At 40.2% G+C, this 576,716-nt stretch overlaps 3 protein-coding genes, 1 non-coding gene and 1 pseudogene across 6 annotated transcripts; 2 read left to right on the top strand and 3 right to left on the bottom strand.

Annotated features, from left to right (window-relative positions):
* Positions 1-23,495: 23,495 nt before the first annotated feature.
* On the bottom strand, positions 23,496-23,602 carry LOC123631108. The gene has a single exon (XR_006732983.1). It is a non-coding gene; the product is annotated as a U6 spliceosomal RNA (small nuclear RNA).
* Positions 23,603-103,333: 79,731 nt separating this feature from the next.
* SSR3 (signal sequence receptor subunit 3) lies at positions 103,334-115,695 on the top strand. Its single transcript, XM_045539528.1, has 5 exons — positions 103,334-103,574; positions 104,747-104,873; positions 109,437-109,535; positions 112,164-112,295; positions 113,354-115,695. Exons 1-5 carry the CDS (start codon positions 103,442-103,444, stop codon positions 113,418-113,420), a joined length of 558 nt encoding a protein of 185 aa, XP_045395484.1. The 5' UTR covers positions 103,334-103,441; the 3' UTR covers positions 113,421-115,695.
* A 2,609-nt stretch (positions 115,696-118,304) lies between these two features.
* KCNAB1 (potassium voltage-gated channel subfamily A regulatory beta subunit 1) lies at positions 118,305-470,275 on the bottom strand. Of its 3 annotated transcripts, none has more exons than XM_045539527.1 (14): positions 470,220-470,275; positions 223,740-223,783; positions 195,174-195,211; positions 190,316-190,395; positions 187,981-188,025; positions 184,071-184,115; positions 182,112-182,155; positions 172,105-172,191; positions 139,533-139,618; positions 138,728-138,848; positions 137,549-137,643; positions 126,803-126,923; positions 123,490-123,578; positions 118,305-118,864 (listed from the first exon to the last, which is right to left on the bottom strand). In XM_045539527.1, the coding sequence occupies exons 4-14, from the start codon at positions 190,378-190,380 to the stop codon at positions 118,775-118,777; spliced, it is 888 nt and encodes a 295-aa protein (XP_045395483.1). In that variant the 5' UTR covers positions 190,381-190,395; positions 195,174-195,211; positions 223,740-223,783; positions 470,220-470,275; the 3' UTR covers positions 118,305-118,774. The 3 variants fall into 3 exon arrangements, with proteins under 3 accessions (XP_045395483.1, XP_045395480.1, XP_045395482.1); XM_045539524.1 differs by lacking the exon at positions 470,220-470,275 and adding an exon at positions 360,814-361,034; XM_045539526.1 differs by lacking the exons at positions 195,174-195,211; positions 470,220-470,275 and having other exon boundaries at positions 223,740-223,781.
* A 64,529-nt stretch (positions 470,276-534,804) lies between these two features.
* LOC123641482 (vomeronasal type-2 receptor 1-like) lies at positions 534,805-557,771 on the bottom strand. The gene is made up of 6 exons (XM_045556300.1): positions 557,533-557,771; positions 550,839-551,130; positions 547,550-548,422; positions 544,303-544,530; positions 537,336-537,459; positions 534,805-535,787 (listed from the first exon to the last, which is right to left on the bottom strand). Exons 1-6 carry the CDS (start codon positions 557,769-557,771, stop codon positions 534,805-534,807), a joined length of 2,739 nt encoding a protein of 912 aa, XP_045412256.1.
* LOC123641488 lies at positions 538,298-538,779 on the top strand (annotated as a pseudogene).
* Positions 557,772-576,716: the final 18,945 nt, after the last annotated feature.

Raw genomic sequence — 576,716 nt, 5'->3', positions numbered from 1 at the left:
TTGTTCCGAGGAGACCCTGGCACTTGAGGGAGGTTGTGAAACGGAACGACCCGTTTCGGTGCGGTTGGCTTTGTTTATTTGCCTCCTTACAGACGCCTTCAGCCCCTGACGCCGCCGGTCGCTGAGAGAAGGCAAACGGCTGCCTCCGTCGCTACCGCCAGACGGGGTCGCCTGCCCCGCGCCGGACGGGCGGGACGGTGCTCACCTGCGCCGGCGCCTCTGGATCGGCCGCGTAGGCCGCCTTGCTGACGGGAAACGTAGCTTAGGGGGGTTGATGATAGAAGCGCGTGTATATGGAATTTGAAGACCACAGACACCGTAGTGACTAGTGTATTCACTCAGCAAATATATCAGAGCGCCTGTTACGTGCCAGGCATGTACTAGGTTTAGGGCCACAACTTCTGTCAGCCCAGACCTCATACCTGCCCTGACGGAGCTCGCAGAGCACCATGTCCTCTTCTCTAAAATACACACCACATGTGAAATAGACATATTTTCTGGAATGTAAAATGCCTTGAATTGTAACTCCATATGTTGAATAGATTTTCAGTGGCTCATATAATCCCTACATATGGGGGGGAAGTACTGGTAATTCCGGACATGGAAGCCTGTAAAAATAGAGAAGAAGAGACAGTAATAGCCATTGCGGTTCTCAGCCTCTATTGTACGTTTTAAACCAGACTAGGTGAGCACACCAGCAAAGAATGGGTTAAGGGTGGTATATCCCCAGGAGGCTTATCATTTCAAATTTCATCAAGGCAGGGCCATTAAACTAAGGTGGGAATGATATGGGTGGAATTCAGGAGACAATAGTTAAAGACAAGAATCTTTACATTTAAAAAATTATATTGAGGGGCCGGGCGGGGTGGCTCACGCCTGTAATCCTAGCACTCTGGCAGGCCTAGCCGGGTGGATTGTTTGAGCTCAGGAGTTTGAGACCAGCCTGAGCAAGAGCGAGACCCCGTCTCTGCTAAAAATAGAAAGAAATTAGCTAGACAGCTAAAAATATATAGAAAAAATTAGCCAGGCATGGTGGCGCATGCCTGTTGTCCCAGCTACTCGGGAGGCTGAGGCAGGAGGATTGCTTGAGCCCAGCAGTTTAAGGTTGCTGTGAGCTAGGCTGATGCCATGGCACTCTAGCCCGGGCAACAGAGTGAGACTCTGTCTTAAAAAAAAAAAAAAAAATTATATTGAGACAAGATCTTGGTCTGTGTCTACTCACACATAGAATTGCCTAGAAGTAAATATTTGAGTTTAAATCTACCATCTTACTGTTTGCTTTGTATTTGTCTCATCTGTTCTATGTTGCTTTTCCTCCTTTTAGAATTTTTTTTTTTTTTTTTTTTTGAGACAGTCTCATTCTGTTGCCCCGGCTAGAGTGCCATGGGGTCAGCTCACAGCAACCTCAAACTGCAAGGATCAAGCGATCCTACTGCCTCAGCCTCCCAAGTAGCTGGGACTACAGGCATGCGCCACCATGCCCGGCTAATTTTTTCTATATATTTTTAGCTGTCCAGCTAATTTCTTTCTATTTTTTTTTTTAGTAGAAACGGGGTCTCGCTCTTACTCAGGCTGGTCTCGCACTCCTGAGCTCAAACGATCCGCCTGCCTCAGCCTCCCAGAGTGCTAGGATTACAGGCGTGAGCCATTGCACCCAGCCAGAATTTCTTCTTTTCTTTTCTTTTGGAAACAGGGTCTAGCTCTGTCGCCTGTACAGTGGCTGATCATAGCTCACTGCAACCTCAAACTCCTGGGCTCAATCGATCCTCCTGCTTCAGTCTCCCGAATAGCCGAGACTAAAGGCACCCACCACCACAACTTGCTAATTTTTCTACTTTTAGTAGAGATGGGGTGTTGCTCTTGCTCAGGCTGGTCTCAAACTCCTGGCCTCAAGCAATCCTCCTGCCTTGGCCTCCCCAAGTGCTAGGATTACAGGCGTGAGCCACCACACCTGGCCTTAGATTATTTTTTAATTCCATTCTCTTCCAACAATTATTTGTTATTAATTCTTTATTCTTTTAGTAGTGTTTCAGTTATTTATTGCTGTGTACATAACACCTCAAAATGTAATGACTTAAAACAATAATTCTTTTATTTGCTCATGATTCCAGATTCTGTGTCTCAGGTATTCAGTCAAAGCATAGTAGAGATGGCTCACCTCTGCTGCATGATATTTGGAGCTTCAGTTAGGGTGGATCAGATGGATGGGGTCTGGCTGGGATGGCTCAACTAGGGCCCTATGTCTTGGGACTTAAGGATGTAGATGGAGTTTCATGACAAAATGAAGGTGAAGGGCCGGGCGCAGTGGCTCACGCCTGTAGTCCTAGCACTCTGGGAGGCCAAGGTGGGTGGATTGCTCGAGGTCAGGAGTTCGAGACCAGCCTCAGCAAGAGCGAGACCCCGTCTCTACTAAAAATAGAAAGAAATTATCTGGCCAACTAAAATATATATATAGAAAAAATTAGCCGGGCATGGTGGCGCATGCCTGTAGTCCCAGCTACTGGGGAGGCTGAAGCAGTAGGATCACTTAAGCCCAGGAGTTTGAGGTTGCTGTGAGCTAGGCTGACGCCACAGCACTCACTTGAGCCCAGGCAACACAGCGAGACTGTCTGAAAAAAAAAAAAAATGAAAGTGAAGATGCTGTGGAAAATATGAAGATGGAAGCCAAAAGCTAAGGATGCTGGAGCAGAAAGAGAGAAGGCTGTTGGCTGCATGGCTTCTCCACGTGGCTAATTTAGGCTTCCTGACAACATGGTGATCTTAGAATTGCAAGAGGGGACATTCCAAGAGGACAAACTTCAATGTGCAAGCCTTTATTTGCATCATAACTACTGGCATGTTACTGGCCAAAGCAAGTCACATGGCCAAGCTCAGAGTCAATATGGGAGGGGATTACACAAGACTGTGAATATTGGGAGTTGTGGTTCATTGGGAGGTTGCTTAGATTAGGGGCATATCACTTTAATGCAACCAGGGAATAGTGAAAAGTTTACTTCCACAGGGTAGCTCTCTGGAGTTCCACCTTAAAATCTTTCCTCTTCAGGTCCTGAACTCAAATTTTTTACCTCTCACCCACTCTCCTTGAGGCAGTCAAAAAATCTAGCTAGTTTCTCAACCCTCTCCACTACTGCTTTTGAGTGTTAATTCCCTCAAAGGGAAAAAATGGCACCAAATCCTGGACTCAACATTCTTGGATTTAGGCTCCTCAGACTGCCAAAGTTTTATTGCTGCAGAAAAGGTATCCTCGATACTGTCCACATCAGATGTGACCCATCTTTTTTTTTGAAGGAGAAGTGGCAATGTACCTAACTGAAAAATTCATTTCCCTAGATCCCATGCAGTTATGGTGGCCATGGGATATAGTTCTAGATAAATGCTCAAGATTTCTAGAAAAGCATTTCCTTTCGTAATATAGAGCCACTCGTTTCATTTATCCCTTTTTCCTTCTGGAATACTAACATGAGGATGGAGATAGAATCTTATGGCAAAAATGAAGTTGAACATGATGTGGAAAATATGAAGATGGAAGCCACAAGCTAAGGATGCTGGGGCATAAAGATAGAAGGAACCTGGGTCATTCATGACATCTTGAAGCTGCTGCAGCAGTCCTAGACTGGCTACCTCTGGACTTACTATGTCTAAGAAAACTCCCCAATTTTGTTAAATTGTTTTCTGTTATGTGTAGCTGAACATGTTCTTGGCTAATACATAAAGTATCATAAGTTATTTCCTAACTAGTCTTCTTACTTATAGGCTTTAACAAGTAACATGACTTGGTATGTTGGAAATGCAAGAGCTGTCACAAAGCAATATATCAATTTTTACAGCGTTTCCTGCTAGTTCTGTAGGTATACCAAATTATTAGAAGATTTAAAAACGTTTTTATTAAAGAAAAAATGGAAAGTAGAGAGAAGAAATAACACCCATAGTTGAACATTCTAACATTATGTAGTTAACAGGTATGGTTCAACAAATATAGTTATATTCAGTCTTATTTTATTTAATGTTTTTCTATCATTATAACATTACTTTCATATTATTTTACCTAACATATCATAAACAGCTTTCCATGTTAACGTAGTCTTTTAAATAAATAGCTGGGGGGGGTGTTTTTTTTTTAGAGAGAGACAGGGTCTTGCCATGTTGCCTAGGTTGGAGTGCAGTGACACAGTCATAGCTCAGTGAAGCCTCAGACTCCTGGGCTTAAGCAATCCTCCTACCTCAGCCTACCAGGTAACTGGGAGTACAGTACATGCCACCATGTCTGGCTAATGTTTTAAAAAATTTTTTGTAGAAATGGGGTCTTGCTGTGTTGCCCAGGCTAGTCTTGAACTCCTGGCCTCAGTGATCCCTCCGCCTCAGTTTCCCAAAGTACCAGGATTACCAGTGTGAGCCACCACACCTGGCCTCAAATAGCTGTTTAATATTCCAAATAACTATGTTTTGCTTATCTGGTTCATTGTCATTGAACATGTCAGTTCACTTTTTTTTCATAGTTTATTCACTGAATATCTGCTATTATACATTCAAGTTACTGGATTAAGCTGGGTGTGGTGGTTCAAGCCTGTAAGTCCAGCTACTCTGGAGGCTAAGGCAGGAGGATCACTTGAGCCCAGAAGTTCAAGGCTACAGTGAGCTACTGCACTCCAGCCCAGGTGACAGAGCGAGGCTGTGTCTCTTAAAAAAAAAAGTCACTGGATTAAATAAACACACATATATAAATAAAGATGTGGCTCCTGCCTGAACACTCTTCAAAACTACAAAAGACCACATACATTATACATTCAATATATACAGCATATATGTGTATACTTCTTATGTGTGGCCCTAAGCCATTTTATTCTTTTTAAATATGCTTATAAGAGAGAAATATTTTAATTTCCAAATAATCCATGTATTGCTAACTTCTGTTATTCTTGTCTGCTGGATTTGCCTTAGCATGACTGATCAGCAAAATACTTTCAATGAATAATGTATTAATATATAATAAAAGCCAGTTCAAGGTTACAATGAGCTATGATAGAGCTACTTCAGCCTGGGTCACAGAGCAAGACCTTGTTTCTCTAAAAAAAAAAAAAAAAAAAACAAAGCTAAGACTTGTTACATTAATTTCAAGTGACGCAAGGCCTCCAGTTTTCATTTTCATTAACAGTAAATGATATCAATTGTAAATATCATATTCTGTTACTTTCTATATTCATAATTATTAGTTAATTCCCCAACATCTTTTTGGTAAAAAGATAATCATTTTTGGTTTCTACACCAAGAAGAAAACAGTGACTCACATAATTCAGAGGGTACAATGAAAGACCTGAGATTTGAAAATAGAGGCTTTGTCTTTTAGCAATACTGTACTGAAATTATGTGGGGAATCCAACCAGCTTGCATAAATGGCAGATTGAGAAGTCCTTATCTATGAGCACTAAGTCTGAGCTATAATGTGTATGTAAGGGTAATTTATTCTTTAACTCCAAAGTTCATGTAGGTATGTATCTAATATATCTAAAGTGAAAGAAAAGCCTAACTGTTATTAGGCAACTGAATTACTGCTGTTCTTAATCATATAGAATCTGTTATTGAAAATACTATCTTGTAATCCTAGCACTCTGGGAGGCTGAGGCGGGTGGATCATTTGAGCTCAGAAATTGGAGACCAGACTGAGCAAGAGCGAGACCCCATCTCTACTAAAAATGGAAAGAAATTATATGGACAACTAAAAATATATATAGAAAAAATTAGCCGGGTATGGTGCCACATGCCTGTAGTCCCAGGACTTGGGAGGCTGAGGCAGAAGGATCGCTTGAGCCCAGGAGTTTGAGGTTGCTGTGAGCTGGGCTGACGCCATGGCACGCTAGCCTGGCCAACAGGGTGAGACTCTGTCTCAAAAAAAAAAAGAGAAAGAAAATACTGTCTTGATGTTGTTACTAATGAGCGAACTCCTGGAGCTAACCTGAAGGAAGATCTCTTATTTCCCTGAGAGGGAGTTCTGCACTCTTGGGATTCTAGAGCTAGATAAGATTTGGGCTGTAATTTATTTACCTCAAATGGGGTTTTAAATATGGTGTTGGTGGGAAAAGATTGGAAAATGCTACTGGAAAATGTGTCAGAGCAACTAAAGGTAGGGAATTTAATCAGCATGAATTAAGGATAAATTAATTCAATGCTCAGAGGTAGGTTGGTTTAGAGCTTGTCATGAACAGACTTTGATAAATGTAAACTTAAAATTCATATTTTCATAAAGTGATGTAATATTCACTTTGCAGACTATTTCCAAGTTTAAAAAATATTTCTGAGTTATGATTGCCTCCCTCTTGAAACTCATTTTTTTCTCTGCCTGTCATGAGGTAGCAGAGCGCCTCTGGGAAAAGGGATACAAGGCCTAGGAGAAAATGAAACAGACAAAGTATGAAGAGGATATAACTTCTAAAATACTTAAACAAGATCACAAGTTATTCCAGTTAGCTAAGATTTACATTTGTAAGTTTCCTAATTGTCTGCTGGACTGTTCTTGTTTTCACAGAATCCATGACAGCCAAGTAGGCTTTTTAATCCCCTTCAGCTTTAAACCTATTGAGTAATTCTCATAACACATACTGAAAGTGCTGTCTGATCTAACTGGTTTGGGGCCTATATAAGATGATTCCCTCAGAGAAGTCCCGAGATGTTTTCCTGATCATTCATTCAACTGATTCAACACACGTTTATCTAGCACTAGTTATGCAATGGTGACTAAGACAGTTTCCATTCTCTGTCAGTATCTTGTGGTGAAGTCTGTGAACTGACCACCTAGAATCACCCAGGAAAGTCTGCTGCAGATTCCCCAGCCCCACCCTAGGCCTCTTGAATCAGCATCTCAAAGAACAGGGCAGGGGATTCTGTACTTTCAAGAAATTCCCTAGGTACTACTGCTTTAAGAGCTCAGTCTTTTAAAACACTTGGGGTGGGGGAGGTGACTTAAGGGTGTGGCCAAATAGGAAAACAATAAAAACACCATAATGTGGTAAGTGCCCAAATAGAAATATACATGCAAGGTGCTAAGAATACAGTCAGCTCTCGGTTTCCAAGGGTTCTGTCCATCCATGGATTCAACCAACCATGGATCGAAAATATTTGGGGAGGAAACAATAAAAAATAACAATACAACAATAATAAGTAACACAAATAAAAAATACAGTGTAAGAACTATTTACATAGCATCTACATTATGTTAAGAAGTATAAGTAATCTAGCGATGATTTAAAATATACAGGAGGATGTGTGTAGGTTATAGGCAGATACCACACCATTTTATATAAGGGACTTGAGTATTCATGGATTTTGGTATCCTGGGGGCTCCTGGAACTAATCGCCTGAGAATACTAAGGGATCAGTGTATAGTGAGAGGGAAGTAAGCCTAAGTTTATTATCAGAGGAGAGGATTACTGGTAGCAGACTTCTTAAAGTATCTAGAAGTATTATTGCTTAGAATGTTAAGAAACTCAGTGGTTTCTACTTGGATTACGTCTAAAATTTAATAGGAAAAAACCTTCAAAAATTAAAAACCTCTTCAGTGAAACCTTTACTTCTGATCTGGCAGAAAAAAACAAATAAACAAAAAATTTAAAAACTCCACTTTGAAAAAAAGTCAATTCCCAAGTAAAATTAAGGATCTTGATAATCACATGCAGAGATCATAGAGTTAACAGCACTTCTACTGGTGTGAATTTAGCTGAAGGATATAATTAGAGTTTATGTGCACAGGTTTGGTTACAAAGCTCTTCCCTAAAGCAAATAAATTGTGTCTGAGTGCACATTTTCATCCAGGCCCAGACCCAGTTCTCTGTGGGACAACTTTCCTTTTCCTGCTTCTCAGACTGTCATGAAACATTCTGGGCCATAAATAGTTCCCATTTTTGCTGTTCAGGCTCTACAAAGCCCATACTCTATAGTAAAGATATTTATTCCCAGCACTGGCCAGCCACACTGCCCAGGCTGTGTACGCAGCATGCATTTTCATGTTGATGTCCTAATTCAATATGGTGATTTTGGCAGACTTGATGTCCTAGTCATTCACTGAGGAGAGATTGTTCTGATGCTTACCTACCTTTCAGTTCTGATTCCTCCGCTAGACAGATAGCTCCTAAACTACAGGTTTTTAAATTGGTCCGTACATGAGAATCACTTGAGCTACTTTAAATATATAAATATATATATACATTTCAGTCTCTACACAGGAGCAATCAAATCAGAATTTCTCAGGTGGGGGCTGTGCATTGAATAGGAACTGTGTCTTATTTGTCTTCTCCTCCTCAGTTCCTAGTGGAGCCCTTGACATATATCAGGTAATCAATGACCCCTTTTATTCATTCAACACATATTTATTGAGCATTTGTGTTCTAGATTCTTCTAAGTGCTAGGGATACGGCAGAGAACAAAATAAATGGTCAACTCTTACCAACATTCTAATGGGAGAAGACAGGTGATGTCAGGTGGCAATGAAAGCTATAAAATAAACATGGTAAGGATAGGACAACCACATACTTTATTAAACAAGGACACTTTGAGAATAATCATTCATAATTATGTCAGGACAATACAGATAAAACCAGGACTGTCCTGAATAAACCAAGATGTGTGGTCACTCCACATAAGGTGTTAGAGAGTGCTGTGGGAAAGGGAATGAGGTGCTTTTTTTTAAAAAAAAAAAGATGTGCTGTTCAGGGAAGACCTTTCTAAAAAGTAAACGTTTAAGCAGAAGCCTGAGGAAAATGAAGGAGCATGTCATGAGGATATTAAGGTAAGAGCATTCCAAGTAGATAGAATAGCACATGCAAGGCCTCTGAGGTAGGGGCAAGTTTGGCACATTAGAGGGAAATCACAGAAGCTGGTTTGATTGGAGTGGAATGAACAGAAGAGTGCTGCTGATGAGGTTGAAGAGGTGGCCAGAGGTCAGATCTCATAAGATCCTTTAGGCCCATGGTAAGTCCTTTAGTAAAACTTTACCTTGAGACAGAAATCTATGTATTTTATGTTTTAAAAGGATCACTTCTGGCTGCTGTGTTTAGAAGAGCCTTATGGAGTGGAAAGAGAGAAAACAGGAAGATTAGTTGACAGTGGAGGCAAGAGTTCATGGTGGCTTGGATTGTGACAATGGTAAGAAGTAGTTAGATTCCAGACACATGCTGAGGGTAGAGCTGAGGGGATTTGCTGTTGAATTGAATAAGGATCATGAGGGAAGCTGAAGAGCCAGGGATGACTCCTCAGTTTTTAGCTTGAGCAACTGGGAGAAGGGAGTTGTCCTTCACTGAGATGGTGAAGACTGTGGGAGGAAAAGGCTTTTGGGAGCAAAGAGAAACAAGAATGTAGTTTTGGACAAGTTAAGATTGAGACCTATTAGATATCCAAGTGGAAAGGTTGGTAGACAATTGCATGATGAAGTCCAGAGTTTAGGGGGGACATTGGAGCTGCTGTCTCCATTTCTAAAGCTACATAGCAAACACATTGGTTCCTCCATTTGCCATGTAGGTTAATTAGGAAGTCTTAAAATTGTGTCTTTTAAAAGAGGAGTAGTGGGCTGTATTCTACATTTGCAGAGGAGGGAGATTTATTTTCACAAAGTCTGGAAGTGAGGTGTTGCCAAGTAGTGTGTCCCTCAGAGACAAACTGTAATCCTTATAAACAAGAGCTAATTTAAAATTCCCATTACCCAACTGTGACCTGATGACTCCATTCAGGGAAGTTGACTGAATAAGAAATGACTTTGAGGCTAAAGAAGTGAAACAGTTGACATTTGTATAAGTCTAAAGAAAGAAAAACAGCCAGGTCAAGCATATTGAAATATGAAAATAATGAATTGGTATAGGCTCGTGCAAGTATCTAGTAATGTAAGTCTAAATTTGGCCTTAAAACTAAAACTTATAGTATTGATTAGAGTTCCCATTATTTATTGCCTTCTTGTCTACAGACTTTAAAGAAAAAAGCAGCTGTCTTTTATTTTCCAATGCAAACCGATGGAAATTTACTGTACCAAGAAAATCTATATTAAGCAAAAGAAAATATTTGCAATGTTATGTACTGCATGCATTATTTTGACTTCATCACCTGGCTGAGTCTCTTGCCTTTTATTTTTTTACTTTCTAAAGAGTTAGCTAAATTAGAAATCAAGGATCTGAATGGCTTTTTCTCAATTATCAGTGTGTTTACATCGAAACTAAGGTAACCTCTTGATTTGAGAGTTTTGCAAAGTCACCAAAAAGCAATGTTTCTTTTGTTAAAAATAACTCTCTCTTGAAATGAAATCAATGTGAACATGAGAGAAATGGAAACCAAAACTGTTTTATCAGACTTCAAAGTTAAAAGCCAGGACTTTTTGGCTGCATGGACAGAACCCTGGGTACAGACCTGTTGGAGGAAATAAATGGGGTAGTAGCACAGATAAGTGACTCTGAAAAGAACTTGTCGATCAACATCTTTTTTTTTTTTTTTGAGACAGTCTCGCTCTGTTGCCTGGGCTAGAGTGAGTGCCGTGGTGTCAGCCTAGCTCACAGCAACCTCAAACTCCTGGGCTTAAGCGATCCTACTGCCTCAGCCTCCCGAGGAGCTGGGACTACAGGCATGCACCACCATGCCCGGCTAATTTTTTCTATATATATTTTTAGTTGTCCATATAATTTCTTTCCATTTTTAGTAGAGACAGGGTGTCGCTCAGGCTGGTCTCGAACTCCTGACCGCAAGCGATCCACCCACCTCAGCCTCCCAGAGGGCTAGGATTACAGGCGTGAGCTACCACGCCCGGCCTTGATCAACATCTTTTTTATTCATTGCCCTATTTTGTTGATTGCCTGCTACAAGTAGTTGCTGGGAATACATTGGCGAGCAAAATGGACATGATTCCTATCTTCATGTAGCATATAGAAGACATATTACTCAAATAACCACTCAAATCAACATATAATTATAAACTTTAATAAGCACTTTGAAGAGGTACAGGGTGCCATGACTGAGACTGACCTAGACTGGGGGAGCCATGGAAGGCTTTCCTGGTCAAGAAACATTTGGCTGAGCTCTGATGATTAAATAAGTATCAACTAGATCAAAGGGAGATTGGTGGAAGCAGTTAATAGTGGTCAGGGGATAGAATGGCAAGTGTAAAGCCAGAATTGTGAAACTGCAGCGTGCAAAAGAGAGCCAGTGTGTCTGGAAAACAGAAAGTGAGAAGGAGAGTGGCTGGAGTTGATTTGAGAATGTAGACCTTCAGGCCTAATTAAGGATTCTAAAGAAAAATGAAAGTCATTGAAGTATTTTAATTAGGAAAACAATATGACAATATTTTGATTGTTCAAAGTCAATCTGTAAAAAATGCTCAACATCTCTAATCATCAAAGAAATGCAAATCAAAACCACAATGAGATATCACTTAACTTCAGTGAGAATGGCTGTTATCAAAAAGTCCCAAAACACAAATATTGGTGTGGATGCACAGAGATAGGAACACTCATACACTGCTGGTGGGACTGCAAACTAATACAATCTCTATGGAAAGTAGTATGGAGAGACCTCAAAGAACTAAAGTAGAGCTACCATTTGATCCAGGAATCCTACTACTCGGTATTTACCCAAAGGAAAAAAAGACATTTTTTAAAAAAGACATCTGCACTCAAATGTTCATAGCAGCACAATTCACAATTGCAAAGATGTGGAAACAACCCAAGTGCCCATCAATACATGAGTGGGTTAATAAAATGTGGTATATGTATACCATAGAGTACTACTCAGCCATAATAAACAATGGTGAACTAATGACTCTTGAATTATCCTGGATGGAGCTGCAGCCCATTCTTCGAAGTGAAGTATCACAAGAATGGAAAAACAAGCACCACATGTACTCACTACTAAATTGGTACCAATTGATCAACACTTATGTGCACATATGGAAGTAACGTTCATCAAGTGTCGGGCGGGTGGGAGGTGGGGAGAAGCTGATGGGTAAATTCACACCTAAAGTGTATAATGTGCACTTTCTGGGGGATGGGCACACTTGTAACTCTGACTCAAGTGGTACAAAGGCAATATATCTAACCAAAGCGTTTGTACCCCGTAATATTCTTGCAAAAAAAAAAAAAAAAAAACAAACCATACACACACACAAAACAAAAACAAAAAAAAGGTCAATCTGTAGTAAGGGGAACTTTCACTTCCAGTAATGGATTAGGTGATGCAGGCTAACACTTCTACCAAGAACAACCGCAAAAATTGGACAAAATATTTTTAAAATCACTCTGAGAGCTAACATGACAATGAACAAGATCCGGAAGAAGAAAACTTGGAGAAGTGAGAAGAGCATTTAGAACCACTTTTCCCAAAGAGGTGGCTGAGAAGCTTACAGAATTTTTGATAGACTAGCAGGGATAGGAGTATAAAACTGAAATTCAAGGAAGCTCAAGGGCAGTGAGGATTACATTGGGAATAAGGGTAAACTAGGAATAAGCCAAAATCCAATTGGATTGGATTAAGGTGATGTAGAATTGCTATTGGCCTTAAACTTTTGCCAAAAGCAAATGTAAATTATCTTTGGAGAAAGATAACATTCTTCTTGGTATCAAACTATGCAATGATCCAAATGCAATATCTGGCCCTCAATGAAAAAGGACCAGCTAAGCATTCACAAACTGATAGGACAAGTTATTGGCTTCTAAGGATATAGAAAACAGATTGAAGGTCCTCCTACTAGCCAAAATAGGGCAATTTGAATGATAAAAAGAATAATGATGGTAATTCATTATAAAATTGCAAATTAAAATTAAAAGGAAATCCATGAGTCTATAAAAACACTCAAAAAGGGGGTAGAGAGGGTACAAAACAGGAGGGAAATCTCTTCTTTATGGAAGAATGCCAACTAATAAATTTGGACAGATTAATAGAATTAGAAAATCACAATTTTGTAATAATTGATAATTAAAGGAATATCAATGGATGCTATTATAATATCACTAGGTGAGAAGTTAGAAAATATACACATAATCTTCAAGTATCTTCATGTACATTACTCATTAATAACAAAAAGAAAGAGGTAATCTGATGATAGAAAAATCTGACACACACCATCTTAACCAAATGATCAAACCTAAAATGACTACTGATGGGACTAAGGAACATTATGTGCCTTCTGATACTGATGAACAAAGGTGGACAAACCATCATCTATGTAGTATTGCTGCCAAAAAAATTTAATCTAAACCAAAGCATGAGGGAGCAATCAGACAAATCCAAATAGTGGGATGTTCTACAGAACTCTAAAAAATATCAGTGTCATGAGAGGAATAAAATGCAGTGGAACTATTCTAGATTAAAGGAAACAGAAGACTAAGCCTAATCTTTATTTAGACACTGGACATTTAAAAATGCTATTATTCAGATAATTGGTGAAATTTGCATGTGTATTGTGTATTAGATATATTACATCAATGTTAAATTTCTTCAGTGTGATAAGAGAAGTATTGTGATCGTGTAGGAGAATGTCCTTGTTCTTAAAAAATAGAGCTACATATTGAAATATTTAGGAGATGAAGTATCATTTCATATGTACTTTCAAATGGTTCAGGAATCTCTATGTCTATGCTTATCAGTATATTTAGAGATATAGATATAGATGCATATGTATGTATATACATGCAGTCCTTTCTTTGCAGGACTGTAAAAATTATACAGTGATACAGAATCATAAAAATGGCCATACAAACTGAAGCTGTGCAAAGGGATCTTAATAATCAGTGGGGAAAATTACGATTGTTCTGTGACCTTTAAAAATTTTTATCAAAACAGTAAGAACTCTCTTATAGTCAATTATAATTGCAGAAAAATGGAAAAAATAGAAAACCTAATTTTTATTTAGTACACTATAATTTAAAACATTAAGGCTGGGCACAGTGGCTCACGCCTCTAATCCTAGCACTCTGGGAGGCCGAGGTGGGAGGATCGCTCGAGTTCAGGAGTTCGAGACCAGCCTCCGCAAGAGCGAGACCCCGTCTCTACTAAAAATAGAAAGAAATTAGCTGGACAACTAAAAATATATAGAAAAAAAATTAGCCAGGCATGGTGGTGCATGCCTGTAGTCCCAGCTACTTGGAAGGCTGAGGCCGAAGGATTGCTTCAGCCCAGGAGTTTGAGGTTGCTGTGAGAGCTAGGCTGACATCACGGCACTCTAGCCTGGGCAACAGAGCGAGACTCTGTCTCAAAAAATAAATAAATAAATAAATAAATAAATAAATAAATAAATAAATAAAACATTAGAAACATTGAGGATTAAACTCTTTTATTTCTTTGTTGAAAGCTTACCAAGAGTAGTTTGAACAGTGTTGCTTCTTCTGATCATATAATTTATCATATGGATCGAGCGTCTTTTCTATGCCTTTGCAAATTGTCATATTGCTTTCTAAGTTTGAATTAGCTTGCATTATTTTATCTTTTGCACTTTCAATGTTGTGAAACAGTTCCAAAGATACTTTCTAATTCTATTAACTTGTTTACATTTCTGTGAAGTTTTTTGCCAATATTACTTCCTCTGGGACACCTTCATCTTTTTTGTCACAATCACTTTCTTCGTCAATGTGGATAAGCTAGCTCACTTTCCTTAAGTTCCCCTGACTGCATATGTATAGTCTTTCTAATAGTGGCAGTGTCAACATTGCCACAGTCAGCTAGCTACCTGTTCTATAACTCCATCTATGTTTGGTTTCACTTCCAGCATTATCACTTTTTATTATATTTCTTTTCTGCACTTCCATCCATCTTTGCTTGGCCAATTTCCTCTTTCAAATATCCATTTTTATAAAATGTTATGTGAGTTTATCACTGGAAGACAACTTTGCTGCTTGTGAATGAACCGAACAATGGATGTGCAGTGACCAGTCACTGATAGATTTTAAAAGAATTGCCATAACTGGTCATTATTGATTATGTAGTGATTTGCATACTGAAGTTCTAGCCATGAAGTTTGTACTTCATGCAATAACAGTTAGTATAGCACAGTAACTGAAATTTGAATCATGTTATTAGGTAACTGCCATTGTGTGTGTGTATGTATATGCATGTGTGTGTTTACATAGTTGTATATGTGTGAATCTAGATAAAGGATATATAGATGGCCCATTGTACTATTCTTCCAGATTTTCTGTAAATTTCAAATTTATCGTAATAAAAGTGGGGGTGGTGGGAAGGAAGTAGGTCATAAAGAGATAAGAAAGTGCAATAGAAAATCTAGAGAAACAATAGGCAATAAAAACAGACCAGCAGGGAATCCAGAGATTGAAAAAGCTATGAAATCAAATTGCCTAGGTTTGAATCTCACTTTAAGTCACAAGCTGTATAATCTTGGGCAAGTTATGTAATGTCTCTGAACCTGTTTTCTCTTACAAAATAGGGCTAAAAATACTACCTACTTCATAGGGTAATACAGATAGTTAAACAAGTTGCACATATGAAGTACTTAGAATAATAGTGGTATATAGTATTTACTTTATAAGTGTACAGGTTTGTTTAGATGGGGAGACTTTAATATCTTTGCATACTGATGATAAGAATCCAGAAGAGAGAGGCTGAAGATAAAAGAAGGGATAACTAATGACGTATGATTTGGTTCTTAAGAAGGTGTTGGGGGCGAGGGATGCAAAGAGGAAACAGAGGAGTTGGTGCTGCACTAAAGAAGAGTATCTCTATTTTAACAGGAGGGAAAGATAATAGGATGGGCAGAGGTGTAGGCTGGGTAGTAAATTTGCTAGGGAGAAGGAGTTAAAATGACTTCTGTATTGTCCAAGGAATAAAAGGTGAGGTATTTTCTGAGAGTGAGAGGCACAGTAGGGGATAAAAGGTTGAGAAGAGTGTGGAAGACTTGAAATGGCCCTTGCAGAGAGAAGAGAGCTAGTTGGCCAAAGATCTATAACAGGATTGAGGGCCCAGAGTAGGTGACCTTAAAATTATAGTCACATCAGCCTGCCCTTTTGTGTTTCTTAGCTGTGGTACTCAGCCGCCTTGGTGCAGGCACAGAGAACGTGGGCTGTTGAGTTCACCCAGATTGACGTCAGGAAAAGATAAAGAGACAAGGGAATTTTTGGTATTGGCAAGGGGATTGCTGAAAGTATGGACCATGAAATCTAACCTGGGAGGGAATTAGAAGCAGGAGAGCGCTAGTGATGAGAGAGAGAGTAAAGGAGAGGGAGAATAGGGGAAGGCCTTTGTAATGGTCCTAGTGAGAAGTGTTTAATAAGCAAGCTAACCATTTCCTAAATTACGGAGCAATGTGCATGTGAACAGGATGTTCAATTAGGGCTCATTCTGTGTTAGCCTGAGAGGAAAACAACAGGTGCCAAAGTGAGGAGCTATCCACCTAAGTGGAGACTTGCAATGGGAGGGTTAAAGTGGTTTTGTGACCCTTAATCCATCAGCCACGTGGTGCGTGTACAAGTTATTGGAGCTGAAAAATTGAGAGTCAAGTTTTCTTTGGAGAATTTGGAGAATTTTTGGAGTGCCTTGGCTTTTTCTCCCCCTCTGTCCTGGGGGAAGGGAGTGGTACCCTGTGCTCCTTAACTCAAATAAGAATATTTAATGGAAACTGCCTGAAGGGTTTTGAATGTGCCTTTGGAGTTTGAAGAGCACTAAGGACTGGTAAGAATAGCTCTGAGCAAATCACCCAGGGTGGGGAGGGTGCGGGCTGGGGGAGGAAAGGGGTGGGGCATTGGGAGTGAGCTGCATCCCCCAGCAGTGGGGCAAGAGCCAGATGCTTTCTCCTGGGCCAACTGTGGGCCTGCAGAGGAGCCAGACTGGGGCTATCTCAGATTCCAAAACTGGCTGAAAGGAGCATATGCCCACAGTGGAGAGAGTGGTCTCCCGATGGCCAGGGGCTAAGGAAGGAATTGTAGGGGGCCAGCAGGAGAGGCCTTGCCTCCATCATGGGAGCATAGTTAGATGTTCTAAGGAGAGTGTCACCCCAAAATTCACAAAAATACCCAGGGAAGGAAAGAGTGAGCAATGGGATTCTGCCACACCCGAGGCTGCCATGGGTGATTGTGTCTGTGCCAGTTGAGTGAGACCTTGACAACCCCCCCTCCTTCTTCCTGATCTAATCCTAGAGGACACAGAGATAGTCGAACTGGGGGTAAGATGGGGGAGAGAGAGCAAAGAAAAGAAAGAGAAGCAGCCATCTGTACTCTCCTCCCCCCATAGGCTTTCCAGCCTGCTTCAGTAATGAGATGGGGAAGGGGAGGTTTAAAGTTTATGAGTGTGGTTCAAATTTTATTGAACATTTTAATTATTGAACTGAGACTATTCTTCTGACTGAAGAGTTACCAAGGTTTATGACCTGAAAATACTCAGGAAAGTTAGCGGTCTGCCTTAGGGACAAGGAAACACACACACACACACACACACACACACACACACACACACACACACAAAACAACTAGTCTATAAAGGAGACAGAAAAGGGTAATTGGGAGGAAAAAATAACTCGTGTTATAATTCTGCTCTGTAGAATGCAGCTCATTCACTATAATACTAGTTATACCAGATTAGTGAAATAGTGATGACAAGGTCCAGAGTGTGGCTGTGGGAGGGGCTGGCTCTGATGGAATGGACTGAAAGATCACTGAGGGTGAAGAGGTCAAGGTATGAGAGGGCTTGGTGATGGCAGAGTCATCACTGTAGGTAGTGAAGTCTTCTACCATGCTGGCAAAGGTTGGTGTTGAAAGACTGCAAGCCATGTGCCCATGGCCAGCAGTTCTCAAACTCTGGAGAATATTAGAATCACCTAGAAAGCCATTAGAAGATACAGAGGCCCCGATTTGTGGAAGTAGGACAGGGCCTGGGCTTCTATGTATTTTCACTAAGTTCTCAGGTGATCTGGAATACACAAGAAAATTTAAGAACAACTGCCCAATATTTAGTGGAGAGAAGTAACTGATTAATTAGTATATAATGATACCTAGCAGAAGAAAGTGAGAGAGGGTAGTTTAGCCAAATAGCAGGAGCTCCAAGGAAGCAATTTTTTTGTTCTACGAGTGTAAGGAAGTAGTAGTCTGAAAACAGTAATGGGGGCCACTAGCCTCCCAACCCATTATCCATAACTATTGCTTTTCTTTTGTTTGTTTTTCTCTGTGAATATGAGTATTACGGGTTGAATTATATCTCCCCCCAAAAAGATGTATTGAAGTCCTGACCTCTAGTACCTCAGAATGTGACCTTATTGGGAAATAGGGTCATGATAATTTGGAAATAGATATAATTAGTTAAGATGAGGGCATACTGGAGTAGGGTGGACCACTAATCCAATATAATTAGTGTCCTTATAAAATGGCCACATGCAGACACAGAGACATACAGGGAGAATGCCATGTGATGATGAAGGCAGAGATTAGTTAGGCAGCTGTGAGCCAAGTAATGCCAAAGGTTGCTGGCAAACCACCAGAAGCTATAAAGAGGCAAAGGAGGACTCCCCTATGGGTTTCAGAATAATCATGGCCCTGCTGACACCTTGATTTTGAACTTCTAGCCTCCAGAACTGTGAGGCAGTAAATTTGCCTTGTTTTAAGCCACCCAGTTTGTAGTACTTTGTTACAGCAACCCTAGCAAACTAATACAATAAGGTTGAGATATTCCTTTTTTGATTTACTATAAACCATCTCTCTTATATTCTGCCTATGTTGTGTCTTTGTTCCCTTTGCAATGAATTTACCATCTCTCTCAGGACTGAGAAACCATGTGTAAGTCAGTGGATGCCATTAGAACAACAAGAAAAAGAAAAATTCACTGCTTCCCCACATGCTGAAGCTGAAAACACAATATACTTTATGTGTTCTTGACGGAGTAGTCAACCCCCACACTGGCATCTGTACTTATTATTGACAAATGAGTCAGTTCATACAAGACTGGTAGCTTATTTGAGTAGGTTTATGTTAAAGTTATTTTGAAAAAAGGAAAAGAAGCCTGTAAAGTATACCCGTATGCTACTCTCACAAGAAAGCACTTCCCATGAGAAATCATAGAAGTTTTTATGAAATACATAATGGGTTCCACTTCCAAAATCCTCCCAACTCCTCTGACTTTCATAATTTCTCTCTTCTTCCCAATGTTGAAGGAAAGTCTTGGGCCACAGAATGACCCAAGAAACCACACTAACTGACCCCAGGAAAGATTAAGTTTCTGCTTTATTAAGCAAAGGGTACAGAAACCAAGCAGAAATGAGGTGCAACTCAGAGCAGGAACAGAGAAACACAGCACATCTCACTCAGCTTTCTCCAACCTCCAGTGGTCCCAAAGAGGGTGCACACCTGCCTCTGGCATATCAGAACAAGACATATCTTGTGGTCTAGAAATGCTATTTCCAGAAATTTAGCTTACAGGGGGGAAAAAACACAACCAAAGAGTGGGGTAAAGGACTAAGATGACTTGTAGATTCTAGAGTGAGGATAGAGTCAGTGGTTGCCAGCTGAGCTGAGTAGTCCAGGATTTGTGTCTAGAAGAGGGGTTATGTGTTAAATGTCCTCTTTCATGTCAGGACCTTGATCATGGACTATAGGAGGAGACAGGGTATGTCAAAAGGGCATCCAGGCTGTACATTCTTGTCCCAGCTTTGGCTGCACATGCATGGTTCCCAAGCTCTCTCTGAAGTCCGAAATCCAGCCTTCTGTAAGGTATTTTCACTTGGATACTCTGCAGCTCACCTACCTTGCCTAAAAACTAGTTCATCATCTTGGCCCCATCTCCCTGCCCCAAATCTGTCTCTTCCTCTTGAATTTTCTTTTTATGTGGTCTCCTAAATTCCCAAAGAAAATTGTCTGCTTGTGCTGTCTCAAAATGCTTACCTCTCCCATGTTCTCCAATCTGTCTTCTGTAACCCTCATATTCCTGCAACTGCCTGATTAAAGCCTCCAGTGACTGTAGTGGTGTGCAATCTAATAGTCACTTTGCTCGGCCTTATGATCATTTCTCAGCAGCATTTAAGCTGCATGTTTCTCAGCTGGCCATTCTCCTCTCATGACCTCTGGTACATTACACATGTGGTTTCCCTGCTACTTCTTTGACTGTTTCTTCTCTATTTCTTTATAGTCTCCTTCTCTTCACCAAATGTCCACAATCTGAAGTTCCTCTAACATTTCTTTAAATACCATCAATACATGCTGATAAACCATATTTCTAGTAGGCTTCAGACTTGTAAATGTAATTATTAACTTGACATCTCTCTCTTGATGTCTCTCAGGCATCTCAAACATAACATACTTTCAATCAAACTCTTGATTCCCTTCAAAGCCTCCCAGCCCTGTCCTTCCCAAGTCTTTCCAGCTCAGTAAATGGTACCCTATTTCATCAAGCCAGACACCTCTTCCTTTCCCTTTCCCTTATCTCCCATATCCAATTTATCTGTAAGTCTGATGGATCCCACTTTCACAATAAATCTCAAATCTGTCTACTTCTCTTTACTTCCCTTCCACCACTTTGGTTTAGGCCAACACCTAGACTCCAGCAATGACCTCCAAACTGATTTCTCTGATATGCTTTTTGCTACCTTCAGTCCAACCCCTGCCCCAATATCTTCACCAAGAACAGCCAGAGAGTAACCTATAAAGAACTTACTGTGGCCCACAAGGTGATGCATGACTTGGCTTTTGTTACTCTCTCCGAGCTTATTCTCACCCTATTCTCTTCTTCGCCCACGGAGGTTAAATTGCTGTCCTTTTAGTTCCTGGGATCAGCCCGGCTTTTTCTCACCTCAAAGCTTTGCATACACTGTACTCTTTTCCTCGAACGCTCTCTGCCTACTCCTTTTATATATATTTCTCTCACTTAATTGTACTTGACTTTTGGTGCAGCAATTGACACATAGTAGGCTTTCAGTAAGTATCTGTTTTGGGGGGGTTTTTTTGAGGCAAAGGAAAGAGGAGTTTATTAATTTGCCAGTAAATGAGGAGGGTGGCAGACTCTCATCCCAAAGTACCAGCATCTGAGTAAATATCTGTTGAGCGAGTGCAACAAATGGTTCTGACTGGAAAAGTCCACTGACAACCCATTGTTCAGTGAGGAGGTGATCCTTTTCTTTAAAGATTCTATGATTTCACTGGGCAGATAAAAAACCATGAAAGAACAATATTTAAATAGAGTAAGAAAATTTAAGTACTTTCAGAAGAAGGTAAGATATAAATCATGAATAAATAATAAATACTCAGGCAACAGCAGTACAGAAGATGATTAATTGCCAAATGATTATTATAGATTCACAGTTGCCAACATTTTCATCACCAAGGATTTGTTTCATTGTGCTTTTCCCAGAGGGACCTCATATTTTCAAAAACATTTGCCTGCTAAACAAACTACATTTACCATGCAATAATTACTTTCTATTTTTAGTTATATGTTATCCTTAATTAGACATATATTATATAATCCCTAACTAGGGAATCTAATCAACATGTTATGAAAAATGCAAGCCAAAAGCAGGTCCAGGTAGCTTTGTTTTAGCATCAATAGAATTTTCACTGGACTTTTTGAAATATTTAACATATCTTGGCAACTCCCACCTGGTATTCCATTCAAAGCTTTAGGCTATCTATTTTGTAAAGAAAATAATATACAGTTTATTATCTTTTTTCTTCTTGGAAGTCTCACTGTGGCTCTTTGCAGACTAGTAACTGTAAATGCATCAGATTCCTTAAGGGAAAGAGAAGCTTTTATCATAGCGGTATTTTGAAAACAAGGTAATCGAGGTTTTGATAGTCTACCAGAGCCAAAAGACATAGCAGACGGTTCTATGTCATGGCAGATGCCGCCATGGAATCTAACACATCTCCTCTTTTCTCTAATGGTTGCCATGCAGCAATACATTGAGAAATGAACAAAACTTTCCTTTTTAGTCCAACTATTGGGTATCTTTTTATTCTGCCTTTAGGGTTAGAAGTAACACTATATACTAGTCAAAACTAATTTAACCACTGAAACTCTTTGTTCTTCCTCTGTGCTGGTAATGTAATTTTAATCATCTCAGATACCATGTGTTCTCAAGAAGTAATTTCCATTCAAGGGAAGAAGAAATGTGTAAATATTTTATATACATAAGATGAACACTTATCCATGTCCTTTAAGAGTGTCTGAAATAATCAAACTAATGATATTTTTAAAGCTGTCACTTTGGGAACATTTCTTAAAAACTGACCATTATCAACAAATCAGTGTTTCTGTAGAGGTATTCAAGATATGCAAGCAAACCATGTTACATAAGTTTTGAAGAAGAGGGATGTTAATCTTACAGTTATTGAGCAACTTAACACCGGAACTCAAGATATTTCAATTCATAATTTTGCTAACAGGTGCAGAATCTTCTATACTTTTATAGCTTTTGTGTGGGAAGCAAGCTGTAGTGGAGTTGGTGGCAAAATTATCTTAGTAGACAAATGCTTGATAGATCAAGCATTTTTGGTACTTAATGCATCTCAAGATGGATCCAAATTTCACTTTTTTTTCTTCCTGTCAAGATGTTCACAAACACCCCCATCTTAAGACTTTAAAGGACTTTACAAATGAATATTATTTTCCTCCAAGTTTTAGCTATAGACAAGATGAAACAACTATATTGACTCTTCTGTAGTTATATAGTCTCTACAAAGCTGGAATACAAAAATTGAAGGGTTTTTTTTCATTAAGTATATGTAAAATTTTTGGTTATTGTGGTAAAATATATAAACATAAAATATGCCATTTAATAATTTTAAATATACAATTCAGTAGCATTAGTAATATTCCTAATGTTGTGCAACCATCCACCACTATTTCCAAAACTTTTCCATCACCCCAAACAGAAACTCTATCATTAGATACATTTTTATGCAAAATTTTGAATAAGTGTTCATTCATTAATTAACTAGTTTATCCACTAAACAAATATTTATCAAGTATCTTCCATGTGTATAACCCTGTGCTAGAAACTAGAGGTAAACAATGTGAGATGAATAAGAGTGAACAGTGGAGTGGCCCATTTTCATACATTTTTGCCTATGAATGGTCAATTGACCAACTAAAACACCAGTGATAACATTAATGCTTGCTATCAAAGTGCTTTATGTGTATTAGTTCATTTAATCCTTGTAACAACTCCATGAGGCAGGAGTTGCTACTGTTAGTATTCTGATGCTACAGGTAATTAAACTGAGAAAAAGGAAGGATAAGTAGCTTGCTCAAGGTCACACAACTCATCAGAGTGGGAGCCAGGTTTCCAACGTAGGCTGACAGGCTCAGAGTTTGTGCCCTTAACCACTATCTGCAACTTTAAAAATATTTTCTTTATTGAGGTATAATTTACCTACAATAAAATGTACCAAATTTAAATTATGGCTCAATGACTTCAGCCATGCTATAACCACAATCAAGAAATAACACATTTTCATCACCTTAAAATGTTCCCTTGTACTTTTTTTTTGTTTTTTTGAGAAATGAGGGATCGTTTATGGAGTTCTTATACATTGGCTCTGAAAGTGTTTCAAAATATGGAACGCTTCACAAATTTGCATGTCTTCTTTGCGCAAGGGCCATGCTAATCTTCTCTGTATCGTTCCAATTTTAGTATATGTTCTGCCGAAGCGAGCACCCTTGTACTCTTTTATAGTCCATGCTTCCTGACCCACAACCCCTAGTCTTAGGCAATCACTAATCTGCTTAACTATAGATTAGGTTTTCCTTTCTAGAACTTCATATAAATAGACTCATATAGTACTCTTTTTATTCCATCCAGCTTCTTTTGTCCAGTATACTGTTGCTGAGATCACTGATGTGGCATGTGTTTGTAGTTCCTTTTAATAGCTGAGTAATATTCCACTGTATGGCTAAATCTCAATTTGTTTATCAGTTCATCTGCACATTTGGGTTGTTTGCATCTTTGACTACTATGAGTAAAGCTTCTGTAAACATTCGTGTATGGACATATGCAGATATATGTTTTAACTTATTTTGGATAAATACCCATGAATGGGATTGTTGGGTTATATGGTAAATGTGTGTTTAACTTTTTAAGAAACTGCCAAGTTATTTTCCGAAGCAGTTGTATAGTGTTTTATGGTCCCACCAGCAATGTATGAGAGTTCCAGTTGCTCTATATCCTCATCAAGAGTGGGTATTTTGGATATTTCAGTATTTTTAGTTTTGGCTTTTCTAATGGATACATAGTGGTGACTCATTGTGGTTTTAATTTGCACTTCCTTGAAGACTAATGATATTGAGCATATTTTCTTGTGTTTACTGATCATCTTCTTGGTAAAATATCTGTTCAAAACATTTGCCGCTTGTTCCATTACATTGTTTTGTCTTCTTACTATTGCGTTAACTAGTTTCCATTGTAGTTGGTTTTATTTTTAAATATATTCTGGATATCAGTCTTTTATCAAATGTGTATTTTGCAAATGCTTTCTCCCAATTTGAGATTTTTCTGTTCATTTCCTTAATTTTTTCTTTCTAAGAGCAAAGATTTTTCACTTTATGAAGTCCAATTTATTATTCTTTAATGACTTGTCCTTATTTTTGTTCTAAGAAAATTTCCCCTATCCCAAATTCACAAATATTTTCTCCCATGTTTTCTCATCTAGTCTTTTACAATTAAGTATGATGTTAGTTGCAGGCTTCTGTAGATGTTCTTTATCAGGTTGAGAAAGTTCCCTTCTGTTCCTGATTTGCTGACTATATTATAAATGAAGGATTTATCAAATGCTCTTTCTGTATATATTGAGAGGATCATATGGCAGTTTCCTTTATTCTGTTAATATGTTAAATAGTAAGTTACATTGATCAATTTTTGAGTTTCAAATCAACTTATTTTCCTGAGAAACCTCACTGTATCATGATAAAGTATTCTTTTAAATACTGCTGGATATGATTTGCTAATATTTTCTAAAGATCTTTGAATATATATATACATGAAATATATTGGCCAGGGGTTTCCTTTTCTTACAATGTCTATCAGGTTTTGATATTAGAATAGTACTGGCATCACAAAATGAGTTGGGAAATGTGCCTGCTTTATTTTGTGAAGGACTTTGTGTAGCATTGATATTATTTTTTCCTTAAATGTTTGATGAAATTCACCACTAAAGCTATCTGGGCCTGGAGTAAAGCCCAGATTAGGACTTCAATTTCTTAAATAATATTATGAATTCAATTTCTTTAATAGATATGAGGCTAATAAAGTTTTCTATTCCTTCCTAACTCAAAGTTGGTTATTTATGTCTTTCAAGGAAATTTGTTCATTTCATTTGTCAAATTTATTATCAAAGGTATTCATATTCCTTTATTATTTATAGACTCTGTAGTAATGTCCCCTCTTTAGTTGGCATCTTCTTTTTGACCAGTCTAACTGGAGACATCAATTTTATTGAATTTTTCAAAGAACTAGCTTTTGGTTTCATTGATTTTCTCTTTTGTGTTCTATTTTATTGATTTCTGCTCTTATCTTTGTTATTTTCTTCCTTCTGCTTTCTCTGATTTGTCCTTTTATTGCTTCTTAAATTGAAGGCTTTGGTTGTGGATTTGGACCTTTCTTCTTTTCTAATATAAGCATTTGCAGATATAAATCTCCCTCTAAGAATTGATTTTGCTGCATTCCATAAATTTTGATATGTTTTATTTTCATTTTCATTCTTTCCAAGGTGTTTTCTAAATTCCTTTGTGTTTCTTTTTTGCTGTGTAGATTATTTATAAGTGCATGGTGTAATTTCCAAATATTTAAGAATATGCCAGATATCTTTCTGTTATTGATTTCTAATTAAATTCCCTTATGGTCATAGAATATACTTTGAATGATTTAAATTTATATCTTTCTGTTATTGATTTCTAATTAAATTCCTTTATGGTCAGAGAATATATTTTGAATGATTTAAATTTACTGAGACATGTCTACGGCCATACCACCCTGAACGCGCCTGATCTCGTCTGATCTCGGAAGCTAAGCAGGGTCGGGCCTGGTTAGTACTTGGATGGGAGACTTGCTTAATGGCCTGGAATATTATCTATCTTGACAATTATTCTGTGTGCACATGAAAAGAATATTTATTCTGCTATTTTTGGGCAGAGTAGTCTACAAATGTCAATTAGATCATGTTGGTTGACAGTGTTATTCAAGTTTACTATGTCCTTACTGATCTGCTGTCTACCTGTTGTATCGATTATTCAGAGAGAAGTGTTGAAATCTCTGACTACAATTGTGGATTTTTGTCTATTTTTCCTTGCAGTTCTATTAGCTTTCACTTCATATATTTTGCACCTGTTATTAGGTGTCATCAAAGATACTCCACTCTGGCTGGTCAGAAGTCAAATGTCTTCCAAGCCTATATGAGCACTGGGAGTTGTTTGGTTTACAACTCCCCAATTATTCTGTAATGAAGCTTCACTGAAATTTCCTCCTATGTCTTTATGACTATTTATTCAGCAACAGTCTCAAGGGAAATCCTATCCAATTTTCTGAAGCTATTTTTCTTTATGGCACTCTCCTTTTTGGAACTCTGCTCTTCCAATACCAGCTGTCCCCACCTTCTGAAATTATAATATCTGCCTCTTCAACTCAGCAAGACTGCCATACTCTTCCTGGCCATAGGCACCACCATCCACAAAGTGCCTCAGGCAGAAAGCTAGGACTACCGCAGGGCTCATCTCATTTATCTCCCTTCTGTTAGAGTTCACAGTCCTACACTACTTGTTCAATGGTTGTAAACAGTTGTTCATACATTTTGCTTAGTGTGGGAAGGTAGGTTTAGATCCAATTACTCCATCATGGTCAGAAATAGGATTCAGTAACTTTTGAAAAAAGGCTAAAGTACTGCAATACTCACAAATTATATCTTACTTAAACTAGGGAGAATTTAAAAAAACAAATACACTGAAAAATACTGGGAAAATTTAGATTTTAAGAGTTTCAGGAACTCTGAAAAACAGTTTGTAATTTATAACCCTGACATTAAGAGTTAATGTTTGAATTAAGCCAGAGCTAATATTCCTAAAGATTCTAATGGTTCTGGCAAGCTTTGGGACTTCAGGCAGTGCTCATCTATTTATTCACATATTTACATATATCCCACATCAATTATGATCCACTTTATAACTTAGTGTGTATTCACTCATCTTCTTTCTCCATGGATAATAGATGTAAAGTGGGAATATACTACATGCTAGATATTTGTGTTGTGAGTATATTCAGAAAAAGCCAGTCAAGCTTTCATGCATTAGTTATAGATAAACAATGGAATCTTCAAGAACTTTCTTTCTTATCCTATTTCTGCTAATGACCGATGACTTCTTCCCAGTGTCTGGTCCTACCATCACCTGGAACAAACTTCTCAAAGTTTTTAATCTACCTCTTTCCATAATTTTTACTTCACTCCATGAGGCAGAGTTAGGATTTATATAGCAGGATAAAGAGGGGAAAAGGGAATAATTGTGACTCATATTAGTATCTAACATAAGCTCTTACAATATGCCATATATCGTGTTCATCAGTCAGCACAGGCTAGGTTTATTGTGATAACAAGCAATGCCAAAAACTCAGTGGCTTATAACTTGTAATAACAAAGGTTTCTTTCTTGTTAATGTTACATGTTCACTGCATGTTGGCTCTGACTCTAGTCTACATCTTCTTTACCATGGGACTTAGAGTAATGGAGCAATTGCTATCTGGAACATCTCGTCATTATGGCAGAGGGAAAAGAGAGCACAGCAAACTGTGTACTGGCTCTTAAATCTTCTTCCCCAAAGTGTCATATGTCACCTCCACTCATACTTCATCGGTTAGATCAAGTCTCATGGCCTATGCTGACATCAGCGGGATTGGCAAGTCTAATGCTCCCTCAGGAAGGAATATCAAATTATCTGTGAACAATAAAACAGTCTACCACACTGTGCTAAGCATTCAAACATTTTCTCCTTTAATCTTCATAACAGCATTCTAGAAATAGGTAGTATTATTGTTCCATCTTACAGATAAATAAACTAAGGCTCAGAAAGTAACCTGGTAAAAATCAAACAATATCAAATGGTAGGGCCTGGACCCAGTTTGTCTGACCCCAGTGTAATTATGCCATACTACCATAAGAAGAGAAAAGGACAAGAAAAGAGTAGAGGAGTTTGGAAGGAGTGAAGCAGGGGTAACAGAGACATTAAGAACAATTGTAAACTACTTCCTATGGAAATTAGATGCAGTGATCAGAAAGCGATAAGGGGAAGTGGATGGGAAAAGCCAGAGAGAGGAGAAACTTCTCCTACCTCCCAGTTCACCCCTCACCTGTCCATCCTGCACCACGGGCTCCAATCTCGTCATCCCAAGAAAACCCTGCTTTAGCCTCTCCACGTTCCAAAGGCCCTAAGCCTGTTATCCACCTTGACGTTCCCCAAAATCCCGGTCTATTTTAATTGATTGTTCTGCTCATACTGTGTGGAAAAAAAAATGAATTACTACATAAATTTAGCATTGACAAAGATATTTCTGTCATGTATGCCTGGCATGTCATAAAAATCCCAACACTTGATAATTTTCTATTGTCTCTGGAAACATGTATGCCAATGATTTGTGTTTGCCCTTTGAACCAAAACCAGTATCCAAATATTCTAAAGCAATTCTGTGAGAACTGGAGGTGGATATAGCTCATTAACATAACCTTAAAATTACATTAAAAAGGAAAAAGAAACTGGAAAATATCATTAGAATTAATGAAAAGGCTTAAAATCTATCTTATATAAAATGCTCCTATAAAAATATGGGTACTTAAGAGTAAATGAGCTGGGGAAAGAAATTGATACTTTATTCCAGAGGAAATAACCAGTAAACAAATACTTGGAAAGGAGTTCAACCTCACTAATGGTAAAAGACATGCAGGCTTGGCGCGGTGGCTCACGCCTGTAATCCTAGCACTCGGGGAGGCCAAGGCGGGTGGATCGCTCGAGGTCAGGAGTTTGAGACCAGCCTGAGCAAGAGCGAGACCCCGTCTCTACTAAAAATAGAAAGAATTATATGAACAGCTAAAAATATATATAGAAAAAATTAGCCGGGCATAGTGGCACATGTCTGTAGTCCCAGCTACTTGGGAGGCTGAGGCAGTAGGATCGCTTAAGTTGAGGAGTCTGAGGTTGCTGTGAGCTAGGCTGACGCCAGGGCACTCACTCTAGCCCGGACAACAAAGCGAGACTCTGTCTCAAAAAAAAAAAAAAAAAAATGCAAATTAAAAAAACAATGAGGATTATTTTATACTTATTAAAGTAGTACACAACTCTTTAACTATCACTACTTGATTATGTCTTTTTTTCAGTGAAATTATTATAATCTTAAAGTATTGGTGTTACTCCTTGTGGAGAACCATATGGTAACATATAACAAGGTCATGTGGGTTACAAGTCATACTCTTGAAGCCTGTATTTTCCTGAAAATGGATTTTAAATTTGTCCAGCATTCTAGAGGGGTGCTGTGGCTACTGTATAAATCCCGGGTAGAGAAATGTCTCTTTCTGATGGAAAAGGTGGGAGGCAGTGGGTGGGGCCCTCCAAGTCCCTCAGTCACTAGATGAAATAAAAACCTCATGTCCAGGCTTTTGACCTTTTATCCTACCTCTTGGAATGGATTCTGAACAAATAATTCACAAGGAAAAAAAAAAGCCAAATAAGCAAAGATTCGTTGCAGCATTTTATTATAGAGAAGATTATTAAATAAATGCTGGACAACAGGAGAATAATTAAAAATATGTAGCCATAGGGCCAGGTGTAGTGGCTCACACCTGTAATTCTAGCACTCTGGGAGGCCGAGGCAGGTGGACTGTTCGAGCTCAGGAGTTCGAGACCAGCCTGAGCAAGAGCGAGACCCCGTCTCTACTAAAAATAGAAAGAGTTATATGGACAGCTAAAAATATATATAGAAAAAATTAGCCAGGCATGGTGGCGCATGCCTGTAGTCCCAGCTACTAGGGAGGCTGAGGCAGGAGGATTGCTTGAGCCCAGGAGTTTGAGGTTGCTGTGAGCTAGGCTGACGCCACGGCACTCTAGCCTGGGCAACAGAGTGAGACTCTGTCTCAAAAAAAAAAAAATAGCTATTAAAACATAAATTAAAAGGACTACACTGCAACGTGGAACATGCTTCTGAGATGGTATTCATTGAAAATGGCAGAATGTACTCATTGTGATTATCCACAATGGCTAGAAAAGAACAGGGTCAAACAAAAAGTTTGATCTGCTGAGGTGACAAGATTGTAGGCAAAATTTTCCTCTCATTTATTTAGATTTATTGTGTAATGCAGATAGAATATTTATATAATAAGAATTCCATTTTTACAGTAAAGGAGAAATAGTACACTGTGACCCTCTTCTACTCTACTTTTCCTCTGAGGCCCAGGATTTGCATTAAAATGCAAAACCCAAATCATCCTCATTTTTGGTATTTTCTGATAAATATATTATTATAAACTTGCTCTGAATTTGAATTGATCTTTCTCATGGGAGGATTTATGTGTAGATAAGTAGCTCTTATATTAATCCAATTAACTTGGAAGATTGTACAAGAGGAATGTACTCTAATCATAGTGTCCACTTGTTAAATTTTTAAAAGTACAGGACGTTACGCAGGGTGCTAGAAAAGTTAGAAAGCATAGGAGAACAGGACATTTTAAAATTATGGTATTCACATTTTTTTTTGAGACAAAGTCTGGCTCTGTTGCCCGGGCTAGAGTGAGTGCTGTGGCATCAGCCTAGCTCACAGCAACCTCAGACTCCTGGGCTTCAGCGATCCTACTGCCTCAGCCTCCCGAGTAGCTGGGACTACAGGCATGCACCACCATGCCCGGCTAATTTTTTCTATATGTATTTTTAGTTGGCCAGATAATTTCTTTCTATTTTTAGTAGAGACGGGATCTCACTCTTGCTCAGGCTGGTCTCGAACTCCTGACCTCGAGCCATCCCACCCCCCCACCTCGGCCTCCCAGAGTGCTAGGATTACAGGTGTGAGCCACCACGCCCGGCCCACTCAACATATTTTTGTTTTCCATTATGTTTCTGGTGAGGAATCCCTACATTTAAAACAATAGATTTAGTTGTTAACCTGAAAAAAGCACAATAAATACACAATTTGATCTGTGTTTCCAGACTATTGGATATTCTTGTAGTGTTCGTATTGTATTTTTTTCAGATTAACAATTGGATTATGTATAAGAGACACTTTGCCTGAAAAGGGGTCTGGAGGTTGAAGAGAAACATTCAGCATAACATTTGGAAATATAACTAAAATGCTGTTTGAAACAAATTTATCCTCTGTATCCTCACTTTTTTGAACACCCTGTGGTATCTTACCCTTAGCATTGTATCCATCTCATCAACAGCAAAAATAGAAAAGCCAGACACAGCCTCCCAAGCTAGGAGGCTGGGAGAGTGGAGGTGGGGGGTGGAGGAGGAAGAGAAACCAAAGTTTTGTGGCTGCCCTGACTGAGGAAGGTTAGGTTTCAACAGCAGCCTTGAAATGAGCTATGGGCTCCCTGATGGTTAGAGATGGTGCTGGGGGCGGCAGAGGGGTGGGGCGGGGAGGAAACAGGGGAGGGGGAGGCTTATGTGCCCTCCAGTGCCTCTAAGAACAGGGTTCTTAATTTTCACACACTGAGGTTGAGACGAAGTTTCAAGGTAGATGATGAGCTAGTTGCTCCTCTTTTTTGTGGCTCTCCCAGCCCTCAGAGGTAACAGTGTGGAAACTGCATGAGAGTGTGAGTGTGTGTAGGGTGCGGGTGGCAGCAGAGGCAGGGGAATGAGGAAGGAGAGGAAAATCTCAGAGAGGATAATGAGGCTGTTGAGTGTGGGAGCCCAGGGCAGAAAATATTCTGGTGCCTGAGAGAGAACAGGAAATATTCTGGTGCCTAAGAGAGAACAGGAAGGGGTGTGTGTGTATGTGTGTGCTTCTTTTTTTAGATCCTTTCATTCAGGAGGCATCTCCCTGGAGACTGAGGAGATGGTAGGAGTCCCCCTGGGGTGCTGTCAGCTCTATTTGCTGAGCTTCTGGAGAGAGAGAGTGAAATACTAGGAAAAGGAAATGCCTCCGGCCGGCTACCAGGCAGAGGCAGGACTGGGGAGAAGGAGTAGGAAAGTAAGAAGGACCCTGATCTGAATAAATTGGAGAAGTTTCCAGACGTGGTTCCCTCTCCATACTCTCAACCTTGCTGCACTAGCACTATTGTCAGGAAGGACAATTGGATTGTCCTTTGGCCCCCTCCAGCTCAAGGACAGCTGGGGGGATGCTCCTCACACTGTGCTCTCACCTTCCTTGCTTCTGACCGAAGCCCAAAGCCTCCCAGCCTCAAAGAAGGGCTTTTCCTGGGACAACTGCTAATGAAGTCTAGGGAGTGCTTGGAGAGCTGAGACCTTTGCTTCCAGGGACTCCAGAAACCCTATGCTCTGTCAAAAACTGTCCTTGGCCCTTCTGTCCATTCTCCTGAAAGGACCACCTGCCAGGGGCTCATGAGTAGGAGCCACTAGGGCAGAGGAAATCTGCGGGGTTGAAATGCCGCACCATACATTTGCAATAGCCTTCTTCCTACACTTTCTCTTTGCAAATGTGAAGTAATCCATCTGCATTCTTGCTTCTGTGGTCCTATTTATATCATTGTTTCTGGAGAAAGTATATTCTGTCTTGAAAAAAACAAACATTTGGAACACAGACACTTTAAAAAATGTTGCCTTATTGCCTCTAGAATGCTACCTGTTTACTACAACAAACATTTCTTGTGCATCCCATGCTAGGCTCAGAAACACTATGTCAGTGCCTTCAAGAACTGGGTCATTGCTGCTGGTCCTCGGGATGGTTTTATATTGTATACTGACAGGGCAGGAAATGCCCTTGAATCACATAACGAGAAATTTTCTACCTTTCTAATTCTCTTTCCTTCTGATTATAATAAGGAGGAGGTTTCAGTTTGGAGCTCATAGATCTTTAACACCTTTCTAACAATTGCTTTTACTATTACTATTTTAGCAGGGCTTAGGCACAGAGCTTTTAGCAGGTTTCTGGCTAGATTTTAATTTGTTTGCTTTGTTTTCATTGCATTTATTTTTATAATTAACTTTTTAAAACACTTTTTTGGTAGAGATGGGGTCTCACTATGTTGCCTGGGCTGGCCTCAAGCAATCCTCCTGACTCAGCTTTGGAAAGTTCTGGGATTACAGGCGTGAACCACTATGGCTGACCCCTATAATTAACTTCTGTTCATAGCCATTGATACTGGTTATATATAAAGAGTTATGATGTTGTGCAAACATGGTAAAAGCATGCCAAAAATTTGGGAAGCCCAGCTCTCACATATCATAAAACATCTTGATAAAATACTCAAAGCAAACTCATTAGTGTTTCTCACTATCCATAGAGAAAACCAGATCTGGGTTTTTTTTTTTTTTTGATTTGTTTTATTTTCAATAATTTCAATTTATCATAGACCAATTAGTCTTGTAAACTATAATAAAAAATTATCATGTGCTTGGGTTTGAAGGCAATGTCAAGTTGATTTAGAAGTTTCTAAATGCTTACTTTCTGTTTCTGCCTTGATCCAGCCACAGCCCTCCAGGGGCCAGCACCCCTATCACACTCTGAGTAGCTCTGCATTAGGTAGTAGAAGGTGAGTTCTGCCTAAGGAGAGTCAAGCAGGTTAATCCTGAAGGTGGTTCAGAGGGAATGCTGGCCTACCTGTGCTGAGCAAGCTGATTGAAACTAGGAAGTCCTTCGCAGTAGTTTTATTTCTAGTGGCATCATTCTTCATTTATCCAACAGAGAGTATCTACTATGTGCAAAATATTGCACACAGCCTCAGGAGGTACAGGTAGAGAGGAGTAGAAAAAGATTAATATAACAAGTAATAAGTTAAAAATAATTAACCCCAAGAAGCTTATAACGGAAACACAGATGACAGAATATATATTACAAAGCAATAATTTGTTAGGACTCATGAGTAAGATTCTAAGTAATAGAATTGGTCCTTGCTTTGTCCCAGCCCTGCACACTTCCCTGTTCTCTAATGCCTCAGAGAGATGTCCTCAAAGCAGGTGGGTGAGGTGGGCACTGCTATCCCTGGATCAAGCAACTGGAGAATGGTTTATTAGCCAGGGTTGCTAGGATCCTTCTGAGAGAGGCCCTTAACATCCATCATGGCAGTAATCTAATCTCAGTTAGTTAGTTTAGCTTCTTAATTTTTCTTCACACGGCAGTCATGAAGACAAGTAGGAGTGTAAGAATTTGTTACTCAGAATTTGCAAATGTAAATTAAGAAGCCGGCATTTCCACAATTCTTTGTTTTTCTAGTTTGCCTCTGCATCTGTGCCTTAGTGAACAGAATGTCCCGTTCCAACCAAATGGGAAATTCTTCTGGCTCTTATATTCTTCAGAGAACCACACTTCCCAGAGTTAACTGGACCTGGGGTTACCCATGGCCTGGCACAAAATAGAAGACAAGCCACTGGACCTTTGAAATGATGCATGAGTTGAAGTCTGGGGAAGAATGAAACTACTGAAAATTTTCCAGTCTTAAAGGAACCCTCTATGTATGATTGGGAGTATTATTTGGGTTATGAAACAAAAAGGTAAGATGTAAATTCATCTGCAAAGACTTTATTATTTGGAAAAAGCATCAAAACATTCACATGAAAGGCTAATATGAGTCAAATACAACAACAAAAAAGAGATGACAAGTTCATTTGCCAATTCATTCATTCATTTCAAAAATATTTATCGAGTGCCTACTATAGTGCTAGGTGCTATTTCAGCTGTTACAGATCAATGAAAAAAATTTAAAACTTCTTGCTTATATAGAGCTTATATTCTATGTGGGAGACAGATAAAACCAAGTTAATTAAATATATAGTATGTTAGATGATGACTGCAATAGGTTTGACACCATCTAACGACAGAGAAAAATAAAGAAAACGGATATGGAATATAAGGGAGTGTGCATGAGGGAAGGAGAAAGGGAGATTTCTATTTTAATATGGGGCCTGGGAAAGCCTCACTGAGAAGGTACCACTTAAGACATGAAGGAGCTGAGGGAATGAGCCATGGTGATATCTGGGGGAAGAGCTTCTGGGCAGAGGGTACAGCAAATACAAAGGCCCTGAGGCAGGACCAGGAACAAAAAGAACCAGGCCAGAGCTGTTGGAGCACAAAGATTAAGGGAGATGGCTGTAGGAAATGAACTGTCCTTGAAAAGGTGAGAAGATAGAATCTAGTGCACACTCCAGGGGTTGATCTTTGCTAGATACGTCCACTGTAACAAAGGAGAAGGTAGAGTTTGGATGCATATGCTGGTGAGTGGTAGATGTGTTGGTGGGAGCTTGTCAAAATTCTCTTTTGATTGTTTCCATTTTCTCAGTGAAATTTTTTTTAAGTTCTCCGAAGTTTATAATGAAGTGAAAGCATGATGCAGAACATGGGAGGCTGTGGTGGGAGGATGTTTGAAGCCCCAGGCTGCAGTGTACTCTGCCCTCTATTCCTCAGTAACATAGCCAGACCCCTTCTTTTAAGAAAAGAAAAAAGAAAAGATGCATAACAGTGTACTGTACTACTATCTGTAACTTTAAGAAAGCCATTGGAGGGGTGTGTGTGTGCATATGTGATACCTATATGTGTACATAGTAATTCATAAATGTAATGATGCTAACCCATGACTGTTCTTTACAGATATTAGCTCATTTATTCCCCACAATGATTCCATAAGGTACTTGCTATTATATTCCCATTTTACAGATGAGAAAATCAAGGCCCAAAGAAGTTAGATAATGTCACACAGCCAGCAAGGGAAAGAGCCAGATTCCACTCACACAACAAACTGTCAACAGTGGGAGAGGGAATGGAGAAGGAATCCTCCTCACTATACACATTGTGTACTAGTCTGAATAGTTTTTGTAGAAAGTACAAGTATTGCTTTTGCAAATGCATAATTTTTTTTTTTTTTCTTGAGACAGAGTTTTGCTGTTGCTCAGGCTGGTCTGGAACTTCTCAGTGAAATTGAAAACAAGGTTATCAGCCTAGCCTGGGGATGTGGCTTTAAAGAAAGAAGGGAGAGCATGAAATACTTTTCTAAGAGAGTAGATGTTTGAATGGACTGGGGAAATGCAGCATGCTTCTCAGGAAGTATTAAGGGCGCCCTTGAGGTTTATGATTATGAATTTACATGATGTTCCACAGTTTGTGCTATCTCATCTGAATTCTACCTGGGAGAAAGAAAGGACAAGAATTACTGGCCCCAACTTACAATGAGGAAATTCTCTGAAAGATGCTATGACTTGCCAAGATCACCTAACTGATTATTAGCAGGGAGCAATGTGACCCAGTTCCTCTGACACTTGGTTTAGTTATTTTACTCTGTGCTGCCCAGGGGTCATGGGTAGTATGACAACAGAGATGAGAGATTACTCATGGTCAGAGTGGCCCAAGGAAGCTTCGTAGAAGAGGAGAAGAAACTAGAAGGAGCCAGGGTTTCCAGGTGAAGAGCGCCAGGGAAGGGATGCCAGGTTGGACAGGAACAGTGGGAAAAAAAGTGTGTAAGGAGTGTTTGACGGACAGTGAACAGGGCAATTTGATTAATACACAGAGCAGAATTCCACACTGGTGTCCCTGAGGCTGGATCTAGCTTGCAGACTTGATTTATTTGTACTGCTCCATATATTTTGAGCCAACATTTAAAAACTCAGGAAATTTTGCCTAAAAATCCAGATCTCTATCTTCTGTTGAATAAACAGACCATCTGGTAACTCTGCGCCCAAATTTCTTCATGACTATGGCTAGCTCTCTCCTTTAAACAGGACGCATGCACTTTAGTTTTCCATAGTCCCCATAACTTATTGTTTATACATATTATACATATATAGACCCATATTATTTACTTCTGTTACCGTCCCAGCCCCTCTCTGCATTTAGGTCTTAGGCCTAGTTTTGGGATTCTGTGACTGAAAAGGTAGATTGCAGTTAAACTTGAGTTCCAAGCTGAGGAATTTGGTCTTCATTCCATAGGAAACAGATAGCCATTAATAATTTTTTAGGAGGGTAAGCCAAGCCTTAAAAAAAGCTCTTTCAAAAATGATTCTGAAAAAAAAAAAAAAAAAGACTCTGACTCTTATTTGAAGTTGGGCATGAGCAGAGGAGACTAGAGGCAGGGAACAGGTTCAGAGGTGACCTCAAACATCATTGCCTGGTCCTGTGGTCTGAATGTGTCCCCCAGAATTCATATGATGGTATTGTCAATGGAAAAAAAGCCAGACTCTGTAAAATAATTTTAAAGAGGCTTATTCTGAGCCAAATTTGAGGATCATGACCCGGAGCCACACCCAAGAGGCCTTGAGCAAGTGAACTTAGTGTGACTGGGTTACAGCTTGGTTTTATACATTTCAGGGAGACAGGGGTTACAGGCAAAGTCATAAATCAATATACGAGAGGCATACATTTGTTTGGCCTGAAAAAGTGGGCCACCTTGAAGTGGGGCTTATGGGTGATAGGTGGGCTTGTAGATTCTTTGGCTTGTAATTGGTTGAAGACATGAAGCTTTGTCTAAAGGCTTGGAATATTTCAACATAAGGAGCTGTTTATCAGAGATAAGCCACTGGACATATACTTGTTGAGTAAATTGAGGACCTGCAGGTTTGTCTTGCATACCCTTAGGCCTGTTAATGGGTTACAAAGGATGTCCCCAAGAAGGGAGGGGGGCATGATAAGGCATGTCTGACCTCCTTCCTCCTGGCAGGCAATTTAGTTTTAGAATATTCCTTTGGCCACGAGGGGGTCTATTTAGTCAGCTGGTGGGGGGGAGGTGAGCCTTAAAATTTTATTTTAGTTCACAGTATTAAGAGGTGGGGCATTTAGGAGGTGATTAAGTCATGAGGGCAGACTTCTTGAATGGATTAGCAACCTTATAATAGAGGTTGAAGGGAGAACACTAGGCCCTTTTGCCTTTCTTTCTTCTACCATGTAAAGACAGTGTTTATCCCCTCAGGAAGCAGCAGTGTTCAAGGCGCCATCTTGGAAGAAGAGACTGGGCCCTTACTAGACATTGAACCTACTGGGGCCTTGATCTTGGACTTCCCCGCCTCCAGATTATGAGAAATAAATTTTTGTTTTTTATAAATTATCTGGTCTCAGATATTTTGTTAGAGTAACACACACAGACTAAAACTCCTGGGGGAATGAGAGCTAGGAGCTAGGCCTAGGCTGTGGAATGGGTGGGCCTGGCCTGTGTGGCTGCTAGACATTAAGCTCAGGGTTGGAAGGTTTGGGCAGAACAGGGCAGAGCAGGGAGCCAAAGCTGTACTGGAAATGCATGGCTGTCAGTGAGGTTAGGCTGGCTGGCTCGGAGCCTGGAGGGGCTCCTTGAAGCAGAGATACTGGGGGAGGGGCCCTTAAAGAAGGGCCCACAAGCAGGCAGGGAATCATCAAAGGGGTCAAGCTAGTTCTGGCCAGGTGGGTAAGGGATTGACCAGCGGCATGGCTGGGGGAATGGAAGCAGTGGGAGAGAGGTTAAAAACCATGTAGAAGGAAGATTCAGCATGAACTTGGTGACTAATAGAAAGGACGTCTGAGGGAGGAATGAAAAAATGACTCCAAGGCTTCTAACTTGGGAGGCAAGAAAACAGTGGTGCCATTAACAGACAGAAAAGTGAAGAGGAGAAGGAATTTTTTAAGTATATGAAGTATGAGGTACCATCAGGATGCCCAGGAGATATTGGAAGGAGAGTTTAGAGAGAAGTTTAGGCTGAAAGTAAATATTAGGGTATCATCTTCACAGAGGGAAGAGATGAAGACAGAGGAAAGGCCAAAGGAGGGAGGGGAGAGGGAGAGAATAGAGCTGAAGAGTAGGGAGTGAATCTTCAGGCATAGTTATACATAGGGAGCCCATGGAAGTATCAGAGCAGTGGTCTGAGATGGATTTAGCTCCATGCTGGTCAAAGGGCAAGGTGTGGTGTTCATGCAAGTCAAACCCTGCAAAGACCAGAGGGAATGAGGACTAAGAAACACAGGCAGAGCCAGAGGGATGTGTTCGCCAGAGAGTTCTCCACATTCATTCATCTGACAAATATTTGTTGAGAACCTCACCCTTATGCAGGCCCTAATAAACCAAGGTGGGCAAAATGGAGACCCTATCCTCCTATCCTCATGGGTCCTACCTTCCACTGGTGAAGACAGATATGACACAAATGTTGATTGTGGTCAATGCAATGGAGAAAAATGAAGCAGTGTAAGTGGGCAGAGAGTGACGGGGGTCCAGACAGGCCTCTCTGAGGAGGTGGCATCTAAAAAGAACTCTAAAGGAAGTATGGGAGTGAGCCATGCAGATATCTGGGGGGAGCATTCCAGGCAGAGGGGAAAGCAAGAGCAAGGCCTGAGTCTGGCACATGCTTAGTGGGTGTGAAAACAGCAAGGAGGCCAGAAAGGCTGAGAGCAAGGAGAGGAGAGTGACACAGAAGCCAGATCAAAAAAGACCACGTAGTCATGCTAAGGACTTCGGATATTAGCCTAAGTGTGAGGGGCCCACTGGAAGACTGAAACCAGACAGTGACAGAGTGTTATTGATGCTTGAAAAGGTGCACCTTGGCTGGGTGTGTGTTTCTGCTTATCTGTGTCTTGTGGGGGTGGGGGTGGGGCCCAGGGAGGGGCCGGAGCACAAGTGGGCAGTGAGGAGGCTCTGGCAGCAGTTGAAGTGAGAGGTGGTAGTAGTTTGGAGCAGGAGGAATGTGGGGTGAAATTTCTAGACGATGCCATCAGAGAGGGAGACCTTGCAGATGCTGTGGGTAGGGGTGGAGGAGGGAAGCTCTTACATGAAGGAGTAAAATCACCTGCGCTCAGGGGCTGCTTAGAAGTTCTGAGGTGCAAAGAAGGCAAGGCACCCTGGCCTTCATTTCAACCACTTTTGTCTTTGTCTTGCAGATCCCTGTGGAATGGCTGTTGATATTAGAGGAAGGTAAACTGGTCAATATTGAAAGCAAGCTCTCTCTGGGAGGAAACTTGATTTTGTGTCTTTAGTTTATGATGGGAAAATGTTGACCTTGCCAGACCTCAGGTATAGGTCTAGAATGGAAGCCTTCTTACCTCATGCTAACTAGAGTTTTAAGAGTAACACATCCTGACATTCTCCTCCTTAGCCCTGACTCCATGGCTCCCTGGACTCTGGGGGCCGAGGTGTGGGGCTCCTGTGGCCCATCCCTCTCTTGTCTTCTCCGCACCGGGTGGATTGGTCCATCTGGCGCTCCAGTCTGCACGATGGCACTAAGTCAGTATTCTCAAAGTACTGCTTGGATGCTGTCAGGCCTCTTCTCAAAAACCCTCAGGGGCCCTTCTTACCAAGTTGAGGCAAGTGCTTCTTCTGTCCACCGCAGCCTACCTTTGCGTCCCCTGCACCCCCCTATTCCGGGACCCAGAAAAGAGGGCACTGCTTGCTTTTCTCCAAACATGTACCCCCTTTCCCACCTTTGCTCCTGCCATCCCCCAATCCTTCCCTGCCTGGTGAAAACAGACTTACTATCAAGACCCATCTCTAACACAGCTTTTCCCACAAAGTCTTTTGCCTGTGATTGTCTCCTTAAAATCCTTTCACAGCTCGCACTATTCTCCTGGTGCTTGCTGGGTTCTCTTTGTGTCAGGTTATCTGTGTGCTTTGTCGGAGGCTCTCCTCCCTCCCCACGCTAGACTGATGCTTTAAGGGCAACACTCCCTTTTCCTCTTGTTTGTGTCATCTGAGGTCCCTAGCACAAGGCCTTGAATATAACAGGCAGTCAACAAATACTGAATGGAATTGCTTTTCAGACTAGAGTCCAAACAAGAGTTCTGAAAGAAATCAGAGTGTGGGAAGAGAGACTCTCTCAAGCAAGCGTTCACAGATGTCGGAATGTACTGCAAGGATAAGCAGAGGCAGCCAGTGGGACGGACGCAGGCGAGGGGGTGGGGGTGGTAGTGAAGGAGGCGCAGGCCTGCAGCCAGGCCCACGCGGTCACCCCCCCACACGAGGCCCTGCTGCCTGGACGAGCCACCCCTGGGCCCCCCAGACTGTGGAAGTTATGGGCACTACTTTCACTTGAGACCATTCACCCTCCCACTATAAGCTCTTCCAGGCGGCTTGGGGAGCTCCTCTCACCAGTCATTTTTACATGACAGCTGTGTGAGCAGGGCAGCTGGCCTCCTCCACTCCTTAATTTCTGTGACTGCCCCTAGCTTTGAAGGCCTCCGTCCACCAGGCCAGTGCCAGGCTCTCTCCCCTTTGTTTATTCTGGTTCTCTGTTTATCACCATGAAATGACCCCAAATCTGTGACCTGCACTTAATCATCAAAATAACTTGGCACGACAGACTCTCAATCCCCAGATAGCCGTTTTGGCTGCTAGAGCATGAAAGAAGCTTTACTGTTACTTAATTCAGCTGCCCCCAACTAGGCTGCAGCGCGGAATCAGCTGCAGAGCTTCCCGGTGCCCCAGCCCTGGAAATCCTGATGCAGTAGGTCGTGGTGGGGCCTGGGGTCTGAAATTTAACACACCTCCCGAGTGGCTCTCACACAGCCCTGGGAACACTGACGTAATCTGTTCTCTCATCTTATAGGTGAGGACACGGAGCCCAGAGCACTTGGTTGCCTGGTCTGAGTTCATGCTGTTGGTGTCAATAACAACCAACACTTCTTAACACTTCACAGGGTATGTTATTTCATGTGATTTTCCAATTACCTACAAGGCTGGTAATATTAAAGGATCATGCCCATTTTACAGAGGAAGGAAAGAAACTGCAGAGCAGGTAAGTGATTTGTCCAGGGTTTCACTGTGAATGAACAGACCAGAACTTGGGCCCAGATTTCTTGAGCTGCAGTCCTGCCATCTTTTCACTGAAAAATAAGAGTCTTGAGCCCAAGTAGGCAGTGGTGGATGATGCTGGGTGGGAAGGACATTCCAAATAAAATTCCACACAGTTCTGGCTCCCTATTGCTTGCTGTCACTGAAGAGAAATGAATAGTATGCAAAGGCATACTTCAACTTACTGCAAGGTTTACAAGCTTTATGATGATTGACTGAAACTTTTGAACAGATTTTTACTTATGAAAATGTTCAAATATACAAAATAAGAATAGAGCAACCCTATTTATCTTAAAATTAGAAAGAATAATCTTATTTATCTTAATAGATAATCCCTATTTATCCACCATCCAGATTCAACAGTGATCAAAATTTTGCTACATTTGCTTTATTATTTTTCTTTGCTGAAGTTCTTAAAGATTATATTTATTCATTTTTTTCTTAAAGATTTTAAAACAAATCCCAGATATCATGTCATTTCTTGTCTTCATACTTCAGGATGTATCTTGTAGCAACACCCCATCTTTGTGTTCAAAGGAATGTGACTTGGCAGGCAGACCCCCTCCCCCCACCCTGTACCAGGAGCTTAGTGTATGTGCCCGGTGCACTGGCAAGTCTGTGTCGCACTGCGGCACCAGGTGTGGGTTCTCAATCATCCTGGCTGGCAAACACATCTTGGGCTCCTTCCAAACTCTCTGACACATTCGGGCGTTGATTTAATCCAGTCTCAGTTTGCCAGTTGCTGCTGAGTGCCACCTTGCCTGCTTCAAGCACTGTCAGGAAGTAGGGAAGCAGCCTCCAGAAAACAGTTATTCAATTCCCAGCTCACAAGTAGGATTACAACTAATCCCTTCTCAACATTAAGATGCAGGACATATATTCCTGCTGCCGTAAATCTCAGGCACAACCACAGATTGAGAAGGAGACAGAGTCTGTAGCATATATCAGTCAGGAAAAGAACAGTTATTATTTTTGGTAACCACTTGTTAAATATTTGCCTGATGCCGGAGTGCTTACCAGCCACATTGACAGATTGCTCTAATGCCACCTCTGCAGAAGTAGGGAGACAGGAGAGGGCTGTTTTATAGCGTACTTCATTGAGGTTATCCTCCTGCTATATGCTACTAGCTGTTCCCCTTAGTACTGCACCTACGAAATCAAAAGCTAGAGCCCTAAAACCTCAAGTTAAACAGGTCCATCTACCGCTTTTGTCCTAGCCTTTGGCACTGCCTCAACCAAAGCCATGTGCAGACTTCCCTTAGCCTGCCCAGGCAGCACCCCTACCTCCTACCTCCTTGCCTATCCTAGTGAGGCATTCTCAGGAAGCTCCAGAACGACAGTCCACAGAGATTCTTCAGCATTCATTCTGCTGACACATCAGCCAACACAGGCTGGACACAGGAACCACAACTTTGGGTTAAGTTACCCACACTTCTATTTCTGGGAGACTGCAGCATATATGTGTCCTAAAATGCTTTTGGAAAACAGGGCTAGCCAAGCTCAACACATATTTTTACATACACCTATTAGTTTCCACTTTTAATTCAAGTAACTGATATCTGACTACTTATAGCTACACCAGGACTTCAGTGCTGGATTCTGCCACCAACACGCTAATATCTGACACTTATTGACACACTTAGTTAAATTCTTCTTCCACAGGATCACATTCCTGTTTTCATGTGGGTGAACAGGGCCTGAAGCAATCAGTGCTATAGTTATTTTTCTACTCAGGAGGAAATTGATGTCATTTGACACCGAGATGCATATACCCCAGTTGAAAATAAACTACATGTTGCATCATTTATAGAGTATAGGCTGTGTTGTTGTGATGCTGGAACCACCACTGAAAAAGTAATTCAGTTGAAACAATCAGTAATTTTTCATAGAGGTTTATTTGACTGGGGTTTCTACCCTGCCATGACTAATGACAGATCTAGCTTATCAGAATAAGAGTAGAGACTGGGGTGAGGCCAAATGAGATGCCTAGGACACAAAATTTAAGGAGGCAGTCACTCTCAGGGTTGTGCAAGCATAGGGTTGGTATTTACATGACCCTGAGAGTGAGTGCCTCCTCACATTTTGCACCCTAGGCTCAGCCATGCTGTAGACTGGGGCCAGTTGAGGGTGTAATAATCATCTTCAGTTACAGAGTTTCCCAGTCCAAATCTGGGAGATTCCAGTTCAGTACATCTGAGGTGAGGTCCAGGAATCATTTTAAATTACCTCCCTCTGGTAATCCTGATAGGCAGCCAGGTTTGGGATTCACTATGTGTTTAGAATACCACAGTTAGAAGGTGGCATTCCCTGAAATTTAGCATGATTAGCTACAAGTATTGGGTTCAATTCTGAGTTTTCTCCATGTAAAAAACATTTGGAGAGTTGATTCTGTATCAGGATTGTGTTCACCTGCAAGCAACATAAAACCCCACTAACAATGGTTTGAACAGGATTTTATTTTTCTCATAACTAAATGTCTGGTGATAGGTTACTGTTGGTTTTGGTCAGCACCTCTGTGATTCTCTTGGACTTTCCTTGAGTATGTTTTCCTCATGATCCCCAAATGGCAGCTATTGCTCCATTACCTACTTTCAAGACTGCAAGGGAGGAAGAAGCAGAAGTGTTCTGCCAGCCAGTTCTGTTCCCTTGTGTCAAGAGAGTATTAAGAAAAGCCTTCCTTGATACCATCTCTCCCTAGTAGATCGCTACTAGGTCTCATTGGCTAGAACTGGGTCACATGGTCACCTGTAATTGAAAGGGAGGCTGGGAAATCAGGGAACAGACTCCTCATAATGGGCTCAGGCTAGTGCTTCTCAAACTTTAGCAAGCATTGGAATCCCCCTTATGGCTTGTTAAAACACATTTTGCTGGGCTCCACCCTCAGGGATGCTGATTCAGTGGGTCTGGGACCTAAGAATTTGCATTCCTTAAAGTTCCCAGATGATACTGATGCTGCTGGCCTTAAGAAAACACTTCTGAGAGTCACTGACCTCCATCTACCAATGGCTCTCAACCCTGATGGTACATTAAAAACATTGGAAGAGCATTTTTAAAGGTATAGGTTCCCTGGGTCCCACCCCTAGAAGTCCTGACTTAATTTGTTGGTGCGGTCCAGGCATTCTTAGAGTCAAAGCTCTCCAGGTGATTTTAATGGTAGCCAGGGATAGGAACCATTGTTTTAGGACCATCATCATCCCTTATCTGGGGCTGTTACCAAGGTTGTGTTAGCAAGGAGGAAGAGGGGAAAGCACTAGGCCTGTAGCAGGTTCAGATAGTGGTTCCCAAACTCCTTGAAAGTTTGAATCACTTGGGAATTGCTCAAAATTTCCAAAATTCAGGATGTGCTGCAGGCAATTAAGTAATAATCTCTGAGGGAGGGATACAGGCAGTAGTTTTTGAAGCTCCCCAGGTAGTTCCAATGTGTAGACAAGTTTGGGAACCCCTAGGTTAAGAGATTGCCACAAAGACGATTACATTTGAAAACTATTTAAGAGGAAGGTGTGAAGGGATGTTATTTGGATTGAAAAAGAGAAACCTGAAAACTTAAGTATAGTTTCCAAGTATGTAAGAAAATTTCACAAAGAATGCTATTGTCCATGTGAACTGAAGAACAGCAAAGAGGAAATAGGATCAACCTGGTTAGAACCCTTGGGTTGGATGCAAAGAGAAATTTCCTAGCTGCAAATTGTTGCAATGAAATGTGGTATGGTGAGAATGGGCTTGTGCAATCCTGTCATTGAAGAGCTATAAAAATAGTATAGATTCTCATCTGTTTAGAACGTTTTAATGTCATTCTTTCTGAAGGTGAAGAGGTGGATGAAATGACCTATCTAGCTTTCTTCTTTGAAAATTTCCTATTTTACTCCTCTTCTCCTCATTTCACATCTCAACTTAAAAGACAGACCTCTGCATTAACAATTCAAAGAAAACATAACCTTTGCCCACCTATCTGCTTGAATGGATAAAATATCTGACAGCTAGTGATAGGTTGAGATGCCACTAGCTCAAACTGCTTAGATCTCTAAAACACAATTTTGAGCTTCCGGATGATAAACACTACCCAACAGGGAAGGCCATCAGCACTTGATTTGAATAGGTTTCTTTGTTTGAAATGTAAATGCTGTACTGAAGGATGATTCACTACCGTGTCTGAGCCCTGATACAAGTGTGCACACACACACACACACACACACACACACACACAAAGCTATTTTTGTGCCACACAGGAATAACATGTATGTTTAAATTAGCTACAATTAAAATGTGTTCTCCTTTGTACATGAAAATGTCACTGGCTATTGTGAGTAGGACATGTCATCTGAGTTGCCTTTATTCTACAAGGCTGGCAATGGATTTTTACCCTTGTCACACCTAACCTTATTTCCAGTAACATTCACTGATTCAACTGCTGAGTTTCAATTGCAACAGGAGGCCATCAGTGGAGCAAACCCACACTCGGTGGATCTTACTCACACTCTTTGGATCTTTGGTTGAAGATCCCATGGCAAGATTGAAGACAAGATTTAGGAGTGTTTCTTCCCTTTAGTCCAGTGGTTCCCAAACCTTATTGAAAATCAGAATCACTATGATGGGTTTCAAATACCCTGATGCCCAGGTTCCATTTCATACCAATTAAATCAGAGTGATTGGGCGTGGAAGCCAGGCATCACTAGTTTTTACAGATCTCCAGGTGATTCTAATGTGCAGCAAAGTTTGAGAACCACTGCCTTATTTATGAGATCCAAAACTCTTTTAGAAAGAATTTTTCTTAGGTCTCATGGTCAAAAGTAGACATAGGTAAATTTTTCTCCTTGCTGAGTGTGGCAGAGACTAATTGTTCCTGAATATTCACCCCTCTTAATTCCTCCATTATAAGAGAACCTCTAATATTGAGCTCTCTACATCACCACGCAGAATAAAGACTATTTTCCCAAGCCTTCCTTGCAGGAGGCAATGGCCATATGTTTCAATTCTGGCCTATGGGATTAAGTGGAAGTGATGCATATTCCTGGACAATTCTTAAAGGGAAGGTGTGTGTTCTTCCACCCTTTCACCTTCTTTCCAGATAGAATGCAGACATAATAGATGAAGCTCCAACAGGCAATTGGACAATGCGGTGGCTTTGGGAAAATGGAAGTCACACAAAGCAAAGAAACAAAGTAGAAGGAATCTGGTTTCCAGCACTGAGTTTAATACCAGCCCTAGACTAACTATTCTGAGTTTTTTAATGGAAGAGAAAAATAAATTGTCTTGTTTATGGTACTGGTTCTATTCATCACAGCGGAACTTAATTCTAAGAGACTCAGTGGTTTTCAAATTTGGGTAAATATCAGAAACACCTACAAAGCTAATGAAGCATATTGAAGTAGGTGATCCTGATACCCAACTAAGTTTGAAAACAACTGTACTGAATCCTGGGAGCTAGAGAGAGCATATGGTGAGGGTAAAACTTTGAGTTTGAAAAGTAATGATTGATTAGAACCCTTTTGGGAAAGCTAATCTACTGAATAAAATATTTAGCAGTACAGTGTAGTGGTTAAAGACTGGTTCAGGGGACAAACAGAACTAGGCTTAAATCCTGGCCTTGCCACTTACTACCCACAAGTAATGAAACTTTTCAAAGCCATTTTCCTCATTTATAAAATAGGTCAATAACAATACCTAGTGCACGGTGGTATGATGGGAATTCAATGAGATATAGGAGCTAATGTTTAACATAGTAACTGCCACAACGAGAAGGCTTAGTAAGTATTGGCTTGAAAAAAAATCAGAGTAGAATTTATGATCCGGGTGGGACATGACTGAAGCTCTGACTCGGGTGGGGCAAAGGCAGTATATGTAACCTAAACATTTGTACCCCTGTAATATGCTGAAATAAAAAAAATTAAAAAAAAAAGAATTTATGATCTGGCTTTGAATTCATTTTAGTCCCTGACTCTATTCAGTCCAATATGCTAGCCACTAACCACATGTATCATCACTTCACACTTACTAGTACGGCTATAATAATATAAATAAATAAATAAATTTAAAATAACAAATGTTTGCAAGAATGTGGAGAAATTGGAACCTGTATACATTGCTGATAAGAATGTAAAATAATGTGGCCACTTTGGAAAACAATTTGGCAGCTGGTTCCTCAAAATGTTAATCATAGAGTTATCACGTGACCCAGCAATTCTCCTATGTATATATGAAGAGAAATGAAAACAGGTTTACACAAAAACTTGCATGTGAGTATATATAGCACCATTATTCATAATAGCCAAAAAACTCAAATGTCCATCAACTATGAATGGGTAAACAAAACATTCCATACAAAAGCATATTATTTGGCAATAAAAAGAAAGTATTGATACATGCTAAGTAAAAATATCACGCTAAGTGAAAGAAGCCAGTCACAGAAGACCACATATTATTTGATTCTATTTATATGAAATGCCCAGAATAGACAAATCCACAGAGAAAGAAAGTAGATTAGGGATGGGGGTAGGAATAATGGGAATGACTGCTAATAGGTATGGGGTTTCCTTTTGGGGAGCAAAACTGTTCTAAAATTAATGGTGATGGTTGCACAACTCTGCGAATATAACAAAAACCTTTGAATTGTACATTTAAAATGATTGAATTCTATGGTGTGTGATTTATATCTCAATAATGCTGTGAAGAAAAAAACATAGCCCTCTTCCCCCTACCAAAAAGGAAAACAAAAAGGAAACTAGCTTTGTAGTAAAATAGGAGACATATGAAATTTACCAAGCCAACTTCATATAATGGAAAGAACATTGAGAGTCAAGACCTTGACCTCTATCTTCAGCCTCCTCATTGATTGAAGAACAAGGGTTCGAATTCAAATTATTGGTGGCCATGATGTCTTTCCAATTGACTTGAGAGAGCAGTTGTTGCATCAGATTCTCAAGGGGGTTCATGATCCAACACAGTTAAGAGCTGCTGCCTCTGGCTTCAGCCTTATACTCTCCTTACTGGTGAAAATCTGATGAAATTCCTGCAGGAGATTCCCACTTGCTGGGCCAATGAAACACCTCTTATGGCATTGAATTTAGAAGCTGCATTGTATATTCTCTGAAGAATCCTGTAAAGAGACAGGGGATTATGTCCTAAGTTTTGACTGAAGCATCTGGTTCAGTCTATGTCCTTCCCCTGCAGACCAAGATGGATGTGTGAGGGAGAGAAATAAAGCCCTCTTCAAGTTGCTTGTGCTCAAAATTATCTTCCTTACACCACAGCAAGAACAAAACAAACAAAACAAAAAAATTATCGATTACAGACTCATCTCAAAATGAATTATAGAAATGTAGAGGAGGAAGGGGGATTTGTTCCAACTCTCACACCTCAGTGAGGAGGACGTTGAGAACTGCAGGTTTGAATGACTCGCTCACAATCCTATTATCAGTAGAACTGGTACCAGAACCCATTTCTGTAGACGCCAATTCTTTGACCCAATATAATACATTTTCTCAGTTGACTCTCACAGAGTGGAAGAGGGAAGACTAAGCCTCATATATACTAAGGTTTCATTTAATTAAACAATCTGTACCATTAAATTACAGGTAAACATTGAATGAATTAGATTTCAATACATCTTTACCTGAAAGAATTACTTTATTCACATGAAGCCAGTGCTTCCAAACTCTTTTGTTGAAAAGCTGGCATGCCTCCTGCCTTTTTCTTTTTCTTTTTTTTGAGACAGAGTCTTGCTCTGTTGCCCAGGCTAGAGTGCCATGGCGTCAGCCTAGCTCACAGCAACCTCAAACTCCTAGGCTTAAGCAATCCTCCTGCCTCAGCCTTCTGAGTAGCTGGGACTATAGGCATGCGCCACCATGTCCAGCTAATTTTTTCTATATATATTTTTAGTATAATTTCTTTTTTTTTTTTTTTTTTTTTTCAGTAGAGACGGGGTCTCGCTCTTGCTCAGGCTGGTCTCGAACTCCTGAGCTCAAGCAATCCACCCGCCTCGGCCTCCCAGAGTGCTAGGATTACAGGCGTGAGCCACCACACCTGGCGTATGCCTCCTGCCTTAGAACTTGGTCCTCTTCCCTTCTCTAGGACCACTTTGTTGGTGAGCTCGCACTGTTTCACCACTTTATATACTCCTCTACCTTCTTCACAATGCACATCTGATCCACCAGGAAATCCTGTGGATTTGACTTTAAAAACACATCCAGAGTCCACATCTGATCCACCAGGAAATCTTGTGGATTTGACCTTAAAGACATATCCAGAATCCATATCTGATCTCTCAGGAAATTCTGTGGATTTGACCTTAACAACATATCCAACAGCTACTTCTCACCACCGTGATTGCCCTACTGGTCCAAGCCACCATCATCTCTCTCCCCTGGCTCACTGCCACAGCCTTCCAATAATTCCCTTGCTCTGCCCTTGCTCTCTTAAGTCTGATTTCAAAATACCAGGCAAAGCAATGCTTTGAAATATAAGTCTCATCTTATCACAACCTTGCCCCAACCCCCCTTGACCTCCCATAAAAATCAGTCCATAAAGTAGCCTCCAAGGCCCTGCATGATCCTCTCACCTCTTGTTCATGCTGCTCCTGCCATGGTGGCTCCTTGTTGCTCCTTGAGCAGGTCAGACACATTTACTTCAGATCCTTTGCTCTAACTGGTTTTTCTGCCAGAAATATGTTTCCATGAGGGTCAATCTTGAAACATATGTAATTTTGTGCATCCTTATTAAGAAATCACAAATGCAAAATTAGATGCCAGGCCTTAAATGGACCCCTGCAAGTTAGGAACCTTGGAATATAAGCTTCACTAGCTTTGTAGTAAGTCTACCTCTTTTCCTTTCTCAGATGTCTGCTTGGCTGACTCCTTTCCTCCTTCAAAGCTTTATTCTAATCCTGCCTTCTCAATGAGGCCTGCCATGACCTCTCAGTATGACACTGAAACTTGTTCCTTCATGCCCCAGCTTTTTTTCCTCCCATGGCACTTAGCATCTTCTAACATACTATACAATTAACTTAATTGTTATCCTTTCTGTTCCCCCTACCACCACCTTGCTAGAATGTAAGTCCCAAACAGTCCTGGCCCAGAGTAGGTATCCAATAAACATTTGTAAAATGAATGAATTTATATTTCTTCAATGTCATTTTATAAGTAATTGGAACCCAAGGCTTAGCATATGCTAGATTCTCAGGTAGGCATCATCTTGAAGATTAAAATTTAATTTAAAAAAGCCATCATTGCTACTATTCATGGAGCTACTATTCTTGGCAATCCCATCAGGTAGGCGCCATTATTATTCCTATTTTTTAGATGAGAGAACCAAGTTTAAATTAATTGCCCAAGGCCACATAGCTAGGAAATAACCAAATGAAAGTAAACCCAGGTATGTTTGATTCTGAAGCCTGTGATCTTTCCATTTTGCTGGTAGAAAGTGACATTTATACCCCAGTTTCTTCCTGGCATGGCTGAAGGAAGCAGTAGGAAAATTGTATGAATTTGATATTAATACACAGCTCCAATACATATTTGTTTTGGGTCCCTGGGTAAGTTTCTTAACCTCTGAGTTTCAGTTTTCCCATCTATAAAATGGGCCTCACAGTGCCAACTTTGAAGGATAGGTAAGAGAAGTAAAGGGGATAATGTTTAATAGGGAGGCTTTAAAAAGCAGTTAATAAATACTCCCTTTAAAGGTGCTTATAATTAAAACACACACACACACACACACACACACACTTTCATAAATAGAATTCGGAGGAGGATGCAAGCCAGTTGCTATGGGGAAGTCAGTGGCAGGGATGCAGGACTTTTCTGGAGCCAACACACAAAGGCTCGGCTCAAGAGAACACCGTACGAGTGGGGCAGAGAAGACCAATGTTGCAAGCCATAATGGAATGGAAAAGGCACTCTTTCAGAGTTACATTTTGTTCTTACCTCCTACAAGTTGGCTTGCTCACATCTTTCCGTAAGATCCTAGAGTAGGCCTTTTTCAAACACTTCACTGAACAAGTGTCAGAGGACACTTGAAGTTTCCTGGAATCGAGTCATCCCATACAATTTCAAATATTTTAAGTGCTAAATGAAAAGAAAAAAACCTCCAACTTCCTGTTATAACTCTCCAAGCTTCTTTGGAAACAATAGATGAAGAAAGACAATCTGACAGTGTTAGGTGGGGGGACGAGGTTGTGGCAAATGTTAGCAGGGCTCACAGGTAAGGCACAGTAGGCTAGTCCCAAGATTCAGTCACTTTGGCTGAGGGCCTGGGGCTCGCCTCATGCACCCCAGAGGGGCCCATGTCTTACATAGATCCTGGCATGGAGCAGCTATCATTGATTCACACTATTTTATTTTATTTTTAAGAGGGAATATTTTTAAAATGAACAACTTAATCTGATTATTAAGTCCTAGTTTATCTGAAAAATATCATAAAAGAAAAATTTAAATGCCCATAAACCTATGACCTAATGTGGCAACAACTAAAAATATGTATTTTATAAGGACTCTGTCCGCATATCTACTTAATTATACGTGACATTCTAGGTCTTCTAGCTCACATACAGGGCTCTGATTATTGAGGAAGGTGGAACTAATAGGATACATAAGATATGTATGGCACTTAATGGCGGCTGGAGCTCTCCACTCAACCAGGCTTGAATACCAGGAAACAGAAATCCTGTTGAAGAATCGGTGGGAAAACTCTTAGAATTATCATGAAAGTTCAGGAAAATGGCTGATCACAAGAGAATCTTGCAGGAATTTGCAGTTGCCTGGATACTATTATGTTATAGCAATAACCAGTTAAGCCAGTGTTTCCCACATTTTGGGCATTAACATACCACTTTCATCACTTTTACTATATATATTCAAGTACCACTTGTATTAACACTTTACTTTTTGTTTTTTTTCCAATAGACTCATTCTTATTTAAATTAAATATATTAAACAATTATCCACACAGTAGCCAGAGTGACCTTTAACTTTTTTTTTTTTTTTTGAGACAGGATCTTGCTATGTTACCTAGACTGGCCTCAAACTCCTGAGCTCAAGCAGTCTTCCCACCTCAGCCTCCCTAGTAGCTGGGACTACAGGCATGCAACACCACACCTGGGTTCAGGGTGACTTTTTAAATATGTAAGTCAGATCACATCACCCTCTGCTCAATCCTCTAGTAGCTTTTCATCTGATTTAGAATAAAAATTGTCTGCAAGGCAATCTGAGCCCGTGAGGTGCACTTCTCACCTCATCACCTTCTCCATGACTTAGCTTCATCCGCAATGGCCTCCTTGCTGTCTCCCCAACGTGTCAGGCTCATTCCCATTACAAAGTCTTTTTTCCCATCACAAATAAATTATTCATTTCTTTAATTATTATCTGTCTCCCTTTACAAGAGTATAAACTCAAGGTGATTAAGGGCTTTTCTCCTTTAGTTTATTGTTATATTTCTAGGACCTAGAATTGTGCCTGGCACATAGTAAGTGCTTAATAAACAATTGTTGAATGGCTAGACAGATAGATACATGGAACATATTTGATTGCCTAGGAACAGACTTGAAATTTAATGAGGGATATTTCACAAGTAAATGGGATGAATAAATTGTCAATAAAAGTTATAGAAAAAGCGACTAGCCTTTTTTTTTTTTGGGAAAAAAAGTGAATATAGATACTCACCATCATCATACAACTAATTAAGCAAATATGTGCCCAAACAGACTAAAATGTGGATAAATTAGAGCAAATAATTTTTTTAAACTGTAAAAATATAGCTGAATTTTCTTCTAATTTCTGATTGGGAAGGAACTTTCTAATCTAAAAAACAGTGGAAAATAAAATGATCAATATGTTTGAATGCACAAACACTGTTAAATTCTTTAGGATATTTATTTCACTAGGTATTACTTGCTTGTTTTTGCATTTTCAGGGAAATACAAATTAAAATCATAATGAAATACCACTATATTTTAGAATAGCTAAAAAATCCAAAAAAAAACAAAACCTTAAACCAAAAACAACTGGTGGCAAACAACAATATCAAGTGCAAGCAAAGATGTAGAACAACCGAAACTTTTATACAATCCTGATGGGAATATAGAATGGTAGAGCCATTTTGGAAAATAGTTTGGCAGTTTCATGTGAAGTTAATATATACTTAACCATACAACCCAGCAATATTGCTTCTAGGTATTTACCCACAAGAAATGAAAATTTATATTTAAACACTTGTATTAAATGTTTATAGTGGCCTTATTCATTATTGACAAAAATTAAAAATAACCCAGATGTCCTTCAACTGGTATATGAATAAACAAAATGCGGGATTCCATATAATAGAATACTACTCAGCAATAAGAAAGGAACAAAGTACTGACAAACACAGTAGCATAGATGTCTCTCTCAAATGCTTTATGCTAATTGAAAGAAGCCATACTCAGAAAGCTATATTCTGTATGATTCTATTTATATGAAATCCTAGAAAAGGCAAAACTATAGGGACAGAAAACAGATAGATGGTTGCCAGAGGCTGGAGGTGGGAGAAGGGTTGACTATAAAAGGGCATGGGGAAATTTTTTGGAGACGACAGAAACATTCTATATTTTGATTGTGATGCTGGTTACCTGACTGTCTGCATTTGTGAAAAGTCATAGAACTTTATGCTAAAAAGGGTGAATTTTACTGCATGTAAATTATGCCACAAGAAACCTGACTTTTAAAAAAGAATAAAATCAAAAAGTGAGCAAATTGGAAAACTGTTTAAAACAAACATGACAAAGTATTCATATTGTTAATACATAAGCAGTGCATAAAAATTGGTAAGACAAACACTAGTTATTAAATAACAAAGGAAAACAATGTTCATTCTCACTGGTAATCAACTCATAGAAATTAAAGTATATTGAGATACAATTTCCCCATAAATTCACATTTTTATTCTTGTTCCCCATTGCCTTTTATAAAATGTTAATACAGAATGCTTGTAACAGTATATACACTCACATAATTTTGGTGAGAGTGGAAATTGGTTCACGTCTTCCAGGGAAGCAGTCTGGCAAGTCTGTGTCAAGAGATGAAAAAATGTTCATGCTTTTTGTTCCAGTAATTTCACCCCTGGGAATCTATCCTAGGAAATAAACCAAGTTGTGAGAATAGTTTTAGGTATGAAGATGGTTGGCATAAATTATTTATAGTAGTAAAAAGTTTGAAATAACCTAAGTACTTACATTAAGGTAATAGAAAAATTATGATTTATCTATATGAAGAGATAGTATAAGGTAGTCATTGAGAATGACATTTTTAAAAATTTTATAAATATAGGAAAAATGCTATGAAATGTTAAGAATAAAGAATAGTATAAAATGTATAAACTCAACTGTGAAAGTATTCATACATGAAAAAAATTCAAGAAGACAATTTGCTAACATGTTGATCATAGTTAACTGTGATAGCTGATTTTGTTTTCTTTCTTACTGGCTTCTATTTTTTCTTAAAAATATCCTAAAACTGTTATAAAGGAAGCAACCTAAGGTTATATGGACTCAGCAGATATCCCTGACCTTGGTTTACCATCTTGGAAATTGGCTACACTTGTGTTTTTTGGCTTTCTAAAGCCATAAGCCATAAATAACATTTTGAAATAAAATACAATGCCATTAATATTTGGAATATATTAAAGGTTTTCTTATAAATTAAATTATGATTCTGTTTATACTCTTTAAATTTCAGAACTTTTGAATATGAGATTTAAGAGTCTCTAAACCTCACTGTCCAATATAATAGTCACTAGCCACTGTGGCTATTGAGCACTTGAAATGTGGCCAGTCCTAATTAAGAGGTGCTGTAAATATAAGATACTCAACAAATTTTGAAAATTTTCCAATTAAAAAAATGTAAAATAAATTGTTAATAATTTTTATATTGATTACATGTAGAAACAACATGTTGTATTATGTATAGGTTAAATAACATGTTATTAAAATTACTTTCACGTTTTTTTTTTTTTTACTTTTTCAATATGGTTCCTAGAACATTTAGAGTTACATATGTAGCTTACATTTTATTTCTATTGGTCAGCAACGTTCTAAAAACTGTTTTCAATCTAGCTGATGAGGCTTGTTTCCTCTCTCATGTTCACACATGAATGAACAATATAGAACCTTCCCTCATTCCCATAATAAGGTAAAATGCTATTCATCCTGTGCTTCTTGGCTGCTGTTTGCTCAGGTGGCAGCACCTTTCTTCACCGTAATACAGATTTAAATAATACTTATCCTTAGACCCAATTAAAATGCTGCCATATCAGTGAAGCTTTCTGCAATAATCAGGGATCTTATTCGGCAGCATGCAATAGAAACCACATTAAGTACTTCAAGCAAATAGATATTTCTCTTTCTGATGTACGCAGAGGTGGACAGTCCTGGACTAGAGCGGCAGCTTCCTGACATCATCAACCTCCAGGCTCTCTTTGCCTCTCTGCCTCCCTGTCCTTGGGTGTGGGGCTTTTCTATTCATGGTCACTTTATAGTCACACAATGGCTGCCCCAACTCCAGCCATAAATCTGCTTTCTAGGTAGGAAGAAGAAAAAGAAAGTAACAAGGAGGAAGGGAGGCATCTATAATAGGAAAGCAAATTTTTCCAGAAATCGTCAGCAGACTTTCACTTGTATCTCATTGGCTAGCATTGTGTCAAATGATACCTAGTTTACGAGAGAGAGAGAAATATAGTTCTTTTTGTTTTTGTTGTTGTAATGTTGCTGTTGTTGCTTGTTGCTTTTGTTGTTGGCTTTGGTTTTTGTTTTTTTGCTGGACACATTGCTGCAAGGATGTATTAGTAAGGTGTCAACCCAAAGTAAGTCAGCAAAAATCTCAGTCAATGGAGGTTTATTAAGCGAAAGTTGAGGATGTGCCTGGGAAAAACACAAAGCACAGACAAACCTGTGACAGTTTGTCTGAAAGGGAATTTGGGAGTTTCGGTATTTAAAGAGGGATAGGGCATATGGAAAGAAAAACAGGAAGGGGTGGGGTGGGGTGCGTATCAAGACAAAATGGTTACATTCCTGTAAGACCCAGGAAAATCTACATTTTATGTAAGACAAAGCAAATGTTAGAAGAGAAAAAGGGAGTGAAGAAAGTCTCAAATATGTAGATTTCCCTGGGTAGGTAGAAGACTGTCCGATCCTGTCTTGTCTCTGTTCTGCAACTGGGAAGATACACTTGTAATTCGTTATCAGTGTGGAGTCAAACAGACTTTAGTTTTAGGAAGTAGAGGTAGCCTGCTGACCTAAAGTTACAATTTGTATGTCCTTGCTTATGGGAGGCCAGCAAGAAATTTTCTTAATGAATGATCTGTGGGGTGAGTCCTCCGTAATGTCTGAGGCCTTTACCCTCCCTTTTCCATAAGGAGTTGGAGAGGGGGTCCTGAGATTTTTATTTTCTTTTAAAAAGGAAAGGGAAGGAGGGCCCCAGTAGTGCCTGCCCACAACTTCTTTGATTTTCTTAGTCAAAATTTATTTCCCTGAATGGTACTGGATACACACTAAAAATTGTTACTATTTTTGCTCCCAGCTTCCTAGCTTCCAGAGGGACTTTGTTCTCCCATAAACATAGTTTTTCTTCTAGCAAAAAACACAATAGTTTATCCCATTTCGGATTTTCTTAATTACATCATATTTCAGTCTTGCCTCTAGTGACTTTTCATTCATTGGACATAATGCCTAGAGTCTAAGAGCTCCTTAGGCCCTGAATGTTTCAGACTCAAAAAACAAATATATTGGTTTCTAAATGCACAAAGAAAACAGTGATATCAAAAATCATTAAATATTTAAACATCTACAAAATATGTAGTTATACTCAATATATTGTTAGATTTAGTATTCACAGCAATGTTATGTTTGAAATATATTTGTAGATTATGATCTTACATGGTAATTGTACTGAAATCATAGCTAACCAGAAATTAAATGATTTATTCCTAGCTTTAGTGGACATTACTATTGCCTTCCCACATTCTTTCTAGAGAGATTATCACTCCAAGTGTTTCGCAGTACCTGTAATTCTAAGTGACTGAGTGAGTTGAGACTGGACATGTCTAAGCTGTTCAGACCAATGGAATATGAGTAGGAGTGTGCTGGCTCCTTCTAGAAGTAAATAAGGATTTTGCCCTTATTGCTGCTGGCAGCCATCTACCTCAGCATTATAAAGATACTAGACTTAGGACAAAGCCCACACTGTGGTAGGCAGGGCAAAGAGACAAAAAATTGATCTGAGCCCTTGAAAATATGATGAATCCACTGAATGAACAACCCTGAAGTCTGCCCTTCCTCTGGACTTCCGGTTACGTGTGCTAGTGAACCTCAGCGTTCTCTTTAGTGCAAACCCATTATAATAAATCACATATTTAAGGTTTAAGAATAGTACAGATGTCATAATCTCATCCTCTACTTTGTTTGAAGGAAACCGAGGCTCACAGATTCAAGTAATTTACTCAGGGGTTGCTGTATGAGTTTACCAGGGCTGCCATAACAAAATACCACAAACTAGGTGGCTTAGACAGCAAAACTTTCTTTCCTCACAGTTCTGGGGACAGAAGTCCAAGATCAAGGTGTCAGCAGGTTTGGTTTCTTTCGAGGCCTCTCTCCTTAGTTTGCACATGGCCTCCTTCTTGCTGGGTCCTCACACGACCTTTCCTCTGTGTGCACAAGTCCCTGGAGTCTCTCTATGTGTCTAAATTTCCTAGTCTTACAAGGACCCCCCAAAACCGTCTCACTTAAACTTAATCACATTTTTAAAGGTCTTACCTCCACATATTTAATACATCACATTCTGAGGTACTGGAAGTTAGGCATTCAACTTAAGAATTTTGTGGTGACACAATTCAGCCCGTAACAGTTATGTGTGCTTTCTTACCACACGCTAGAGCTCAGATTAGGACCCACGTTTCTTGACTCCCAGCTGCACTATCTTACTACAGGGAAAGCAATACTGGATTTCTGTGCAATATCTGTATGGATTATGATGAAAATTTTTAGCAGTAATAAGGTAGCATTTAGAAGAGGGTGGAGGTGGGGGTTCAGCAGCAGCAAAGCTGAAAGGAATGTGGAAGCCCCTAAAAGCCTGACTGAGGTGACCACTCTAGAACCCAATTATGTATAGAGGGAGTTTTTATTTTATGATCCAGAAAAATGGAACATATCTAGACTATTCAATAATCGAGGATTGGTTGGGTAAATCATGGTATATCTATCCATACTCTACAGCCTTAAAAATTATAAAGTTGATATATATTTCTTAACACAAAAAGATAAACATGATAAAATTGGGGAAATGACAGTCTTTTCAATAAATTGTCCTGGGAAAAATGTATATCCACATGTAAAGGAATAAAGTTAGAAGTTTACTTTATACCATATACAAAAATTAACTCAAAAAGGATTAAAGACCTATTAAATGTAAAACCTAAAGCTATGAAACTCTTAGAAGAAAATATAAGAAAAAAGCTGTAGGACATTGAACCTGGCAATAATTTCATGGATACGACACCAAAAACAGGTAACAAAAGCAAAAATAAATAGGGCTACATCAAACTTGAAAACTTCTACACTTCAAAGGAAACAATCAACAGAGTGAAAAGTCAACCTACTAAACTGGAAGAAAATATTTGCAAATTATATACCAAATGAGGTATATAATTTTAAGAATATAGAAGGAACTTTTACAACTCAACAAAAATAAATGATCTGATTTAAAAATAGGCAAAGGACTTGCATAGACAACTCTCCAAAGAAGATATACAAGTAGCTAACAAACATATGAAAAGATGCTCAACATCACTAATCATAAGAGAAAAATGAAGACCAAAACCACAATGACATACCACCTCACACCCATAAGGATGGCCAATATCTGAAGAACAGAAAATAAGTGTTGTGTTGGCAAGGATGTTGAGAAATTGAAACCCTTGTGCAACTGTTGGTGGAAATGTAAAATGGTACAGCCACTATGAAGATAGTATGGTGGTTCCTCAAAAAATTAAAAAAACAGAATGACCATATGACTCAGCAGTCTCACTTCTGGGTATATATCCAAAAGAATCCAAAGCAGAATTTTGAAGAGACATTTGCACACTCACGTTTATCACCCCATTAGTCACAATAGCCAAGTGGTGAAAGCAACACAAATGTCCACCAACAGGAATGAACAAAGAAAATGTGGGATATACATGCAATGGACTAATATGCTGCCTTAAAAAAGAAGGAAACCCTGTCACATGCTATAATGTGGATGAACCTTGAGGACATTATGCTAAGGGAAATAAGCCAGACACAAGACAAATACCGTATGATTCCACTCGTATAAAGTATCTAAAATGGTCACAATTATAGAAACAGAAAGTTGAAAGGTGGTTGCCAAAGGCTGGGCAGAGAGGAAATTAGTGTTTAGTGGACACAGAATTTCAGTTTTGCAAGATGAAAAAGTTCTAGAGCTCTGTTGCCCAACAATGTAAATATACTTAACACTGCTGAATTGTATACTTACAAACGGTTAAGATAGTAAATTTGTGTTTTCTATAACAGTACAATAAAAATAGATTATACAACTATGGTATGTTTGGGTTTAAAAACATACATATATATGTAGATGTGCAATTAGTGGCAGTATACACATAAAACTGTTAGTTCCAGACAATCATAGAAAATATTTTTCCCTCTTTGCTTTTTTTTTTCCCTTAAAAATTTAAATAAAACTGGAAAGTCTGTGTATTGAAGACTGAGAAAGGTCTCCATAGCTAGGGGTCTAATGTGGGGAATTTTTTTGGCCAGCCAAGCCGGCAGCAATCCGCAGCAAAGTGGTCAAACTTGGGACACAAAAACTGAGCATCCGCTGCGCACCGGGGGCTCCCACCCTATAAACCACATATTTCTCACGGGTTTTCCTCAGGGGTTGGCGCCCTGCCTGCCCCCTCCTTTTAAGGCAGTGTAAGGAAAGCGTTTTTATTTAGTTTTCTTCCACCGTTTCCAGCCGCTGTGGGGGGCGAGGCACATCCCCGCGTGTCCGGATCTGGGTGCAGGGCCCGGGCCGGTCGCACGGAGAGCGCGGCGGGGCAAGGCCGGCGAGGGTGGGGGCCGCTCCGTCCGCCGTCGCCAGCCGTCTGAGCTCTTTGGAAACGTCTCTTCCTCGCCCGCCCCCCACCCCGAGCGCGTCCCCCTGCCTCCAGTAACAGCCTTTTAAGGTCGCGGGAGCAGCACGGCCGAGGGGAGCGAGCGCCCCACCCGCACCGCCCAGCCCGGGAGCGGGAGCGGGAGCGGCAGGGAGGGGCGGGCGGCCGCGTCCCCGCGCCGGACGGTCGTTCCGAGACGGGCCGTGCGCTCCGGGAAGGCTGAAGCTTGCTGGAGTGGTTTCATGACCGTTTTCCGCCAACTTTTGTCGTGCAGAGCCCAGGCTGGAGAGCTAGTCATTACACTCCCGCTGTGGCCAAGGCGTGGCGCGGGAGTGGACGTGAGCTCTGGCCAGACCTCGGTCCCCACCCTCGCCGCGCTGGCCCGGGCGAGTGGCAGGCCCAGGGAGGGGACGCGGGCGGGCAGGAGCGAGGGCGACTCGGAAGCACAGGAGAGCTCTGGCTGCTTGAGCATAAGCAGGAGCCCTCAGAAGTGAAGCCGTGTGGCTTTTTTTCCCCTTAGACCTTGGGAAACCAAGTGATAAAATGACAGAGTTACCCATATGAAACTCTCCCTGAAGCACTAAGTTTAATACTAATTGCAGATGCTAGGAAGAGTCTATTTGATTTTCAGTGCCTTCAAGTGTTGCCATTTTTGCTTGGTGAGATAAATGGAGGCAATGAAACAGATTAAGTAACTTCTTGTGTGGGAAGAGTCTGAGTTCTCGCGTGCCTTCAGTTGTTTTGAATCTTTTGATTATCCGAATGCTGACTGACACTGGACACTTGTTTCCGTAATTGAACAATTTACCTTTATTAGTGACTAGGAATTACAAGGTAAATGTCAGATCAGTAGTATAGAAATTAAGTACAGATTTGCCCTGAGGCAATTTTGCTTTTATTGGTTAACAGTATGTGAACAATAAAGATTGCTTGAATATAATTATGCAAATGGAGCTATTGCTATAGGATTCAAATGGACTCTTTGTAAGAAAATAGTCATTTACAGGAAATATATTTTTTATTTCAGCATATTATGGGGGTACAAAAGTTTAGGTTACATATATTGCCCTTGCCCCCCCATCAGAGCTTCAAGTTTGTCCATCCCCTAGACAGTGCACATCGCACTCATTATGTATGTATACACCCATCCCCTCCCCCCCACATCTGCCCGACACCCGATTAATGTTATTCCTAAATGTGCTCTTAGGTGATGATCAGTGAAACCAATTTGATGGTGAGTACATGTGGTTATATCAAATATTTAATTAACTTCCAGTCTCCTACTGGCTAGGAACTTCACAGAATGAAGATGATACAATCAACACAAATTTATTGAGTGACAACTCTGTGTGGGATACTGTTCTGATCACTTCCTATTCACCGCATCATTGAAGGAAGAATTTTCCACCCTAAATGTTATGAAATGGCAGAACACACAGCCCCCAACACTGGACAGATGAAATTGACAGCAGTTTATTAATCACGTATACTTACAACCTAGGGGAGGACACAGCACACCATGCAGAGTCACACCAGGTTGCACTCAGGAGTAGAGTGGGACAAACATGGGCTATGGGAGGCAGGCTTTGCAGTAACCAGAGGCTGGGGTGACCCCTGGTTTCCACCGGGGATATCATGGGCTTGTTTAAATAATTTCATGGCCTGGCAGGGAAGTAGAACCCATTGGGCTGAGGACCAGGTGGAACACAGTTGGTTCAGCTAATAGGGGAATTAGACAGGTGAGGAGCCTTTCCCACTGTGGAGGGCATATCTGGCAAGAGCTGGGGAACTCACAGGCCTTTGGGGCTCCATGAGGCTCAAAGATGTCAAGGCAGCACAGGACATTTTAGGCTTTACACTGTGGAGGCAAGAGAAGAATAAGATGTGTTTCTTGACTGTGAAGAGTTTAAATTCTCTAGGCTGGAGTAGGGTGGGGATTGGGAGCCTGGGGTGTCAAACTGTTATCATACATGGTTCTAACTGAAAGCACAGGAAATTCTGAGCATATAGAAGAAATTAAGTATGGTAATTGGGGCAGATAGACTTCTTATGTTAAATTTGTAATTTTAAATGTTGTAAACACTTAAAATATACCACAATTTTAATGTCCTTTTCAGCATTTATATTATACCAGGACCCTTAAAATGAAAGTGGCCCTGGTGTCCCTTAACTTCTGGGAAGCCCTGCTATCCAGACTGCTCCCTGTGGTCCTGTCCTGCCAGAATCTGGTTGGCTCTTCAGGGCTCACCTCTCCTCGGTTCATGCTGAGCATTTCCATCTCTGTACTCCTGGGGCACTTTGGGCTTGTTCTCTCCTGCGGAGCATTTGGTACTTAATGCTCCAGCCAAATGAGCTACCCAGCATGTACAGGCAGCCACAAACAGAAAAAGAAGTTTCCAAATTACTGAAGGGAGCATTATGTTCTTTCCAGTACAGGGTAGTCATATTCACGTTGTCCAGCATGAGTGTATACCCCTGAAGATATTTATCGGAGACTTGTTTCACCTCTTGTACTTGGCAACCAAAGCACAAAGATGCATACCAACATGTCCTTATGTTTGTTCTAATTTTATATCCCAAATGGCCTCTAAGAGAAAAGATAAAAGGGTGTTCTTTGGCTCCAGAAAATTCATTATGACTTAACTTTTTCTTCCCTAATGAATTACTATGTTCTATGTGTTATTTATTCATGATACATCAAAGAGTTTAGCTGGTAAAATATAGAGAGAAAGAAACCTCACCATATCCTCAGAAATCAATCAACGATAATAACAAAGGAACACTTTAAAAACGAGAGAAAGAAAAAACCTTTCTCTATATACAGTTCTCCCAACTGAAAGCAACTAAGTCCAAAAGCTATAACATAAAATGGTTAAAATTCTCTTGGCAAGAAAGGAACTTGTTACAGAATAAATGGCTGGACAGATGAGCCCAAAGAGTTCCAGCACAACCAAATTAATGGTTTGCTTTCCTGGGGGGTAGATGTGCATAAACATCACATTAGCCATTCTGAGAACAGTTTGCAGATTTTAAAGCAACTATGACCACTTTCATGATGGCCCTATGGATGGTGATGTTCTCAGATCTGGACATCAGGAAATCTTTAAGTATGTACTAGATCAGTTAGAAGGAAACCATGCTGACCTTAGAAGGGATTATGGGTTCAATTGACACCTTAGTAGGAAAACGAAATATCCAAAGTCTGTTAATGACTCACTAAAGCATATAATGTTCTGGAACAGGGAATCACTGTACTGTACATTCTTGCAGGAGGTGTAACATTTCAGATGTGTTCTTTCAGACTGAAGTTACTTGGGAAATGAGTGCATAAGAATCATAAGACTGAGAATCACCACTTACACCCTGAAGAAATTCTGATTTCATCTTTGGACTGTGGTTTTCTTTGGAACCCTGAACTGTTTTTGAACCATAATGTGTGCTTAAAATCTACCAGGTAGCTCTAACACGAAGCTTCGGGAAAAAAATACCTTAGACATAGCACAAAAATGTGAGATTAGGGAATTCTAGACATAGAAGTAATGTGGGAATTGTTAAAACCCTTGTGTCAGCTCTGAATCTATTAGTGATGCTGCTTTGCTCCTGATTGGCTGAATGAGCTTCTGATCAGGGAGATTCTTGTGTGCAGACCCGCTCCACCCAGGAGGAGAAAGTACTACGGTTTCCATCTTCTCTCTCACTGGTAAAAAATGTACTATCTGGAGTCTAAGGCAGCTTTATACGAGTAATTACATAAACATAATGCACATGTAACTTTGTTTTGTTTTACATTGTTTATTTTGCATAACTTTGTTTTACATCCAAACTTCATCATCTAACGTGAAAGGAACCCACAATTTGCCAGGTCCATGTCGGTGCCAGGACTAAGACGAGGTGAGTAAGGCACTCACCTTGGGCACTAAGTTTAAGAGAATGCTAAAAAAACTCAGTAATAAAGGTAAGTAATACAGTCAACATAACAACATCTCAGTCAACGATGGACCACATACATGACAGTAGTCTCGGAGGACATAATGGAACTGAAATTCCTTTTGCCTAGTGATGTCATAGCCATCCCAACGTCATAGTGCAATGCATTATTCATGAGTTTGTGGTGATGCTGGTGTAAACAAACCTACTGCACTGTTAATTGTGTAAAAGTCTAGCACATAAAATTATGTACAGTGTATACTTCATTATGATAATAAATGACTATGTTACTGGTTTATGTATTTACTCTACGTTTGATCATTATTTTAGAGTGTACTCCTACTTATATAAAAAAATTAACTCTCAAACAGCCTTGGGCAGGTTTTTCAGGAGGTGTTATAGAAGGTATTGTTATCACAGGACAGGACAGCTCCATGTGTGTTATTGCCCCTGAAGACCTTCCAATGGGACAAGATGTGGAGGTGGAAGACAGTGATACTGATGATCCTGACCTTGTGTAGGGCTAAGCTAATGTATGTATTTGTCTTAGTTTTTAACAAAAAAAAGGATAAAAAGTAAAAAAAAAATTTAAATAGAAAAAAGCTTATAGAATAAGGATATAAAGAAAATATTTTTGTAAAGAAAATATTTTTGTATAGCTATACAATGTGTTATTTTAAACTAAGTGTTATGATGAGTCAAAAAGTTAAAAAAATTTTGAAGTTTATAAAGTAAAAATATTACAGTAAGCTTAAGTTAATTTATTATTGAAGAAAGAAATTTTTAAATAAATTTAGTGTAGCCTAAGTGTTCAGGATTTCTAAAGTCTACAGTAGCGTATAGTAATGTGCTAGGCCTCCACGCTCATTCACTACTCACTCACTAACATACTCAGAGCAACTTCCAGTCCTGCAAGCCCCATTCATGGTAAGTGCCCTACATAGGTGTGTCAGTTTTTAAATCTTTTATCCTGTATTTTTACTGTACATTTTCTATGTTTAGAAACATAAATGCTTGCCATCGTGTTACAATTGCCTGCAGTATTCAGTACACTAACATAATGTCCAGGTTTGTAGTCTAGGAGCAATAGGCTATACAATATAGCCTAGGTGTATAGTAGGCTACACCATCTAGGTTTATGAAAATACACTGTCTGATGTTCCCACAAGGAAATTGCTTAATGATGCATTTCTCAGAACATATCCCCATCATTAAGCGATGCATGACTGTATTTTAATGCACTGTTTTTTGTTTTGTTTTTTTTTAATCAGCAAACCATGGCCTACAGGCCAGCTGCCTATTTTTGTAAATAGTTTTATTGGAAGCAGGGCCGGGGTTAGGGTGAGACAAATGAGGCAAGGTCATGTGAATGCAGGGGTTAGATTCTGCTGTTATTTACATTTTTATAATTTGTTCATCGTGGGTTTTTTTGCATTAATTTTATTTTTAAAAAACTATCTCAAATATCTAAAGTGCCTTCCAACCTTTCTCCCACTCCCATCCGTCTAGGCAGTGACCAACTCATCCTAATAGTCTCAATTAGTGTTAAGTGCACAAAGCTGACTCCATTCCATCAGTGCTTGCTTGCTTGCTTCTTAGGGATTTGATCAATCTCAACCTTGTTCCCTCATTGGCCTGTTTTTCCCAGCTCACAGCTGGGTAAATCCTACCACAGGTGGTCACTTTCACTTTCTTATATCTGTACATGCAGTTATTTTTTCAATACCCTTTTTCGTCCTCTCTTCAAATTGGTAGGATAAATTTTTATTAGGATATTTTTTAAAAACCTCATTTGGAGGTGAAAGAAAGCATAGTAAGAACTTGTGTCAATAGTGTGACCTTGTGTAAATCCCTTGCCTTGATGGAGCTCACTTTCTCATTTGTAAAGCGGGTGGGTTTTCACTGACTGATTTTTTTTTTTTGAGATAGCGTCTTGCTCCATCACCCAGGCTGGAGTGCAGTGATGCGATCATAGCTCACTGCAGCCTCTGACTAATGGGCTCAGGACATCCTCCTGGCTCAGCCTTTCAAGTACCTAGGACTATAGGCATGAGCCACCACGCCCAGCTCATTGCCTGATCTGTAACTTTCCTTCCAGCTGTACAATGTTAGGATCAGAGGCAATATTATTTGAACTGTAAAAGGTCTTGAGAGTACCTGAAAGTTCAAGTAATCCATTTGTAAATTGAGGACTTCTATATCACACACGGTCATGAACACACAAACATACACATAAATTCATTTTTTAAATTAGTCTTATATTTGCTGAAATGTATTTTTTAAAATCTAAATATGCTAATTTATTTATTGGCCTGTAAGTGGCTACTTTAATGTGTCTGATGAAAAATACACCTGAAGTAGCTCGTATCAGAAAAGAGCCCAAGTCACTGATATACATTATCCTACGTGTATATATTAATATTTAAAGTGTATATATAGATATTCTTTAAACAGTTTTGTATTAAAAATGTTTATTAAATAAATGGAAACAGCTCAAAACAAATATAAAAAGACCTGCAGCTCTGATTCAGAGACATTAAAAATCATCTATGTTCAGTTCAGTTTTTTAAAACGTTAATCTTTAAGTCACCAATATTTAATTTTAATATAGAGAATTGCTTGGATTTTGACAGCATGCCTGAGAATATGCAAATTATACACAATCCCCATGGAAATGACCTTGTGACCCTGCATTTTATTTAGGTCGGCATGGCCTGCAGTGACCACCTTGTTCTCCTTCATGCAAGTGCCCTGAGGAAAGGAAGAAAACTGCACAATGACAGGGGGTGGGGGTGGTGAAGTGTGAGGAGCTGAGAAAGGCTGAGAGCCAGGAAAGCCTGCCCTGGGGAGTGTGAAGGCACTGAGCCTGCGTGGTAGAAAGCAGAGCTAAACTGTCAGCATAGCTAGTGTGGCAGGACGAATGCATGCAGCTGCTTCCTCCTCCTGCACCAACTTCACGGGGAGACATTTTGTATTTACAGAAAGTGTGCAGCACTCACCAAGTTGATAGAAATATAATTAGTTTTTTCCCAGTGGAGGAATATTTAAGGTGATCTCATCTCCCTGCTTTCTGTCTATCCCCAGTTCCCGGGCTCCCTCTGCACAGAATGATGCTGAGTGAGCTTTCAACTCTCAAATCTGAGCCCGTCCCTTCTTCACCAGGCCCCTGGGCTTCCTGAATGGAGTCCAAACCTCTTGGCTTCGGCACACAAGCCCTGTTGTGAGCAGGTTTCTGCCTTTAGCACTGGCCTCAAACCCCACCATGCGTATTCCAGCTTGATGGGCTTCTACATACTTTTAATTTAATTTTTTATTGAGATATAATATGCATAAAGTGCACTAATCATAAGTGTACAATCTTGCAATACTTTCACATGTATATATCCATATGTAACCACACCCAAATCAATATGTAAAATATTTTCTCCACTCTATAAGTTTCCCTTTTGCCCTTGTTGGTCTATACATGCCTCACCTACTACTCAGGTTTTGGCTGTTCTTAAACCTTACATGAATAAAATTACACAATACTTATTATTTGATGTCCGTCTCCTTTCAACGTCAGTGCTTGTGAGATTCATCCACGTTCCTACAGACATTTTGTTCATTCTTTTTTTTCTTGCTGAGTAGTATGCTGCTGTGTGAACATGCCTCAGTTTATTTATCCATTCTCTGTATCCTTCACATTTTCCCATGGCACTTAGCATTGTAGAAGGTTTGCATAACAAGGCAGGAGGAGGCCTAGCCACTGGCAGTTTCCTGAGGCCTCAAGGGACTTGCCCTGGGACAGAGTCCAACCTTCAGCCCAGAGCCTCAAGAGTCTGGACTGTGAGCTCATGAAGAGCGACCTGGAGCAACCATGTCCTCAGGACTCCGTTAGAAAATCAGCACCCATTTATTTATTTATGGTGAGCAATACAACTGTCACATATTCAGGTGAACACATTTCATATATTTTTAAAATAGTTCTGTAATATTTATGTAGCCTTTTTTCCAAGGAACTGTGAACACATTTAAATAATGAGTTGCCATAACATCCTGGCAAATAGACTGTTGGAATTTACAAATGAAGAATTTGGGACAAAAGAACTAAGGGTACTCAAAGCAAACTTGTAAGGGAAAAAAACATTAGCTTTAACTATATCTCTGCTTTGCTTTTCCCCAAGTCCAGGAGGCAGGGTAGCCAGCTGGTTAAGGCTGCAGACTCTGAGGCCAGAGGGCCTGGGTTTGAATATGTGCTTTGCTACCACCCCTGTGACCCTGGGCAAGTTACATACCTCCCCACACCTCAGTTGTGCCACCTGTAAGACTGGGATGATGATAGTAGTTAAATGTGCTGGTAGAAGCAGAGTGATTAGAACAATGCTGGCATGTGGCAAACAATTAAAAAATGCTAGCTGTTGGGTTCCATAAATTGTCACTTTGCTCATTCTCAGATAGTTAGATCACATTTAGTCATTATTAAGGCCTCAGCCTGAAGTCCTCATGGTGAAACCACCAGTGTTAAATTCCTACGGGACAAGGTATTTCTAGAGGAGAGTCAGTATTGGCAATACTCAACACATATACTTTTGATGGCAACTATAAGGAGATTAGAAAAATAAGACCAAATATTAGCCACAGCATCCCAAGATGTTAGAATGTTTTAAATGAATGTATTGTGTTAGGGACACTGGTTTATTTGTTTTGCTTTTGCTTTTTAGAATATGGTTCTAGAAAAACAAGGAATGTGAATGAAGCACTATGAAAACTGAGGTCTCTTCTGGGATGTTGCTAAGGAAAGTTAGAAATCCAGGTCTACTAATTAAAATTGATTCTACCTATTGTCCATAAATTAGGTCCTAATGAAGTGAGAAATTGCAGTAAAATAATTAAAGAATGAAAATATTTTCTCTGAATAAAAACAAAAACCAGGGACGTTTTTCTATCTTGTTTCTCTTCAGCTGCAGTTGGACAAAAAGGAAGCAGGTCTGAGAGCAGGGAGAGGGAAAATCAAAACAAAGCCTTTTTCGTCCAATTAGCTTATACAATCGAGGCAGGGTGAATGGAACACCTGCGAGTGGTGGTGAATGAAGTCTTTGTAGGCATTGAAAGATAAGCATTTTAGCTCAAGACTAGTCCAGAAGTAAAGGACAAGTGTCCAGGAAAGGATGTTGATTCCCCAGCCAGAGTGACAGGAATACAAAAAATTAAAGGTTAGTGTTTGAAGAACCAAATGATGTTTTGATCATTTGTATCTTTGAAAGGTTACTCTGAAAGAATAATTTGATGAATGTGTTCAAATTCCACCCTTTTAATGAAAATAATTACTTTTAGATAAAGAGAGAGAGAGAGAGAGAGGGAGAGATGGTGGGGGAAGAGAAATGAAAGAGATATGCAGGACGTCTGAATATTTCAGTGTGTTGGATTTTCAAAAACATGAGAGGCCCAATATGATTACCGGGAAAAAGCAAATTCCAGTCTGCTAGTTCTTGGTAAGATTCAGTGTTAAATACAGCACTGGGACTTCTGGAATCAGAGATCACAGTCTCAGGACTTTCTAACTGAAACCTACATGCAAACTGGTTTCTGATAATCTACACTGGGTTTAAAAATGTTTTTGAACTCTAACTTTCAAACAAAAAAAAGATGTCATATAAAAAAAATCCCATTTCTGGTTTCTCTTACAAACCCTGACATTTGGGAACACTGGGCCAGTGTTCCTGCCTACCAAGAATTGGCAGTACCTGCGCAGTGCCAGTTCCTCAGCCAGTTCAGCACAGACCTGGGTTGGTCTGACCCATCCATCTGTGCTACTGCTGGACCCTGGAGGATTCTGAGGTTTCCCCCTTGCCGAGGGTATTTATGTTGATGGAGGTGTCTTGGGAATGGGGGAAAGGAGGACCTCTGGAAAATCTTTTTCAAAGGCAACATATATCTGTGTCTGTTTGTAGGTAGAGGAATGAAGCAGGTGAAAATATTGTGGGATCTCTTTGGGATTAAGAGCATGACCTAATGGATGGTCTTTGCTCCACCTATAAGGTGGTACCAGTCACTTCTGAGATAGCTATCAGGGCATAAATATTTGGATAACTACCTCCAGACGGAACTTCTCCAGGGAAGGGGACCCAGTTTCATTCATCAATGTGTCCCAGTTTAGCACAGTTTGTGGCACAAAGTTAGTGCTTAATAAATATTTATGGAATGAATAAAAGGTCATATGACTGTAATGTTTTCCACCTCTAAACTGAGCCTGAGAAAGTATTATGTTTGCTTTTTTTAAAAAAATCAACTCACCACAAAAAAAAAGAATGAAATCCTGCCATTTGCAATAACATGGATGGAACTGGAGAACATTATGTTAAGAGAAATAGGCCAAGCACAGAAAGGCAAATCTCAAATGTTCTCACTCATATGTGGGAGCTAAATATTAAAAACAGTTGATCTCATGGAGACAGAGAGTAAAATGATGGTTACCAGAGGCTGGGAAGGGTAGCAAGAAGTGGGGATAAAGTGAGGACGGTTAATGGGTGCAAAAATATAGTTAGATAGTTAGATAGAATGGACAATATTCGATAGCACAACAAAGTGACTATAATCAACAATATTTTAAAATAACTAAAAGAATTGGAATGTTCCTAACACAAAGAAATGTTAAATGCGTGAGGTGATGAATGCCCCAGTTACCCTGATTTGATTAATACACATTGTATACCTGTATCAAAAATATCACATACACCCTATAAAGATATACAACATTATGTACCCATAATAATTAAAAATAAAAAAATAAGCAAACAAACAAAAAAGGATCTCAATTCTCTATCATCTCTTCCCACCATAAACCCAAACCTCCCTTCATTCTGTTGACCCTTCTGGCTCTGGGGCAGTTCAGCTCCTACTTACAAACAAACTGGACAGGAAAACCCTGGGCCACCTCTAGCATCCCTTCCAGCATTTAAAATGAGCCTCACAGGACATGAGCCAAGAGTAGACCGAGTGATGACCAGCTGTGCGGCAGTGACTAACACAGGGGATCTGTCACTTGCACATCTGGGCAACATAAAGTGTTTAAATTAGGACGTACTGGCTTACACAAATTCAGTGAATAGCTCTTGTGTGAACCAGCTGCTTTCACTTTGCTGAAAGAAAACTGTTTTTCAGTGTTCCTACATACTTACTTGGCCAGATTTTTCCTGGGATGATGATAATGAGGTTGGCTTTTCATAAACCCTACCTTATAAACCAGAGATCCACCCTCCGTAGTCTCCAGGTAATGGCCGTGAGTGAAGCCTGGCCAGAACGTCAAGAGGAACAGCCACTCCACTGCAAGTAAGGAAAGCCATTACAACACAGGAAGCTGGGCCCCATGTTGCCAGGTCTTCCAATTTTTCCAGAGAAGACAGATACCCAGATTTAGATGGACATTTCCCAATTAAGCAAAACAAAACAGGCCAAATTGAATAGGCTTTAAAAAGCCCTCAGGTTTTTGAAATCTGCTGTTTAGCCAGGTAGGGCATAACCTTCCGCTTGTGAAGGCTTTTGTGGAAGGCCCCTTGGTGGTCTGCGACTAGCAATAGAAGACTTCCTCCGCCCCCACATGCCCGGTACAAAGGGCTCTGGAACCCTCTGAAAGGAAATCCTTGGCTTTATTTTTTCTTCTTGGATTTATTCTTAATTAGGCACATTGGAATCTTTACAAAAAAAAAAAAAAAGAACCATATAAATGTAAAGTGTTTGACTAACAGAGTACCCATGTGGAAATGAATTAGTAGTATTAACTGCAGACAGCAATGTAACTCCACAGCAGGCAGCTGAAGCTGTTGTGCATGTTAACATATATGTCTATGTGTATGTGTATGTACGTATCTTCTTACCACAGATAATTGATATTTGTTTTAAGAATGCTTTTTTATTTCAAATTGGCTTTTAGTAGTTTTCTTTTTCTTCATTATAACCAAGGGATAGAAATGCATTCCTTGCCCGGAACTGTTTTGTTTTGAATGTGGGGAAATGAGAAAACTTTTCAGGCTTTGATCCCCGAACCAAATTACTTTCTATCCTACAGTGAGGTCACAGACAGGACATGTGAATGGAACAAATGCTGAGAATCTGCACTGGCTGAAACCAAGGCAATAGTTTAGGCCCCTGTAGCTGAATTTCTTTTATTTTATAGTAATAGTGGAAATGAAAACAAAGATAATATCAATTCCATTCTGCTTCTGTGCCTTACTTTGTAGAAGAAAAAAAGAGTTGTTACTAAGAATTGAACCAATTCTGATTTTTAAATTTTCATTTGTAAACTGGAGATATTAATAACTACTTTGCAGGATTTTTGTGAACATTGATAAGTTTAACATCTATAAATCACCTAGAAGAATATCAAGGGTATCCAGTGCATGGAAGAACTCAAAGGCAGTAGTCAGTCTTATTGCTATTACTTTATACTTTCACTGATGCTTTATAATCTTGATATTCCAAGTGTGGTCCAGGATCAGCAGTATCAGGATTCTCTGAGTGCTTGTCAGAAATACATCATCTCAGCCGGGCGCAGTGGCTCATACCTGTAATCCTAGCACTCTAGGAAGCCAAGGCGGGAGGATCGCTTGAGGTTAGGAGTTCGAGACCAGCCTCAGCAAGAGTGAGACCCCCGTCTCTACTAAAAATAGAAAAAATTAGCTGGGCATCGTGGCATGTGCCTGTAGTCCCAGCTACTCGGAGGCCAAGGAAGGACTGCTTGAGCCCAGGAGTTTGAGGTTGCTGTGAGCTAGGCTGATGCCACGGCACTCTAGCCCAGGCAACAGAGTGAGACTCTGTCTCAAAAAAAAAAAAAAAAAAGAAAGAAAAAGAAAGAAAGAAAGAAATATAGCACCTCAGACCCTTTCTTAGACCACTCCTAAAACTGTTACCATGGGTTTAGTATCCTAGCTATATTCATATAATATAGCTATATTCTATATTCATCTGAAATAAATAACAAGCTATTATCAAGTTAAAAATGTCCTTCGCGTACCACTGAAAGCATCCTGGGTATCACTGTGCACACACCACCATCTTTCAGCAGCACTCTCCCAGGGGACTCACTATTTACAAGAAGTTCGTGCTAAGTGATTTAATAAAGCGAAGACTCTTTTCAATCTGGGTAATCACTCACTGGTTTTTCTGCTTTGTCACTTCAAACTGAGGCTGTATGACATGACAAAAAAGATTTTACCAGTCTAATAGACCACGGATGTCACTTTCTAGTATGTATCTGGGCCAGATTCCTCCCTCCCTTCTTTAACTTTCGTCAACATCTATTGAACCACCACTGTCTGCGAGGCCTTGTGCTTAGCACGGAAGACAGAGTTGAGGAAGACAGTGCCCCTTCCCTAGGGTCTTCCCATCTGGTTGGTTGTGATAGTGTAGCAGAGTGTGATGAGGGTGATGGTGAAACGATGTTCAGGACACCATGGAAGCACAGAGCAGGGCACCTGGGCCAGCCATGGGGTCCAAGCAAGGCTCCTGGCAAGAAGTAAAGCCTTGGCTCGAACCCCAAAGGATAGGCAAGGGGAAGCGGGGAGGGCATTCTCAAAAGGGGACATAGCACGGGCAAAGCCACAGACCAAGAAACTGTAAAGCAAATCTCCCAGAGTCTGTTTCTTCATGTGTGATGTGAAACAGGAAGGATAATTACCTCATGAGGTTATTTAGAGCAAAACCCCTAAGGTTTGTGTTTATCTGTGAGTATTACACTTCCGCACATTCATGGGTATACACAGAGTGAAAGGCAGTAACCAGTAATATCTATAAGTCCATCCCTAGTCATACACCTAAGAGAAATGAGAGCATATGTCCACGTAAAAATTTGTACACAAGTGTTCATATCATTATTCATAATAGCCAAAAATGGAAACAACTCAAATGTCCATGAACTGATGAATGGATAAATAAAATGTGGTATATCTACACAATGTAATATTATTTGTCAATAAAAAGAAATGAAGTATTGATACATGCTACAATATAAATGAACTTTGAAATGTTATGCTAAGTGAAAGAAGCCAGAAACAAAAGGTCACATATTATATGGCTTCGTTTATATGAAATGTGCAGAATAGGCAATCTATATTCTATAGATCCTTGTAGATCTATAAATCTATAGAGACACAAAGTAGATGAGTGGTTGCTCAGGGCTGGAGGTGGGGTGGGCAGGGAGTGATTGTTAATGGGTCCTGGGTTTCTTTTTGGGGTGAGGAAATGTTCTAAAATTGATCATGGCGATGATTGTACAACTCCCTCAATATACTAAAAACCATTGAATTGTACACTGTAAGTGTTTGAATTGTATGGTATGTGACTTATAGCTTAATAAAGCTGTCATTATTTTTAAAAGGTGATAGCACTCTCATAGCATAACCTAGGCACAGATCTAAGTGTTGTGTATATGTTAACTTACTTAATGTTTACAGTACCCAGTAGGATAGGTACCATGATGGTCCCCAGAGGAGACTGCCAGGCCCACACAGCCAGTAAGCTGTAGGGCTATGGTGCAAACCCAAACGGACTGACTCTGGCACATACACACTTAACTTCCAGTCAACACTGTCCTAGCTTGGGAACGACTAAAAGCTTTGATTTTAGACTCAGATAAACCTGGGTTCTGACCTCAGCCCTGCCACTTACTAGCCAAGTGATCCTGAACAAACTACTGAGCTTGGTTTTCTCATATGTTCAATGGAGATAATAGCAGTGCATAACTCGTACGATTTGTGTTTAGCACCGGGACTATCTGGAGTAAGCCTTTAACAGCTGAGTTCCTTCTTTTATGTGGTGTTGTCACCGGTTTGAGAACTGAAAAGCACTATCGAAACCAAAGCAGTAGCAGCCTAACACCAGGCAACTTGAAGAGTCAGCTTATTATTTCTGCCAGGACAGAATTTTGTTTCTGCAAAGAAATGGCCTCGTAAACTAGTGGTCTGGCATGCTACCTTTTACATAATTTTAAATTAAAGTTTTAAATGAGGATAAAAATATTTACCACATGCACTAAGCGTCTGAAATGAAGATTTGCTTTTTGTCACATGAAAATAAACAGAAGTGTGGGATGGAGAAAGAAATGTGTCACTTCTCTAGCACTGGCCTGCAAGGGCAGAGTGACCTTGTACAAGAAGAAAACTGCCAGTAATTTCCAAACTAATCTAATTTTAAATTTCTGGATTTTTAATTTTATCGTGTAGAGACATTTATTCTTGCAAGGAAAAAAAAACATCATTAGTGATAAATGAAGCCATAATTTTTGCTGGAAAACTCATCCTGCGTGGTGCTATGGAGCTCATTTGCAAGGCAGGGAAGCAAGTCAAAGTTCACTGTAGTCCTCTCAGTGCCCAGAATGTTTTTTTGAGCACACTTTGTGGCCAGAATTTTTTAAAATTTTATTTTGGGGTTGGCACAGTTTGGTATGGTATGATTCAGTCTCTTCTCTCATCTCCTATAACTTTCCTTCTAACACTCCATGAACCTCCACACTGTGGAAAATGCACCACCATTCATTCTGTTGTTCAGGTCATCTTTGATTCTTTTTGTCCCCCATGGCCTGTCAATGGGTATGTTTGTTTGTCTTCCTCCAAAATATATCTTATTTTTTCGCTTCTCTCTCACTGCTTTGTCACTGGTTATCCAAGCCACCTACATCTACTGCCAGGATGACTGCAATAGCCTTCTAAATGTTCCTCCACTTCCACCATAATTCCCTACAGCCAATTCTCCACAGAGCAACCAGAGAGATCATTAAAAATACAAATAAGTCAATCTCCTGCCTAAAAGTTATCAATAGTCAAAATCCAAATGTACAATTAGAATATTAAAAAGGTGTTTGACATCATTAATCATCAGAAAACGTAAAATTAAAGCTACAATGAGATACTACAGGTTGAGTATCTCTTATCCAAAATACTTGGGACCAGAAGTTTCAGATTTTGGATTTTTTTCAGGTTTTGGAATATTTGCGTATACATAATGAGATATCCCAGGGATGGGACCCAAGTCTAAACACAAAATTCATTTGTGTTTCATATACACCTTATACCCATAGCCTAAACCTATACAACATTTTTAATAATTTTTTCATGAAACAAAATTTGTGTACATTGAACCATCAGAAAGCAACGTTGTCACTATCTCAGCCACCATGTGGACAATCTGTGCTTGTTTGGCATCACCATTGTTTCTGACTCTGATTTGATTTATGTGCTCCTGGTAAGCAACCATTTTCTTACATTTATTCAGATGTAAGTACTTAACAGTAAAAAATATGACATACCACTAACACAGTGAAAAAATAATGTGTTCAGGGTAACTAAGCAGCACAGTAGCATCACCAGAATGCCTGCGTCAACTGTTAACAGCAACAACAAACAAGGTAGGTTTTCGGTCTCCACCTATGATTATATGTTTTGATTAAAAGGTTACTGTACACTGTATTTTAATTTTCAGGTGAGAAGAAACATAAGAAATAGTTGAGGAACCAGGAAGTGGGTCCTCTAGGGATGAGGAGGCATTCTGCTGGCTGGCTTATAAAATGTTTTCTCCAGAGTCATCTGCCTCATTAGCTATGGCTTTTGTCTTAAAAGTCTCTCTTTGATTTTTTGTTTTCTTGTTCTGTCATGAACACATGCTACTCTAGTCCTTCAACAAGGCCATCACACATTTCACCGTGTCATCTCTAGTCACTCTTTCTGCAGTGTTTTCCACTTGTGGCCTCATGTCAGTGCTCAAAAAGTTTCAGGTTTTGGAACATTTTGGATTTTTGATTTTTGGATTAGGGATGTTCACCTGTACTACACACTCACCAACATGGCTAAAATTTTAAAAATTAAAAAGAATGCAATACCAAATGTTGCTGAGGATGTAGAGGAACTAGAACTCTCATATGCTACTAGTAGAAGGGATATATATAACAAGTTTGGAAAATTGGCAATATCTAATAAAATTAAATACATTCTTACTGTATGACAATTGCACTCCTATATATACACTCCTAGGTATAAATGAGTGCCTATGTCCACCAAAAGATGTTCAAGAATATTCACATTAGCTTTATCTATAATAGACAAAAATTGGCAACAACCTGATTGTTAATAGTACAATAGATAAATGGTGGTATATTTATACAACAAAATACAACAAGTAATAAAAAAAGAATGAATTACTAGCACATGCAACAACATGGATGACCCTCTAGATTAAGCAAATGAAGACAGACAAAAGTCAGTACTGTATGATTCTATTTATATATGTTCAAGAATAGGTGAAATTAATCTGCAGTGATTAAAGGCCAACTAGTAGTTACTGGGACTTTAACTTTGCTGGGAATGGGGCTGGTTAGATTGAGAAGTGGCATGAGGGAATCTTCTGAGGTTTGGGAATATTCTAAATCTTACACTGGGCTGGGTGGTTTGGGAATATTCTATATCTTACACTAGGGTGGGTGGTTGTTTCATGAGTTTTGTGTGTGTGTGTTTGTGTTGTCATCAAGTAGTGCACTTTTTGTGCACATTACAATATGTATGTTTCACTTCAGTTAAAAAAAGTCCATGGCATCCCAATGCACTTTCAATAGAATCTACGCCTCATGCCATGGTCTGGCTCCTGCCTTCCTCTCCTCATCTCACACTTTATTCCTTCTTCTTCCTTATGATTTGCCACATAGGCCTGCCCTTCTAGTTTTCCCTCACACATGCCACTCCCTATTCATTATGCCGTTTTATTTTCTTCATTGCCCCAGCACCATTTGAAATGATCTTATTTGATTACTTATTTGTTTCCTCTTTCCCCTTCTAGAATGTCAGCCCTCAAGAGTGGAGTCCTGATTTGTCTTGTTCACTCTTTAGCTCCAGAATAGGGCAAGTGTAGGACTAAGATATTTGTTTTGTAAATTGATACGATCTTCAAATATTTGTAGAAAGTAACACTTCTAAGTGTTTATGATATCTTGATATTCTTAACAGCATCTCAGCTGAAAATATAGTTATTATGGCCATTTTGTAAATGTCCTACCTGACAAATTTATTCATTTATTTATATTTATTTAATGTAATAAATATTTCTTAAATTTTCACTACAAGCAAGGTATAGATTTAGCTAGTATTGTCTGGGGGTGCAATGAGGGAGAATTAAAAATACAGGAGACAAGAGTAGTAACTGAGGGACTGTGTCCTAAAGCTGGCCTAGGAGTGGAGGAAGGTCACTGCTTCCTGTGAGATTGAGAGGGAAATATGGGTGTGGCTTTAGATGAATTCATTGGTGAGGAAGTGGAAAATGTTGAGAGTTCTTACTTGATGGCTTCTATTTCCTCTGAAGTAGGAGGCAGGGCCATGTGCTGAAAACGAAAAGGGCAAGGGCAAGTTAGAAGGCTGGAGAAACTTCAGTGCTTTCACGTTCTTGATGCCTATGGGCACCTGCTTGGCCTCTCCCAAACTGAAAGTTTGCAGTAGCAAGGCAAGGAGTGAGGGAGCTGGGGGTCTCTTTTTAGAAGCTGTGGATGAAATGATAGTGGAATAGGGAGTCAAGGATAGGGGTGAAAGGATGTGAATGAAGCCAGGAAGAATTTGGAGAGAGGAAGAGATCAGAGGTATTGTCACATCCAGATCAAGATGGCAGAGGGATCATACTGAGAAAGCTTCTTCTTTCCAAGCATAGGTGGAAACACTTTGAACCAAAATCTAGACAGTAATAGCAAGGGCATTTGGGGAAAGTAGTGAGTCAGGAGAGAAATTACATTGTTCTAAATGTCTTGTCCAGGGAGGGGCTAGAGCTTTGGATTAAGTGTTGACTTTGTTAAGAAAATATAAACTCAAGTCTATTAAAACCACTAAATGATTAGAAATACAATGTGTAATTTCCAAACTTGTTGAAGAAAAAGAAAAGGAATTAGGAAAATGACAGTCTAAAAGAAGACAAAAAAGAGGGTGGAAAAGAACTTCATAAAGAGGAAATATAAAATGTCAGAGATAAGTCATTAGATTCCTAATCATAGTGAAAAATGAATATTTAAACTCACCTATTAAAAGACAGTATTCTTAGACCGGCTTTTTAAAAATACAGTTATATATTTGTTTATAAGTTATATACCTCAAACAAAATAATATAGAAAGATCACAAATAAAGGGATTAAAAAAAGACATACTAGGAAATTAGTAATCAAAAGAAAAAAATCTGGCTTAGCAATACTAATACCAGACAAAAATGAATGTTAAATTAAAAGGATTTCTGGGAACCAAGATTTCACACATACAATGAAACTATTCACCGAGACAGTAAGACAACCATAAATTTGTATACATTTAACAACAAATTTGTTGTGGTGGAAGCTTTGGTGTAAGACTGGAAGTTGGCTCGTTCATATTGGTCAACCTTCTGTTCATCAGTGGTAGACTACATTTCCCAATTCTCCTTGCATCTAGATTCTCTGCGTGATCGAGCTTCTGCCAAGCAGAAATTTGGAAGGCGAAAGCAACTATTGCAAGGTGGTGGCCACATGGTCAGTAGGAAGGGTGGTGGAGGTACTTGGTTCTCCAGAGACAGTTGCAGGTGTTCTCAAATCCTGGTGCTAGTGTTGGAGGGGCTAAGTGGCAGGCAGTGGCTGGCTATGGGCTTTCTGCAGGATGTTGGATGTTTGTCCTGGCTGTGTTGCTTGCAGTCTGGGTAATATCCAAGCTTCGTTCCCTAGCTTCCCAGAAGTTTTGTAAGCTACCTTGGACCCTGTAATAATCCCTTTCTGCTTAAACTAGCTGGAGTGTATCACAACATGATGTGATATGCACTGTGCTAGAGGTAAGCCCTGAGCACTATGAGTGTATATGGGATTCTAACTCTGATTGAGGTAAGTGTGGAATCCTTGTAGTCTTCCTAGAGCAGGTGCTGAATATGAGCTGCAACATGAGCTGAAGTATGAGTTGGAATTAGCCAGGTGGAGACAGGAGGAGAAGGAAGGCTTAGAGGAGTGCAAAGTAGAGCCCAGAAGATGCAGAACTGTAATTAATTCAGAATATCCTTAACACAGAGTGAGAAGTATGGACTGACAAAAATATGAGGCTGTAGCTGTGCCGGGGGAAATCACAAATGGCCTTGCGTGCCTATTTGTAGAACACAACTGTTGTTTGTCTTCTCAGCATCTCTGCTGTTTCTCCTCTGATCTTCTGCTCCCCTCTTCCCACTCAATACACACACATTTCCTTTGCAGAACTACTGCTCTACTCCAACAGGAGATTCCAATAAGCCTGCCAATCAGGTACCCTCCTCCCTGATAGCAGGGGCGGGCTCTTGCTCTGGGTCTGACCACTCACGGTAGCCATTCCTATGACTGTGGCCATTGGTCTAAGGTTGGCCTGTGAGTCAATCCAGGCCTGTCAGAGTCCTTCCTGGGGATTTTTAAAATTTAGGACTGGTGGTTGGGCATGGTGGCTCATGCCCATCGTCCCAGCTACTTGGAAGGCTGAGGCAGGAAGATCACTTAAGCCCACCAGTTCGAGGCTACAGTGAGCTATGATCGTACCACTGCACTCCGGCCTGGGTGATAGAGCAAGACTCTGTCTTTAAAAAAAAAAAAAATCAGGACTGGCTCACAGAGTTGTAGATTCTAGCAGTCATTATCCACCCCAATTTCCTGTCCCAACAGAGAATGAGAAGAAAGCTTGCCTGTGGTGGAAGAAGATTAAGTAGAAAAAAGTAACAATGAGAGATGAAAGAGGAGAAAGAAAGAGAGAGAGATGACAAAGAGGGAGACAGAGTTTTTAGCCAGGACAAATCTCAGGATCTAGGCCCTGACATGCCCATGGCTACCCTAGCTCTTGTAGCCCTTATGCCATGCTGATCAAAGCCTGACCAGTACTCCTACTTATAATCACGTTGTTTATACAATTTGTTTATACATATTTTAGTAAATATTTCTCCTCTTCTTCTTCCTCTTTTGTTCATTTTTGCTTATTATATAGTATTCCATTGAATTCAACACTTTAACTGCCATGTGAGTTGTATTTAACTCACACTAGTTTTGAGCCCGGGGCCTTGTGAAGCATGTGTAACTCACACGTCTCTTTACCTTGGAAGCCATGAGAACTATTTTTCAAGTTGCATACAATTCATGCACAGAAAACAATAAAAAATAACAAATTTTCCATTACATTAGAAAGGATCATTTTGTTTTCCAAGTTTTTATTCTATTTTCATAATAAAACACTGTGGCCCCAATGGAAAAAATTTTTTCTAGTGTGGCAGTCAATGTGTTAAATATCTTTACTTATTTAACCATTAGGTTGTTTCCAACATGTCAAACATTGTTGGTTAGGATTTGTACAGAAGGAACTGAGGAGGGAGGAGGTGGCATAGTGCTTGCCAGCTGCAGGCAATGGCATAAAAAAGGAGTGGAGGTGAGAAAGTACACAGCATATTTAAGGACTAACAAATAATTCAGTCTGGCTGAAGCTGAAGAATAATGGGAATAGAAGTAACTAGAATCTCTGCTCGTAGTGTACTAATGGTGGGGTAGCTGAGAATACAAAAAGGTATGCAAATTGCAACTAGATTTATTGCTAAAAATTTAAGGAACCTGTCATGGACAAAATCATGGGGCAGCCACATGGAAATGCCAGCATGCTGTTCTAAGAGCTACAAATTATAAGCGCTGGGAAGAATTACCACACCTATGACCATCTTAATCAGCATTATGAGGACGCAGGATGAGGGTAACTACAAAAAAATTAACTGAATGTGCTGAAGGAAGATTTGAGAAAATGAAGAGCAACTGACCGGGTAGAAAGACAAAATTTTATACAACTGTAACTCTTAAATTTATAAATTTGGTTGCAGTGTGTATAGGTGGGTGTGGAATACTTTTTCACTACTCCTCTGGTTTTCCTGAGAAGAGATGTTCCTGTCTTTTGCCCCAAATTTTATAAGAATATAATCCGTCATAAAGCAGGCATCACAATCTGAGCTAAAGCATTATTTACTAAGTGATATTGAAGCAATTGGTTACATGTTTAGGAAACAAATCAGGGTAAATCCTTTTTTTACAGTTAACGCCATACCAAATCTGATATGGATTAAAATGAATGTAACAAATCACATCATAAAAGACTAGAGGGAAAAAATGTGACTTTGTATCATTCAATGTGAGGAAATAAAAAGAGGTTGGGGAGGGTACTTTCTAAGCTTAAAAGTGTTGGAAGAAATTTAAAAAAATAAAAAGATTAATGCATTTAACTACACAAACATTACAGATGCAAACATTACAAATTTCTATGGGTGTCTTACTCCCCCAATTCATACATTCTCAATAAACTTAAATAATTTTTGCATCAGTTTGAAAGATGGCAGGTTATTATGTAAAATGCCCATGCAGATAAATTGAAATCAGCAGAAATGCAATTTCTGAGTGCCTTCCCCAGGTTGGGTCTGTGCTGGATACTTTGCAAACATTTGGTTAAAAAAAACATTACAAGGTGGACATTCTCAGTTGTCCCCAGTAGAAACTGGGGGTCAGGTGTGTAGGGGCACACGCTGTTTTTGACTATGAGACAACTCTTCCTTCCTAGCCCCACCCCAGCCAGGTTCATAATCAATTCCCTGTGTTCAAGGGAGCCTGGCCTCCTCCCCAGGCCAGGAGGTGGGTCCTAAATGATCTCAGTGTAAAATGAAAGGTGTGGTTACAGTGATTGGGTTTAGGAAGAGACATGTGGCAAATTCTCGCTAACAAAATGAGAGGGGAAAATCATTTAGGGGGCTTTTGGGAAATAATTTCTTGTTCTCATAAACAGTGCCTTTTATTTTTTTTGCCTCTGGAAGGTGTGTAGAGGTGATGCCTCGAGGTGCTCCCCTGAAGAGGACAATGGAGGATGGGGGTGTGGCAACTTGAAGATCAGGGTTTGATGATGAACCTGGCTGGGGCAGGGCTGGGGAGGAACAATTGTCTCATAGGCAGAAACAGCACGTGCCCCATTAGGTGGGTGACTAGGCACACCCCTCTGACTCTCAGTTTCTACCTGGGTCAGCTGGGGATGTCCACCTTAAAGTGTTTTTCTAACCAAATGTTTGTAAATGCATCATCTAGAGATCATGTGGGTGGGGCAGAGCCAAGCCCTCTCAGGGAAAAAGGCCCAGAACCTAATTGTACTCACTCCCTCCCCAAAGCGCCTCTATATAGGGGCTTCCTCTTTTGGAAGATAGCACATTTCCTTATTGTTTAGCCCTGCGGAGATTGGGTGTTCCATTGTTGGCTACCAAAAGTGCCTAATGAGCAAATAAATTGAAGAACTGAGATATGAACCCATAGAACACGAAACTCTAAATGGGAATATAACCGATTAACAAATACGTGAAAAGAAGGTTTAACCTAACTAGTAAGCACAGAAAGGTAAATTAAGCAACATTGAGACTTTTTTTTTTAAAAAAAGACTCACATGAGCAAAGTTTTTTTTAATGGTGAATACTGTTATACTTTGCTGACATTTGAGAATGCAAACTATCATATAGCTCCTTAAAAATAACAACAGCAGCTATCATTTATTGAGTGCTTACTATGTGGCAGGCACTATGCAAAGCAAGCAAACTGATTTAAGCCTTAACCCAATGAGATGGATATTATTATCTTCAGTTTAAGGATAAAGTTTACAGATCCCCTGACTTGAGTTCTCACAGATGCAAAGGGTGGATCTCCGGGGCCCTATCACTCTATAAATGAACCAAATGTGTGCCAAGGGCAATGGTAAAGTAAGGGCACCCCCCAACCACCACCAAAAAAAATATGTGCAAAAAACTTTTAATAGAATTTGAAGTTTGATATTCAAAAATCAAAAGCATTAAAGTATTAATAGATATCATAGGGAAACATCAACTGTTAGCCTTCTTCATAACATCTTTTCAGGTGGGTGTTGTATTTATTTTGAGTTACCTATGCAAGAGGGCAGGTGGCCTCACATACTTTTATGACGGTTGAAGGCCTCTAAGGGTCTCATTCCAGCCCATGGAGCCGGGATTCTGCCAGATCTCACTCTAAAGTCTGGGCTTCTAACAGACTATAGGTACCTGACTCAGAAAGCAATCTAGGGAACCAAATCAATAGCCTCAAAAACATTCATCTTTCTTAATTTATTTAAGTATTGTGACAAATTGTGAAATCTTTAGGAATAAATATGTTAAAGTCAGAGTTCTTTGCAATAGTAAAAAATTTGAAAATAATACAAATTTTAACCATAGGGACCTCATTCATTAAGTTATGTAATGAAACCATTAAAAATAATCCTTTTGAGGACTTTATAAGAAAGTGGGAAACTGATTATATTATACAATGTCAAGTGGAAAAAACAACATATAAAAGTATTTATTAAAAGTAGAAGTGTGAAAAAGAAAAATTTTTTAAGTCTGTGGAGAAAAAGACAAAAAAAGAAACTTTAAAATGTTAACAGAGACTGGATTTTGGTACAATGGATGATTCTCTCCAAGTTCTTATATTTTCTGTAGTGAGGACTTTTTCCTTTAATGACTAATACTCATTAGAGGAAAAATACTCATAATGTTTATTTTTAAAAAAGAATAAAGCTCTGGGAAGAGGTCTTTATATAGATAATAAAAATTACTGAGGAATTGAAAGTCTTCCACATGAAGATATTATAATGTGATTCCTCAGTGTTCAAAAAAAAGGCTGGGAGAAAACACTCATGGCTAGCATTTAATTACAGTTTTCCAGTGCCACTTGATGTCAAATATTCTGCCCTACTTTCAGCTCATGTGATTCAACATTTGGTTCAGGAAGCATAGTCATGGTACATACTCATGAAGCATCTGGGTAGGTTTTATATGTTTCTGGATCATTACATCCAAAAATATCCAAGTACTTGCAGAACTCTCTGAAGCTCTAAGGAGCTAGATAGTAAAAGAAAGTACTAAAATGGAGTAACTCTACAAGGCTCGTGATTATAATTTACTAAAATTCACTCCCTCTTTTGGGAAACTCTTGGTATCTATATTAGCCAATGGCCTCTCCTGGTTCTCCTCGGATCATCTCTGGCTGTTCCTTCTGTCTCCTTTGAGGCTCTTAATTCTGCACTTCTTCAAAAGGTATAAGCTCACCTGGTCTGTCCTAGGCCCTGTGCTCTTCTCTCTACACTTTACCTTGGACAACCTCATCTACTTACTTTATTAGTTCCTGCTGCCTCCATATACTAATCACCCTCTAACAGCCCCTAAGAGCTGGTACTTGATGACTTAAAAATAGGGTCAATATAAAAGTTTGCATTAGCCTTTATTTTGCATAACAGATGTCTATTAGAAATAGTTATCAAAGAACAAGCATTTAAAACAATGTGTTATCCTTTCATTACCTTTTCCACCAATCTGACTATCTGATGGCTGATGTTTCAGTCTTAAGATGCACGGACTGACTGTTTCTTGCTTTCAGAAATGTGCTTCTTCTGAAGTTAGTTCACCATAGTTTTAGCAATTGTGAAGTCAATGTAGTACTTCAAAAATTCCATCCAGAAATGCCATACGTGGAAGAAATAATGTGGAGGGTTCAGTCACTCCATGTCTTCACAGTTGACTATTATACCACAGTGAGGGACCAGGGGTGACCTCTTCTGAGTAGGATGTCCCCTTCCAGGATGAATGTCTGTATAAATGGGTAATATGATATCCCCACATTATCCTTCCTAAGCAAACTCCAGCTTTCCTTGTAAACGGTCTAGATCGTGTTTGTTTCTCATGGCTTTGCGTTGTCTGATAATCAAGGCATTTGTGTTGTCATTGCATCAAAAGATCTGTAACAGGGCACATCAGCCATTTCTTCCTCTGTTCCTCCCTCAGAGTTACTCTTAACTATTTTGGGCAATTTCTCAACTGCACAAGCTTGATTAAGTATTGTTGTTCCCCCTACCCACTACCTTTATTGTGGTTATCCAATTGGTAGCCAATCATTTCAGCTCAACAAGTATTGTAGAGAGCCAACTATGGATGAAGAGCTGTGCTAGGCACTGAGGAATGCAAGATAAGTGAAAAAAGAATCTCCAAAAGTAACTATGTCGCCTCCTTCTATCTTTCTAGGCCTGACCTGAGCTGTCAGCCACTCCTCCCAAATACAATTGCTTTGTAGCTGGAGCTCAGAGTCAAAACCAACCAGGGGCTGGTGCTGCTTATTTTGTTCTCAGTCTTAACCTTTATTGCTACTTTAACTTATCAGTACAATCTTAGGTGTAAAAAAGCCTGAATTCAAGATTAGACATTCCAAATGCTCCCCAGCTATCCTATCCCACAGTCTGAAATGTTCTTTCTTAGATCACATACTCCCTCCCTCTCCCTTCCCATCTAGCAGCCTCCTCAGGCAGTGACACGACTTAAGCCCACAGAAACAATTACATTCACTAGGTAACTGGCTTTCTGCGGAGCTAAGTGGAGAAGATCAAGACACTCCCAAGATCATAACTAGCCGATTGTTATTTGTTTCCTCTTTCACAGCAAGTTAGAAAGTTTGATAATCACTACTATCATTCTTCATTATTATCAAATACTGACACTGGTTTACCCTTTACACTAAATTTGTTTGTTTCAAGTTGCAAACAGAGGGGAGCAGACATTATTCTGCATTCATTAAAAATAGCCTTGTGTTTTCCTCCACAGATTTACTGTTTAGTGCCAAGTGAGAGCACCTCATAAATAGTACATTCACAGAGCTGGTGCCATCCATTCAAGAGCAGGAAGGATCCATGGAGCAAAGACCGACTGCTCTGGAGCTGTGAACTCCACCCCCTCCCCATGGCAGCAGCGCCATCTGCAGCGTGAGGCTGGACTCCCTCCAAGTACTCACCGCCTCCTTTAGAACTTTTATGGGCCTGCTATTTGAAAGCGTACTCATTCCATATGCAAAAGGCTGGATACATATGCACATCAGCAGCTTCTATGCATGCAAAATGTGCAGATGGGCAAATGAAAATGAAGCAGGGGTTTGATGCTAAAACAAATTATTAACCCCAGGAATTCCTAAAAGCCACATAAGGGTCCTATGGAAAAACAGCCTCTTTTAGAACTGGTAACTGGAACTTATTTTATATTTCAGAAACTGTGGTTTAGTAAAAGTGTAAGAAAAACAGCTTTTAGAACTTCACTGGTTTTTTTTTTTTTTTTTTTTTTTTTTTTGCGTTGTTTCCTTTGAAAACAAACATCTGAAAGGTCATAGAATTTCAACCAGCATCATCACCGATGTCGATCTTTTCTCCAGGGTTCCCAGCTCTTATGGATCACATTGTCCTTAGCTGATATGATGCAAGAGAACTAAAGAATGTGCCTCCTTAAATGAACTAACAGCTGCATGATTCTTTTTAGAAAGAGAAAGTTGGATTTGAGAGTAAGTACGATACAATGCATTATAGCACATTTTCAAGTACTTAATATGTCCATAGTATTCATAAATATATAATAGATCTGGCAGCAGGTATACTAAACCTTTTTATTGAGAGTATTTCAAACTAGTTTATAAATTTAAAATGCTTAGATTTTCAGACCATATTTAGATCTAAGTGCTTGCAGATTTAGAGTCAGCGTTTCTAAATGAAGGTAGTGGTTGACTGGCGGGGGATCTGAGAGAGCAAGTCAAGTGTTGTGCCCACCTTATTTGGGCAACTGAATATAACTTGAAATAGGAAACAATGAAGAAAGAACACGTTTCAGTTTTGGCTTTGAATTTGAAGGCGCAAGTGAGATATGCAAACGGAGCCGTTCAGAAAGCAGCTGCATATAGGAGTGCCCAGGGAAACTGTGGAGGCTCTTTGGGAGTCATCAGCATGTGGATGGCAAGAAAAGCCAAGAGAGCAGATGAGATTGCCCAGTGAGGGTGAGGAGAGAGAGAATCTTGAAGAGAGGGACTCTAAGAAAAAAGAGGAGGGCCAGGGGGATGAGAAGAAAGCCAGGAGAGAGCAGCATGGAGGAGTGAAGGGAAGAGAGTGCTTCCAGAAGGAAGGGGTGGCCAACAGGGTCAGCTGTTGCCCAGTCCAACAAGGTAATGATGACAAGAGGGATTTAGCAATGAGAAGTTCTTCAGTGACTTTGAGGTATTGGGAGGTATGGGAGCCAGGTTGCACTGGTAGAGGCATGAATAAAGGTCAGAAAAAGGAGGTAGCAAGTCAAGTTTGACAAGGAATGAGGACAGATGGGGGTAGCTAGAGGGGCAGTTAGGTTAGATGAGGGTTTCTTAATCCTGGCTGCACATTAGGATCACCTGGGGAGCTTTAAAAAATCTTGACACCTGAGCCCCACCCTGGCAATTCTGACTTAATAGTTATGAGGTGCAGCCTGGGCATCATAAATGGTTTAAACGGTCCCCAGGTGATTGAGGTCTAATGAGCAGCCAGAGCTGAGAAAAACTGGGATAGAAAAATAATTTGCCTTATGGGTGGGAGTGAGCTGAGCCTGCCTAAAGGCTAAAGATGGGAGCCACAGAGAAGGGGCAGCAGAGGGCACATGGATGCAGAGGGCTGGGGGGCGACGGGGGCCGGGGGGGATCTGGGTGGAGACCAGCATCCAGTCAGCGCCGCCAGGAGAGGACGAGCCTTACACGCAAGGAGAAGCGCTGCTTTTGTTACAGCCGGGAAAAGGGGAAACTGGAAGGAGGAAACTTTTCAGTGCATCTGTGTTCTCTGTGAACTAGAAGGAGAAAAGAGAGAGGGAGCAGGTGGCGAGATCAGCGTTTGGAGGAGAGTGGAGAGGACTTGGCAACGCTGCGGGCCTGGCTTAGGTTAGGGACCCGCCAACGTGTAGTGTCAGCAATATGTGAAGCTAATGGTTCTCAGCGGAACATTAATTAAGAAAAAAAAAAAGCACATCTTTCAGCATGAGGTTTACATTCTTCAAGTCATGTTAGGAGAATTCAGAGTTGAAAAAGTTAAGACCATGGGAAGCACCAGGCTGGCGGCCGTGCGAGATAGTTGCGAATTAACCACTAAAATACCTTGTGAAGAGTTAGATTCTCTCAATCCAAAACAAATGAACTAACAGAAACCTTTACTGATATCAGAACTTACATCCATAATAAAGTGACTGTCAACAGCATTCTATTTATTTTAAATGAGGAAACAGTAAGTTCTCTTTTTTAAAATCATATTTACTTCCTAAAAACGTGGCGGGATCACCCTCCCCTGTGTTTGCAGTGAGATGTTTACAAATCCATTTGCAGACTGATTTCCCACACTTCCCACATTCGGTCTTGTCCGATACTGCCTCTCTTGTTTTATAACCGGGTAACTGGTAACTGCATAGCTGCCATCTGAACATTTTGAAGTTGTGAAATAAAGAACATCTGGGCCGGGCGCGGTGGCTCGTGCCTGTAATCCTAGCACTCTGGGAGGCCGAGGCGGGTGGATCGCTCGAGGTCAGGAGTTCGAGACCAGCCTGAGCGAGACCCCGTCTCTACTAAAAATAGAAATAAATTATCTGGACAACTAAAAATATATATAGAAAAAATTAGCCGGGCATGGTGGCGCATGCCTGTAGTCCCAGCTACTCGGGAGGCTGAGGCAGTAGGATCGCTTGAGCCCAGGAGTTTGAGGTTGCTGTGAGCTAGGCTGACGCCACGGCACTCACTCTAGCCCGGGCAACACAGTGAGACTCTGTCTCAAAAAATAAATAAATAAATAAATAAATAAATAAATAAATAAATAAACAAAGAACATCTATGTGAATCCATGGCTACTTGAGTTTTCCAAAACACCACTCCAGGTAGGTGAAGACGGCAACCAACCATCCAGTTTTGCAAGGAACTGAGGAGCTTCCCAGACTTTCAGCACTAAAACCTAGAGAGACCCAGGCAAATAAGAAGTGTTGGTTACTCCACCATTTTCTCCCCCACAACAATCCCTAAGTCCCTTATTAGTGACAAAGTACTTGCTCTCACATGGCCTGTGAAACCAGCAGGAAAGGGAACCACGTCTGGTCTGTGTGCCAGGTTTGTGGTGGGAAGCCGATATAGTGAAAGGAGATGTAAAGAATGATGTGAAGAACACAACACTATTATTGATATCTTCCTTCTCTATTTGGCTTTACTGTGGTACAGAGGAGCACCCACACACATTTAATTCCTAAAATCTCTGCCCAGTTTTCTTCACCGCCACTGTCCTTTGAGGAGGCTGTTCTGGCATCTCTAGGCTCTGAAACACCTTTTGTTTGCCTTGAGGCTAGTATCCTAAGGCCTCTTCCCTTCCCAAGCCACCAGACCTTCACTTTCCTTTTCTGCTTTCATCCTCATATAGGATAAGCTAAGTCAAGTACCTACCTTAATTATCAGACCACAGCACTTCTTGATCAAAGAACCCTAAGCATCTCAATACACAAAGGATACTTTGCTCTTTAGAAATAGAGAACTCTCCAGGACCTCTTCTTCCTTTGGGCAATAGAGGTCAGATTTTTATCAGAAAGAAAGTCTGCTTTCTTCCTCATTCTAGGATGTGCTTTGCTTAGAGCCAATTTTAAAATGATCAACTGATGAAAAGTGACATTCTTGGGGAAGAAGAGAAAAACAGTTTGTACAATAGACTCAAGAAATGGGAGTTTCATCTGTATTAAATCCTCAATACATGTTTGTTGATTTGATGAATAAATGAAGACAAAGCAGATTTCTTTTCTTTAATAATTGAAAAATTTCTCCTCCCAGTCACCATTATTTTTTTCTGCCTTCACTATAATTTAGCAGGTGCTGCATACATATTGCAACACTAGATATAAAGCCCTGGATCAAATCTCATGGTGAACTAATACCTTTTGTAACAACCTGGATAGAACTGGAGACCATCCTTCTAAGTTAAATATTGCAAGAATGGAAAAACAAACTCCACATGTACTCACGATTATTAATAAATTAGAACTAATTGCTTGACACTCATGTGCACATATGGTAGTAAAATTCAATGGAAATCAAGCAGTTGGGAGCGAGGAGGAGAGGATGAGTAAATTCACACCTAACAGGTACAATGCACACTATCTTGGTGATGTGCACACTTATAACTTTGACTGATACTGTACAAAAGTAATTCATATAACTGAAACATTTGTACTGCCATAATATTCTGAAATTTAAAAAAACCCCACAAATCTATGGTGTATACAAAGACAGGTAAAGCAAGGCCTTTGCTATACTAATGAGCTATAATTAGTTTACAGATGTAGTAAGGGAAGGGAAGAAACTTACAGAGCAGAGATAAGATCAAAAGAACTGACTTCAGAATACCTTTTCCACAGTCACATAACAAGTCAATCCAATCATACAATAGAAAGTTATTAAGCATTTAGGTGGAGTACATAAGAGAAAAAAATGTGTAGTGAATAATTTTACAGATCCTGTGTAAAACACAGTAAGTTCCTCTTTCCAAGGAGAATATGATGGGTTCATATTTTGGTCATTTTTAAAAGTTTATTCCAGGTTTCATATGTGCCAGTCTCTGTGCAGAGTCACATTCAAAAGAAATGTGAATCTGTCTCTGAGAGCCTTGAAAATTAATGCATATCTTTACCCTTGGTGTTCCAGAAGAGGCAGACCAGATGCACGGCACCTTACAGAAAGCATCCCAGAAATCCTCATTGGCCATAGTTCTTTTCTCCGAAGCCCCTCATTCATGGCAGCCCCTAAAAATCTCTCCTGTTTCCTCTGATCCATGCAGTGGCCCCTCTTCTCCCGTTGCTTCACCCTTACTTTCCCAGCTGCAGGGCTCCTGCCCCTCCTTTCCTGTCCTGCCTGGCTGCCCTGGGATTCTGGGGAGCCCCTTATTCACCCCCAACCCTGTTTCTCCTTGCTTCCCACAGAGCAGCGTGTGTAGAGTGCTCTGGGAAGTGTTTCCAGTCCTCTGACTGTTGTGTGAAAAAAGACTGTGGAACATTTCTGGTAAATAAAATTCTTTACTCTGTTCTACATGCATCCCTGGTGGAGATCATTCTCTCTGGGGACAGCCTGGGTAGCTGGGGTGGGGCAAATGGAGCTCAACTTAGGTTAGATGTGAAATTGTGGGTGAGGGGTGAAGGGGACTTGTTTTCCTATGGGTCCATCCACTAGCGACAACTGTGTAGATTTGAATGGAAAGCCCCCATATTTATCTGTTAACAAGATTTAATCTTGTTGAATGGCAGCCTGAACAAATCTTGCTTTTTCCCCATGAGGCCTTCATGTTCAACTTAGTTCTTCTTGGCTTCCCGCCATCCCCGTTCTGATTGTGGGGCCCTACAGGATGTTGTCATTTCCCTTCACCTTTAACCTTGACAGAGTTGCCCCCAGGCTAGTCTGTGTGGCTGTACTCATAAGGGTGTTCACACACTTTGGCCCAGCATCTCCAATCCCAGGAATCTGTGCCAAAGAAATAATCAGAGATGTAAGTAAATATTTGTACCTAATATAGATATAATAGTGAAAAAATGGATATAGTCTAAATGTCCCCAAATCAAGAAATTGGTAAAAAATTTCGACAAAAGTTATATGATGAAATATACACCTATCAGAATTCTGACATTAAAGACTATTTAATGACAAAATGTTTCTTGTTTAGTTTTGAATAAAATCACAAATAAAAATTTTTTTCAAGCATGATATTCATTTTATGTATGTATATGTGTGTGTGGTTGCCCTCAGTGGTAAAAATATGGGTATTTATCTTTTTGCATTTTACTATGAAATATATTTATTTTACAATCATAAGTGAATAAATATTTTTATAAAATAAATTTAAAAAGAAAGTAATTCTTAGCACAGAGTAACTGATGTAGAAGGAGGATGGAAGCAATCTAAATGGTTAACAGTAGGGAAATGTTTAAATAAATTAAGGCGTATTCCTAGGGCCCATCCCCACTGAGGGCACAGCTCCTGCTCCTGAAAGTGCAGAATGCACCTGGTGACCCACTTCCTGGAATCACTCCTGGCCCCACTCATGATCCTACCACCTGTGCTGCTGTAACCATTGAACTCTTACTTATTTGGATGTGACTCTGCTGTCATTTCTTCCTTGTTCAGAGGACCCCACTGCTCTCACCATACAGTTCAGTGGAGCTGACCCTCCTGCACCCCACTAGATAAGGTCCCCAGGCACCAGCATTGCCAATCAGATACTCTTCACCCCCCTACCCCCATCACAGTGATAGGTTCAGCTGAGGCAATTGGAATCCTCCTTGGTAATTTTCTTCAGGAGCCATCAGAAAAAAATACCGTTTCTTCGCCTGGGATCAAGAGTTGTAAAGATGATATAAGCTGGAGAGTCATATGTTCAGCTTTGTTTCTATAAAATACCCATATTGTCCATATTGGGAGAGAATAATGACACCACAGATGAATAGAAATGAGAGATGACAAATAAGAAAGCCCTAAAGATAGTGTTTGAGCCTCCAGATTCAGCAGTGACAAAACCTTAGCTAGTAATTTTTTCCCTTTCCTTCCTCTCTTCCTCCCTTTCTTCTTTCCTTCTTATCTCTAAAATATTTTTTATTGTTGATTTTTTCTTAAGCTTGTTTGGGAAAGGGTTCTGTCAATTATGACTGAAGGAGTTCTGATTCAAACAGGTATCCTCCCTTGGATTTGGTGACCTGGGTTTTGGAAGAAACCACTTGGTTTTTGTATGCCAAGCAAGTCTGTCTGTTTCTAGGGAACCTCTTGACTTAGGGGGCATGGCTTATACAGACAGGCCTTCACCCTGTATTTATAGAAATTTTCTGCCCTTAATGGCTTAAAATTTCTTTCCTCCTTGCCAGTAAGGGAGTGAGATCAGACATACATCATTTAATATTTTACAGGCACTAAAAATTATATTTTGAAAGAATTTTTAATGATATAGGAAAATATTTATAATATATGACCTCAATTATTTTAAGTATATAATAGCTAATCATAAAAAAATACTAGAAAGAACTATATCAAAATATTATCAGTGGTTATATCTGAGCAATAAAACTAGGGATGATTTATATATCACATTTTCTAATTTTATAAATGGACTTAATTATTTTGTGTTTAGAAAATAAGAGTTATTAAATACATAACTTGTGGCATATTCATCTAAAGGACAATATTGTAGTCATTATAGAGAATGTTTTAAAGATATTTTCAGTGACATTGGAAAATGCTCATAATAGAAGTATTGAAAGGTAGTCAAAACTATTTATAGGACTGATTATAGATGTGCAAATATATATATAGAAAATGCCTTTAAAAATTGCTTAAAAATGCTGATAGAAATTATCTCTTGGTTGTGAGATCATGATTTTTTGTTTTCTTCTTTATATCTGTTTGTGTTTTCCAACTGTCATAATTGGAATTTTTCTTTTATAATCATAATTGTATTAGTGTTCTCTAGAGAAATAGAACCAATGGGCTATACACACAAATAAATTAATTAATTATGGACATTAACTCATGTGACTATAGTGTCTGAGAAATCTCACAATCCGTTGTCTGCAAGCTGGAGGCCCAGGAAAACTGGTGTAGTAGTTCCAGTGGAAGCCTGAATTCCTGAGAACCAGGGAAGCCAGTGGTATAAATCCTAGTTCAAATCTGAAGGCTCGAGCATCAGGAGTGCCAATATCTGAGGGCAGGAGAAGATGGATGTCCTGGTTGCAGAAGAGAGAACAAATTTGCCCATGCTCTGCCTTTTTGTTCTATGCAGGCTTTGATAAATTGGATAATGCCCACCTGCATTGGTAGCGCAATATTCTTTACTCAGTTTATTAATTCAAATGCTAATCTCACAGATACATCTAGAAATAATGTTTTACCAGCTATCTGGGCATCCCTTAGCCCAGTCAAGTTGACACATAAAATTAACTATTTAATATCCCAATAATAAAACAACAAAATGTTACTCTGGGGGAGAATAGGTTTGAGAAGACAATTCTTCCTCCTTCTCATCCTTTTGATAAAGGATGTTGGCCATCTTTTCTCCTTTCCCCAGGTCAGGAGCTGAAATCTCCTCTGTCTTTGCTGAAGGAAGTAGTGGATTGGGGTCACCTTTTACGCTGGCAGAGACTGTGGCCTTTTAAACTTCCACCAGGAATGACTGTCTCCTTGCAGCCAAGTTTACCCTGTTTTATCTCCCACTTTAGCTGCACACACACACACACACACACACACACACATTAATTTACAAATAATTAAAGCAGAATTTCTCAGAAAGGGAGAAGCTAAATCTGGGAATGTAGCAAAAGAAAAAAATATTTATATAACATAATGTGAATGCAAAGCATGTACCCTGCACTGTGCTATGTACTTTCTGTACATTTTCTCATTTAATCCTTCAAAAGTCTCTATGAAGTAAATATTATCATTTACCCTGATTTTTAGAACAGCAAAATGGGGTCTTAAAGAGATAAAATAACTTCCCCAACTTCATATGACAAATAAGTCATAGAAGTGGAATTTGAATTAAGGCGATCTTACTCAAGGGCCTATGTGTATATAATAAACTGTGGTAACATACACTGATTTTTGTATTACTTTCAGTGCTTTTTTAGTTGAGAATTGGTGAAACTTTTGCAAAGGGTGGCTAAGGGGAAAGTTTCAGTTCCTTTTCTTTTTTCAATATTTTTGATTCTGTACCATTTCTTGGTATTCATCTGTGTGACATTCATAAGTGATGTACAATAGAATAAAGGACTTCTTTGGGTAAAGGATTCAAAACATAATTGTAGAAAAAGCTTAACTAGGATTTAATACTTATGTGTGGTTTTAAATATTTCTGCTCCTGCTAGATGTTGTACAGATCCGTGTAATGAAGTCAAGGAAGTATATTCCCTAATGTCCTTGCTGTAAAGCACTGGATGCATTTTCCTGTTTCCTCTCACTTTATTCTGTGTGGCTCTGGTGTGAAGCAGTTTCAAGAGCACCTCAGCTTTTGTTGGTTAGGGTGCAACATTAAGCTTTATCTGAAAAAAAATCCCCATTTTGCCAAAATTATTGCCAGTATGACACTGCTTTTTGAGGCCTCTGATTGGAGTCAGCCACCAAGGTTTTACCTCTTGACCATTTCATATTCGCATGAGTTGTTGAATTTGCATGAGCAAACCCACCCCAAGAAGCAATGAGGGGCAGTGGAGTTAGAGCAAGGGCCAGAGAAGGAGCTGTCAGAGAGGTAGCAGGAGAACCAGGAGTTCCTCCAGGTTCACTGGAGAGGACAGAAGATAAACTTTTGGGAGGAAATATTGAGTGATGCTAAATGCTGATGACAGGTAAAGTGGTTTAAAATTGAGGAAAGAAGGTTGGCTTTGGCAATTTAGTTTGTCATTTCTGGAGCAGATTTAGAAGAGAGGTAGGAGTGAAATTCAGGTTGCAATATGGTAAGTTTGGAATGAAATGAGTGGGGAGTGAGTCTGAACAAACTCTCTTTGTCAGTGAAGGGCAGGTGGAAAGTTTAAGTGTGCAACAGCATTGAAAGTGTGCACATGCACTTGTGTGTGTGTGTGTTTATGTGTGTGCAAAAAATGAGAAAGCCAAGCAGGTTTATAAATTGAGAGCAGGAGGCAACACTTCAAGAGAGAAGAGACCTAGAGCCTCACATTATTTGTGTCATTTAGTGCTTACAGCAACTTTGTGAATCTTGTGAAGAAAGTGAGGTTCAGAGAAGGTAAGCAATTTGCCCAAGAGCACACAGCTATTGTTGTGGCAGATTAGATCTTTAGAATGTTTAGAATCTTTCTAATTCTATAGACCTTATAAGCTCTATGCATGGAAGAGAGGGAAAAAAGGAAAGGATTTTATTATAGAAAGGTCCTGGTGGTAGGGGGAGCAAGGGTTAGAGTTGGAATGAAAAATATGGGTTAGTAAGGCAGAGGGACATATTTTCCCCAGAGGCAAAGGAAGATGGAATCACAAAATACCGTAAAAGGGATTAGAACTTAATTTCATTTTATTTCCTGGGTGGAAATACAGTAGACTAGGCAGCTGGCGTAGGTGATCAGCTAGGTTCCTAGGAGACCATTGATGATTCTATTGACCCTACAGTGACAGAGCACATCCTCCTCTTTTTTGTGCCCTTATTTGTCTGGTTTTGATCATTTTCTCCTAAATGCCTCATAGAATGATTCGCAAATCATATACTGTGCCCTTTCACGACCGTGGACTTGTATACTGTGTTCCTCTTATCTGGAATTCCCTTCTTCATTTATTTGTGAGTATGGAGATGAATACTACCAGTTAATTAGAAAACCAAGTGAAATATAAATAATGGAATTGAATAAATCTCACTTAAGAATCTGGTCTATGATTTTTATTTAGTAGGTTGTTGTTAGATAACATTGCTGGGTGTGTGAAATAGAAGAATTTTAAAATAAAGAGCCCTAAAAGATGAGCAACAAATTACAGCTGGCTTTTGTATCACCGAAGCCATTCCAGCTGAAATTCGTGACCTACTTTATCTTACATTCTGTTGCCATAGTGCTTGGGTTAAATGTGTAATGAAAGAAAATTGATTTCCAGTGTAAATCTTAATTTTTATTGTGCCCTGCAGTGCTGCATGAATGATGCATGCGTGATAAGTCTCACATTTAGAAAATCGCAGGAGTTCTGAGATTTAAAGTATTATGGCATCTATCAGTGGTTATTAAGATAATACATTTTCTTTAGATACGTATCATTTTCTTAAAGAAGTAAATGACTTTATGATATCCTTAGGCACAAAGAAAACAGGCTTTTCTGAATGTTTCAGAAGCAGTCCCCAATTTACTTGGGTCACATCAGTATTTTCTAAAAAAGGAAAACAATATCTATCTTGGAAAGTATAAGCTTTAAGCTCAAAGATAAATTATTTTCCCCAAATGTTTTAATTCCTCATTTGGTTTAAAAATCAATTCCACAGTAAAGGATGCATTTTTAGAATTCCTGAACCCTTATCTTTACAAAAAATAACCCAGCTGGCAAACAACTCCTGTCAATGGTAGGGTACGTGTATGGGGTGGGGGTAGGGGGGTGCCTAACTAAAACTAAGGACCAGCTTTCCCCACATTTCCTTCTGAAATGGTAAGGCTTTTTTTATTATACCTTAATTTTTTTTATATTTTATGCATTTAAGTCTTCTTAAACCTGGGAGTGTATGGAGCAGATTAAACCCCAAACCTGTTGTATTTGGCCTACAGAATATTTGCTGTCGATTCTAGCTGTCTACCTAATCTATTTCAGTTTCAGTGCCTTTTGGAAAGGTGAGCTTTTCAGTTGTATTGACCTTGCTACCCTCTCGTGTATGTCCATACCTGGCACAATTTACTCACTGATGTTATTCACTTGCATTTGTAGGCATTTGATCTTGTTACCTTTACCTTAAATGCTTTGGGGAGGGGCGGTATATAAATGACAAAATAGGTTAAGTACAGTTATTCATCTAAATGTACATTTGTATATAGAACCCATGTTATTTATTTTAGTATATTCCAAATCTGTTTGGTTTTCATTCTTGAGATGAGTGTTTTAGCTTTATTGTAGGTAATGGGATCTCTTTCAGGCCTAGAGAGAGAAATGAGGAAGCCCTGAGACTCTGAGCATCTCTCTAATTTCTCTTTTTCTAATTTATGGCTGCTGGGGAGTTATGGTTTCTATCTCTTCTCAGTTTGCTTCCCATAAAGGTATTCAGAAATCTCTATGAACTGTCTATTTCTGGGTTTTATGTTCTAACTCCCTGAGACAGAGAATCCAGCGTGGAGAGCCCAGGCCTGCTCACTGAGGTTTGCCACTGAGGTAAGGTACAGGAGCCTATCTGGCCAAGAATGCATTGGCGAGAGCTATAGTGTGACATGACTCTTCATGGCAATTGATGCACAAGAAACTGTCTTTGGCTGCTTGCTCAAAATAGGGCTTTTGGGAGCAGGCACTTAGAGACTCCCTTGGTCCAGAGGAAACCAGAATTCATGTGTTGTTAAGAGCATACATCCTGGAATCATAATGGCTGGGTTCATGACTTTACCACTTACTGGCTGTGGGATCTAAGTGAGCTACTTCACTAATCTGAGTCTCAGTTTCTTCATCTGACCATGGGGATAATAATAACACATATTTCATGAGGTTGCTGTAAGGATTAAATCAGACAATACATGTGAAGGATCCAGCACAGAGCTGGACATATAACAAGAACTCAATAAATGTTGTTTATTATAATCATAATAATCATGATTGTGGTTTGGATATTTCCGTGGATCCAGCACAGTACTGTTCATGTAGTAGTTTCTCAATAAATATTTGCTGGATGGATACATGAACTAATGAATTAGTGACATACCAGTGTGTGAAACATGTAGTTTGGCTGAGTAAATCATCTTTCAGGTGTCACCTTAAAACATTATACCTAGAGACTAATATAAGTGTTCCATCTCTTCCTTGAAAATTATTTCCATAATGAGATTTGCATTGCAAATAGGCTTTGAAATAAAGGAACTTTTTTTTAACCCAGAGTAGGCCTGGATGATCCATTTGTTATTTTTTATAAGGTCCCAGTGAAAAGTTAGTGGTGGCTTTCTTTATTGACTTTTACAATACCCGCCACAAAAAGGTATAATTTTTAACTCACCAGATTTTCTTCCACAAAGCCATCATCAATGGATGAGAGAAATCTGTTATCCTTATACCTGACAGCAATAAATATTGCTTAATTTTTTCCCCAATCTGATAAATATAAAGTGGTATAATAGAAATGTTAAGCCTGAAATTCACAGATTAGAATGAGGGTGGTATAAAATCACATCCATCTTGTTCCTTCACAGAGTTGAACTATATTGAGATGTGCAAAATATATTGTACATCTTTGCTTGGATAGAATCTATTGTCCACCTCTCCTTCTGTTTTTTTAGGACATTGTCCAGTGTGCCATGGCTATAGATGTCATACGTAGATGATACTTAGCTCTTGCTGCTCTCAAAAAGAACTAGATAGTTTTGGTGCAAGAAAACACTGCTCCAGTACCTAAAATGTGCTACCTTCATGATTTTCATTGTTACTACCATTAACAAAAACTTTCTCTGTCATAAGCATCGTTGCCTATCATATTTTTCTAATTTTCCCCCAAGGAAAACACTTTAAATTCCTACTATTTTACATTGTCTTCTGTTTATCTTTAGTTTCACAAAATGTATTAATATTTCTCAGGTAGCTCCTTTGATTATTTCAATCATAACATTTGTATCTACTTAATATTTCAAACTTTAATCTTTCCTATTTTAATTGTTAAAATATTTTTCTCAGGCATAATTCTTTTTAACCTCACCATTATTGCTTCTTATTTCTTCTTTTTCTTTTAAATATCCTGATGGTTTTTGTTCCTTTTGATCTTATAGATTTTTTTATCTTCTATCTTCTTTTTATATCCTTGGTTTATAAATAGCCAGAAGGAAATCTAGATACTTTTTGTCTAGAGACAGATCCAAAACATTTTGTTCACTCATACACTGCTGGTGGGACTGGAAACTAGTGCAACCTCTGTGGAAAGCAATATGGAGATACCTTAAAGAGATACAAGTAGGTCTACTATTTGATCCAGCAATCCCATTACTGGGAATCTACCCAAAAGAACAAAAGACATTCTATAAAAAAGACATCTGCACTCAAATGTTTATAGCAGCACAATTCACAATTGCAAAGATTGGAAACAACCCAAGTGCCCATCAATACATGAGTGGATTAATAAAATGTGGTATATGTATACCATGGAGTACTATTCAGCTATAAGAAACAATGGTGACATAGCGCCTCTTGTATTTTCCTGGATAGAACTGGAACCCATTTTACTAAGTGAAATGTCCCAAGAATGGAAAAATAAGCACCACATGTACTCACCATCAAATTGGTTTCACTGATCAACACATAAGTGCACATATAGGAATAACATTTACCCGGCATTGGGCAGATGGGACAGGGGAGGAGGGGATAGGTATATACATACATAATGAGAGCGATGTGCACCATCTGGGGGATGGACACACTTGAAGCTCTGACTGGGGCGGGGAGGTGGGGCAAGAGCAATATACGTAACCTAAACATTTGTACCCCCATAATAAGTTGAAATAAAAAAAAGAAAAGAAAAAAACAAAACAAAAATGTTTTGTTTATGAATTGGTCATAGATGTAGAAGGAAAAAAAAATTAGTATTGAAATCTAGCATTTTAACCAGAGCAAATGGGTGAAAAAGGATGTGATTTACTGAGGTAGGGAAAACCAGGATAGGAGTATGTTGTAAGAGAAAATAGTTTCTTCTATCACTGTGTAATATAAGAAAGAGCATTTTAACAGAAAATATGGACATAAACCCAGATATTTTAAAAAGAATACTTTTGGTTTTCTGAAAAGTTCACTAGATGGTGTATTTTTTTCTTTTTCATTTTGCAGTGAATTGGTGAAAACTTCTTACATCTGAGAATACTTGCCATAGATAATGTAAGTGTTTATGTTTCAGGAAAATTCACTCTGGCATCTGTGTAGAGAATAGATTGAAAAAGATTGAAGTCAAAAAGTGCAATTAGGATGGAAAATCGATTACAATTTGGCTAAGGTGAAGAAGGGAAATCTGTTGATAGGGAAGCTGGAAAAGTTGTGCCTGATGTACTTGAGTGTTTTCAGTAACATAGAGGAAAGAAGCATTTTTTGAGAATCATGTGGTTGAATATTCTTTTTTAAAGAAAAAGTGATAATTTGATGAGTTAAAAATGGCATCTAGCTGTTTTAATAGGCATATTTAATCTTTCTGAGCTTCAGAAAAGGAGTCCTGCCCAACCAACCTGTTGTCTTTACTGAGTATCATGTTTTATTTAGAAAAGGCTTTGGAGCCCATGCTATTCTAAAGGTTTCGTTGAAATAAAATAAAATAGTAGTAATTTGTAAATGTATTAAACACGTTAAATATTACCTCCATCAGTGAGTTCATGAGTTTCTTAAAAGCAAGAGTGCCGTTTTCTTTTTTGTAGAGGTAGCCTGTTAATTCGGTGAGAAGCGGTCACACCTTGGAGATCAGCACTGCTTGTTTCCCACCCACCCTTAGGTTCTTCATCGGCAATGGGGGCAGTGATGTGTATGTCATACGATCCTTCAAGGTATTTAATGAAATAGTGGATGTGTAAAGGAGAAGGGATTGTAGACGTGTTAGCTGGATATTTCTCTTCTTTTTGCTCCAGTGCCCCTATGCTGAGTACACACCGAGGGTATTAACCATATATATTCGTTGAGTTAATGAATGCAAGACGCGGGGCGAGAAGAGCTTTTTATTTTAGAATTCTGAAGGTTTGGAGCACGTGAGGCTGTCAGCAGCTGAGACGTGGAACGTCAATAAAGTTTTGTTAATTTTTTTAAAAAAAGCACTCACTAAACTACAAAACCCTTCTCTCTCCTAGGCGTAGACGAGTCACGTGGCTGCCAGGACTCCGGAAGTCTGGCCCGCTCAGCCAATCACGCCAGGAAGCCTGAGCAACGGCGCCAGGCTGGCCAATCATGGGGAAGCTTGCTCCGGGCCGGGCCGGTCCCGCCTCTGCGCGGAGCGCTGACGGGTCGTTAGCGGATACGCAGCCCGTGGGGGCGGGACCGGAGGCCTTTGCCGGGTTTCGCGTCCGGCTCTTCCCTGCAGGTTCTCGGCGCCCGCTCCACCATGGCTCCCAAAGGCGGGTCCAAGCAGCAGTCCGAGGAGGACCTGCTCCTGCAAGATTTCAGCCGCAACCTCTCCGCCAAGTCTTCCGCGCTCTTCTTCGGGAACGCATTCATCGTGTCAGCCATCCCCATCTGTGAGTGCTGGGACCGAGGCGAGCGGGGAGGCCTCGGGCAGGTCGGGCTGGCTGTGCTGGGACGTGGCAGGGCCGGGCGGGCCGGCGGCCTCCACAGTTCTCCTGAGCTCGGGAAGGCACGTAGCCTCTTCTCGGCTGGGATTGTTGTGGGCGGCATTTCAGGGAAGTGACTTGTGGCGCTTTTTAAAAGTGCGCCCGTTCCTGGGTCCCACCTCCGGAGTGAGAGTCACTAGTTCTGGGATGGCGGCCCCAAATCTGTATTTAAAACAGACGCTGGAGTTAAGTACTTGTGTACTTAAGTACCTGCTGTCCTTTTCCATACAACTGGCGTTTGCCGTTATGAAATCTTAAGCTTACTATCTTGGAGAAACTAATGAATTAGGAGAGCCAGCCACCCAGTAACCCTCAGAATTATAAGTGTGTCTTTACGTGAACTGCCTCACACCAGTGAGCATCATTTTCCTAATTTGCAGAATGAGAGAGGTTGAAGCAATGGCAGGAGTCAGCAATCTACTTATTTAGACATTTTAATAAACCTACAAGACCAACTCTACAATTCTCGCCTTGTTGGGAAGCTGTCTGCACACTTAGTCAAGATTATTTTTAGATCTCAGGGTTCCCGAATTTGAATCTCGTGTTTTTCACACTGCTGCACTGTTGTTGGTCAGTCAAATCCAAATGTGTGTTCTCTTTTGTTCTTATAAAACCCAGTGTGGCAGTAAACGTGGTGTGAAGCTTTATGGCTCACTGACCCGACAAAGCACTGCCTTGATTTGAGATAACAGCCACGTCAGCAAGTAAACTATGGTTTGGGACTGCACGTGGCTGTTTTGGAATGGCCTGTATTTAACATAGTAGTACCCTGATGAATGAAATTTGAAGTCTGAATTGTGATTTTGTTGAGCCAGTTCTCATTTTAGAAGAAGCAGAAATCTCGTCTGGACTAATAGGAACGTTATGTTTTTTCAAGTGCTCTGTACTGGGAAAGAAAGGTTGAGACTGTAACTGTTTTTACTGGCTGTCTCACCTCTGACGATCTTGAGATATACTGTATTGGTCTCCCTAACCCCAAATGTATTTTATCAGGCTTAGCTATAATTAATTTAGCAGGATTTTGTTATGGGGTAGTAATAGTTTGTTTCTTTTTATACCCTTCTCCCATCTTAATTCAGGGTTATATTGGCGAATATGGCATATGGATCTTATTCAGTCTGCTGTTCTGTATAGTGTGATGACCCTAGTAAGCACATATTTGGTAGCCTTTGCATACAAGAATGTAAAATTTGTTCTCAAGCACAAGTAAGTACATTTTGCAAGTGCATTTTTGTATATATAATGGGATGTTTCCTTAAAGATCATTTGTATGTGTGTTGGTTTCAATAAGCATTTGAGATCTATGTGTGTGTATATAGTTGAGGGGGCAGGCACATTGATGCTAGGAAGAATTGTTAACTCATTGAAGCAGAGACAGTGATCAGTCTGACACTACTATGAAAGTAGGTTTTGATGGTGGAATTAGAACACTTAAGCACTACCTTTAATATGAGATTCATCAGAAAAACAACCCCATCAAGTAAATTAACATTTCAGAAGCCAAGTGGAATTCTTTCTGGAAAGAATTGTTCTGGGCTCTTCATGTACTGTTTTTGCAAGTGAAAGAAATGGTCTTTTAAAATTAAACCCTGACATTTTCAAGGCTAATTACTTTTTTGTTACAAGTGTATAAAATGTAAAGGATAACTCTATTTCTTCTATTTTAAGATCACATGTATTATAAAATATATAATTATTTTAGCAGTAGCTTTTGGAGAGGAAAATACAAGCCTTACCACAATAAATTTGTACATTAATTATTAATATAAGCAATTATATACTCTGGTTTCATAAAAATTAAAATGTGGGGGAAGTCTAGACTTAGGAAAGATGGTAGGTAACTTTTATTATTTCTGAGTGTCATGGTCATCATTGGAAGTAGGTATAAATTATTGTTTAATTGTAAAAGGCACCCTTTGAAGTTGCTTTCATGCACTTTTTGTTACTTGATTAGGGGATAGCAGGATATTCCTGCTTCCTCAATGGGGCCTTCTAGATGCTATATTTCTTTGGAAATAATTTCTTAAAGACAGTTGGAATTTTGCTGAGACTTCAAGTGCCAGCATACTTTGTATGTTCTGTATCTTTTCATTTCCATAGTTCCCACTCTAGTTTGGACACTTTTTATTTGGATTGCTGTGGCAGTCTCCATCTGGTCTCTTAAAAATTTTAAGGACTGCCTTGCCATGCACTATATAAAGCATGTTACTCTATGTAATCCTTACATCTTCCATATAAAGCGCAAATATTATCCTTGTTTTATGGGATAAAAAGTCTGTATCCCTCGTCATTTGATGTCATTTTTTATCATATCATTCTCTTAACTCATTATGGCCATCTTTTTCCAGTGCATTAAAGGCAAATTCTTCCAGACCCTTGGAATGCAGGTCATCTTTCTGCTTTCTAGGAGTCTATCCTCATCTTTTAGATTTGGATCTTAAGCTTTCTGACTCAGCCTTTGTGTCATCCTTTGAATGTGACTTGTACCTGCCCCCATTTAGGAGTATTTTCCTTCCTTTCCATTCTTACATGTCTGTTATTTCAAAACCTCTAGGAATCTTTTCCAAAGAAATCCTTCCTGACTTTGATCATTCTTTTGCCTTTTTGAGCTTTGTTGTCCCCATGTTAGACTCTTTCTGGGATGGAGGGATAAAAACCTATTGAGATGATCTCAGTTAACAGGAGTTTATTGTAAGAAATGGCCAGAAGTGGTCTCAGTGGCTGAAAGTGGCCATGGTATTTTCACCACTATCATTCTGGACACACAGGGGCTCAGGTTTTGTGGCTGCAGTTATGATAGACCAGGAGAATAATTGGGTCATCTTTGTCATCTTTCTGCTTGGCAGCTTCTCCATAACTGCCATTTTGAGATTCAGCCATCTTGGCCTCTGCTTTTGTGGACTGTGTTTCTTTGAGGCATGGCCATCTGTGGATAGAGAAGCCCTCAGAAGTGGGCATCTTGTATGACCCATCCTTTGGGATCTCCTTGGAACTCAGTCCCTTTGAGAGTTGGCATTTTTCACTTGTTCATGTATCATTTTTCATTCACCTCGTTGGAATCAAAATCATGTTCTTTTTACTTTCTCATTTCTACTTTAGGCTTCTTGAGGACAACTGCCGTATATTTTGTTTTATATCCCTTACGACAGTTAATGGTACATTTAGTTCAGTAAAATTTTAATGACTTACTGACTTAATAGACTCTCTCAGAGTAGAATTTTTTTTTTAGTCATAGTTTTGGTTTAGTATTAAATATTGCTACTGACATGGAAACTCCTACACATTTGCAAGATGGTTAAGGCTCAAAGATCCAGCGAGATGTTGAGTGTGGGTAGGTGTTAGTAGTAGAGGGAAGATGGCAACAAGAGTTGACAATCTGGATTCCAGCCCAAGCTCTGCTACTCTTAAAAGTGTGGCCTTGGGTGTATATTTTACCTATGTAGACTTCAGATTCCTGAGCTATGAAATAGAGATACTAATGGTGCCTCAGATGCTGGTGAGGATTAAAAATGATCATGTGTGACATGTTAAGCGTAGTGTCTGGCACATAATAATGCATGGTTGGAGAGGTTGAGGGTAAGAGAGCCCTTAGGAATTTTTATAAAAAGGTAGCATAATTTAAACAATGTTTGCAAAAATGTGTTTATTTTAAAAAATTAAGTATTAATACTTGTTTTTATTCTGGAAAGGTTCTGATATACTGATGTAAAAGAAGGAAAATATCATTGATTTTCTGGATTATTTCAGTTCACTATGTGCTAGGTCACTAGAGTGACCTCTATCTTGTTTTAGAGCATTCAGCACTGAGTGAGGTTTATTTTCTAAGAGCCGTAAGACAGAGGAGGGGGGCCTTCTTCAGTTACAGTAAAGCTACAGTGTGTTTGTTATGCCTCTGGTAGTTGAGTATAGAATTCTAGACCTAGAAGAGAAATTATTTAGTTATCTGGTTTAGTATTTTCAGAAAGATTTGTCCTGCGAACAGTTAGTTGACTATTTGTCCCAAAGATGCATGGAGATAACCAGTCCTTTTGAAAATATAGTAGTTTATTCCTGTGTCCTAACACTATGACAGTTTGGTGGGGGGAGGTGTATATGTGTATTTTTTATATTCAGCTAAGACGGTTTCCTTCTGTAAACCACGTCCATTTCATTTCAGTTGGTCTTTTGTAGGAAAAAGTGGTCTGATGTTAAGTTCAAGGAACACTTAACTTAGTGCCTGGTCTGCTTGAGAAAAGAATCTCAGCCTTTGGAACCTAGTGTCTCAGGAATGAAAGAAACATCTGAAAAGATGGTTTCTACATGATGTATGAGTCAGGTGAATTTGGATCTTCAGAGTAAAAAGTACACTGTAGTGTCCTAAAATATCTCTTAAAAAGGTAGCTTGCTGCCCCCTTAGCTGCCATTTCATTAGGTTTCCGAATTTATTTCCTCTTATCTGTTTTTTTTTAGAGCAACCAGTTTTCCTCCCTCCAGTTATCAATTTGTGTGGGGTAACAAAATTAAAAAGTAAGTTTGTAAGCCTTTAAAAAAATGCAGTAGTTTTCTTCTTAACAATGTCAATTCTGACTCAGTTCTTGAGTGAACTAGAGATAGAGACATAGGTAAAATCAGCTACAGTTCGTGCTTAACTTGTATCACAGAAACTCTTGCGGTTGAAGAAAGATTGAAAACTGTTGCCTTGAATGATACTGGGCTTTCTTTGCTGGGATCCTGATTTCTCCTCAGTTTTCTTCAGGTACACTGACTAGAACTACATACAGCATAGTAACGAAGGGTTGATTGCTTTCCTGTAGAGTGAACAGGTTTCTATCTCTGTGTTCTATATCCTGTTGGGATATTGTGTTGAATGCTGTCATAATGGGACTGTTTAGGTAATTGTTAAATTTTGCTTGTGGTCAGTTATTACTTTTTTATATTTATGGCTAACCAGTTTCTCTTATATTATGAAAAATATACCATGTTGATTTAAGTGTCATGGTGTATGGGAAGCTTTTTGTATTTCATCCTAGTTTAAATTTTATCCTCTTTCGCTAGCAACCATATCTGATAAAATTCATCTATAGATTCTTTTGATGAGTATAAATTTAGTTTTTTTGCTTCATCTGACCTGAATTTTTTCCTTCATCCTTCACTGAATATTTCAATCTGAGTTCTTGAGTAACACTTTCAATCTTTTCTGACTGATTCCATTATTAACTTTTGGTGCAGCCCACCAACCAGTGGTTAATTTAACAAAGTGCTGTGGACAGTCCCTGACCACGTGATACTATTTCTTTATAGTGAAATTGTCCTTTGGAGTGGAGTTAAAGCATTATTTTAAGATATTTCAGCTATTATTTCCTTTGTTTATTAAGCCTAGTTTTCTCTCCTGTTATGTACTTGGAGTTGAAATCATATCATTTGCTAATGCCTTTCAAAATTTATTTGTTGAATAGTTAAATTATAGGGTAAAACAAAATGGAACTACTCATAACTAAATTACACTAATAGCATTTGACTTTTATATCCATGTTAAATCCCTAAACTTTGGAAAATTCTCCTTTTAAGAGAATTAAGAAATAAAAACATGTAACTTATAAACCACATCTTGGAAGTTTCTTGAACAACTTTTTTTTTGGCTAGTACAGTAATAAAGTTGGAACTTCCTGTCCAGCTTACTTTCTTATTTTCAGTTGCTAATACAATATATGAGTACAGAGTGTTTCTGAGAGAGTGTGATGTTCACTCATAGCACGTGAAAACTTTTTTCTTTTTTTCTTTTCTTTCCAGAGTAGCACAGAAGAGGGAGGACGCTGTTTCGAAAGAAGTGACTCGAAAACTTTCTGAAGCTGATAATAGAAAGATGTCTCGGAAGGAAAAAGATGAAAGGTTTGACTCCTTATTTAAAGTGTTTGAAATCAAAAAAGGGGGTACTTTGGAGAAAGTAAGATTTTGATTTCTGATTAGAGAATGTGGATATTAGAATTATTTGAGGTAAATTTTGGAATTGTAGAAGTTGCAGTAATAGGAGTGGTAATAGCTGACTTTGGGAGTTTTTATTACTACCAGATACTTCTCTCTGTGCTAAACAATATTTGATTTATTCCTCTAAAGGGCCATAAGAGGTAGGTACTGTTGTTATCTCGATTTTACACTGGAGGAAACTAAGGTACAGAAAGCTTGGGTAACTTGCCCAAGGTCCTAGATTAAGAACACAGCAGCCTGCCTTGAGAACTTATACCTATAGTTGCTCTGCTGGAATTTAGGAGACAGCAGAGCTTTGTCCAGTGCTAGCTTTGCCTGTTGTTAGCTGTGGGACCTTGAGTTTATCACCTAACCCCTCTGGGTCTGAAAGGTTTTATGGTGTGTTATGTGTTAGCCTGCCTAGGTGGTAATATTTCTGTTCCTGAGCTTCCTGAGGGACATCTAGTACTTGGTTATCTGCATTGGCTAGGAAAAAGGGAAGAACTGGGTTTCTCTTTTTTTGTCCAGTTCTCTGCCATATTTGTTAGCCCCACTCCCATTTTTTCCTGTCAGCTGCTCTTAGAAGGCTTGTTGAACAGTTTAACATCTGAGTAGCAGAAGTCCCTGAATGACTGAGTAAACTTGTGCTGCAGAGTTGTCAGATAGTTTTATAGAGTCAAGAGTCAGGTGATTTTCATGGATCTTTAGTTTTAGTATCAACAGGATGCTTTGTGGAACAGAATTTTTACCCCACTTTGCTCCAGAAAGACTTTTGGGAACTTGTAAATATTAAAGTACATATAATATATTTATTATGTTTAATACAATTTTCTCAAAGTGCATATAAAACAAACAATACAATTTTAAAAGACCAGAAACCATTTTAAAAGAAGAAAAGGTGGATGAACAAGGACTTTAAAGTTAGTTACAGCATTTGAACCCCAAACATAATTCTGAGTTTCCAAGTGCTGGAGGAAGCATCTGAGGTCACATAGCTTTCATTGTCTGAAGAGAGGCAGCGTGCAAGTCCTTCTGAAAAGAAACTTTCCTGGCACAGAGTCTTGGAAAGACTTTATCAAGTGGATCCTTATTTAAGGGACACTGAGTAACTTAATGAACAATGTCTTCTGCAGTGGTTTTGGAAAGGCACCAAAACATTATTGAAATAATTATCTCCTATGGATCCTTTATGAAACTGAAGGCACAGTATTAAAATTATGACAATAAAGGCCTTTTTGCAGGGAACAGCTTTAATGAGGTCTGGCTGCATATTTTTGCACAGGGATAGAGGTTAGAGAATCTAGCTTACTTTAAAAAAAACCTTTATTGAATTATATTCATTAGAACAGTTTCTTAAACTGGGATGCGCATCATAGTTACCCAAATTCAAATTGCTTATTACAGCTTATTTAGTTCTTCTACAGCCAAGCTTGTTGACTTTGGATTAGAACACTTGGTGCATAAAATGTGTCAGTCGCCAATAACATTAGTCATAGTATTGTCCTTAGGATTGAGGAGGGGTGTCACCTGGCTGTTGAGTTATCTTTTTGGGGGACAAAATGTTTACAATAGTGGCTTTCAACCTTTTTGATAATGACCCACAGTAAAAAATATATCTTACCTTTTGACCAAATATACATGCACCCATGAAGATGTTTCACAAAACAGTATTTATCCTACTGTGTACAATACACTCTTGATGTTTTTCTATTCCTTCCTATTTCATTTGAAAAAAATTCTGGTCTCAACCCACTCAGTTAATTTCACTGGGCATTTGATCCACTCGATTGAATTCACATCCCACTAATGGGTCACAACCTACCCTTTTAAAAACTACTTTACAAAGTTAATTAATCAGGAGGAATAAAGGCTCCCTTATTCACAGGCACCATGGAACTTCCTTTTGCCTGTGTGAAGGGGGTAAAAGAAAAGATTGATAAAGTACTGGTAAATTAATAAGACAAAATATCAAAACCAGTAAAATAAATAACAAGTGAAAGCATTTTGCAAATGTTAGAAAAAATCTTCCTAATGATCAAGCACATTCTTTGTTTGAAGTAAATAAAAATAGCTGACAGTAGTCTGCTTCTGTGAGACCACAGCTGGTATTTGTCCTGCGGATTGTGTTCTGAAGGTGTGATGTTACTGAAGGCTGTAGAGAGCCTCAATCCCAGGGTATAGCCAAGGAAGCCCCATCAGGCTGCTGACGATCAAGTTTGTGTTTTAGGTGAGGGTCCAGAGAAAGATAACTTGTTTGAGCTGCTGAGGAAACCATGCCAATTGTAATTAATCAGTCCCTTCTTCCGTAGCCCTGGCTGCCTGGGAAAAATGATAACATAACCAATGACTGTTTTCTTCAGCAGCAATAATGAGTGTGAAATATTTTTTTCAGTGGAGGAAAGGGGACAATTCTGACTAAATTTAATATTAAAAACACATTGTCACTCTAGAACACTTAAGGAAAAACTTGTCTTAAAATGATCTAGAGCCACATGGTATTTAGAGTTTTTAATCGTATTTATAAACTTGTTTGACTTGTTTCCTTGACTCCAGAATCTTGTGGAAGAAAAATGAAGTTGCTGACTATGAAGCTACGACATTTTCCATCTTCTATAACAACACTCTGTTCCTGGTCTTGGTCATTGTTGCTTCCTTCTTCATATTGAAGAACTTCAACCCCACAGTGTATCCTTTTAAAGGTTGATTATCTTTTTTAGAAGTCTAGAAACAGTAGTTCGTTTTGGTTTCAACTTGTCTGGGTATTTTAGTGGAAAGAAAAATTGCTCTGGGAGTCAGTGTATTAAATAGCACTGACTTCAAGCAAGTTTCTGGACATTTAAAATAACAGCTTTTGGTGTGATTTAAAGTTCTTTTAAGTTTATGCATTGTGACTTATAATAAATAATAAGTATTATGCAGCAGTCTTCTATAGTGATTACGTATACTTGCCTACTTAAAAGTTCCAAAGAGCCAAAGCAAGCTTGCCTTCTTTGATAGCTTTTGGAATAAGCCTCTGTTTCCGCTTTTATTTTTGGGCTTTGGAGTTGGGTAGATGGCCAGTGCAATTAAACAGGTACCATGATACCTTGGCAGTCTTTCAAGCTACTCTCAAATTGAGCTTTTGAGTAAGAATCAGTCTTCTCTAATTAAGGTAATTTATTAAAGGTGTTATCCAGGAATGTGCAGCCAAACTTATAACAATTGGAGATCATGATGTAATAAAACATCAGACACCCTCCAGCTTGTATTTTCTGGGAATACAGGAGTGGTTTGCTGAAAATAGCATAGTTCTGACCCTGGAAGTAGCTACAAGCTTTCAGAATCTCCTTGCTATTACAAGCCAACTGCAGCAAAACTACTTGACAGGGGAGATTAATTTTTGCTTTGTTCTTGGGGGAGAGGGAGGGGAAGGAAAACAAGTCTCTCTTTCCTCCCCATGTTCTTTGATCAGGTCCTCTCTCATGAAGGTTAAATGGAATTCACATGTGTTCTTCGTGATCATGTGTTCTAGATTTCTGTCTCAAGAGTTTTCTTTTTAAAATTGGAACACATTTCCTGTGAATGTTTTTCATTTTTTATGGTCTTCTGTCTTGCAAATTGTGTTTGCATTCAATGGGGCTTCATATCATTATGATTATACCAAGTATCAGGAATGAAACAGTACATTCCAAAGAGATGGGCTTTATTTTATTTAAAAACGAATTTTGGGTTCTCAATTTTTCTTTAACATTAAATTCCTACAGGAACTACATTTTGTCCATAAGTGCTTCATCAGGACTCATCGCCCTCCTGTCTACTGGCTCCAAGTAGACCATGGCAGCTTTACCCCTGGCTTTGTATCTATGGGTGGCCTGTGGTTTATGGAAAAGTAGCAGGGTGGTCGGGGTGGGAGACACACAAGATGTTTTTACAGTCTGGAGTTTGAGGGTTTAAAAACCCCAACAGAATGTAATTCAGTATTTGTATATTGGCTTTTTTTGATATGTTGTTGAAATTAAATGAAAGGGAAACTCAGTACCAGGACATTTATTAAAAGGCGAAAAGTGTCTTGCAATGTGCTGTAATCACAAGAGGAGAAAATAACTTGTTTCCTTGATCTGTCAGAGGTCACAGTGACCTGGGCTGAGCTGTTATTTAAAATAGTAGCAAGAAGTTAATAACTGGTTCTCTGTGTTCCAAGCACAGTATTACAACTTTTTTTGAACCATAAATATCATAATGAATCTTCTTCCCAGAGGATTGAACCAGAAGCTTTATGTTTACAAGTCTCTGAATTTGTGATTTGAAATAACACAAAGTTTAAAACATGATTTCTCCGACTTGGGGAAGAGAAACTTGTGGAAAAGGTTATTTTTGTTTCTCGGGGTTTTTTTTTTGGTCAAAAAAAAAAAAAGCAGCCAAAGTAGTAACCTAAAAATAGTGCACCAGGCGTATGAGAGTTGTCCTATGGAGTTAAAGCACATACTGTTCAGCTGTATGGCTTTGGCCCTGAGTGGCCAGGGAGGTCAACTTGACCCTGCCATGTTCGTTTGACTTATTAAGACACAGGGATCATTGTTTCCGTTGACCAAGGTCTCATACCCCGGAAAGAATGTGAAGAGAGAACACCTCTTTCCTGAATATTGACATGTAAAAGACCGAAGTAATTTTTGTGATCTTAGTTCTGGAATTTTAACAACTCTCTAAGGAATTTATGGTGGTTTTAGTGCTTGTCAGCATTTTTCCCAATTTTCCCTTCAGTTCACAGGTCCCATCAGTTGTGAACAAAATATTGATCTCTTCAGCCCTTGGGGGTCCAGCTGAGAGCAGTCTCTTGGTATTTTTAACCAGTATGTGTACAGATACCATCATTTTCTATGTGTGCCATGACTTAAAAAACTTCAGGTAGTTTTTTAACCTGTGTCACTTAAACAGAGAATCACAGGTGAAAACAGTTTCATATTCCTATTAGCTTTTGACCACATCCAGTAATCTTATACAAGCAGTACCTCTGGGAAATATATTCCTAATCTTTAATTTCTACTTCTAAATTTAACATGAATGTTATAAATGTTATTAGTTTTACTTATAACTTGAAGAGAGTCACTGCAAGGTACAATTAGGGTAACACATAAGAGGTTTCTTTTTTTTTTTTAACTTTACTCTTGATAAAAAGCCAGTCAGTAGTTTGGTGGCATGGAGTTTATGTAGCAAATGCATTTGCTTATTTGACAAAATGATTTTTTGATTGACTATCAGTGTCTACGATTTGTTATTAGAGCTGGGGCAATAGCACTGTAAATTGCTGGTGAAAACGTGCCACTAGATGGCAGTGCCTGTAGAGATGGGGAAAAAATTGCCACCATTCTTGGTATAATCCAGGTTAGATGGGTTGGTGAAATAGGGATAGCTCAATAGAATTTCTCTTGAGTTAGTAAACTGAAAATTTGTAGGAGAATGAGTAAGCAAAATTTGTTTTCTGTCCTGAATTTTTCCTAGAGCACTCTGTTTTTAATCCTGATAATGTTTTCTAACTTCCTATACTGCTAGATAAATTTCTGTGCATAAGATGATAAGGCGTATACTCACAGTTCAACAGTTTTCATTAAGGATTTACTGTACCAGTACTTTACTCTCAAGAATTGCAGAACCTTTTCCCCTGTACTCTCCCCATCGTCTACAACAGCTATGTGGCACATAGAATTATGATGTGGTCAGTCTGATTTAAATAGTAAAAATCTGCTGTAGAATTTTTATCTTAAAAAGACCTCATACCCAACTGCGGAAAAGAAGAGATTCTGTTGTAATTGCGATTCAAGGCAATTTCCTTTTTTCACACTCGTGATAAGCAGAAGCTTACTGTTACAACATTTTCCTTTAACCTATTTTTAATTTCCTCATTTACAACTTAATAAAAGTCTTGGATTGAAATTCTTTTTAGCCAGTAAAAATTCACTGGTTGTCGTACTTGGTGTTATTGCAACCTGGAAAGGATAATTTGAAACAAGTTTCAAAGTTAACTGAAATATGAAGGTTGAATTATACTCAAAATTCTTGTGAAAGTTCTTGCTTAATAAGTATGATTAAACTTGGCTTTTGAAAATTCCCTGGACTCCTTTATAAGAATTGTGAATAAGTACATCATCTTTATTACATTATTTCACATTAACCATGATTTTAATTTCCCACACATGTAAATACTGGTCAGATAGATGTCTATGAGGCATTGACAGGCATAGAGCAGTTACATTAAAGAGCAGCCATCAGGCCTCTGCCTGTGTGTGCCTGCTGTGCCTTCCTGCCTGCCCTGTTTCTTCATTTCCAGTGTGTATGCCGGTCACTGCTGTTCTGGAGACAGAAAGGATACATATATGTGTACATGTATGGAGAAAACTAATTTACAGATATATCTACTGGGGCTGTAAGGGATTACTCTCACCACCTTGGACTCCCAAGTAGGTGAGAATTGAAGATTAGGAGGGTCTTTTGAGTGGTTGATGTAGATTTTCAGGGAGATGGTTAAAGACTAACTTCTTGGTCTTCATTGCATCTCTTCTCTGACTTTTCTTGTCTGATTTCTTAATTTAGGTTCACACCTAAACTTTTTTAACTTAAAAATTCTCACAATTAACTTTTTAAGCTTAAAAAGAAGAAAAAGCTTTTCCTTAAAGGAGCACTGGACTGGAACACGAAATACTTGGGTTCTGCCATTAACTAGCAGTGTGAGTTTGGGCAAGTTTTTTCATCTATCCAGGCCCACTTTCTTCATTTGCCAAAGAGTGGCAGCTTTGCAGATGGCTAAGGTTCCTTCAAGCTCTGACTTCTGCCTCTTGATGTTGGCACTTTCTTCATGAAGAAGTGACCGTCCTTACTGTGGAAAGCCAGCCACAGGATTTCTAGTTTGCGTTTCTCCTATCTGAGATTTTAGTATAGAAATGGCTGCTACCCAGGTTACCATTCAGAATGATACATTCTTTGCCAGGGAATTCTTTCCAGAGGAGGAAAGACACAATGAGAGTGCATGGAAATTTTTCTTAAGGATATAAGTGTGAAACATTATCTAGCATATTTACCATGGCAGATGATTTGCATATAAAAAACAGGCTGTTCCCACAGCAAAGCAATAATGTTTATATTTGGTTTTGATTTGCAGGTTTTTTAAAGGAAGTTTGAGAACCTTTAACCTTAGTACAGAGTATTCTAAAACCCAATGAGAAATACCTTTAGTAGCTAATCATATTCTCCATTAATAAGAGCAAAAAGTTTGGATTCCAATCTAAGTCTCAGTCTTTTGATCACTGCTATTTGTGTTGGCTATTTAGTGCAGCTTAGCTACCAACATAATTTTTACTTAGATTATTGCCCGTTTTATGGCCTCATGTATTTTGTATCTGTATATTTTATATATATGAAAAAATATACATATCTTTTATAGTGAAAGATCAGATAAAAGCTATTATGAAATTGAATGCACAAAATGTTTTTATTACTCTAAGCAAATAAGTTAAATTGCATTTTCCATTAGACAGTACCTCAGCTCATTTATACATACAGTAGTTCACTGGTTTGAGTACACAATGAACAACTGAAAAAATGATCCATTTCCATCATTAATCTGATACTCTTGGGCAAAAAAGTCCAAACTCCCTATTAGAATACAGGTGGTAGTAATCAAAAAGAATTTTTTGATACCTCCCACTAACATTTTAAGATTAGAACTTAACCTTGAAATACATTCTGGACATAGTAACAAATAGTGACAGAAAATGGCATTTTAAAATGGTATCATATTTCTTCTGTAAATCTCAAAGTGATTTCTGTATGGGGAACCTGCTGACCAGAAAATTAAATTAGAATTTTGTACATCCTCAGATGTCCAAATACAGTTAAAGGACCATCCCCATCCCCCAAAAGAAAGAGAAGCATGTTTTCTCCCTTTTTACAGATATCAACACACATGGTATGTTCTCACAATTTTTATGAAGTGAGATAGTAACGAGGGTAAGTAGCCAGTAGTGGCAGGGCTAGATATACCTCAGATTCTGAGTGCAACAAGGCTAAGCCCCTTTAATCCATGCAAAGAACTTTCATGCATATGGTTTAGTGCATATAATATGATTATAGAATCAGGAAGTTCTTTAACATTTTGCTCTTTACTGGGCAAGTTAATTCACCCAGCATATTCTGAGTAGTGACAGCATTTTTTACGAAGCCTATGATTTGCTTTCATGTTAATAATTCCTCAAAAACACTAAGCATTATATTGTAAAGTCCCAGTGCTAAAAATGGGACATTTGCCTTTTCTAGATATTTTACAGGTTTACTTACAAAACTGAGCACGTGTATATTTATTTTTAAAGCTCAAATATTGACACTTGCAGAAGTTATGCCTATAAGCAGTTGAACGTATAAAGCAGGTTTTAATAAAATGTAAAAAAAAAGACACTTCATTGCAGATACATTGCATTTTATTCAAAGCTAAGTTCCCATAGCAGTGTAATCCTCTTTCATAAATTAGCCATAATGTCTCTAGTTTGTGATTAGGGTATTCATCCCTTTACCCCCTTTATATGTAAATGGATAACATTAGAATCCTAATAGACACACTGGATAAAGTGTTGTACAGGGCCATTTTGGGGCCAAGCAACAGTAAATATTTGACAGGTAAAGCAAATACCTAGAAATTTTAGTTTTGTTGAATGACTGAAACAAAACTTGCTAATGTGAATGTGAAGATAGGAAAAAAATGTAAAATTGTTTCTGCTTATTCTCCCAAGCAAGACTTCTCAGTGATATCTTACTCTGTTTCTTATGCATTCAAATTCATCTGTGGATTTTGTTCTTTTGAAAAAATATATCTGTACAGCCTTCTTTAAGTTACCAAATTCCTGAAAGTAATACATCTTTCCCCCTCATATTCTCTCCATTGCATAAGCATGAGGTGTACAGAGCAATGCAAGAATAGGTGATTCTAGTCCAAGGTAAGAAAATAGAACGGATTTTCTTGGTTGTGAGTTTTCAGATGTGCACAGTGGTAGCAACAGTAGATACCTCAGAGAATCCAGGGACACTAGAGGTTGAGCAGCAGGCTGCTAAGTGATTCAAAAGACTGGTTAGTAACACTGTTCTGTACTGGGTGCAGGCCGCTATTTTAACCATGCAGCTTCTGTGGCTCATGCATTGCCTTATGATCTGTAGTCCTTTTTGCTGTAGGGCTTGTTGCGTAATATGTTATCAATCTCATTTACCACATGTGATGTCATCTTTGGGAGAACCTGAAAGCAAGAGGAGAAGTACAAAGGATGTGGTTAGTACTGTTGGTCATTTGTTGTTGGTTTGTGATCTATATTAAGCAAAGTCATCTAGACTTGTATACGTTCATAAACCACAGCTGGAATGAATGTAAGCTCCTTGAGGTCAGGAGCCTTGTTTGCTGACTGCGTAAATTAAGGCATAAGGTATAACTGAAGGCTCATAGAAATATAATACAAGCCACATTTGGAATTTTAAATTTTCCAGTGGCTACCTTAAAGAGGTAAAAGGAAACAGGTGAAATGAATACATGTTTTTACTCATTATATCCAAAGCATCATTTCAACATGTAATCAGTATAGAAAATGAGATCCTTTATATATTCTTTTGTACTAGGCTTTCAAATCTTATGAGCATTTTATACTTCACATTTCCATTTAGACTAACCACCTTTTATGCACTCAGTAGCAACATGTGCACAAAGATGCATGAAGACTAGAAGCTACGTTGTAGACAGCACAGGTCTAGAGACGAAGTAGAGATTCATTCTGACTGGTGGTCAGAACTCCATTGAAGGATGGTCAGGGTTTGACAGGCATTCCAGGTAGATGGAATAGCATGAAAAAGTGAAATGAAGTGACATACAAGTATAGAGCAAGTAGTGGAGCTGTGGGGATGGTAGGAACAGGGGTAGGGAAATTGGGGTAAAGAGTGGAAAGTCTTCGTGATCATGGTATCTCCCCTGCCGGGTGAGTGTAAGAATGGAAAGTCCTGAATGCCATTTTATGGAGTTGGAACTTTATTCTGTAGGTGTGGGGAACCTCTCAGGACTTCTGATCTGGGAGTAAAACCATCAGACACCTGGAGGTAATTTGAGGGATGAGTTGGAGGAGGTTGGGGAACACAGATGTTAGATGTGTATTGCAATCTAAGCCAGAGACAAAAAGGGCCTTAACTAGGCTAGAAGCAATGGAGTAGGAAAGGAGAGTAGATCTGGGAGACATTTGGGAGGATGTTGGTGGTTTCAAGACTGAGTGGCTAGAAGGATATTGGTGTAAATTATTGAGATTGGAAACTAAAGGAGAAGTAATTTGGGGGATAAGAAATTTGGAGTGGGGTGTGTTGCATGTAACACATTAACTGCTACATGAGTTGTATTTAACTCACCCTAGTTTTGAGCCCAGGGCCTCATAAACCATTTGTAACTCAACATCTCTTCACCTTGGGAGCCACGAGAACTACCTTTCAAGTTGCATATAACTCATGCACAGAAAACAAAAATAAAAAATTTTTCATTAAATTAGAAAGGATCATTTTGTTTTTGAAGTTTTTATTCTATTTTTATAATAAAACACCGTGGCCCCCAGCAAAAATTTTTTGCCTAGTGTGGCAGTCCATATGTTAAGGTGCCTATAGGATACCCATGTAGAAATGACTTGTCGGCGCTGAAGTGCAGCTGTGGACTTTAGCAGTTGCAGGAAGACTGGAGTTGAGGATTTTTGAGTAATTTCCAGGAACACGCTAATTGAAGCTCCCGGGAAAAGATGAGCTCATCCAGGGCTAGTTCTGAGAAGTGGGCCAAGGGCACACATTACACCGTGAGACAAGGGACAAAGGCAGACGTTCATGCTGGAATAGTCTAACCCTATGTGGAGACTGTGGTGAAATACAATTCTGACGACCAGTTCTGAGGTTTCAGCCTCACCCTTCCTTTGCTGCAGTCGTGTTGGCCAAAGTGACCTTGTCTCCACTCAGCTGCTATCCTCAGAAGCCTTAGGCATTGGCAGAACAGTAGAGCTACTCAGCCTGGGAAACTTTTGCCTGGTTAACATTTTTTTATCCGAAGCTAAAGGAGGAATTTGATTTCCCACTAGTTCTGGAGTCTCAGGGTTTAAACGGCTCATGTGTTATTTAAAGTGAGATTGTGACAATGAGATTGAAATCTAGAAATTGGAATTGTTGGAGGTTTTGTATCTAAAATGCACTGGGTTATCTATGTAAGGAGAAAAATTCTTCATTCTTTATACCAAAATAAATTTATTATAGAAAAGAGATTTAAACATTAAAATGATGAAACCATAAAGTACTCGAATAAAAAAATAGTGTTGCAAGACCAAAATTTTCAAGAGAAGCTATACTTCTAGAATTTTATATGAAATCACCCAGTTTTTTAATGTTGACAACTATTTTAAAACATTTTAAGCTACTACAGATTAAGAAAACACTCCACAGGCTACCCAGTTTTGCAAACTTGGTGTTATATTGCCTGGAATAATTGGTGGGGTAAGGGGCATCTGGCTAGCGTTGCTGGGGCTGGCAGGGTATTAAGGAAGTCCTTCTGGGATGGGGTCACTATTGATCTAGACTTTGGGGACAGTAGGATTTTGCCAGCCTGGGGTGGTGGTCACTTTGCAGGTAGAAGACCACTGTGACATCTGGAGATCTGAGTGTGTGTGGTGGCTGGAGATTAGGGTTCTGGGAGGGGGGGTTGGGACTGTGAGGCCTGGATGTGGAGGGCCTGACTGCTGAGGAGCCTGGACTTTCCTGAGTGGGTGACAGGGAGCCTCAGAAAGGGGTTAAGGCTGATGGTAGGGGGAGGCAATTCTGTCCACCTTTTAGGCAGAAGTGAGGAACATGGGGACCTGTGTGGGCGATGGTGGGCTGCCAACAGCTGTGGTTTCTCCTCTGTAGTCTCTCCCACCTGTTGAGTCTCTGATTTATACACACTCTGATGTTTGCACACCGAGGCACACTGCATCCCTTGGAGCAGCTGCCTTCGCAGCCTACTAGAAATTTCGTTTTTTTATACCAGCGGGAACTCCATGCTTTCCATCCTTCTGCAGACAATCCCACCACTGCTGGGCACTTCCAGCCACCCAGTCTGCTTTTAGCCACATCACGGGGCCCAACCATAGCTTGTCTAGGGCGGACTTTTCAGTGCTGGGTGTGGAGTAGAAAGGGGGAGGGTTGGCAAGCCCCCGTGGTAGCAGCCTTGCTGCTTGGATAGTATTCCTTTTAGGGTGGATAACAGCCCCGTCCTGCTACCAGCTAGAGCCTTGTTAGGGAGGAAATGCTTGGCGAAGAAAACTGACTAAAGAGCTTTCCTCTGAAATGTGTCCCCTTCTCCCTCAGCTGCCTGGCCTACTCCCATGGTCTTTAAAGCTCAGCCCAGGAGTTACCTGTTTATGCCGTCCCCAGGCAGTCTGACCTCCTCCTGGGATGGCAGTGAGCTCCCTGTATTAATACAGTAGGAATCCTTAATTCCTCCCTCTTCCTGCCAAACCATGTTGTCTCTCTCTTCCAAACCGTGGAATCCATCCTGTTCTCCCCACCTCCCAGGCCACCACCCTAGTCGAAGCCACCATCACCTCTCGCCTGGACCACTGCCCTTGCCCTTCATTCTACTTTCCACACGGCAGCCACAGTGATCTTTAAACATCCAAATAGGAGCATGGTATGGCCCTCCTCCTAAAATCCTGCAAAGGATTCCTCACACGTAGAGTAAAGCCTGACCCCTGTGGTGTCCTGTGAGATCTGGCCCCTGCCTGCCTCTCCACTCCAATGCATCTGCTGTCCCCTTTGCTCACCACATGTTGGCGACACTGGCCCGAGGCTGGGAGTTCCTTCTGCTCTCGGGGCCTTTGCACTGCTCTTCCCTGTGCCTGGCATGTGCTTTCCTTCTTCCCACGCTGTGTGAAGGCACATGAATAATTGTGAAGGCCTCGGAATAAACATACTCCAGGGGGCCCTTTTGCAAAGATGTTATTTAAAATAGGCCCACCCATTCTCAATTAGTCTATTACAACATCCTATTAATTTTCTCAATAGCCCTTTTCAAAATCTGAAATTATTTTGTATGTTTGTTTATCTTTCTCCTACTGAAATGTAAACCCCTTGAAGGTTGGAAAATGTCTTTCTTGTTTCCTGTGGTATCTCCAGTGCCTGGTACATAGTTGGCACTCAGAGATCTGAACGAATTAAGGGACAGAGTTCTTCATTCACTTTTTCTCAGCCAGCCCATGAGCTCTTTAAAGGCAGGGTCCTGTTCTTACTCATCTTAGTACTTCCACTGCCTAGCATGGTGCAGCCATGGGATAGGGCTCCGTAAATATTGGTGGAATTGAAATCATTGGATTGAATTTCAGTTCTTTTGTGTACCAACTCTTCCCTCTCTCCTCATCATTACTGTGTAGACTTATCTTTTCCCAGAGCATAAGTGAAACTAAGAGAAAGTGGGGTGGCATTCATAAAAGGGGCTTGGCACACAGTAGGTTGGCAATCCACATTTGTGGAAAGAAAAAGTGAATAAACGACGTATGTGTATTGTCCAAAGACTATTACATTTCATGCAAGTTATTAAGCAGGCATTTACGGTCAGGATGGGGAAGTCAGTTGCCAGGTGTAACACTGGAATGCACTGTCCCACAGAAACAAATCGTCCTGAGAAGTGAGCTCTGGGAACATCGCCTGTTAATATCTGGATCCATCTACTGTGAAAGTTTTCTGTTGCTTCTTAGGCTTTTGTTCTCCCTCCCTTCACACCCATCCTGAAGGATAGAGGTGGGGAGAGATGGGGCACTGCTTGGAGATATCTTCAAAGGCACCACGACATTCCCTGGAGTTTGTTGGAAAGGGCTGCAGTACTTGCCTGAATGGCACCAAGGTTTTCAATGAGCTGTTCAGGAGTGGATGATCCCAGGAGCACGGAACTCACACCTTCGTTTCTCAGGCACCACGCTGGGAAGAAAGAACACTGGGTCAGGGTGTCAAAGCACTTCTCATTATTGATTAGCTTCTAAACACCAGCTACAGCTGTTTGTTGCAGCCGAAGTTTTTTAACTCTTTGTGGAGGATGCAGTGTTTTCTAGGATTAAAAACCTGAGCAGCGCCCCCTATTGTGTAAAAGATTTCATAGCATCTGTGCATTTGAATTGTGGGCTTAGGGTACATCCAGTCAAAGCCTATATTTTGTAAAGATTTCCCCTCCAGAAAGACAATGTTATTCTGTCTCTTTCAGAGCTAAATTTAATACTAATTTTCATGTTACCACCTAAAACCTATATTTATGACTGTGCAGAACGTGGGTTTCTCTGTGCATATTACTCTGACCACATGCTCTGGGTAAGAGTGGACAGAATTTCAGGTCTGGCATGTGTAATTCTTTGCAGAAACATCATTATCATCATTGTTGTCGTTACCACTTACTGCTCACTTACTCTTAATGCTTTACATATGTAATTTCCTTTTACCCAACAAGTTTGTAAGATATGTATTATTAGACCCATTTTACAGATGAAACAATTGTTATGAGATTAAGTAACTTGCCTATGGCCAAATAGCTATGTTTTACTGTGCTTGTTAAAGCTGTAGGGATGCTATTAATAATCACATTAAATATATTCTTTGATTTTTTTTCTGAAGAAAGGATTAAAGTGACAGTCAGACACATACTTAGGTACATGACATTTCCCCCCTCTAAAACCACCTTCCATCTCCATCATTTCTGTTACTGTTAATTGCAACTGACATTTCCTTGCCTTCCAACCTCAGAAGGCTCAAGCCACCAACAAATATTCTATTAAATTATTTTATTTGCATAGACTTTCTCTTGAGCTTTTTATATCATGGGTTTACTGTATCTGATATGTCCCAATTCTTGCTATTTCTTAATCCTGAGGAATTTTTTTCTAGAATCAGCACACATTTTATTCCTTTCTCACAGCTACCACATGAATTCTTTTATCTTCAGTTTCTTCATTTATAAGTGGAGATAGTAATAGCAAATCCCCCATTAACACCTGTAAGATAGGGCTAGTAACAGGACACACTTCATAGGATTGTTTCGATCAAGGAGACACGACCATGAGCATGGAGTGCCTATCACAGAGGCTGGAAAATATCCCGGCAAGGGAACTGAGAGTCTAAATGCTTTTCTGTCCTATATGTAGCCTCTGGCCACATGTGGCTATTGAGCATGCAAGGTGTATCTAGCCTGAATTGACATGTGCTGTACAGTAAAATATATCCTGGATTTTGAAGACTTAGTAGAAAGAAAAAGAGGGTAAAATATCTCAATAATTTTTCATATTTATTACATTGTTTGAAGTTATATTTTGGCCATATTGGGTTAAATAAAATCCATTCTTAAAATTAATTTCACCTGTTTTAAATTTTTTTTTTAATGTGGCCACTAGAAAATTTAAAATTAAGTACAGTTATGTGTTGCTTAATGACAGGGATACATTCTGAAAAATGCATTGTTAGGTGATTTCGTCATTGTGTGAACATCATAGAGTGTACTGACACAAACCGAGCCTACTGTACGTCTAGGTTCTATTGCTCCTGGGCCATCATCCTGGACAGTGTTACTGTACTGAATGCTGCAGGCAGTTGTAATACATGGTATTTGTGATTTAAACATATAGTTAAACATAAAAACGGTGCAGTAAAAATATGGTATAAAAGACAAAAAATAGCACACCTGTAGAGGGCACTCACCATGAATGGAGCTTGCAGGACTGGAAGTTGTTCTGGGTGAGTCAGTGAGTGAGTGGTGAGTGGATGTGAAGGCCTAGCACATTACTGTGCACTATTCTAGACTTTATAAACACTGTATACTTAGGCTATACTAAATTTATAAAAAAAATTTTTTCTTCTATAATAAATTAACCTTGGCTTACTGTAACTTTTTGGCTTTATAAACTTTTGAATTTTTAAAAAATGTTTTGGCTCTTGTAATAACACTTAGCTTAAAACAACAACCGCATTGTACAACTATATAAAAATTTTTCTTTATATCCTTATTCTATAAACATTTTCCTATTTTTAAAAGTTTTTTTAAACTTTTAAAACTTTTTTGTTAAAAACTAGGACACAAACGCACACATTAGCCCAGGTCTGCACAGAATCAGGATCACCGATATCACTGCCTTCCGCCTCCACATCCTGTCCCACTAGGAGTTCTTCAGGCGTAATGACATGTATGGAGCTGCCATCTCCTATGATCCCAATCCCTTCTGGAATACCCCTTGAAGGACCTGCCTGAGCCTGTTTTACAGTTAACTTTTTTTTAATAAGTAGGAGTACACTCTAAAATAATGACGAAAAGTATAGTAAATACATAAACCAGTAACATGGTTGTTTATTATCATTGTCAAGTATTATGAACTATATGTAATTGTATGTGCTAGACTTTTATATGACTGGCAGTGCATTAGGTTTTTTTACACCAGCATTACCACAAACGTGTGAGTAATGCGTTGTGCTAGGACTTTAGTATGACCGCAGCGTCACTAGGCAACAGGAATTTTTCAGCTGCATTACAATTTTAGGGAGCCTCCAACGTATATGTGGTCCATCATTGCCTGAAAGTTCATTATGTAGCCCATGACTGTATGTGGTTCACACCATCTCTCTCCCCAACAGTGTGGTGCATGTAGTTTTCATTTGTTACCGGTGACCATGAGCTTTGGACTCCACAACATTAGAGGAGCAAGTTTTATGGCCCTCATGAAGCTTCAGGGTGAAGTGGTTCCTCTAGGATGGACTTTCTGGATGGCTGTAGCCTTGGGCCTCTGTTACGGCCCTTTATCTCAGCCTCTCACCAACCCTGGCTTAGCTTTAACACAGACAGAAACTTGAGCCAGAAGAAATGGATGTCCCTATACAATTCACCCCTGGCACTTGTGAGGGTGTGTGCATTATCACTGAAATGTTCTCATTTGAACTGTTTTAAGAGAGAAGAGAAGGAAGTAAGAAAAGTCTTTTAGCATGTAAAAAATTCTGGGGAACCACGAATAATTCACTTTATATAGTATGTACCAGAAATTTATGCTTCAGAGATCACTCTACCCCCACAATAGACATTTTATCATGATAGGGGTGTGGGTCAGCAATAGAAAACTATATTTCTGTGATCTCAGCAGAAGTTCCCCCTCCCCTTCCCTTAGTAATTTCCTTACCAACGGCTAGCTGAGGTAGTGTGCATCCCAGACGCTCAGCAATTGGGGAAAGGTCTTTTAGCTTGTTTTGCTGTTTTCTCCCTTCTTCGCTTACAATTCTTTCCTTCAACCACTGGTAGCACTAGGGATAAGAATAACATTTAAATGTTAATGTCTTGTAAAGGTTTGATGTTAAAGATTGTTAATTCAATAAAATATGCGAACCTCATGGTGAATTCCTGAATCTTCTTGACTTTGACCTTACGTGTTGCAGTGATAAGATGCCTATGTCATCATGCAAAGAAATGTTCCCCGTGGTCTCCCTCCTTATTTATTGGCTCAAAACATATTGATTTTGCCTAATATTCACCATTTAAAGTGATCAACATGCACAACAGTTGTTAAAACCCAGACTCTGACATACAAGCAAGCAATTATATCTTAGTCTTCCAAGTGGAGGAAATGAGATTGATTATTGGGGTAGCCCAATTTTAGAATGTAGAAAAAAAAAAAGCGTTTACATCTACCAAGGTCTATTATGTTTCCTTTTGTTGAGAAAGCTGGGTGCCAAGTTTTCTGCTCAAAGAAAACCATTATCTTACATTCTTGTTATAACTATCTCTCTCCCTCTTGCCTTCAATTCACTCCTCATCTCTTATTCTTCTTATAATGGGGCTTCATTGTTAGCTTCCTCAGCCCTTTCCTAGAAGCAGACATGCTATAACTGATAGGTACCGAATACATTTTTTAAATTTTAGAGTGGGTAAAGACTTTCCCAAATGTGTATTATCTATTGTACAGCTATTGAAACTTAAAAAAGTAAGGAGACTCAAAACAGGAAACTATTCTCTAGAACCTATGCAAAGAGACCGACCTTGATCTGTAGACTATGAAGTGAGACTAATTTCCTAAATATAAAGAGAAAAATCTTTAATAACTTCTCAATGGCCTACTTTCCAGAAGTACATATGTTACTATGAAACATGGAACAATAGACTCTTCCGTACAAAGCAAGTACTAAGCAGCAACACCCAAAGGAAAAGAATATTTGTAAGAATGTTAGTCTGTGTTAGTGAAAATAATAAAAAAACATAGCACTGTGTGGCAATGCAGATTTTCTCTGCTGCGTGTATTTGCGACATAATTGCCATCACAGATCTTTTTCTTCACAAAGGCCGTAGAAAGCCTGGCAATGGTCAGTCTCGGCCATAGACACTCCACCCACATGATTTCAATAGGCTGCTTGCCTTTGTTTTTGAGTATTTTTTCCATCATTCTAAGACAATATTTCCAAGAAAAGGGTAACCACATTATGTTTTATTGTGATTTCTGGAATGATTTTTGCAGATGTGAAAAAGAGAAGGGCAAGCCGTCCCAGTTCTGTTTGCCTCCTAGATCTCAAAGGCTTGTGGTCTGGCTCTTAATTTGGGAGTTTGCTTGGGCAAATGGCCAAGAGTTTTCCCAGCCTCAGCTCCAGGAAGCCTCGTCTTCTTCCAGAGGAAGAGTGGCCTGGAACATCTCTCCAGGTGTCCGTGCCAGTTATGAACAACAAACACTGCCATCGGGGCCCAGGCAGCTCTCCTGGACCAGGGTGCTGGCTATGTCAGAGAGTCCCTGAACTTACTTTTCTGTCCTCAATGGAAAAACCATCACCAACCCTCACTTAAGTTTTATAACATCTTTCAGGGGACCAATATCTCTCAACGTTATTCAAACAAACAAAGATTGAAAACTAATAGCCAACTGCTTTTTGAACAACTGCTTCTCCTTATAACTTAAAGAGTTTCTGACATTTCAGTATATACCACATACGTAAAGAATGGATGATTTATTTGTCAATCTTATGAAACTCCTTCATTTTTGAAATCTTATGTGCAAGATTCTTTTTCTTAGGATTGGGTTACCAGTTACGTGTGTATATGTATATATGTGTGTGTGTTACAGACACACACACACCATAATGAGAGACTTCTGTAAGTAAAAAACATCAAGCATTCATTTATTGAGTTTCTCTCTCTGTACCCTCAACACCGTAAATCTCAATGTCACTTTAATCATTGGAAAATACAAGTAGGTTAGGGTTTTTTAAAAGTATATGCATCATTTTTATACTGCTTTCCTCACACCAAAGGAAACAAACATGTTTTGGTAATAAACAGCTTTAACTGCTTTGCAAATGGAAAAATGTTAGCACAGGGAGGAGATGAGGCTTAATTAAAATATTAATTAAATATGGAAGCAAACCAGTGTTTTTGTAAGAAGGTTGGTGATGGGTGTGGTTGTGGCAATAATAAACCCAGCTTGCTGACTGGGTGGTAATCCGTGAATCAAAAGATGAAATCTCTTCCACCCTTATTCTATCGCCTACCCCACTGCACTGTGATGATTTGATTACATGTTGGTCTTCCTTTCTAAACTGAGCAGATGGAAAGCAGGGACGGCTTGTTGTATGTCACCATCTCCAGTCCTGACACTTGTGGCTGGCAGAGGGGCTCAGCTTATATGGTGGTGAGGGAGGAGTCGGGGAAACCAGAGTTCCAAAGGGTCAGAATAAATCTCTTCAGTTTTTCAGATTGGTGATGACACCCTTCCTCAATGCAGTCTGACTTTGCCAGCAGTTCTGTGAGACCCCACAGAACTTGTGGATTCCATATTATTTCATAATTCACCCCATTCACACATCTGTGTCTCTTTTATAAGTCCTTGAGCTACTCTGTGAGGGTTAAGACTGTCCCATTCATCCCTGTATTCTCACACCCAGCACAAAGTCTGAGTGTACTCAGTAAATATTTGTTAAAGGCACAATTGAATGAACTTTTCCCCACAGATTAGTGGGCTATTGGTTTTATATACGTTACAAAATTCTCCAAAATTTCCTAAAGCCTATTTCCTTGCCCTTCTCCAAAGCAATGACCATTATCTATGTGTCCCCATTTTATAGGCAATGATATTGGGGTGGGAATAGTCTGTGAGACTTGTCCCAAGGCCACTCACTGTCTATTAGTTAATCCTGGATTAGAACTCAGGCAGAAACTGGAGCCATGGACAGAATCAGTCACATTTCACCTCTGGACCTTGTCTAGAATAATTTAGCATCAAGACCATTGATTATTTCTACTTAAACCACAAAGTCTTTGACTCAAAATAACAACAAAGACTTTGCTATTGAGGTGGAAATCTCTAGGTAAAATAGTAGAGTTAAAAAATTGCCTTCTAAAATTTCAGCATAATGTGCAATATCCTTATTTTCTTTCTTTTTTTAAAAATTTCAGAATATTATGGGGGTATAAATGCTTTGGTTACATGAATTACTTTTGTACAGTTTGAGTCAAAGTTATAAGTGTTCCCATTACCCAGATAGTGTGCACTGTACCCGTTAGGTATGAATTCACCTATCCCCTCCTCCCCATTCCCACCTGTTTGATTTCTGATGAGGGTTACTTCCATATGTGCATGTAAGTGTTGATTGATTGGTTCCAATTTAATGGTGAGTACATGTGGTGTTTGTTTTTCCATTCTTGCAATACTTCACTTAGAATGGTCTCCAGTTCCATCCACGTTATATAAGAGATATTAGTTCACCATTTTTGCATGGCTGAGTAGTACTTCATGGTATACCTATACCACATTTTATTAATCCACTCATGTACTGATGACCACTTGGGTTGTTTCCAAATCTTTTCAATTGTGAATTGTGCTGCTATAAATATTCTAGTGCAAGTGTCCTTTTTATAATATGTCTTTTTTTCCTTTGGATAAATACCCAGTAAGGGGATTGCTAGATCAAATGGTAGGTCTACTTTTAGTTCTTTGAGGTATCCCCATACTACTTTCTGTAGAGGTTGAATTAATTTTCAGTCTCACCAACAGTGTATAAGCATTCATTTCTCTCTGCATCCATGCCAGCATCTGTTGTTTTGAGACTTTTTGATACAAGCCATTCTCACTGAAGTTAGGTAATATCTCATTTTGGTTTTGATTTGCATTTTCCTGATGATTAGAGATGTTGAGCATTTTTCATATGCTTATTGACCATTAGTATATCTTATTTTGAGAAGCTTCTGTTCATATCTTTTGCATAATTTTTAATGGGGTTGTTTGATGTTTTCTTGCTGATTTTCTTGAGTTCTTTGTAGATTCTCATTATTAGCCCTTAATTGGGTATATAACATGCAAATATTTTCTCCCATTCTGTAAGTTGTCTATTCACTCTATTGATTGTGTCCTTGGCTGTGCAGAAGACTTTTAATTTAATCAGGTCTCATTTATTTTTGTTGTTGCTGTGATTGCCTTTGGGGTCTTCTTCATAAATTCTTTGCCTAGGCCAATATCTACAAGACTTTTTCTAGCCTCTTCTTCTAGAACTTTTATGGTTTCATATTTTAGATTTAAGTCTGTTGTCTACCATGATTTATGGGTTAGTCTTTTATCTCATCATGAGTGGTGAGAGTTGAGGATCCTGTCTTAGTCTTCTACATGTGGGTATCTAATTTTTCCAGCACCATTTATTGAATAGGGATTCTTTTCCCCTGTGTATGTTGTCTTCTTTGTCAAAGATCAGATGGCAATATGAGGATGGTTTTATATCTGAGTTCTCTGTTCTGATCCATTGGGCTATGTCTCTGTTCTCATGCCAGTACCATGCTGTTTTAGTTACTATAACCTTGTAGCATAGCTTCAAGTCTGGTAAAGTGATGCCTCCCAATTTGTTCTTTTTGCTTAAGGTTGCTTTGGTTATTCAGGATCTTTTCTGGTTCCATACAAAGCATAGAATTATTTTTTCTAGATCTGTGTAAAATGACATTGGTATTTTATTGGGGACTGCATTGAGTCTGTAAATCACGTTGGGTAGTATAGTCATTTTAACAATGTTGATTCTGCCAATTCTTGAGCATGATATGTTTTCCATTTGTTTACATCCTCTGCAATTTCCTTCCTCAGTGATTTTTAGTTCTCCTTGTAGGTCTTTCGCCCTTTGGTTAAATTTATTCCTAGATATTTTATTTTCTTTGTTGCTATTGTGAAAGGCATTGAGTCTTTGATTTGATTCTCAGCTTGACTGTTGGTATATAGGAATGCTACTGATTTGTGTACATTGTTTTTGTAACCTGAGACTTTGCTGAATTTATTTATCAAATCCAGGAGTCTCTTGGCAGAATGTATGGGGTTTTCTAGCTATAAGATCATATCATCAGCAAAGAATGATAGTTTGACTTCTTTCCCTAGATGGATACCCTTGACTTCCTCCTCTTGCCTGATTTCTCTGGCTAGCACTTCCAGCACTATGTTGAACAGAAGTGGTGACAGTGAGCAACTTTGTCTGGTTCAAGTTCTAAGCAAGAATGCTTTCAATTTTTCCCCGTTCAGTATGATGTTGGCTGTGGATTTGTCACATATGGCTTTTATAATATTGAGCTAATTTCCATCTATGCCTGTTTTCTTAAAAGTTCTTATCATAAAAGAAGAAGAAAGGCCTGAGCCCCAGTGTCTGTGGAAGCCTCAGTGTGGTGGCTCAATTGTCTCTCTCAATTCCATGGGTGAGAGAGGGGAAGAGGAGGAAAGAAGTTTGTTTGGAGGAGTGCTAGCACTCTGGTAGTCTCCAACCCTCTCTCCAGGAGGCAGTCCATCCAGAATGTCCAGGCTCTGGAGTCACATAGATCACCCAGGACCCACTGGGCCAGAGTTGGGAAATGTCTGCGTGGGAATGAGAGGGTGAAACCTGAGGAGTTCAAACCCCCCTGGGAAAGACAAAGGTGCATGGTGGGTAGAGAAGCAATATGGTACCTGCCATCCTGCCTTGAGTCTGTGGGGGTGGGAAGTGCCCCAGGGGCTAAGAACTTGCTGCCCTGTCCACAAGAAGTTCCCAGCTCAATGGTGGCAGCAGCCTCTGGATTTGTGTGGGCAGAAAGTCTCTCCAGCAGCTTGGGAACTCACCGACTATCAGAGATGTGAGAGAGGGAGAAACAAACTGCTCTACCTACCCTTCTCACTGGACTCCAAGCCTCTCGGGGGTTGATCTTTGCTGATACCTTGCTCCTTGTTCTGCACTGCAACTTCTTCCCATGGAGTCTCCCAAAGGCTCTAGCACCATTCCTTCAGACCCACGTCTGATCCATGTTTGTCTGTTTGTTTTTTCTCTTTCATCTACAACTTCTTCTTCTTACTGAGACACTCTGGCAGCTGGTGTCTCTGGTCAGCCATCTTGCCCAGAACCATCCAACATCCTTATTTTCTTAATGTGAACACTTGGAGTACTTGGACCACCCCTCTCCCCCAACTTTGGTTCACCAAGGTGTGCATGCTTCTTATTTTCCTTTGACAGAGGGGTACATATTTTTATAATTTTTCTAGAAAGCATTTTTCTAACAACAGGGAAGAGCTGTGAGTACATTTTATTGCACTATTCATTTCTACTTAAAATTTCTGATTAAAAATTACACACCTGGTCTCTCAATCAGACTTCACTAATCTTTTTTTATGGCTCATTGAATTCATTCAACTAACATTTACTGAATACCTATTATGTTTCAGGCTCTGTGATGAGTTAGATGAGAAAGTTTCAGTTTCTGTCTTGGAGGTATTCACCAATCATTATGTAGTAACTGGAGAAGTGTTTTGTAATTGGAGTGCCTCCCCCTTCAGTGATTTCATCACAAGCCACGTTTGTACTGCCATCTTATGGAAAATACCCAAACAAAGTGGTGCATGGCCTGAGGGGAGCATAGTACCTCAAACTTTTGGTCACTGTCATTGGTCTAATGGGTCAGTGCATGACCCACAGTTAGCCAACCTTTTCTGGATTGAAGCTGGTAAAGAAAAGATCTCTTTTCTCTCAGGTTACATGCCTTTAAGAATGTAGGCCTGCAACCACCAGTTTTCCTGCTTCTGGTCTCATAGAGAAGACTCATTTTAGTAGAAGAAAGTGATGCCCACATGCAGAGAGAAATAGAGGAGATGGATGGTCCTGACAATGTTCAATTCCAAGGATGGAGTCGCTACAGAGGCCAGCCCCACTCCATCCTTCCCAAGGATTGTCTATGTGAACCAGTAGAGTCCCCCTTCTTTGATTAGATTAGTTTCATTGAGTTCTGTTACTTGTAACCAGAGAATTCTAAGACTCTATAAGAAGTGTTTATGGAACAATAGAGAAGCTGCCAAAACTCAGTTTTATAAAGTTAGGGAAGTCTTCACAGAGGTGAAGACAACCAAGCTTTGTCTTTAGAGATGAGGCGGAGGATGAAAAGGAGGATGAAAAGAAGGATGTTTCCAGGAGGCAAAGGAGAGTACAGTGCATTTGGGTAGAAAATGAAGTAGTATGATATGGAGAGAGACAAGAATGGAAAAGGTGGCACAGCTTAAATCCCAAGGGGATTTCCTTGAATGCTTTGTTGTGGAGTTTGGGCTTTGTCCTATAAGCATGATTGGGAAATCATTAAAGGATTTTAATCAAGGTTATGATATGGTCAGATTAATATTTTATAAAGGTAATTGGTTCACAATGGGGGTTACCGAGAAAAGGGAAGGAAATCAGAGAGTCCAGATAGGAGGCTACTGCAGTAAACCTGGCAAGAAACGATGAAGATGGGCCGGGCGCAGTGGCTCACGCCTGTAATCCTAGCACTCTGGGGGGCCGAGGCGGGTGGATCGTTGGAGGTCAGGAGTTTGAGACCATCCTGAGCAAGAGCGAGACCTCGTCTCTACTAAAAAAAAAAAATAGAAAGAAATTATCTGGCCAACTAAAAATATATATAGAAAAAAATTCGCTGGGCATGGTGGCACATGCCTGTAGTCTCAGCTACTCGGGAGGCTGAGGCAGTAGGATCGCTTAAGCCCAGGAGTTTGAGGTTGCTGTGAGCTAGGCTGACGCCATGGCACTCACTCTAGCCCAGGCAACAGAGCGAGACTCTGTCTCAAAAAAAAAAAAAAAAAAAAGAAATGATGAAGATGTAAATAAGGGCTCTGAGGGGATGGACCTTAGAGTCAAGATGTGGTCTGGAGGATTTGGTGCCTTGTACAGGAGAGGAAGGAAAGGAGGCAGTGGGAGAAAATGCCTTGGCTTCTGACTGAGATGACCAGATGGATGGGTGAGGCACGGTTAACCAAGAATGAAGGGCAGTTTCTGGGGGTGAGGATAGATTCCATGAGTATGACTGATGTCCATGGGACATCTGCTTGGGGATGTCTAATAGTGGTGGTGTGCTGCTCAGCAGTGAAGTCAGAGCTGATGATACAAATTTGTAAGTCATTGTGAGAATGGTGAGGCCAGATGAGGAGGCCCAGAAAATTCCTGGGGTAGTATCACTTCCTAAAAGAGCCCCAGATAAGTATTTTTCATACTGAGTTAATTTATCCACCAATTGCAGTATAATACTTAGAATAAACATAAAATATCAGCATCTTAATTTTATTGGTATAACAACAGCCAATGCAAAACACAAACTACATTCTATTTTAGGGGAAGGTGAACATTGCCAACTCATTTATCTGCTTGCCCAGCTATCTATCTTTTTTATTATTATTTTTAGTAGCATCCTCATTCACTTCTAAGGTTGCATTGATATTTGCCTCCTTTATTTTTTATTTTTTGCTCTGCTAACTCTACTTAAGTGGCTTTCCTAAGTGCATATATATTTCTCCAAAAACACTCAGGTGGATAATTTAGAGCCTTGAGAGTCTGCAGAACTCTAAAGAAGCATGCCTTGTGATCAGTTGAGAGCTCTTTCATCTGTTGAGGGCTCTTAATGTTTTTTGTTAAGGATGTTCCAGTAGATACTGAGTTGACTTTATAAAAATCAACAATAGAAATATTTCCCAAGCTGCTTTTCTGCTTTTGGGCTGAGCCATCTTCAATTTGTGTGTGTATGTCTTTCTCTCTCTCTCTTTCTCTCCCCCTCCTTTTCCTAGTGGATTTGTGAAAGCTTTTTTCAGCTGTTTACAAGCTTTTTCTAGTGATGGAGGTTAGACAATCATACACTCCAACTATAAGCATAGCTACTTCTTCCTCCTTTAAAAACCTGGGTTTGAAGGGAAATATATGTGTCTTTGGGAGAGATAATTAGCTGAGAGCCAGGAGACTTGTGTGCTAATATCAACTTTATTTTTTATGAGTTTATAATTTTGTATTATTATTTAACGTCTTTGTGCTTTAGTTTTTGCATCTGGAAAACGTCTACCCTCTTATAAGGTTAGTGTGAGAACAAACACCCAGCATATATGGAAGTGCTTTGCATTTTTCAGCAAGCCTCTGAAAGAATATATGGCAATATGCTTAGCTACAACTGACTAAAAGCCACTTGTATCCATTTCTCTTTGTGAGGCTAAAAAAAAAAAAAAAAATGAGATAAATGAAAACATTTAGCCCAGTGCTTGGCTCATAGTGGGTGCTCAGTAAAACTGCAATTCTCTGTGCTTCCGTTACTCTATCTCTTCCTTCCTCACTCCCTTCTTGCCTTCCTTCCTTTATACCTTCTTCCTTTAAAATGCTTTTAGTTTGTTTTTGCTGACTTGTTTAGACTTGGTTCAGAACAATTTTCAGGAGCAAGACCTTATTTAATATTCTGGAATAACTGATTTTTTGTGATAATACAAAACCAGATATAGGACCATGTCAACATGCTTTAGGGGATATTTATGTTGATTATTCTAGAGAACAAACAAGCTAACAGCTCAACTATTACAGGCAAAAAGCAAAGTGAAAACCCTAAACCCTTGAGAAGATTCTGAGTAGGGAAGCTCATGATAGTTCCAGCCACACTGATTAAAGTGTTGGTGGTTCGGACTTAAGCTATTTTCCTGATAACTTAGTGCTGATGGAGACAAGAGGCTGTGTCAGACTTATGCTTCCTCTTAAGAGGACTTTGGCTTGTCTGAATTTTTTAAAATGCCTGTATCCTCTCTCCCTTGACATTGCAGAGTAATTTATAATTCTAATGTTATTACCATTCTCTCAATTTTTTTTTTTTTTTTTGAGACAGAGTCTCACTCTGTTGTCCGGGCTAGAGTGAGTGCCGTCTCTCAAGTTTTTAAAAACAGGCATGTTGTTATTAGTAAGGAGAGATGTTTGGAGTACTCTCCGATAAATTAGTCATCAAGATGTCCTGAATGGAGGTAACTTCGTGGATGTCTTCAATATCTTTCTGCTTTAGAGCAGAATTTAAACTATAAAACTTAGGCCAGAGTTGATCTCTACAAACGCCAGTCATAGAGCCCTAGTGATAGAGGCTTTGCTGTGTACCTGTGTATGTGTCTCCTGAGGCCCTCCCCCCTCCCCCCCCCGCCCCAACACACACCAAAAAGTGTCAATCAACCTCAAGCCACGCCCAGCTACAACTGTTTGCCTCATATGGATTAAGCCTCTCTGGCTTAAATTTTGTTTTGTCAAGAAAAGGAAAATTAGATTCTCTTATACAGAAAAGGATTTTACATTTTGTCAGTTTCAAACGAAGGATGGAATTCTTTCTTTAATATAAGAATAAATGGCAGTGTAGAGAGTTGAGCCCTATAAGTCCAACCAAGTCATTGGGCGCTTTCCCCCCAGTCCCCGGGGGAAGAGAATTTTCTACACAGGCAGGTTATGAAGGGCTGACTGATGCGTGGCTAGGAACAGAGACCTGCAGAAGGCTCCGGGGAGCCTGCCAGAGGCCACTGGCCCGGCCAAGGCGCTGTCTGCCTGAGCCGGGAAGCCCCATCCTGCTGCAGGGCTGTTCTAGTCAATCTTCCTCCCTTTCTCCCACCCCCAGACTTTTTTCTAGAGATTGAGGAAAATACCTTCAGTGAAGCCCTGGAACTTTCAGGCACCCCGTTTCCATATTTTCCTGAGATGATTCCACAGGCAAGTGGAGACCATGTCATTGCGCCAACCCCTACAGGAGAAAATATCTTGAAAGTTGCTTGTGCAAATTGGGATCAAAAGTGTGAGGGCGGCGGTGGTGTTTAAATGGAATTTGGTTAGTTATAGGGAAAAGCTGGCCAGATAAATGAGTTAATACCAGCATACATCTTTCCATTACAACTTAGGGGCTTACAAATTGTGTTTCATTCTTTTATTAACCAGTTAAATATGCACTGTCATTTCTTGGGAGTGGGACATATAAAGAAGCCTGAAAATGTGGCTTATTCATGATTTTTTGATGCCCAAAATTCATGCTTTTTTTTTTTATGCTCCTGTACTTGCACAAAAATTCACGGCTTTGCTTATCTGTTCATTTCCTAACGTGGTGTCTGGCACACAGCAGGAGCACATGCCTAGTACATAATAAACACTCAATGCGTGGTAGCAATAATAACAATTACTATTATTGTTGAATTTTTATCTTTTCCTCCTTTACCAGCATATTCTTACTCATGTTTCACAGGAAGAAAATTATCTCTGGAAACTTTTGATAAATAAACTTGAAAATGTGGCTTATTCGTGTTTTTCTACCACCCAAATTTCTAATGTACACGTTGTATATATATTTTTTCTCTCTGAAAGCATTAGTTTTACATACACAAAACAGGCAGTGCCCAGTTTGTTAGTTATTGTTGAATTTCCCATATCTAACTCAGTGCCAGGCCCAGACTAGGAGATATAGATGTATATATCCATGATTTTTTGAAAAGGCTGTCATAGTTCACTCAAAGATGCATGCTTTGGCTAGAGCAAGCACCTATGAAAAATTAGTTTATTAACTGATTCTTCCCTTCATTTTGCGTGCATTTGTTGAACATCTGCTGAGTATAGCTTATATATCAGTTATAACTTACAACTCTTCTTGGCTTTCATCAGTGATATCTGCAGGCTAAATACACACACATTTAATTCTGCTACAGTCTCTGGAATTCCGAGTTCTTATAATCCCTGTGTTAATTATGGCCATTTAGGAAAGCATTTCAGTAACACCTTTTTCAGAATCAATGATTCTCTTATTGTTAAAAATACTCAGTAGATTTGATTTTGAAGATTACCTATTTTATGGTAGAGCTCTGGCAGCTGGACCTCCACCTTCTCTCTCTGGAAAAGATGGTACTCAGCTTGTTCACAGACTGGTGGGATCATATTGAACTGTCTTGCTACAGAATAGGCTTCCTAGGGAGAAACGAGATTGCAACTGAATTTATACTGATGAGAAATAAGCAACACTGTGATTTGTACCCATGCAAAATATTCCCTTTAGTGAAATCAGTACAAACCAGGAAACGTGTAGGATGCCAAATAATAAGCAAAGTTGTGACCACCAATTTTGCTAAAAGCAATACCAAATATGGGAAATACTTATTATTCTTTAGGAGGATTTGGACTGAGTAAAGTCCAGAGCAAATTAGTCAAAGTGTGAATTATGGACTATGATAAAGAAAATGTGGTTTGACTATTTTTAGGTTCCTAAAGAAATAACACTTAGACTAACATGTAAAAGTGATGTGTAATTATCATGTTATAAACAGTATAGTTATTAGTTAATACAATTTTTTATAAGAAAACTAGAGTCCTCTGTTCATATATCTCATTAGCTGTGAAATTCACTTTACCCTCTTGCCATCAAAGGACATGCTAAAACATTATTCCTGTTAGGGACCTGCACACTCCCTGTTGTATTCCGAACTGATGAGCTCCAGCTCCAATATCCATCTCTACAATGATGAATTGATCATAGAATTCCAGTGTCACAGTGATTGTGAGGAAGGTTTGCAAAAGATTTTGCAATTTGTGCATGACATCTTAAAAACAATAATAAGGTACTCAATAGGCATTTTAAAATAGAAATTAAATTACCATGATCTCCATAGCGCTCCACCTTGACGTGCCCCAGTACATTGCCATGCCTTGGTTTATCACATGTGTCATGGCTCGAACAATTTCTATGGAAGGCCAAATAGACAGCATTTTGTGAGTTACTTTAGTTTTCAGAATTATATATTTTTCCCCTCTTCCCAAAACTTAGAAGTTTAATGCAATTATATGCTTGATTAATATAATTACTTTGACATTGGTGACAACATACTAGTCTAACATGAAATATTGATGGTTTGGAGGCTGGTGGTACTTTTGGGTAAACTGACATTCCATTTTCAATTTGCAACAAAAATACTAAATGATATTAAAACCATAATGACCACTTTAAGTTCTTCTTTTACTTTTACCACTTGATGGTTCCTGGCCTGATCAAGAATACATGATTAACCGCTTTCAGAACTTGGGCACGTGGCTCACCACAGTGAGAAGGAAGAGAAAGCATTTGTTTGGATTTTGTAGAATGTAAGGTCATTGAGGGTGGAAGGGTCTTTGCATGTTGGATTTGCAGAGCTGGCCCTCACACAGAGTGGCTGTCTAACAGAGGCGACTCAATAACAATGTGTTTAGCAGAAAGACAAACACATTAAATGCTGAACAGACAGCCGAAACCCCAGTGGCTCACAGCCTGCTAATGACACACCCTATCCCTGATCACTTTGAATAAAATTTTGTCCTAAGACACCCATGTAATTGATTTCCCTGGGCCTGCTCAGGGTCCCACCCAGTGTGCTCATCAGCCTCTTGCAGCTTGACATCACATTTCCTAAACAGGAAAATGAACTGAGCTAATCTTGGCACCAGCTAGAGGTGATGCACAACCAGAGACCATGGAGAGAGAGCCTCAAGTTCAATTTAGCGAATATTCACAGACAGGGCTGGATTTCTCCTGCAGAGCAGGTCAGCTGAGCACCCAGGATGTCCGGTCTTCTCACATTTTCAAGGCGTCACAGGCCTCGGGCTTCTACCTGTCCGTTAAGTGTCCTTCAGAAGGACCAAATCTTTTCTCAAAGCACAGTTGAGGTAGATGTATTCTTATTTCTCATGAGCAGGCACTGTCTACATTGATAGGGGACAGGATCTGGAATGAGATGGCCAGGGTTAGGGCCTTAGCTTCTTTTCTTATTTGGCTTACATAGCTATTGTAAATTGCCCTTGATTTCTGTTTACAGCTGCTGTTCCCAGCCCCTGGGCTGCAGCCCAGTACGGTCTGTGGCCTGTTAGGAAAATAGGGCTGCACATCACCGCCTGAATTACCCCCCAGGGCCCCACGCCAGACACCCCCCTCCCCACCCTCCCCATTTGTGGAAAAATTGTCTTTCATGAAACTGGTCCCTGGTGCCAAAAAGGTTGGGAATCGCTCGGAAGATGGGAACACTTTCATTCACCATTGTCTGTTCGATAGAGGTACAATTTGGTTTATAAGCAAAATATTTTTCTTTCTTGGAGAAAGACTCCCAAATTTCAAATTATTACTCAACAACTAAAACTATGAAGTTGATTCTCTTTTTATAAAACAAATATGATTTTTAAAAAGTTATGAGGAACTGTTTTTCTTCTCTTTTGTTATACAAATGGAGATGAGTGCCTATGATAAACCTTTCTGGAAGTTGAAGACAATTCTCTGAATCTCTGCCCCAGATGCCTTCTCTACTTGGCCATCCCACCATTTACCACTTCCTTCCTTTCTCTTCACACCCTTTTCTTTCACACCTGGGCGGCCATCCAATAGGCTGTGTTTCTTAGGTGTCTACTGTTCTGGGTGCTGGAGATATTGGGGTGAATCAAGCATGTCTGTAAACGCCGAAGAGGTGAACAGAGAATAAATTGAACCTGGACATTATCTCTGTCTCTGCAATCAAGTAAGATGAGCACAGAATACTTTCTGGTGGCTTGGCCACGGGGAGTCCCTGAAGGCCTTGACAGGGGCAATTCAGGCAGGTTGTGCCTCCTCCTGCACATGCATTCATGTGCCACACATGTACATGCACCACACATGTATTAGAAGCTTAATATTTGCCAGGCACTGTGCCAGTTGCTGGGTTCATCTGTGAGGAAAACAGACACAAAGTTCCTAGACTCGGGGAGTTTAGAATTGAGTGGGGAAGATGGAGAAGTAAACAAGTGAATAATTACAAAATGTAAAGTATTACGAAGAAAACAAACAGGAAGCTGAGATAGGAAGTGAAAGAGAAGACCTATTTAGTTAGAGCAAGGAAGGTCTCACCGAGGAGTAATGTTTAGGCATAAAAAAACAAAAAAAAGAGCCAGGCCAGTGAAGAACATCAGACGAGCATTATACACAGATGGCACAGCACGTGCAAAGGCCTTGAGGCAGGGCAGAGCTCAGTGAGTTCCAGCAATCAGCCTCCTCCATTGTGGCAGAAGCCTAGTAAGGACGGAGGACAGGGGTAGAGGATGAAGTTGGCAGAGGGTAAACCACGTTATTTGTGTGTTATTCAAAGTTTAATGGGGTCATTAACTTTTTTTTAGGTAAGAGGATGATAGGATATCGTTTACATTTCAGAACACTATCTCTGCCTGTGCTGTGGAGAATCGGCAGTGAGAGGGAGGACTGGGGGGAGCAGAAGGTCTTTAGGAAGGCATTGCAGTATTCCAAGCAGGAGACCAGGGTGACCTGGAATGGGGTTGTGGTAGCAAAGATAGAAAGACATGGATATATGGAAAATATATAACATATTTTGGAGGTAGAATGCGCAGTACTTCCAGATGAACTGAGCGTGGCAAGTAAGGGAAAGGGAGGAGTCAAGGCTGTCTCCCAGATACCTGGCCATTTACAGAGACGAGGGAGGCTATTTTGGGGGAGGAAAATCAAGGGCCCTTCTTTGGACATGCAAAAAATGGAGATGCATGGGGGTTGCTAAAGGGGAGATGTTGAGTTGATATAGTTGGATAAATGAGATGGTGAGTGATCTGGGCTGAAGGTGTTGCATTTATTAATTACCAGTCTGTTGATTGTATTTAAATTCATGAAAACGGATAAGCCCATGTAAGAAAAGTCTATAGAGAGAAAAGAGAAAAGGTTCTAATTGCTGGCACAGGATTGGAGAGTGAACCCTATGCAGGGTGCTGGGTGGCCAGTGGCAGGAAGCCAGTGGGGAGGGATGTGCGGAACCAAGAGCAGAGGATGCTTCGAGAAGGAGCTGCGCCCACAGGGTGGGACACTGGGAACATTCATGCCAGAGGGGCACAACATGGTCTCCACTGGATCTGGCCACATGTAAGGCGGTCACTGCAGACCATGAGAAGAGCAGTTTCAGTGTCGGCGGTGTGACGGGACCAAGGCCAGGCTGGAGCCGGTGGAGGATTGGGAGGTGTGTGGGGCGTGCTTTAGAGACAACCTGGGTAGGTGACTCTTTCAACACGTTTGGAAGTGAATGGAGCAGAGAAATAGGACAGTGGCTGAAGGGGATTCAGGATCCAAGGAGAATTTTAATTTAAAGATGGCAGATGTAGGGAAATGCTGTATGTTATTGGGAATGATCTAGAAAGAGAGTAATTGCTGATACAGACTAGGGGGTAGGGAAGGAAGGGGGAGAGAGGCTTGATACAGTGGATAGTGTGAGGAGACACTTGGAGCAGGAAGGACACTTCTATCGAGATGGTGGGACCCAGATAGGTTTGCAGAACTCATGGTGGAAAGACAGGGGAGCTCAGGTTTGATGAATTCTATTCTCAATATACTATGACTCAAGTGACAAAGAGATGGGTGTGAGAAGGGAGGAGAGCCTCTGCAAGACACTCCAGTGCCCCAGGTCCCTTAGTTGCTGGTAATTTCTTTCTCACTGATTTGTTGGGCCTTTGACGCTGGAGACAAGGGCTCGGTGGACCAGGGAAAGGAGAACTCCAGGAGTTCCAGTCCTTGGAGGAGGCTGCAACACCAAACACAGGGAGAAACTGCAGGAGAACTGAGAGGCCAAAGTTGGAGATTCATGTTGCCACAAATTAAAATTTAATTCATATTGAATTGTTTTTTTAATGTCAGAGAAAAATTCCTCAAGTTTCTTAGTTATCAAATAATAACCATATTGATGGCTGAGGTGGGTTTTTACATGATTCGAGTGTGTAAGGACACTAGAGGGCAGCATTGTTAAAAGAAAAAAGCCAACTGAACTCTAGATACTATTGTTTTACGTGAGGATCATGGGCATGCGTTTTAAAAGCATCCTAGGCACAGCAAGGATTCTGAGTGGGGGAAAGGGCGTTACAAAGATCATTTAGTGCATTGCATTCACCTGCCTCTGGGAAAGCACACTCATATAAATGTGATTGAATCTGATGACCCAGGACTGAATGTGACTCCCCAGCCCACACTTCTTCCCTAATTTTTCAGAAACCTCAGCCCAGTGGTTCTCATCCCTGACTGCATGTTAGGGGCTTTAAAAACTACCCATGTCTGGGTTCCACTGAAGATCTATTATATGAGAATCTTGGGGTGGTGAGGCCCCAGCATTGATGACATTTTAAAAACTCATCCTAGATGATTCCAGTGTGCAGCCAGGGTTAGAACCAACACGCTTGTCTACACCAATGGTCTCAAAGTGTAGACCCTGAAACAGCAGCATCAGCTGCACCTGGGAGCTTGTTATAAATGCAAATCCTCGGGCCTCACCCCAGATCTAGTAAATTACGTGTTTTGGGAATGGGCAGCCCAGCAGTTTGTTTTAAGCAGCCCTCCAAGGAATGCTGATGCACACTAACGTTTGAGAACCACTGCTTTCTACCATTCCCAAGTAAGCCATTTCAGTGGGTATAAACTTCCTCCCTCATTTCCTCCTCTGGTCTTTCATCTAATCGAAATGCTTCATGCTGTAACATTTACTGTAGTTATTTGCCTTAGTACCTATGCAAACAGATAGTTGCTATGATATGCACGTGTGCACACACACACACTTTGGTATACATCCGAAGAATCTCCAGGGAATTTGATGAAAATACAGAGGTCCAGGTCCTAGCCTTCTTCAATGAGCCAGAGCCTTTGTATTTTTTATTAGCTCTCAAATCACAAAGTTTGAGAAAAACTGTCTGAACTGTCAAAAGACTTTGTTTATCCTCCCTCTGTGCTCCTTTCCAGCTTGAAATGATCATTATTCTTTAAGCTGGTGATGCCTCCCCAGGGCTCACAGGCCAGAGGCAGCTCGTTGGCTTATTCCCTCACTCTTAGCACAAAGATGGTGCTCTAAAAATGCTGCAAGTCTGTTTTGCTTCCTGGAGTATTTTATTCCCACCTACAAAGTGACGCTAATATTGATCTTGTGGAATTCTTTCAAAGGTTGACATGGGATAATGCATGTAGGCTAACTTGTGAACCTGAAAGAGTAACCCCAACTGAGTAACAAGTAATCAGAATGTGGCCCTGGTTCTTTCCTCTTAAACAGGCCCAGCTTCTAACATTGTAGTGACATTTTTCTTTCAGTAATGTAGGTCATTTATATTTTAAAATGTACATTTTATACCAAAGGAATTCATAAAACTATTCTTTTGAGTGAAAAAAAATTTTGTTGATTAACATTTAAAGTTTTTCAATTGGACCTCATGCCAAAAAATGATAGCTCACACTAAACCCTTTTTCATGGGAAATGTTCCTTAGAACTTTGAACGTTGTAAGCAAATAGTTACCCTTCATGAACAATAAACCACTATAAAATAAAACACTAGAAATTAGTGTTTTGATCAAATAAAATGTACACAAATAAAATTAATCTGTTTATAGAGAAAAAAATGATATAACCAAAAAAACTTTGGAGATAGTTTAATGCAGTTTCCTCTTACTCTGGATGAGGAATTGTTTTAAGGTATAATTAAAAGCTTGCGTATTATTAGCAATTATAAATATTTCAAATGTTTGCAAAGTGCTGCAAATGAACACACAAAATAATAATTGTATTATGTAGTGGAATTATTTGTAATTTTGTTCTAAATTTTCCAAGTTTCCTGTAAATATGTGATTCTACTTTTATAACATGAAAAAGAAAGAAGATTAACAAAGCACCACTTTAAACACTAAAATGTTATAGGTTTAACCAAATTAAATTGCTGTTTTTAGAGGCCAAAAATGGTTGAATATTGGCAATGTCATAGGGTTCCACCTAACTGATATCAGATCCTTTTTATTTTTTTATTTTGGAAGAGGCAAGGATCAGGGAGGAGGCTGGGATGCTGGTATAATACAGGAACTTGGTTCATCAAAGGAGTTGTTGTAAACACTAACAAAAGATAGGTCTACACCTGGCCATGATTTTTACTTCAAGCCAGCTGTTTGTTATTTGTTTACCTCCAGTTTATTTACTTATTTAACTGCAGAAGGTTGTGATGGTGGTGGTTTATAATTGTGCCTCTTTGCACATAGAGGTTTCCTCTTGTATCTTTACCACCAGAATTCAGGAGACATTGGGTTTTTTTCCCCTGTAATGGTCACTAACTTTGGACACATCTCCTGACCTTGCTGGATCTCAATTTCTTCAATGCAAATGAGCAGACTGATATTAATTGAGTACATACATAATATTTACAATAACTGGTTAGGTGGCTTATATTTTAATCCCCAATGTACTGGTGAAGAACCTGAGACTCAGAAAGATAAAGTCACTTGGGCAAGGTCTCAGCAGATAGTGTGTAAGGCCACATTCAGCTTTGAAGTTCTGTGATTGGTCATTTTGGGAGATTTTGTGTACAGTAGATTGAGGAAGAAGGTGGTTTAGAGATAGAAAAATAGCAGGACATTTACTTAATTGACCCCATTGTGTATTTGTGAACACATGATGCCTTGTATATGTTTATATGTATCCATCTCTTCGCATGTAATATGCTTATGGCTATAGTTCATGATATGTATAAATGAGCCGGGAAATATGAACTATCTTTTGCTTCCTTGAAGAAAGACTTCAAATCTTATGATTCATTTAAAACAGAGCCAAAAAGGGCTTATGTCTGCATCTGACCTGTCAAAGCTTAGAGAAAGAGTGGTCTTCACAAGATAGTTTACAGAGAATAGACTCTCTGCATCAGGGCATTGGCCAAAATGATTTGGAATCAGACCAGAACAGATTTAAGAGGCCAGAAAGGAATTCATGCATTGAGCCAAGTCAGTGAAACCTCTCCTAGCTGGAGAAGTTGAACCTGTCCAAAGTTTTGACCCAAGAATGGACCTCTATATCTCCAAGTGCAAAGCACAGTTCTGTACTCTGCAGCTACTCTGAAAAAATCCCTCCTAAAGAGCACATGGTCCTTAATCTCTCTGTTCTGTCACACACTGTTTTTTCCCTAATCCTAGGCAGTTTGAAATGACCTGTTGATAGTGCCCAAATATGATTTCAGAACCTTACTCTGAAATGTGAAATAGGTTATTGAAATGGGACCATTTTAGTCTCACTTTTCGCTAAAGTCCAAAGACCCCAAACAAAAAAAGTTGTTGGTAAGTACTACTAAGTTCCAAAGTGAAGTTCTAGACCATATATGTAGGACACCATAGTGAAAAAAATTTGGCCATCTTTAGCCCAACACCCACCTTGAAAGACTAAATGAATGGAAAAAACTTTTAGAACTAATAAACAAATTCAGTAAGTTGCAGGATCCAAAATCAACATACAAAAATCAGTAGCACGTCTATATACAAATAATAAAGTAGCTGAAAAGAACTAAAAAAGCAATCCCATTTAAAATAGCCACAAAAAAATAAAACACCTAGGAATACATTTAACTAAGGAGGTAAAAGATCTTTACAATGAAAATTATAAAACTGATGAAAGAAATTGAAGACACAAAAAATAGAAGACATCCCATGATCACGGATTGAAAAAATTATTATTGTTAAAATGATCGTACTACCCAAAGTGATCTATGAGTTCAATGCAATACCTATCAAAATACCCATGACATTATTCACAGAAATAGAGAAAAAAATCCTAAAATTCATGTGGAACCACAAAAGATCCTAAATAGCTAAAGCGATATTGAGCAAAAAGAACAAAGCTAGAGGCATGACATTATCTGACTGTAAAATATACTACAAAGCTATAGTAACTACAACAGGATGGTACTGGCATAAAATCAGACACACAGACCAATGAAGTAGACTAGAGAACCCAGAAATAAAAGTACATGTATTTACAGCCAACTGATTTTTGACAAAGGTGCCGAGAACACTCATTGGGGAAAGGACAATTTCTTCAATAAATGGTGCTGGGAAAACTGGATATCCATATTCAGAAGAATGAAACTAGATCTCTATTTCTCACTGTATACAAAAATTAACTCAAAATGGATTCAACACATAAATGTAAGACCTGAAACTATGAAACTACTAGAAGAAAACATAGGGAAAATGCTTTAGGACATTGATCTGAGCAAATATTTTACGGAGAAGACCTCGAAAGTACGGGCAACAAAAGCAAAAATAGACAAATGGGATTATATCAAACTGAAAAGCTTCTGCATAGCAAAAGAAATGATCAACAGAATGAAGAAACAATCTACAGAATGGGAGAAAATATTTATGAACTATTCATCTGACAAGGAATTAATTTCCAGAATATATAAGGAATTCAAGCAACTCAGCAACAAAACCCCAAATAATCCAATTAAAAATGAGCAAATTATCTGAACAGACATTTCTCAAAAGAAGACATATAATTGGCCAAGTGTATGAAAAAATGCTCAATATCACTAATCATCAGGAAAATGCAAATGAAAACCATAATGAGATAGCATCTGACTCCAGTTAGAATGGCTTATGAAAAGGACAAAAAATAATAAATATTGGCAAGAATGCTGAGAATTGTTGGTGGGAATATAAATTAGTATAGCTGTTAGGTAGACAGTGAGGGATTCTGGGTCTCCTAGGGATGAAAGTGGGTGCTGTGGCCCTCATCTTAGTCCTGCCCCACCCTAATCTCCCAAGCAACTGCCATACTTGGGGGAGGTGGGAATACCCTATGAATCTGCCAATCAGAACTTGGTGCACCAGCTGCAAAAGAATGCAGAGGACTCTCTAGCCCACAGGCCAAGCGACATAGGTACCATAGAGTCTGGAAAGTGACCTAGAACACCCTACATACACAGTAAGACTCAGGGCATGCAGCTCCCAACTGTCCAATCAAAGGGGTTTCATGGTGATGTCTGAACCATGAGGGAGGTCCCTATCTGAGCACTATAAAACAAGATGCAGACCATAACCAACTCCCTTTTTTTGTGCCCTTCTGTTTGCTTTCCCTTTGCTGTGACAGTGAGTCTGGTCATCATCTGTGGCATATGCATCATGTTCTGTAAACCTATATCTTGCTCTTGCCCTATAATCCTATCTTTCTCTCCTCAATAAACCTCATTTTCATGCTTGCCTAACTTTGGTGCATCTGGTCATTCTTTGGCCATGATTGTGCCAAGAACTGACATTTCAGACTAAAACCTGACATAGGCATTATGGAAAACAGTATGGAGGTTTCTCAGAAAACTAAAAATATAACTACCCCATGATTCAGCAATTCTACTACTGAGTATATAGCCACAGGAAAGGAAATCAGTAAGTTGAAGAGATATCTGCATTCCCAAGTTTATTGCAGACTATTCACTATGACCAAGATATGGAATCATCCTGAGTGTCCATCAACAGATGAATGATAAAGAAAATGTGGTATGTATACACAATGGCATACAATTTAGTCATAAAAGAATGAAATTCTGTCATTTGTAGCAACATGGATGGGCCTGGAGGCCATTATGTTAAGTGAAATAAGCTGGGAACAGAAAGATAAATACTGCATGTTCTCACTCATATTTGGAAGCTAAATAAGTAGATTTCTTAGAAGTAGACAATAGTGGTAACCAGAGGCTGCAAGGGTAGAGGGTAGAAGGGTAGGGAAAGGTTGGTTAATAAATACAAAATTACAGCTAGATAGGAAGAATAGGTTCTAGTGTTCTATAGTACTGTACGGTTAATATAGTGAACAATTATTTATTCTATATTTTCAAATAGCTAAAAGAGAGGGTTTTGAATGTTCCCAACACAAAGTTATGATAAATGTCGGAGGTGATGGATATGTTCATTAACCTTTCTTCTTTTCTTCCCGCCAGTGGCTCTCAGTCTTTTCCTAAATAAATCCACTGGCTGTTTTGGCTTCCCAGGCTCTTTTTCTCACACACACCCCCCTCCCTCCATACATAATAAAGTCCAGGCTCAGAAAGATGAAAACTTGATGAAGCCAGTGTTGAATTTTCCCTTTAAAACCAGCTGCACCCATCAAACCTCATGCTCAAACAAAATGAAGCAAAATATCTTTTTCCCTTTCTCTTCATCCACGTTCGTATTTTATGCCCACGCTTTTGCTTATGCTATTTGAAGCACAGGAAGGGTTAAGAATGTCTGTATTAAGTGAACAAACAAGCCTTTGAGCATGTAAAACAGAAATGTATTAGATGAAATACTCACTAAAGAACAGTTTTCCAAATGTTCATTGAGTTGCTAAAATATAAATTTAAACAAACCCTACCAGCTCTACATGGCATCTGATTCTTCTATATTCATTATCAGTCAAACAGTTATTTTTATACTTGGAAGATTTATACATCTGACATTGCACTGCAGATATCTCATTCAAGTCTTAAATTTCTGATCTTTTCAATTGTATGAATGTCATCCTCATTGGTCAAACAGATAGATGTGAAATCTTGACACATAGCTTCTTATTCTGTTATCCTGTCTAGGGCTTTTTATTTATGTACTATCTTCTTGGAACAGGCTTTTAACTTTATTTTAAGAGGAATTCCATGTTGTGAATAAAAGAACAAAGCAAACAACTTGGCAGAGGATTGATAAGAGTAAAAAAATATTTACCCTAATGAGATTTTCTACTGGTAAATCCAGTTTCATGCTGTAACAGGAAGCAATCTTTATTGCTCCTTTAATAGTGTAGAGCTGGCCTTCCTTCCTGGTTCTGCCACGAGAGATGTCTGGAAGGAGATACTGTCTTACTCTTAATGATATTAAAACGTCTACTTGGCCAGTGCATCTCCCTGGCAGTCCCGATCCATTTTGGCTCTGAAGTGCTTATTTATATTTGTGAGATATCTGGTAACTAACTAAAAGGCAACTTTTAAACTTGACCTGGTGGAGTGGAATGATTTTCTCACCTTTTCAACAGTGAACTACCTGGTAAAAAGGAGCTTAACATTTTAAATATTAATGAATATTTTAAAACAAACCATCTGTTGCTCTATATGTTACACTGTGAGGCTGGCCCGCTAGTGGCTGGGCAACTGTCACTGCAAGAGCCATTACAGGGGAGGCTGGCCTGTCTCCGTGGGTCTGTCCTAGGTTGCCCCATGCTCTTTTCCTTGTGCCTGTGTCACCTTTCCACACACTGTCTGCTTGTATCTGGAGCCCTTAGTCTCTTTCTTTGGGGCTTTCCTCCTTGTTTTTAAGGCTCTTCCTCATTCCCCATCCAATTATGTCTATTTTCTCTTATTTTCTTCATTAGAATTTTCTGCTAAGAAGGGATTTAGCAAGATTTTTCATGGTAAGACATGTTTCTACTACATGACCCATGAAAGTGGCCACAAAAACAAATGGTAGTAGACAGCTTTGGGTTTGTCATAAAAATTTATGCAAACTTTGTGTTCTATACTGTAATGAAGAATTTGCTTTAAAACAAGAATAAAATATTTCTTTATAAATCTTTGAGTAAAACTGACATGGAAGGAAAATGTCTCATGTTTACTCTGTGGCTTATCCAACTCCCCTCTCCGCTTCCACACACATGAATCCATCTCCTTGTGCTTCGGGGGAAACACAAGCCAGCCTGGTTGTAAGGCAAAGGGAAGCAGGAAGGGGTCAGTGACAGAAAAGGTATAACATATTGTCCTTCTTGGGGACGGGGCTTTCATCAGGCACAGAATCCTGGTTCAACCTAACCCTTAATGGCCTGAACTTTTGTACACCTTCATGACACATTTTGTGTCACATTAATATGAAGGGTCTTCTATCTTCTGGGCTATTAAAAATAACAGTTAACATTATATAACACTCATGTTCAATGTTCAAACCACTTTACATATATTAACTAATTTATTCCTTAAAACAATCTTATCAAATAGGTTTATTATTGTTATTCTTATTTTGCATATAAGGAATCTAAGGCCTAATGAAGGTAAATAAATTGTTCAAGGTTACCCAGCTAATAAGTGATGGACAGGCTGTTTGTCCCTAGTCTGCTCTTGTCCACAGAGGATACTTCAGCAAGTTAGAGACTGGCAGACTTGCACGTATCCAGCAGAGTAGACCAGGAAGTCCAAATACAGCATAACAGGTTACGTTGAAGGAATGAAATGTTAACTGTAGAACTCCTTGGAAAACCTACAAGAACCATATTCTATGAGGTAACTTCATATAGGTGGCTGCCCAGTGTGTGTGTGACCACATGGCACTCCTCTGAGACAGGGCAATGTGGACAGGCCCTCAGCCCTACTTGGCCTTCATTGCTTTGCAGCTTTCACACATGAACCTCTTTCAATGTAAGAAGTCAACAGGACAGATACAGAATGGTGGAGAAAGAGGCCATTAGTTCCCAAGTTGGCTTTCACTCCTGAACTACTGTCTACAACATAAGGCAGGAAAAGGTAAGTGCTGAGTAGAGGAAGAGGCACCATACTGAACAGGTGAGAAAGAAGGAGTGTTTAATTTCCAACTAAGATGATCAGGAAACACCACAGACCTAAGAGCAATGCTCTTCTAAACTTTTTATTATGCTTCCCAGTCAGTCAAAAAACAACAGCAACAAATGGCCAGTTGGGAATAATCATAGCAAGAAAATAATGCTAATGATGAATTATAAATCACAGAATTGCTGAGTTCATGTTGATATAAATGAATGAGGGAGGAGGAAAAGCTCTCCCTTACTGTAGGAGGCCAACCAAAGAAAAAAGTAAAAAGTATGATGAAAATAGAAAATAACCTTGGCAGACACCACAGTGCTTGTTTGAGGCAGGAATCACTGATGAATTCTAAAGTTAAGCAGGCAAACTTGTGAAGAGAAATAGGATATTTGCATATTTTCAAAGTATCTCCCCCAAAAATACTTATTAATTACTAAAGGAAAAAATAGTAACTTTACAGTGGAGAAAGATGGCAAGCATCACCTTAAAACCAAGTGATCAAAGTTAACATCAGAAATAACGGGAAGAATAGACATTGTGCACTCCCTGGTATGGTATACTGAGGACTCCACGTTATTTCTGTGGTCCTCCTGCCAAAAGCACCTAACCTGAATTTAACCACAAGGAAATATCTTAAAAACTCCAACTGAAAGACATTCTACAAAGTAACTAGCCAACAGTCTTCTAAAGTTTCAAAGTTATGAAAGAAAAGACAGACTGAGGAACTGGTCAAGTTTGTAGGAGACTAGAGACACAGGAGGACTAACTGCAACGTGTAACCTTGACCAGGAAAGGATATTAGTGAGACAGCTGGAGAAACATGAATAAGGACCACAGGTAATACAACATTATTGTGTCAATGTTAATATCCAGGTTTTGTTAATTGTACAATGATTATCGAAGATGTTAACATTTGGGGAATCTGGGTGCGAGGTAATAGGAATTTTTGTTCTAATTTTGCTGCTTTTTGTGTCTGAAATTATATAAGTGGAAAGATTAATAATAGACAAACAAAATATATACAATAAATAGAAACTTATGAAGGATGATATAAAATAAATAGAAATAGTAATGTTGCCTTCCCATCCTGCCATGTATTATCTGGCACAGCCCACATGGCGGGCACTAAGGGGAGGAGTCTGGCTCAGCACAGCTTGTTTGGGACGAGGTGGGTAGGGCTCAGGCGCTGGTATGTTTCTGGAGGGATCTGGTGAGAGGTGGGTTGGCATCTGATCATGGAATCGGGGCTAGGAAACCTAGCACTGGTTGTGTGTTTCTAAACCCAAAGGACTATGTTTGGACTTTGACAGTTGCGATCATATTTAATACTGACCACTCAATACCACTGGCACTTTTATCCCATTTGTGTGGTTATTGTTTTAATCTTCAGCTCTGTTGAAGTAATACATGCACATTTTTTTAAAGAGTCAATGCTAAAAGGCTTGTAACAAAAGCAGCAGTCCCTTGAACTCTTTGCCTGTACCCCAGAGGTAACCACTTCTGACATAGGTAGCTGTGTACTCTGGTATTAATCTGTGTATCTCTCAAAAATATTTATGTATCACTCTCTTGGTTCAGCTTTTTGAGACATTATCTATTGGGCTTCCCTGTAGGTGAGGGTTTTAGCTCCCTCTCTTACACCCTTTGACCCTCGCTATCTTGCTAATATATTTATATGTTGGTTTTGGGTTAAATTCATATTTTGTGTTTTTATTTTTCTTAGTGGCTTAAACAACATTTTATTGCTCAAAGTTTGGGTGTTGATGGGCTCAGTTGGTTGTTCTTGCTTGGCTCCTGGTGAAGTTGCAGTCACATGGTGGCTGAGATGGGAATATTTGAGTTTCTTCACTAATGTATCTGGTGCCTAGGCTGGGACAGCTGGAGCAGCTGAGTATTAGAAGTGGAAACTGCCAGCTTTTTAAGCCTAGGCCCTGAAACTAATACAACATCCTTCTGTCTTATCGTTTTGGTCAAAGTCATCACAGAGCTTGACCAGATTCAAGGGGAGGAGCTTGCACTTCAGAATGATGAGTTAAAAGAAGTAACTAAATTTTTAGGGCCTTTATCTTCTTTTTTATCTTTTATAGCACTTAGCATGGTCCTGGGTATATTATAGGTGAGAAACAAATACTTGATTTGCTTTTATTTCTTGAAATGGAATATATCCATCATCAACCAAATTAGAGGTGGCATAGTTAGGATCCATTAACATACATTTTTGTAGGTGCAGTAGGGCTAGGAATCAGAAGAACTGGATAGTAGTTCTAGCTCCTCCAGTAATTAGCTAAGGGTCCTTAAACAAGTGACTTACATTCTTGTGTGTGTGTCTTGATATTTCAAAAGAGGATGGTGTGAAGTTAGCCAAATTAAGTTCCAGAACTGAACAATTTCTCAGATACTATGCAGTGCTAGTCAGGACTCTGAGAGTTCTCTATCTGATTCTGTTCTTTTTATGACCTGTTAGTTTTATCACCTCCTAATTTTTTCCAATAAAGAGAATAATATTAGATAGCTAGCATGTGTTAAATACTCATTATTCATAGAGTACTGTGGTTCCACAAGAGGAGCAAGAAACAGAAGACTTCCAAAGTCAGATAAAGGCAATATGAGAAAAGAAAATTATAGTCTCATTTTGTTTATGAATGCAGACATAAAATTCCTAAATTAAATATTAGCTTACTGGAGCCAGCAGGATATTTAAAATCCAGTAGACTATATCATGAGCAAGTCAAGTTTATCACAGGAATGCAAATATGATTCATTGTGTTTTCGTTTTTATGACTAAGTGCTTAGTGTCCACTGCTGAGCAAAGTAGTCTACAAGGATTGCATTTCCTCTTTTGTATACATTTCTGTTTTTCCTTTGGATCATTAACTTAGTTTGGTTTGGAGCTACAGCCAAGTCTTCCCATACTTCTCATACTTCCCATACTTCCCAGTACAGTTCTCCCCATGGTCAAGCTTGTAAGACACTCAGTTCCTTTATGTTTTCTTGGCAACCTCCCACATTAGTTGCTGTTTGTGTCCACTTGCACGGCTGTCCTTCCCTTCCCATCACCTGGGAAATTCTCCTCTTTACTTTAAGAAGTTGGATCCCATGGCTTTTCCCCTTTGTGACTTTACTCTCTCCTTTTGGTGGTGCATATTTTCCAGTAGTTTTTGAGAAATTGTGTTTGGGAGACAGGAAAGTCAAAATGGCATTATCTACTTGTCCTTGGTTAGGAATGTGCCCATGATGTTTTTGCTTAGAATTTTTAAGGCCTGCTCCACGGTGTTGCTGTTCAGAATCCCTGGGCGATCGCTTTTTTTTTTTTTTTTGATATTTCATGTGTGTATTCTCCTAAATCTCTGAAATATTTCAGGATGCTTTTCTTTATTTTTTCAGTTGTGAGATTTCACGATAATATTTCTTTGTTTAGGTCTCCGTTTGTTGTGCTGGGGGCTCAGTGGGAACTTTCAATCTGGAGACTCATGTTCTTCAGATCTAGACATTTTCTTGTGATAACTACCTACCTCTCCTCCATTTTATCTGTTCTCTCTCTAGAGATCCTTGAAAAGATGTTGGGCTTCCTGTGCAAAACTTAGTTTTCTTATCTTTTCACTCCTATTGTCCATTCCTTTTTTTTTTTTTCTTTTACTTTCTGGAACATTTCCTCAACTTTAATGTCCAACATCTTTATTGACTTTTTAAAAATTTAGCCATTATATTTTTATTCTCTAAAACCTAGTTCCATGTTGTTGTTCTTCTCTCTTTCATCTTGTTCCTGTCCCATTGATGCAATACCTTCTGTTGTATCACCAAGTATATTAGTTATAGTTTCTTTGAACATTTCTATAGCTCTCATTTCTATATTAGTGTTTTATTTTCCTCTGTTTATTTGAGTTATTTTTTTCATGTTGGAGACCTTCTCCGAATGTCAAGTGATCCTTGGGTTTCTGTTCATGTTTAAGAATAAGGCACTAAAATTGTGCTTGGACTGCACTTGTCAACTACTGCCATTCACTGGGGGAACAATTAGGGAACTTGCCATTTTTCCCCAATGAGGTTTTCTTCCACTACAATGCCAGTATCTATTAGAATTTTTCCTGGAAGAGTTAATTTTCTCTCAAGAAATATTTTTCTAAATTCTGAGTGGGGAAAGTATGACCTTGCTACTGGTGACCTGGACATGAATGACAGGAGAGTTCTGGGGTCTCAAGCTTCATAATCTTTTTTAAATTTTTTATTTTTGAAGCCTTGCTTCACCTTACTCTGTGTCTGGTATCCCTCAGATTAGAGTCTGTTCACTCACCTTCTCCAGTTAATGCAACTTCTTCATTGGTGGATAAAGGCAGGACATGGACTGCAGACCTCGGGACATGGAACTTTGATACCTCTGTAACTTCTTTTAAATACCTACTTTGTTCCCAGCTCCTGCTTCACCCCATCTTCTGTGATATTGGTGTCTCTAATACCTGAGCCATCCGGAAGTTGTGTGGTACATATTAACTTGTTTCTCATATGTAGGCACTTAAGAAAAAATCTTTCTTTAGTTCTGCTAAGTCTTTTATGACTCCCTCATGCCTCTTCTACTTCTATATATATATTGGTCCAGGTTTTCGGTTCTCTGCTACATTCATGAGAAATGAATCTTCTATTTCTGTTCCTTGCCCTCTATGTTATTTATTGGGTGATTTTTTTTTTATTATTTTTTTAAAAGGAAGGGGTAGAAGTATTTTTACTTTTTCATGTTAAAATCCAGATGTTTCCTCACTTTTTTCTAAATGGGTAAACTGAGACTCAGTGATTAAGTGTCTTTCACACCCTCACCCACTCCCTAGTCCACCCGCACTGCTCTTGTCAAGTATCTTAATGATCTCCACATTAGTAACACAGATGGACAATCCTCAGTCTTCATCTCAATTGACCCATCAGTAGCATTTGATATTGTTGACCATTTCTTCCTCCTTGATGTGCTTTCTTCATTTCTTCCTTGGGCACCACACTCTTCTCCCCCTTCTCTCAACCTTCTAATGTTGGAGAGCCCCAGAACTCAGACTTTGGTCCTTTTCTTCTATGTCTTTTTTTCTTTCTTTCTATTTTTACTCCCTGTGTGATTTCATCAATTCTCAAGACTTTAAATACCATTCACATACAGACAACTCCCAAATTTATGTCTCCACCATAGGCCTGTCTCCTGAGTTTCAGATTCAGTGTCCATCTGCCTACTCAGCATCTCCACTTGGATGACTAAGAATGAATGTCTCAAACTGAAGGTGACTAAATTCTGGCCCCCTGAGCTTCATCCACAAACCAGCTCCACCTGGTGGTCTCCGTATCAGTTGATGGCAACTCCATCTTTTTGGTGACTCAGGCCTAAACCTTGGAGTTATTTTTCCTGCTTCTCTTTCTGTCACATCCATATCTAATCCATCAGGAACTTCTGTTGACTCTACCTTCAGCATTTATCCAAATTCAACCTCTGTTGCACTTCCATGGCTAGCAACCTCATCTGAGCCATCACCATCTCACCTAGATTGCTGCAATCATTTTTTAGCAAGCCTCTATGCTCCTACATTTGCCCCCTACAATTTATTTTCAAACAAAGGAGGAGGAATTCTTTCAAATGTAAGTCAAATCACATCATTCTTCTGTCGAAAATTCAGAGGGCCCCAGAAGATCTGGCCTCTATTATCTCTCTAAGCTCATCTCCCTCTGCACCCTCTTCCTTACTCTGCTGCAGCCACACTGGTGTCCCTGATGCTCCTTCCTTAGCACCTATAGGCTGCTCCCACAGCAGGGCCTGTGGACTGCTCTGCTGCCAGAAGCAATCTCCTTAGCTCTTTCCTGGTCACTCACTGACTCCCTCAAGTCTTTGCTCAAACCTTACCTTCTCGATGGCCACCCCCAACTTCCTGCACATTCCCATCCTCATTACCTTATTTTAGCTTTCCTTTTTTTCCCCCATAATATCTATCACCTTCTAATATTCTATATAATTTAACTTTTTTTTGTTTTACTATTTGCTTCCTATCTCTCCTGCTGGATCGAATGTGCCCAACAAGGGTGGAGGATCTGTGTCTATTTTGTTCTCTTGTGTATCCCATGCATGCTATGATACACAGCAGGCACTCACTAAATATGAGTTGAATTTGAATAAATGAATGAGCCAGGTTTTGGACTTGAGTGTTTTTATTATGCCATATCTTTCTCTGGACCATCTGAGTGTTATTTGGGGATATTTAAAATATATTCTGCAGGTTTTTTGAGAAAGGGTCTTATAAGATTTGATCTGTGCTCAGGAAGAGAACAGTGAAAATGGATGGGAGAAACAAAATTTTCTTTTCTTTTGTTTTCTTTTTTTTTTCTTCCTTCCTACATTTTTCTTTTTGGTTTACTTATCTCCCATTTTTGCTTTCTGTTAAGTTTTATGTGAATCCTTACGTGAGATGGGTTTTTCTCTTGTTTCATTATATAAAAGCATTCATTTTTAGGTGGTAACTGGGTTTGTTTTATTATCAAATATGCTTTCAGTTTCAAAGCCAATGATACAGTGCTTTCCATATTGGTAATGTTAACCTTTCTTTCACTTCCTACTTCTTCCCTGTACACATCTCTTCTATCCACTTGCTCTTAAAAAAAAAAATCTGAACTGGTTTTCTTGTATAAGTAAATTCTGGGCTGATTATATTTGGATTTTAAAGAGTTAAGCCTAAAAGTATTTAATTATCATTAATTTTGTATGATTGACTTCATTAAAGCTAGTCACAACACAAGGTCTCCTTTCAAAATTGAAAACTAATAAACAAAAACTTAACATAGGGATACATCTAGAAAGGATGGATAAATCCCAAACTGCAGAAGTTGAGCTTTTATGGCATATAATGTTTTCTAGTATTTGAACATTGATAAAAACTCAGGCTGGTCCCACAGTTTTTCTGCCTACTCTAGGGTAATACACAGTCTTGAGGTCATTTTAAGTCATAAGCACACCCTCCATTGATCTCAGTGAAAACTTCAAATGCAAATTTTTCTGCTTTTCCCAAGCTGGGACCAGTTTAGGCTAGAAGCCTGCAGTAGTATTGAGTATGGTGGGTTTCTCTATTTCTCTATTTTCTGTATCTCCCCCAAACAACTATCCTCTTGGCTCCAGCCTCCACCATCTCCAGGAGGCCCTGGAGAACAGGACCTAAGATGACTCCATACAGGAGACATTCACAGGTACCCTCCCTGTCACCCCCAGGAGGGCAGCACTCTCCCAGCTGTGCCACCAAGACAGACAGTCATCCCTCCCTTTCACCCCTAGGCTTTCCAAGCATGAGTCTGCTCCTAGGCCAGTATGCTCCCCAGCCATGGAGGTCACATTGTAAATCATCTGAGTGGCCTCGAGATCCCCACCCCAACCAAGGTTGCAGTGAAGGGGCAGCCATCTCCCATGCTAGGGGAGGATGGGGCTCACAGCACAGTTTTCTTCAGACATGCCCTTCTCACTAGATCCTCTCTCTTCTCCTCTCTCAACTTTCATATTTCTGAAGCCAATGAGGGGACTCCAGAGTCACTGAACTAAAAGTGGAGGAGGAGGAGAAGGAAAAGCTCCTCATCACAGGAGAATGCCAACTTGTAAAGAAAGAAGAGTTGATGGAGTGAGGAAATCACCACCACCTCACAACCCCCCTTGTAATAACGGAGGCAGGCAGGAATTCTTAGTGGATCCTCAAATGAGGGCTGGGGGACAAGCTATTCACATGGTCTCAAAGAATCACAGCTCCAGGCTATTCATTAATCACAAAGCCGAAGAGGTGCCATCACAGTGGAGAAACCTGGCAGACGTCACCCCAATTGAGTGATCAACCTGAACAGGACCAGGACCAATAATGGGCCACAGCAACCGTCCTGGGCCCTCGGAAGGAGACACCAAGAAGGACCAACATCGCCTGTGTAGTCTTCCCACCCAGAATGCTTAATCTTAGCCTAATCATGAGAAAACAATCTGACAAATCCAGAGTGAAACATGCTTCAAAACAAATGGCCTGGAGTTTTTAAAAGTGTCAATGTCATTAAAGACAAAAAAGGTGGAGGAACTGTTTTAGATTAAAAGAGATTAAAAAGCCATGACAACTAAATGTACTGTAGGATTCTTAATTAAATCATGGACCTATCTCCTCCTCCAAAAAAAATCACAAATAAATTCTATAAAGGACATTTTATGAAATTCGAACATGGTTTACATATTAGATAATAGTGGTGTATCAATGTTAAATTTTTTGATTGTGATGATTGTGTTATGGTCATATGAATAATGCCTTGTTCTCAGGAGGTACTGAAGAAAATATTTATCAATGAAATGTCACGATGAGAGAGAAAACAACAGAGGGAAAAGTAAAGGCAAAATATAGCATAGTTTGGTAAATGTAGGTGAAGAGTATTGGGTGTTTATTCTTTCAACTTTTCTATAGGTTTTTAATTTCTCAAAAGAAAAAGTAGAGTGAAGAAAGAGTCATGGAACCAGCTCTTGGTCACTTCCTTGGAAAGCACAAATGGAGATTTGGTGTCTCACTCCGAAATTTCATTTCAATTGTGTCTCAGAATGTGGTTGAGACTTCAATTATTATTAATATATCTTACTATGCATATATATTCCAAAAAGTATAAACATATGTAACAACAACCACCTCAAAATATTTGTGCAGGGCATTACAATGTATAAAACATTTCCACTTATATTACTGCATTTTGTCTTCACAACAGTCTTGGAAATAGCTAGTGAATATAATATTTTTATTCTTCTCATTTTACAAATGAAAAATTGAGCAGCAGAAGGTCTGAGCAACTCAGCCAAGTTCACACCTAAGGTGCTAGTGCACCCTCATCCTCTGATTGCAGACCCTCTTATTTTTTCAGTACACATATTAAATACCCAGAAGGGGGCTTACAAAACCACTTAATCTCTTATTATTTTGTTTTATACAGAAAGTAAGAGAGAGATGTGAGGGTGTTTGTTTATCTTCACTGCCTGAGAATTTTAGATTAGCCATGAAATAGGTGGCTGTGCTCACCCCATTAAATCAGCATGCTAAGAAACCCTAGAGTGCGAGGCTGCTAAATAATGTCAGTCCCCAAGTCCTCCGCATTGCATTGCAGATCGGCTGCAGCACAATGAGGATCTTATAGAAATGAATTCCCCTGAGACTGAGTCAACATCCCCTCAGAATATGAGTTAAATCTTGTCACAACTCCAGATATCTTTCAGGGAAATGACAACTCACAGAAGGAAGTGCACATGAGTCACAAACCCACAGCCCAGAATACTAAGCAGCTCTGGTTTTCACCTGACAGCTGGGGTGAGCAGAAGCAGTCTCCATTCTCTCTCTCCCTCCCTTTTTTCTTAACTAAAAAAAAAAAAAACAACATAGGAAAAAAGAAGAAGAAGAAAGAAGTGTTTCTGAACTTAGTGAGGTTCCACAAGCTTGTTATGAGGAGGTACAAGAGGCCCCCAGGCACATGGCCCACCTTGTTTCTCCTTTTGCATCTTACTAATGATAGGGGTTGTATCTCCTCTGCCTTCACTGTTGAGTGAAGATGTGAAGAAAGAAAAAAAAGGGGGAGGAGGAGAGAAAATAAAAGAAGTAGCTGAATTATATAGAATATAAGCATGTTCTTCTCTAGGATCCTTCCTTCCAACCAGGATTTTACGGAATGAGGTTGGGAATATTTGATTTCCAAAGAAAACACAAAATAAAGCACCAGAGGACTATAAATTGTTTTTTTGGAGTACAGTTTTCTTTAAAGTCATCTCTATTTTCTGCAGCCTTGGCAATCTCAACTTCTCAGTATGTTCTAGGAGAGGTAATTTTTCTAAAGTGCCTGTGGAACCCAGTTGGAAAAGATAATTTGTTAACTAAGGCTCTGTTCCTGATAGATGCATGTCAGAGTGATCCACACTCAGAATTTTCTGGGCCTCTGTTAATGCTGGAAAATTTTCAACAGTCCTAGAGAACTCTTCAAACCTGAGGCAGCATGTCAATAACTAAGAGTGGGGAATTCTGAAATATGCCTTTGCTTGTTACTTCAGATTATTCAGTTCTGCTCAGGAAAGTAAGAGAAACAAACAAAGAAGATAAATGAAACTGGATGGAGAAGCAAGTAGTTTGGGAGACATAGGCAGAATTTATATAATGTGCATGGTAAAGCTAAATGGATTAGTAACCCCTGAGTCATGGTGGCCATAAACAAAGTAGAGAATGTGTGTGCAGAACATTGAGAGGGAGAAATGGAAAGATGTGATTTTCACAAACATCCATGTGCATATAACACCAAACATTTGAAAGTAGACTAAATATACATAAAGCATATGAGGACTTAAATAAGGTCTTAAATCAGCCATCCATTGGTGGCCCCCATTCTAGCCTCAGAAGTCCTCTGTACAAGAAATGCAAATACTCCTTAGCTAGATGGCCAGAGGCACTGTTCCCCAACAGAGCAAGAGTGCTGCTGACCAGGCACCTTCTATCTGCTGAACCCCTTCGCTCAAACCTCAAACCTGACCCTTATAATCACACCACCATGGGGAAGGTCAATGTGGCAGAGAGAGAGAGAACAGGTCACATGAGCACTGCTTGTATTCTATCGAATTGTTTGAACTGTCCCTATTTCTTCCCCTTTTCTCCTCACATTGCATTTTAATTGATTTAGTAAACCATGTGATTCATACATCTTAATTTGTTGTGTGAGTCTTTCTTTTTTGAGAGACCTCTAGGATAACCTGGTAGTAGACTTGGGGTCAACCATTGCATCAAGGTAATATCCTACATGAAACATTTACAGCAGTAACATGCAAACAATAACAATAACAAAAGTGATAGCTCTAAATTTTGAGTATTTACTAGGCAACAGCCTAAGAATTTTCTGTATATTATCTCAAATAACCCTCACATAACCCTATGGAGTAGATATTATTACCTGCATTTTACACATAAAGAAATGAAGACAAGAGAGATTCAGAACTTGCCTAAGATCAATTAGCTTGTAACAGAAAGAGGATTTGAATTAGGGTGTGTCTGGTTCTAAAGCCATACCTTTTCTATTTTTGGAGAGGCCAAGCTATTCACCCCATTTTCTCCTCAGATCTTCCTTGGTCATCCTATCTAAAACCCACCCCCCCATAACTTCCTATCCCTCTCCCAGGATTAATTTTTTTCTCCATTCTATCATCACCATCTAATGTAAGTTCCTTACTGACTTGTTGTCTGTCTCCCCAACAAGAATGCGATTTCTATAAGGGTAGAATTTTTGTCTAAGTTTTTAACTTCTGCTTTTCCCAGTGCCTAGAATGGTACTTGGCACCTAGTAGGTATTCAGTGAATAGCAGTTGAATGAATGCGTTAATCCCATTACAGAGTTTTTTTCTGGAGATACTTTTGAAAATAAAGTCATATGCACAAGATTACCTTTCAGGATGAATAGATTAACCCTGGAAAATTTATGACTAAATTAATTTAAAGGGTGTGAAGGATTTCAGAACAAAATTCTAAGGAGAAAAAATGGTCTAGAAGAAAATTCCATTGCCAGCTCCATGGTTTGATTCTTACATGATCTCACCATGGACCCTGGTTGACCCTGCAGCTTGGCTACCTTTATTTGATTTTTGTCATATTGTAATTTCAAGGCCTTGGACTTCTCCTATGGTTACCTCTGAGAAGAGATCCAGACGAAGGGGAGTTTTATATACATATGTGTTATACAGTACATGCTAGAAATGGGGCTTTTGTTTGTCTGCCTCTGCTATGAGTAAGGTGCTATACCCACACTGTTAACTTATTCAGATGATACTTTATGTCTTACCTCCATTTTCAAGTAAGGAAACTGAGCCTTAGTGAGGATAGTGGCTTGCCCCAGGTATACAATCTGACAGGTAGCAAAGCCAGAATTCAAAGCTGTGTCCATCTAATCCCCCTGTCCACTCTGCAGAAATATTATTCCAGTGAGGAAGCCCACAGTGAACAGAAACATGAGATTTTCTAAAAAGCTGAACCAGAGACCAAAAGAACCCAAAGGCAACTCAAACATTCCCAGTTGTGATTTCTTAGGATGAATGAAATGAATTTCTTATTTTATGATATGACTTATTCTGTAAAGGATAAAACATCAGCTGAATAGGTCTAAAGTATCAGTAACATTTTTGGTGAATTAACAGTTAAAATGGAAATAAAATTGCTTTTGTAAAATTGGAACACAATTTTTTGCTACAAAAAATTGGCTCATCTTCTTGGATGTGAAAATAATTTTCTCTAAATTAATTTCTTGAAAACTCAGCTGTCTCAGCCTCTCAAGCCAGAAGTTTAAATTGATCTGATGTACACCAGAGGCCCTTGGGAGCACCCTGACCAGGGTCATAAATGAAATGTGTTAAATAATTTTAATTTGATATAGTAATCTTCAGGGGCAACTGTACTGCCAAAGAATCATACCTCCATTCATTTCTGTTCACTTCGGTATTAACCATATTTCTAGAGATAGATGCAACATCTGGTTGCTACTCTTACTGCAGGTGAAGAGAAAAAGGATGTAAGAGTGTCCTGGGGTTGTTTGTCAACAATCTCTCCTTAACATCACCTTGAAATATGTTGAACTAGACCAGGTACCAGAATGTTTATAGATGTTAGGAAACTGAACTAGGTTTTCAAGTTGAGAAAAATGCGATTGGATTTAACTTTAGAGCTTCATTTATTCAATCACTCAAATGCTTGTTCACTCATTTATCCATCAACCATCCATCCAATAAATATACATTAAGCACCTACTACGTGCCCAGGGCTCTGTTAGGCTGGAAATAGAGTTTATAGACCTGTGTGGTCAAATACAATAGCTATTAAATACTAGCCACATATGGGTATTGAGCACTTGAAATGTGCTGGTCCAAATTAAGATGTACACAACAGATTTCAAAGACTTAGTAGAAAAAAAAGAATTTAAAATATTTCATTAGTAATTTTTGTATGATTACATGTTTAAATGGTAATTTATTGATATATTGAGTTAAATAAAATTATTATTAATCTTATACTTAATCTTACTTGTTTCTTTTTAATTTTTTTTTTTATTTCAGCTCATCATGGGGGTACAAAAGCTCAGGTTATATACATTGTCCATGTCCCACCCATCCCCCTGAGTCAGAGCCTCAAGCGTGTCCATTCTCCAGACAGTGCGCCTGGCACTCACCATGTAGTCATACCTCCATCCCCTCCCCCACCCCCCCACCTCCCTGAGTCAGCACCTTCAAGCATGGCCATTCCCCAGACAGTGCGTAATGCACTCATCATGTAGGCATACACTCATCACCTCCCCCCCCACCCCCGTCTCACTCTGATATCCAATTGGTATCCTTCCCCGATGTGCATTTAGGTGATGATCAGGGAAACCAATTTTCTGGTGAGTACATGTGATGCTTGTTTTTCCATTCTTTGGATACTTCACTTAATATAATGGGTTCCAACTCTCTCCAGGAGAACCAAAGAGATGTCGTATCATCGTTATTTCTTATAGCTGAGTAATACTCCATGGTACACATATACCACAGTTTACTAATCCATTCGTGGATTGATGGGCATTTGGGTTGTTTCCACATCTTTGCAATTGTGAATTGTGCTGCTATAAACATTCGGGTACAGATGTCTTTGTTATAGAATGACTTTTGTTCCTTTGGGTAGATGCCCAATAATGGGATTGCTGGATCGAATGGTAGGTCTACTTGAATCTGTTTAAGGTATCTCCATAATGCTTTCCACAGGGGTTGCACTAGTTTGAAGTCCCACCAGCAGTGTATGAGTGTTCCTATCTCTCCGCATCCACGCCAACATGTGTTGTTTTGGGACTTTTTGATAAAGGCCATTCTCACTGGAGTTAAGTGATATCTCATTGTGGTTTTGATTTGCATTTCCCTGATGATTAGGGATGTTGAGCGTTTTTTCATATGTTTGTTAGACATTCTTATATCTTCTTTTGAAAAATTTCTATTCATGTCATTTGCCCACTTTTTGATAGGGTTGTTTGATTTTTTCTTGCTGATTTTCCTGAGTTCTAAATAGATTCTTGTTATCAGTCCTTTATCTGATGTGTAGTATGTGAAAATTTTTTCCCATTCTGTAGGCTGTCTGTTTATTTTCGTGACTGTTTCTTTGGCTGTGCAGAAGGTTTTTAATTTAATCAGGTCCCATTCGTTTATTTTTGTTGTTGCTGTGATTGCCTTAGGGGTCTTCTTCATAAATTCTTTGCCTAGACCAATGTCTGTAAGAGTCTTTCCTACATTTTCTTCTAGAATTCTAATCATTTCCCATTTAAGGTTTAAATCTGTTATCCACTGTGATTTGATTTTCGTGAGAGGTGAAATCTGTGGGTCCTGTTTCAGTCTTCTACATGTGGCTATCCAGTTTTCCCAGCACCATTTATTGAATAGGGATTCTTGTCCCCAGAGTATGTTTTTGTCTATTTTGTCAAAGATTAGATGGCTATATGAGGATGGTTTTATATTTGGATTTTCTGTTCTGTTCCACTGGTCTGTGTCCCTGCACTTGTGCCAATACCAGGCAGTTTTAAGAACCACAGCTTTGTAGTATAGTTTGAAGTCTGGCAAATTAATACCTCCCATTTTGTTTTTATTGCTTAAAATTGCTTTTGCTATACGGGGTCTTCTCTGATTCCATACAAAGTGTATAATTATTTTTTCTAAATCTGTGAAAAATGATGTTGGTAATTTAATAGGGATTGCATTGAATCTGTAGATTGCTTTGGGTAGTATAGACATTTAATAGAAAATTCAAATTACATATGTGGCTATTTCCAAAAGATTTATTTCTGCTATTATTATTTTTTTAGGGTAGATTAAAGGTAACTTTCAGGGAAGATAATAAAAGATAGAGGTAGAAGTGTTGATCTATTGTGGTTAAATGATAATTCTAGATTTTAAGTGGTTAAATTTTTGTTCTGAAAACTTTTCTTTACTTTGGAAGTTAAATATCTATGTCCTGTATTTTGGAATTGATAAAATGTACAAAACTTAGGATGCTGCAATGTTTTCTGCTTTCTGGCATTTTCCTAGTTGTCACTGGACATCTCGATTGCTGAATATCCATAGATTCCTGCTTGCACATAACAACACCAGAAAAGATGGCTTAGAAAGAAGTAAATACTTATTAAACGGGTTATTTGACATGATGATATTATGGGAATCAGGTGAAGCTAACTTTGGTCTTGTTTCTTATTTGAAGTTAAGACATCTGGGTTGTTTTATGTTTGCACTGACCTACTAGCAGAAAATAAATAATTTGAACTATAATCAGGATGGGGATAATATTTAATGACTCAGGAATTCCACGATAGTAACTAGTTTTGGCAACAAGCTCTAAATGAAAAGAAGACTAGATTCCAAGTGTTTTTTAAATTTAAAAATAATTTAAAAATTATCATATTCTCAGATCAACAAGTTGGTGGGCTTTTTTCTTTCCTTTTTAAAAAGCTATGCAAGCTAAAATGTGTCCCTTCTTTTTGCTGTTGTTCAAAAGTTGTACAGGCTTACAGCCTCCTTTCACAACCACAGTCATGCTTAATCACTTTTTCCTAGAGCAGTGAGGAGTAAAGACAGAGATATTAGCCTGATGTTTGGGAATGACAGAATACCAAACCAAAAAGAAAACTCCTGGTACAGGTCCTCAGATACACGAATGCTCTGTATTCATCCATGTCCAGCCCGAGTCATGTTGGCCTGAACTTTCTCTTGTCTAATGAGCTCAAGAGAAGATTCTGAAATACACATTAGGGATTATGAAAGTGAGAGAGTTAAGAATATGAATTTCATAGAGCACAAGAAGCTTTCAGTGACTCTACTGGGAGGAACACAGCCTCCTGAGAAAGAAGAAATGGGATGTGGGGCTGATTTTTTTCTAGGATTGGAAAACTTGTCATTGTTGCCAGATATTGTAGCAGAGACAGATGGCATGGCAGATGCTGTGAAAGAAAAATGACTTACTACTAGGTGAACCAGAAAAAATAAACAAGAAGGACAGACGAAAAAGTACACAAGTTCCCCTCTGCTGTCAGGAACATCTTCCCAGAGCCCTAAAATGTGTAACTGTTCCATAGAGGTGCAGATTGCAAGTGAAGTGTCTCTCACCCTTTTCTCCTTTGATTGCACATTTGGAATTTGTAGCCATTCTTTTGAGAGATCTCACTTTTAGTCGATTGATTTTCTAAGGAAGAAGGGATGGCAACAACTAATTGGATATATGATGCCAATATATTATAAAGAAGATGCCATAGTTAATTTTTTTCGGGCTCCATTGGTTGTTATTCGATATGTAGAAACTGGATGAAACTCATCTTGGTTTATTTTTAAAATGCTCTCAATTAACATTCTTTTATAGTACAAATCACATGAATGCATTTGAAATTTTAATAACATTTAAATGGAAGTTATTTAAAATGTTTCTTAGAGATACCCACTAGAGGAACACACAGGACCCTTAACATATGCGTGGCTTATGTCTGGAGACTCTCCAGTGTCTCCAGGTTCTTGAACTCCACTCTACTTAGTAACCAGTGATGGAGAAGAGCTAGCACTGGGATGGGCTGGGCACTCTCATTTGGAAGGTGCTCAGGTCCCCTGGGTTTAAAAAGGCGCCTCAGCAAAAGCGTAAGTTAGTGTGTGTTGTGGCCCGATGGAGTTGACAAGAGATGAGGAAACCAATAAAAATGATCTACAAATGCAAAAGGTTTGTGGTTTTAATATATGTAGATTTAGTTTATGAAAATCCAACCATATATGCTTGGCAATCACTGTTGTGTCACTTATATTAAACAGAAATGGATGCAGTGGAGCCTAAATAGCCAATATGAGTTGTTGAAACAAGAAAAGCATGTAAATAATATTAAGGATTTCCTGCCATTACCAAAAAAAAAAAGACTGGGCAACTACCAAAGGATGGTTTCTTTTCCACTATATTTGGGGAAGAAATTGAATAATTAAATCCTATAGAGTAACGTTCACTAACAAAGAGTTAATGAAGGATTTTCAAGGGTAATTTGATTATATATAACATTTACCTTATGTATTATTTTTAGAAACACTAACAGCCCACCTAAGGTAGACCTCATTGTATATGTACAACTTTTATGACACATATGATCTGTAAAATCACTGAGAAAGTGAACCTTAACAGGGAATCGAGAAAGAGCTCAGACACCATTCCCTGCCCCCCCTTTTTAGAGAAGTAAATGCACCCAAGTCCACCTGGAAATCCTTGTCTTTTTATTTTGTATTTCTTCTATTTCCCAGATCAGTACTTGCTCCTGTTACAGTAAAGCAGAAAAGACGAAATGTATGGTATGTGCTTCCAGAGACTAATATCAAACTCTGGCCTTTCCATTGGCTCACCTTGGAACACATGTGTATACTAGGTTTGAGGATAAACATTTTATTTTCTTTCTTTCTTTTTTTTATGTATATATACTTCTATGAGGATAAATATTTTGCGAAATATCCTTGCGAAAGCTAGGAAAAACTCATATGGAAACTGTTTCAATCTGGAAGAAGTCCTATATGAGAAACTGCCTGTGGGTCATCCCTGCTAAGTCCTCTGAGAAAAATAAGCCTCAAATAGAAGAAATAAGTTCTAATGTTTTATAGCAGAGTAGGGGGGCTATGGTTTTCAAAATAGCCAGAAGAGAAAACGTGAAATGTACCCAACATATAGAAATGATAAATACTTGGGTGATGGATCCCCTAAATGCCCCGACTTGATCATTACACATCCTACACATGTAACAAAATTTCACATGTACTCCATAAACGTGTATACTGTAACAACAAAAAAACAAACCTCAGAGCTTGATGGACTTGCTAAGGGTGGGGACTTGAGAGGCAAGGGAGAACAGGCTACCTTCCAGCATAAAGTGGTTGGTTGCGGCTGAGCTACATAATGCCATGTTCCTTGACCTTATCAATAAGTGTCAAATCTCCATTGTCTAACACTCTTCATTATGTTTTTGAACTTGGGCATTGACTCATGATAAAATAGCTTCCTGTTCTGTTTTGTGGAATTTTATATAAAAACCTTAGGGAAAATTTAAATTTTCCAAACACTGTAGTTACAAACTGCATCTGGCAGCAGCAATCTTTTTATTTTTTTTAATACTTTGAAGTTCCTTTTCAATACATTTCAATACATAACCAATATCAATAGGAGACATCATTTACCTTGTTAATATCACATAGTTTAGCCCCTACTTGAGAATTTTCCCCTTCTTCTATAGATACAATGCAAATTATGTTTTCTGCCTGTAAAACTCCTACAATATGTTCCTAAGATTAAAAGTAGGGGATAGGACAGGAAAAAAAATTCCTTAAAAATCTCAGGTGTTCTGTTATCCTGTATATGGTGTAATTGCAAAGAACATGGTGTAATTCCGAAGAGGAAAATAATCACGAGGCACTTAAAATGGGAAGTAATTTCAGTCTTTCACAGACCCCATAAAATGGCATTTTATTTGACACTTTTGCTGACTAAATAGCTTTAGTGCTCTGTTTTGATGTGTCATTGAGAATTGTATGAAATCATATTGTCCTTCCAATAGATACTTCTTATACTAATAAAACATTTATTATTTGCTTTATCAAACACCTAATATTTTTTGACAAAAATATGTATTTTTATGTCATTTCCATGGGTAATTTCCAACACTGATACTTCTTTATAGTAAATTCCTAGTTTATCAAGAATTAAGAAGGCAGGAAACTCTAGGAGAAAATTAGATATAATATATATTATATAAATATATATATTTAATATTTCTTTGTGCTTAAGAGATAAATGGCAAGTAAAATAATTTCTATACATTTTTTAATGGTCAGAAATGCAACCTGGAAAAATTTATAGTACTTCAGTCACTTATGCCTTTTGTTACTTCTATAATCCTTCTATAAACTTACAGCGAAGATAAATCTTCTCAGAACCTGACTTATAAGGTCCCGTCCTTTGAATCATCAAGGACAAAGTTACCTTGAGTGTGATTTTACGTGGATTACACTATTCTAATTCTTTGAAAACTGGTAATCCATATCATGTTGTAAAATTCAAATAACCAGAACATTTCTTTTTTCTTCTTTCCCCCAAATATCTTCATTGTCAGTCACCTCAGTTAAGTGATAATCCACATGATTGTAAACTTCAATTAACAGGAACATTCTTTTTAATTCATACTCCCAAACTGTTTTCTTTCTCAAACAGCCTAGACAGCTTCCAAAAATAAATGTAAATTGAAGATAATCTGGTTTTAGGAACACTCTGAAAGCTTCCACAGGGAGAAGCTTAAACTATGGTTTTCAAAAAGTTGTAATAGGAAGGGGATAAAATGTTGTAGCTCCTTGAGAATCAACAACCAAAATGCAATGGAGTATTATTGTGAAGCAGTGGTTCCTATTGAACCTCTGCCCATGGCACCACTTAGCACTCTGCAGGTTGGAAACTAATCAGACTTGAAGTTATTATAAAATAGAAAGACCCTCGGAGGACTTACTCCAAAATAATGATGGCTGGGTTATAAACTCCCCCTCCAATTAATTTTATTGTTTTGGTTGATGAAATCACAAAAGTGAAATGAACCTGGAAAAAATGAGTACTGTAGCCAGCAGGAGCCACAAACCTAATGCCTTCAGCTGCTCAGAAAAGGAAGATGCAGGATGCAGAGCATTGGCTTTGAGGATAAATATTGAGGCTGGAAGGCATCCCTCAGAAAGGACTTTATTTTTCATATGCAATCAGATCAGTCTGAATAATATTTCATTTCCTACTGTGAGTGGAAAACATTCTCAAGCTAGAATCAATAATTCCAGAGTCTTTTATTAAATTTCTTCACTCACCTTCCATAGGGGTGTTGCTGTCAGGTCGATTTGCAAAGACCACATCCACATACTCCAGCTGCAGCCTCTGGAGGGAGCCCTTCAATCCTGGGAACAGAAGTAGAAAAAATAACCAAAAAATCCAAATACGCTTGAGGCTCTGACTCAGGGGGATGGGTGGGACATGGACAATGTATATAACCTGAGCTTTTGTCCCCATGAAAAGCTGAAATAAAAAAGAAAAAAAAAAAAGAAAAAAAAAGTCCAAATATGAGCACTATTAGAAAGAGTTGAAGTTTGGTTTCCTTCAAGAGTTTACTTTAAAAAAAATAGCATTGGATTAGTTTCAAAAACACATTGAATACAATGATGTGTTAATTGGCCCTTAGAACCTTTTAAGTATATATCAAAGGCTGACTGCCCTCAACACAACTTTTTCAATAATATTAGCACTCTCATTGCAAAATGCACACTTAGTAATTACCTTTCACAGTGATTTGTGTGTGGCAATATCCAGAAGCAAAACTTAGCATAAAAAACAGCTTCTCTTCAATAGTTTGTTTTTTTCTTCTTGAAGAATCCAAATTAATTGTTTATGTTTTGAATTACTTAATGGGCTTATAGTGGGCTGGAGATATACTTATTGTGCCTCAGACCCATTAAAATGGTATAAATCAGAAATAAATGACTGCCTTAACCCCATATTAATGTATGTGTTGATTTTAATAGTAATATAAAAGGGTTAGCAAACGAAAGCTTTGCTCAATGTTTTACTAATTGGAACAAAGTTTAAGGAACATAAAATATAACTGGGCTCTACCATTTCTATTATTCCCCATTCTTTTGGGAAGAAACAAAAACATCAGAAGCTATAAAGACTTAAGAGGTAATATAAACGAGAAGTGAGAACTTAAAAAAAAAAAATCTGGAACCAATAATAGCCTTTGCTTCAGCCCTAACCATTTGATCACATTCGTATGAGTACTCAGAAAAAAATAATTAAATTTCAGTAAAATTAATACTTCCCTGAAATAGAATGTGTTGTATATAATAGTATTCAACCAAAAGGATGACAGTGTTCAAGAATCATTGTATCTCATTTCCGTGAGGCACAGCATTTCCTTATCAGCCTCTTTAATTACTCAGGGAGACCAGAGGCTTTTTTTCTCTTTTTATTATATGCACAAAATTAATTGCATGTTAAATGAGGCTCTTATAAATTTAAATTTGGCTCATTTAAATTTGATTTTTCTTACTGGTTTATCAGCCAGCCACAATTACTTTTCTGACAGGAAAATGGAGTGCTTGAATATAGTTCCGGAAATATTTTCCATCCATTGAGAAAGGATTGTCTGTGACAGTAGCTTGTTAAAAGCTTTGATGAAGAGATTAGGGCAGACAGGTGTTATGAGGTCTGATGCCTGCTCTTAAAAAACTGCCGAGACTCTCAGGCCTGGGGCATCACCAGATATCTCAAGGGGCAGCTTGAAATTAAATTTACCTTGAAAAGTACTATGGTGTGAGCCAATTTCTGGAACAATTGCATGTAGGGAGGAGGTAGGGAGAGAACAGGGTAAGCAAGCAAATACCAGGGTATCGCCACGGTGCAAACTGAGCAATCTGCACCCTAGCATGCTTGTGATCCCACCTGGCTTCTTTGCCTTTTTTTGGTGACTCAGTTCTCTAATCTGCAGTGGGGCTAAAACATTTACCACCTTCAGAATTGCTGCTCCAGAAAGTGCTTCATAAGAGAGTCTACAGAAATGTAATGTGGTAATTATACTGTGGTGTTAACATCTGGAAAGTTTCAGAGGGAGAGTCAAAGACTAAATGACCAACATTTTCACTAGACTCCTGGTTTTGGAGGGAGGCACTTAATGAACGTTCTAGCCCGTGCCTGGCACTGGAAACAAGTAATGTCCTTCCTTCTGATGAAGGCCCCCCCCCACCGAGTCTCTTCCAACAGCTCAGTGTGGGCTGAAAGTAACTAGGGGAAGCAGCTATGACCAACTTGGTGCTATTGTAACTGTGTGATCAGCCTTTTCACAGACTAGGCATGACTTCAGTCATTTACTCTTCCATGCCACTAGAATGTGGTGAGTCCCAATTTGATCCTGAAACTGAGCCAGACTTTAGGGGTTTCAAGATGCACAGACACAATCATCATCCCCACAGAGCTCACAGCATATATTGAGAGCATCAATTGGCACAGATGTATTGTTCAAGGTCATAATGTGTACCCATAAATAATGACATGGGGCCAGGCATGATGGCTCATGCCTGTAATCCTAGCACTTTGGAAGGGTGAGGCGGGAGGATTGCTTGAGGCCAGTTCAAGACCAGCCTGATCAACACAGGAAGAACCCATCCCACAAAAAATACAAAAATTAGCTGGGTGTGGTGGTGTGTGCCTGTAGTTTATCCTCAGCTGAGGCAGGAGGATCACTTCAGCCCAGGAATTTGAGGCTGCAGTGAGCTCTGGTGATGCTACTACACTCTAGCCCAGGCAACAGCGTGAGACCCTGTCTCTGAGAAAAAAATGACATGGAATTGGTACGAAGGTCAGTCTCATTGTATAATACTTGGTCATTCCTTACCTCTCAATTCTTTATTTGGAAAGTACCTTTTCTTGATATTTGGGCAGCAATTCAAGTGTACCAGGCCAGTGATCCCTACTCTGACTTTGAAATAGAGTAAAAAGAGATTGTGCCTCTAAGGCACACTATCCACTCACTTTGAAAATCTCAATCACAAAGTCTTGTAATCCATGGTATGAATTTTGGATTCTAGGTGAGATTTTAAGCCATTGGCAGGGGGGTTGGGGGTGGGTAGTAAAGAGGAGGGAATTAAGCAGGTGAAATAATATAATCAGATTTCCATTTTGAACTGATGGCTTTGCCTGCTGAGAATGACCTGAAGGGGTGAGAATGAAAGCAAGACAGAGACCAGTGAGGAGGCTACTGTAGCCAGTCAAGTTCAGACAAAATTGGTAAGAGGTGTGCAAATACGGGACAAGTTGTGTAAGTGGAAATAATTGGACTTGCTGGTGTGCTGGATATATAGGGTGTAGAGGTGAGAGTAATCAAAGATGACTCCTAGATTTTTGACCTGAAAAGTGGGATGAGTCTTACGAAGATGGGGGAAGTCAGGGAAAAGCAGATTGGAGGGGGTGGTGGAGCCAAGTCCAAAGTCAAGTCCAAGAGGCACATCAGTCCTCACATGGAGCTCTTGGCAGCTGGATGGACCAGGCTGGCACTCAGAGGAGGTGAGGGACAGGGTTTGGGATCTAGGTTATGGGTTCTCGCTGACCTGAATGACCTTTTGATGTCTTTTAGCCTCTCTGAGCCTCAGTTTTCTCATCTGTCTAAAGACAAAATAGAGCTAGATGATCTTCTTGCTTTGATGTTTCATGTGACTGCAAACCAGATCAGGAATTTCTGCCTTTTTCTATCTGGATGCTTTAATCTTATAGAAATAGGTAAATCATAGCAATATAAAGTCATGCTCAACAAATGTCTCCTTAAGAGCCATTTAGTGTTTAGCTCCAAGAAATAAGTAGTCCTCTTCTATCTCCATTTAGCAAATGGAGATTTGCTATGATTTGTTGAACACTGGCTTGGGGCCAGATATTATTTTCAATTGAAGTAGACATGCAAAAATGCATTAACCTTGGACCCAAAGGGGCAGCTGGGCAGCTAATCATAACCCATAGAGGTAAGTGCTCCAGTGCAGTGAATGCACTTGTTGAAGGCAATTTGACATTAGCCTGTCCCTTGGCAGTAACCCAGTGTCTGTGGGAGCTGAATACAAGAAGGAGAAACATTCCCTGCCCTTGAGGACATATCTAGAAATTAACTGGCAGTTCCTCAAAAGCCCACAGGATAATAAATTACTTAAAGAAAATCGCTTTCAAGTGACTACAGTAAAAGGAAATCTAAGTCCACCTTTCTTTTTAGGTACTGAAGTTTAACAGGAACCATATTGTTTAGAAGGTTAACCTTAATTCAACTTAAGCCTATTTCACAGGTTTCTAAGGAAATATGCTTATTCCAGACGGTAAGCTGATTGGCATGGTCAGAAGTGGATTGGGTGTTCAGTGTTGCCTTTAACTGCATAGAAACAAGGAAATCAGTAGCTTGGAGATTCTACAAGAGGTCTACTTAAATATGCTGTGTTGTCAACTTTTACACCTCACATGCACTTGCTTTTCTATCTATCTTGCAAAAAACATGTGCCTTAAATAATGTATACTGTTTCCCTATATAATTTCTGGTTTCTTCTCAGCACACCTCTCATTCATAATAATTTAGGTCACATTTGCTTCTTTTTAAAAAGGCTGTACAGGCCGGGCATGGTGGCTTACGCCTGTAATCCTAGCACTCTGGGAGGCCGAGGCAGGAGGATCGCTCGAGGTCAGGAGTTCGAGACCAGCCTGAGCAAGAGTGAGACCCCGTCTCTACTAAAAAAAAAATAGAAAGAAATGATTTGGACAGCTAAAAATATATATAGAAAAAAATTAGCCGGGCATGGTGGCACATGCCTGTAGTCCCAGCTACTCGGGGGGCAGAGGCAGAAGGACTGCTTAAGCCCAGGAGTCTGAGATTGCTGTGAGCTAGGTTGACACCACGGCACTCTAGCCAGGGCAAAAGAGCAAGACTCTGTCTCAAAAAAAAAAAAAGAAAGAAAAAAAAAAGGCTGTGCTGTATTAGAACATATTCTGTATAGGGCTGTGCCTCCTACCATGAAACATGGTTGTCCTGGGCGGGGGGATGTAAGTTTACATGAACATGGTACAATAGAAATGAATACTGTGGTGCATCAATTTGTTCAGAAATTTATTCTTTAATTGTAAAATCATAAATTATCTTTTTCTTCTAAAGGTCAGAAAGTAGGTTTTAAGAGTTGTTATTAATTCAAAATGTTCAAGCAGAGCTTTCTCAGATTGTTTTTCTTTCCTACTGCTAAAACAGTGACAGTGAATTTGTGTTTTGCATCACATAAGAACACTTGTTTATCTGCATGCAAGGCAAATGTAGACTTAGACACAGCTTTTCACTGTATAAGGATACAAATGATTTACTTATTCTTACAACATAACTTACCAAACAATTTTTATTCCTTTACATAAAGCACTAAAAGAATTCTCATATTGGCTTGTGAATTCTCATATTGGCTCAAATTGGGGCTTAATGAATGTTTGTGGAATGGCTAAATGAATAAATTGAATTTTACAGCCTGAAAGGAACTTGGGATTCTATATGAGCATAATAAATCTATTAGTGTATTTTCTTTTCCCTCCTTGTGAATCTAAGGAGAGCAATATACTTAACTGAATCTAAGTCAAGAACTTCAGGCTATTGAAAAGGCCTTTCATGTGAATTTGTTAGAAAACTACATTATGCAGAAGTCAAGCTCATTTTACACTCTTTAAAGCAACTCAAGTGGCCAAGGACACCAGCACACAAGTGGCCTGAATGGTACATGGATTTGGACTTCTGTCTTATCCTCCAACAGCGCTTCTCAAATTTGATGTGCACATGAATCTCCAATGTTGAATAAGGGTCACCTTCATCACAGAACAAGTATTAATGAATCTCAAGGATAGTGATTTGTAAACTTCTCTAACCTTTATTTTGGATCTCATCTCATGTCTCTCCTTTTCTGCCAAATCCACTCAATTTCCTGATTGCCTAGAAATATCCTTTGAGCTGACTCTCTTGTACTTACAAGGTTTTGCTAAAACTATGGACTACAAAATAATAACAACAATGATGACATAATAATAAATTATTCCAATTCTTCAATCTCAAAGGTTTGAAATTTTGTGTTGAAGTTTGAATCTGGGTCAGCTTGAATTTCAGCTGAACTGGTTTATCCATCCTGAGAGACTAGTTCCTAAGAGAATTTCTAACTTCTTTAAAGGAAGAGGGAATTTAAGGTATTTCCATTATGTGGTATGATGCCTGAAGAAAGCTGATTAAAAAAAAAGAGAATTCTGAAATTATGCACATACTGGTCAATATCAAAGCAATGGAGATTCAATAAAGAGGATAGTAGCAGACTGTTTCCCTTCTTTTTCTTTTGGGTTTTATATTTCTTTGTGGATTGTTATTTTCTGAATCTCTATTTTCTAATCAATTAGATTAAAAAGTAAAGGGGAAAAAAAGAAAATTTCAGGCAGCATACTGCTGTCCTGTTCATTCAGTTTGATATTATAAGCCAACTTGGTTTATAAACCGATTGTCGCTGACAATCCCTGTGGTAGAGGACCCACGTCATGGGGGAAAATGCTAGAGCAGGAATGGTAACAGTTTTGAGCAGCAGGTTGGGTTTGACTTTACAATCCCAAATGGGACAATAAGGCCTGAGAAGGGATTCTGTTTGGGTGAGGAGTTGGGAAGTTTTCTCTAGGGCTAGAAGGTTGTCATTCATCGTGGCAGCCTCAGACTGTCACCTACTTAGTAAAGAGTGTCCTTATCCATAGAATGAAAACTAGTAGTTGTACTTATAAGACCAATGATGATGATGATGACAATTATAAGAGTTATTAAGTCCTTATGTGACAGACCCTGTGCTCAATGTGAATTATATAATTTCAATCCTGTATAGTAATTCTATGAGATGAGAATATTTATAGTCTATTTTACAGTCAGGGAGGCAGAGGCTAAATAGGTTAAGTAACTTGTACAAAGTCACCAGCTCATAAATGACAGAGTTGGAACTTGAACAAAGGTCTGTCTGATTTCAAAGCCCATATGCCTACAAATATATTAAAAATCAGTTAGTGAGAAATACCAAACTCACATAAGAACTTTGAAAACAATGGAATGATATGATTATTATTGTGTACATATATATATGTACTATGTGTATATAGTTGTGTGTGTATCTATGTATTTTATATATATTCTGAGATCTGGCTTCAAAAGTCTCCATTTTAAATTAAATGATTGTGATCTAATACTGGAACTATTTTGTTTCTATTGCAAGTCTAAGATATTTGAAAGTAATCCTGTTTGTAGGTCAATAAAGATCTTCAACTTCCAAACTGGAATGAATATTCTCAAATTGAACATTATCTTTTAAATTAGGTTCATGGAGACAAAAAAAGTTTATAATGAAATAACAGCCTGGGAGAAAATATTTGCAACACAGATAAACAACAAAGAGTGAACATTGATAATATACAAATAATTTGCTCCTGCAAATTATTATGACCAAGACAACTCAAAAGAAAAATAGCTTAAGAACATGAAGAGTTAATTACCATGAAAAAGAAGCACAAATTTATTAAAAGAAACTGAAACTCACTAAAAAAAACCAGTTCATCTAACAGATTGGTATAATTCTTTTTAGAAAATAATTTTGTGTTAAAATATGTAAAATTCTTTGACTTAACAATGCCACTTCTAGAATCTATCCTATTTACATAAGGATGGTCACTTGTGTAATTCTTTATAATGCCAAAAACTGAAAATAACCCATAAGTTGGGTGTGTAAAGTGTATTTTAATTGTGGAAAAAAGCAAGACTTAGGTTAATATTTATAGCCTGATTCCATTGATTTAACACATATATTTTCATATTTTTAAGTATTAATATAAGTGAGTATTCAGATGGATTGATGGATAGATATGACAGTGTCACTGCAGGGAAAATGTGGGAAAGACGTGTGTCGGGTTGTCCAACTATGGGATGAGATGAGATTGGATGAGCAAAAGGAGGACTTTACTTCTTTATTTTTATTTAAGTTTTTTTTAGAGTCCAGTGCTAAGCAAAGATATTTTTATTTTTATTTTTTAATTTTTATTTTTGAGACAGTGTCTTGCTCTGCTGCCCAGGCTAGAGTGCCGTGGCATCAGCCTAGCTCACAGCAACCTCAAACTCCTGGGCTCAAGCAATCCTCCTGCCTCAGCCTCCTGAGTAGCTGGTACTACAGGCATGCACCACCATGCCCGGCTAATTTTTCTATATATATTTTTAGCTGTCCATGTAATTTCTTTCTATTTTTAGTAGAGATGGGATCTTGCTCTTGCTCAGGCTGGTCTTGAACTCCTGAGCTCAAGCAATTCTCCTGCCTCGGCCTCCCAGAGTGCTAGGATTACAGGCATGAGCCACCTCGCCCAGCCTCATAAAATTATTTTTTAAAAAAGAGAAAATCGCCTGTCTCAATAATCAGTCATAAATCTAAAGTTACAAAAATGTTGGATTTTTGTGAAATACAGATGGTGCACAATTTATGATGGTTTAACTTAATGATTTTTCAAATTTATGATAGTGCAAAAGTAATTTGTATTCAGTAGAAACTGTATTTTGAGTTCCCATACAATTATGCTGTTTTTCACTTTCAGAATGGTATTCAATAAATTACATGTAATATTCAACACTTTATTGTAAAATAGGCTTTGTGTTAGATGATTTTGCTTAACTGTAGGCTAATGTAAGTGTTTTGAGCACGTTTAAGGTAGGCTAGGCAAAACTATGATATTTGGTAGGTTAGGTGTACTAAATTCATTTTTAGTTTATGGTATTTTCAATTTATGATGGGTTTATTGAGACATAATGCCTTCAAAAGTTGAGAAGCATCTGTACTTTACAAAGTAGTATTAAGATGTTGGAAATATATGGCAGCCCTTTTTAACATTTTTCCTTTATTGCCAAAGGTATAAGTGTGAAACTGTATAAAGACAAGCAAGACATAAATAAACATTATAGATTTCACAACGAAGTAGAGTAGTAGTACTCTATTACATAATGGTCCTTGTAGACTATTTTATTTCCTGTTTATTTCTAACCTATACCAAGTTTTGAATACCATTTCAAAAGTAATGGCTGGCTGGGTGCAGTGGCTTATGCCTGTAATCCTAGCACTCTGGGAGGCCGAGGTGGGAGGATTGTTCAAGGTCAGGAGTTTGAGACCAGCCTGAGCAAGAGTGAGACCCCCGTCTCTACTAAAAATAGAAAGAAATTAGCTGGACAGCTAAAAATATATAGAAAAAATTAGTCGGGCATGACGGTTCATGCCTGTAGTCCCAGCTACTCAGGAGGCTGAGGCAGAAGGATCGCTTGAGCCCAGGAGTTTGAGGTTGCTGTGAACTAGGCTGACGCCACGGCACTCTAGCCAGGGCAACAGAGTGAGACTCTGTCTCAAAAAAAAAAAAAAAAAAAGTAATGGCACTGTGAATCAATTACCCAGTGGCAATTTTCTACAAGTCTTTTTCTATGCATATGTATATACTTTTAAAAAAATGTATAGTGGTCTCAACATATGTCTACACAAGAACTTGTACACAAATGTTCACAGCATTATTATTCATAGTAGCCAAACAGTGAAAACAACTCAAATATACATTAACTGATAAATGGATAGACAAAATGTGGTACATCCATGTAGTGGAATATTACTTGGCAAAAAAGGGAATAAATTACTGGCATAACATGAATGAATATTATGCTAAGTAGAAGAAGCCAGTCACAAAATATCATGTATTATAGGATTTCATTTATATGAAATGTCTAGAATTGTCAAATCTATAGAGACAAAAAGTAGATTTGTGGTTGCTTGGGGCTGTGGGAGGGGTTGAGGAGGAAGTGACTTCTAGTGGGTACAAGGTTTCTTTATGGGGACAAAAATGTTTTAACATTAGATTATGGTGATTGGTGCACAACTCTGTAATTATGCTCAGAACCAATGAATTGTGCACTGTGAATGGGTAAGCTTTATGGTATGTACATTATCTCTCAATAAAGCTCTTTTAAAAAGTCTTACAGAAGTGTTTCATTAATATTATGGTAGCTGTAAATGAGAAGAGTTCTAGACAATTTGGCCCTTTTCTTTTGAGTTTCCATGCTCACCTCTACATCTCTGAGTTTCTTACATACTTAACCCCCAGGAACAAGCTTGGTTGATTGTGGTTCTTTCCATATAGAATTTTTTCCCCATCCAATGTGTTTTGAACCTATTTAGTTGATACCTTTCTTGAACCACGAACCCACAAACAAAAACAAAATCGAAGCAGCAGTACCCACCTTCAATAATATGCTTTCTTGACAGCCCTCTCTCTGTTTCAGCTCTGCCAAGAAAAAGAAGCAAATGACTTTGAGTGGGGGTGTGCTTTTTTTTTTAAACCTCTGTTTCAAAAGGGCAAAAGAATAATCATTCTTACTTAGACTGAGTTGCTAATTTTATACCCTGTTCTCAGCAAATTCTGCACCACTGGAGGCTGAGGAGAGAAGGCTGGTGGGCAACACACGAAGCTCTTTTTCTTTGAAGACCCCAGGAGGTGGATTAAACATGGCTGTCACCACAGCAGTAACACCACTCAGCTCCAGCTCACGTTAGCAACAACTCAGCCACACACACCCTGTCCATATGTAATTTGAGACACTGTTCAACCTTCTCACCTTGTTCTTAGCCAAAAAAAAAAAAGGTTTGACATAGGTTTGTGAGTTTACTGTAAGATTGCCAGTATGCTGATATCATTAGCTTTTCTGAGAAAGGAAGCAAATTTGGAAGTTCCTTTAGACTTCTAAAAGAAATTTAATGACTATTTTCCTTCCAAATGTGATGAACCAAGTCATCCTTAAATTAGTATCCTAAGAAGACAGACCCTTAATCATCAGGACTTTTGTCTCCCCGGACAATTCTCAAGCTCTGGCCAATTAGAAAGAAATAGATTCCTTGAATTTAAAAGTATCAATAAAATGTTTCTTCAACATCAGTACATTTGGCCACTTCTTTAAAAAATATAGTAGTTTACCATTCACCTTTGTGAATGTATCTTTATTCTGTATCTTTTATAAGAATATTAGATAATGTTGCATATAGTAGTACTATACTATATAATGGTTCTTACAGACTGTCTCATTTCCTGCTTTTCTCTAAACTATAGGTGTGATTTTGTGTACCATTGCAAAACACCAAGCAATGGCATTGTGAAGCAAAATACAGTCAATGAAAATCCTCATTTCTCATAGGCACCATGTTGCTTTTTGTATGGATTACCATAGGAATAACACCTAAATTCCATCTTCTGTCTTCATATCGTCATAAATAGACTCAAAAGCAACAAAATATTAGTGTGTGTGTTTGCATGTGTGTGTATACACATACATATTTTGATTAGAAGTTTCCTAAAGAAGAATTGGCTTCTGCCTCTAACTTAAAAAAAAACCACAGAAACTATTCCCTATTGCTTATAGAGAGGTAAATAAGGTTGTGTTTGTTTGTTTTTGTTTTTTGTTAAGGCTCCAGCATTCTTTGAGAGTTCCATCTCAAAGATGGAAAATCACAGTGCCCACAAATGCTCCAGTACATGGAATAGCTTGCTGTTTTCTTACATGTTTGTCAAAGGCTAGCCTTCTAAGTCCCCCTGAAAAATGTAAGTACCAGTTCAAACGCCAGCAGGCCCATCAGAAGCCAATTCATCCAGTGAAATTTGTTCTGCATCCCATGAGAGAGAGCACCTCTCTTTCATTTGGCCTGACAGCGAGTGGTGTAGGTAGCTCCATATTATTCTCCAATGAGATGATCCTTTTGATCAGCATTTTCAGAGCCCTCTTCAGAAATGATCAGAGACTTACACAAGGAGCCAGACGAGATATTTTTATCTTTGCATTCTGTAGAAGTCTCTGAGTTTTGGCAGATTTGAGTAGCTTTTCTTCTGTGATGCTTTGTGCTTATTTTCCTTTCCTGAAATTTGAACTCTATTTTGGAAATGATTCTAAGTATGAGATTGGTATTTGAAAAATCTCCATGAATCACTTAGTAACAAGTGACCACATGCTTTGCACTAAATTTCTTTCAAAGTATCTTGCTAAAATTGAATCCTAGGCTAATTGCTGTTTCCTTAGCAAGAGAAAAAAATTCCTGTCTCTAAGCCAATTAGCTTTAGTATGCTAGATGTAAAATAGTTGCCTAAAAGCATAAAAGCATGAACTGCTAGTTGTTTCCTGTTTAGTAGGAGAAATAAAAGATATTTAACTTACTTTCCACCCCAGTAGAGTTTGGTTGTTATGACCAGGCTGGACCTCCTGTATATCAGACAAACACAGAGAAAATAAATAAATTGCAGGTTCTTGCAACGAGTCATTTATTATCATAGCACCACAAAGAATTTATTGTACCCCACATTTTAAAAAATTGGTAAAGAGATAAATTTGTTAATTCATGTCACTGAAATGCAAGGACATGGGGAAGCTGGTGAGTAGGAACTTGAAGTCAGATCGTAGAGGAAGAAGTTGAAGGGAGATGGTCTTTGCCTAGAGAGGCCAGAGGATGAGAAGGGCAGTGACAGCAAGCCCAGCACAGTGGTGCAACGTGGAGGTGAATGGTGGGTGAGCATGGAGGGTCAGAAATGGCACATGGGAATGCAAGTGAAAGGACTCGAAGGATGGACTGCTTTAGTAGCTTACGAGAACAAACACCAATGAGCACTTATTCAGCATCTGGCCTAACGCTGACCGTGTGTGAACTTCTCCTGGGAGGAAGTCCACGCCCTGCCAAGGACCCTGGCCCCTTGTGGCTCTGAGTTATTCCCTCCAACCATCATATTCACAGGCAGGAACTGACTACATAGAAATATGAATGATGAAGTAAATTATATTAATCAATACATGTTGAGAATAAATAGGAAAAAGATTTCTTTGAGTGTCTTATTAAATGGAAATGTTGTTTTAGCAAAACAGTCCTAAAATCCTTAATTCAAGCTTCTACCTCTTCACTTCTAAGGGACTGAAATGTGAAAATCTTGTCAGCAAACTTACGGGAAGTGAAATTGTAGCATTATGATCATGGAATAAGAAATATGTCTTGAGTACTACAGGCATATACTTTAAAATTGGGAGGCATATCCCAGTGCAATTTAGTTTCCTTAGGTATATAATTTGATTAAACTGGTCTGGAAAAAAAATGATCTGAGATTCAAAGGTTAAGTTCAAACTTCAGCAGTATTTGAAATAAGGCATTTATAATTCCATCAGCTATAGAGTCAATGCCTTGCAGCTCTCAGGTATAAAAGCCTAGCATGATTAATGGTCACCAATGGAGGATGATGGTGACAATTCCGACAACTTGGTCCAACAAGAAAAATCTGTTGAAAATGTCAGCAACCCCATCCCACCGAAGTTAATTCCCTGAAAAGTAATTTGAATCACTGTAATGGAAGGTCTATAGATACATGTACCTGGAGATTACACACTCCAAAAGGGCTGATGTACTTCCCAGGTAATACATCAACCTCATGATACCTATTATAATAGCAATCTGCCACAGGGGAGCCTCAGGTCTCCTTTTGCAAACATTTCCAACCTTCAACGAGAAGCTGGATGGAATATTATAAAAAATGAATGTAGCCCCTTTGATTATTCAGAGCAGTTAGTCCTGCCAAAGCTGCATATTCTACCCAAACACCACCACAGACTTATTTTTCCAAAGGTAGGCTTATTGTAAAATGTTTGTCCTATATGGGTGTGCACAATAACATTTATGTTCAAATAGCAAGAGTAGACAGCAGCCTGGAAAATTATCACTGACTCCCACAGGGGCTCTTAAGAGTGGGTGGAGAATGATAATGCGAGTATTTTACAGTGATACAGCACAGCCTCCAAAATACTTTTGCACACCTTATCTCACTTTGTCAGCATGACACTTCATGAACAGTTACGCCATCCATTTCATAGGTGGGGGGAATTGAGAATCAGAGAAGTGAAGTAACTTGCCCTGGATAACACAGCTACCAAGTGTTAGCACCAGGACTAGAAGCCAAGTGTACTCATTGAAATGGCTTTTATAGGCTCAGTGCTACAGTGATATGGTTTATCTTTTCACAGTCTTACGGGGGCAACTGTGAACTGATGTAAACATTCTGTAGTATGGTGATAGCTTGAGCTTTTATTTGCAAGACTGAAAGGCAGTTCATGGAATATGCATGTTAATCTATTTTCTACAAAAGTTATATGTAATACCTCTGCAGCTACGGAGAGTGAGGATTTAATATTCTCTGGGTATTCAGGGGCAAAGAGCTGCTGCACCAGTGCTGCCCTTTCTCTGTCAGGTGATTTCTGGCAGCCTGCACCTCACCACAGACCTCACCGTACGATTAGTGGACTTACATCCAAGGTTTCTGTTGTGGTGGAATTGTGTCACCCGAAAGATATGCTTTAACTAACCTCCAGAACCTCAGAACGTGAGCTTATTTGGAAATAGAGTCATTGCAGATGTAATTAGTTAAGATGAGGTCATATTGGGGTGGAGTGGGCCCCTAATCCAATATGACTAGTGTCCTTATAAGAAGACACAGAGACGCACGAGGGGAGAAGCCCATGGGGTGGCTGAGGCAGAGCTGAGGTACTGCAGCTGCAAGCCAAGAAACACCGAGGATTGCCGGCAACCACCAGAAGCTAGGAAGAAGCCAGGAAGAATTTTATGCAGAGTTTAAAGGGAGAATGGTTCTGCCAGCACCTTGAGTTTGGACTTCTGGCCTCTAGGACTTTGCAAGAATAATTTCTGTTCTTTTAAGCCACCCAGTTTGTGGTGCTTTGTTGCAGCAGCCCTGGGATACTGCAGTGGCTCCTATTTAGGCGGTGATGGATGAGCCAACATTCTGAGTGGGGAAGTAGCTCAGGCAAGGTGGAGACCTAACTGGGTGGGAACATGAATATTTTTCCATGTTTAAGGTGGAATATAATTTTCTATTAACATCCTTACAGTTCCTTGGGATGGGGGAGGAGGAGAAGGGAGAGGGAGAAAGTAGGTCACCAAACTTTATTTGTTCATTTTGCCAGAAATGTCTGGTTTTCCTTTTCCGTAAAGCCTTCTATTCCTACCAAAAGTTTATCTCAAAGTGAGAAGTAAGCAGTGCTAAGCATATATGGAGCTCTGTTCCACCCTTCTAGATTCCTCTTCCAGAGGGAGTTTAAATTATGTGTGCAAAAGCATAATTAAACCACTCTTGAGCTGTGCTCTTTGACAATGTCCATGTTTCCTAGACTAAATTTTAGAAAATACAGGCTAAGTGTCTATGCATGAGTACAAAGCTCTTTGCACAGTCGTCTTCACTAATTCTATAGCACTGTTATTTATTTGGCAATCAGCAGATATTATGCCAGAGCAGAGGAGGGCCCTAAACTTGTCCAATAATCTTTTCTGTGCTTTGCCTAATTCTGTGTTGGTGCTGGGGAAGAAGCCCTGTTGTGGCTGATGTCCTGAGTGAAACTCAGGAGATTGCCTCCCACCCCAATGCAGATGCTACGGCTTCCTTTATCATTATACCTCCAGCTTGGGCTACAGAGGCAATGGGATGAGATGCGTAAGCACAGCCCCTTTTGTTTCTTGGAGGGACCCCTCAAGGATAGCAGATGAAGCACTTTCCTGAATACCCAGCTAATAGGGCTCCTGAGGACACAGGAGAGGCAATTATCTTAATTGTGCTCAGATAAGAAAGCTTTGGGATATTTATCTCAAGGGCTTCTTGTTTCATCATTTCTTTGTATCCAGAGTTGTTAATAAAATGAATAGGAAACATAAATATGTGCCTATAGATAATCAGCTTCCTGTCAGCTCACTTTCTTCACCAGATTACCACAAATGGCAGTCAGAAGCCATGAAAATGTCACTTTGTTTTATGCACAAATATCTTATGAACATTCTCTCCTTCACTGCTCAGCCCCATGGTAATTCATTGTGATCAGTGACTAGTCAATAATTTTTCAAGCACAAGTAATAAACTCACTGGCATTTATTTTCAAGCCATTGTAAATCATTTCTTTATCAAGAATTGCCTTTTTTTTTTTTTTTTACAGTCTTTTGGTCAGGTGTCATATGATTTTATTTACGCTTCTCTGGTGCAAATAATAAGTCTTCTAAAAGGTAAGCAAACAGTTAAGGTAAATGCAGTACCTCCAGCCCTTCTTCTTGATGATGCTGCCCAGAATCACTTCAGCCCTGGAGGGAAAACAGACAACGTCTTAGGATACAGTGCCCTGGAAAAGCAAGAGTCAATCCAAAATACCAGAGCCACTCCTTGTTTGAACTCTCAGTGCCTACACAGCCCGAAAATAGAAGCCGCTCTCGGCTGGTAGCACAGTTTCCGCTGTTTCTGCTTGTGCCTGCAGAATCCTGCTCTGGAGCATTCCAGAAGCACCTGCCAAGTCCTGACACACTGGCAGGAGACCACTGCGTCCTGACGCTAAGAGACAGCAGAGTCATTTGGCAGTTCGGTGTTTCTGAACCACTGATCCCATATAGTAATACAAATATCCTGCTAGTTGACGTCCAGTGGGACTCAACGTTTTTGTTCTAATTGCTGTGGAGCAATTCGGTTGTGACAGGGGGGACAAAGAGACCTCACACTGTTTAGACAGAAAATATTGACTCCTGGGTGATCTTGCAGGATAAACAAAGAACGTGTGTGTAGGTTTAGATGTCCCAAAGGCCAGGGCTGTAGATGCAGTGGCCCACATAGAGAATGTCCTGGGTTCCAGTGACAAACTTTGTCACTGGAGCAAGATAGAAAGAGATATAAGGAAGTGTCCCTCCTTCCCCTAAGGCCGGGTCATGGAGGGGCGTACTGAAGGCATCCACTCTCCTCTCCCCTTCACCTACTCCAGCTGGGACCCGAGAATGAGGAAACAGATATGTTCTTCTGTGTCCCTCTTAGTAAGACAGACATTGTGAGGAGCAGCTGGGCTCTCACAGGCTTTGTGAACTGGCACTTTGTCCACTAGGGTGCTGTAGGTGGGAGTTATCACAAATGGTTATTGGTCTTAACTCCAAGTTCTGTCTTTGTTAGAGTGTACAACATGCAGTAAGCCATGATGTGGGGCAGCTGTGGTTATGCCCCAAATAGACAGGCATTGGGTGTTACATTGGTGTTCTTTTTGCTTTTCCCTGTCTCTCTGACTGTTGCCTTTGCAACCTTGCATTTCACAATGGGAATATTTCAACTGCACACTGTCAATCAATCAATAATTAACCAGATAACTATCCTTCACAGTAGGAATGCAAACAGGACTCTAACAGACTTGCTACACACTCCTCCCTTTTTCTACCCTAGCCCTATTTGGTACTTAACAGGGAAGGAGTAGGAGGTAGAAAGGAGCAAGGCTCTACAACTTTTACTCTCTGGCCTTGGATTCAACAGAAAGCGTCAGAGTACTCCGAACCTCCTTGACGGTTCTTAAACATAGACCTGTTCTTCAAAAGCAGGAAACCCGTGCAAGGCAAATGCACTTAGACAGACCATTTGATGATCAACCTGATTCAGGAGGCCCAGCAGTTTGATTGTAATTTTCCCCTGGAAGGAGGTGAATTAGTCCTACAGGTGATTGTACTCCACAGTCCTGTTAGAAAATTTCAGAGCTGCTCAAACAGCTGGGCAGCAATTTAGTTTTTTTGGTTCTGGGAGTGGAACATTCATGTTCACGGTAGGAGGCCAGGGAGCCCAAGATCTATTCTGAAATGTGCTGATTATGCTGGGATCAGGACGGCGTGGACCTTGAGGTCTGGCCTAAGGGCACACTAGCCAGGGTAACGCCCTGTCCCAGAGCTCCAAACCTGCTCTCAGGTCCAAGAGAAGACTTGCAGCTAAAAGTGACTCCTCACGAAGAAGTCAGGACTCTCTGCAGCCTTCCCTGTCCTCAGAATGGGCTCTAAAATACCCTCTTATAAAAGATATTAGATTCCTTGGCATCTTTGGGGATCCCAACTTTGATGTCTGATCTTCCTGTAATGCCAGTGTAGGGACAGGCTGATAAACAGGAAAAGCAGTCTCTGCTTCCCCAAGAAGGAGGACATCCCAGTTGAGGAGGTTGAGGAACTATGAGATGTGGTGATGAAATAACAAGACTAGCTTTTGAACAGCCATCATGGAATCTGTTCATTCATTTACTCCTATGTTCAACTAACATTTCTCCATCTACATGGCTGACACTCTGGACCCAGCCTCCCCTGCCCCTCACGTAGACCATGGCAATTGCTTGCTGCTGCTACCTCCCTCCAGTCCATTCTTCACACAGGGACCAGAGGAGGGAAGGTTTGGGTGGGCAGAGGGGGCCAGAGATGGTCAGTATCCCCAGTTCCAGCGATGGTGGCAGAGGGAGCGGGCGGAGCATAGTGGTACCACCAGCATGTGGGGGACCGCAGACCCTTCCCAACAACATGTCAGAAATGGTCTGGGCAGAGTCCCTTGATTCCACAGATGCCACCTGAGTGACACAAACAGGTCCTGACTTACTTTCCAGCGGCGTAGACCTCAGCAGTATCAAAGAGATTAACGCCACTTTCGTAGGCGATTGTCATCAGCCGTTCAGCAACCTGCAAGGGGGTGAGAAGGTCAGTCAGAAAGGCCAGATGCTTTCCAAGCCTGGGAAGCAACTTTGAATTGTCTACTGGTCTTCAAGAACACTAAAATCTCACTAACCACTCCTGGTTTTTCTCAGTTATAGTGAAAAGAGAGAAAAAAAGAAGGGTTGAGGCATCCTTTCCCTCAGACATAGAGGGGGCTAAGGGATTGCCCCGAAGGCTGGGATTGAGTCTGCCCTCAGAGGCGATGAGGGGGATGGATTTGTGTTTCTTACACTGCTGGGAAGACACAGTTTGACGACATTCTCTGTGGCATCATAATCTCTCTGACAGAGGGGGTCATTTGTATCACCAGTGACTCCAGCCTTCAACTCCTTTCTCCAAGCCAATAGGTTTTGGCAGCTGGCTGACTCCTGACCTGAAAGCTTGTGACTTTTCCCCCTGAGGCTTAGACAGAGAGCTGTGACTGTTGTAAAACTCCTGACACCCACAGTTCAGCAAAATCCCATCACAGAGTGACCACTGAGCCAACACCAAGGAGGGGGTGAGCGCCCTGACCCACCAGGACCTGCTCCTTACAGTTCAGCTTGAACACAGCTCTCAGGGATCCTCGTTCCTAGCTTTGCGCTGCTGAACACAGTGTCACGTGTGACAGAAGAGTGGAGGATAGCTATGCACAACAGCTCAAGGGGTGGCCGTAGAGGGACAGTGACAAACCACAGTGGAGAGGGCCCATTCTTTCAATTTGCTGATGGACTTATTAGCCGTGTGAAAAATTACACACCTCATCAATAATTACAATTGCTTTTCCATTACGTTTTTGATGGTAGGCCATCCAAATGCTTCAGCAGCATTTCCAAGATAAACTGTTTTTCTGTTGCTTTGAAAATTGGCCTACCAAGAAAATTATTATTTTGTTTATTATTTTTTTTTATTTCAGCTCATCATGGGGGTACAAAAGCTCAGGTTATATACATTGCCCAAGTCCCGCCCATCCCCCTGAGTCAGAGCCTCAAGCGTGTCCATTCTCCAGACAGTGCGCCTGGCACTCACCATGTAGTCATACCTTCATCCCCTCCCCCCCCACCTCCCCGAGTCAGCACCTTCAAGCATGACCATTCCCCAGACGGTGCGCCTGGCACTCACCATGTAGTATTAAGCTCGCAAAATGGAGTCTATGTCTATCCTTTAGCATAACAGAAGCACAAATGCTATCACTGCTTTTAATTTGCTACCATTATAGCATGGATCCTAACTATAGATCAAAAGTTAAGACAGGTATAGTTTTCCCTGTTATGTTATGTTAGAAATTATTGTGCTTGTGTTGTATATTAGCCTTGTGTCATGTCACGTGACATACTGGTACATTGATATTGGGAAATCCCCACTATTAAATCTTATCTGGAGAAAAAGTCTAAGATAAGATGAAGAATTCTGGATGGAGATCTGAGCAAAATGATGTTTCCCAGCTACAGGATTTGAAGACCTGAATGTGAAATAATGGGGAAAAAAAATCACCAACTAAGTCTGAAGACAGCTTTCTGGTCTTGAGTGTCCCACTTACTAGATAAATAAATGTAAGCAAATCATTTGACCTCTCCACATTTCAGTTTCCTCATCAGCAAAATGGGGATGATTTTGTTTGGGGATCTCCTCCTCCCCCGAAGCCACGAGGCCTCCGGAGGCTGATCTCCCCTCCCTCAACGGCCCTGCGGGTCCAGGGGGAAGGGGCTCAGGAACAGTCGTGTGACATATTCAGGCCAGTGAGATGCCAGAAGAGATTTGCTGAGGACCCCCCAGAACATTTTTCCTTGTTTTTCTTCCCGAGTTTCTAGAAGCAACATTCTTTCCCTGGAGTTACTGTTCTGACTGAGGCCTAGAATTCCTGTAGCTGTGTTACCACCTGCAGGAGAAGTGGACACACAAAGGGACATGGGGCCGGGAGACTCTGGGAAGCAGAGGTGACATCACTGACTGGGTTTGCTGAAGCGTGCTCTACTTCTAAATTAGTTTAAAAGCCAAAATAATTTTTCTCTTATTGGTTAAGCTGATTGGAGTTGGATTTATTATTACCTGCAATTAAAGGCACCCTAACTACCTTACAGATCAGAAAATGTAAATAACACTCTGAAAATTAAGTGTTATAAGATGGTAATATACTCATCATTATTTTTAAAAATTAATATTCATGAGTTACATCTATCTTGGTGTTATGATGAAGCCAAATCATCTTTGAGAGGCACCTCACAAAGTTATTTAGTTTGGTGTTTGAATCCTTTTGATAATGTCCCTGCCAAGCAGTAATTCAATATACAGTTGAGCTCTCCCAGCAATGGGGACATCCCCACCTCCCGAGGCAGCTTGATAATTACGTCACTCAACACACTGTGTGTGGCAGTCCCTGGTATTCCATATTTGCACCTGCTTTGTGTTGAGATCATCTGAAGCCAGAGAGAAAGAAAGAATATCTGGGGAGGTGAACTCGTTGCTCTTGGCCCACATTTTTGCCACGTGGAAATAGCTGAGCTCCAGCCATTGAAGCATGGGTGTGGCTGGGTCTGGCTGTGCATCCCTTCCTGGGGACGGGACCTCCCTGGGACCTGGGGAAGCCACAGCTGCTCTCTGGAGGTACAATAGCTGTTCGTCTGGTCTGCATCTGAGGTGAGTGCCTCTGCAGCCATTCATGAAAGCTTCACGGCACAGTTTTTAGTATTGGAATTTTGAAATGATTCATCTCAGAAGTCAGCCCTGCATACTCTGACCTGGGCGAGCTGGGCTGATTATAGGAGACAGCATGCACTGCGAAGGGGAGAGCAAAAACTAGGGGAAATGATGCACATACCCTTGGCCCCTCTGCTTGGAAAGGGAAGATATTTTTGTCCCTTCCCCCACCCAGCACCATCCCAGGCAGTGGTGGGTTACACGTGTACTAGATATGGTAGATTATTAATTGTAGTCCTTTCTCCCTACTTGCTACCTATTTTGTGTTGGCTTATAGTCTGTGGCCTTTGCTCTACTATCTGTTGCTTTGCCTCTGTGTCTGCTCCAAAACCCTTACCTGACGCCAATCAGAGAGCCCCACGCTAGACTCTGTGATGTGCCACCCAGGTCCTCCCTCAGAACCGAAGAACTTATTCCTCGAGCTGTTGGGAATGCTGCCATCAAATGGCCTTCAGCTGTTAGCTCTTTCTGGAAATTGCACTTGGCTAGAGTCACTAAGCCCAAGGTCAGACCTGCTTCCCAGTCAGGCTCTATCCAATGACTGGTCAATACAAGGGATCTAAAGGCCTCTTGTCCCAACATGGGACAACTCTGCAGGGCCTTCTCAGGTTCAGAGCTCCTCAGAGGCCGTTCAGATCATTGCTGAGGCTGCTGCATGAGCCGAGGTCTCTGCCTGCTCAGTGCTGCTTCCTTCCCCACCCTGTGCTGACCCCGAGGGCACTTCCTGATAACGTCCTGCATGCCACTCTCCATCTCAGGGTGCACTTCCCAGGGAACCCCCATGAGACAAGCCCTCTAAGGGGACCTGTGCCCAACACTGGGAACAGGCCTTTAGATTGACAAGGATACACAGTTAAGACCCCCTCCCCAGACCTGCTAAGTAACACTGGTGACTTTGGCAGCAGTGGGGAACAGCCTCTGTTCCTCCAAGTGTCTCCTTAGGAATGAAGCTAAGAAGCACCTTTGTAAAGGGCTTGTTCTGGGCCTGGCACCTGGCTAAGCACTTTACAGGGATCGTCTCACTAATCTTAACCACAGTCATGCTGGGTAGAGGGTATTTGCATTTTACTGGTCTGGCAACTGTTAGTAAATGTGTTATAAATGTTAGTAAATCAGGTTCGTTAGTGGCAGAGTGGGACTGGATCCACTCACATCCACTCTCCTTGACTCCTCAGTGGCCTTGCGGGTGGGAAAGGAAGGACCAGAGGGACTCAGGGCATTGCCCACAGGGGGGTTCTTGGCACTCAATGCTTTCAGATCTCACTTATGCCGTGAAGGTGTTCCTTAAAGGCAATGGTAAAAATAAATATCACTTTGGTAAGCATTGTGTTGAATGTGTAAATGATGATCTAAGGGAATTTTATGGTAAACATAACTACTACAGCTGCCGTTTATGGAGTGTCTGCTACCTACCAATCAGAGGGCAACATAAATGTTTGCATGCATGACGTGTTAATCCTTTCAGCAAATCTTCAAGGTCAGCATTATCTTTTTTTTTTTCTTTTTTAGTTTCTTTTTCTTTAGGCCCAGTGCAGTGTGAAGGGTCAGTACTATCATCCCATTTTTACATAGGAGCAACTGAGGCTGAGAGAGCTTGATTTAATTTGCCCAAGCCAGGGTGACCAACTGCCCAGTTTGCCTAGGACTGAGAGAATTTCTGTGATGTGGGCTGTCAGTGCTAAAACTGAGAAGGTCCTATGCAAAGTAGAACCAGTTGGTTATCCTAATTAGAGCTAAAAATAAATACATACATACATAAAACAAAACCATGCAATAACAGCAATAAAATCTCTTCGTGAAATAACTAATATTAATTCCAAACAATTCATTCTCTAACTGTTCAACCTGCACACATAATAGATTGACAGCCTCAAGGGCTATTAATAGTCTAAATGTGAAAACTACAAGAGGCAAGATAAAATCGACACTAATCTTTGAGTCAATCTTAACCATTTCCTGTGATTTAAACATCCCTGTAAAATGCCAGGGTCCCAGGAAGAGTACTCCTTACTGTATAGCTCTCTCTGCATTTTCTTTCATCAGCATAACAGAGGCCAATAGTAACTTACCTCATCTGAAATTTGACCTCCAAATGTCACCCATGTTCCTAGAAAAGAATAAATATTTGTACATTATTCATAATCATTTTCCTAATATTATGCATAATAAGAAGAAACCCTTTCTTACCTCAGGGATACCTTAATAGATTGCACAGGTAGTTTACAAAGGTGCCTGGATGAGGCCACATGCTGGGCTGCTGTCCAGCCTGTGCTCCTTCACTAAGGATTCCAGAAGGGGTCTGTGTTCCTCTGGAGGAAGGGGTGCCTTTTCTTCACTCAAAGCCACCATATATTCTAATGGCACCACCGTCCTAAAAGATGCTTCTTCTGCTATGGGAACATGAGTGCCAGTGGCCAAGGAGGTGGTGTTATCAAGCCTGCTTTGCTGCACACCCATTCTTGCTCTCACTTAGCTAAGAAGCCACTTGTTCTGAAAGTGAAGGTAAGACCTTGGGTTTTGGTTCTTCTTGTCTTTGCTCCCAAAATGGGGCTGTATTTTGTATTTCTTATTAATGTTTCAAAAGGAATCTTCTCAGATGTCCTTCCAGTGCCCACTTACAAGACCTCAGAGGTGACACATACTTTCTCTGTTATGACCTGGTACTCCAAAACGGAAATCTCCATTGTTTTGGGGTTTGGGAAGACAAAGGAAGAGAGGAATAGCCAGCAGCCAAAAACTTGCATTTGTAAAGCAAGAGGAATGCAGACATGGAGTGGACACTTGCCATGCCAGTCTCCAATCACCTCATTCATCCATTCCCTCTTTTATCCATTTTTTGAGCCCTAATTACATGCCAGCCAAAGGCATTGTACCCATGTGCAGGCGACAATGAGGTGATTGACCCAGTTCCTGTCTCCCAGGAGCTCACGGTTTACAATACTACTTGATAAATGCTACAACTGAGGCAAATACCTGGCAGTAAAGGAGGGAGTGCTCTACTTAGACTGGAGGGAGTGGCACTCAAGAAAGAAGGCAACACCTTGGTCGAGTCTCACAGGAGCTAACTGCATGAAGAAGGAAGGGACAGGCATTCTGGGTAGCGGCAAGGAGGTAGGAGACTTCGGAATGTGCTGACCAAGAGCCTGGGCCCTAGGCCACATGGTGAAACACGGGAGCAGAGAGGGAGCGGTGGCAGGAATGGTGTTTGTGGGGGCATAAAAAGAAACTCTGCTGGAAGCATATTTCTCATGTTATAATAAGAGTTATAGCTACCATTTATGGAACACCTTCCAAATGCCAGACAGTGCTTTAAGAATGTTTTATATTTTTTATCACCAATCATTTTGACAAACTTACAAGGCCATTTTATCATCCTTATTTCCAGATGAGGAAGCAACGATTAACCAGTCTAATAGGTGAAATACCCAGGATTCCCCAAACATGACTGGCTTCACGAAGGGTATCCTTTTTTCCACACCATACTGCCTCATTAGAATATTTCCAAATTAACTATGGCACTTGGATTTCATACTCTGTAGAAGTATGTTGGTGTAATTGTACCTTTTCTCTTAGTTCTCAGGGACTAAAACAAAAGTAGAGTACAAATTATTTTACTGGTGCACTCTACCCCAGAGGTTGCAGACTGGCAGCCCACAGGCTGCACCCAGCTTGTGGACTTGTTTTGCTTGACTAGAATGGTGCTGACGCATTTCGTATTTTAATAAATTTTGGATAAGTTACCAACATTTAAACAATTAGGAGATTTTTCTTAATGTGTTTTGATTTCCAGCTTCTCTTCACAATGAAGGGCTTGTGTCCCCACAAGGTAGACGTCCCCTACCTCTGAGAAGCAGACCTTTTATGGAAGGACTGTGCCCTCCCCAGTGAGTTAAAACCCCCACATCTTCCTGTTGTGGGGGCACTGAAACCAAACAGCAGTTGTTATTTACGACCACACGTTTACTGCTGTTGTTCTAACTGTGAAATGAATAGGAAAATGAACTTGTGCATCTCCTAAAAAAGAGAATTAAGTACTGCAAGAAAAACATAGGAGTGTACCTTTTTTTTTCAGTGGTTGAAAAGAATACCCAAACAAAGAATGTTTGCACAGAAAAATTACATATTAAGGCACCATAATAAAACTAGCCATGACTGGTATACAGAAAAGATGGATGTTGGAAAACTTAATGAACTGAAAAAAATGGCAGCATTTGTTTTTGAATGAGAATAAAATAAGGGAGCTGACATAAAATACAGTTCTCTATTAAGTCAAAAAATGGCCTGGGCGTCAAAACCTTTTTACAAACAACACATTTATAAAAGAGTCTCTTTTGAATGTGCAGAAATTATGTGTCCAGAGCATCAACAAGCATTTGGCAAATGTTAGTCTAACCAGCAACTTTGTAGCTCAGCGTTTTAAAAATACGATTGAGAACTTTCAGGACAAGTTAAATTATGGGTGGCATTTTCTCTTGCAGCAAATGAGAACACAGATATAAAGAATAGTACACTGTTAACTATATTTATTTTTGGTGCAGTGAGAATTTTGAAGAGGTCAAACATCTTTTGGACAAGGAGCCCATGAAAGGCAAAACATCAGGAAATGGCTTACTTTGTGTGATGAAAAGGTCTCAGACCACTGAATGTAGAATGCATTGGTCAAAGTCACTTTGTGTTACTGCAGATGGAGCTCTCAGGATGGGTGGGATTGATGCAACAGACCAGAGGTGGCGCTATTTTGTAGGGACACTATCCCTAAGTCCATTAATTTCCTCATTCATCAAGAATTGCTTTGGGCAAAAAGCTAAAATGGGACAAGCCATGGATTCAGTAATTAATACCACAAATTGGCTATTCTTCTGTGTCTTCCAGCAAAATTAGGTCAGTGTTTGCTTAATGAATTTGCTGGCTTACTTGTGCTATGGTGCAGAAGAGAAATTTTTTTAACCATTTATGTCATCAAAGGTAATAGTCCTTTTTCCACTCAGCAGTAAAGATTGGCCCAAAGTCCCGAGCTTCTTGCTTATACTACAACTCATCTACACCTTTGGAATATTTTTCTACAGAGACCTTCACAAGTGTTTGCACAAATGTCTCATTTGCTTCTCTCAGACCTGACAAAATTGAGTCTTTGGGAAATTAATTTGCTGAGGACTAATTTGGTCTACTTTCCTACATTGCAATCAGTTTCCAGAAATGAAAATGATAGCCTAAAATGCATTCTTCAGTACTGTGCTGTTGAAACCCAGATTCTAAAAAAGTCCTCTGACTTTAAACTTTATGAAAAGAAACTAGCATTACTTTGCTTACCTTTCTTAATTAATTTTTGATAGTACAAATGAAGAGTTATGATTTGAAGTTATCAAACTGTAGTACAAAATGGTACTGAAGACTAAATAGAACAATGTTGAAAGACAGGATTGTGCACACATCTTGGAGCGGGTTGTTCTGCAAACAAGAACCATTTACAATGGTTCCACCTATGTTGGAAGAGCCTATGTTTAGGAGCAGCTCTATTTCAAAATTAATCTGACAAAACTGCCTACCACTGCTGGCTTAAGTATTTCAAGCTGTATTCTGTACATCGTAGTGAAAAAATACAGGGCCTGAAAGATGTTTAGGTACAAAAGAAAAGATGTCATGTTTCTGATTCCAAGTCAAAGCAGTAATGAATTTTGAAAGCAAAATACAGTAATAATTAAATGTTCTTCTTTTTCAATTAGTTTAAAAATGTTTAAATGAAATAGTATATGAATATCATATATATTTACGTAACATTACCTATGTACATCATAACTTAATAAAAATAAAATGTTCACCTCCATTTCTATAAGTTTGCTGTTCTTACAATCAGCTTACTTCGCTCAGATATACCAAACTCCCTGGCCCTTTCAACACGTGCTACTCATTTGTTTTCTATCTATTTGCTTACAGAGTTTACATCTTTTACTAGAGAGTAAGCTGAGGGCCAGGATTTTATTTTGTCCATTGTTCTTATCTCCGTGGCTCTAGATAGAGGTGGATCCTTAGTAGATGGTTGGTAAGTGTTGGTTAAATTGAATTAAGTTGCCCTTTTGACTGTTATCAACCTTTAAAATATTGGGATAATTTCCTACCAAACATGTTTATTTCTATTTGTAGAAAAATGAATAATGCTCATCAATATTCTTCAGTTCTAGCCTCCAGATGATCGAAATGTTTCTCTCCATCCCTGGGTACCCACCCAGTCATGCCCGCTCCTGTAGGGGGTCCGGGGAAGGGCCTCTTGCCTGGCTGCAAGGCCTCCATCGAGGACAGGGTGTTGCCCAGAGTCCTGAGGGGCTGCTGACCACCCTCGAGGAAGAGTTGCCACTTACAAACAGGACACATTCCCCCCTGCTGGACAGAGACACACAGCAGCCTTCCGGGTGGGGGAACTCTGTTTCTTTGATTTTATTCTCTACTGTGCCCTACTGCAGAAGAGCTAAGGTGGTTTATTTGTAAAATATGATTCTCAAAAACCCTCTGTGACAAGTTTCTTAACCATTTTTCTGCCTCTAATGAGATCATGCCTTCCTGAGACTTAGGATGTCATATGATTATTTCACCGTGGAATCTCAAATTAGTGGAATGTTACTTATAAGATAATTTTATTAAACTGACACTTGTTATTTCTAACCTTTTAAATCAGTGGGAATATAAAGAGAACTGTTGAACTGTTATTGTATCTTCTGATGAAACTCCTTCAGGCACTACGGAATACATGCTTTGAAAACCTGTGTTAGGCCCCTTGGAGTACACCTACTATGGCATGGAAACATGACTGATGAAATGTAAAAAGAAGAAAACTGCCTACACATGCACGTGCACACACACACACGCACACACAGCTATCTTGGTTACATAGATATCTTTTGGTGACTAGCAGGGTAATTGCTTTTTGCTTATTCATTCTAGAAACATGCTTGTCATTTATACGAGCTCCTTGCTTTGAGTATGAAGAGATATTTAGATGTAATAATGTTAACATCTTACATCACCGTAGTGCAATTATTAAAACCAGGACATTAACATTGGTACAGTTCTAGTGCCACAGGCCTTTTCTGAATTTCATTATCCTTCTTTCTCTTCCAGGATCTTATGCAGAATCTAACATTGCATTTAGTTTTATCTCTTCTTAATCTTTTCCCATCTGTGACAGTTCCTCAGTCTTTTCTTGTCTTTCATGATCTTGACACTTTTAAGAGTACTGATCAAGTACTTCATAGAATGTCCCAGTTTGGATTTGATCATTTTAAGGTTATAGATTTGGTGATTTTCTGTTCTATGTTGCAGTTGGCTTGAATATATATTTATAGCTATTAAAAGGAAAGGGAATATATAAAATACAATTGCAATGTTTATTATGCCACAGTTAATATTTCTTCACTCTTTTATTCAACAAGTATTTGAGTCCACCATGTGTCAGGTATTGTGCTTAAATTATCAGGATACAACCGTGAGCAAAACTGGTAATTATTTCTCCCTCATGGAGCACATGTATGAGGAAAAACAAAATAATGAGAAAAACAAGTTAAACATATGGTGTTTATTCATAAATGTTAATTTTATAAATAAATAAACTATAAAATACATAGTGCTGCAATCAGTGCTGCTCTCACGTGTTAAAGAGAGTCAATTCTATAAAGCACGGATAGAGTATATGAAATATCCGGGGGTAGGTGTTAGAATTTCAGGTAGGTGGCCAGATAAGGGTCACTAAGAAAGCAGCTTTTGAGAAAAGACCTAAAGAACGTGAAAGAGCTCACCATGCAGCTCTCTAGGGAGAGTGTTCCAGTTGGGGGGAGCAGTGAGGCGGGGGCCTGCTTGGTGTGTGCAAGGACAATGAGGGAGCCAGTGTGGCCAGAGGAGAGAAGGTGAGGCCCAGGGGTCACAGGGGCCAGATCACGTGGGGTCATATCAGTCACAAGATGGGCCTTGGAGAGGCCAATGAAGAGTTTTGAGTAAAGAAGTGATGCAATCTGAGCTTCTTCTAAAAGGAACACCCTGCTGTGGTGCTAAGGATGGACCGCAGAGGCTGAGGCTGACAGAGGGCACCAATCAGGGGGCCACTGTGACCATCCAGGTGCGACAGGACAGTGGTTTGGTCCAAGGTGGTGCTAGTGAGGATGGTAAAGCGTGGTTGAATTTCGGATAGATTTTAAAGGACAGGCAATAGGATTTGCTGATTAAAAGTATATAGGGCATAAAAGAAGGTGAAACTTCAAGGAAAACACCAAGGTGGTCAGAGCATGGAAAGGATATGAAGCCAATTCAATGCATTTCAATACAAATTGAACAATTTTAAGTTTTGTAAACAGAGCACGTGTTGAATGCAGGTTAATAGAGTCAAGGTTAGCCAAATGTAGTCATGACTGAGAGGTATTTAATCTAGAGGATATTAATTTAGAGGTACTAATCTATATCACTGAATAATTTAAGATTCAAGCCCCAGGTATCATTGAAATTGGACAACATACTGGGCAAAATTAACATATTCAATGTATTATTTGATAGTTACCCTAGAGGGAGTGGAACTGGAGGTGGGAGCATCCCCCTAAATTGCATATCCAGCAAGAAACAGAGTGTAAGCCCAGAGCCAGAGCTGATGAGGAAGAGGCAGCTCTGAGCGGTTGGTCACCCCCTGAGCCCCTGAGCACCAGGGCGGTAGCCTGGTGAGCACTTTCTCCTCCCAGCTGTGTGCTGAGACTTCCACTGAGAATGTAACCCTGTCCCACACCCTTATGTCCAAACCCTACTTATGCTGCAGACCCAGAACTTCAGCTTCCAAGGCTAATGTTGCTAAATGATAGCTCCTTAGCGCTTCCTCTGGTGAGTCAAAGTATGTCTTACTACATCATTAGAGTATTTTAGGTCTCTTTTCCATTAACTCTGTAATCCTGAGAAACTTCCAACCTCTTGATTTCTTGTTTCCTTAAACACACAATTAGGAAACCTAAGCTTTCTTCCTCTCTATAATTTCATGACGTTGTTGTTGAACTTTGAAGGGAAAGGAAGTTATTCTATGCACTCTTCTCCTACCGCTTTGAACTAACTGCTGATACCATACTGGCCACTTTGTATTATGACTACGTAGTTTATTTTTGCCTATGATATCCACATCAGACTGCAACAGTCCTGAGGGCAGGGATCAAATTTAATTTAAATTCTAAATTTTAGCCATTGAAGCGGAGCCTGGTACATGGTAGGTGCTTAATACGTGTTCAATCAGTAAATAAACACTTTAAAAACACAGGCATTCCTGCCCTTCATAAGAAAGCGTCTCTAAGCCAAGAGCATTTGCAGAGTGTTGGTTGTTTCCTGCACTATTTTGAACAAGAAATTTTTAATGTAGGCTGCACATTTGCGTATCCTGGAGAGATTTAAATAGTACTGCTGACTCGGTCCCTCACCAGACCAATGAAATCAGAATCTCTGGGCACCGAACCTTGGCATCAGTATTTTTAAAAGATCCTCGGATAATTCTAATGGCAGCCCGGGTTGAGAACCACAGATCTAGACTCTTGTCTTGCTGATAGTATCTCATCCCTTTCTTTACACCCTGACTCGCCTTTCTTACCCTTTTACTCAAGTGCTGCTGTCCCCATTTTCCAGAGGTCAAGTGACTCGCCCAAAGTTCAAATAACTCGTAAGTGGCACGGTTGAGGCTGGGATTGAAATCCAGCAGACATGCTCTCCGCCACCCACCTCTGCCCCCTCAGCCACGGGACAGTGTGGAGCGAGCACTGTTCTTTCAGTAACAGAGGTAAGTTGCAAAGTTACCTCAAACTTCTTCACATCGATGCAGAATCAAATCAAAACAAACAAAAAACAAATTCCTAGAAATCTGGCCCCAGGGGGAAGTGTCTGAAGATGGGACTGAGATGTACGGACAGGTGACAGAGATGAGGAATTGGCTTCTTGCCCTTGGCACTTGCTACTAGTGGAAGGGCACAGGATGGAGACACCCTCCCGCTGGGGAGGCCTCTGGTGAGGGGCTGAGCAGACAGGGGGGTGTCAGGCAGGCCCCGGCTGGAGTTCTGATTCCACCTCTCACTGGCAGGGTGGGGCGGAGTGGTAATAATGATAACTAGTTCACAGGATTTTGAGGAGGATTCTGTAAAATTTGGCTAGTGCTTAATAGCCTCTATCCTAGCACAAGCATTAATTCCCAATCTTAGATCAATGGGTCTTACTTTTCAGGCTGCATTAGAATCCCCGAGGAGGCCCACGCTGAGATTCCGATTCTGCAGGTCTGAGCTGCCCCTGGGGCCTCTGTATGTTTAACAAGCATCCCAGGTGATTTGGAAGCAAAACAATACTGAGAAACCCTTCTGTGGCCGCTATAGATAAGCTGCATGCAGATCTGTGTCTGGGCGCCTGGACACGTTCTCTTTAGAATGACGCAGACAAAGCGTTCCTCCTGGTTCTGGCTTGCATCTGTCAGTGTTTTCCACAGAGCTTGGCCCTTATTTTTGGATCCAAGCTGCAGCCTGGTCTTTCATTTTTGGCTTCTAGTGTGTTGCTAATGAGCATCTGGCCAGAGTTAGCAAATGTGATAACAACTTAGCCTTTGCTTTTTACTTTCATTACCTTTTTCTGCAAGAACCAATAATACCACCCTGGCTCTCAGGGGTGGGGTGCTCTCACACCTGCACTTTACAAAAGAGCTTGAAACAGCAATGAAACAAGGCAGGAAGTGGTGAGGGCCATGTGGAATGAAAGTAGGCCTCTCAGGCAGGTGAGGTACAAGTACTATTCCCACTTACAGTGAAGAATAATACGCATGCACACGTACATATACAAGTATTTTTTTTCTTTTTGAGGACTAAATATTATTTAGAACCCTTTCTACTACTTAAAGTTTCTGTATAGGTACTTAATAAAATAAGAAACAAATGAGAAAGACATTCTCAGCTTCCACCATATGGACCCATTGTGCTTTTCTAGATCCTTCTGTGCCAGGTGCTTTACATACATCAGCTCCAATCCTTATGGCAACTCTGTAGGGTCTGAATAATTCTACCTACTTTACAGACGGGGAAGTGATAAGGTAGAGACAGTGAGTGGTAGAGCAGTGACTTGCCACAGCTGTTCAGTGGTGAGTTCTCCAAAGCCACAGTCTCCCCACAGTGCCTCGCTCATTCCTGGTGCCGACGCTTCCTCGCCTCCCCCAGTACCCCCCCTCCCCCCGGCTCTGCTCCAGCCAAATGGTAAGGCCGGGCCTTTGCTGTAGATGCTTGCAACAACATCCTGCTTTATGGATCTGCCCATGTTCTTTTCACTGCCAAATGCCTCTCGCACTAACCTTCCTTCCTTATGATAAGCTTTGCACCTATGTCTGCCCCCCAACTGCCTATCTGGATGGATGACGAACGCTCTACACTTGCCCCACTCCTCTGGGCCACCTCAACTCCTCCTGCCATCAGGATGTAGCTCAGGATTTTGTTGTCTCACGAGCACAGAGCCGTTTTCAAATCCTTAGGAGCTCTGCAGTCAGGGCAGAGAGCTGGGCCACAGTGACATGTGCCCATCATTGGTGGGCCCCTGGGGCAGGCTGTCCCCAGCGGGGAGGGCAGCGGCAGAGGGGAGTTCAGTCACCCACTAGGAAAGGCTGGCGGGGCCTCCCAGGAGCCTCCCCTTCTTCTAATGCCTGTGTGTAGACTTGAGGTTTTGGGGGGTAAAGGGCTGGGATTAACTAAGGTTCTTCATGATCCTTACAGAGAATGTACAAATATTTGATATTTTCCTTCTTTCTTAAATTTAAAGATTTATGTATTTAAGTGCCAGGGGATACCGCAAGTTCCGTTTTAAGATTTGTTTCAGGGCAAATCTGCTTGGAACCATTTTGTTCTGTGTCTCCATTAGTTTGACCAGTGCAGTTTGAAGACAAGGGGATAGTGCTGGAAATAAGATGAATGATGGGGACATGAAGTTTAGCAGAGCCAGTTTTCTGTGATGAAGCAGATTGCAAGGGCTGACATTCCTCTCCAGAGACCGTGTGAGCAAAACATAGAAATAAAATTTCAGTACATTAAATCTTTTCCCAGAAACAATGACCCACTCTCTATACTTGGATGTTAGAATTAGTGATACATAGTAATTTAAATCCATGGCTTAATCTCCTCAGATTTGCTTATTTTGGTATGACTCCTGAATTGATTGATTTTGTACCTGTTAGGAAAATTTAGAATAAAATAAAACTAAAAATGCCTTAGACAAATTTTTTCTTCTCTGTGTGTTTTAGTTTTTTCACACATATTTTTGAAATAAATATTACTTTTATAATCAGAAGCAAAAGTTTTTTTTTTTTTTTAAATCCTCATTACTGGGAAATCCATTCATAAGCCACAAATCACAGCTCTTCCTACTTCCTGAACATGAAAAAGAGGCAGTGTTTATATTTTCTTCTTCTTCACCTTTTTTTTTTTTTTTTTTTAAGAGATAGGGTCTTGCTCTGTCACCCAGGCTGAAGGGCAATGGTGTGATCATAGCTCACTGTAGCCTCAAATACTGGGGTTCATATGATCCTCCTGCCTCAGCCTGCCGGGTACCTGGGACTACAGGTGTGCCACCACACTTGGCTAATTGTTTTAGAAAAAATTTTTTTAAGATGGGATCTTGCTAGATTGTCCTGGCTGGTCTCAAACTCCTTGCCTCAAGCAATCCTCTTGCCTCAGCTTCTCAAAGTGCTGGGATTATAGGCATGAGACACAATGCTCAGCCTATATTTTCTTAATATTTTGCCTGAAGTCTTTTTGTCAAAATTCTTCACATTTCCTTATACTAACATTTACCTACTGAAAATTATTTCTTACAGGAAAGTTTTTAGGGCCTTTAAAACCAGCATGCATCATTAAGGAGCCTTACTTATTTTGTTCTTTGAAGAACTCCTGTAATAAATGTATAGGACAATTAATATAGGTAAAATAACACTGCGTTAGAATAAAATTAGATACTATGGGACACAAAGACTAAATGGCAATTTCTGAGTTTTAAAACAAATTCAAATATTTTCAACATCATCTTCTTCTGAAATGGTATCTATTATTAAGGTTGAAAATCCCTTTTTTTCCCTGTTAACTTTTAGCACAGTGTCTAGAATACAGTGTGTGTTCAAATACATATTTTTAATTTTTTTTTGATTTATCTTTTGCTTTTCCACAGTAAGTTACTATGAATAAGAATGCTCTGGACAAACACTGTCAAGAAGCTTGAAAGTCAATGTGACCTCCTTTATACATTCTTTTATCTATGAAAAATTGATGTCAAATCTTTATCTTTGTGTAGGGATGTAATTTTTTGATGGTTCAGTGAGTTGTTCTGCCCCAAACAGTAATAATTTTGGATAGCTCTGATGTATCTGTACAGTGTATGCTCACAGGGCTGTCTGGATCTGCTAGGAGATAAATTTTAATTCCATGGCAAGGAAAAGAAACTTTCTTAGTGAAAACAACATAAGGATAATACATTGTAAAAAAGAATAAAAAATAGCTTGCAACAGTCCTTTCAAATTCTCCCTATTGGGTTATGAACTTCATGATGTTTAGAGTATTAAAAATCATTAATAAAAACTCAAAGTAGTAATACAAAATGATTCGTGCACTTTTTGACTAAGAAGTTTTTGAAATATAGAAAAATTAAAACTGAGGGACTAGGCTGGGTATAGTGGCTCATGCCCGCAATCCTAGCACTCTGGGAGGCCGAAGAAGAAGGATTGCTTGAGCTCAGGAGTTCAAGACCAGCCTGAGCAACAGTGAGACCCTGTCTCTACTAAAAATAGAAAAAATTAGCCAGGTGTGGTGGCATGGGCCTGTAGGCCCAGCTACGCAGGAGGCTGAGGTAGGAGGATTGATTGAGCCCAGGAGTTTGAGGTTGCAGTGAGCTATGATGACACCACTGCACTCTAGCCTGGGTGAAAGAGTGGAAAAAAAAATTAAGGGAGAATATAAGGGATAATTTAGTAAAAACCTGGTAATTAGAAAATGTTCCCAACCATATTACACTCAAATTAACCCAGATCCCATATTTTCTTGTAGATTTATGAATTTACATATAAGGATTACTTTATTTCATCTGTGCCTGATGGATACCAACTGTTAAAATTTCAGCTTTAAAAAAATGAATAATGTCCTTTTCCTAACAGAAAATTCATAGCCATATCAAGTGGATGGGGTACTTTTTCATCACCCACAGAACTATGCATAGACTTTCTTTTTATGCACTGACACTTTGTCTATTTCTAACTAAGGGACAGAGACCTTCCCCTTTCAGTAATTATATGCAGAAATTTAACATGTCAAAGGAGAAAATAGAGCAATCCTAAATCATAAAACCATGCTGGTAAATCTTTAATCTTAGGAGATTCCATTTAATGCAAACTCTAGATAGAGTCATTCTCCTTTGAAATGATATACTATGCTAAAAAATTAATTATGGTAAAGGAGAAGCACAGCACAGCTCCTGGCAGCCTGGGCTGGACACAAGCTTTCATTGTCCGAATGCTGATGCTTCCAGACAGGCTTTGGTATAGAGGTGACGGCATTGTAATCATATAGTCCCGATTGCACAGGATGGAGCGACAATTCCTAACAAACTGTATGAAAGGTTACCTGAGATTTAGGCAACCAGAAACATCAAAAATTACAAATGTTATATTTTTATCTCAACAGTATTTTGGATTGTTCTCCAACACGGAAGTCAGGCCTTCTTGAGACATTTTCAAACCTACTAACATCTCAGGATGAACTCTGTTTCCCCAGAGACTGTATAAAACCTGGCATATAGGAGGTGCTTATGAAGTGTTTTATGAATGATAGAATTCAAGAACAGCACAGAAGAAATGACCAGCAGAGATGTAATGTACAATAAATTTGTTGATTGCCTGCTGATTTTTTTAAAAAAATAATCCCTTGCTTGGAAATGAGTTAATCTGAATGAGTCCATCCGTGCTCTTTAAATGAGTTAGTGATCTGGGTACTCACCAGCCACCACACCCGAATACACAACGGAAGAACATTTCAGAGGGTGGCTGGGAGCCTGGCATGGATCCAGGGAGTCATCCTCGTAGAATAATGCTTGCATTTGCCATCTTAAAGCAGTGATGGCATCATTTTCTGTTCCTGCCGGCACTGGGGGCCCTGGCTGTGGGAAACAAGGGAGATGTTCCCAGAGGGAACTCCTGGGGACCCAAGTTATCTGTCTGGTGACACTCCATCTTTGACCGTTTTGCAACTGGTCAAGAACCCTAGAACTACTCACTATGAGAAGGTAGAACTTTCTGCTAACTAGGAAAGAGTATACAACTGTGGTGAAGAAGGTGCCCTCGAAGCTCTGGTGTGCACACTGCACGATAGCTCCTGAAGGCCAAGTGGAGGTCTCAGGGCTCCCTCCGCAAGGACACAAGGACAGGAGTTTTGTCTGCCTTGTTCACCACTGCCTCTCCAACACCAGAACCAAGTTCAGTCTTGCAGGTCAACTATCTCCCAGGTCCTAAGTAACAATTCTGAAATTATTTATTTTATTTCCCATCAAGCTTGAAGAATGGTAGGTTTTTTCCATTCTCTTTCAGAGATGCCTGAGATTGAGTGTGCCCATGAATAATTAGTTCACCTTTGAGACTTTGCTCATCCTTAAAATGCATAATGACACCTGCTCACAGCATTGTTGTGAGAACAAAGTGAGATGATGATGATGCCAACTCATACTTTTTTGAGACCTTACATTGTGTGACACACACTTGGTAGACATTACCTCACTTAAAACTCACCACCACTCTGCAATTGAGTTTATTTTCTGGTAAGTGACTGAGCCAGGATGTGAGTCCAGGCAGTCTTAATGACTTCAATAGTGTGTGTTAGTGTCTAGTATAGTGCTAAGCATACAACAGGTGCTCACTATATGCTACTTTCCTTTCTTCCTTTTTATCTCCAAAGAGATAATATTTGAAGCAGCATACATTCTGTAAGAAGATAAATGACTTTTTCAGTGAAAGCCAAAGTCAACATTGGAATGTATCAATTCCAACACTATACTCATCTTAACAAAGCCCAGGAAAATTTATTATGTATTATTCTGAAGTTACACATGGAGAGTGATGAACAGACTAAAACATTCAAAAATGCTGCAAAATTCTGAATTTTAATTGGAGACCACAAAAGCTAAATGAAAAACAAACACCCCACCTGCCACTTGCTTCTTGCATTGGTTACCAGAAGTGGCATCTACCCTGCTCTCTGGCCAGGCCTCCTCAACACTGCCTGGGCAGTGAAATTGCTCTCAGGTGCTCAAAGCTTTCAGGGTTGGCTCAACCATCTGATGAGCAAGTAACTTGGGTGGGAGCCAGAGTTTGGAGCTCCTTGTTCAGGCCAGGCATGCTCAGCTGCAGCCCAATTAGTAGGACCCGTCTGATGCACGTACCCATCCCAGAGATTCTGGGTTAGTTGGTCTGACGAAAGGTCCAAGCATAGGTATTTTTAAAAATCTCCCTATATGACCGTAATGACACCCAGAGTCGACAACTGTTCTAAGCAATGGATTGGGATGTTGTAGGAATGCATAGGAATGGACTCAATCCCTCTACACATGCCCAGTATAGCAGGAAGCCTTGGAGTGCTAAGAAGAAAGGCAGTAAGTACTGGCTCAGGGGGTGAAGAACAACGCAGCAGGGAAGGTTACGCTTCTGGCAGGGTCATTAGCCCCAATGAAATAAAGGGTTTCAATATATTCCTTCAAGATTCTCCCTTTGGTGCTTTGCCCTTCATTTTATTAGTACTATTAACCTTCTGCAAAATCCCAGTAGCAGTAAATGACTATAGCAAAAGCAGCTTAGTGGAAATAAAAAAGGGTGGAATAAAAAAGAGCATCAGCAGTCTTGTTTTCTGGGACAAGATTACAAGGGCCACCAGTCCTGCTGGAGTAGGGTGCAAGTGAGATGCATCAGTGTGATGGGGTCAGGGTGGAATTTCCCCCAGTGGTGCCATGTAGAATGATTAATTCATCATGGAGATCTAAAAGCTTAACTGAAACCTACTCGGAGGTGGGCCACTAGATCATTATATTGTTCCTGCATATCTTATTAACTCTGGATGACTCTTGATTTTCCACTAACACGTTTTCATACCAGCGGCACCCATATTCAAATAGAAATACAAAATGCATTCCAAAGACAAACATAAGTGCATTTTAATTTTCTGTGTCACTGTTCCTCTCTCTTAGCAGAGGCAGTTGAGAATCCACTGTCTTCTTCATGTGGCTCCAGTGGGTCAATTGGAGGAGCAACACAGCAGCCGCTAATCCCTCTGAATAAAATGCCAGTCCTTCTTAAAGTTACACTGGTATAGAAATTACATTCATTTAAGACACTCTGGGTATTGCAAACTCCCAAGTACAAACCTCAATTTAAAAAAATTTATATAAGACAGGCATTGACTATTAGATGGAACAGAAGAAAAGGTTGATGGGATGGAAATATCAGAAGACCACAAAGCTGCTACATAAAACAGAATGAACATGCACACGTGAGAACTTGGGTGGAGGTGTGCCTTATGCATATTTCAAAAACATGCATGAAAGTTCTGGTCATTAGCCCCGAGTCCTATGATCTCTCACACTTGCAGATTTTGCACGGTCACCTTCCGCACACACTCTGACTTCAAACTCTTTCCCTTCTTCCGGTCTATCTATTAATATTCTCTGTCTTCAATTCCTTCCTTTACCAGGAAGGCCAGGATAGCTAGATGATGAGGCTCACCATTTAGAAGGTTCTCTTGCCCCATTCTCAACTCCATTGATTCACTGTCTTTTCACTGCACCTGTCTGGCAAAAATCCACATCTAGATGAATCCAGCTGTCTGGCTACTCATCATCTATAACCAAGACAGCAGCTGTGCTGGAGAAAATCAAAGACTGCAGGGACTGATACATTGTGAATTCTCTCCAGTGACTGCTCATCCTTCTTAGAGCCCACTAGTCCTCTGTTTCCTAATCATTTTCCTCCAATGTGTGCATTTCAAACCCACCCCGCTTTTTTCAACCTCAGGTCCTACCTCCCCTCCTTTAACCTTAGCAGATAACAGCGCCTCCTGCTTCACAGCGAAAATAAAAGACAAACTGTAACTCCTTCTATTTCTTGCTACGATATCTACTCACCTACCCATAGCAGACACTATCAGTGTCTAGCCCATTTCCCCTTGAGCTGCTTGAGGACTCCTTCAGGTATACAAACAGCCCACCCCCTCATCTCAGGTGGGTGTGCATTCTGTAGCGGCTCCGGAGTCCCCAGGGAATTTCAGCTCCGGTACCCACACCAGCACTGACTTGATTATACACCCTTTATTGGTTTTTCCCCTTTCTAATCTCACATCTCCACTCCTCTAGTGATTTTTAAAAACCATCTCTAAATAAGCTATTTGCCTTCAAGTCCTTGTCTCAGAGCCTGCCTCAAAGGGAACGTAAACTTAGACAGTATCATCTTTTCCTCCTCTCTTTCCGAGACTGTGGACTAGGGCCCCTTCTTCTCCCCATGACTCATTTCTCCACGTAGCCCCTGGATCCCCCCCTCGCTCTTCTCAGGGACCCCACTCTGTCAGTTATCACCTCCCAGTGCTGAGTCTTTTCTTTGCCTTGAATTCCACTTTATTTCATATTAATCTTACATCCCAACTTTGCTTCCTTTTTCTTTGCATTTGTCTGAGTCTTATTTGTCCATTTCTTTAGTTTCTATTTTTGTCCATTTCCTTAATGAATATATCTCAGAACTAGCGTTCTTTTCCACCCAGTCTCAGAAACTTTGTAATTTACTATGAAGACACCTAAATTAGGGATTTTTTTCTGATATTTTATTTCATGCTTTTAGAAACATTTCCTTTTGTATTTTCTTTACCTAACTTTGCTGATTTGGTCAGGCCTCATCATTCTACTGCCCCAATATGTGTTATGTATGGGCTGTCTGTATATGCTCACAGTATGGGCTTACAGTTTGTGGGCAGTTAACATACCGTTACATTTAACCTTCTGTAAAAATGGGATTGTTTGTGTCATTGAGACGGTCTCCTGCCTCTAGTCCCAATTTTGTCCACCTTGCCGACTACACTGTGACCAGAATGAGCTTCCCAAAATGCAGGCGGCCAAGCGACTCCCAGAGTTAAACGTTTCCCAATCACACAACAGACGAATTCCAAGCCTGAAGCTGCAGGGCTTCGTTGCTTTCTGTAACCTTCCTGAGGGCGTCTTTCATCATTCTCTCTGCTATATTCTCTCTCCAGGCCATGCTAATTTAGGTTTCCGTGCTTCTCCTTTTCCTGACATTTATTTATCAATTCATTTAGAAAATCTTTATTGAGCCCCCATTATTCCCCCAGAAGCACACCAGATGGTGGGGGCAAAATGGCAAATGATAACAGTCTCCGTTTCCTGGAGCTCCCAGTCCAGTGGGAAAGAAAGATAAATACTCAAACACTTACAACCAGAAGGCCACATACTGGCAAGAAGGGTTGTGATGGGAACCTATAGGAAGCCTCTAGGCCAGACTTGGATGGTCAGGAAAGTAACAATCAAGCCAACACCTAAGTAAGGGTGAGTAGGAAACTCAACAAAAAGAAATGCCTGTGGCTTTCTTTCCCCTATCCAGCTGACAGATTCCTACTCATCCTTCAAAAGCTGGCTGCTCCCAGCGGCACTTTCTCCCACTCCCCAGAAAGAGGTAGTCACTTCCTCATCTGTGTCATTCCTATGTCTCCTACCTCTATCTCTCTGCTTCCCCACCTCTATCACATCATTGTTTGACTGCCTTTTTCCTTTTTTTCTCTCTGAACTGGCTCCTTCCTTTAGTACTCTTCCTCCAGGAAGCCCTCCATGACCTCCTCCAACTCTAGCACAGGCAGCCCTTGTCTGTGTTCCCACAGCACTGCGTAATTCCCTCAGAGCACTGATCATGCGGTACTGCATTCATTCATTCATTCATTGTTCCATGAATGATGTATATTAAGCACCCTCTTTGTTCTAGGCATATGTTCTAAACTGATAATCCAGCAGGAAATAAGTCAGACTAAAAATGTTATCACCAGCAGACACAAGTAAAAAATGCAGGGTGTCCTCTGGGGGCACATAGCCTAAGGACTGATCCAGCCAGAGAACCAGGTCTCCCCGGCCCCCGCGTAGGCTGTGTGAGAGCAGGCGCCAGCACTGCCGTGAGATTGTGCAATCAATAAGCACACAAATGAACGAGAGGAGCACCAGGTCCCGTGTTTTACAGGGATGACTGCAGTTTCTGCTCTCTAAGAGTTCACAGATTAAGGCTCAGGTGACATCTGGGCCAGCAAACCCATCAGCAGGGCCAGGACAGCCAACCAGCACTCCCTGGAAGGTGCTGGAAAGGAGGGGCACTGCAGGTGAAGAAGGAAAATGAAGCCAAGTCCGGCGGAAAGCTAAGCTTGTTCTGGGTCATGGTTAACAGGCAGGTCAGGTCCTTTTCTCTTCCTGTTTCCTTCTCCTCAGCCTAAAAAAATCCCCATGGTTAGACTGTCAGCTCTAATTTAGCTACTGCTCATTACCTTATCACCCATTTCCTATAATTACATGTTGGGCAGCCTCTTTCACCTCTAATTTTAATGAGTTCTCAGATATAAAATGAGCATTGCTGTATTTTCTGCTTCATGCTCATGGAGGTCCTCCTTTGCATATTTTCACCACCCAGGTGTTAGGATGAAGGTTTTGTTTGTAAATGAGCCTCAGGTCTCACAGATCCTTCAAGATTATTGGAAACATGTAAAGGAGAGAGCATATTGAGAAGGCAAAGCTATATATATACCCTGCAAAGGAAAATTTTGTTGATTAGGCAAATTCACATATCAGGAGGTAAACATGAACTGACCCATCAAACTCTGAGCACACCTCATGCCATAGAGAAGGCCAGGAAGATTTTAGGCTTCAACCATGGCTACCAATGACATAGAAAAGGCCCAAATAAGCTAAAATAAGAGGGGAAGTGTTTCCTGGATTCAGGAATATATTTTCTTCTTAACTCTTCATGGTGGTCATCTATTTGTAATTATTGACTAAAGTCCTTTGGTGATTGGTTCAGGGAAGGACACATAAGCCAACCAGAGCCAATGGGATGTGAAGCTTGGAGCTGCTGCAGCCATCTTGCCCCTCTGAGGGCACCCTGAGAATGGAACCAGCCTGGAGCTTGCAGAACTCACAGCCTGATCCTTAGACCAACTCAAATTGGCCCACTGTCATTGTGAGCCTAGGAATTCTGTTTCTGCTGAAGCTAATGTTTTTCTTTGCTTTGAGCTGGATTTTCTATTCACTTACACTGGAAGTTTTCTGATTCATACTCAATAGACTTAAAAAGAACTGGGACTTTATTCTTAGCTTTGTCCAGCTGTGGCCCTTAAGGAATTCATATGAATGCCCACACAGTCCCCTTCAGTGTGTTGACCCACAGTGGGTCACCCCTCGGGCACCTATGCCACCTTCCTGGAGGTGGCTGCCCATGGCCCTCCACTCTCTTCACCTGGGCATATCAGGGGTGCAGCCCCCACCCTGCAGGAGGATGACACCCTAAATGATTTCCTAATTCTTTGCCTCACTGTTAGAGAAGCTTAATTACATTGTTGATTGAAGTTATGAAACTTTCATTTGGGTTTTTATGCTGCATAGGATTTAGGAAAATAATATTTAGATAAATGTAGAGCACACACAGCAAACTCCAGTTACACAATATGAATGGATTTGTACATACACAAGTCATGCCTTAGTCAGGCTGTTTCTTAGAGTACAGGAGCTACGGGGAACCTCAGGAAATCTTTAGGGCAGTAAGCAAAGGAGGGAAAGGTAGGAGTTAGGATCTTCATCCACAGCATCCACACAAAAACCAAAATGCCTCTGCTCAATTGCATTCTTACTTTGAAATCTCTCATGGGGAAAGCACACCTGATCATGGACCAAGAGACCTGGATTCTGGCTCCCATTCTGTCTCTGGAGCTTTGATGGGTCATTGTTCATCAACTCTGGGAAAGGATGCCAGGAATCATTCAGGTTCTAACATTTTCTAGTTCAAAAGTAGAGTAAAAGAATTTTTACCCAGCTGCCAACCCAAAGTCATGCCGAGCCTGACCATTGCCCACACCACTGACTGTGAGAGCTAGAGGGGGACACGTTTAGTCCAGCCATTTTCTTCGGGATGAGGCTGAGGATGGGGGGGGTCGAGGGGTGGGAAATGGGGGTCTGCTTTCTCTACCACGGGCCCCAGACAAGATATATCCTTTCCCACCCTGTTTTCCTCACCTGCAAAGGAGTTGGTAACTGCGAGAACTAATTCTCCCTTTCATGATTGTGATGATCCTCAGTGAGACCATGTTTATAAATGATCAGTTCCAGCAAATTGTCCACATCTGGGCCTGAGAAGAACACTTTCTCCCCCACTACCTGATGGTTTTGCAGCCATTTGTTTCATTGTTGAATTACAGGTTAGCGAATGAGGGCTACTCATCCCTTTGCAGCTGCACTGAGGGAGATGAGGGAGGGGTGTGTGTGTGCGTGCACATGCGCACGAGTTTGCGTGCACGGGCTGTTGAATAAACCCCTCTGTACAGACCCTTCTGTTTTCTTCCCTCAAGTTCTCCCCTAAGGCTTGACTCTGACAATGTGTGGGATGTCAGGTTGCCATTCTCTCACCTAAGCTGTATCTTCACTCCTGAACAGTCTCATGAGCAAAGGCAAAGCCATATGGCCAGCAGCCCCTGGGGATTCAGAGGGCAACCACGTTGTCAGCAATTCTTAAGAAAGATTTTATCCATGAAAGTAGGAAAGTAGGAAGAAATATTTTTAAACAACTTTGAAAAAATACAATGTCTGCCCATTTTTAATGTGTATGCACCACAGCATCTATTTAAGTTAGACTTTCCAGGAAGAGTGACAAGCCTACAATATACTCTTGTATGTTTAATATTCATGCACCATTTACATTCTGCGGGTATTTTAATCTTAAGATGGTGCATTCTGTTTGCATTACGCAGTAAAATTGGTAAACTCTTTAAGGGAAGAAATTGCACTTCAAAATCGTCTCTCAAGTATCTTAGAGGCACTTTATAAATATTTATTATTGCTGCTGTTATGTTCTTATAATAGGAGAAGTGGCTAGTTTACATCGGACTTAGCAACAAGCATGGGGATCATGAAGGGTGTCATAAAAATAATACCATCCATGTTAAATATTTAACGTTGTGCTCCTCTAGTGTCAAAATATTTAGCATAGTGAGAGCAAATCTAAGGCAGAAGGAGATGAGCCAGGAGTACACTCTGCACATATGAACGCATTAAAAAGAAGCCCACACAGTTTATTCTTAAGATTCGCTGCTTTTACTCTAGAAGGTTCCCTTGGATAGGGAGGGGCATAAGGCAAGACCACATCCAGATGGCCGGAGCAGAGCAGCGGCGAGGTCAGCTCAACCTGCCTGGCCCAGGCCTGCCCTGAGCGGGTCGGATTCTCCCCTTTGGAGGCTCCAGTCCAGCTGCAAATGCCTCAGGCCTCCTCCTGGGGCTAGACCTGGGTGCAGCCATGGCCAAGTAGGTAAGAGTCCCGACTGCTGGCACCTGGCTCACCAGATACAACTTCACATATTTCTCCATCCCCTTCCGTCTGGTTAGGATGATGATGGGCTTCAACCCTACACTGCCTCAGAACTGTCAGGGCAGCCTTTTAAAAACCTGGGCCTTCTTATTCAAAAGGTCTCTATGGAGACAGGTTATCTACATTTTTAAAAGCACCACAGGTAATTCCAATGTGCAGCCAGAGTTGAAAAGAAACACCTTTTGAGAGACTCAGTGTAGGTTCTTCAAGGTGTTAAATATTTCAATTTATGACTTTATTTTTTCAAGGATGAAGCATGAAAGGGCTGCCTAAAAGAACACAGAACATTACCACAGAGTAAGTTTGCAGTGCCTACAAGAATTACAGTCTTGAGGCTTGTGTAAAACAGGGCTCCTAGGGCGTGGCGTGTTCTTTCTCTTCTTCACTGCTTAGATCCGGATCAAGCCCTGTCAGGTCTGCATAAAATGCCCTCCTGACCTGTGAACAGCCCAGGAGTAACTCCATTTGGGATGGTGGTATTTTATACTAGGTTCAATATATGCTCAGCTGAAAAATGAGCTAGTGACCACATATCCCTCATTTGTGCTTTCCATATCTTCTTACCTGTATTGCTTCTTATAAATACCTGGCTGTTTGGCTTGCCACATACACCTGTGTGATGTTTTGAAAAAAACCAACAGAATGGCCTGTCAAAGTTAGAGTTCTCCAGAGAAACAGAACCAGTAGGGTATGTGTGTGTGTGTGTGTGTGTGTGTGTGTGTGTGTGTGTGTGTGTGTAGGGAGAGAGAGGGACAGACAGACACATACACACAGATTTATTATACAGAATTGGTTCATGTGATTATGAAGGCTAAGAGTCCCAGAATCTGCCATTGGCAAGCTAGAGACTCAGGGGAACTGATGGGAAAGCTGGTAGACTTGAGACCCAAGAAGAGCTGATGTTTCAGTTTGAGTCTGAAGGCCAGAAAATATCAGTGTCCTAGCTCAAAATAGTCAGGCAAGAGAAGTTTCCTCTTAGTCACAGGAGGGTAAACCTTTTTGTTCTATTCAGCCTTCAACTGATAGGACAAAGTCCACGCACATTAGGGAGGGCAGTCACCTTTACTCAGTCTATAAGTTCAAATGTTAATCTTATCCCAAAACACCTGCATGGACACACCCAGAATAAAGTTTGACCAAATATCTGGGCATCCCATGACCCAGACAAGTTGACACATAAAATTGACCATGCCGTGCCTTATTTCTCACAGGCACCTTACCTGCCAGGAAGCACGTTCATTCCAGAGTGAATGGTGCACGGTAAAGTCATCCCATTTCAAGCACCTGTAGGAGAGCTGCCCACTGTTGTGTGTTACCTCCTGCGAGATGAGTCAGACCAGCCTCCTGCTCCTAATGTGAGACTTTTTGGAGCAACTCAGAGCGTGGGCAGATGCCTCCTTCTCACTGCAGAAGTGAGAGCTCTGCCAAAATAGCTCTGGGACCCAATCCAGCCTAGACTGCATGTCACTCTCTACGTGGTAGATTCCCTGGTCCCTGACCCGCTTTTAGGACAATCCCTGATTCTGGGTCTCTCTCTGTCTCCCTTCCCTACCCCTCACTTCCATTTCTTCACTGATGCACCGCTGGAAAAAGCCAAAGAACTGGGCTGGCTAAACCTCAGCAATTCAGGATTTCTGATTTCAGCTGGATCCTCACTATTAGCCAGTGGTCTTTTTGTTATTTCTTAGCAATTGATCATCTATCCAGTGATTTATTCAACAAATATTTTTGAGCTCCACCTACTTGCCAGAGACTGTGATCTGTGAAAGGTGCAATAGAGGTATAGAAAAACAGCTGGGTGCCGCTCTCAGGGAGCATGGTCTTGTAGACTCTCTGGGGCAGAAGTCCTAAACCTGTCCAAACGGCTCAGTCCTCTGTGGTTTCAGCTGACCTCAATGACAACCATGGGTTTACCATTGAGAGAGGTTACTGGGTCTGTATTTCCAGCCTGGAGGTCTTGCCAGCACTCCTCTTTTCCCTAGATGCCTGAAGCCGGAAGGTGACAGTCTCTCTGGTCCCCATGCCCCAACCATGCTCCTGCCTCCTCTGTCTGCTCTTGCAGCTCCCTCCTGCATTTGTTCTCTCTGAGATTCCAGCTCATCCACCCCCCTGCCCAGTCCAGGAGCCTGGGCATCCTCTTCCATTTAGGAAGACCTCCCATTCTGCATCCCAAGGTCACCAGACCTGTTTATTCTTCACCCTCAATAATCACCTCCTTCCTCTACGTCTTTTCATACCACTGCCTCATCATCAACTCATAAGTAGTTTCCCTGTCTCCAGTCTCAACTCTTTCCCCTCTAATCTGGCCTTCACATGCTTCCTGAAAATACTTCTAACATATTTGATCATGGCCTGCTCCTGACCCAAGTTTTTTCAATGGCTTTTCACAATCCAGAGCAAGGTTTTAATACTTTTTTTTTCTCTGACAGAGGATAAATTTTTCCCCCCAAAATATAGTATGAAGCACTAAAAAGAAATGAGCTATCCTGCCATAAAAAAACATGGAAGAACCTTAAATACATATTACTACGTGAAAGAAGCCAATCTGAACAGGCTACATATCACATGATTCCAACTAATGACATTGTGAAAAAGGCAAAACTATGGAGACAGTAAAAAGATTAGTGATTTCCAGGGGTTAGAGGGAGGGTGGGATGAATAGGCCGAGCGAGCATAGAGGCTTTTCAGGATAGTGAAACCATTCTGTATGATACGACAGACACATCATTATACATTTATCAAAACCCATAGAATGGACAACACTGAGATCGTAATGTAAACTATGGACTTCAGGTGATGATGTTGTGTCAATGTAGGTTGGTCAGTTGTAACAAATGTCCCACTCTGGTGGGGGATGTTGATGATGGGGGAGGCTGTATGTGTGTGGGGACAGGAGGTGTACGGGAAATCTGTACTTTCTGCTCAGTTTTGCTGTGAACCTAAAACTGCTCTAAAAAATAAAGTCTATTTTTTAAAAAACATAATATGAGGAAAGAGTAGATCTGCTTTGATGGAAGCTGTGACAGATGGTAGGAGGAGGGTGGAGAGAGGTCCTTGTCTCCCAAGCACTTCCTGAGACCTGGGGACCTTAGGATTTGAAGGAACACTGGAGACCTAGAGACTCTGAGCTAAATGTCTTAGCAAGGCAGACAAGGGTTCTTATCATCAGGCCTAGCTTTCCTTCCGGACTCATTTCTGGCTGTTCCCCACCACCTTGTACTCATAATATTCTATGCATATGACTGGTTTTCCCAAGTACCTCCCTGCCACGGGATGTCCCTCCTGGCGCTTGCTTGTGTTTCTCCCTCTGTCTTGAACTCTTTACCCTCCCTCTCCAACTTGTCTTCTCCCTTCAAGTCTCAGGTCAAGTGGCATCCCCCTAACCCCGTATCTCCCAGGAGACTTTTCTCATGCTTTGTTCATCCTGTACATGCCACTATGGCATCTGTCAAATATATTATCAGTTTGTGTTTGTGTGCCTAACTCCCACTGCACTTTGAGCAATTCGAGGGCAGGGTCCTTGATGTTTTCCACTTAGTGTCCCCTATAACCAATGCCTTCCTCCACAAGTATTTGCCTAAGAATTAAAAATGGGCTGGATGTGGTGGCTAAAGTCTGTAATCCTAGCACTCTGGGAGGGTGAGGTGGAAGGATCACTTGAGGCCAGGAGCTCAAGATCAGCCTGGGCAACATAGCAAGATCGCATCTCTACAGAAAATAAAAATAAAAAATTAGCTGGGTATGGTGATACACGCCTGTAGTCCCAGCTACTTGGGAAGCTGAGCTGGGAGGATCGCTTGAGCCCAAGAGTTTGAGGTTGCAGTGAACTATGATCACACCACTGCACTCTAGCTTGGGTGACAGAGTGAGAACCTGCCTGAAAACAAATTGATTAATTAATTAATTAAAAGAATGAACAAATGCATGAGAATGAGGGAATGAATGAATATGTAAATTTTGCTCTTACTCTCTCAGAAGACAGTCCCAGCTCCTAATAGGCTGGGGCGGGTTTGGGTCCCTCCCTGGTGAGTTTACTCCTTTCCCCTTAGTTTATTTGACTTCAGGTCTTGACAGTCGTGGACAGTATATTTACAGACAGATCAGCTACAGCAACCCACAGGTGGGACTGGGCACTGAATTTTTTCCCATTTCTCTCCTTGGCAGAGCTGTGTTCCTTCAGACGTAACGTCAGTTCACCCTCAAGTTATTTTGCCTTTATAGTCTCATTTACACATGCTCTTTGTTTACCAAAAGGAATTCCCAGTTGCCTCCTCTCTGGTAGAGAAGGAAGTCAGAATTGTTAGCTTTAAGTATGACCTTTAGAGTATTTCAACAAAAGGCATCCATAGTCTTTTGATTGCCTGGAAGCTTTAACACTTAATCTCCAAAGCCTCAGCTGAGCAAGGGCCATGACTGAGCTGACACCCCACGCCTACGGCAGTAAACCTAGCTCCACCTGGATTTGACAGCTGGGCCCTGTAGAGCCTGACAAATTTCTAAGGCAGGTGCATTATTCCTTTCTATGAATTTCTTGTCTCCTCTGGCTTACAGATGCAGCTCAGAAAAGTTCTCAAAGAGGGTTTATTCAAGCTGTCAAGCTTTGTTTCCTGTTTTGAATGAAGCCAGTCAGCCCCATGAATTTCCTTGTTTCCTCCTCTTTTTCATGCAGTGTCTTATCACAAGTGTTCAGGCTCTTAGAAAAACTTGAAGCTCCAATCAGGACTTACTGCTCCTAAACCAAGCCTGTCTCAAAGTTCACCAAAACGCCTGCAGCTCATACACACTGCCTGCAGTTTTCTGGAGTCTTCCTTCTGGAGACTCATTTATAAGTGGCAGTTCATGGGCACTTGAATTTGTTAAGGGCTTCTGGCTGAGTGTTCTATGTACTTACTGACTAAACTATTTTCCACCAAGGATACCAACCTGTAGATAACTGGCTGATAAATGATATTTCACTATGCATATCTCTTAATTTATATTAAGAGGTTATTTCTTTCAATAATGAATACTAAATAATTATTTGCCATAAAGCACATTCTCAAAAAGATTAAGGTAAGACTGTCTCTGATAATGAATCTTCAGGGTCTTTCACATACAAGTAAATAGTAACAAGATCAGAGCCACTAAAATAAACAAATGTCAAATTTCTTAGACATATGGTGAACAATGACAACCTTTATCTCCCGAGTCAGATGACTAGGGAGAACCAGAAAAACTCAGACACTGGTAGCGTTCAGTGTCTTTGAAACAGCCCTCCAACACACCAGCTTTGACTCTCACACCATCGGGCCCCCCAGGCTGCAGTCGCTTACCCACCCCTAGTTACTCCCTCTCATTCCATGAAAATGTTAGCTCCTGTCTCATTGGCACCCTCTCCATATTAGTTTTGCCATAATTTTTAGTGATTTCAGTGACCCCAAAGATGATCATTCCCTGTACCTTCTTCATCTCTCAGTTTCTCAGCTTCCTCTCCCCCCCCCCCCCATCTTATCTTCAGTTCAACCTCAACCACTGTCTCCCAATGGACATGCACTAGACTTTGTCACTACCAATAACAGAACCTTTCCTTAACCTCAATTTCAAACATTCCCTTCCCAACCACTACTTTCTATCCTCCCAACCACTGTCTCTAATGTTCTGACTTCAACAATTCCTTGGTCCCTCTGGGACGTACAATCCTTGCTTTGCCTGGATCCCAGGACTTGCTTCTCTCCTGATCTCTTCCTATGGCACTGGCTACTTATTTTCATCTTCTTTGTTGGGTCTTCCTTAGTTCCCCAGTTTCTTAATGTTGCCTTTCCTAGTTCACAGCCTTGTGCCTCTGTTTCTGTACTGTCCATACTCCTGCCCTAGTGTTCTCATCTGGGATCACAGCTTGAACATCTGCATGTTGATGACTCCCAAGTTTATATATCCAGACCAACTCTCTCTTCAACTTGAGATCCACATATCCATTTGCCTATTTGACAACTTTTCTTAGATGCCTAATACGTATCTTAAACTTAGTATGTCCAAATCACTCTACTAATCTCCCCTCTCCCTAAATCTCTTTTCCCTCATTCTTTCACATCTCATTTACTAGTAACTCCATTCCTTTTGTGGCTCAGGCAAAACCCCCTAGAGTCATCTTTGACTTTGCTCTTTCCTCTCATATGCCACGTGGAATCCAATAGAAAATCTTCCAGGTTCTCCCTTCAAAACACAGTCATAATCTGGCCTTTTCTCACTGCTTCCTCAGTCACCATGCTGGTCTAGGCCCTCTTAGGTCACGGGAATAGTTCTGATGGTGTTGAATGGTCTCAATGCCAAGGCTGCCTTTCCCCGTGTCTGAGGGTGTCTGGAAGTCTCGTGCCTCCCCACGTCACACACTCAGATTTCACCATTTCAGAGTCACCTCTATACTGTTAAAATTGCCAACTTTCCTTAGTTTTCTTTAAAAATTTACGTTTTATGGAAGGCATAACAATTTTTATTTATTAATTATATATACGTATATATGTGTGTGTATCTCACTTTGCCTGCCAAGTATTTAAGTCAGATTATAAAATACATAAAATGAATAATAATATAGAAAAATTTATGAGGTGAAGGGAGAATAAGGACAGATAGAAAAAAATTCAGGTGAATGGAAGGAGGGGGTGAGCTGAGCACATAAATGCACATAAATGCACACCGCGCATCCTTCACACTCGCTAAATGGGGGCACCACGTGAGTCCCTGCCTCTGACCTGTGCTTTAGTATCAGGCTGCTTTCTGCCTGACGGGTCCCCACAAGGCATCATGAGCACAGTGGGTCCCTGGAACTAGAGAGGAAGAGGGCCCCCCAGGCAGGGAAAGGCTCAGAAGGAGAAGTGGGGCAATGCTGGCCAGGAAGTCTCCTCCTCACCTGAGACTGGATCCTGACTTGTACCACCAGCACCCCCTGGGGTCCCCCCAGCCTCCCACCTTCCAGCCCATCCCCAGGCAACACCTGAGTACTTACCAAGACCCAAGCAAGAAACTCTGAGTCCTGATTTTCCAAGATTCCTAGAAGAAAAAGAAACCAACATATGGTCATCACTTCCTCTGGTGAAACTATACACATGCAACTATGAATATGATCTCTCACATCTCCCATGATTTTTGACAAGGGCTGCGGTAGAGGCAGGGCTGCAGACACAGGCTGTGGTCTTGGGAACAATCTCCCTCTCATGCCACTCGGGCATAGGAAGCTCAAGTCTGCTCAGCCTCAGCATGAGTACACAACGTTCCCCATAAAACAAAGTTTTCAATCCCAAATTGTCTTCTTTATAAGTTTGTTTACACATTTATTGGCTTCCTCTCTCCTTCTGGAATGTGAGTTCCTTGAAAGCAAGGAACTTTACCTTATTCACCAACCATTCATTCATTATTCATCAACTAAGCCTGACTCACAGTAGACCCTTAATAAATATTTTTGACCTATTGACTAACAAACTGATTGCTAAAACAGAATATTACTTCTAACTGATGGGGATTATTAAAAGAACAAACACAAAATGATCTTTCAGGTTATATTTACTATGTTAAATATATTTCTTTATACAAAGCTATGACAGGAAGTTCAGATCGTCATTTTAAAAGGTTTCTTCCTTTTTTCTCTGTTTTCATTCCCAAAAGTTTATCAAGGAAAAGAAATATATTTTTGCTTTCTAAATAGAGATAGAGCTAAGAGCTCTAGTATTCACTTGCCTATAAGCCTCTGTGGAGATCCATACTTGACCAATTTTTCTGTCTCCTGACTAACATCTGTCAGAGAAGAAACCAAACTCTTAGAGAAGGGATTCCTTACAGCATTAGTGTAGGGGTCCAAAGTGAGGAGGCAAAGCTGAAATAATTGCAACATTGCAGAAAAGTGCATCCCTTATTCTCCGGTGAGACACCCTATAAGAATACAACTCCCTCCCTCGTTTCTACCCCAGATGAATGAATACATATAAAACTTTCCACAGCACAACTTCCCCAAGTTCTCCTTCAGTTCATCATCACTTTCAGCTTCTTTAGAGTTAGCAATTACTACTCTCCTTTTTGCATCATATTTCCTTCTTCCGTTTATTATTGTTGTCTATAAAATGCTACCTAAGCAACACATTTAATTTCACAGCATCATCAAAAGAACATTGCAATGCAAAGAGCTGAAAGAGCTGGGTTTTTGACAAATTGTCACAACCAGCTGGGTGACCTTGTGGAAACTGCTCCTTTTTTATGGGGTTCAATTTCTTCATTAGTAAGATGAAATGCCGATGCCTGTGCCATTCGGTCGCTTCACTGCTGTGGGGCCAGAATGTGGGATTGGATGCTCAAGTGCTGCACAGTGCACAAATGCAAGGCATAAAGATTCCTGGTACCTTCTGACTTTGCTCACCCCTCTGTTCACCCTCTCACAGATGTGGCATTAAATTTTTCCATATGGATATGGATATGGATATGTCCAACTGGAAGAAAACTGTTGCATAAAGATGCATGTGAAAAATATTTTGACTTGCTCAGTAGGAGAAAAATAATTAGATCTCTCCTATGAAAATGATTTTCATAAGAAAATATCTTTTAGCAGTTTTTCAGACATCCATAAGATGTGCAACGAGAAGACCTTCCTTTGTAGTCTGAAAGTCTGCTAATTTTAAAGGATAGAAATCTGGAGTAAAAGCTATGTTGGGAGGAGAATTAAAAAAGTCTAAAAACAAATCAAAACAAAACAAGCAAAAAAAAAGGGGGGTAAGGAATAACTTAGTCTTCCAGGGAGAAACATTCAACACTGACGAATCAGTAAATATTTATTGAGTGGTAACCATATTCCAGACAATGCACAAGGTCATGGCAATACAGAGAGTAATAAGCCATGGGTTAGAGCCTTAAGGAGCTTAGAGTCCAGTGAGGGACACAGAAAAGCAAACGTGCAATTAGGGCACAGTGGGGCATGTCCTACTGTGAAGATCTTTGGGCTCACATGGCGTGGGGGCTACCTCAGGCTTGTGTTTACGGAACTCTGTGGCTGTCATGGGGAAAAGGAGCTAGATAGGGGTTTTCTGTAATTTTAATATCTTTTAGTGATTTTTGAAAACAACAGGGAGGAGTGGCTCAGGGCAGAACACTATGCAGCGCAAGACAGTTCTGAGGCTAAGGCTTCATAGTCCAGAGATTTTTCTAACAAACACAAAGAAGGCAAGGTTAAGTCACTGGGTACATAACCAATGAGGAGACCTGCTCTACCTTCCTTATGACAGTGACTGAAGGAGCTAGGGATCACTGTTGTTGGTTTGGAAGACCGAACTTGAGAATTGTCAGCAAAAACAAACTGCAGAGTAGCAAGTTCTAAATATGTCCCATTTTCTTGCCACGCCCGTTTAAACACCCAGGACAGCTTTTCTGGAATGAAAGTCTTAGAATATTTTAAAATATAAGAAAAGTTCAATTATAGACAAATACTGATAAAGTGGTGATACGTCTCCACTTTGAGCTTTGGTGTTTTTGTTTTCCTTAACTCTTCATTTCCTTTAATTCTTTCTCTAAATATCTTCAACCTCTACTAGAGAGGATGCTTACCAAATTCAGGTGGTCATTTTTAAAGAGAGAGGCATTTTCTGTGCATGAGAGATATCTGGGTTTATAAGTGCATTGTCCTTACTTAGCCCAGATATAAGTCTCTTTGTGAGACCTGCACCACTTAAAGCACTTTTAACAAATGATGGCGCCACTCACTTTGCAGATGCAGAAGGTAGGAGGAACCAGCCACCCCCAGTGCAGGCCATGGAATCCCAACACGATTTATGTTATTCCTAATTGGCACATCTGCCTCTTCCGCCTCTATCCATGTCTGCACAATACCAAGTGGAGATGTGGCAATTGTCCAGGTACTCTGATCCACTTAAGCTCTGTTGTGTAATAGGAGCCCACATATTTCACACATTTGATCTAATGAGTTTAAAAGGTATCATTCAGTAGCTTGTCTGTGGCTATAACATCAAATAATGACCAAGTTTACCAATCATGCTAGACTATAACACACACTGGAACCTTCATCTCATGAATATGGAATTTTCATGAACCCCTCATGATCTTATTTGACACTGCACAACACAACAACTTTATATAATTTCATTTTATTTCTTAATTCCTCAGTGTTCACATGAGTGGGACTACCTAAAAATTCTGTAAGCACATCAAATTCCTATTAGATTGAATTCCTTTCCCTTTTGATTCAAAATAGTTTCTCTACACAGGTTTACCTATTTTATCTGTGTCAGATATACCAGAAGGAAGTCTCACTGTGTTCATTTTTAGTAACTGCTCCTGTTCAACTCAAAATAAAAGCTCCTCTTTCTCAGGTGAACCCGAACTGCTCTGCTGCTAATATTAGAAATGAATGACATCAATATGGGAGCATTGAAAGGACACTTAGTTTTTTCAGTCAAATTTTGGAAATCCTAAATTCTAAAGCTTCAGTGAAGAGTTATCTGGAGAACTGATACAGATTCTTGAGAACTCAAAGGTTGTGTTTCCCCTTTCTTTCTGAAGGCAGACTGTCCACTCAGCTAGTACGTGGCTGAGCTTATTTTAGGGCCACAGTCAGTTCCATGGAAGAGGCATCAAATGTGAGTCCTCGTTTTATCTTATGGAGCAGCCACCAGACCCTTTTTGCTTTTAAGGCACTAACAGAGTAGTGAGAACTAAAATCAAGTGTCTCTTAGGCTCAGTGTCACAGGCCACTCTGATGTTCACAGTTCCTTTACAAGTCAGAGGTTAAAAGCACAAGATTAGTAGCCAAAATGTGGTTGTTTTAAATTGCTTGTTTCTGAATGTATATGTCTTAGACCTTATTCACAGTTTTTAACTTCTGGGAAGAGAGGAGTAGTTAGCTAAAATATGTGCCTTGCATTTGACCAAGAAAGAAGCATATGCAAGGGGCAAAATCCTTGATTTACAGGTTGACACCAGGGGAATGGCCTGAAAGCATATGTACGGGGCTCCAGCGGCTGTGTCAGGCTGGCAGAAACAAGCTGGGTTTGACCCGGTTTTCACATGGTCAGGTAATTACATCTTTTGCCATCTCACTCTATTTGCACATCTTTCTGATCCTTCTAAATCACACCCTGCTGTGTGTCATGTCTTACCTGGAAATTACTTGTCAAATGTGGGGTTTGGGGTTTGTGTGTTTTTGTTTTTGTTTTTTTAAAGAAATGTATGTTTCCCTTGATATAAACTTTAAAAAAAACAAACAACAACAACAACAAAGAAATATAAGTTTAACCTTTTTCAAAAAATCCAGAGCAGAAAGCATGTTCATTTGTCATGTTTTGACAAGTTTTGATAGTTTTGATGGTTGCATGAGAATGTCCATTTTGACAGTCATGTCAAAGTGACTACAGAGGGTTTCATTTCCTTATGAGGCATTGCTCATCACTGTCAGTAAGTGAATAATGACTCATGTGGAAAATACCAGGCACATACGTGGTTTAGCCATGCGTTTTGATGACAGACATTGACAAGTAACACAATGAAACTTTGTTTTATTCCTACCTTTATTTAAATAGCAACAAAGTAGAATGAGATATTTTCACATTCTTTGATTTAAAGTTTTAAGTCATTTGTCAGTTGTAAATTCTTTTTTTTTTTTTTTAAGTTTTTTTTTTTTTTTTTGAGACAGAGTTTCACTCTGTTGCCCAGGCTAGAGTGCTGTGGCGTCAGCCTTGCTCACAGCACCCTCAAACTCCTGGGCTCAAGCAATCCTACTGCCTCAGCCTCCCGAGTAGCTGGGACTACAGGCATGTGCCACCATGCCTGGCTAATTTTTTTTCTATATATTTTTTTAGTTTTCCAGCTAATTTCTTTCTATTTTTTTAGTAGAGACAGGGTCTCGCTCTTGCTCAGGCTGGTCTTGAACTCCTGAGCTCAAGCAGTCCACCCGCCTCGGCCTCTCAGAGTGCTAGGATTACAGGTGTGAGTCACCTCGCCTGGCCTGTCAGTTGTAAATTCTAACTAGATTCTTTTTTTTTTTTTTTAAGGGAGCTCATCATTAAAGAGGATTCTCAATTCTAGATTCTTATTTGTTTTATTTGGACATACAAAATCACCTGTTGATCTGTATTATTCTAGAAAAGTCTGGAGAAGTATGGCAAAAAAAAGACTTTCCTATAATTAATTAGTTTAAAAAAATACACAAAATTTCAACTATGTACCAGACTTTGAAATAGGCTATGACGATGGGCTGAGTAGCAGATAGTTGCTGTTCTCATTGAGCTTATGTCATAGGAGGGGAGGCATATTAAATAGTGAATTAATTGTTTGATTATAATACTAAATAAAAGGATAGTAGGCTTTAAATGTAAAACTGGGATGTTGAGAAAGCTTACCTAGTCTGAGTGGCTAGGAAAAGCTTCTCTAGGGACGTGACATTTAAACTGGGACGAAGAGCAGGGACTAGTATTCCAGGCAGAGTGAACAGCATGTGCAAAGGCTCAGAGACTTGAAGAAGCATGGGTAATTGAAAAACTGAAAGAAATTCAGGACAATGGAGGAAGAGAGAAAAAAGAGTAGAATGGCTTCATATGAGTCTAGTGGGGGTGGTAGGAGCCAGACCACACAGGACCTTACAGGTTATGCTAAGGACTTTGGGCTCAACATGAAGAAATAATGGAAGACTGCTAAAATACTTAAGCAGGAGAAATGGGCTGAAGGGAGGCAAGAAGAGGAGCTAAGAGGCTGCTCAGGTAATCCTGATGAGAAATGGTGGTACCTTGAAATCGGATTTGGTAAAGTAGACATGTTGGGGAAGATTCCAAATATTCTCAGCAGGCAAAATCTATAGGACTTGGTGTTTGATGGAATATGAGTGTGAAAGAGAAGGAATAATGGGCCATTCTCAGGTTTCTGACTTGGGCAGCTGGGTGAAGAGGGGTGATTTTCATGGAAGTAGGGTTCACTGGGGAAACAGAAGGGTTTGACTCACCTTTAGGCAGGTGAGGATTGAAATGCCCATGAGATATCAAAGTTAATTGCCTGGAGCTCAGAGTAGGAAGAGGGGTTTTCTGGCTATCGAGGCCAATGGGCACCATGGGCTGGGTCAGCTGCCAAGGGAGACAGTGTGCAGTTCCAGAAGAGAGCCAAGGTTGGGGCCTTGAGGAGCTGCAACACCACAGGTGGTGGAGAGGAACCTTATTGGCAAAGGAGACCAAGAAGGAGGGTAGATGGAGAGACCAGAAAAGTGTCCATGAAGAAACCAAAGGAGGAGATAGTTTCAACAGGGAGTGAGTGGGCAGCCATGTTGAAGGCTGCTGAGAGATCAAGCTCATGGGAGATGGAGGGACACCCTTTATGCCCAGGTATGTGGGGATTGCTGACACTTCTGTGGCAGCCATTTCAGCTGTGCTGTGGATGAGAAGCCAGGCCGGGACGGCCAAGGAGAGGGAAGGTGAGCAAATGATGTTCACTAGCTGTGTGTGACCTTGGGCAGGTTGCTTAGCCTTTTTAAGTCTCCTCCTCATTCATAGATGGTGATAATAATAGCATGCTACTTTTTTTTAATGGTTGAGAAAATATAAATGCAAAACCAGTCCTAGCATATTTCAGTGTTCAATAAATGCCAGTTGCTTTCTGCCTTTCCAGTTTCTTAGGAAAAGTGCTATCTCAAACACTGAATCTGGTGGGGTTCTGGTGCAGTATGCAACATGGTAGGAGGCTGTCTCTGGGACTTGCCAAGACCCACTTCCCGTGACCTAATGATCCTCTCAGCTGGAGTCCAGCCTAGGAGAATTTGTGATTAGACACTGTAAACATCCTGAATCTATTACATGTGAATTATAAGTCATTTTTCTAGAGCCATTAGAGAAATGGAAAGGAAGGCATGAAGATAAATAAGGGAGGCAAAAAAGAAGGTGGCACTTTCTGACAAAGACAGTTTGGAGAAATAATGGGGGTCTGAAGAATTTGAAACCATGCTTCCATGATACCAGCAGGGGAAATGGAGATGTGATGTAAAGTTGTGTTGACATAACCATAAAAACTTGGGTGTTCTGTGGAGGTGGGGCTTGAGAAATGCCCACTCGGGTCTACTTGTCATTTAAACAAAAGCTACTCATTGCTTTTTGTGTCTCATGCATCCAAACATCAGAAAAGCTATACATCAGTAACTCAGAGTCTTACATCAGAAGAATCTAGATCCTCTGTCCCAAGGGCTTGTAATTTGGGGGTCTGTGGACTTGGACAGGAAAAAATACATCTTTATTTTTCACCAACTTTTAATTGAAAGTTAGCATTTCCTTCAATTCTGACACAGGTGAGAAACCACAAAAGTATTCATGTTACTTGTGACTTTGCCACCAATGGAAATGGCAGGTATTCTTCTATCACATCACAGTTACTTCAGAGATCTCAAAAAATCATTAAGACTCACCGTTTACACTCATTACCACTTGGAAATTGTGGTATTCAACCCACGCCTAGATAAAACTTGTTACAACGTTAACAAAGAAGAGCATGCATTACTAGGCCACAAATTTGGTTTTTAAATATTTTGAACTATATTTCAATTTAATTGGAATCCTGTGTATTTTATGTTGCATATTTAAAAGCTCTTTCCACAAAATGAATCCTTTTCTGGCATCCACTTTGTAATGAAAGTCATGATTAGTTTCCACTGCAATGAGTTTTTAAAGGCAAAATAAAACAAAAAAGTATCTGAGGTAGGAGATTCAGGCTCCACATCTTTTCAGTTCTGTTCACTGTGGGTAAATCTTTTGCTTTCTCTTTAGGAAGCAAAGTCAGCAACGTGACAGAGACTGAAGAATGAGCCTGACTGAGGGGGAGGGTGATATTTAAATATGCACTTAATCAAAAGTAAATTCTTTCAGGCATAATGCATTAGTCTGCCTTTCACTTTCCTTGACAGGGGAGCAGAAAATTAATGTCCGTTTTTTCTGCGTGCCATCAGAGTGCCATATATCACAGCACACATTGTACTTCCTGTGTATGAGGTCGTTTCTCCTTCCAGACTGAGATTCACTGGAGCCAGAACTGAGTCTAATGTGTCTGCATAGTCCCAACACCTAGCACAGTGCTGAGTGCATAGCGGGTATTCAGTGATGCTCGTAGTGGGTGCTCTCCTGCCATTGCTTTGTTGTGGATAGAGACTGCACTGTACTCACTTGTGACCCTCTTGGTGGCCAGGGAGGCCCTGTGGTTTACTGAAAGACACTGGGCAGTCGAGTGCAGTGGTGAAGTGCAGGGCAGTGCAGAAGGGCCTATCACATACTATCAGTGAAACCTTGGGAAATGTATGGAACCTCTCTGTGCCCATCTGTTACACAGGGATAATAATAGAAACTACCTCATAGGGTTGTTGTGAGAATTCAGTGTGAGAGTTGAAGCATTTAAGATAGCGCCTGGCACATGGTAAATCATCTCCAAGTACAAGCTGTTATTGGACAAATACAGGTTTGAATCCAAGCTCTGCTCCTGGTAACTATGGACACCTTATTTCACCTCATATGGGTTCCCTCCTCTGTAATGTGAGTTTCTATTCCCTCTTTGAGTGAGGGAACACAGTAAACATTGTGGCCTTTTGCTCTTCCAACTAACGTTGGTATTAGGGCTCCTTGTTTTAATTTTACAAGAGGTTAAAGCTTCTGAACATGTTTAGCAGAATGGAGTCTGTTCCCTTCCTCTTGTCCCCCTGCCTCTCCAGTTAACTGTGGCCACTGTTCCAAGAGGAGGGCCAAGTCCCAGCCCCCAAGTATTGATAGCTTCAGAGCTTAGGACTGGGGCTTCAGGGGGAATCATGACCACAGACTAGTTGTATGTTCAGCTTTGACCTCACTGTTTAGTTCCAGTCAGTCCAGCACTTTAAACCACATGTGTGTCACCTCATCTGAGTCTTCAGTACACACCTCAAATTCAGAATGTTCATCTGTGGGTCCCCTCCCAAATAATGGAGCTCAAACTCTGATATTTGGTCTTCTCTCTCTCCTCTGGCCTCCGCTACCAGTCAGTCAGCAAATCCTGAAGAGCCAGGTTCCTTATGCACCGTTGGTCTCCTGCATCCCGTCTTCTTCATAGCCACCACCAGGTCAGCGCTTTGTGACTGGCAGCTCCCTACCTGCTCTTCTCCCTCTAGATTCAATCTTCTCTCTGTTTATCTTGGATCAGCCTATCACCTTCTTCTTTGTATGTGGCAACTATCACTCATGTCTTGTTACCTTTCCTCAGTTGCAAAGTACTTGATGGTAGGATCCAAGTCTGATTTCTATTCGACTTTCTCATAACACTTAGCACCATGGAGGTGCAAGTCAATATTTCAATGACTAAATGAATGATCAAATGACAAAGTCTGAGAAGCCTTAACTCCCTGATGTGGACTCCAACAGTTAGATATTATTTTAATATTAATTTTTTTTTTAAGAGACAGGGTCTTGCTGTTGCTCCGGCTGGTCTCAAACTCCTGAGCTCAAGTGATCCTCCTGCCTCAGCCTCCCAAAGTGCTAGGATTACAGGCGTGAGCCACCATACCTGGCCTATTTTAATATTAATTCTTTTCTTTTATGTTTAGATTGACTATTAAAATTCAGTTGTCTTGTTAAACATCATAATGCAAGAAAAAGAAAAAAGTATGTAGATTAAAAAGGAATAAATAAAACTGTCTCTTGTTGCAGACGACGTGATTATCTATGTAGAAAAATCCCAGAGAATCTACAAAAATCTCCTAGAACTAATAAGTGAATTTAGAAAGGTTGCAGGATGTAAGGTCAGTATATAAAAGTCAATTGTATTCCTAGCAATAAATGACCTCTTGGAATTTGAAATTTAAAAGAACACTAGTATTTATAATAGCAATCCCAAAATGAAATATTTATTTATAAGCCTATCAAAATATGGCCAGGCTTTGTATAGTAAAGACTAAAAAAAATTTAGAAAGAAATGAAAACGAATCTAATTAAATGCAGAAGCATACCATATTCATGAATTGCATGACTTAATATTGTTAAGATGTCAATTCCCCTCAGTTTGATCTATGGATTAAATATAATCACAATTCAAATCCTAGCAAAATGTTTTGTAGATAGCAATAAGGTGATTTAAAAATGGATATGGGAAGATGAAGGAACTAGAGTATGCAAAACAATTTGAAAAATAAAAACAAAGTTGGAGGACCCATACTACCTGATTTCAAGATTTAGTATAAAGGTACAGAGTGTTGTATTGTCAAAAGGAGTGAAGCACATACAAATGGAACAGAATAGACAGTAAATGGAACAGAACAGACAGGTCAGAAATAGCCCCACAGAGGTACAGACAACTGATTTTTAACAAAGGTGCAAAGATAATTAAATGGAGAAAAGATTTTTTTCCCTAACAGATGTTGATGGAACAAATGAAAGAATTGTCAATATGTTAAAAAAAAAAAGGAAAAGAGGATCTTGACATAAATTTTATATCTTATACAAAAATTAACTTAAAATGGGTCATGGACCTAAATGTAAAATATAAAACTATAAAACTTCTAGGAAAAAATAGATAGGAGAAAATCGGTGAGACTTTAGGTTTAAGAAACATTTTTATATATGACATCAAAAGGATGATCCATAAAAAATTTTTAAATTAGACTTTATAAAAATTCAAGAGTTTTGTTCTGTGAAAGACACTGTTAAAAGAATGAAAAGACAAGCTACATACTGGAAAAATACATCTGCAAATATCCAGTTAAAAAATGGCCAAAGTATTAAACAGACACTTGACCAAAGAAGACATTTGGTGGCAAATAAGCATATGAAAAAAAGTTGAATATCATTAGAAACTAGGAAAATAAAAACCTTATGAGATACCACTGTATGCTTTTTAGAAAGTCCAGGACAAAAACTAATCAACCAAACACACACACACACACACACACACACACACAATACCAAGTGCTGGCAAAGATGCAGAACAAATGGAACCTCATGCATTGCTCGGAGGTATGCAAAATGGTACAGCCCAATTTGGAAAACACTCTGAAGCCTTTTTATAAAGTTAGACATACCCGTATCATCTGACTCAGCAATTCCACTCCTAGGTTTTTACCCAAGTGAATTGAAAACTTATGTTCACACAAAAAACTTATATAAATATTCATAACAACTTTATTCATAATCACTAAAAACTGGAAGCCACCCAGATGTCTGCCAACTGATGAATGGATAAACAGGGCACATTCATGCAACGGAATCCCGCTCAGCAGTAAACAGAAATGAACCGTGGACTCACGAGCCACACAATAATATGAATATATCCTAAACGCATTTTGCTAAGTCAAAGACACTAAACTCAAAAGGCTACAGTATTGTGATTCCATTTATATGACATTCTGGAAAAGACAAAACAAGAGGGACAGAAGGCAGATGAGTAGTTATTGGGGTTTGGAGGTGAGGGGGAAGATTAACCACAAAGAGCCAGTCTTAGGGAATTTGTGGGGGTTATAGAATAGTTCTGCATAGGACCATACCTGTGGCAAGATTTTGTGCATTTATCAAAGCCCATACAGCTATAAAGACACAAAAAAATGATTTTATTCTGCAAATTTTAAAACATCTACTAGAATGCTGGGGGAACCCAAGATGAAGTGCAGACTGTGAGAGATGAATCTAACTGTATTACAAATGAGTGACACACCAAACTGGAGGGAATGGGGAGCAAAGGACCTGATGTAAATAATTTTGGGAAACAGTCTTTTGACTGGATATTGCAAAGCTAATGACAAAAAGAACTATGCACAAACACTGGACTTTACTTGGAAAACTTGTTTCTAACTGGGTTGAATTAACAATTCTGAAACTAAGGTTGCAAACTAGGGTTGACAAATGAAAACTGTAGTAAGGAAAGCCTTGAACAGTAGACCCAGAAATTAAATAAAAGAAGAAGAAAAATCGAACACCTCTTGAAGCCAGTATCCTTTTATTATTTAATTTTATTTTATCTATGAACATTCCCAAATTGCCAGCCTATTGTTTTTGTTTTTGTTGGGTTTTTTTTCCCTAATTCAGCAAATGTTTACTCAATAGTTACTAAAATGCATTAAGAGCTAGTAACTGACTTCGAGGTTAATGAATATTCTTTCTCTACAGAAGAATAACATAAAAAATCTAACCTGGTTGCTAAATGGAAATTGAATGCATTTGGCCCACGACTGTGCTTTGAGCCCTGTTATAAATGAATAATGATTGATCAGGTTGGAGTTCTGGTTTTTGTTTATCTTCATTCTCCAACCTCTACTTTCTTTTTATTCTTCTTGATATCTGAGTTCATTATGTCTCAAAAGTGGGGAAATAGCATCTCATTCTACAGTGACCAGCAGCAAAGAGGTGTCTGACTGGAGGGCAGGGGATTGTGCCTTCTGGTGGGAACGAAGGGAATACCCACCAACAGTGGTAAGGATTGCTGTTCCACGTGCTGGAGTCTCTCTGTACCAATTATGATTTTGTCTGAGAAAAAGGGAAAATTCTCTCCTATAGACACATGAAAGGAAGGAAGGGAAAGATCACCCACTTGTGAAACAGTAAGACATCAGAAAAATACAGTTGTCAGAACCTTAAGATAAAAGCTTACTTCAATTCTCTTGAACATGGAATCAAAGCTACCTCTCCTTGGGACAGGGTATTTTTTTTACTAATGTGAATAAGATTTTAAAATTGACTTCAGGGGCATTTTAAATTAATCACTGCATTGCAACTACAGAATCCTGTGAAATAACCTTGCTTTATGCATTTGTGAATTAATCCATCCCAGGAAATTAAAGTAATTAATTCCAGTTGGTTAAAATCACTGCTGGTACTTTATTCAAGTTGAATGACTTGACTGGCTCTAAACAAGATTTAGATGATAGGATTTCATAGGCTAGAGCCCGATACCCACGGCAGAGTAGCTGGGGATCTGAGGATTCTTTGATGTGGTCCCAGAGAAGTCAATACTCAACTCTAGTATCATTGTATAATAAGAGAGAAAATCATTACAGAAAGTAGGTGCAGCCTACACTGTGGCAGTCAAACAGCTGGTTATTTTAGTCAAAATTCCCATTACACCTAATTTTTGGATAGTATGATGCCAAACCAGACAATTGAGCACAGTTTTGAATCTACTTTAAATCCATTAGGATATTTAGCGATTATCAGAATGTCTTTGACTTTTAAAATGGAAAAGTATAACCAGTCATAACATATTTTTCTTTTTCACTTAAACAGAAACACACTAGTTATTTTGCCTGTACCCAAACTCAACTTCTTAATAGTAGCAACTATTTATAGAGCACCTACCATGTGCCAGCATCATTCTAGGTGCTTTTACACATCATTCACGTACATTATCAAATATAGAAATGCTTGCAACCTTTCCAAGTAGGCGCTCTTGTGCCCATTTTATTCAAGAGGAGACGGAGGCTGAGAAAGGTCAGGCAATGGGCCAAGGTCCCACACATCTGGCAGGCGGCAGAGGCTGCGAACAATGCTGCCTGGTGTGGGGCGTGTGTCCTCCCAATGCTCTGCGCTGCCTTCTCGTGGTCCGCCCACCTGCAGGACCCAACTGTCAGCTGTTCCCTAGAGAGACAGGCAGGCCCATAAGGGCCCTGAGATCCGGGATAGAGTCCTTGCTTGGCTTTTGCTGTTTTGGAGACCTACCGAAGGGGAAATATAGAAGTTCTGCTGCTGGAGCTAGAGATCCACACCCCCTCCCAGCGCCTCCCCGTTTGTCCTGCACCCCCTCATCGTACCCCTCCCCCGCCGTTCTGCCGTCTCTCAGTCTCTCCTGATTGATGCCACAGCAGTGGTGGGGTTGGCGAACTGCCACTCATCTCACTCCTCTCCCCATCAGCCCTCAGCCAGAAACAGCAGGGTAAGAAAATAGAGCAGAAGGAAACTAGCAACTCACGATGGTTCAAAATTCATCAGAACTGATTTTATCCTGTTTTTTCGCTCTTGAAAAGAGAAAAAAAATGAAGTCATTTATGTGCTTTGCTGATTGGAGATGGAATGAGCAACGTGGCCGGAAGAGATTATGTTCACAGTTTGTGGGAATGTGGGGTTGAGAGCTTGGAAGGGGGAATGGCAAGGAAAGGTTAAAAGAATGGAGGTAGCCTTGCCTGAAAAAGAAGGCTGCATTTTCAGTGCAATTCAATCCTATGGACACTTTGGAGCTGCTATGGGCAAGAAGCTAAGGACGTAAACTTGAATAAATCATATCTCAAAGGTGGATTATTCACTCATGCAGTCCGTATTTATTGAGTACGTGCCGTAAGGCAGGCGCTGTTCTAGGTGCTAGGGCTGTGGCAGTGAGCAAAATAGACCAAGTTCCTGACCTCATGAGGCTCACATGCTAGTGGAGGAGACCCATAGTCAACAAGTAAACACAGAAACAATGTCAGTGAATGAGAGGAGCTATGAAAACATAGACACAGGATAATGGCAAAGGTAAGGTGGCCAGGGACAGCTACTCGGAGGAGATGGCATTTGAGCTGGACCTGGAGGATGAGAAGGAACCAGCCTTGCAAAGATCTTGGGGAAGAGATTTCCAAGCAGAGGGTAACATGGCCCTGAGGTGGGGACAAGGTTGAGGAGAAGGAAAGCAGGAAGTCTGGAGAAGTCGAGCGTGTGAGGGGAAAGCAGTACCGGAGGAAGTTAGAGAGAGGGGAGCCGGGACTTACAAGGCTGCTGACAACCAGCTTAACTTCTCTCCATCAGGGAAAGTAGATAGAAATGGTCCAAGAATTGCTATAGACTGTATGCTAAGAGCAAATAAAATAGACTTTTAAGACAGAGTGGGGATTAGCCTTCACCAGAGAACTTTTAAAAGAGAACTGAGACTCTGCAGATCAAGGTAGGTGACCTTCACTTGGGACCGGGCCGTATCTTTCTACACTGGTGAGGTTTTTGGTGTTTGGGACCTCGGATTGCCTTGTACAACTGTAGGCATGCATTGTGCTTTATGTGCATAACCTCCCTTTTCCAGTTGAACAGTTCAGTGGGCTTTTCTTGGGTTCCCTGCTTCTGCCATCTGTACTCCTTTACTTTCGAACAGTATTCTCTCCTACTCCTTTTGGTCCCATGGACCTCTAGTTCTCTAACTCTCTCTCTTTTCCTTTTATCAAATTCTGCTCTGAGGAAAGTCATAGCAACTCATTCTCACTAAAGTGTAGAGGACTACCATGAAAAGGGCTAACTGGGGTGGTAAAGGAAGGGGAAATTAGCAGTCTATAATTAGGATTCTCTAAAATTAGGAAGAATGTCTTTTTGCATTTCCATCTGCTTGGAATGTTTTTTCACGTATTCAAGACCCAACTCCAAAATCTCACTCCCCGAGGAGGCTTCCCCAGGGAGAATTGATTACCTCTTTTGCTGCTGCATGCATGCCTCTCAACTCTGCCTTTCTCATGCTACTTTATATGTTTTCTGGTTATCTGTTTCTCCCACAAACTTGTGGACTTCTTGAGGATAGACTCTGTGTTTCATTCATCTGTTCTCTGGGCCCTAGTATGATGCCAAGCTTGTGTTGACTGACTGACCAAAGAGCTGGGGAGGGTCATAAGAGCTGTATTTACTTTGCCCATAGTAGGCTATGGTCTTCACAGTGCTGATGGAATTAATGCTTATTATAATAGAAGCCCTTTCCTCTCTCTCCCACAGTCCTATATTCACTACAATTTTGCTTTCTTCAATTTTATAAATACTACTGTTTGAAATTCTATCAATTGAAGACGCATTTGTTGATAAATTTCCTCTTTTAAAATACAGATACTCCTAATGGGATTGAGCTTATTCATTTATACAACATTACTGTGCATCTACTCTGTGCCACACACTGTCCCATCACTCCACCTAAGGAGCCTACAGATTCTAAGGAGCTTACAAAGAGCTACTCTTTTCTTGCATATATTGAATCAAGAGCTCCAAGTCAAGACCTGATAATTTCACTGTTAATAATATATCTACAAGAAAAATTCAGAGATCTGCAATTAAGTTTATGAACAAAAATATGGATTGTAGTAATTATTTATAATGGTGAAAGGAATAATACTATCCAATAAACAGGAGATTCGAATTAAGTTTCATTAATATGTTGAATTATTATGTAACTATTTAAAATTACATTAAAAGAGTATTTTATTAACATAGGAAAATGCTTGCATGACTATGTTTTTTTATTTCATCATATTACAGGGGTACAAATGTTTAGGTTATGTATATTGCCTTTGCCCCACCTGAGTCAGAGCTTCAAATGTATCCATCCCCCAGACGGTGCACATTGTACCCATTAGGTGTGTATATACCCATCCCTTCCTCCCCCCTCCCATCTGCCCAACATCTGATGAATGTTACAGTACATGCACAGTACAGTACATGTGCACTTAAGGGTCACTACATGACCACTTAAGTGGTCAGTTAAGACCAATTGGATGGTGAGTACATGTGGTGCTTGCTTTTCCATTCTTGTGATACTTCACATAGTAGAATGGGCTCCAGCTCTATGCAGGATAATATAAGAGGTGCTAGATCACCATTGTTTTTTGTGGCTGAGTAGAACTTTGTGGTATACATATAGCACATTTTATGAATACAATCAAAACCACAATGAGATATCACTTATCTACAGTGAGAATGGCTTTTATCAAAAAGTCCCAAAACAATAAATTTTGGTGTAGATGTGGAGAGATAGGAACACTCATACACTGCTGGTGGGACTGCAAACTAGTGCAACCTCTGTGGAAAGTAATATGGAGATACCTTAAAGAGCTACAGGTAGAACTACCATTTGATCCAGCATCTATCCAAAAGAACAAAAGACATTCTATAAAAAAGACATCTGCACTAGAATGTTTATAGCAGCACAATTCACAATTGCAAAGATGTGGAAACAATCCAGTGCCCATCAATGCATGACTATGTTAAATGAAAAAAGCAAGGCAAAATTTGTTGCAGTATGATCCTTAAAAATGCAGAGAAAAAAGCCTAGAAAAAATTCATTAAAAGTGTAAATAGTGGTGGTCCTTCTAGGTGGTAAGATAATAGTTGATTTTTAATTTCTGCATATTTATATTTTCTAAACTTTTTGTTCTGAGCATGTATTGCTTTTATGATAAGAAAAAGAAAGTTATTGTATGGAAAAAAACCAGAATCGGCTCCCCTTAGTTGCTAAGGTCAACTGCATAATGGGAATGGAGTGGGAGAGTTAAGAACAACTTCATGGGCAAGAGGAGGTGGGCACAGAGAGCTGGACTGGCAGTCTGGGGGCACTGGCCCCTGCAGGTGGTAATCCGAAAGAGTAGATACCAGGAGGTAGGCGGGCACGGAAGACATGTTTTGGAGGGCTCCATCTTGCCACTCTTGCCACATCTTGTCAGTTGTTAGAGTAGTTTGCCACCCTCTCACAGTGTTAACCTGCCGTTCATTACTAGGAACTGAACCTTCTAGGCCTGACTAAAGTTTATGAGTGAGCTCTCTTGAGCTTTGCTCCTCAATCTTAAGTTCATCTCTTTTATGGCGGACACCTGCCTTTCTCATTCCCCCAACACAGACACACACAGCAGCAAACCCATTAAGTTTATCATGCAGTGATTCCTGACCACTCTCCCCGACAATCCCTAACTATAAAAAAAAAAAAAAAGATTTTAAGTGAAACTGGAGACAGGGGAGTGATTCGGCTGGAATCAGTAACAAGGACCTCTGGTTTTAAGGCTGGACTCCACCTGTCACTAGCACCAGGACATACCAGGACACACCAGGATGTTGGGCGAGTTGCTTAACCCTCCCAAGCCTCAGTGTTTTCTTCTGTAAAATGTGCATAAATTCAGTGCTTGCCTGAACCTGCTTATCTCACAGCAGGTAGCTGTCAGACAAAGTATGTGAAAGGGCTTGCAGAGCTTTAGAGTTCTGTACAGACATTAGTTACACCATGATAACAACTACTGGTATTAATAGTTTCAGAAGCTGCTGCATAAGCTGAAACAAGCGGGGACCAGACAATCCATCATCTGTGTGCTCCCAAAGGGCACAATAGCCTTCGGTTACACGGACTGATAGACCTTGTAGTAAAATCAAATCATTCACACTGTTAAGAACTCTGTTGAAATGTTCTGTGTATCCAGTTATGCAACAAAGAAAGAAAAAAAACTAAGAAATATTCACAAATGTTTTGTGCAAAAGGAGGTTATTATTCAATCCTTGTTCTTTGAGCTGTCCACTCAAATTCAGGCCAAGAAAAGAAATTAAGAAGTAATTTCACTTAAATTATTAAGGTAATAAATAATGAGGGGCATGGGGGGAGAAGTAGGAATGAGGGAAAAATAGGAAAGGAAAAATAAACTATCACGTTCAGGCTGAACTAATGGTTTTTTGGTGCAACTGCAGATTGTCTTATAAATAGTTCTGTGGGATTTATTATTATATTCATACATTCATTTATCTAAAACATATTTCTTAAACTCCTGTGTGCAAGAACTGACAAGGCAGTAGAAAAGACATACACAGTTTTTCCCCTCATGATCTTTAAAGTCTGTTTGGGGAAACAAGTCACTGTATTATTACATTGTGTGGAGTGTTATGAAGAAGTAGACGGCACAATGAACACAACCCCTGTATTGTCAAGGCCCAAGTATACCGCAGCCCAAAGAATCCTCACTATGCAACCCCTCAAGAAGTTACTGTGAGATCTTAGTATCAAGAAGGGGTGAATTTTCCAAGCATTTAAAGCAAGGTAAACACAGTGGCATAGAGCAAGGGCTCTCGAGGCAATCCCTTGATCACCTAATTGTGGAATTGTGGCCTTGGTTTCCACATCTATAAAATGGATATCTCTTAGTTTTTGTTCTAGGGTTGCTGAGACACTTAAAATATTGTTTCTACGGCAAGCTAATTGGAAGGAGGAACCTGTAGCCTTAAGGTGAAATGTGGCCTTCTAAATCCTTAAGTGAGGCCTTTTGACTGAATCCAAATTTTGCAGAACAAATCCTTTTATTAATGGGGTGCATCAGAGAAAGAGGAAGATTTTTCTTCCCTCTTTGGGGCTTAAAAAAAGAATCTTGAAATTAGAAGGCCCCAGGTTCCCCAGCCCCACGCAGTGGCAGAGCTCAGTGTGCAAGATACAGTAAGCACTCAACAAATGCTAATCATTATACTCCTTGTTGTATTATTGGCTATTATCTAATGGACACTAACTTGTGTAACTTACTGATTGGTTTCTAGAAAGCTTAGAGTCAACTTTGTGGTCCATAGAACATCCCCTTGTATGTCATTGTAGTGTGCATATTTAACTTCATTCTTTTTTTTAATACTTATTTATTTATTTATTTTTATTTCAGAATATTATAGGGGTACAAACTTTTTGGTTACATACATTGCCTTAGCCTCACCCAAGCCAGGCCTACAAGTGTGCCCTTCCCCCACACAGTGCAGTCCGCATCCATTTGTTGTGAGTTTACCCACCACCACCACCCTCCTCCCACCTGACTGGCACCCAGTGACTATTACTACCATGTGAGCACCTTAGTGTTGATCTGTTAACGTCATTCTTGACTCACTTTCTGGCCACTGCCTTTGTTTTTCTTGACTGGAAGAATGCATGGCATGGATGAATGGATGAGTGGAGAGACAGATGGATAAATAAATGAAATCTCTCTCAAACAAGTCAAGAAATAGCCTGTTTCGGCTAGACAAACAGTGCTGAGGAGTTGGGCGTTCTCGCCACAATCTACAGGGAGCACTCTGACCCACACGAACTCTTTCCTTGCCTTTTGTGTACAGTTGACCCTTGAACAATGTGGGGGTTGGGCCACTGATCCCCCATGCAGTTGAAAATCCATGTATAACTCTTGACTCCCCCAAAACTTAACTAGTAGCCTAATGTTGACAGGAAGCCTTACTAATAATACAAACAGTCGATTAACACATATTTTGTGTTATATGTATTATATGCTGTATTCTTATAAGAGAATAGAAAATGTTATTAAAAATCATAAGGAAGAGAAAATACATCTACTATTCATTAAGTGGAAATGGATCATCATAAAGGTTTTCATCCTCCTCTTCATGTTAAATAGGCGGAGGAGGAGGAGGAAGAGGAGGGGTTGGTCTTGCTGTCTCAGGGTTGGCAGAGGCAGAAGGAAATCCACACATAAATGGACCTGTGAAGTTCAAACCCATGTTGTTCAGGAGTCAACAGTATATTCAGACATGAATGGATATATTGATTCCCTGAGTTAATACTGAATGGATCTAAATGCTAGCGAAAACAATAACCACAAATACAAGAAGCAACTAAGCAACCAACCCACCAGGTAGGCTTAGAAAATGTGTTACAGACCAAAGTCCACCTGTGCCCCTACCCTCTTTTGTTGGTGTCCTTCTTTCTGTGATTGTAACACAAAAGACACTGCTGAGATAATTGCATTATGGGGTCAGCCAATGACTAGGTTTACCAGTCTCTTGGGTATACATATACACAGGTGACCTTTCCTTCAGGAACTCTGGTATACACAACATTTTTATCAGGAAATCTCCTGCTGTATCAACTTCTGCACTGTTGTTTAGGAAGAGCCATTACAACCTAAAGCAAACAATCCTAAATCTGGAAGTGGGATGCGTGAACTTTGGTCCCACCTAAATACAGACCATGTATCTTGGTTAATCTAGGTCAGGCTCTGATTAAACCTGTTCCTTGGTGCACAATTATGAGTGGGAGCACTTCCACCACTTTTACTTTAAAAAGGCTCCCACTTTGGATAACAAATTATGTGGTCACCCTAATCTAATCTAGCTAATAGCTATGTGTCCCTGAGCCTTACATTGGAAGAAAAATAGAATCCTCTTCTGCCAGAGAGAGGAACAGAGGAAAAGAAGTCAGAAGGAAGTGTCTGGGCTCACCTTTTCCTGATTACCCCCCACCTACCCACTGTGGTTAAAACTCTCCAGAGTATTGGGAGAGATTAGAAATAACCAGAGGGCTTTGGGGGGAATTTCAGACTGAATACTTGTTCCTTGGGCCTCAGGAAACTCAGAAGAATTCCAAGCCCTGGATGAAAAGTTTCACCCTAGCATGGCTTGGCCAGCAGGGCAATACTGCACGGCCACTAGGCTTTTCTCCCACAGCCTGGAAGTTTCCTACACTTTCTCCCTCTCCCTGATGCCATTCTGGGAAGAAGGAAAGAGGAAGAAAGAGAGAGCCTCGATGGAGAGTTTGACCCTTTAAATCAGAAGAGATGGAACTAGCTTTGAATGAAATATTTTAAGGGCTCCCTCATCTGCTATGAGCAAGAATGGAGATTTTAGAGAAAAATAAGACCAGTCATAGGAAACAAAGAAATGTCTTTTTTCCCCCACATCTAAGTAGTAGGGGTAAATATGATACCATCTATACTTATATATTCTCTGCTCAGCACAGGGCCAAGGGCACAGTAAATCCTCAACAAATGTTTGTTGAATGCAGATTCTAGCTTTAAATCATAGGAATAGGACAATAAAACCCTGGACTATTGTAGTATAATCCTACAGAAATATTAAGACACTTCCCGAAATAATATTCATAGTTATAATTACTATAACAGGAAGGAGAAAAAATCAACAAAGGAATTTAGAGAATCATTTTTGTCAACTACCAAGCCTTAGATAGCAATTTGTCTCTCTGGTATAATATTACAAACTGGTCTCATATATTACAAGGATTTAGCCTTCCTTCATGGCATTTTACACAGGCTACTGCCAGAGACAAGCTAATAGAGTATAGTCTCTATTGATCTTACTTGAATAAGAAGATCCCAGTGTTCCAATCTTTACCAGTTGAGCAAAACACATTTTGGATAATTACATATTCTTGCCTCATCTATTCTGAAAAAGGAGAAAAATATATGCTCTCGATTTGTCATTAAAATAGGTATTGGAGATGTGTAGATTCAATTATTGAGAACCTATTTATTTACCTCTGGGCAGTTTAACGATAATTACATTAAAATTCCCTGAAATATTTTTAATGAAAATACTGGTAGGCCAAAAGTATGTTTACAAAGAAAGCTTATGTGACTTTGGGAATAGACTTCTTTCTCTAAGAGAATAGAAAAATATATTCCTTGGACTAACTTTTAAATATACTATTTCTACATTTAGAGATATTAGATTCTGGTAGTCCTTAATATTGGTCTTAAGGTATTATGAAACATTATGATTTATTGCATTTCTTAATGTGTTCCCACCCACAACACTTTTTCTTTTCTTTTTTTCTGTTTTTAGCTCAAACCACAATTTGATTTTCCAAACACTTTTCTAACCAGTATAAAAAAGGAAAGTTGAAAATCTTTGGGGAGATTTTGCCCTTTTTTCTTAATGGTGCCTTGCCAAGCAGTCATTTTTTTTTTTTTATAAATGTGGAGAGGAACATGTTCTAGAATGATCTTTAAATTTAATTTGGCTCATTTTAGAGAAAGTACTTTTGAAAGCTGGCTGTAAGCCTTTGTTGCTGTTCTGCAAAAAAAATGCAGATTTCACTGAATGATTGTAGCCTTGGTGTGGTGAACTATTAGCTCAAGGAAAAATGGGTTCTAATTGTTGGAAAAGGAGAATGGAAATCTGGACTCAGACCATCATAGTGACTTTTCCATGGAATAGATGAATGAACTTGGCCATTGATGGGTCAAAGCAGCCTCATTTCAACACCAAGATGCATCTATTAGCAAAGGCATTCTTAACTTAGATTTCTCTGTCTCTCTATAAAAATAGAAAGGAAAAAAAGACAATTAAGACCCAAGTTAGAGATTCATTAAGTACATTTTCAATGTCAAGGGCTGGTGCAATCAAAGAACATCCGACGCAGAGCTGCTGGTGAAATCCAACTTGCAGCTGGTTCACCCAGGACTTGTGCAGTTTACACATATACACACATATAAAATAGAACTAATATCTAAAAAGTGTCCAATATATGTGGCAGGGAAGAAGAGTTAGCACTGAAGGACACTTTCTGGGTTATGTTTCTGTTTATTTACCTAAAGTCCTATAATCTGATTAGAGATGTTTATAGAGAAGTGGTGACTGAAGTTGAGATTCTCCACGTCAAGAAATCTGAGGGTTAGGCCACCTGCAAACAAGAATTATATGAACCTTCCTAAGAAGGAGATTTCCTTGATAGGAAACATTGAAGGTCAGTAAGTTCCTTTCAGTTCTGGTGAATTTTTTGAGTAGCCCTTGGGTATCACTGTGTCAGGTTTTTGGGGTATGGAGGCAGAGAGGATTAAGTAGACAGGAATTATTCTAAGACATGGTAAGTACATGACAGTGCTAAGTAGGAAGTAGGATGGGAGCAGAGAAGTGGGTGAGGAACTCTGGTAGTGTTTGAAAAAGGCTTCCCAGGAAAGAGGGATTAGAGCTAAGACTTGAGGAGAGAGAAGGCATTTGCTAGTTGAAGTGGGAATGGTGTCCCAAGCAAAGGAATCAATTTGAGCAGAAAGCCACATTTCAACAAGAAGGGATGCTGTCTGTACATACATTGTCCATTGTACAGTGGACAGTGGGTCAGAATAGAGCTGAGGATCTTGAAACAAAGCTAGGAAGATCTATCTGGACTAGAGTGGGAAGGGCTTGGATGTTGTGTTTAATTTGAAATGTAACCTGTGGGTGATGTAGAGCTATCAGAGTATTTAAGCAAGGATGAAATGTCATCCAATTTGCATTTCAGAAAGATATTGACAGCAGTGTGGAGGAGGCTGTGATTGGAGGGAGGGGGATCGATTAGAAGGCAATTTCAGTAGTCTAAAGACGAAAGTATCAGAGTCTCAACTAGAACAGCAGACTTTGATTGACAAGGGCTTTTTAAGGCAGGAGTCCCCAACCTATGGTGGGCTGTATAATTATTTCATTATATATTACTATGTAATAATAATAGAAATAAAGTGTGTAATGAATGTAATGCACTTGAATCATCCTAAAACCATCCCCCACCTTGGTCCGTGGAAAAATTGTCTTCCATGAAAATGGTCCCTGGTGCCAAAAACATTGGGGACCACTGCTCTAAGGGACCTAGGGCATTGACAAGGGCTCGCTAAGGGACCTGGGGCAGTTATTTCTGTAGACTGCAATGTTTTACAAGGTCTAAAAACATTGCCTGTGTGTTTGGTGAATGAAGGGAGGTCAACCCAAGAAACATCCTCAGGAAATTTAGACATTTTTAAGCATTAACATCAAACTTCTGTAATCTTTTTTCATTTCTCTATCACTGACACATAATTTATTTTCCTCCCTAGTAGGTGCTGAAAGCAAATGAAAAGCTCATAATTGGAAATCACATGAAGAATTCATCATGGATTCACCTCGACTCTCCGGTGTTCAGAGCTGTGGCCACCACGGAGAGGACCCCCTTATGTTGAAGGTGCTCCAGGGGCATCACGCTGCCTCTGTGGGGTGGACACAGTGACAGGCAGTGCTGGCAACTGGACTGGATGATGGGGTCAAAGCCTGAAGAAAGAGCCATGGAGGAGAAGGTGGCGCAGTAATTTGATATTCTGGAGTGGGTGATTACAGACTGTTTCACAATGGAATTATTTTTATTTTTCTGCTTTCAGTGATGGAAAATTCTCCTAGTGATAAAACCTGCCCACCTATTAAATTTTGCTTTGTGGTTTGCCCTTTCATGGCAGATTCAATTCATCAAGAATGGCTTCCAGCAACGTTGGAAAGGTGTGTTCAGTACCCTGTTCAGAATGAGTTTCCACATTTGGTCAATTTGGGCATCTCTTTTGGGCAGTTCTGGCCCTACAGGCGTGTTGTCAGGACTCTGACCGGCCACCCAGATCTTTCTCTGTATGACTTTGCCAAGTCCTGTCAATACCAGCCACTTGCATTGTAATTTAGTTTCTCCAGTCCATACTTTGTCTTCACAGGAAGACTGAAAACTCTCTGAAGAACTCCCTCTCCTAGGAGTTCTTAACACCTGTGAGGTGAGACAGCTATTGTGTGGGCTCCTGGAAACCCACAAATGTCCCAAGCTCTGCGTCGCACATACTCCAGCCTATCCCCACCAGCCTTTACCGCACAACCATCTGCAGCCTGGAATGAAAAGCCGGATGGTTTCTGCAAAGAACTTTTTCCACAATTTTCGTGGGCGGCCCTTCCATACGGCACATGTAACATGACTGAAACACCGTGCAGACTGCAGGCTCTGTGGGAACGAGATACTTCTGGGGGCTTCTTGTATTTATTAGCAAGCAGGGAAGATGCAGATTGCTGGTGTACCTTTTTCATCCAGGGAAATAATCATAGAAGATAGTCACGAGTCTAAGCTACATAAGAAATTAGTCCTCCAAATGTTTCCTCAGATACCTGCAGAGTCCATATGAGTGGGAGAGGAAGGCATTAAAGAGAGAGAGCTCGGTGGGCAGGAGACTGGTGGGAAGAAGAAAAGCAATGAGAAAGCACATCTGGGATCTCAGTGCCCAGTGTGGCTGCTCAGTCCTGAAACAGACTGTCCTGTTGCTCAATCCTGGGGGCCGCCGCCTCCAAAATGGAATGGACATTCCCCACGAGACAATCCACTGTGATGTGGGAAGAAAACATTTGAAGTACTCATATTTGCATCTTTAATCCCTTCTTTTAAAAATTTCTACTTTTTGTATATTTTATAATTACTATAATGTGAGCACAGTAGTATGTGTATATATTTTTTAGATAAATATTTGTTTATTGGAGGTGTCTGGTTTTCCTAAGGCACATAATGAAAGCAGTTTAGAAATATTTTCTATAGTACAAACCATCCGTATATTAAAGCTCTTGTTTTCAAACAGCTTACATTCTAATTAGGGAGCTGAAAATACATATATACATAAACAAACACTCATTAGTTGCTTTTTCCCCAGACACATACACACAATGAGCATGGTAATGGTTCTAAAAGATCAGGACACAGGTAGGAAAAAGAATGAGTAGAATGGAGGTGAAGAATAGAGAACTTCCATCTTACCCTATAATAGGGTGGGTCCCTGGAGGATGAGGCTGTTATTCTTGTGTGGGTGGGATTCTTAACACACCGAAGAAAAGGAGTTTTTAATGTCTCATGAAAAGGAATGGGAAGGAAACATATGCATCTTCACACAGGCTGTCAAGAGCCGCACTGTTATAGTTCCCCAGGAGGCAGGGAGCATTGCTACATAGAATAAGAGAAAGGCATTGAAAACTTGGATAATTCCATTTCTTCAGAAAAGCAGCTTAATTTCCCATGTGAGCCATTCCTGAGATCTTTCTTCTAGTGAGTATAAACTACATGTACAGACGGTTCAGATGTCTGCAAAATAGAGAGATTCAAACCTGTGTGGTAGGCGCCCAGGTACTCATAGCAACGTTCTTTCTACCTACAGAAAACGTGCGCCGAGTTCTATACAAATATCACCTCATTTATGCCTGATAAGCAGCAACTATGAGTTAATGTTGCCCCATTTTTTAGATGAGAACCCTGAGTCACAGAGAGATTCAAGATCTCTTAGCTAGTGAGTGTGAGAGGATTGCACCCAAGTTGGCCTGACTCCATTCCACGCAGCTCTCAAATCCTTTATGTAAGAAAGGGTGCCTGGCCTCTGATTACCCTGTGCAGTTTCTGGTCGCCAGAGTGTATTACTTCCCTTGCCTCAAGGCGCAGTGGCAATTACTACTCCTCAGCCTAATATTTTTACATGTACACATCAGTAGTAAATACCACCAGATCAGGAGCCAACAGCCATCCCAAATGTTTTATAATTCTTACCATATGTGTTTGATCGTGTCACTACGTTGCCTGTCCTAATTAAGATGAAATGAAACTGTACTGAAGTAACTGGTTATGTGAATGCCAGAGCCACTACACTGAAACCCCCATGGGACACAGGCTTCCCAGCCCACGGTGGCTTGTACAGACTTCTGATTACATGTCTGCTGTCCACCCCCATTTTTAGAATAATAAACTGTCACTGGAAATGCTGAAAAATGAGTATTTCTGTCAAATATATACTCAGGCAGATAAGGCTTACCCAGAAAACCTGAGACAGTAGAAATAGCACCTTTTATTAAATTGTGTATTTGCCAGAAAGATTTACACCCCTCCACAATGTTGTTTTGGTCCTGCAGTTGGCGGGAGAGGATGGAGTCACCGAAGACAGAGAGGAGTAAGGTGAAATATTGAACAACTTACCCACTTGATTAGTAACGACGTGATGTGATTGAACTCTTTGGTAAAGGCGTCACATATAAGCAGAAGTTGGTGAAAAATGCCCCGTTCTCATTGAAAAGATGCATTTTTAATTATAGGGGGATGAAAGCAGCCACCCTGTTGGATGCTAATATTTTGCATTTTAATTTTATAGTTTGTTTTCTTTAATTAAAAAGGTAAACAAAATGTAGCTTCTATTTTCTTTTTAAAATTTTCATAGTCCATATGTTGCAACAGTTTTATCTGCGTTAGCTCTACCTATCTGCAAACAGCAAGATTAGCACTAGCTATGCATGAAAAATCTTCTGGGGCCCGTCAACCCATTAGGATGATTAGAGGTGACTTCAGAGAAGAAAAACAAAAAAGTACTGTCCAAATGAGAACGTTCGTCAGCCTTTCACAGTCATCTAAAGCAAGGCTGACACAGCCAGATGGTTTTACAAGAACCTTCTGGGGTCACTGTATTGTTTAACCTTTTTATTAGGAGTCACAGGTACATTGACTTGACTTCTTTGAAGAAATAATGATTTAATTTGGTTTCATTATCATTTAGAAGAACCAGACCTGGGCAGGACTGAGTAGGTGTTTTCTACATATGGTGGTAATGTATGAAGTAGTCTGCTTTTCCTGCTTTTCAGTCTCTTCGTAGTCACAAGTCTGTCCCGTCATGGCTGGTCACTTAGACGTTCTGCATGCCATTTTCAGAATACACATTAAACTCAAAGAGAGCCAGCTTCCTAAAATGAAACATTCTGCTCTGGGGATTTACTATAAATCCAGAATCTATCGTTTTCTTAGGAGGAAAAAAAAACCATAAAAACTGAAACACTAGCTTCCTTTTGAAAACTGTTAGAACTGATGGTCTTCACAAATCACAGTGCCTCATTTTGAGACTGCAAGTTACAATGTGGCTGAAAATTTATCGATTAAGTACACAAAGAAGAACAGGGCATTTGTCTTGATAGATGAAAATTGGAGCATGTATAGTGAGCACTTCTGTCTGGAAAAAACGATCACAACACTCTTGGGATTACAGAGAGCAAATCCATTAGTTCAACATTTTGAACAAAGAATCTTAAAACTAATTCAGGGAAGTTCTACTTCATATCTAAACGTTATACAAAATAGAATGGCACGATAACAATAAAAACTTGTATTTAAAACAGCTCACAAGTCATCTTTGGTTATTTAAGAATATTTCCATGTTTGCAGTGAGCTGTTTTTGATAATGCTAGATGATTGACATATAATTATTACATCCATTTATATCCTGGTCCATTTCCAAGTTTCCTTGAACACTGGAGCAGGAACTCCTACTGCATTCTTTCTTGGACTTGAAGACAGCTCAAGAAAGCTGGTAAACAAAAATATGCAAAGACCGGAAATGAATTGGAAATTAATTAGTGCAGAGAACGTGCTTGGGGGCATTGTGCTAGTGGGTAACATGGAGGCTGGACAGCTTAACTTCATCCGTATGAAGCAAGTGTGTTGAACTCCTCCAAGTGATTTGGCCTCAAATAGTCTTCTTTTTCTTTCAGCCCTAGAGGGTTTGTCTACACCAAGTTCAGTTAAGGTAGGAAGTTGACAAAGAGTTGTGGGGGCAGCTGCCTCCCTCGCACAAGTCAGATGAGGAAGAGGTCTCTGTTCACCTCTCCCCTGCCCAGAGTCAACATTATATAATATCTCCCTGGCTGAAACACCTCCAAGGCTTTTAGTTCCGATCTTAGCCCAACTTCCCCCTGCCACTTCTGGTCCCTACCTTTGAAAATAGACTTCACTCTTGTGGGCCCATTTTTAGAACATGGCAGAATGAACACTGGATTTATTCCAGCTCCCTCAGTACTGCCAAGCTCCATTCTAGAAGATTCTAGGGGAGATGGTGAAGCTAATAAGATTGGAGTATTTATTTCCAGATTTTTCTTTCTCAGTATAAGCTAAATCTTGTCCCTGAAAGACAACAACTGTGCATTTATATAGTGCTGTCTCATTTGAACCCACCATATTCATTATTCTCATTTAAAGTGGGCGGGGTAGGTATTGTTCTCATTTCATAGCTGTCTGATTAACCCACCGGAGGTTAAATGACTTTGTAGAGAAGAAATGGAGGGATGGAGTCAGGCCTCCAACCCAGATCATCCAATTCCTGGGCTTGTGTTCTCTCCCTAAGTCATGGTGCCGTTCTCAGCTGGCAAAGAAAAAGTATTAAAGATACAAAAAAGCCTTTTATCTTTAGCATCTTCTTTCTGATGCTGCTGTGGTAACCATTTTCAGCCTGGCAGTTTAAAACAGGTTCCAATTAGTGCGGATGAATAGATTAATCGTATATTCGTTAACTAGATCTAGTTATTTTATTTTGAACATCTTGTCTTCAGCCCTCTCTAGAAAGAAGGAATGGAGAGAGAAATAAAACTTCATCACCTAATCTGTCATATATTGGCTGTTATTATTTAATCCATAAACATTTATCGAGAGCAGAGTATGTGTCCCCTGCCATACCACGCAGGGTAGGAACCATGACTCTCATGTTGAAAAAGGCTGTCCTGTGGGTTGACAGACAGGAATAGTGACTTGAAATTATTATTATGAGAAGCAGGGCAGAAAGGAATAACATGCCGGGGAGCGCATGTAGTTAGTTGCTAGGGGCTGGATTAGTAAGAAAAGAGTCTACAGAAGAGGGAGCTGGCGGTCAGGTGGGATTTGAGCAGCCAGCAGGGGAGAAGGAAGGTGTCCCAAAGAGAGGACATGGCCAGGAAGGTGCAGTGTGAGCTGAGTGGGCTGTGTGGGTTTCTCTGAGGAATGGAAAAAGCTCCAGGGAGACTATAAAGTAATGTCTGATTACAACTGGTTCAGCCTTGTACATCCAGATGAGATCAATCTCCTTTAAAGCAGTCTTTCTGGGAGACTAACCACTAATTCCCGCAATCCTGCCTTGTGCGAGCGTGTCCTGGAGCTCCTCTTCAGGGGTGTTCCTCCAACTCTTCTCCTCCCAACCCTGACATAACTCTCGGAATAGTCCCAATAGTGCTGTTTTGTTTTAAATAGCCAATTAAATTGAATGAGAACAAAATCTGTGTTCCTTGTCCCTTGCCATCTCCTTCACCTACATCATATGCTCCAATAATAAAAACTACTGCTTATGGAGTGTTTGTTATATACTAAATATTGTCTTATGCACTTTACGGACAACATCTCATTTAAATAAGCTATCTCATGAGGAAGAAAATATTATTATTGCTATTGTACAGAGAGGCAACTGAAGCTTGGAAGGTTGAGTTGACCAACTGAGTGCTGTTGGAGCCAATATTTTCACACAGGTGTGTCACGTTCTTCACCAGGGTGCCACGCTGCCTCTCAGCCTGCCCCAGTTTCCTCTTTGCACTTGTTGTTTCCTCTCCCTGGAATGACCACTCCTCCTTTTCTTTACTGCTAAACTTCTGCTTTCTCTTTAGAGCCCAGACTAAAATATAACCCGCTCTTCTAGGAAGAATCGATTGTGCTGTCTGTCCTCTCTGTGTAAATAACCTTGGCTCCTGTCTCTGTAATAATACCTACATTTGGCTACCATTTTTCTGTCTAGATGCCTGTTTCTGCAGTAGATTGTGAACCCCTCTGTTATCTGCTCTGTATTCTTAGTATCTTGCATGGGGTGTCTTGTGCCAGTAGATACTCAAGAATACTTTTTGAATTGCTTTGAGTAGGAGGGTGTAGGTCAAGCCTGGCTCTGAAGACAATGCCAATGAGGAGATCCAAAAAGTTTCTCGGCAAAGGCAGCGTTGTTAGAATAAGAATGTAGACCATCACAAATGACTATTTTGAAAACTTCACCTGGGTATATAGGTTATGGTTTGCTTTTTTGTGTGAAAAACAAGCAAACAAAAACAAAACACTAACTGGTAACAGTGAACTAAGTAGTTCAGACAAGCTATGCAACTGAAAATTTTAGAACCAGAAACCAGACAGGATAAAAGTGCAACTGTTTGAAGGCATCGGAAAAGTAATGGGTCAGTGTAGAATAACTGAACCAAGATCTTGGAGAAGATGGAAACCCAGATCAGGGAGCTCAGACCTGGAAGCTGCTTTATCATGAGGGTTGGCTGAGAGCAGGGGTGGGGGTGGGGGTGGGGGTGCGGATCTTGCTGATTCTCAAAGGAGAAGGCTGAAAAGCTAAATGGCACTTTTGACATTCTACCTGGGATAAAGGGGCAAAGTCTAAGTCCTGGATGATGGTAGGGGCTGTACAAACTCCTACACTTTGGTTTGGGACTCTGAATAGCTAAATCCCAAAAGTAAAGGTGAATTGGAAGTAGTCCAGGTCTCGAAGGGACTGAAGCCAAGTTCTGAATTCCCTCAAGCTCTAAAATTGGATTAATGTGATCCACTGCTTCCCTAACCTCTGCTAGAAGCACAGGAAATCTCCAAGCCTAGATAGCTTGATAAGTAAATTCTGGCACATATTAGAGGGAAAAATAACAGCCATCCTACACAAACTTCCAGAAAATAGAAAGAGAGGGAACACTCCTATTTATCTTATGAGGCCAACATAACCTTGACGTTAATACTAGACAAGGATATAATGGAGAGGAAAGTTACTGGCCAATCTCACTCATGAACACAGATGTCAAGATTCTAAGCAAAATACTAGCAAATTAAGTTTAGGATAATATCTCATGACCCAAGTTGATTTACATCAGGAAGGTAAGGATGGTTTAACATTTGATAATATAAGGGAAAAAAATCCTATGATCATTCCAATAGGTACAACAAAAGTATTTGCTTATATTAACATTCATACATCATTAAAGAAATCTTAGCAAACTATGAATAGAAGGGAATTTCCCTAATCTGATAAGGGTATCTCAATAAGCCAACAGCAAATATCACCCTATTGCTGAAATGTTAAAAGATTTCTCTTTGAGAGACGGAACAAGAAAAAGATGCCCATTACTATGACTATATTAAATATTGTATTGACTGAACCAGTATGGTAAGGCTAGGAATAAAAGGAATAAGGACTAAAAATGAGCAAATGAATGGCAACTGAGAGCCCAGAAAAATAGGAGAAATTCTTTGTAAAACAAGAGATTAAGGAATCAGGTTAGTCGTAGACCTCCCTTTTATAATGGGACACAAATTCTAACCAGAATTTTTTTAAAAACATTGTTTTGGGGGGTTTATTCATTCCTCCATCAAACACTTGTTTGCTGAGTGCCTGTTGGGCACTGCTCAAACCCCCAAAGATACAGCAAGAAATAAGGCAAAGGTGTTTTCGTTCTGGTTGGAGAGACTGGCAATAAACAAGTAATCAGATAAATACCCCATAGAATTTCAAATGATAAGACAGTGAGTGGGTCAGGGTAGGAGGGTGGCTGGAGAGAGAGGTGACTTCAGAGGGTGGGGGGAGTCCTCTCCGGGGAGTAGAATGTGAGCAGGGCCCTGAATGAGAATTCATGCTGCACACCAAGAACACTTCAGTTCTTTAGCTAAACTAATTGATTTATTTCTTACGTGGTTAGTGGGCACAGCCCTTAATAACAAAACACCTATTGATATGGTATTTTTATTTCTGGGGATCACAAAGATTCTTCTTTCAATGATCCATAAGTTTTGGGGCATCTGCAAACTATAGAGGCTGAGATATTAGTTAATAATTATTATCTTTGTGGGGGTCTTTCTCTTCTCCCATGTGCCTTCACTCTCTGACCCTTCCCTACTCACTTTACTCCTAGGCAACTCTGGAGTAAAAATGTTTTGCCTGGTCAATGTCTGAGCAGGCCTAGAATCCTGTTCTGTTAGAATCATGGTTACACTTAGCTTTACTTCCCCCATGGGTGATAAGACATGCCTGCAATCCTTGTCCTCTGGCCCAGATTTCTCCTCCCATATAGTGTAGAGACATTAAACCCAGGAAGAAGCAATTTCAAAGACAGCTACTCAGCAGAGATAAATGAAGCACTTTCCTTGAATTAAGGAAGTTCTTTAGCTCTCTTAAAGCTGCACAATTTGTTGCCAAGGAGCCTCTCTTTTCTGAGTTCTGCTAAATGTTCTGAAATGACAAAACAAACGAATCTTAAAACATAAAGCTTTACCAACATGCCGGAGGAGCAAATGAAAGTATTAATAACATTGATTGAGTATACTTATACCATGTTAGGAATTTATCATATCAGGTTTTGGTTAGTGTCTGATCTAGATATAATTATCCTTGTTTTATAGACAAGGAAGCAGCTTCAGAGGGGTTAAGGTTAAGTAACTTGCCCAAGGCTGCTCCAGTAGAAAATGACAGAGCTGAGATTTCAACCTGCGTGTTCAAATTCCAGAGGCTGTTTCCTGACACGCCACCACACTGCCCTCTTGACCTTCAGGTACTGCTGTCTCAGAATGGCTATTCCCATTTTCTGTATTTCTTAAGAAAAGGTGAAAATATCCTCTTTTCAAGGTGGAGCATATCCCCTCTCACCCCCACTGGAAGACTATTAGAACCTGAACCACACATCTGAACTGGAGGTCTGACCTAATGGCATTCTCCAGCTTTAGACATTTACGGATTGCTCTTGTTCTGGGAGCACTTGCAACTGGGAAAAGTGGGGAAAGTATATTCAATCACTGTACAGACAGTCAACAAAGAAAAATGGAGTTTCTTAGCTGCTAAGGGAAAGAGTTTGAACACCCTCCCCCCTTTTAAGAATTTAAACTAATCAAATATGCCTTCGATATAAAACCATTCATTTTATGGACATGTTGATCTGAAAAAGTTATGAGTGTGCTGCCTTAAAAGAATTGGTAGGTGGTTTTTTTAAAAAAAATTTAGTCAAGAATGCTTAGACTACTAAAAATTACCCTCTTCTTTATACAACCGACAGCCCAGCATCCCTGCCTCTCCACTCCTGTGTACCTGCAAATTCTGCCACTGGTTTAGCCCTCAGACCTGGGGTAGGTCAGGAGTACACCGCTAACAACAGTCTCTACCAAACACTTCTGATCTCAACTGCAGCTGTTTTCACAGGTTTATGGAAACCCCTTTCATTTCTAGACAGAAAAAATATGAAAGTGCCCAGGTCACCCTTGTGTTATTATTGTTGTCTTTGACTAAACTCCATTTGGCAAGGTGGTGTATAGTTTGTCCCAAAGAGAATATGTCTGTGTAAGCAGGGATCAGCAACTTCTTTCTATAAATATTTTCAGCTTTGCAAGACATATGGTCTTTGTCAAAACTATTCAACTCTGCCATTGCAGCAAGAAAGCAGCCATAGACAACATGTAAATTAATGGATGTGGCTATGTTCCAATAAAACTTTATTTGTAAAAACACACAGTGGGCTGTATTTGGACAACTGGCAGTAGTTTGTCAACCCCTGGTATAGAATAACCATTTCTCTGAGTGTATAAATGGGTGGTTCCCACTATGTGATATTCAGCTTAACAGCATCAGCATTAGCTGGGAAACTTAGAAATGCAAATTATCAAACCTTGGCATGTATCAAAATTACCTGACAGTCTTGTTAAACACAGAATGCTAGGCCCCCAGTGTCAGTATTTCTGACTAAGTAGGTCTGGGCTGGAGGCTTAGAAGTTGCCTTTCTCACAGGTTCCCAGATGATACGGATGCTGCAGATTCAGGACCATATTTTGAGAACCACTGCCACAAACAGATCTCTTCCTGTTCATGGGCTCTGGGGAGAGGGGCACGTGGTCATAAGAATGCAGTAGTGCAGGAACTGGAGGAGCAGGAGCAGCTGGGAGACTCAGACTTGCTTGTTCCTCTAATGACCCCTTGCTGAGGTGAGGCTAGAGCAGCCAAGGAAGCAAAAGGAGCCAAGGTCATAGCAAGGTGAGGAGCTTCAGGAGTAGTTGTACCAGGAAGCTCTTCAGGGAGAAAAGCTTCCAGAAGGGTGGCCAATCCTCTTCCCCTGCAGCTGCAGCTGGCCAGAGCTAACTGCATTTGCATGTGTCCAGGCACAGGAGAGAACAGAGGAGCTCTCTGAGCCGAGTGAGTAGGACACCGGGAGGATTTACAAAGATCTGGCATGCCATGAGAGGCAACTGGGCCCCGTTACTTTCCTGTAGTGTCAGGTCATCTACCTTCAGAAATAACTTACTAGGCATGCAGTTGTGGAACTGCAGGCCTCAGTGAAACATCTAGGGGGAGGAAACTACCAGAACACCTCCACCAGACCAGCCCAGTCTCTCTCACCTGTCAATATGTCCAACTCCCCAAGGTTGGGAGAGTTGAAATCCTTTAATCATTAAATACCTCTGATGTGAAAGGACAGACTTTTCAAAGCCAGATGCTGGGGTGCAAAGAGCTTAGACACTAAGCCCTTGACTCTTGTGGGCTTATCAAGGGATTTGCTGTCCATCTGGTGAACAGATGCTAGAGAGAATTTGAACTGTGAGTGGAGCTGCCCACAGGATATGAGGCACATGGAGCACGCTCTTGGGTTTTCTGCCAGGAAGAATGTGAATGGGCATGATGCTTTCCACAGCCATTCACTCAAAGAGCATTTGAAATTTACCTTGGTTTCCTCTACTTTGGCCTTAGCCAGGAAAAGCCCATTATGCAATTCACACTTGCAACACGGGGCTATAGTCTTGGTTAGGGCAGCATTAAAACTTCCCAAGAGGGTAGACTGAAGAGTCAGCTCAAGGTCACAGAGTGTTGGGATACACAAGGCTGGAATATTATTAGGACATCTAAGGACCAGATTGGGAGAAGCAGGACTGTGCTGGCCATACTGCTCTTTGCCCTGACTAATGGCTCTTTGCCCTTTGAAAGGGCTGTCACACTGTCCCAGCTCTAGCCTTCCTCAACCTTCCAGGAACTCTGAACCCAGTTCCACCCCTGGTTCCTGTTAAAGGGCTTGCTCAAATCTTATTTCAAAAGCATGTTTTAAAATAGGGTTAACTCCAGATACAACATTCTACTTCCTATGCTGTTTGCTGGGTTTGCAAGGTTCCAGCCGGTTCCCGTAACTGTACGGAAATTAGCAGTTGCCAGGTGATCCATGATGCCTCCCTCCAGCTTCATGATCAAATTCACTGGATTTTCCCAGGCACAGACAACAGAGTGACACCTTGACCATAAGTCATTTATGTCTTTTCTAAAAAAAAGAAACTCAGTAGAAATAGCACTCAGATGTTTTTAAAATTAACAAACAGAACATGAACCTAGAGCAAGATTTTAAAAAGCACAATAACAAATATGAGGTGAATCTTCTTCACAATTTAATTTAGACTTGAATTTATTCTTCTTTAAGAAAAATCTCTAACTTTTTTCATCTATAATGCTTTAGATTGAAAAATAGATCCATATCCTACACACACATCCAAGTATTTTCCTGTTCATTCATAACTTTTTCAGGCTTCAGAGTTGCTTGGTCCAAAACACTCATTCACCCTAATGGCTTCAAGATTTCCTCTACTTCTAAAATATGTCTATATTTAAGTCATATTTAAGTGGACATCTATATTTTTTTCTTCCTAAACTGGTGAATCTAGATCTGTTCAGTAATTTTCCTTTCCATTTTAATTTTAAAAGGTATTAAAACTGAGAATCAATCTTAAAACCCAATCACTGTAACCTAACAATAGGGAAGTGGTTAAGGATATTTCATTACAGCTATACAAGGGTCTGTCCATAAAGTATCCAGCCATGCAGTATGAAAAAGAGACATTTATTAAAGAAGACATAAGATACAGGAAACATTGTATATAGGACAAGGATGCCTCAGTCCCCTTCAAAGTAGGCACCTTGGGACCTCATAGTTCTTCTAGCATCTCTTGACCTAACCTATACACGGTCAACAGTCTCAGGTATTCTGTTTGTTGCAGACCTTCCAGAATGTGGATCACTTTCAACAGATTCTCGACCATCTTTGACATGTTTGTGCCACACTTTTATTTGTGCTGCACTCATTGCATTGCCCTTGAAAGCCTTCTGAATCATTCAAGTAGTTTCCATGGAGGAATGTTCAAGCTTAAAACAAAATTTGATACAGAGTTGTTGCTCTACTTGCTCAGTCATTTTGAATGTGATGGCCACACAGTGCACATGCTCACTCAATGGCCTCTAGTGCCCCACTGGCTGGTACAGTGATGTCATCATTATTCATGCATGAGCATCCCACTCCACCGTCCTTGGCTGCCAGGTTATATCGATGTCCCACAAACCATTCTCGTTATATTAACAAGGCTGGATACTTTCCAGACAGACCTCGTATAGTGGAATAAATGGAGTCATCAAAAATGTTTTGAAATACTACCTGATAGAAAATGCCATATACTGTATTAAAAGATAGGACTCTACATTTTCATCTGAGAACATGAAGCCTTATTGAATCCCCTGCTTAATTCCCCACTTGCTCTTGGTCTTTATTCTATCCCCAGGTTAATTCTAACCTTTGAGCTTGTCTCTTGTTCCAGGTCTGTGCTCACTCTCTGGGGTTCAATTACAAGTTTCAGTCCCTGGCTTGGCCATGGACAATCCCTAGAATACCAAGGCGTTCATCCCCTGGCTTTTCTGGCCCTGAGCTGCTTCAGTGCCCACCCAGCTCCACCCCTTTGGACCCCTAGGAATTCAGCCCTGCATCAATCACCCCTGGCCATATCTACCTTGTCCCAGCCAACCTCCTAGAACACATAGAACATTTCAATTTTATATAAGAAGAATTTGTAGTTTCATGGAGCTTGTAGAGTAGTTTCATGGAGCTTGCTGGCTTCCTTAGACAAACCAAACTGAGATCTCCAAGGTAAGCAAAGGTTAAAGACTTGACATGGAAGGGAAGCTGGGCCTTGCAGCCCTGACTCCTCTTCTCAAAGGTTCATCTTTCCTTTGCGACCTCTCCCATTTGCTCCATGACTGGTGGTGGCCACCATTATTTGGTAAGAGATCTGTCCTCAGTTTGGTAAGGGAATTGGTAGATTTCCTACAGAAATGAGGTGACTTTAACCAATGTCTTGTGTCTAATGAGTAAATTGGATCTAATTTAACATTGATATTGACAATGATGGTTGAATGGAACTATCCATTGCTTAGAAGCTTGAAGGCAGTAAGAAGGGCCATATAATCTCTTTAGGCCTAAAGAGTGAATAAATTTTTAATGATTTTATCCTCAGAAAAACTACATTTAAAGAATTGAAATCCAATATGCAGAATAAAACAAATACATAAAGTAGAAAGTGATCACTTTAATTTGTAGATATACTTAATTAGCTAGTCATAAGGAAATCATTGCTTTTGAGAATAAATAAATTTTGGAAAGAATCTACCATTCTGAAAGATTTCAAGAACTTATGTTCATCTTAAAAATTATTACATAAATTAAATTTCATTTTCTGGTCTTATCTGAACTATTATTATATAAAATCTTCTTTTACTATAATTTATTTTTTCCTTTGTTTCCCTCAAATCAGGTAGCTGCACCATATCTGACTTTTTATCTAAGTTTGAATCAATTTTTTAAGCATGCTTAAAAAGTGCACCAAAATAATCAATTTTTATTTTAGGCAATATTTGTATCTTTAACTTAAATGTTTTTTTCTTTTTCTTCCATACAACCCAATCCTCCTTTTGTCTAAAGGAGAACACAACTGGTTCCTTCTCTGATAAACCTTCTTTCTAGACTAACAGACTTAAAGATCTAAAAGACACTGGAGGCCATTTGGTCCAAGCAGGCATTTTAGAGATGAGGAGAGGGGCCCTGGAGACATGAAGTGATGTGGCCTGTTGGAGCCAGACGAGATTCCCAGGGTGACACTTTTCTTACCATTCCTATCTCTGAGCTTCCTCAGGACACACGTTTGTCAAACACTCATGTCTCTCTCAAAGCCCAAGACTTAGAAAGCCCCGAAGGCAGGCTGGCTGGAGCTGTGGTGTTGGCAGGAAAAGCCAAAGTCTTACAGAAATAAAAGAGACATTAAGGCGAGATCTACTTGCACAAATCTTACTGAGATTAAATTCATGAGGAGGTTGCTTAGGAGAAAAGTCTAATCCAAACAATTTTATTCTTTCCTGTTTTCTTTTCCTTCCCACAAGGTCAGCTGGTGGAAAAGTGTTGAAGTAGCACAAATAATGTTCGTGGCACTTCACACTTCTTCCTATGCCTTTTAGCCCTCCAGGCGCCCCTATCCCTCCAGGCGCTCATCCTCTCCTGGCAGCAGAATAAAATCTGTTAGCTGAATCCATTCATGTGCCCACCACCCTGTTCTAAGGCAGTTTCCACATAATGGGAATTTTTTGAGGAAGACAGAAATTAATCTAAAAGAAGAAATGGTAGCATTTCTGATGTCATTCTTCCTGTGCCAGAGTGCATATATGAAATAAGAAGCTTGTCCCAACACATCCTAAACTATATTTCCTGGCACCCAGTGACTCCACCTACCACATGGACCATCCTGACCTCTAGAAATGTCCTCACTTCCCTTCCTTCCTTTCTGGGCATTTCATATGACATCTCATGTTCTCACTCCTTCCTAATTCTGTCTGCCTGGAAGTAGATTTTTTTTTTCCTTTTGCACACTATTTTCCTTTTGTGCATTTCTCTAAGAGCAAATTGTTTCTAGAACAGCCTTTGGTTTGGGCCTCAGGACTTTTCGAGAACTGAAGGAGAGAGGAGGATGATAAAGCTGGGAAATCTGGCCTTTCCACAAATCCCTCTCTTTTCTGTCAGGCTGCAGAGAAGAAGGATATTCAGGCAAATAGTTCACTTCAGAGGTATTTCTTAAAAGTTAAATATAATCTTTTAAGTCACTTCATAATACCTTGTATAAGACAGCAGAAAACAAATACTGTATCAACTATAACCAGCAGTGCGTTTAATGCTACCATTTTCCAACAAGCTCCCATTCAGTTTTTCATTATCCATTTTCAGCAAAAGGTCAGTGCATTTATTTAATTGCAGAACAAAAAGTGTCTGTATAACCCTCAAACTGACTCTTCAAGTAGGATACAGACCAGTCTCCAATATTTAATATTTCTTGAGGCAAATCAACTCCATGGCTCATCTATCCTGAAAACAAACCACCCGAGTACTGAACACCCTTCAAAAGACATCTTGTCTAGTTGTCAGCACAGGAAAACTCAAAGCAGCCCTGATGGTGACAGACTGTGGCATCCCTGCCAGCGTCTGGAAACCTGGATGCCATCAAGTGGCAGAGCTGCGAAGTTCAAAACCAGCTCAGGGGCGAAAAACGCTGTTGGAAGCCACCCATCTCTGCCGATGCCTATCAAGCTGGCAAAAGAATCAAGCTGAGAATAATTTTTTCATTTTTGGCTGGGATATGGAAATCTGTAAACCTCTTTCTGTAGAACAAAAGCTGTTGAGGGTTTATTTTTTCCTGACTTGAGCCAGAGCACATGGAAAGAGCTAGAAATCTAACTTTGCCAACTATCAGGGTAGGGTGGGGAGAGTTTATCTTCACAGTGATGTTATTGGAAAGAAACAAGGTGGCCTGTAGGGTGACCAACTGTCTCCGTTTGCCCAATTTCCTGGGATGCCAGACTTTCAGCACAGAACCAGAATAGTTCTGGCCAAACCAGGATGGTTATTCCCCCTAAAAGTGAATTGAAGTGACCCAAATTGCGGTGCTAAGGAGCTTAGGTCTTATACTCACAAAGGAGTTTCCGGGCAGTTTAAGGGACCATCTTTACCCATGAGGAAACCCCTGAAGCAGATTACCCGCCCATTTATATAAAAATTCTAGGGCCAGGAAATGTCAAAATGTTGTAAGTAGAAATTCTGCTGCCAAATTGGCCTTCAGTCCAGTGGGAGGTGAGTCCTGGGAACATGCCTTTCCATAAATCCCTCTTTTCTATCAGGCTGCAGAGTAGAAGGACATTCAGGCAAACAGTTCACTTCAGAGGTATTTTTTAAAAGTTAAATATAATCTTCTATATTATAAAAAGTTAAATATAATCTTCCCATCTCTAGCTTTGCTCTGAGAGTTCTGCTGTACCCCCAGCCTGAATTATGCACCCCTTTCCAATCTAATCTTTTTACACTTCCCATTTTGCAGGAGCTACTCTCAGAAAAACCTGACAGGGGCTTTATCCATCTGATGGCCAGTCAGGATCTTATCAGAGGATTATACCTGATAACCTGCTCACAGAGCCAGAAAAGTTTAGGTGTAGAAGCCACCTGAAAGGTCAGCTGGCCAGGGGTTGTCAAAGGCTGGTGGTAGGCTGGCTGTGCACAAATCACCAGGGGACGATTATCAGTCGGTCTAAGCCAGGGCAGGCTGTGCTGACAAGCTCCACACCTCAGTGGCTTATATGAATAACAACGAAGGTATTTCTTACTCAGGCTCCATGAGTAGTGCAGTAGGCAGGGTGCTCTGCCCCTTGCGGTCACTTGGGGATCCCAAAGTGGCTGATTGCAGTGCCAGTGGGAAAGACAACTTGGGACAGTCTCACTCTGGCAATTCCATACTCCAGCTAGGAAGAGACACTGGCCCCTTCTACTTCCAATTCAGTGGCCAGAACCATTCACGTGGCCCCACCGGACCACAAGGGGGCCACAAAATGCAACTCTACCTGGTTCCAAGAGGCCAGTGGGACAGGGAATATTTCACAAGTACCACTAACCAGTATCACAAGAAGCCTAGAAAGTGCAGGTTCTGGATCCCACTGCTGGACATTCTGATTCAGTGGATCTGAGTGGGACCTGGAAATGAATATAGATTTTAAAACTCTGCAGGATTTTGGAATGAGCAATGTGTTGGCAAACTTTACAGATGAAGTGAGCTGTTGTACCTAGGGCCACCTAGCTATTCAGTTGAAGTCAAAATGAGGTTAACTTTCTTGATCTAGTGCTCTTTCAGCCTGGCTTCACTGCTTCCTCAATAGAGTTTGCATTTTTTTTCCAGCTAAAAGAGTAAATCTTTAACAAAATAGTAAGCTTCTGTGCAAGACTAATGGGGCAATTCTTTGAGTCTCGGGGACCTCTTCACATGTTAGGTGAGTGGATGGGTCTTCCCAGTTTTACCCAGGTTTCCTCTCTTCCAGAGGCAAGAGGATGTTTGGGTGAGCAGGACAGGAAGTAGGTCACTTTAGAGGTTAGGTCCACTTCCCTGTGTTTCCCGCCTGCTGAAACTGCCCCATTTCCCCCAACTAGATCCTTTTCTCATTTTGTGTTTCTGGCCAAGCTGGTAATTGCCTTCTAACTCTCAAAGTGTCCATTGATCTAGTTAGATGAAAAATTCTGTAAGTTTCCCGAGAAAGGCTGTTAGTGAAACCTGCCTGGTCAGGCTCTCACCGGCTGTGTTCCCTTGGAGGATACCCATGTAAGAACCCCTGCACGTGAGCAAAGTGATCCCAGCCTTGGGCAGGAAGCGAATGCTCTGTTTCCTCCACTCTGGAGGCTTCACTTCCTCCACTGTGTGGTCCTGGCTCACTTCCTAATTTCCTCAGTATCATTAAAATCCCCTCAGCATCTGCTACCGGAGCTCTTCTCTAAAACCACCATGCACTTAGGCAGATTTCATGCTGTTCCCTCAGCCTGAAATGCTCTTTCCCCTTTTGCTGAAATTTCCATCCTTTAACCAACGAGCTCAAATATCACCACCTGGCTGCAAAATTCCCCAGTCCCAAGACTCAGCATTAAATACTCCTTCTATGGTCTAATGGCTCTTCAGGGCTCTTTGTTTTTAATTCAATTTTTAATTGACAAATACCAATTATATATATTTATGGGGCCCAATGTGATGTTTGGATGTATGTTTACCAAGTGGAATGATTAAATCAGGCTAATAAACAAATCCATAACTTCACATTCTTATGCTTTTTTTGTGGTGAAACATTTAAAATTTATCATTTTAGTAATGTTGAAATATACAAAGCATTATTATAATGGCTCTTCATTTATGGCTCTCTTATAAAATTGATTTCCACCTCCTACGATAGTAAGTTTAGTTGGAGGCTGATGTCTCCCTCAGCAGACTGAACCCTTCAAGAGCAGGGATCAGATCCATTTTGTGTGTTTGTATCCTGAGCATTTTGCATGATTCCTGAGCCTATTTGATGTTAAATAGATTCTAGATGGAAGAAAGAAAGAAAGGAAGGAAGGAAGGAAGGAAGGAAGGAAGGAAGGAAGGAAGGAAGGAAGGAAGGAAGGAAGGAAGGAAGGAATTGGAATCTTTCCCTCTACATTCTAATTTGCCTGAGTCTATATTTTAATTGACATTTGAATTTACACTTGATTTCCAACCTCATCCAATTTAGTGGTGGTTTCATATGATAAATTTTCTAGGATTTTGTTTGATCTGGAAACTGAAATCTAATCCTGATTTTTCATAAAATAGTTGTGTTATTTTAGGGGGCTTAGGTTTGAAATTTTTAAAAATCTAAATCAAAAGGATTCAAAAGATCACTCAGGACCTCCCAGATGGATGCTCAGTGCCCAAAGGAATGCATTCACTACCAAAACGAATACCAGCTATTGTATAGAACACGAGATTCACAATCAAATCCAGGCATTCTGGAGGAGAACAATGGTGAATGTTCTCTGTAACCTGAAGCTGCCCCATGTTGGGCACCTTGATTTTCTGTCCTCCTCCTTGGGACTAGAGAATAGAGGGGAAGGCACTGGAGAAAGACTAGATGTGCTTGGAGGCCTCAGCAGATGAGCAGGAGGTGTCAGGAGCAGGAATTCACCCTGCTGCAGAGTTCAGTGGCCTCCCCGTGCTTGTGGTGACAAGCCCCAGATCTAGAATCATGAGGTGTAGGAAGGGAGCTTGACAGAAAGACGACATTGAGCAGCCATATCCTTCCAGTTGCTCAGACTAAAACCTTAGCATCAACCCTGACTCCTCTCTTCATCCCACACCCCACGTGCACCCCAGCGGGAAGTAAATTTTGTCCACTCTACCTTCAGACTATGTCTGAAACAGAATCTTTCTCATGACATCCACTGCCACAACCATCATTGCAATGGCCTTCTAACGGTCTACTTGCCTCTAACCTGGGCCCCTCTGCAGTGGCCAGAGTGATCTCTTTAAAACACAGGTCAGATCCTATCACTGCTCTGCTCAAACCCTCTGGTGAACTCCCATCTCCTTCCATGCAAAGGCCAGCAAGACCTGGCTCCTGCTGTCTCCCTGACCTGCTCTGCTATTCTCTCTCTGTTCATGCTGTGGTTGCCACAGGACTCCCTTGCTTGTTCCTGACATGCTAGGCACACTCTTGCTCCAGGCATTTGCTCAAGCCATTCCCTCTACCTGGAAATCTTCCCCAGAGTATCACATGCTCACGCCCTCACCTCCTCCATCTCATGTGTCACCTTCCCAAGGATGCCTTCCCTGAGCACCATATTAAAAATATAATTCCCTCACCAACATTCCCATCCACCTTCATTCTTTTATTTTTACGTACAGCACTTAACACCATGTAACATAGTACACATTTCCCTTAAGTTATTTATTATCTGTACTCCCCCAAATAACATGTAAGCTCTACGAGGGCAGGGATTTTTTGTTGCATTTGTTTATGGCTATGTGCCCGGTACCTGGAGCAGAGCTTGCAGATGTAATAGGGGCCCAGTAAATATTTGCTGAATGGACCAAGCTCAGAGGCAGACAGGAACCTGACTCTTTCCAGCACGATTGTCACCTGCCTTCACAGTGCGCTGCCAGGAACACTCACACAGGCTTCTTGCCAGAAGGGTTGAAATGGATGAATCAGCAACCCCCGCTCAAACTGCTCCTAGGGACGGGGTGGCAATAGTCCTCACAGGAAGCATGATCCCTGTAGGCAGGAGCTCCCACAGCTCTGGGATTTTCAGCAGACACTGTCAAAGAGACAGGCTTTGACTCCAGTGCTGGCTCCCATGCCAGCTCAAAGCCTTGGGGACAGTCCCCATCCTCTCTTCCAGGCCCTCTTCCCTCTGCCCTTGGCCTCTACCCCTGGCTACTGCCGAGACCAGGTTGGCTCTTGAACCTCCTGGTTCCTTGGGTTGGAGCCACCTTAGGGCAAGAGAGAATCCAACCAATAAACGAGTTCTGAGTATCAGCTATCTGCCAGGCACCATGCCCAGTTCTAGGGACCCCAAGATGAACCAGTTAAAAGCCCTGCCCTCTAGAGCTCGATGACCCTCCTGGGAAGAGGCAGTGAATGCACATGGAAAGGAGAGTAGTAAAGCGGGATCCGGCTCGGTGCTGAGTGAAGGATGCACCCTTGGAGTTCAGAGGAGATGTGAGGGAGTCCTTGGACATATTAATACATGCTCAGAAAAGGGTTTATGGAGAGACAGAGTGTAAACTGACCCAGAAGGGCTGAAGGAAGGTGGACAGGCTAGCTTGAGGAACAGGTTTTCTGGAAACATCCAGACCATGCATCAGTGCTTAAATTCAAGGGGCAAAATTCTGGGGTGAGCAAGGTCAGGGGGTTTCCTCCAAAATCTGGGTGGGGGTGTCTGCCTTTTTTCTGTGTGGACTCTAAGAGTCAGAAGCGCCTCAGAGCAGTGGCTCCCACTCCTGCCTCCTCCACCCTTTGTTCTGGGACCATGGAGGTGTCTCGTTTACAAACCCAACATCAGTAATCTGCACTCCTAAGCTCTGGAGCGCTCAGATCCTGAAGAGCTGAGTTTGTGGCCTTTACTTCTCTCCCCAGGTCTATTCCTTGGTTACAGCAAATCCATTTCCCTCATAATCAGCTTTGTTTGCTTTTTCATTTCTGAAATGTGTTCTGAAGATAAAGGCTCTCGGTGTGTCCACATACACATTAATCATGCTTGTTCAGAAAGCTGGGCGGCCTCCTCCCCACCCACACCCCCACCTTCCACAGCACCTCTCTGGAGACTTTCCCATGAATATTTACACCAACAGCATCTCTCCCTATGCGATGGTATTGGGCCCAACCATTCCTGTTTGAAGGAGAACAGAGGTAAGTTATAAAAATAGAGAGACACGCTGAGAATAAACCAGCTTTTCTCAGCACTTTCCAAGAGCTTAGCTTATTCTTCTGGAATCTTTACTGTGCCTTTCTTTTGGTAAAGAATGAACTTGAAAAGCTATTTTCCCGGGTGGGCATGGCTTACGTTTTCTTAGCTAGTCTCTCTCTTGTTCCACCTGCAGGTATTTCCCCCTGCATAGGACCTCTTTCCATCTCACAATGGGCATTTCTTTCCTTTGGTGTGATTCCTCTTGTCAACTTTCCCTCCTTGAATGAGGAAGAGGATGGGGTGGGTGGACGTGCTGGGAACCCTGGAGGTGGACGCAGGTCTTACTCAGCATTGCTAAGTCAGGCCTCCTACCTCCCACACAGAACAGGGGCCACCAGCCTGGGTTTCCTCAGTGTCACCTCCTCCAAAGTATTCTGATATCCTCGTCACAAGTGGTAGTGGACAACCACTTATCTGTCTGCTTATTCCTGACTAAGCATTCTTCCCCACTGTCTGCGAGCAGCACCCCACTTTTCCTTGGGGCTTCCTCCCTCTCAGTTCACGTGGCTCAGGAGGGGCTCACCCCACCTCTAAGTCAGAGATGGGTGCGTGACCCAGCCCAAGCAGACCACCCTTCTCTCCCTCCAGCCAGAATCCTTGGTCGGGAATGGGCGTGTGACCCAATCTGGACAATAAGAGTTAGTTCTGAGAGTTTTATTCAGAGGGCAAGAGCCTGCTGGAAACCTCCACACCCAAGAGTGAAGCTAAACAGAAATGAAGAGCTGAGAAATGGAGTGAGATCAAGTCCCAATGCCTGTGATCCGGCTGCCCTTAAACCCAGATCCACTCTTAGAATTTTCAGTTAAGGAGCCAATTAACTTCCCTTATTTTGTTTGAGTTGCTTCATTCTGCAAACCAGTGGTTAATTTTTGTTGTTATTGTTATTTGCAACAAAACAAAGGTACTACTCCTATGTGGGAAAAGAGTCCCTCCTTCTATGTGCCAGTGTTTTAGATCACATCTCCCTGAGTCCTCGGAGCCCTTTTGCCGTTTTTATGTCCTTGCTCATCTTTAGTGCCTGATGTCTTCCTCTTCATTGGCTTCTTCCTCTAAGTTAAAAATAAGCCCAAGTGTCTCACATTCTTAAAAAATCCCAAACAACCCTCCCTCGGTTGTAGCCTCAGCCCTTCCATAAGCCCTTGGCTGCTCCCAGGTTCTCCCTTTTCTTCCTAGCCAAGCTTTTTGCCAGTCACCTGATCCCAGAGGCTTCCTTTCTTTACCTCACATTACTCCTTAAACAGCAACTGCCTAGCTTCTTTCCCCTGCACTTCGTTAAAACCGTGCTCATTAAAACCATAGGAGACCTCCTAACGGTTCTTTCCCGTGGTTCATTTTGTGTCCTTGTCTTCTTTCTCTTCTCTATGGCACGTTCTAGTGTTGGCCTCATCTGCATTTTTCATTCTCTTTCCTGACTGTCCTCTGCAGTCTTTGAACTTCGCTTCCTAGTCTTTGCTGATCTTGCATCTTCTATCTCTTAGATGGTCGACTCAGGGCTCATCCTTGGCTCTTCTCACTGCTCTCTCCTCCTGGGTGTGACTCCATCTACTCCAGTGCCCTCCACTGTTGCTCACACACTGCCTCAGCTTGCTCCTGAGTTCCATCTGGGCGTTTCCAACTGCCTGTGGACACCCTGTGGACCAGGTTATGGGGACCTCAATCTAGCCCAGAGCCCACACATAGTGGATCCCCAACAAATAACTGTTAAATGTACAAATGAAAGAATCTTCAAGAGGTAAGATGCTGAACTCAAGGAATAGAGAATTTTCTCCCACACTGGCAAAGTTATTTTGAGCCCCACTGCCTAATTTTCCTCCAAGTGGCTTCTGGGAAATCTCCCCTGGACAATACATGCATACACATACGCCTCCACACAGACAATTATTTTCCTTGGTCTCTGGCACCCAACATCATCTTATCATTCATTGTAAAAGGATTATAACACATATTAATGTGCTTACTTATGTTTCTGTCTGCGTCGCTAGAAAATGAGCAGGTTCTGCTCTCATGTCTGCTCCTCCCCAGCCATGTGACATTGGGAAAGTCATCTAACTTCTCAGAGCATCAACTTCCTCACCTAACAAATGGAGGTAACACCACCAGCTCAGCTTCCATCACAGAAGTGGCTGGAAATAGGGGCTGCATAGAGATGAGACTATAAACCCTACAAAGAAGGATGTGGCCTACAAGGAACAGAGGATCGAGAATGCTGCGTTCTATTTCCTGCTCTGCCACTCACCACCTCTCTGAACTAGGGTTAGTTTTCTTATTTGAAGAAATTCGGGCTGTTGAATATGGGAGATAATGCTCGTGAAATTGCTTTACAAATTGTGAGGGTCTAATGCAAGGCATTGCTATTTTATTATTATTTGCCTTAACTGACCTACTCAGAACATAAAACTAAGTTAAACTCTATCAGTGCAATGGTCAATAAAGGAAGCTGTGAGGGAGACTTACATATTGAATATTTTTCTTGTATATTTATATCACAGGAATGATGTTGACTTAACACTTTAGATTTCTTCGTGTTTCCTCTAACAAGAGCTCACTTGTATTGCACACTTAGAACACCAAGCTAGGCACTTAATTTTTTTAATTAAAGAAAAAAACACTAACCTTTACAACCACTTATTGAAGTTGGTATTGTTAATACCCCCACTTTATATATAAGGATATTAAGGTTAAGGAAAATTGAATAACTACAGCCAAACAGCCACAACTAGCAGAGCTGGGCATGGAACCACATTTGCCTCCGCGAGACTGAAGTCTGTGTGATTCACCTCTGCACTCTACCGCCTCCCTCTCACTAGTGGGAAGGGCAAAGGTGATAGCGTCTCTACCCCTCAACCATAAAGGCTGCTATTTCTGCAGCAATTTCTGTAAGCCAATTTACATAAGGCTTTTGGACTGGAACTATTTAGTGCTAGGAATTAAACCTTAATATTAGTGTACCTTCTAAAATGTTTGACAAATAAATACTTTCTGTGTACAAACTGTCAAGAACAAATCAAGCTTCCCAGGCAAATAAAATGTTCTCGGGGTATGGTTCCAATGCTGATATAACTCAGGAATTCATGGCCAAAATTGCTCCTCTCCATCCCTTTATTTCTCACAACAGAACACTCATGGCAGAATCACAGAATCAAAGAGTTTAAGAGCAGGAAGGTACTCAGAGTTAAACTTATCCTACTCTATTATTCTCTGAGAAAACTGAGACCCAGAGAGGTTGAGTGAGTTTCCTGAGGCTGCCCAGCAGGCAGGCATCTGGCCACTGCCTACTGAGTGGGTGACATGTAAGTTCTAACCCATTCAACGTTCACAACTCTATTAGGTAGGTACTATTAGGTCATTAAACATGAAATGTCCAATTTCGAATCAAAAGTGTAGTTTATTATATCTCAAACAAGGAGCAGTACAATTAAAGTATGTGCCTAAACTATCCACACCGTTTTGCCATCTTAATGGTAGCTTGTTTATGCCAGCAGTGAATAGCCTGAAGAGTGAGTGGCAATGAAATCTTGAAAGGCGTTTTCCTCCACAGGTTGTTGAGAATTGAATCTTTTCCCTTGCAAGAAGTGGTCCAAAGCCTGGAAGAAGTGGTAGTCACTTGGTACAAGGTCTGGTGAATACAGTGGATGACAGAGACTTTCCAAGTCCAGCCTCTGTAGTTTGAGCAGCATTGTTTGTGTGACATGTGGTCAAGCATTGTCTTGCAAGAGGATTGGCCTGTCTTTATTGACCAATCTCGGCTGCTTAATCACAAGCATCCTCATCATTTCATCCGGTTGGTTGCAGTAGACAGCCGCTGTAATCGATTGACCAGATTTCATGAAACCTGTAGTGGATAATACCAGCACTGGACCACCAAACACATACCATTAGTTTTGGTTTTTTTTTGATGAATATTTGATTTTGCACTGTGTTTTGGCACTTCATCTTTATCCAACCTTTGTGCTGAACACTTGAGATTGTCAAAAAGAATCCATTTTTCACCACATACAACAATATGGTATAGAAGTGGTTCACCTTTATATCATGACAGCAAAGAAAGGCAAGCTTCGAGAAAATTTCTCTTCTGACACTCATTTAATTCATGCCCAACTCATCTATCCAGCTTCTTTACCTTGCTGATTTGTTTCAAATGATCCAGTATTGTTGAAATAGTAACATCCAACCTTGCTGCTAATTCACGTAGGTTGAGATGGATTTGCTTCCACTACACCTTTCAGCTCATCGTTATCCACCTTGGTCTCAGGCTGCCCACGTGGCTCATTTTCAAGATTAAAATCACCAGAATGGAACTTCTCAAACCATCATTGTACCGTGTGTGCATTAGCCACATCCTTCCCAAACACGTCGTTGATATTTTGAGCTATCACCCCATTGTACATATGAAGAAACTGAGGTATAAAGTGATTAGGTGACTTGTCCCGTGAAGGCAGAGCCAAGTTCAACCCCAGCCATCTGGCTCCTCTAACCTGCTTCCTTCTGGATCTTCCCTGAGCCCCCATTTTCACAGAGGACAGACACCGACAGGAAGCTGGTGCCTTATCTGGCCTGTACGGAGCAGACCCTGAGGACCGACTCCTCTGACCGGTACCTGAGGCAAGTTAAATTATTTTGGTTTTGTTGCCAAGGTCTACCATAGTGGGGATCAGAAAGTCCCTTTGGTCCATGGTAGATGACCAAGACGGGCCTTACATTTAGACTTCTGGCATTCCTCTTGCTGAGGCCATGCAGAGTCCGGGAGAGACAGAAAAAAGGGAAGTAAATTTTGCCACACAGCCTGACAACATAGCTTATCTTAAAAACTTAGTTTTTTTTATAAAAATTCTTTTGTTATCCTGTGACAGACACAATTATTTACACTTTACATTTTATGTTAAAAGGGTGGATTTATAGGATCTAAACATTTAAAATGCACTTCAGTTTTTATAACCTTCATTTAGCATTTCTTCATTTTTTTTAATGGTGAGGTCTCTCTAGAAATCCGAGAGGTCTTGACTCCAGTTCCCTGAAGCCTCTCCAAATTATCCTTTACAGAAAATAAAAATGAGATTAAGCTTGCCATTTAAGGATCAGCTGCAATAAGGGTGATTAAATCTGTCCAGATTTCATATATCCTGGCTCTCAGGAAATTTCCAAGGCTTCTCTAGTGTTTTTCCCTGGCCCAGCCATAATTGTTTTTCAGTAGATAAAATTGCTTTGTGGATTTGCCCTGTTGTGTTGGGATGACATAACGAAAGAAGGCAATTTCAGCTGCTCAGCTGCCTTGAAATCTTGCATTAGGCCTAAGAAGCTCAGGGCTGCCTATGTTTTCCAAGTTAGGAGGTCGCTAACTGGTCAGATGCTGCCTTTTCTAATTTCCACACACTTTACCTTTTCTGCTTGCATGCATGCAGCCCACGAGCATTTATTAAACACTGCTGTGTGACTGGCATGTGCTGATGCCCACACCTGCCCTTCAGTAGCTGAATTCTTATAAGAGAGGGAAGACCTGCAAGAGAACTGTAACACTAAGGGCTCATCAGGTCATTGTTTAAAGTCTCTGTGGCACTCCCAGGCATTCACAAACTGTTCTCTAATATTCCTTCACAGCCTCATCTTGGAGTTCCCTAACCTCAAGGCATCCTGTATTCCTACTATACAAAATGTCCAATTTATGCCTAAAACAGCATGCTGTTTCTTTTGCCTAGGGAATCCTCTTCTTGGAGTATCTTCCTTTACCTGGCAAACTCCTACTCATCCTTTTAATTCCAGCTAGAAAGCTCATAAATAATAGCTCACATTCACTGAGTGTTTGCCACATGCCAGGAGTTGTTCAAACCCCTCACTTGTATTAACTCAGTGGTTCTCAAGGTATAGCGCCCTATCTGCCTGCAGCAGCATTACCTGGGAGCTTGCTAGAAAGGCAAATTCTGGAGGCCCACCCTAGACCTACTGGATCAGAATCTCTGGGGTGGAGCCCAGCAATCTGGGTGAACAAGCCCTCCTGGTGATTTGGATGCAGGCTCCAATTTGAGAACCGCTGTTTTAAACTTAATCCTGAAACAACCCTATGCAGTAGATGACATTATCATTCTCATTTTACAGACGACTTCATTGAGGCACAGAGAGGTTAAGCGACTTACCCAAGGCCACAGTTCTGGGCCCAAAGCCACATTCTTAACCACCCAATATCTTCCTATTCAGTGTGTTACTTTCTTAGAATTTTATTTTCTCCATGAAGAAATTCCTCTAAATTGTCCTTTTTTTCTGTGTTGCCCAGTATGTTGTATCCAGTCTCCTTTTTCACATTGTATTATATGGTACATAATTGTAAGTCTCTGGTGTGCTGAGACCAGTGATGTCCTCCAGGCCAGGGATGCTGCCAGTAATTCATCTTTAACACCATGATTGGTCTGGGATAGGTGGCCAATGAATATTTGCTTATAATGAATGCAAAAATAAAACATTCACAAGGTTTTACCAACACCTTGTTGCAATAAAATCACTTTGAAACCATTTTCAGTATTCTCTAAGGAGCAAAGATTTATGAATTCAACATCCTTATTTCATAACCTTCTGGTTGTTAAGATAGTTTTTGTGAGAAAAATTGGCCTGGGCACTGTTTATATTATGTGCAGAGTTAGACTGACCATTATAATTCATTTCAACATCTATTGGCTATACCAAGTATTTACTATGTACAAAATACTGGGAAAACTGAGGGGCAGATTTAATTGGTTTTTACTAAAATTTATTAATATTGCAGTAAATTCAAGTCTTTTTCACATGGAAAAAATGTACCCTGAGCCCCCTCCTTTAAGATTTGCATTTCTGTAATTTTTCAAAACCTGTTTTAGACCCTAGTCTGCAGTATCCTGTTTTTCTCTAAATAGAATCATGTCTTGGGAAGTGAAAAAACATTATGAGCATGCAAGACAATTTTGAGAGGATGAAATGATGCACTGATCTGCTCGGGGTATTTCAGCAGAAAAATGGAATGGGAGAGGGCTAGGGCAGGCAGGGCTGGGGTTAGGAACCAACATTGCTTGAACTTTCACTATTTGACTTTACACTCACAATAATCCTGTGGTGGCCTGTTTTTTCAAATAAGGAAACTGAAACTCAGGTTAATATTCCCAAGGTCACAGAGCCAGTTACTGGCATGTTTGAGATTTGAACCTGGTCCTCCCAAGGTCACTCTGTTCTTTTTTTTTTTTTTTTTATTTCAGCATATTATGGGGGTACAAATGTTTAGGTTACGTATATTGTACTTGCCTCTCCCCTCAAGTCAGAGCTTCAGGCACGTCCATCTGTTCTTTAAGCAATTTCCTCAACCTCTGGAGTGGGATGGTGGCAGAAGTACCATTCAGAGAGGACTTTAGTTCCTCAGTTGGAGAGGGTGGGGACCAGTCCTTTGTATCGTGTCTCCCTCTTTTTGCAGTGATCTGGTTCAGTCCCATACACCAGTTTCTGCTAAAATATGTTTTTTTTAAAACTTTATTTTTCTTTACCACTGCCATGCCTAGTGGCCTTCATAAAATGTGTTTTGAATGAGCAAACACTACACCAGAACTCTAATCCCTCTTAGTGCCCTGAGGGCTTAATCTTATAATCCTGGCACTGATTTTTGGCATTATGGATTATTTCAGTGCTAAAAAAAATTTTCAGGCAGAGTAATACATTTCACAATAATTTATAAGTGATTGTAGTTTATGACCACATTTTTAACTTCCTAGAACTTTATTTGAAAGAATTCTTGCTTTGGTGGGCTCTGCTTTTTCTAACCTGTGTGGGTTAGCACTGACATCGGAGGAGCCTGAGTGCACACGGGGACCCCACTGAAGGTCAACTCATCCTCCCCTCCCCTCCCCTCCCATCCCCTCCTCTCCTCTCCTCATACCAAGATGTAGCCACACTCACTGGCATAACATAAGAGGAAGAATTTTTTTTTTTTAATTTTTTTTTTTTTAATTTCAGCTCTTCATGGGGGTACAAAACCTCAGGTTATATACATTGTCCGTGTCCCGCCCATCCCCCTGAGTCAGAGCTTCAAGCGCGTCCATTCTCCAGACAGTGCGCCTGGCACTCACCATGTAGTCATACCTCCATCCCCTCCCCCCACCCCCCACCTCCCCAGTCAGCACCTTCAAGCATGACCATTCCCCAGACAGTGCGCAACGCACTCATCATGTAGGCACACACCCATTCCGCCCCCGCCCCCCCCCCCCCCCCCCCCCCGTCTCAGTCTGATATCCAGTTGGTATCCTTCCCCAATGTGCATTCAGGTGATGATGTGATGCTTGTTTTTCCATTCTTTGGATACTTCACTTAATATAATGGGTTCCAACTCTCTCCAGGAGAACCAAAGAGATGTCGTATCATCGTTATTTCTTATAGCTGAGTAGTACTCCATGATATACATATACCACAGTTTACTAATCCATTCATGGATTGATGGGCACTTGGGTTGTTTCCACATCTTTGCAATTGTGAATTGTGCTGCTATAAACATTCAGGTACAGGTGTCTTTGTTATAGAATGACTTTTGTTCTTCTGGGTAGATGCCCAATAATGGGATTGCTGGATCGAATGGTAGGTCTACTTGAATCTGTTTAAGGTATCTCCATAATGCTTTCCACAGGGGTTGCACTAGTTTGCAGTCCCACCAGCAGTGTATGAGTGCTCCTGTCTCTCCACATCCACGCCAACATGTGTTGTTTTGGGATTTTTTGATAAAGGCTATTCTCACCGGAGTTAAGTGGTATCTCATTGTGGTTTTGATTTGCATTTCCCTGATGATTAGGGATGTTGAGCATTTTTTCATATGTTTGTTAGCCATTCTTATATCTTCTTTTGAAAAATTTCTATTCATGTCATTTGCACACTTTTTGATAGGATTGTTTGATTTTTTCTTGCTGATTTTCCTGAGTTCTAAATAGATTCTTGTTATCAGTCTTTTATCTGATGTGTAGTAAAGAATTTTAGACCTATACTAGGAAATTGCAGCAAAATGCACAAACTGCCCGAAGGGATGGAAAGTGAAAGCATTCTATTGTTGTCCCTGTTTATGAAAATTTTATTTTGCATAAAATTCAACATATTTTATTTCTTGCCAAAATGGAAACAACTTTAATGACACTTAAGATATTTTTGGCCTTTAAAAACTGATTTGTTTGTGACGTATTTTTTATTTCTAAGAGGTAATATGCTCTGATGTGACAGTTGGAGCAAGTTGAGAATTGACGAAATATTAAGATTGGTGTAACATAAATTAATGGGAAAGTTTGAACATAAATTTTATGTAAGAAGCGGCTATAATTTTTCTTCTTAAATGAAATGACATTTGTTTAAACTTAAATTAAGTACATCACTCATATGTGACTAAGAATATAAGGCCTAAGATTCTCTGTGGAATCTATTTTATCAACTGTGTGAAAGCAGCTCTTCCTCTAAATTCAGAGGCCTCTGCAACAGTGAAACGTGAGCTTAGAGCACACGTCTATGTGTTGGCGAGGTTTGGTGACGGAGATAGGCTAGCAGTTCCTCCCTTTTTTCCTTTTGTATTTACTTCTTGCCTTCCTTTTTTTAATTAAAAAATGTATTTGCAACTTTACCATGTAAGCTGTATACTTTTGATCCACCTGGGGTTGGAGAGAGTGAGAACATAGCCTATGACACAGCCAATCTACGACTCCCATATATAGAATACATATGCTCACAAAAAGATACGTGCAAGAATGTTCATGGTGGCTTTATTTATAACCACCCCAAACTGAAAATCCTGATGTCCATAAATAATAAAATGGATAAACTATGGTGTAGTCATATGATGGAATATCATATTGGAATGAAAAAGTCAAACTACTAATGTATATGACAACATGGATGAATCTTTAACACATATTACATGAAAGAAGCCAGACTCAAAGGATACTTTCTATAAGATTCCACTCATATGAACTTTCAAGAACAGGGAAAACTAATCTATGGTAATAGAAGTCATAATAGCAGTTACCTTTGGGAAGGTGGTATTAATTGGGAACAGGTGTGAGAGAAACTTCTGTGGGTGGGGGGGATGGAAATGTTTCAGATCTGACCTGCCTGTGGTTACATGAACATATGAAAAATTTATCAATTTGTATATTCACTTATGTACTTTACCACATATAAATTATACATCAAAGAAAGTATTAAAGCAAAACAAAGAAAGAGCTACAGCAAGAAAACCTACTCGTCAATGCTTTACCAAGAAGCTTGGGGCTGCCGCTATACTAATTCCAGCATTTCCTTTACAAAGGGACAAATTGTTGTGGGAAATGGGGCAAAATTGGACAACTGTCTTATACACCTAGGCATTGTGTTCGTAGCTTTATTTCACTTTTTAATTCTTAGTTCAACCTGGGAAGTCTACAGAACAGGTTTTTATCATCCCTGGTGCCAAACGTGAATTAACAAGTCTGAGGTCACACTGCGAATAAATGTCAGAGTTGGAGTTACAACCCAGGCATGTTGGTGCCAAAGTGGATGCCTTTTTCATTCTACCATGCTGCTATTCCAAGGCAAACTTTCTTTGCAAATAACAGTAAAAAATAAACTAAGGGTGAACTTTCTCCATACAGCAACAAAAGGTAGAACTGTTGTTTATCTTAAGACACCCTGGCCCATCTTGAATGGGTCTCCGGGTGAGCTTTATGCACAGATGCACTCACTGGGATTTCAGGGGCACAGGCAACTGCTCCCTACCCAGAATACCTGCCCCGAGGTTTGCCAGATAAAATACAGGATGCCCAGTTGAATTTGAATTTCAGATCGACAATGGATACATTTTTAAAATATTATATATAAGCATGCACAATGCATTGCATGGAAGATACTTATACAGGAAAATTATTCACAGTTTATCTAAAATCCAAATTTAACTGGGTATTCTCTGTTTTTATTTGCTATATTTGGCAACCTTACCCACTCCCATCCCATCTTTTCCATAAGTGCAAGTCTTAGAGCCTTTCATTTCACAATCAGAATATAGGCTTAGCTACAAAAAACCCAAACATATATACAAACAAACCCTTGAGAGCAGCTTTGATAAGGAAAGGGGACACTTTAGAGTTTGGGGCAGGAAAAAGGACCTTTCCCTTAGGGCTTAGGGTAGAGAAAGAGATCCTGTAGGGAAATTTTGCTGCCTAAAAATTTTGTCTGGTTTATTTTTTGCTAAAACATCTTTCAGTTTCAGGAATAGGGGGAAAAGATCTCAGCTTTGTAAATGAATTTATGAGAGTCCCTTTGCATTTCTGGTTTATTTGTCTGTAGTATGCAAGGTGGGGAGAAGGAGGAGGGGTTAATAGACATTTCCATTTGGCAATTTGTTAAGAAAAGTGAAAAGTCTCCTCAAAATGTACTAAAACAGTACCAGGTATGATTTTTTGAATTATCAGTTTTTTTAGCGGGGCTGGGTATTCTCTAGGCAGCTTCTTCTCTAAATAAAGGGTCTGTGTTAAGGTAGTCAGATGACTCTGAGATGCCACTTATAGGAAGGGGAATTGTTAGAGGCACTAATAATTCATACAAAGGCCTTTTTGAACTACAAACAATTTTATGGAATTTTTCCATTTAAATTCAAGAATCTAAGCAACCTGCCCAGGTATTAGATTAGTCACTTCGACACAGTTATGACTTTCTGCTTCTCTTGCAGGTTTCCTGCAGTACTCCAGGGACCAGGTCCCTTCCTTCTGTTAACTTTATGTTTACGCTCGGTAGCTAAATAATATTATTCTTGGGAGCTACACAGTTTACATTTAAATGCACCAATACTTCCAAATGAGACATACACAGCCTATAAACTGCATGAGAGGTCACTGGGAGCAAAAGGTTTCCTTGTTTGAATGTTATTAAAGCAAAATTAAGATGCAGAGCTACTGGATTCCCCTACTAACCAGGTAGTAATTTCAAATTATCATTCTAAATACAGCTCAGGTGGTGATACAGCTGTCTTTGCCGCAGGCTGGAGTGTTACTCTTGTCTTAAAGGAAAGGGATGCTGGCAATTCTCAATTTCTGCTTTGGAGTTCACCCTCAGATGACCTTACAGGGTGTCATGGCTGCTGAGAGATGGACCTCCACATATGCTTGCCAGTTCCATGGGGGCCATCATGCTTGACTGTCAAGCCCTGCAAGTACAGGAAGTTGAAATTCTATCCTCTGTTTCCTTATTTTTTAATACATGGTTATTGAGCATCTACTATGGTCCAGCCCTCTACTGGGTGTTAGAGGCACAGTGGTGAACAAGCAGCTAACATCCTTGTGGGGTAATTAGAGATCCTGGCCCCCATCCTGCTCAGGGAGGCCAAAAGAAAGAGTTAAAACAAAGAAAGCCAAAGCAGACTCGACACCCCCCAGCCCCCAGGGCAGCTGAGACCTGCCTTACCCTACCTAGTGATGCACACCGTATCCCTAAGTTCATGTTTCTTTGCTTGTGCTCGCCTGTATAATCACTTGCTGTTTCTGGGTGTGGCGCGGAGAATTGCCCGGCCAGCCCAGCTGCCACCAGAGCCCTGGCGTATAAAGTCCCCAAGTAAACTCATGTCTCTTTTCTCTGGTCCTCTGGTTTCTTTCTTCGGTATTGGTTCACATTATGTGGAGGCTTTAAAGGCCCTTAATCAGCAGAACAGTCCTTAACAGCTCCAGCAGAGGAGACAGACAGCAAACGAGAAAATCGTGCACAATTCCGGATTTTCTGCCTCCACTGTCCTTCCATACTTTCGGTTTCTGCTCAGTTATCCAAAGTTCATTCCCTTTTCATTTTGTTATTTGTTTTAAACACTATAGGAGAGAAGAAGTGAACATTTAGCTCAAAAGAGAAACTGGAAACCATCAATGTTTGCCATTTCTCATCTTCAGTATTCATAAAAATGCCAGATTTCATGGATATTGCACATATTTGTGCATCGGTTATAATAATTTTTATCAACTTTTTGAGGACCAAAACTTCTACTTTCTTTCATTAACTTTTTTGTTAGTGAAAGGGCCAAGTGTAGAACAAAATACTAAATATTCCACAAAGAAAAAGAGAAAGGCTGAGGAGGGGAACATTTTCCCTCTGGTCTCAGCCTGTCTGAAGAGTGAGTCCACTCCTCTAAGCCATAGTCTTCACTTGGTCGACTTCCACAGCCTGCACGATTTCATTTCTCTCATTTTTCAAAATTTGTTTGCCTTGAATATGTCTGGTCTGCATCCATTTGGACTGTATGAGGTTGTAAACTCCTGGAGGTTGCAATTTTGTTTATTTGAATTCATTTTGGAAAAACTTAAGCCAGGGCCAAATGCTTTGCAAGATAATGAGCAATATCAATTGGAAATTCACGCTGGAAAAGCTTAGGCCTTCCTAACAAAGGGGTTTGATTTGTCCTGATCTAAGGCCCTCCCCCAAATCACCACAGACAACACAGCACAATGCACAGCCCAGCAGGAGCCTAGACTCAAAGGTAAATGAAAAGACAATATTTGCATATGAAAGCATGCAATCACTATGATTATAACTGTGAAAAATATGAGGGCATGTAAGCAAACACTAGAAAGGGGGTGCAAAGCTAGGAGAATCTAAAGAGATTAAAATGCCTTAATAATGTTGTTAACATTTTATGGGCCTCAGGAAAGTTCATTGGCAATTGGCATTTTCCTAAGGACAGGGTGAAGATGAGCTGCTTGCACTCATTAGTCTCCATTACTATTCATACAGAGAATGGAAACTAAGACTATTGATGGCATCTTCACACCAGGCACTTTACACCTGTTCCATCACTAAACATCTCAACCACCTTATGAGGTAGGCACTGTTACTGCCATCATCAAATGGGAAACCAAGAGGTGAGGCAAATTGACTGAGTTACACAGTGAATAACCAGGATTCAAACCTAGGTCATGTTTGTACAAAGCCCTGCTCTTAACTCCTATACCACACAGTCTAGCCTCGGGCAAATGTCCTGTCTCTGGCACAACAAACACTTGAAAAGTCCCTGAATTTCCTCTTCCTTTTTTCAGCTAAGGTCTAATTCCCTCAAGTACCTGTGTTATATTTCATTTCTGGAGAGAACAGTCCACATCTTCACCAGTAATGGACTGTGTTTGAGGATTGGCTGTGGTGTGACCTTTTTCCTGGATGTCATCCCTCCCATGAATTTCCGCTTTGATACCATTTCCCTCACAGTAAGTATAAAGGTACTTTTAATGAGATGGATTTTTGATCACTGAATGTTCCCATACAGATGGCTATGTTCATCTGTGTTGCAACTTTAATCCACACAGAGGCATCCATTTTTCTGTGCTGAGAGATACCTACTTCAGATTAACTCCTAATATGTGTTATTATAGGTTGATGATAGTTTGATATTCATCAAAGGACTTGGTTTCACCCTCAGCTGAGATCTAAAGGGAGAATTTCTGAGATGAAAAATGGACTGATCTTAACTAGAACTAAGCACTTTACCATGGTGTTCAAATATACTTCATTTATCATAGATACATCTCAACTGCTCTGAGAGGAGAAAGGACTGCACAAGTTTAGACTCTTAATTGTACAATTCAGCCTGAAGCCAGAGGAACGGGACAGATTGCCTCTGAAAGTTCCTTCAGATTGGTAATCCTGTACCCTCTTTTTCATGCCACCCTGGCAGTCTTTCTTGGAATTACAATAGAGTACGAAGTGAATGGAAGATTTTGAAAATGTGCAGCCCCCCTCCACCCCCGGCCCCTGCCATAAAGCCTTGCCTGTATAAATTCCTTTTTTAGTCTCGTGACAATTTCTATTGATTCAGGGACCAAGAACCGTGAGATCAATAATAAAAGTGTGAAGTATTGTATGAAATCTCCATTACTGAATTGAATGATGCACCTAAATTACTGCACTGGACTTGCAGTGTGTCACTTTTGTTTAAGAGTTAAAATAGAAATGATATGATCTAGTATCATGGAGTCTTGTCTTGGAGCATTCTAGTCTTATTCTGGGAGAACATGAGTTAATGTTGAGATTCTGCACCATTTTACATAGTTGCCTTGTAAACATCCCTAACTATAATAAATACCATTGCTAAAGTACAGAATTTGCAGATGTCTTAACACTTATTCCTGCATTAAGCAATACGCTTGATCAATTTAATTAGATTATTTGTAAATGAGTATGATAAAATGCTAAATTAAAACATTTTCAGTTAATAACATAATTTGTTTGGGCTGGACATTCAGTCGGAGTAGCAAAAAAAAGTGAACAAATATTTAACTAACCAAAATACTAAACTCTTCAAGGTTAAACTTGATAAGCCATAAACACTTGTCCAACTATGGCATTTGAAATAAATTTTTCAAAGAATTGCATGTATTTATCGAATACACAATAGCGTTACTAAATTTAAATGTAATCTGGGGCTAAATTAATTATTTTTTCTGGGAAAATATAATGATTTCTCTAGCTTTCATACAATTAACTTTACCTCGGGCGCCCAGGCATTCACACTGGAGTGCCAGCTCCACAAACTCATTTTCACTGCTCTTTCTGTGGCAGCTCCGGAGGCAATATCCTGACTCCCTTCCCACATGGCCAGAAAATCTGCTTCCACGGACCGTATCTGAGAAACTTCTGAGAACTGAGCCGGTCTTATCAGGGTTGACTGCTCCTGTTCTCAGAATTGCTCCTGATGAATTTACCAACAGAAGATCAAACTGTAAATAAATTATTCAAATTTATGTATGAGAATAAAATTCTAAATAGTACTTTTTTTTAGGAGCCAGTATTTTTTTCTGGAGAATAAAACTTTCCCCTTTTTTCACTCAATGATAATAAAGGTATCTGTAACATCAACAAAAACAATAATAGTACTTATCACTGCTCATTAGTTCTGTGTCCTGCACTGTTCTAAGCACTCTGCATGTATTAATTAATCCTCATATCAACCTATGAAGTATTATTATTATTAATAGTACTGCTATTATTTCCAATTTTCAGATGAGGAAACTGAGCTAGAGAGAGAACTTAAGTAAGGTCATGTAACCATGAAAAATTAAAACCCAGGCAATTTGTGTACAGCGATCCTGCTCTTAAATTCAATGCCATCCTGCCTCAACGACAGCAGGAATATAAAAGTGTGACATTTAATCAGACATTTGACTGAGTTCACATGAGCACAGGATAGATGTTAAAGTTCTCTTTCTCATTTAACTGTTCCTTCACTCCTCTTTCCTATCTACATAATTGTTTGTGATTATATTCAAAATCACGTCAATTTTTAAATTTAAAAAATTATACTTTTTCAAAAAATTTTTTTAGTTCAGCATATTACAAGGGTACAAATGTTTAGGTTACATATATTGCCTTTACTCCACCCGAGTCAGAGCTTCAAGTCTGTGCATACCCCAGAGGGTGCGCACCGCACCCATTAGGTGTGTGTATACCCATCCCCTCCTCCCCTTCAATCTGCTGATCAACACTTAAGTGCACATATAGTAAAAAATTGGATTGAGAAAATTTAGAAAGTATAGAAGAGCACCAATAATGGAAAATCACCCATAGTCCTATCACTCTACACTTTCCAGTCTTAAATAGATGCAGATATATGTAGATGTACACACAGATGCAGAGATAGAGACATAGATGCACATATGAACATATAGATACAGATATACAGAAGCTCTGTGAGAGAGTATCTTTGTCTATTTTATTTACTGTCATATTTTAATTTCCTAGAACAATGTTTGGCACAGGGTGGGGCTCAATAATATTTGTTGAATGAATATAGACATATAATTCACTCACTTATTCTAAAAACATTTATTGAGCGTCTTCTTCCTGCCAGGCACTGTTCTGGGCAGTAGGGCTGTAGCAGCAATGAACAGTGATCCCAGCCTTCCTGGAGCTTATATACCAGCGGGGAGTGGCTGACAATAAAATAAATTACACACACACACACACCCACACACACACACATATCAGGTGGTGATGAAGTCAGATGATGATGAGCTTCATGAGGAAAAAAGAAGGGAAGGGGGTGGGGCGTGTGGGGTGGGCGCGGGGTGGCCTCATGAAATAGGGAGTTGGCGAGGACGAGCTCCCCGGCTAGGTGCTGTCTGAGCTGAGGCCTGAACCTGGTGAAGAGGGAGCCCGGGGGACGGCTGGGGAAGAGCAGACGGGGAAGCAACTCCAAAGGCGCTGGAGTGGGAGGGGCTTGGTCTGTGTGAAGAGCCAGGTGAGTGGAGATGGAGATGGGAAGAATGATGAGGGTGGTAAGCACTGGGGAGTTTGGGTGTCAGAGCATGAAGGGCTTGGATAGGCCTCTGCCAGGGCTTTAGCTTTTACTCTGAATGGATGGGGAGTCACTGGGGGGTTTCCACAGAGCAGTGATGTGAAATGACTTAAGGCTTAAAAGGATCACTTTGGCTGCCAGGCTGCAGGTGGGCCATGGGGGCAAGGGCCACAGCAGAGACCGGCTGGGAGGCTGTGGCAGGAACCAGGCGGGAAGTGGTGGCTTGGGCTGGATGGTAGCAGTTCAAGAGGTGAGGAACAGCAGGAACTTCGATATGTTTTGAAAGTGGAGCCAGTAAAATTTGCTGACAGATTTGAAGTATGGCAGGAGAGAAAAAAAAAAAAAAGAGCCAAGAATAATTCCAAAGTTTTGGCTTTCTCAACTGGGAGCATGAGGGAAATTAACTTCCATTAATTGAGATGGGAAAATCTGAAGGAAGGCAGGTTGGGTGGGGATGGAGGATTAGGGATCTGGTGTTGTGTATGTAAAGTCTGAGACCCACCTAAAGAGGTCAAGTGGGCAGCTGGATGTACAAATCTAAAGCCTGGGGAGAAACTCAGGCTGGATGCAAGAACCCAAAATTTAATTACAAAGTTTAAATAATTTTATGAGTAATATGGTAATATACTCTTTTCATTTAACAATACATTATGAACATTTTCTCTTGTGATTAAATACAGTTATATATGTTGAAAATGAATATTAATCAAACACTTAAGGTTAAGAGTAGCCCTAGAAAGCCACATTCATTATTTTATTCAATCCTCACACAAACACCACGGTATAGTTGTTCTGATGCTCAGTCACATATGAAGAAACTAAGGCTTCAGTGGGGTAAAGCGACTTGCTCAAGGTCACCACCAGTACATGAGACTATTGGATATAAACTTGAATTTTCTAGGTTTTTTTCTACCTTAGCACTGTTGCCTTTAACCTAATGTTTACAGTTCCACTTTTCTGGAACTATGACAAATCTATAGCAAGTTCATTATAGCTAAATATCCATTAAGTATCTCAGGATGTTGCCCCAAAATAGAATCTAAAATGACATAGTGTACATATTGCATAACATGGTGATGCACAACTTGTATCTAATCTGATCACTTACAGACTGCATAAAGCCACATAATGAAGTACACCCCCCACAGAGTAACACCAGTATTACATAAGCAAATCATTCATTGTTCCCTGGTGTCCTTGCTCAGTTTTGTCCTCCTGAATCCTGGTTTAAGGTCACTGATCTTTCTAATACCAAGGCAACAACAGTCCACTGATCTAAGCTGACGAACTGCAATGAAATCATTGCTCATGCACAACTGCAATGAAATCATTGCTCATGCACAAGGCTTCAGAAATCCTGTTAGAAACCAGTGGCAATGGGTTATGGGAGAGGATGGACAAGGTGCAAGGTTGTTGCAAGTTCTCTTAGAGCCGTGGAAGCTTGGCCCCTGAAGTCCCCTCTGAGCCAGAGACTAAGGACTGTGATATCACAGGGTGCTAGTGAGGGAGCTGAGGAGAGGAGAAACAGGCAAAAATAAGGAAAAATGCATGCACTCTTATAGAAAAGCAGATGAGTGACCACTGGCAAAATGTGGATTTTTTCTTCTGCAATGCAGGGGCTGTATTCATTTTTAATGAGTACCAATGGAATGATTCAAACCGTATGATTTTCAAAGGAGGTCTGCAGGTGATATATACCCCTGTACAGGACAGAACTGGAACGGTGCTGTTGGACACATTCATGTGAAAAAAAGCCAAAATAAAAATAAATACTTTTTTGCCAAATCATAAAAGGCATTTACTCCTTTGTGTTCTCCTTACAATATTCATATTACGTATAGTGGTTATGTAGTTCTTTGTTGTTAGACTTTATAAGGGTCCATGGCATATAACCGTATTGATAAACTCTACTGTTTCTTGAGGGCTTTTCATGCATCAGATTCCCTTTGAGGTGTTTTAAATACCAACTAATTTAATCCTCATTGAAACCATGTCTCACTAGTGGGGAAACTGAGCTGTGTTTTCTCATCTGAGGCCATGCAGGTGGGAAGAGAGGGAGCTGGAAGTCTTGCCCAGAGCCAGCTCAGGCTCTCCCTTCAAAGAAATGGAAAGAAAAAAACCTACCAAGGATAACTGATTATAATCATTTCCACAGGCATATGCAGTGTTTTCTGTTTTGCAAGAAAACTTCTAGCTTTCCCAAGACACTCCCAAGGAGAGTGCAGAGATCCAAGTTGCTGCAAGGTGGTTCGCAGTGACTGGGAGGCCACACGAGGGTGAGGAATGGAAAGCCATGGCCAGAGAGTGCTCGGTGAGCTGGGCCTCCTCTTCCTCTGGGCTCCTGCCCTGGTTTCTCTGCTGTCCACTAGGCACAGCCCCGAGCACAATTGTATTCCTCCCTGGCATGCAGCCCCGTGGGAGAAATGGAGCTTATATCACGCTGAACAGCTTTTGGCTGATGGAAGGACAGAGATGACCAACCAGAATTATGTCATGACCTTAGCTTTCTTGGTAGTGGGGTGGGGCGATTGTTTTAAGTGGAGGGATGATGTGGAGTAATCAAGGAAAATTCTCAAGCCTCCTTTTGCCAAAAGTTTTAATCCTTTAAAATAAATCCATCTCTGCTGAGATCTGCGGTTGGCTCAAAGAAAGAAAAGGATTCATTGATCTAAAGCTGTGCTGTCTAGTACAGTGGCTACGAGCCACATGTGGTTGTTGTTCACTTGAAATGTGGTTAGAACAATTGAGGAACTGAATTTTTAATATTCAATTTTAATTAAACTGAATGTAAAAACGTGCTCAATTCATTTATTGTAAGTATGTCTGGAGCAACTTGGAAATGTGAATCAACTTTTTCAACTGTAAATTTTATGAAATCTAAACACAGATTAAGTATTTCTGATGAAACTTTAGCATACAAATTGAGTTTGCTTTAGTTATAAAATACTCACCAGATTTACTCACTAGATTTTGGAGATTTAGTGTGAAAAAAAGAATGTATTAATAAAATATCTCTTTATCTGAAATGATATTACAAATTTATCAAAATGATAATGTTATGGATACAATGGGCTAAATAAAAATATTACTTAAACAAATGTCACCTTTTTTTACTTTTTAAAATATGACTACCAGAAAATTTGAAATTATAATGCATATATAGTTCTGTCATATTTCTATTGGACAATATTGCTCTAGTATGTCCTATGATTTACTAATTAAAAAGTATGAAATAGTATTCCAACGTCAGATAGGATTTTGTGATTTTTTTAATAGGTGAAATTGCGTAGAGAAAACAGTAAGAATCTTGTACTACACACAATTCAGTTACTAGGTTTGTGAAACATTATATTCTTATATAAAAAGCAAGAAATGAAATTCTTGAGGGCTTCATAAGAAATAATTAATGTTTTCTCCTATAGATAAAAAATTATGACTTCCTTCTCTACTTGTGTCTCCACTTGGAGATTCCCACCCATTTCAGTATGAGCCCACTATCCAACCAGCAAAAGAATTCACAATGTGAACTTTAAACATTTATGTGAAGAGGCAAGCTGGGCACAGTAGCTCACACCTGTAATCCTAGCACTTTGGGAGGCCAAGGCAGGAGGATCACTTGAGGCCAGGAGTTTGAAACCAGCCTGAACAACATAGTGAGATCCTGCCTGGGCATGGTGGCATGCGCCTGTAGTTCCAGCCACTTGGGAGGCTGAGGCAGGAGGATAGCTTGAGCCTGGGAGTTTGAGGTTGCAGTGTGCCATGATGATGCCACTGCACTCTAGTTCAGGCAACAGAATGAGACCCTGTCTCCAAAAATAAATAAAGAAGCAGCATACATCTATTCAAGCCTGGGAAGAGAATCCACAGTTTCAGAACAAGTGTGTGCATGTGTGTTTGAGAAAGAGAGAGAGAGAATATGTAATGCAAGTACGTGCTCACGCATGGGTTCATATATACCTATTTCATCATGACTTTGGCCATAGAGACTTTGTTTCTTCCACTTCACCATTTCAAAACACCCACCAAACCACAACACACCAGAGGTATCCTGCCAATTGAGTGGGAAGTTCCAGGAACTTCCAATTGTTGTAACTTGAAAAGAAAGAGCCAATGAGATAGAGGAGTTCCTCTTGGGTCCTACTTCGGACACCACAATCTCTCTCCTATAACCTGGTCCTGTCTCTGTAGTATTTCAGCATTGCTGGAAAATTAAAAAAAAAAAAAAATTGCTCTTCCAGCCTTTCTTTTTTAAGCTGGTAAAAGACACTTCTGCAGAAACTTGTGCAGCCAGTAGAGAAGTTTATTTAGAAACCTACAGGGTACTTGTGAAGGCAGTGATGATAAATCCCCAAGTTAATTGCAGATTTGACTTGTGCTGCATTTTGTTACATTATTTGCACAGTAAGCCCAGAGAAAGGGAGCTTTGAGAGTTGCTTAATTTCTAAATTTGAAAAATAAGAGCCTCTTGGGTTTACAAAAGAGTAGGGAGTGAAAACCAGAAAGCTTGGGTTTAATTAGTACCTGACTACGGATGTCACCCACCCCTCTGTGTGACTCTATTGTCCCATCAGTAACTTAGGCAGGTGATCCCTGTCCCTGCCGAGGTCAAAGAAATAATGTAGACTATAAGCTAAACTTTAAATAAGTCCTTGAAGAAATCATTGTATTTTGAAAATGTAAACAGAATTTATTTTCTGTGGTTGCCACCTTAGTCTTGCCTGATGTGTTTCTTCTGGAAATTGGTTTTGCAGAGTGAAATGTTTTCATGTTCACATTCATCCCTCTGTAAGTGATGCACTGAGACTGGTTTCCATGTATTTCTTCTCAGTGATCTCTAACTTGGGGTCACATTTTCAATAGTACAAAATTATAAGCATTTTAGAGTAATTAAATAATGGTATGGGAGAAGAAAATATCTCAGACTCTGAGGGTTCAAAATCAAATCCCTCAAACGTAACTATAAGTGAATATAGAAAAATACATGCAAGATATGGAATACTCCCAAACCGAATTTTCATCAAGGAGATAAACTTACTCAATGACAAAATTAACAATAAAATCCTAACTTTTGAGTTATAAATATGATTTGGCTTTATTTTATTTTTGAACTAAAACAGACTGCCACAATTAACAAGGACCTTTCAGGTAGGTCAACATAGAGGGCTAACTGTTTTGTTAGAAGGCAAGCGGAGCGTTGGATGAGAATGAGGAAGCTGGTCTGGCGGTGAGGATACTGCCCTCACCTCAGTCTCCCGGTCTGTGACCTTCCTCTTGGAGGGCTCGCAAGGGCCACTGCACTAATGCTTGTGAGACTGAGTTAGAGTCTAAGGATGTGGGTCTCCTTGTGATGTCAGCAAATTATGCAAATTAAAATAGTGGATCTTTGGTGAGTATCTTATGTTCTTTATAAAATATTTAGATATTTCCGGTCTGTATTTGTTTCTTTAAAAATCATGGCACAAGTGTGAATATAGTCCTAACAATCCTCAACAAATTGTACTGTAGGATCCATTTGTATGATACATTATTAATCTTTTAGGCTGAAACACGAGTCTCTATAAATTAGGTCTAACAGACACTGAAATGTCAATTGGTGCCATTTCAAATGTGTTATCCCAAGGCAGCCAGTTAGGAGTGCCTTCAACCTTTCTCTCAGCTGACACTATAAATGAATGGTAACCGGGCTAGTAGAATAGGTTCTTGAATGGAAATCTTACATTTGGATACTGTGTGTGAACTACAATAGTATTCTTATTAAGGTTGCAGATTTTTATGGTTGGAAATTTGAATACAAAATATATTGAGTTAAACTAGATACACTGCAAGTCATAGTGCCTTAGTTTTCCTGGAACTAAATAGGGGGAGTTGAATATCCTCTACCTGCCTCAGAGACACTGGTCTTTTTGGGGGAGTGGGCAGGAGGGATATGCTTGATTAAGCAGATTGGTGAGGTTATTTCAATTCTCCATTAGAGACAGAACCTGATAGATACCTTTTGGCAAAGTGGGGAAGCAGGAAAAACAAGCCCCTTACTCTTTGGGGCTTCAGTCTAATCCTGCTAAACTTTCTCACACACCTTCCTAACTTTATCTAAAGGAAAAGGTAATTGATGTTTTTAACTTGCTGTGTTTGGGCCAGGTGATTTGAGGCTTAAATTTCTTTAAAGATATTATGGCAATTCCCTATAGTAGGGGGCCCTTAACATGCCCCTGAGATCCCCACCTCCTGGTATTCATGCCCGTGTAGAATCCCCTGCCTTTGAGTATAGGCTGGGCCCCGTGACTCCTTCTAGAAAATAGAATGTGCCAAACATGATGAGATGTCACTTCTGAGACCAGGTTATGGAGAGACTCTGGCTCCCTTCTTGCTTTCCCTCCCTTGCTCTCTTGCTCACTGCTCTGACGGAAGCCAACCTCCCTGTCGTGAGCCGTTCTGACAGCCAGCCAGGAGCTACGGCCTGGCAGCGGTGACATTGAGTAAGTCTGGAAGTAGCTCTCCCCTGAGCTGAGCCTTGAGGTGACTACAGCCTGGGCCAACACCTGGCCTGTGGCCCTGTGAGAGTCGCTGAGCCGGAGGTCCCAGCTAAGCCACACCTGGATTCCTGATCCGCAGAAACTGGGAGACAGTAAGTGTGGTTGTAAGCTGCTACATTCTGAAGTATATTTGTTACACAGCGATAGACAATTAGTACAACCTCCTCTAACACTTAAAATAATATGCTCACTTGTCTGTGAGCTCCTTGGGGCCAAGGTCTTGGTCTGACTCATCATTTCCTGTCTAGCACCCAGCCCACTGCCTGGCATATACAGAAGCTCAATAAATGTTTGGGAAAGGGAGGGAGGAAGAGGAAGAGGAGGAGAAACGGATGGAGAGAGGGAGAAAGGGAAAGAGCTGGCATTGGTGCAAGAGTGCAGACTCGAGCTCCGGTTCCCCTGACAGAAAGCTGAGAGTTAACAGTTGATGGCCGATAAGGAACAGTCACTCAACTGACAGATTTTACCTCCCCTTCTAATTCAGTTTCATATTTAGTGAATTGCTTAATAATCGCTCATAGCAGAGTTCTCCCCTCCGGTAGGTGCTGGAATCATCCAAGGAGCTTTTGCCGAACGCCAGAGTACGGAATGCCAGCGTACTCGGTTAGAGGCTGGGGCGAGCCAGGCATCGGTGCAGCTCCTGGCTGAGGACACGGAGCCTCCACCAGCAGCACATAGTCAGCCCACAGATGGCTTGAAGATGGGTAGCTGACTCCTCACTGGGGGCACTGCCTGAGCAGAAGCCTGTCGGAGAACAGGGCAGACAGCAGGACTGGGTCAGCTGGACTCAGGTTGACACCCTCTGTTCACCCTTTGTCTCATGGTTGGGGACTGTCTCCTTCCCAGGCACCTGGGGCCTGGGTGGCCAGGAGCATCAAGGGACCACAGAGTAGAGCCATGGAGTGTGTCCCCAAAGGCAGTCAGGAGGTGCAGATGTTACAGGGAGCCTTTGATAAAGATGACACTGTCCAGCAACCAAAGGAGCTGTCCCAGGGCCTGTGCAGTCCCTGTCATTAATGTGTTGGATACTGTGGAAAAGTCCAAACAGGGGTGAGCAGTTGGGGTGGATGGACTCCGAGGTTTCCCCAACGGTGTGAACACTGAGGACACTATACTCTGACATATTCAGTGAGGCTCTTTCCCCCATATTTCCTGCTACCTCACCCCCACACCCATGACCATCCCATTTAGGAAGCTGGAGCTGCAGTACTGATTGCTCAGGTGGTGTAACACCACAGAATGCAGCTTCAGAGTTGGAGGGAAAGAACTCTGGACATAAATGACAGCTTCAGAAGAATTCCTGGTCAGGCACAGCTAAGATCCTCCCAGCCTATAGACAACCACAGTCTTCACAATAGGAAAGGGAGAGACCCTGCGAAGGAAGAGAACTGGAGATGATGCAGGTCCCTGAGAAAAGCCCACGGGAGTGGGGTTATTGGCAGATACCCCAGATAGGTTTGTTGGGGCAGAGGGTGAGCTAAGGGCAGAAGTGTGGCCCAGGATGGCAGCAATGGCCCCCCAGCTCCACCTCCCACCCCAGCCCCACCCCTGAGCCTCACAGTGGACTTGAGCTGAAATGGCTGCTAGGAAGCTTGACAGCTGCCCCTGAGCCAGCCTCACAGAGCTAGGCTGTGTCCCAGGATGGTGCAGGGAGCTGCAGGACACTCTCTGGACTCTACCGGGAGAGAGACAGCCTGAGACTGCCCCACTGGTGGGACAGAAACTGTGTGGACAGAGACTTGAGGCAGAGTGGGAGCAACAAGGGCAGCCCAGCCCAAACTCACGTGGCCACTGCACGAGTTTCCAGAATAGAGGCAGTGCCCCAGAGGAAGGGCAGGGGCAGACCCTGAATCACCTGTTTCGTGTGCCCACTGCAACGAGGGAGAAAACAAATAAAATCAAGCCCAGTTGCAGAGAAGTGAAGAAAGCCACAGTTCTCGCACAGCTCAGTTGTGGGTAAGAGTCTTGCCCCACCTCAGAGCCTTTCGTTTGTCCGGAGGGCCACTTACGGGGCTTAGGAAGCCAGCGGAGCATCTACCCCACACCCTTCCCCCTCCAAACAGGCCAGGAGATTCTCTGTGTGGTTCCCGAAGTTTGCCCTACCCAGGTAAAGGTCAAATGAGGATTAAACAGTTAACAGAAACTGGGGGTCAATGAACAATGGGAAAGTAAGTGCTAGATTAGAGATAAACTGGGCTTTGATTAACAGCAGGTGGATGCTGAAAGACCGTGGATTGAGCACGGCATACCATGCAGTAGGAGAGAAAGCCCACGTCACGCCATGCTGTCCCCATCGTCTCCATCGCCTCTTCCTGAGCAGCCCACACGCTCCTCTGATGTGGAGCTTCCCTTTGTTATCAAGAGCTGTCTGCATGATGAGTGTGTTGCGCACCGTCTGGGGAATGGCCATGCTTGAAGGTGCTGACTGGGGAGGTGGGGGGTGGGGGGAGGGGATGGAGGTATGACTACATGGTGAGTGCCAGGCACACTGTCTGGAGAATGGACACGCTTGAGGCTCTGACTCAGGGGGATGGGCGGGACTTGGGCAATATATATAACCTGAGCTTTTGTACCCCCATAATAAGCTGAAATAAAAAATAAAAAAAAAAAGAGCTGTCTGCTCAGCCCCAACTCTTCTGTTCAGTAGACTGCTGTTTGCTTTGTTCGCTTACCTGCCCTAAGGGATATGGCACGAGCCCCCCACCCAGTGTGGCCAACCAAGAGAATAACAAAAGCATCGTTGTGTCTGCTGTGAGACTTCTCGAACAACTTCAGAGACTTTCCTTACGAGACTTCAATAGACTAGTGCAGGTGTTCATTTCCTTTCCATACTGACGATCCCCAAAATAGGCTGTTCCCCCACCCCACCGTCTTTTAATCTATCGGATCCCCTTCCTGTGCCCGTCTTGCTCTGAATTTTTCACACACGCTGTCCAGCCACTGAGCCCTGCTCTCCTGCTGCCTCCACAGCTGGCTGAGGGCAGAGGCCACATCTGGCCACGCCTGCCCCTGCACCTGGCCCAGTGCCAGGGACACAGCAGGTACTAGGAATCCTTTAATTCCAGCAGATCTTCTTTAATGCTTAACCAGAATTTGTAGTATAGGGTCCCTGACTCTACACAAACAATGCTTGACTGGAAATTTTGGGGAATCAAAACCTATTTTCATGGGCTTGAGTCTTAACTTCTGAAATGCTTTATTTTTATTTCTTGCTCATCTTCTGGAGGCAAAGGCTACGAAGCAATTCAGAGTTCCATTTTTTCCTCTCTCAACTCCTCTGTCAAGTAAAATGCTCTATAAACAAAAATCTAAATATATTCAGAAAACTCTTTTTCAGAGGAGAATTTTTTCCCCATGAGGAAAATACTCACTCTTCCCCTTAACTAACCTTATCAACTGAGCTTTTTATCTCATTTATTTAAAATTTTAAAAACAGCTGCTTTGGCTCAGCACTGAATCAAAGTTATCCTGACATGGTCACTGTCCACTAAGAGTTTCCAGAATAAAATGATGGAAAACACAGGTGACAGTAATGTGAAAATAACCAGACATGCACAAAAATGTTGGTACATATAAAATAGAACATTTAGCTCTGCATTTTGAACATAGTTGGAAAAAGATGAACAAAACTTCAAAAGGTCTCTGTCTTAAACTAGGAAGAAAATTCAGAAATTGTTTTAGCCAATACCAATAGGCTAAACATATATAGAAAATAATGGAGTGGTGGGGGGAAGAAATATAGAGGGAAGAAAAGAACTCAGTAGAAAATGAACATTAAGAAAAACAAAGACAAGAAGCTGGAGAATTTGAAGTAGAAGTGGTAGGGTTGAATGTGACCAACTATTGCCTCAATACTACTGATTATCTTTTCCTCATTCGAAGGTGCTTGTGAAGCAGACAGGTGGTTACACAGGAAACTTTGCTGTGACTTCCTGGGGAATTCTCCTGGGACTGTTTACGGGTTGGCTGTCCAGTATGGCCCTGGGCCAGAGACAGGAGGGGCACTGGCAGGGTCTGTTGCAGTCCCACCTGTGGCTGGAACAGGACATGAATGTGCTGCTTCCAGATTTCTCTACTCCCACTTGCCTCCAAACAACCTCACAAGGACAAATTAAATAGTGCCTCTAGACTGATTACCATTTCTGTTAGTCAATGTAGTATAACGAAGTATTTAAGAATTTGGGAACTGCATAACCAAGCCAGTTCCTTAACCTCCTTGGGCCTCAGTTTCCTCTGCAAAATGGAGGAAACAGCAGCTCCATTCTGCTAAACAGCGGGATGAGTGCCTTGCATAGTTTCTCATCACATCCTTCAGTGTAAGCTGACAGCATCCTCTAATAAAAGCCATTCTGCATTCAGGTTTGGGGTATCAAGATAGAGTCAGAGGTCTGGCTTAGTCCAATGCAGAATCTTAGAGGGTCCAGAGTAATAGAAGGACTCTCCCTAAATACTAATTTTTAAGCTGAGATTTTGAAAATGGAGAGACCCACCAAGGATGGGTACCATGAATGGAAGTTCTTTTACCCTCATTCAGAGAGGCCTCAATCCTGGATACAGGCTTCCTGGGAAATCACATTCATTTCCATGGATTTGATAATAATATTGAATTTAGGCTGATGACTCCCCAGGTTATTTCTTCAGATCAGAGTACTCCTCCCTCTGAGCTTCAAACACAGGTACATAACTGTCTGTCTTACAACTCCACTTGGATGTTATGCAGATATCTCAAACTTCACATGTCCAAAATGGAACTCTTAAGTTTTTCCCCAAAATGTGTTCCTTAGCTCAGTAAATGGAACTACCATCCTCCCAGCTCAGGCTAGAAACCTGGGAGTTGTCCTTTTTCTCAGTCTCTCATACCCAATTCACTGGCAAGAAATGTCAGTTACATGTCCACTCTAACCACTGCTCTAGATCTCTCCTGCCACCACCCTGATCGGATCCTTAGCATTTCTTGCCTGGACTGCTGCAATAGCCCCTTGTCTGACACATTGCTTCTCTTGCACCCAAACCCTTCTCCCAAGCCAAGCTCTGTCCCAACTCATGGCCTTCGCATATGCTGCTCCCACTGTCTGGATGCTTTTCCACCCACTCTCTTTACTATCTCCTCATCTTTAGGCCTCAGCTTAAATGTCACAGCCTCAAAAAGGCCACAGTGATTTAGAATATCTAAAATATTATCTTATAATTTTCTATCTCAACTCCTTGTTTTGTTTGTGTGTTTTTTCCCTTCATAACTCTTATCACAGCCCACATCGTTTTATTAATGTGTTAGTTTTTGTTCATTTGTACCTAGAGGACAGGGCTCTGTGTGTCCTGTCCTCCCTAGTGTCTAGAACAATGTTGACCTGATTAGATGGCCCACATGTATTTCCTGAATAAAAGAAATGAATGAAGAGCAGACAAGAATCGTCCCAACCAATCCCTGTGTCTCTGGCTCCGTTGCCCCTGCCTCACCAGATCCACACTGCACACATTTAGAGAACGTCCTGTGGAAATCTCACAGGAGCACCAAGGTAATGTACACAAAGGTATGCAAATTTTGAGACAATTTAAAGATTACCACTTTGAAGAACTCGAAAATAATGTTTGGAAGAAAATACCACTCAGAAATGATGAACAAGCTCTCCCAGTTAGTTGCAATGTGAGGCTAGGAAACAATTTGACGGTTGGACGTGTCCAGATTCTTTAAGTGCTGATTTGATTTGTCTTCTCACAGAGGCAATAAAATACTATAAAGGATACATTTCTGTACAAAATGTGCTCGCTGGTGGGTATCTTGTAACGTGAAACTGAGCGAGTCCAAACTTACTGATTCTCAAGCACCTTCCAATGATTCAGGTTCTTGTCAACGGCGAACCCATGAGGGAAAGACAGAAGACTCTGTCTTCTCAGAGTCTTAAGGAGTTTGCAGAAGGCTCAGGCTCAGAAAGGTGACCTTTTCCTCAAACAGCAAGCAGGAATGTTCCAACTCACCCGTCAGGGCTGATTTCCAGGGCTTGACAATTGAATTTTCAGCTAAATTGGATGTGACCAGTGATCTCATTTCTCCTGGGATTATTTCGATGTTGGGTGCCCTGTTTCTATAGCTTCCTTTGTCTCATCACAAATACTGGATCCTACTTTATACCTGGACCTTGAGGCTAAACTGCTTTTAGTTTTTCTTTGTCTTTTAAATTAATTAAAGTGTGTGTTACTTTTTTTAACCTTGAGGATAATATTAATACATTAATAAATACATGTTTCATATTTTAGGGTTTTTTATTTTACATATTTATGTCACATGGACTAGGAATACCTTATAAGCAAATGTGCTCTGAAAAGAAAATATCATTTAGATTCTTCTCTCTCACTCTCACTCTCTCTCTGAATATCTCAGTAAGACTGGTTCATTCTGTTGTTCTAATCATTCTACTCATAAGTCTTAAGACAGTGGCATGCTGACAGGAACAGAACTGAGTGAGCAAGACGTCTGAAAAACATCTGCTGAAAATTCATCTGCTGAATGAATATAAAGGCTAAACCTGAAAAAAAAAGCCCATATGTTTTCATAACATTAATCAACTTCTGCATTTTTCCTATACTCTTCCATATTTGACTACTTAATTTTTGATTATTATAGTTAGCTTTAGTTGATTACTTATTATGAATAAGACAATTTACATATGTTATTGGATTTAATCCTCACACCAACCCTGAGGCTTATTATACCTGTTTTTTAAAAAAGGAAACTAGTGCTTAGTAAGGTGTCTCCTGATTATAAAACATTTAGCAGACACTGTCATGATTTGAACTGAAATCTTGGTCAACTACACATTCTATGCCTTTGCTCACTAGGTGTCACTCTCCTTAGTGATGTGTAGCTGTTTCTTATTTATTCAGAGACATGATGCTCCTGCTAATTTATTTCTTCATTGACTTTAATGTGACCATACGTGTCATGGACCACATATACATCAGCACTTCACATGTACAAATTACATTATTTCTTCTGAGCTTTTCTCCTACCAGTTCAAAAGTAGAGAAATATAGAGCTTAAGCTTCAGCCGATTTGTTTCCCTTTAGGTGGCTGCTAGAAGAGATTTTTACTAATAACGGCTCCAGGTAATATAATTAACTATACAAACATGGAAAACTTACATATCAGACCATGACAGGCATGAATACATTGCTGTGATTTCAGATGTTCATTTAATTTAAGCTTGTACTTCTCCCATTTGTTCCTTCAGAACAATGAGATCACTCCAAAACTTGGGCTGAGCAAAACTGGATTGGTTTCAATCCAGTAGCTATAGTGAGATACTGTTCAGTGACATAGCATAAAATATCCTCATCGATTAATTTTCTTTCTCTTTCTTTTCTCTTTTCCTTCCTTTCTTCCATATACAGCCTGGAATTGACAATTCTTCTCCTCTGTTTCTAGTTCAAATTAGGGTTGGTGGAAAATATTCAAACACTGAATTCTGAATCAGTTGGTGAAGAGTTCCTGTCTCAAACGCTCCCCAAGTTTCCCCAACCACCAAAGTTCCAGATACTGCCCTGACCCTCCATCTGTTTTTACTGTTCAGCAACTAAAAGGCTAATGCCCTACTCCAGCACCAGGGCCCACTGACCAGCCCTGCTTCCAGTAGGAGCATTGTCCCAGTTACATGGTCTCAGCCAAATGTAATTAGACAAACAACTTTTCACATTTCTATTGCCTTGAGTCCAAGGTTTTCAAATGGAATTTTCCAAACTAAAACATTTTTGTTTTGTAGGCTATAATGTAATGTTAACCATGGAGATACACACCAAGCCCCAAATTCATCAGTCTGCCTTAAATTCAAGTTTCATAATCTAAAATTCTAGGCTACTTGAGTTTTTCTTTATATTGAGATTACACCTGAACAAAGATGGGGTATTTATTTATTTGCAATTATATGATAAACTTACAAAATCTAGGATCATAATGAAAGTACCTAAATTAAAATGTACTACAAAGCTGGTACATTTATTCCTAAAATCTCAGTTCATTTCTTTCATCTCAAAGCATTATTAATGTAGAAATCAATTTTTCATCTTTGTCACCAGGAAAACGAGAATTACAAAGCCTTCTGAATCTGATCCTGTGCCTGCTGAACACAGCAGGCAGTTAAAGCACAAGTAAGTAAAACAAATTATGCTATTTATCTGTTTATACAAGTTGTTCTCAACCCAGAAAAGATTTTAGGCAGCTTATTGTTTATTATCAGGGAGAATGCTTAGGATCCATTTGATTTTATTTTGTCTGTTTAGAAAGTGAGCTCTGAGGGGAAGGGGCCATACCTTTGGGGTACCATGTGTATGCTAGTGGGTACCCAAGAGGTAGGTTTTCCATTTTCCTGGATATAGGACACGATGGGATCTTTGAGCCTCAGAGTGTGAACTTAGAAACTGATTCTACTTAGTTATATGCTATTCTCATTTCTTTTGATTTTTACCTTTTAAAAAAAATCTCTTAGCTAGTATTTCTTAAAGTGTACTCCTTGGACCACCTTGCGCAGAATTACCCAGAATCATCCCAGACCCATGGAAGAAGAATCTTTGGGTTTAGGGCCTTGTTATCTGATATGGAACAGGTTAGTAGCCTCCAGTGCATTCTCAGGTGCATGAGTTTGAGATTCACTGCCTTGGTCTTTAATAAAGCCTTGTTTAAATATTCCTTTCCTCTTTCAGCTGTGAGGCTGAGCAAATTATAGGCACACCTGTGGTCACACACGTGACAAGAATGTTAAGCGGAAGGTACCCAGCATCTAAGAGCTGTGGGTGAGGGATAGGCGGTCAGTGGCTGATCTCAGAAGAGGAAAATGGCTCCTGGCAAGAGAGGAGAGAGCAGAGCAGAGAGGAATCAGGGCTGAGAAGTTAAGCAGTTCTTTGTCACAAGGCAAATTTCTCACCTTTTCCTTAGAAAGGACCTTAGAAGACCAAGTTTGATTATGTTTAGGGAGATGGTCTTTTCCTTTACAATCCTAGTAAATGGACCCTTTAGGAAGTGAAGCAGAATGAGCTGAGCTCAAATGATCGTGATATCAGGCTCCCTAATACAAAGACATTTTGCGTGGGTCTCTCTCTGGCCAAGACAGGTTCCATTGAAAGGACCAACAGGAGGGGAAAGGCTGTGTCCCGAAGAGAGGGTTTTTCAGACCATTCTAAGGATAGGAGATTGATTGATTATCAAAGAAGATGAGATGGATTCAAGACACTGTAGTTTTAGCAAATCACTGAGTAGGAAAGTAATAGCATAGTAAATTAGCCAGGATTCTAACTGTTTAAAAAAAAAAAATCCGGAAGCAGCCAAACGTGTCAAATCAGACCTTTACATTCCAGTAGGAGGAGGCAATATGTATTTTTCCACTTAGAAAGTTCTTTCTTTTCTTTGACTTCTTGGTATTTCTTGATTTATATTTTAAGTAAATTAGCTGTTATGGTGTTACTATAAATAAAGAGGCTTTTTGTATAGTCACTGGTGATTGTTCCCTGGGCTTATTAAACCCTCCAATCCTAAAGATGCTGGCACCTAAACCATGGTGCTTTTGATGTTGTCAGAACCACGATCAAAGTCAATCAGGCAAGGGGAAGCAAAGAGGGAAGGTCTCAGCTAGAGTGAGAATTGGAGCCGTTCTCACAAGCTCCGTACCTTCCCACAAGCTGGGGAGGCTGAAAAGGCCCTGACTTGGGAGGCCAATTGCTGAAAGAAGCTTCTCTGTAGCCAGAGGAGCACTCCCTCCCTCTCCCTCGACCCCAGGTCTCTGGGCACACTTCATGGGATCGTCGCAAACTCCCACATGGCTTTTTACCTGCTTACTGCAGTCAAGGAGGGGATCCCCGACCAGACACCGATCTGTTCAAAGGCCTACACTCAGAGAGTAGACCAGCAGCATTAGTACAACCTGGGAACTTGTTAGCAATACAGACTCTGGGGCCCCTTCCCAGACCCACCGAATCAGAAACTGCAATTTAATGTGCACGCTAAAGTTTACAGAAACACTGGCCTAAGGTACACAGATGAAAATACTTCGAAGCTGCAGCAGCTAGAGAGCTCTATGACTAAAGTTCGTTTTATGCAGGAAGATCTAAGTTCATAGCTGCAAGGTGGAGATTGAATAAAGGGGGTAGGGAGGCTAACACAATTCTTTATAATAATGAAGGGGTCTCTGTGCTGATTATATGACACAGAAGAGTTTTCTTCCTTAACATGTATGTAAACTTCACTGATTCTAATAATTAATGATTTGTTTTTGGGAGAAGTATCTGTGTGTCTAATTACTAGCTCCCACCTATATGAACAAGAGGAATTCTGCTGTGCACCTCAGCGGGTGAGAGCATCTCGAAGAGAACCAAACCTGGAGGCCAAAGCCCCCTGGACTTCCCTTCTGAAGTTCCCCAGCCGGGCCGTCAATCTCAGTGTTCCTCGACCATGGGTGTTCGTTAGAAACACACGGGTAGCTTTTTCTTTTTGTTGAGACACAGTCTCGCTCTGTCTCCCCAGCTATAGTGCAGTGGCACCATCATAGCTCACAGCAACCTCCTGGATTCAAGCAACTCTCCTGCCTCCCAAGTAGCTGGTACTACAGGTGTGCACCACCATGCCTGGCTAATTTTCCTATTTTTTTGTAGAGACAGGGTCTCACTCTTGCTCAGGCTGGTCTTGAACTCCTGATCTAAAGTGATACTCTTCCCTGGGCCTCCAAAAGTACTAGGATTACAGGTGTGAGCCACCGTGCCTAGCCACGCTTTTAAAAATTCCAGTGCCCACACCCCATCTCAGATCAATTAAATGTGCATCTCTGGGTGTGAGGCTCTGGGCATGGATATTTTTAGAAAGCTCTCAGGGTCTGCAGGCCAGACTGACTAACTTGAAACTGGGAATTGAATGGTGTGTCACAGAGGCCATGGAGGAGAGCGGAGGTGGCATTTAGGGCAGCCCAGGGGGTGAAGGTCGCAGAATAAAGAAACTGCAGAGATGGAGAGACGTGGGGGCAGGGCTAGACATTGGGGTTTGTCCACCAGGAGACCCCACAAGGAGAGCCTCACTTCCTTTGTGCTCTGCCTTGGATTAAGGGTATGGTCACTGAAGCTTGCAGTAAAAACTTTTCTAATTGTACATTTTAATTCCTTTTAGTTCTCCGCAACCCTGGAGTGTAGTTGACCTTTAGCACTGCCGGTGGTGGAGGTGGTGTAGAAGAAAAAAGAAGTGTAGAAGTAAAAGGAGTGTGGCTTCCCCATGTTTGCACTGCCTTTGCAATCCGTGTTTGTTGGAGGCAGGATACTATTGACCGGAGTGCAGCCAGGCATTCCGAGTGGTGTCCACAGGGAAACCAAGGGTGACACAGCTGACCTGAGAGCATGGGGTGGTGTGGGGGGCAGGAGAAGCTGCCAGGGAGTGGCTCTGGTGTGGGCAGGGGGTAAACGTTTCCTGACATGTACTAGACAGTGTCTTTTAAATTGATAGTTGTGACCCATTAGTTTGTCATGAAATCTATTTTAAAGGTCACAACCAGTATTTTTAAATAGAATAAAAGAGCTTGGAATGGAATAGCATAAAAAATATCAGAGCTTAGAGTCCATATGTAAGGATAATTCTTGTTTTGTGAAACTTTGGTGTATGCTATAATATATATATGTAGGTGTGTATTGGGTGACAATGGAAAATGTATTTCTTTCTATGGTTATGAGTAAAGTATTTAAGAACCACTGGATTATATTTCTTTGCAGCAGAATAAAACTATATTTTATTGGAGACCCTCCATAGCACCAAGACACAGAGCACAGGGAGGATAAGCCGCAATCTCATCCTGACACAGCTGGGAGACCTATGGGCTATGCACACACCACTAGCCAGACGAGCAGAGGGAGTGCCAGCATGTGAGCGAGTGCTGGGTGGCAGGTCAGGGCTCAGGGGCAGTGCAAGTTCAGGGGAAAGTAAGGGCATTGATAATGTGGTTAAGGTGGCAAGAACTAAGTTTACCACCATGGATTTTGCAGGACAGCCATCCAAACTGGAAGGCAGTCTGATAGACTTACATGCCTCCAAAGAACTTGACCCATTGTTTTGATTTGGTTTTTATTTTGTATGTTTCTCTTATTAGAGAGTCAATGACTTGCTACCAGCTTTTGACCCTGTGAAATATTCATGAATATAGGTACAGGACTCTAAGAGATTATAATAGGTCTATCTATATCAATAAATAGTGACTTTACAATAGAAATTTTTGGTATTTAAGTTGCAAAGTGCATTTCAAATGATTTAATTTACCATATAATATGCTTGAATGTAAAAATATGCTACATTTTCCAGACCAGTGTGTTGCATAAACAGAAAAGTGTCTCTTTTCTTTGATAATCATTTGATAAAACCGAGATTTCTCTAGTTACTTTAATTTCGGGGGTGGTAGAGGTGAGAGGTTTCGGGAAGGTCTAAAACTTTCAGAAAGAAACAACAACAGAAGTGAAATATCCTGCTATTACATGTTGGAGAGATGTAACTTCTATCTTGGCAACAACATGGCCAATAAAGAATAGCAATAAAGGTCTGGGCAGGCACCCAAATTATAGAACCAATTTCCCCTCCTCACACTCACTAACTTGATCCACTGAGATTGTCACAGGCCCACGAAGGTGCAGGTGGTAATTCCACCTGCAAAGTCCCTGCCTTGTGCGGGGCAGCAGGGAGGATACCCTGCTGGAAAGGAAAGGCGGTGGGCAGCAGGCATCAGCGGCTGCAGTGCCCGGGATGGGTTGTGCAGGATGGCTGACGACCCCCAAACTTGGCGACAGGGTCCCACGGGAAGTGTGGGGTGAGATGGAACCGGGCGTCTGTCTGCCATAGCGCCCTTCAGCGGCACCTCTGCTGGGACCTCGCACCTGACGCGTTCAGGAAAGGTGTTTCTGGCTGAGGATGGCAGGCTGTGGTGATCTCAATGCTCCTCACACTCAAAAAGAGGTGTTGTGGAAATCTGACATTTAACAGAACAATTTCTCTCTCTTTCAGAAGGAAACCTGAGTCACTGCTAAGAACTTCAGAAATTTGATTTTTTTTTTTTTTAGCTTATCCAGAAGTCAGTTTCCGTTGGGTTTTTCCCTTTTCTTGAGCTGAATTCTAGTCAAGATGGGTTTTTCCACTGTACCCTAGTGAAGGATGTTAAGAAGTCAGACCGATATCCGTGCAAAACTGCGTGATTCTTTTGTGGATTCCTCAGAAATGCTTCAGCTACTAATGTTGAGAAACAATGCCTCCCCCAATTTCCCTTTGCCACAGATCGTAACACCACACTTTAACTTCAGAAATTGTGTTTACATCATAATCATGTTTGATTTTTATGATCACCTTGAAAGAGAAGTGGATCAGATGATATGATCTACTCTCACGGATAAGGGCACATAGGTGGAAATATGGCAGGAGATCCTGGCATCGAACTGCTAAGCAGAAGAGACAGAGAATGAACCGATCAACCTGTCTTCCAGCATCACCTGTTTCCAGGACCCCACATAGCGGAAACACAAAACACTCATGAAGCCAGGAGTGGGGCTCGCCGTCCCTGGGTGGCCTGTGAGCCACTGGGTCCTCCAGATCACAGAGGTGCAACAGCCTGAGAATGCACCTACTCTGGGCCTGTCCCTGACTGTCACGGGAAACCCAGTGGCACATGCCCTGCTGCCTGTCTTAGTAAATGATCAATAGACAATGGACACGGGTATTATAACTACCACGGGCTGGCCTTTTGGCTGCATTGAGGTAGGCAAAGTTGTGAGGAGAGGCCATAATAACACAGGCACTGGAGCCACAGCTCTGAAGTTCAAATCATGGGTCTGCCACTTACCACCCATGAGGCTTTGGGCAGATCACTTCTCTAACTTCAACTCCTCTTCTGTAAAATGGGGCAATAGTCACCATCCAAGGTTGTTGTAAAGATCAGAAATAAACACATGCTAGGCACTTAAATATTGGAGAGCGGTGTTATTATTATTATCTTAGGTCCCAGTTAGGGCTCACTGCACTTAGAATAAACCCTGTTGCCATGAACTTTATTATAAGAGGTAAATAAAATAGTCCTTATGTTCCAGGATGTCAAAAAGAGTGGCTGTGGAACAAAATATTATTTAATATTTGCTAAAATGTAGATATCATGCATATACCTGGGCTATCATATGAAGCCCACATTCCTACCCTCTTGGGTGAAACTTCACAGTCATTTAGTGTAGACCAGAATCACTGGATCATTCACATCCCTGACCCTGGAGCCCAGGCCAGGTTCCTGCCTGCCACTCTTAACCTGAGCTGTCTGCCCACACCTCATCATGCCTCCTGCTGGAAATAATTTTCCCCTCCTGGGAATTTCTCTGTACTTTGATGGTATCCTCTTAAAAGGTATGTGTTAGAAGTGTTGGTGGGGTTTCAGTGTTAAGGTGATGTTGTGGTCAGGTGACCCAGGAATGCCCCCATCCTGCCTGTGACATGCTGCTCACCATCCCATGGCCCCATGAGGTGCCCAAGGAGATGCACAGGACAAGGACTTGCCAAGATGAGCAATGAGGAGGATGCTCTCTTTGCTGCCACCTCGGCGTTTGCTGGCAGTCCCAAAGTAGAATCATGGGAACTGGAAGCTGGGACATCGTCAAGGATAGAGATCTAGCGAATTTGTTTTCTGTCCCTTAAGCTTATACTTGAAATTCATCACACTCTGGAATTCCTAATGTAATGGAAGGAAGTGGAAATGCCAAGGAAAGTATGAGATGACAGACTTCTCAAGGGAAAGTGGGCCATTGTTTTCAACCTAAAAGGAAGAAAAGAGAGTTCCGTGTGCATATGCAAAAGCTTTGAACACACAGCAAACCAGCAGACATGACCCAATTCCTCCCTGGGGCAGGCAGTGAGGGGAGAGGCATGGAGATAGGGACCCTCCCTCATCCCTGGAGGCCAGCAGCAGACATGGCCCAGTGGCTTGCAACATTGTTATTGGGGCACACATCGTCTTCCCCATCAGACTGTAAACTCCCTAATGATAGGTTCTGCTGTTGATTCATACTGCAGTGTTTGGAACAGAGAAATACACCATACTTGAATGTGGAACAGGGTAAAGGAGAAAAACTAGTATCAATCAAACATGCTATGTTGCTATGATAGGTACTCAAATCTGTCCTTGCTTTTAATTCTCACAAGCTTTGTTTGAAGTAGGTGTCGCTGTTGCCTTCACACATGAGGCTAAGTAACTTACCTAAGGTTACTGATAACAAATCTTAAGTGGGGAGGTCAGAGTTTGAACCTGGATTTGTCTAACTCTAAGACTGTGCTGTTTACACTCACTGTGCTTTCCTTGAAGGTCCTAGAAGAGGGTGAAATGTACCAGTGACCACGCTCTGAATGAATCACTATGGCTCCACAAAGGGGATTTTGGTGGAGAAGGCAGTGCTCACTTCGTGCCTCTAGGCAAAGTGGACTCTGGCTCCCAGGGGGAGCAGGAAGAAGAAGAAAAAGAAAATGAAAAGGAAAGGAGAATGAGAGAGTAAGAAAAAAGGAGGAACACAAAGAGAAGAAAGATACAGAAAGCAAAAAAGAAGAAAGTGGGAGGGAAAGAAGGTGAAAGCAAGTCAAACTATTATTATTCAGCGATCTGGTTCCTATGAGAAATGCTCCAGTCTCTCTTGGCAAATAGTTCTAAATCTGCCACCCCCCTCGTCCTCAAAATAGCAACTTCCTCATTCCAACCCGCCTCCCAACTTCAGAGTCCCCAGATGATAATTTATTTCCAACTTATCTCACTTGTATAGTGAAACTTTATTTCTAAAGGAGGAATTATTGGTCTCCTAAGGTAGAAGTAGATAATTTGTATAATTTCTGTGCATCTAAATGCCATGTGAATTATCTTAAATTTAATGATTGGTAGCAAAGGCAAAAAGTTAGGATAAGGCAACAATAATAGCAATAATTTAAGACACTCTGATTTTTTCTTGCCTACCAATTCTGCACACTGTAATAGCATTTTCACTAGCTCTCATGTCCAGTCCTTTCACTACAAGTGGCTGTAAACCTATACTACTCCAATCTAATCTGCATTTATCACAAAAACTAGGTTTGAAATTGCATTTCTTGGATATCGCATGTGAAACTTGCTTATGGACCTGGGCCTGACTGAGCTGTTGTGTATCAACTCATCAAACTCCATAGCTGGTTCAGATAACTGGGCTGCCCAAGTGGGTATCCTTCCTTCCCACTCCTTGTATTTTTTTCTCAAGATAGAGCATTTATTCAAAAGAAAAAATACTCTCAGTCACAGAGGACTGAATCTCTCTTAGAATCTGCAAAAAGCATCTATGGATTTGTCACTGGAAACTTACCAAAATCACACAAGTACAAATAAATCAGTCTAATTTTTCATCACTATAAACATCAGCAATCTAATTTCCTTAGTCCATGCCATCCTGAATATGTAAAATCTATGGATTGTTAGAATTAAACTCCAGATTCTCTTCAAGTTGCTGTCCAGAATTATGGCCTGTAGATTACCTAAATTTTAGTTGTTGCTTTCCATAGATTACGAAACTAATTCAATAGCGGCCAAGATTTTAGCTCTATGGTTAGCAGTATTGTTATTCTTAAATATGTTCCAGATTACAAAAATTAAATTAGACCAATAATTATATTTCCTTGGACTATAACCAATGCTTCTGATATTTTACTCCCAAGTAGGTAACCACAAATCAATCTTATAAAAATGATATCTCACAGTAAAATGTAAGATGCACAATATTGGCCAAAGGGACATCAAGCTATTATTTTCATATCTGTGTAATGCAAAAAAAAAAAAGAAATCCAACTTTACAGCATCCCATTTTGACAGATAGAACTCTGTTTTTTTTAAAGGCATTTTGTTATTTTCTTTCTAAGCACAATTCTAATTCATTATCTATTGTTTTATTATAAGCTCATGTTATAAAACACTAAACAACAGGTGAAATGTTGACAATGAAAAGAAAAATGAAAGCTCTTCCTTGAGGTATCTCAGTGTTAGCTTAAAATAAAAATGTTTCAAAGCCTGGAAATCCTAACACAATTATTCCTTACCTGGAGGCCCTGAAAATTTCTGTATATTGATGGATTAATATCATATTTTTAACAAATAGCATTGAGTTTTTAACACGTACTAGGACATGCACTAGGGGTAAACAGAGTAGTCCTCAACTGCAAGGAACTCACAGTCTAGGGAAGACCAGACATGTATACAAATAATTTCATTCCACGTGAGGAGTAATGGAAGTGTCACGTGGTAAGTGCCATAATCAACATATGTATAAAGCAAAGCAGAGACTCAAAGAAGGAGCAGCCACTCTCCGTGGGTAGAGGCAGAGGTAAAGGCAACGTGATGAAAGGGGCAACACACAGAGAGGAGGGGGAGCTGCCATAGGCTCTCGAGGAATAAGGAAGGGTTTTCTAGACCAAAGAAGAATGAGGAAGGGAGCGTTCGGGGTGGAAGGAACAGCAAGGGGAAAGCCACAGAGACATGGAAATGAGTAGAGTGCAGGAAATCCACAAGGAACTGAAGGCTCCAAATGCCAGCAGGAGGGAGATCATGGAGCACTCAGTCTGTCATGCAAAGCCACTGAGGTTTTATCCTTTAAGCAGGAAAGTACTGTGAGCCAATTTGTTTCTGGAAGACCAGTTTAGCAGCAGGCTATAGCATGAATTTGGGTGAGAGGGGCAGGATGGAGACAAGGAAATAAATGAGCAGGTGACCAGGGAGATGATTACAGCACTGACATGACAAAGTCTGGAAGTTGGGAAAATCCAGGTAGAATTTCAGGTTCAAGCTTAGAGGTTCTCATTACAGTCCACGTGTTTCCACAGCAAGTTCTGATGGGTATAGAGGGCCAGGTCCCAAGTACCAGAAAAGGTCGGTGAAAGGGGCTGAGTTGTGAAGAAGGAGGCCAAATGATTTCTGACTAGGCTTGATTTCTATTTATATGAGGAAAAAAATGCTAAATGGAAAAAAACACAAAATAAAATAAAAATTAAATTCACATTTATTGGGCAGCTTTTAGATGCTGGGCACTGTGCCAGGCACCATCAAACACCTTTTCTCATTTAACTCTCACAACAGCCACGATGTGTTGGAACTGTTGTCCTTATTTTCACAAATGTAGAAACTGAGGCTCAGATAAAATAACTCATCACAACTCAAAATGGTGAAGCCGGGTTTTGCCACTAGGTCTGTGTGACTCTGCAGCCCACACTGCAGGTAAGATCCATGGAGGCAGAAGGCCCTTCCAAGCTGGTTTCCTTGCCAACAGTCCTTGGTGTGGAGGATCCCACCGCATTGTTCCATCCACACATCATTCATTTGCCAAAAAGCTTGGAGCCAAGGAGACAAACCCTCTGGTCAGTGAAGGCTACATAGTGGAGGTGTAGCCGGTACACCTGGCTCTGCGTTTCTATTCCCTGACCTTGTGCTGCTACAATTGAGAATGTTCTTTTTCTTCTAAAATAAAGGGAGAAACCCACTCACTACACCAAAATAAATTCCAGATGGATCAGGAATTTAAATGCAAAAAATGAAACCATAAAAGTTTTAGAAGAAAATTTGAAATTAAAAAAAAATTATCTAGAAGGCCTTTCAAAGCATGACATAAATGCCTGACATATTTGACTACATAAAAACTAAATATTTCTGGGAAAATATCATTTGTCTCCCACCTGACATATGAAAAGATAATTTTCTTAATAAAGAGCTCTAACATATTAATATGAAAAGACCAACAACTCAATTAAAAAATAAACATGTTCACAGAAAGTTGAGATAAGAAACAAAAGTGAATTTTAAATATGTGAAAAGACGCAAATTAAAACTTTAATGACATACTACATTTTACCTGTCAGATTAGCAAGTATCAAAAAGTTTGATACCACCATCCATTACCAGGGCATAGGAAACAAGAATCCTCAAACACTGTCAGTAGGAGTGTTTTTTGAAGCTATTTTATTACAGAGTGATTTGGTAATATGCAGGAAAAATTTAAATGCACATTCCATTTGACACTGCAATTTTACTTCTAGAAATTTCTCCTATGAATACACTCTCACCTGTATATGAAAATACATATATCATGTTGTTCAGTGCAGCTATTTGTGTGTGTGTGTGTGTGTGTGTGTGTGTGTGCAGAAAAGAACTCAGAACAATTTAAATATTCATTGATAGGGACGCTCTTAGTCAGTTATAATATAGCTACGCAAAGAATATTCTTCTAAAAGTAATGCAGCAGATACATGCTGCTATGACCTGATTTTTAAGATATATTATTAAAGAAAAAAAGCAAGATGAAGAATAATGTGTATAGTATGTCACAATTTTATAAGGAAAAAAGGTATACACATTTGTGTGTTTGTGTGTGTGTGTACATGTGTATACTCACATGTGCGTGACTATTAGAATGCATATAGTCCAATGTGGAAGAACTAAGGACAGCTGAAAGGAGACTTACTTGTCACTTTGTATCCATTTTTACTGTTTGAATTATTTTTCACTGTACATACATTTATTCCATCTTCAAAATTAAAAGGAGTAGGGTAGGACAGGACAAAGGAGTGAGAAATGATACATAAGAGAGGTAGGATTGCAGGAATACTACCCAGACAGACATTAACTCCCTTCTTATTTTATCTCAGCTTCCACTGTCTTTAAGAATTTATCTGGGAAAGCCAACCCCACAAAGTGCTGGTGAAGGAACCAAAAAGGAAAAAAAAAAAAGAAAAAAGGAAGAAGAAGAAGAAGAAAAAGAAGAAGAAGGAATTTTGAGAACTGTTTTATGTTTAAGCTTCTGACCAGACTTGGTTATGGAAACTAGGAAATGAACAATTAATCATAAAATCCAGGGGAGAAACTGGGCTACCCAGAGGAAGTCACAAATCATCCATGGTACTATGTCATCATTTTCCTTAACCTAGGGATAAAGCAGTTTTCATAGCGATCAACCACATTTTATTACTTTAAAATTTTACCCAATGGGTTTGTATCACAATGGCCATATTTTCTAAAAGAAAAATCAGGCCTCTTGGTCTGACCATGCTCTGATTGCTAGATGGAAATTACTGTGTTTCCAGTGCAGGTGGAAGTTTATTGAGTATGGAGGCCTTGGCCCCATTTGGCAGGTGGAGACATTCTTCATTGCAGACAGCAGGACACTCTCTGGAAAGCTGTGCTTGTACCGCACGGCAATGAACTTGGACAAGTACTGGTTGGAACTAACCCATACACTAGGGGGAGCATGATTCTATTATAGACCAGTTCCACGTAAATGCAATGCACAGGATTATGGGCAAATATAGCACCGTTGAGGTCAAAGGGACAGGGCATAAAGGACTTCACTTCATGAAAGAAATTGGATGGCTAACCTTGGTGAAAGCAGTTCAGTGAAGGGGTGGGATTCTTGTGTGAAAGCAAGAAAATCTTGGCATCAAACTAATTATGCCTGACCTTTTAACTCATATGCAAAGTTTCATTAGTGTTTTATATTTTAAAACATACCATTCAAATATAGGAATGCCCACAATCTCTAATTGTGAATTCAAACACATAAAGCCCAAAATGAATAACGTTTTTTTTTTGGTAACCAACTCATTTTAATTTAAAATCCCACATACTATTCATGACTTATTTTTGTATAAAATTTGTCAAGAGGTGTTACCAATCAAGAATACTGTGCCAAGTTAGAGTACATATTCACATGTGGTGAATTAGAGGAAGGCTGCAAGGAAGGCCTGGTGCAGCCCAGCCTTCCTGAGCTCAGGCACGTTCTGACAAGAGGGGGGAGGATTTCCAGGTCACTGCTTCCTTACCTCTATGTACATACGTATCCCCCCTCTTTTGGTGCTTGTCTGGCTTATCCCAGTGGGTGTCAGAACACAAGAATGTTTAGGAAATTTCACGCCTGCTGTCAAGACTTGGTCCATAGGGCATTCATCAATACCAGGGGCTTCCAGATATCTGGATTTCAAGGACAAGTAAATGATCTAAAAGAATTTGGGGAATGGAGTAAGGCTGCTAACTTATTTTGCCAAACTCGGACATAAAAAACATGCAAACAAAATGCCCACCACTATCTGCTATCATCAGAGTTTCATACATTAAAAAAAAAAAAAACTTGAAATACCATAAAAAAAGTGAAGGAAAATACTCTTCAAATTTTTGAACCTATATCAATGGAACTTGCATCCTTTGCTTGTGTCTGTTGGTGTCTTACTCTTGTGTCATAATTGTACATGTTAGAGAACTGCCTTCATTTGTTCAACAAATGTCTCTTGAATGCCTACCATGGGATAGGCACTGTGCCAGGTGCAATTTATGTGTAAACTTGTATTAGGATAACTTTTTTGTTACTTCAGTAAACTACTCTCTGGAAAAACAAACGAAAAAATCATATATATATTCTCATTTACATAAAATTATGTGTCTATATGTAAAAATATTTTTAAAATTCTCTTAAGGAATAAAAGAATATTCTTTTACATTGAATGGTTAGCTTAAAAAACCAACTGACTCCTCAGTTTGTTTTTTTTTTTGTTAAATTTTTTTTTTTGAAACAGAGTCTCACTCTGTTGCCCGGGCTAGAGTGCCGTGGCGTCAGCCTAGCTCACAGCAACCTCAAACTCCTGGGCTGAAGCGATCCTCCTGCCTCAGCCTCCCGAGTAGCCGGGACTACAGGCATGTGCCACCATGCCCAGCTAAGTTTTTCCATATATATTTTTAGTTGTCCAGCTAATTTCTGTCTATTTTTAGTAGAGATGGCATATCACTCTCTCAGGCTGGTCTCGAACTCCTGACCTCGAGCGATCCTCCTGCCTCGGCCTCCCAGAGTGCTAGGATTACAGGCGTGAGCAACTGCGCCCAGCCCTTAGTTCCTGTTTTACTCATTTTGCCATTTAATGTTAGAATCTTCTTCCTGAACCAGCCCAGACCTCTGTCCAGTGATTGGGTACCACTGACCCACACAATAAACGCGCCCCTCAGCATGGCTCTTCTCCAGCTGCCTCTGAATACCATCCCAAACAGAACTGTGTTCCCCACTGCTCCAGCACCTACATGATAAATGGTGCTGTTAAGCATTCAGAAAAGAATCTTAGGATGATTTTAAAGAACTGGCTAGAAAATATTTATTTACAAAGCCAAGTCAATCCCTTCAAGCCCCTTAGGAGTAGGTCCCCAAGAATTGAGTGTTGACTGCAAACAAGGAGCCCGTCTCCAGCCGTGCCTGGGGTCAGAGCCACATCCCCTGCCCTCAAGAACCTCTTCCTGGGCTGAGGTGATGGCTACTCCCAAGATGAGGAGAAGGAAGTTCGGTCTCCCCCCCATGTATACAACTGTGTTTTGGTTTTTTTAAAAAGGCAGTTTTAATAAGAGATAAGGGGCACATTCTACAAGAGGAGCACCAGAACAGTAACCTAGAAACAGGAATGCCAGGGGCTTTGCTACAAAGCCTAAAAGGCCTGGAAGCTTTGAGAAGGCCTGCCGTGTGCCCTGGGAGGTCAGAAGTAAGTGAGCTGAGGCTTACCAAAAGCAGAAAGGACAACTAAAAAAGGCTCCGGGACTACGGAAGACATGCTGGGAGCACTTGTTCACTCAACAGAGGTTTTCTTTGCACTGACTTGGGTCAAGCATTGTCTTAGGAGAGTGACGAAAGGATGGTCACTTGGGACAAGTGTTGTGATGTGGCCAGTAACAATCAGGACTAGAACTTCTTAGCTGTCCTTTTAAGTTCATTTTCCACCATTAAAGAAAATAGTCTCAAGGTGAAAATGTCAGAAGAAATAATTCAAAGTGGAACTGAGACCCAGCCTTGGGGGCCGCAGAGTAAAACAGCCTTGTGGCTGTAAAAGAATTCTGCTTAGAAACCTCTCTGGTCATCTTCTGTGAGCTTGGAGACCTGGATTCTGGAACCCATCAGGGCCCTGAGAAATCATGGTCAACAGAAGTGCCTAAAGGATAAAAACAGGCAAATACTTCCCTGATTTTTTTAAATGGGAGTAATGAACCCTGGAGACTTTACATTAATAAGGCTGATGCCGGTTCCTGGGCTAGGGATATGCACTTAACAGAGAAAAGAGGCATTAACTCATAATTAGTCACCAGCATGCAGCATGGATTCAACAATCAGCCAAGGAAAGCTAGTCCAATTTTCTCATTTTTCATTGTTTTTCCCCCCTTTATCATGCAAATGTGACAGGTGGGATATATTTCACATACTTAAGTTTGTGAAAAAGCAAGTTTTAAAATTTTTCTGTAGGCCTCATTTTCACAAAATTTAATCTAATTATATTTGGGAAAAATCAGCAAAATTTCATGATTTCAAAGTCCTTTTGGAATTAAAACTCAGTCTCATTCATGATTCCTTTCTCTATTCACACTCTTTCCCCTGGGGTTGATTACAAACTCTGAGCTTATGCGAATGCAAGTGTTGAAAAAGGAAAGCGTTTACTTCCACATCTTAATCCAGCCTTGTCTGGACTCCCTTGAAAAGTGGGATTAACTGAAGACAGTCAAAGGAGATTTGCCTCTGTCCACATCTGCTGAGAGTTTCTGGTCTGGTCTTTCCACCGTCTTCTATTGGATGGTCCATGTGGTTCTCTTCTCTAGTGTTTCTTCTCTGTAACAGTGAGATGGCTTCATCCTTCAGCCTCTTTCTCTTCTTCAGCTAAATTCCCACTTTACTTGGGACACTGGGAAAGTTAAGCTGCCCTCCCTCATTCCTCTGGGGCCACAGACGGCTCTGTGTGGCCCTCTTCAGATGCTCTGCCCAAGAGACCCCTCACAGCCGTATCTAGTCTGCTACCCACACTATTCCTATCTCACGTCACTGGTGTATAAGACCCAGCCACAGGGCAGCTCTCTCTCAGAGCTCCAGCTAAGCAGCAGGTCCAGGGGTCCCTCTACTTTGGGATTTCTAAAGATAAAGAGAGTTCAGTCATTTCCATCCTCTTCTTTCACTTTACCTATGGCTGTAGGCAGGGGACCACCGCTGCCCCCAGCATCTCACTCTCATGCTTGTTCCCCACTCTCTCCGTCCCCTTCCCAGCTCAGAGCATCTTTATCTTGTGTCTACATTAGGGGGTGGGAGGGGAAGGGCAAGATGGGGACTAACGATGTCTGATCCTAAGGCATTTCAAGTCTTTGCTCTGCCTTTTGACACTTTGATCTTTAAAGTTAAGAATTTTATGTTTTTGTTCTCTGATTCTACTGCCTCTGAAAATATTGGAGATCTCAAGTTGACTGCCTGAATATGAGGTGGTCACCATCAAAAAGAAGGTACAGCGAAAGGAAGTTTATTTAAACCTCACTATAACATCCCACCCAGAAAACAAGAAGAAAATGTAGATAATACAGAAAGGTAGACTCATTTCCCATTTAGATACCAGATGTCTAAATATACTATATTGGTGGATTAAAGAAATGATATAAATATCAAACACTTTCATTCCAGCAAGGCAGAGACTCACCAGATATACTGTGGAGTCAAATGGTTTTGTAGCTGACTGAACAACCTACTCAAAGCTTATTGAAATATAGATCAATTTCCCTTTGGAAGGAGACCTTTAATGCTGCTGTGCAATGCAGTCACGTACTATCCTGCACTCTATTCAACTGCTGTATTAATGATTTTACAGAGAACAGAAAACATGATTACGGAATTTGCAGACGGCCTACAGCTGGAAAGCACAGACTGGCTGTGACAATGGGTCGAGACTAACTTGATGAAACTCAACTCAATAATAATTATGTCTTGCATGAGTTATATCAAAACAATAGTGATATAACTACAGGATAGGGGAGACCCAGCTAAATGATAAAGGGGCACCAAATTCACATCCAGAAGACTTAACTATAATAGTAATATGTGCCATGACTATTGGGAAATCTAGTGGATTTAGGGTGTGCTAATAGAAGATTAGTGCCCATAAGAGGTATTTATCTCATTGTAGTTTATCCTAGAAAACTACATGTTCCTTCAGTCCAGCCTCTAACCCTTTGTATAGTTCCTCCACAAAGGCATTCCGTAGCTCTCCACTGTCTCTAGAACAGAGCCCAGGTTCTTTTTTATGGTGGACCAAGCTCTTCATGATCTGCTTTAACTACCCAGCCTCATTTACTATTGTCTTCATTTTTTATCCAATATCCTACTCCAAACCACATGCAGCTCGCCTTTTTTTCTTTATCCATGCTGTTCTTGCCTAAATTTTCACCTCTTCTATGAGGTATGGGGAAGTATGGATGGGAAGGAATATTGGCTGTTGGGCTAGAATCTATGGGTGACGGGGAGGGGTAGAGAGCATAATCCCACAGGGTAAGGAGCAAGACAACATGAGAGCCCAAATGGAAGTCATAGGCAAAGATAGGAGTTATGCAGAATTGGGAAAAACAAATGCTGAGTGGGTGCCAGAGGAAGACATCAAAGTTATGGTAGAGAGAAGAATTTGAAACAAGGGGAATAAGTGGGAATGAAGGAAGCCACCTACCTGAGATGCTTGCCACCTTTGTCATCTTAATCATCTCCCAAAACTTTTTTAATCCTTATCTTCTCCATCTCCCCTGATTCCAAAATAGAACTGATTGCTTTCTCCCCTGTGCCAACTCTATACCCTGAATATTTCTGTATTAGACCACATGTAGCCCAGATTTTCCAGTTACCACACTAAACCCAGTGCTTGCTTGGTGATTGGGCTATGACTCACTCGCCTGTGTAAGCTGTGTGTCTAGCCCATAGTGCTGCATCTGTATCAGTAACGCAATATCTGACACATAGTATACATCATATATGTGTTAATACATTAATGGTGTATTTAGCCAGTTAAATATGGCTTGAAATTCATGTTTCTCTAAGTATCATGCTAATAATATTAGCATATAAGAATCCGTGCATTCTGATCTATCTCATTATGAATTTTCTTAAAAATACATTGTTGAGAAAATGTCTTTCAATCCATGTTTTAAGTTAGTCATATCTGCTCAATCACAAGGCATTTGGATCACATGGCCCCAACACATGTATTTCTGATTATTTTAGGGCCGATTTAGGTGAATTGCAAGCCTCCTATTGAGAAGGAAATAAAGTGCCCGATATTAACACAAAATTCTTCCACTGTCTTTCAAATCTTGAAGATGTGAGTGGGTTGAATCCCTACCACAGAAACACGCTTTTATTATTGCTCTTGTATTTGTCTTTACCAGATTTTTAAAAATACTCTTAATTTGGTGAGGTAAACTTTGAAAAGAGAACCCTACTTAGACGTAGAGAGGTTTGCGAGCCAGCATTCTTGTCAACTGTTTCTTATCTGCTTCTCAGGACATGGAGTCTGAGTTACAACATGATAAATGTTCTTTCTACTCTTAAAGCTGATATGCTTTAGTCATTCATTTATTCTACAAGTATTTACTGAGTGCCCACTGTGTGTTAGGCACAGTTTAAGGTGCTGGGGATTCATCAGGTTACAGAGTGGACAACATCTTGCCCTCAAAGACCTTATGTTCTACTAGAGAAGACAGGAAAACAAACAAAAAAACAAATACGTAATATTATACAAAGTGGTGATAAATTCCATAAGGAAAAATAAATGAGAGGTGGAAGATATAAAATGACAGTGATTACTGTGTTTGACAGTGTTTCCAGACAAGACGTCAAGGAGGCTGTAATATGTGAGCAGACACCTGAAGGACGTGAGGAAGAGAGCACGCTAACTGGGCACAAGAGCATTCCAGGTAGAGGGAGCAGCAAGCGCAGAGGCCCTCAGGCTGGAGCACACCTGAGAGTTGGGGAATGGGAAGACTTCACAGCTGTATGGTGAATGACGACAGCAGCGATAAGAATTGAGTTTGGAGAAGGCCAGGCACCACATCCTGTAGAGTCAGAATAGACTTTTGGATTTTAGTCTCATTATGACGGGAAGTCACTGGAGGTTTGAGCAGTGCTGTGACATGATGAGATCTGTGTTTTACAAGGGTCACTGGCTGCTGTGGAAGAAGGGGCAGTGTAAAGCCAGATACTTGCAGATGGTAAGGAATAGGATATAACTGATTAGTCCAACAGGCAGAAGCTTCTTTCTTTGCTTGAAGGTCAGTAAATCTGCCTGCCCAAGTCTCTGCCCTCAGGGAGGATTGCCCTGTGAGCAGCCCCATGGTGGCAGTCCTTACCTGCTGGTGTCAGCCAGTGAGGCAAATCCATCTGTCTTCCCATCCTTGCATTCTGGTCTGCGATTTCCTCAAGGAGCGGATGCTACTGTTCTATTTGCTTGAGTTGACAGAAGCCCCTATTTATCAGGCCCAGAGCTTTTCCTGTTAACACAGTTCATGAGAACTTACTACCTTACATACTCCTTCCTAGAAATTCAGTTTATTAAACCAAAATGCAAGATGAGCAGGTGTCAGATCTTCCAATTCACGGCTTATGAAGGGAGACAGGCAGAAAGGCCGTGTCTGTGGACCTCAGGGCCTTGCCTTGTGCCTGGCCTTTCATGCAGGGCCAACTTTACCACGTCTGAACAAGATCCACCACAGTAAGGTTAGGGTGCCATTCCACACAGGGCAGTCTGTGCTCTGGGCCATTGATCAGCGCTTGGTGGTGCTTTTCCAAAACCACTCGGATTATTACCATTCACAGTGTGGTCTACAATAGCGAAGCAGCTAATTCCACTACGTGTAATGGCCAAATAAGCTGCTATCTGAATGCTCTTCCTGAAGATAACAACTATAAATTCTGGACAAAATATAAAATACAGCTACCTGGAGGCACTAACGCAGAACCAAAAGAAGGTACATTCTGGAAAGTGTCAGAGACCATCTGCTCTAGGCCTTATGTGTCCCTTCATTTTCTTGCTGGATATGCCAAGAATGTAAGGCCCTAACTGCTCTTATTAAGGGCCATAATTACTAAGGGTCAAGTTTGTAGAAACCACTTCTGAGGGATTATGTAAGGTCTCCTTCAGGGACAAAGAGAAGGCTTAACTGCTTAATGTAAAAGAGGTGGATTTCCCAAGCTCAGTGTTCCTCTCATGTAATGCAGCCCACTCTGTCCCTCTACCTGGGCCCATCCACGTGGGACTTGGGGGCAAGGGAAATCAGTGCCAGCATGTTCATATCCATGATGTATGCTGTGCCATGGTAATAAAGTCCTTGTTTCACATCCATGAAATAGTGATAGCCAATTTATTGACTTACAAGTGGGGTAAAAGCAAATTCCAGACCTTAACAGAGGGGAGTTGACCCTTGACAAAAGGGAATGGCGCTGGATAGACTTTTCATTTTCATGGCTTCTGGCTTGATAGCAGGTCTCAGCCTATGTCACATGAAGTAGCTAAGACTGATAGAAATCTCGCAGTCTATCTGACTTGAAGAATTGGAAGACAGAGTTTAGGACAACTATAGCTCCTGGAAAGTGGGTGGTAAATCACAGAAATGAGAGAGTCAGAAGGGGGAACTGTAAATTCTGTGTATAAATCCTGTTCATTTCACTGGCTGGCCCCTGAGCCATGCATTTGCAAGGCAGTCTACAAACGGTCCAGGAAAGACCAGAAGTACAGAAATAAGATTTCAGCTGCTGCCCAAGAGACAGTTTGCACTTTGAATTAAACCAAGGTAATTTCCTGTCATAACAATAGCAATAAAAACTCTTTAGAGGAATGTAACACCATTCAGAGTGTCTACCATACAACATTCACAATGTCCAGAATATAACACAAAATTATTCAACATACAAAGAAACAGGAAAATGTGATCCATTCTCAAGATAAAAAAAAAAAAACAACCAACAGAGAATAACCCTGAGATGATCTAGATATTATAATTGGAAGACAAAGATTTTAAAGTAGCAATCATAAGGGAAATATATTCATAATGAATAAAAAGATTAGAAATTTCAGAGAGAAGTAGAAGCTATATAAAAGAATCAAATGCAAATTCCAGAATTAAATAATACAATTATGGGAAAACAATCACTAACTAGATGGGCTGAATATCAGAATGGAAATGACAGAGGAAAAACTCAAAAAACTTGAAAATGGATGAATAGAAATTGCCTCATTTGAAAAAGAGAAAAACATATTTTTTAAAAATGAGCAGAACCTCAGGGACTTAGGAGATAATATTCAAAAGTTTAACATGAGTAATTGAATATGAAAGAAAATATACTTTAAAAAGTAATGACTGAAATGTCCCAAACATAGTAAACACATTAATTTAAAGATTCATGAAACTCAGCAAAACCCAAGCAAAATAAACTTAAGCAAAATCATTGCTAGACACATTATAGTCAAAGTGCTGAAAACCAAAGATATGGAGAAATACCTGAACGTAGCCAGAGAAACATGACACATTATTGTCATGATAGCAGTAATTCAAAACCACTATTTTCTTGGAAAATGTAGAGATCAGAAGACAGTGGAACATCTTCAAAACACTGAAAAAGAATTTCAATCCAAGATTCTATACCTTTAAAAAATAAGACTAAATAAAAACATTTTTCAGATAAAATAAAACTAACATCAGCAATTCTTTTTTTTTTTTTTTTTTTTTGAGACAGAGTCTTGCTTTGTTGCCTGGGCTAGAGTGAGTGCCAGGGCATCAGCCTAGCTCACAGCAACCTCAAACTCCTGGGCTTAAGCAATCCTACTGCCTCAGCCTCCCGAGTAGCTGGGACTACAGGCATGTGCCACCATGCCTGGCTAATTTTTTCTATATATATTTTTAGTTGTCCAGATAATTTCTTTCTATTTTTAGTAGAGACGGGGTCTCGCTCTTGCTCAGGCTGGTCTCGAACTCCTGACCTTGAGCGATCCACCCACCTCGGCCTCCCAGAGTGCTAGGATTACAGGCGTGAGCCACTGCGCCCGGCCAACATCAGCAATTCTTTAAATAAGAAATGCTAAAGGACGTTTTTCAGGTGGAAAGAAAATAATACCAGATAAATAATCAAATCTTTAGAAAGAGATGAAAAGCATTGGAAATGGTAAATATATGAATAAATATAAAAAACTATTTTTTGTTTTAATTTTTAAAAAATATTTGACTCTAAAAAGCAAAAAGTACGACACTGTCTCAACATTTTAAACCACATATAATCTGAAGGGTGTAGGGTAGCTGTAAGTGGACCTAAAGTGTTAAAATATGAACTTTAAAAAGTTAAAATGTATATATATATGTGTATATATATATTGCATTCCCTAGAGCAGCCACTTAAAAAAGGGTATATAGCTAAAAAGATAATAGATAACTAAAATAAAATTTTTAAAAGTCCAAATAATCCAAAAGAAAGTAGTAAGGAAGAGCAAAGGAACAAAAAGCAGAGTGAATGAACAGAAAACATAATTCAAGCATAAATCCAGCATTATCAACAGTTGCATTAAATGTTAATAGACTAAATACTCCAACTAAAAGGCAGAGGTTGCTAAAACGGATAAAAAAGAAAGATATAAATAGATATTGTCTTTAAGATATGCACTTTACATATAAAGCTAGGTTGAAAGTAAATGGGTGGAAAAAGTTATACCATGCCGACAGTAAGAAGGAGGCTGAGCAGCTATATTAATATCAGATAACATAGGCTTTAAGACAAAGAATCTTACCAGAAGTAAAGTGACAAATCTTATAATGACAAAAGGGTTAATTAATCAGAAAGACAGAGCAATCATAAACATTTTAATAACAGAATTTCAAAATATATAAAACAATTGAAAAAACTAAAGAGAGAAATAGACAACTCCACTTTCAGCAACTGATAGAACAACTAGTCAATAATAAACTAGTAGTCTACATTGCCTAGATAGGCCACCAATTGGAACATCCAGCTGCACAGCTGTCTGTACCAGTGTTCTGGGACATTTTTGGAATTTCTCATACGAAAATAAGTGCTCAGGATAAATGACACATGTCTGTCATGGTGCCAACCACACCTCTAGCTCCTTATGGAAAATGTCCCACTCATGACCTTGCTGAATAAGTTTGGAAGAAGGCATGTTTTTCATCATGAGAATCCCATTCCCAGCTGTTAACTACCCTTGTGCATTGAAAGCTCCTGAGATCAGAGTGGGCACCTCCCTACATGCCTGAGATATCCATATATTTGCCACTGTCCTATGCCATGTGGTTGAGGACTCTGCCTAAACAGAGATAACAGTTGTAAGATGGGCCTATTTGATGCTCTCACATAGAAATTTTAGCTAGGATATACTGAGAAAAAGAAATTTTTAGCATGTAGAGCTGGAGCTGAAAAGATGCCTAGAGATGTCATGGCAAAGAGAGTTAGGAGTTATAAATAAGCAGACCTAATGTGGTAGGAAAAAAGTACAGGAAAGTAGCAATGAACAAGCAAGAGAGAGGTGTACGAGAAGGGAGCAGACACCCAGAGAGTAGCTGAGTATGACTGGTGGGGAAGCAACCCAGGGATGATGTACTAACTCCTGCTTCCGAGGTTTTTGGAGCTGCCTGGTATCCACTTCAGGGGAGAACTGACTGTTTTACAGTTATTTTCCTTGGAGTCCTGTAAGACTCTTGTCATTCATAGTCCATTACCTTATGAGTATGAATCCTTACAATAAACCCCATCTTAGTTGAGTCAGTGTGAGGGGGACATTTTGTGCAATTAAGAAACCTAATTAGGCCAAAGTTATTAATAAAATCCATGTTCTGCTTAGTATTTATCAACTTTGATAGTTGGTATTATAATTTTAATTTGGCAATATATATCTCAGGTTTTATGTTTCCCTGAAACCTTAATACTTTAATATAGGAATGTTGCTATTTTTAAAAAATGTACATTTGTTAATATAGAAAAATTATTTTTAAAAAATATGGAACCAGTATCTAAAGGAAAGTAAGCGAAGTTATTTTCTTTACTTAATTTCTAAATCTTTCTGAAATGCTTAAATAATAGCATACACTTCCTCTTCCTAGGTCTATGAATCACATCTTTTTTGAAAGAGATTTGTAAGAGACATATGTTTCTCAATGAGGTATAATAATAAAAATGGCATGTATATGTATCACAGTTTATGAATGAGAATGGACACTATAGCTGGACCCATAACTGGCTATAGAATAATTATGACTATACTGCAAAGTTTAAGAGCTTGGGCACTGGAGTCAGACAAAACTGGGTTTTGGGCACACTCAGGCAAATGAAGCTCAGTGTTATGATTTCAGGAATTGTATCCTCTTAAGACCTTGCTTGGAAAGGAGAATTGAAGAGATGAAAGAGTTTGAAGAAAAACTATGGTTGTAGTGGGGTCAATAAGAAAACAAGCTCCTCTGAGCTTGCACTTACAAGGATGGGATTCCAGAAAGGTCTGGACTAAGCCTCTTAAGGCAGGGACTACTGTTGCCTTTATATCCCTTGAGCATGGTAGAGAGCCTGGGTCAAGAAATGCCAGTTGAATGGATGAATAATATTGTGATGAAGAGCCATTGAAAAACGAATATGACTGTGAGGGTCTGGGGAAAAGCCCTAAAGCTATCAAATCCCTGGGAAACAGGGGTGGCCTCAGACCACTGTCTCCCACTTGGTATCAGTTCTGAACTTGAGAATCCATCAGTCAGATGAGCGTGTGGCATCAAGTTATCATCCTCTGCACACAGTAGGTGCTCAAGAGTATCTATTGAATCATTGCATGCAAGAATAAATGAGGCATCCTCTGAAAAACCTGTTCACCATAATCACTAAAATATCACTGATTCATGGGAAACATATATGGGCAATATTCTCTTGGAGATGGATGAAAATTATAGGGCAAGGTCTTAATGAAATCTCTTTCTACTTATCTATTAAGCTTCCTAATTAAAGTGCATTGCAATGCAGACCAATTTAGAAAATACAAGTTGGCCTACCAAAAGCTTGAGAGAGCCAAACTGTTGCCAAGGACAGGATGAACTTGAATTATTTAAACAAAAATACACGTCTATTCATTTGGATCAAAAAGATGCTGATATAGCAGTATCTAGATTATAGTTATAATTTTTCTATTAATTCTGACTCATATTTCTGATCAGGTTCTAAAAGCACATCAGGTTCTTCTTGTATTTTCATACAACATATGTATTGTCCTGAGGAGATGAGAACCAACATAAAAAAATGCAAAATAAATTGTTCCAGCTCTTGCTAGTTGCTCCATGTGATATTCCTGGCTTTAAGAAGTAGCAACAATACATAACTAAGGGAATTAAAAACAAACTTCTCTAAATGTTTGAAATGCTGTAAAAATCATGAAAATTTTGTTTATCATACCTGATAAAAGCCATTTCCATAACGATTCTCTATTTGGTTGTTCTAAAAGCAGCATGAGGTAGGAAAAAGGCAGCCTCAGGCTAGAAATGCAAATTCCTGTTATTATAAAAGTATGGAAAGATTGTTTGGGACCAATAAAAGTCAAGGTTTGCGAAGGCCATAATAGTAGGAGCTCAGTATGGGGTTGCCACATACAATGTTCCTAAAGCATATCTCCCCATATTCCACAATAAGTCATTACCATGGCAACTCGACCTTCACTGACACAAAAGAAACACCTCAACTTCCTTCTTCAGAATGACACAAATCTCACATGGCATCAAGGGATTTGTTTAAAAAATACTTCTCTAATGCTATTTCTAATGGCTGAGCAATAGATTTAGGATGTAGGGGTCAATGGGCAGACAGAATGAAGATGAAACAAGTACATGAATGATTGAGTTATGCATTTTCAAAATTGTATGGGTTGAAGTTCTACTGTAATGATGTAAATAAATACAAATCTGTGTCCATTGATTAAAGGAGAAGGAATGCAAGTGTCATTTCCCCCTGAATACCAATGGAACAGTAGAAGTGTTTCAGTTTTATGTTGCTTCAAAGGACACTTGCAGCTCACTCCAGTCAGTGGTCCTTAATATCTACCACTGTACCTAAAGAATCTTCCCAGAAACCACTTATGTGTATACACGAACGTGTGTTGGGGGGAGGGTGGCGGGGGGAAGATCTCATTTCCTACATAAGTGAGCCCCAAATCATTAAAAAATTAAGATGAATTTAAACATCAAATACTGAAGGATGAGTCAGTCTGCAACTAAGTCAAGGGGCCTGCTGAATGAGGGCCTTGGGAAAGTGCTGCCAATTGGTGCAGATTCACCCTCTTAGAAAAATAATTAAAAATATGGGCTTCCTCTTGGCACATCAGTAGCATCATCTTTTAATAAAAGAAGAGCTGGCAGCTCATAATCCAGCAGCTTCCTCTATAGTGCAGTCTCTTCAGATATGAGAACTTAAAACTCCGAGGTCTGACATGAGCTAAGAGCTGGCTCCTTCAGTGAGAGACACCAGAACCTCAGAAGCACTGGGAGCCATCAGTCATGCCTCTGTCCCTTAGTGCCACGTTTCTAGAGGGAGTTCCCTTGGAAATGGGCGGTTCTGTTCAATATTACAGTACTCAACAGAGGCAGGCAAAGGAATAAGAATTAGAATGCTTTTGTGATGATTTTAAAATCATTCTGAGGCCTCAAGTTTTTTATTGGCCTGCCTCACTGTATACAGCTATCTCTCAGCATCGTGAAGGATCAGTTCCGCCACCCAAGGATACCCAAATCCACGGAGCTCAAGTCCCTTATAGAACCTATATGCATATAACCTATGCACATCCTCCTAAATACTTTCAATCATCTCTAGATTACTTATGCTACCCAATACAATGTCAATGCCATGCAAATAGTCGTTGCATTGTATTGTTTAGGGAATAATGACAAGGAAAAAAGCCTGTACATGCTCAGTACAGACACAACTATCCAATTTGTCCCCAAATATTTTTGATCTGTGGTTGGTTGAATCCACAGATGCAGAACCCACAACTGTGAAGAGCTGACTGCGCATATTTTGAGTTCAGTCACATCAAACGTTCATTTAATATACTCAAATTTGACAAAACACACTGGGACAGAAAAGTGAAAGAAGAAATAATTAAAACTGTTCTACTGGTGGTTCCCTTCATCTAAGAACTGTTCTGGGCTGAGTGTGAACTGGGAGAGTCTGCCGTTTCCTCAGTCAGACCGATTCCTTATGACTGTCATCATGCGAGTGAGTGAGTATCTCATTGGGCTTAAGTGATCCTCAAGTTACAGACGTATTCATGGCCCTAAACCCTGGCTGACTATCTCACCGGGTGTTCAACAGAAGAAACCATAATTTGTTCCTGCATTGGAGGTGGAAAATTGGCCTTCCGTGTGGAGACTTCCTAAAGGATTTTCAAGGGTAATTTGGACTACACCTGGTTTTCTCCTTATGCATTGACTTTGGAACATAGTAGGCAGGTAAGATGCACCTCCACTATTTTAAATTCTAGGATATGTTAGAGTATCTTGACTTTCTAGAACCAGACCTCCTGGTTTCTTTAAAATGCTATTGTTAACTACCTGAAATTTAAAATGAATTTTTTAAAAATCCAGTTTATAAAATAGAGTGAGGCCCAAAAGTTTAATTGCAAGCTGGCTGTTTGGAACTCAGAACGTATTTTGATATGAAAATAATACTATGAATGGTATAAAAGGTATATGGGTTTCAGAAATAGTCCACATACACTTGTGTTCTGAAATGTATACTTTTGCAAAGAAAAACTATAAGGAGAAGAGGGAAAGGCTACAGTGCAGGAAGCTCAATACAGAGGCTGAGAGTGCTGCAGCCGTACTGTCTGGGTTCAAATACTCTCACTCATTAGCTTTTGGTCCTGACAAGTTAAACTCTTTCTGTCTGAGTTTGCTCATCTTTAAAATGGGATAATAGAGTATTTGTCTCGGAGGCACGCATAAGGATGTAACTGACCAATATCACGCATGTTGCACACAGCAAGGGCTCTGCACTTACTCCTGCCCTTGCTCCTCCGGAAATGCCCGCTGCAACCTTTCCATTCCCTGGGCTTCCCCAAACCTTGGCCATTCTTGAGATGGGGAATTCAGCCACCTTAACCAAACTGTGCCCAGCACAGAAACAATATTTGATCTAATTTGAATGGAAGGAGAGAAAAAGGGTGAGCTACAGGTAGGGAGCTGGGAAAATCTTCTCTCACCAGGCTCCAGCAGCCAGTCTTTCCTGGGCAAGACACTTGTGTTGACCTGACCTGCTCCTCTGCTCTCCTCCAGCCTCCTGCCTGCAACAGGAGGCAGCAGTGGACATGCGGTGGAGAGGGGGAGAATTTCCTTTGGGCTTCCCAAAGCCTGCTGGACGGGCCTAGCGGAGCTGTATTCACAGAGCAGCCCAGAGGGACCAGTGAGAGCTCTTTCTCCTGCGTTCCTGGAACCCGCCCCTCTGCCCACCTTCCCTCGCCGTCCTTTCACTGGACACAGTCCTGCTGGGGTAGCTTCCCAGTTTTTAGATTTCTCTGAGATTTCCCAAATGTTCTCTGTGGGAAAATAGCAAAAGAAAATGGATTGTTTACAAGTCAGAATACTAAGCATACTCTTACCAGTTTCTCAATCCCAAGAAAATAAAACACATTTGGGGGAAGAACAACATATTTCCTGACCTCTTTCAGAGCATTTAAGCACATATCGATTGCTTGCACCATTCATTCATTCATTCATTCACTTACTCAACAAATCTTTTATGTTTAGGATTATGTTAGATTCTGAGAATACAGAAATAAATAAGGCTTTTGTTTGTTTTTATTTAAGGAAAATTTCCTGCCCTCAAGGAGCTCACAGTCAGTCTAGATCAGGGAGAGAAACTAGTCAGCTTTGATTAAAGGCAGCCTTCTTTGCTCTCAGTTATTGACAGACCAAAGATTTTCTTATCAATGCAGCTGGGAACAGCAGCTCAGCCTGCAGTTAGCAGAGCATGGCTCCCTGGGCCTCTCTGTGCACAGAACTGTCTATGGCCTGGGCCCCCAAGACTCCTTGGAGAACACAGACAGAAAATACAGTGTATCTGAAAACACTTTCCATTCTCCAGGGTGGACCCAGCCCTGCTCACTCCTGCCAGGAGTGAGCATGCTGATCATGTGCACGGGGGCTCATGAAGTTGGGAGGACCTTTACAATCAACATTAAAACTAGACTTCATCAAAGCAGATGGCATGCTTATTTATCTGGAAATCCAGAATATTAACATGGTACTAACAATTAAGCTATATTTCTAAGCTTTTCATTTCCTTCCATCTGGTTAAGCATTTGATTACCAGGTTATTTGGAACAATATGAAAAAAGAGAGAACACAAAAGAGAATGTTCAGTAGGAGATGCTGATGAGTAGAACATTTGATTTTTCTTTTACTAGCTTATGTCTAAGAAAAAAACATGTAGACCTGACTCACTGCTTTTCATGACATCAGTCGAAAGCTAAGAATGCACTGAGGGAAGATGGCGTCTTTCCACAGGGCTCTTGAGCTGTGCCAAGTGACGTGGCGCGTGGTAGTCAACAGCACTGTTCACTAGTGTTTCTGGCCCCCTGCAATGCGGAGCGTGTGGTAGGATTGCACTTTCCTGCCCTTTCTAAAGTTAGGTGTGACCATGTGACTCCCGAGGGCCCAATGACACACGGACAAAGGTGACAGATGTCATTTTTGAGAGAAAAAACTTGAAGAGCCGCACTTTCTTCATTAGTGTGCCACAGCAATGGACAATGTCACCTCAGGTTCTGGGGCAAGGACAATGCACAGTGAACTCTCAGCTGACCCACGAAGGAAATGTAGTATGAGTGAAAAATAAGCCTTTTGTTTGAAGCTCCTGAGATTTGGGGGCAGTTTGCTCCGGCAGCATAGCCTGGCCTATTCTGACTGACAAGGTGTGGAAAAGGAGAGCTTGCTTACTTCCCTGTCATGCTGGCTGTAGAAGAGTCACCGGAGGGGCTCCTCCTGCACCTTTTGAAATTGCTCCAAAATTTTGAAATATCCCCTTGCAATTTACCTTTTAAATTCAAAGTTGTTGGCTTTGACCGCTTACAAAGGACATAACTTTATTTATTGATCTTCCATGGTTGTTGTCATTGTTTTATTTTATTTATTTATTTATTTATTTATTTATTTATTTATTTATTTATTTATTTATTTATTTTTAAGAGACAGGATCTTGCTCTGTCTCCCAGGCTGAAGTGTAGTAGCATCATCATAGCTCACTGCAACCTTGAACTCCTGGGCTCAAGCCATACTCCTGCCTCTGCCCCCTGAGTAGCTGAGACTATAGGCATGCATCACCACACCCAGCTAATTTTTGTATTTTTTGTAGAGATGGGGTCTTGCTATGTTGCCCAGGCTGGTCTTGAACTGGGCTCAAGTGATCCTCCCACTTTGGCCTCTCAAAGTGCTGGGATTACAGGCATGAGCCACCATACCCAGCCTCTTTTTAAATTTATTTTTGAGGCAGTAGCAAGATGTGAAGAGGAAAAAGCTATAAATGGGGAGTTTAAGAATGGAAGTTATTTAACTGGTTTACTGGCTTTGCTACTAACCAACTGTGTGACCCTTGACCAAGTCATTAATGTCTTGGTGACTTGGTTTCTTTTCTGTAGCACAGAGAATTTGGATTAGACCTGAAGTGGCAAAGTAACATCTCTAGTCCTGAGATTTGGTTTGTCCTCACAGAAGTGGGTTCCCTGAATTTTAATGAAAACATAACAAAACAAAAATCAATTTGTCAGCATTAAAATTCAAAAGCATTCACATAAAATCCAGATTGCTTGCTTGTCTACTTTCTTTTCTACATGTATTCATTCAACAAATATTTTTTGAGAGCTTACTGTGTGCCATACACTCTTGTAGGCACCGGGTCACACTTGTAAATAGACAAAAATCCATGCCTTCACGGGGTGGACATTTGAGAGGATTTCCAGCTTCTCCTGGAAACTTAGAAGATCTGGCAACATAGGGTCCATGTTCCAAGACAGCAACAGTTGCTGGGAAGCTGAGGGGCAGCTGCTCCCTGGGCATGCGTTCTGCTCCCACGGGCTCGGGGAGGCCCACCCTGCGCACTCACTCTGCCTACCGGGCCCCCTTGAGCACCTGAGTCTGTGATGCTCGGACCAGATGACCTCTCAGACACCTCCATTTCCAAGAGTCATGACTCTAAAAGTATACACAACATAAAATAAGAGCTGAGTGTTTTCAAGAGCAGTATAGAAAAATCATAGGCCATGGATGTATATAAAAAAGCACTGGCTCCAGCCTCCTGCTTAGCCTCACCATCTCTCACCTGACTGAACTCCTCGGAGAGAAAGAAATATACCCAGCACACACCATGTCTCCTTGACTTCCTTCCTGTTCCTTTTCCTCTCTGTCACTGCACTCCCAGCAGGCTTTTCATTCTGGAGATGCAGATTAGCTTTGTAAGTAATTAGGGGTACCTACACCTTAGGTATCTTAAATATTTAGCTATCTGTCTAAAATTTTAGTTCAGCAGTTGGATAGAAATTAGCATATTGTTTTAACGAGATTCTGGAAGGTCCTCTCTTTGCCTTGCAATGTTATTTACTAACTCCTTCATGTGCTACTTCCCACTGAATCCAAGAAGGCATGTGGCTGCAGGGTGATGGTTACGCGTTTCAGCTCCAATGGGAACTGACTTTGTGAAAAGTATGTGGGCTGGGAGATACTAAAAAATTATTTGCAAGAGTATTGTAAGTCATCTCTCTTATAGCCATTCTTTTCACATCTTTCTTTTCCTGCTCTTTTGCTCTTTCTTTCTTCTCTCCCCCTTAGATGGAACTGTAGGTGAGTCATCTTCCTGAGTCACTTCCTTTTTAAATAGCAGGGTTAATGGCATTGAGATAGGGAAGAAGGAAGACAAAACATCAAAGCTATTACCACACATATTAATGGATGGATACGCACACATCTAGACTCACAGAGAATGCACCTATATTCCGTTACTCAAGTGAAAGACAATTAAAAGGCTGTTTTTCTCTCTAAAAATTTTTCATCTAATAGCTGAGAAATAGTAAGGCAAGTTTCCACCAGAGCAAAATTTTATAACCAAGTTATAAATGCTTGAAAATAGCAAAACACAATGGAAACCCTGACACCATCTTAATTATACTGTCACCAGACACAATGTTAAAATGTACATATAAAAGATCCTTTTTAATCCTGTGAATTAGTCCTGTAGATATGTCTAGAATTATATTTCTAATGCTTGACATACCTATCCCACCTGAGGAGAATAATTATCTTAGGTTCCAGATCAAAGTAGGTTCTTTTCAGTCAAAATTCTAAAAATATCTCCCTGAAGCTGAAAAACACCAAATATTAATAGGAACAATAATAACAATAATCATTCCAACAACTAACATTTATTGAGAAGGAGTTATGCTCTAGGCCCTGTGCTAATCTGATCTCGTATACTCCTGACCACCCCCCTGTCACGTGGCCCCCGGCAGGTTACTGTTTGTTTGCTCCTAGGGTCCCCTCTCCACCTCCCTGTACCCTGCTCTGTACCCTGGGCACTGGCCTTCATGCACTTCGCCTTTGGAGTTCCCATGTCTCTGGCTTCGGTGGGGTTCCCACAGTAGGATAAGAGTGAAGTCTGGGCATTTCTTCTCCTAGCTCCATCTCTTCTGGCTGCGGGTTGGCATATCTTCTTCTCCACCACCCCCTCCTGGCAGGGGCCCTGGTCTGCAGGCACCACACTCTCCCCAGAGGCCAGTAGTTGTTCCCCTCCTCATCCCTTCAGACACAGAAGCTGCTTTGCTATCCACAGGATGCTTTACCATCCTTTGCGGAGGGCCCTTACCTCTGCCTACACTTCTGTCATTTGTCTCTCATTAAACAGTCTCAGTTCATCTGAGTGTGCCATGCAGTTTATGGACCCTGAATGATACAGTGCCATCATTTCCCATTTTATGGATTGAGAGCTGTTGAGGCTATGATGTGTTATGGAACTTTTCCAAGACTGCACAGCTGGTAAACGCTAGAATCAAGATTTGATTTAAGATCTTACTTCAGCCCAGACTCTTAACCGATATGGTATGTGGTCTCTGACAGAATCGCCACTGTGCTGGTTTTCTGCAGAGGTGTCAAAGGAAGGATCCAGGCTCCCAGCCTGGGAAAGAGCTTTACTTCACCACTGCGTAGTTGGGTGATGTTGTGTTTCTAAAGCCACTTGGCTTCTCTGTGCCTTGGTTTCATCCTCCATAAAATGGGAGAAATAAGACTTGCCCCACTTACTGCTCAGGATTCTTGTAAGGATAAAACTGACCAGATGGGAAAGGAAAGCTGCATGGAAAGGGGGGGCTGTGAGCTTAAATCATTACCCCTCAAACGGACCAGAGCTCAGAGAGGAATTTCACTACATACTCAGGTCACTCAGACACTGACAATAGTTTCCCCTCCATTTTCCAGGCTTTCATTTGGTGCTGTACTGGGATGGTAGGCGGCTATATTAGTTTCCCATTGCTGCTCTAACAAATCACCACAAATTTAGTGGCTTAAAATAACACAAACTTACTTTCTTACAGTTGTAGAGACCAAGATCCCCAAATCAGTGTCACTGGGCTAAAGTCAACATGGAGACAGGATTGATTCCTCCTGGAGGCCTTAGGAGAGAACCCACTTCCTCGCCTTTTCCAGCTTCTGTGGCCGCATTCCCTGGCTCTCAGCCCCTCCCTCCACCTTCAGAGCCAGCAGCCTAACGTCTTCAACTCTTTGCCGGCTCTGACATCACATCACCTTCTCTCTGGCTCTTCTGTAGTCAAATCTCCCTCCGCTTCACCCTTGTAAGGATACCTGTGATTACTCTTTCAGCCCGCCAGAATAATCCAGGATAATCTCCTCTTCTGAAGATCCTAAATTTAATCACAATGGCAAAATCCTTTTTGCCATAAACATGCACTGGTTCCAGGGATTAGGACCTAGATATCTTCAGGGGCCATCACTTAGCCTGCACAGTAGCCAATTCAATAGGGGTGGGAGGAAGTTCCTTCTGAACACTTGGAACTTTCTCCAGTCCATCTTAATATCGAATCCAGCAAATGTGTCAGGGAATTAATGAGACACATACCCTTCTTACATTGTGTCTACCGTTAATCAGAATTTGCTTACATCCTCCCATTGAATGCCATTTAAATGTGTGAATTTTATCTAATATTGTTTGCTACTGATGCTGTGGAAGTATAAGATTGTCAATACTTTCTAAGAAACTGAAATGTGGAGAAAAAGATCCAGTCTGAGATGCTAGGCGGGGTGAGGGGTTAAGGAGACACGAGGCAGAAAGAGCAGTGCTCACACAGCCAGCGAAGTCTTCAGGGCTAGTCTGGCTGGAGCCAGGCTTGCAGCTGTTTTTGTCAGGAAGGGCAGCTGCTAACATCCTCCCTGCCTTGAGAGAAAGTCCCACAAACACTGGGGAGAGGGCCGAAGGAGCAGTCAACCCGCACCCTCTGAGCTTGCAATAATCTATTTCTTTATAGCAGAGTTTGACCATTCAAATGCACATAGAACTAATCTCGTTATTATTAGATACTTGACATTTCCACAATTGGCTTTTGTACACACATACTTTGAGGAAATTTTATTTGTTTTAGCATATTAAAAGTCTTCTTTCTGGTACTCTCAATAGTTCACTCTTTGTGCTATTTAAAACCTCCGGCAACTTCCCTTCTTTGAGGTAAGGATGTAGCCTTATTTTCTGTCTTAAGTTTAATGTCCACGTCTCCTACCAGAGGTGATGTTCTACATCAGTGTGGTCACAGGACCTGTCACCTCCTTTACTCAGCATCGATGCTGCCAGCTGTCACGTAAAACCAGTTCAACACTGCAATCGTGCATGTCACTGAGCTCTGCCCATTCCAATAGCATCATGTTCCCATAGTTACTAATGCATTTCAAGTGGGGGAAGGTGGAAGCATAGAGCAGTTTAAAATTATAGATAACAGGAGAAAAATAAGTAGCATAAATAAATGTGTGACAAGTGGGGTACTCTAAAATTGATTGCTGCCTGTGTGGCGATACAGAGCCTTACTTCTGGATGGGTAACTGTCAACAGGCTGCAGAGCTTCAAGTCCCCACCTTAAGCCTTTAAATGCTTAAAAGGAAGGGACTCAAGATCACACTTCACTAAATGGGATGAAGGAAAAATGTGAGAGTGACAAGTCACAGTCATGCTGCTGTGTCACTTAGCCGAATTCCTGAGAGGTGGAATAATTTCCTAAGGGGCACCATTGCTTCTTCCCTCTCTCACATGCCAACCGTCTTCCTAAGGCATCTTGCTATCATATCACCCAGTGCTGAAGAACAGGCAATGGCTCCCACCGTGGGCAATGCCGCAGCTGGGAGCCTGGGCACCGCTGGCCCAGGCCTGCTCCCTGGGTGCAGCTTGTCACACTCCCTGTGCCTCTGCTCCAGCTGGGCCTGGCCTCCCACTGCCTGCACGGCTCACCTGCTCCCCCCTGCACGCACACACTCCTTACTACCCATCCTTGACGTACCTTCTCCTTGAAGCTTCCTTGATAACTCTCTGGTCAAAACTGATTGTTTTTATTTTTCCTACTCACTGCCTTCAACTCTGCTTCTTGAAGCTGCCCCTCCCCCACCCCCTTTCCACAACTTCCATTGAGGCTATGTTGGCTCAATTCGACAACTTTTCAAACCCTTCTCTTCTTAAAATACTTTTTAAGACTCAGCCTTGCTCCTTTTAAAATGTCAACCTCATATTTAATTCACATCTCTCTTCTCTTTTCATCCCTTGCCCTATCCTAGTCCAGACACTATTGACACTAAGAGTAGAAGGAGAAGGGGGCTTCTGCCCCTCAAGCACCATCCCCTCTCTCACTCGCACCTTCTGGTGTTGGTCCAAGAGAACGAGGGAGACAGAGAAGCTTCATTTCTGCTTGGCTTGTGGAGAGTTCCACACCTCTCCATATCTGGGTCTAGCTGCTGCTCTGGCTTGTCTCCTCGGAGCTCAGCAGGTGGATGCTGATGGACAGTTGTGGGAGGGGGCATCCTTTATGAGATAAGCCTGTTGACCCTCAGCTGCCAGCTTCTCGCCAGCACTTCTGATGCATGCCCCCGCCCTACCCAGAAGCCTGTAGCCTGCAGTCTCACCTCTTTGGGCTCAGTGTTCAGGGCCTGTAGGTCCAATTGGGATCCTATCTTCATACATCTTCATACTGCATGCCCTTGCCCCATGTCACACCAGCCATCTCTCTCCTGACTCCTCCTCCACACCCTGGTGGCTGCCAGTGGCTTACAAACTATCAAGATGGCATCCTATCACCATCTTTGATTTTGAGGATGGTGGATGGTTATGGCAAGTTTTTAAGTGATTTTATCAGAGCCTGTCTCTTGGCTTTGGGGTGGGGAGAGAAATACCCCATTCCTTTGTAGGGAGTTAGTGAGGGGAGGAAGAGGACTGTACTACTGTACAAGGAGACTTCTCAGTTCTCTCCAGTTGGCCTCTCCATATTAACTTGGGGACAGTGGATGATGGAGACAGTGCCAGGACTAGTTCTGCTGAAACCCCACCTCCCAGCTTTCCCTGAACAATAGGAAACATTGCCTTGGGCACCCAGCTCTCTCTCTAGTTCCTAGAATTGTGAAGCCCCAGTCTTCTGCCTCTGCGTTCTCTAGCTTGTGACCCTTGATAATCAGGTTGGTCTCAAAGATGGCAGCAGGATTGGGGACAGCAAGCCTTCTCCTCACTCCTCCCTTTGTAAGCATAGGCCAGCCACCTCCTCTTTCTTTGATGCTGACCGCAAGGATTGGGTGAGTTGGGATCTATAGTTTATAATGTTCAATTTGATATATTACTATAATTTTATTGAGCAATCTATTTTATATTATCTTACATTGTTCTAAACTCATTTAAGCAGTCAAATCTTGCTCCCTCAATAGGGGCAAAAGCTAAAAGAATAAGTAGTACTCAATGTTTCTTCTGCTTTATGCAGAGACCCTATCACAGTGCTCTGCACACAACAGAGAAGAACTAGATTTGTCAACTTGAAGAGACCATGAGGAAGGAACAACGTGGGCTTATCAGCCCAGGAGCCTGTGCTGTGGCCACCTGTGCTGGCTGCCCCATGCCACGCAAAAACTAGAGAGGGCTGAAGCCTCTGTGCTAAAGAGAACAGCAGCCTCATTCACGCAAATAAAGCTGTGTCTGTATGATGCTCAATATTAATTCTGTTCATCAAAAACTCAGACAAGTCAGATTTAAAATTCATATTTCTAGTGTCAGAGAAACAAAACAGCAATATGATTAGACATCTGCCTTGTATTTTTAAAAATTGATTTATTGTTTATAACTGAGTATAGAGCTACAGAGAATTAGGTAAGGCAAGAAAAAAGTAAATTTCTAATACATTTCCAGATGAAATATTTGCTTTCCAGTTTTGAAATTGGAGGGAGATGTGGGTGTTTTTCTCTTTAGAAGGGAAAAAAGTAAGTAATGATCCTCACGCTAAAAGGCACAAAATAATTTCCAGTGAAAATCTGAAAGCTAATGCTAATAAGTTCTCAGTACGTGTGTGTGCCAATTTTTTATTTTGATATCTCATATTTCCTAAATTCTAACACTCCATCAATTGAAAAATGCACCATCCACTTAAAAATAGCTATACAGGACAAAGAAACGTGGCTGCAAACATCCTACATACCGACCATAAGATACTTTCTAACATTAATATGATAAAATTAAGGTGTCAAAATGTTAAAATCAGTGCTGTGCTGAGCCCTTTCTTAAATTCTTTTCACATCCTGCAACATAGACACTGTCATTGTCTACATTTTACTGATGAAAATATTTCCCAGCATCAAAGAATCTATAAGTAGATTCAAACTCCAGTTCTGGATTCAAACTCAAAGCTAATCATTATGGTGAATAGCCTAGATTAGAAGCTCCATATGTGAGATATCATCATCATCATCATCACGGGCTTGTCTGCAACTTCTCTCTACTTTCACTTCTACCTGTCCACTTCAAGCCACCATGATACTCATGAACATGACTGTATCATCCTCCTGACTGGCTTCTTGGGCTGCGCTAATATCTGAATACTAAGAAACCTGAGCAATCCTTATAAAGCCTAAGTCAGATCATGTCACTTCTCAGTTCAAAATCTGGCAATGACTCTATCTCACCCTCAAAAAAAAATCCAAAGTCCTCACCATGGTCCCTCAATCTGGCCCATTCCAACCTCAGTGTTCTTCTAACCACAAACTCAGTGCCTTTGGACTTGCTTTCTCCTCTGCCTGGACTGATCTTCTCCCAGATACTCAAAGGCTCACTCTCACTTTCTTCCAGTCTGTGATTGAAAGGTATCAAAATGTCCCTGTCCACCCTCTTTAAATAGCACCCTCCGTGACTCTCCACCCTTTGCCCTGCTTATCTACATAGCAAGTATCCCCTCCTGATATGCTGAACACTTATTTGCTTGTTTCTCTTTCTCCTTTTTCTAAAATATAAGCCTTTCAAAGGCAAAGACTCTATCTTGTTCACTCCCTTATCTTCAACACCCAGAACAGTGCCTAGTGTGGAGCAGATGCTCAGGGAGTGTTTGCTAAATGAATCAGTTCATTCAAATTCATGCTGGCCTTAATAGTCAAGAATCCATAGCTAGACCATGGGCAAGATGGTGGACTGGAAGCAGCCTGCACAGGCCACTCTCAAGGAAAGGATTGAAAGGTGCAAGAAGATGCCTACTTTACAGATGGACCCTCTTCACAGAAGTGACGGGAGTCACTCAGATTGAAGGAGAGGGCGATGGGGAGACCTACTTGCCAAGATAGAGAGGTACCTGGGGAAGATGCCTACGTGTGGGGAAGGAACAAAGGAGAGAATCCCAGAAATCTATACTCCTCCTGTGGATACCATCCCCCCCCCACCACCACAGGCCTCTGTACTAATCAGAGAACTGCTTGGAGACTATACAAAAATATTGCAGTAGGCTCAGCATGGACCTGCTGGCTTCTGTTCCCAGGTTGCTGCAAATCATGTCATTATGAGCTCTCTGACTCGGAGCACCCAGTCTACTGAGGGATTGGCTTTGCTGCAACTGCTGCCACATCACCCCTGCTGGGCCAAGGAGGGAGTGGGAAGAGCAGACACTCTTGTGTACCCCATGACTGGGAGATGAGTGCCTCCCCCACAAGAGAATTCAAAAGGAGCAGGTGCCAACACCACTTGAGGGATCTCATTGTAATAGCTTCAGTGGGACCTGTGTGGGGAAAGAGTGCCAACCCCTGTGGCCCTGAGTGCCAACTGGCAGAAAAAGCCTCCTGGCTCTGCATGCCACTCAGCAGAACAAGCCTCCCAGGCCCATGCATGGCCTGGCCCCTGCAGACCAATGCACTACAGAGGGATCCATACCCCTGTGGATACATGCACCACCATGCTTGCGGTCCAGCACTCCATCACAGACCTGCTAGTCACAAGCCACCCTCCACTGCACGCCACCATTACACCTGGACCTGAGTGGCATGAATGCCCCCTGCCCTGATACCTGTGGCCACTGCCTAATAGCCTTATCCAGCAGCCACTGCCACTGCTGTGGGAGACCCATGCAGAGCAATCTCTCACAACACCCACCTCCAGTGAGAAGGATTCACCCAGACTCCCAACCAAGCTTCCAACCGTGGACTGAGACCAACACACCACTCCCACAAAGATCCTTCAGCTCTGGGTTGGACTGCAACAAACAGGGGAATGGGACAACATAGAACAGCTACATTAGAGGATTTCAGTACATCTGCCCCCTCTTGCCAGATCAATCTTCTGAAAGAGGCACAAATGCACTGTCTAGGGAACCTCTCCTTCTTCTCACTAAATAGGAAAGTTCCCAGCAAAGGAGAGCAGGCACACCACAAACCTATCTGCCCTTAATTGAGAGAAGAGGTTTTAGATGAGAAGAAATCAACAAGAGAATTCTGGCAACATGAAAAAAACAAGCTAGTTCAATAACCCCAAAGGATAGCAATAGAACTATAGCAATGGACCCCAACCAGAAGGAAATTTTTGAAATGTCAGAAATGGAATTCAGAATATGGATGCAAACAAGATAAATGGGACTGACGAGAAAGTTGAAAGCCAACACAAGGAAGCTAAAAAATATTTCAGGACATGAACGAAAAAAATAAAAAAGTCACTAAAGATATAAAGATATAGAAAACATAAGAAAGGAAATAGAACCTAAAGAAATGAAAGAGTCATTTAAGGAATTTCAAAATACAGCAGAAAGCTTCAACAACAGACTAGACCAAACAGAAGAAAGAAATTCAGAATTTGAAGACAAGGTTTTCAAAATAACCCAGTCAGTCAAAGAACAATCATTCAGAGAAATGTGGGACATATGTAAAGCTAGCCAATATATGAATATAGATATCCCTGAGTGAGAAGAAGAAAAAGCAAAAATCATGCAAAACCTATTCAAGGGAATTATTGAGGAAATCTTTCCTTGTATCTCCAGAGACTCAGATATCCAGATACAAGATGGTCATAGAAAACTGGGAAGATTCATAGCAAACAGGACATCTTCAAGACACATAGTCATTAACCTGGCCAAAGTAAAAAAGAAGGAGCAAATTGTACAAGCTGCGAGATGAAAGCAACAACTAACTTACAAAGGAAAACTTGTTCTGCTAACAGCAAATTTCTCAGCAGAGACCTTACAAAGCCAGAAGGGACTGGGGCCACATTTTTAGTCCTCTTAAACAGAGCAACTGCCAGCCAAGAAGTTTGTATCCTGAAAACTAATTTCCATAAATTGTGGAGAAATAAAGACTTTTCCAGATAAGCAAACACTGAATTTGTCACTACCAGACCTGACCTACAGGAAATGCTCAAAAGTGCACTATACATGGAACTGCACAATAGATACCCACCAGGGTGAAAAAACCCAAAAGTTAAAGCTCACAGGTCTTATAAAACAACAGAACAGAGAGAAGACAAAACAACAAGGTACCATTCAACATGACAAAAGAATAGTATCCCACATGAAAAAAGAACAGTATCCCACATGACAAAAGAACAGTATCCCACACGCCAATACTAACAATGAACATGAACAGTCTTAATGCTTCACTTAAAAGACATAGACTGGCTGAATGGATAAAAAATCATAGCCTAAGTATATGTTGTCTCCAAGAAGCCCAACTAACTTGCAAGGAGTCACATAGATTCAAGGTAAAGATATGGAAAAAATATTCTATGCAAATGGAAATGAAAAGCTAGCAGGTACAGCCATTCTCAGATCAGATAAAATTGACTTTAAATCAAAAATAGTAAAAAACAAAAAGGCAAAGATGGTCATTATATAATGATAAAGGTGGAAATTTAGCAAGAAGACACAACAATCCTAAATATATATGCAACTAACACAGGAGCTACCAGATTCATAAAACAAACTTTACTGGAACTATGCAAAGAAACAAACAATAGCATCATAATCACTGAGGACTTCAATACCCCACTGGCAAAACTGGACAGATCATGGAAGCAGAAAATCAACAAAGAAATACTGGATTTAAATGGGACTCTAGAACCTAATGGACATTTACAGAACACTCTACCTAAAATCTATAGAATATGCCTTCTTCTCATCAGCACATGGGACATTTTCCAAGATTGATCATATCTTAGGCCACAAAACAATTCTCAGCAAATTCAGAAAAGTTGAAATCATACCATGTATCTTCTCAGACCACAGTGGAATAAAACTGGAAATCAATTCCAACAGAAGTTCTCGAATCAACACAAAGGTCATGGAAATTAAACAACCTGCTGCTGAACAATCCTTGGGTCAATGATGAAATTAAGATGGAAATCAAAAGATTCTTCAAACTAAACAACCAAGAAGTTACAAACTTTCAAAATCTATGGGATACAGCCAAGGCAGTGATAAGGGGAAAGCTCTTAGCCTTAAATCCTTATATCAAAAGACACAAAGATCACAAATCATCATCCCAATGTCCACCTCTAGGAACTAGAAAAAGAAGAACAAATCAAACCCAAAGCCAGCAGAAGAAAAGAAATAAAAAGCTCAGAGCATAACTAAATTAAATGGAAAACAAAAAAAACAAGACAAAGAATCAATGAAACAAAAAGTTGATTCTTTGAAAAGATTAACAAAAATGATAGACCACTAACTAGCCAGATTAACCAGAAATAGAAAAGACAGGACTCGAATAACCTCAATCAGAAGTGAAAAAGGAGACATTACAACTGATACAAAGAAATACACAATATCATCTGGGAATGCTACACAAACTTCTATGCACACAAATGAGAAAATGTAGAGGAAATGGATAAATTCCTGGAAACATGCGCCCTCCCAAGCCTGAGTCAGGAAGAAATAGAAATCCTAAACAGACCAGTAATGAACAATGAGATTAAGGGAGTAATTAAAAAAATCTCCCAACAACAACAACAAAAGTCCCAGACCACATGGATTTACAGCTGAATTCTATCAGACCTACAAAGAAGACCTGGCAAATATCTTGCAGAAATTATTCCATAACATTGAGAAGGAGGGAGTCCTCTCTGACTCATTTTATGAAGCCAGTATCACCTTGATACCAAAGCCAGGAGAGGACACAACAAAAAAAGAAAACTATAGAACAATATCCTGTATGAACATAGATGCAAATTCCTCAACAAAATACTAGCAGACTGAATCCAACAGCACATCAAAAAGATACTTCACCATGATCAAGTAGGTTTCATTCTAGAGTTGCAAGGATGGTTCAACATATGCAAATCAATAAATGTGATTCACAACATAAACAGAATAAAAAACAAAGACCATAGAAGCATCTCAATAGATGTAGAAAAAGCATTCAATAAAATCCAGTACCCTTTCATGATTAAAAACCCTCAACAAACTAGGCATAGAAGGCACATACTTCGAAATTGCAAAAGCCATATATGACAAACCCATAGCCAACATCATACTGAATGGGGAAAAGTCCGTTCATCCTAATAAGAGGAACAAGACAAGGGTGCCCACTGTCACCACTTTGATTCAACATAGTACTGGCAGTGCTAGCCAGAGCAATCAGGCAAAAGAGAGAAATAAAGAGCATTCTAATCGGGAAAGAAGAAATCGAACTATTACTGTTTGCTGATGATATGATCCTCTATCTAGAAAACTCTAAAGACTTCTAGAATTGACAAATAAATTGAGAAAAATCTCAGGTTGCAAAATCAGTGTATGCAAAGCAATAGCATTTCTGTATGCTAATAACAGTCAAGTTGAGAGTCAAATCAAGGACTCAATACCATTTACAATAGCTACAAAGAAAATAAAATACCTAGGAATATATTTAACCAAGCAGGTGAATGATCTCTACAAGGAGAACTACAAAACACTGGTGCAAGAAATCATAGATGACACAAACAGACAGATAAACATCCCATGCTCATGGACTGGTAGAATCGACATTATTAAAATGTTCATTCTGACCCAAGTGATTTACAGATTCAATTCAATTCTTATCAAAATACCAACATCTTATTTCATAGATCTAGAAAAAGTAATCCTAAGCTTCATTTGGAACCAAGAATGAGAGCAAATTGCTAAAAGCAACCTGAAGCAAAGAGAACAAATCTGGAAGCATCCCATTACCTGACGTCAAATTACACTATAAGGCTATAGGAATCCAAACAGCATGGTACTGGCATAAAAGTAGACACATAAACCAATAGAACAGAATAGAGAACCCAGAAATAAAACCATGTAGTTATGAGCAACCTATCTTTGACAAAGCAGACAAAAACATACATTGGACAAAGGATGAGCTATTCAATAAATGGTTCTGGGAAAATTGGACAGCCACATGCAAAAGAAGACCCATATCTCTTACCATATACAAAAATTAATTCAACATGGATTAGAGACTTGAATGTAAGGCATGAAACCATAAAAATTATAGAAGAAAATGTAGGAAAAACTCCTCTAAACATAGGTCTAGGCAAAGAATTTGTGACTAAGATCCAATAGGCAAATACAGGAGCAACAAAAATAAATAAATGGGACTTAATTAAATTAAAAAGCTTCTGCACAGCAAAGGAAATAACAGAGTAAACAGGCAACCTACAGAATGGGAGAAAATATTCACAAACTGTACATCTGTACCTATTGGGTACTATGAATGCTGTCCTGGTGGCAGTTATACTGAAAGCCCTGATTTCAGCATTATACAAAAACATTTGTATCCCCTTAATATTTTGAAAGTAAAAAAAAAAGTTGAGTCTATTCAGGAAACATTAAATACAAAAGCTGAATTTATTTTAAGGACGTATTTGAAATCATGTTTATTATTACCAGCCCCTATACTGCAAGGCAGTCATTAACTCCACAGAGACTTGGCAAATAGCAGAAGAAGAAATTTCCAGATAGTTTTGTGGTAGCAAGAAAAAAATATTCCTCTATTATCAATTACTATAATAGGATAAAATAAAATTATCTCATGATTATCTGCTAACATCTCATCATTGTGAAATGTTGAAAACACACCATGTTTTATGGCATCATTATTTTTAAATAGTCCTAAAATAATATAAATTATTTCCACTTTAAATAAAAATATGACTACATTTAAAAAAAGAATCCATATCTATAAGCATGATGCTCTGTTAGGCACTATTTATTCTGTACAATCCCTACTCCATTCTAAATAATCACAATTAAATATGAAAAGCAGTTTTAATGACAATAGTTTAATAATGAGACAGATTTGTCCTCTAACTCCTGCTACATTGTGGTTGGAATAATGCATGATATTTCAGAAATACTGTGCTCAGTCAATGGCCTGCCATTTATGAATCTGCACCTTCCTTGGCTCAGAGAGGAACTGAGCCACCTGGGGTTCTCCTGCCTCAGAGGGGAGATGAAAGCCCCAGGACAATTTCATAGGCTTAATTTTCCTTTTACAGTCATCTCTGCACTACCAAACCCAACTTCGATTTTAATAAAATTACCTCATGTTCTAACTCTAAGTGGAGATGTCATTTAATCATTCTTTTGAGAAATAAATGTACTGGTAAGAGGAGCTTTTTAACAAAATAAATTATTTATATTCTTGTGGAGATGGAACAACAACAATAAAAATGATGAAAAAAATTCCAAATTAAATAATTTTCTGTTTCATAAAAATAACTTCTTCTGCTCTAAAATCAAATCGGTATAATCTCTCCACAAGGCTCCGTCTCTGGAGACTCGTGTCTCTATGTAGTAGGAAGCTTACATCCTCATCTTGGTCCCCATGCTTTGGCTGGATGCTTTCCTCATCTTGAAGTGATCCCTGGATTGTTCTTCCTGCTCTCCTTTAGCATCTTCCAAAATGCACACAAAGCAGGTAAAAATCTTAGGCCACAGAGTTAGGTGTACAAGAAATATAGCATGTTAATGTTTTTATATGAGTTAACTTTATTTCAAATTAGGGGCTCCCCCCTGCCAAACTGACAAGAAGTTTAACTTTCAGACACCGTCAGCTCTCTCACCACTCCCTCATGCTGATGGAGCTGGGACTGGGTTAAGGTCCCCCGGCCTCACACCCTGAGCATTGGTGAATTCTGTCCATGGTTGCCACATGATTACTGGTGATTGTGCCCATCATTAGTCATCTGTCCCTTGGTTGTTCCAGTTCACACAGTCCTTAACTCTGCTGCTTTCAAACCACCCTGGGGGCTTCGCAGATCTTGGGAGAGGTTGAGAAGCCCTGGCTAGGGATCCAGCCCCTGCACTATCATGGGGCCATTCCCTCTGAGATCCTGTCATGTGCCCTGGAAGCTGCAGGGAGCAAGGCTCAGGGGCCCACAGACTTCCCACGAAAGCTCCCGCTCACCAGACTCTCAGCTTAAACTGGGCAATGCCTTTTCACTCAAACGTGACTCCCTGGGCTCAGGTGTTTGGAATAAAAAATCACACTTTCTGCAAGTAAGAAAGCATAAGTTATGTGCTTGAATGTAGAAAAGTGAAGAGATGCAGGGAGAAGCCCCACACATTAATGTCTTTACGTCGTCTCACTACACTGACCTCAGTGCAACCAAACCAGAAAATAATTTAAGACATTCATGCTTCTCTGTTCATGCACCTCAGAAGAAAATGTTTTTCTCTGCAGGCCAGAGTGAGTGGACCTGGGGTTGAAGTCTCAAGTGGCCCTGCTGCCAGGGCCCTGGAGAGATTCATTCCTCTGGCTGCTGCAGCGCTTGAGAACAGGCCAGAGTGACGGGATGTGCCATGTGGGGAAGGCTCAGCTCCACCCGTGCATCAGTTTTGGAATTGTTATTTCATTTTTGCTAATTGATCAATGCTAACATGTAAATATCATTTATCAATATAAATAATTTGTTTCCAAAGTATAGTTTACAAGCAGGTATTCTCTTTTTATGACTTGGTCTTTTCGCTATTTTAGGGAACGCAGTATTATAAACCACCTTGCTTTCATTGCTACACTCTTTGGAAGGGATCAAGTGGCAACTCAGGAATCACCATCTTATGCAAACTCACATTCTTAGCAGAAGACCAACCAAAACAAAGACTCAAGCAGTAGCTACACAACCATCCCCCAAGGACTCTGCACACAGCTGCACTTTCTCTTCTGTAATAACACAGTGAATGGCCAGCAGATGTTTCTTGAGGACATGTGTACTCTTTAATGTCTAAACAACAGGACAGATGGTTACAAGCATCCTTAATTCCTGTCTATAGTTTTAGCTTTCTTTTCTTCTTTTGTCATCTATGCAATTTTGAGAGCTACCTTAAATTATTTTCTGAAACAAGGCTTGGTTTAAGTAAATATAACAGAAACCATGTACAACTACTAGTTTCCAGTCATTGTGGCAGAATAATTCTGAAGACAGCAAGGATAGGTCAGGCTTCTTAGTAGCCAAGGTCAAAAGCAGCCAGGATTCCTATCTCCAAAGTAAAGAAGACCCATTATGAATGTGACGAGGACAGTCTGGTAGAGAATTAAGCCCGCACTAGAAGCCAAGAGGATTCTATTATAATATTAGATCATTAAATATGAAATGTCTAATTTTGAATCAAAATTGTAGTTTATTATATCTCAAACAAAATGTAGTACAATTAATCAAAGTATGTGCCTACACTATCCACACAGTTTTGCCATCTTAACTGTAGCTTGTTTATGCCAGCAGCGAAGAAGCCTGGAGAGTAAGTGGTGATGAAATCGCCAAAGCCGTTTTCCACAGGTTGTTGAGAAATAAATGTTTTTCCTCACAAGAAGTGGTCCAAAGCCTGGAAGAAGCGGTAGTCAGTTGGTACAAGATCTGGTGAATACAGTAGATGACCGAGAGTTTCCATCTCCAGCCTCTATAGTTTGAGCAGTGTTGTTTGTGTGACATGTGGTGGAGTGTTGGTTGTCTTGCAAGAGGATTGACTTGTCTCTATTGACCAATCTCAGCTGCTTAATCACATGCATCCTCATCATTTCACCCAACTGGTTGCAGTAGACATTCGCTGTAATTGATTGACCAGGTTTCATGAAGCTGTAGTGGATAATACCAGCACTGGACCACCAAACAGACACAAGTAGCTTTTTTGGATGAATATTTGGTTTTGGACTGTGTTTTGGCACTTCATCTTTATCCAAACATTGTGCCAAACACTTGTGATTGTCAAAAAGAATCCATTTTTCATCACATTGTAACAACACGGTATAGAAATGGTTCACCTTTATGTCGTGACAGCAAAGAAAGGCAAGCTTCAAGACAATTTCTCTTCTGAAGCTCATTTAATTCATGCTGAATCCATCTACACAGCTTCTTTACCTTGTTTATTTGTTTCAAATGATCCAATATTGTTGGAATAGTAATGTCAAACTTTGCTGCTAATTCATTCATAGGTTGAGATGGATTCACTTCCACTATAGCTTTCAGCTCATTATCCACCTTGGTCTCAGGTTGCCCATGTGGCTCATTTTCAAGATTAAAATCTTCAGAAGATTAAAATCTTCTCAAACCATCGATGTACTGTGCATTCATTAGCCACATCTTTCCCAAATACTTCATTGATATTTAGAGCTGTCTGCACTGCATTAGTTCCATGCTGGAACTCATATTGGAAAATAACATGAATTTTTGACTTATCCATGGTTTCACAAAAATTGCTCTAAAAAAATTTGAAAGATAATCACAAGCCAAAATGTATGTTTGAAAGATTGAGGATGTACCTTCACAATAAAAATAAGACAAGTGCCAAAGTGAAATGTCAGAGGTATCAACTGTCAAACTTAGTATTTAAGGAAATTGGACATTTCATACTTAATAACCTAATACAATTCCACAGAAGCCTTTGAAGCTTATGAAAACTGGATCATTCATACATCCATTTGTTCATCAAACAAACCTTTATTGATCATCTAGAACATACCAGATGACTGTGCTAGAACTGGCAATGATTAAAAGAGGAATATTCTGAAGCCGACAAAATAGAAAAAGCTAAATAGCAAGACCTATTGCAAAGGTATCATGTGCTCAAAAAACCTCATTTTTTTCTTGTCCCCTTGTTCCATTCTATGCTGATATTGATATTAATGACAATAATGGATAATAATTATAATGGATTATAATGGATAATAATTGGTCCTTAAAACAACCTTGAAACCCTGAAAAGGATTACCAGATCTTACAGATACTGTCAATCAAGACAGGGTAAATGAGTGCAATAGTTCTCTTAGCTACTACACCACATTCCCACCGAGCCATTCATCCATACTGCCTAGATATGTGTGTGCACTTAAAACACACAAGCACACACACATACACACACACAAGATAAATGATGGACCAAATATACGATGAATACTTGCCAAAAAAATCACCTTCCAAATATCTCTTACCTCCTGAGCTTGATATGTATTTACCTATTAACACCCTACGATGTACTTATTTCTCCCTTGGGGCATATTTCTAACAGCTTGAACTGCCAAAAGTAAAAACAGAAAACCATGGTGGCTGCTGAACTTCCCGTCAGCCTGTGGGTGCTGAGATCATCCCTGAGCTCCTCAGTACATGCTCTGTGTACCACTCTGCTCTGGTTCTGCCTCTCCCCTGGTTTTCTGGGCAGAGTAGTGAGGGAGGATATCAAACACCTGGACCAATCCACTGCTTCATGTTGATGAGGGAAAGTAAAACCTTGCCCAGAAATGGCATTTGCCGGTGCTAGACTGCTTTTAATCCTAAGTCATGGTTGATCTGAGTGCAGTGGTGTTTACAATTAACTGATCACAACCAGTTACAAATTCCTTTGTTTCTTCTCCACTCCCACTGCTCCACTTGACCAGCCTTAAAAAAAACCAAAAATCCTAGGTTACTATTGATATAAACATATACTGGTCACCATAAGAGAAAATAGGCCAGAAGCTGCCTGAACTTAGAATTGAACCCCGAAGTCCAACATTTTAGGCTGTACAATATTATTAGTAAGTTATGTTTTTGTGTCTCAGTTGTTGTAACTGAAAATCGGCATAACTCTATTCACTACTTCCTTTCAGAGTTTTTCTCAAGCATGCTAATAATGTTAAGTTCTTTTAATCCTTTGGTTTAAATGTTTACATGAGGCAACCAGCATAAAATAATATTTTATTGGCTAAGAATGTTATTCAGACATTCTGATAACTGGCATTTGTCTTTTGTCAAACCCTATCCCCACAGTATTTCCATCTCAAAATAAGTATAGACCACGCTAATATCTTGAGAAGAAATAGCCAACAGGCAAAAGTATAAACTAACATTTTATGAATGTTTCTACTTCTAAAACTAATTATTGTTAAAGTAAGGCCAAATACTTTGATTGGTAGTATTGTCGTGTGATAGTATTGCCTTCCTGCTAAGAAATGAAACTGAAGAACACATTAAACTCATCACATTTACTTCATTGATGGCCATCAATGACCTGTAATCAGGCAGGATTCATTTGCAGAATAAACACACAGACTTCAATTTGTTTATTTTTCTTTCTGCTGTCAACATTAACCAATGTTGTCATCACCGTATTTGCATTAGGCCTGAGGAAAATATCTTTTCTGCGTTAGAATACAGGCCCTGCTGGAGGACAGCAAGCATAAGTCAGGCTCTTTCCCTTTCTACCCTCAAAGCACTCCTAGAGGGGCTTGCTGTACACTGTTGACTCTAAATACATCGTCCTATCTATGGAAAGATGATGCTACCAAGTTGAAAATGCATATGGAGTTACCTAGCCCTATGAAGCATTCTATAGCAAAATGCTTCCTATTCCTATTTTACAATTACTTCCTTTAGACCACGAATTTCCCAACTCCTTCTTTCTATTTGGGTCTCTTTATAACAGTAGTTAGTTTATTTTCTCTTCATTAAAACAAAACAGATATGTTTTCCATTAAGATGAAAACTTTCTGAGATCAGGCTGCTGAGATTTCTTCTGAGCATTTCCAGTTTTTTTAAGCAAATGCAAAGACACCGTAATGCAGAAGTGCTGTGTGTATAGAGGAAGGAAATGGAGTGGTAGTGAGTCAAAAGGTCGATTTTCATCAAATGCCTCAAAGGAATTCCTTGTGGTTCTTCAGTGGAAAGAGAAGTAACATTCATTAAAGCCATGTTATTTACACAGTTGGTTTTTATAACAAGGTTCTTGTTGTGGTCCCAGACCAAAGACACTAAAAACAAAAATCCAGGAAGATAAAAACCTAGTTTAAAGTGGAAGCTAATTTCAAAGAAATGAAAAAGAGAGTGCTTATTAGTATGTGTTCCTCAGGAAAATGCTTTCTTTTCTTATATGGGCTCTGTTATACCAGATGGGCTTTCCAGTAGATGCAAACTCATCACTGTGCTTAGAATTTCCTAGAGCAGGGCCCTTTCGTGGGCATTCTCCTGGAAGATGTTAATTACCAATACAGAAAACTTTTCTTCTTAATAATACTAGTCATATACAGTTGCCTTTACTTATACTTTATACTTATACCTGCTAGGTTAAAAAGGACTCTCTAAAAGAGCATACCAAAAGGCAAATTAATCATGTTACAAGCTGTTAGTTTCCTATCTGGATACTCAACTACCATTGAAATCCATATATCAAATTTGACCTTTTTGTATTTCTTAATACAAGAGACTTCAATTGGCACACTATAACCTTTGGAGCTGAGGATCTCATAAGAGTTGCTATGTATCAGTGTAGTCATCCTCCATTATTATATTAAATAGGTTAGTTTTTTTTAATGTTTCCCAGAAGTTTTTTCAAAGATTAACTCAAAGTATGAAAGACAATTGTTTTCTTCCTAAAACAGTAAGCATGACCAGGGAATGCAAAGAGACAGAGCATATTTATGTTATTAGGCAATCTTGCTATTCTATACCGAATAGTCTAGACCTTTACTTGGAATTATATCCGGCACTGGGTGCCTCAAAGAAGAGTCATATAGAGGGTTTGAACGAGAGTCATAACTGTGGTTGTGAATCAAAATGGAATCTAGGAGGAGAGGACTGGAGCCATTCTGGAAGTTAGGAATCTGAGTCGTAGCAGTGGTTTTCAAGTACCAGGAGGCAGGAGATTATAGTCAGCTCATCGTCATCTCAATGGAGGACAAGCCAAGAAGCTTCCGATGCAGCTTTAAAGAAGGCGAGTTGATCGCAAGAAGGGAGCTATTTCTTTGACTCTTGGGTGGTTCCGCCATAGAACAGTCAGGCCAGATGAGCAGTGCTAGGACCAGAATGGGGAAGAAGCCCCTCCCCAAGTGTCAGAAGGAAGTTGAGATCCTCCACATGCCAGGTGTGCCTCCTTTGCCTCATCACTGAGCCCGCTGTTTCTTGCTTCTTAATCTTTTATCTCCATTGTCCTCCTTGACTTGACTGTTAGGGTCCAGACAACAGACAAGAATTCTGAACACCTCCACCTTACTGCTTCCTCTGAGGACTCAGAGCTAAATGAATGATTCTAATTCTCAGAAAGAAGAGCCAAATTTTTTCATGACTGCCATGAAAGGAGATTACACAATATTTCTTCAGAGGCCTTTACAAGTAGTTGCTGCATGGTGCAAATTGGAAAAACAGGACAGATTTCTCACGAGGGCTGGACCAGATGGCCTGTGCGAGTGCTCTCAGAGTCCTCCCTAGATGTCGATTCCAAGAAAAAAAAAAATCACTGCTGGGCTTCTGTTTTGCTTTCCAATCTGGGTAACTGAAAATCAACCTGCAATAAGGATTTTTCAATGTATTTCAGTTCTGACTTTTAGGAGCAAGCTTTTAAAGTAATCTCTAAAACAACATGGAGGAGAGTTAAGTATGTTCAGCACAGAATGCCCAAATGAGCATTTCCTATCCAGTGTGGAGATGTCCAATTATCTGTGCCCTTGGCTTTGTAGGTCTTTCTCAGACACCAGTGCTTGAGACGCCGTGACACTAAGCACACTATCATTTGGAAGTTGATTTATGTCCAGCTTCAAGACGTGTGCCAGTAGAGAGCTGCTGTGGAAGCACATTGGGGTCCTCGTGGCTCTGCAGGAGATGGAGAAAACTGGTCTGGCTCTCTCAGCACACAGCAGGGCTTTGCTCCTTCTGGAGATAAAAGCTTGAGCTGCAGATTGTGCATATGTAGAGAAGAGAACTGTCCTTTCTAGAAGCATTTCACATACTGTGCTTCTTTCCTGTGTTAAAAATGGGGCCTAACCAAGAAGCTGCAATGTAGAAGCTCAAGGAGCATAAGGAACCTTCGCCTTGCCCTTGGAGTCCAGAGACCTCAGTATGGCCTTGGCCTTCTCCTTGGCTTCCTCTGACCAAGGAACTGGCCATTCTGTATAAAATAAAATGCCTGCACGAGATGGCATCTAAAGTTCCTCAACACCATCCATTGCTAACACACTCATTTCTAGGTATCATCTAGTATTAATGATTTTCAGTGTTGAAATGGAAATTTAAAGACTTTTGCCTTAAATTCTTCAGGTTCAATCACTCTATTTCCTAATTCTGAAAAGAGTGGAAAATTTGTTACAAAAATGTCTTTTTACATTAAAACATGATTAACTTGCAACATCAAATCATTTCTTATTATGTCTAATAACTATCTATGTGAATGGCTTTGAAATTCTTGAAGGACAAATATTAATCAATGCTTACGAATTCAATTCTCCTCATAAGGGGGTCTTCTTTCCTAAAAGAGTTTTTTTTTTGGGGGGGGAATACTCAAAGAAATCAACAGTCCTATATTTTGATCAGATTCACTGGACCCAGATCTCATACTGTTCATGAATTGATGTACTGAGGATAGACTATGAATTTGATGACATGAATTTGAAAAATCAAAGTGAAATTTAGGAATTTGATTTTCCTTTTACGTGATGGGATTTTTTTCTTCCTCTCAGAACATTTCTCAAATTACCATAAATTGAAATGTTTGCAAAAATTAAGAAAAAATAATTTCTCTAAAATGAGTGTACTTCTAAAGAGGATCATTGAGTGGATTTGGGATTAAGGACTCCATGTGTAGCAACCAAATTGAAGCCAGCAGCTAGAAAACGAGCTGTTTCTGGAAACTGCTTGAATCGATTCCTCCATATGCATATGCATGCACACGCATGCGCACACACAGGCCCACAGACCCGTACCCCCCTACACACACTTCTAAAACCATGGAACTGGAGCAATGTTTGCCTAATAACTTCCAGGAGGCTCCCTCTCCTCCTACCATTTTCTCACCATCCCATGGATGCCAGACTTCTGACTGGTGCCTTGCAGAGGTGGAATAAACTCTGTGAGATTGAATCAGCAACTAATTTTTAGGAAGGTTTCTCCACCTCCCCATTCTCACCATTTTGCCTTGAGGCGGAGAAGAAAGCCCACACCCATGAGTGTCAGTGGAAATGGCAATGGTATTCTTTACCAAAAAAATAAAAATAAAAAAACACAACAACAAAACCAAATTGGCATTTTAAGTAACCAACTGCTCTTTTCTCTGGACTAAAATCAAATATTTCTATTTGAAACACAGCCACAGAGCTAGCTCTTCTCTTCCTCCTTCTCAGCCCACCTATTTCCTCCCACTTTTCCCCATACGGAGATTCACATGCACACACACACACACATGCACTCAGTGCCTTTTATGTAATCGGCTGACAAGATTGATCTTTCACTTGAATTGCTTTGATTCAAAATCTACCCACCATTCGTGGGAGGTAAGGAACAGGGGATGCAGTGAGTGCTTTCATAAAGAGGCTGTGAAAGGAATGGCATGGGAAAGGCATGTGGTATCTGGTCTGAGTCTTCCATACAGTCTTGATTCTTTAAAGGAAAATAGAGAATGCCATGGAATTCAACCTGAATTTTCTTATTTCAAACCTACAACTCTTACATGCTTTCTTTTCTTTTTTCTTTTTTTTTTTTTCTTTTTGGAACAACTGCCAGTTTAATCCTTTCTTAACAGAACTTTGTAACCAGACTTTCTGCTTAAAAATACTTAATAGTCCTTCTATTGCTGTTGCTCCCTTATGTTTCCACGGCTCACCTTGGCCTCAGAGTGCCATAATCCAACGCTTTGTTACGGCCACAAGATTCTCTCTCACCATTTCCCTGCATAAACCCTCCAAGTGAAATAAAAAGCCAATCTCAATACCTACTATTCATTTATATAATATTCTTGAAACAATAAAATTATAGAAATGGCTTAAAGATTGGTGGTTACCAAGCATCAGGAATTGGGGAAGAGTTAGCGGATGTGGCCAGAAAGGGACAGCCTGAGGGAGACTTGTGATTATGGAGCCATTCTGATTCTTTACTGCGGTGGTGGTTACACAAATCTATACACGTGTTAAAGCTGCATAGACATAGAAACACACACACACACACAAATGAATACATGTATAACTGGTAAAATATGGATAAATTCTGTGGATTGTACCAAAGTCAATTTCCTAGTTTTGATATCATACTATAGTTAAGCAAGATGTTACCCCTGGGGAAAATTGGAATTTAAGGGTACAAGGAAATTCCATATATCTTTTTTTTGCAAATTTCTGTGAATCTATAATTATTTCAAAAAAAATTTAATAGTAAAGTTTGGTTAACCTAAAGAAATGGGAAAAGGTGGAGTTTTTAGTGGAATTTAAAGATTATTTCTCAGACTATTTTTTGTAAAGAATTATCTTAAAAAATTTCAAAGCATGTTTTATGTAACCATAGAGCACAAAGTTATATTTACATAGATGTGTATGTTGCAAATAAAGTTTTTCTCAATGATATTGCGGCCATCATATTCCAATTGTTCTAGAACTAAAATAACAACTTTAGAATGAGGAGGAGGGAGTTTATCAGTATGAATGTGCTCAACTCTGAATGACAAAAGCTCTGAAACCATGTCAAACACTAGTAGCTGGATCATTCTAAAAAGTTTTATGTATAAAAAAAAACCTCAACCAACCAAACATGCAAAAACAAATAAACAAATCTGCCTTAACTTCTGTTCTGAGTGATTTGCTCTTCTTAGGATGAAAGGTTCATGAATGTACCTACATCTATCATGTGTAAATCTATGGTGTACAGTTGCAGAGTATACATCAAACTAACACCGTGTGATGAACTCTGAGATTAAAAACACGCACAAAACTAAAACAAAAGAACTCTCATGCATTAACAAAGCACAACTGTGAATACTCTAAGAGTGGGGGTATAGAGAAAGAAAGGTAGGTTAATGGGTACAAATGTACAGTTAGATAGAAGGAATGCATTCTAATGTTTGATAGCAGAGTAGCGTGGCTATAATTAACAAAAATATAGTGTATATTTCAAAATAGCTAGAAGAGAGGACTTGAAATATTTCCAACACACAGAAATGGTAAATACTAGAGATGATGGATACCCTAAATACCCCGACTTGATCATTACACCATTCTACGTATATAACAAAATATCACATGTACCTGCATAAATATGTACAAATATTATGTGTTGTAAAAACATCTAAGAAATAAAATAGTCCTGTATTATTTACATGCAGGATAGTCCCCAGTACAAACATTAGGTAGAATCTTATTCTCTTGAGCTAACAGTAGCATTTGAATAGCAGAATGTTGTAGAGGATTTTTTTTCATCTTCAGCTTTGAAACAATAACGAATTTTACGCAAGATTCTTGTACGATCCTGGTGTGAATGTAATAGCAGCTTTGAGCATTTTATTCTTGTAGAATTTAGATGTTTTGCATAAGTGTATATTAATTCTTTCTAAAATCCCAATTCCATGAGTTCTTTATTAATGGATGATAATCACAGGCGATGATAATGAGTTGGGCTTTAAAACTCATAAGACATTATATAAGTAGAAGGCATTCTATTTATTGATCAGGGTTATAAGTGGGTCCTCAACTGTCAGGTAGCTCCTTACATCAGGGCTGGACCTGAAAGAAGTCCCTGAGATAACAAAATAGGTGGCAGATTTGGGCACGATTACTCACACCCCAAGATGCAATCATTAATTCTGGAACTAAAGTAGAGTTGGTAGCCTTCAAAATGGACAAAATAAGTTGGCCCAGACATGACTCTCACCCCCCAAAACATAGTCTTCATAGGAATGTCTCGCAATAGATGATTCTATTATTTGTGTTTCTTTTCTTAATCATGGTCTATTTCCCCAACCTGAATGTAAGCTCCAAACTTTGTCTGGCCTCTGCACCTTTGTGTACCCAGTCCTAGTAAGCTTCCTGTTATGGGGTAGGGGTTCAACAAGTATTTGTTGACTCTATTGACTAAATGAATTCATCTTCCCTCAATGACACCATTGTTTGACAATTTTTGAGTGGTAGCCCCTTTTCAAATTCTGATGAAAGCTATAACCCCCTCCTCAGAAAAATGCATAAAAAGACAATATTTTTGATCATCTAGGGTATTTATGGATGCCCTGAAAGCTCTGCCTATGGAAACCATTTTCAAGGATGAGAATATTATTATGACCACAGTTAGCCACTAACTTCCCATTCTAGCTCTTTCAGGCATTCTAGGTGTTGTTTACCCCAGCCAATTACCTTCCCCATTCTATGGCATTGTCTATTATTTTCTGCTATTTATCACTAACAAATAGTTTATATATGCATATTATATTTTAGTGACAGTGTAAAAAAGGGGATAATTTGGCTAATGAAAGATATTTCTATCAGTTTTGATAAAGTATTAGTATATAGTTAGTCTCCCTCCCCCTTTTAGCCATAAGAAAGCTTGGTGTACATTTGGCATAATCTCACAATCTCTTTCCTAAAGGTCATTCAGAGTAGAATTTGAAAGAGAGGAGCAAGTCATATTCACACACACAAGCTGTCTGATTATCATAGATGGAGTGGATTAGAATAAGAAGGCAAGTGGAGAAGAGGCATCTTGTTTAGTCGCCATCAGCAATGAATAACTCAAAGTATACTGAAGACCCCAGATGGCTTTTTATCAGAGAAGAGCTGTCTTCAGTTGCCAGTCATGAAAGGTACCCAAGAATCCTGTTCACGCACTGAGCTTTTGGGAAACAGAGACAGTTATCACCCAAACTGAGTTGACCTGTACTACCAGAAAAACCTTAATGGAAATCTCCTGACTTCCAAAGCCCTCATAAAATGAAACTCTTCCAACACAATCATCCACAAGCAATTATGAAACTCTGCCACAGGAAATGAAGGGTGTTACTTTTTATTTCTTCTAGTACAAAAAGAAAGTTCATAGTGCTGCTAAAGTGCTGGGGGCCACAATTCAAACCACCTTCTGTGATCTGCCTTAACCCCCACTGTCTCGTTCCTGGGGACCTTGCCCAAGAATGCAGCAGTTCACCTCCATCTCAACAACTGAACTGCATGCAGAGCAGCACTGTGTCTACAGGGCAGGGGCTCTGTGTGTGTGCCCCAGCAGCAGCAGTAGAAAATACCAGTGCACTCGAGACTGCAGTCTCATTTAGAGAAATGTTATTGTAGGTCCCCACTCTCCATCATGGGAATATTGCGAAAAGCAAAGGCACTCACACAGCTGATGCTTCAATGAGTAGACCAGAGTCAGGCTGCTTGCATTTGTACTGCAGTTGGGGCAAAGAGCTTTAGCTATGGTTCTTTTGCTTTTCCCTATTCAAGGGCTTTATCTCTTAATGGCTCAAAAATATATCAAAACAACAGTGCTTGACATTTTGCAATGAGAAACTTTCCTGTATCTCTGCAAAGAAACTTTTTTCAAGGGCAACTTTTATAGAAATAGGTTTAAATGATTATTTTAGCAACTCCACATGGAAAATACAAGGTTAGATGTGCATTATGTTAACTAAAGTAAATTCATCCTATCCTAAAGCCTGGTTCCTAACAAAGACAAGCTATGGTTAAATGTAAGCAATTAACAAAACATAGCTGCCAACTGGAGTAATCAAAGCCTTTGGAAGATGTTTCAGTAGCTTCTCTCCTCTACATCCACAAACACTTTCAGAAACTAGAGGCACAGTAGTTTTAAGAAACAAAGTCAGGAAGGTTTGGTACAAAGCAAACATAATATGGAGACAGGAGTCACATAATTGAATAATGACATTTCCTACTTATCAAATTTAAGTCTTTCCCTATTAGAGAGAGCATCAACTATTACCAGGAAAATTTCCAACTATGGAAAGCAACATAGAGTAAGAGGAAGCTAAAAGTTTATAAGGAAACTAGTAGTATTGCAACAATTGACTTTTTTCTGTATATTTCACAACAAGGTCTATATTTTATTTCAAGCAGTAATTTAGGTATAAGTATGGCAGTGTTCAATCTAATTTCCCATTATAGATGTTTCTTTCTGCAACAGCTTCCTTAAAAACTTTGCATAGCATCTGTTACCTTCGTCTTTCAAAAGACAAATAAGAGTGTAGTAGTAGATGGGAAACTATTTTTGATAGTATAATCACGGAAAATACAGTCTTTATCACAAAATAGGACAAATACGTTTGCTATTGAAAAACTACCCTGATCTAAATGCCAGTTTCCAGCAGTTGTGATTTTTCCTGCGAACTGGAATTTATACAGCTTCTAAGGTGTTCATAACACTATGGAATATAGAAAATGGGACACATTTTTAAAAATCATACACACACACAGCCACCCTGGGCTTTTCTATCCTCCTAAGAAGCTATTTTAAAAACACCTGAGCATTCTAAAATAAGCAACCCACCGATGAGTAAGTCACTTTTCAAAACCGATGAACTGTCTCCACTGCACCTGTATAGAACCCGGAAACCCCCGGGCAGAGGGAATCTGACATCCATACCTATATTTCATGCCAGTCTGCTTTGCGGTGGACTCTTTGAGAGAAATGTGATGCTGAGGGGTGAACGTCCCCAGGCTGCGCGCGATGATAGCGACCGTGCGGAATTTGGCCCGGGCTGCGTTCACCACATTGGGGGCGGTGGAGCTCTGCTTGCTCAGAAGTCGGTCCTCACCATTCCGACTCTTCAAATTGTGCTCTGTGCAGGCTATGGAGACTTGCATTGCTTCCCCGGGCAGCGCACGGGCCCTCTCAGAACCCCAGAACACAGGCAGTCACGAGAGGTTGAGCAGTTGGGAGGGTTTCTGCTCGTCTTTTAACCCTTCCTTGCTCCCCTTCCCGGGGGTGCCGTCAGAGGAGTCCTGCCGGGTGACTTCAGAGCCGGCAAAGCGGCACGAGTGGCTGCGGTGCCGGACAGAGTCCCGGGGACCGGGACTAAGAGAAGTAAACAGCCAACCCCGAAGTTGTCACAGCAGCTGGAGGGTGGGTCGGGCTCGCAAATCTGCCCAGGCTCTAATCTCGGCTGATTAAAGAGCCAAATCCATGCAGTCGGGAGGCTTTTGCAGAAGCCTAGAGCGGAGCATTCATGGTGACTGCACGCAGCCCTGCCCGGAACCGGTCCGCGCTGTCTGAATGCGGGCTCGCTTCTGGGCGATGGCTCAGATCAACGCAGGCTTACCGCAAGATGCGCCGCCAGCATCCTCTGGACCACAGGCAGGATGCTCAACCTGCGCGCAGAGCGCCCCGAGGAACAGCTAATCGCAAGCGGGTCCCCGCCGACCGGTGGTCTCCATCCACTCCTGCTGTCAGCTCCCTCCCTCCTCCGCTCCCGGAGGACTTGGGGCTTCTCAAGACCCCTCCCCTCTCATTCTCTGGCGAAGGCTGGATGGCTGAGCCCGCACTGCCACGGGGTTGCAGCTGCACGGAGGAGCAGGCAGACCCGTTGAAGGAGCTCTTTGCCTTTGTGCGAGATGGGAAAGCAAAGGTCACTTTCAGCAGACCCCGGCTGTAGCAGGGAGGGCTGCTCCATAAAGAAGGGCTCTGCCCAGACTCAGACCAAATCCCCTCCGCAGCACAACAGTGGGAACTGGGGAAAGGCAGAGAGGGGGTGCTTCTGCCGCGGAACACGCCAGTGAATTAACACGTGAATACTCTGTGACTGGCTTGCTAAGACACGGCTTGGAATCCCTGTTATTAGCCTTGTCAGGGTTCATTTTCCCTCTGCACGTCATTTTCTTAAGTAGGTAAGTTTGAAGTTTCCTGAAAAGCTACAGTGCAGACTTTTTGGAGTCAAGTCTGCTAACTTACTGGAAAATCTATGCTGGCTACCAGAGAAGGGACTGGGATTGGAGAGGGGCAGCAATTCAGCACCACCCAGGGGGCTGCACTAAGTGAGCAGCAGGTCCCTAGCACCCCCTCCCCGAGGTCCAGGCAGGTGGCTGGGACCACACACACTGCCGGCTGATCATCTGTGTCCGGCTGGTGAGAACAAGCACGAATTCCAGGTCAGAAATGGGCAGCAAGGCACCCCTGTGGACTGTGAACCCACAGGAGGCAGGTATGTCAGAGGCAAAGCAACTGCTCAATAAATGTGGTTGAAACAAACTAAGCACCAATTGTCTGGCAATTTCCCTTTCTGTTTGACATGCATGGAAACCAAACCCCTCTCATAGATTTACTTACAATAAAAGCATGATTTCTGCAAAATCAGCTTTCTAAATGTGATCCTCAACAGACACTGTCAAGCAAAAAGAAATAGCATTTAAATCAACAACAGTTGTGAACACCATCTCTACATTAGGCAATAAAGATCAATATGGAGAAAAAAAATGAAACACTGTCCCCGTCCTCGAGGAAGAGGCAATCTTCGTGGAAAACACAACACATTCAGTCTTAAAGGGGCTAATTAACAATGTTGGAAGGCACATTAGAATCCATCTGAATGAGTGATACAGACACTAAGTATACTAGACAGAAACAGGAGGAATTTCAGGAGGTGGAGAAAGTTCTTCATTTTGATTCATTCCCTACATTTCTACTGGGTTGCTGTTAGGTGCCTGACTCTGCCTGTTGCTGGGGCAGGAAGGTGGCTGAGACAGAGCCTAGGCCCTCGGCAGCCCTCACAGGGGGCTGGGACTTTGCCTGAGACGTGAAGAATGGGTCAGACTTGATCAGCAGGAGAGGAGAGAGGCAGTCATCCCAGGGGTAGCCAGGTTTGGGGAGGATACATACTCCGGCTGTGTCTATGTGATTAAAAAAAAATAGCTGGTCTGACCATATCTTCCCACCTGAATTAAGTTGGAGAATGAAATTTTCAAGTAGAATATGTGCCTGTGTTGAATTCTATTCCAAACATGAATCTTAACATTTTATAACCTGCCGATAAGATCTAAATCATATTGTGAAATCTCATCCTTTACCCTTCACAGGCTTCCCACTCTTTACTGTAAAAAATAAACATATTGACTAAGATTCAATGATTGAGCAGTCACTTTGGGATGAGTGAGGGTTGCAGAAAGGGACAGATGAGTCTAGGACCCCTGTTTTGTACTCTCAGCTCCCAGGAGGAGCACTTGAAGCATATCTTATTCCCTAGAATAAACAACAGTGGGCAGAGAGGAAGCAGATCATTAGAACCTTTATTTTTTCACACTCAGCCGGCTCATTGGAGATGATCAATGTGAATCGGGAAAGGAGTCAAAACCAGAAGAGGAAGAAGTGGGAGGAATCAGAAAGAACAGCTCAGAAAAGAAAAAAAATAAAGCAGCCTGGGAAGCAAGACAGAATGAGTTGATAACCATGCGGCCAGAGAGGTCAGGAGCCAGAGGCTTCAGCTTGGACACCAGCGGGGAGGAGTGCGGGCGGCTCAGGGCTGAGGGGGAGTGCTGCCAGTTCTGAGGGAAGACAGAGACCTTTGAGGGTAGGGAAAGTCTGGACACTGTTTGCTGAAGTGGCTTTCGGGTTTGCCAAGAGCTAGCAGAGCAATGCCTGAAAGCATAACCAAAACCAGAGCAGGGAATAGGTTATCAGAATAAAACATGCAAGGCAGAGTGCCTCTGAGTCACCTTTTTATCCCCCACAGGACCAAGCACAGTGCCTTGTGCATGGCAGACCCTCATGCTATAAATAATTGAGAGAGGGAGATAAGAAAACAAAGAAAGGAAGAGGGAGGGAGGAAGGAAAGTAGGTGGATGGGAAGATGCCATATTCTTGGATAAACTTGATTCCTTAAAAAAAAAAGTAGGAAAGAAAGAAAATCCTGCACGTTCTAGTTTAAGCACAGCCAGCACACTTAAAAGGAGTGAATTATTGCCCCACATTCATGTGTGCACCTCTTGTGTGTAGATGAGCGTCCCAGGCTTTAGGGCAGGCCTCAAAGGGAATCAAAGGCCTGAGGCCAGAGGATGCTCACAGTGCCAGTCTCTTTCTTACTGCCCACAGTGTGCCTTTCAGACCTGACGCCACACAGGCATTCTGACAGCCAGCCAGCAGCTTGGTGGCTTCCCACGGCTGTGTTCCCCCTTCCCAGCGGTAATGGAGCAGTGGGCCTGAGAGCCCGGAAATTAGATAACAGTTGGCTAAGAGAATGCTCATTCCTAATAAGTTTGTGCTAACAGGCCACATGCTATTTAAGCTGGGGAAACTAGACTCAGAATAGGTATCCTTTCATTGTCTCACAATTTGGAGGAGTCCTTACTGTAATCATTTCAGGTTTAAATAAGACCCCAAAATATACATATAGATGTAGATATAGATATAGACATTGTTATAGGTTGAATTGTGTTCCCCAAAATTCACGTGTTGAAGCCCTGATGGCCCAGTACCCCAGAATGTGACTGTATTTGAAGATAAGGCCATTAAAGAGGTAATCAAGGTAAAGTGAGGTCATGTGAGCGAGCCCTAACCCAATGTGACTGGTACCCCTGTAAGAAAAGGAGATTAGGACACAGACATGGGATGGCCACGTGAAGGCACATGAGGAGACAGCCATCCACAAGCCGAGGGGAAAGGCCGCAGAGGAAACCTGCCGTGCCAACGCTTTGACCTCAGACCCACGAGAAAGTGAATTTCTGTCATTGTAGCCACCCAGTCTTACTTTATTATGACAGTCCTAGCAAACTGATACAGACATATGGTTTGTTCACTTTAATTCTTATATTATTGGTCACAAGAAACCATTAGAGCTCACTGAAGAACACGATCCTAAAAGACATTATTAAATCTTGATAAATAGCATTATTATGCCGCTCTATACGTCCTAAACTGATATTACAAATGTGCTCCAACAAAGAGCTCCAAATACAACTACTGATGTATTCCTTTCTGCAAAGTCATAGAGCCTCCATATGGTGACTCTTGCTACAAGAAGTGGTTGTTTTCAAGCACTTTTGGTCCTTTCCCTTGTTTTTAATGATCTCCTTAGTTTGCTAATTTGCCTTTTTAAGGGCTTTCTTTACCTCACGAATGACCTTGGGTGCGTCACTATGGCTCTCTATGCCCCTTCTCTCTCAGCTGAAATATGAGGGGGCTACTCATTTAATTCTAAGCTCTCCTCCTGTTCTGTAGATGCCAGGAGGTGATTTTTAGAGAGAGGTAGAGGTTGCAATATTGCATAGGGCCAAATTATTACTTACTCTTCAATTTTGCCTGTGTCTCAGCTGGTCCCTATTCATTCTGTAATATCTGAAATTCTTTAGCTTTAATGTCATCTACATTGGGTCATGGTGACAGAGCTAGTTAGGAACAGATCACAGGCCACAAAACTCACATCCCAATGCCCTGTCTCCTCATGCTCACTTTAGAGTCTCCATGGTAACTCAAGAAACTTCAGGGTGTGCAGTCAGTTGGAACTGGGTGTGAATCCGAGCTCTACTCTGTCCCACCTTCCCCTGTGCCACTGAGCAGGATGCTTTCCTCCCTGAGCCTCAGTAGCCTCACAGAGATGAAATGGTACAAGAACCTGGTTCTCCGGGGAAGGTACTATTGTTATCAACTCCATTCTGTAGATGAGAAACAAGAGATGCAGAGAAGTTACATAACTTAACCCAAGTGCCACAGGCCCAGCTAGGATTGCACTTGAGGCAGCCTACCTCCAGAGACTTGGTTCTTACCCACTGTGCATATTGCTTCTCCCTGCAAGAACTTCCTTGTGAGAAGGGCTTTAAACAGTGTCATTTTATGAATATAGTTTAAAAAGAAACTCTATTCTTACTATGAAAGATAGAAAGAAATTCACTTTAAAAAGGCTAAAAATTTCAGAACAATTAAATCATCCGTGATTCATAGATTTTGAGTATATTTTTTTCCAACCTTTTCAAACACTTCATGATACTTTATTCCTTTTGCTCAAAAAAATTTTTTTCTAATTATCTAGCAAATTTCTGATTGATTCAATTTCTTACCAGTAAAGACAGAACCAAATATATTTTGCTGAGTCCACTTAGAGCTTACAGTTTATATGCCATTGGAAACCACAGCCAGCAGGGGCGATGAAACATTCAATTATGCAGCCAGGCAAAACCGGCTTTACCCGAAACAGAAAAGGCGGCTAATATCGGAAGAATTTTAAACATGCAAGTGTACAGATGGCAAGCCACTTTCTGTGCCTATCGCTTGTGCTCAAAAGGAGGATTTTTAGGGTGAGAGTTTGCTATTTTTCAGAAATTCTTAAAACAGTTTGGAGAGCAATTTATTATATTCTGACAAATTGAACCAGCCATGAAAATTAGCATAGGCCCACACTTGCATGGACACAGCTTTTGGAATCACAGAGAAAGCAAAATCAAGAGGCCAAACTGGAAATACTCAAGGTTCTGCTGAATAAAAAAAACTTCCAGCTGTCTATCCTCCTGCTTCCCTGGAAGAACAGGCTCACCAGAGCACCCTCACCAGGAAACTGTGAGGGCACGAGCAATACAAATTTTCTCACACTGCCAGCCACATGTTCAGAGCCAGAGGATAATTAATCAAAGGACAGGTAAGCTTTCTTTTTTTTTTTTAATTTTTGACATGGATGAACCTTGAAGGTAAGCTTTCCAACTCACACTTAAACTATATCCACAGCCACTACTATTTATTTCCTGGATTTGAAAATAGACATATCAGATGCATCAGCAGATCTCCAATATTTATTCATCACTTTATATGCTCAAGCCAAGGTACCATAGTGTTATAGGAAGCAAGTGTGGAAAAATAGAAAATTCACAGTTTACATGATCTTGTTCAGGCCTCATCATGGTAGGTAATTTCTTATAAGCTTGTCTGGAACCTGGACATAGAGATAAGAGGAAACAGGGACACATGGTCCATTTATATTTTACAAGCATCATTAGTTTTTCCTTAATTACTACTCATTAGTATAATTTCTGCCATTGCCTTATATTAGAACAAGATAGTCAGAAATATTTGCTGTGTCTTTGGATAAAAGATTTTCCTAACAAAGAGCTTAACTCATGGAGAGTTTGTTTTCAAAGATAATTAGAATTATTATATTTCATCCAATCTAAAACATAATTAACCAGAATACGCATCATTATTTTATGTACCACTAAAAAAAATCTGTTCAATTAATTATGACACAATGCTTTCTTATCCCTTAAACTTTTTATTTTTCATTAATTGAAAGAGTCTTTTTAGACTTCCCCCCCTACACATTTAACTCTTGTACATACATGAAAGGAAAATATAAAAGAATTAAATTGGTTAACATATTTCCCAAATTTGTTCACATTCAGAATTGAAAATTTCTGGATGTTTTACTCAGCATTATCAGTGTCCACGTCTTTCCACACAGTCATCCCTTTTGTTGGTGATGGAGTATTATTCAAAAAGCATGCTTGATTTTTGTCTCTGAGGTTTTTTCTCAAGATGTTGACACTCTGGAAGTTTTGATGCACATTTTCAGGCATCAGCAACCAGATCACAACAGCTGCCTGGCCGGCAGCAATTAAAAATCACTTCATAATTTCAGCAAAGGAAAAAAATGTGCTTCAAAGAACCGATAAACTATGATGATTTCTAAGATAGTATGTTATGAACTCCCATTTCATGGCAATTTAAATCTAAAATAGTACAAATGGAATGAAGGAGGGAAGGAAAGAAAAAAATGTTTTCTGAGCACCTGCTATGTTCCAGGTACTGTATTAAAACTTATACATCCATTATCTCATTCCGAAGAAAAGAAAAAAAAAAAACAGCCTATGTTAAGCATCTAACTTAATTGGATTCAAAGCTAAGTATTCTATAGGTGGGTTATATTATATAAGCATTCATCTTCACCCTTGCAAAACTGAAGTGAACCAGACTCTGAAACAGCTTCCCACATAAAGCCAACCTTGCACAATGGGACTGAAAAAAAATATCCAGCCTGAGGTCTTTCAAGAAATAAGTTAATAGCTCAAAATCCATTTGTTTTGGTTCACATTTTTTCATCTTCTTAGGGTTAGAAAAGCCATTATTACATGTCTCTTTATCTCATAAAATTTAATGTATTTTTACAAAAAGGTGTGTTTTCTCACTTCTTTTTTATTCCATTCAGTTTTGAAGGAGGAGTGTTATAAAAAGAGCAGGTTCGACATTTTATGAAATTTTTTTTCACTTAAGTTAAGTCCTTCCCTTTGGCAGATCACAGAAAGTTAAGGTAGAAGACACCCTCAGCCTTGCATCACATTTACAATGAAACTCATCTACATATACAATGGAATATAGCATCTTTATATACAATAGAATATTATTTAGCCTTACAAAAAGAAGGAAATTCTGCCATTTGCAACAACAGAAATGAACCTGGAAGACATTATGCTAGGTGAAATAAACTAGACACAGAAAGGCAAATACAGGCACACCTCCTTTTAATGTGCTTTCCTTTACTACATGTTGCTTTATTGTACTTTGCACATATTGCATCTCTTACTAATTGAAAATGTGTGGCAACCCAGCGTGGAGCAAGTCTATCAGTACCATTTTTCCAACAGCATGTGCTCACTTCGTGTCTCTGTGTTACGTTTTGGTAATTCTCACAATATTTCCAACTTTTTCATTACTATTACATCTGTTATGGTGATCTGTGATCAATGATCTTTGATGTTACTATTGTAATTATTTTGAGGAACCATGATTTGTGCCCATATAAAGCGGTAAACTTAATCAATAAATGTTCTGTGTGTTCTGATGGCTCTACCAACCAGCCATTCCCTCATCTCTCTCCCTCTCCTTGGGTCTCCCTATTGCCTGAGGCACAATATTGTAATTAGGCCAATTAACAACCCTACAATGGCTTCTAAGTGTTCATGTAGCAGGAAGAGTCACACATCTCTCATTTTAAATCAAAAGCTAGAAATGGTTAAGTTTAGTGAGGAAAGCACATCAAAAGCTGAGAGTATCTGAAAACCAGGCCTCTTGTACCAGTTAGCCAAGTTGTGAATACAAAGGAAAGTTCTTGAAGGAAATTAAAAGTGCTAGACCAGTGAATTCATGAATGATAAGAAAGTGAAATAGCCTAATGCTGATATGGAGAAAGTTTTAGTGGTTCTGGGTAGAAGATTAGACCAGCTGCAACATTCCCTTAAGCCAAAAACCTAATCCAGAGGAAAGGCCTAACTCTCTTCATTTCTATGAAGGCCAAAAGAGGTGAAGAAGCTTCAGAAGGAAAATTTGGTTGGTTCATGAGTTTGGTTCATGAAGTTTAAGGAAAGAAGCCATCTCTATAACATAAAAGTGCAAGATGCAGCAGCAAGTGCTGATATAGAAGCTATAGCAACTTAACCAGAAGAGCTCTAGCTAAGTTAATTGATGAAAATGACTACACTAAGGCCGGGCGCGGTGGCTCACGCCTGTAATCCTAGCACTCTGGGAGGCCGAGGCGGGTGGATCGCTCGAGGTCAGAAGTTCGAGACCAGCCTGAGTGAGACCCCGTCTCTACTAAAAATAGAAAGAAATTATCTGGCCAACTAAAAATATATACAGCAAAAAATTAGCCGGGCATGGTGGCGCATGCCTGTAGTCCCAGCTACTCGGGAGGCTGAGGCAGTAGGATCGCTTAAGCCCAGGAGTTTGAGGTTGCTGTGAGCTAGGCTGATGCCACGGCACTCACTCTAGCCTGGGCAACGAAGTGAGACTCTGTCTCAAAAAAAAAAAAAAAGAAAATGACTACACTAAACAATAGATTGTCAAGGCAGACAAAACATTCTTCTCTTAGAAAAAGATGCCATCTAGGACTTTCGTAACTAGAGAGGAGAAGTCAATACATAGCTTCAAAGTTTCAAAGGACAAGCTAACTCTCTTGTTGGGGGCTAATGCAGCTGGTGACTGTAAGTTGAAGCCAATGCTCATTTACCATTTCAAAAATCCTAAGGCCCTTCGTAATTATGCTAAATCTACTCTACTTGTGCTCTATAAATATGAACACAAATTTAACAAATTAATAATAGAACTACCATATGATCCAGCAATCCCACTACTGGGTATATATCCATTTATATATCTATAAATGGAATGAACAACAAGGTCTGGATGATAGCACATCTGTTTACAGCATGGTTTACTGACTATTTTAAACCAACCATTGAGACCTACTGCTTAGAAAAAAGATTTCTTTCAAAATATTACTACTCATTGATAGTGCACCTAGTCACCCAAGAGCTCTGTTGGAGATATACAAGATTAATGCTGTTTTCATGCCTGCTACAAAATGTACATTCTGCAGCCCATAGATCAAGGAGTAACTTTCAAGTCATATTATTTAAGAAGTACATTTCATAAGGCTATAGCTACCATGGATAGTGATTTTCTAATGGATCTGGGCAAAATAATTGAATATCTTTTGGAAAGGATTCACTATTCTAGATGCCATTAAGAACATTTGTGATATCTTGTAGGGGGTCAAATATCAACATTAATAGGAGTGTGGAAGAAGTTGATTCTAACCCTCATGGATGACTTTGAGGGATTCAAGCCGTGAATAGAGGAAGTAACTGTAGATGTGGTAGAAACAGCAAGAGAACTGGAATTAGTAGTGGAGCCTGAAGCTGTGACTGAGTTGCTGCAGTCTCTTGATGAAACTTTAAGGAATGAGGAGTTGCTTCTTACGGATGAACAAATAAAGTGGTTTCTTGAGGTGGAATCTACTCCTGGTAAAGATGCTGTGCACATTGATGAAATGACAACAAAGGATTTAGAATATTACATCAACTTAGCTGATAAAGCAGTGGCAGGATCTGAGAGGTTTGACTCCAGTATTGAAAGAAGTTCTACTTAGAATACTATTAAACAGCATCTCAAGCTACAGAGAAATCTTTCATGAATGGAAGAGTCAATCAATATGGCAAACCTGATTTCTGTCTTATTTTAAGAAATTGCCACAGCCACCCCAATCTTCAGCAACCACCACCCTGATCAGTCAGCAGCCATCAACATACAGGCAAGAACCTCTACCAGCAAAAAAGATTACTACTTGCCGAATGCTCAGATTATTGTTAACATTTTTTAGCAAGTATTTTAAATTAAGGTATGTACATTGGGTTTTTTAGATATAATGCACATTTAATAGGCTATAGTACAAGGTAAACATAACTTTTATGTGCACTTGGAAATCAGTAAAATTGTGTGACTCTCTTTATTGCAATATTTACTTTATTCCGGTGATCTGACCTGAACCTGAAATATTTCTGAGTTATACCTGTACTGCCTGATCTCACTTGTGAGTGAAATCTAAAATATTCAAGCTCACAGAAGCAATGGGGGTTGCCAGGGGCTTGAGGCAGAGGAAATGTGGAGATGTTGGTCAACAGGAACAAAGTTTCAGTTAAGCAAGATGAGTAAGTTCTAGAGATCCAAAGTACAACATAGTGACTATACAGTAGTTAAAAATACTGATTTGTATACTTGAAATTTGCTGCAAGTAGATCTTAAAAGAAAAAAGAGAAAAGAAAAAGAAAATGGTAACCATGTGAGGCAATGGATATGTTAATAAGCTTGGTTGTGATTATTTCACAGTGTATGCATACATCAAATCATCAGGTTGTACATCTTAAATATATGCAATTTTTATTTGTCAATTATACCTTGATAAAGCTGGGAAAAAATATAAAACATAAAATGTTAAATAACTTGCCCAATATTACAAAACTAGTTAGTGGCAGAGTTTGAAACAGTATTCAGATATACTGACTCATATTCAGAGATAATTAATCTCTACATCATGCACATAGTCATATTTTTTTAAAAACCTCAACTCTGTTGTTAAAATTCTGTCAAATAAATTTCTTAGTTTAAAGAAAAAAACCTTACCTTATGCTGCATTGAGTATTGTATTTTCTAAAGTTTTTACAATGCACATGTATTATTCTTGTAAGTCCAATGAAATAAAATGTTTTTATTATAAAATTATTACAAGTTCATAATGGAAAAATTTAGAAAGGTGGGTAATTTCTATTAAGCATGTTTAAAACCTAGTTAAAGAGCTGAGAAGTAACAGACAGACATGGAGGAAAGAAGGAAAAATGTCATTCATTAATCCAGACTTCTAATATAATCATTGTTACCATTTAGTCAATAATATCTTCTTGGTTTTGGTGTTTTTTATTTTTCCATGCATAGTGTTGTGGTTGTTGTAATTGATGCTGTTATTGTTGTTTTATATAGTGGAGCGTTTTTCAAGGTATGTATCAGTTAGCCCATGCTGTCATTTTGTATTTGTTCATTTGTCTCTTTGTTTTAGTATATCATCTAGCCAAGCCCATCATTTATCATCACCACCGATAATATGCATCTTTCATTGCTCAGTTGACAAGTTCTATTCCCTTATGAGACAAAGAGGTGGAAGACTCAGCCCCTCTTCCTGGGGCTCACTTCCTACTTGGGGAGCACATAAGACATTCATGGATGGCTGCTGTCCATCCTATGTATCAGAAGAAGTGCTACAGGTGAAACATACTTTAGAGGTAGAAGGCGAGACCACTGTGGATTGGGGCAGTTAGGGAAACTATAGTGGTGTCAGAAGAAATCTCAGCAGTAAGGACAAAAAAGAACCTAGGCAAAGAAAGAGAAGATGGTAGGGAGGCTACACCAGCAGAGGGCACAACTTCCATGGGGGTTGAGTGGCCTGTTGGGGAATAATGAGCAAACCACCTCATTGGAGAAAGGACTTATGTAATCAAAGCGATGTACATAAATCAACAGGGGTCTGTCAAGAACAACCTGGAATTAAAGGGCCAGGTGAGTACTCCTCCCTCTGGGCAACTGGGGGAGGTTGAAGGAAAAAGGATTCTGGTCCAGGGTGAAGAGTATAAACAACATTTTAGGCAGATAAATCTGGAAGCCAGGTCTAGGGTGGCCTGGGGGTGTAAAAGACTCAAAACAGGAAGACCAGCAGGAGACAGCGGAGTCAGCCAGCTATAAGGTAAAACCTGCTGAAGGAAGAATGATGCTTCTCCTGCCAGTTCTAATAGAAGGTTGATGGGAAAATGCTCACTATGCACTGTGAGCTGAAAAAGCAGTTCACAAAATAATGTGTACAGGAGAAGCCTATTTTCACAGAAGCAAAAGTGATCTATCTCTGCAGAGGGGAAAAAAAAAAAGGATATACTATGTACCCAAATATTACCAGTAGTTACCTGGACATGGTGGGATTATGGGAAATTTTTATTTCCTTTATTTTGCTAGTACTGTGTATGATTTTCTGCTGTGAATACATATTACCTTTAAAGTAATTGGGAGCTTGTAGGTGTACATATCCTGGAGGAAAGACCAATGACTTTTTTCTATTTATTTCACAGCACCCAGTAGTGTGGGATAAATTTCACTAAACAGATTCAGTTTACTTTTTAACAAAAAAGCGTCCAGGGGCAGATTATCCAGAGTATGATCGTTGAGCTTTGCTGACTGACATGGAAAAATTTAGCAAGTCACATCACCGTTTATTTAATTCTCTATAAATCTAACACAGATTCCCGCTAAGGAGTCAGGCAAAGAGTGGTCCAACCCACTGAGGACAGCAGCACTTAGATATGGAATATTAAAGGAATTTTTGGTAATAGTACTCTATGAATTCTATTAACCTAAGCTTGGTTGACCCCACCTATAGTCAGCCTCTAGGAAAGGGAAGAGAACCTACCTAAGTCTGTAATTAAACAAATTAATGTGAGCTGAGCACCTTAGGAATAAAGGGCTTGTCTCAATCTATTGCACAGCTGTGCAGAGAGGTGCTTTATTAATTCCCACTGACTGAACAAATGAATTTAAACCAACCTCTGGGATAGTGCCAGAGCTAGGTGGGAATCTGCTATATAAAAATTGAATGACTATATTAAAATTTTAAGACATCTTTAATAATGGTAGTTTGTCTCTAATATTCTGCTTTCATCCTTTGTCCTTCCTACTCCTCATGTTTGCATAGTTCTACGGTGATGAAGTGAGAGAATATGGGAGTAATGCAATGTGGTATTTCGGTGTAGATGTTAGGAATATTGGCGAAGGAGTAAGAATGAATAAAGGACTGGAACATGGAAAGAATTTTAGCTAAAATCAAACGTAGGAGAAGTTTTGAAGAGAGACATAAAGGTTAATCTTCTGGCTAAACTCCATGAGGAGGTGGTTGGTCAGTTTGGGGAAAAGCTCAGGGTATTAGTTCTTAGGGCTGCCATAATAAATTACCACAAACTTGGTGGCTTAAAACAATGGAAATTTATTTTCTCATATTCTAAAGGCCAGAAGTCTGAGATCGAGGTGTCAGTAGGGCTGCACTCCCTCCAAAAGTTTTATGGGACAATCCATTCTTTGCCTCTTCCAGCTCCTGATGGCAGTCAGCATTTCTTGTGACTGTATCACTCCAGTCTCTGCCTCTGCCTTTTAATGGTCTTCTCCTTCATGTGTCTGGTTTTCACTTCTGTTTCTTATAAGGACATTTGTCATTGAATTTAGGGCCCATCTGTGTAATCTTAAGATCTTTAACTTAATTACATCTACAGAGACAGTTTTTCCAAATAAGTTTATATTCACAGGTTTGAGAGATTAGGATGTGGACATATCATCTTGGAGACTGCCATCCAGCTGACTCTAGTCAGTCTGGGGAAAACATGGGTAAATGGAAGAAGAGTAGGGAAAGACAGGAAGAGGAGAAGGCAATGGACTCAACTTGCTTTCTGGTCTGACAAGAGAAAAACTGAAACTACAACAAAATAGTCCAAGACTGTATGTGGATGTGGCCTGGCCCAGAGCACAGATTTGAGCAGCTCTCATCTGAGAGTGGTTTCTGTGATGGGGTAAGAGAAAGAGAAGAACAAGAAGAATTCCCATAGGTCAAATAAGGGCAGGTGGGCCTCCCCATGCCCTACACAGAGGCCCTTTGCCCCAAAACGGCAGTACTGGCTCATGCACAGAGAGTCACATCCACATGAAAGGATCATCAATCACATCTATGCTGAGAGTGGAATGGCCCATCAAATCAGGGCCTCTCTGGGAGCAGCATTGGCCCAGGGATATTGAGATAATGGCACATGGACTAAAAGGAAGTAAAGTAGAAATAGAATGAAATAAGTAGGATGGAGGCTATAAGGCATGCAAGTTACAGAGGATATAGCAAGCAATGATAAAACCTCCAAGAAATGATGGGTCTATTATTATTTTTACCATTTTCCTAAGCAAGAGTACCCGAAGTTTTTAAATGAATACCTTTCTTGTTCATGAAGGCTTGAGCCTTCATGTCAGCAGGAGTTGCTGGCATCTGGTAGTCATAGCATTAGGTGGTTTAGGACAAGAGTGGCTCAAGATTCAAGTGGAACTCAGGTTTCAGATTTAGTTATGAGAATAGAGCATTTGAGTCATGGGACTCAGGATGAAGTCAAGGAGCAGGGAAAAACACTAAAATCCAAAAGGATTGAGTACATCTCATTAAAAAGAAATCTTGGAATCTGGATAACTTACAATTGTAGTCAGGGGACCAAATCAGCTGAGTGGTCACTGAGGTCAAAGTGAACCAGCCTCTAATGTGGAAAGATAATTCTGAAAACATTAAACCAAAGAACTTTTCATTCCCTATAAAACAAGATTTGTAGGGAATGAAAAGTACTTTGGTTTAATATTAAAATACATAGCATTGCATAAATCAATAATTTTAGTATTGTATTGTTTGAATTATAAAATATATTTATATATATAATAACACAAATGATAGGAAGTGAATAGAAATATATTGGAGCAAAGTTTCTACATTTTACCAGAACTGTCATTTTAATCTGAAGCAGATTATGATAAATTAAAGAGCATATTATAATCTCTAGAGCAATTACTAAGAAAATAACTCACAGAAATAGTTTTAAAAATCAACCAAATAAATATAATACAAAAGAAGGTAAAGAGGAAAAAAGTAATAAAAAGAAGACATTTAGAAAACAAATAGTAATGTGATGAATGTAAATCAAATCATATCAATAAATACATTAAACATGAATGGTCTAAAGGAAAATACAATGAAAAGGCAAAGATGGTCAGACTGGATAAAGAAGCAAGATCCAACTATATGCGGTATATAAGGGACACATCTTAGATTCAAAGAAAAAAATCAGTTATAAACAAAATAATGGAAAAAGATATACCATGCAAACAGTATCTGTAAGAGAGCCACAATGACTATATTACTGTCAAACAAAATAGACTTTAAGCTAAAAAATGTTAAAGATAAACAAGGACATTTTATAAAAATAGAATAGTCAATGCATCAGTAAAATATGACAATGGTAAATATATAGGCACTTAAAGACAGAGCACCAAAATACTTAAAACAAAAGGCAATAGAATTAAAAGAAAAAATAGTCCCAGCATGGTGGCTCACACCTGTAATCCTAACATTTTGAGAGGCTGAAGCAGAAGGATCACTTGAGGCCAGGGGTTTGAGACCAGCCTGAGTGAGACCTTGTCTCTACAAAAAATAGAAAAATTAGCCAGGCCTGGTAGCACATGCCTGTAGTCCCAGCTACTGGGGGCAGGAGAATCACTGGAGCCCAGGAGTTTGAGGTTGCAGTGAGCTACGATGATGCCACTTCATTCTACCCCTGATTGACAAAGCAAGACTCTGTCTCAAAAAAAAAGAAAAGAAAAGAAAAGAAATGAAAAAGAAAAAAAAACAGACAATTCAACAATTACAGTTGGAGATTTCAATACTCCACTCTCTATAATTGATAGAACAATCAGACCCTCTTCTCCCCTAAATTGCAACAATATAGAAAACTTGAACAGTACTATCAACCAACTCTATGTAAATAACAATATGCAATTGGTCTCCCTATCCACACAGGTTCTGCATCTGCAGATTCAATCAACCATAGATTGAAAATATTTTTTAAAAATTAACAATACAATTAAAATACAAATAAAAATACAGAATAATAACTATTTATGTAACATTTACATTGTATCAGGTATTATAAGTAATCTAGAGATAATTTAAAGTATATAGGAGGATTTGCATAAATTATATAGAAATACTACATTGTTTTATTTAAGGAATATGAGCACCAGGAGATCCTGGTACCAATCCCCTGCAGATACTGAGAGACAACTGTTTAGAACTCTGTGCCCAACGACTGCAGAATACTAACTCTTTTCAATTATACATGGAATATTCTGCAAGATGAACTATATGCTAGTCCAGAAAACAAATCTTACTATATTTAAAAGGATTGGAATAATCAAAGTATATTTTTCAAACATGGTGAAAGTAACTTAGAAATCCAAACCAAAAAGAAAACTGGGAAATTCTCAAATATTTGAAAATTAAACAGCATTTTTCTAAATAATCCATTAGTTCAAAGAAAAAATAACAAGGAAAGTTTTTAAATATTTTTAATTGAATAAAAATGAAAATATAACATTAAAGTTTATGGAAAATAGCTAAAGTGGCATTTTGAGGAAAATTGATAGCTTTAAACATCTATGTCAGAAGACTCAAATGAATAACCTAAGCTGTTACCTTAAGAAACTACAAAAAGAAGTGCAAATTACACAAAAACCAAGCCAAAGAAAGAATCAATAAAGATTAGAGTGGAAATCAATGAAACAGGAAACAGAAAAACATGAGAAAATAGATGAAATAAAAACTTGGTTCTTTGAATTATCAACAAAGTTAACAAACCTTAGCAAGACTGAATGAAAACAACTTACCACAATCAGGATGGAAAAGGGGATATAACTACTGACCCTAAAGACTTAAAAAGATTGTAAGGAAATATGAACAACTTCATGCCAAAAATTAGACAACTCAGATGAAATCAATTCCTATAACAATATAAATTACCAAAATTGATTCATGAAGAGAAAATCTAATTAAATCTATAATAAGTAAAGAAATTGAATAGTAATTTAAAATATTTCCACAAAAAAAAGTCCAGGCCCAAAATTCACTAGTGGATTCTCCTAAATACTTTAATAAAATATAGTAACAATCCTTTACAAACTCTTCTGGAAAATGAAAGAAGGAAAATTCTCACTTCTTTAAGATATTATTTTGATACCAAAGCAACACAAATACATCAGAAGACTACAGACCAATATCACTCATGAACATAAATGTAAAAATCCTTAATAAAATATTAGCAAATCAAATCCAGCAGCACGTAAAAAGGATTATAGGCCATAACCAAGTAGTCTATAGGTTGTTTTAACATCCAACATATAGTTAATATAAGATACCAGATTAATAGAATAAAGAGAAAAAACTATATGATCATCTCAACAGATGCAAAAAAAAAAATTTAACAAAATACAATACCATTCACTATAAATACTTTCCCAAGCAAGAAATGGAACTTCCTTAACCTGAAAGAGTCTATCTATGAAAAATCTATAGCTAATATCATACTAAATGGTGAAAAAGACTAAGTACTTTTCCCTTAAGATGGGGAACAAGGCCACTTTTACAACTTCTATTCAACATTGTAAAGGAAGTTCTAGTTAATGCAATAAGAAAAATAAAAGGAAATTAAAGACACTCAGATTGGAAAGGAAGAAGTAAAACTGTCTTTATTTATATATGACATAATCCCAAGGCATTCATCAAAAAACTACTAGAACTAATAAATGAGTGTAACAAGATCACAGAATATAAGATCAATATTTCTGTATACTAGCAATGAACAATCCAAAACTGAAATTAAGAAAAGAATTTTATTCAAAATAACATCAAAAACAAAAAATACTTAGACATAAACTTAACAGAAGTACAAGTCTTGTGTACTGAATACTAAAAGACATTGCTGAGAAATTAAAGATGTATATAATGTTCATGTCCATGAATCAGAATAGTCAATATAGTAATTCTCCTCAAATTAATCTAAAAATTCAATACAATCCTTATCAAAATTCCAGCAGGCTTTTTTGTACAAATGGACAAGCTGATTCTAAAATCTCAATGGAAGTGGAAAGAACTTAAATAGCCAAAACAATTTTGGAAAAGAAGAACAAAGTTAGAGGACTTACACTATCCGATTTCAAAACTTAGTACAGAGCCATAGTAATCAACCACATGTGATCTTGGCAAAGGATAAGCATATGGATTAATGGATGAGAACTGAGAGTTCAGTAATAAGTCCTTACATTTATGGACTATAACTTGATTTTTGACAATGGTGCCAAGACAACTCAATTGAGACTGGGCAGTCTTTTGAAAAAAACAGTGCTAGAACAACTGGATATCCATATGCAGGGGAAAAAAAAAAAAGAACTTAGACTCTTACTTCACACCCTACACAAAAATAAACTCAAAATGGATCATAGACCTAAATTTACAAGATAAAACTCTAAAACATCTAGAAGAAAACATAGGAGAAATTCTTGTGATCTTGGGTTTGGCCAAGCCATGACACCAAAAGCACAATCTATAAAAGAAAGCAATAATAAATTGCATTTATTAAAAATAAAATTCATTTTATTTCAATTTACTTCCACTAAGCAAAGGAAAGGACAATCCATAGTTTCAAATCATATACTTGCTAAAGGAACCCCATCAAGAATATGTAAAGAACACTAATAACACAATAAAAAGAAGATATACAACCCAATTGAAAAGAAATGGGTGAAAGATTTTAATAGACATTTTACCAAAGAGGATAGAGGAATGGCTAGTGAATACATGAAAAGATACTCAACCTCATTAGTCATTAAGTAAATGCAAATTAAAACCATAATAATACACCCCTATATACTTGCTAGGATGCCTATAAATTTTTTAAAATACCAAGAGTTAGTGAGGATGTCAAGAAACTGGAAATTGCATGCTTCCTGGTGAGAATATAAAAATGGTACAGCCACTGTGAAAAAGTTTGGCAGTTCCTTAAAAAGTTAAACACAAATATATCATACAACAAAGTGATTCCATTTCTAGGTATAAAAACATATGTCCACATAAAGACATATACATAAATATAATAATAACACTATTCATAATAACCAAAACCAGAAAATTATCCAATGTCCATCAAACTGGTAAATGGAAAAGCAAAATGTTATATTTATGGAATTCTATTCAGCAATTAAAAGGAATGAACTACTGATACATGCAACAACATGAATCATCCTCAAAAGCATTATGCTAAGTTAAAGAAGCTAGACAAAAAAGACTACATACATATAATTCTATTTTTATGACATGTCTAGAAAAGGCATATTTATAGAGACAGAAAACAGATTAGTGGTTGCCTGGGGCTGGGAATGGGAACAGGGATTAACTGCAAACAGGCATGAGGGAACTTTTTTGAGATTATGGGAATGTTACGAAACTGAATCTTGATTATGGTTATACAATTCTCTACATTTATTAAAATCATCAAACTGTACATTTATTTTGGGTGAATTTTATATTATATAAATTATATCTCAATAAAGCTATAAAACACAACAAAATAGAATATGACTATGCTGAGAAAGAAGGTTTCTTCTTTTAAGCCCCCAGACTTCCCTTACATTTCAGAAACAAAGGTTGGAAATCTGAATGTAGAATTTACTGAAAGCCATTGTAGAGAGAGGTCAGAGCTCTGGGAAGTCCCTGAGTCTCAGCACAGGATCAGAAAGAACAACGAATTCAGTCGCTGTGGGAGTTCTCGAGAAGAGTTTGCATATTCTCCATGACAAGCTGAGATACCAGAATCCCTAACTAGGGTGGAGGGAGTCTAAGGACATCCAGAGAAGGTCCAAACTGGGCATGACACTGTGTCTGGATGGCACACAGGGATGGCAGGGCAGCGATGGCTGAGGATGGCTGCAGAGGTGGCCTCACAGAGTTGCCCACACTGTGGAATCATGAAACAAAGCAGCCAAGGATCAGCAGGGCCTCCAGGGCACCAGGAAGGTCAGAGTGCAGAGCTGGGTACTGAGGCAGGGCAAGGCTTTCAAAGATACTAGGCACAGAAGAATGTCCCCAAAGACCAGGCACCAGGTGGGCGAGAAGCAAGTCGGGGGAGAGCAGCAAGAACCCAGGGAATGGCATAAAGATCAGCTCTGATGGGGAGTTGGAACTTTGAACAAGCAAAGCTCCTGTTTTGGTAATGAATGAGTTACCTTTAAATAGCAAGTTTAGGGTGTTTTCTCCTTCCTACTCTTAACAGAACTGGGAGCTTTAGAACTAGATGAGGACAGTCCAAAATAAAAATAAACAAAAACCCTCCTTTTGCTTCCCATTGCTAGACATTTGCAGGATGTGGAAAGCTCCCAGAGGGCTGGGAGTGAATGCTGCGACTTTTGACCTCAGGCCTCCCAGGCTGACCTGCCAGAAAGAGCATTTCATGTCCCCCAATAGTCAACTCTTCTGAGTTTAAAGAGATCTGACTTTATCAGATTAAGAAGCCTCCTTGAGAGTCAGGGCCTTTTAAGGGGGTCTGAGCAGAGGACAAGGTACCCAGAGATTATGGCTGGGGCACTGTCTTCTTATCACTGGAATCTTCTCCTTTGGAGCCTCAGACAAAGCCCCTAGCTGCCAGGGTGTCGAAATGGTTTGCTTCTGCAGCATCAGGTCACTAGATCCCAAAGGCGTTCTTTGGTTTAAACTCCAGGTGTTTTTAGGTTCATTTACAGATCAATTAATTCATTTCTAACTATTTAAGTGGCATTTTAAAGTGAGACATTATTAAACAAAAACCAATTGGAAGCAGCCATTCCATTTGCCTGCTAGTCAGATCAGATTGTCTGTCATGTTCCACATGCAGAGGGGGATTTGCCATTCCACAGCTAAAGTCATTATTTAGGCCCAGTGCTGGCTCACTCAACAGCAAGGCACATTATTTATAGCAATATGGCTGTTTGTTCTAAAAGCTTCCATGTGGGGGAAGGGGAGGGAGGGTACTTGGATTCTTAATGTTTTTGGCTTGGGGCTTTTTCTTTTTATTGAGTAGGAGTGAGTTATTTAATGTTACATGTAGGTAAATGAGAAGATATGTTCTTTCCAGCAAATGATTGCCCAATTTTAATTTCCCTGTAATCATTCTTCATTGTTAACTGTCTTATAAAATTCAAAAGGCTGTCATGTGGAGGAGGGAGGACATTTGGTGGTGGTGTTGCATAGGACCAAGGAGACTGGCAGCAGGCAGTTTGGGTGCACAGTAAGAAGGGACTTGCTGACAATCTGGGCTGCTCGGTGACACATCAGGCTGCCCACCTGGGGATCTGGTAAGCTTTCTGACACTGGAAGTATGCAAATTGTGGCCACAGGACTAGATGCCAGTACCAGATAGAGAAAAGAGAGGATTTTCTTCTCTGCATGGTATTGTGTTGGGTGGACACTTTCAGGAGGTAAAAAACTAAAATCTGCTAAGGTGACACGATCTGTTCTTTTGGCCTGTCCAGGCTTCTCCCTTCTTCTGAAAACAGCATCCTGTGGTTCAGGCAGGATAAGCACCACTCCCAGCTCCTGGTGTGTGCATGTGACCCACCCAGTCTGTGAGAATGTTCCATCTCTCAGGTCACAGTGCTTGGCTCAGGGATGATCATGTGACCCCAACCAGTCTAATAATACTCAATCTTGAGTCTTCTATAGGAAAAGAGAGTCTGTCTTTCTTCTGAACTTGAAGCCAGTTAAGCCTAAAGCCACCTAGGGTTATTGCAAAGAAAGGACTTGCTTGAGAATGAACTGGAAGGTCATTAAGGACACACACTCTAGTGACCTTGTCTCCTAGTGGCCTTCCTCAGTAGGTGGTATTTACTCTTTCCTGTTCTGATATTATAGTGACTCTGCTACTTGGTCTCTGCTTCCACTGTCTCCGGGTGACAGATTGACTAATTGTATGTCACTTATTCAAATTTCCCAAGGGAAGGACCTGACTGCACCAGCCAGTCACCATCCAGGTAGTATATATACCCCAGTAAACTACAGTTCTCACCCTCGGCCGCCATGGAAGGCAGTCTTTGTGTCAGGCACCAATCCCGAATCCAACTCCTGTGATCATGGTGATATATTAGAATGAACAATTGGGCTCCCTTTAGTGAGAGTGCTCCACCACGACTGGGAAAAGTTTGAGACCTCCAGAAAGGAACCTGCTTCAAACTTCCTTTTCATGAAAGGATACTGTGGATGTGGAAGCCGTCCTTGGAACAGGGCTCTGGGCATGGAGCAGGCAAAACATCCCAGATCCCTCCCCAGACAATTTCCAAGGTTCTTTCCAATTTTAGGTTTCTACAATTCCTTTTCATTTTTAAAATTCTCTTTTTAAAAGAGAGTTTTTGTTTGGATTTGGATTTGTTGAGATGTTTCCCGCAAGAATTAATAAAGGTAGTTGCCAAGGAGAAAGCCCCATACACTCTGTTCCTTCCCTCGCCTACTTCCTGATACTTGTCTCATTGAGGGCCTGGACACCAACTTTCACAAGGACAAGGAGATTTAAAAACAAAGCCAGATCTGGGACACCCAGATGTGTTTGATACGGCACAGTGATTCAGGCAAGTCCTCGTAGGGAAATGATGGTATACTCATGGGTCATCTGAGGAGGATTTAATACTCAGTCTATTGACAAGGTGTAATGGGAGTGTCCCTGAAGGGAAGTATAAGTATCACTAAACCACAAGGAATGGCTCAGGCCTAGCAATGGCTGGGTCCCTTGCACCCCTTAGGCTGAAGGGGCAATTGGAAGGAGTGATTACCAGAACCCAGTCACAGAGAGAGCTCCACGGTTGAAGGCCACTGTGGAAACTGTGACCTTCAATGGAGGGACATAGTCAGCCACAGGGAAGGAGCTCAAAGAATAAATACCCCAACTCCCTTCCTACCTCCCTCCAATTTCCTGCCAGTTGGCTGAACCCCGCTGGAAGCCAGAGGCTATGGAAGCACAGGGCAACCTCCTGGGAACAAAGCAGAGTAAGAAAGGGTAGGGAGTGGATCTGGAAGGGCAATTGAAAACCATTCAGCACATGTGGGAGAAAAAGTACTTAAACTACATTTTCCCTCAAGAGGGCAAAGTTATCTCAAAACGTAAGAGCCCACTGATAAGTCTTCGTTGAAATGGGCAGATCCAATGCTGCTTTTAGCATAAAGAAGAACACGATGCCTGACCAGACAGTGATCATGCAGTCATGTCTGTCAGGCCAGCCTGTCGGGCCTGAGGGTACCATGCAATGGGACCCACCCCCTCCATTAACTGCACTGCAGTCACCCTGGAGAGGGAGGACAGTCTTGCATGAGCTGTTTAAAGTGCACCAGCCATAAATGCTGGGCCACATCATCCCTCAGGCCTCTCCTAAGACATAGTTGGGTAGGATACTGCCGCTCTTTCAAATACCTAACTTTAGTTTTAATCACAATGTGAAGAAATACTGTTTGAAAAGTAAGAAGTGAAAATATTAAAGAAAACAAAGGTCAGATTTCTGGGAGCACTGCCTTGCATTTAAGATTAAAACAGGAATAAAATTGGTGCTGAAAATATAATACCTTTTCATTTGCTAATTTAAAATTAATCTACTAAAACCTAAAGACAAACAATTTCACTGAAATTATTCAAACTTACTACTCAGATGTACAACTAAGACTGCTTTTTCTACTTTTTTCTAGGAAAAATCTCACATGGAAGAAAAATCACATTAGTCTTTCATTTATTAAACAAATATTTACTAAACATCTACCACATGCTGGGCACTGTCCTAGGTGCTAGGAACAGAGGACCATTCGAAGATAAACAAGACCCATCTTTCCTTTAAGCAGCTTAAGTCTAATGAGAGAGACAGACATAAAAACAGCTAACCACAATAAGCACACTGCAGAGCAGAATGAAATATGAACTAAAAGAAGTTCAGATAATCTTGTGGGGGGGAAGGTGCCAAGGAGAGATTCATTCTGAGTGAGGGGAAACCAGAGAAGGCTGCATGGAGGAGGTGATGATTACTCTGGACCTTAAAAAATGAGCAGAATATTGTTAGAGGGCGTAGGAGCCCATGGTTAGATAAGACAAGAACACTTTAAGTCAGGGTATGGCATGAACAGAGACATAGATTCACCAGGTATTGGGCAAATGCAGACCAGACCAGGCATCAGGGGACAGTTGGATAGGGTAGCGAAAGAGAATATAAGAGGGAGATAGGACAGGAGAGAAGTTTTTCGTCAAAGTATGAAGAACCTTACAATGCCAGTTTACTTAATTCAATTCAGGAGGCAGCAGGGACTCTGATGGGGGCCATATCTGGTTGGAATGAATGTTACATACATTTTTTGTAGTTTTATTTTGCACATCACAGTCTATAGCAGTTCTATCTATGCCTGAAGTCTGTGCCCAATTTGTTTCCATGACAGTAACATCTGTAGTGCATTCATCCTTACTGTGCCACATTAAATCACTTCAACCTAGTGATATTAATGGCCTCAAACTGTAAATAAGATCTGGCGCATAGCACCCTCATGGATAATGGAAATAGTTCAATACCAACAATTTCAGATGAAGGAGCTAGAATGAAAGTGGTTTGTTGGAACAAAGTAGCCTATAAATAGTCATACTGGGACAGATAGGCCATGTCGCTGAAAGGCCCTCCAACTAAGGGGCTAAATGCTCCATAAATCAGTGAGAGTGCAGAGAGGGGGCCCACACGTCACCCACATAATCAACTCAGAAGGGAAAAGAGAGGGAGCCTGCTAATTAATTAATCTCCATGGTCTGCCATTGCAACAAAGCTCACTGCAGTTTCCTTTTTATCTGGGCAATTGGTAATAAAAATGAAAAGAAAAAAATGCCTGCTTGCTTTATAGGATATATTACCTAACCCCAAAGGCCAAATCAGGAAATGCTTTGAGATTTTGATGTTACAGAAGACTGGAGGACAGAAAGGAGGTTGTGTGAAATCAGACCAACCACTACAAAGTTAACTCTAACTGAGATGGAAAGGAAGTCAAGGTCCCTGCTCAGCTCTTTCCAACTAACACTTCATCTGCTTAGGGCTCAGTAAAGAAAACAGAACCAAATGAAAGGTCACGTTTGCAACCCTGAGCCTTTGTAACTAAATATCAAATATTGTGATGCCCTTCTGCAGAGTCCACAATGAGACTTCACCTAAGCCTGGGAAGAACTGCAAATAATCCTTGATGAGAAGTAGCTGAGTTCCACAAACCCTGCTCCTGGTCTGAGCAGTGGCCCCTGAGCGGCTGCAAAGACAACCCTGGGGACCCTCTTTGCCTTAGCGTGGTGAGCGGGGCAACGTCCAAGCATAGCCGTGCCTCACCAACCTGCGCAAATGCTCCCCACTAGAGAAGGAGCGTTTGGAAAGGCATCTGCAAGGAGCAGAGGCCCCATTCCTGTGGCCAGGCCCCAGCCTTGAGGTGTGTTCAGTTCTGGGCTGCTTTGAGGTGTGTCTTGCAGACAACAGCCAGTGAAACAAGGTTTTACTTGTTTACAATATTCCAAATAAATTCTTCACTACATTTAACCTCCCCTTGCTTTTCATTTTTAAATTTTATGTTTTTCAAAGACTTAATGACAGGTATTTGTCAAACCTCTTTATTAACACCTCGTTACATAAAAATCCTAAGTATTCTGGCTGCAAAGGGCATTATATCCTAAACACAACCTCCAGAAGTAGGGGAAAGGGACACATAATCTGTCTTTCATCTCTTTTTAAGAAGAATCAGTTTCCCTTCAAAACTCATTGATCAGAAATGCATCACATACCCTCACCCAAACCAATCACATGGCTGGGGGCACAGACTTTATGTTTGGTTTAGGCCAGTGGTTCTCAAACTTGAGCAGGCATCAGAATCACCACGAAGCCTCATTAAAACAGTTCCAGAATTTCTGATTCAGTAGGTCCAGGGTGGGGCCTGAGAACTGCATTTCTAACAAGTTCTCAGATTGATGTTGATGCTGCTGGCCCACACATGGACAACGTGGCTTAGACAAATCAAGGTTCACCTTAGGTTCATGGAAGAAGCTGAGCTTCCAACATATGGCTGCTTGGAAGAAAGGAAAAAAAATCAGGGTTCTGTTAGCAAGAAGGAGGATGGGTATGTGGCCGATGAATGGCAAGCAGCAGAGCCTTCTGGGTCGGAAACCACTAAAACCTGCCTTCACGGAGTGCTTATTTGTGGTCTGTGCCGACTCTGGCTTCTTGCTTTACCTGGTTAATAGCGCTCAGCCCTGCTGCCCCTAACAGGCCCAGGGCTAGAGCTGCGGCAGCGCTGATGCTGGTGAGGGCCAATGGCTCATCAGCCCGGGAGCCCAGCAAGCACCACCTGGGGAAGCCTTTGTTTCAGCCATACATCTCATTCCAATTCAGTGTCTTGGGGGAAAGCACCTCCATTTTCTAAGATAACACAGTGAAAAAACAAAACAAAAAATCAACTGCTGATCTTGAACTTCCCCTTTAAATTGAAATAAGTCAGACTTGGTAGGCCCTTATGCAGCAATCTGGCTTTGATGTGTCGTCTGTGTATGTACAATAATGCCCGAGTATTTAGTTACAATCATGTCCATCAGTGCTCCATGAGAATATCCAACAATTCAATAGTCAGTTAATTTGGCCTTTTCTTGACTGTTCCTCACAAGGGGAGCTTTTTCCCAGCACAATTTTGATTCTCATCAGTTTGGGGTTTAAGTATAGGCTGTGTTAGGAAGGAATGCCTAGGGCCATTTAACAGAATTCAGAGGTGCAAGTTCTAATGAGTGAGCTTTTTTGTTCAGATAACCCAGTAGGCCGGACATGAAGGCTTATAAAACGAGTCTATTGGAAAGCTGTTGATTGTCTTCTGCCGTAAATCCCCATCCAAGCTCCTGTACTAAAACGGAAATCTGCCCTAAGTACTTTGGGGATTAGGATGAGGAGTGTTCTAAGAAATGCATCTTGGGCACTCAGCTTTCCACAGCCACCTTATCACCAGAGCCCTGTGGATTTTCCCATATATTTGAAGTAAGCCAAGAGGCACTTCTAATCTGTGTGCCAATTCTGGGGAACGGTTATTCTGAAGACAGTCACAGTAACTCCATATATTGAAGGAAGATATAATATACTGCATACCATACTAATACTGTTTTTCAACCAAAGGATATCAGCTGCTTGAAATAGAGTGCTGTCAAAGACAATCCATTAGCTGTGTCTTTCTCCTGTAGACTTAGGGAGAATTTGAAACACCAAAAGAATAAACAACAAAAGAATAAAAGTGGTGGTTTATCAAATGTATACAGTATTGCTCTACTTTCCTCCCAGCAAGCAAACAGGAAAAAAAATCCTGATAAGAGGAAAAAGAAAAGACGTCACTTTCAGTCGAGTGATTTAGTTCTGGCGTGAATGACATTAAGCACTGTGCCAGGGAACAGATACACGTGTGTGCTGCTCAGGGCCTGGGCAAGGTTCCCCGCATAGAAGACGCCGATGCAATGCCCCGGGCTCGGAGACCTTGGCTGTATGGCCCAGTGATGGTCTCTGTCAGGCAGAGCCAGGTGCTTTCCACCTGCCATGCCCAACATGTCCTGGCGTCATCACAGCCCAGGAAAAAGGCCCAACTCATCAGCAATGAGGAAACTAGAACTGTCACCAGACTGGGCCAGGACAGAGGAACCCGGAACAGTCAAGATTGGAAGCAGCTTCCTTCTCAGGCACTGTCTGAAAAATACAAGCTCTTGGTCTCTGACATCACTTTGAGTAACAAGGATTTTGACAGACACTCAGTGGGGTTTCAACTACAATATAATTAAATGAGGAAAACTTTATGGATCTTTACAGACAGGTTTAAAATACAGTTAGCAGCCTACATTTCAATTTCACAGAATATCTAACCTCAAGGAGCACGTCTGTGGAAATTCTGGGATTCTTCTTGCTGTTTGGCTGTACATTTATATTTTAGACACATGAATAGATTTTTCAGTCAATATAAATCACCTAGTGAGTGAGGGGAATCTCCTTTCTATATCATCTCCCTAGTGTACCCTTTCATGAGGGAGGATGCCCTTCCTGGGCCCAGACCCAGGAAAGTGGCCAGATGGGTGAAAGCCATCAGCTCTCCTGGGAAGCTACTCTGTCCCTCGGCAAATATGTCCATGTTTCTGCCAGCCATATAGTATACATCCAGATATTCCACATGATTTCTGTACGCTGAGAACCTTTTGTCTTATATTTCCCTGTACTAACCTTAGCCCTGGTGTTATCTGTCCTATCCTTACTGTCCTTTCACCCCACCCTGAATCCTTCATGTATTTCTGTGAATAATCTTGTATATTAGTAACGAGGACAATTAAGCAATTAAGCATACTCACTTTCAAGTGATTTGTATTCCAAGACTTTGGCTTAAGCCCCTTGTTTTGGAACTCAGGACATATTTTACCATAGAAATTACTTAAAGCCGCTATGTCACACAAGCCTATTTAAACTTACATCTGCGAGCATACTCAAATATTCTTTTTGCTGGCCATGTCTCCTAGTGTCAGCTTTTTACCTAATACATAGTAAGTTATTCTTCAGTAACCCAAACTCTTCAATGAGCTGAATATCCTATTTGAGTTTCTATTTTTCATAGTGATCTGCCTCTGGGTACCTTCCACCATCTTAGTTATGTATGCATCAAAGAACAGTGTGAAATAAAGCCAACTCAAGAAAAGCCTGGGCAGACAAGAGAAAACAGTAAAAATAGCATTCCCTCATACATTCATAAAGTCAATTGTCGTTTTCTAGCAAGATGTCCTTAAAGGAACATTCTAGTTAAATGACATGAAAGCATTAACCAGAGATCTGACTGTGACCCCCCAGGATGTCTTGGCTTGTCTAGCTGAGAGGGCAGAAATCTCCCTTCTATATCATCTCCTGATGCCATCCAGTCATGGAGAGGATAGCCCTCCCAGTCCCAGATCCATGAATGTGGCCAAATAGTCAAAACCATCTGCGCTCCCAGGAACCCTTGAAAGCTACTCTACCCATGGGTAAAAAAACAGAATGGCTTCTCACTGATGGTAAGAATGCCTCATCCAGATGCTACACCATATATGTGGGGACACCACATTTTGCAGAATGAGTGCACACAAAGCTTGTTGAATGAATAAATGGTATTAGCTGGAACTATGGTTTCTGGGAGCATATGGTACACAATGGGAGGAGGAGGACAGGGAGGAGGAGGAGAAAAATAATGAAATCACTTTTTCCTGAACACAAGCTGGCCCTGAGCAAATTTGTAAAATAGTCTTTGAGGCAGAATTGATTCAGATCCTGACTCTACCACTGATAAGCTCTCTGAACTTGCCTTGCCCTTGTTAAAGAGGATGGACTATCCCTGTTGGACTCTAGGGCCAAACTGGTGCCCTGGATGCATTCCACTCTCCCCTTACCAAAACTTTTGTTCTCATCTCTCTCCTATCTATGTTGTCAGTTTCTCCCTCCAAACTTGATCAATCACAATGCATTAAAATATGCATAGAATCTCCAGTTTTACAAAAGATCTCCCAGACCCCACATCCCTCTAGTCAACCATTTATATACAATACAAGTTCTCTAAAAGTTGCCAACTACTCTAATCAAAGTTTCTCCTGACTCCACTCAAAAAGCTTTTGTCAAGGTCATTGATGATCTTCATCTTGCCAAATGCAGTGGTCAGTTTTCAGCTCCTCTTACTAACATCTTACTAAAGCAGATTCCCACAAAGGTTTTTGCTCCTCTCTCCATAGCGTGGAGCCTGTGCTAAGAGATGGCTGCTGAGCTAGAGATCACATTTTCCAGCACCCCTTACTGACCCCACAACCACCTGTGGCCATGTGACTGGTTCTTGTCAATGGACATGGGCCAGATCATGTAAGATCTTACTGAGTATGGTGAAGAGTTTAGATTTTATTCTAAGATTGATTGGCGATTGAGTGGTTTTCGTATGGTCATTCTTCTCCCTGAAACTGCAAAGCTCATTTCTGGTCAGGTCCTCTCCAGTTACTCTTGTTTCCCCTCACCATTGACCTTTGCATGGCCACCTACTTCTTATCTCTCTGAGTCCCTGGTGAAAGACATCCCCACTAACTAATCCATCCAAATAGCACCCTTTCCATCATCCTGACACTAATTTATTTTTCTCCATAGCATTTATGATTGCCTAACATTATATTATATTCTCTTATTCTCAGACTTCAAAGTGCATCCGAATCACCTGGGCACTTGCCAAAACAATAGATTTCTGTCCTAATCCCCAAGAATTCAAGAGATCTTGGATGGTGCTCAGTATCTGCATTTAACCAAATGATTCTATTTCAGTGGACTGCATGGACTCTTCATCCAGTCAAAGAAATGCTGTCCTCCACGCTTGGCCACCTGGGAGGTAAATGATACATTTTCAAAGAGGAGGAGTCTCTTTTAAGGGAGGGCTTTTATCACATGGAACTTGACCTGGGTTGACCAGGGGAAAAGTGCCATCTGGGTGGGCAACTTGGTTCTCTAGAACATTTCTGAGCTATTCTCACTGCTCAAATCTTATTCCTAAAACTGTAAAGTCATTGTGTGATTTTTGAATATGTTACTTTGCCTCTGTGTGCCTCCATTGTCATTTACATAAAATAAGATTATATTGAATTAGGTGTTATGTCTGGTCCCTCTCAAACCCAGGGAGTCTTAACTATAGACATTCATTCTACAGTGCTTACACCCTTAAGCAATAACATGAACTAAGAAGCAAAATGCTCAGAAACAAAGGTTTGTTACAAAAAAGGAAGTCTCATTATAGGCCTCCAGAACTATGTAAAACTTCCATGGCACCAAATTGCCAATTAAAGAAAGGTACTTTCAAAAGCTGAGTCTTTCAAGGGAGCTTTGAACATTTGACCGTAAACATTTCTGTGTTTATGATCAAATTTCTGTGTTAAGTGCTAAGAACCTGAGCAATGCTAACTGTACCACAAAGAGGATTAAAAGGAAGCTACCACAAACAGAACAACTAATACAGAAATGCTGTACTGTAGTTATTAATAGTAAACATCACAAATGCTCAAAACTCTAGCTCCAAAAAATAGAAGAATAGGATATCATTGTTACATTGATTACAATTTGCCAAATAGTGTGATTTTTGTTAAGGCATTCAAAGGAGAGAAACTAATAGGGAGAAAAAGTCTTCTCAGGATGACAGCATCAAGACGATGTGGATCAGGGTGGTAAAAGAACTAGAGAAATGGCCCTCACCTCCTTTATTCGGAAAATATTTGTTGGGTCAAGTACTGTGCTGGGAACTGGAGTTATAGAGATGGTTCGACAGGTTGGTCCCTGTCCTCAAGAAACTAAGAGCTATAAATAGACAACAGCAACAGTTAGTAATGACATCAAGGAGGCTATGGTCCAGTCTGCTGGGGGAAAGGCTAGACCAGGTCCCTAGGAGGTGGTACTGGAACCACAATTTGAAGGATGAGTATTTTCCAGGAATATAAGAGAAAAATGCCCTACTACGTAAGAGAAAATAACTCGCGAGCATATTGGTTGTGTTATTTTGTTAGCATTTTTCTCTTAGCCCCTGAAATTGCTTTGAATATGAATTGGCTTTGTGACTTATTTTGGCCAGTAGAATGCCACTGAAGTGATGATGTGCCAATTCCTAGCCTCGTCGTCATAAGGCTTTGCACCCTCCCATCACTAGCTCAGACCCCTGCAACCACCATGTGAATGAGCCCAGGAGCTTTCTGAAGGCTGGGCAACAGCTGGGAAAAGGGTCATTCTAAACCAGCCATCTGCAGACAATCTGCCAGCTGACCACGGATGCATAGCCCAGTGCAGCCAAGACTGGCCTCACCTGGCCAAGATCAGTAGTTTTTTTCCCAGTCAACCATACACTCATGAGCAATAATAAATGCTTGCTGTTTTAAGCCACTAAATTTTGGAATGGTTTCTTATGCACTGAGAGAGATCCTTCCAATTTGAATTTACAATAATGCAGTTCCTGTGCCCTAAATCAGCATCACAGGCTGAAACAAAAGGCTACAGAGCACACACACACTTCTTGTTATTGCTTATATATATATATATATACACACATACATGTATATATATATATATATATTTTGTTGTTGTTATTGTTGTTGTTGTTGTTGAGATGGAGTCTCACTCTGTCTCCTGGGCTAGAGTGCCATGGCGTCAGCCTAGCTCACAGCAACCTCAAACTCCTGGGCTCAAGCAATCCTCCTGCCTCAGCCTCCCAAGTAGCTGGGACTACAGGCATGCGCCACCATGCTCGGCTAATTTTTTTTATATATTTTTAGTTGTCCATATAATTTCTTTCTATTTTTAGTAGAGACGGGGTCTCACTCTTGCTCAGGGTGGTCTCAAACTCCTGAGCTCAAACGATCCGCCCACCTTGGCCTCCCAGAGTGCTAGGATTACAGGCGTGAGCCACCGCACCCAGCCTGCTTATTCATAAATACCCACCACCTTCATCACCTCCCCTGCTTGTTCCTGATCAAATACAGCAAAAAAAAAAAAAAACATAGTTATCTCACAAACACAACCTCCCAGAAGAGCCCACTAAAAAGAGAATCCCTTTGTCTCACTTAAATACATTTTGTAATAGGGCACAATATATATAAATGACTAACATAAAATGTTGAGTTTCCTTTACTGCCTATGTTGACTTGTAGCTGAGACGTTGCTTGGTTTTGATTATCTCATACAGCCTCCACTCCTACCACCTGGCTTTTAGTACAAATATACGATGCAAATTTCCCATGACTGCATTAAATTTAGTGCAAGTGGCCCATTGAGACAATTTAATTATCTGAGTGTCCAACTATTAAGTATTATTTCAGGTAGAGCTACATATCCAGAGATAGATCCCTATGGTCTCTCTATTTATGCATCCTATTGGCTCATTAATTCTTTATCCCTGTAGTAATCAGAAAATACAGTTTTCCTCTTCAAGAAGAGAATGTGAAATTTTTTAAAAATGCTGTAAGTCCCTTTTTGATCAATCTTGATTAAAATAACCCATAAGTTATATTCATAAAAGCAGGATGTGATAATGACCCTTTTAGAAGCAGTTAGGTACCTAGAGCCTCTCCTCCTCTGCCCCTGAGATTCTGCTCCTCCTACATGGTCCAGGAGTCTGGAGCAATGCTCTCCACAGGTGATAAGGCCAAGGATCTCTGTGTTGGGGACTCTGACAGCCGGCAAATGAGGGAGAACCAAACTGAAAATAGCAAAACAAAGTCAATGAACTGCTGTGACCCATGAAGACTCCCTTTACCATTGTTACCTTCTTGGCTGTCAGACCCTTGGCAGCTAAATCTTTATCCTCCAGCCTGGAGGATAAACTGGAAGAACAATGCTTGAAAAATCTGACTAGCCTATGAGGAAATACACAGAGATATTGACATTGGGGGTGTAACCATCAGGGTTCAGTCAGGAAATCAGAGCCACTGAAAGTATTAGGGGAGCAACGAGCTTATTCTAGGAATTAGAGCTTGCACAAGTGTGGGAGGAGCTGGGAAAATAGAAGTGTAGAGGAGAAGTCTCAGAGGTTTGGAGAAAGTCATTAGCCATGGTGGCAGACAGAATAGTGGCCCCCAAAGACAGCCACATCCTACTCCTCAGAACCCATGAATATGTTATTTGACAGGGCAAAGGGGACTTTGCTGATGGGGTTATGTTAAGGATTTTGACATGGGGAGATTATCCTGGATTATCTGGGGGAGGGGGAACAATGTTATCCCAGAAGCCCTTATAAGACATGGGCAGGAGGATGGAAGTGAGAAAAAAGCAGAAGTGAAGACAGAACTGGAGGGTGGAGTGATGTACTTTGAAGATGAAGGAAGAAGCCAGGAGCCAAGGTACTATTTTACTCTAGTAACCTCTTGGAGCTGGAACGGGGAGGGGAAAGGATTTTTCTTCTGAAACTTCCAGAGGGAAACACCTTGATTTTAGACTTCTGAGCTCCAGAACTGTAAGAGAACAAATTTGTGTTGTTTTACGCCACTAAGTGTGTTGTAATTTGTTACTGCAACCATAGAAAACACCCACAACAATTTAAGGCATGGGCATGGATGGAGCTTATGAGAAATTTTGGGAAAAAGTGGAGGTTTGGCCACCTAAGGGGAACAGTGAATGGGGAGCTTATGGCTGGTCCATGGAGGTTACAGCCTCTGTAGAAACTTCGGTCAAATATTTGGTGGCTTGGGGTCACTCTCAGTCTATGGCACGAGAGGCTGGAGCCTACTGGGCATCTCTGCATCCCTGTGGCAGTGTCTCTGATCAGTCTAACCTTCCGAGAGTAATGGCTCCTGCTTCACCTCTGCTTTCCAAATTTTGTGCAAGTTTTTGTCTTATCCAAAGCTAATCACACAGAAAAGGAGGTTCTGGAAAAAGTAATTCCAAACCTTAAATAGAAGCAGTAATGCCAAGGTGACAAAATACAACCAAACCCTTGGAGTTTCCCTACAAAGGGCTCAGGTAGCTCACCCCTTAACACAGCTCAAAGTCAACAAGCCCTACCCTTATGCTTATAACTGCCAATAAAAGTTTAGTTTCTCACTCTTAGAAATAAGCAGATAGTTATGGATTATCAAACATCTGGGGAAAGCTTTGAACATGAAAACTAAATATCAAAACATAAAAGTCACTATCAACATAAAAAAAACTTGAATAGTGACTGTACACAGAGATGAAAATGTAACACAACAATAATAACTGAAATCATGGTTTATTTAGAGAATTAAGAGAAACATATTGTGCCTATGAAATATTATTGATAGGATGCTTTAGAAAAATAAACATTCAAAAACTAAAAGGAGCTTTTAGAAATTTAAATATGCTAACTGAAATGAAAAACTCAACAGAAAAATTAAAGGGTAAAATTGAGAAAATTTTTCAGAAAGAAGAGTATAAAAAAGAAATAAATTCAAATATCTCATGTACTTACTTGTGTGGGAGCTTAAAAAAAGTTGATGTCATGGAGGAAGAGAGTAGAATGATAGTTACCAGAGGCTGGGAAGGACGTGGGTATAGGGGGAGGAGGGTGAAGAGAGGTTGGTTAATGGGTACAAACATATATTTAGAGAGCAGAGTAGGGTGACTATAGTTAGCAACAAAGTACTGTATATTTCAACATAGCTAGAAGTGAGGACTTGAAATGTTCTCAACACATTAAAATGATACATGCTCAAGGTGATGGATATCCTTAATACCCTGATTTATCATTACACATCCTATGCATGTAACAAAGTATTGCTGTACCCCATAAATATGTATTTACAAATATTGTGCATTAATAAAAAAAGAAAGAGATGGAAAGTAGGAGAGAAAATATATGAGTTAGAGAATCAGAGCAGAAATCCCATCATCAGAATAATAGGAGTCCCAGAAAGAGATCAGAGAAAATGTAGCAAAAAAAAAAAATTAACAAATTAATTTAAGAACAGTTCCCAGAACTGAGGACATGAGTCCCAAACTGAAAGGGCCCAGACCACAGAACACACAGCACAACGGATAAAAATCATCCCACATCAAGTGACTTCATTATAAAGTTTCAGAATAGTAGAGGGAAAAAAGAGTCTATAAGCTTGCAGAGATTTAAAAACAACATCAACAACAGGCCAAATGCAAGGGATTATATGTCAGAACTGGTTCATACTTCTGAATGGCAACACTGGAAGACAGAAGAGAAATGCCTTCAAAATTCTGAAGGCAAATTATTTCCAACATACAACTTTATCCAGCCAATCTATCAATCAAGGGGGAAATAAAGACATTTTCAGACATACAAGGTTTAAAATATTTACCTCACCTTTTCTAGGACACTGGAAGTTTTATTTTGTCAAAATAAGGAAATAAACCAGGAAAAGGAAAACATAGAATAAAAAAAAGGGGAGCTCCAACGCAGGAAAGTGTTGAAGGAACCCTCCCAGACAACGGGAAGGGAAACGCTGGAATGGTGGCAACTAGAGGCCAGTGGGGCACCGGCCCTGGTGACAGCAGCAGGCCCCAAGAGACAGACCGTCTCCCACTGAACTGTCTCTGGCCTGACTGTACTCGGAATGAGGGAATGATGTGCTCCCCCAAGAAAGAAACCGAGAAAGAGGAACACACTTGGACCAAGGAACAAGGGAATTCAACTGAGAAGGCAAAGAGTATTCCTTGGATGACAGCTCGCAGCCCTCGGGTGTCGTCTGTGTAGAAGAACTTGAGCCACACGGGGCATGACGAAGGCCTCCAGGGATGTCGCCAAGGAAACACTGGAGCTGACGGATACCTGATATGATTAACTTCGTAAAACACTATGTTAAGAAACTATTAGAAGGTATGAGAAGAATTTGCAATAAGTATCAAGAACACTAAGCAAATTTTAAAAGGCAATTATTAATTTCAGAAGAAAACCAAAAGAATGAAAATATAATCATAATGCATTATAAAGTTGGCCAGCTTCCAATTGTCAGCATTTGCGTTTCTCTACAGAAGACTTTCCATAAAGCTTCAGAAGGTCATGCTGCCCGCCCACAGCAGGCCAGTGCTGGGGAATTAACAACTCTTGGGAGCAGCCTTCAGCAAATGACTGACAGGCGCCGGTACGGGGACACCCTGACTCCCTTGCCCTTAGGTGGGATGACACTGACTGGTGTGTTCTGCACCATTTTCCGGAGTTTCCCTCACTGGATTAAGCTCCACTTACCCACGGTGGTAACTGCTTGATAATGCATCCTTACTGACTGCCTTCCCTTCCTTTTATCACTTCCTTACCTCCCCACTGGTGTTCCTGTGCCTCCCAAATAAACTACTCGTACCTGAATCCTCGTCCTAGGGTCTGCTCCTGGGGGACACAGACATTACAGTTTTCAGCTGTGAAGAAAATTTGCATAGGCACAGTGATATTAACACTGAAGACATAGCTAACCAAAATTTGGAATATAGTTACATCAGGAGAATATATTCCAAAATTTGGAATATAGTTATATCTGGAGAGGAGAAAACAGAGGCGGATGGTGATATAAGGGAGTTAAATTCTCACCTACCATATTAGAAACTCAATAGATTATTTCTCAAATGGACAAATCAAAAAAGTGCAGTATTCACATATTATTTAAAAGCATGGAGGTCTATAAATGCCTGAAGAAACAGCATAAGGAGTCAAAAGTGGTTGCCTATGGGAACAGGGAGTTCAGAGAGTGGAGATGTCAGGACCAGGAATTGTATATTTTTATATATAAACCCTTTAATATTATTTGGCATTTTAATAGTACTATTTTTTTTTAGCGACAGGGTCTTGCTCTTTCACCCAGGATAGAAGCTAGAATGCAGTGGCATGATTATAGCTCACTGCAAACTCAAACTCCTGGGCTTAAGGGATCCTCCTCCCTCAACCTCCAAAGTAGCTGGTACTACAGGTACATGCCACCATGCTGGTTAATGTTTTTTTTTTTTTTAACTTTTTGTAGAGACAGGCTGGTCTTTCTATGCTTCCCAGGATGGTCTAAAACTCCTGGCCTCAGCAATCTTCCTGCCTTGGCTTCCCAATATCCTGGGATTACAGACATGAGCCACTGCACCTGGCCCATACTATTATTTTTAATAGCATTACTACTACTAGCATGTACTATTTTGATATAATTTAGTTGAGGGGAATAAACAAAGAGAAAAGAAGAAAGGAAGGAATGAAGGAAGGAAAAAAGGGAAAGGAAGAGAGGAAGGAAGTTAAAAAAAGAGAAAGACAAAGGAGGCTAGTTCTCTTAGAAATGTCAAAATGTTTTACAATTAAAACTGCCTTTGCTTGGCTGGGCTGTAACTCCTTAACCCTAAGGCTTGTGTTAAATCCACAGCTAGGGAAATATATTTAGAGAACCATGAAGTCATAGAACATGGCTATTGCAGGAAATATTTTTAGACAATGAAATACATCTGCTACTACTTAAGTTGTTAATGACGTCATTAGTGTTTGTGTGTATGTATGTGTGTGTGTTTCTCATTCTCTCTCCTTTTCCAGCCCCACCCCTCCCACAACATAATGTTTTTTCTGCACTTTTCAAGTAAAAAAACTACCACTGGCTCATAAAGGTCTTTTCCTTCATCCTTTCAAAGGCATGTTCTAAGGAAATACCATCCACGAGGGGAGAAATTCAAGTCTTCATTGGTTTGGGATACAGTGGGTACCAAAAAACAAGATAGAGTTTGCTTTTATGAAACCTACATCCTGTATCAGAAATTGATAATAAGTGAACAAATGTAAACAACCAAAATCCTGATTATGACAAATGCCATAAGGGAATAAATAGTAGGATGGAACTGAGAGCAAGTGTGAAGGACTCACGTAGACAGGGCGGTGAGTGTGGCCTACTGAGGACTGCAGATAACTCCGGAAGGACAGCCCCAGGGGCCCCAGCACCAAGAGCCAGGGATCAGGATGGGCATTTCAACACATCTGGGGTTGCAACCACCACAGAAGAATAGTGGTTGGGGAAGGAAACTTTAGCCAGGGAGAAAAGGAAGGCAGCTTCAGTGGGAAGAAGGATGGGACAAGAGTAACCTACTGTACGGTTTTGCTAAGGACTGACTCTGCTAGCTCTCTGCTAAGAAGCCCCTGCTAACAACAACAACAGAACAGATTTCCTTAATAGTCATACAGAAGCACAAACTACTACCTTTGAGGTCATTTTTCTCTTTACACTTAACATGAAAGAAAACGCAATAAAAGGAAGCACTAAGTATGTTGTCTAAAACCACACAATATCCAGGAAAGAAGCAAAATGATTACATATTTGTATATAAATTCATTATGTATCCCACATGCAATATAGAGTATACTTTCAACTGCTAGGGAGATCTGAATATTAGATAAAATCCTCCAAGTTCTCACAACCAACATTTCTGATTAAAATACTCTCAATTATCTTGTCTCTGAAACAGAGGTAATGATCTGTTCTTTCTTCCCAAGGTGTTGAAACTTAAAGAACCTTAAGTTCCTTTAATTAATTCACTTCCTACCTGCCTCAAGTCAAGGACTTATGTGACGTGCAAGCAAAGTATTGTAGCCATTTTTCCTGGTAACAACCTCACTGTCAGCTAGCTGGCTTGCAGTTTAGGGATTCATGCATAATTTCATATCTCAACATAGTGTTCATTTTTCACAGTTTTAGATCAGAGACAAGGATGTGCCCGTGAGCTAAATCAATGACACGACAAGCAATGCCATTTGGAAAAATTACTCAGGTTTTTCTAGAGTCAATTACTTAAAATTGATGAGTAATCACAAATTTTCAGTCTAAGCAATGTGAAAAAGGCAAAACTATAACTAAACAGGAGGCTATAAATCTAAAACAGGAGGTTATAAATCTAAAAGCTCTAAGGTAATTGTAGAATCACTCGAATTCTACCAAACCCTCATTCAGGATCTGAGACTGAAGAAACTTTTTTCAGTTTTTGATATTTACTGCTTGTTAGGGGCCAAGCAGTGCCTTTAAGATGTCTCTAGGCTTGTTAAAAGTGATCTCATTTTTAAGCTTCCTGCTTTGTCTGTTTGCCCAGCCCCAGGTCCTCAGCTCACCTTCTCAGCTGTGCGTCTGGCTTCCACCCTCCCAGGCTGAGGGTCTCATCCATTCACTCAGTAATGAGTCAGTCAGTCAGTCACTTCCTTATTTATTCCACAAATGCCTATTAAGCCCCACTCTGGGCTAGCATTGTTCTAGGAAATGGAGATAAAATGGAGCAGGACAGAAAGGACCCTGGCTCTGGTGGCACTTGTATTATGGTGGGGAAGACAGGCAGGAAACAAGTATACAAACTATGAAGAAGGTGACATCAGAGGTAATGGGATGGGAATGACAGGAGAATGGGGTGAAGCTTTAGATTGATCAGGGAAGGCCTCTCTGAGGATGTGACATCTGGCCTGCAACACAAATGATGAGAAGAAAATGGCCACTTGGAGAGGGCAGGTCAAGCATTCCAGGCAGAGGGGAGCACACGTGCAAAGGCCCTGAGGTGGAAAAGAAAAGAAAGGCAATAGAGCTAGATGAAAAAAATTTCTAATCCCCACACATCATTGTTTTTATGAATTACAAAACAATATGTATGGGGATAGGCGGTGTTATTCAAAGTCAGGAAGTTTATTCCCCAAAATGCTAACAATCATTTTATGGGTGGTAAAAACACAGTCAACTTTTATTCTCTTTTTTCTATTTCTTGCAATTTCTAATTATTCTACAATTAGTATTAATACTGATGTAATAAAAACTAACTATTATGAAAAGTTCTGTTTACTTTCTTAAGAACAATAAAACATAAATTCAGAGAGTAAATGACCATTTTATCCATTTAGTAAACCTCCTTTACTTAGCTTTTTTAGATTCAAAATCTGGGATAATTCCAGACACATTGGACTGAAGTTTGCTTCGCTGACATGTATGAAAATAAATTATTTGGACATAATTCGAAGAAACTGATTAGTCCAATGAAGGGTTAAAACCATAAAATTATTTTCACGCTACTCTTTTCTAGACTTCCCGTTCAAACATCACACGTACCGAGGCGAATGGCTGTCTACGTGCGTTCCTTACAAACAGCCTAGCCCCAGTCTCTGCTCCCAGGTCATCACCTACGCTCAAGAATGACAGCACTGTCATTCTGTAAAAATGGTTTTTTAATTCAGCCTTTTACCAGGTCCAACTTTAGTGTTTGCCCCAGTTAAGGAATTCTCAATGAGTTTTGTTGTGTTTATTAAATTGGGTGTGTTAAAAACCACTGAGAAGCCATACATGCCTAATTATAAAAGCTAGAATTCCACAATCTGAGAGTAGGTATGTAGAGTGGAAAATAAACAAGCCTAGTTTCGGGAAGGTCTGCACCAGGAACCAGACACCACAGCGCCAGAGCACTGGGAGCAGCCACGTCAGAGGGCAGGCGGTGCAGCACTGGTGGGCAGGCAGAGGGGCTGGGAGAGAAGGGAGAAAGGGGCCAGTCTGAAGAATGTTTTCCTAGAAAGGCGTCAGGTAAGAGGCAGCGCAAGGCATCAGGCTTGATGTAACCAGCAGCTTGAGGGCACGTTCGTGTTTTGGTCAACCTCCCAGTTCCTGGAGCACCCCCACGGGGCTGCTATGGCGCCTGCGATCTTGGAAGGTGCCTCCACGTCACAGACCTGTGGCTCCCAAATTTGCCTCATTCTCACTGTCATCTGGATTTTTCTGAAAACAGGGATTCCTGGACTCCGCTCCCACAGACCATGATTTAACAGGTCTGGGTTGGAGCCTCAGAATCTGTGTTCTTGCAAATCTCCTGCAGGTGATGCAGCGAGGTTTGGGAGGCCGGCTGAGCTTAAGAGGGGCACAGCTGGCAGGCCCTCAGTTTGGCAAGGCATCCCAGAGGTGTAACTTTGCAGGCGCTGAATGGCAGTCAGCACCCGGAGCTGCTACTTTCTTGCTAAGTGAAAGAATCTTCCAGCACAAAGAGTCTTTTCACATGAGCTGAAAAGGGCTTGGCATAAGAGATGCTTTACATTTCCAACCTGGCTGATCATCAGAATTGTTATTGCTAGTATATCACTTTAATTCGGAGTCCTGGGCCCTACACCAGAGTCTGATTCAGTATGTCCTGGATGAAGTCGTCGAATCGCATTTTAACCATCTCCAGTGGGTGGTTTAGGAACTGTTGCTCTAGACCAGTAGTCCTAAAACTTTAGAGTGTATATACCTTTTGAGCACTAATTAAATAAGCAACATCCTAGCCCCCCTTCAGAGATTCTGATTCTGTAGTTTGAAGAAGGACCCAGGAATTTCCCTTTTTGATAAGCAACCCAAGCCACGGTCTTGCAGAGAATTCCAGGACTGCCCTTTCAGAAACACTGATCCAGAACAACCACAGAGCCCATCTCTTCTCTCATGCCACCAAGCTAATGTGATCCATACCTCTCAGGAACCTTTCGTTCAAAAGTAGAGAAGTAAAAGACCTGACATCAATATTTCTTTATTGTACACCATGGTATGCATCTGCCATGATGATTCCTTTTCACAGGCAGATTTGTCAAAAAGGACAAACAACTGGGCCAGCCACATGGCCACTGACCTCAGGGCTTGAACTGCACTGGTAGGGCTGTCACAGGGAGGCTGAACATGGTGGTGGGCTGAGTTGGGAGGGAGAGGGCAATTCATAACTGAAAAGGGAGGCCAACAGTAGGGCACCTCATTAGGCACTGCTTAGTAGGGCAGCATGAGACTATGCACAGGAGACAAAGACCACGATTTGAGAACAGGAGAAGGAAGGATACAAAATACGAGGTGGGAGGGACAGCTACAGCTGTGGCACCAGATGTGAACAAGGCAAGGCTGCTGTGCTTTGGCTAAGCGGCAGACAACTGGAGCAGCTTGATCAAAGGTGAATGACAGACCTGAGCTGGAGTAGGGAGATCATGGTGTTATGAACTTAGCAGTTGCGCTTTCTACCAGCCAATGGGGTTTTCTGAGCCATGGCTTTGAAGCTGGCACTCAGGCTGGTGGGTCAGAGCGAAGCAGTTAGCCAGTGAGTGAGCCTACTACCTGCGGGCAGACACGTGGCAACGTGAGCATCCTGTTTTCACTCATTGCTTCTGTGGTAAGTATTCACATGAAGAAATTAAAAACTAGAAAATCAATATTTAGAGCTGCTGATATACCTGAAGAAAAAGAGAAGAAATCAAAGATGGTAACGGTTACATTTCTCATTGTATACCAGCAAACTCTGGTATTTGGTGACCTCCATGTGAGTGTGGATATCCTGAGTCTACTCTCTGAGATAAGCATTAACTGTATTTAAATCTAACTCGGCCTGCTCTATACTTGGACCCACGTACATAAGCAAACCACACACCCATACTGATCAGTCTCACTTTCAATTCATTACATGAACCTTAACGGGCCTCTGGCGGTGCCCAGCAATCATAATCTGGCTCCTAGTCCTTTCCTTGTCCCACTCTCCACACCGTGTCTTCTCTCTTCAAAGCTTCAGGACACCCCAGCCCATCCCCACTCTCAGCATGGAGCTTACTTCCTATTTCACCAATACCACATTCAATCTTTTTACTTTTCTGCTGCATAAGCACCTGTAAGCAATCCTCATGAAAAATTGTTGTTTTGGCTTCATAAAAACCAAAGAACCAGGAAATAAAACCTTATCAAAATTGTTTTTTGATTGTACAGTAGTCTTTGGAACCCAGGTCTACAAGGGCCCTGAGCAGCCGTGAAATGATTACATTTTTTTCTCTAATAGGAAATATCTTATCTTCCAGCTTTCTTTTTCTTGGTAAATAGCAACATGATGCGTTTAATTGCTCAAGCAAAACCTGTAGCACTGACTCCTTTTCCTCCCTGTCCCTTACTCCTCACATCCAACCCATCAGCAAATTCTTTGCTCCAAAACATGTCTTGGAGCCGTGCATTTCTCCCCACCTCTCCTCTCCCGTACCTGACCCCACCCCATCCTCTCTTGCAGAGACTGCAGCAAGTGGCCTCACCTGCGTTCTTGCTCTCCTGCAATTCATTCTCCACACAGCAGAGCAACGATCATTTTGCAACATAATTTAGCTCATGTCACATCCACACCTTGAAGACTTCACGTGGTGGCACACAGGTAAAGATGGCAGATTAAACACATATATTGAATTTTCTTTTGCCTTATGCCTTTTGTATGTCAGGCTTATGTCATAAGAAATAGACCTACGATCCTATCTTCACAAGTTGAACAGTCAGCACAATGCCTGAAACATAATTAAGCTGTCAATAAGTGTGTTAAATGAATGAAATGTTTTCCCAGATTACAACAACTATCACAGTTTTGGACACAAGGCTCTTCCCACATAAGAAGGTGGTCTATGTTTTAAATAAAACCAAAACATATTTTAAATTATAAATTTCAGGGTTGGAAATATTCTGCTACGCAAACAAAGACCTCTGGGCACAGCTGGTATTTACCAACACCCAACTGAAGAGGAAGCGAGGAATTAGCACAGGCAAAACTGGAAGGTCTTTGATATATTTCTTTTCCTGCATCGTCTCTCTTCTCTGTACCACTCTCCACAGCCCTTGTTTGAGACCTCCAGTGCCTTCCTGCCTTCCTCAGCCCATCTCCTTACCAGACTGGAGAATGACCTCACGTCCATTGCTTACTCTTCAGGATGAAGAAGCACTGTCCTTTCCATCAATGCATCCCTCCCTGTCTTTTGTCTCTAACCATAGAAAGAAAACTTGTCTTGTCCTTTGTTAAACGGGTTTCAAGCCTCTCCCTCAAAGAGACTGTGTCCAGGGCTGAGGCCCCTCAGATCCTGCCCTCCACACACACAGAAGAGGGGAACGGTGCTTGTGGGGTACGTCCAGTGCCTTCTCCCTGAGCTCCGTGCTAGCACAACGCCTTCCCTCTGTGTAGACCCTGGACTCTGCTGGGGTTCAGGCGTGCTGCAGAACCCAGAAATAGGCTTCCCCAGAGTCTTGGCATGAGGAAATGATCAGCTGGAAAGGGAGAAGGTGGGCACGGACAGAAACTGGTCTTAGTGGAAGGAGAGACAGGATGGTCAGAAGAGGAGGGTAATTCTGAGGACCGCAAGGGGCTGAGGCTTTCTGCTGATCCATCCCCTGTTGACTCCAGCCTAGGTCAGCGGAAGAAAGGCCTGGAAGACCACCTGAATGAGCTATTTCACGTATGACCCTGTAAGCCACTGGAGCCCCTCCACAGAGGGCAACGTGAGGCAGAGAGAGATGCCCTCCCCATTTCCCGCCTCTGAGCTCTAGCACGTCCACGGTGGTTTCCGGTGGGACATGACAGAACCCAGCAGACAGGCCAGAGAGAAGGAGGAAAAACACAGAAGCCGTGTGCAGGCCGACCAGGCTTGCCTATGACCACACGGGAGACGCATCCAGGGGCTTCCAGAGATGCCGAGGAGCCAGCACAGGGCCGGGCCTGCAGTAGTGGGGTGAAGACGAGATCATCAGCTGCTGTTCCTGTGTTTAAAGTACATGGTAAGGCTGGGGACAAGAGATGCATAGCTTTTTGTGAATCACAATATCCAAGGTTTAGCTACTTCCCATCTCCCAACCAGCTCTTGCTTCTTTTCTCCTGTCTCCTTCACCCGAGGATCATGTGCCACCTGAGAGCAGGGACAGCGTCGCCTTCCCACTAGCTCAGTTCCTGCTGCAGGCAGGTGCTCAGTAGGACGTGTGTGATGGATACATAAATAGACAGAGGAATGTACCACACCACTTTAGTAAAAGAAAGTATTGCACAAAATCTTCAGGAGAAGACATTGCTGATGTTTATTTTCAATGTATACAACAAGAAGTTAAGTTTAAAACTGTGTCCTACTAGTTACCTGCCCTCTCTTCCCATGTCTCTCGGATTCTACAGCTAAATGTCCAGATGATTCCCTTATCAGTTGCTGACTTGGTGTCTCTTTCAGAGCTTACACTGTTGACATAACGGAAGGGGCTGGAGGGGGAAAACCATGTCTAAGCAGAAAGGCTCTGTTCAGGGGGGTCCGCCCTTAAGCACAGCTTGCCAAAGAAGCTCTGAATGGGGATGGCACCCTGGAATGATGTTGCTGGGGTTTAGGGTGAGAACTGACTATGACGCCTGCTAATGGGGCCTGGTCCTGTTTATGCGGAGAAGAACCATTTGGCGTCACAGTGACCTGGTTCATGTTCAAGCATTTCTATTGACTGACTAACTGCATGACTGGGAGCAAATCTCCTAACTTGTCTGGGTCTCATTTTCTTCCTTTCCTAAGATTTTATAATAATGCCCATATTACCTATATTACAAACATTGTTATTGAATCAAACAAGAATCATATACTAAGTTGCATGTAAAAAATATATATACACATACATAAATACACACACACTAGGCCAATAGTGTCATGAGAAAAGGCAGTTCTCACTAAAATCAGAGAGCAAGTCTTTTCTAGTTTCTCAGAATTGTCCCACCTTATTGCATCTTTGGTATGGATCTCTCCACATCAAACTTTCAGAGCCTATTAAATACCTCTGAGAACAATGTGCTTTGTTATTTTCCTTGAAATTAGTTGTATTCTTACAAATAGCCAGTCATTTCAGCACTAAATCAAAACAGGTTCATGTTGCAAAAGAATAAAAAAGAATTTTTTCTTTGCATTAGTTACTGATCAGTGGAGTAATGGCCTACACTTACTCACACAAAGACATAATGGATAATTTAAAAAAAGAAAAAACAACATTGTGACCAAGCAGCACTCAGACTTTAGAAACCATTAAATATTGTAGAATAGAATAACCCAAAAGCACTTAATCATTCCTGTAGCTTTTTAAAGTCTATAGTTGGAATTTATTCTTTATTCATGTGCTTTTATTTCTATGCAATCCCTGCAAGCTCCAGGCTCTATGTTTTTCTCTTTTAATGAATGTTTATCCCCCATGTCTGTGTTGCATAGTCCAACATGGTTTGATTTGCCCCTAGGTCAAAATACTCTCTTGATCATTGTGCACAGAATTAACCAAGACTGACAGGACTATTAATGGTGCTTATGGCTTACATAAGAGGGAGGAAGAGCGCCGGGCTTGGCTGTGGGGTGTTTTCTGAATCTGGGATGAAAGAATCACCCCCAAAACATGGAAGGTTGCTTACAAAGTTTGGAGATAAAGCTTTTCACCATTCGGCCCAGGAGTCCCTGTTCCAGGTAAGGGGAGGTACACAACTCTCTGTTAAATACATATCTGGTGGGACATCACAACCAACCTATTTCCACAGCCACAATGACAGGCACTTGCCACCCCCTGGAGGGAAGGGTGGGCACTGTTAATTGATGTGCTCCGTTTCTGTATCAATAATAACTACAAAAGCAGCTCTGAGACTTGTGCATTTTTTAAATGATAAGAAGAAAATCAGCTCTATAGTCTCTATATCTCTGGCACCCAAGTAAGGAGAGAGTTACTGATTTTCTTTGTTCATATCAAACTATAGTGGAAATTCAATGCCTTTTTAAAAGAACAAAAATCTTTCAGAGGGCATGGACCCACCAGGACAGGTTGTTTTTACTGAGGTCTTAGGAAAACAGTTTTTAAAATTGGGAAAATAAAATGTTTTTATATTTTACTCTAGTTTCCAGATTGTATGTCTCAAAACATAATGTGACATGAAGCTTTAAGTCATATAAACTTTATTGTTGTTGTTGCTGATGTTAACATATCTGGGATAAAGAAGCCAAAGTAATGATAATCATGTCACCCAAATTAACAGAACAACATCTGGGTTGCAACTTCTACATATTTACCAGAACTTGGACTAAATGTACATTATCTTTGCTGACTCTGATCAATATTTTTATACTTTCTCTTAACACAGCAATCCTTTGGAGTCTGTTTGACTTGCAGAAACACTGTGGCTTCATTACCTTGGATTGGAAATGCTGCTTTCGTGGCTTCAGCAAACATCAGTCACCTGGCCTTGACACTCTAATTCTATCTCTACAGCTTGCCTTGTCATTGTCAACAAATAGTTCTGATTATATGGTTCCAGTTCCACTCTGGTGGAAAAGGAAATAAGCCCCTGGACAAATAAGCATTTAATCCTCCAGGTTTGTCATGCAAAACCTAAAATCTCTTCATATGGAGGGTGCCGATGGAAAGAACTCAGGCTTTGGACAAGCAGATCTGGGCTTAAACCCTGCTCCACTACCTTCCAACTGGGCAACCAGCAGCAATTTTCAATTTCTCTGAGAGTCAATTTCTTCGTATGCTAAACAGGGATAACACCACCTAATTTGTCCAAAAGTAGGAGAATTAAAAGGCAATAACAAGTCAAAAGTCCAGTATCTCTCCCCAACCCCATCCTATCTCCCCACACAGAGTCTACTCTGCCCCATCCATGCACAGGGTTAGCCCTAGATGAACTTTCTGAACAACAGTTTTATCATCTGTTATTCATTCTAATTTTCACCAAAAACTCAAGGACCAGATGCACAAATATATCTGGCTTATTTCTAACCATCTCACCTGTGTCTAGAGCTGTACATGAAACATTTAGGCAGTCAGAAAACATTTGATGAAGAAAGAAATGTCAGCACAAGCTCCAGGATCCCCAAAGTTGCTCAGAAACATGGTAAGTCTATCTTCACACCAGCTTTCAGTAGCAGACTACTGCAGCCAGCAGTTCTTACCTTCAAAGACTTTCTTTGATCTTCATTTCCCATCCAACATCCTTCCTATACATACTAGAAATTTTGATGATTTCATCAACTACCAATCAGAGCCTTGGATCACCATCAAGTAGTTAGGGTTACCATCCTGAGTTACTTAAGTTCCAGCTTAAAGTAAATAAAATTTTATTTCACTGACTTATTGGCTAAACTAAGATAATCAAAACAGTAGACTTCAATTGTACTTATGAGGACCCCCAAAGGCCAGGAGACTCCAAATTTATAGCCACACACTACAGGCAAAGTCTTTTCCAGAGCTAAAAGCAAAATCCCAAAATGGGTTGAACCACATGAAATTTTCATTTTTGTATTTTGAAAGCAGTCATACGTTGACAATTCCATACAGTTCAATCTAGTACCTCATTAAGCACCAGGTTAGGAACCCTGAGTGTTGCTCTCCCACAGAAGGAATGTGATCATATCACCTCTCTCCTTGAAAAATCTTCCATGGCTGCCATGCTGCGTAAACCCTGTGACCAGCACTGCAGGCTGTTTTCACCCCAGCCCAGCCTCTCTCCGGATCCCCACTTCCTCCCTCCCCAGGTAGCCTGTGATGCCACAGCAGTGGTGGCTGATCCCTGAGCACACCATGCGTTCTCTCACCCCAGGGCCTTTGATCAAGCTGTGGCATCTATGTGGAATGCCCTGTCTCTCTCCACTACCTGTCAGATGCTTGCTGTCCTTTCAGGATGAAAGTGAGAGGATACCAGCTCTCCCAAACACTCCCTAGCCCCTTGCTGCACCACCCCCCCCAAGTCAGAATTCACCTCTGCCTGACCTCCACTTTAGCACTTAATATAACATGTCCTGTTATATTAAGTGGACATCTAGGTTTAATTCTTCAACAGATTTTAGTCCCTATCAAAGAAGTAACTGATTTTATCCATCTCGTCTCTCTTACACTGAGCACATAGTAGGTGGTCATTACATGTCAATTGAACTGAGTAATGATTTCAAGCCACAGACCAACTCTCCATGGCTCACGCCTGCTCAGTATAAAGGTCAAGGGCATAGGCTTTGTTTGACTCCCACCTCTGCCATTTAATGTCTGAGCTACCGTCTGCAAGTTACCTAACTTCTACAGCTTTGCTTTTCTCATCTCAGTAACAGGCTAATAGTCCCTACTCAGAGTTGAAATAAAGATTAAATGAGGTAATGTAGAAAACATGCTTAGCACCGTGCCTGTCACAGAGTAAGTGTTCAGAAATAGGAACAATTATGGTTTTGTTACTCTTATCACAATTATGATTACCTGTTAAGCAATTAACAGGTCGTGGGTTTAAAGAAAGAGTAATGCCAGAGGCGGGTAGAGGAACAGACATTTCGAAAGAAGCCTGTAGGCTCCTAAAGACTGGAGTGTTAAGATCCTGCTTATGGTGGGCAACAGCCTGATGTGTTTGGTACAAACACATTAACCCCACTATCCCCAGGTGGCAAGAATGCATTTTTCAACCTTTATTTCTCACACCCACTGGAAGGTGTGACTGGATCTGAGCTTTTGAGGAATGAGAGTTTTGGCTTCAATTGAGCTGTGAGACTTGTTAAATCATTTCATTCTGTTGCCATTCAAGAATACAGCAGGGCAGTTTCCTGAGTCTATGCAGCCTGCGATTAACTTGGAATCATTTAGACGAATGCCTTGCCCTGAGGTCAGTGCAGGCAGGAAACCTCTTGCTCCGAGCTGACAAAATCTCTTCATTTTCCAAAACTGGGAGCAATGACAGGAAGTTTGGAGACTTTGAATTTTCATGAAGTTTTTATTTTTTGGTTTGGGTGGTGAAAGAAAACACTCAGTTTTCTCTACTCACACACCACTTCTAATACCAAATGTGTGGGTTTTCCACACTAAACGATTCTCCAATTCTCTGCAGATACCAACTGGGTGATACTAACTGCCTGGAATTAGCGCAGACCCGACAGGTTAAGGGCTCAGTCCCGCAAGACTGCCCCCAACTTCAGATGCCAATCACAAGTAGCAGTTCTCCAGGTCACCTACACTTCTATCTCACTTAGCTACAAATTGGGGGTTCCCACAACCCCCTCCTCAGGCTCAATAATTTGCTACAATGGCTCACAAAACTCAGGAAAACATTTACTTACATTTACTGGTTTATTAATGGGTACAAATGAACAGCCAGATGAAGAGGTACATGGGGGAATGTCTGGAAGGGTCCCAAACACAGAAGTTTCTGTCCTGGCGGAGTTGGGGGCGTGCAACTTTCTGGTGCATGGATGCATTCACCAACTCGGAAGCTCCCCAAACTTCAACATTTAGGGATTTTTATGGAGGCTTCACCAGGTGGGCATGATCGATTAATAACTCGATCTCCAGCCTCTCTACCCTCCTGGAGGATAGAGTATGGGGTTGGAGGTCCCAAGTTTCTAATCACGGCTTGGCCTTTCTGGTGACCAGCCCCATCCAGGAGCTACCCAGCAACTCTGAAGAGCTGGGTCATGAGAACAAAAGAGGCTCCTATCGTTCAGGAAATTCCAAGGGACTTAGGAGCTCTGTGTCAGGAACTGGGGCAGAGACCAAATATACATTTCTTACGTCATAGGTAGGAATAGATAAGGGTGCTGCTTATTACATATTGCCAGATTCTCCAAAACAAAGGCAGATGACATGGGTAGCAGGAGTTTCCCCAACAGCCCCTATGCTGCAGGGAGGAGAGCAGAGCATCTCCCGCCCCCCAGAGGCTTCTTTAGACATGTGGGCATGTGTTAGCCTTGGCAGAATCTTACGACTGATTAGACATGGAGCTTAAGAAAGGGAGAGAGACTGAGACAACTCTAAATTATTGTACTCGGGTAACTAAGAATATTGGTGCTTCTAACAGACACAGGATGGCAGGAGGAGACCCCCCTCTCCCTTAGCCCCACTTGGCTCGTCACCAAATCCCATTGCTGTTAATTGCTAAGTAGGCCCTGGTCTCCCTGCTGCACCCCTGGCCCCAGTAGAACTATTTTCCGCGTGGCGGTCAGAGTGTCTTTATTTTGAAACATCACTCCCCAGAGTCTTAAAGCCTTGCATGGCTTCCCCCAGCTCTGCTGACAGTCCCAGTTCTATACCGTCTGGGAGCTCTCCGGGCCTGGGCCTTGTCTGCTCTGCAGCAGCCCCTGTCACCCCTCCCTCTTGCCCTTTCCACACGGCACACACTTCCAAAGCCTTGCCCCCCAAAACCAATCCCGTCTCAGGCCTGAGCCCCGCACTTTCCTCTGCCTGGAGTGCTCACCTCCCCTCCACGCCCATCCTTCAGATATCAGCCTAATCTTGGCTTCCTGGGAGGCCCTCCCTGCTTCGGTCAGACCTCTACAGTAAACTCTGAGTCAGGAGTGTCATCCTTTGCCACCTGGTGGTGGGTGCAAATTTGCAGTCATTTGTATGATTGTCTCCCGCCACATCCTCCAAGCAGACAGCAAGCTCCAGGAGCACCCTGACGATACGCTCCTGCTCTATGGTCGCTATCTCTACAGCCTGGCCTAGTGCCTGCACATTGTAGGGGCTTCATAATCTGCTGTTGATTGCAGAATGACTGAAGGAGAAACAGCATTTCATTTTTTTTATTCCTAAAAGAAAATTTAGCTGGCACAGTGCCCCACACCTGTAGTCCCAGCTACTCTGGAGGCTGATGTGGGAGGATCCCTTGAGCCCAGGAGTTCAAGGCTGCAGCAAGCTATGATTGCACCTGTGAATAGCCACTGTACTCCAGCCTGGGCAACACAGTGAGACTCTGTCTCATAAAAAAAAAAAAAAAGTCTACCCCACCATTTTTCATAGTGCCCAAGACCATCACTAACAATTTATCCCTTATTATGTGAAAGATTTTCCAGTCTTCTAGAGAAGTCATTAAATTAAAAGTATCCCTGGGACAGATTAGAAAACCTTTCTCCACTCAGACTTGGGAGTTTCAGAGGAAGAATGCAGCTCCTCTTCCTTGGAACCGCAGCAGCCTCTGTTCTTTATATCACTCTGTCTCCTACATCCATATTAGGGGATAAATTAGCACTAGAATTTGGAACCAGGAAGATATTTGATTCTCTGAACTAACATGGTTGGAGGTCATGAAGTTCCCTTACAAGGCCTCCTTCCACCCCTGAAAAGAGCCCCTGTCAGTATCCCTGGATGCCTGAACCTGGAAGATGAAGCTCCCTGCGCTGCCATGTTCATCAGCACCACCCCCACCGGCCTGCGTTCCCTCCCCATTTTGATCTGAGAGCCCAACCTCTCCCTGTGAGCCTAGCCCAGCTTCTCCCTAGAGCATCTCCCCATGAACAACTCTTGCTGGGCCCACATCTCAGAAGACAACTCTGCCGGGCAGCCGGCCGGGAGCTCGGACACCATCTGGACTGTCGCACACACAGATGTATCCCTGAGTTTCCTGGAGTCATTCATTTTCATCACCACAGAATTATGCAAAGTGTTGAGGTAAGCAAGTCCCTTGGCCATGGGTAAGTAAACTAACTGGTTTTCCCATTACTACATCATCTATTTCCATCGTCCTGGGGCATACTGCCCTCTGAATGCCTTTCCCACAGTACTGCTTAGCTGATCATCCCACGTGTGGGCATTGGCGTAACACCTGCGGTTATTAAGCTGAGGGAGTGAGGGTAGAATTGAGTCGATTACATTAGGGCTGAAAGGTATCTGCACCTTTTGGCACTATCCAGAAGAAGCCACTGCTGATTACCCAGAAATCCAACCCATTGCATTGACCATATGTTTAAAAATAATGCATGCTTGCATATTATACATATTAATCATTGCAGATAATTAGTCGACAAATTAGAAAGTAATAATTTACTGGAAAGCATCAGGCAGAAAGCAAAGCTTGAAGGCAGTTTCTGATCAGTAATTCATTTTATGACTCTCTCCTTGCTCTCCTCCTTTGATTTGTAGTCCCTAGAATAAGGTATTAAAAGGTATTATTTCAGTCACTGTGATTTGATTCTTATTCCTGATGCATCTGCACTGTCCTCTCAGCATGGATGAGAGCTACACTCCACTGCAAACCCTTTTCTCACTGCCCACACTCACACCGAGAACCGTCTCAAATCTTCTCTGTTTGACATCCAATACAGCCTGAGCGCTTGGATTTAATTATCATTCACAAAGCAACTTTTCTCTCCCTTTTTTTAAATCTTTGAAATCTCTACTTTTGCATTTGTTCAACCCTGCTTCCCAGACCAAACCCTGTGGAAAATCATACTTTGAGGCACCCATCCCCTCATTTTTCCACCCCATGTCTTCTTTGAGCAGGTAAAGAATACAGGGAATTTGAAAATGGAAGGGAAGTTTCCAGAAGGACAGCATGCAGCCAAGAGAGACTGAAGAGCAGGTTCCAGATGCAGACACCTGCCGGCCAGTCCACGGCCCACCCACAGGGGCCCTGTGGGGCGCAGACAGGCGCAGGGTGCAGGATCAGAAAACACGGCTTCCAGTCAGCTCTGCGCTTACTCCTGTGATCTTAGGAGCCCCCGGACTCGGCTTGGAGGTGGGTGGTACCACTGTAGCTGGGGTGGCTGTTCTCAGCATGGTGCCGGGCACATCACAGTGATCAATAACTGCCTTTCTTGTGAGGGGATGAATTGATGATGTGAGTGTTTGTGGATACGAGGCATCATAGCTGCCTGTTTCCTCTAGTGCCAGCCAGGGAAACAACCTCCACTTTCTCTACCCCTCTGACCTCCAGAAAGCACAGACAGAACCTGTGGTAATCACCCAAATTTCCTGTACCACACACACAATCCAGGAGTATATAATCCAGGACAACATGAAAACTAAGGATGAGATCTGGGTACATTCAGATCTAGTTTAGATTCTGTCTTTGACCAGAAAAGGTTTTTACTCCAGAAAAAGTGAAATGTACACAAAGTAAAGTGAAGGTCCACAGAGCAGGCCCAAGTTCTCAGACAAAGCCAGGGAAAGCCGGGGCGTTCCCCGTCAGCAAGCCACCACCGCAGGGCAGCAGCCCCACTCACAACCGGCCCAGCCTGTGCCTGTTCCATTCCGAGCCAACAGCCCAGTGCAAGCTGACAGTGCGCTTGGTGAGCATGGGGGACTCAGGCAGACCGCTGTAGACTTCCTGCGGGGAGGAGGGGAAATTGACATGATACATCAACAATTTAGTACTTTTAAAGAAATAACAACAAAGTACCATTTTTAAGATTCTTTTTCAAGAAATTTTCTCCAGTGTGGAATATGGAGCCCACTGGTGTGAAATTAGCTCTTTTTGATTCCCATCACCTGCTCTAAGCACATCTTTCTGCCATTCTTGAATAAAGTTTATATGCAATGAGCAGTATGAGCAGGATGCTGACGGTGTTTAGTCTTGATGAGAGAATAAACTCTTGGAAATGAATTTAGCAGACTTGCAGACACACCAATAATAAACGTGTTTATCAACGCTCACACAACATGCTTCCTTCTGCCGCTGTGCTATGGTGGAAGTTTCCAGACATTTTGTGCTCACCTCACATATATGACCTGGTATGGAATGTTTATACACCCAGATTCCAGAAAGTATGTGTCAGCATGAACTGAAATGCATGAAGTCTATATTTGGTCTAAAATACAAAGCCATAACACTTGTCATTGATATTTAGGAAATATTTGGACAATCTTTTTTTTTCCTCAAAGGGTTCTGCTCTTATACTAAGGTTCATTGACATGGGTGTTGGGTTATTTATTAATGTAAGCATTTTACATAGACAGGAGCACTTTTAGAATCCTCCCCTCAAAGGAAGGCAATCTCCACCATTTTGAATAAACTCGAAACAAAATGCCTATTAACATAAGTGCAGCCTGTTTTCCTGCCACAGTACCTTTGCACATGCTATTTGCTCTGCCTAGAATGTCCATCCCAATCCAACTCCAATTCAACTCCCACATTCCTTCCAGAAGCCTTCCCGAGCTCTTGTCCCTCTTTCCACCAAAGCACACTGTGTCTTCTCTGTGCACCATTAATACCATACACACTCTGATTAAGGTACTTATCATCTTTAAATATAATTGTATACAAATTCACTTCTGCCCTTGACTGTTTATTTTTTAAAAAATTAAGTTTAAAAAACATAGAATCTTGTGCCTCTTTTAGCACTGAACATATGAATAACAGTGGATTGTTATACAATGAGGCAAGGCTAGAAGAATACCTGTCTGTTATGAATTTCTGTTACTAAGTAGTCTTGAAAACCACACCCCTGAATAAATATCCCATACCTGAGATTTTTCATTAAGTCTGACTGTCACTTCCAATTGGTACAAATGAGTGAAATTTCAAGATAGAAACTTTGGCTTATCCTGTGTATAGAGCAGGTCCCTACACAGTAAGAGTGCTGGCTACTCAGGGACCACTGTGGCACCAGGGCAGGCGGTCAGGACGCAGGCCCCTCCGACAGCTGACTTACACTGGGATTGACAGTTTGTTCTGGTTGCTCACAGCATGGAATTCAGCTCAGCATCAGCATGGACAAGTGTTTTTCTCTCTCTCTATTAGCATAAACCCTCGCAGTACACTCACACTACAACACAGAAACAGCTGCCTCCCCCTTCGCGTCCTCAAAGATGTTCTTAGCCAAGCCTGCTAATGACTCAGAAGGGGCATTCGGAAATTTAAAAGCTCTTAATGAATGTGCTTCCTGCGCCCCCTCCCATTCTCCTTCCAAGTCTCACAAGACATCATTATTTTTAACTCCACATTGCTACAGCTGCACTTCAGAGAAAGCCAAGCTGAGATAAAGGCGTAGCCCTGATCCCGGGATGGGAAGCATGGCCGTGAAAGAGGAAGGGCGGAAAAAAGAAGGGGAAACATTGGAGGGGAGTTCGAAACACTTCTCAGAGAACAGAACTGTAACAAAGGCCAAGGAGGACCAGAGGTGACCCCTGGGAAAGGGATGCCATGTGATGAACCCATTTCCCAAACTTGGAGTGCAGGAGGGGACACCCCCAGCCCTGGCCAAAGAACTAGACCAGGATTTAGCACAACAGGTCGGAGGAAACTGGCAGATTTTCCAACTGATACTAGAAAAAAATTTGTATGTATTCTGACCGAAACAAAACCTCCAAGGCAAAGCTAACTAGCCCTCCTTACATTGATATACAACTCTTGGTCTGTATTATTTTGAAACTCTCGTACACTAAAGAAGCAAAACCCAAAGCCAAAAGAAGCTAAATTGTTTTGGGAATTCTTTTTCTCTTTGTGGCTCTTCTTAGTACCAGTTTCAATCTCATTTCACCTAAATAAAAGTACCTGATTTCTTCTCATTCTCTTCCTACTAAGCAGAAATGGTTCTGGTTGTCAAACTTTCCCAAACGTAGCCTGAATTATCTTGTGAATGGCACCCCTGAGGCTGTGCAGTAAGCAGACCTGCTTGAATAAAACCAAGAAATCCCTCTAAGCATTTCCCTTCCTTGATTTGTCTTTTTAGTCATTTTCCGATGGGCACAGCTAACATGGATTCTATCCTTCTACCAGTCTTAAAAGACAATATTTCACATAGCAGAATAAAAGTACATTAAATTTGTCTCATCCATGTTTAATTTTTTTATTTCTGAAATATCTTTGTATCACTTGGGTTTCCAACAGAAAACAGATGGCACACTCAAATTAGGGAGTTCAAACAGGTTTGTTTGCAAAGGTGTAGAAGAATTATATGAGACTCTGCGGTAACCAAGAGTGAGTAGCAACAGAGAGGAGGGAGTGGTTGCCAGAACCGGGGTGGAGAGAGCCGGGCAGAGAAGGCTGCCAGGAGTCCACCGCCAAGGACTAACAACCTCTGGTCAAGAGACACAGTCAGCCTTTGGTGATCCTCTGCAAGGAAAGTATCAGGAACATAAATACCCCAACCTCATTTTCCTCCCCCCCCCCCCCCTCCCCCAACCCCTGCCTGCCAGGACTTCCCATTGGCCAAACCAAATGAGAAGGGCTCTCTCTGATGCAGGACACACAGGTCTGCCTCCTGCCTGGGCGGGCAGCAGGGTGGAGAAGTAGAGAGAGTGCATCTGGGCAAACAAACTGGCACAAAATATAAAGTTTGTTAAAAAAAATAAAACTTAACACTTTATTTCACCTAAATTTGGTTTGAATTCCTCAATTTCCAGGGCCTTCCAGGAACAGGCAATGTCAGGTCCTGCAAATTCTCTGATATGCTCCTTTTAAAAAAATCAATGAGAAATGTAAATTCCTGTGTTTTTTTCTTGTGTAAGTCCTTTGTTTTACTGACACATTTTTCCATACTTTGTCCAAGAAATAAAATACAAAAGGATTGGAATCTGAAAATATCAGAGCAAAGCTTTGCTACTGACATAGCCAAGCATAAGACACTTAGGAGAAACTGCAATTCTCCTTCCTTCTCATCTTTTCACAAACATTTATTGAACAACTATTATGTCCCTAGTAGCCTGTAATACACTGAGATGCAAAGATAAATGTAAATAAACTTTACTTACGTTGGTTTATCAAAAAAGGGGCAATTATTAGTTTCAGTTAGTTTTTGTCTGTTTTTGACTCACAAAAAATAGTCCAAATGGTAGAACTAGTTTCAGCCTTGGCCTGATTTGGGGGCTCAACAATGTTTCTAGACTCCTGCTCTCAGCTCTTCCTCCTCATAGCACTTGTTTGTATCCTTGGGAAGGTTCTCTTTGTGGTAGAAGGATGGTTATAGAAATCTAAGCCTCACACCATCACACCACCAACCAGAAGACTAACAATGTCTTTGTGTCACAATCACAGTAAAGTTGTGGATTCAGTCTGATGGGACAGGCTTAACTCACCCTTGAGTCAATCACTGGAGCCAGGAAAATGGGATACTCTGTTCAACTTAAGTCAATGAAAGCCATCATTTGGGTTGAGTGTGGGGCCAATCTAGTTCCAACAGCCTGACAATGGAGGAGGGACAGATCCGCAAGGGACTATCTGAAAGCTGTTAGTCAAAGAAAGGGGGAATGAATGCCAGGCAAGCAACCATCACAAAACAAAGATACATGCAAGTGCTCCAGAAGCCAAAAAGATGAGAGCAACGAACTCCCCAAACAGGCTGGGTGACATTTTACCTGATTCTTGTAGGAGGAGTAGGGTAAGATGGAGTGAGGCAAGGCAGTAAAGGGGAGAAGGTGATCCTAGCAAATAAAACAGCACACACAAGTACAGAGAGACATGAAAGAGCATGGCGTGTGCTAGGAACAATGGGACTTTCAGTGTGGCTGATCACAGGGCCTGGGTAAGTTCCACATGGCAATGACAGCTGGGACCACTTTCTGCAATGGTAAAGGTTTCATGTCTCATCCTTAAAAGCATTAAAGCATTTAGTCAGAGGAGTGACAAGATCAGATCCATATTTTAGAAAGACAGTGTAGCATAGATAATGTAGGGGCTGGGACTTAGAGGAAGGCTGAGTCTAAAAGTTAACAGACTTCTTCAGAGGCCACTGAATTCAGGGGCAAGAGATGGTGTCTAAGTGCAGAGGAGGGAGCAGGTAGTTTGGGGAGAAAGGCGTTAGAATCAATTGGACTTGATGATCAATTGGACTTGACAACCAATGTGTAAGCAGGGGAGAAGAGATGATGATGACTCTGAGTTTACCTCGGTACTAACAAGGATGTTCTATCCCATGCCAGGTGTTCCTATTATTCACTCTCACATTTTTCATGCAAACTCATTTTTATATTTATTAACACCATCAAATTCTATTACATTTGAAGGTTCCACTGGCTTACTTTATACATGCAAAGCAAAGTGTAGTGGAATAATCTCAGGTGAAATTGAATCTACAAAATATTTTGGCTTAAATTAAAATACAGTAACCAAAAATTCATACCAAAGTGGATTTTTAATGTATTCTTATTATCTGAGTAACTGAATGATGGACACAGATATAAAATTAGTATAGCTCAATCTATGAAAATTAAGCTCAAGTAATGAGCCTTGGAATTTTGCCTTCTTCTTGAAAATGTTATTTCTAAGAATCCCTTGTCTTCCCCAGAGTTGGCAAAGCGAAGAGTAAGAAGTCTTTTTTAAATTATCTTTTCAAGCAATTTACAAAACCCACTTAAATATATAATTACCAATTTTGTAGGCATTTAAGAGATGTATAATTTTGGTGTTGTACATATTGGCTATTTCACTGAAATGTTTTCTCTGTTGTCTGAATACCACAATTTAAAAACCTAAGAAAATCAACTGTTTCAAGGCAATCAACCTAGCTGCCCAACTTAGCTTACCTCTTATTTCCATTCAAATGAACAGAGGTGGAGAATTTACGTCAATTCTATACAGAGGGAAGTGTGTCTTCTGTATGGTGGTAACTTTCAGAACACTTGTAAGGTATAATACATGGAAGGCCAGATTTTAAAAGGAGCCTACCAAACTCTGAGTCCTGACCTAAAAAGGAATTTCTCACCTGGGAAGTAAGTGGATGGGACCCTGAGCCAAACCTCTGCAAGTGGCAGGAGCTATAGACAAGGGAAGACAAGCGCCACTCAGTAGGAGAGCAAATCTCAGTCCTGCACTACCTGTGAGTGGGTGACTCCTAATATTACAGTAAAGGGGATGATTGGAAAGAGGATAGTGCTCAGCTAACTTATGAACACATTAATCATAGAAAATAAACGTGTTTGGACAAGTGAAGCATTCAGTCTTACAGCTTAAATAAACAATGGCTTTCTTCCTGCTCGCACTGACATCTTGGTTTCTATGTTGAGCTCTTCCTTTCACCCTTGCCCAGACCTGCAATATTGGAGAAAGAACCAAGTAAGCACAGTGTGGACCTATTTGTGATCCCAGCAATGATCAAAAAGAGGTCTCCCTGAAAGCATGAATGGAAAATGATCACGGAATAAGAGGAATCACAGAAGTTGAGAAGAAAGAATCTGAAGAATCAAAGCAAGTCTTCCTATGAAAGAGACTTGATGAGAAGACAGAGAGTAAACTTTAGAAAATCTTTATTATTTCAGTAAGATTTGAAAGGCATTGTATCTAATAAAAAGAAAGAATCTGGTTTGGAAAAGATACTTTCAGATGAAAAAATTTACTGAATTTAAGGCTACATCATTGGCAGAATATGACTTTTAGGTACTGAAGAAAATAAACCATGATTTGAAGGCAATATCAAAAGACTCTCTCAAGAATAAAATAATAATAACTGTACTTGTTAAGAATTTATGAGTTCCTAGTGTTCTTACACCTTAAATATGCATTAACATATTTCATCTTTATATTATTCTTCTAAGCAAGTATTATTACTATCACTACTATTCACATTTGGTAGTTGAGGAAGGTTATGTAAGTTGCCCAAGAGCGCACCATTAGCAATGCCGGCTGGAGCTGAGTTTTAAACCCAGTCTTATCTTACTCTAAATCTCATTTCAGGAGTGAGCTCTTCCAGACCATCAAGAGATGAATAACATTTCTATGCAATCTAAATTCTTCTGGAGCAGGGATTTGCAAACTCTTTCTAAAAAGGGCCAGAGAGCAAACATTTTCAGACTTGTGCACCATACGGTCTCTGTCACAACTACTCAACTCTGCCATTGTAGTGGGAAAGCAGCCACAGATAATACATTAGTGAATGGCCATGAATATCTTCCAACAAATTTTTATTGGCAAAAGCAAATGAAGGGCCAGATTTGGCCTATGGGCCATAGCTTGTCAACCTCTATTCTAGAACATATAAAAGATGAAAAAAATGATATTTTTTATGAAGCTATCACAGAACTAATAACAAAACTTGTCAAAGATAATCTAAATTTTTAAAAAATTATCTCACTTATGAATATAGAGGTAAAATCTACAAATAAATTTTTTTCAAATTAAAACTTGTAGCAAGTAAAAGACCATTACACAGTGACCAAGTAGATTTTATTCTAGTAATATATGGAGGTCCAACTTTTAAAAATCTGTTATTATAATTAATAATATAAATAGATAAAATAAATGACATTATTAGTTATTCAGAAGTTTCTTAAGAATTCAATATCCATTTTTAATTTAAAAAGCATGCTTGGTACAGTAAGAATAAAGAATATTACCTTAATATGATAAACAATATCTAGCCAAACAAAAACTATCAACATTGTAAATAAGACTTAATATTAAAGACATCGCCATTAAAATAAAAAATAAGATAAAGATAACCTTTACCAACACTGGTATTTTATGTTATTCTGAAAGTTCTAGTCAAGATAATATGTTAACCCAAAATTATAATAATTTATAAGTGATATAATTGCTACAAGAACTAATAAAAAAGAATTTTTTTAAAAAAATGTTAGAACTTCTGGTTTCTAGTCCAAGATGCAAGGAACTTGTCCTAACAAAAAGAAAAATGCTAATGAAACTGTAAATCAACAACTCTTCTTAGATTCATTGGATAATTGAAGTCACAGGGTAATTGCTACCACCCAAATTGGAGCAGATACAGGAAATCATAACTTACTAGAGCCCGAACTCAAAAGCAGAAACCTCTGGGGACCAGTCCTGGGAACTTAAACTGTAATTGTCAAAATACTGGAGGCTCAGTGTGGAGAAATCTGAGAGTTAAAAACTCCAGGTTGGCCTAGTCTTAAATGAGTGCCCACAGCTTTGTTAGTTTTACCTCCAGAAGCGCAACCAAACTATCACAGTGAAAATCAAAGAAAAAGAAAAAATAAATCCCCTTATGATTCCAGCAAGAAGAGGAAAATCAACCATTTTGAAATATACCAGAGCATTTTGTTCAACAAAGCTTGCCCTTAAAAAGAAACAAAAAAAAAACCAAAGAACTATTTTATCAGAGCCTAACCTATTAGGGTTTTATCAGAGCCTAACTCACCTGGAGGAAGGAAAACCTGACTCAGACTCCCTGTTGCCAGCCTGTTCCACTCAAGAGGGGCAGAACTGAGAAGCACCTGTGAATTCACCACTCACGGGCTAAAAGACTAAGACCTAATCATAGCATTATAGAACCCGTCCCCTCCCCTCACATCATAAAGGCCTATTTACAGCAGTTCCTTTCATCCAGTAGTACATCATGTCTGCCTTTTGACAAAAACTTACAAGACACAATAAAAGGGCAAAAACATAACCAAAGAGGCAGAGTAAGCACCAGAACTAGAGTCCTATATGGCAGGAATGTTAAAATTATCAGACTAAGAATTTAAAATAGCTATGATTAAGAGTCTAAGGGCACTAATAGACAAAGTAGACAACATGCAAGAATAGATGGATAGGGCAAGCAGAGAGATGGAAATCCTAAGAAAGAACTGAAAAGAAATGCAAGAGATCAAAAACACTGCAACAGAAATGAAAAATGCCTTTGACGGCCCCTTAGTAGGCTGGAGATGGCTGAGGAAAGAATCTCTGAGCTTGAGGATATGTCAATAAAAATTTCCAAAGCTGAAAAACAAAGAGGCAAATTGCAATCATGCACATTCTTGACCATAAAACACACCTTAAAAGATTTAAAATACTACAAATCATACAATGTCTGCTTTTAGACCACAGTGGAATTAAACTAGAAATTAATAACAGAAAAATAGCTGAACAATTGCAAAATACTTGGATATTAAACAACACACTCCAAATAACACATGGATCAAAGATCAAAACTCAAAAGAAATTTTTAAATATTTTGAACTAAAATGAAAATATAATTTGTCAAAAATCGTGGTATGCAGTGAAAGCAGTGCTGACAGGGAAATTTATAGCATTGAATACATATAATATAAAAGAATAAAGACCTAACATCAGTAATCTAAGCTTCCACATTAGGAAACTGAAAAGGAAAAGCAAATTAAATCCAAAGTAAGCAGAAAGGAAATCATAATTAAAAATGAGATCAGAAATCAATGAAATAAAAAATGAAATCAATAGACAAAAATCAATGAAACCAAAAGCTAATTCTTTGAAAGATCAATTAAATCAATAAACCTCTAGCCAGGCTAAGAAAAAAAGAGAGAGGATACAATTAGTAATATTAGAAACAAAAGTGAGGCCATCACTACAGATCCTATAGACATTAAATGGATAATAGAGGAATATAGTAGTCCCCCGCTTATCCACAGTTTTGCTTTCTGTGGTTTTAGTTACCTGCAGTTAACCACAGTCTGAAAATATTAAGTGGCAAATTCCAGAAACAAAGAATTTATAAGTTTTAGGTCACGCTCTCTTTCTCTCTCTGCCATATGAGGACACAGCAAGAAAATGGCTGTCTGCAAGCCAGGAATAGAGCCCTCACTAAGAACCAAATCTGTCAGCACCTCCACCTTGAACTTCCCAACCTACAGAACTGTGAAAAATAAATGTCTGTTGTTTAAGCCAAAAAAAGAAAAAAGTTTTAAATTGTGTGACACTCTGAGTAGCATGATGAAACCTCAAACCACTCCATCTCATCCAGGACATGAATCATTCCTATTGCCAGTATATCCACACCGTATACACTACCCACCCATTAGTCACTTAATAGCTGTCTTGGTTATCAGATTGATTATTGTAACATCATAGTGCTTGTGCTCCAGTAACCCTGATTTTACTTAATAATGTCTCCAAAGCATAAGAGTAGTGACGCTGGCATTTCAAACATGTCAAGGAGAATACATAAAGTGCTTCCTTTAAGTGAAAAGGTGAAAGTTCTCAATAAGGAATGAAAAAATATATATGATGAGTTTGCTAAGATTTATAGTAAAATCTTACTGTAAAACAAATCTTCTATCCATGAAATTGTGAAGAAGGAAAAAGAAATTCATCCTAGTTTTGCTTTTGCACTTCAAACTGCAAAAGTTACAGCCATAGTGAATGATAAGCACTTTATTAAGATGAAAAAGGCATTAAATATATGAGTGAAGTCATGAACAGAAATGTGTTTCAATTGATGGCAATTGGGTTCAGTATTGTCTGTTGTTTCAGGCATCCACTGGGGGTCTTGGAACATATCCCCTAAGGATAAGGGGGACTTCTGTTCTATACTACAAAAATTTGATAACCTAGATGAAACGGACAAATTTCTTGAAAGACATAATCTGCCAAAACTATATAATTTGAGTAGGCATATATCCTTTAATAAATTGAATCAATGATTAATAATCTTCCAAAACAAGGATTATCAGGTCCAGATAAGTTCACTGGTGAGTTCTATCAAACATCTAAATAGAAATTATGCCAATTCTCTACAATCTCTTCCATATAATAGAAGCAGAATGAATATTTCCTAACTCATGCTATGACGTCATCATTACCCTAATACCAAAACCAAAGACATTAAAAGAAAAGAAAGTTATAGACCAATATTTCTCATAAACATAGATACAAAAATCCCTCACAAAGTATTAGCAAATCTAATCCAACAATATCTAAATAGCACTGCAGCCTATGACCAAATGAGATTTATTCCAGTTGTACAAGGATGGTTTAGCAATCCAAAATTAGTTAATTAATATAATCCATCACATCAACCAAATAAAGAAGAAAAATCATGTGATCATATCGATAAATAAAGAAAAAGTGTTTGGCAAAATCCAACACCCATTCATAATTAAAATTCTCACCAAACCAGGGATAGAGAAAAACTTCCTCAATCTGATAAAGAACAGCTACGAAAAACCTACAGCTAGCATCAGATGTAATGGTAAGAAACTTAATGGTAATGATCGTAGCAGGAAAACTCAAAGCTTTCCTGCTAAGATCAGGAACAAGGCAAGGATGTCCCCTCTTACCACTATTTTCAACATCATAGTGGGAGTCTTGGCTAATGCAATAAGGTAAGAAAGGGAAATAAAATATATACAAATTGGGAGGGGAAAAAACTGGTTTTGTTACCATATGATATAATCTTCTATATAAAAAATTTGAAAGAATTGAAAAAAAAATTCTAGAACTGTGAGCAATTGTAGCAAGGTTGCAGGATACAAAGTTAACATACAAAAGTCAATCACTTTCCTATATACCAGTAATGAACAATTGGAATTTGAAATTGAAAACACACTACCATTTACATTAACACTCCCCAAAATTGAAATGCTTAAGTATAAATCTAACAAAATATGTACAAGATCTATATGAAGGAAACTATAAAACTCTTATGAAAGATATCAAAGAAGAACTAAAAAAAAATGGAGAGATATTCTATGTTTATGGATAGGAAAACTCAATACTGTCAAGATGTCAGTTCTTCTCAACTTGATATCCATGTTCAAGGCAATACCAATCAAAATTCCAGAAAGTTATTTTGTAGATATTGACAAATTGACTCTAAAGTTTATATGGAGAGTCAGTCAAAAGACCCAGAATAGCCAATACAATATTGAAAGAGAAAAGCAAAGTTGGAGAACTGACACTGACTTTAAGACTTACTATAAAGCTATCGTAATCCAAACAGTGTTTCACCAAAAGGTGAAAGAACAGACAAGTAGATCAGTTGAACAAAACAGAGAGCTCAGAAATAAAAACAGATAAATATAGTCAACTGATCTAGAAGCAAAGGTAATACAATGGAGAGAAGATAGTATTTTCAACAAATGGTGCTGAAACAACTTAGACGTTCACATGCCAAAAAAAAAAAAAATTAATCTAGGAATGGATCTTACACCCTTCAAAATAGACAACAGATCTAAATGCAAAATACAAAACTAGAAAACTCCTAGAAAATACCACAGGAGAAAATTGAGATGTCCTTGGGTATGGCAATAACTTTTTAGATACAACACCAAAGGCATGATCCATGAAGAAAATTACTGGTATCTGGACTTCATTAAAATTAAAAACTTCTCTGTGAAAGACAATGTCAAGATAATGAGAAGACAAGACACAGATTGGGAGAAAATATTTACATATAGCACATCTGATAAAGAACTGTTGTCCAAAATATACAAAGAACTCTTAAAACTCAAGAATAGGAAAACAAAAAACTTGATTAAAAACGGGCAAAAATCTGAACAGACATATCATCAAAGAAGATACGCATATGGCAAGTAAGCATATGAAAGGATGTTCAACATCATATGTTACTGGGATTCCAAATCATAACAACAATGAGATATCACTACATATCTATTAGTATGGTCAAAATCCAAAACACTGACAACACCAGATGCTGGTAAGGATGCAGAGCAACAGGAACTTTCATTCATTGCTGGTGGAAATGCAAAGTAGTACAGCCACATTGGAAGACTGTTTGTCAATTTCTTATAAAACTAAAAATTCTCTTGTCATATGATTCAATAATCATACTCCTCAGTATTTACCCAAATGAACTAAAGACATGTCCACACAAAAACATGTACATGGATGTTTATAGCAGCTTTCTTTGTAATTTCCTTAACTTTGAAGCAACCAAGATTTCCTTCAGTAGGTGAATGGATAGATAAACTGGTACATACAGACAATGGGATATTATTCAGCATTAAGAAGTAATGAGCTATCAAGCCATGAAAAGACATGAAGGAAACTTAAATGCATATTACTAAGTGAAAGAAGCCAATCTGAAAAGGCGATGTACTGTATGCTTCCAACTATATGACACTCTAGAAAAGGCAAAGTTATGAAGACAGTGAAAAAAGATTAGTAGTTCCTAGGGGTTAGAGAAGAGGGAGGGGTAAATGGAGCACAGAGGATTTTCTGGACAGTGAAACTATTCTGTATGATACTTTAATGGTAGATACATGTCATTATACATTTTTTAAGACACGTAAAATGTACACCAAGGTGAACTCTAATGGAAATTATGGACTTTCAGTGATAATGTGTCAATGTAAATTCATCGATTATAACAAATTTATCACTATTGTGTAGGATGTGGATAGTAAGGGAGGTTTGTGTGGAGGGAAGAGGAGACAGGGATATGTGGGAACTTTCTGTGCTTTCTGCTTAATTTTTCTGTGAACCTAAATCAGCTCTAAAAAAAGTTTATTAATAAAAAAATAATGAACAGAGCATAGTGAGATATTGGTTAAATTAAAGTAGCCTAGTATATGTGTAATTAAAATCCCTGAAAAGTGGAGGATATGGGAAGAAAGATATTTGGAAAAATAATGGAATGGCTGAAAAACTTACAACTTAATGAAAACCATAAACCCACAGATTCAAGATCAATGAACTCCAAACACAAGAAACTTGAAGAAAGCTATGCCGAGTCACATCATAATCAAATTGCTTAAAATCAGTGCTAAAGAGAAAATGCTAAAAAGAAAGAAGCCAAAGGGGGGAAAAGCACATTATATTCAAAGGAACAAACATAAGAATAACAATTGACTCTTATGGGAAACATACAAGTCAGAAGATAGTGAAAGTACTGAAAGGAATAACTTTTCAATGTATAATTCTACATGAAGTGAAAATTTATTTAAAAAACAAAGTGAGACTAAAAACTTTTTCAACTGTAAAGAAGCTGAAATAATTAGTCATCATCAGACCTGAACTACTAGAAAAAAACAAATTGAAATCTAGTCCTACACAAAGGAATAACAAACATCACAAATGGTAACTGTAGAGGTGGTTTATAGGTAAATATATGTTTTCCTAGTACTTAAATCTTTTTAGAAGGTAATTGACTGGTTACAATAAAAGTAATAGAAATGTACTATGGGTTCTATAATATATAAAGAAGTAAAATTTATGACAACAATTGTACAAGGAATGGAAGGTGAGAGACCGAAGTATATTTCCAGGTTCTTATACTTTATGTGAAGTGATGCATTATCACTTGACAGTTGATTGTAATAAATTAAAGATATACACATGCTCTTCAACTAATGATGGGGTATGTTCCAATGAACCCACGGTAAGTTGAAAATATTGTAAGTTAAAAATGCTATTAATACAACTAACCTGCAGAACATCATACCTTAGCCTAGCCTACCTTACACATCCTCGAAACACTTACATTAACTTACAGTTAGGCAAAATCATCTAACACAAAGCCTATTTTATAATAAAGTGTTGAATATCTCATATACCTTGTTGAATACTGTACTGAAAGTAAAAAACAGAATGCTTTTACGGGTACTCAAATTTCAGTTTCTAATGAATGTGTTTTGCTTTTGCATCATCATAAAGTAAAAGAAATCATAAGTCTAATCATAAGTCAGGGACCATCTGTAAACTAAACACCCTAAAGCAACCACTGAAATAACAAAACAGAGTTATAATTTATAAACCAAAAAAGGAAAAAAAAGGAATCATTAAAAAAATACAAAAAGAAGATTAAAAAAGAGATAAAAAGGAACATAGACAAATAGATGAGACAAATAGAAAATGAATACGATGATGGTGGACTTAAATCTAACCATATCAATAATTACGCTAAATGCAAAGGGTCTAAATAACTCAATTTAGGAGTGCAGAGATTGTCAAATTGGCTAAAAAAAGAAAGACCCAATTGTATGCCCTACCCTCTTTAAATATAAAGACATAAATAAGTCAAAACTAAAAGGATTGGAAAAGAAATATTATATAACACTAATCTAAAGAAAGCTGCACTGGCTATGTTAATATCAAAAGAAGTCAATTTCAAAGCAAAGAATATTACTAGGGTTATAGAAGCTCATTTTATACTTATAAAAGCATCAAATCATTATAATACATAATAAACTTAAATATTAATGTACTTAATAACTGAACTTCAAAATTCATGAAGCAAAAACTGATAGAATAACAAATACAGACAAATCCACAATTACATTAAAAGAATTTAACACCTTCTTCTAATAATAAAACAAAGAAACAAAATCAATAATGATATAGAAGACTTGAACAGGGCTATCAACTTTTTATTAATATAATTGGCATTTATAGAAAACTCTGCCCAACAAAAGAACACACTTTTTTTCAAGTACTTATGGAACATTTACCAAAATAGATCATATTATGAGCTATAAAAAAGTCTCAATAAACTATAAAAAATTCAAATCATACAAAATATGTTCTCTAATCCCATTGAAATTAAATTAGAAATTACTAACAGGAAGGTTGCAGGAAAATCCTCAGAGTTGAGCAAGAATATTAATAGCAACTTGAAACTACCCAATACCCATCACCAGGTGAATAAACAAATTACAATAGATCCATACAATGGAGTATAACTCTGCAACAAAAAGAATGAACTCATACTACACAAAACAACATGGATGAATCTCAAAATTATTAAGCTGAGTCAAAGAAGCCAGACCAAAAAAAAGAGTATACACTGTGTGATTTCATTTATATAATATTTTATAAAATTCAAACTAAGCTATAGTGACCAAAAGCAGATCAATATTTGCCTGGGAATAGAGAAGAGAGAAAGAGAGAAACATTCAAAAGGAAGGACTTTCTAACTGTAAAACTTCAGATATTAGCCAACTGGAGAAAAAGACATTTGGAGAGTCAGAATTCTTTTCCCTCACATCAAATTTAGCATCTTGTTTGTGAGGCTTGGCCTCAGCCAGTACCTGGGATTTTGTCTTTGGCTCTTTTTGTCCATGGAGATAGCATTAAATGAGGGAGGGTTAGCAAGTGTAAATTCAGAGGGGAAAAATGCATCAGGAGCACATGTTAATGGCCGGCAGCTCTTCATTTAGGTTTATGTTTGAGGGACTACAAAGACATTTTTAAAAGTCATTTCCATTAAATCAAAATGGCTGTAAGAGTCTGGGCACATTTGGTTGTCAACCTCTGACTGAGCCTCTCTGAGCCCTTTCCCTCACTTAAAAGAATTACATTATATGTCTCTAAATTGGATTCATCAGAAACATGGGAGTTGCTTACAAGGTTTACTGATAGGAGCGGCCAATTTGAAGAGCAAAAGATGACAGAGCATTTTAAAAGTCCATGCAAGGAAGCATTCCCTTGTGTGAAGTCATTTCAAATGAAACTTAAGACCCAAGGCAGGGACAGTGCTTGTTTTATAAAGCAAGTTGCCCTGGGGATGGGAGGTCAGTTTCTTTGCCAGGACTCAAGGACTAAGTAGGTTTCCTGGTGACAGATCATAAAATCCTAAGGTGCTGACATTTGAAAACCACAAAACTCTGGCAAGGCTGCTGGTTGGGCAAAACAAACACTTGCTTGACCAGATGCTGCCCCGAGGCCTTTCCTGCATGTTCTGAGGCTTCTCCTCAGTGATCTAACCAGTTGGTATTTGTCTATTTGTACAAATGGACCCCTCTCTTTTAAAATCTCCAGCAAGGGCAGAAATCCTCAAATTAGGAGCATCTGCACCTACATTTTAGAGGAGGCATGCCTTTATATTGCCTCTCTAGTTGTGTTTTCATTATTAAAAACCATCTTAAAGTGCTTTCCTATTGCCTAGACATCACCTTATTTGGCCCTCACGACAGCCTTGTGAAGTCGGCAGGGCTGATGCTATTGTCCTCATTTTGTAGAGGAACCAGGCTCAGGGAGGTTTAGTGATTTTTCCCTCAGCCTCACAATAAGCTGGAAGATACCTAATTATTAGAAGAATACCAGCTATTTACTTTTTTTAATTCATGTTTGCACTTTATAAGTGGCTGAGTTTAGAAACGGCCCAACTTGATCCTTTCCTTTTTACTTTTTGAAGCTTCTTACATCTTTGAACTCTCATGAGAATACAGTAACTTCTATAAATGAAGGATAAAATTATATTTAGAGCTAAATTTTTTATGTTTAACACAGAATAAGAAAAAAAATCACAATCTACTGGTTCTAGTGGTAAGGAAGGAACAGAATGGCAATTGCAAATAGTTTACAGCTCTGCAAGGGTGGGAGGCCTGAGCACTGGGGGAGGAAGTAGAAGGAAAAGGGACTTTCAAATACTCTTCGGAAGTTGCCTGGGAAAACCAGCAAAAGCCAGCACAGGGAAGGTGACGCCATGAACTTCACGGAACTTCTCAGACTGAAGCTGTTCATTGATCAACACAACTCAGATACTAATAACAGTTGAACTTCTTGAGTATTTTTGTACATGTTTTTCTGAAATGAACATTTTAAAATTAGTAATTGTTTTAGTTTTAACAATTGCTTTTGGTTTAACATTTGGTCAAATGCTATACCTGTTAAAAGGGATCTTCAATTCAGCATTATCAGAATCCAGAAGAGATGTGATTGGTGATTTATACTGTAAAAGCACGTAACAGTGCCTCACTCCATCCCAACAAAGTAAGCTCGGCACATGTTTGCTCTGAAGGTCCCATATTGCATTTTAGAGTCAGACGTTTCCTAGCCCATCCCTGAAAAGCAGAAAGCATGTACCATTGTGAAATGTTAACTAACAAGTGCTAGGAAACAGTAAGTTTTTCTTTCTCTGAATTTCATAACCACATCCATTTAACCACACTGTCATATTATGGACATACTAAAGATTTAAATGGTAGAAAGACACAGAATAGGGAACCCAAAAGATTAGAAGGGGCAAGAAGCTCTTTGTGATTTACCCATCCGGGAGCACCAGCCCCAGCACCCTCACCCAACACCCTCTTGGTGAATAACGGGTTTGTTGAGTGACATGGCACATGCCGACCATAATAGCAGCGGTCTGTCCTTTGTAGAGGAACACAGAGCTCCTCACTGACCATCTGCTGTTTCTTCTGGTGGTGCGGATGGATGGCTGCTTACTCATGCACCATCTCTCCGGGATGCAGGAAAGCTAGTGTCTCTGAGGTGGCTGCCTGGGTCAACCAGCAGCTCTCATCATAGGACAGGTTAACTGGCCTACACAGGGATTCAGACAGCTACTAACTCCTTAGCCCTGTGATCCCGTCAGCTGAGCTCCAGCAATTCCACTCAACCAGAAAGGATTATGAGTTCACACCTCCTAGTCAGAACCAAGGATGAGAATGTGTCAGGTAAAGTAAGTCATGGAACAAGGACACTCACAGGGACAAAAAGTACCAGCAACACTTTTAGAGAGCGAGAGAAGTATATCCTAGGATTTGAGGATAGGGGACCTGTCTTGGGACAAGGTAAGTTCCAGATCCAAGGAGGGCACTTGTCAGCCAATTCTAGCAACAGCTGGAAGGGGCTCCACCTGCCAAAGCGTGGTCAGTCCCCAGGGCCCACCAGGACTCAGCCTCTCCAGTGGGCAAGGAGTTCTCTGTAGAGAAGTGGTCACAACTCTCCGTCTGTTATTCCCTCAAATTACTCTGAAAATAATAAATTGAGTTCACTTGCAGGAAAACAGCTTGTCTTCCAGGGCCTCAGGGGGTAGCAGAAGAGAAAAATGTAAAATGATGATTACAAATGAAACGCCATTAAAGTTTGTTTTTCACATTTTCAAACATGTTGTTAAATATTTTTTAAAAAGAAAGTTTCAGAACAGCATGAAGCATATTATCCCATGATATAAATTTTTAAATGTATATTTAAATTAGTAGAAGCGTAGGAAAATCTGAAAGAGTATACCACAAACTATTTAAAGCTTGTGACAGGATTATGAAGGAGTTTCCTTTTCTAAATTGTACATTTCTGTACTATTTGAATTTTTATTTACATGATCATGTATTTCTTTCAAAAATAGAAGATAAGAATAAATCTTTTAAATAAAAAAATCAAGACTTTAAAAAATTTAATAACATGAAAATTTTTCTTGAACAAATCAGATTATAGAACAATATAGATAGTATGATATTGATTTATAAATATATGTATATGTTTATGATACATATATTAAAAGGAAATCCACTAAAATGGTAATAGCAAGTAATTTCTGGGTGAATGAATTATAGGGGATTTTTATTTTTTATTTTTCTATATTTTCCAAATTTTTCTAGAATGATGACATTTATAATCAGAAAAAAAAACACAATGAGATAAACCACTAAAAAGTGGACTAAAGAATGCCCTGAACATAAAGTTATCTCGGGAAATCAGGAAAAGACATTTAGGTAGGTAATCTCCTTGAGATGCCTGAAGTATTCATAGAAATTCACCAAGGCGATGGGAGAATTCTTTCAGAGGGAACAACAGTGTGTGAAAGGACATGAAGACGATGCAAAGAAAGAATGAATGGTGCGTTTAAGAAATGCCATCTGGTTCAGCATGAGCTTGTGAAGAGCAAAGGAATGAAATTGATGAGAAATTAAGCTGTAAGTTGGGGCCCAGTGAAGGGGAAATACACTGTGCTGAAGAATCGAGACCTAAAGCTATAAGGCACTGAGGATTTTAAGTAAGGAGCAATGAGATTGGATTTGCCATGAGTAGGGAATAGCGATTTTAAACCCATCTTATATAGGACTTAAGAAACATGGACAGCCCACCTCATACTAATACAATGATAAAGTTAATAATGTTGCTCACGATAAACATTTTGAATAATACCCAAAAAAGTAAAAAAAGAAGGAATACAAATAAACTGTAGTCCCACCCCCCATTAAGGATACGGAACCTGCATCCTCAAGCCCCATGTAGCCCTCCAGATCCCCAAGTGCAGCCCCTCGACCACATCCAATCTTCACAGAGCAAATTTCTTTATTAAAAGGATTTGTTCTGTAAAATTTGAATTTAGTCAAAAGGCCACACTCAAGGATCCAGAGGGCCACATGTGGCCCCAAGGCCACAGGTTCCCCACCCCCACCCACCTCACGGCCTTTCCTCTTTCAGTTAGTGACAAGACCATGCATTGACTCACCAGGCCTTGGAGCCATCTTGGATTCTTCCTTTCATTTCTTCCTCCACAGCCAGTCTCCAAGTCTAGGGAGTTAAACCTCTGTGGTGTCTCCCTGACCCACTGTTTTTATGTACCTGCCACCTTTACTAGCTTCCTCATTCACACCCTCATCTCTTCATGACTGGACCCCTAGACAAACCTCCAAGATGGCATCCCTGCCTTCTCTCTGTATTCTTTCTAGCCAATGCAACACAATACTGCTTGACTATAGTTCCCAAGAAGAGCTTTATCAAATTGTTCCACTGCCAGAGAAATTCAGATCACTCCATTGCCCACCAATGTGAACATCAGCTCTTCACTCTAGCATTCAGGGTTCCCCTAAGTGTATTCTTTTCTCCATTATGTGGGATTACTTAATTTCTCCCCCAAACACACTTAACACTGCTCTCTTTGAAACCTTGTCTTGTATTGTTTCCTCTGCCTAGACTCTTCCTCTCTTGATAGTTTATACACCTGTTATGGGCTGAATTTTGTTCCTTTGTTGAAGCCTTAATCCTCAGAATGTGAGTGTATTTGGAGATGGGGCCTTAAAAGAAGTAATTAAATGATCTAATACTACTGGTGTCCTCACCAGAAGAGGAGATTACAAAACAAACAACACACAGAGTAAGGGATGGCCATGTGTGTACACAGCAAGAAGGCAGCCATCTGCAAGCCAAGGAGAGAGGCCTCAGAAGAAACCAAATCTGCTGACACCTTGATCTCAGACCTCTATCTTCCAGGACTGTGAGAAAATAAATTTCTGTTGTTCAAGCCAGGCAACCCATGATACTTTGTTGTGGCAGCCTGAGCAACCTAAAGCACCAACTTCAGGGCCCATCTCTGTGTCCACCTTCTCCATGTGGCACTGTTCTCCTTCCTTGTGACCCATATGACACAATGTTATTGCTTGTTTGCTTGTCTGCTCTCCTGTGTGGTGCCCGGGGCTCTGCCTTGTTCCCCCCGGATAGACCATGTTGTACTCACCTCTACAGCTACCATCGTGCCTAACTCAGAGCCTTGCAAATGGTAGATATTCAAAAAGCACTTATTGGATTGTATTAAAATGAATTTTGTTGCAGAATAATTCATTTAAATATTACTTATTCAAAAAAAGAAGAAAATGGATCATTGTAAGAAATAATCAAAATATCATAAATTTTGTTTTTTGGCACTCTCCAGGTACCAAGCATTTTCCTCTAATGCTGAATATTCAAGGAAAGAAAGTTGTTCAGCAAACCAAAATAAATGTCTCTAAAAGTTTAAATTAGTAAGTACCTCTCCTTTTACACTGAAACATGTTTTTAATCCGTGGCTAGTCCATGTGGCCCAGTGAAACAGGCCTTGGTTTATGAGTTAGACTATTCTGGTTCCGTGCCTGTCTCTGCTATTTGCTAGCTATATGACCATTGTCAGATTATTTCACCCCTCCAAGTCTGTTTCCTTATCTGAAAATGGAAATGTCCATAACTACTTTATAGGATTGCTGTGAGGATTGAATTAGAAATAAGATTAGAGAAGCTGGGTTGGAATCCCAGCTTTCAACCATTTACCAGCTGAGTGAGCTCTGACAGGTTACTTAATCCCTCTAAGCCTTAGTTCCCTCAACTATAAAAGGAAGAGGGTGACAATAATAGCACCAAGCTAACAAGACTGCTGTGAGAATTTCTTGAGCATCAGAAACAGCAAGAGTTCAATATATGCCAAGTAATATGATGTCAGCATTAAAGTGACTAATATAGAACCTTCCACATAGACAATATCCAATAAATACTAATACTATTACTTGACCCAGGAGGATTTACATCAAAAACATAACTACTATCATGAGTTAAAAATAGTCTTTTATTAAGCTCAGTTGATTCTAAAGTTTCTAAGAGAGGACTCCAGCTTTTGAAGCAATTTACTCTTCTCCTGAATGAAAATAGCTTTGAGCTAGAGCATTGACAGAGCAATATGTGGTCTCATCACTTTCCATGTATTCTCCCAATACCTTTGGTGTCTGGGGTTACCTCCATGCCTGCAGCCAGCACTCTACTTTGAGTTATTTCATGCAATGGTGGACAGGGAGGTGAAGCTGTTGGTGAAACTATCTCAGCTCTATGACATGTACCTTCTGAGCGAGCCCAGAATGGGCTGCTCCCCCAACCTAAAGCACATACATGTGTCTGGGCCCTTCCACCTGAAGTAACAAGTGCAATCAGCCAGAAAAACCAGGGGTGGCAGAGAGGGGGCATTCCAAACCAGGGAATTATTTATTTAATAAAATATCCTTTACTAAAAGGGTGTTTTTATAATTGTCTTTTATTTTATAAAGGTTTATATCCCTCACCCCTTGGGAATGGAAAGAAAAAGCATAAATGGATTATAATTTTTTATAATAGTAGTATTTACTTATATTTTTTAGTATTAGCATGGGACTATAAACTCTCTTCTTAAATCTCCACTATTTTGAAAACTCCACACACATAATGGAAGCTTGCTAAATATTTCTAAATTTCTAAATATTTCTAAAATTTCAATTAATAAATAAATTAATATCTAATTCAATGACTTCAGTAAAACAAAGCCTTAGACAACATTGGTGCTTTCCAATCAGAGTAGGGAAGCAGGAGCTCATTGCAATTATTTGGAAAAAAGATAACTCATGAGAAATAAATTAAGTAAAACATATTTATTCTGTGCCTACCATATGCCAAGTACATAGATTCTCAAAAAAATAAAGCTGAATTAGATTTTCTATCCTCTCAAGATTGAATAGATAAGTCCTCCCCCCATCCAATGGGCTTTCAAGGAGAAGAGAATTCTGGAAGGGTTCTGCTCCCTTCTACCGCTTTCTTCACTTAAACAATGGGATGGAGTAGAAAGAAGAGCAAAGTCAGGCTTCTGGCCTTCTGTGCCGTGTTATTCTCCTCTACTCCCCACTAGTACCAGGAGGAGCATATTCCCAGCAATGTGGGGTAGAACTTCTGGAGCAAAACCTCAGAGTCATAGAACACTGCAGCCAGAGATCATGGGTCTCCTTGCCTCATGGTTCTCAAGCCCACTGGGGGCATGTCGGCTTGCAAGGGGAGATTTCTCAAAACAACATTCTCCTGTCCCCTAGATAGAATATGTTCTAGACATATGTGAGTGACAGCATATTCCTGCAGTTCTATCCTAGTTGAGAAACACTGATACAGTCCATGGTTTTCCTTTTACAGGCAAGAAAGCGGGTCGATAGGAACATAGGGAACATGCCTATGATCACAGTGGAATCCAGGTCTCAATTCTGGAATTCTCCTTACTTCAAATACCAAACTGTCTCTAACCCTGGAATCCTAATATGAGCTCTATGAAGTCTGGTGACCCTTCCTAAAAATGTATGAAAAATTGGATATGTGTGCATATGTATTAACACATTTAAATGGGAAAAGGATCAATGGCTTTTAGCAAATTCTCAAGAAGATCTGTCACTCAAAAAATTTTAAACCACAAGTTCAAATTTGCATTGGCTATTTCTCAGGCAATTCTAAGAAAGGTCTGGGTGAGGCAGGACTGGTCATGTGGCATGGGGGGGGTGCGGGGGGGAGGGTTAGAACTCCCATGAAATGTGATTTGAAGGATGCAGTATGAGTCCCACTCTATAAGAAGTCCCCATTCTCCTCCCAAACTTTTGCCCAAATCTCCTTGTGGGTTAATGGATTTTGAATTATTCAAATACAGATTCCCCTGGAGAAACAACAAAAGTTGTCATCACACATGAGAAAGTTGTAGTAATCAAATTGCTTCCAAAGTGCTATGGAGGAGCTGCAAGCAGATTGGAAGGACGGGAAAGAGGCAGAGGGACCACCATTACCTTATACATCAAGGCATGGGGACCACTCCACAGAGGAAGCAGCACAAAATCAGGAGGTAGGTGACCCTCAGAAACACAAAGCACCTCTGTTTCCTTTTGGTGACAGTCCTGAAGGGTAAAAATCTAAACCCACTGTGACAGATCAGAAACCTCATGAGCCGATCATTTGGCTGAGACCACTGTGGCATCCACTGTCAAATAAATAGTTAAGTAAGTAAATAAATAAATAAATCTCGTGGCAGCCAGAGAAACACCATGTTACCCTAAAGGATTCCACTTGCAGACTGGAGGAGGAGTTGAACAACTAACATCTGGCAAAGTTAGTAGAGGCTGCCACATCTTCTAGAATTGAGAGCTCTCAATGATGTCCCCTCATTGGCAGCCCAAGCTCTGAGGCTTCTCTTGGCCTCTTTAGACCCTTGGATTGGTGGCTCCATGCCTCCTTCTCGCTGCTCTGAGACAAGAGAGCCAGTGGAAGCAACTACATTTGCAGCTCCCCCAGCCCTGCTGGACCTCAGCCACCCTGACATTTAGGGGCAGCCGACCACCTTTAAGAGAGAGACCTAAAGAAGGATCTGGCAGATATGTGGGTTTCTGATTTCCCACTGATAATTTGACTACGTGCTGAACAGTCAGGGTGTCAGGGAAGGGCCCATCCCATTCCTTAATTGGTAAAGAAGCTGGCCATTCTCTGCAGAGAATTTTATTTTGTCTAGTTCCATAGATCCTGCTAACTAGTGACCCTTCTGGTGGCTGTACACACAGCTCAGGAGCTCCTCCTGCTGAACTCTCACCAAGAAAGTGGCAGCTACATAATGTTTCTAATTCCTACCCCGGAACAAACCTCTAAGATTTAATTATTTCTTGAAGGGAACAAAGAGAGAAAATACCAATTGTTTAGTTCCTAAAATTGCATTCAGTAAAAATGGAAACAAGACTAGACTTGAGCAATATTTTTGTTCCCGAATGTATAATGTATTAGTCAGAGTTCTCTAAAGAAACAGATCAAATAGGAGAGATACATAAAGAGATCTTAATAAGGAATTGGTTCACATGATCATGGAGGCTGAGAAGTCTCGTAACCTGTCGCCTGGTGGTGTGGGTCCAGTCCACATCCAAAGGTCTAAGGAACAGGAGAGCTGATGGCATAAGCCCCAGTCTGTCCTATTCAGGCCCTCAGCTGACCGGCTGATGGCCAGCCACATTAGGAAGGGCAATCTGCTTTACTCAGTCTACAGATTCAGATGCTGATCTCATTGGAAACACCCCACAGACACACCCAGAAATAATATTTACACAAATATCTGTGCACCCTGTGGTTGATATAAAATCAACTGTCACATACAATTTGTTCCATTTTTTTGGTTACATAGACTGTTAATGCTGGATGAGACCTTTGAGTTAACACTCTCATTTAAAAATGGGGAAGGCCAGGCGTGGTGGCTCACGCCTGTAATCCTAGCACTCTGGGAGCCTGAGGTGGGAGGATCACTCAAGGTCAGGAGTTCGAGACCAGCCTGAGCAAGAGCAAGACCCCATCTCTACTAAAAATAGAAAGAAATTAGCTGGACAACTAAAAATATATAGAAAAACTTAGCCGGCGTGGTGGTACATGCCTGTAGTCCTAGCTACTCTGGAGGCTGAGGCAGAAGGATTGCTGGAGCCCAGGAGTTTGAGGTTGCTGTGAGCTAGGCTGATGCCACGGCACTCTGGCCTGGGTGAAAGAGCGGGACTCTGCCTCCAAAAAAAAAATAAATTAAAAAATTAAAAATAGGCCGGGCGCGGTGGCTCACATCTGTAATCCTAGCACTCTGGGAGGCCGAGGTGGGCGGATCATTTGAGCTCAGGAGTTCGAGACCAGCCTGAGCAAGAGCGAGACCCTGTCTCTACTAAAAATAGAAAGAAATTATACGGACAGCTAAAAATATATATAGAAAAATTAGCCGGGCATGGTGGTGCATGCCTGTAGTCCCAGCTACTCGGGAGGCTGAGGCAGTAGGATTGCTTGAGCCCAGGAGTCTGAGGTTGCTGTGAGCTAGGCTGACGCCACGGCACTCTTTCCTGGGCAACAGACTGAGACTCTGCCTCAAAAAAAAAAAAAAAAAATTAAAAATTAAAATGGGGAAACTGAGGTCCCCAGAGAAGTTAAGACACTTGACTCAGACTCTCTCAGACAGTTGGTTAGAGCCTAGAACTAAAACCCAAATGGACTATGTCATTTTGTTTCCTACTGACCACTGGATGATATTGTTCTTATTACCCAAATAATTCATAACCCATTTTGAGTATGTTTAACATTTTTAATTATTATAATTGGCTAAAACTGGAAGAGCTACACTTCCAGAGGATACATTTTTCATCTTTTTTTTTTTTGTCTTCTTCTTCCCATTGCCTTGCTATGTTCCCCCATCACTCTCTCATCTCAGAAACACTTTGGCTAACTCATCAGCCATCTTGATAATTGTTCTGTTGCCCCCACAGTGAAATCAGGACTGAGCTCTTCAGGCATCGTAGACATGCTGTAAGAAAAGTGCCGAGTCCATTTCTACTGAACAGACAGATTTTGTGGCAGGGTCTTCTGACCAGGGGTATTGCCCATCTTAGAGGTTGACAGCAGTGGGTTGAGGCATCCAACATTTAGATCTTCTTCCAGGCTTTTCTTTCTCTCCAGAGAAGGAGCCTTTGCTAGACACTTGTCAGGTGTTTTTGATGAGCCTTTCATGTCTTTCCAGAGAAGCAAAATATTTAAGGCCCAAAAGTAAATAAAATACCCTAACTGCCACTGGTCTAGATATAAGTGACCAATCATGTCACCATCCTCATTCCCTTTTGTAAAATGCCATTTGAATTACACAGCAGGGCAAGGCTTAAAAACTGTGTTATGAAACTCCACTGTCCCTCTGCCTGTCACACCCCACCAGAGGGAATTAAAGGGTGTTTTCTTATGGTATCTGGTTTAATAACAGCTTCTGATGAATACAGATACCAAGAAAATTGCCAGGTTTATGTGTAAATCCACTGGGCATCAAATGCACATCTTGTTCCCTAGTTCAGGGATCTTTCTCAAAGTTTCTTTGAATCCTATACTTTTTTCAAAAAAAAATTATATCTACTGGGCATATTGCCAAGAAATACAAAACCCAGTGTACTGTATCCAAGTTGAGATACATTTGGAAAGTGTTTGTGAGAAGATCTGAAATGCATTTGGAAAGTGTTTGCGATAAGATTTGAAATGCATTTGGAAAGTGTTTGTGATAAAAGTTCTCATTAAAGAATCTTCTTGCCTGATACACACTCACATTCACAAATATATTCTACTCCCAAGAATCTCTTGGTGAGATTGAATAAATACAAAGATTCTGGAGCAGTCTATGATTTGTAAGCGTAGCTTAAAAGATAGAATCTGCCAAGAGATTAGGCATTTTTGTCAGTAATTTAAAAAGGAATTTTCAGAAACTGTCCAGAGAAGACATTTGATTGTGTATGTAAAGATAGCAAGCGCTGTAGTATTTTGGCTCTTTGGAGAGGGGAGAGAAAATGGAGAGCCCTTGTAATAAACACTCAGAACACTAGAGTACATACACATTGGGCACTCTTGCTTGTGATTGGCTTATTAAAGCAGAAAATGTTATGCAAGCATGAAGAACTGTCTTCAGAGAGGACTTATTTCACATTCTTGCCCTTCAATGATGCTAACGATGCAAAATCACATAAAGTACACGTTACCACTAAAAGAAAAGTATAAATCTCTTTCCCTCTTGCTATCCCAATTTCCCTCAAGGAAATTCTTTCAAGCACTCTCTAGCCAGTGCTAATTTCTCCAAGGCCAAAGAACCACTGAAGAGAAATTTATATTTAAAATGTAGTTATATGGATTAGGATTCTTCAGGGAAGCTATTATTCAATGACATTTATAGGAGAAACCAATATAGACCATTCATACTCTTACAATGGATGTTCCTGGAAAGGGTATCTCAAGTCAAAATGATGTAATTGAGAACTGATTTAAGAGAGAGAGAGGGAGGGAGGGAGGGAGTATGTGTTTGTGTTTGTGTGTGAGGTTTCTATTATCTGATGCTCAGATTTGATAGAAATGGCCCTAGGCAACATATTTAATAAACTATAAATTTTTATCCTTATGTAGCTCACACAAAGGTGGATAACTCTTTTATCCTTGTGTAGCTCACACAACATAATTGGGTGAAAGCTTAAAAACCCTGAGCAGATAGGCTGGAGTGATCTTTGAACTGTGACTCAGGAAGTGTCCTGGCAGCCATGTTTTTGCCCAACTTACTCCCAGAGAGCAGTGCATGTAATTCCTGGATCAACTGAACAATTTGTCCTCAGATATCTCTTAATTGAAGAATTTATTTCTGGATTTTGTACTAAAACATACTAAAACCAAAAAGGTCAAAACGTCATATTAGTTAACAGGAAATTGTTCTGACATACTCAGCAAAAGGGAATTGAAAGTATTATTTCCAAATTGATCACAACACATAAATTTGGCCATGAGTCCATATACTGTGGCAAACAAACTCCTTTCATGGTCTTGCACTTTGCTTTACCTTTGTTCCAACAGGACTCAATGTTTTGGGTATGCACACCAAAAAGTGACATGAACCAGAAGTTGGGATCATTATGGTTAACTTGAGGATGTTGGAAACCAAGGAGAGGCTGAATATTATTATGTGAAGTCCAAGAATTGTGGCTGAACTATGTGTTGCAAAATAGGTTGCAAAGTTTGGGTAGAATGGTCATCAACAATTTCCAGATAACCATCCAAATAATCATCAACCAAATAAGTTGATGGGTGGTATCTATAATACCAAAAACCCATATTTCCTTCTCTGGAGCATGACCATGATGATATATGATTCTATGGCTCATCGATTTGCAAGTAATGACCTGGATCACCAAGCTGTATCAGATACAGTTCAAAGTAATGCTTGCATAGTTCACAACATAAATTGTAGATATCAACCATAGTATGGGCTGAAATTCCACTAATAGCAATAGTCACTTTCTCTGTTACTTCCATAGACCATAAGAATAGAAGAAGGTGAAACCACATTTTCAGGGAAATGTTGGATTTTGGGGAAAAAAAATTCCTTAGGAATAGAGACCCATGACAATTGGCAATTAGCCCTGCAGGACTCACAGGGACAGACTGTTCAATTGATCCTAATTCCTCTCTTCATCCAAGTTTGGATAAGACACTCAGCTGATCAGAAAGCAAAATGTGCTTGGGCCCAAGAGAAACAGAAGCCATGGGGACTAGTGAACCCAGAGAGAGGCCATTCTCAGGGTAAGCAGCCTTAGGCGGTTGAGGGAAGAAGGGCCTTTTTGGAAATGTAATTGATCTGACACTGCACTTACAACTAAACAGAGACTGGAAAGAAAAGACCAATTAGAAATACCCAAATATCTCATGAGGCAAGAACCAAGAACAGCTCAAGAAGAGAAATCCAAACAGAACAAGAGCAGAAATTTTCTCTTAGTCATTCCTGACTAAGAGTTTTTGCCAGTTCCTTCTTGAAGAGGGACCAAGCATCATTTGTTGTATATAATTGGGCTTAAAATCACTGTGCAAGGTTTCATCTGGTTTCCATTATATAGAATGAGTTTAAGCATTTCAACTATTAATTCTTTTGCCATCTTCCTAAGGTCCCCAACATAATAACCCCTGTAGATAAAGGTATTGGAGTAAATGAGCCTTATTTGTCACTGTCTGTTGCACTCAAGCTTCTGACTCTGAGGGAGACCTCACCAGGGAAATATAATTTCTTACCTAATGTTGCTTTTAAGAGCTTAATTATGTCTTGGGGTACTATTAGATACAAATAGATAATATGACGATTTCCTAAGTGTATATAAATCAATTTAACAATAAATCATGCAAAATTATTTTATACAATATAGTGTGAAAGTGTTTCATACAACACTCATCCATTGCCTTATTTCTATTGGAAAAGAAATGATAGTTGAAAGAGCATCTTCATCACAGTCATGGAAGAAAGAAGTGCTTCTTCCACCAAGATTTTCATAGATATGTGGAGGAAGTAACATGGGTCCCTTGATGACTAAGAAACTGATCTGGGAATTCTTGTTGACCTGCCTTCCATTCTCAATACAAATTTCTACGGAGCAAATGTCTATATTAGTGATGACATTTTGGTGATTCTGCTGTCCTCAAAGAAAACATCTTGCTATTAATATTTTCTTGAGTTGATTTTTCATCAGCATGACTAGCTTCATGTGCACACTGAGATTGCAAAAAGCAAATATACTTCTAAAATTCCATTATTCAGTACATTTTAATGTATGCATATTGTATTGTCTGATATATAGCATGCACTAAATTTATATTTATTTATTGAATGAATAAATGAATGAGTAGAGATGGAGGGCACTTTGCCAGACTCTGTGAAGAATACAAAGATGAATAAGATAAGAATTACTACACATTAGAGATTCTAAGACACACTTTTTTATGTTTTCATATCTCAAAATTGTAATACTTCTTACAGTCTTTTAAAATTTTTAAATTTTAAAAGTCTTCATACTCACATCTTTTAAAATTATGACAAGCAGTGTGTCTCTTTACACAAATTAATGGTGCACCTTATAATTGATAGTCTTTGATTTGATGGATACTTTATGTCATATATCTAATGGAGAGAACATGGTTTGCATATATCCTGCACTTTCAAATATAGAAGGAAGCTTAGAGGGCATTTTGTCCAACCCTTTTCATTTAACAGATATTAAAAATGAGCCTAAGAGGTTGTGCCCTAAATAATTCAACTGTTCCATGGAAATGCTGGAACTAGAGCACAGTTTTTCTGACTCTTGACTGAATATTTCATACCATATCACCTTATACCATAAGAATCTTATAATCCAATCCCAATCATACTGACTTTTATTTTCTAGTTAAAAAGTTACTGAATACATAGCTGGATGAATTTTCACAAATGGAACACACCCATGGGACCAGCACTGAGATCAAGAAACAGAACGTTGCCACCACCTGAGAAGTCCTGTGTCCCTTCCAGGCACCCCTCCCCACCCCAAGGATAACACTATTCTGCCCTCTATACCATGGGTAGGTTGTGCCCAGTTTTGACCCTATATAAATGGAATCATGCAATATGCACTCTTTTGTATCTGGCTTCCTGTGCTCCACGGTATGCTTGTGAGATTTGTTTATATTTTGCATGAGTCATAAAACATTCATTCTTAAAAAAAAAGTTATTGAAACTGGTTGTTTGTTTTTAACAAACATACAAGATCTTATACATGTCAATGAGTTTTTCTTCAAAGTAAGCACCTTTGAAAATGATGTTTTTACTCTATTGATGCTGTCATAGCACAAAACATCTCTGGGGTTTGTTTTATATCATCTTCAGAGAAAGTTTACCTGTTAGAAGAGAAATTCAATGTTCTTGCTTATTAAAATAGTTGTGCCATTGCTTCCTGCAGGGCATTTCAGAAGTTCCCAGAAGAGATTTGATGGTAACAATGATTGCATTGCCATTGCCATGTCATGGGTGTGGGTCAGGGACAAGCCCATGCCTAATATCTGTAGATGGAACCCCTTTATTTTCCATTCCCTACTCCTTTAGCCCCTGCAAAGAGTCTCACACACCACTGCCTTGTGGACATCCCAGCCCACTAGTCCACACCCGCATACTTGGCCACCTGTGCCCCAGGACATAGTCCACTCTCAGGCAAAGGGATCCATAGTAGAGGTTGTACCAGCCATTCAGGTAGGGAATTCTGGGATTCTGAGTATGTTGGAATAGTGGTTCAGAAAGGGGGTATAGCTCACTGGGCATATCCCTGGGGCCCATGGACTCTGCTCTGTTGGGGGCAGGGCAGGGTGTGGACTTCTGACAGCAACGCTGGTCAGTGATGGAGACTTATTGCCCTGCAGGGAGAGTCCAGGACAACCAAGATGTACCCACGTCCTGGACGACTCCCAGATGTCCTGCCACACTACAAATATAAACTGGTTCATACAAATCCTAAAATGTCTTTATAAGAAGTTACGTGAAAAGCCCAATCATTAAGAACTTTATTAGGAGGCGAGAAGCTTAAGTGGAATACAGACCTTGTCATAAAATTATTGACCAATTTAATCACTCCATACATTCGCTCTCCTAATTCTAACTATACATTTAGTTGAAGCAAGTTTCTATGCAATGGAGCAGTTACCATAAGGGCAAATAAAATGCAAACAGCTAATAGATCAGATTTGGAAACCCTTTAACAGATTTAAAACCACATAAGAAGTACAGGAATCGCAATGGTTTTCATTAATTAAGGTTGTTTTAAAATATACCATATGTTTCCTACCTAGATGCATATAATTAAAATTTTTTCCATTACAATAATAAAAATAACATATTAACATTATTTATTTTGGGGTTGCCTTTCACCTTTCAATCTTACTGTTAATACCTCTCTAGTTCTACTGCTCAATTTCTTTATAGGTCCTTACATGACTGTTTGTTTTCAAATGCATCCTCGGCTCCCCTTTGCCCATCAAAGTCTGAGACTTCCAGTCTTGTGCAGTAAACACTGAGCATGTGACTCCACAGACACTGAGCCTGCCAGACAGGAGGTAAGTGCTGCCTCATCTCTGCCTTGCCCCATGGCATGACACTGAGAATTATTTTCAACACTACACTTAAAAGCAAAGCCCAGCACTTTCTCATTACTTCTGCCATTCATCTTGGCCTATTACTGCTACTTCAAGTCAGGCCATTTCCCTCTTTTATAATATACGAATATTCACTGAACATCTGCATATGGGAAAAACGAGGGACCCAAACTCTAGCCAGAAGTCCAGGTGATTCCCACAACTCGGTTGCCAGCATCACAAAGGCTTTTACTTTTGCACATGAGCACAACCTAAGACTCCCTCACACACCTTCCAGGAGCCACTCTGTGGTCCAGAAGGGAGAAAGCCCTTGCTGAGGACACAGAAAACAAGTTCCCAGTTCAGTAAGATTCAAAATGGTATTCAGCTGTGAGAACTAATCATGTGCATTTGAAAAGGAAAATCAGGAGAGCTAAAAAGAACAAAAGGGAATAAAATCGCATCTAAATACAATGTTAAAGACAAATACAAATGAAAACATCAAATACAACAAAACATCATTTGCTCTGAAGAGGAAAGGTAACTGTAACATAAAAGATCTATAAAAGAATTATAATGTTGATCAATGGAGTAAAACTTCATGCCAGATTTTGTCAGCTGGGGTATTGACTCAATACATGAAACACAAAGTCCTGCTCATTGTGGAGATTGCTGCCTTCTTCCGCCTCCTCTGTTTTGCTCATCTAAGCTCTGTCTCCCTCTTCTCAGGAATTGCCAGGCGGAGCACAGAGCAAGACTTTGGTGCAGGCCTGTGACCTGCACGTCCACTAACCACACACAACATCATGCACCTGCGTCCATCAGGGAGCAGCAAACTAGTTGGTCTGCCTTTGCCTACAGTTCAGTGCACAATACGATGCTCTGGTCACATATTTGCTCTCGTTAGGATCTCTTTTCACATCAAAAAGTTCTTAGACATCATCCCCAGGAACAAAAATGTAAACAGCAATTCAGCTTTTCGATCCTTCCTATTTAAGCACTTGTAATCTATTTCTATTCGAAATGCAGGTAAAATGCACTTTCCCTTTTCCTGGGCTAACTACAAAAAGAGATGAAATGTTTTCAAATAAAGCTTCAGTGCTACAAAAAGAATAGAAAGTTTTAGTAGGAAACATACTGTAAAAGAGACATGAGTCCTAGATCTAACTACACCACTTGGTACCGTGTGACTCAGACTGCACTAAACAACATCTTCCTCAGTTTGGGTAGGGCAAACACCCAAACTAACAAAACCCAGCATAATGTTTTTATCCCTGAACAAACATCATAACTTCTTCACAGAACTTCTGTGTTACATTACCTTTCTTCTTCTGGGCAAATAAACAACTCATACATCAGGCATCATGCTATTTTCCAAAGAAAACAAAATGAGTAAGAACATGATCTCTCTCTGTAGGTGTCTTCGAGCCCAGTGAAAGACCCGGTCATGTACACAAGTAATTAAAAACAGAGGCATGTGGAGAAGAACAGAGCCAATAGGACATTGGTGGAAAAACGATCAATTCTTCTCAAGAAAGCTGCTTCACTGTAACATCTAAACCTCCCCGGCTTGTATACAGAATGATGTGAAGATCAAATGGGGTATTATATGTGAAAGCACTTTGAAAATTATAATGCTCTCTTCTCGGGCATTTATCTTACATTTCCTGCTTCTCTTATCTAGTCACATCTAAATTATAGTGCTAGGCAAACTGTCAACAGGCAGAGGGGAGGTAGGGCAAGCCGTTCTTCATATTTCCCAGATTAATTCACTATATGTAGGTAATTGATTCTGAAAGACAGTATTCACTTCAGCCAATGGGTTGAGAATCAGAACTGCAAGACTTTGCAGGCTCGATGCTCAGCATTGACTTTTGTGCATTAGTATGCATCAGCACCCAGCTCCGCAGTTGGAAGACAAGATAACAAGTGATGAATCACCTTGTAGATCATCAAGGTTGTATGCACACTAAATGAATCTTTGTGCCATGGCATCCACACAACACTTGGCCTTGATTTATAATTCTGTACAAAGTTTGCCATTGCTGCAAAGGGTAATGAATTAACAAGATAAAATTTGAATTAAAAGTGCTTCTTCATCTGTGTCTACACCTAGCAAAGTGTTATGGCTGGAAATGAACCAACATGAATAAAGACAAAACTCCTACCTCTCTCCCTAACCATAGGATTCAGCTGGTGCTAGAAATATTCTCATAGTGGGAATTTAATCACCAATGAATGACACTTCTTAATGACTTGAAAAATAGCTGGATATGCAGAACAGCATACATCAAATGTTTTTAGGTGAGGCACATCCTGACAACTTTTATGTAACAGAGTTTAATTTACAAGTTACGAAATCAATCCTACTGTCAGGTAGTAATTTGCTGCTTATTGATAATAACTCCCACACCTTTACCATGAGGTTGACATTGGATAACAACCAGAGCCCCCACTATCTGGCTTGGGTCAAGGTAAGGAGACTCTCTGGAATTTTAAAATACCAAGTGCCATAGCTCATTTGAAAACCTGAAAAAAAAAAACCCATAAAACCAAAGGTAACCTTAAGGATTTTGAGCATGAGTCTTGCCTTAAGCTGTATCTTATATTATAGGGCTTTTCTATTGGATGATGGGCTGTTCTATAGCTGCACTGTCCAGCACAGTAGCCACTAGCCTCATATGGATATTGAGCACTTGAAGTGTGGCTAATGGTATTGAAGGACTGAATATTTAATTTAATTTAATGGCTACCATATAGGATAATATAGTACAAATCTTATTTTGAAAAACTATTGAGTAAACTTAACTAAGTGTTAAAAGCAGTTTTCTAAACTACCTAATTATAATTCCTCTGTAATTGGTTACTGACTTCAGAGAACTTAAGTTTTATGAATTCTATAACCGACTTTTTAGAATGGTTTCTCTTGTTTTTCTGATCTTATTTTTGTCTTAAGTGTCAAGTTCATGGGGATTTTTGCTTCCGTTCGTTTAAATTTGAAGCATCTAATCAAATGAAAGAGACAAGAGTTGATTTCATGCATTTGGAGCCAGCAGAGTGGGCAGATTTCTCCCCAGGCTGTCCCCAAATCAAGCTCTTTGGTGGGTTTTTTTTTTAACCCAAGAATAAGAGTTACTGAAGATGTCACAATGTTGGCTGGCAAATGGCCTGACTTTGAGTCATCTACAGGAATGATAAGAAGGAATTTCACAGACACCACCAGTCTATGAGAGATGTTAGCAGCTACCTTTTCATTTTTAAGTAAAACACTCCATATCCTGAAAACATCTGTGACTCTCTGCAGCCTGAAGATTCAGCTGAACATACAGACAGCTTATTTTCAGCTGAAAATAAGACAATAGTTCTTTCAAGACTGCCAGGAGGAAGGAGACTGAAGGCAGCTAATGGGAGGTTCTGTTTTAAGACCTAGTTAGCCTTGTGTCTAGTGTAATATTTTGCACATAGCAGCTGGTCAAAGTCATTAGTTGATTGGTTGCATAATTGACAGACCTAAAATTGGAAGAAACATCAGACTCAAGTAATGCACAAAAATAAACAGGTGTAGTGATATTGCTAGTATTTGTTCTGTCTTCCCGGCTAAAAAAGAGTCAAGTATAAATACATCCTAAATACTCTGTCTATTCAGTTTGGCCTTAGGCAATGTTTAGAAAGCCACTCTATGATTTCAAGTGATGAAAGTACTTCAGATGTGAGTTTTTCAAAGGCTGTTATGGGCCCAATACTGAAAATCTGGCATTCTAAGCACGGTGTTCTAAATGCTTATTCTGAAGTCTTGTGAATTCTTAGAATGCTTTCAATATCTACAGCAAACAATTCAAACCATGTCATATTTAGGAAAGTTATACGAGTAGTTTTTTTTGTTTTTAATATATACAAATACAGTTATTTTTACAGATAAAAGTTAAAATATCTTGCCAATAATTCATTCATTTTCATCTGGGCTCACATATATAGATATTTTGCAGATAATTAAATCAACAACCCATCATTTTATGTGAAGTATGAGCCGTGATACTTCGCTTACGTGGTACAGCCTTCACAGATTATGCAGAAACTCATATGTGGGCAGAATTAAAATATTTTCAAAATGTATAGATGGCTATTGATATTCAAAAAGAAAATATGAACAAAACTGAAATGCTAGTTAGATCTGAAAGCAGCATGAAATGGAATTAGTGGGGGAGAGAGGAAACTTCCTGAGACCTGAGCCTGTCACAAATGCATTAGGAGGTTGGAAGTCAGGTACCAACATTCTTTTTCTTGACTTCAGTCCTCAAGGGGGAATGGATAGGAGTTGGTGTGTGTGTGAACAAATTATTCCATCTTTAGTTAGGTCATCAATAAAAGGGCCACTAAATACCACTGTGAAAATAAGAAAAACAAACATGTCTTGAAGGCCGTGGATTTTTAAAGGGAAGGAGGCGGCAAGTAAGGGAGGTGATGCAGTTGATCCGTGGGGTCCAGAACACTCCAGGAGCCAAGCCTACGTCCACTGGGCCTTGCAACACCCCTGCAAGAACAGACACGGACCAGCCTTGGAGAAATGACTTGAGATGCTTAAAAGTAATGTATTTGAGGTTATTCTGAGGTAATAAATTGTAGTGAAGAGATAATTGTCTCAGAAACGTAGTAGTTGAAGGAGTTGGTTTAAAGTCAGAAAAGGAAGAAAAGATTTGATAGTTCAAGGGCTCTCTCTGAGATTCCCTTTCAAGTGGCTGAGAAGGAGGGTGATTTAAGTGATTGTGTGGAAGCACTTTAGAGATGCAAGAGCCAAAAGCAGCTGGCTGCTGTAGAGTGCTGCCCTTCCGGCTCCTTCCTGACATACGGCTACCTCCGGGCCTAATTAGATCAGTGAGCATTTTCCCTTCCCTTCCATTAAGACAACCTCTTAATGGACACGTGGAAATGAAAACCAGAATGCAGTGAACAAAGCTGGAGCAGAATCATTTTACTTCCCAAATACCTCTGAATCCATGCTTTCCTCTCCTTTCCTTCCCACTGCCATTACTCAGGACTTTGAGCCCTCTCACCTAGATTATTAAAATAGCTTTGCATCAGTTTCCCATGCATAGCTCTTCCAGAAATACATTTTAGGATGGCAATTTGATCTTGTCACTTCTAACCTAAGAATCCCTGCAACAGATTTTCATGGCCAGCTCCTGAAACCTCCAACGATCTCTTTCTTTCCTGCCTTTTAACCTCATCTTCCTACACTCTCCTCACCAAGAGGATTTGGAGGGTGGGGAGAGAGGAAGGAGAAAAAGGAGAAGGAACAGGAAGAGATGAAGAAGAGTGGCTACCTGCTTCTGAATTCCTACTATCTTACAGGCTTTATAGTTGTTATATTATTTAACCTTCTTTAAACCCTTGGGATAGGTATTGTTATTTCTATTTTACTGATGCTAAAAAAAAAAAATGAGTGTCGAGAAAGGATAAAAAAATTGTGTAGGCTGCTCACCTAGCAAGCCTTAAAACCAGCATTCAGTCCAGATCTGTCTCCAAAATTTGTGCTTATAACCACCACTACGGTTTCCCACTTCTGGGCTTTTAAACATGCTATTCTCTGTTCATCAAATTCTCTTCCAGTCTTGGGCCACTTGAAATACTACTTTCCCTTCAAAACCCTGTGCATGATTTTTTCCATTTCTGAGAAGTCATCCCTGACTCTCAAGAGAGCATTCATCACTTGCTCTACAATGTTATGGCTGTGCTTTAACGAGCAATATTATATACTTCATGCCAGGCTCTAGTGATCTGTGTGGCCTGGCTCTCCTCTACTGGACTCCTCTTAGAGTTTCCTGAGAGACGGAACCGTGTCTTTCATTGTTGTGAGTTCAGTGATACTGCCCAGGGCACAGCTGGTGCTTAGTGAATCTTATTTGAACAATTCTATTGTGCAAACAGAAAATTGGTAGATCAAAAGCCTTTGGTTAAACTCTTAACTGTAATTTAGCAAACCATCTATGTGACTGTTAGCAGGTTGCTTAACCACTTCAGGCCTCAAATTATTTGTAAAATTAGTTGGGGTGGTATATTAAATTTTCCCTAATATCTTCTCAGATTCTAAAACTCTGTGCACTTACTCTTTGCATACAAAGAATGTATGTGGAGGGAGCACCGCTATAACCAAGTGCAAAACAAAACATGGCGTTTACATAATTGTACTTACTGAATAGTTGATGGAACGTAACTGTATTTATTGGCAAAGTGGAGGAGGGGAGGCTAACCACCTTATAAATAAACCACTTTATGAGTTTTTAATGTGTTCCTTATTAAAAATGCATTACTTCTCATGCTAAATTAAATATCATTTAAAGCCAGTGTTTCCCTTCTTATCTTTAGTTAAAAGAGATAAGATTTCTGCTCAATTTAGTCATGTGATTAAGTAGCACAAGCCATTTGTGATATAGACTAATAAAGGAAAATATCCCCTTACACCTAAAAAGGTGTAAAGAGGACTTTAGAGCAAGAGGAAAGCTAAGAATCAGATCCAAAGCTCAAGAAATGGAAATAGTACACAGCTAGGTAATGTCGGAGTAGGGTCGTTCCCAATTTCCACGTGATTGGCCAACTGGAATCTTTACTACTAGGAGTTCACCACCACGCTAGCTCATCATACATCTCTCTCCTCCAGATTTGATCATTAGAGAGTGCAGAGACATGTGTAGATTGCCTCACCATAAGCCACTCCCCTCTCCTCCTACCAAGAGGATTCTGATTCTCCACTCTCAGTCAGGCAGCTTAGGAGGGGCTGAACAGAGAAGATACAAAAGTCATTCAGCTTCTCTTATCTCCTTGATAAGGTCAGTGGTTGAGAAATGAAGAGTGAACCTGAGCAAACCCAAGGAATCAATAAAAAGTTGGAGTTTTTGGGAAAAGAAACCTCCTTTTCTTTTTTCCTTCTGGAGGTGAATGAGGTAGGTGTAACCCTGAGAGCATTTGCCAGCCATCTTGGACGTGAGAGGAGAGCCTGAGGCTGCCACAGGCTCACCGTACGGAGTAAGAGTGAAGCCATCACCAAGAAAGAAAGTTCACAGGTGCAGAGAGGGACACAAGGTCCTGTCCACATGGTCGGTAACTTTTCAATTAGGGGAGCCAGTAAGTTTCCTTTATTACATAAGCCAGTTTGAATTAGTTTTCTGTTTCTTACCAAAAAAAAAAAATGCGTATGATAAAGATAGTCTATGCTATTTATGCTATTTAAGGTTATCTGTAAAATAGAAGCATTTTGATAGAATGCATTTCAGTGTCTTGTCTACATGAGGGCCCAAATTTTTCTCCAGGTTAAATTCAGAATATGAGTCTTTATCTGTAAACCTCACTGCAGATGAGACTAATGAATCCCAACACTTGTTTTTGTTTTGGATTCAAGGAATCTCAAGTTATCTCAGAAAAGAACTTCAAAACCATATATCTTGAATTCTTAAAATATAATAAAGTTAACGTTAAATTTTATTTATTTTAATTACAATTTTTGTTCCTTTATTCTAATTTTTAATACACATGCATTTAGAAATTATGAATGGAAGAAAGCAGAAAAATTCAAGCCACTTTTGTACCCCCTAAAAATAACAATTGCTAATATTTGTTTTTCATTCCATTCTTTTTATTATGACTTTTAAATTTGAATGGTATCCATTTTGATTGTTAAGTATACTATCTATATGTTTTAATTTAAAAATTTAACTTTGTGTCAATATGAAAAATTTAATGGATGTGGAATGTTCCACACACACATATGCATGCACACTCCAAGCAAATAGACATGCTGAATAAAATGTAACAAAATTAAGTGCAAGTTTAAAATCTAAAAACGGAAATCTCCAGATGTCAAAACAAAGGGAGTGCTATAGTTTAAGACATACAGTAGGATAAATGCACAACGTCTTCCTACTCTCAATCAAGAAGCAGAGAAGCCATTTCATGAGGCAAACATGGATAACTTGTGAGTATTATTTTTAGTAATCCAGCTTTATAAGCATCATCGTTAGTGGAAAATCCTTCTGTATCCTGGTCAGAGGTTGGGCGAATTTCAGTTTTCAGGTATGATGTTTTTTTCTATATGTTCATAGGTGGGAGGAAATTCAGAGCTGCTGCTCAATGGTTGGTAGTCAGAGTTCTGTTAAGTAGGAGTTCAGAATTAACTTTTAAAATGTTCTTATGTATGTATATACGGGTCTTTGCTTTCTTCTGTCAAGCATACTTCTGTGTGTGACCTATCAGTGGTATTGGACATAGTCACTCTCTCTCTCCCCTTGGTTTGGTCCTGACATCGCATTCTCTTCTTTCTCCTACCTTCCTGCATGCTCACTCTCAGTCTCCTTTGCCAGTTCCTCCTCATCTGCCCCACCACCTAACATTGGAGAGCCTGGGGTATAGTCCTGGGGCTTTTTCTCTTTTCTCCCTTCACTTACTTGTTTATCTCATGGCTTCATATTGTCATGATAGACTGATGACTCCAAGATTTATATTGTGGCTATAAATCTCCACCCTGATCTCCCCCATGAACTTCAGACTCTTGTCTGCTTGACATTTTCCCTTTGTTGTCTAATGGGCATTTCAACCTAACATGTCTAAAAACTGACCTCCTGTTCTTCCTCCCACCAGACCTGCTCCCCTGCAGTCTTACTCATCTCATTTAAGGGCAACTTGACAGTTCCAATTGCTCAGGCCAAGAAACTTGGAGTCATCTTTGATTATTCCTTTTATCACATACCACATCCAATTTTTTTTTTACAAATCCTCTTGATTCTACTTTTAAGATAGATCCAGTATCCCACTACTTCTCACCATTTCCAGTCTGCTGCAAGCTGTGTTACCTCTCATCTGAGCCCTTTCAGTGACTTCCTAACCAGTAACCCTGCTTCTGCCTTTCACCCTATTTTCCAACTTAGTATCCCAATGATCCTGTTAAAAAGTAATTCAAATCATGTCACTTCCCTGACCAATATTCACAAAGGCTCCCATCTCACTTATTCTAGAAGCCAATGTCTTTAAAAATGGCTTACAAAGCCCTGCATAATTTGGCTTTTGTGCAGTGAAGGATTAACCTTGCCCAAAGAAAGATCTGATCCCTTGCGCTCAGCTCCTGGGAGTTAACCTCTAAGTTCTCAGAATTCCCTACCCAATAAGAGTGTCTTTGTTTATCTGGGGGCCTTAGGCTGTACCATATTGCCTACACTAAGTATTTAATTTATGGAGGGGGCCTTGGACCATATCTTATCAGCTCAACCTCCAGAGGGGCTGGAGACTAAGGTCAGCCACACTGGCAGTCAGCCACACCTACATGACCAAACCCCAATAAAAACTCTGGACACCAAGGCTCAGGTAAGCTCTCCTGGTTGGCAGTACTCCATGCACATTGTCATGCTTTGTTGCTGGAATAAATAAGCACTATCCACACAACTACACTGGGAGAGGACAAGTGGAAGTTCCATGCTTGGACTCCACCCTAGGTACCCCTTCCTGATGCTAATTTTAATCTGTATGTAACCCATAACTCTGGGTATAATGCTTTGCTGAGTCTATGAGTCCTTCTAGTGAATTACTGAAACTGAGAGTGGTCTTCGGAACCCCCGAACTTGCAGTGCTCACCTTTACCTTCTTGACGTCATTGCCTGCTATTCTACCATTCATTCACTCTGCTCCTGTCACTCTGGCTTCCTTGATGTTTCTCCCTTACAGACTTTCACTCTAGACCTTTGCATGTGCTGTTCCCTCTGTCTATAATACTCTTCCCCCAGAAACCTGTATGATTGTCTTTTTTTCACTTCCTTCAGGTGTTTATTCAAATGCTGTTTTCTCAGTGAGGCCTTCATCGGCTAAACCTGCAACCATCCCTTATTACACATACTCATCCTCCTTCTGTGCTTTGTGTTTCTCCAGAGGATTATCCTTTCTGAAGTATTATATATTTTATTTATTTATTTTCTTTATTGTCTGCTTCACCTCCACTAGAATGAAATCCTCAAGAAAGCAGAGAACTTAGCCTACATGTTCACTGCTGTATCCTCAATGCCTAGAATCAAGCATAACACAAGGTAAGTACTCAGTGAAGAGCTTGAATGAAGGAATGAATTTGTGTGGGTAGGGAAGGAAATAGCTATATGATTTGGTAAAATATATATATTGTACCAAAACAGCAAGAACTGATTAGTGATCATACAAAATAACTTGACAAAAAGAGTATCACAAAATATGCATTAGTAGATTTGGCTACCTGAATCTGACTTACCGTCTCCTAAGAGAATGTGTATTGGATCACCCAACAATTTAAATGGAACAGTCATGAGACATAATAAGGAAGATGTTTAACCCAGACAGGAATCCAGAAATCAAGAAGTGGTGAATATGGGGTTATAAATGGAAGGCCCTTAGACAGGAGCTGATTGTGAGGAAGGGGCAGAAAGAAGATAGCTGGACTCTGTCCACTGTCACTGAGTCTCCCCAGGCTCTTACAGGTAATTAACCCCCCTGAAGTGACCTGTACCAAGAACAAGAAAGTCTAACCAGAATCCATAATCATCTACAATTACTGAGTGGAAAGAAAATCCTCTAGAGTATTTATTTAGGATGACAGGTCAGCTAGGAATCCCAACAGGAGGGCTGACCCTCCATGCTTGTCCTTTATGTTTCAGAATATGACACCTGGTTGTTGTAATGAGATGATGACCCTCTTGTAATAGGATGCAAATGGACAATGATGAGAAAAAGAGTCTGCTTAAAGAGGACTAGCCAATGGGGTTGATGGGCAAGGGGTGGCAAGGGGAGGAAGAGCTGGTGGTGGGAAGGGGTGGAGAGGAGAGGCCCTGGCTCTGTGACAGGAGCATGTTAGACACCTGCACCACCTGTACAGTGGTCTCAGACAGGCTGTCATCAGCCAGAACCTCCCTCGGGAAGAGCCACATCTGCGCAGAAGTAGGAATACACGCTGAGTGAAAGTCAGGAGTGTCTCATTCTGGTCAAGGTAACCCCAGGACCCCACTATACATAGGGCTGAATGGTGACACAGCAGGGTACTTTCTGCAAGAAAGTACAGTGAAAAACCTATATTAGGGCTCTCCAGAGAAACACAACCAAGGTGGTAGGTAGATCTATAGATAGGCAAAGAATTGGCTCACATGATTATGGAGCCTGAGAACTCCCAAGATTTTCAGGTGGCAAGCTGAAGACCCAGGAAAGCCAATAGTATAATTCCAGTCTGAGTGTGAAGGTCTAAGAACCAGCCAGTGGTGTGAGTGTGAGTCCGAAAGCTGATAGACTTGAGATCCAAGAAGGTCTGATCTTTCAGTCCAAGTCTGAAGACAGAAAAGACTGATGTCCCAGTTCAATCAGTCAGGCAGGAGGAATTCTCTCCAGCTCATGGAAGGGTCAGCCTTTTTATCCTACTCAGGCCTTCAGCTGATTGGGTGATGCCCACCTACACTGGGGAGGGCAATCTGCTTTACTCAGTCTACCAACTCATATGATAATCTCAGCCAAAAACACCCTCTCAAACACGCCCAGAACAATGTTTGACCAAATGTCTAGGCACCCTGTGGCCCAGTCAGGTTTACATATAAAATTAGCTGTCACAAACTCAATGAACAACTGAAGTAAATGAGTGAATGAAAAGTGAAACACGATGGAGATCTGAGGAGAAACAAAAATAAAGTGGGCTACGACGTTATGCTAAGTAGGCTATGGCAACTTCGAAGCATCTTAAAATTCAAGATTTAAGGACCTATTTCCTATGAGAACAATGTCCCCAAGTACCACCATCTCAAATAAGGACACCTTGGATTTTTTAGTAAAGAAAGTTAGGAAGTAAGTGGCAGAGAGACTACAGACAGGGAGCGTGGTGGAGTAATGCCCTGTGCCTGATAATCCAGAAGATTGTCTTCCAGCAAACAATGAAGACTTACCTGTAATACTCTTGCTTAATATTTCATTTATTCAGCAAATATTTATTGATGTCTACACTAGACATCAGATTCTGGGAATGTAGCAATTAACCATACAGAGAAAATCCCTGCCCTCCTGGAATTCACACTCCAGTGGGAGGGACAGACAATACAGAAATAAACAAATAAGAGTGCCAAGAAAAGAGGGTAAAGGAAGGAGCTGCTAATTTAATGAATCTTACAAGGAAGTTACAGTGAGGGTTAACCTTTTGGGAAGTTACATACACAGGTGCCAGTCTTATACAATGGTCATCTCAGGAAGGAATCATAGCTCTGTCTTAAAGCCATAAGCAGCTTCTAAATGCATGTGTTGTTACTACATGTAGAGTTATACAGTGCTGTGAAATTCCAAAAGCAGGTTTGTTACAGATCCTTTAAATGCTAAAGCAAGAGCTTAGGCACTTAATGAGCTACACATTCTACTCCCACACTTCACAATTGTTAAGGCTTCCATCTCGTACCGCCTTAGCAAATTAAGAGGAATATCATGGAGGAGACAATGACTAAAGACAATTGGGGCCAGGTGTGGTGACTCACACCTGTAATCCTAGCACTCCGGGAGGCTGAGGCGGGAGGATTTCTCGAGGTCAGGAGTTCGAGATCAGCCTGAGCAAGAGCAAGATCCCCCCCCACCCCCCCGTCTCTACTAAAAATAGAAAGAAATTAGCCAAAAAACTAAAAATAGAAAAAATTAGCTGGGCATGGTGGCACGTGCCTGTAGTCCCAGCTACTCGGTAGGCTGAGGCAGGATTGCTTGAGCCCAGGAGTTTGAGGTTGCTGTGAGCTAGGCTGACGCCATGGCACTCTAGCTCAGGCAAGAGAATGAGACTCTGTCTAAAAAAAAAAAAAGACAATTGGATCAAAATCGTTTGTCTAGAAATAGTCCATCTAGCCCATTGAGAATGTGCATCTTTCTGGAAGCTCCCACCCCTCCCACAGTAGGCTCAGCAGGACCTGTAGCTGGAATGCACACTCTCGACTTCTCTGAACCAGCTCATAACAGGCCCCTCCCTTGGCTGCCACTCCAGCCTTTGGGGGCAGTTCCCTGGCCCAGCTCAGTTATGGGCACCTGACTTAGGGTCTGGACAGTCCTGAGGTAATGGTGTCTGTGTTCCTCCCAGACCCTCCTGCCCCGCCTGTCAGTGCTCAAAGGGCCTTACTCCACGTAGTTCCCGGTGACTCTATCTCAGCACACGCACCACCAGGACCTTGGCTGAGCACACGAACACAGATGACTGAAGGTATGTAGGCCAATAAAGTCAGTATGCCTTTGAGATCCACTTCTGCCTTGGACCTGAAGTTCTAGATGAAAATGCAGTGGTCCTTGTTGGGTAGCTACGGAAAATGCAGTCATTGACACAGAAATGGTAGCAGCACCCAGGAGACCTTCTTCGTACAAGCACAGCAATTGTGTGACAACACAGGGCCACCGCCCAACTCGATGCTGACTGGCAATTAGTCATAGCCCTCTTTCCTCTGACCTCCTTGTACTAAAATTAATTTCTCCTAAACTGCTCCAGATTGAAGGAGACAACAAAATACTATGTGCAATCCAATACTAGATGCTGTACTACTGGATTAAAAAAAATGCCACAAAGGGCATTATTGTGTTGGCTGACAAAACTGACAAAACTGGAATACATATGGTAAGTTAATAAGGTAAATTAATAAGTATCTTATTAATGTAAATTTTACCAAAGTTGGGGATTATACTAGGGATATATAGGACAATATCCTAACTCTTAGAAGATATTGAGGGGTAAAGGGCCATGATGTATACAAGTTAGTCTCTAAAGTGTGGAAAAATAAATGGGAAGGTGGGGTGCCAGGAGTGAGTATGTGAGAACATGAGCAAAGGTTAAAACAAACGGAGGGAAATGCTTACAATAAGTTAAGTGGTAATAGGTCTAGAGATGTTCTTTATACTATTCTTAAACTTTTCCATATTTGTGAAATTATTTTCAAATAAAATATTTTAAAATAATTCTGGCCTTGAGAACTAGATAGTTTGTCTGAAAATAGCTCCTCACTACCTGAACTCCCACCATTAGAGATTCATTTCTTTGGACATGATATATTTTGCACTCTATTTAAAAGTACCCATATTTGAAAACATAGGGAAAATCAGTTGAAAACTAGCTAAGGACAGACAGAGGAATCACTGGATGAGGGCCAAACACTGTAGGGATGGAGAGGCGATCCTTCACAAGTGAAAATGAACAGTGGATACAGAGGAGGAAGGCCACATCCTAAATTGGTCATGAGCTAGACCTACAGGGCCATGGTTCTGAGAACATTGGCAGGCTTTGAGCTGGTCTTCTCCCAAGCAATCCAGACAGGACACACCTTCCAGATATCTGCTCTATCTTAACTGTGTAACAAGTTGCCCACACATGAGATAGGGCAAAGACACCAATAGAACATTCTCCGAAAGAAGGCCGGAGGATGAGATGTCTGCATTTCTTTTCTCCACCAGCTGTGCCCAGAATTCTACAATGCGGCCTGGAACTACCCATGCTAGGAAATTCCCGGACATGGGAAATTGCTTTATAAAATATTAGGGTTAGGTTATAATAGCAAAGGCCTGATACAGTATCTGGGCTTCACAGAACCTCAGGGCTATGTTGCCCATAACTTCTTATTTTTTTCTCAAGATAGAAAATTTTCCATTGTCACAATCAAGGGAAATATATAGGTTTAAATTTAAGTTCTGTTCTGGGATTGTCTGGATAAAAGTTCCCTTTTGGCTCCATCTTAGGGAACGAAGGAGCTTCCTTTCGTTTATTAAATAGCGCATTCTAGTGGCACTTGCAGGAACTGCAAGGAAGTTCAGGAATAGTTTTTCTCTTCGGTGGAAACATTACTTGGCCCAGCGGTCCCCAAACTTTTTGGCACCAGGGATCATTTTCATGGAAGACAATTTTTCTACGGACCGGGGAGGTAGGGGGAGGTGGTTTAAGGATGATTCAAGCGCATTACATTTATTGTGCAGTTTATTTCTATTATTACATTGTAAAATATAATGTAATAATTATACAACTCACCATGAGTTGAGGACCCCTGATTTGGCCTATAGTTGCTCCTTGGTCAGGAAAATCGATTTCAAAATGCTTATTTTTTTTCAGATAAAACCTCTGTTGAAAAATTCTATATGAGAAAACATGGGTTCATGTAACCCAGCATGGCCTCAAACCCTGAATTGCCAATGTTTTCACTACGGTACATACATAAACAAAGCAACTTTTACCCTGCAAAGCCACAAGTCGAAATGTCAAAACAGATTGAATATCTGACCCTTAAATAATATTTTAAGTCCAAGCAGGACTCATCTCTCACTCTTGCTTAAATATTAAGCATTTTCTATCTAAACTGACACTTCTAAAACACACTTATTTTAGAACTTCTGTTACATTCAACAGGAAATAAATATATTCTGCTCCAAGTAGGCCCTTTCACTGTGGCCACTCAGCCCTTCACCAGCAGCTGATTCAGGTTTCCAGCAATCGCGTGGGTTCTGAGCCCAAGCCATCTCCATGTCATCCACGTTCCGCCAGAAATGTTGATGCAAGGACAGACACAGCCAGAGGGCTCAGAGCACATTAGCACAGGCTCTGAGACTTACCAAAATGAGGCTAGTCTAAAATAAATCATTTTAAAAAAATAAAATAAATCACTTAAGCATTTTTTAATACAACCCCCTGCACAGGTAGCATTTTTTCCAGGCTACTGATTTTTAGAGTCATGGCCGTAGCTACTCTTCAAGCAGGTCTGGGTGTGCCAAGCATCCCACGAAAAAGGCAACTCACACCTAACAGGTGCGGTGCACACCGTCTGGGATGGGCACGCCCGTGGCTCTGACTCTGGCAGTGCAAAGGCAATTGCTGTAACCAAAGCAATTGTACCCCTGTAATACTCTGAAATTTTAAAAACAAGAAAGGCAGGTCAAAGGAAAGGAACGCATGGTGCAAGGGTGTTTGGGAAGAGGCCTGGGAGGGTGGTGAGTTCAATTGAGGAACAAAATTTTCAACTTCCACGCTGTATTGACCCTGTCATATTATGAAAAGTAGAAAGGGCAAGAGGAGTAGCCTTTCTGAGATGCCCACTATGTGCCTCTTTGCATGGATGGTATCATCCTGTGAGAAAGGGTCTTTTATTTTCATTTTGTAGCTAAGGAAGCAGAAGATTAGAGGGGTAGGAAGCTTGTCTTCAAAGCCTCCTGCCGGGACGCCATGTCTCACTATGACAGGACCCAGGGAAATGTGTTCAGCATGAAATAGTTACTACTTATCTTCACAATTTTCATTTAGAGGCCAATGAAAACTCTATTTGTTAACAAAGTCCTTCAAACTCTTTGTCCCAACATCTTTAAGAAAAGCTGTTAGACAAGTGAGGTTTCTCTCTAGTTTTCCTTCCCCTTTTCTTCAACTCCTTCTCTCCTGTTTCGTGCAGACTATATCACTGTGCTGCACTCTGACTCCCAAGCTTTTCCCTCCATCTAGCTTAGAAGTTTTCTTCCCATCTTCTCTTGTCTTAAGTCAGGCCTGGCCTACATCCTGCTTCCTTCTTGCTATGCCGTCTAGTGGGTTAGATTAGTGTGGCCCCTTCAACAGAAGCCTCTAATGACTGACGTCTCCAGTCTAAGGAAGTGCTCAGGCACTGGAGCAAGCTGATAGCAGGGGTACCACAAACTGGTGAGAGTTTTGGCTCTTCTAATTTCATTCTGTCTCAAATATTTTTGTTCTAGACACAATGTTAAGAGGTTGATAAAAGCTATCTTCATATTACATCATTTGAAGAGGAATTTTTTCTAATGCTTTCTGGAGCCTTTTTGATTGAATAGAAGCCCATGTGTGAGGAGAAAAGAAAGAGGAAAAAAGCCCACTTTCTTAGTAGAGCCTAAGGATCTATTCCAATAAGAAAAGCAAAGAGTGGGTAAAAGTAAATGTGGAAGGATGTGATATGCTCAGAATTGTGCAAGATTCTATTTGTAGGTGTTTGTTTTCTGTCCTTTTGACTTTTTTAGATAGATCACACACTTTTCCTTTCAAACTCTAAAGGCTAAAGTGATAGATCCCTACGACTAGTTAAAAAGGAAATGGAGCAAGGGAACTAACTCTCAGGCTCCCCCTCTGGCAGGCAGGGAGGTAAGCGTTTTCGCATATGTGACTGCATGTATTTCTTACAATACCATTGTGATATGCATTGAATGAAGCCCATTTTACATATGGGGAAGCTGAGGTTGATGAACGTATTTCTATAGGATACAATACGAGACTGGAGCAAGTTTCTGCTTGCTCTTGGTGTCTCTCTGCTCCCCAACTTCTGAATGGATGCACCTCAATCAAGTAACACATATGCATTGAAGGGTTGTAAAATATTGGAAGTTCTAGTCCTTGCCGTCAAGGTGATGGCAGCATAATTGTGTGAATAAGATACACACACACACACACCCCTGACAATCTACAGCCTATATGGAGCAAAGACTGGTTCATGCTGTGAGAGAGAAAGGAGAACCGTGGGCCGGATTTGCTGGGGGGAAGGGGATGTGTCTAGTAGGGAGGGTAATCCTGAGTGGAGCCTCAGTGGCTGGGGCAGGGGGTGGAGGGTCAGTGTGCAGAGCAGCAGGACTGAAGCAGGTCACAGAGCACAGCAGCAAGAGGGGAGCCTGGGGAAGCAGGGAGAGCAAGACAGTGAACGAGCCTGGCTCTGTGGCATGTCCGGGAGGCCGGTGTGTGTGTGTGTGTGTGTGTGTGTGTGTGTGTGGTGTCTATGTGTGTCTGTGTGTGTGTGTGTGTGTGTGTGTGTGTGGTGTCTGTGTGTGTCTGTGTGTGTGTGTGCATGTGTTGGCAAGGATGGGGGTTGAGGATCTGGGAATAAATGTGGAGAGCGTGGAGAAAGCATTGAACTAGGACCTAAGGGACAGGGCTTCTCGTCCCAGCTTTCTTGCTAGCTGGAAATGCAACTTCAGGCTCATCACTCAACATCTCTGAGCCTCGATTCTCTTCAGCTGAAAGACCAGGAATTGGAGCAGATTATCTCCAAGATGTCTGTCCCATACCAATAATTCCAAGACTTCCCCTACTTCTCCCTTTCTTCTTTTATTGCCCTCTCAATTGCCTATAGCTCAAGGCTATAAGAAATTTTATCCTTGGTTGGCAAATAACACTTTTTTGAGAAACAATTGTTTCATTCCATGAACCTGAACAAGCTGTCATTGTAAAAACGAGAGAGAGAGAGAGAGAGAGAGGAGAGAGAGAGAGAGAGAGGAGAGAGAGAGAGAGAGAGGAGAGAGAGGGAGAGAGAGAGAGAGAGAGAGAGAGAGAGAGAGGGAGGGAGAGGGAAGTCTGTATCATCATCACTGGGGAATTTTCAGCATATATAAGCCCAAAGTGATTGGGGTGGTTTCTACTGAACCAATGTCATTTCTTCTACTATCCACCCAGTTGCCTTTGCTGACATTATTGATCCGATGCCACCTGGTAATATTAGGGGCTCCATAAGAAGGAGCCTTAGGAACCTCACTGCTGTGTTTGCTATAAGGATACCATGAGAATGTTATTCATTACACAAAGAAGAAGAACCAAAAGAAAAATCTCTCTCTGACCTTCAGATCAGGAAGAGGTGTGCCATTACGGAGCAACTAGCTTGTCTCTACCTCAAGGACCCTGTGATATTGTAAAGGGTCCCATTTTCCTCCTCACAGCTTGGTGCTGCTGGGAAGCACAGAGGCAAATCCACGTCTCCCTCATGTAACCGAGTTGGTTTGCACCTAATATGCTCCCTCACCCCGGCTCTGTCACCCCTTCCTGCTTCTGGTCTTTCTTGGCCTCAATATTTGTCTTCTTGTTTTTATTTTCTTTTTATCTTTCTGAAGAATATGCATTTGAGATCTTTACTTCTGGGAACAAGGAAATTTAAAAATAAACAAACACAAACAAATAAATAAATAACCTGTGCAACTGAAATCTTTGTATTCTAGCCCAGGGGTCAGCAAACTATAGCCTGCTGGCCAAATCCAGCCTGCCACCTGTTTCTGTATGGTCCACAAGCTAAGAATGATTTTTACATGTTTTAATGGTTTGGGGGGAAAAAAAGAAGATAATTTGTGATATATGAAAATTATGTAAAATTCAAATTTCAGTGTCTATAAATAAAGTTTTATTGGAACACAGGCATGCCCACTCATTTGCATATCATCAATGGCTGCTTTCACCCTACAACAGTAGAATTTAGTAGTTGTGACAGAGGCAGATGTGGATCTCAAACCAAACGTATTTACTATTTGGCCTTTTACAGGAAAAGTGTTGCCCCTCGATAAAAACTTCATTTTATGTCTGCTCGAGTTCCTCCTGCCAATGTTATTAATATAAAATTGCTTCAAAGCTAAGTATTTGCTACATCCTAACTCAGTTTAGATATTTTTGTGCTTTGTTCATAAAACTACCTCTTGGTGTACTTTAATCTTGGCTCTGGTTCATGTTTACTGTCTAGTGGCTCAGAGTTCAATGCTATGTAATAGAGACAATTAGAGTGCAGCCTCATAGAAATGACTTAAAAACTCTCTTAGGTGACTATTTTATGGTCACTAATAAAATAAATTTAAAACTTCTGTTTTTGGTGAAATTTTTAAGTCAATAGAAGGGTCTGCATAGCAACTTGGCACTTTTTACACCATGTTCAATTTCCTCCAGTTTCTTTTCAATTGATACATGTGTTTGCATATTTACTGCTTTTTTTCCTCTTCTGGTCAACTGTAGTTAGAAATAAAACCAAGTCTCCATGGAAACACAACATAGTGCTCTCTCACAGATGACTGAGGGACCCAAGCAGCTGGTATTGGGCTAAAGTCTGCAGTGGCATCTGACCAAATTAGGAAGAGAAAACAGCTTACCCAGCTCTTCCAGACCTCTCAGAATTCTACAGCTCAGCATGGAAACCTACACAGATTGTAAATTACTGCAGATTGTTTTATTCCTTCTTTTCCTTCTGAGAATATTCTCTTAACTATTTATGTTTCAGCTAAATGTTTTTAACACCCTCCCCCCTTAGACTGATGGAGAGATGCTATAGAGTAAGTGGAAAAAGAACCTACATTCAGTGAGCACCTACTATGTGTTTGGCATTTATGTGTCATGGCTGGCTCAATGTCACACAGTTCAAAAACCAGCAGGGCTGGAATTTGAACTGTGGTCTGCTTAACTCCAAAGCCCCTTCTCTTTCCACTACACAAAAAGAAGAAAATAGAAAAGACAAGGTTGAACAAAAGTCTTATAACATAGCTATGGTTCCCTCTCTACCCACTTTTTCCTAGAGACAAAATCAGAATAAAGAAGTAAGAATATGACAGTTGCCTTCTCTCCTAACCCCAACTATGTTTATAAGAAATCAAATTCAAAAGAAAGTTGAGGGGAACCAAGAGGACCCTGGTTCTCTTCCCTGAAAATCCCTCCCAAATGCTTGAAGGAGAATGTCTTAAATAAGGGTATATAGTAAGTGTCTTGAAGGAAGAATAAACAAAGTACTATGGAAATTTGGGGAGCAGGTAAAGGAGGAACATGTCAGAGCACAGCAAGTTCATCATAGTATGATGGCTATTTCTTGGGGCCAATGATCAATTTAACTGTGCTTTTCTCTACTCAAATTCTGATTTAGGAATGACATTTTCTTAAGTCCCATTTCTCACTGGTGAGACAAGCGTACGTATCGGTCCAACAGCCTGCCTCCATGAGCAGGACCTGGCATCCCCAAGGTCTCAGAGCAAAGGTTGCAGGGCCTTGCTACCAAGGCATTATGAGGAGTCACCTCAGACCTCGACTCTCAACCCCTGAGGAGTATGGGATCCACAGAGGAGCCTCAGGAACAAGCTGGGGGATGACTGCTCCCCCAGAGCAGCTGGGCTCCAGGCCCCCACCTTCAACTGAGGCATCTTTGCTCTCATCTGTTTAAAGAAAGTGTTCCCCTGCTCCATAATCCTTTGAAAAGCACTGTCCTAGAACATATCTTCATCTGAACATTGGCACACAGCACAGATCTGTAACTGATACTCAAACTAGGACTTGAGAGAGAGAGACGCGTGGCCTCTGAAGGTTTATGCAAGAGTTCATGGTAATACTATGTGTCAAAGACATGGAGGCAGTTTTGGTTTTTTGGTTTTTTTGAGTGAAACAGTCCGTCTTCCCCTTTACCTGACCTGCATTCACACGGCACCATCACTTCCACCACTGAGGGTCAAGGAAGCATGGAGAAGAGAGTAAGACAACACAGGCAGAGAGGGAAGTAAGCTCCTTCCCGTGGCAGACAGACATTAAGGAAAGAAGGTGGGTGAGGGATAGTGGTGTCTCCTCCCTCCCAGGATGCACAGCCACAAGTTATCTTGGCAAGGTGGTTAGATTCTTTCGGGGCTCCTCTTCTAAAGCATGATGGGGTAGGCTGTTCTGTGCTCCCTATAAATCTACAGGAGTTCATTCCTCTAGTGCGCCAGCTCTTTCTTATATAAAGGGTCTGTGTAAAATACTTTGCTCTCCAGAGAGGAGCCATAGCACTGCAATTTGCTTTATTAATAAAATTAGCTGATAAATTAGAGCAGTAGCTACTACACTGAAATAGACCTTTCGATTATGGAAAATGAAATCATTGGGGACATCTTGTTCATGAAAAACAATCTCACTCTGTGAAGCAGATGTTTTGACTGAGCTAGGACAACCATTCTTTACAAATGCCAAATTGTTTTGTTTTGTTTTGTTTTGTTTCAGTTTTCAGGACCCATGTCCTTCTGAACAGCTTTTACTGAGCTTCTGGGATGTTTTTAAAACTCCAGGCATTGGTCAAGGAAACACTAGATCAGGTGCTGCTGGGCAATTTAGCTAAGCACAGGTGTATCTTATAGAATGTTTGAACAGTAATTGCTCTGAAAAAGAATGATGCTTTCCATTTTAGGGCAATTTACGAATATTACATATCCAACCCTATCCCAGGAAAAAATTTCTCCCTTTCATTAATCTTTCACAGAATAAATAATGGTATTGGAAGGTTGGCTTACAACCAGTAATTTATCTTGGGTTACATTGATAAAAAAGTGCTGTCATTTCAAGAAGAACTTGAACTACTTTATTAGTCATTAGCACCAACCATTTGATTCAGGCTTAGAAGAAAATAACAGTCTCAAAGTCCAGCCAGCATTAAAAATAATTCTACTCTTAACTTATAAATTCCCTTGAGAAGAATAGAGTCCCCTTTCTTCATTTTGACCTGCTAAATTACCTACCTACTTAGAGCCAAAGATAATTCTACTGACAGCACATGGTTAGGACCTTCCACAAGGAACTTGACTATCTTTTCTATAACTCTTTAAGCAAAGAGAAAGTCAACTTAAAGATCTCTTAAAGATTTAAGAAGAGGGCTTATCACATTTATTTTTCTTTTCCTTATAGTGTTTTGTCTTGCTATTTCAATCCTTATCTCTTTAATAACAATCTTTGACTTCGGCGCAGTGCCCTGGTTGGATGAAACATTGCAATCAGCAGTACCTGTATGCCATGCCCGTCTCTGCCTTGGTGGTTTCCTGCAACGAAATTCCATGGACACGTAAAAACGTTTCCAAATATTTCTGTTCCGCTGCTCCACTGGGCCTAACAGGCCCACAGGCTGCCTTGGGCTGAGTCTTGGGCACTGCTAGGTGCCGTCTACATTTTAAAGCCGATTCACTGGATTTTGGCAGACCCAGCTTGGGGCTAGGGATGTCTGCGCAGGCAGGTTTATATAGATGCATGTTTCAAAAACCCAAGGAAGCAAAGCTAATTTGCACAGTACTTAGCTTTAAGACTGGCTGTATCTTGCTGTGATTACCTTGGGTTATCTGGCTTCAGTGTGTCCCTCAGAAGGATCGGCTTGTTTTCTTTAGATCCCTCTTATCATTTTTGTAGGACAGCAGGCTCCTAAATCTCCAGCAAAGTTACATGTCTCTGCCCAGGCCTGTGCATAAAAGAGCCTGTCAGAAGCCAATGACTGCTCTCCCTTAAAAATTCTCAAAGTCAGACGTAAGCAACTATGTATTGGCCCTGGGAAAAAAATATGGGCGCTTTTTCCCATGTCTTTCTATTTAGGTAAAAGGAAATATTTTAGTGGGATATGGGCCAAATCTTCTGTTTTCATAAGGACCTTAGGCCTTGGAGATGATTCATAAGTGTGTAATGAGACCTCTCTAAATTATCAACCATTTCATAATTAAATAATTTTCCATAAAAGTGGCATGATTCATTTGGGTGAAATGTTCATTAACCTCTTTCTTTTTCAGACGCTGTCAAATGATAGGAAATATCAATAAGGTGGTTGTGAAAAGCAAAGGGCCCACACAAATGTGGCCAACTATTTTTGACAAACATGCAAGAGCAATTCTATGGACGAAAATTATCTTTTCAACAAATAGTGCTGGAACAATTGGACATCCGTAAACAAAGCAAAACAAAACAAAAACAAATAAAAATAAATGAACCCTTGACTTAAACCTTATATTTATACAACAATTAACTCAAAATGCATCATGAACTTAAATGTAAAATGTAAAACTATGAAACTTCTAAGTAAAAACAGAAGAAAATCTTCAGGACCTAGAGCTAAGTGAAGAATTATTAGACTCAACACCAAAAGCACAATCCATAAAAGGAAAAACTAACAAATTAAATCTCATCAATGTTAACAACTTCTGCTCTAGAAAATACCCTGTGAAGAAGATGACAAAACAAATTACAGACTGGCAGAAAATATTTGCAAACCACATATCTGACAAAGGACTTATATCTAGAACAGATAAAGAACTCCCAAAACTCAACAATAAAAACAAAAACAATCCAATCAGCAAATGGGCAAAAGATATGAACATACATTTCACTGAAGAGGATACAAAGATATCAAATAAGTGCATCAAAAGATCATTATCCATTAGGAAAATACAAATGAAATCCATAATGAGATATCACTATTTACCTATCTGAATAGCTAAAATAAAAATAGTGGTAACACCAAATGCTGGCAAAGATGCAGAGAAACTGGACCCCTCATAAATTATTGGTGGAAATGTGAAATGGTACACCCACTCCGGAAAAGAGTATGGCAGTTTCTTATAAAATTAAACATATCAAACTTACCATATGACACAGCAGTCACACTCTTGGGTATTTAACCCCCCCAAAATGAAAATTTATGCTCACACAAAAACCAGCACACAAATATTCATAACATCTTTATTCATAATAGCTAAAAACTGGAAACAACCCAAATTTTCCACAGTGGGTAATGTGGTGCCCCCAGGCCATAGAATACCACTCAGTAATGAAAAGGAATGAACTATTGATAAAAGCAACAAGTTTAAAGGATCTCAAGGGACTTATGCTGAGTGGGGGGAAAAAAGCCAATACCAAAAGGTTTCATTCTGTATAATTCCATTTATATAACAATCTTGAATTGACAAAATTATGGAGATGGGCAACAGATTAGTGGTTGCCATGAGTTAGGGAAGATGAAAGGGAAGAAGGTGGCTGTGACTATAAAAGGGTAGACGAGGGATTCTTGTAATGAACGGTTATAGTTCCAAGAACTGTGCCTTGATCATGGTGGTGGTCACACCAATATACACATGTGATGAAATTGCATGGAACTAAATACACACACAGATGAGTGCATGTAATACTGGTAAGATCTGGATAAGGTTGGTGGCTTATGTCATCATCAATTTCCTAGTTGTGTTATTGAACTACAATTATGCAAGGTATTATCCCTTGGAAAAACTGGATGGATGGTATATAGAATGTGTCTATTGTTTCTGCACGTGAATCAGCAATTATCTCAAAATAAAAAGTTTTCTTAAAAAAAAAAAAAAAAAAGCAAAGAGACTCCTCACATAAAGGTCTTCCCACCATGTGACTCCAGCTGTGACTCTCGTCCAGGCGTGACTCTTGGGCATAAACATTTCATTCAGGCCACAGGCTTTGCACCCTCACCCCTCACCCACCCCCCATCTTTTCTCACATGAATTCTCCCCACACATGCTCAACTGCCCCCTTAAAGCTCTCCTCCCCTAGGAATACTTCCCTGGCCACCCAGCCTCTGGTATATAGTCATTCCTGGAAATGCCACCTGCAATTTAAATCTAAAGTACCCATTTGATACTTGTAAACTGTTTCACAAACATTTGCAAATCCCTTATGATTTCTGCCATATTTTTGTATATCCCATACCATTATTTATTTATTTGGAATTAAATTGCCTTTTTACTGAAATAAATCTATTTAGTGTTATGAACTGAGTGTTTGTGTCCCCCCAAAATTTATATGTGTAAATCCTAGCCCCAGTGTGATGGTATTAGGAGGTGGGGCCTTTGGGAGCTGAGTTGGTCATGAGCTTGGAGCCCACGTGAACAGGATTGGTGCCCTATCTGCGTACCAACTCAAATCATCTTCTTGGCCACCAGTCAGTGGTACTTGTACCTACTTTGAGAAACACAGACATAATATACTGTCCCAGGATATTAGATATCTCTGCCTGCAGGGGTACGTGTTAACTCGCACCTAGACTCTAAGGTCTTTGAGAAGAGAGACTGTATCTGATACAAGCTTGTAACCTCCATTACAATAAGCGTGGTATTTTGTGCACAATCAATGCTTCACAGAGATTAATGATTTGCTTGCTTTAATTTTAATTTCCAAATAGCTATGTTTTCCCTCATCAATCCACTTTCACCTCAACAGCCAAAGCCCTGAGCCTCAAGGGAGAAATAAAAGACTGTAAAGAAAAGGCCAGAAAAACTAGAAAAGGAAGCATGCAGTAGGATGGAGTTAAGGAGTTTCCAAGTAAAGTCAGACCTCTGGTTCCATCACTTGCCTTAGCCACTAGTTAAATCTGACTGTGTGAGCCGTGCAAATGTTTCCTTCAGGGCTGAGAACACCTGAAAGGTGCAGTGGGAATTCCTTCCAAGAAGGAAACAGGTGCACTGGAAAAGCAGCTCATAAAACACGAGACATGAGCCCTCTTCCATGCACCCCCCTCCTTCTCTGCCCTCTGAGTGTGGAGCTATGCCGAGGAGGGGAGCGAGAAATGAGAAAGCTAATATTTGTCGGATACTGAAGTTTCTTTTCATAAAGTTCTAACAGTTGGCCAGCGTCATAAAAGTTCCCAGTTTAAAGGTGAAGGGTGGACACTATATATAATATGGGAACCGTGAGTCCCTTTAGTTGTCAATACAAATTAAGATAAAAATTAAGTTTTAAGCTCAATGTGATAAGACTGTAAAAAATGCCTCTGAGCAGCTGCAGAGAGCAGTTACTGTCTTTCTTGCTGCCTTTCTGTGTCTCAGGAATGATACTTATCACATTCTTTTTAGAATCTTTAAGTATTACACAATCACAGGGTCAGCACAATGTAGGAAAAAGTGACAAGGCCATCCGATGAGAGAGGTGCTTCCAGCCACGTTCTGCTGCTGGGGTGCAGGAGGCCTTGGGACGCAGAAGTCACAGAGGGAAGCTGACACAGTTCCAGGTGGCAGGCAGGCTTCGCCCACACCTGTGCAGTGTGCATCAATAACTGTGACCATGAGCGGGTCTTGACCTCTCCGATCCCTTAGTTTTCTTATTGGCTCAGAGTTAGGCAATCTCTAGGTGCTTTTCCAGTGCACCTGTTTCCTTCTTGGAAGGAATTCCCACTGCACCTTTCAGGTGTTCTCAGCCCTGAAGGAAACACTTGCATGGCTCACACAGTCAGATTTAACTAGTGGCTAAGGCAAGTGATGGAACCAGAGGTCCGACTTTACTTGGAAACTCCTTAACTCCATCCTACTGCATGCTTCCTTTTCTAGCTTTTCTGGCCTTTTCTTTACACTCTTTTATTTCTCCCTTGAGGCTCAGGGCTTTGGCTGCTGGGGTGAAAATGGATTGATGAGGGGAAAGGCGGCTCTTTGGAGACTAAAATTAAAGCAAATAAATCATTAATCTCTAGGAAGTATTGATTGTGCACAAAATACCATGCTTACCGTTCTTCTACGTCTGATATTCTGCAAGTCTTAAAAAGTACTTGAGCTAGACATTCTACACAGGTGACAGCCCTTCCTGTGTAGACTGGTGAGACCTGAATTCCATGCATTATTAGCTCGTTCTCTAAGATACCGGGCCCATGAGATTGCTGTTATTCTTAGAATATACCACTTTTACAGCATAGTTTTCAATTTTTCTTGGCTAAGGAGGTGACTTGTTGAACACTGTATCCTGGATTCACGGACACGTCGCAGTCGTCTAAACATTGTCTCAACCTACAAGTAAAGACTGAGGCCGGAGCTGGTGGGCTAGGAGGATGGGGCTATGTTCCCACGGCTGGAGTGGAGGGGTGATGGAACCAGCCAAGTGAATTTGGACAAGGGACACCAGACCACAGGTCAGAGCATGTTTCCTATTCCAATTATTTACAGGAACTTTGTCTTCTGCTCTTGTTCACAAGTGTGCTCACTAGTGCTCTGCAGGTGATGCCATGAGATGTCTGCCTCCACCCTGGGAACCATCCAGAGGTATCATTCTTCTTGTCACTGCCATCCTCTCTTCACCTTTGCTAGAGCTGCCTTGGGGTCTAGTTGTACACGGTGAGACCACAACTAAATACAGTATGTGTGCGTTGTGTCAACAAAGCAATGCATAAAACATCACCTTTGCTCTTGGGGAGCTCTCGGTGGAGGGGAGGAGAGAGCAATAAAGATTACAGAGGAGTGGGATGTGAGCCAGGTGGAGGTGAGCAGCAAGGAGAGCTCCCAAACCCAGTCTGGGGAAGGGGTGGAGGTTGAGGGAAGATAACGTCAGTCATAAAGGCGAGGGGTGGGGAAGGTGGAGGGAGTTTTTTCAGAAGTTTGCAATCGAGCAAGTCTAATCTTGAACGTCTCTGTTTATCATTCATTGGCTTTTCTAGGCAATCCTTCTTCCCTCCTTTTAGGCCAGATTTTCTCTGGGACTACAATACAACAGTCCTAGTAAGATAGGGGAGGGGACAGCATGTTATAGTGCATGGGGTTACAGCACATGACCAACAGAGAGCCCCATTAAGCCAGCCTCAGCTCTTCCTCCCTGGCTCCCAAAGGTAGCATCTTCACCTCACTCTCACTTTGATCTCTCTTCCTTATCCCCACTGTTCATCTATTATATAATCTTGCTCTGTAGCATAAAAACAGCTCCTCTCTAATGTACGATGTGTTGTATTTCTAATATATACAATAGATATGTGCACTATAGCCTTGCTGTAGAAAAAATGAGCATACTTATTGGTGACCAGGTCTACTGTTCTCTTCCTTGACCCATAAAGGGCTTGAGAGCAGAGCTGGCCCTTGGGATTTAACTGTAGTTCTGCATTTATTACATGATGATGCACATCCACAGCCAGAAAGCATCTTTGAGTAGAGCTCTGGTATTCACAGCAAAAACTGTCCTCACTACTTTGGGTGTGATTCTCTTGCTCTTTCTGCAAAAGTTACCAAAAGATGCCAAAATGTGGCCTTTACTCTAAAGCTAAAGCAAAGGAAATGGCCAGTGGGGTCCAGATGTGCAAAAGTGCACCATGTGGCCAGAAATACTTTAAAATGTGGCAGTTAGAGCATAGACTGCTTTGGAGGAGAGGTGGGCGAGAAGAGGTGGGTGAGGAGGGTGGGAAGGGTGGGAGATGAGGCCTCAGTTCCATTGTTTAAATGCTGGGCTCTCTTTTCAAGTAACATTAAGCCATGGAAGGTTTGAGATCAGGATAGTATTGTGCTCACATGCTGTTGAGTCAACACTGACACATGCTTCCAGGATGCTGAGAACACCTTCCCCTTTATCCCAGTCTGCACTGGCCTGGCTTGGAAGAATTCCCAAAGGAATTATGGCCAAGGAAGAGACCTATAGACCTGGTTACCAATAAGCATGCTAATTTTTCCTACAGCAAGGCTATAATGCACATATCTATGTATATATTAGAAATACGAGGCCTGGCGTGGTGGCTCACGCCTGTAATCCTAGCACTCTGGGAGGCCGCGGTGGGAGGATCGCTTGAGGTCAGGAGTTCAAGACCAGCCTGAGCAAGAGCGAGACCCCCGTCTCTACTAAAAATAGAAAGAAATGATCTGGACAACTAAAATATATATAGAAAAAATTAGCCAGGCATGCTAGCGCATGCCTGTAGTCCCAGCTACTCAGGAGGCTGAGGCAGCAGGATTGCTTAAGCCCAGGAGTTTGAGGTTGCTGTGAGCTAGGCTGATGCCACGGCACTCTAGCCCGGGCAACAGAGCAAGACTCTGTTTCAAAAAAACAAAAATGAAGTAGGAAAAAAAAAAAGAAATATGAGAGGTAGTAGAGTATGGTAGAAAGAGCATGGGCTATGAAGTCAGGAAGTCCTGAGTTTATAATACTTGCAGTGCTGTCAGGGTCAGAGGGTCACTGCATTCATTGCACAACTGCAAGAACTGCCATCCAAATTGTAGTCTATGAGGATCGTGCCCCACAGCATTGTGCAGTGCACAGCATGCACAGCTATATATGGCAGTCCTAGACAGACTTAGCAAAGCAAGCAATAATTTTCAGAGGACTTCAATGCGATGGGTTGCATGACTACAAAATAGACTGGGATGGCTTTGAATATGGCTTTCTCCTTTCTAAAGAGAAGTGAGACATTATCTGAATAACGCTGATTTTTATTTCATCTAGCAAGAAATACCTCCATCACTCCGTAAGCATCTACTCAGAAAGCAAGGTTCAAAGTTACAAAGAAGGCCACATACCCATCGTCACTGGCTCTACATGCTCTGCCATACAGCTCATCTATCTTCTTCCACACATTATTTTTATGAAGTCTGGAACTTGTCAGAGACAGGGCCAGGATTCTGGAGTGCAGAGCGGCACCATGAAAAGTAAATCTCAGCTACAAAAACAAGACCTAAAAATTTATATTTTTAGTTTTGTGATACAATGCAAGGGTGAGAGGTCCCATTGGGATCATTCCATCTAAAATAATATCCCTCTTGTTCATATTGGCACTTAAGACTAATCTAAGAAATCTAGGGTTCTAACTAGAGCTCGAAGAAAGCTTAGAGATCAACCAATTTAATTCTCTTGTTTTACAAATAAGGAAACAAACATCCAGGTAAATTGACAATATTAAGCAGTCAGTTATTGTGAGGACTGGAATAAAGTGCAGGTTTCCATGGTTTTAGTGGTCAGGTGGAAGGGACTTAAATCTTTGCCTAACAGCATAATACTCATGTGACTTGAGTGCTCTTTGAGTTTTCAGTTTCTTCCTCTGGAAAAAAATGGAGAAAACAATACTACTTTCTAATAATTAAAAAATCTCAATCAGTTTATATATTTTAAATTCCCAAATATACCATCCTGCCTCTTGAAATGTCATTTCACTGTATAATAATCATAAATTTGTAATCACTGAGCAAAATTCTGAGGCAATACTGTTGAAAAAATGATCCACTGGAAAGCCCTTTGTGTGTTTCTGCTGTGGAAGAAAAATGAATGGCTTTACTTTGCCTACTTTATCTGCGATAGAATGTTCTCTTTGGCCAGGAAATTTATAAAGTTTAGAGTACAAATATCCTATCAACATTTTGAAAAATTGTGTTCTACGTGGCTTGCTTTTCTAAACTCTCTAAGGATTATCCCAAGATAAACATCAACTTGAGGCAATTTCAGCATTCGGTATTTTCCCAAACAGATTCAAATGTTATTAATAGTTCAAATAGAATAACAACTGAATTTTTCAGAGGTCACCTTTTTAGAAACCTTGCTAGATAGAACACAGCCAAAAATCAACACATGAACAAATAAGATATCACAAAGCCCATGTTTCAAACCTCCTGGGAGAGTGTCTCCATTTATAAACCATTTACTCTTTCTTGGTCATAATCTGAGCAAGACTGATTTTCTTATTTCCTATTCCTCCCTAGTGTAAAAATAGCAAATTAGATAAAAAGAGCTATTAAGGGCAGGCATAGTGACAACAGCAAGAAAAGTTTACTCCAAGGCGAGGACACAGAAAAAAGTAATGGAGGAGGAAAGAAATTGGAAGCCAAAATTTAAAAGTAAAATAGCAAATTGAGGCCTCTGATTTTCAAGACAGATAGTTCTACATGCCTTCATAGTCCCTGAGGACATTTTAATATAGTACAATAGCTGATGTTTATTAAGATAAACTAGAATTGTCAAGTTGTTTCTTCAGGTTTAAAAAGTTAAAATAAAGCCTTGACACTTAAATTAGAAAGTTTCAGGTACTGGAAAAAATCACTTGAGTGAAAATTTTTTTATTCTCTGACAATGTCAGCTGAATGAGTCCTAGTTGTGAACATTTTCTGCATTTAGAATATTATCACACCTATTCTCATAAACTTTTTCCCATTAATAGTAACTTGGTGGTTTAGCCAATTCTTAGCCTTAAAAAAAGGTCAATTTGCTCTTGAGCTGCAGACTACATGTTTCTTTCCCTTGCCCCTTTCTTTCTTTTTTTTTTTTTTTTTTTTTTTTTTTTTTGTCTGAGACAAGGTCTCACCCTGCTGCCTAGACTAGAGGGCAGTGGGGTAATCATAGCTCACTGCAACCTCAAACTCCTGGGCTCAAGTGATCCTCCCACCTCATCCTCCTGAAGTGCCAGGAATACAGGCATGAGCCACTGTGCCCGGCTCCTTGCCCCTTTCTTACCTGCTTTCTCATTGGTTTGCATTCTCACAAACCCCTATGCATTCTTGTGAAAGTTCAGTTGAAATGGTGCATCTTGGGTGTATTTTTCTCTGATGTTTCTTTTCCTGGTCTACCTGCCTTTTGACAGAACTACTTGGTCCTTTGTTTGTATTTTATAACATTTCATTCACACTTCTAATATCACACCAATAAAACTGTACTATAGTCTGGCCTCTCCAGAATGACTCCCAGTTCATTCAGGACAAGAAGTCCTGAATATGCATGCCCACATCCTCAGAACTGGAACACAACAGATGCTCAAACTTCTGGAATAAATTCTGCTTAATTTTCTAGTTGGATTGTTAGAAATTACTTCAATATTACATATATGGTAATAAAAGAATATCCTTGAATGTAAGAATATATTTTCCTTTTCTTAAAACCAAATCTAAATGTTGACTTCATTGGAAATTCATTTAACTGAAAATACTTTTAAAATACATTTAATACTTCTTTGCCATTTCTTTTGGATAAATGACCATCTGGAATGTAAAATACTGCAAACAGGTTAAGCATTTAATATTTTATTCAACAAGCAAGTTGTGTTTGGATAGTCACATCGTTCAAATTACTAAGGTTGGAACCAGAAAGAGCTGATCTTTCTAATTCTTCCAACTTGTGGAATTGTTTGTGCTGACTATCCCCTCTTTAGTCCCAGAGGTAATTAAATAATTCAGAAGCCCTTTTGGATAGCTTGTTTCATGCTTAATGTTCATTGCTATAATCAAATTAAATATCAAGATTAAGCTACAAAATGTACTTTGTGCTTTGATTTTTTTAAGTGAAATATTTCAAATGGAAGATATTTGCAATAAAAAGGGTCTCTTTGTATACAAACCCAATTTTCTTAATTATTTCCCAAATTCCTCACAATTCCACACCAGAAAAAGTATGCGTATCTTGATTGAGGATGGTGATTCAGAGAAGGAATGCCAGAACATCATTAAGGATATGCAGTTTTATTTAACAGTACCCCATTCAAAACCATGCTGTATCCTGCTTGTGGGAACAGAGTGACTGGCTTGCCTGTCTTTGAGAATCCTGTAGGTGCATTATAGGAAAACATATGTAATGATTACATTGTTTGAATGAACATAGTGCTGTAGAAGCTCCTCTTAAAAACACACACCTTACCGGTTCTGAAATAACAGAAGACTGAATTAGCAAGCTCTCCTGGCTCTCCACAAGTGCTCTCTGACCCTTGTTTCCATGGGCCTGATCCTGCCTCCTGAGATATCAGCCTGTGTTTGTGGCGCCAGAGTCTGTGGCTGTTACCATGGAAAGGGATGGCCTTGCAGCAACTTCATCTCACAACCGAATAGAACATGAGCTGCAGGGAGCTCATCCGACCATAAACAATTCTCAGGGCAATAAGAAGAACTCTGAGAGGTTCCAAACGAGAGCTGAGTGCTCATGGATTGACACAAGGAAGGCTGTTTACTTCATCAGTGCTCCGCGTCCCTGCCAGGCTGATATCAGATCACCATCTACAGGTGTCTGAAGTGTCATCAGCCTTCTCAGTGAAACAGGAAAGTTGAGATCCAAGTAAAGAAGCCAAAAGCGATTGACCCCACCATATGGCTAAGGAAAGGCTAGGTCAATGAGTCAGGCTTTCCACAAGGGGAATAATGTTGAAAGTGAAGGAATGCCTTAATTATAACAGCCAAATCCTACCTGAGCAGCTCCTTACTCTTTTCCAAACACTGTTCTGTGGCTTAGACTGGCCAGCTGTTCACCACGCCCATTTGTCTTTCTTCTAAGGCACGTATTTGGACTACAGTTCCCACACTTGGTTGCAGTTAAGTGTGGTCAGGTGACTGAATTCCAGCCAATGTTACTTCTGCCTACAGGTGCCACTTACAAGTCAGGCCCATAAAAGAGCCCCTCGACTGATCCTCCTTCTCCCATCTGCTGGATCCATGTCAACACTCAGACATGGGCCAGCTTAGAGAACAAAAGGTGAAGATGACAGAATTTTCATCAGCCCAGATCCCACCTAATTAGACCCTTCCCACCCTAATTTGACTTACATGAGTAAGAAATAAGCTTTCTCCCTCTCTCTCTCTCTCTCTCTCTCTCTCTCTCTCTCTCTCTCTCTCTCTCTCTCTCTCAACAGGGTCTTGCTATGTTGCCCTGGCTAGTCTCAAACTCCTGCGCTCAAGAGATCCTCCTGCCTCAGTTTCCAGAGTAGCTGGAATTACAGGTGCACACCACCATATACAGCTTTAGCAGCTAGGGTTACCTTTAATAAAATCAATGGACTTTGTTTTGTAAAGGGCATTTACCTACAACTTAACCAAAACAAGCATTGGGGAGTCCTTCCTGGAGTGGGAACCAGAACCAGAGATCTGGCGGGGAGCCTAGTTTAATTTCCTGGAGACTGAAGAAATATTTGGCAAGTCCCTGCTTGAAATTTGGTTACAATGTGTGTACCAATGTACACAAAACTGCCAATTTCTCTTGCCTTTGAATAGAGATTTTTTTCTAAAACTGAAGGAGTGATACCTGATGACATTTCACCTACCTAGGGAGGATGTTGGGGAAAGGAAACATTGTTTCAATTGGCATCTCCAGAGAAATGTGAGCAAGTGTTCCTCAAACTATGTTGTTTTCTTCTCCCGTGGGGCAAAAGCACACAATACAACAGTAAAAATCTCTGGCAGGTCATTAGCACATGCCATTTAGTGACAACCACAGGCTAAAATTGGAAAGGCCAGAGCAGTTGTTGCTGTCTAAGCTTCGTGTCCTCTCAGAGCTCAGATGAGGAGACGGCCAAAGACTAACTTAAACCCAAGTTCTGAAATTGAGTTAAATTTATTTAACAGAGGATGCCACTTTGGGGGGCCTCCCCTGGCCTCTGTGCTTACTCAGCTCTTTTGATGGAAATAACTTCCGTGGGAGAGAAGCCTGAAGAAATATTAAAATTCATAGTCCACACTATGACACAACCCTTTGCTGCCCACCTGAGTGACTTCCTCCCCATCTGAGGCTGCTGCCCAGCGTCCCAGCCCCTGGCTAGACATGTGTGGGGAAAGATACAAGGACTTCAAACAGGAGGGGAGGGTGTGACTCCCATATCCCACGATAGAGAACCCTATAGCGCGGTGGAAAGTGAAAGCGAAAAGTGAAATTGGTAAAGTCATGTCTTAGTAGTGATCTTTAATCAACCCAAACTAGGGGAAGAGGGATTCTGTGGCGTTAAGAGGTGGCATCTGCAGCCTGATTCTGCAGATTCAAGTACTGGCTCTATCACTTACTCGCTGGCTGAGCTTGGGCAGGATCTTTTCTAAGGCTCAATTTCCTCCCATAAAGTGGAGACGATAAAAATAGGCACCTCATGCACAGAGATCATTGGGAAGGATTCAATTGAATAATGCAAGTGCTGGGTGTAATAAGTATTCAATAAACAGTTACTGATTTTAGGAAAAGAAGGCAGATGTCATGGGCTGTGTTCAACTCATCCAAGAAAGCCTGCCTGGGTCTTGGAATGAAGGATGGCTGCATCTACTCCTACGTTTACGGGAAAAGAGACAGATTAGGGGTAACCATGCTCTCCAGCCATATTCTAGACTGAATTAGAGCCAATGTTGGTGCAGAAAGTAATAAAAATATTAGTCCACACATAGACTGTGGTTTATAGCATACAGAGGATTTTCACATTTACTTTGGTTCTAATCTTTAAAATCCCAAAAGATGGATAACACAGAAGTTTTTATTGCCACCATACAGATGACAAAATTGAGACTTGGAGAGGGAACATAGTTTGCTGAAATGCACACATCTAGCCAGAAACAGAGATAGCATCTAAACCTAGGTCTTTCTATTCCAGAGACAGTGGATGGATCCACTGTGCATGGAGAGAGGACATGTGAGATGGATGTTTGACCTGTGTTAATCAGAAAACATTTCAAATCAGAATAATAGGAAGGCAAAATAACAAAAGGGGCTGATGGCATTTCAAAAGGGAATGGTAATAATAGCATCTGCTGAAGGGCCCTTCCTATGCACTCAGCACTGTGCTAAAACTTTTATAGATGCTACCTCATTTAATCTTCCCAACTCTATAAATACATAACACTGTTATTCCCATTTTACAGGTGAGAATACTGAGGTTCCAGGTCACATAGATTGTAAGTGGTTAAATCAGGATTCAGACTTAGGTCAGCCTGATATCAGATGCACAATGTCTCTAACTGGCAAATACCAGAACTGTAAAACAATCTGAAAGATAAATGTGAAAAATTAATAAACTAAGCTGTACAAAATACAAATAAACTGTATAAAATAAAACTAAGCTGCATGATTAAAGCTCAAGTTTAAAATCATAGTATGATGTCACCCCACCTCTGAGAAGCAAAATATTCAGTACATAGACACAGAACTAGAAAGGCTGACCTTGGACAAGGAGTAGAATAACAATGGCTCAAAGAGGTCACCTGGAATATACTTGAGCCTATTCAACAGAGAGATGGCTTGGGAAATGTTATTTCATCTCCTTAATGTGAAAAGAAGGAAAAAAAAAAAACCCAATGATAGAAAGTGAATAGGCAGGACCATTCTCTTCACTGAAGGATACGGGTTGTAACACGTCCATGGGGTTGGTGTGTGCATTAAACAGAATGACTATAAAAGCCCTGGGCAGAGGGCATGATGCTCTACAGATGCTTGATGAATGTGAAGGAGATCAAATAAACAGTCCTGTGTGTATCACCGCCAGGATTTTTGTCAGATCTGAGTTACACCCTGCTATATTTAGTGAATATTTTCCTCTAAATTGACTCAGTTTAAAACTTAACCTTGTTCTCTGCTGTGAACAAAATAGCTATGAATTTATAGGTTTGAGGTGCAAGTTTTATATTTCTTCCTAATATTCATGAAAATAAATATGAATCCATTGAGAGATTTAATGTCCACGTGCCCCCCCAAATCACCTCAAGTACAACCAGTGTGCCATAGTTTGGGAAACATCGCAGGCATGTGGAGAGCCCTGGATGCGGAACCAGGAGACCTGGGGTGTGGGCTTGGATGATCACGTGTGTTGCCTTCCCGAGGCACGTTCCCCACAGGAATGTGGGAGAATACATGCTTTATGTCTTGTGAAGGCAAATGAGATAAGACAGGCGAACGCATTTCATAAACAGGGACATTGCAAATCCTAGGTGTTTGTGTGACTCTGTCTTCTTCTATAAAAAAAAATCTTAAAAAGTCAAACATATCTGTTAGTAGTCAACCAATTATTAAAATAACATACTTTTAAAATCAAAGAGAACTTTTCTACTGCTCTTATAACTTCAAAATAAAGCATCACCTGGTTTCCTTTTTCTTGCAGAGATAATACAGTTGCATGACCTCTATAAAGGCCAACGAGCAGGACATCAAACTCTGCCCCTGTGCTCTGGCTTATGACATTATTATACCACAGAGGCTCAGTGCTGGAAAGAGACCAAGGGATCATTATGTCTAGTCTCATTTTACAGAGGTGGTATTGAGTTCTGGAGAATTTTTAAAACCTTACTTATGGTCTCACAGCAAAATGGAATTTAAATCGTGACTGCAGGCCCCTCAACCAATTCTCCTGCTGTTACATGAGCTTGTCCCCTGGAATGGCAGTGAGGCCTGAGGGGAAGAGGAACTGGAGCTGCTGTCCCCTATATAATCCACTAACATCCAGTTAGGGAAGAACCCCACGGGCAAGACAGAGGACCGAGACAGGCGCTGTCTTCAAAGTGTCTACAGTCCTTCAAAAGGAACCAGACACACACACACACACACACACACTCACTCACTCACTCACTCACTTGCAAGGGCCAAACTAACAAGAATCTAAAACTGAGAAACTGTCACAGTTTTCCCAAGATAACCAAAGCAGCACAGGGATGCAGACTGAAGGAAGCCCCTGTATATTTGGCCACTCCTGTCCTGTCCGTGGACGTCCACTTCCAGCTCACCACCCTGGTGGTACAGCTGCACAGGGCAATGACAACCTCATGGTCCATGAGTCAAAGGACATCATCAGCACCTTTAGAGACCATGGCAAGGCCACCCCTCCCCAGAGGCTGCTGCTGTGGTGCTGCAACTTCCTCTGGCTCTCTAACCCTGTCCTGTTGAGGTTCACTCTCACTCCTAGCCCAATCAGTCAGTGGTCTAAGATTTGTTTTCACATACAAAGAACAGAACCATGACCTAGGAAGCAACCTTTCTAGCATAGTAAACAACATAAAATCATAGTGAACAACATAAAAATGTCCTCACAGTCCAACATCTCTAAGAAGATACTTCTATATAACTTCTTATATAAATATGACAAGAATTATAGCTTTATGGAGAATGTGCCTGCTCTAAGAAATAGGTATCATCTTTTAGAAAAGGAAAAGCTTCCTCTTTAACAAGAAAAGGATCAAATCAATAGCCTTTTCTCAGAAAAAAATCGATTTAAAATTCAGGGTGACTCCATGATTTAGCTCATTTCCATCCCTCCAAACATCATTTTACTGATGCTGTCTGCTATGTTTTAGGTCAGTGGAAAAGGGGGAAAGTGGAGGTTGTGGCCCAAAGTTGATTGTCTGATCTACAACACATGTTTTACATCATTTCATGGAATCCTTAGCACAGTCTTCTGAGCTAGGTATTCTTACACCCGTTAACAAAGTGAGCACACTCCAGAAAGGGGAGGCGTGCCTAAATTTGGCATCTCCAACAATAGTCTCGTTGTAACAGCAAAGGCATGGACTGCGTGTCAGGAATGATACTAGGGGCCTTTGTATAATATCACACTTGCTACTGCATGTGCCAGGTGCTGTTTTATGAGCTTTACTTGCTTAAAGCATTTGAGCCCCAAACAACCCATCATTACTGACCTTTTACAGCTCAAGAAACTAAGTCACACAGGTGGTACATGGCAGAGCTAGGACTTGAACCCAGTAGCCTGGTCCCAGGGTCTGTGGCCTTAACCCCAAAGCCAATTACCTCACTTAGGCAAGGGGCTTGTCCAGTGTTTCCCGGCTGGCAGGTTGTGCTGTCGAGATGCAGCCTGCAGGCAAGAGAACTCCAGAGGCTTCCTCTTCATCCCAGGCCCCACCGACACTTGTCTTTGCCAAAGATAACACCTGCATTTGATGCCCAAGGGGCTCCATCTCTCTGGGGGTTTTGGGGAGATTTTGCTTTAGTATTTGCACTACACACATCTTTCTCCCCTGGAGTCCTTCCTTCTACCTAAAAGCACCTACAGATCAGCTTTCTCCTACAAACTTCCTCCACCCCCATCCAAGATTCTGCTTTAGACTTCAACTATCATCTTCTATCCTCCCCTCCTTGCGTCTTTTTTTTTTATTATTATTTCAGCATATTACAGGGCTACAAATGTTTAGGTTACATATATTACCCTTGTCCCACCCGAGTCAGAGCTTCAGCCTGTCCATCCCCCAGGCAGTGCACATCGTACCCCTCCTTGCCTCTTCTTGAGAGAAATCCACACTCACTGCCTCTCCTCCATGCCTGGTCTCTGCCCAACTCCCCAGTCTCTGAAATGGCCAAATGGTCTCCTCCCCTCTTGTTCTCCTGCCCACATTCCAGCTCCAGCCTGCAAGAACCGTTCCAGGATGCTGGTAGGAGCCTCCTGAACAGAAGCCGCTCTCCATCTCCACTTCGTACTTCCATTCATCTGTGCCTGTGCTCACTCCTCCCACACAGGGATTGCCTGCCCGCCCCCCATCTCCTCCCGCTCAAGTCCAGCACACCTTACAAGTCCAGATCCAATCACTCCAGCTGGATTCACTAACCCCTTCTTCTGAATTTTATGATCCTCTTTTCTATAGCATTTCTGATTTAAGTGCATGTCTTATCTTTCTTCGGCTATAAGTAACTAGATTCTTTTTCAATTTACCTTTGCATCACCTACAAGGCCTTGTACAATCAATCAATGGCTGTTGAATGTTCACTCACTGACCTCCAGCTTGATACTTAACAAGAGTATCTTCTTGCATAAGCTTCTTGCATAATCTCAGATCTCCTTGCCTAAACTCAGCCAAAGGTTTCTAAGTTCTTGGATCACCTGCTGCCCTGTTGACAGGAACTGAGTCCACCAAAACTCACCTTAGAGAACTGCCTGTCCTCACACAGAACCACACCTGGCCTTGCAGAAGCAGGCCAACGGAAGACTTTCTAGGAAGTCAAGCAGTTTTGAGAGGAGAGAGAGGGAACATTAGAAATGAGGCTCAGTATAACTACTGTCCTAGATAAGAGGGAATCATTAAGGTGGTGGAAACCAGTATCAAAATGCTGTAGCTAAATTTTCACTCACAAGTTAATTTGCCCTACTAAATGTTCCTAGTAACTTCAATTTAATAGGTTCAGTCAGCTATGGTTTGGAACAGTAATATTGATAGTATTTAAATGCTCTTTGTATTCTAGCTCAAGTTACTTTTCCTCAGGAGAATGGTGATTGTATGAACTCTTAAAAAGCCTTCAGTAAGAACATATGATGGTCTCTTATAAATATTAATTGAGCACAGCAGGATGCTTAGCTCTCAGGTGCTAAGTGAAGTACACATTTTTGCCAGAGATTTTGGAGTCACTCATCTTTATTAATCTTCATAAGCCTTAAATACACCAAGCACAATATGGGTTCTGTCTCAATCCTTATTTTAGACAGTGTGAAAACAAAGCGCATTACACTTTCAAATCATTTGTACATTATCTCATTTACGTTTTACAATAGCTCTCTGCGATGGTATTGGTCCCCTTCTGCAGTTGAAGAAACTGAAACTTGAAAAAGTTCATTAATTTACCCAACAATTTGTTTAACTATAAACCTCAGTGCTAAAGATTCCATATAAACACTATGTAGTATAGAGAAAGCAATAAGACTGGCACTCATGGATAGTGCCAGTGGGAAGGCACAATGAGAAAAATGTTTCCAGAAAGCAACTGGACACTATGCATTAAAAATAAATAAATATGTATATGTGTGTATATATGTGTATGTATATGTCTTATATATGTGTTATATATAACATATATGCACATATAATACCTTAACCCATACAAAGATGTTTATCATAATATTATTTATAATAATGGTAAATAATAAACAAAAGAAGAACGTCTAAGTAATAATATAGTCATAAGATATAGTCCTTGCAAAGAAAATTTTAAATGGTTTTTAAGATAATAAAATAGCCAGCTATAATATTAAGCAAAAAAAAATGACAGAAATCAGAATATATGCTGCGATTCCAATTCAAAAAGTCAGGGAAAGCACACCAAAATATTAACAGTGGTTGTTTTTTCTTCTGTATAGTTTTCTGTTTTCAAAATTTTCTGCAAAGTTCACATGCTACTTTTGTAATCAGAAAAAATTTCATTCAAAAGCAACAAATAAATTTTTTAAAAAATCATGTCCACAGTTACACAAGAACTAAAAGGAAAAGCCAATCCTTTGCCTCCAACTTCAGAACTCTGCCCCCTGGACCGCCCTGCCTTGGTGTGCATGGGCATGAGCTGCCACATAAAATACACCAACATCACAGAGTCATCAGCCAACTCTGGAACGGATAATAAACCAGTGTTAAGCTAATTATATTAGACTGTTTTATTGTATAGTCTTATGTTGACACAGCCCAGGAAAGGGGTCAGAACTACTTACCACAAGACTAACATGCATTCCCTGCCCTGCTTCCTGCAATTTTATTTCTTAAATATGCCAGGACAGCTGAACCCCCTCTACTTCTAATGCTTTTTTCCAGTCATTTAATAATACCCTTTGTTTCAAATATAGGTTATCATAGATTCTGGGCATAAAGCAATCCTCAAATCCCTCATGAACTTAGAATTAACCTGCTGTAAAATATTTTAAGTGCATCTTCCCAGAAAGGAAATTAGAGTTCTTGTCCTCTAGAAATTCCTTTTTGATGACCATTAACCAAAGATCCACAAAATTCTTGCCAATAGCAAATGTGTAATGTCTTCAAGGACTCTCCAACTCACTTCATAATCTATTCTTTAAGTAATGTTTCACAGATGGACCAATTTGTCAATATTTTATAATTTAATCACATTTACTTTCTACATACAGGTGTTTAAGGAAGATATGACTCCTGGGCCATGCTGTTAAAAGAAAGGACAATTGGAAGTCCAGAAAAACTTTCTGTAGCTTCTTGACAGCCAACATGTACAAATGAAAGAAAAATTTGGGTGGCTTGAGGAATCGCACACTCTATTGCTTACATTAAAATTTGAGAAATTGCACCATCGGTCATTGTCATTGTCCAGTAATCTCAAGGACTGGACAGAGGTAGATAGTTCCAACATTTGGAATGTAAAGAGGAAAGGAGCTGGCAATGAGAAGAATTGTCTTAGTTTTCTGAGCAATGCAAACACAGAGCTCTGCACTAAATTTATTTAATTTAAAAATGGACTTAGTTCCAACTGCACACACTAGTTTCCTCCTGGAAAAAAAATCATGTTGCAAAAATAAAGGAAGATGGGACATTTTTAATTTTTGATGATGTAAAGTAGACACAACCTTCACTTTTTTTCAACATAGCCACTAAACAAGGGAAACACAAGGCTATTGTCAAGCGATGATTGATACTATTGTGCCACAGATTATCATGTATACATTAAGTCTGAATAATGTCTAATCTGATCTTTTCTGATTATAGGGCAAATTGTTATTGTTTAATTAAAGCAGAAAAAAAGTGGAGATTTGCTTTTCTCCAAAAAGTTTCTCACTAAACCTGGTTACCTTAACGAATATGCCACTCTGACTTGATAAATGCTGTTCCAATGTCAGATAATAGAGAAAGAATTTTGTGGTCCTGTATCAGACTATTTAAAGGGAAATTTCTGGTCTAGAGTAGGTCAAGGGGTATGTTATGGAAGGAAACCATCATGGAGGCTTTCCTTTGCCACTTAACTGTTTTTTCTGGAGGCTCTTTAATAATAGCTTCAAGACTTATAGGTATGAGATCGGTAATGATTTGAGATATGAGATACGTGATGAGATACATCCCCAACACTGACAAGCTCATTCAGCCTTTCTTTGAATAACACTATCCTCCTTGGGTCTTCTCTCCATGTACCTTGGATGTGGGCATACAGCTTATATGACAGCTTCAGACAAGTCACTCTGGCCATGAAACTAAATGTATTTCACAGAACATTTCCAGAAGCTTTATTTTGTTCTACTTTTTAAATGTTGATTTTTGAATAGTGACTTAGATTTAGAAGTATCAGTTTTATTACTGCCTTGGAAACAGAAAAATGGAAGTAAGTTGAGGCATTTTGAAGCATATAGTCCAAGAAGTTTTTATTCTATATGCATCAGTTAACTCAATTGCTAAATAAGTTTTCCTGTAGTGTCTTTTTGGAATTAAAAATATAAAAATAGAAGCAGCTCAGAGCATACCGACTGCTTTGATAAACAGACTACATTGCAGAATGTCTGTGCTACCACACAGTCTCTACAAAAGAAGTTTTCTGTATTTCGACCATTTCATTGGAATCACTTTTCATTTCTAATGGATTTTTATTACCATTTAATGAAAATAGCTATTCTAGATTTTATTTTCATAATAGTTTTTCTTACGAAATTATCTTTAATTCCTAAGAGGTTTTTTTGTACAAATGTAGGAAATAAGCATCCTTAAATTTAAGGACTCCATGCACTTTACTCAGCATACTTTGCCTCCTAACATTGGAATTTGTGAAATTATTCTTCCTCTGCTTTATTTGAAGCTGAGACTGAGAAAAGAACAGAGAGAAAATCTACAGGAATTTATCTTATATTTATCTCTCTTGAAAAAGTGCTTTTTTTCTTCTGATGTTATCTGTCTTAGCCATGAGACTCAGATCCTATATTGGTGGCCAATATGTTCTACCCTGCACCTTTGTGGCCAGCCTGAACCCTCACTCAAAAGTTCACACTGCTCAACTACACACTTTTTAAATAGGCACAACAAATATCCTTCCTTCATCCCCAAGGTCTTGGGGTAAAGGAAATGCAGAAAGATTGCAAAGTAGTTTTTGTTGTTATTTTGGAAGGGAGCATTTTTCTACAATCTCTGAACTCCTCTGATTTTTACTTAAGAATAACACTCTTTTGTCCTGTCAGGTCTTAAGCATCTACTGCCTGCTTTTGAGGGGTCTTTTCTGAATAACAATCCAGAGAACATCATTTGCCATTGGACCAAGATCCTGTTCTTTGTGGGTACACACTCTGAAATGCCAATCATCTGTAAAGCCATTAGAGCCTCTATGATTTCAGCACCCCGGGAGAAGAAATCAAAGCACCCGCTCTGCAGAGCACCTGCTCGCGGCGTGTCCCGGCCGCGCAGAGCCGGCGCTTACCTGTGCGGCATCCCGGTGGTGTGCGCCGTGGTGTGCTCGCCGGACAGGTCGCAGAGCTTGAGGTACCAGTTCATCTCCACCTCCCGCAGCAGAGCCAGCTGCCGCGCCCTGAGCTGGCTTTGCCCTGAGGGGCTGAGGCTGCTGTCTTTACCATTCTCCGAGGCTTTCTTGGGAGATTTGTCTTTCCCCGTTCCGGAAAACACAGACTGTTTCCTTAACTTGGTGCTCTCTTCTGAGATCTGACTCCCCGCCGCCCCTGTCCGGGCTGCCAGCATCGTGGAGAATCGCGTCTTTCAGAGAAGACTCTAAGTCACTGTCATCAAAGTAATTTGGACTGATTTTTCTGCGTCTGCCTCCCTCCTCTTCCCTGCCCACCCCACCTCACTTAACCTTATCCTGCCACAAAGCTGTAATTGAGCCCAGTCTGTGGCTCCGATGAAAGGGAATCTCTAACCTTTCCTGACTACCTGTGCTATCTTGGAACATGGAAATTTTAAAAACAACTGAAAAACTTTGCAATACTAAGGTTTTGTAGTGCTATTGCTTCTGCAAAGTTAGGACTTCTGCTTCATTTAACAATGATAACTTTGGACCTTAGATCATTAGGGTTTGGTAAATTATATTTGATCATCATGTTAGAGGTATAAAAGAATATATCTAGGGACTCATTAGCCATTCTTAATTGGAGTCCTTTTGGAGTTTTAAAAGTTTTAATGTGAATTTCCTCAAATAAGTTTAACTATATCAATGCAAGGGGAGAGTTGTTCCTTTTGTGTAAACCTTAAAATAAAATTTTCAATTTATTTTATATTCCTTTGGGAAAGGAAGGCTTTTTGAATGTCAGTGAGCCACATACTATATGTCAAGCACTCTTTCATTCCTAACACTAAGAATGGTGAGCCTACCGTAACCGATTCAGTAGTTGGCCCTCCAACACTTCTGACAGATGCAAGGTACTTGAATCATCTTATAATTGGGGAGAATGAGGCCAAAGTTGGAGTGAAAAAATAGAAGAATGGGAAGAACTGGAGGAAGCCTGTATGTGTGCAGATGTGTGCTTGTGTGTGCATGCACATGAGTGTGTGTGTGTGTGTGTGTGTGTGTGTGTGTGTGTGTGTGTGTGTTCTCAGTGCTCATGAAAACTAGCTCTGAAGAAGGAAAGAAAGTTTGGTTAACAGCCCTAGGGTTAAGATGCATGGGACAGACTCTCACATGCCATGAATCTGACCGCCATTCTAGCTCAGGAGATAATGATGTCAGTGCCCACCTAGATGTCTACCACAAAGTTGTTTCGTGACCCATTAATCCCCAGGCTCTGCCCCCCCCCAAATCCAATTAAGTCTGTCCTGTATCAACTGTCCCAGTTCCTGCTATATATAAAGAACTTGGAAAGGTGTGTGAATTTTCCTGTCTATGACAAGACCATAAGCTAAAAATTACAGAGGTATAGCAAGGTCCCAGAACCCCTGAGAAGGGCAAGAGAAGAAGGAAAAAAAGGGCTCTTCTTAAAGAGACAGAAAGGAGCAGTTAGCGCTTCTGTAAAGTATGTCAAGGTCTTTGAGGATCCCCACGGCTGTTAACTAATTGAAGCCAGGAATGAGAGGACAGCAAATCCCACTGCATGGACTCTCCATACTCAGGTAAAAGCTGTTTGATATTAGTATTTGGGATAGTCTAGGATTAGACCTGTGACCAACAAGCAATGTGGAACCTGAAACATGGAGGCAAGGAGGCAGCTGATACCAAGTATCATGGTCAGTCCAATCTGAAGCTATGGGGTCTGAGGAAGTTTTAGCACCAGCAGGTTGTAGCTTTTCTAACTCTTCCCCTTGTCCCCATCTCTGGAGTCATTGAGGACTTCTGGAAACATGGTATCCACGGCAACCAGGCTCCACAAAGTGTAGACTCTGGGGACCATCTCCCCAGTTTGATATTCTTGGAGCTATGTCAGTAGGGGAGGGGCTATGTCAATGGAACCAGGGAGGGGACACTATGCTCACTCAGGCAAGGAGGCAGAGGGCTTCACTCACCTGGCTTGCCTTTCTGGAGTCAGACTGCTTGGGTTTGAATCCTAACTTCACCACTTTCCTGCTCTGTGATCTAAGACAATTGCTTAACTCCCCTATGCTTTAGTTTCCTCATCTATAAAAATAGAGATAATTATCTACTTGTGCAGTTTTAAAATAAATTCTTTGACACCCCTTTCATTGAAAGGTGGGATCTGTTTCCTTCCCCTTGAATCTGGGTGGGCTTCTGACTGCTTTGATCAGTAAAATACGGTGGGAGTGATACTACGTAACATCCATGCTTAGAAAGGCATGCAGCTTTCACCCACCACTCTTGGCTCTTCATTCTGGGGGAAGCCAGCTGTCATGTAAGGAGCCTGACTACCTTAACATTGCCATGCTGAGAGCCACATGCAGGTTCTCTAATCAGTAGCCACAGCTGAGCTCCCAGACAACAGCCAGCATCAACTCCCAACTCTAGCCAGCTTGAGCATACTGCAGTGTATCCTTAGATGACTGAGGTCCCAGCCAACATCTGACTGCAACTGCGTGAGATATCCCAAATGAGAATAGCCCACCCATGCCCTTCCCGAATTCCTAACCCACAAAATTATGAACTAAATAAAATGGTTGCTTCATTACCACCATGAAGGTTTGGGGTTATTTATTATACAACAGTAGTAACCACTGCTTACACCCTTATTGTAAGCATTTAACAAGATATATGTGAAATATTAATACTTAAGACAATGCCCAGTGTATATTAACATTCAACATGTATTGATATTTATTCTCCAGGTTAGATACCATTGCAGCACTAAAATTCAAACTTTCTGCTTATGCCTCCCTATAAAAAATTTGCAAAACTAAGTATCAACTTAAGCATTTTTAAGCATAGAACATTTTTCATCATAAATTAAGTAGGTCATGCACCGCATAACGACATTTTAGTCAGGAACAGACTGCATGTAGGACAGTGGTCTCATAAAATTAAAATGGAGCTGAAAAATTCCTATCATGTAGTGATGTTATAATTGCCCTAACATTGTAGTACAACACATTACCTTTTCAGTGCTTAGATACACAAATACTTACAATTGTGTTACAATTGCCTACAGTATTTAGTACAGCAATATGCTGTACAGGTTTGTAGCCTAGGCTATACCCTATAGCCTAGGCATGTAGTAGGCTATACCATCTAGGTTTGTGTAAGTACAATCTATGATGTTCACATGATGAAATCACCTAATGATGCATTTCTCAGAATGTAACCCTGTCATTAAGCAATACATGATGGTAGTTACAAAGAATGCAATGTCTAGCATATTGTGTTATCATTTTAAAATAAAGTTGCTACATCACTACCTTAAAAGTATCCAATGGAATTAAAATCCCATAGCTATTTGATATCTACCTTTACCCATTTAAAAAATTCATGAACAAAGCTCTGCTTTAGCAGTTGGAAATTTTACTTTCTTCCTTTTTACTACTTCCCTGAACTAGTTTTCCCAATTCTTATCCAGAATTTTATTCTGAGAGACAATATTTGTATCCTTGAAAATATTTTACAGATGACTCTATCAAATAATTTTCTGCAATGAAAATATAAATATAAATAAAAATTTTAAATTATTGTTTTCTATGTCCTTAAGATTAAGTGTTATCGAATATCTTAGGGATTGAGTTATCTTGACAATTATTATTGTACATAATTGCTTAAATGAAGATTTGATAAATTTTGATAATTTTTTGCTTAACATGAAAAGTAAAATTTATTGGAAAGCTATCTTTTAATGACATGTATGGGACTAGGATCTTTTTATTCTGAATTAGATCATGTATCCATAAAAGAATACTATTTATTGGAAGAATGAGATAGAATTCAGCATTAATATTATTTCCATTGTTTTCATTTTTAAAGATACGTGTTCTGAAAATTTTTGTTTACATAAAAATTAATGGAAATGGAAAGCTTTTTCAATATAGTGAAATCATTCAGTTCTTTAAATGTCTTCTCAAATATATACTAAAATCACAGTTATGTATCACTTTAACTGATATATTTTTAAATATAAATATAAAAATGGTGAGGTATCCTCCACAAACTGTGAGATGGAGGGCTTTTAGAAGGCTATGACAGAGGAGTGAAACTGTCAGATTTATGTATTAAAAGGATCACTCTCACTACTGTGCTGAGAACAGACTGTTTGGGGGTCAAGGAAAGAAGAAGGGGGTTTGGAGGCTACTGCAATGATCTGGGTGAGAGATAGTGGTGGCTTAGACCAGGGTGGTGAACAGTAAAAGTTATAAAAAGTGGTCAGACTCTCTGTATGTATGTTGAAGATGGAAAAGAAAGAATTTCTTGGTGGATTGGTACAAGGAAAGTAGTTTAAAAGAATGAAAGGAGTTGAGAATGACCCAAAGGAGTTTGGCCTGAGCCACTTTCTAGGACTGGGAAGATACCAGAGAATCAAGTTTTCTGGGTGGGTGTGATGTAATCAAAGGGTTGTTTTTGTATTACTCACAGATTCACCATTTTTGATGCCCTTAATTTCTTCCTGAGGATCCAAATTGCCATCCATTATCACTTCCCACAGTCTGAACAACTTTCTTTGACATTATATATCTACTAGCAACACATTCTCCTTTATATGAAAATACTTTTTGCACCTTCATTCTTAAAGGATATTTTCTCTGTTTTTTTTTTGTTGTTGTTGTTGTTTCTGAGCACTTTAAAGATGTTTTTCATTGTCTTCTGGCTTCCATGTTTTCTGATAAGAAGTCAGCCATCAGTCCTGTCATTTTTCCATCATATGCAGTGTGCTGGTTTCTGCTGGCTGTTTTCTATATGTTCTCTTTATCTTTGGTTCTGATCAGTTTGACTATGATTCGCCTAGGTTTTTCTTGCATTTATGTTGTTTGAAGTTTGCCAAGGTTCTTGCATCTTTAAATTTCTGTCTTTCTCCAAATTTGGGGAAGTTTTGGGCATTATTTTTACGGAGTCTTCTCTAAGACTCCAATAACATATATATTATATTTTTTAATATTAATGTTATTCCTCATGTATTTGAAGTTCTATTCATCTTTTTCATTTTTGTTTCTCTTTTCTTGAGATTGGATAATATTATTGATCTGTCTTCAGGCTTGCTCTGTCATCTCCATTCTGCTAAGTGCATTCAGTAACTTTTTAAAATTCAGGTGGTGTATTAATCAGTTGTAGATTTTTCATTGGATTTTTTTTTATGGTTTCTGTTACTCTGATGAGATTTCTTACCTTTCATTCACTACAAGTATATTTTCCTTTACTTCATTCAGCATAGTATAGTTATAATACCTGGCTTAAAATCCTTATCTAGTCTTTCTCTCTCTAATCATTCCAAATTTTTAATCAGTCTACATACCCAATAGATAAATTTCCCTTAAAAAATGGGATGAGGAAAACCTGCTCTAATTATGTCTCTGACTTGCTCAAAATCCCTCAATGGCTCCTTTATGCCTAAGGATAATATTGAAACCCATCAAAGTGATTTTAAAGGCCAATCTCCAATCTACTTTCTCAACTTTACATCCAACTGCTTTTCTGCACAAACAATGGGTTTCAGTTATTTTGGTTTAGCCCTGGTTTGTTTACTGTTCCCTTAAAGTGCCTGTTATTTCATGCCTCCATGTTTTTATCACTCCTTTTACTTTCTCCCTATCAAGAATACTTTCTACCTACCCAATTTCCAGTTTTCTCATTGAAATTCCAGGCTGTCATAAGGCCTCCTCCGACCCCCACTCTCTGGAGGGAGCATTTCCTTCACTGCTCTTCTCATCCCCATTGACTGAACTAACGTGGGCACGTTGGTCACACACAGCTTGGAGATAACTCCTTCACTGCTGCCTTGGACTATCTTGCTCCCTTTGATGTATGTCCTACCCCACAGTCCATCTCCCTAGCATCCCCTTCAGGGGTACCACACACACACATCCTGAAGTAACATTCAGCACGTTGCTGTTGAATCTTTCGTCCTCAACACCAACATGGTTTCTTAAAGGCCAGTGGCAGAGCCAAGAACCTGAAAAAGGAAGGTTTTGTTTTGTTTGATTTCTAGAAATTTCTATTTAAATAGTAAGAGAGAAAGCTTAGAGCATAAAGGCTCTAAAGGAATGGGAAACAATATTTGATTACATAAGTATTATTTTCCTCCTCTCCCTTCCCTCAGGCCAAAAAGAAACTTGAGTCAGGCCGAGAGAGGGTAGGAGTGGACTGGATTAGAGTTGAGTTGCCACCAGGCCCTACCTACCTGGTATCCAAGGAGGCATCTAAGTGCAAGGGAAGCAATGGCTAAGGGAGATCTTTGGTCCTGTAAGTCTGAGGGGAGCCTCCCTGAGTCCTGCACTAAGGCGACCGTAGAATATATTGTGAAACTAGGACACTTTTGAGAGTGAAGAGAGTGCTATTAATAGTTACATAGAGACAACAGGCAAAAGCTGGCAAAGGCTCTGCAAATGAGGAGGTATCATCATCCTACGCATACCCCCAGCATGATGTGGATGGCATCCAAACACTTCTATGGCAGTGGTCCCTGCCATCCTAAGTTATGCAGGAATGATGAGGAAGCCAGCAGCTGTGAAAGCTGGGGTTGAGACAAAGGGGCTGCAGAGTGCATGGATGTGGGCCCCAGAGGCCCATAGATGTGAGAGAAGGAAGTCTCATCTCAGGGTCTTGGACAAGCAGCCCTGAAGCGTGAGCCTATGAGGACAGAGGCTGGCATGGAGACCAGGTGCTCCTCCCCGGTCAAGATAATCTATGAGACCCCACAGAGAAGGGAGGCAGGGAAAGAATCTGAAACTTACTGAGTTAACATCAAAAGTGACTGTCTTGAATTGGCAAAATTTTTGTTCTGCTATCAATGGGAATGAAGGTTTATAAGCTAGACACTGAGGAATGGGTGATGTTTTTGTATTCTTGATCACTGTGATGTGCAAAATTTAAAATTATTTCAACCCTTGTCCTAAGGCTATTGCATTTTTATTCATTTCAACATCCCCCCACATCCTCTGAACTTGGTAGAGCTTAGGACCCATTAGGCCATTCCCAGGTAAGTGAAACACACACATCTGCAGACAAGGCTGTGGTCATAGACTGCGATGGGCGGAGCCTAGAGGGAGGCACATGAGGACACAGACCTCCACGTCTCAGCATGGAGAAGGTCAAACCAGGGCCTTTTCCATGAGGGTCACTGCTTCCAGTCAGAATGACAGCAATAATTATCACGATAACTAACGCTCATCTAGTTGTGGATCTGAACTATTTTCACATGTATTCTCATTTAATTCTCCATTTTTAAATGAGGAAATGGAAGCCCAAAAACTGTATGACTTGCTTCACTTTAAGCAACTTTGAGAAACTCAAACCCAGATGCTGTGTTTCACTGTCCCTATATTCCTTCCCTAACCCCCAACTGCTGATTCAAGGACCACCTGCAGACTGGTCTTTTCCCACACAGATAGTCTGGATTCCATCTAGACATGAATGAACTCTCTGTGCATTGACTGCGTCTTAAGAGGTTAATTCCTTTCACTCTCACTTTATGACGTTAGTAAACGGCAACTGGCTATTTGCTCCATTGCCTTGGATTTTTTCTTTACCTGCCTTATACAAGGTTGATTTCTTCTTTCCTGTTAATCTGCTAACCATGATTTACTATTGGTTGTCTTTATCACCTTTTAAAATATTTATCATTGTGTAGGGAGTCACTTTGTGTTCCTATAGTATTTCAACTGCACTAATATTCTACACATTTCTTTTAGAATGTCATCACTAAAAGAAAACACAGTTCATCTTGGTTGGTTTTAGAATATAGCTATTCATAAAGCATGGAGAAACCCTCTCTAAAAGTACGTAAATGTTTGGGAAATACAGAAATCACATCAAAGCCATCAGCAAAAGGTAAGGCAGCTCTCACTGCTTTAAGGAAACATCAAGAAAAAAAAAAACAGCAGTATCCTCTGTGAGCCTTTAGCAGCTTACAGAAATCATCTGCTTCTCCACTTTCCCTGCTTTGAAGGAGAAAAATAACTGAGCATGATCCCAAAAAATCAAAATAGAGAGTGTACAAAATGGGAGGTGATTATTTTCTTGTTTTTGAAGATTGACAAGTTCTTATGATGGTCACACAACCAGGATTAATGACATTTTGTGATTTACAGGAAACATTTGGGATATCAGACCAATAATAAGCTTGGTCTAACCATTGCCCTTTATTGCCATAATTTACTCAAAATTCTTTAAGACTTGAAAGACCACTTAAATAAATTTGGAGGCCATTTCCAGTTCATAAAAACTATTTTGAGGTCCAATATCCAACTGCATGCCTCCCTTGTCAGAGCTTTGATACTGTGACGACTTTGGACCAGTTCCTGTTTATGCGCTTTTGCCTCGGTTCCAGTCCTGGGCACTGTTCCCAATTCAGTCACTCACAATAACAGTAGTGCATGGAGGGTGTGTGTTGTTCAATACGAACTTAAATATTTCTTCAGCCCTTCATTGAAAACACATATAATGGCACACATTTCTGATACATTATTTTTGTGCCCTTCATACACTGACACTGTCTTGCTACCTGGTAGGGGAAAAAAGTGATTCCATTTCACACCCATTCCTTACATAAAGGATTCCTCTATTGTGTAGATTTAAACTCAACTAAATATTGTGAAAAGGCCCCTCACTGATATTTTCTAATGCGATGATCACATTGCCTCAAGGGGAGACTCATGAATAAAATCCACAAATATTTTGATGAGAAAGTAAATGGCAAAAGTAAAACAATGCATGTGTTTAAGGAAGTGGTTGCCTAATAAACAGGGAGCCTGAGGGAGCATTGAAATCTGGAGAGGCAGAAGGGGTTTAACAGGCATCAGACAGAAGTGGGAGGACCCAAGATCTGCCACATATGAGCTGCATGACCCAGGCAAGCTATTTACCCTTTCCAAGTCCCTGTGTCCCCAGTGGCACAAGAGGAAAATGCAGATTACAATGCTTCTATCAGGATAACAGATATCAAATATAAAGCATCTGGGACATAGTAAGTGATCAATAAAATAACGTGTCATTTATTGCTATATTATTTCCATTTTAACACCCAGAGTATTTTTAAATGTGTCATTTAAATGTAATAAATGTACATTGAAGAATTGTACCCAATTATTTTTTCAGATTCCAAAAGCTGATTATATATACTATGCCCGGTACTCACAAAGTTCAAGCCATGTCACCAGAGAGTTCTTTATTTCAAAATGTCTGTGACTAATTAAGGACACACCTTGCACAGGCTAATGAGTGGTCAAGGAGACTGGAAGCATAGAGGTTCCCCTAAAACTCCCAAGGTACCTTAAGAAGGCTCAGGTGCTATGGTTAGTTAGGACATAAATTAGAAGAATGCAGGAGACAGACCAAGTAGGGGCAGCAGATCTGACCACTCCAGCAACAAAGCAACCAGGGGACCCAACCATCTACAGGTGCAGACTCCTCGAAGCTGCTCACAGCACTTGTGTCATCCCTGTAAGGGATCCTAGAAAAGGCTAGAGCACATTATGAGACTTTCAGTTGCTGTGAAGAACAGTGGGTCATTTTCTTTTCTTATACTCATATTATCAATGCACAGAAAGGTTTTTGCTTCTCAAAGAGTGGTCCAAGGACCAACTGCGAGGACAGCACCTGGGAGCTTATTAAAAATGCAGAATCACCCAGACCTACTGAATCAGGATCTGCATTTTAATAGGATCCCCAGGTGGTTCATATGCACATTGAAGTTTGAGAAGCAATAGTATACACATATTGAGAGATTGTGTGTATGACGTGGTCAAACAGGGTAGAGAATGCATACTTTTTGATTAGTATGGAAGAAACTGAGACTTAGAAAAGTTTAATAACTTTGCTAAGTTCACCTATCCCTGTAGGATTACAGACTCTATGTTCTTTATTATTCCATAGTTTTCATTATTTGAAAAGTAGGCACTTTTCAAACATGAGTTGGATGTCTCAATATATACAGAATACATATGTTTTCTATACATATCTTTCCTCCTGACAAGTATTGGTTAGCAGGATTACTACAGATCTTGCCAGGTGACTTAGAGAAAAGGAGAAGGGATGGAGAAAAAACTCACACCAAGGCAAGTAATCTTCCATAATGCAGCCGACTCCCCTGTCTAGAGATAAAGACCAAGTGTGAATATTCTTTGCCTCAAACCCCAAGACCCGCTCCAGGCCTTGAGCTCCTCTCCTGGACATCGGTGCTGCTTCCTTCCTCAACAGTGCCTGAGACAAGCTCTCTTGTCCTGATGCCCAGTTCTGACCAGCCAAATTCCTGGAGGTCAGGCCCAGGGTATATTTCTGTGCTTCTCGGTGCTCTTGGGAGAGTCAAAGCATCTCTGGGTCAACAGGAAGCGGAGGCCAACACAGGGATTTAGTTCCGCTCACTGGGCCTCCTGTCATGGGTATCTCTTTCGGTTATGTTGGTTTGTTTTTGTCCAGCACATCTTTTGTGCTGGTAAGGAGCAACTCCTCCATTCCACGCAGGCATTGCTGCACTATAAACCACAATGCCCACCTGGGCCCTGTCACACGGGTGGCCACATCACCCAGGACTTTGTGTTGTGGGCACTGTAGTGTGCCATTTACATACTGCCATGTGCTTACATCACCTCCATAATCCAATCACAGCCCTCCCACGGGATTGATACATGGACATGGAAAGAGAGATCTCTGTTCCTATTGTATTGTGCTGTATTCCCACTGTATTGTAAGCCAAAGGCTACAAGCCTGGGTCTGCCAGGGTCCAGCTTGGCTCTCAGGTAGAGAAAGCCTAACAGAAACAGGAGGAAAAATCGAAGGCCAACATTCAAAAAGACAGACAAGAAGATCAGAAAGATGTAGAGAGAAAAATCCATGACAGCATCATTTGAGTCCCTCAATCCAGTAGCATATGGTTCTATCCCTTGGACTTCCTGGCCTTATGAGACAATAAAGTTGCTTTTGTGCTTTAGCTGGTTTTTACCAGGTTTCAGTGTTTTTAGGGGAGTTTCTGCTGCTTCTCACAAAAGGAGGCTAAGTGATACAATAGTCTGGGCTTGTCACAAATGCCTAAGTTGGCCCTGGAATTGGCTGGTCATTCAGAAGTCCATGCAGGGCTTGGACTGAACCTCCCTGGACTATTCTAGCACCAAGAGGGGCTCAGGCTGTTACACTCCTGGAGGCCCCCTAACTTGAGAGACCCCCTGCAGCCTTTGCTCTTCTACTTTCCTCAGGCACAGCCAATGGTCATTCTGCCATGGAGGCCACCCAGGCTACCCAGCGCCGTGGCCGTTTCACCTTTCACGCTGGAGCTAATTCAGTCCAGCACAGCTGAGTGATAACAAAATAAAGACTCACAGACTCATAGGTTTTTTGAGCCTGATGCAACATGAGAGTGTGTAAACAGCTGACCAAACTCCTTAATTTTATGATGGGTAAACTAAGACCAGCAGGAGTAGGAAACCCACCCATGTATATCCAACTACAAAGCACTGGAGGAGGCCAGGGAAGGCAGCTAATATTTATTGGAATGTATTGAGCAATGACCATGTGCCACCCTGTGGGCTTTACGTACATCCCCTTGTCCTCCAAACCACCCTGCAAAGTGTGTTATTACTGCCGTTTTCCAGATGAGGACGCCGAGGATTCCAGGTTTTCAGTAACTTGCCAGGAACAATATAATGGCTGAGCTAGAATCCATGTCTTGGTCTCTCTGCCCCAAACGTTCCCCCTGCCTTTTCCAAACTCTACAATGCAAGTTCCCTATTGCAAAGATAGACTTAAAATGTGAAGAAGAGTTACAATATCGCTTTAATTTGAAAATGTGTCAAGTAGATACTGGGTTATACCAGAAGCTGGCCTTTCTCATGATCTCTCCACCATAGACTACTTCTTGCTGTGACCTTTGGGGAATAGCCCAGCACACATCATAGCCTTAAACAGTGAAATATGTTACAAAAACTTCAAGCTCCGAATAGTTTCTTCCATAAGCACAATGGAACAGGAAGAAATCAGAAACAAAAGACTCCCTCTGTCAAAATAAAATATAGCTGACTTCTGCCAAAGCAGTTATTCCTGGAATGTCTAATTATTAAACCAGAGGCTGCTATAGAAAAGTCAAGCATTTCATTCTTTTCACTCTTGCAAGAAACTCTTTAGAAACTCAACTAAGCAACAGAGGAAAAAATTCTTCTTCTGAGAATTATGCAAAATTCAATTTTATTTGAAAGAGAATCCTGCCATCTCCTTGGCAAGAGCTGTATAGCATGGAAATAAAGGAAATAAAACAGGGCGACCCAAACAGCCCTAATTTCATCCTGGGGCCTCCAGATTTTCCCCTAGGCCTGAGCCTTCCCCAGTTCAGCTTTAAAGGGGTGACAGGTACACAGGGCACAAAAGAGCAAGTGTATCATTCCTGTGGCTCCAATAACCCTAGACTCTTAAGTGTTCCTGTTTCTGTTACAATTAATGATAGTTAACATTAATTGAGCACACGTGTCCTGCATTATGCTACGTGCTTAGCATGCACCTTCTCATTCAAATGCCACACTACTCTAGAAAGTAGGTAGCCCTGTTATCTCCATTTCATACATGAAGAAATTAAGCTTGGAAAGGCTAATTTCCTTGAGAGAAAACATTTGTTTCATGCCTCCTGGTGAACCAGACAGAGTGTAGCCATCTCCTTAGGTCCCGTGGAGGAGAAGTGAAGGGAAAGAAAGGAAACCAGCCCTTTGAACACCTACTATGTGCCCAGCACCATACTGGGCACTTTGTTTCTTATCTCCTTTTCCTCACAACAAGCCTGGTTTCTATAAGACAACCCTATTTTCTGTAAGAATTAACTAAGAGCCAGAGAGGTTAAGTAACCATAGCTAGTAGATGGTTGAGTGAAGGTTTGACACAGATTACCTGTCCTTAAAATGCCCTTTCTCTATATACCATATGTGTGTAGATGACTTGAATCCTGGCTCTGTGATACTAGCTGCATGATCTTGGGTCAGTCTCTGAGCCCTAGTTTCCCTATTTTTAAAGAAGGAATAATATTCCCACACTAAGTAAATTAAGGGCCAACTTCATTTTTCCCTCCACATATCTTCCTCCTCTGATTTCTGTGGTGCCTGATTGGCACCTTTGTCAGAGCCCTCCTCACTCAGCAATGCTTGTTAGTGGCTTATTGGGGAGGTTGGGGAGCACTGTATAGTGAGTTTCTGGGGGCCTATGCATTCTGCAGAACCCACATCCTGGGGCAGACCTGGCACTCAGCAGTTACTCAGTACATGTTAATTGCTGAGGATCTCCTGCTGTGTTTAATCATAGGGACTACAGGTGTCTTTGGAAAGTCCTAAATCCTTAAGGGATCATTTGACCTGCTGGTCACCTTTGGGTGACTTCAGTCTCTACTGCTTTAGAAACCCTGGTCATAAATTCAGTCACCTCTTTAAAATCCAAACTCCCAAAGCAACCCCTCCATGTCCATTATTATTTTCCATTAAAGAGCTACTTCTTTCAATAAACATTGATTGGGTTTTATTTTTTTAATTCTATTTTCTCCAAATATTTTGAAAAAATATATAAAGGAAGGGAAATTCCTACCCACCCCAGTGGCATTCAGCCACAGTAAGAACTGGGCAGTACCAGAGCTGCATACTTGCCTTTCTGGTCCTCAGGTCACGTATACATAGCTTACCTCATGTTCATGTCAGCCACATGGATGAGAAACCCATTGCAGGGACCTGCGGTGTAGATCAGTCAGGTACACTGATCACTTACAGACAGGTATTTTATAGGGTGATGCCTGAGTCAATCTCACTATAGGCATCTTGTATTTAGATGAGAAAATTTAGACCCACATTGCTCTTGATTTGAGCATTTTACCAATACTTCAGAATGAGAACTGAAGGTCTCAATGGATTACAAAGAATACATTGTGCACTCACAAGACACATAGTTTCACACAAGTTCATTGGTTCTCAGCGTTTCCACAACCAGAGCATCAACATTACTTGGAAACTTATTAGAAATTAAAATTCTCAGGCTTCAGAATCAGCATGTCAGCCTCATTCTGGTGGCCCAATCTCATGCCATCCTATAAGAGAAATATGCCATCCAGTAGAAGCTATCTGCTCACCAGGATGCCCTTCTAAAATCAGGGCCCTGGAACAATCCTATAAGTGTGAGTCCTGAAGCTCCTCTGGGACACCTGGTCAACCTCACATAAAGCGGAGGTGAGAGTAGAAAGAGAGCATCCTGAAGGTGAGAAAGAAAAACCAGGGCCTATGCTGGGCTGGTCCAGGCTCAGAACACCCTGCCCAGTTGGTACCGCCAGCCCTGGCTAGTTCTCAGCACCAGAGAGGAACTTAGAAAATTTTGAGGAAGAGACTTCAAACCACAGGAGCCCCTGAGTCTAGAGGTGGGGGAAGGAGGAGGGCAGTGCATGGCAGGGGCCCTGGGGCAAGACCCCTGCTTGCCCAGGTCTAAGGGCAGTAATCTAAGGGCAGTAATGCTGTTGGCTTCCATCTGCAAAATCCCCCCACTTATTTGATTAGCACCAGCCCCTACTGCTCTTAGGCCAGTCTTTGCAGCCTCCACAGATCCCAGCACAGCATTTTGCATGTAAGAAGAACTCAGTAAAGTTTGTTAATTGGTCCACACATAAATGTTATGGTTGTTTTTAATTAAAGGAAAAACCATGCTATTTGTGAACTAACCACACTCAACCACTGTGGGAAGCTTGTCTGAGTCACAAGGCGATCACAGCAAGTCATTAGCAGACCTGAGAACAGGAGAGTACTAATCAGGTGCTTCCGACTCTGAACACAGCTTTCTATTGTACCATTTTGCTCTGGGACCATCAGAGTTATGGAGACCTGAATTTGGGAAGGTTTGATTAGGTAGAACCCAAATAGGTATGAGAAGGAGTCAAAAAAAAGGGCTCTGGAAGGAATCCCTAAAATAAAGAGCCTACAACCAAACTATGGCCATAGTGGTAGGCCTCTTGGATAAGAGGAATCATTTGACTTTCTGCAAACTATTCCTCATCCAGACTGCCAGCGATTTAAAACAAGTTATTTGATACTCCTCCCACAGAAGATGGAGTCTGCTTCCAATCCCCTGATATGGGCTGGCTTTAGTGACTCATTTCTCTGAAGTGGGTTAGAAAAGGCAGCACAGCTCCCTCCTGGCTGCTTCTCCCTCTTGAAAGTCATGCCGTGGGAGTCTCCCACCACCATATGAGAGAATTCTGGCTACCCTCATCTACTGGGGAGATCACACAGAAATAGAGATGGCTGTGGAGCCCCAGTTGCCCTGGCCAACCCCTGGCTAACTTACAGATTCATAAGCAAAATATTGTTGTTGTTTTAAGCCTCTAAGTTTTGCAGTTGTTTGTTATACAGCGTTGCATAACCGGCACACAGTCCAACCAAAGGAGGTAAATGGCACCTATGGAAAAAGAGAGGGCAGCTGGCAAATGTTAGCACTTAAAAGTTTTTAGCATCCATGAATGACATATTTTTCTTCTTTACCCCAGTAAAGGATATGGATAAGTATATAAAATTCTCCCTGACAGGAATATAAAGCCAGTAAAATAGGGGAAGTGTTGAGTCCCCATTAGAGTTGCCCACGGAATTTGAATATTTTATTCTAAGTGAGATTTTGACATCCAGGTCAAAATTACTGTGAAATCAATTCACCATTTTTTCCCTCAAGGACATCTCTTTTGCGAGTACTTTACCAGATTTTCAGGTTGCAGGAAAATTTTACTTTGTGGTCTATTTATGGATATTCCTATTAAAGTTATTTCCTTGTTCTACTTAGAAAATTCATTGACTTTCCATAGCTCTAGGATATTCTTTGGTGTTCCTAGGGCCCAGCCTCTTGTGTCTCATGTGGCTTCTGCTCTCTACTCAGCCCTGTCCTGCCGATGCCTCTCTTAGGACAACTGACTCTCAATTTTGGTTTATCCACTGACCTCTCCTGGATCATTCAACCATTCTGCCCTGTTTTTTTTAAGTCCCAGCTCAGTCTTCAAGTCCCCAAGCCCCTGCCCTGGCCCAGCACCCTCGGCATCTGTTCTTTTCTGCCATCATCTCTCTCCTGTCTTGATGTCTCTCATTTCTTTCATTATAATTATAATGGTTTATGAACTGGTCTCCTTGTTTCCAATATCTTCCACCTGAAATCCAGGAACCATGTTGCTATCTGATACATCTTCCTAAAATACCGATCTCATCAAGACAGGGGCTTGCCAATGCCTCCAGAGTTAAATCCAAGTGCACGATAGCACAAGGCCATTCATGACCTGACCACTGTCCTCCTCTCAAGCTTTATCACCCACCCTTTCCTCTCCCCATAGCAAATTTTCCAAAAATACCACCCTGCGTGTGGTTTCCTAAATACACCATGCTCTAGGCTCCATTGTGTTTGAAAATACTGCTCTCTTTTCCTCACCCACCCCTCATTATACAGCCACCTTTGCAACTCCTGTTTATCCTACAAAATGCAGCGCAGCTGTTACCTCTTCTAGGTAGCCTTCCCTGACCCCTCCAGAAAGAGTTACCAGCTCCTCTGCCTCGCACGTGCTTCTATTACTGCACATGTCACAGTGCAGGAATCAGTACTTATGAGTCCGCCTCCCCTACTAAACCATGAGCTCCTTGGGAGAGACTCACTCAGCACAAAGCTGTCTACACCAAAGGGGCTCAATATATGTTTTTTCAGTGAAGTAGGACAGAATAAAGTGAACAACCTATTCAGTGGTAGATTACCTGAATGATAGACCAAGTATCCTTGAAAACACAACCTCTGAAAGCTAGCCAGGCAAACCTAAACTTACAAAGTTTATATCACAAAAAGAAAACTTAAACTTGATCAACAGCACTGTGGGATGTGACTGGGCTGATTTAGCCTAAAGAGAAAAACAGATGGAGGGCAAATTGAACATAAAACATTTTAAGAGCAAGTATTGTTACATTAGCTCGTGTAATTCTGATTGGAGTTAACAAGCATTATGAACTCTAAGAACTGGAAAATCATCTCTATCTTGTCCTTAAATGCTTCCTTAGATTGCTAGGTCTAAGTTTAATCTTCAAAGTTTCATAAAAATGAAAATAAGTAGAACTGGATCCAAAGAAGAAAAGGATGTTAGAAAAACAAATTCAATTATAGGAATTACCCTAAGAAATGAATTAAGAATGTGTGCAAAACATTAGCTACAAAAAAGTTTGTAGGAAAATTGTTTAAAATTGTAGAAAAAAATTTAAAACAACCTAAGTGATCAAAATAGGAGATCAGATAATTAAACATCAATACATTTGATAGATAAATATAGGTAAGTATAAATATGGAACTGTGTTCAATGATATAGTTATTGAAACAATTAGATTATAGCACATATAGTAAAATTTAATTTTTGTAAATCTACATGTGTATGAATATGCACAGATAAAAGTCTGAAAGAAAATATAGCAAAATATTGGCAGTAATTATCTCTGAGAGTTTGAATTATATTTATTTTTTAAATTTTGCTCATTTGCACTTTCTGTTTTCTAAAATCACCATGTTTTACTATATAATTTTTTTAATTAAAGTAAAATAATGTTAGAAATTGGCATGAGTTAGTACAGGGTATAATCAAGAAACCTCTATAAACTTGGTTTCCTGGAAACATAAAATAAATATATGTGTGAATTAGACACAAGGCCAAAGGTAGGCTAGGGTGAAGACCTGAAGACTCTACCATGCCAGGTGAAGGAATCTCTGCATTAATCTGCAAGTAATATGGAACTCTGAAAAATTTTTGTTCATAAGACTGACTTAACACAATTGCTATTTAGCCAGACATTTCAGAGGTAGAATTGGACTTGGTGACTAATTGAACTGGCAGAACGAAGGGAAGGCAGAAGCCAATGTTTACAACTATAAAGTCTGAAGCCTAAGACATGGGGCAGACAGTGATGGCTCAGGCAGCTCTAGAGAAAGAGGAGAATGAGGAATTTGGAAATGCGGAAGGAAAACGATGAGTGAGCCAGAGTCTGGAGTTGTGTTCTATCAGCCAGACAACAGCTACTGTTGACTCTTGAAAACTTGATGTGGATTCTTTTCAGAGAACAAATCTTAAAACAAAAAAGAAAGAGTACTTGTGTGTGTGAAGGTTACACAATTCCTGTAAGCTTCAGATTTCCAGCACCAGTATTAGATTTTGGAGGCCAAATTTAACAGAGCAGCTCTGACTGAATATAAATTTTTAATAGTTTGAGGTAAACAGAATTGTTGTTAATGTTGTTCTGGGTTTTTGTTTGTTTGTTTGTTTATTTGTTTGTTTGGGACAGGTCTCACTCTGTCACCCAGGCTGGAGTACAGTGGCCCCATCATAACTCATTGCAACCTTGAACTCCTGGGCTCGAGCAATCCTCTTGCCTCAGGCTCCCAAGTGTCTAGGACTTTAGGTGCATGCCACCAAGCCCAGCTAATTTTTGAATTTTTTTTTTGTAGAGACGGGTCTCACTGTGTTGGTCAGGCTGGTGTCAAACTCCTGGCCTCAGGAGGTCCTCCACCTTAGCTTCCCGAGTTGCTGGGATTATAGGCGTGAGCCATCGTGCTTGGCCTGTTGTTCTGTTTTGATAGTATCAAATTTTTCTTTTGACAATGAAGAATTCCTGGAGTGAGACACAGAGGAATATCCATCAAGGAATCAAAAGAAACAATACAGAAAGCAATTTCTTTAATCCTGAGCATCTATAGCTGAAAAGGCATTAAACAATCACAAAATATGAAAAGGAGCAAAGGAAAATGAGGAGCATAATAATTTTTTAAATATTTTCATTGATATTTTAATACAATTCTTGACTAATTTATTCTTTGCTCTTTTCCAAAAACCTGGTTTGTTTTATAGTGTCTCCTTAATGTATTCATAGTCATTTATAATTTCAGATAAGCTTGTTTGGTTCATTCCAAACTGGATTTTAGTGAAAAAGCTCCAAATGGAATGCTGATGTGTCTTTTTAGTGACTTCATGATATCCACTCCAGACTGGAAACTTGGAACAATGAAACTTCATCCTGTATAATCACTAACCTCAAAGGGCATGTTGTTGATTAAAGTATATAAGGCTAGTATGTATCTTGAGTTTAAAAGGGAGATAAGTGTTCTATTAGAAGAGGCTGTTCATTTGTAAGAACTTTGGGAAAGTTTACTCAACAAAGATATAATTACATGGTGTTTTTTCAAAAAGCCGTTTTACATGGATACCCTGTGAGCAAATCAACTACCCACCACCCAACACTGTAATGAGGACAGACTGACTTAAAACTTAACAGAAGTCTGAAGTTATTTTCTCTCTAACTTTTCCAGGAAGAGAGAGGCCTGCAGGCCCACAGAGATGTTCAAGCTTTGATTGTGAACACCATTCAGTTCCCTTTACACAAGCCAAGCAGATGTATTTGTCAGCTGGATTCAAATACAGGCACTTTTTTAAATGACAGAAGAGTGGGCCCACCCACATGCCATCAAAATGTCAGCCTCCAACTGCGATGTCAGAGAGAAGATCTGAGACCTGAGAAGCATTACACACCAATGCTAGGAAGAAATGTCTTAAGGCATGTCTTATTACCATTGTCCCCATTTTATAGATGAGAAACTGAGCCTGTGGGAGACTAAATAACTTTCCTGGGGCTGCAAAGCCAGTAAATGGCAGAGTCAGAGTTCAAACTCATATCTGTCTCACTCCAGATGCTGGAATGCCATTAAGAGGCTCCTAATGTATTCCTTTTGTCTTTGATTTCTGATGGAGATGTTCTCCTTTAAAGCACCTCAAAAGGAAGAGTCCTGTAACTTTATCAGTGCTGTTCCTCTAGCCGCAAACTGAATCTCTTTTCCACAAGCTGCAACCCGCACTCCTGCCTAGTAGCTTCTGTTTCAGTTTGCCTCCCATCCATTAGGACCAGGACAAGAACTGACATCGATTCAATTCTCAGGCCCACCCTACTGAGTGTCTGTTGGCTAGAGCTTGTAGAAGTACCTCTCTGACAAGCCTGTCTTTCACACGACACACACTCCAGTTCATGGCCGCTGTATGCAGAGCAGAGATCCTGAGATTAGTCCTCCTAAGGCACGTACTCAGTCTGGACAACCTCCATCCGCGCTCACCACCTCTGTCTGTGCTCACCACCCCGGCTGGATCTAAGATTCCTCAGATTCCTCATATTGCCCACAACTTCCTTTACAAATTCAAAGTCCAAGGACTTTGGGGTTGGTATCTGGCAAGCCCCAGGAGAAGGGCAATGGAGAAAAACTCTACATGGCCTTATAAGCAAAGCAACAGAGTAAACACATACACGTTCACAGAGTTTTCACTTTATTCAAAGGCTTGAAGAAACAAAATGAGGAAAGTATCTGATAATTTTAAAACATTTTTATAAAAATTAGCATAGCTATATTACAGACTAGAACAAAAATATTCACACGTATTTTCAAGATAAAATGAGAGGATCAACAAATAAATGTCAGTGGTCTGCTGCAAGCCAGGTTCTCCATTCCCACACAGGTTTGCATTCTTCTTTCTCCACCAGCAGAAGTTCTTCAGGGCTAACGGTGGAGAGAAGTCTTAGGGCACGCCCAAGGCCATGCCCTCTGCTCCAGCCACACACTCTTTGCACGCTAAGGAGTTCACTGCCTCAAACCTTTTTGATGAATGGCAGGGGTTCACTGCCGCTCACCAAAAGGCATGGGGTGAAAGGCTTAGGTAAGGCCTCTGCAGAAAGGACTTTTTCTCATGGAGGAAATGGAAAATTCCCAAGAAACTACAGAGTGTGGACTTAGGGGAAAGGAGCCTCCTAAGCTGCTCCTATTCAAAACCTAACTGAAAGAGCCAAGAAAATCTTCAGGTTCACAAATGGACCAGCCCAGTTCATCAGGAAGAGCATCCATTTAGGGCTCTGCATTAGCAACAGTTTGAGCCAGTTAATTCGTTGTTGTGAGGGGATTATCCTATGCCCTTTGGCGTGTTTATCAGCATCGCTGGACTTTACCCACTAGATACTCTGCCCTTACAAGCCAAAGGGGTTTCTAGACATTGCTACTGTGCCCAGGGTTGAAAACCACTTAGTTTGAGGAAGGGAGTTGTGGCTAGGCTAATAATCAGACATTTGCTTTCTTGGAGTATCCTCTGTGCTGTGTATGTCACCTAGGACTCAGAAGGCGTGCTGTGGCTGTAGTGGGTAGAGCAAAATTCATGATGCCTGGATTCAGAGCCCTGTGCTGGCCACCATCCTAGGACTAACACTACCTGAGCTGAGTACCACAGTGAAAAGCAGAATTCATCCAAGTGTCACCAAGGCTACATACAGCTGTACAGGCTGGGCACTGCAAAATTCCAGAGGGTGCCATTCCCACAGACTATGACGTAAAGGGAGTCCTGGAGTGGTACAAGGAAGCAACCCGGGATGTCGCAATGTTTCAGCCATCTGTCTCCTGTCTGGTACAGAGTGTCTTGGGAAGAAGGAAGAATAAAACTAGTAAACAGTATATATGGGTCAGAAAATCATGAATCACTGTTTCAGCTTTAAAACAGGATACCACTGCCAGATGGCATCACATTCTCAAAAGTTAAAACAGAGCTTCAAGTCTGAAAAATCCTGTAAAAAAATATTTCTTTTAAACATTTCTGTTTTGTTGCCAGGACTCCACTGGGTTACTTGGAAGCTATAGAGAAGCTGTGCAGTGCCGTGGAGTGACTTTGGGATTTCCCACAAGAAGGTCCACATTTGAATCAGCTGTCTAACACCTAAGAGGCGTTTCTGGCCCCTGACAAGCTCCTTAACCCTGAGCTGGCTTTCTAGTGATAAATTGAAGATGATAGTAGTTATTGCTGCCCTAGAGTGCTGTGAGGGTTAACAAGAAATGAGATGAGTGTACACGTGCTTTGTAAAAGGGCAAAGCACAGTACAAGTGCTGCTCCATTTGACAGCCAGCGGATGTCACTTGACAGCTTGCTAAACATTTGAGACTGTTTTTCAAGATGTCAAAGACATGTATCTTCTAAAAGGTATTCATTTTTAACATTTTTGGAAATCTCACCCATGTAATTTTATGTACTGTTGTTCACACTTTATATAATTTTATGCTCATAGATCATAAAGGTTTTCTTATTGATAGGGGACTAAACAGTCTAATGGCTGGGATATTGAAAGAAAAAGGCACTTTACAGGAACTTTCTCAAAGTTTACCCAAAAGAAAGTACAATTGCCTGCTCTTAGCCTAAGAATACTTTTTTCCTAATTACAAAAGCAATATGTATTCATTTCGAATTTTTTTAAAAGAACATAACAACCATTATAATGCCATCCTCCTAAAATAAATACTGTTGGCACATTTTCACCCATCCTTTTCTTTGTTATATACTATATCATATTTTGTTCAGATTATACCATATGCCCAACTCTGTGTTCTTTTCTTTTGCTACTAAAAAGCAAAGTCATTTAAGCCCTAGAAAGATTTTAACAGTTATGTAATAATCCTGCAAATGAATGTTCCGTAACTTATGAACTATTATCTCAACAACTATTTTGATTTTTCATTTATATCCATTATTTTTTTAACTTCCAAATTCCTAGAAGTAGAATTATGAAATTAAAGAGTTCAAACTTTTTCAAAGGTCCTAGTGTCAATTTGCTTTCCAAAAAAATTTATCAATTTGCACACTTTTCAGCAATATGAGGATACACCTCACCAGCATTGAAAATTCTCACTTTTAGCATATTTACTCTTTTAATTGTGTATATTTGATTTCTGGTTTTATTAGTCATTAGTATCTCTTCTTATGTTTATGTTCTGTTCATCTATTTTTATGAGGCCTTAGAGTTTTCAATTGATTTGCATGAATTCATTACATATAAAGTATATTATTTTCTTTCATATTTGGGTAAAGATATTCTCAGCCTATTATTTTTCCTTTTAATATTGTATTCTTTTTTACCATCAAAGAGTTTTAATTTTTATGTAATCAAAACCATTGGTTTTTTTTGCTGTGATTTCTTCTAATACTTTTAAGTTTGGAGAAAACATATTCTTTTCATCCTGAGATCAGACATTCAAATTCACCTCTGTGATCTTTAAGTTTCATATAGTTTTATTTTTTATAAACACCTAAAATTCACATTGGCTGATTGCACCAAAGAAGGGAGAATTCCAAAACAGACAAATAAACAAGTAAAATGATAAAAACATTCAAATTCTTGGATTTGAGTACAAAAATAGGCTTTTATAAATTCAAAGTGGAAACAGAAATCTTGAAGACAGAGTACTTTAGATTTTTTAAGAGATACACATTTCAAGAGGTAAAAGCTTTGGATTCCAAAGAGCGAGACTGGAAAACTTGGAGCACAGGTTTTAAACCATGAATCAGAGGGCAAAGAAACACAGGAGAGATTTCATGAGGGTGGAAATAAGAATCCTCTCTGGACTGGGAGGAGCTTGGAGACAATCACAAGGGTATAGAGATAAGAGCTCACGTAAGTCTGTAAAAGGCAAACTCCCCAAGGATTCAGGCTTGCAGTGCCCAGGCCACGTGGGGCAGCCACACAAGAGCAGAAATGGCAGCACTGTCAGCTTAAGAATAGCGCCTTGCACAAATGCTCCTGATGGATTGAAAAAGAGACTGGAATGCCTTCTGTTGGCTTTTCGAGACATGCTGAAACTAATCAAAGGCCAGCGTGGCGGCCGAGGGCTCGCTGCTGCTGGGAGCAGGGGCAGCCTGTAGCAGGGGCTGTGGGATGGCAGCCATCCAGGTGCCAGCTGCAGGGAGGCTGGTCCAAGTCAAGAGAAATTGAATTCCACCCCTGGAGGAGTACCTGTGGCTGAGAGGATGGAGCACAGCTTCCTCAGCCAGGGACATCTAGAGCGGATGCTGTGGACAGAGAAGCCAACCAGCCAGACCAGCACTGCAAGCTACACCTTTGTGGGACCAGCAGGACAGAGGATGAATTCAAATCTGAGACTCTGCCCTCAGGCCACGGCCATGCCTGTCCCTCCAGAGGAACCAGATGGGCCCTGTGTGAAGGAAAAGGAAAGGAAAGAAAAACCCAAAGAGACTGAGTTTATATGAAAATGATTGAAGTACCTAGAATAAGCCTGATTAAGTTTTCTACTCTCAGAGAAAACAGGGACTCATGAGCCGTATTAATGATCAATTATTAATATTATAATTAATGACACATAATGATATGAAAATATAAAGAAATATATAGTTAATATATAAAATATAGCATATATTATAAATACATATGAAATACAATTATTATATATACTTCCTTTTCCACTGATTGGGACATCACCCCATCCTACGTCAAATATGATGTATACTGACAATTGCTTCCCAACGGTTTGGTTCCATTCATCTGTCTACTAGCCTAAGTTGATATTTAACAGATTTAGACCCAGCACTCATGTTGCTCAGTCTTGCAGCTTTCATTTTGATTATACTCAGATCCCATATTTTCCTGCAGTCCTCTCCCAGTTAGGAAACTGCCCACTCCCTAAATCCTGTCAGCCCTTTAGGTACCCTCCATTAATAAGTCCACGTCATCTCTGCATTCCTCAGCAACTGCATAGCTGCTGATTGAGAGTGTTCAGGGGTGTGCTGCAACCAGCTCTTACCAGGTCACAAAAGCCAATTCTGTGCATCTCCTCCCAACTCCACATTCAGTGATGTCACACTGATGCCTTGAAATTGGACACGGTGAAAGTATTTACACCACAGAAATCAGCAGATGCTACAAATCTGTACTGTTGTTTTTGGAGGGCCAGTGTACCAGCATATCAGGGAGTAGTCTCTGAAGGGCCCTCTAGGTCTAGGACTCTTTAATACGACTAACTATACTACAATAAATACATCAAAAATCACAAATAAATAGGACCACTATCTGGACACTTAGTTTTACTACATCAACTCCCCCATAAAAACGCAATTTTAAAATATGTAACCTAAGGAGTTCTAAGCATAGTCCTTTTTTCTCTTTCCTTGATTACTAAAATAGATATCATCTGCATTAAAATCAGGTGGGCAAGAAAGACACAGCTTTGACCTAGAAGAATGTGACACTTTAGATTTTAGAGGGAGAATAAATAACATCTTGTATCAGTCTCTGTCCCAGGCGGTCTTGAGTTATTAAATATAACCAGTTCAACAAATAGTACCTCTCCTCCTGGGAGAACTGCTTCTTGTTTTGCTGTTTCTAGAACAAGCTCCATAAAGCCAATTAGTCAAACAGCCTGTGTCAGATTAAAATTCTCTCCTGGCTCCTCTGGAATAGCCTAGGTAGGCCTCAGAATTGCCCGGACAGCCTTATCCATCTGGAGCACAAAGCCCAGCAAAGGTAGCCCTGTACCATGGGCCTATCTGCAAATAGGAATCCCAGCACAGCCACCAGGGGGACCCCATCCTAGCGGGCTCCCAGCCTTTTCAGTTTCAAGTATGCCTCACTCATAATAACCCTCTGCTGAGGCAGCTCCTTCTACCAGTCTCCTCTGGACCATGAATGTCCCCAAAATTCAGCTCTAAAATCATAGACTAGTAGACTCAGAAAGGGTCTCAAGGGGGTTTTGCTCCAATCTTCCTTTAATAGGAAAGGCCCAGAGAAAGATAGTCACTTGTCCAAAGTAACAGCAAATTCATGGTAAAGGTAGAATTAGAACTCAGGACTGCCAAGTCCCGGTGCAGGGCTCTTACTACGGAAATTCTGCCCTTCCCCCTTCCACTGTCTCCCTTGGAGGTGGGAGGGACAGGTGCACCCTTGGGAGAAGGGAGGCAGCATCTTTATTACCTGTGTACTATAGCAGTCACAGGTTTGAGGGATCCCTAAATCTGTGAGAATGTCAAGGGTCCCCCAGATGTTCAACTAATGAACAGAGATTCCATAGAATTTAATTCGTGGTGCAACTATTCTTTTTAATTAATTGCCTGAGTCATTTTTTTAAAATTTTGTGAAGCTTCTCCCAAATAATAGCTGAACTACAAAGCCACAAAGAGGTGGGAATTTAATCAAGAATTCTAGTGCTTCTTTACAGAACAAAATTCAAGGACGAATAAATAGGAAGCCTTACCTCATTCACTCAATTGGATTAACCCCCAATAGGCCCTTTCGTTATGCCAGTAACAGAAAAGAAAACATAATTGTCTATTCAATTTTTCAATGTAAAGAATAGTTTCCAAACAACAGACTTTAAGAAATCATTTTAGCCTCAAACTAGCTACCTCACTCTTTAAAAAGGAAAAGAGTGTTACATTACTGAATATTTCTGCAAAATCCTTTTTAGGACAACATCATAAATTATAAGAGATTTTTATGTGTGGCAATACTAACATTTTACTGGAAGAATGGTGGTTCTATCCTTTCATTTCTTTATTGTCTTATAGTTAGATGGTTCTCATTGTCTGGCTGGGATAAACTAGTTCATTTTTATATCATATATAGAATTGTCAAATTACAAGGCTACACTGTGTATGTTTTTGTATGTTTTTGTATGTTTGTGTGTGTGTTTGTATGTTTGTGTGTGTGAGTGTGTGTGTGGCAGAAATTCCAGAAACTGTTTCCCTCACCTTATAGATGAGAGAAATGAAACACAGCAAAGTCCTGGGGCACACCCAAGGTCATGGAGCTAATTAGTCTCATAGCCAGAAATAGAACCCACATCTCCTGACTGCCTGGAATGCATGCTACTGATCGTTCTCACAGAGTTTCTAAAGCATCCTTTATCACCAATTTCTGTGAGTTTTCATTAGGTATATGAAATAAATATACCCATTTATTCCTAATATATACCTACTATTCCTATAACATACCTATTATACCTAAATATTCAAATAAATGTTTAATCCTCATAATTATACATATTTAGTTTATACATTATATAACATCAAAATATACTTTGTCAATAACTCTCCCCATGGTTCTTAAAATATTACAATTATAGGCCAGAAGGAATAGTGCCCAGGTTTAGGAATCAGATAGGACCAGAGTTTGAACCCCAATTCTGTTGTCTATCAGATTGGTGAAGTTGGGTAAGTCATTTGAGTTACTTAAGTCTTTCGAGCCTTCATTTCCTTATCCAAAATTAGTATAATTAATGCCTACTTTAGTAAGATTAATCCAAAGCCCCAAAGATATTGTCTAGATTTGGGGGAGAGGATCTTTTTTGACTTTGGAAATCTACCAGTTTTCTGGTCTGTCTAAATTTATTCATTCATTCATTCATCAAATATTTGTTAGGCACCTTCCATATGCCAGATATTGTTCTAGGTGCTGGAGATAAAATGGTGAACCAGGCAGACAGTATCTTTCCCTCTTGTGTGGCTCAGCTTCTGGTAAAGCAAGACAGGCAATAAATATATAATAATATACATAATAAACAACATAATTTCGGAGGGTATGAGTGCTATGAAGGAAATATTAATAGCAGGGTGGTATGTTGGAAAGCCTTTGGGGTAGGGAACGGTTGTAATTTAAAGTGGAACGCCACCCTGAGACGATGACATTTGACTTGAAAACTATTAGATAAGATAGTTTTTTATGGGAAAACCTGGAGAAAATGCATCCCAGGTACATAAAGAACAAATGCAAAGGCACAGAAGCAAAAATAAAGTTGGCACGTTTAAGGAATGAGAGAAGACTAGAGAATGGCCTGAGAAGATAGGAGAATTAGGCAAAGGCCAGATCATGAGGGCTTTTTGGGCTGTGGAAAAAAGTCTGGATCTGATTCTGTGAGTGGTGGGAAGCCGCGGGAGGGTTTTAAGAAGCAGAGGGCATTATCAGATCAAGAGCTCTCAGGCTACTACATGGGAAATGGACTATTGGGAGGCATTAATGGAGCAAGGACACCAATAGAAAGCTACTGTCGTGTTCCAGACTAGAAATCATGGTGGCTTGGATGCAGGTGGTGGATCTAGGATTTTAAAATGGCAGCAGCTATACTGCCCAGGGTTTTGTGCCCTCTCTCCAGAGCAATGGCACTGCACAGTCTCCAGATAGCTCCCCATTCCAGTCCTGTGCCCTTCTGCAGTGCAGGGTCCCTCCCGTAGCTTGGATAGCAGTGATTGTGGGGGAATGTGGAGCCCTAGGATTCTCTGCTCTGTGCCTTCCCCACATGCGCACTCATCTTCCCTGTGTACCTCCAAACCACAGAGCAGGTCACGTCTCTTTTTTCTCCTTCACTTTGGGTGCTTCCTGTCGCTTCTCTTTTGACTCGCAATGCTCTCTCTTAGACGATCAATCTGAAGGTGGATATCCACTTGCCACACCTTCCATCCTCTTCATTAGAGCGGCATGTGCAGTCTGCTTCTAATCTTTCATCTTGGCCCCCTCTCCTCAGGCTTTTTTTAAAATGAAAGGAAAAGGGGAAAAAACTGACAATACCAAGTGCTAGTGCAGATGTGGAGTAATTGAAACTCTCATACATTGCTTGTGGCAATGCAAAATGTTACAGTCACCATGGAGGACATTATAATATTTCTTTTTAAGTGAACCATACACTTATACTACCCAGAAATCCCACTACTATATATTTACTTAAGAGAAATGAAAACATGTCGACAGAAAGAACTACATGTAAATGTTTATAGTAGCTTTATCCAAAATCACAAAAACCTGGAAGAAACCCAAATGTCCATTAGCTGGTAAATGGATAAATAAATTACTATGTATCCATAAGGTATAATTCTATTTGGTAATAAAAGGTTGAACTACTGGTACACACCATGGATAAATCTCAAAAGCATTGTGCTAAGTGAAAGATGCCAGATTCAAAAAATTGCATACTGTAATTTATATAACATTCTAGAAATGGAAAAACTATGGATCACAGCGATGATTGCCAGAGGCTGAGGGGAAGGGGAAGAGGTTGGCTACAAAGTGGTACTAAGGAGCTGTTCAGGGTAATGAAATGTTCTATATCTTGGTTGTGGTCTTGGTTACAGGGCTGTATGCCAAGCTCATCAACTACACAACTAAAAATGGTGAATTTTACTATCTGTAAGTTAAACCTCAACAAACCTGACCTAAAATATCTGTATGTACAGTATAACCATTTAAACTCTATCTTTGATTTAAAAAAAATTAGAAATATATTATTGTACTCTTCTTTCTTTCACCTTCCTTATGTTTGACCTTCTCCCAATTCAGCTAGAGGAGGAAGATTGTTCTGGCAAAAATACAAAATGGAAGAAGGAGTCAGTGTTAGGCACTGAAGACGTTCTAGTCTACAACAGAAAGAGAGAAAGGAAGACAGGGAGGGAAGGAGGAAGGGAAGAAGAGAGGGAGGAAAAGGGAGAAAAAAAGTCATGAAAGCTAAGATTTATTGAGAATGAATTCCATTATCCTAAAAATACCCTGATAAACCAAAGCTCAGCCAACTGAGCATAAAATTTTCAAAATCCAAAGTTAAAGAAAATCAGGAGTTAAAATCCACCTAAGGAAGAGTTGGAAATATTTCTGACTGAGAGAGCAGGAGGAAAAGAGAAGAAACAGGCACAATATTATTAATAGATGTTGTCGGGGTCAGTAAGGCAGAGGGGAAGGAAGGGTAGAGGGAGACAGAGGAGCTCCCAGGATGTAACCAGAGGACACAGAGAGCCTCTCAGAGGAGCCCTGTATCCAGCTGAGCTCTGCAGACAAAAGAGCCCAGGAAAAATGGCTGAAAGCAGCCACTCTGTGGCCTGCAGCTTGTGAAATGGTACAGAAAATGCAGTGTGGAGTAGCTGAACCCCATAGAAAAGATTCTGGAAAGATGTCCCAAAACCATAACTAGTAATTCCCCCTAAGGAGGGTATCAACATTTGGGGCCACTTGGAAGTGCAATGGAAGGTGGACTTTCACTTTTTACTCTGCACTTCTGTATTGTTTGAATATATTATTATAGTAAATATATGTGTGTTATTACTTGTATAATTAAAACTAAATCTTAAAAGAAAAATCAGGTAAATACAAGAAAACACAAATGGTAAAATTAAAATCATACATAATCCTAGCTTCCAGAAATAATCGTCATTCATATATGATGTGTATTGTTCCAATATCATCTAGAAACATACTTTTTATATAAAATTACAATTGTGCCATATTTTTTTATAAACCATTTCTCTTAACTACATGATATATTATCGATATTTTCCCACATAATTAGAATCATAATAATTATGAATATTATTTTCAGTGAAAACTTTTAATGAAATCTCAATCACCCTATACTTTGTTCATGCAGCACTACATCAAGAAAGCATTTCCTTATTGAATATCTCTTAAAATAGCCATATAGCATTTCACTGTATTTCTATACCATAATTTATTTAAACATCTTCCTATTGTTGAGGTTTAAAGATGTTTGGGGGGAAGAAACAGCAAATAAAAACAATACTGAGGGTAAGCTCTTTCACTCTTTCATGATTATTTCCTAAGGATAAATTTCTATAAGCCAAATTATTTGGTTAGAGCCAAGAAAACCTTAGACTTTTGATACCTATCTCCAGAAAGTTTGAATCAATTTTTACCTACACTGGTATAAGAAAGCCCATTTCTGCCTTTTATACTGAGAATTACAACTCTAATCTTTGCAGGGGACCCATGAAAATAATGCATCATTGATGTTTTAGTAATAGTTTTTATTTCTTTATTAATGATGTTGAGCATCTTTATTTTTTCCTGTATGTTTGTATTTCTTATTTTGTGAGTTTCCTTTCATATCCTTTTCTCATTTCACTTTTAGAGTTGAAAGATTTATCACTCAGGTGTTTATAGAAGGATCATATAATGGATAATGCAAAACTCTGGTTTGGGGGAAAATAAATGTTTCTCATGCCAATCCTGTACAAAATGCTGTAACATTAAATGTTAACTCAATAAAATTTTTCTTCAGGGACCTGAGAAAACGTGATCCAGGCACATTGCTTTACAATGATCTAGTAGCACAAATCCAATATTTAGTAGCAATATTTTTATAAGCCAACATCCATAGAGATATTTTTCTGGGCTGGCCCCTGTGCTAAGCACCTTGCAAGCATTGTCTTATATAACCCTCTCTTAATTCCAGAAGATCGATACTTATAACAAATGAGGAAACTGAGACACAGAAAGGATAAAAGTCTCAGAGATGGTGTGATGTGACCATGGTATTTTATGTCCTTAAACTATCTTTTTTACTGACCAAAGTTTTGGTACTCTTCTGCATCTGTTTCCCTTGCTCAAATGTGAACCCCTCAGTACGAGGCCACGTCTTCCTTCTCCAACTGCCCTCCCTCACCTCCCCATTTTCCTTTCCTCTTACTGGCAATAGATGTCACTGCTGGGTCACATCAAGAAATTAGCACGTACTTGATGATTTTTCAAACTTTGCCATTAACAGCCAAAAAGGACCTTTTGAGTCACTTGGCCCAAGCCCAGATTTTATGTCCCACGCTGCCAGGGAAATGGCCACTCGCCATAAACAGGCAGATAGAGAGGCACAGCATTCCCTTGTTTTCACTGCCCATGTGATTTCTTAGAGAGCCAGGGGTAGATAGACTTGTCAGCTGGTACATTTTGACATCACAGATCCTAAGACTTTCTGGAAGGTCAGCCATCCTCATCACTTCCCTCTGTCTCTTGGTTACACTGACCCAAAACACCAGCCTCCAGGTTAGCAGGTCACTCGATACTGGATAGTGATAGGGACCGTGACATTATTAAGTGATCAAGCTTCTAAATCTAACAAACATCACATGGGCCCATATTACTCAGCTTTTAAAATTCAACATTAATGCTGTAAGGTCAAAGCAATGTATCCATTACTGGCCTTCAAATTAGAAGCCTGAAAGGAGGGTACAGTTTGAAAATAGATTGAGTAAACTTATTCTTTTGGCTATTTTACTTCCTTTGAAGTTGAAAATGAAGAATATAAAATGATCATGGAAAAAAAGGTCACTATTATTTTTTCTATGACTCAAGGCTTAGAAATGTCTATAGTTTGTGTTGTGATGGTTACAATACAGGCAAAAAATACAGCAGACGTTTTATGTGACCGTCATTAGAGTTCATGATAAGCCGGATCCATAAATGAGTCATCCAGTCTTCTCCTTACTGCTGCCAAATTACCTTGTTTATCCGGACATATCCCAGTACAGCAGGCAACTACAGGAACTCAAAAGTTGCAAAACACTAATGTAGAACAGCAACACCTCCAGTACACATATTTTATTGAGTAAATCACAAAAGTTATTTGAGCCCTTATTATGTGCTTGGTGCACATGTGCCAATGGGAACGCTTCCTCCATACTGGGGAAGCTCGCTTAGTGTCCACCCTCGGCCTCTCTCCACTGCTTCGCTCATTCCTGAGGGAAGTGGAGAGGCAGAGCAGAACTCAGATACCTTATCCATCATTTTCTTCAGGAGTGAGTTGCCCACAGGGCCTGGGAGTTCCCCCTTGCTTTCCCATGACCTGTCTTATTTGTGCAGTTCTTCATTATGGTGAGACCTGGCCCAGTCCCACGTTGCCTGTGACTGAATGGATAAAGCTACTTAATTCTTGGGATCAGGCTGGGCGTGGTGGCTCACGCCTGTAATCCTAGCACTCTGGGAGGCTGAGGCAGGAGGATTGCTTGAGCTCAGGAGTTCGAGACCAGCCTGAGCAAGAGCAAGACCCTGTCTCTACTAAAAAAAATAGAAAGAAATTAGCTGGACAAATAAAAATATATAGAAAAAATTAGCTGGACATGGTGGTGCATGTCTGTAGTCCCAGCTACTTGGGAGGCTGAGGCAGTAGGATTGCTTGAGCCCAGGAGTCTGAGGTTGCTGTGAGCTAGGCTAATGCCATGGCACTCTAGCCCAGGCAACAGGGTGAGACTCTGTCTCAAAAAAAAAAGAAAAAAAAATTCTTGGGATCAGATTTAGGAAACCCACTTGACTCTCACAATAAGTTACATCCTCAACTCAGAGTTTATCATAATAAGGATGGCATTTTGGCCTCCCATTTGCTACTCTTTGACTTATGTCTTATTTTATTATACAACAGAAAGAAAAGACGATATAATTTGTTTGGTGCATTCTCAATGACTGCAACATTTCCTGAGCTGGAAATTGAAAATTCCATGCCAAAAATTAATGAAAGGTATGGAACTGGAGGAGAGCAAAATATTCATGCACAGAGGCTTTCAGCAAGGCCAGGAAATGTGGTCATGAGCCTTGCACTATAGTGGGTAGACAAGGTATTTTTAGCTTGATTGTTTGTAAAGGTTTATATTAAGCCAGCGTTACCTGCCATGGCCTGGGCCAGTGGGCAGAAGACTCTAAACTGGAAACATGCTCTGTTGCCCTTGATCGATGACTATGGCTTATGGTGGCTTTGTCCATACACTAGAGACTGTTTCCCTAGAGACAGGTCATCTCAGATTCTGAAATACTGTGTAAAGTACCTTTAGGGTACTTTATTAGGAGAAGGGCCATGTTCGAAGAAGGTCCAATATAGCCACAAACACAAACTAAAATACAACCTGATGCCAGTACTGCTTAGAAACTTTTAAAATGGACAAAAACTATATGTAGTTCCCTTTATATCTTAATTACATTGACCAAAACAGCAGCCTCTCAGTTCAGCAGCCACCTGATACTACAGTAATATTCAGAAAGCATTTATTGAGCACCTATCATGTGTCAGGCTTTCTACTAGGAATAAGAAATACAGAGATGAGCAATACAGAGCACGCTGAGCTCAAGATGCTCCTTTCCAAAGGCCATCACAACACAAGCTGGTAAAACCATCATCAGCACAGCCCTGGGGTGCTACAGCAGCCCTGAGAAAGGGGTCTAATGCCAACTGAGCGGAGAGAGGTTGATCAGAGAGCTTCCACAGACAGGTGATGTTAACTGAGTCAAGGGTTGTAGGAAGATAGATGACAAAAGAGGAATAAAGGAGGAAGAAGAAGCCACCCTTTCTCAGAGAAGATGAATTCAGGGAATGGTAAACAATCTAGCTGGAGGGAAGGGAGGCCACAAAGGGTCAGAGAAGAGTGTCAGGAAAGAAAGATAAATAGGGAACAAGGACAGAGTGGTCAAGGGCATTTAAGCCCTACTGGAGAGTTTAGCCAGGAAGTAGTAAAATTAGGTATGCAGCTTAGAAAGATGACTCTTGCTGCAGTCCAGGAAATAAAAGGTAGAAAGCAGGCCTGGGCACAGGTGGACCATTAGGAGATGGGTACAGCCATCCAAGTGTGTGCAATGTTGGCTAAAAGAGGGTAGTAGACTGGACATTTATTCTTTCATTCTTTTATTCACTCAGCATCCATTCCTGCATGCAACAGATATTATTTATGTGCATTTAATATTCTCCATGCACTCTTCCAGGTACTGGGAATACCGCAGTAAGCAGTAGGGAGAGAGAAAAAAATATGTAATATGTTCAATAGGGAGAGAAAAGTGTTCTAGGGAGTGGCAGGGTAAGAGAGACAGCAATGCTGGGGCCAAGGGTTTGCAGGGGGTTTGGGTGAATAGAGGAAAAGGCTGGTCTGAGAGTCATATTGAGGTTGGAATTGACAAGAATTAGTGGATAATGGGCGGGTTGGTGTGTGTGCGCGCTGTATGTGGGGATCAGAAGAAGGCCAGAGGTGACAGTGGAAGGAAAAGGAAATGTTAATGATTGTTCCCACGTTTCTGATTTCAGGAATTACAAGGCCCAGAAGTGCCACAACAGTCAGAGGAAATAGAGGAGGGCTCACTGCCCGCTGGAGTTTAAAACCCCCAGTCCATGGGGCTGGGATATATAGGCATCGGAAGCAACTGGCTGATAACAATACTAATAGCTGGCAGGCAAAGTCTCTCTGTTATAATAGCTAGTGTAACTACCTAATAGTCACTGAATGTTGACTATGTGCCAGGCCTGTGCTTATTGAGTTAAAGTAATTTGCCTGGGATTTACACAGCAAGGAAGCGCATAACTGATCTCGAGACATGTTTTTCTGAAGTCTTTGCTATTGGTCATTTTGCTCTACTGTTTCCATCCAGCTCTGAGACTAGGGCACCAGAGTAAGTCGTTGTGTTTTTGTCTTCCCTAGTCAAGGTCCTTGCTGAGAATGTTGGTGAGTCTACTTAACAGTGTGGGAAAATTTACTTTTAAACTGAAGTTGATAACGCAAAGGCAAAGGCCGGAGGAGGAGGGAAAGAACCTAATAAAGAAATAGTAAATGATCTGTGTTGTGTCTTAAGAAACTTTGTGCTTGACCTAGAAATCAGTGTGCTCCAGCCCAGAGAGTAGGGCACCATGGAAAGAAGCGTCAAAGTGAAAGGTAAAAATCAATGTTGGTGTTTTGGGGAGGAGGGAAAAAACTATGTGCTGGTTAAGTTGTTACTCTAATTTCTTTGCGTATTACCATAACTGTAAATGACTCAAAGAGATTGTGTCTTTCTGTTTCACACATATTTGCACCAAGCAATGGTTTCTGTGTTAGCCAGTCACTTTTTAAATAACAGGAGCATCTTCATTCTCTGGTTGTCTCCTCTAACAGCACTTTTGAATTACTAAACAAAACAAAGAAAAGAGAAAAGGTCTGTGTTTATTCACAGAGCTGAACTTTTAAATGGAAAAGAAGAAGCAGGAAGCTTTTTCATTCATGTTTTTCAACTATTAGTGAGCTCAGGCAACTATTTTGAGAAAATCATTTTCTACCCAGGTGGCTTTATCAGCTTAAGTGATTTTATTAATCAGCTTTTCAAAGGGCAGTAAAAGCTAGTAAAATATAATAGGATTATTTTTGGAAGTGATGTTAGTTGTTTAAATTGCAGATTTCTAATGTGTCCTCTTTTCTTTGAACATGTACTTCAAAGATGCAACTGTCAACTGTCTAAAGGATGTCAGCAAATCTGATCTGACAGTGTTCAATTTGCCCCAAAATGTTGAGCTCTGCTCCTGGTCCAAGCCATCATGATCTCTTGCCTAGATGACTGTAATCACTGCCAAATCCCAAGTCACTTCCCAGCTTTTTTTTTTTTTTTTTGAGACAGAGTCTCACTCTGTTGCCCGGGCTAGAGTGCCGTGGCGTCAGCCTAGCTCACAGCAACCTCAAACTCCTGGGCTCAAGCGATCCTCCTGCCTCAGCCTCCCGAGTAGCTGGGACTACAGGCATGCGCCACCATGCCCAGCTAGTTTTTTCTATATATTTTTATTTGTCCAGCTAATTTCTTTCTATTTTTTTTTTTTTTAGTAGAGAGGGGGTCTTGCTCTTGCTCGGGCTGGTCTCAAACTCCTGAGCTCAAGCAATCCTCCCGCCTCGGCCTCCCAGAGTGCTAGGATTACAAGTGTGAGCCACCACGCCCGGCCTACTTCCCAGCTTTTGACCTTACCACCCTACAGTTTTTTCTATACAAAGCAGCCTGTTCATTTTTATTGCTGTACAGTATTCCACTGAGTGAGTCTCATATCTCAATTTATTTATCCATTCTACTGTTGATGGACATTTGAGTAGTATCTTATTTGGGTAGTTATAATTAATGCTGTGTAAATCTTTTAGTATTCATCTTTTTGGCAAGCATACAGACACAGTTTAGTTGGGTATATTCCTGGGAGTGAATTTGCTGAGTCATAGGATATATAAATGTTCAGCTATAGTAGTATTGCAAATAATTTTCCAAAGTAATAATTGACATTGCATTTTTGTTTTGCCTTGCTCAATTTCTTAGTCTTTTTTTCTTTCTTTTTATTAGTCCTAGGATGCTAAGGATGATACCAATGGCCAATGCTAACTTGACAGAGTGTGGCTTTGTCTTAGGAATTAAAAATAACCAAATTTGTCTCAACCATTTTGAACCTATGCCTACACTGTTCCCTCTACCTAGATGATACTGTTCCTGTCCACACTCCTCCCTTGCCTGACTTACTCCTATTTATCCATCTTCCAAGTCTCAGCTTAGATGTCATCCCCACCTGGAAGCCTTCTCTGGATTCTACTTCCATGTCTAGGCTGGGTAAACCCCTCATGTGCTCTCAAAGTCCCCTGGGCTTGAAATTGCAGTGTGCAAGGTGTGAAGAAATGTGAACTTAAAACAGCCAATCAATCCTTCATGATGAATGGGGTATCTAAGTGGGCCTAAATTTAAAATAGAGTCAAGCAGCCATTTGCTAACTAAAGGTCAAACATGTACTCTGAGTCCCCCCAAAACCCACATGTATGTTCCACTTTGGAACATCCAGAACTCACCTGAGCCAACCAATCAAAGTTCAGTTGTATCCCCCATTTCTCATTCTTTTGTTAATTAATACATATCTTCTGTTTTTTCTTATATTTTTCTTTTAATTTTTAACAATAAATTAAAATATAAAAATATAATCTAATCGTCCTGATAAAGTAAGGACTTCTCATTAGTTGAGAATAATCCATACTCCAGAGGCATTTCCACAAGGCACTCCAAAATCTTTCCAGTGATGATGCCTTGATGAGAATACGGGAAGCTACATACCACATCATTTTGCAGCAAAATACACTAAACACTTCTGGAATGTTTATTGATAAAATCAGTCGTATGACAGAAACATTTTATGTGTAATTTGAGATTATCTTTGCCATTACCACATCCCACTAGCAAAAATGACTGATCGTTAATAAGATATGTTCCTAAAGAATCTAAAATCTTTGTTCTTGTTCATGTCCAGCTCTATCATAAGTGGCAAGGCGACACAGGTTTAAATCAGTAAAGTTTACTTTGATCGGTTGGATTTGAACTCTTTCTTTCGTTGGCCCTTATTGTCCTTCTTCTGCCCAGCTTGGATCCTACTCCCACCATTTCCTCCTCAGTGGAGGCTTGGTCCAGGGAGGATTGTTTAATAGTTTTAAGAGCTCACAAGGCTCAGACCCCAGACCAGCTGCCATCAGATCTTCCCGCAGTCTACTTACATTCATCCATGAACAGAAATCTGCCAAGTACTCTCCTAGTTTCTGCTGCTGTGCTCAGAATGGCCCACTGAGCTTCCAGTGACTGCCTGATGGCAGCTTAGGGGTTTTCCAAGCTCTCACCACCATCATGAGTACCTGCATCTTCTTTCCACTTCCCCCACATCACGTCTGATCCTACCCGGATCCTGTAGCTGTTCATGGTTTGCTCACACCTGGTAGTATTCTGGTGCACTTGGGGATATTTTGTCACCTTGCTGTGTTGTAAATATCTTCCATGAGGTTTTGGTCTTGCTATCCTGGTCGCTCCACTGGGGGAGCAGTGTTCAGGTAGGTTCACAAACTACATGACTGCCGCCATCTTTCCAAAATCCTCTACATGTCTCCTTATGTGCTCATTTTTCATGCACATTATTTGAAACTTTCTGTGGCTACCTTTGTCTATTTTAGGCCATGTGATTTTATTCTCTGGTGTGATAAAGACGGCTAGCTGACAAAGATTCATGTTCCGTTTCCATAATGTAGAATTGCTGACAAATACAGCTTCCCCACCAAGGGCCACATATAGGCAAGCTCTCTTGCCTATAAATGGGGCCATGCGACATCTAGCCAATAGAATATGAGCGGAAGTGATCTTTGTCACTTCATGGGCCCTGATGCCTGAGTACGTGATGTGCCTGCCCCCCAGGCCCTCTTCCCCTGCAGCAGGAACCTAGTATGGCTTACACTGAAGATGGCAGAATCATATAATGAAAAGAATTCGGATCTCTGTAGGAGCCAAGAGCAGGAAATAGCAGGTACACTTGAAAGAGAAGACAGTTTAAAAAAGGGACTGTTGACATGAGGATCTAACAAAGGATGATGAAGCACCTGGGGCTAGGAGCAGTAGGGAATTGTCATCACACCCACGTCTGAAGGGAGAGGAGAAGAGATCATAGGTCACACCTGGTGAGAGTTTAGCCATGGGATAGTGGCCACAGGCAGAGAAATGAGCCATGGCTGAAACAGATAAGACCTGACCTCGCCTCTCACCTCAGTCTCCCACTGTTGCCTCCCATTGGCAAAACCCACTGAAAGCTACAGGTAAGGGAGTTTACGTGGTGCTGTCCATAGAGGTCATAGAGCAGAGAGGGGAAGGCAGAGAATGGGCAAGTGGAGAACATTCAACAGCATCCGTGAGTCACTGCCTGGAGGAGGACCACCCAGGAGTGCAGGCTGACCAGTAACACCTGCATTGGGCTTAGTGTGCAAGTGTCGATCTATTAAACTTCTAAGATTTAGGGATTACTTGTTTCAGAAGTTAACCTATTCTAACTAATATGTCTGGTCTATTTAGATTTTCACATTATGCCTTTTATATCCAAATTGGTTTTCCAAAAATATCAGGGGAAATAAATAACAATTCCCTAAAAATGCAATTAAGTGAATTTCACAAAGATATTTTACATAAATTGTTAATAATCCTACCTTGAGATTATAAATACATACTCTGCTTTTAGATGTTCCAAACAGCTGTATTTATAATGGCAGCTCAAAAGGGAAGAAATTGGTGGGGGCAAGAAAATATTTTTTCTTTCTTCTTTAAAAATCTGAATATAAGGAGTAGAAAACATCTTGGGAAAACAGTCAAATGAATACCATGGAAGAATTCTTTTCAAGACTCCCCACTCCCATCTCAACTGGCCTCCTTTTCAATGCCACACTCTGTCCCCTTCCCCAGGGGAACTGCCAATTGCTCTCAAGCTTGCCTCCACTGCCTTGGAAACAGGCTCTTTCCACCTTCCTCCACCCCTGCTGTTCTCCAGGCCCCAAGCCTTTCCTCCCCCCATCTTGCACTGAAACATTGCCCCTGTGCCTGGCTAGGTGAGTGGTTAGCTATTTTGATAACTTTATTCATCACCCATTAAAAAAATGGGGCACCAATTAAGTGTGAGGTATATTCTATACGAAAAGTCTACAAAGATAGATTTCAAGTTCTTTCACAAAATAATGTATAACGTAGTGATGGGGCAAAACATGAAAGCAGAGAACCCTAGTATAAAGCAAAAACTGGCTAGTGACATAAAAAAGGCACAAAGTCCTACAAGACTTCATTTTTCAAAAAAGGAAGTGAAGCTGGCACTTACCATGCTCCAAGTGCTAGGCTAGGTAGAGTGCATGGATTAGTTCATCTTTCTTTCATATGGCTAATTCCTTCTTGTCCTTCAAGAATTTGTTCAAGTGTCACCACACCCAGGAAGCCTTCCTTGACCCTAACTCACTCTGCCTTTCCTCTATGCTTCCACAATCACAGCTCTCTCACATCACGGGGCAATTTTTGGTTTATTACCTATTACCCCCAAAGATGGTAAACACCTGGAGTTGGGGGACAATGCCTTGTCTTTGTGCATCTTCTATGCCTAACTCTGAGTCTTGTGCACATCAATCCCTTAGGGAGGGAAGGAGGAAGAAATGGATGGATGGAGGGAAGGAGGGAGATGGAGGGGAAGACAGTACTATTAGAGCATTAGAGGAAAAAGGGAACAATGTGAGCAACGTGAAATCAAGAAAACAGGAGGTGGGTTCCAGGAATTGCAGGGGTGCAGATGGATTGTGTTAAAAGACTGTGGCCAGGAAGGTGGCAGGTGACAACTGTTAAAAACAGAAAATGGAAAAGAGTTTGGAGAGTCTTGAATGTCAGGCTAAGGCAGACAGACTCATGCAATAGATGGTGGAGAGCCACTAGTTGATGAGCTAGGAAAAGATGAGATTGGATCTGTGTTTTAAGATTAATCTGGCAGTTGGAAAATCTTATCCTTTTTGATAATATATTCATTTTCTATCAGGAATTTTCTTTGACTTAATGCAAGAAACTAATCTCATGGTATGGGTTTGGGCAGCCCTGATAAACATTTCTTTCACCAAAAGAGCTTCAATCCTGCATGTGTGTATGTCAGTCCTAGGTCAAGTATTGTTTTGCATTTTTTCTTGTTTCAAGCAATTAGTCTTTATGCTACTCCCCAAGCCAGCAACCACATAATTTTGATGCAACACCCTGAAACTAATTCCGAGTTGCTCCCTAAGGCCCAGTATGTAGTTACCAGCAAGAGCTCACTTACTACAGGGAGTGTCGCTAGTGATTTCTAGACGAGATTCTATTACAAAGCAACATGTGCTGATGGGGATTTCAGTCATTGTTGTCATTAGAAATAATTTTTAAAGGACCTATTCATCCAAAGAGAAAATATCTTTTAGTTTATGAAAAATATTTTAATAATTAATTACAAATAATAAAACAATCCTACAGATTAGACCATCATCGTGTGACACTTATTATTCATTCTAACTGCCATAATCCAGTTTCCATAACAATACGTGTGCACCAAATCAAGTGATAACTTCAGACTATTTTAGATAAAAGTTGTATCTTAAAATTTTAAAGTTGTATAAGTAAACATGCATATCAAACATGCAAGTTCAGTTAATATTTTGTTTTTATAGCATTTATTTTCTCTAATTTCCCAAACTTATTGCTGATCAGAAAAATCATTGCAAAGAGCACAAGTCTGATAAGACAGTACTACTGATCCATGTCGTATGAAAGAAGATAATGGAGTTTTTTATATTACCCAGATGGACTTCTGAAATATCTTTTTAAAGACCATATGTTCAATAACCAACATCTCAGAAAAGGAGTAGAATCCACTGAGATTGAAATATTTTGAAATAAAGCAAGTCACTAGACATGAGCCATCTTTCAGCTTTTGTTTAAAATCTCAAGATGGATCGTGGAGAATACTCAAGCTGCATGTATAACTGAATAAGAAATTAATTCACTGGTTCTCATTTCCCTATTGCTCTGTACTTTGACAAACTATCCTCTCTTTCCAAAGTACCTCCCTGGGTCGAATGAAGGGCCAGGCAAAGTAGTTCCTCCATTCTTCACATTGTTGTTACATAGACTCTCCTCTAATGACTCTAAGGGCTGTGGTGCAAAGCACAGTAGGAGTGTCAGATGGGTGAATAGATGCTTGCCCAGAGAATACCACTGGCCCTCCAATAAACGTGATCACTTTTAAGCTTTGCTAAACCTTGATGTAAACCTACTATTTAAATTACAGGAAGCTCATTCCCTTTGTCTGCTGTGGCATGATCATTCTTTAAAAGTCAGTAAATGAGAGGGTGGGGGAAAAAGTAAAAATTTTAAAAATAAAAAATTGTAAAAGTCAGTAAATAAGTTTCCGATAGACATGTCCTGCTAAACTAGTATCACTGTTTCAGTGATGAATCTCTGCCTACGTGAATTTCTGCCCAGCTTGGTTAATTGAGATTCACAAATATTATCAAGTTCTCTTGAAGAAAGAGCTTTTTCTGATCCTGTTGGACCTCTAGAGTGAAATACACATATGTATTTTTGATTTATCAACATTTCTACAAATTCTATTTTTTCCACGCATTTAATTCATATGCACATAAATATATGTCATTTTCAAAGTTTTATATCTAGAAGACTGAAAATATTTTTATAACATTTATACATAGGAATTAAATTCTAGTTAATGCTACATAATCAGTGGACAAGTATTTATCATTTATCCTTTAGAATCCTGCATTTTAATACCTATTGTAGGTAACATGTTTGCGTTTTTTGCCATCCATGTCTTTACCACATAATCTACTTAATAACTGCTTTGCTGACATCTTAATTCCCTTGTTTTTATTTTTCAAGCAGAAGAATGTTTTAAAATTCAGATACTTTACCACTTATTCTCCTCTAGAAAATTCTGTAGCACATAGGCCTTGCCTTTTCTCTCAGAGAAACTTGTCTACTCCCATATGTATTCAAGAAGGAACTGAGTTTTGTTGACATCTCAATTCCTTTAATATTCTCCATATGCCATTGAGCCCTTTGAAACATAAATTCTCTTCCAAACCCCCTGGTCCAAGGAAAAGTGTATGAGTTGTAGTTCTTACCTCAGTCAGATAAGCTATCTATTTCAGAAAGGCATTAACAGAATGTAGAACAGTATGTCTCTCTTGGTCCCTACTAGGTGATTTTATATAATGTAAATTTCTAGAGCAGACATTCATGATATAAGAACAAAAACATATTCAAGAGCCAAATTTTTTATCTGTCATTTTAGATAATTTGTGCCTATCATATCCTCTACTACATACTCCTTTTGCCAAAGTATTTTGAAATGTTTGAATGAAATACAATTTCAATAGTAAAAGGTATTCTCATTCATGCTAAATGATATCTTACAGTATGAGATTTTATACCACCAGAATCCAAATCTGCAGCATTACACCAAAGCATCAGGCAGCTGCTACAGGAGCAACCTGAAAGGGAATGTGGAGCCACTTCACCATTGCAGCTTTGAAGGACACCTGTTAACTCACGGCTCTAATCATCCAGAACAGTTGACACCACAGTATTGTTAATCTCACTGCTCATAGATGATGAAGTCAGTTGGATACTCTTATCTATACTGGAGATTCTTCCACCAACAATTTCATCGGTGTTCCTCTTTGGCCTCAGCAAGATAATGAAGCACTTGGGAGCAAATATACAACCCAACAAACCATAGCTGGATGCCAAGATTGCAAATATTTCCACAGCCACTTTGAACTTGCCCTTGGTGCTCAAGTAAGCAGGGACAAAAGAGATCCAGACGATGAAAAAGACCAGCAACCCAAAGGTGATACATTTTCCTTCATAGTAATTATCCGGCAACTGGCGAGCCACAAAGGTTGTAAGAAAGCATAGCAAGGCTAGGAAGATATCAATCCCAAAGACTGAGCACAAAAACTCTATGGAACCTTCATTACATTCCAGAATGATCTTTGTATTTTGATATTCCATGTTCTTGTATACTCTCGGGGGTTCCAATACCAAGTAGGCTGCACATATGCCAATCTCGACTAAAACAGAGGTTAGCACAATGATTTTCCGATAAAGGGGGCGCATGGATGTAAGTCGGGTTTTGGACTGGGAAATTCTGTAGGCTAAAAACAGTGAAATGGTCTTTCCAAGAATGCACGATAGGCAAAGAGAAAAGCCCAGTGCCAGAGTGACATGGCGGGCCATGCAGGACCAGTCGTATGGCCTGCCAATGAAAAGCATAGATGATAGCAGCGTGATGGTAAGAGAAAGCTGAATAAGAAAACTCAGTTCCCGGTCATTGGCGTTCACCAGGGGAGTGTGCCTGTACATCATATACACAACCATGACTGCTACAACTGCAAGTGCCCCAAAGATGGAGAGAATGACAAGTGTGAATCCCAAGGGCTCATCATAAGCAAGGAATTCCACCTCTTTCAGCACACACTCACTCTTTTGTGCATTTGACCAGTAGTCTTCACCACATTGTTCACACTCCCTTTGACCTATCGAACAAAAAACAGGAATTGACTACAAGGAAATCCAATTGTCCCCTTCACTTATGAATAGCACAGAGCAGTCAAAGCCTAAGGCAAAGACTTGTGGAAAATCCCTTTATCTAGAATATCTCAGAAGAATATAAAATGGCCTTAGGGTGTACAGATAATATTGCAGATTGAGAATTATTTTAAATTTTAGAAATCAGTCTCCTTTCTCAGTGTCAGCCTTTCCTGCGTTGGCCTTTTCCAGTAACATGCTTCTTTCTTTCTACTCAAATAATTTAATTGAGAAGGGTGGTGTGTATCCTCACCAACCTGAGCACAATCCATGAATGAGAAAAAAATATGAGAAAATTAAAGCTACTGAGGTGAAACAATCAAGAGGATTGTAACAGGGATGAGGTTGGTTAAAATACTAGTGTTTTCAGTCTTTCATTCAATATGCCACCCACAGAAGGGAATTTTGTCTTTTCCCATTTAGCGTTTCCCCTCCTCACCCTCCAGGTGTAGATCTGAGGATCAGGTAGAGAAGAACTGAGGATGAGAAGGGAAATAAAAACAACCACCATGTTGCCTGAGGCTGAGAAAGCTTTGGAGCATTTGGCTGGGTGGGGCTCTAACAGAGAATACTGGAATATAAGAAAAAACTACTTGATATGAATTTATAGTAGATTATGAAATGCATCTCTTTAATGTTTGTTGAAAGATGCAGGTAAAGATTACAATTCCATTTTAATCACTTCTGACTGCTAACTGGACTTTTCTGATTGTAACTCTATGCAAAGACTGGGCCACATGGGGTCCAGGGGAGTTGTTCGGGTTACATGGTGCTTGTTTTCCACTTTGGGAAAATTTCACATTTTTAAAATTCTCTCTTAAATGAATTGCTATTAAGGGCCATTTGATAAAAAGACAAATACAATTTGTATTTTCAACAGAAGGTGGAGATAAAAATAAACATGCTCCAATATGCTTCACAAAACTAAGCACACCAAGCCCAACTAAAATTTTGGTCATAAGAGCAGCAATTTAACAGACTGTAGAGAAGAATTCATAGAGTAGTGGTTGCAGAATTCATCTGCCCTACAAAATTTTAGTTACTTATGACCTTAAGGCAATTGCTAGTAGGGATAGAATTCTAGATCTTACAGATTCAAATTGGACATAATTCTGTAAAACATAGAACTGCAAGTCACCTTTTTTTCAATTATGAACATAACTAATGTTTAATGTATTTCAGAAACTAAAACAATTTTAAATACTTTTTATGAATCCAATTATTCATATTTCACATTTCATATATTTTACTTTGTATTTTCCTCTATTAACTTCAAAGTTGTAAATTTTTTCCCAATTTTAGCAGCTTTATAACTGAAACACAATATTATGTTTTTTTCACACTGCACAAAACATCCAATAATTTGATGGATTATAATGATTTTTGTTGTAAGATATTCACACCTATTTGTAAAGAAGGCTCCCGAGGCTCTCTTTGCCAACACATGTGTAATCTAATTGCATTTTAATATCCGTGAAAAAATTGACCATCTCTACCTGGTTCCTGTGACACATATCCATCAGCACATGGAATGCAGTCAAAGCAACATATTGGTTCCCCGTGACGAATCCCCTTCCGTGTCCCGGGAGGACACACATCAGTACACACTGAATGGGGACACTAGCAAAGACAAATATGACAGATGTAACAAAGCCCTTTGTCTCTACTACTTTGAGGCTGAGAAAATTCCCATTTGAATTTCCATGGAAACTTTGTGATATCCTAGGAAACTCAGCATAGCTGGGTGAAAATAACAGGCAAACAGAATAATAATATGGAGAGCCTAGAGAAGACTTTTGCTAAAATACAGTCTTGTGCTTGGTTCTAGAAACGCAGAGCTAATCCTAAACTTACCTCTTTTTAACCTTGGGGATCGAAACCAGGCTCCATGCCCCAGGGACTCTGGGGATGGGACCATTTGACAAGTTCATTCCATCTTGTGAAGGGCCTATGACCCCAAGAATCATCTTGAGGGCCTGAAAAATATTTTTGCTCAGCAAGGTCACCCCAACAGAACCTTAAAGTCAAAGATGTGTCATGAAGGGTCAGTGCAAAAGAATAATGAAAGATCTGTTCTATCAGAAAAATTGGGAAGGCTAAAAGGAAAAGAGGATAAGGCACAGCACTGGAGTATCTTCTTGCTAAATGAGTTTAGCAATCTCAGTAGTGAACACAGGCCTCCTGTTACATTCTACACAGATGTGTACCTTGAAACCCAAAATAAGTGTGATGTTTGTAAATCAGTTTGTATCTTAATCTACTCGGGAGATTCCTATTTAAAAGGGAGATAAAGTGTTTTTCTATTAAGCAAAGATTTCATTTTGGAAAGTGAATAATCACATTTATATTTATTTTAGAAATCAGAATTTTCACTTCTAGATAGGGGCTGCATGTGGCTCCCGGTGCCCTGTGTTGGGCACACTTGAATCGCAACCTTGTGGCTGCTGAGTAATTCACCAAAATGACGAACACAAAGGGAAAGAGGAGAAGCACCCTACACAAGTTCTCTAGGCCTTTTAGAAAACATGGAGTTGTTTCCTTTGGCCACATACACGCAAATCTACAAGAAAGGTGATAGTGTAGATATCAATGGAATGGGTACTGTTCAAAAAGGCATGACCCACAAATGTTACCATGGCAAAACTGGAAGAGTCTACAATGTTACCCAGCATGCTGTTGGCATTGTTGTAAACCAACAAGGGCAAGATTCTTGCCAAGAAGATTAATGTGCATATTGAACATATTAAGTTCTCTAAGAGCTGAGATAGCTTCCTGAAACGTGTGAAGGAAAACGATCAGAAAAAGAAAGAAGCCAAAGAGAAAGGTACCTGGGTTCAGCTGAAGCGCCAGCCTGCTCCACCCAGAGAAGCACACTTTGTGAGAAGCAATGGGAAGGAGCCTGAGCTGCAGGAACCTATTCCCTGTGAATTCATGGCATAATAAGCATCTCACACTTTGTGAGAAGCAACGGAAAGGACCTTGAGCTGCTAGAACCTATTCCCTATGAGTTCATAGCATAGGAGACAAAACTAATAAAAGCCACTGGACTCTAAAAAAAAAAAAAAAAAAATCAGAATTTTTCTATGTTGAATTTTCCAGGGCACATCTGAAGTAGATAACATAGAAAATATTAGAAATCTCTGAGCTAAGTTATAGTATGTAGCATTACAGAAGTATGTACACACAACGAATAAGCTTCTTATAAGTTTTTTTATGTGTATCTGTCAAATCATATTTTAAATGCACTTTGAGGAATAACTACTATAAGAAGGAGTGACACCAACCACGGCTGTACAGGCATGTCTGTAATAGCTATTACAGAAAAGAGTGAATGCAAGGTATTCTCAAAGTCTGAGAGAGAAAAAACAAATCACCACAGAAGGAACTGGAATTCCTCTCTCCTGAGCCAGTCTTTGGGAAAGAGCACTACAAGACCTTATTTTGAAAATCATCATGAACAATTAGCTGATGGTTTTTTGTTCTATTTCTCAATATCCCTTCCCTTCTCAACCTCTGTGATCTAGCTTCCAACCCACTCCCTTCACTAAAACTCTTCTTGCCATGTCTGACAGCTGCACCTCTAGCCACATTCTCTCTTGCCTTTCTGCAATATTTGACACTCTCGATCACCCACTGCTTGAAATGCAAGCTCCCTTGGCTTCCATTGGGTCCTTTTATTTAGTGTGTTCTGTTTCCTCCACCTTCCTTATCACTGTGGACATTTTTTGGGGTTTGGGCTTGATCCTCTGCTTTTACCTCTTGATGTAAACCAGGTCATTGATTCTCTTGTCCTCAACCAGTGTCTCCATAGAATAATTCCCAAATCTTGATCTCTAACATCAGCCTTTCCCACCTGACCTCTATCTAATTCCACATTCTAAACTTCCAACATGTACCTACACTGAGATCCTACCATCACCTCAAATTCAACATATCTGAAACTATCCCCGTCAACCCTATTCCTCCTCCAAAATTCCCCATTTCTGTCACCAGCACCACTATTCTTTTCCATCATCTCCAAGCTTATATTCTGTTACTTACCTGGATGTGCCCTCTTCTGCACTCAGGCCTATCTTCTCCCCAACCACCAGACTCAGTTTACCACTATGACTTAAATCACTTCTTATATTGTCCTGTAATGGTTTGATGCAACACACTTCCAGGTCCAATCTGTCAGTAAATCCAGAGTCATACTATGTCCAGAATCTAACTTTTTGCCACCTCCATCACAGCTATCCTAGTCTAAGCTTTCTTCATTATTTTGGATAAATGTGTGCTCTTCTAACAATTTCCTTGGTTCTGAGCTTGCCCCACCACTACTGCTCCCCACTCTTTTCCTTCAGTCTATTTGCAATATGGCAGACAGAATGATCCTTTAAACCCCTAAGTAAGATCATGGCTCTCCTCTGTCAAGACTTCCATAGCTTCCCTTTTCACTCAGCGTAAAGCCAAAGCCCTTCAATAGCCAACAAGGCCCTACCTCTGACCTTTTCTCATCTCTCTTACCTCCTTTCCTACTCTCCCTCTCTTTCACTCTTTCCTGATACATTGACCTCTTTATTGTTTCTCCAAAATGCCAAGCATATCCCTGCCTCAGGAATTAAAAGTTGCTGTTTCCTCTGCTGAAAATATTGTTCTCCAAGTTGATGCATAGATTCACTTCCTTTTAATTTTTTGCTCAAATGTCACCTCAGTGAAGTCTTTCCTGACCACACTCTATGAAATTAGAGGGCAATACTCCCCCCAGCACTTACTATCTCAAGCCTTGATATTTGTTTCTCCTAAACATTATCACCCTTTAAAATATTATCTAATTTCTCTGCTATCTTGTTCATTGCTTATTTCCATCCACTGAAATTTTAGGTCCATTAGGTAGGGATTTGTTCCATTTTGATGTAACCTCAGTTCTTATGCACCTATAATATTGTGCTCAATAAATATTTGCTCAGTTAATTAATTAATCAAATGGTAAGTACTTTGAGGGCAGTGGCTTTTTTTTTTTTGCCATACTTAACCCAGAGTTGGACTCATAGTAGATGTTTAGTAAATGTATATTGGATTACATGTGAAGCAATTTCATTATGCAAATATAACCCTAATTTTAATACAGAAGAAAAATAAAATTACTATACTCTACTGAAACATTATTAAAATAGAAATCTACTATTACATTTTACTATTTTTCCATCAGTCATTAATAGAACACGCATTCTATGAAACTTGTATATATAAACAATGACATTCTCCCTTTTTTTACATAAACAGTGTATTGAACACCTACTATTAATATATACCTAGCAAAAGGAATATAAAAATGAAGTGTCTGGTTTCTCTTCAGATCGTATAAATCTTTCGCCTTTTAAAAATGAAGTGTCAAGCCACATCCATTAAGTAGCTCACCATCCATGGAGAGACAGCTCAGGGCAGCTCTGTTCTTTCTACAAAGATAGGAGTGTTACATTAATGTATCTGCACTGTCCTATATGGTAGCCCCTAGCTATATGTGGCTGTTGAGTGCTTGAAATGTCGCCAATGTGATTAAGGAACTGAATTTTACATTGTATTTAATTTTAATTCATTTGCATTTTTAAAGCTATCTATGGCTAGGGGCTACATTATTGGACAGAGCAGATCTAAGTCGAAGAAATACAATGAAACAGAGAGCTCTGGCTCCTACAGTGGTAAACACAGATTTACATCCGGCCATAATGTTTTCAAGTGCTATTTAAGGATGGCCAAGAAAAAGAGAAACTAGTGTGTATATATGCATGTGTGTATGCTTTTGTGAGTGTGTGTGTTTATTGCTACCAATGGAAAGCAGAGAGTAGTAGACTGATAATCAGATAAAGATCTCATAGGCATCCGGCACAACATAGAAGCTCAGAAATCTTGAGTCTCTTGTCACTTATTCTTAGATGCTTTCCCAGCATAATTTGGAAGATTGGGAATCTCAGACCTCAGGTCAAAAGGGAAGATGCATGAATACTAAACAAGATGAAAAAAGAACCCACTTCCAAAAAAAAAAAGAAAAGTCCTGCGGCAGCAAAGAAAAAGCATTCTCTGGTTACTCTCTCATTTCTCCTGGTTCCTCCGTTCTGAGATTCACATAGAAGATTAAATTGCCACTGCTTTTCCCCCATCCTATCGCCTTACTGTAACTCTACAGGTCACCCTGTAATAAACACTAAATTAGGTTATCAAAAACTCTACAGCTCTACTTTCCTGAACTAATAGTTCATTAAGGGTAAAAAGTTCAGGTATCTGGTAAATGAGTGATGGGATTTCTGCTTGACTTTCCACCAGCACTTCTTTAAGTGTTGCCCGTACATTGTGTCCCCAGGGGACCTAGTCTCTAGCTCACCAGCCACCTCCCTTGTAAAATATTTGCAGCTGCAGTGCTGCATATCAACAGCCCTCCTGTTGCTATAGGAGAAGGAGGAAGAAATATTGTAATAATAATTGATAATAAATAATAATTCTCCAGGTATGGTGCCTCAAACAAAAATAACAATAATGCATAACTATAACATATCACATAAATAATAATAATAAAAAGAATAGATTTTTTAAAATCTGGCATAAGCACTTTACATCCAAAACCAATACATCTAGTCAACCTTACTTCTACTACCTCCCAGGACAATTTTGGAAACAATATTTGAAAAGAATTTTGAAGCTTATAAAACTCATCTTCTTCTCATAAAATATCCCAATATGGTATTTTTTTGAATGATACACTAAAGTTTATTAACATGTATGTGTGTCCATACTATACCATACTGGTAACTAGTGTTTTCTACCTCAGATTATATTATGAACTTGTAAATTTTTTCCTCTCATTCTTTGACCCTGGAAATAAATAACAAAAAAACAGAGAAGAAGAAATTAAGTCCTTCTAGAACTACTGTCAGAGGGGAAGAGGAAGACTTCTGGTTGCCCCACAGTAACTCTAGCTGTTAAACTGCAAATCCCTCCACACATCCTCCAAAAAGACCACACAAATTGTTTTAAACGGGCAGAAGTAAATAAAACCACACATGACCCATGACTTCAACATCACAAAGAGCCTGAGAATGCTATAAACTTTGAACTACTTGTAAGTAGAGAAATCACCATTAATTTCCAGCAGAGTTGTCTCTGGAGTTCCTTCCTTGCCCCTGGTGTGTTGAAAATGAAGGGACTCTAAAAAGAACTGCAGAAAAGAGTAAGGGGGAGCAGAGAACCTAAGGTTGGTGGAGAGCAGATAAAAATCATTCTTAGAAGGAAAAGCTTCCATCCTGCAGGTCCAAGACCTTGTAGAAACAGTGCTGGCTATAGGGAAGGAACTTAAACTTGAAAGTGGGACTCAAAGTGACAGAAAGGCATCACTTTAGTGGGGCCAGAAGATATATATAGAGAGAGAAGTGTCTTTTTGAGATGTGGCTGAAATGGAGAGAAGAGGAAGAAATTAAGAATCCTACAGAAACAAGAGTAAACATAAAATCAAAAGACACATTATGCTCTTCTTTACCACAAAAAAAAACAGTCTTCCTTAAATATGCACTTCACTATACTAATAGAAGAAGGCAATCTTGAAATGGGGACTGAGTAAGCCATCCCAAACCCTCATTCTTATCCATAAAAAGGACTAAAAATAGAATTGTGCTTCCACACAAGTCCACTATAGGAAGAACACAGAAAATCAAAATATTCCAGCAGTTTAAAATTTCCCTTCAAAACACACACACACAAAACCATTAAACAGAACAGTACTACTGTAACATACCATTTCAAATACAATTAAATATTCTCAAAAAAACACTTGAGATGTGTAAAATTATCTTGAATCAGAAATTTAAAAATTAAAAACCAATAGATATAATATTGAAAGAAATGAAAAAGTTCATTTTACTCAGGAAAGAAACTAAAGAAAAAGATAAAAACCATTTCATAAATTAAGATAAAAGTTACAAGGGTTCAAAAAGAATATATTTGAATGAAAATTTAATGAGGGTCATTGAATAAAGACAAGAAAAAAAACTAAGAAAATAAAAATGAGATTTATAGCTCTGACTCAGGCTGGGCAAAGGCAGTATGTGTAACCTAAACATTTGTACCCCCATAATATGCAGAAATAAACATATATATATATATAGTTTTAAAAAAAATAAAAATGAGATTTTATTTTAAAAGGCAAAATGATCAGAGAGTAAGTGGATGAAATGAAATACAAAGGAGTCCAAACATAAGTATGACTGGAGTACTTGAAGAAGAAAAAGAAAGTAATAAAACTAATATTTAAAACTATAATCCAAGAAAATGTTCCAAAAATGAAAGATCTGAATCTATCCATTGAAAAGGTATGTACTGTACATGGAAAAAATGATTTGGAAATGACCAACTCAGGGTGTTTGATAGTCCATAAGTGCCTGAAACAACACAGAAATGCAATTCTAAACAAAATATGATGTGAGAGTAACTAACCTCTGATGATTCAGTGTTCCAATATATTCCTGTATTCTTTGTGATCACAAGTTCAAACATAGAATTTGTGAATACATACTCTCCAACCTTCACAAAGGCAATATTTCCATTATCATCTAATTGCCAATTTAGAATATCATAGTAACCAGTCACATCTCCATTTTCATCCATCTCTATTCTTCTTCCATCATGGGTTGTAAACTTAAGTGTCTTCAAATAGTACATTAACTAGAAACCAAGGGAAAAAAAATAACAGGGAAAAAAAGCGAATTGTAAAAAGTTGATTGTCTAGAAAACAGAGTTTTATAAATAAAATAATTTCAAACTCATATGAAACTCGAAAAGTGGTTGGCCAAATTGAGATGTGCTGTCAGTGTAAAATACAGACTAGATCATAAAGACTTAGTTCACACGCACACAAAAGAATGTCAACTATCTCAATAATAATTTCACATTATTGTTTTTATATTATGTTATCATGATTATGATTACACATTAAAATATTTTAGATATATTGGGTTAAATAAAATAAGTTATTAAATTTAATTTCATCTGTTTCTATTTTTTTAATTTGGCTACTAGAAAAAGATCTTTGTAGCATATTAGAAAGTGATAAATACTATAGGAAAATGATAAAGTAGAGCAGGATAAGGAGGGTTAGGAAAGCCAGTGGGTGGAGGATGGGGAGGCCATGGGAGTCACAGTTTTAAATCAGTGATCAGGTATGTGTGACATGGAAGGTGACATTCTACCAAAGACTGAAGGAGGTGCAGAAGTTAGTCCTGTGATATGTTTCCAAAGGCCTTGAGGCAAGAGTGTGCCCGGAGTGTTCAAGAAACAGCAGAGGAGTCCTGGTGGATGGAACAGAGTAAGCCCCGGGAGGAGAAGGGAGGGTGCTTAGAGACCAGGTAGGGTTTGCAGGTCACGATGAGGACTTCAGCTTTTGCCCTGAGTGAAATGGGGAGCCTTGCAAAGTTTTGAGCAGAGGAGTGACACCACCAGTCTTAATTTTGGCAGGCTGCTGTGTGACAAGGGAGTAGCAGGGAGGTCAATCAGAAATCTCTTACATTAATCTTGGTGAGAGATAATGGTGTCTCAGGCCAGAGTGGTAACAGAGGAGGCGGCATGAAGTGATCCAATTCTAGATATATTTTGAAGGGAAGACCAATAGAATTTGCTAATCAATCAGATATATAATGTGAGAAAAACAGAGAAGTCAAGGATGATTCTAAGGATTTTGCCTTGACAGGGAAGGAGTTTCTATCGGCTAAGATGTGGAAGCTTGTTTCACCCTGTCTTACCTCCTTTTATTTTTAATTAACATGTAGTAATTATGCATATTTGTGGGATATATAGTGATATTTTGTTACATGTATACAATGTATAATGCTCAAATCAGGATAATTAACATATCCATCACCTCAAACATTTGTTATTTCTTTGTGCTGTGATCATTTCAAATCCTGTCTTCTAGCTTTTTGAAAAGATATAATAAATTGTAGTTGACCATATTCACCCTACAGTGCTACAGAACACCAGAACTCATTCCTCCCATCCAGCTGCAATTTTGTATCTGCTAACCAATCTTCCCTCCATACTCCCCTCACCTCCACCCTTCCCAGCCTCTAATATCCACAATTCTACTCTCTACTTCCACGAGCTCAAATTCTTTTTAGCTCCCACATATGAGTGATAAAATGTGGTATTTAGTAGTGAATATCCATGGGTTCATGTTGGTATAAATAAATCAGTGGGGGAGGAATAGAATTCTAGGTAATAAACGTAGAAGAATGAGGGGAATAGAAAATCACCATTTTTCAAACAACATAGTAGTAGTTGTTTCAGGCAAGAAGAATCATCAATGCATACTAAAATTTATGGCCAAAAGAATGATGAGAAATAGAACATTTTCAGCGTCTCAAAATATTTCTCCAGAAGATAATTATCAACTACAAAGGGAAGCGTAGTAACTTCACAATGGGAAAACATGGTGACATCACTGTAATTAAGTGATCAAAGTTATTAATAATATCACCAATAATTATACATAATTATATCAGGATATGAGGCATAGGAAAGGATACATCACTTCTACAATATTCTTGCCAAAAATTAATAATCATACTCTGATCATGAGAAAAAATTAGACAAGCCCAAATCGAAAATAATTCTAAAAATATCTGACCAGTTCTTATCAAAAGTGTAAAAGTCATGAAAAACAATGAAAGAAAGAAGAGCTGTCACAGATTGGGGAAGACAAAGAAGACACAAAATTAGATGCAACGTGTGATCGATTTGAAAATAAAACTAAAAATGAAGATGCAATGGTTCCAGCCACTGTGGACTCCGTAGGGCATGACAATCAATTTAATTGCAGGATAGTAAAATGGTGAGGCTCGTGGAAGGAGTGATAAAATCAGAGATGCTGACAGAGCCTAGATCACAAAGGGCTGAAGGCGCCAGACCAGGGATGCTCGTGCTTTATCCTTTATAGGTAAGGGGAGGTCCTGAAGGACATGAGCAGAGGAGCATTCTGTAGGTGTGCATCTTGGGGAGACCACTCAGGCTACCATGTCCCAACATGAGCTGTGGGACCAGGCCTGATACAGGAGATCTGGGAGCCAATCTCCAAGATGGACCAATAATCTTCACCTCCCAGCATTCATCCCCCTCCCACACTGCATGAAGACTACATCTTCCAGTTTCCTTTTCAGCAAAATAAAACCACATGACTAAATTTTGGCTAGTGGAATATAAGGAGAATGGTATATATTATAATTTCCAGAAATTATCCTTAAATGGAGGAGTGTGCACATCCTGGCCTTTCTTCTTCCTGCTGGTTAGAATGTGGACATGATGTTTGAATCCCTGGTAGCTATCTAGGATTATGAGGTGAACCCCATATTGCAGATGGTGAAACAACACCATGGGGAGTGGGTCCCTAAGACATTCTTTCAGTCCTAGAATGCTTATCTCTAAACTTCATTTATGTGAAGGAAAAAAAACCTATGTTGTTTAAGGCACTGTTTTAGGGAGTTTTCTGTCATTCACAACTAATCTAATAAAAACTTTGTTAACAAATGGGAACTTTAAAATGCCCATTTAGGCCACATAAGTAAGCCATTATTTTAGGTGGACATGTGATGAAATCATGTCTATTAAATACAAAGGCAAATCAGTAGTTTTAATGGCTGGAATTCTTATAATTGTCAAGCTATACAATGAAGTAAAACGAACGACAACTTACCTGCCAAGGCTCAAAGTCAGGTATGTATGCACAGGTGTTTCCTGGAACATACGGCCCACGACCTTCTTCACATGCACTGAGACCATCCAGAGCATAAGCCATAGAATACACAGCTTGTTTGACATTGTTTGTAATTCTTAGCTGAGACACATCCAGATAGGTGTTTTTAAGATCTTCCAACTGCTCTTCTCCAGTACAGAATGTATCAGACATGGCATGTAGTCTGTCTTCTTTACCAGTCATATTCACTCTATGGTCACTATTGTATGGAACACTGCTGTTGGGCCAAGTACAGTTAAAAGCAGTTTGCCAGAATTCGATGGTCAGGACGTCATTTGGATCTTTGCTGGGATGTACATCATAAAGAAATTCTTTTAATCCTGGTATATCAGTTCTTGGTATTGCAAATCCAATACTTCCACCAAAATATGGAAAATATTCAGGCTTTGCAATGAGGGCTGAGGTAATCCACGCTTCGCTCGCTATCCACGTTCTGTCAGTTATGTTGTGGTAAACCATTTCCAGCACAAAAGGACTGAGGTCAATATCAGATGCGTAAAGCACAATGACTCTGGCAGCGGAGGTCTTTATAGCATCAACAGCTTTTTGCATTTTCTCATAGGAATAGACTTTGGGAATGATTTCGGAGAATGCGATGCAGAGGTTGGCATTCTCCATATTTTCCTTAAACATTTTTACTCCATATTTTCCATAATCATCATCAGCTGCTATAGTGCCTATCCAGACCCAACCAAAGTGTTGGATAAGTCTTACCATGGCCTCCGACTGGATCTTATCACTGGCTATTGTGCGAAGATAAGAAGGAAACTGATATTTGTCACTAAGAATTGAGCAGGTAGAGGCATAGCCCACCTACAATTGAAAATATTCATGCAGTTATTAGAAATAAATAGCCAGTTTCAAATTACACAATTTCAGAATATTTTTATTGGAGAGAGAGGGAACTTAACCATTCTTCCTTTATTCTCACATCCTTCCATAGACAAAATGACTTCTACTCCTCTCCCTACTCAGCAGGTGGGGACTGTTGGAGGGAATGCTTTAGGCCTCTCTATCCTCATTTTCCCACCCCATCCCAAGGGATTTGGAGGAGCTCATTATTAACATGATGACATTCAATGCACTAATTTTTACAGGTGGGGTCACAGCAGTGAAAAGGAAGCCATCTGCCCTTTTCTCTCTGCACCCCAGAGACAACAGGAGTAAGTCAGCCATCCACTCAGATTTACCTTCTCATCCATACAGATGATGGAGTGAATGGACTCACTTAGTCCATTTGGCAAGACCAATTCTTCCTTCTCTTCCTTCTCTCTCTCTCTCTCTGTCTTTCTCTCTCCCAATCTCTCTCTCCCTGCCCCCTCCCACCACTACTTTCTGTCTTTCTCTCCTTTTCTCTTTCCTTGTTTTTCTCTGCCAGGAGAAATCTTCTGAGTATGAAGGTTTCAAGACTTAGCTTGAGAAAGGTGGTAGAAAGCACCACCTCAACCTCAGGTGTGAGCCATGTTCTCCAACAGAGTTACTAGAAGTCCTCATTTTATAGGCACTTATCTAGATAAATGAAGAGGTAGCTTTTTCTCATTTGGCCAGTGATCCTTGTATGTATTTTCCATTAGTGGGAATCTAAGAATGGAGGTCAGGTGAATTCCTCACTGTCTTACATGCATTTCTACTATAGCTTACCCTCTATCTCTACAGTTAAGAACATTCTCCCTTATCCCACCCCATTTGCCTCTCATATTATTAATGCATCATCTCCAATAGGACCTTCTATATTATAATTTCATAGCTTCAAGATTATCAAGGTCTTCATGGGTGCCAGAATATTCCTATTTTTTCTTTCCTCTCCCCTATGTCCTATTCTTATTCCACTGGCTAAAGTTTACATTCTTCTTTGGAATCATGCAAGGCAGCAACATCATGGAAGCCATCTGTAAGAAAGAGTCTTGTTTAAGAAGCAGAAACATCTGATTTCTAACTCTGGCTGCATAATGTATCATTGTAAGATCTTAGAAAAGTTTTTTAAACCTTCTGAACCTCAGTTTCCCCATAAACAAAATCAGGGTAATAATATCTACATTGTAAGGTTGCTCAATATATTAAACGCGACAACAAATGTGAAAGTGTCTGTCACATAGAAGATTTCTTTTAGCTTCTTTGCAGATTTGCTACAAGGCTTTAAATGAGAAAATCCATCTAGATGTCTCTAACCAGTGCCTGAACCACAGTCGCTATTTGGTGGAAGGTAGAGCTCACGGGAGGAGCAGTGTGAGCTGCACGAAGCCCACACTCACAGTGTCAGCTGTGTCACCCAAGCCCTCCTCTTGTTCTGTTTCTCTGTATTTTCCTGCTCCCCTACATTTGCATTTGCAGCTTTATAAGAAAGACTATATAAATTATTTTTACAATTATTTCAAACTCACCCATTACTTCAGTAACACAAATAAGCTTAATCATCATTCACATTAGTAAGTCCTGACAATGGATACTTTAACAACCCATCCTTAGAGATAATTAAGAACTTTATTTATATTTTCTTAATAATCCCTTTTTTCTATATTATCTTCTTATATTTAAATGTGTCACTGCCTCTGAATTTAAAATAATCTGTAAAATTAGCATCCTCGAAATTCTAGCCATCTTGGAAAATTCCCAGGCTCATTTCACTATGTTAGTGTATGAACAAAAAGGGTCACGAATAATAAGCATTAATATAGGCAAGAAACACGTGAGTTGCTTATACCATCTATTGATGAACAAACATGTATTTATCAGTCACCTACATGGTGCTTCAGAGTCCTATAAAGTATTATGCCTAGTGAGATGCCAACCTACAAATCACTGGGTCACAACCTCAAGCCAAAAATTAAAGCACGGTGCCAAGGGATGTAGAAGATTCTCAAATCGGCTCTAAGGAGGCGTCAATTCACACTTGCTACAGCCCATCTGAACATAGGAACCAGGGCGGCAGCATCACTACCAGCCCTGCCTGTCTGCAACTTAGCCCAGCCTCACCAGAGCACCTTGCTATTTGCTGCAATTTCCACAAACACAGTTTGTGGGGAGTTTTTTCTAAGTATTTTATTTTATTTTTTATTTTAATAGGTTTAGGGGGCACACGTGTTTTTTGTTACATGGATGTATCGTGTCATGCTGAAGTCAGGGCTTTCAGTGTATATTGTACCCAACAGGTAGATTTTTATCCCTCAGCTCCTCCCACCCAGTTTTTCTTTTTTAACGAGTCAGTACCCAGCGCCGTAATCTGAAATACCTGAGGCAAATAATACAATCCTAGAATCCTTGAAGCAGCAACTGATAAGGATGATCCACCTGCTCCAACAATTCCTGCCAGAAATGCTCCAGTGCTGTTTCTAAAATTGGGCTTATTTTCTTCCTGCCCTGTAAGGAAGACCAAAGCCGCTTCCACTGATTTGGAGATGGTGAAACAGGTGTCAAAGATCTGATAGCCCAAAGTGATGTTGGGCAAAATATCCTTCCTCTCATTAATCTCCTTGATTGTGTGGATCATTGTTTTCATCCAACGAAATCCCCGAAAGTTAAACCTGATAAAGAAATAGCTTTTGTAAATTAGTAGATAGGTCTTTGAGGGGAAAAGCAGTTGGGGTTGGTGATAAGAGCGTTTTGCCAAAACATCAGCAGTCACCTCAGTTGTCTGAGTGTGTTAATTTTTCATAAATGATGTCATAAACTTGAAGGATTCAAGTATGAACCGTAATAACTGCTGACTGGTTTGGACTGGGAAACACTTTTTTGGATGTTTTCTTGCTCTACCTATATATATGCTATAGTCTTCTCAAACTGCTGATTGTGTTTTCACAAAATATTCTTATATTCACAATTCTCCCCACCAAACTGACACCCAGTGGCCCCTCAAAACATTTTTCCCCATTAATTGGAAGACCCTAGTGCCGTATGAGTCTCCTCTCTCTCCTCCTTGCCTTCTCTTGTTTTCTTCTGCACAGTAATTATAATTATAAAAATTATGTAAATATATGAAAATATATATAATACCAGTATATGAAATTTATATATACTTTGACTCCTATTATATAATTTTTCTGCCACAATTTGATTGTTAAAGTTGAGAGATTTTGAATTGAAAATGTCTTTTTGCTACTATTCTTACATTTAATCATAAATAAGATGCCTCCTCCTTTCCATTTCCTAGTCATTAAAAAGGGAAAACACTTCTCTTGCCGTCCATTACCACATTTTTTTCAATTTCTTCTCTGTTAAAAACTACTGTATTCCCAGCTCTTTCTTCCTAGTTTTAATCACCTTAACCTATTTGAAAGCAAGTATCCAAAGACTTTTGTCTCTTAATATCTTTTGTAGGTATCGTATCTAACTCTATGTCTTCTACTCAACAAATATTTTTTGAATGAAATAGCCACTAGCAAATAACCCTATTGGGAGATTGGAATTTTTCTCCAAGTCTCTAATTGGGTTTTTAGGTTAGTTTTGTTCTTCACTGAATATGTAGTTATTGATTCTTCTGGTGCTAAACACTAAATACAACAGTGAGCTAGGTAGACATAGTGCCATCTAGGTAAAGATACTGAAAAATAGCCAAGCAGCTACAGCACAAAATGATAAGAAACAAACAAACAAACAAAAACTAGTGATGGGGTAGACAAAGGGGCTGTGAAATACAAAGGAGGGGCACCTGGCCCTGGAGGAATTAACAGCCAAGCCGAAACGTGAAGGATGAGGTGAGAGGAGGAGGAGTGCTGCAGGCCAAGGGAAGAGCCAGCGTGAAGGCATCACCATGAGAGAACTTGGAACATTCAAGGAGGGAAAGGTCAGTGTGTTTGGAGGAGATGGGGAGGGAGTGGGTGTGGCACCGTGAAAGGGGAAACTGGAGGACCAGAAGGTGCCAGAACAGAAGGGCTTTATCATCCTAAGATACTAGTTTCCAAATTTATAATGGTGACCGTAAAATTTTTTGAAATAAATATAGCAATATCTTTTTAAAGTAATACAGCAAGATATTTCAAGGCTAGAAAAACATTCACCTACTTTGAACCACTAATTCCACCCCTGAAAATTTATCAGAAGGTACTGTTCTTCCCAAAGGAAAAAGCTATATGCCCCAAACTGCTCATTACAGAATGATTTACAGTATTGAAAAACTGGCAAGAACTTCACATGCTCAGTAATAATAAATTATGATGCATTGACCTGATGGAAACATTTTTCTATCATTAAAAAACTATAATCAAAGAAATTACACAGCAGTATGCATATAATATTAAGTGAAACAGGCAGTATGCAAAGTTGTTTCCACACTGTGATTAAAACTATATATAAAGTATAGGAACATTTGGATAAGGAGTAACAGGGAAATTTTTTAAATGGGCACAGGATAATTACTGGAAGGGTGGGATTTGGGATGATTTTTCTTTTATTCATTGATTTCCATTACGATAGTTATGGTATTATTATACAATGTATACCTTCTTTCCCTCAAAAAATTTCTCTAAATCCTACCTTTGTTTAGATCAATGAAAACAGGAATTAAAATATTTCCTTCCTCACTTAATTTTACCATCTTCCTCTGCTGAGAAACATTTTCCTCCAAAGTCTTCCTCTTTCATATACTTTAGCTGATAGCCAACCAAAATTAATATCTTGTTAAGACTGTGGGTTTCAGAATGAGATTTCTCCAAACCCCAAGCTGAATTTCTAGATTGATTATAGCTAAAGGTTAATTATGTACAAATGAAATTATTATGAGATTAGGCCCAGCCTGGCTTCTGAATACCACATAGGCCAGGCCTTCCATGAGGACTCTCCCACCAGAAGAAAAAGTTAATTTACGTGGAGTATTCAGAGGCCTGGAGAACATTGGAGCTGGGTACAGATCGGAGGAAACTGTTGAGTGCTGTAGGTGGAAATGAATTATACGGTTCTAATTTTGAAGAAATATATCAAACACTTTAAAAATATGGAATGTTATCAATATTCAAAACACATCAGTATATTTAGGATGGATTAAAATGCTGGGGAAAGTTTTAGCCTTGTATAACATAAATATGAGCAATTTGGATTTCAATCAAATCAGGCTGGGAGACAAGCAGAATACTCACAATAATGCCTTGCATAACTGATCCACATTCAGAGCAAGAAATTGGCTTTTTAGATTCCCCAGACCACATGAAACAACTCTCAAGAGAAAAGCCAATCAACAGACACCAATCCTGAGATGACTAGGCTATCGAAGTCATCAGACATAAAGTAGCTATTGCAATCCATGAGGTGAGGGCAAACCCTCTTGAAACAATGTGAAAATAGAACTCTCAGCAAATAAACAGAAGTTATGTTTTTACTGGAAACTTTAGAACCAAAAGACCCCTCATCTCAGTTCACCTCTTGTAGAGTCTTCCCTGCAGAGACTTCAGACCCAGCCTAACCACTGCCTCCTCGATTCGCTTCTGCTCTTCTGTTTTGAAGGCTTCCTGATGGCAGCTGCTCTGTATGCCCCGTAGAGTCCTGGTATCCCCCAGAACTCCCTTCTATTGTAATAACTGGTTTATGCCTTCTCCTAGCCATCTCTTCTGTACAGCTCATTGCACTTGAATATGAATCAATTAAACCAGCTGTTCATACTTGAGCAGTGTGAGACTGTGCAGAGTTCCCCATGTAAAGAATTCTGTTATTAAATAAACTTCAGAAATGCTGCACATTTAGCCCTTTCTTAGGGCTATATTCACAATGCGTGTAGTATATTACAGGTTCTACGATGTCTTGGTGGTTACCCACATATATTGGAAGCCCCTTTTTTCAAGAAGCATTTATCAAAAGCAATGATAAATGTTTCAGGTGAATCATGTCCCAATTACCCTGATTTGATCATTATATGTTATATGCTTGTATCAAAATATAACATGTACTCCATGAATATGTACAATTATTATGTATCAATAAAATTTTTTTTTATATATATTTTTTTTTATTTCAGCTCATCATGGGGGTACATAAGTTTAGGTTATATACATTTTCCATGTCCCACCCATCCCCCCGAGTCAGAGTCCCAAGCGCGTCCGTTCTCATTCTCCAGACAGTGCACCTGGCACTCATCATGTAGTCATACCTCCATCCCCTCCCCCCCCCCACCTCCCCGGGTCTGCACCTTTTTTAAAAAGAGGCATTTATCAGTTTGGGAAATATTTTTAAAGTGGAAAAAAAGCAGTTGGCTGATTCAGAGGTCCTAAGATAAAACACCAACTCTGCCTTATACGTTCCATGTGACCTTGTGCAAGTCATTTAACCTCCCTGAGTCTTAGTTTCCTCATCTGAAATGTGAGTATAACATCTTCAACCAACTGTTTTTAAGAGTAAATGAGATGTCTTCTGTATTTTAGCACTGAAGAAACAATAATTCTCTTCCCAAGAGTTTCACCCCAGAAAAACAGAGCCAGATCCAATTTATTTTGTTTTTCTTAATGACCAGAGCCCAGTGAAAACCAAATAACAAATACAGGAAACAGACAAATACTATTGCTTATTTTCACACAATTGTATGAAGAGGCTGAAGTCAGCTGTCTGCACCTCTCTGGGGCAGGCTCTGGAGCTCAGGCCCCTGCTCCCTGGGCCCTGCTGGCTCTCTGGCCTCACTGTTGACTCTTTCTGTTTCCTCCTCCAGGTGTCCCCTTCTGGGTGAGTACTCCTGGTCCCCATCCGGTGAGACAAACTGATAGTCTTCCATTTCCTTTCTCATTTCATTTGTTAAAGGAAAACTTTTTATGTGGGGTCTCAAAATCAGAGAGAAAGCAGAGCCAACTCCTTACAAATTTCTGAAGAAGGTAAACTTCATCATTGTTCCCATTCAATGCCTTTTTATCTTTCTCTTTCTCAAATCTTAACACTCACCACTTTCTTCTCTGCCATTCCAAATGCCTCTACCCCTTATACCGTCTCCAGACTCCTCTGATCTTCCACTGCAGCAGTTCATTCAAGGAACCTCTCTCCCTAAATTCACAATGTCCTCTCCTCCTCTCGTGGTCCACCTTCACCACATTTCTGTTCCCTCATAGTAGGAGCAAGTGAAAAATAACTCATCCTTGGGGTAAATGACTAGTAGCCACCCTCTACTCCTCTCACTTGCAAATGAGCTGTAGGACTTTTAGGAGTAAAAGCCCATTTAAAGGGTGTGGTGCTGACTCAGTGCTCTCCAGTATCTGTTCCCCACCCCTTCCCGAGAGCACACAGGAAGTCACAGCACTTTGATTGTTTTTTCAGTCTCCATCTCTTGTAACTATTATTTGTTTTACACATTTGTGTTGATTTAGTCTGTCCTGTGTCCCCTATTAACTTCCTTTTAAAAGCACATTGTCTTTTCTTTTACGTACGCATATGTCAAATGCATAATGTAAAGCCAAGTTGTGGCCACGCAAATCCTGATTATATTGATTATGCAAATCCCTGGCAAGTGAATTATTGTCAAAATGGAATGTATTTCTCACGACTGTTTCAACCACAGTGGATATGCCAAATTATTTTAGGGGAGGTGAATTTTAATTTAAAAATATGCATATTGGCTTTTCCATTTAACTTTGCTAGGTAAGTAGTCTTCAGAAGTTCCAGTAGAGAGTGGAGAACAAATTAACTGATTCCGTTTACGAAATATTCATCATATTATGACAAACTCTAAATCTTCATTTTAAGTTATTAAGGATTGAAGAAGTGAAAACCTCTGTGAAAAATAATGAACTCACTCTACAACAATGTAGCTGTAAGCAAAAGCCCCTCTCATCCTTCTACCCTTTGCTTCACTGTAAGAATAGAAAACAATTAGAAGGTCCAGGAAAGAGACAAATAGCGACTGATTACAATCCTTTCCTTTTGCCAACAGCATTATAGATGATACACTCCTTTAATAATATCTCAAATATGGAGCATAAAATATCATTAAAGGACAAGAGCTGTGATCTGTAAAAATTTAATGGTGTAAGAAGTTGTTAAAGTTTTTACATCGTGTATTTGCAATTATAATTACTATGTAGCATCATGGGGATGTTTACTACATAATGTAAAATGTCTAATATAAAATTATATCTGTGCTTTGGTCACAACTATGCAAAATTTATGGGTGAATTTGAATAAAGGGCTGAGAAAGCATATAGGAAAATGAAAAGAGTTCCTTGTTATGGTAGTAGCAAATGGTAGTGGATAATTGTTTTCCTTTCTTTTAATTGCTGGCATGTTTTTCATATCTGAAGTGTCTGTGTTTGTGTGTGTACGTGCACATGCACTTGTTTGTGTGTGTGTGTGTGTGTGTGTGTGTGTGTGTGTAATAGCTAATCCATGTTTGCCTTTCTTACAATGGATCACTAGCAAATTTGGATCCTATTTCCTGACACGACAACTTAAAGGTAGAGGCAGGAGCCTTCTAGCAGCCAAAGGAGTCCTACCATGAACATTAGCTCAGAAATAAATCAGCATTCCCACACCATGTATTTTCACTTGAAGAGAGTTTAGTCCATAACAATTAACAGCAAAGCTGCAACACTGCGTAATTCTATATCATACTTTCTCAGGCTTTAATATGTACATGAATCATCAGGAGGTCTTATGAAAATGTAGATCTTAATTCAGCAGGTGTGGGATGCAGCCCAGGATTCTACAATCCTAGCAAGCTCGTAGGTGATGCTGATGCTGCTGGCCCATAGACCACCCTCTGAGGAATGTAAAACCTGCCTTTTTCCTGTCTGAGATACAAAAGTGGGAAAGGACCCACCTGAGACCAAGCTTTTTCCATTTCTAAGCAATGCCCAATTTGCAGAAACTGAGGCCTAATGACAGGAAGTACCTATCCTGAGTCAAAAAGATAGTGTCAGAGTCAGGGCCAGTTGGCTGCACTTTCAGACTCTGACCCCCACACCCACCACTCCTCCCCCAGCACCTATAATTGACTTAAAAAGAAGATTAAAAGAATGACTTACCCTTCACATTTTGCTGATACTGGCTCCAAAATAGATTCATTTGCTGGGATAGTCCTGGAGTGAATAGGAAACAGCCCTCCAATAACAAGTGAATGGTTTTTGGCATCTACATATCCATTCAAATCAAACTTGCCCAGCAACCGGCAAGTCTGTTCTTCCTCTTCTTTGCCTTCAGTACCCAAATCAGCCCATAAAAATGCAAGAAATCCTAGGGCCAAGCATTTATTTCTGCCAGCCATTTTAATAAGGTGAGTTTGGGGAAAATGACCAGTATTGAAATTAGACTAGTTTTAATGTGGCACTTAGATGGGGCGTTGTTACCCTGGAGTGTGTGTTGCCTGATCCCCAAGGACTCAGCTTGCTGCCACCTACTTACATAATTGTCACGTCTCACTCAATCACAGAGCCTCACACTCACTTGCAATTTGTGGATCTGGACTAAGAGCTGAGTGATGCTTTTGAAAAGAGACTCATAAAAATTTCTTTTATGCTTAGCAATAATATTTAATGACATAATAGTAGGTTTTGAGTTTAAAAGAGTCATTTCATTTCATAGAAACTGTCCCTTTCTTGTTTATCATAGGTCAGTCTCATTCATTCTCACTTCAGCCATCCTTGTGGGAGCTTCTCTTACCCTAAAGGTGAGGAAAGGCATCCTGCTTCATCAGAAAGTATAAAAAAAGGTGACTTCAGGCCAAGCTCTCTCCTTCAGGGTACAGAAAAAGTTGGGTAGAGAACCACGGATAGGATTTGAAATAGAAGGCATCATTTTTAATCTGTATCCTGCCACTTTTGTTAGCGTGGTGGTGGGAAAGCCACTTAATTTCTATGTTTCAATGTCCTCATCAGTGACTAGTATGGTAATAAGGTATCTTAGAAAAAATTTTGTAAAGCCCATAAGAGTTCAATGAACATTTTTTCGTATGCATCATTTTCTTTTACCTGCACTTTAAGGTGAAGTGTTGCCCTCAGCTCACTGCTGCCTTTGTCCCTGGTCCCATATCCTTGGTTCCTTCCTGAGAATGCCCTCTCCTCCCTTTCCTGCTAGGCCTCTCTCAGAGTTGTCCCCCAATCTCTTTTTCCAGAACAACTCACCACGGATTCCCAGTCCCCAGTCTTTTTCTCTGTCCCCTCATAAACATTTCCACTTGGAGTATAAATTCATAGTTTCAGACACAATCCAGCAGTATGTATCAGGAGCATGAAAAATCTGTATGCTCTTTGATCATGTGATTTGACTTCAAAGTATTTTTCTCAAGGAAGCAATAGAGATCCACAAAAACATATATAAAGATATTGTATACAGTTTTATTTATAATATTAAAAATGGAACAAACTAAATGTACACAATGGGGAATTTTTGACTCAATTGTGATTTATTCACTGGATAGAATACAAAGGAGCCATTTAAATCATGTTTTAGAAAATTATTTACTCTCAAGGGAAAAGCTCACAATATGCTTAAAGTGAAGATAACAAAGTGGTATATAAAGTGGCATTCTAAATTTCTAAAATTTACCAATATTTTTAGTTCTCTCTCACCTCCATATTTCCATTAAAAGGACTAAAAGACACAATACAATTCAGAAATCAAAAAAAAGAAAGAAGAAGAAAAAGAAATACCTTTCCCCCTACCTTAACAAACAAATCATTTTCATGTTTCCATATTCATTTCCAGTTTAAATTGACACTAATGCAGTACTTTTTGTTGTTAGATTATGTGTGATTTTAATTTTCATCTTTATACTTTTCTATATTTCCCCACATCTTCTACAACACAATTACGCCCCCCCCCCATATTTATCACATGACATCATTAGCATCACCAGTCGTCTGGGTCCCACCGGCCCTTCCACATGAAGGTCATTCCTTTCACCTCATCCCCACTGAAGGATTTCCCATTTGTTGGCTAAGTGTGATCTCCTTTTGACCCTGGAGCTTCCCAAAAGAGACTCTCCCATCACTACTTCACTGGTGAAACCATAGGCCCATGCCTCAGTCTTCTCATAGCCAACTTCTACCTTAACAAGTGAGCTAGTAGATGACACACCCCTGGACCCTGACTGAGTGACATCTCCCTCTGTCAAATGTTTCACAAGTCTCTGTTTTCTGAAGTGTGGATGGTTCATGGGTTCCACCCTCATGCTTTCAAAATGATGCTGACAAGACTTAAAGAAAAGATTGATTCTCAGGGGAGTCTTTCCCCAGGTATGCTTTCGAGTTTGGCTTTAGCCAAACAAAATGGCACTCTGGAAGACAGCCTACACCTCACCAACAGCCTGAAAATCCCTCTCTTCAGCTGTAAGGATTTAGTTCATTGCCTTTCTCAGACCTATTTGGAACTATCCCTCCTGAGTTTTTAATCTCCCTCTTTTACCAGAAGGCAGCTGTTTCTGAGCAATTATCCCTCTTGTTGCCAAGGGCTACCCCTGCACAAAGGTATGTTTATCACCAAAGCTGTCTTAACTCTCTGGTAAAAAGCTGTGCTAGGGATGATTAAAAAAAAAATCATTAAAATATATTATTTTAAGTTACATTAATAATTTTTAAAAGCTAGCATTTTTATAGTATTTTACATTTTTCAGATTGTTTTCTCATATCTTATTCTTCCTCTAGGCCAGACACTAGATTCAATGTTTTTGTTTGTTTGTTTGTTTATTTGTTTTTTGTTTTTTTTGAGACAGAGTCTCACTCTGTTGCCTGGGCTAGAGTGCCATGGTGTCAGCTTAGCTCACAGCAGTCTCAAACTCCTGGGCTCGAGCAATCCTCCTGTCTCAGCCTCCCGAGTAGCTGGGACTACAGGCATGTGCCACCATGCCAGACTAATTTTTTTCTATATATTTTTAGTTGTCCAGCTAATTTCTTTCAATTTTTTTTGTTTGTTTTTAGTAGAGATGGGGTCTCGCTCTTGCTCAGGCTGATTTTGAACTCTTGAGCTCAAATGATCCACCTGCCCCAGCCTTCCAGAGTGCTAAGATTACAGGCGTGAGCCACCATGCCGGCCTTAGATTCATTGTTGATGAGACTTCTGATTTGTGCATCAGCATCTGGTATCCATTGTTTTTGTAATTCCCAGGATGAAAGTATATTTTACCAGGGCCACAGTGATTACATTCTCCAAATATAGCAGAATTCATCAGAGATGAGGCAAAAATAGGAAAAAATGACACCCATGCTTTTATACACAGGGTTTTTATTACATGAAGAGTGGTAGATGCTTAACATTTCATTTTGCCCTCAAAACACCCTATACAACTAGTTTTGTTTACAAATGAAGAAGTGTGAGCCCACACAGCTAGTACACACTAAAACACAGACACCAAGGCCCACATCCTTTTGGAGGCCTTGTGGTAGAGAGAAAGGACACGGACCAAGTCCAAAGGGGGGATTCTAGGTCCAGCTACTCCACCATCCGGCCCTCTCTTCAACTCTGTGGACCTCAGGCCCCTCAGCACCAAACAGGGGGCTTTAGACTAAACAGCCTTTTTTCTGAGTCTAAGGGTCCTAATGAGTCAGCAATGTTATGGTTCTGAGTGAGCTTTTCCAAGGCTCAAATTTGATGATAGCTTAATAATATGCTGCCAGAGTAAGCAGTAGCAAGTTGTTTTGTTAAGTGTCAAGGTGAGATTGTTCCTCAATAATATTTTGAACCTCATTTCCATTTCCACAGGACTCTGCCCTCAAGAACCCCTCGTCAAGGCAAAAGATGCCAGATGAACATTGGTGCAAATGGCCATGGGTATTTAATCCCATGTGTCCACATCCAGACTCCTAGATCTGAGACTGTGAACTCCCTGGACAGTAGATCCTTGCAGTCCCCTAAGGGCCCTGGCAAAAGACAGGCTTCCTTCCACAACAATAACATATTCTGTCCAGACTTGTCTTTGCCTTTAAGCAAAAGAAAACACCTGAGCTCCTACAAGTTCTGAGAACCATCTTATTAACAGAGGCTAAGAGTATTTAAAGGCTGTTCTATGGTTTCCAGGAAAAGCTCAGACCCCCAGCCTACTGCAGATGAACACTGCTGTGTGCTCTGAGAAGCCTGAGCCCTGCGGCCAACACAGTGAACTCAACGCTGGATCACAGTCATTTGGTCAGGAACAGCTTGTCAGATGCTACTTAGCTTTTAAATCTCTTTATGTCATTCTCTTAACTTTATAATCATTTCGGAATCCTAGGTAATATTCATATCATACCAGCAGATAAATAAATATACTAATCTACTATGGTTTTTTGTTTCCTATATGAAGCTGTCCTTCTAAGTAGTCAAGAAATGAACACAACACCTAATTATACATATTTAAATTGTTTTTACTTCACGTAACGTATATTATAGTTGACCCTTTAACAACATGGAGTTTGAACAGCATGGGTTGACTTATGCACAGATTTACCTCTGCCTCTGCCACCCCTGACACAGCAAGACCAACCCCTGCTCTTCCTCCTCTTCCTCAGCCTACTCAACATGAAGACTATGAGGATGAAGACCTTTATGATGATCCACTTCCACTTGCTATTTATAAACAGCAAATATATTTTCTCCTCCTTATGATTTTCTTAATATTTTTCTCTAGCTTACCTCATTGTAAAAGATACAGTATATAATAATGTGTAACATACAACACATGTGTTAATGAACTGTATGTTATCAGTAAGGCTTCCAATCAACAGTAAGGTATTAATAGTTAAGTTTTGGGGGAGTTAAAGCTATACATGGATTTTTCAACTGTGGAAGGGGTCGGTGCCCCTAACCCCTACATTGTTCAGGGATCAACTATAGTTTTTTTAATGTGTGTCTCCAACAGTTAAAAGAGTACTACCTGTAATTTGAATTTTGTGACATTATGACATTATGGCTTGCCTGTATCTTTATAATGAGAAGACAGGAAGACTAAAAATAAATCAGCTTTCATAAGAATGTTGTTATTATGAAATTCAAGCTATTGATGAGAGGTCTTGAGGTGTGTAAGAAGCAGGCTTTTGGATTTTTTAACAGATCAACACTAATCACTTTTTATAGAAGAGCCCCTTATATGTCTAAATAGAGAAAAAGACCTCAATTACAGCAGAGGAGAAAGACACTCAGACATTGCAGGCATAAACATTTTTAAACAGCTGCCTTGCTGAACTGAGAAAGCCACAGGTTACCGTCTCTTCTGCTTCATCTATTTTCAGGGAAATGATTTGACAGCCTCATTAATCCCCTGCCTCAAAATCGGCTGACACAGTAAGCAGCAACTCTTACCAGACAGAACTTGAAGCACCCTCTTTCTCCTTGGATGCAACACCTTACACAGCTGCAATGTGCTATGGCTGTAACATAAATTGTGACGATGGTAAGCAATTGACTAAAACTGGGAAACTATTATAATCACTGCCTTATAAAGAATAAACATCTTTATTTTTAATAAAATTTGAAATAAAGAAAACTAGCCAGCTTTAACTCTCACCTGAGATTTTTAATGTGCCTGCTTGCTTCCAATATTGTCCCTCTTTTAATCCATTCCGTTACTGACGGAAAGTTGTCCATGTCAATGTTCAGACCACTTTTTATATTTTTTGCGGCTTCACTGAGATATAATTTACATACCATAAAACAGACCTATCTGAGGTGTACAATTCAATATTGTTTTACTAATAGTATATTTACAGAGTTGTGCAACCATCACCACAATCTAATTTTAGAACATTTCTGTCATCTCAAAAAGGAAACCTCATTTCCCATTCCTCCCTCACTCCAAGCCTTATGCAACCACTTAATCTACTTTCTGTCTCTGTAGATTTGCCCATTCTGGACATTTCATTTAAATGGAATCATACAATATGTGGTTTTTGTGTCTGTTTTTTTTTCACATAGCATAATGTTTTGAGGTTTACCCATGTTGTAGTATATATTAGTACTTCATTTTAAAAATGTCTTTATTAAGATGTAATTTGTACATCATAAAATTTGCCAATTTAAAATGTACAATTTAATGGGTTTTATACTTAAAGAATTGCATCCATCATCACAGACTGATTTTAGAATATTGTCATCACCCCCAAAACAAACCCATATCCATTAGTGATCACTCCTTTTGCTGTCCCACACCCCTAGCCCTAGATAACCACTAATGTATTTTTCCATTGCTAATAATTTCTTATTCTGGACATATATATAAACAGACTTATACAACATGTGGTCATCTTTACCGACTTCTCTCACTTACAATGTTTTCAAAGTCTGTTCATGTTCAAGCTCGAATCAGAGATTTCTTCCTTTTTATTGCCAAATTATATTCCACTGTATGGATATACCACATTTTATTTATCCATTCATCAGTTGATGGACATTTGGACTTTATCCACTCTTTGGCTATTCTTCAGCAAGTCTTTGTGTGGATGTGTATTTTATTTCTCTTGGGTAGATACTCAGAGGTAGAACTGCTGGGTCACATGGTAATTCTATGTTTAACGTTTTGAGAAACTGCCAAACTGTTTCCTGAAGTGGCTGCACCGTTATACACTCCCACTAGCAATGTATGAGAGTTCTAATTTCTCTACATCCTTGTCACCACTTGTTATTGTCTTTTTTTGTTATAGCCATTCTACTGCTTATAAAGGGATATCTTATTGTGGTTTTGATTTGCATCTCCCTAATAGCTAATGACTTAAAGAAAGCTGTATGTTTTCTTCTATGTTTTCAAATTTTAACTGTTAGATTTAGGTTTATGATCTATTTTGAGTTTATTTTTGTGTATGATATAAGGTAAGGTCTAAGTTCTTTTCTTTTTTTCTTTCTTTTAAATAATCAACTGTCCCAGCACCATTTGTTAGAAAAGCTATTCTTTCTTCCATTGAATTACTCTGGTAACCTTGGCAATAATCAATTGACTGCAAATGTAAGGAATTATCATCTCAATTCTATTTCATGGGTCTATATGTCTATCCTTACTTAACCCAGTGTTGTGCTGCCTTCATTATTATAGTTTTGTTGTAGTTTTGACATCAGGAAATTTAAGCCCTCTAATTTTATTTTTCTTCACAAAACTATTTAAACATTCTGGTTCTTTCCAATCTCCATGTGAATTTTAAGGTTAGCTCTTCAATTTCTGGAAAAAAAAAAAAAAGCCAGCTGGGATTTTGATAGGGATTGCAGTGAATCTGTAGATCGATTTGGGGAGTATTGCTATCTTAATAATATTAAATTCATTTGTAACCAAAGCATTTGTACCCCTGTAACATTCTGAAATTACAAAACAAAAAAAAGAAAAAAAGTTCATGTATCAGAAGACCCAGGTCATTTTCAAGGGCTCTGCAACTGCCTTAAGATGAAATCCATCCACAGTAGGTCTTAAAAGCTCCAGCTTGATCCAGGCTCTAGTTAAGTAACTAGCTCCCTCTTTTTCAGCACCCTCTCCCACTGCCACCTCAAAATAGCCTACAAACCACATAAACCCGCCTTTAGTTCCTCAACCATACGATGCTCTTGTATCCCCAGGTCCTCCCTAACTCACATACAGGGGCTTTCTCCCTATGCCCCATCCCTGATTCACTTCTTTCCCCTCAAATCTTGGCTCACTTTTCACTTCCTCTACGACTCACATCCTGAGATACACAACCCCCCCCCCACACACACACACAGTCTACCTGACTTGCCCTCTTTGTACGTCCATGGTAGACTTTAGGTTATTTGATGGAAAACAGATCGGTCAAGATTTCCAACTGGTTGAAATGTGTACCACCGGTCCCCATATCAGGCAGTATTAGAAATTGCAGCAGTTTTGCAACTATTCTTATGTCTTTAAACATTTTCATCACTCTTTATAAAATTTTCAGGATTTGGAGAAGATCTTCTCCTTTTTTCCTAGTATTTTTCCCCAAACTGTTGTACCTGCTCATACCTGTTTATGATGGCTGTTGCAGGCTGAATAATGACTTTTCAAGATGTCCATGTTTTAATCTCCAGAATCTGGGAATATGTTACATTACGTGGCAAAAGGGAATTTGCCAATGTGTTTAAGTTAAAGACTTTAAGATGAGGAGATTATCCTGGGTTATCCAGATGGGTCCAATGATATAATCACATGTGCCCTCATAAAAGGAAAACAGAGGGAGAAGAAACGCAGAAGAAACGACAATGTGATGAAAGCAGAGACTGGGATGCCAGCATTCTCTCCAAACTGGCAAAGGCAAGTAAGTGGATTCTCCCCTCAAAGCCTCCAGAAGGAACTAGCCCACTGACACTTGGACTTTACCCCAGTGAAACAGATTTCAGAGTTCTGACCTCCAGAACTGTAAAAGAATAAATTTGTGTGGTTTTAAGCCACTAAATACGTGGTAATCGGTTTCAGCAGCAAAAGGTAATACAATATTAATAGTAATGAGTTGGATGACTTCGTGGTGCAACAGTAGCGCATCTGACTCCAATAGTAATGAGTTGGAAATAACCTGATATCCAACAAAAGGGGCTAATTGGAAACAGCCTAAATGTCCACAGGATGGATCTGGTTATTTAAATTCTAATAATTTTCAAAAATAGGTGTGGTTTGATTTTTTAAATTCTATCTAACAAGATATTAAAGTGGATAGGATAGTGGATATTCTTTATGTTATTCTTAAGTGGATAGGATAGTGGATATTCTTTATGTTATTCTTTTTATTTTTTTAATCTGCAGTGAGCCAAAGACTGCATTGTTTTTGTAATAATAAAGGAGAAAAGACAATAAAAGAAACTTAAGCAATGAAAGAAACAATAGAAAATACAAAGATAAGATTTGGAGTTTTTAAGAGCCTGAGTGGATTGTTTGATTTCTTAATTTCTAATTTATATGCACGCATCTTTTCCTGTTCTATTTGTTCAGTAATGTTTTCAAGAATATTTCCATCTTGTAAATTGGTTGAAATGAGTACTTCTAATCTCTAATTCACATTTTATAGCTTTTGTATGTACTATATATATCATATTAGAACCTCTACTACTATATTTATATGCCATTAGACACAGTTTCTGCCTGGAAATGATCATTTAGATGGTGAGAATCAATAAAACTAAGTAAAATAATTAGAAAATGAGGCAATATGCAATAAAATGTAGAGTTATGCATCTTGTATTTAAAAGAATGATATGTGGTGGTTCATAAAACCATACACATAGCTTTGCATGTGCTTAGATTATTGAATCACATCAGCATCCCCAACTCTGAGCTCAAAATATATGAGTTAACAATAGTAATAGCAATGATAACAGTATTACCTATAAGAATAACGTCTTAAATTCCACAGTATATTTGTCTCATTGTTCATTAACCCTTACAAAAAATATAAGTGGTAAATACTACTTTACTATTATTTATACTTTATAGATGAAGAACCTGGAGCTCAGAAAAGTTAAGTAGTATCCTCAAGGTCACAAAGCTCCGTAGTGGCTTAGATGACTTTTCTAATTCAGTGACCTGCCTGTGGGAGGTACAGATGTCCCAGACATCCATCTGTCTTTAAGAACAAAAGATAAGGAGTGTTACCAGGAGCTCCTGTACTCCATTGGGGATTTCTAGTGAAGAAGAAACCATGGCAAGAAATTTCTGACTGACATCTCCTCAAGGTTCAAGGGAGGCTCTAGTGCCTCGGGATCATGAAGGTCAAGGGTTTTCGTGTGTTTTTTTTTAATTGTGTATGTTTAAGATGTACAACATGATATTTTTATATGAGTCCATTTGGTTATAGAGGAAGTAGGTTATTGCTCAACTTGCCAGAAGTGACTTCCAATATTTGTGACATACATCAATATGATGTAGCAGAATCAGACTTTATAATGACTCCAATGTGCACTAAATGCAACTGTATTTTCTGCAATTGTTCTCATCTTGCTTACTCTAGCTTGGTCTGACTCCAGTTCTGATGATGGCCATTGAGGTAGAGTTGAATTGATGATGTTGAGGAGTAACACTTGATTCTGCAAAAGAAAGGTAACAGCATCTCTTTCTTTTTAAATGCTCTCTTAAGGTAAAGACTTAATGTATTTCAGATTTAGACTCTTCATTATGGTGATTTCTCTTCTCTCAAGGAATCTCCCCAACCAATTCTTCCTTCCTCTGAGTTCCAGAGAAAGTTCATGACAAGGTGGGGAAGAGCCTCTGGTCTATGTGCCATAATCTGGGTCCTTGCTGGCCTCGCCCTATTTGGTCATTGTCATGGCTACCATGTTGATACTCACCAACAAGACTGTAGACCTATAGTCATTCACCTGCCTTCACTCTGTGACCTCATTTCCATGACTCCAGTCTCTTTCTAGTCTATCAGTCCCTCAGCTTCCACGCTCCTTTCCACCCTCTCACAGCCTACAGTTACATGTGATTCTCCAGCACACCGTGGCACAGGCTATAGAGACTAGGGGTACTATTTTAGGCCCATCCATGGAAACACCTCTCTCCAACATCACTTCTGAACTCAGTCCATGCAATGGTCCCATGTTCAACAAGATGCCATAACAAACCCAGGGCTTCCCTCAACTGCCTGCAATCTCTCTAACCCGGAAACTCTCTGACAGCCCCAAACCTGTTTGGATGTTTAACACCTAGCCCAAGCTCAACTCCAAGGACATGGAGGGCCAGGAAACTCTTATCTGGCCTCCTCTCTTTCTCAATTTCCCCTTTCTTCGGTATCAGGACTTTCTACTTACTTTCTCTTTCCCTTCTGGAAGCAGCTCTCACTATGTCATAGTCACCTTCTTACCAACTCTATGAGCTTGTTTGCTCCAGGTAGATATCTTTTCCCTTCCTTAGCACAAAAGCCTCATGATGTGGCCCTAATGATAGAAGGACTAGAGAAATTTTGTTTTTTTAAAAAAAATACCAAGAGGCAAGTGCATTAGTAACTATTTCAAAAATATCAGTTTCTAATAATACCAGTGGTTAAGTATCAGGCTCTGTCTCTAGGTTTGAAGCCTGACTCTTCCACTTACTAACTCTGTGACCTTGTGCAAGTCACTTAACTAATCAACACTAGTGCGTTCTTGCATTCTGAAAAAAGGGCATAGTTCAAATCAACCTGATAAAATATTAGATGAAAATGTGTGTGTTTGTACACACACTTGCACACATACCTCTTAAAATCAACCAGAAGATACATCTAAAATGGTATTTGCATATTTTAAATGATCTATTTAATATTATATATCTTATTAAGATTGAAAATGTCTCTTTTTATACTTTAATAAGTGCCATTATCACTACATAGTTTTCTGTGTACAACTGTCAAGTATTCAATAATATCTGATTACTTTGGCTTAACTGTCAAAGTCTCTACTGAATGGGTCAGAAGCACTTTTGAAACCTGGTTAAAATAATTTACCTGGTTGTTCAAACAGTTCAGTGAAACAAGCTAATAAATTGACTTGGCTTATAGTCATACTCTCTCAATAAAAGTTTGTTGAATAACAAATGCTGCCACACAACTACCTTGAACTAAATGTAACTCTTTAGAAACCACCATTATGAAGATATTTCTGGCATAAAAGACATTTTATTTAATTGAGATGAATACAGTTAATTCAGATTATGCTACAATATTCCTTTGTTCATTGGTTTGTTCATTTAAACTATGGTTAAGAGAGATCTTCAAAATAAGCCAGATTTGCAACCCAAAGACCCACACAAGATTGAACAATTTTTCCTTTTTCCTTTCAGAACTTGGCAGTGTACGTAATAAATATGTGTTTAATGTAACAAAAAACCTAAATTATATTTCTAAGATGCCCAGAATATAGCTGATTTTATAAGTGTAAAGCACTACCACTGCAAACATTACCAAAGTCTTATATATAGCATTAATTTTCACCGTCTATGAAAAAAGAGTTTGCAGAGCAAACCTCAGACTAGTCTCTATGGAATTAGGACTGTGTGGAGCCCAAATTAATGAGACTTTATAGCATTTAAGCCAGAGGCAGAGCTGGTCCCCGGGAGGGTCTCTGTCTTCAAATTAATACTGCCTACTTTGGTTTTGCACAGTCTACAAGTGTGAACAATATCCCATCAAATAAACAAAAGTTTTCTGAAATCGTGGGGGTAACTCTTTCAAAGCAAAGGACAGGATTTAGAAAAGCTTGATTGTCCCTCCTGGGGTCATAGTACCTTTCCCCCACTACTAGAACATATGGGTATTGTCCCAGTGCAGCAAGTAAAGGGAAGATGTTTTCTTGCTGATTTGCTTGAGTTCTTTGTAGATTCTGGTTATCAGCCTTTCATCAGATGTATACAATGCAAGTATTTTCTCCCATTCTGTAGGTTATCTATTCACTCTATTGATTGTTTCCTTGGCTGTCCAGAAACTTTTTAATTTAATCAGGTTCCATTTATTTATTTTTGTTGTTGTTGTGATTGCCTTTGGGGTCTTCCTCATAAATTCTTTGCCTAGGCCGATATCTACAGAATTTTTCTAGCATTTTCTTCTAGAACTCTTATAGTTTCATGTTTTAGGTTGAAGTCTGTTATTCATCTTGAATTAATTTTTGTGAGTGGTGAGAGGTGCAGATCCTGTTTCAGTCTTCTACCTGTGTCTATTCAATTTTCCCAGCACCATTTATTGAATAGGGATTCTTTTCCCCATTGTATGTTTCTGTCTGCTTTGTCAAAGATCAGATGGCTATATGAGGATGGTTTTATATTTGGGTTCTCTGTTCTGATCCATTGGTCTATGTCTCTGTTCTTGTGCCAGTGCCATGCTGTTTTGGTTACTATAGCCTTGTAGTATACCTTAAAGTCTGGTAAAGTGATGCCTCCCAATTTGTTCTTTTTGATTAAGGTTGATTTGGCTATTCAAGGTCTTTTCTGAAGCTTTTCAAAAGAAGATAGACTAATAGCCAATGAACATATGAAAAAATGCTCAACATCTCTAAATGCAAATCAAAACAAAACCACAATGAGATATTACCTAACTCCAGTGAGAATGGCTTTCATCAAAAAGTCCCAAAACAACAGATGCTGACATGGATATGGAGAGAAAGAAACACTTACACGCTGCTGGTGGGACTGGAAACTAGTACCATCTCTGTGGAAACTAGTATGGAGATACCTCAAAGACCTAAAAGTAGAACTACTATATGATCCAGCAATCCCACTACTGGGTATTTACCCGAACGAAAAGAAGACATTTTATAAAAAAAGACACTTGCACATGTTTATAGCAACACAATTCACAACTGCAAAGATGTGGAAACAACCCAAGTGCCCATCAATACACGAGTGGATTAACAAAATGTGATATATGTATACCATGCATTATTACTCAGCCATAAAAAATGGTGAACTAATACCTTTTGTAACAACCTGGATGGAACTGGAGACCATCCTCCTGAGTGAAGTATCACAAAAATGGAAAAACCAACACCACATGTACTCATTATTAAATGGAAACTAAATGATCAACACTCATGTGTACATATAGTAGTAAAATTCAACAGAAATCATGCAGGTGGGAGGGGAGAAGAGGGGGTGGGTAAATTCACACCTAATGGGTGCAATGCACATTATCTGGGTGATGGACACACAACTTTGACTCAAACTATACAAAAGTAATTCAGGTAACCAAAACATTTGTACCCCCATAATATTCTGAAATTTTAAAAAATAAAATAAATAAAATAAAAATAAAGGAAAGAATATAACTAATACTACCTCAAATATGTCCTTATTTTAATTTATTTTAAATTTTCATTATTTCCATAATCAGGAGGAGTGCTGAGGTTCCTTTCCCGGATTATGTGTGGTAACACATTTATTTAGTTTGGTTTGGTGTGGGAAAATTGTGGCTAATGTACCTCTCTTTAAAAGTTATGATGAATTCTCTCCTCTAACTTTCTCTTCCTCATCCCTTTCCCAATTTTTTAATTATTTTCCAAATAAGATTCTATTAATTTTCATTATAAACACAAACATTAGAACACCCAATATGCATACCTTGCAGTGACATGAAAAATAGCAAAGAAATGACAAGGAAGGAACAGGAGAAGCAGTGACAGAAATCAGCTTTCTTGACTTTTTCCAAAGTGATCAGTTTTACACAAGCATTGGTGTATGACTCCCTTCCTACTCACTGCTCCTCGATGGCCCTGCTTCCCATCCTACAGCTTACCCTTCCTGCTTGCAATTAGATCAAATGTTTAAGTTTCTACCATTAGGAAAATGACGTTTCTGTGTGAAGGGGTGGGGAGGCAGGTACCACCTTTAAAAACCCAAGCAAATATATGTGGACAGTCTTTATATCTAGGAAAGAAATGAAATTCTTCTGGTTAAATGGATAGGTTAAGATAGGAATGTGACTTTATTTCAGTGGGTGGTAGGTATATCAACTTTTCTCTGAAAAACATGCTCAAAGCAGTAAAGGAATAAACCATCACTAAAAAAGAAATTGAGTATTTTTAATGTACTATCCTGTTTATCGCAATAGATACTTTGCTCTCTGCTCCATTCCCAAAGATAAAATAGAAAATAAACGTAAATTTAATAATCATTTTTGGTTGGTCATTTACCACCCAGAACATAAACATCAGAATAGAATTATGACAAATAACCAATTTGTTATTTCATTTAGTATTCTCCCTTTTCTCTTTTAACACACATAATATTAAGTACAGGTCTTAGCTCAGGCAGAAACATCTGAATTTTAACAAACGTTATTCTGAGCTGGCAGAAAAACATGAAAACCTTTAAAATGGGCAAATAATATTACTGGGTGCCCTGTTTAGTGCACCTTGTAACTGGACAGCTCTGTAAATGTAGGTAACCAATAGCAATGCAAATGACTCTTGTCCATAGACTGCAATTGAATTTTGCCAGGGAGAGGTGCAAACTGATATCCTTCTCTGAGAAGTCAGTTTTATATTTATTAAGCAAATTCATTTCAGCATTCCTCATTGCCTATACATGTGTCTACTCTTTGAATTCTTCTGAACTGGTTGTACGTCTTACTGGTTTCCCACTAGTTAATGAATTAAATAAAATCCTTAACATCTTTCATTTTATATGTGTATTAGAATCATGGTTTTAGCTTTTCATCAAAACTATCTTTTAAACAAATCCAAGCCACCTACACCATCCCCTTCACAAGAGGAAACTTTGACTTTCCCTTCCAAAAACAAAAAAGGAATAATAATAATATTCTAAGATCATCTTTCAGAGAGCATCACCAGAAAACCATGTGATTCACTACCACCACTGCCATTTAAGTTGCTTCACTTTTGTTTTTAATGTACTAATATAATTAAAAATAAATTAACCCAAAAGGATCTTAATAGGCTTTTCTCAAAAGAAGACATACAAATGGCCAAGAGGTATATGAAAAAATGCTCAACATCATTAGTCATCAGAGAAATGCCAATCAAAACTAAAATGAGATATCATCTCACTCCAGTTAAAATGGCTTTTATCAAAAAGACAGGGAATAACTAATGCTGGCAAGGATGCAGAGAAAGAAGAACCCTCATATGCTGTTGGTGGGAAGGTAAATTAGTGCAGCCACTATGGAGAACCGTATGGAGGTTCCTCAAAAAAACTGAAAATAGAATTACCATATGATTATGCAATCCCACTGTTGGATATATATCCAAAGGAAGGGGATTCAGTGTATTGAAAAGATATCTGCACTCCCATGTTTATTGTAGCACTATTCACAACAGCCAAGATATGAAATCGAGCTAAGCGTCTATCAACAGATAAACAGATAAAGAAATTGAGGAACATATACACAATGGAATTTATATAACCATAAAAAAGAATGAAATCCTGCTGTTTGCAACAACATGGGTGGAACTGGAAAACATTATGTTAAGTGAAATAAGCCAAGCACAGAAAGATAACTCTCACATGTTCTCACTCATATATGGAGCTAAATATTAAAAAACAATTGATATCATGGAGACAGAGTGTATAATGATGGTTACCAGAGGTTGGGAAGGGTAGCAGGGAGGGCTGCAAAAAGTAGGGATGTTAACAGGTGCAAAAATGTAGTTAGGTAGATAGAATGAATAATATTTGATAGCACAACAAAGTGACTATAATGAACAATAAGTTAGGATACACCTTAAAATAACTGAAAGAGTGGAATTGGGATGTTCCCAATACAAAGAAATGATAAATACCTGAGGTGATGGATACCCAATTACCCTGATTTGACTAATTCACATTGTATGCCTGTATGAAAACATCACATGTACCCTGTACACATATACAACTATTATGTACCCAAACTAATTAAAAATAAAAAATTAAATAAATTAGCCCATAAAATTTAGATAATATATAGCATATAGAGCAAAGAGTGACAATGTCTCCTTAAACCCTTAAGTATCACTTCCCAGAAGTAACCAGTGTTAATAGTTTATCCCTCTCATTGTTATCTAAAGTAAAGATTTAAATGAACATTATGTATATAGATATAGACTATAAGAAACATCACAGGAAGGTAAAATCACAGGGAGGTAAAATGAATAACTTTGCCTTGGAGTTGGTGAGGGAATCTGGTTGGTAGATTTGAAGTCAGGGAACAGGGATTCTGTTCATCTTCTTTAGCCTCCCTACATGGACCACCCTGCTCCTTACATGTGCCCTCAGGCTCCTTACATGTACCAGCGTGCTCCTTGTGTGTAGCTGCACACAAACTCATGCTTGCAGGAGGAGCTGCACTCAGCCTCTGGAATCTCTTCAGGGTAATCTCCCATTTACCTTCCCTGATATGCTCCACTCCTTGGCTTTTGGTTGTTATTGTTTCCCATTTTGGTCCTGTAACTTAATTCTTGTCCTTTACACAATCTCCAAAACCCAGTTAGAGACCCTGTATCCTAGTGTTCAGCCATGGCCCCCCTCTAGAATATGACTTCCTTCTTTGCCTTCCAGAAGAGGGAATAAATAAATATTCATACCTGAAACCAGGTAAGAAAGTAAAAAACAGCCCTGCTGGCCATGATGTTCCCGATGCAAATATAAACAACACTCACAGAATAGAAACAATGTCTAAACAAGGCCACTCCGTGCCTGTATTTGGAAGGAGACACAGATAAGGCCACTCTGCAACCACAAAAATGGTGAAATATCCCCCTCTTCTGTCTAACATGAGTGACTGCTGCTCCTTTACCTCACCAAGGATAACTCCCATCCAACTGTGGTCCTTCTATCTTAATGATTAAGATACACCGTCACAAAATTGCCCCTGCTTCCTGAAACATCCAGTTCAGAATTGGTCCCCACTTCCTTAAGCCTCCCCTTGAATCATCCAGTACGCACCCACATCCTATAAGAAGCTTCTCCCAACTCCTCATGGTTCCTTTAAGGTGCTCCCAGTCTTGCAACAGCAAGAAAAACAAATCTAAACAAGTGTGTTCCTGATGGTCTTTCATTGGTGGACTTTAACACAGAAATACTTATTTACTTTGAGGGAATATTAAACTTCATCCTGATCTCCTAGGAAACCTTAAAAACACTTTTCTCTGAATGCTTTGTATCCTTCCATTTCTGATAAAGAGTCCTACTGCAATGCACTTCCATATGCATTTTCTCACTTTTATTGTCGAACATGTAAAGCAAATAAAATAAATGTTTTTGCCCCCAACACCCTCTGAGGTTGAGACTTACCCAAGTTCATTCAGAAAGTCATGAACAATGCCATGTAGAGCTCTGAATTCTCTACCCCAGAGAATACGCTAACACAGGGAGAGTAATCAATGAAAGGGCCAAAGTTTATATTTCTCCCCTCAAAAAATACACTGAGCGATGCAGGAGCTCCTAGAGGGGCAGCTGAGCTGAGCTGTGCAGGGGCTCAGGAATAGCAGCCACTGGCATCTGAGCAACAGGCAATGCCACAGCAAGTAAAAGCCTAGCCAAATAAGTTATGCCTCTTTCTTTCTCCTAGTGGCATATGTGTATTATCTCATTTAAAATGATCAGACCAGAGAGAGAATCACAACTGGAGGCAGAACAAGTTCCAACTCTGCTATTGATTAATTTGTTAATTGCGTCTCTAAGGGGAGGGGTGATTAAGAGTCCACAATCTCTGCTTGCTTTAAACACTCCATCAGTCTTCTTTGGCTGTCACCGCACCAGGATTCACCTTATTCCCCACCCTTCACCCTCCCCTCCACACCCTCTCCTCCGATTTCACTAATGGAGTAGAAGCTCACGAGTGCCACCTCAAGGCTTCAGAATAGCACAACCGTCCCCTGCCCGGAGAAGCTTTCCTGAGAACCTGTAGCCACCCTGCCCCTGTGTATGAGACCAGCAACTTTGTGAGATGTAAAGTCAGCAGACACCCCAGCTGATCATTAAGACTTCCTCCAAAGCATTTAAGCTTACCACCAAAGAATAAGGCTTGAGATTCCAGCTTCAGGTACAAGCTGTGTCCAGACCATGCCCTTCCCTAAGATAACTGAGACACTGGCATGGCACTAGGGTTCACCTTCCTAGTAAGTGCCCCATGGAGAGGTCCCAAAGTAGCCTTTCTTACACTGCTCTCCATTTGGGGGAGATTTCAATCATCAGAGTGGTCTTTTGTTTGTTTGTTTGTTTGTTTGTTTTTGGTTTTGTTTTGAGACAGAGCCTTGCACTGTCTCCCTGGTTAGAGTGCAGTGGAGTCATCATAGATCACTGCAACCTCAAGCTCCTGGGCTCAAGCAATTCTCCCACCTCAGCCTCCAGAACACCATGCCCAGCTAATTTTTCTATGTTTTGTAGAGATGGGGTCTCACTCTTGCTCAGGCTGGTCTCGAACTCCTGGCCTCAAGTGATCCTCCCACCTCGGCCTCCAAAAATGCTAAGATTACAGGTATGAGCCTCCAAGCCCAGCCCAGAGATGTTTTAATAGCAGTTAACATGAGAAGGGGAAGGTCTTAATCCTTACTCTCAGCAGGTTTGATGTCCCCTATGCAAATGTGACTACTACCATCCCAGAAAATTTTGAACACTTCAATCCAAGAGATACGTATTAGAACCTAAGTCTCACTAGCTGCAGAGCCCTTGCTTTTTCCACCGAACTTGCTGGCATAAGACCAATGAAGATTGTAAATAATCGCTTCAAAAAGAGGCTCCTAGATGCTGGGAGTACAGTAGTAGGCAGGAAACTCACTTGCCCTCCTGGAGAGGAATGCCTTGTAATTAGAGCCATAAGCCCAGAAAGGAAAAAAAACACAAATTAGGAAAAATGTGAAAAAAGAAAAATTG

The sequence above is a fragment of the Lemur catta genome, chromosome 1, assembly GCF_020740605.2.
Source record: "Lemur catta isolate mLemCat1 chromosome 1, mLemCat1.pri, whole genome shotgun sequence".
In the NCBI taxonomy this organism is placed as follows: Eukaryota; Metazoa; Chordata; class Mammalia; order Primates; family Lemuridae; genus Lemur; species Lemur catta.
This window is presented reverse-complemented; position numbering and strand designations above follow the sequence as displayed.

What these genes read in the sequence shown, in the direction of transcription:
- SSR3 (XM_045539528.1), top strand. Translation starts at nt 103,442, where the DNA reads ATGGCTCCCAAAGGCGGGTCCAAGCAGCAGTCCGAGGAGGACCTGCTC. An exon ending in AAATTTGTTCTCAAGCACAA is followed by an intron (nt 104,874 to 109,436) that starts GTAAGTACATTT and finishes TTTTCTTTCCAG; the next exon opens with AGTAGCACAGAAGAGGGAGG. An exon ending in AAGAACTTCAACCCCACAGT is followed by an intron (nt 112,296 to 113,353) that starts GTATCCTTTTAA and finishes AAATTCCTACAG; the next exon opens with GAACTACATTTTGTCCATAA.
- KCNAB1 (XM_045539524.1), bottom strand. Translation starts at nt 361,034, where the DNA reads ATGCAAGTCTCCATAGCCTGCACAGAGCACAATTTGAAGAGTCGGAAT. An exon ending in GAGGTCAAATTTCAGATGAG is followed by an intron (nt 190,396 to 195,173) that starts GTAAGTTACTAT and finishes ACCCCCTTGCAG; the next exon opens with GTTGCTGAACGGCTGATGAC. An exon ending in ATCAAGAAGAAGGGCTGGAG is followed by an intron (nt 184,116 to 187,980) that starts GTACTGCATTTA and finishes TCTGATATACAG; the next exon opens with GAGGTCCAGCCTGGTCATAA.
- LOC123641482 (XM_045556300.1), bottom strand. Translation starts at nt 557,771, where the DNA reads ATGGCTGGCAGAAATAAATGCTTGGCCCTAGGATTTCTTGCATTTTTA. An exon ending in GTATCAGCAAAATGTGAAGG is followed by an intron (nt 551,131 to 557,532) that starts GTAAGTCATTCT and finishes TTTCTTTATCAG; the next exon opens with GTTTAACTTTCGGGGATTTC. An exon ending in GATTGTATTATTTGCCTCAG is followed by an intron (nt 548,423 to 550,838) that starts GTATTTCAGATT and finishes TTTCAATTGTAG; the next exon opens with GTGGGCTATGCCTCTACCTG.